This window comes from Antechinus flavipes, chromosome 1, assembly GCF_016432865.1.
Source record: "Antechinus flavipes isolate AdamAnt ecotype Samford, QLD, Australia chromosome 1, AdamAnt_v2, whole genome shotgun sequence".
NCBI lineage: Eukaryota > Metazoa > Chordata > Mammalia > Dasyuromorphia > Dasyuridae > Antechinus > Antechinus flavipes.
In genome coordinates, this window is record NC_067398.1 from 282,255,996 (window position 1) to 282,832,711 (window position 576,716).

At 35.3% G+C, this 576,716-nt stretch overlaps 2 protein-coding genes across 4 annotated transcripts; both read left to right on the top strand.

The window, feature by feature from the left end:
• The first annotated feature begins 71,345 nt into the window (after window positions 1-71,345).
• PIP5K1B (phosphatidylinositol-4-phosphate 5-kinase type 1 beta) lies at window positions 71,346-457,483 on the top strand. 3 transcript variants are annotated; one of them, XM_051961839.1, is made up of 16 exons: window positions 71,346-71,525; window positions 71,845-71,970; window positions 186,541-186,631; window positions 192,244-192,309; window positions 290,755-290,885; window positions 298,233-298,350; window positions 329,536-329,688; window positions 331,816-332,115; window positions 357,906-358,117; window positions 360,686-360,769; window positions 360,891-360,939; window positions 362,822-362,906; window positions 370,357-370,512; window positions 373,336-373,480; window positions 418,576-418,693; window positions 456,723-457,483. In XM_051961839.1, the coding sequence occupies exons 4-16, from the start codon at window positions 192,244-192,246 to the stop codon at window positions 456,723-456,725; spliced, it is 1,620 nt and encodes a 539-aa protein (XP_051817799.1). In that variant the 5' UTR covers window positions 71,346-71,525; window positions 71,845-71,970; window positions 186,541-186,631; the 3' UTR covers window positions 456,726-457,483. The 3 variants fall into 3 exon arrangements, with proteins under 3 accessions (XP_051817799.1, XP_051817791.1, XP_051817807.1); XM_051961847.1 differs by lacking the exons at window positions 71,346-71,525; window positions 71,845-71,970 and adding exons at window positions 175,906-175,998; window positions 176,734-176,818; XM_051961831.1 differs by having other exon boundaries at window positions 71,346-71,970.
• Window positions 457,484-492,400: 34,917 nt separating this feature from the next.
• On the top strand, window positions 492,401-526,065 carry FXN (frataxin). The gene is made up of 5 exons (XM_051961860.1): window positions 492,401-492,920; window positions 497,268-497,368; window positions 500,030-500,150; window positions 514,168-514,265; window positions 523,270-526,065. Exons 1-5 carry the CDS (start codon window positions 492,726-492,728, stop codon window positions 523,418-523,420), a joined length of 666 nt encoding a protein of 221 aa, XP_051817820.1. The 5' UTR covers window positions 492,401-492,725; the 3' UTR covers window positions 523,421-526,065.
• Window positions 526,066-576,716: the final 50,651 nt, after the last annotated feature.

Here is a 576,716-nt window from a genome sequence, read left to right on the forward strand (position 1 = left end):
CAGACCTTTACCTGGCTCTTAAAGCCGCAGCTTCCAGACCTCAGGAAGTGTGCTCTTCCCATACATTTTAAACGGGACTCAGTTTCCCTGATTTGGTCATCCTGCGTTAACTGTAGAAGCCTCAGAATTACGCTCTCGCATGCTCACAAGGCTGTCTACAAAGATGGGATTTTAAACTGCTCTCGGTTTTTTTCTTAGCCTCAGGGCACTACTTAAAACCATTTCTTAGCTGCTTGTGGAGAGATAACCTCGGTAAACCAGGCTAGGTCTGTTTGTCTCACACTTTCCTACCTAACCCTACAGGTGGGAACTCTTTTGCTCCTAATTTTCTTAGTCCTAAGACCTTTTGCTCTTAGCACACTTGGTTCTATTCTTTTCTGGATTGGCGTTCTATGTCCCTGCCAACAATTAAAGGTTTGTTTCTGGGCTCCAACCCTGGCCAGGTTGCAGCTTCAAGAAAGACCTTTGGAATGATGGCTGGGAATGAAATTTCAGGTCAAGGCAAATTAAATTCTTTGGAAGATGGCTTTTTATTTCTTTTCTCCCCTCATTCCTTGACTGCAGCAAGAAATGAGTTAATGGGAGAAACTGAAGCCATTTAAGAATTCGGTGAATACCTTTAGGAAAGAAGTCTGTCTTTCCCTTGTGCTTTTCCATGTTCTCTAGACTTGTTCCCTGTCTTCCCTCCCCCATTCTTTGAGATGCTGAGGGACTAAGATGGGATAGTTTACCTTCCTACTTAGGTGGTGTGTTTTCTAGAGGTATTGGGTAATTTGTAACTGAGTTATGCCTTAAAATTTGTCATCTCTGTTGGGCAATTATAAGTTATATGAAGTTTGGTTCAGTTACTTGTGAACTTCAAGATCTGTGTAATGTTAAATTTAAAACTATCTACTTATTCGTCTGAAGTCCTTGATTAATGATAAATGTAGAAGATAAAATCCTTTGGGACTGCAGCTAATATTTGCTGGGAGTTTTGAGTTCAGGTGTGACTGCATAGACCAGAAGTAAAACTGCCTTAAGTAGCTATTGTAATTTGTGGCCACACTATGGTTGCTGCTAAGCTTTTTACTTCCTGGGGCTAGAGTTTCTTTAAGGTTTACTTCGCCCAAGTACTTGGGGCCACCCCCACCTTGTCTTTTGAGAAAGCTGGGAATCTCATCGCCCTGAATAGGCTTTGGCCTAGAACCTTTTACACTGTATGTTGATGGAAGGCAGGGCTAGGCCCCTGACTTGCTGCTCAAGGAGCCCAGGGCTATAGAATATGCATACTGTCTAGTGTTAAGAGAGGAGCTATTGAAAGGAGAACACACCCACTCCTACCACATCTCTCCTTTGCTACCTTGCCCTCAATGTTGGTGGCCCTCTTAGGAGGTTTCCACTGAGGCAAACCCACCATGTCATGCTTCTATAACGGGGGCGGCTCAAATGCCCGGGCTAATTTGAGCTCGCTGGGAGACTCCTGCAGTCTTGGGGGGATTTGTCGCTCATAGGACGCTGTGAGGTCGAAATCCTGTTTTTTTTTTTTTGGCAAACGGTCCTCTGGGAGGGCCCTTTGTGACACCTTCTAGAGACGTCTAGGAAGGTTACGTTATAGAATGCGAAAGTTTTCGGGTTTTGCCATGAATTGGCTTTCTTAATTCTGGACAAGGTAAAAGACTTTTTTTCCTTCCTTATCTTGCAGTGGACACCCAAAGCCCTCGGGTCCGGCTTGGGTCGTTGGGAGCTCTAAGCTCTGGCACAATTCTTTTAGGAATTGCTGTGGATTGACAAAAGGCCTTCTTTTGTCGGCTCTATCTCTTAAGAGATACGAGGGAGGCTGCAAGGATTTGGAAGAATAAAAGTTTTTACCTGTCCACACCCCATCCCTATGGAGATTTTAAGCTGCCTCTTAATGCAGAGACAAACACTGGGCTCGAGAAAAATGCCTCATTCTCAACACCTGAACTCTGAATAGATTAGCTGAATTCCCAATCTCTCTGGACAAGTCCATCCCTTAAGTTTTTTTCTTTCTAATCCTGGGACTGATTAACACTTATGCCCTCAGGCAAAAGCGGCCAGCCAAAACACACCCAGCACTCTTGTCTCTTTTAAAGCTGAAAGATTCAGCCTAGTGAAACCTAGGACCCTCCCACCACCTCCAATTTTTTCGGAGTCCAAAACCTCAATGTTTCTTCCACTCTGCTGCTAACAGCTGTTAGTTTCCCTTTAACTCTAACCTGAGACACTGAGCTCTTTTCTCAGGACAAGTTCTGCCTCCTGAAAAATATTTGGAGCGGAAGTGCCGTTTAATACAAATCTCTCCCAGACTTAGGCCTGTAGGTGCCCTGGAAACTGTCCCGAGGAGACTGTAGTCTCTGTCTTGAGTTTGAGCAGGAGGAACAACGGAGAAACTGTGTCACACCACAGGGGCTGAATTGGCCCCCAGTCCTGCTCCCCGGTAGGGAATTGGGGTCTGGCCCTGTTTCCCTTTTTATCCCAGGACAGTCCCAACACCTCAGGGGCCGGTAAGCTGGGTTGGTAATGCTGAGATACTTTGTACTCCCTCTGACCCTTTCCACCCCTCCCCCATAAGAGTGGGGAAAGTGGGGGGAAGGCTTAGGATCTTTGCTTATTGAGGAACCAACTCTTTTTAAAGAAAGGCAGCATAGTTAAAAGATTTCTAAGAGCTTAAATTGCATTCTTATCTTGATTAGATTTATAGGCCTCCAGTTTCCCCTGACTTCTCAGTCTACACCCTGGACCAACACCAGGAGAAATTAGCTTTCCTGGAAATTAAGAGTGAAAGGGCTAAATTCGAGGCTACTTAACACTTTTTACTATAGACAAATAATCTTTTGCTCCCAGCATTTTCTCCTATTTCTCCTTGTTAGATGGGCCATTAGCATTTTACAGGCAGCCCACAGAAGGGACCTGATGCATCTCCTGCTGTCTTCATCTCCATCCTGGATGACACCCCGGTTTTAACCTGCTCCTGAGATCTGGGCTTAAACCTTTGGACTCTCAACTGCCCTTCACCCTGGAGAACATGGGACAACTGACTGGGAATGACTGACCGGGACACACATCCCTTAGATGCACTGCTGCCATCCCCAAACCCCACACCTCATGCCTCACCTCCTGGCATGAACCCCAAATCTCTACGACCCTTGCCAGCTCGAAGCAGTTAAGAGGAGATCGGCGCCCCTTTTCCCACATGCCTTTGGAGGTGACTGCTTGAGGGGGGGATGAAGAGGGGACCCCTGAACTTGGAAAATCCTGGAAGGAGAAAATCTCCAATTCTCTGTCTCAATAAGAGATTTTGCCCCATGTCTTTTTCCTTAAATGAATTTAAGTTCCAACTGCTTGAGGGGGGAATGATGCGGGAAAGCTTGCTTTCTAGATTCCCACCCTCTCCTAGTTAATAATGTAAATTGCCCTTTAACTCACAAATCCTGGTCCTTTTGAATTCCAATAGAAGATCTGACCTGTTCCCAGCCCCACCCGGATATGAGCCAACTTTGGGGCTACACCCGAAAGCCCCTCGAGCTAAGTCTCCTCTTATAAAAAGGCCACGCTGGGAACCCCTCTTTGCAGAGATTCCAAACATGGCTACCATGTGAGGACCCTCTGTCCACTGGACCCTCTGTCCAGTGCCCTCCTTATCTCTACCTTCACCTATACTTTAACTTTGCTTATCTAATAATAAACCTCTTTTATCAATCTAGCTCTCTGGGCCAATAAATGCTTTTATTGGTGTAATGCCGGAGAAACTGAGGCAGGAGAGAGATTAGAGAGTTTTTAATATTTTATTAATGGGAGAGTAAGATTGACTGGACAGGACTCTCGTCTCAGATTATCCAGTCAGACAGAGATAAGTATACTGGGACCAAGGAATCCATATTGGTCCCAGGGCTGGAGGACCCAAAGAATCCAGCGTCCAGCATACAGCTGCCAGACGCCATTCTCCAGCCATGAATGGAGGAACCCCAACTTCTTAAATACCTTTTTGGAGACAAAGAAGAAGGGAGGGAAAGTCTTTATCAGGGAGGGGAAACCATAAAACCTAAAAATTCCAGAGACAAAGAAGTAAAGATATCATGGGTTGGTCTTGGAATATTCTAAAGGAATATTATAAATCCATAAGAGAGTCAGGAGAGCTACTCTTTTATCTTGCTAATTTACAACCCAAGAGCGAACAATCCTTAGTTTTACTGGGTCAGAGACAGAACAGTTAAGGTAACTGAGACAGGGAAACTGAGTCAGGACAGTTAAAGAAAACTGTGGCATAACATTCCACACTCTTTCTCCTAAATATTCAAACCTTTGAATCTTAGCACCTTCCTCTAGATACCCAGGAGGTCTTTGACCCACCTTATGTAAAGCAAATGAGCCAAAAATAAAACTAGAAAAATGTAAGGACTTATATGGCAAGAGCAAGTCTCTCCCTGATAAACCCAGAGTTAACAGCTGTACAAAGGCTCCCTTGTTGCAAAGCATGTCAGGTCCTTTCCAGTTCTGGAGCACCATCTCAGCCAGAGAATCCAATTTGAGATGGACAGTTAGGTCTGTGGTCATTTGTGCATTAACTCAGTCTCTGCTTACAAAGCAGCAGGGTCCAAGGCCCATTCAGAGAGGCAGCCCTCTCCATGGGGGAAGGATGAGGCTTGTAGTAGCTCCACCCGTCCCCACCCAGACAAACAGGCAGCGCTGCTACTAGAATATAGATTTCTGAGCAGATTATGCACAGTTAGACCATCAAGGCAGGCAAACTCCAAACTTTTTAGGTGCCTCAAGCCAAACTTCAAGGTCCTTTGAAATGCTGAAATACTTAATGAACTGGGGTTACAGGAATGGAAACAGATCAGAGAGACTGCCAGTGTCACGACAGGTGTCTGATTTCTAAAACTTTTTCTAAAAAAACAATCCCCAAAACTGAGTCTGCCAGGGCAATTTTAACAAAATAAGGGATTCTAAAACTAAAGCATCCAAATTCAATCTGAACTAGTGAGATAGGGGGTGGGGCAGAAATGCCTAAGGCAAAGTGAATAGGAGCTAGGAGTTCCCATTCTTTCAGGTATTTTGAAAAAATATATCAGTTTCCCCAATGTTCTATCTCTACCTCCCTTTTTTTCTCACGGAAAGGAATTATCAAATGACCATTCCCCATATAAATCCCAAGAGCAAATCAAAATCCCTATACATAACAGACTAATACAGTAGCATTTCCTAAAAAGGCCTAAAAAGCCCTCAAACATAACAGCAATAATTACACAGTTTTAACAAATCCCATCCCAAATCTTAAACACACAGTAATAGACGATCCAGGCAAGGTTTAACAGTCAGTCATCAACCATTCCCAAAGTTCCTCATATCAGTCCAAAGTACAGTCGATGCAGGGTCAAGTCCATGGTCTCATTTTAAAACTGCTGCTTCAGGCTATGAAGTAATAGGAGGCTCTCATTCCATGCAGAGTGGGTTTGTGCTGTGGTGACAATCAAAGCTGATCAAAGCTGATCAAAGCTGATCCAGGTTCCAGAAGCAAGTCAATATCTGTAATTTGACCAAAATCTAGAACAAAAACACAAATCTAACACATAAAGATTAGGTCAGTCTCAGATAGACTCAGTTCACCAGACTGTTGCAAAACATGAGGAGGCCAAAATGCATTGGCCAGCAGTTTCCTATGTGATGAGACGAGTTTGCTTTACAGGCCAAGCAAACGGCTGCAGTCTTACAGACCTCTGTTAATTGTCCACTTATCATGTAGAAACCTTAAAGGAACAAAACACAAATATCCAGTAACAGACAGATGACCAGGCGAAATACTCAGTTGCCCAAGCATTTAGGATACAATTACATATGACCAGACTGAAAATAGCAAAGCTTGACATAATTGAATTGCAGTAACAGTTCTATTGACCATTGCTCTGATCAGAGAGAGATCAGTTACAGAAGGAAAAATTCAAGAACATAACTATAACATAACATAAGCAATTGAGTTTTAACAGCTTATCAATCAATTGTCCCAGTAACTGTCACAGGGTGGAGCTTTAAAACTCCCAAATAGCATTAACTAATTAACTCTAAGCCCAAAAACTCCAATAAGAGATGTCATCAAATTTCGGATAAATCTTAAACAATTATTTATCATATCCTTATAAGTCATACCCAATACATAGAAAAACATCCCAAATTGCATATTGTCCATAACAGAAACATTTTCAAACGGACAAAGGAAAAACCATTATGTTCAGAGGCCTTTAAATAACCTCAGGATGACCCAATACAATCAATTTAAACTTATACAAAAGACCCAATTCCACATAAAAGAATTCAAGGTGGTTTTTTTAACATAGCAATTAAACTTTTAGAAATACTCAGACCAAAGTATGGATCACATTTATGACCATATCTCTTAACCAAGAATTATGAAGAAACAAATATTCAATCAATTAACTTAAAATAAGCATGTCCTTAAAAATCAGTTTGCTGAACTGGCCGTAATCAGATAAGAAAAAAAACGGCAGGAACATACTCAGCAGGGTGAGGGGCGGAGAGGATTCCATGTGGCCATCCTTCCCCCACTCCTGACCCCTAGGAAAAAAACTTCCCTCGGGTTCCCCACTCAATTTCCTACATGGGGATCCTTTTCAAGATTTAGCCCATCAGTTTCCCAATATCAGGTTTCTTCCCAAATCCACCCATTTCCAACTTTCTCTTTCCCCCTTTTTCTCACAGGCTGCTGCAGTCAGCCAGAGACAGAGAGAGAGAGAGAAAGATTTTTCAAACTTCTTGATATTTTCTAAGCCTGCAACTGAATCCTTATCTCTTACAAGCTTACTAACTTTTAACACACACAGAAACAAACATGGAGCTCCAATTTACTATGTACTGTTGCAACGTTGTTTTCCAACCAACAACATAACAGACAAACCACACAGAACATAGAACATATATGACACAGACTACACAGTTACAACATTCAACCAACAACATAACAGACAAACCACACAGAACATAGAACATATATGACAGACTACACAGTTACAACATTAAGCAAACATACCATACCCAGAGGGTATTCTCCAGCGTCCCAGAAAATACCCGTCTCAGAATTTGTAAACCCGTCGGCATTTATTCTGAGACCACAGGTTGCAACAACAGAACAGACCAGAACCAGAACCAAAACCAGATGGTACCCCAAAAGGTACCCAGACATACTTACTCTCCCAAATGCCGAATCAAATGCCGAATCGATTTCGTTGTCCACTGTAGGCCGGACTGAGGCTGAAGAACTGCTTCCTTTTCCCAAGGAACAGACCCAGGTCCTGATCCCCTCTCAGGCCTAGGTGGAGACGGAGAGGTCTCTAATCTCTAATCCAGTTCTCAGTTTCTATTATCTCGGTGGGACCTCCAAATGTAATGCCGGAGAAACTGAGGCAGGAGAGAGATTAGAGAGTTTTTAATATTTTATTAATGGGAGAGTAAGATTGACTGGACAGGACTCTCGTCTCAGATTATCCAGTCAGACAGAGATAAGTATACTGGGACCAAGGAATCCATATTGGTCCCAGGGCTGGAGGACCCAAAGAATCCAGCGTCCAGCATACAGCTGCCAGACGCCATTCTCCAGCCATGAATGGAGGAACCCCAACTTCTTAAATACCTTTTTGGAGACAAAGAAGAAGGGAGGGAAAGTCTTTATCAGGGAGGGGAAACCATAAAACCTAAAAATTCCAGAGACAAAGAAGTAAAGATATCATGGGTTGGTCTTGGAATATTCTAAAGGAATATTATAAATCCATAAGAGAGTCAGGAGAGCTACTCTTTTATCTTGCTAATTTACAACCCAAGAGCGAACAATCCTTAGTTTTACTGGGTCAGAGACAGAACAGTTAAGGTAACTGAGACAGGGAAACTGAGTCAGGACAGTTAAAGAAAACTGTGGCATAACATTGGGAACTCCCGCCGTCGAATCTGTACCCCAAACCTGCCACTAGACCTTAACCCTAATTTCATTTAGGTACCCCAAAGCTAGACCTCAACACTGGTAGCAATGCAAGTTCTCAATAAAGGCATTTTTGGCCCGAGAGCTAGATTGATAAAAGTTTATTATTGGGTTTGGAAGTAAGGAAATAGATGAAGGAAGAGATAAGGAGGGCACCAGACAGAGGGTCCAATGGACAGAGGGTCCTCACATGGCTAGCATGTTTGGAATCTCCCTTTGTTGAGGTCTAGCTTTGGGGTACCTAAATGAAATTAGGGTTAAATTAGGGCGCAAGGTGGTCTAGTAGCGGCGCGAGTTCCCAATAAAAGCATTTATTGGCCCAGAGAGCTAGATTGATAAAAGAGGTTTATGATTAGATAAGCAAAGTTAAAGTATAGGCGAAGGTAGAGATAAGGAGGGCACTGGACAGAGGGTCCAGTGGACAGAGGGTCCTCACATGGTAGCCATGTTTGGAATCTCTGCAAAGAGGGGTTCCCAGCATGGCCTTTTTATAAGAGGAGACTTAGCTCGAGGGGCTTTCGGGTGTAGCCCCAAAGTTGGCTCATATCCGGGTGGGGCTGGGAACAGGTCAGATCTTCTATTGGAATTCAAAGGGACCAGGATTTGTGAGTTAAAGGGCAATTTACATTATTAACTAGGAAAGGGTGGGAATCTAGAAAGGAAGCTTTCCCGCATCACCTTTTATAATGGGAGATTTAGCTCGAGGGGCTTTTGGGTGTAGCCCCAAATCCGGGTGGGGCTGGGACAGGACTGGATCTTCTATAGGAATTCAAAGGGACCAAGATTTGTGAGTTAAAGGGTAATTACGTTCAATAAGAGGGGTGGGAATTTAGAAACTAATCTTTCCCACATCATTCCCCCCTCAAGCAGTTGGAACAAATTCATTTAAGAAAAAAAGGACATGGGACAAAGTCTCTTATTGAGGCAGAATTGAAGATTTTCTCCTTCCAGGATTTTTCAAGTTCGGGGGGGGGGGGGTCCCTTTTTCATTCCCCCCCCCAAGCAGTCCACAAGCAGTCCTCCAAAGGCATGTGGGGAAAAGGGGCCCTAATCTCCTCTTAACTGCTTCGAGTTGGCAAGGGTCATAGAGATTTGGGGGTTCATGCCAGGAGGTGAGGCGTGAGATGTGGGGTATGGGGATGGAAGCAGGGTACCTAAGGGGTGTTTGTCCCAGTCAGTGGTTCCCAGTCAGTTGTCCCATGTTCTCCAGGCTGAAGGGCAGTTGTGAGTCCAAAGATTGAAGCCCAGATCTTGGGAGCAGGTTAAAACCAGAGTGTCATCCAGGGTAGAGATGGCAACAGCAGGAAATGCATCAGGTCCCTTCTGTGGGCTGCCTATAAGACTGCTGATGGCCCATCTAACTATCAAAGGGAAATAGGAGAAAGTGTTAAGTAGCCTAGAGTTTAGCCCTTTCACTCTTAGAAATCTTTTAACTGCTACCTTTCTTTTTTTCTTTTCTTTTTTTTTTTTAAAGAGTTGGTTCCACAATAAGCAAAGATCATGAGCCTTCTCCCCACTTTCCCAACTCTTATGGGGGAGGGGGATGGAAGGGGTTAGAGAGAGTGTAAAGTATCTCAGCACTGCCAACACAGCTTACCAGTCCCTGAGGTGTTGGGACTGTCCAGGGATAAAAGGGGAAACAGGGCCAGACCCCAATTCCCTACCAGGAGTAGGATGCCGAGGGCCAATTCAGCCCCTGTATTGTGATGCAGTTTCTCCCATTGTTTCTCCTGCTCGAACTCAGGACAGAGACTGGGGTCTCCTCTGACAGTTTCTGGGACACGTACAGGCCTAAGTCTTGGAGAGATTTGTATTAAGAGGCACCTCCGCTCCGAGTGTTCTTTCAGGAGGCAGAAGTTGCTCTGAGAAGAAAAGAGCTGAGAGTCTCAGGTTAGAGTTAAAGGGAAACCAACAGCTGTTAAGCGCAGAGTGGAAGAAACATTGAGGTTTGGACCCTTAAAAAGTTGAGGTGATGGGTGGGTCCTAGGTTTCACTAGATTGAGTTTTTCAACTTTAAAAGAGACAAGTGTGCTGGGTGTGTTTTGGCTCGCTGCTTTTGCCTGAGGGCACAAGTGTAAATCAGTCCCAGGATTAGAAAGAAAAAAGCACTTTAAAGGATGGATTTGTCCGGAGAGAGAGATAGGAATTCAGCTAATCTATTCAGAGGTCAGGTGTTGAGATTGAGGCATTTTTCTCAAGCCCAGTGTTTGTCTTTGCATTAAGAGGCAACTTAATTCATTGCAAAATTCGAAAACTTTCCCATTCTATAACGCAACCTTCCTAGACAGCTCTAGAAGGTGTCACAAAGGCCCTCCCAGAGGGCCGTTTGCCAAAAAAAAAAAAAAAAAAATAGTATTTCATCCTCACAGCGTCCTAAGAGAGACGAATCCCCTCCTCACACCCCACCCCTGAGCATTGAGCAACCCGACAGCCCGGCCACTACTTTCCGGAAGTTTGGACTGTCTTCCCCTTATAGAAGGAATTATGTTAGGTTTGCCTCAGTGGAAACCTCTTAAGAGGGCCAACATTGAGGGCAAGGTGGCGAAAGAGAAGTGTGGTAGGAGTGGGTGTGTTCTTCATTTCAATAGCTCCTCGATTAACTCTAGACAGTATGCATATTCTATAGCCCCTGGGCGCCTTGAGCCATCTGTCTCTAGGAATGAGGGAGAAGAGGGAACAAGTCTAGAGAGTTTGAGAAAAGGACAACAGGAAAGACAGACGTCTTTCCTTAAGGTGTTCACCGAATTCTTAAATGGCTTCAGTTTCTCCCATTAACTCATTTCTTGCTGCAGTCAAGGAATGAGGGGAGAAAAGAAAAAAAAGCCATCTTCTAAAGAATTTAATTTGCCTTGACCTGGAATTTTATTCCCCAGCCATCATTCCAAAAGTCTTTCTTGAAGCTGCAACTTGGCCAGGGTTGGAGCCCAGAAAAAAACCTTTTAATTATTGGCAGGGACATAGAATGCCAATCCAGAAAAGAATAGAACACAGTGTGCTAAGAGCAAAAGGTCTTGGGACTCAAAAATTAGGAGCAAAAGAGTTCCCACCTGTAGGGTTAGGTAGGAAAGTAAGAGAGAGAAAGAGAGACATAGCCTGGTTTAGCTAGGTTATCTCTCCACAAGCAGCTGAGAAAAAGGTTTTAAATAGTGTCCTGAGGCTAAGAAAAAAAACCCGAGGGCAGTTTAAAATCCCCTGTCTTTGTAGACAGCCTCATGAGCACGCAAAGCATAATTCTGAGGCTTCTACAGTTAAAAGGCTGTGATGGGAGGGGCATTGCTTTAACGCAGGATGACCGAATCAGGGAAACCAAGCCCCCTTTTAAAAGATATGGGACGAGCATGCTTCCTGAGGGCTGGAAGCTGCAGCTTTTAAGAGCCAGATAAAAGTCTGGGAGGGGCGTGGGCTCACTTGTCCAGATTGCTACCAAAGTTCCATATTAAAAATTGGTGAAAACCTTTCCAGAGATTTGAGACGATTAAGATTGAGTCCCCAGTCTCCCCACTGTACAGTAACCCCAAGATGGGGACAGGTTAGGAGTATTTAAATGGCAGGTTGCCGAGCCACATGGGAGAGGTCTGAAACAGGCCTCGAGTTGAACAAGATAAGGTGAGATCTTTCCAGACAGTTGTGAAAATCGAGTAAGGCTTCATCTACTTCAGAGTTTGAGTAGGCCTGAAGGACTTTGAAGATTGAGTCAAGGGCATACCTAAGTCCCCTTCCTGTTAACCTCCCATGACACCAGCGTCTCCCTATTTCAGTCAAATATGGGCAACTATGTACTTATTGGTCAAGTTCAATTTCTTGGGTAGTTCCCCTTTTAGAATGTAAGATCCTCAGCCAAAAAGGATGAGGGTCAGTGGTGGGAGAGGATATTTGCGTTAGGGATTAAAAGTGTTGACCCTGCCCCCTACGGTGCTTCCTCCCTTTGATTGTCTGCTCGATGGGTGGAACTCCCGATTGTCGCGAGAATGTGTAATAAACTTGCTTTGCTTCTAGAGATCTCTCCAGCTTTTTTATTAAATGGTGCCCCCTCACCATTTCTGAACCACACAGAGTTCTACACTCCCCACTCTATGGAAGAAGGGGGAGGAAAGGCCAGAGCAAGGGTGGGGGAGGAAGAAATGCCATCTTACCCAGCGCAATGCTGTCCGAATAGCGAGGGTTCTTCTGGCTATTCCATGCAGGAATTTGAGGGCAGGGCAGCTCATCTAAGCCCCCAAATCTTGCTGGGAAAGCAAGACCTGAAGGAGAGATCCCTTACTCCTATCCAGGGAGTAGCAGCCGTAAGCAGAGACCTGTCTCTAAACTCATCCCAATTCAGTGACCTTTCTCCTCGTGGCTACAGCCTGACCATTAGAAACTCCATTGCATTTAACAGTGGAGTGGGAGAAGGGCTCAAACACTGCTCCTCTTAAGTTTCTCCTGTTATCTCCCCAGAACAGATCAAAGAGAGCGCTGGCCTGGGACCCCCGAGAGGGGTAAGTCCCCAGAACGGCCATGTGTCTCCTTGGTCTGGGGGGGAGGGGAAGATGTTAAAGAGATACTTCCTCTCGTGTCGGGAGTCCCTGCCAGAGAGCAGGGTTTTCTGGTGACAAAAAAAGATTAGAAATGCATTGAGATGCAAAGAAAGGGTCTTTAATTCTCAAAAGGATTTGGACAGAGGGAGTTTCCACAAGCAAAGCATCTGCTCCAGGAAAGATTTTAGAGGCAGGGGTGTGTCTAGGTTGTGGACAGGTAAAAACTTTTAGTTTTCCAAAACCTTGCAGCCTTTCTCATATCTCTTAGAGATAGAGAGATAGACAAAAGAAAGCCTTTTGTCAATCCGCTGCAATTCCTAAAGAATTGTGCCAGAGCTTAGAGCTCCCAACAAAGACCCAAGCTTGACCCAAGGGCTTTGGGTGTCCACTGCAAGATAAGGAAAGAAAAAAAGTCTTTTACCTTGTCCAGAGTTCCGGATTGTCTGGTCCTGCTATCTATTAAAAAAAAAAAAAGCCTTTTCACCTAAAATGGAAGTAGGGTGAGACAGAATGGCAATATTCTCCCCACTACCTTAGAGATAGAGTGAGACGAAACTGCCCAAGGAGCTCAAAACCCAGATCGCTTTTGAGTGCCCTGAAAAGATTGGGGTTCGGTTTGGTCGCCAAATTATCTAGCTTCTGGTGTTCGTTTCTACAGGGAACCAAATGTTGAGGTCTAGATTTGGGGTACCTAAATGAAATTAGGGTTTAGTTGAGGTCTAGTGGCAGGTTTGGGATACAGAGAGTCAAATGGAGCTCCCCTGCAACCTTCTTAGATTCAGCGCAAGGATAGGCGGTAAATAAGGTCTAGTAGCAACATGAGTTCTCAATAAAGGCATTTATTGGCCCGAGAGCTAGATTGATAAAAAAGTTTTATTATTGGGTTTGGAAGTAAGGAGATAGGTGAAGGTAGAGAAAAGGGGGGCACCAGACAGAGAGTCCTCACATGGTTAGCATGTTTGGAATCTCTGCAAAGAGGGGGTCCCAGCATCACCCTTTTATAATGGGAGATTTAGCTCGAGGGGCTTTTGGGTGTAGCCCCAAAGTTGGCTCAGATCCGGGTGTAGCTGGGACAGGTTGGATCTTCTATTGGAATTTAAAGGGACCAGGATTTGTGAGTTAAAAGATAATTACATTCAATTGGAGGGGATGGGAATTCAGAAACGAATCTTTCCCACATCACAACCAACAACAACAACAGGTAAATAAAATAAGTTTAAAAGTTTCTTTTCATTTTACTGCCCTTTCATCATCACCATCATTTAACTATGCATCCTGGCATGAACAGATCATTGATTCTTAAAGGGAAAATGTCTTGTCATGGTTCAGCTTCATCTATACTCAGCTCAATGTTTAAATGAATTCAAACTTGTTCTCAAGCTTCTCAATGCCTAGTCACAAGGCATATAACTTTAAGTAATTGACTTTCTTTTATATTCCCCATTATTATAGTGATCCTGAACACTTATAATGTGCCTAGTGACTTGGAAGAGGGTGAGATCATACAAAGATAGGCCCACTCCCTGGTAATAACAACTCATCTAGATAGCAAGTTCACAAAGTTGTTGTTGTTGTTTTAATTGAAACAACCCCAGAAACTACATACAAGGTTTTTACTATTTTCAAAGCCCTTTATAGATAATTGTATTTAATCCTTACAATAAGCCTTTGAGTTAGGTGCTATTATTATCCCCCATTTTACATATGGGGAAACTGAGGCTGAGAAAAATTATCTGATTTGCCTAAGGTCACATAGCTAATGTTCAAGGTAGGATGAACTCAGATCTTTCTAACTGGAAATTCCAAACTCTATCTACCTGAAAGCTACAGGTAATTACAAATATTATTAGTTGAATCATACAAATGAGACTTAGATAGATAAAATAACTTTTTAAATGAAAAGAAACTTTTTTACTTATTTTATTTATCTGGTGGTGGTGGTGGTGGTCTTTGATGTGGGAAAGATTCTTTTTCACATGACAATCTTTCAGATACTTAAAGAGTTATATTATCAAGGACCTCCTGAGTTTCATCATCTTTTCTTTGTAGGAGTAAAATCTGAAAATAAAGTGCATTTTTTTTTCAGTTTGGGAATGACTGAATATTTGTGGTACTGGGATTTTAATATGTGTGTGTGTGTATGTATGTATGTGTATACAATTGTAATGCCGGAGAAACTGAGGCAGGAGAGAGATTAGAGAGTTTTAATATTTTTATTAATGGGAGAGTAAGATTGACTGGACAGGACTCTCGTTTCAGATTATCCAGTCAGACAGACATAAGTATACTGGGCCAAGGAATCCATATTGGTCCCAGGGCTGGAGGATCCAAAGAATCCAGCGTCCAGCATACAGCTGCCAGACGCCATTCTCCAGCCCTGAATGGAAGAACCCCAACTTCTTAAATACCTTTTTGGAGACAAAGAAGAGAAAGGGAGGGAAAGTTTTTATCAGGGAGGGGAAGCCATAAAACCCTAAAAAATCCAGAGACAAAGAAGTAAAGATATCGTGGGTTATCTTGGAATATTCTAAAGGAATATTGTAAATCCTTGAGGACACAAAACAGTCAGGAATCTACTCTCTTATTTACCTTGCTAATTTATAAGAGATGGAGACAGAACAGTTAAGGAAACTGAGAAACTGAGACAGGGAAACTGAGTCAGGACAGTTAAAGAGAACTGTGGCATAACACAGTGAAACATAAAACAACTTTTATAAACTGTTGCAAAGTGAAGCAAGGAGAAATACAAGAACAAAAATGTTAAAGAATTTGAGATATAGAAGGATCCTCAATGTCCATCTAGCCCAACCCATACATCAAAGAAATCCCAGAATAATATACTTACCCAGTAATTCTATAGCTTCTTCTTGAAGGGAATAAATGCATTATGTTTCCACTTTTGACCCATTTCACTTTTAGACAGTTGTTATTATTAAACAACCCTTCCTGAAATTAACATTAAATTTTCCTCTTTGCAATTTGCTCCCATTTCTTCTGGTCATTCCTTTGGAACTAAACAGAAAGTCTCCTCCCCACTCTTGAACTCAATGCATTTTTTTTTGGTTATTTTTATTTTCCCCAGTTATGTGTAATTTAATTCAATATAGTAAAAATTATCCATTTTGCATTTCATAATGTTCTCTAATTCTTCTTTGGCCATAAATTCCTCCCTTTTCTGAAACTCTCTCTAATTTATTTATATTACCCTGTATGACGTACTCATTTTGACCTTTTTTGATGTGGGGCATAAGATATAGGCCTATGCTGAGTTTCTGACATATTATTTTCCAGTGTTCCCAACAATTTTTGTCAAATACTAGGTTCTCATCCCAGAAGCTGGAGTCATTGGGTTTATCAAACTGTAGAATACTGTAGTCATTGATTATTGTGCCATAGGTATCCAACTTATTCCATGGATCTCTATTTCTTAGCCAGTACTAAATGATTTTGATGACCACTACTTCATAATAGAACTTTATGTCCAGTACTTCTAGGCCACTGGCCTTTCCTTTTTTAAAATTATTTCCCTTGATATTCTTGACCTTTGTTCTTCCAGATGAATTTGTTATGCCACAGTTCTCTTTAACTGTCCTGACTCAGTTTCCCTGTACAAGTTTCCCTTGTCTCAGTTTTCTTAACTGTTCTATCTCAATCTCTTTAGTTGTAAATCCCCCTCTGAAAACTAAGGATTATTCGCCCTCAGGTTATAAATTAGCAAGGTAAACAAGAGAGTAGATTCCTGACTGTTTTGTGTCCTCAAGGATTTACAATATCCCCTTTAGAATATTCCAAGATAACCCACCACATCTTTACTTCTTCGTATTCAAACATCCTGTCTCCGGATTTTTTAGGGTTTTATGGCTTCCCCTCCCTGATAGAAACTTTCCCTCCCTTTCTCTTCTTTGTCTCCAAAAAGGTATTTAAGAAGTTGGGGTTCCTCCATTCATTGCTGGAGTATGGTGGCTGGCAGTTGTATGCTGGACTCCTCCAGCCCTGGGACCAACATGAATTCCTTGGTCCCGGTATATCTTTATCTCTGTCTGACTGGATAATCTGAGACGAGAGTCCTGTCCAGTCAATCTTACTCTCCCATTAATAAAATATTAAAACTCTCTAATCTCTCTCCTGCCTCAGTTTCTCCGGCATTACAAATTCTGTTATTTTTTTCCCTAAATTTGGCAATTTAATTGGTATGACACTAAACAAGTAGACTAATTTATGTAGAATTACCATTTTTATTATATTAGCTTAGTCTATTGATGAGCTATTTATATTTTCCCAATTGTTTAGATCTGATTATTTTTGTGAAAACTGTTTTATAATTATGTTTATATAATTGTCTTTCAGGTAGACAACCAAATATTTTATTTTGTCTACAGTTACTTTAAGTGGAATTTCTCTTTCTATCTCTTGCTTCTGGGCTTTGTTAGTAACATGTAGAAATAGTGATGATTTGTTTTATATCCTGCAATTTTGCTAAAATTGTTAATTGTTTAAAGTAGTTTCTTAGTTGATTCACTAGGATTTTTCTCAGTATACCATTATATCAGCTGCAAAGAGTGATAGTTTTATCTCCTCATTGCCTACTCTAATTCCTTTAATTTCTTTTTCTTTTCTTATCGTTAAAGCCAATATTTCTAGTACAATATTGCATAATAGTGATGATGATAAAGATACTTACTGATCAACCTTGATCTTTTTTGGGAATGTGAATAGCTTCTCCCCTTACAAATAATGCTTGCTGATGGTTTTAGATAGATGCTGCTTATCATCTTAAGGAAAACAATATTTATTCAAGCTTCATTATCTTTAATTTAAATATCCTTAGTTTTATCATCTGTACATAATGATGTCTTATCTTCATGTGATCTGGGTTGCTCTCCTTGATATAAGCTCCAGTTTGTAAACTCTTTACTAGCATTTAGTTCCTATATCTGAACATAATTCTATATATTTGATCAGGGCAAAACACAATGAGACTTTGCCCTACTTTTTTTCTGATTGTGTAACTTCTTTTAACATAGCCCAAATCCCATTAGCTCTTACAACAGCCATATCTCATTTGATACATATAAAGTTTTCAGGTTTCTAGACCGTTCCCCTCCCCCAGCACTTTTTCCATGAACTATTATCTGGCTATACATCCTCTCTCTTGTAATTCTTTTATCCATCACAGTGCTTAAGAAATCAATACCATTCCTTAGATGGTCAGGGTTCTAGAATATTGTCCATGAACTTCCTCCATAGGCTATGTTTGTTTATGTGAGTTTATGCCATGTGCTTCAGGCTACTGGGAAAATCTATTCTCAAGAACTTTCTACTAGGCCACATGAAAGCACATTTCTTCCTCTAATATTCTGAAAGTCACTATCAACTGTTCCTGGAAGAGAAAGGGAGAAATACTTTCCCCATGCTCTCCCTCATTGAACTCTAGAAGATTAAAAAAAAAAGAGGAAAGTATAAAAACACACAAAATAGAGTTTAAAAGTTTTGAGATTTGCCCACAGCCCTCTTTGTAGTGACTGGAAACTGGAAACTGGCTGCCCATCAATTGGAGAATGGCTGAGTAAATTGTGGTATATAAATATTATGGAATATTATTGTTCTGTAAGAAATGACCAGCAGGATGAATACAGAGAGCTTAGGAGAAACTTATATGAACTGATATTGAGTGAAAAGAGCAGGACCAGGAGATCATTATATATTTCAACAACAATACCATATGATGATCAATTCTGATGGATGTGACTCTCTTCAACAATGAGATGAACCAAATCAGTTCCATTTGTTCAATAATGAATAGAACCAGCTACACCCAGCAAAAGAACTCTGGGAAATGAGTGTGAACCACTACATAGCATTTCCAATCCCTGTTTTTTTGTTTGCTTGCATTTTTGATTTTCTTCACAGATTAATTGTACATTATTTCAAGGTCCGATTCTTCTTGTGCAACAAAATAACTATGGATATGTGTGTGTGTGTGTATATATATATATAGTATTTAACATATACTTTAACATAAAAAAAGAAAGTTAAAAAAAATAAAAATAATAAAAAAGAGATTAGTTTGCCCTTCTCTATTATGGCCAGCACAAAAGAGTGATTTCTTTGACTGAGTCTCAGATAGCCAAACATATTAGAGGCAGTCCAGTCATTGAAAAATAGTCATGAGTTATTTGTGTCCTCAAAACACATTATCCACTGAGTATGTCTACTCTCTTTAAGTGGATTCCTTTTTGGCTTAGGACAAAAGTCTCATCCCATGGAAACTCATTAAATTAATCAAAGATTATCCTAATTAATATTCCCTTATACATTTATCTCTATTAAATTGCTGTTAAGAGTTGGGTTAGCATTGTAATTAGAGTCCTGAACTTGGAGTCAGGAAGACTCAGGTTCTAGTCCTGACTGATAAACAAATTGCTCAACCTATCAGTGCTTCCAGGTGACTACAGGGGTACAAGTTAAAGACAAATTGTCAATCTACATGGATGGAGAGAATTTTAGCTCTAAGATTTTTCTTACACTGACAAAATTAATAAAATCATGTGGTGATTTTCTTCTTTTAAAATAATAGTTCTCTCTGGGAGAAAGCAGGTTTCTCAGGGGAGGTTTTCTGGAGGCAGCCTTAGTTGCAGTTGAAAGTAATAATCACCTCAAAACACAGCTAGGTGATAAAAGTTCAGATCTTTTATTGCCTCTAATATAGCCTGGTTATTTGAAGCCTATCTCTCTGCTTGTTTCCAAGAGCTCTTGCAGCTTTGTCCTTTGCTTCTGCCTCTGCTTTCTTCAGCCTCCAATTCAGTTCCAACTTGAATATGTCTTGCCTCTGAGAGAGGGCTTCTGGCTCTCAATCTCCCAGAGTGCTCCGTGTCTGCACCAGAGTGCTCCTCTCCAATCTAATTCAGCTGAACTCTCCTGACTGGGCTTATATATGACTCTGCTGAGAGAATGGGATTATGGGTTTTCTCCCAGAGTGCTCTCTGGCCCTAAGAACTTCAAGGGAGGTGTAAATTCACAAAGTTACAAAGTTTACTTTGAGAATCTCCCATACTTGTGAACTCCAATGAGTACTGGTGTGAACACAAGCATTGTATCAATTAGTTCTGCTTAGTACCTTATTTCAAGTTCTGGCCCAAAACATCTCCTTGTAAGATCAGATCAGTGATACTGAACCATGCTAAATTAGATAATTATTGTCTCTATCAACTCTAATGACCTAACAGTTTGTAAAGATTCCAACAAAATCATAGTGAATAGTGATATACACATATAGAGAAATGTTGATATCTACATATATAGATAATGAATGGGAACAGGTTAAAAACTGTAAAAACTGTGAAAACAAGTATTTAAAAGGATATTTATTTTCTGAAAACATAAGATAGCAACTATATGTATGTATAAATGTATATACATATATACTTATATATTATAGTTTATGCTATACTATGTATAGTATATTAGATATATATTATCATATATTATATATAGTATATATAGTCTAATATATAAAGATCATAGTATAGACTACATATCATATATATATATGTGTATATGAGAGTGTGTGTGTGTGTGTGCACTATATACTATAATACAGAATACATGTTACTCAAATAACCTATTATCTATGCATGAAATCATATTTTTGATGCTACAGAACAAGCAACACTCCTTCCCATCATTCCTCTGGTATCTGATTCATTTACAGTAATAGATAGGGGTAAATATATTTCATATCTTGTTTCCCCAAATCATAGATTCTTTTCATTGTTTCATTGTATATATGTGTGTGTTATATACATGCATGTTTATGTGTCTATATATGTATACATATATGTGTATGTACATCTACAGAGAGAGAAGCTGAGGGAAGGGGAGAGTGTCTATACATACATATACTCACATATATTATTTCTATATACATTTCTAGATACACATACAGTTGTTATGTTTTGATTTCAGAAAATGATTATCATTCCAAATACTTGTTTAAAGTACATAATGTTTAACCTATTCCCATTCACTTAGTAGTACTTCCTTTTACAGCAAGATAACTAGAAATAAGATGCAATGTTCTAATAGTTCTTCTAAGGCCATTAATAAATACATGTAAAACTTTTCTTAGTTGATTTCACTGCAAACATGAACAAAGTATAAGTCTACTACACAGTCTTGCTAGACAAATGGTATGCAGAAAATGAGTATTTTGGTTAATATCCATTTACTTACTTTTCAAGATTAAATTTAGTGCATGGTGACAAAAATGGTACTTCCTCTGCCTTCACTGCAAGACAAGTCTGACATACTAGGAACAAAGCCAGTTTGGGAGAGAAACAAAAAGTGATGAGTGAATGCTATGATCCATCAACTGGTGTGATGGATTCTGGGATCCTTTCATGGCCTGTGTCAAATTTGGTGACTTTATTTTATATGATTAAGATTATTACTATGAATTATTAAAAGCCATAGTTCATTCCCCTCTTTGCAATGTTTTAGTGATGAAATACTAGTCCAGGCAGTTTGAGCTGAAGCTATTCTCTGCACAGAAGTGGGGATGGGAGTGGGATGTGGGAAAGATGTTTGCTGCCAATGGCAAAACTGGGTTTTAATAAAATGTACTGCAAAGATATCTCCTCAAGAAGAACCTTCCTTCTAGTTGCTGGTTGGTAAGCTTGCCTTCTCATTTATTTGCAATTATTCTACACAGACAAGATCACACAAGAAGCCTACAGTGATACTGTAAATGAAAAATCTTACTGAGTCTTCATTTTCAATAATGGTGTTAATGGAGATAGAGAAGACAGCTAGAATTATGACATTCTCTCGTCCACAGTAAATCAAGAAAAGGCTAATTAGATTTTCCAGGTGCTTAGATACCATGGTACTGGGAATTACGAAAATACATAGATAAACATTTCCAACCACAAGGACCAAAATACTGTTGCAAACAGTTTGATGGGGAAAATCTGTCTCATTGGCCTTAGAAAAAGCTTCAATTGTTTCCATTTTTTAAAAGCTAGAAAACCTAATGAAATGCAAATACAAGGGAAGGAACTGGCTTTTGAATTAGTATTGAATTCTGTAAAATATTTTAGAATAACAAAGAATGAAAACTAGAAAATATATTAGACTAAAGTCAAAAAGAGCCAAATAAATCACCTAGCCATTGAAGAAAATATTCAGCATTTTGAATATTATCCTTGAAGGGAAAAAATAACTGTTCATATTTATATTTGTATTTTCCCTATCCATCACTCCCACCATATCTATTTCAGCAAAAATATTTGGTAACTACTGACATGTAGCCAACTCCTAAATGTTCAGAAGTGAATTATATGGAGGTGAATTTATGGGCAGCATTCAGAAAATTCTACTCCTGCATGGATTCAACCTGTGCCTAAAGGCTTATATTTGTTAGTTTGCTTTTTTGTTTTTTTTGTTTTGTAGCCCAAATCAGAGTAAGTTGTTACCATATTCTGATAGATCTCTAGGGAATCATTCTTCCTGTCCATCCTGTATTTCATGAATTTACAGCCCAACCCCTTTGCCCTGATTTTTGCTTAGCTTAGCTTTTTAGTTTTGTTCAATAAACATTAATTAAGTACTTAGTTGTCCCATAAGCATCTCAAACAAATCCAAAAATGAACTGTTCCCTCAACTCATTCATATTTCTAACTTTTTTATTTCTGTCTAAGGTACTACCATTCTTTCAGTAACCCAGGTTTACAACCTTCTTGTCTCTTTATATTCACTCACAAATAAATATATGTAACATAATTTGCCAAACCTTGTCAATTCTTTCATCTTTACATCATTTTATTCATTCCATTCTCTCTAGTTTCAACACAACCATTGTAGGCCAGGCCACCATCACCTATTGTTAGGATTATTGTAAATCATCTTCCAACTGGTCTCTCTGTAACCATTCCTTGTCTTCTCCAATGCATCCTCCACATACTTGCCAAATCTTAAAGTTTAAGACTGAGTATGTCATTCCTCTGCCCCCCAAATTTCAGCAACTCCTCATTGTTTTCAGGATAAATTATGAGCTCCATAATTTGTCAAGATCTTCACAATCTAGCTCTACACTATCTTTCCACACAAAAAGATTATGATGACTCTAATTGTTCTTTTTTTAGCACAATAGCAAAGTTGAAAAGTTATGAATTTTATTACAGTAAGAAGAAATATAAGATTTGTTTCAGCAAAACATTTGTGGTTGATTGTGAGGGTTTCAGAATGACTTGTAAACACATGCCCAGGGATAATGATTTTCAAAGAGCCTGACATTTGTACTGTAAGAACAAAAAACATATGTACCATCCTTTATCATATGATTAAGCTGATGAGATATGATTATAGGGTAAGAGAAAGAGGGCTACTCTGGTGCAAGGTTTAGAAGATAAGCAATTTATGACTGAATTTCAAACCTTAATGATACTTTGGAAACAATTTGATGACAGGTTGAGAAACTGCAAGATTTTTTTTTCTTGTCAAAAGTGATCAGTCTTTCATCTAATTATTGCATAAATGCCAAAATCATTGTGCACTTGATCATGATGGTTTTGAATCTCTGTAAAAACAAAGTTGCATACCAGAGTTGCAAATACCAATAAGTTTGTGAACTTTTAAGGGGAAATTGCTGCTATAAGCAATTCATAATCTATCAGCTACATTAAATACTTAAACTTTCTTTTGAAAAAAAATTTATGAATAGTCTCTTAATAGTTTTGCTTTCTAACAGATATTTGATAGAAACAGCTTGGTATAGTAGGTGATAAATCAGCCTTGGAACAAAAAGGCCTATTTCAAGTCCCACTTCTGACACATATATGTATGAATATATACATGAATTTATGAATATGTAGTATTATGAACCTAGTAGTCTCTAGGTGCTAGGTTAACTCTATAAACTATAAGTTTCAGAATACTTGTAGATCTACATTAGGAAAGAAAATTCCCTCATTGGGAGTTTCTTATCTCAGTGAAATCAAAAGTTTGGTAAAAGCACACACACACACACACAAATACACACTGATTCTGATTGTAAAATAAAAACAAAGTAGTATGCTTGTAAAGAATGCTAGATTTCGGTTCAAAGGTCCTGGGTTCAAATCTTGGTTCTTGTTCAAATAGTTCAAAACCACTATATGTAAAATCTTGGACAAGCCATTTAAGCTCTCATTGTATTTCCTGATGATAATGATTAAGCTAGATCTAAGTTTCCTTTCAACCATAAAATGATCCAATGAATACCCAAAGGAGAAATCTTGGACATAGGAGGCACTTAACAATTGCTTTTTCATTGATTCAGCAAGATTTGACATGATGAAATGGACAAGATTGCTAAGTAAGACACTCAGATGATTAAAAAAAAAAGTTATAACATTCTAAATTTGCTTTATTCTATAGGTAGAGAACTCAGGGGTTTCACTTTCTGGGCTAATCTCCTGTGTAATTGATCTACATGAGGTAATACTTCCATACTTCCATATTAAAAATAAACAAAGATGAAGTTTGCAAACAAAAAAACTACAGAAAATTCTTATATAGTTATCATGAAAAATCCTTCCTAATGAGAGTCTAATTTAGCTCAGAGTCAGAATATGAGTTGATAATCATCTACCTAAGAGAATGCATATTCCCAAAATCTCAAAATAATAAGGCATCTAACTATATGTTCCAGCATGAAGCTACTGCAAAGGTAAATCATTTTGACTTATTTAAAAGGCCTTTACCTAACATGTTTCAGAGGGTTGGAGAGAGATGATTCCCTTTTGACATTTTCCTTAACTCTTTTCTTCCTTCCTTCTTTCTTTCTTCCTTTCTTTCTTTTTCCCCTTCCTCCCTCCATTCCCCCTTCCCTCCCTCCTTCCATTCCTTCCCTCACTCTCTCACTCCTTCCTTCCTTCCTTCCCTCCTTCCCTTCTTCTTTCCCTCCTTCCCCCTCTCTCTCTCACTCTCTCTCTTTCTTTCTTCTTTCTCTCTGTCTCTCTCTGTCTGTCTGTCTATTTCTCTCCCTTTCTTTCTCTCACAATGATTGATGTTTTCTAGTAATCATATTTAAATTTATGGTTTTAAGGCATCAAATCTCCCTGTAGTATTTGGGTAAACACACGCTTTTTACCACATCCACTCCACAAAGCAGTGGACCTATAGAAAACAAACTATCAAAATAAAACATCCCCAAGTCTAAGTGACTTTACATCTTAAAAATAATTTTGAACAGGTGGGCCAAATGGTATGAGATATTAGAACTTTTCTGCAACAATTGGTCACATAAAATAAGAGTATTGCTAAGACTCTAAGGAGAAAGATCCTTAACATTTTTCCCATGATGATGACAGGTGTTTGTAAATCTAAATAGCAGCTAAAAGCACTAAATAGTACCTTACAGCCCAGGATCAGTTAATTTATCTTGTGTGGAAGAGAGTTTTATTCCTAATGTTCATTGGTTTAAATGGTACAGTAAAGTGCTCTAGGGAATATTTCCCAATTCCTTATAGGAACCAAGGCTCAAATGAAAGTTCCTAGGACTATTTTAACAAGGGTAGAAATGGCCCAGTTTAGAAGGGTATGGTTGGTAAAGTTGTGAATTGGCATAAACAATTCTGGAAAGCAAAGTGGAATTATGAAAATAAAATGCAAAAATGGCTGTATCTTCTGACCCACAGATTTTACTGCTAAGCATATAGCTCAGGAAGATCACTAACAAAAAGTTTCTGTATTCACTAACATATTTATATCAGTACCTTCCATAGTAACAAAAAAGAATTGGAAACAAAGTAGATGCTTATCAGTTGGGGGTGGCTAAAAACCTATGTCATATGAGTAAAATGGAATATTGTCATCCAATAAAAAATAATGAACACAGAGAATCATGAGAACATTTAGAAGAACTCATGCAAAGTCAGGTAAGACCTAAGAAGACCATATATGCAATGATTACAATTATATAATTGAAAAATAAAGTTGTCCAAAGAAGATACTAGAGAATCCTTTCCCTGATTCTTTGAAGGGGTTGGAAACCATATTATAGAACATTGCATATCATGACTTTTTTTAATGTGTTAATTGGTTTTGTTGAATTTATAAGAGATATTTCCCCATAAGAGGATGGTAACAAAGAAGAAGGTTGGTAGAGAAACGAAGGCAAATCTAGTCATTAAACTATTTTCATTAAACAATATCATTAAAACTAGATATCATTAAAGTCTATTTTTTAAAGGGAGGTTGGTTGGATTGGGAAAGTTCAGAGACTTCAACGGATTTCCAGAAAAAAGCAATTGAAGTTTATAGAATGCAATACTACCTGACTATTCCCCATTTTACTTTTAGAGAAGTAGTTCTCAAATGTTTTGATCTCAGCATGCTAAAAATTACTAAAGACCCTCTCAAAGATCTTTTGTTTATGTGGATTATATTTGCTGATATTTACCATATTAGAAATCAAGATCTTAGTCTTATTGCACACATAGTTTTGACCTTTCTGACTCCCTGAAAGGGTTTTAGGGCTTGGTCCCCAGATCACACTCTGAAAACTGTTGTTCTAGAGTCCCAGAAAAATTTTGGAGTCCATATCTCAATGTAACAAAGCAATGACCAAAAAGAAAAAAAATAAGGAAACCAGATAGAATTTTTGAATTGCAACAGAGGTTTCCATTTAAAGTATCTAGCTTTCACTTTGTGAAATCTTTCCTAATTTCTCCTAGTGCTATCCTTCCTCCCTTATTTATTTGGTAAATAGTGTTGGTGAGTGGGAGAATGACACATTTTCTTCTCTAAGAAAATTTAAGCTCCTTAGGGACAAGGAGAGTTTTATTTTTGTTTTCATATGCCTAGCACCTAGCTTGGTGTTTAGAATATAATAGGTGTTCCATAAATGCTTATTGATAGCTGATTAACTGATAGCATGATGTATCCTAAAGCAAGGTAGTTTTACTAGACTACAAAATAAAGGATTATGTCTTCTCTAAACTCTGTCTTGCCTGGTACCTTGCATAAATATTTGTTGTATTATATTGTATTGTATTGTGTTATATCATGTGTAGAAAATAGTGTTATTGATTAATCATCTGGGATATAGTAATTTTTTTTCCCATAGGGAAAACTTTTGTTATCTAAAAATGATTCAGATTTACTTACATTTGTTGAGTGTAAAGCTTTAGTTGTTGCTTATTGCTACTCAGAGCTAGAGTTTCAGAACCCACAGTGAGATATGTAACCATGGAAAAATCCATTTTTCTCTCTAGGCCTTAATCTACAAAATGAAGGGTTTGGGGTTAAATGATCTCTAGGGTCTATTCTATCTCTAAGGATTCTGTGGGTAACACATTCACACACAAACACAAATAATCCATTTTGGGGAAATTACGAGGATTCTTGGATTCCTTTTAGGCAAATACAATTCAGTAAGTCACATTTTGTGTAAATCTGGGACAAGTCATCTGGTTTGGGGAAACTGACTTAGCTCACAGTCATAAAAATTAACAAATGTGCATAGAGTTTTAGCTGCCAAAAAAAATGCAATGGCAAACTTATGAGACCCTGAAATGGCCTTTCATATAGGTCACAAAATCAAGAACAGTTTTTAAAAGTCATATAACATAACCCCTCATTTGAGAAATAAGGTGGTTGGGTACAGTCACTGACAACTCCTTTCCTGGATGTCCTGATTGGCAATACTTTTTCCCCTAAATTACATTGCCATTCATCCTAGACTATGATTTTTACTGAATACTTTTTTTTTAAATGAAGAGAAAAAGAGCCAAGTGTGGTGATCTTCTTTTAAAATATATAGAATAAGAAGGTTCTCTCGGGGGGAGAGAATGGGTTTCTCGGGGGAGGTTTTCTTGGAGGCAGCCTTAGTATCAGTTCAGATCAATAATTACCCCAAATGCAGCCAGCTGGTAAAAATACAAACATTTATTTTCTCCTTCCAAAGTAGTCTGATTAGTTGAGGCCTCTCTCTCTGCTTGGTTCCAAGAGCTCCCTCCAAATGTCTCCAAATCCAAAGGTTTTGTCCTTCAGCCTCTGCCTCTGCTTTCTTCAGCCTCCATCCAGCACAAAGATGGAATGAATGTCTTGTCTCCTTCACTTGGGGCTTGGCTAGCTTTCTGGCGAGTCTTTCAGACCTGCTTGATCTCAGTGGAGGAAGTGCAGGAGCCCAGCCACCACAGTGATGTGAGATGAAGTGAATCTGGTTGTGCCTCTGAGAGAGCCTTCTCAATCTTCACTGAACTCTTGACTCGTAGCTTCTTCCCCTGAAAACTCTTCTTTCGCTACCAGCCAGCCAACTGGAAAATATTCTTGAATAGATTTCTCTTGCCTCAGAGAGAGGGCTTTTGGCGTAATTTCACTGAAATCTGTCCAAGAGCCTCTGTCTGTTTCTTTTATCCGAGAAAGAGGAATTATGGGATACGAGAGAGAGGGATTATGGGTTTTCTCCCACAGTGCTCTCTGGCCCTAAGAGCTTCAAGGGAGATGTGAATTCACAAAGTTACACAGTTAACTTTGTGAATCTCTCATACTTGTGAACTCCAGTGAGTAAAGGTGTGAACACAAGCATTGTATCAATTAGTTCTACTTAGTACCTTGTTTCAGATTCTGGCCCAAAACATCTTCTTGTAAGATCAGATCAATAATATATCAACTCTAATGAGTTAGCAGTTTGTAAAGATTCCAACAGCCAAGAACAAAGAAAGGCAATGCACAATAAGGAATTTCTTTTTCAGGCTCTAACTAGAGGTATTGCCTTTAAGGACAACAACAAAAAAAAAACAACAGATAGGCCATTACTCATTCTGGATGAAATTTGAGGTGATAAAGGACATTTCTAAGAGAAAAAAACACTACCCCAAAACTTAAGAAGAAGGGATAGTGAGGTGGGGTAATAGACAGAGTACCAGCCCTGGAGTTCTAGGAACTGAGTTTAAATCCAGCCTCAGACACTTGACACTTATTAGCTGTGTGACTGAGAAAATTATCCCAATTGCCTAAAAGAAAAGTTAAGAGAGGAAAAAATAACAGAAAAGTAATGATAATATTTTCAAAAAATATATACATTTCCCCCGAGGACTATTTCTGGCTCCTTTCAAAATTAGAAAAAATAAAACCCTAAAAATATTTTATGAGTATATACATGTCTAAAAATATAGTAAGTTCACAAACTACAAAAGAACTATATAAGAAAGATCTTATCATCAATAGCCATGATGATATGATTACTGATCTAGAACCATACTTCCTAGAAAATGAAATCAACTGGGCCTTAGGAAGCATTGCTACAAAAAAAAAAGGCTAGTGTAAAATTAGAGGAGTGGAGCCAAGATGGCAGAGAGCAGACATGGCTTTCTGTAACCTCTTCTGACCTTCTCTCAAAGCAACAGCAGATTAAGCCTTTGAACTGATTTTGGAGTGACAGAACCTACAAATATTTGGAGTACAACACATTTCCTGAAAAAGATACTTTGGAAGGACTTCAGAACAGCTCTGTTTCAATCAGGGAGGGGGACAGTCTGTTGGGCTCAGACCACAGTATAGGGAGCCCAGGGCAAGGAGCTAGGGTGGGGAGCCAGAGCATTGTGGCATCCACACAGCAAGGAATCTTCTGTGAGCCTATTAGGCTATTCTATCTTAGTTGCAAACAGGTTTTAGCAGATTTGCTGCAAAAACCCCAAAAGTGATTACAAAAGGCAAATTGAAAGCCACTAAGCCTAAGGAACATGGGACCTGGCTATGATTACCCAGCACTGGAAGTCAGTCAGAAACACCAGCCCCAAGGCAAACTAAAGGGCTGTCGCTCCTTTGCCTAAAGAGCAGGTCCCAACCCTTAAAAATGAGCAAAAAAGCAAAAAGAACTCTGAACAGACACAACTTTTATGGAGAGAGAGCACAGACTTCAAACCATGAGATTCCTAAAGGCAACTCAACTTCAGATGAAACCCCAAAGGGAGATATGAGCTGGTCCCCATTTTTCTTGGATCTTAAAAGGGATCTTAAAAGAGAAGAAAAATGGGGAAAGGAGATCTTTGCAAGAGCATACGGAAAATGAAAAATATAAATTATTTGAAGAAAATTCCTTAAAATTAGATTTGATGAAATGCAAAGAGCAAATAATTCCTTACAAAATAGATATGAAAAAGATACCAATTCATTGAAAAACAGAATTCGTCAAATGGAAAAAAAATAAGCAATGAACAAAACAATTCAATTGGCTAAATACAAAAGGAGTTTTAAAAAGTAACTGAAGAAAATAATACACTAAAAATTAGAATTGAAAAATGCAACTGAATGATTCAATAAGACCTGAAGAATCAGTCAAACAGAATTTTAGGTATGATAGATCTTTGGAGAAAATTGAATGGAGACAGAAAGGAGTATACTTTTTTCTTGGTGGTTCATAGAACCTATATAAAAACTGACAATGTATTAGGACATAAAAACCTCAAAATCAGATGCAGAAAAGCAGAAATAGGAAATGGATTTTTTCAGATCTTCATGTAATAAAAGGCCAGCAGAAAATAAACCAAAAATTAATTGGAAACTAAATAATCTAAGTCTAAAGAATGACTGGTTGGAAGAACAAATCATAGACAATCAATAAATTCATCTAAGACAATGACAATAATGAAACAACATACCAAAATTTGGGGGATACAACCAAAGCAGTTATTAGGGGAAATTTTAAATCTCTAGATGCTTACTTGCAAGAGAAAGAGAAGATCTTTGAATTAGGCTTACAACTAAAAAAAGATAGAAAAAGAACAAATTGAAAACCCTCAATTAAATACCAAATTTGAAATTCTAAAAATAAAAGGGAAGATTAACAAAATTGAAAGTAAGAAAACTATTGAATTAATAAATAAAATTAAGGGTTGGTTTTATGAAAAACCAACAAAATAGATAAATAGATTTAATTAATTTGATTAGAAAAAGAAAAGGAGAAAATCAAATTGTTAGTCTCAAAAATGAAAAAGAAGAATTTTCCATGAATGAAGAGAAAATTAGAGTAATAATTAGGAGTTATTTTGTCCAACCATATGTCAATAAATTTTATAATCTAAGTGAAATGAAGGAATATCTACAAAAATATAGATTGTCTAGGTTAACAGAAGAGGGAATAAATTATTTAAATTGTCCCATTTTAGAAAAAGAAATAGAACAAGGTATTAATCAACTCCCTAAGAAAAAATCTCCAGGGCCAAATGAATTTACATGTGAATTCTACCAAACATTTAAACAACAATTAATTCCAATAAACTATTTGAAAAAATAAAGAAAAAAGGATTCCTACCAAATGTCTTTTATGACATAGATATGGTGCTGATATCTAAACCAAGTAGGGTGAGAAAGAAAGAATGAAAATTATAAACCAATTTCCTTAATGAATATTCTGCAAAAATCTTAAATAAAATATTAGCAAAAAGATTACAGAAAGTCATCCTCAGGATAATAAACTATGCTCAAGTAGGATTTATACCAGGAATGAAGGACTGGTTCAATATTAGGAAAACTATTAGCATAATTGGCTTATATTAATAACTAAATTAAAAAGTCATATAATTATCTCAATAGATGCAGAAAAAGCATTTAATAAAATCCAACACCCATTCCTATTAAAAACACTACAGAGTAGGAATAAATAGACTTTTTCTTAAAATGATCAGTAGCATCTATTAAAATCATCAGCAAGCATCATATGTAATAGAGACAAACTAGAACCATTCCCAATGAGATCAGAGGTGAAACAAGGTTTCCCTCTATCACCATTACTATTCAATATTGTATTATAAATGTTAATTTTGGCAATAAGAGAAGATAAAGAGATTAAAGGAATTAGAGTTGGTAATGAGGAAATCAAATTGTCACTCCTTCCAGTTGATATGATGGTACACTTAGAGAACCCTAGAAAATCATCTAAAAAACTACTAGAAACAATCCACAACTTTAGCAAAGTTACAGGATACAAAGTAAATCCACATAAGTCATCAGCATTTTTATATATTATCAACAAAGTCCAACAGCAAGAGATACAAAGAGAAATTCCATTCAAAATAACTGTAGACACAAAATATTTGGGAATCTATCTGACAAGGGAAAGTCAGGAACTATATAAACACAACTACTTTCCACACAAATAAATTCAGATCTAATCAGTTGTAAAAATATCAAGTGTTCATGGGTTGGCTGAGCTAAAATGATAAAAATGACAATACTACCTAAATTAATCTACTTATTTAGTATCATAATACTCAAACTGCCAAGAAATTATTTTATAGATTTAGAAAAAATAATAACAAAGTTCATCTGGAAGAACAAAAGATCAAAAATTTCAAGGGAATTAATGAAAAAAATGCAAATTGAGGTGGCCCAGCTGTGCCAAACGTAAAACTATATTATAAAGTAACAGTCATCAAAAACCATTTGGTACTGGCTTAAAAAATTAAGTAGTTCATCGTGGAGTATGTTAGGTTCACAGAATAAAATAGTCAGTGATTATAGCAATCTAGTATTTGACAAACCCAAAGACCCCAGCTTTGAGGATAAGAACTCACTATTTGATAAAAACTGCAGGGAAAACTGAAAACTAGTATGGCAGAAACTAGGCATTGATGCACATTTAACACTATACCAAAATAAGGTTAAAATGAATTCATAATTTAGACATAGTGATAGTAAAAGCAAATTAGAAGAACATAGCATAGTTTACCTCTCAGATCTGTGGAGAAGGAAAGAATTTGTGACCAAAGAAGAAATGGAACTCATAACTGAACACCAAATAGATAATTTTGATTACATTAAGCTAAAAGTTTTTGTACAAACAAAATGCAGACAAGATTTAAAGGGAAGCAATAAATTGAAAAAACATTTTTACATTTAAGGATTCTGATAAAGGCCTCATTTCTAAAATACATAGAGAATTGAGTTAAATTTATAAGAATTCAAGCCATTCTCCAATTGATAAATAGTCAAAGGATATGAACAGACAATTCTCAGATGAAGAAATTGAAACCATTTCTAGTCATATGAAAAAGTGGTCTAAATCACCATTGAGTGGAGAAATGGAAATTAAGATAACCCTGAGATACACAACTCTCAAATTGGCTAAGTTGACAAGAAAAAATAATGACAAATGTTAGAGGGGATGTGGGAAAACTGGAAATGTGGAAATACATTGTTGATGGAATTGTGAATGAATCCAAACATCCTGAAGAGCAAAATTTGAAACTATGCTCAAAAAATTACCAAACTGTGCATGCCCTTTGATCCAGCAGTGTTGCTACTGGGCCTGTATCCCAAACAGATCTTAAAGGATGAAAAGGGACCCACATGTAAAAAAATATTTGTGGCAGCCCTTTTAATAGTTGGCAAGAAACTGGAAACTGAATGGATGCCCATCAGTTGGAGAATGGCTGAATTAGATATGTTATATGAATGTTATAGAATATTACTGTTCTCTAAGAAATAATCAGCAGGATGATTTTATTTTATTTTATTTTTTATATATATTTTATTTTATTTTACTTTATAATAACTTTATATTGACAGAATCCATGCCAGGGTAATTTTTTTTTACAACATTATCCCTTGCACTTGCTTCTGTTCGGATTTTTCCCCTCCCTCCATTCACTCCCTCCCCTAGATGGCAAGCAGTCCTATATATGTTAGATATGTTGCAGTATATACTAGATATAATATATGTTTGTAGAACAGAACAGTTCTCTTGTTGCCCAGGGAGAATTGGATTCAGAAGGTAAAAATAACCCGGGAAGAAAAACAAAAATGCAAATAGTTCACATTCATTTCCCAATGTTCTTTCTTTGGATGTAGCTGCTTCTGTCCATCATTTATCAATTGAAACTGAGTTAGGTCTTTTTGTCAAAGAAATCCACTTCCATCAGAATACATCCTCATACAATATCGTTGTTGAAGTGTATAATGATCTCCTGGTTCTGCTCATTTCACTCAGCATCAATTCATGTAAGTCTCTCCAAGCCTCTCTGTATTCATCCTGCTGGTCATTTCTTACAGAACAATAATATTCCATAACATTCATATACCACAATTTACCCAGCCATTCTCCAATTGATGGGCATCCATTCAATTTCCAGTTTCTAGCCACTACAAACAGGCTGCCACAAACATTTTGGCACATACAGGTCCCTTTCCCTTCTTTAGTATTTCTTTGGGATATAAGCCCAGAAGTAACACTGCTGGATCAAAGGGTATGCACAGTTTGATAACTTTTTGGGCATAATTCCAGATCAGCAAAATGATTTTAGAGAGGCCTGGAGAGATTTACATGAAGTGATGCTAAGTCATTGTACATGGCAACAAGAAGATGATTGAGGCCAGTCTCAATGATTTTGTGATGAAGAGGTCTATGGGAACTGAGTGTAGATAATAACATAACATTCTCACTGTTCTTGTTGTTGTTCTCTTGAATTTTGTTTTCTTATTCATTTTCTTTCCTTTATGAACTGATTTTTCTTGTGCAGCAAGATTATTGTATAAATATGTATACATATATTGTATTTAATATATATTTTTAACATGTATAACATATATTGGATTACTTGCTATCTAGGGGAGGGAGTGGGGGGAAGGAAGAAAAAATTTGGAACATAAGGCTATACAAGGGTCAATGTTGAAAAATTATACATGCATATGTTTTGAAAATAAAAGGCTTTAATAAAATAAATAAATAAATATTTATAATTACACAAAGCATGGAGATTGAGACACAAAAGAGGAAGTCAACAAGATAAGATGAAATACTAAACTACACAAATATCTGATGAAATGGACAAAGGACTGATCTCCCCTCCCCTCCCTCAATTTTAGGTTAAATTTCCTCGGCTAGCAGAGAAATGTCTGTTCAGCTAGATTAAAGGAGGTGTTTTGCACCTCAAAGTGCCTGCTCTACATTGAGGGATATTTGTTCAATAACCCTAACCTATAAACTATATTAAACATCTGTCATTGTATCTTTTGTCCTGTAAAGTTGAGTTACTATTTAATGTCAAAATGTCAATGCCAGCAACGGTGAACAAGAATGCTTATAAGGCTGTTCCTATTTCATCTGGGGAGGGAATTATGCCAGAATCCTACTGGAGGTCCGTCCCGACCATGCAGACCATCAAGGCCGGTTAGAAATAAATTATTTCTAAATTATGAATTACTATGGATGTCTTGAATGTTATTGCCTGGGCTATTTCACTGAGAAGGCCTTGCTGAAGACCTTGCCACTACATGATTCCCCTCAAAGAGACAGAAATCAAAATGGGATCATTAAACTGGCAGCCCACTATAAAAGGAGATCTGGGGAGTAACTGTTTATTCCATTTTTCAGCCCCTTAATCAGTGGGAAGAGGCAACTGAAGGTACTGAAAAGTATTTTGTAAAGTGTCTTAAAGCACTATGTTAAAGTTAACTGCTATTGTATGCAAATGTGTGCATAAAGAAAGGAAGTGACTAATAATTTTTTTTCAATTTGAAGGTGAGTCTTCTATTATTTTTGATATCAGGAACTTAAATCTGAGTAATAAACTGGGCAGCTAAGTAGCAAAATGGATAGGGCATTCGGCTTGGAATCAGGAAGACTCACTTTTTCCAATTCAAATCCAGCTTCAGGTACTAACTAGCTGTACAACACTGGACAAGTCACTTAACTCTGCCTCAATTTCTTCATCTGTAAAATGAACTAGAGAAAGGGAAATGGCAAACCATTCCAGTATTTCTTCCAAGAAAATTCCAAATGGGATCACAAAGAGTCAAACACCATAAATCAACAACTGAACAATGATCGATTGAAGCAGTTTGGTCTAATAATTTCCTTTCATACCCATCTTTCTTTCTCTTTCAGTATTCAGTATTGGTTGTCAGTTCTACATTTCCAGTAGGAATTTTATCCCACTCTCTGAGGGCCATGTGGATGTAGTAGTCTTCACTCAAGGTTTCTTTCAGGTCTAAGGACAGCTTCTTATCTCTAGCTCTTGTCTGGCTTTGCACTACTTCCAAATCTATATAACTCATTCCCTGTTCATGCCTCCAATCCCAATAACCAAGTAGTCACTCTTCAACAGAAGTGTCATTCTTTTACCTGCACTCTGCAGGTGTACACATATTGAAGGAGGGAGAGATAAAAATAACCCAATTCCTCTAGGCAAAAGGATACTATATATGTTAGGAAATCTTTTGTTGTTTTTGTTATTGTTTGTCCAAAATATAGGGGTAGAAGCTTGAGTTGCAATCTTGTCCAGAACCATAAGTTGTAATGTGAATTTTTTTAACCTGGAAAAAAAAAAAAAAACAGTTTGCAGGGATGATTAGCAGTATGATTTAGGATTGCTTACCTTTGGGTATAATCACTTCAAGAAAGATGGCCCAGTCTGTTCCACTGAAATTACGTTCCAACTCTCTGAAGGTTGGCAGAGAGATAAGCCCTGGGAGAGACACACCATGGTGACAAGATCCTTGGGTGATGTCCTAGAACAAAGGAATGGTGTCATGACACTTGGCACAAGTTGGGGTTCAACCATGTGATTAAAATTTCTAGACCACTGCAAAGAGGAAACATGCCCAATGTTCACTAACTATGTGGCCTTAAATAAATCATTTTCTCTCCCTTTGCCTCAATTTTCTCATTTATAAAATAAGGAAGCTATATTGGTCACTCTTAAACCTTCCTTCTAACATTAAAATTCTATATTTCTCAGCCAACAAACATTTTTAAAAGATGTTTAAAAAAAAAAAAACCCATGCATTCCAATTTTCCCCTAAAAGTTTGTTTGCCCACAATATTTTCCTTCTATGCTTACAATATTTCACCCCTCCATGAAATAAAATTCCTCATTGGAAAAATAAAACTATAATCTTACCAATTATTCCACATTCTCTCATGATATACAAATTAAAATTAAGAACAAAAACTCCATTAAATTGAAAACTTAAGTGAAAGCCAAATAATTAGTTCTATAGGGATTATGCACCTGAGAAAAATAGAAAACAAGAAATTTTACAACAAGTTTCTTTGATAAAGGATTCATTTCTCAAACATACAGGGAATTGAGGCAAATTTATAAAAAATAAAAAATATTCCCCAGTCAATAGTCAAAGGATATGAACAGGAAATTTTCAGAACTCAAAATGTTCTAGATGATGACTGATTAGAGAAATGACAATTAAACAACTCAGACTGGCTGAAATAACAGAAAAGGAAAATGGCAAATGCTAAAGGGAATATGGAAAAATTGGGCCAGTAAAGCACAATTAATAAAGTTGGAAATTAGTTCAACCATTTTGGAAAACAATTTGGAACTATGTCCAAAGAACTATAAAACTGTGTATACCTCTTGATCCAGCATTATGACCACTAGATCTATATCCTAAAGAGATCAAAAAAAAAAAAAAAAAAAGGAAAAGGATCCATTTCCACAAAAAATTTATGTCAATTCTTAGTTTGGTGACAAGGAATTGGAAATTGATAGGATTCTCATCAATTGTTTAATGACTGAACAAATTTTGCTACGTGATTGCTGTGGAATACTATTATACTATAAGAAATAATAAGCAGGATGGTTTCCAAAAAGCCTGGGAAGACTTACATGAACTGATACAAAGTGAAATGAGGAGAACCCGAAGAACAATGTATACAGGAACAGCAATATCTTAAGGCTGATCTACTGTGAAAAGCTTAGCTATTTTAATCAAGATAGCAATGGAAAGCAATTCCAAAAGATCCACAATGGAAGTGTTATCTACTTTCAGAGAGAGAACTAATGAATATTAAAGATCAAAGCATACTTTTAATATTATTTTTTTGTCTGTGTTTTCTTTCGCAACATGGCTACTCTGGAAATATGTTTTACATGATTTCGTGTACATAATAGATATGAAATTGCTTGCCTAAGAGGGAAAGAATTTGGAACTCAAACATTTTTTAAACGAATATTAATGTTTTACATTAATTAGAAAACATTTAATGAAATAAATAAACACATACACATGTATAAATAAAATTCAAAACAACAGTAAATGTAGGAGAGCCACAATGAACATCCAAATACTCATACTATATTAGTTTTTTATCTAGCCAAAAATTTGGCAATATTAGTAAAAATACAAAATATGATGAAATATATAACTAAACATCTGCACTTCCCAATATTTAGAAGCCTTCTCTAAGATGAGTTATTTTGGCAGATATATCACAGGTTTAGTGGAAAGGACACCTCTGAAAAAAGAACACAAAATTTAAGACCTGGTTCTTGCCTCTGCTATGTATTGTCTGTCATCTTGGATAAGACCCTTCCTTCTTTGTTTCAGTGGCATAGAGAATAGATTGATGGAGTTACTTGAAGTCAGAAAGACTTGGGTTGAAAACCTCCTCAGATACTTATTTATTGTGTAATCTTGAGCAAGTCACTTAACATCTCTCTTCATCTGTAATATGAAAATAATAACACAATTTAACTTCTTAGATCTTAAAATGCTGTATGTGGTAGATATTATCTAGGAAAGTGAAGAAATTAGACTTAGTTTTCTTGGATTTTTTGTGTATTTTGAATCCTCCTTGATGTTGTACTGGGCACATGATAATGTTCTCTTTTGTTTTGTATTACTTTCCTGTTTTTCTTTTTTCTTATTCAGTTTTTTAAATAAAATAAAAATTTTAAAAAGTTAGCAAAATGAGAAAAAAAATGAAAAAAGCACATTACTCTACATTCACTCTATTAGTATTTTTATTCCAAGCCTCCTCCCACCATTTTGATTTTATATGTTTTCTTTCTTTTTCCGCTTTTCTTTTCCAATTGTGATTTGGGTAAAAAGTTGATTTGGGACAAGATATGAGCTGGATTAACCTGAAGAAATGAACCATGTTGTGTTTTTATTACTTGACTTCATCATATATACTTGCCTTCTAGATTAAGGCTTCTTGTATGAGTTCCTGCCTTACTAGCAAAGGCCACTCCAAGAAAGTTCAGTAATAATTCAGGTACTCATAAGGAAAGAGAAAATGAGGAAAGATCCATGCAAAGGACTTATTACATTTCCAAAAGAGATTTAAGAAAGGATACTCTTTAGGGCCAGATAGAGATGGAAGGAAGAGGCATGGGTATACAAATCTGGATGCATTTGGAGATGTCAGCATATTAGGTCCAAAAATGACTTCTCAAAGAATTTTCCAGATTTCCCCTTTTTTTTTCCTCAGGAAAGGTTTCTTCTCTGGCATGTTTAAAGATGCTTCCTCCTTTTAGAATATTCCATAAAGGTGATTGTTGGGGAGTAAGGTATAATGTATTACCTCTCCTTCCAGATCTATACTTTGAGACATTTGAACAGAGTAATTAGTTTAAGAGGATAAGAATACTGAGTTAAAATGTTTCTTAATTTACTCAAGGTTGCCTAATAAAAGGAATTATTGCTATTTAGTCATTTTCAATCATGTTTGACTATGATGCCATTTTGGATTTTCTTGGCAAAGATACTGGAGAGGTTTGCCATTTCCTTCTCCAACACATTTTGCAGATGAAGAAAACAGGATTAAGTGACTTGTCCAGGGTCACACAGCTTAGTTTCTTCAAAAAGAGGGATTTAACATTCTAACTGATGACCCTGTGCAATGGAACTGTTTGGACCAAGGTAGATTCTTAAATGGAAGGCAAAAGAAAGCAAAAAACAAATGAAAATTATATATGTATATGTCCTGTATATCTACATAAAATAAGTAATTTAATTATGCAGCTAACATGTAATATTACTATTATAATATAACAAAATATAATAAAATTATAGAGGTACATATATATGAAATCACATAGACATATATATGTATGTACATTTATGTTTATATGTATGAAAGCATGTGTGTGTGTGTGTATGTGTGTGTGTGTGTGTGTGTGTAACCATTATCCAGGGGAGCAATTGCTTCTGCCTGTGATATAGCCACTACCTCCTCAGCTGCCAGAGCTACTTAAGAATCAGAAAAGAAAATCTTTGCCATTGAAATCCTTAGCATTGTCAAACAGTTCTATATTCATTATAGATATGATTTTTGTCAATGGAAAAGATATTTGAAAAGATGCATCTGTTTTGCTGATGTATCCTAAGGATAACAAGGAAATTTCATCCATTCATATAAGCTCATAAACAATTAATATGGACTTGAATTTTCCCAGGAAATTTTGAATCTAAATTTAGATTCAAATGTGCCTGACTAGAGTCAACACATGGTCTTTAGTTGTTCTTTCCAATGAGGAGTAAAGGTGCTTATGGTTTTTTCTCTTGGGATTTCACATATGAAAATGCTAATTTAGATTTGGTGATAATGATGGGTGGGAGGGGAGAATAAACATCTAAGACACAAAGAATCCTAAAAAGGAGAAAGACTTTATTAATCATCAATATTACCATATACAATATATCACCAAATCAATTTGTAAGCTCTTGGAGAATAGCTCACACAGCACACTGAGTATAATGCTTTCCACATGGTGAGTTCTCAAAAAATATTTGATCAATAGATTAAGTCAGGGTAGGAAAAAAAAATAAGCTTTGCCCTACTATGTGCCAAGCACTTTTCAAAAAAATAGTATCTCATTTGGTCCTCACAACAGCCTTGCAAAGTAGATACTATTATTAACCCCATTTTACAGGTGAAGAAACAGACAGAAAATAAATGACTTGCCTAAGTTTACATAGTGAGTAAACATCTGAGGCTCGATTTGAACACAGCTCTTCCTGAACCTCATGCTCTGTGTTCTATCTCTCCCACCATGAGCTGGATAAGGACTTCTTTCTCCTCTCTCTCTGTTAGATCTTTTTTTTTTTTGTTTTGATTTTCCTCATTAGAATGTGAGCTTCTTTAATTCAAAGACCATCTTTCTTTTTTGTTTGCATTTGTATGCCCATCTCTTTGCATAGTACTTGTACATTGTAAACGTTTAATAAATGTTTGTTGCCTTCTTTCCTTACAACATGTACCTGCTGTGTAACCTGGGAGATATCACTAAACTTCGTATTATAGGCCAAGGTTTCTTAAACTTTTTCTATTCACCACTCCTTTTTACCCAAGAAATTTTTACACAATCCCAGGTATATAGGTATATAAAAAGCTATGTAAATCAAATATTTACTGATAATAAATCATGATTTAGTGATCCCTACATTCAGTTATGTGGTGTTTTCTTCTTTTATATATAAGATCGTTTTCTGTGGAGCAGGTTTCTTGAGGAGGTTTTCTGGAGGCAGCCTTAGTTTCAGTTCAGAGTAATAATCACCTCAAACTCATCCAGCTGATAAAATCCAAATGTTTATTTCTACAAGAGTTCTTGCAGCTTTGTCCTTTGCTTCTGCCTCTGCTTTTTTCAGCCTCCAGCCAGCACAAAGGTGGAAGATGGAATGAATCTGACTCCACCTCCAAAAGTGGGCTTGTGGGCTTCCTCCCAGAGTGCTCTTTGGCTCTAAGAGCTTCTTGCTTATATGAGTTCTCTAAAGGTGTGAACACAAGCATTGTTTCTATCAGTTCCACTTAGTACCTTGTTTCAAGTTCTGGCCCATAACATATACTTGTAATATCAGATCAATCATACTGAACCATGCTAAATTAGATAATTATTGTCTCTATCAACTCTAATGAGTTAACACTTTGTAAAGATTCTAACACAGTTACATGATACCAAATGGAGTCACAAATCACAGTTTAAGAAGCTTTGCAGTGTAAGATAAAACATTGCCAGAACCAGCTACACCCAGCGAAAGAACTCTGGGAGATGACTATGAACCACTACATAGAATTCCCAATCCCTCTATTTTTGTCTGCCTGCATTTTTTATTTCCTTCACAGGCTAATTGTACACTATTTCAAAGTCCTATTCTTTTTGTACAGCAAAATAACTGTTTGGACATGTATACATATATTGTATTTAACTTATACTTCAACATAATTAACATGTATTGGGCAACCTGCTATCTGGGGGAAGGAGTGGAGGGAAGGAGGGGAAAAGTTGGAACAAAAGGTTTTGCAATTGTCAATGCTGAAAAATTACCCATGTATATATCTTGTAAATAAAAAGCTACAATAAAAAAATTGTCAGAGAAGATGCTATCTGCATTGACTTCCTCACCTGGAAGTTCCCTATACCCCAGCTTCTTAAACTGTGGTTCAAGACCTCATCTAGGGTCTTATAAGTGAATAAGAGGCTTCAAAATTATAAGTTATTATCAGTAAATTTTGATTTGTATACTTATTTTATATACCTATATATACCTTTATATATCTGGGGTCATGTAAAAATTTCTCAGGCAAAAAGGGATCATGAGTGAAAAAATTTAAAAAGTCTTGTCCTTGTGCCAAAGGTCAACCTACATTCTACATTAATAACATGAAACAATATATAAATGTTAGCTATCATTATCATCATCATCATCATTTTGAAATACTCTTTATTAGAATGTAAGCAACTTGAGAATGGCGATCTTTTTTTGTTGTTTGTTTGTATTTGTATCCCCATTGATTGGCACAGTGCCCAGCTTAAGGAAAGGCTCAATATCTCATCTATTTATCCTTTACTTTTAGAAAAGTTAAAGTCCCCCACTACAATCTGGGCCAATGTCAATCATTGTTATGGGCCAGAACTCTGAACTTGAAATAAGGATTCTTACAAGGTGCTAAGTGGAATTGATAAAGACAATGGTTGTCTAGTTTAGCATGGTTCAGTATGATTGATTTAATCGTACAACAAATAATGGTTTCCTAGAGATATAATGATTGGTTTATTCTAAGTGTGGAGCACATAAGCAGGGACTGAGAGCCACAGAGGAGAAGCACGTTAGAAGCTCTCGGAGGCTGAGACAGATTCATTTCATTGTCCACCTTTGTGGTGATTGGAGGCTGAAACACAAACTTTTAGACTCAGAGAGATTCATTCACTTCATCTCACATCACCTTGGTGGCAGGCTCACCTTTGCTTCTCCAAGGAAACCAAGACTCTGGAAGGCCTCCAGAAAACTAGCCGAGCCCCATTGAAGGAGATAGGACTTTGAAGGAGACAATAAAGGATTTGGACTTTAACACCTACCTGTTCTTTTGGTGATTACTCTGACTGAAACAAAGGCTGCTCCCAGATAGACAACAATGTCTATCTATACATTTTCAAGATTGCAAGTTCCTTGATGGATATTTATACTTTTTTTGAATGTCCTATAGTTCAGGCTACATAATAGTTCAATAAATGTTCAGGTACATAATAGTAATAACAATAATAACTAACCCTTATATAACAATGTAATAGTTTGTGCTTACATAGCATATTAAGGTTTACAAAGTGCTTTACAAATCTCATTTGATCTTCACAACTCTAAAAGGTAATTGCTACTATTTTCTTCATTTTACAGTTGAGGAAACCAAGACTGAAAAATATTAAGACACTTACCCATGACCAAACAGCTAGTAAGTGAAAAAAAGATCTTTCTGACTCCAGGGGCAGCCAGATGGCACAATATATTAAGTGTTGGATCAGGAGTCAAGAAGATCTGAATTCAAATCTGTACTCAGACACTTACTAGCTGCGTGACCCTGAGCAAGTCAGTTTATTTTATTTTTGTTGTTGTTGTTGAGGCAATTGGAGTTAAGCCCAGGGTCACACAGCTAGGAAGTGTTAGGTGTCTGAGGTCAGATTTGAACTCAGATCTTCCTGAGTTCAAGGCTGGGGCTCTATCCACTGTGCCCTAGCATGTCTATCAGAATTGATCATCATATAATCTTCTTGTTGCTATTACAATGATCTCCTGGTTCTGTTCATTTCACTTAGTATCTCTTGATGTAAGTCTCTCCAAGCCTCTCTAAAATCATCTTGCTTATCGAAACTTACAGCTTTGTGAATCTGAGCATGTCATTTAACTTCTCTCTGTCTCAGTTTCCTCCTCTACAAATTAATCCTCAAACTACAAGGTTTTTCTGAAGATTAAATGAATTCATGTAAAAGCGTTTTTTAAACATTTACGTGTTATATAGATGTGAGTGACTACTTCTATCATTATAGAAACAGCTATATCGTTGGACCTAGAATCAAAATTATTGTTCATTTGTGTCCTACTTTTCATGATCCCATTTAGAGTTTTGTTGGCAAAGATCTTGGAGTGATTTGTCATTTCCTTTTCCTTTTTTTAGAGATTTAAAAAAAAAAAAAAAAACTGAGGCAAACAAGATGAAGTGCTCAGAGTCACACAGCTAGTAAAAGTCTGAGGCCAGAATTTGATTCAGGAAGATGAGTCTCTTTCCAGCATGCCACCTAGCCCTAGGATGGCTTTAATTAAAATCCTGCTTTACAAACATTTTCCAGCTCTGTGACCCTGGACAAATCACTTGACCCCTCTCAGGTTCAGTTTCCCTATATGTAAAATGGGGGTTAATATCTTCTTCATAAGTTTGTTGTAGGAATTAAGATAACACCTAAAGTGTTTGCTAAACCTTAAAGTGCTTTATAAAGCTATTAATATTATTACTTAGCCATAGTGAAAATAGCCATATCTTAAAGATGGTATGAATCTGTGAATATCTTCAAGGAAATTGAGGAATGGAAATATTAAAACCTATACAAAAAAATGTAAATTTTGGAAAACATATAATATTGATTATTGAAGAACTATTCTCCCTTATATAAAAAGCAATCAATCATATACATCTGATTTATGGTCCTTTACAGTGGAAAGAAGCCACATTCAAGAAGTGGTTTTGTCTTCAAGGGCCTCAGTTTCCTCATTTATAAAATAAAGATACCTTATTGCTAAAGTACCTCCCAGCCTTGAATTTCTATGATTCTATGATTCTAAGAATATAGTCATAGGGGAAAATAATCATAGACTTGTAGCTGGAAAGGATGTTAGAAATCTCCTAATCTAATTTTCACATCAACAAATATTGTAGTATAATTTATAATTAACCCAACATGATATATATCTGACTCTGTAGAATTTAACATTTTTATCAATGATATGGACAATTACAAAGGTGAATGTTTAGCAAATTTTCAGGTGATATAAAGCTACATGCAATAGTTTGAAAAATAAAAATCCAAAAATATCTTGACAGGCTAAAATGATGAGCCAAATCCAATAAGATGGAGCTAGAAAGGATGTAAGAAATCTCCTAGTCCAATTTTCATAGTGACAGATTTGGAAATAGAGATAAATTTATAGTCACACTTGAGCCCCCAAATTCAACTTCACAAAAACAAAATGGTGAAAACACAGGCAAATAACAGTTAATGCAAAATAAAATCAGGAGGTTTTACTGGATTGCTGGCTCAGTGAGTCAAAAGTGTGACATAGCCACTATGGAAGTTGCTTCAGTTTTCACAAAAATTGATAGTTCTACTGTCCTCTGAACTGCTGTGGTTACATTTGAAGTATGTGTTGAGTTGTAGGTACCTTTTATTAAATAGAACATTGACAAGTTAATAAATTTCTAGAAGATAGTGATTAAGATCATAAAGTATCTCAAGACTATGCCATATTTGAGGACTTCTAATCAAGAGAAGAGAAGAATCAGGGAGAAATGATAGTTGAAGTTTTTCGAGGGTTATCGTGTGAAAAAAAGATTTATTCTTCTTGGTCACAAAGGGCAAAACTAAACAATAGTTGAAATTGAAGACTGAAGCTTAATATAAGGGAAAATGTCCCAACAATAAGAGCTATACAAAATGGGTTGAACAGCTATTGTAGATTAACTGAAGTCTTGAATAAAATAATATTTATCCTCATTTGTTGGGAATTTTGGATTAGAAGATGACCTCTGAGGATCTTTACAAATCTAAAAGTAAGATAGTTCTCAGTTATCTACTATAGTCAATTCTCAATTATCTGTATTGCCACTTATTTAAATTATATAGAAATTATACAGGACCCCAAGGAAATCTTTTAGTCAGGTACTTATAACTGTAATTAAGCAGAGTAGATAATAAAGTCTTCTGTTAACATTGTTATCTCTTTTTATGTATACTCTCTAGTACAATTTGCAACTCAAAGGAAGTCTTTTGAAACCAAACAGTTATATAATGACTCCCCCAATTCAAAGAAATAGCAAATCAGAACCAGAGCAAAACTTTGGGAAAGAAAGGATAGCTGAATTTACACTTGGCTATCTGCTATAGTCTGAGAGACCATGTCTTATTTCATTCATGATTTGGATTTAAGTAAGATAGAATTGCACAAAGTAATCAGCCTCACTCTCTCTTCCATAGTCACTCAAGTCCAGTAGCAAGACAATAATCAAAATGACTGGCAATAATGCAGTGGATGAATTTGGCATCTTTGAACCAAGTGCTAAGCTCGCCACAATACCACTTTCATAGCCACAGGAACAAACTATTCTCATATACCTATTCTGCCTTGGAAATTTTTCATATATTTAGAGTGGACATCTTCCTAATCCACTGATGTTGGCTATTCTCTTTTTATTATTAATTATTATTATTGCTTTTTATTTATAAAACATGTGTGTGGGAAATTTTCAATGCTGACCCTTGCAAAACCTTCTGTTCCAACTTTTCTCTTCCTTTCCCCTCCCTCCTCCCCTTGATAGCAGTTAGTCTAATACATGTTAAATCATGTAGGTAATTCAATATAGGTAATGCATATTTCCATATTAGTCACAGTTATAATAGAAGAAACATATCAAAAACCATCAAAATGAATGAAGTAAGTGAAAAAAGTATATTTCACTCTTCATTCAAAGTCCTTCAGTTCTTTATCTGGATGTTAAGGTATATATTAAATCCATTATATGTATACATATTTATACAGTTATCTTGCTGCATAAGGAAAATCTAATCTGGAAAGAAAAAAACCTGAGAAGGAAAACAAAAATGCAAGCAAACAATAGAGGTTGGCTATTCTCAACCTCGTTTAGCCCAGTTTCTGAAATGGTTTTACCAGGATATGACAGCTGCATATGTTACATCTTCTTGGAGCCATGGATGAGAGTTGGGTAGAAGATGGACACCAAAGGTAAATGAACAACCACAAAAATGTTTGGTAATCCCTCACACCAGAGGTCTAGTCCTCCCTGAACATTCCACAAATTCTTGAGAGGTGATATTATTTATAAAGGTACATGATATACATGGGCTAGTGGACAACTTCTAGACTTGGGGTTAGAAAAAATCTGAATCTGAACCTTGTCTCCAACACTTCCTCGCTCTGATCAATTTGTGTTATATACAACTTGAATTAGAGAGAAGAGATGATTTCTATAGAGGGAGGTACCATAGGAAAGTAAAAGAAGTTTCCATCATGTATTTATTCATTGATTCACCAAATAAACATTATGGACAAGATCCTGTGGCTTTGTTGTAATTTTCATATCATCAAAAATACCCTTAAAATCTTTTTCTCCCTTAAAAGACTTTTATTTTCCAAAAATATTTCTTTTACGTTTCTTTTTTAAAAAAAAAATAGTATTTAATTTTCCCCATTACAATATTTAGCATTCTTTTTAATATTTTATTTTTCACAGTTACATGTAAAACCAATTTTTTTACATTTATTTTTAAAACCTTGAGTTCCAGATTCTCTTCCTACCTTTCCACCATCCCTCCATTGAGAAGATACATGTGAAGTTATGCGTAACATTTTCATACAAGTCATGTTGCCAAAGAAAACATAATTCTCCTCATCTTCATAAAAAAAATCCTCAAGAAAAATAAAGTTTTTTAAAAAGTGTGCACCAATCTGTATTCAGACACAATCAGTTCTTTTTCTGATTATGGATAGCATTTTTCATCATAAATTCTTCAAAGTAGTCTAGTATTGCTGAGAATAGTAGCCATTCATAGCTAATCATTCCATAACATTGCTATTATTTTGGAAACAGTATATTTCACTCTGCTTGAGTTCATGGAGGACTTTTTCTAGATTTTTCTGAGGGCCTCCTGCTCATCATTTCCCATAGAACAATAATATTCCATCATAATTACATACCAATTTGTTCAGCCATTCCCTAATTGAAGGGCATCCCCTCAACCTCAATTCTTGGCCCTGAGAAAAAAGATGCTATATTTTTATATATATAGATCATTTTCCTTTAAAAAAAATTCTATTGGAATTCTTGCCTAACTAATGATATTGATAAGTCAGAAGATGTACATGATTTTATAGCCTTTTGGGTACAGTTCATTTTTTTTATCATTTTTAATAAAGAAATAGCTTTTTTTGTTTTTTATAAATTTGATGGAGTTCCCTATACATTTGAGAAATGAGAATGTCAACAGAAACTTTTTAAGCATTGATTTTTTTTCAATATTTTGAGTTCCATCTTTTTTTTTATTATTATTATAGCTCTTTATTGACAGAACATATGCATGGGTAATTTTTCAATGTTGTCCCTTGCAATTATTTCTGCTCTGACTTTTCCCTTCTTTCCCTTCATCCTCTCCCCTAGATGGCAGGCAGTCTCATACATATTAAACATGTTAAAGTATATCTTAAATACAATATGTGTACATATTTATACAGTTCTTTTGTTACAAAACAAATCAGATTTAGAAAGGTAAAAATAAACTGGGAGGAAAAACAAAAATGCAAGCAGTCCACATTCATTTCCCAGTATTCTTTCTCTGGGTGTAGCTGGTTCTGTTCATCACTGGTGAATTGGAATTGAATTGGATCTTCTCATTGTCAAAGATATCTACTTCCATCAGAATTGATCCTCATATAGTATTGTTGTTGACGTATATAATGATCCCCTGGTCCTGCTTATCTCACTTAGCATCAATTCATGCAAGTCTCTCCAAGCCTTTCTGTATTCATCCTGCTGGTCATTTCTTATAGAACAATAATATTCCATAATGTTAGAATTCTTACAAAGTGATAAGTCAGTTGTCTAATTTTAGCATCGTGCTTAGCAGTTTTCTAGTTCAGAGTTCACACCTTTCACACCTGTAAGAGTTCACACATTAGTTCACACATTAGAGTTTGAGATTCACAAGTCAGGATTCAGTATGAGATTCACAAGTTCAGTGGAGGAGATTCACAAGTACAGCTCCCACAATCCCATTCTTTCAGAGAAGGAATCAACCTTTGAGTTCACACCTTTAAGAGATTATATAGAAGAAGCTCTTGGAGCCTCAGCCAGGAGTCAGTTTAGGAGACTGAGAAGCCAGAGACTGCAGACATAAAGATTTGGAGGAAGAGAGGCTGAAGCTGTCAGAGGTAAAGGTCTAGCAACAAGAGCTCTTGGAACAAAAGAGAGAGACAGGCCTCAAAGAAAGCTAGCTGGACTATTTTGGAAGAGAGTATAAAAGGACTGGACTTTAATCCCTGACTGCATTTAAGGTGATTATTACTCCAAACTGAACTAATGCTGCTCCCAGAAGCCCCTTGAGAAACCTGCTCCCAGAGAACAATTATATTTTAGAGAACAGAACATTACATTTTGGCACCCAAATGTGGAACTGACAGGACTTAATTTCAGTAGGAAAGCCTCTGATCCTGATCTCAGTGGAAAAGTCTCCTCGACCCAGAAATCAGGGTGAGTACAACAAGGAAATTTTGTTAAAGACCTAAAGTAGAATTTCAGGTAAGATGGGACAGATGTTTAGAAAACAGCCTTCTGTTTTTCTTCAAGGAAAATGTGTAGAGAGCATTGTCAGGGTTATGAAAAGCCAAGTTTGTTTATAATTTTGGAACAGATCACTGAACTTTTAGAAACTGTACAGTACATATCTCCTTGGTTCTGTATGGGAAAAAAAAATTGGATCTAAACAAGTGGAAATTAGTAGGAGAGGAACTTTATCAATTCAACAATAAAAATGGACCTGACTCAATTTCCAAAAACACACTTAATACATATAATTTAATACAACTGGCTTTAGGAAATTATATAAGTGTTAGAATAAGGAAAAAGAAGAAAGAGCAGGTGGGGGGGGTGCCAACTAAACTAGGTGAAAAGGAGGAAAAATCAGATAAGAATTCACAGCAGGAGAAATTATATCATTCCACATCTCATGACCCTCCCTTCTCAATTAACCCTCCATGGGTGGAGAGAGAAGGAGGAGGGGGAGAGGCAGTAACACAATAAGCTCCACCTATGAAGCAGTCTGTAACAAGACTAGAAAAGACATTAGTTAAGGAAAAAATGAAGGACAGGATATATCTGATTTTATAAATGTGATTGAAGAGAGTGACTCTTCAGGTCAAAAAAGGAGAAGATACACTCCTTTCGATTTGGAAAAAATCAAGAATTTGAAAAAGGGTTGCACTCTTTATGGGGTTGCATCATCTTATGTTAAGATGTTACTAGATAATTTGGCTTATGAAATCTTAACCCCTTTTGATTGGAAATCCATAGCAAGGACATGTTTAGAACCTGGACAAAACTTGTTGTGGCTTTCGGAGCATTATGAATTATGTAGGATTCAAGCCCAATGAAATAGGCGAACAGGAGTTAATATACAAATCACTTTTGACCAACTAGCTGATGAAGGTCAGTTTGGAGAGAATTCAGAACAGATTAATTACCCAACAGCTTATGAGCAGATCGCAACTATGGCAACAAAAGCTTGGGATTCTCTCCCCGGACAGAAAGATGAAGGTAAAGCCTTTACAAAAATAGAGCAAGGTCCCAATAAACCTTTTGCAGATTTTGTGGGATGTTTGCAAACAGCTGTAACAAAAACCATTGAAAAAAATACAGCTACAGAAATAATGACCAGACCTCTGGCTAAGGAAAATGCCAATGAGATTTGCAAAAGAATTATATAGGGACTACACAAAGATGCTCCTTTAGAGGAGATCATAAGATGCTATGTCACAGTGGGCACAAATGCTTATTATACCCAGACTATGATGAATATGGGAAGACAGGGTCGCTCTTGGCAAGGGACTTCTAGAGAAAATCGTTAATGTTTTCAGTGTGGAAATATAGGACATTGTAATGGGCTGAGGCTTGAGTTGATGCACTGAGGTCCCAAGAACATGAGGCTAAATAGTAATTGGACCATACTCTATTAATATATAAGCTTGGAGAAAGAATGGCCCCCACCCACTCTTTGTGCAAGTCCTGATGTGTTGTATAGGAAATGACGATTTTGGTGGGTGGAGGCAGGGGAGTGGAAAAGGAAGGGGAGGAGAGGCTTTTGGGATTGCCATTGCCACGGTTGGCTCGGCTCGCGTCGCTCTCTCTCTTAGCTGGCTTCCCGTCGCAACTGCCTATATTTGCTATCGCAATCTTTCTTGCCTATATTTGCTATTGCAATCTTTATTCACCTCTTCACTTCAATAAATATTGAAGATTTTCCCCTTAACCTGAATTCCTGACTCCGGCTGATTTTAAATACGCGGTCATTACAGGACATCTGAGAGCTCAGTGTAGATATGGAGATAGAGTGAGAAGACAGGGTGAGAGAAAACCTAAAATCCTATGTCCAAAATGCAATCAAGGCTTCCACTGGGCCTCAGAATATTGATTGACCCAAGGAAATGAGAGGCGGGGCCCAGCCCCAAAATATCAATCAAAAAACAAATGGGGCATGATGGCAGCTGAGTTTATAACCAGAGAGTCTTTAGAAGGTCAGGACTCTGATGTGATCAATCAGCTGAAAAGCAATCAGATGGCAGAAAGGGATTACCTGATCAGTCAGCCAAAAAGCAATCAGATAGCAAAAAGGGATTACATTTGGTGAGAGAATACAAGCTTTTTAAACCAACAGGGCAGTGTCCAGTGCAAACAGTTCCAATATAATTTGGAATCCAGGTAATGAGGAGAAATCCCAAAAGTGATAAATATAAGGGAATTAGATAGATTAGCTGCTTGGGAGAAAGAATTTGCTCATATTTTTACAGACAGAGAAGGAAACAGATGGGTAGCAATGAGCACTTGGAGAGAGACAGAAAAAGAGAAAAACCTCAAAACAAAGGAGAAGAGTTAAGAAACATCTGACACTGAAAGAGCATGAATGACAATGAGACTGTTAAAAGAACTTTAAAATCTCCAGGAATCATTGGATTCCCTAACACAAGATGAGACTATTTCAGTTCTTGAAAACCAGCAGGAATCATCAGATTCCTTGAGTTGAAAAATTGTTGATGAGACTATTGCAGTACTTCAAACTTTGCAGGAAATATTGGGTTCCTGGCACATGAACAAATGGACAATAGATTTCTTTTGCACTATTTCTAGGACTTATGGACATGAATAAATTCTTCATGTCCATTCATCTTATTTGTTACATCACTTCTGGACTGTATTATATTGCTATGTACTTATGTAATTTATGTAATTATGTGTAATACCTTCCATATTGATGGATTTATGCATACCTATTTCAAATGAGCCCCTTCAGAAACTCGCTAATCTGATTTGATTTCCCATTTCCTTTGGTGTTTTCATCTCCCTTTCTGAGAAGTCAGGGAGGGCATGACCACCTCCTTTTTATGGTATTTTCACTTCTTTTTTGAGCAGTCAGGGAAGGCATGATCACCTTCTTTTTGGGGGTTCTCACCTCCTTGAGGAATCAGGGAGGTCATGACCACCTTATGTTCTGAATCAAAAGAAAGCAGGAGATGTTAAACTTCTTACAAAGTGATGTCAGTTGTCAAATTTTAGCATCATGATTAGCAGTTCTCTAGTTCAGAGTTCACACCTTTAAGAGTTTACACATTAGTTCCCACATTAGTGTTCAAGGAAGCAACAAACTGGGAAAACATCTTCACAGTTAAAGGCTCTGATAAAGGTTCATTTCCAAAATATATAGAGAATTGACTCTAATTTATAAGAAATCAAGCCATTCGCTAATTGATAAATGGTCAAAGGATACGAACAGACAATTTTCAGAGGATGAAATTGAAACTATTACCACTCATATGAAAGTGTATTCCAAATCACTATTGATCAGAGAAATACAAATTAAGACAATTCTGAGATACCACTACACACCTGTCAGATTGGCTAAGATGACAGGAAAAAATAATGGTGAATGTTGGAGGGGATGCAGGAAAACTGGGACACTGATGCATTGTTGGTGGAGTTGTGAATAAATCCAACCATTCTGGAGAGCAATCTGGAACTGTGCCCAAAAAGTTATCAAACTGTGCATACCCCTTTGATGCAGCCGTGCTACTACTGGGCTTATACCCCAAAGAGATACTAAAGAAGGGAAAGGGACTGTATGTGCCAAAATGTTTGTGGCAGCCCTCTTTGTAATGGCTAGAAACTGGAAAATGAATGGATGCCCATCAATTGGAGAATGGCTGAGTAAATTGTGCTATATGAATGTTATGGAATATTATTGTTCTGTAAGAAATGACCAGCAGGATGAATACAGAGAAGCTTGGAGAGACTTACATAAACTGATGCTAAGTGAAATGAGCAGATCTAGGAGATCATTATACACTTCAACAACGATACTGTATGAGGATGTATTCTGATGGAAGTGGATTTCTTTTACAAAGAGATCTAACTCAATTTCAATTGATCAATGATAGAAGCAGCTACACCCAAAGAAAGAACACTGGGAAATGAATGCAAACTGCTTGCATTTTTGTTTTTCTTCCCCTATTATTCCCCTTCTGAATCCAATTCTCCCTGTGCAACAAGAGAACTGTTCGGTTCTGCACACATATGTTGTGTCTAGGATATACTGACATATTTAACATGTATAGGACTGCTTGCCATCTGGGGGAGGGGGTGGAGGGAGGGAGGGGAAAAATCAGAACAGAAGTGAGTGCAAGGGATAATGTTGCAAAAAATTACCCTGGCATGGGTTCTGTCAATAAAAAGTTATTAAAAAAAAAAAAGAATTTAGATGTTACACTACTTGGTGTATATATGTTCAATATTGATATTGCTTCATTATATATCTTACTCTTTAGCAAGATATAGTTTCCTTCCCTATCTCTTTTAATTAAATCAATTTTTGCTTTTGCTTGATCTCAGATCTGGATGGCTACCCCTGCTTTTGACTTCACCTGAAGCATAGTAGATTCTGCTCCAGCCTTTTATCTTTACTCTGTATGTATCGCCCTTCTTCAAATTCAAATGTGTTTCCTGTAGACAACATATTGTAGGATTCTGACTTTTAATCCAGTCTGCTATCTGTTTCTGCTTTAGGGGGGAATTTACCCCATTCATGTTTATGGTTAAAATTACTAAATCTGTATTTCCTGCCATCTTGTTAACCTCAGATTATGCTTTTCTCTTTTCTTTGTCTCTTGGATTTTGTTGGTGATGTATAAAAAGGCTGAGAATTTATGTGGATTTATTTTGTATTAATAAATTCAATGACCCTTTGCAGTATTAAACTTGTAAGCACTACTTGCCTCATGCAGCCCTCCCTCTTTAAGTTCCCTCCTCCCACCTTAGACTCCTTCCCCTTTTTTTAAACCTTTTCCTTACAATTTCAGTATTCCCCTCTATTTAGCTTATTCCTTTCCTTTTCACTTTTCTCCTCCCACTTCTCAATGAGGTGGGAGAAGTTTCTCTGTAAATTGAATATGTGTAATATTTTTCTCTTTAAGCCAATTCTGATGTTCTCATCAGATACATACTGTGTTCATCCCCCTCTCTTCTTTCCCTCAGATATAATAGGTTTCCTTTGCCTCTTCCTGAGATGTAGTACCTCCACTTTTCCCTTTTTCTGGTACTATTTCCTTTCCACCTCTAGTTTCTTTTTTATATTAGAACAGTAAAACCAAATTATACATGTATTCTTTATGTATACCCATAACAGAAATATAGTTCCAAGATTTTTTTTATCTTTTTATTTTTCTCTTGAGTCCTATATTTGGAGGTCAAACATTTTGTTTAGTTCTGGGGCTTTTTTGTCAGAAATAGATGGAATTCACCTATTTTATTGAATGTTCATTTTCTTCCCTGGGGAAAAAAAATTCTCATTTCAGCTGTGTAAGTTATTCTTGGCTGCATACCAAGTTCTTTAGCCTTTCAGAATATCAGATTCCAGGCCCTTTGATCCTTTAATGTAGACACTCCTAGATTCTGAGTAATCCTTATTGTGGCTGCTTTATATTTGAATTTTTTTTCTAGCTGCTTGTAGTATTTTTTGCTTGGTTCTGGAATTTAGCCACAATATTTCTTGGAGTTTTGATTTTGGGCTCTCTTTTAGTAGGTGATTGATGAATTCTTTTAATGTCTATTTTACCCTCTGTTTCTATAACATCTAGGAAGTGCTCTTTGATGATTTCCTGAAAAATCATATCTAGACTCTTTTTTTCATCATAATTTTCAGGAAGTCCAATAATACTCAGATTGTCTCTCCTAGATTCTTTTTCCAGGTCTATTGTTTTCCCAAGTAGGTATTTAACGTTTTTTTCTTCTCTTTTTTATTTTATTTTATTTTTTGGTTTTGCTTGACTTATTCTTGATGTCTCCTTGAGTCATTCATTTCCATTTGTTCAATTTTGATTTTTAATGAATTATTTTCTTCATTGTTTTTTTAAAATTTCTTTTTGTAATTGTCCAATTGAGTCTTTAAATTAGTTGTTTTGTTCTATGGAATTTTTTTCCATTTCTCCAATTTTTTTTTTAAGAGAGCTATTTTTTTTTCCAGTTCACTAATTTTGTTTTTCAAGGAGTTGATTTCTTTATCCACTCTATCTTTAAATGAGTAGGATGACTTATCCAGATCTTCTTGCAAAGCTTCCCTTTTCTTTCCCTATTTTTCTTCCAGCTTTCTTGTAAGAGCTTTTAAAATTTCTTCTATGAGAGCCTTGGGTGGTGGGGATCAGATCATATCCCACTTTGGGGTTTCATCCGAGACAATCTGTTTTTAGTCTCCTCAGGGTTTGAAGCCTGCTCTCTATCAGTATAGAAGCTATCTATAGTTAGAGCCTGCTTTAACTTTTTACTCATTTTGATAACAACAAAAAAACAAACAAACAAAAAACAACGGCAGTGTACTTTTAGGACAGTGTGGTGTTACCAAGCTTTCTCTACAAACAACAGGAGGTAGCAGTGAAGCAGCAGTGGGACAGCAATAGCTGCACTGGGATCAGTGGTTGCACTCTGAGATCATGCTGAATCACTCTAGGTGTTGAGTGGGTGTGGCCAGGTCCCGAGAGACTCTAGCATTTTGAGGTTATAGTCTTTACCCTTTGCATTTATAGCTTCTCTGCTGATCTACTGGCTGCTGCCAGAGCAAAGTAGCTCACACTGTAGTAAAGTTCTCCCTGAAAATTTTCCACTGGCTGAGACCACACCCTGCCCCCCTCCAGTCTGCTCATAGTGCTTCCTTGTGTGCTCTCACTGCCAACCTTCCTGATGCTGTGCCTGTCCTAACTGTCCCTGCCCATGAGCAAAAACAGAACTTTTCTGATGAATTTTGAGAATATCTTCTATTGGTAATGTGTTGTACTCCCAATATTCATGGATTTTGATAGTCAAGCACCAATTCTGAGGCCTTTCATAAAAGAAGTAGTCTGAGGGCAAGGAAAAGCTTAGATAGATGTATGTGTTCTTTCTGCCATCTTGGCTCTGCCCCACCTTATAAGGGTCCTTTAAATGGGCCAGCACAGTGCAACAGGACGTTTGAGTGGCCCAGAAGTCATTTTCTATGGATATAGACTGCCCCATGGACAGGACTGTTGTCATATTGAGATAGCTTCATAACAGGAAATGGCTCCCTCTCTGATTGGCTGTATGTGTGACCTCGCAGACCCTTTTTAAGCCCACCGCAAGCAGGAGGTCAATCTCTTTATCCTGGGGTAGCTGAGCTGAGTGGATGGATAGTCAAGTGGATGGATAGTCAAGAGGGGTAAGGAGCTTGATAGTGAACACGTTGGTCTCTTGCAGACCGTGTTCACCTGAGAGTTAACAAGTCAGGGCATTATGTGAGCAAGTATAGTAAAGGCTTTAAGTTTACATGTGGCTATTATTGAGTGTGCTATCAGTTATTAAACTACAAGTCAAGAAAGCGTAGCCAGAAATCTCTGAAAGCCTCAGAGGTAGAGTGGCCAGAGGTTTTCTGACACCCTGGGAATTAGGAAAGACTGATGAAGTGCCCAGGTGAGAGAAAAACAGGGCAGCCAAAATAATGAAGTTTTAAGAGCATTTATTGTTAGCTAGTGACTGAACCCCAACACCAAGACTGGAGGGGTCAGTATTGAGTGGCCTCAAGGCCATATATTTGTAGAAAGAAGAGAGAGGCATCAAAATGTTTCTTGATACATTTGTCATAATAAAAGAATTTCTATTCTAAACAGGAGGCAAAAAAAAGTTATCACTCCAAGGGGGTCATTCTCAGGCAGCAGCAAGAAGTATTTCTTTAAGCTTATCAGGTTGTCAAGCTTATCAGGACTCTCAGGACAGTTGATCTGGGTTGTTAAAAATACCATCTGTATTAGGTAGTGAAGAACTAATAAACTTCTAAATACAAAGACTCAAGATTATGTTTCTCATGGTCCCATTTGGGGTGCTTTTCCACTTCACTGGCAATGTAAAATATCGAGAATGAAGTGACTGCTCAGAGTTAATATTGAGAAAGAAATGACTGCTCAGAGTTAAGAAATAAACAATATTTTACACCCCTTGAGTTCCATTTTTTTTCTCCCTTCCCTCCAAGCTTTTTAAATGTAGGCAATTTGATATAGGTAATGTATATATACATATTAATCACAGTTATAAAAGAAGAAACATATAAAAAAACCATGAAAATTAATAAAGTAAGTGAAAAAGGTGTATTTAATTCTGCATTCAAAATCCAACTGTTCTAGAATGGCTGAATAAATTGTGGTATATGAATGTTATGGAATATTATTGTTCTGTAAGAAATGACCAGCAGGATGATTTCAGAAAGACCTGGAGAGACTTACATGAACTGATGCTGAGTGAAATGAATAGGACCAGGAGATCATTGTACACTTCAACAACAATACTATATGATTATCTATTCTGATGGATCTGGCCTTCTTCAACAATGAGATGAACCAAATTAGCTCCAATAGAGCAGCAATGAATTGAACCAGCTACACCCAGCTAAAGACCTCTGGGAGATGACTATGAACCACTACATAGAATTCTCAATCCCTCTACCCTTGTCAGCCTGCATTTTTGGTTTCCTTCACAGGTAATGGTACACTATTTCAAAGTGTGATTCTTTTTAAACAGCAAAATAACTGTTTGGACATGTATATTAATATTGAAACCTGCCATCTAGGAGAGGCAGGGGGAGGGGGGAGGAAGGAGAGAAAAATTGGAACAAAAGGTTTGGCAATTGTCAATGCTGTAAAATTACCCATGCATATAGCTTGTAAATAAAAAGTTATAATAAGAAAATAAATTTTTAAAAAAAGTCCATTAATTCTTTATCTGGATGTAGATACCATTTTCTTTTGTGAGTATGGAAATGATATTCCATTCCCCTCATTTTCTAACAAATTGTCATCACAAAAAGGAATGCTATAACTATTTTTGTACATGTTGGTCCTTTCACCCTTGTGAAACCAGGCCAGAACTCTGAACTTAAAACAATGACTCTAACAAGGTGCTAATTCAGTGGAATTGATAAACACAATGGTTATCTAGTTTAGCATGGTGATTAATAGTTCTATAGTTCAGTACATGTACTTAGTACTTAATATAGTTCTACAAGATTCACACCTACAATGATGTAATATAATAGCCAACAGGGACTCAGAGACAGATTCATTCCATCATCCACCTTTGTGGTGGCTGGAGGCTGAAGCATAAGCCCTCAGACTCAAAGAGATTCATTCATCCCATCTCACACCACCCTGGTGACAGGGCTTTCCTCCTTAGTTTTTCCTCTGAAACCAAAACTCCAGAAGGCTTCTAAGAAAGGTAACCCAAGCCCCAGGCAAAGAAACTAGATTGTGAAGGAGATAATAAGATTTGGACTTAAACACCTGGCTATTCTTATGGTGATTAATCTGCTGAAAGAAAGGCTGCTCCAAGACCTCCAGAAAACCGAGAACATTACATCTTGACACCCAGTGTGGGACTAAGGATTTAAGCCCACGATCCTGACATAATCCGAAATTCAGTGGGAAAGTCTCCAATCCTGAATTCAGTGGAAAAGTCTCCATGACCCAGCAATTAGGGTAAGTACAAAAATAGACAAGAAGGAAACTTTATAAAGGGCTAAAGTAGCATTTCAGCTGAAATGGTATAAATGTTTAGAAAGGAGCCTTTTCCACCTCAAGGAAACTGTGTAGAAAGCATGATTAGATTGATAAAGAAAACCCAGGTGTAATTGTAACTTGCGAGCAGATCATTGAACTTTTAGAAACATTACAATACACATCCCCTTGGTTCTCAAAGGAAAAAGAATTAGATCCAGACAAGTGGAAATTAGTAGGAAAGCAACTAAGTGAATATTACAATGATAATGGCCTTGGTTCTATTCCTAAAGAAACACTCTATACATGCAACTTAATACAATTGACTTTAAGGAATTATATTAGTATTAGAATAATGAAAAAGAAGAAAGTGCAGGAGGGGGAGAATAATGATAAACTAGGTGAAAAGGATGAAGAATTAGACAAGAATGGAGTTAAGTACAATTCTGATGAAATTAAGGAGTATGATGCTTCACAGCAGGAGCCATTAGAGTATTCCCCATCCCCTGACCTACCTCCTTCAATTAACCCTTCGTGGGTGGAGGGAGAAGGAGGAAGGGGAGGGGCAGTGACACAATTAGCACCACCTATGAAGCAGCCTATGACAAGATTACAAAAGGCACTAGTTAAAGCTAAAAAGGACAGGATGTATCTGATTTAATAGAAGCATACTCTGTGATTGAAGAATTTGATTCTTCAGGTCAAGCCAGGAGAAGATACACTCTTTTTGATCTGGAAAAAATCAAGAATTTGAAAGAGGGTTGTACTCTTTATGGGGCAACATCATCTTATATTAAGATGGTATTAGAGAATTTGACTTATGAAATCTTAACTAACCCTAGTGATTAGAAATCTATAGCAAGGACATGTTTAGATCCTGGACAAAATTTGTGGCTTTCTGAGTATAGTGAACTATGTAGTATATAAGCCCAACAAAATAGGCAAACTGGAGTTAATACACAAATCACCTTTGACCAACTAGCAGCTAAAGTTGATACTTCAGTACAGATTAATTATTCTTTGATAGCAGCAGCAACAATTTGCTCATATGCTATCAAAGAATAATTAATCTGTGCTAAAGCACAGATGATGACTTGGAGGCCCTGTGGAAGCAGAGGCTGACTGACCTATGCTTACCATTTATGTAAATGACAAACCATTGGAAGGGTTGGTAGACACGGGTGCAGATCATATAGTCATCAGAGGTGCCAGCTGGCCCAGTCATTGGCCAAAGATTAAGGCAGACACCTATATGTCTGGGGTAGGAGGATCAGTAGCAATTGAAGATAGTGCTGCCCCTTTGAGATGGACATTTGAAGGTGAAACAGGAGTTTTTACTCCTTTTATAAGTTGAAAAAATCCCCATCAATCTATGGGGAAGGGACATTTTACAACAGTTAGGATTACAAATGAGTACTTCAGCTTTTTAGGCAGGGCTGCTGTTGAAGGCTTGACAACCTGTTTCTATTCAATAGAAAACTGATACACCAGTGTGGGTAGAAAAGTGGCCCTTAACAAGTGATAAAATTCAGGCCTTAGTAGATATAGTACAGAAGGAACTTGACCAAGGACACTTACAATCTTTTCTAAGTCCTTGGAATTCCCCTGTATTTGTTGTAAAAAAAAGAAATCTGGAAAATGGACGATGTTGACTGATTTAAGAAAAGTAAATAAACAGATGGAAACTATGGAAACTCTTCAGCCTGGACTTCTATCTCCTACTCAATTGCCTAGAGAATGGCTTCTTTGGGTTACAGACATTAACGATTGTTTCTATTCTATTCCTCTAAATAAGGAGAATATGAAAAGATTTGCCTTTTCAGTGCCCAGTGTTAGCTGAGCCTTATAAAAGATATGAATGGACAGTTTTGCCACAGGGAATGAAAAATAGCCTTACTATGTGCCAAATATATGTTGCTGCTGCTCTTACTGCAGTAAGAAAAGCATTTCCTAAAGTATTGTTATTACACTACATGGATGATATATTGGGATGTGCACCTGAGGAGCAAATGTTAGAAGCATGTCTACAAAAGACCATAGAAATACTAAGGAACTACAAATTGCATATAGTTCCAGAAAAAATTCAAAGACATGCTCCTATTCAATATTCAGGATAGGAAGTATGCCTTAAAATGCTTATAGTACAAAAACTTCTTTAAGAACAGAGAAGCTAAGCATCTTAAATGACTTTCAGAAATTGAGATCTCTTTCCTGATGTTATATTTATCTTCTTATTTTTAATAGAAGTAATTTGGTTTTCTTTTTATTCGTTTCCCCCATAACCAATTTCTACTTTGATTCATTAATTCATGGGGTTTTTTTTACATTCAATTATTACTTTCTCTTTAATTTTTAGGATTTTCAGTTAGGATTTTAATTGGAGACTTCTTGTTTGTTATTTTCCTAGTTTTTTTTTTTTTAAATAATCTACTCAATTCATTAAGTGCTACTCATTCTCATAATACATACATACATACATGTACATACATAAATGTAAACATTTAGACATATAAATTTTCTTCTCATCATTGCTTTTGTTTTAATTATTATTATTATTATTATTATTGTCTTGACAATTTCATTATTGTCATTCTCTTTAATGAAACTATTGCCTCTATAATTTGTTTTTAGCCACTCATTCTTCAAGATTAATCTCCAATTACTTTAAATTTATAATTTAATTATGTCACATATATATGTATAGATGAAACAAAACACACACATATATATACATATATGTATATATATGTGTGTGTATATATATATATATTTCCATGGTGCCTTGTTAAACATATTTTATTGTTTTGTGACCTGAAAAGCATTCTTTTTAATATTTATGCTTTTAACTATAAAATTTTTCTATCCTTTGTAAAAATACCATGAACTCTGATAAAAATGCCTTTCTATTTCCATTCAATTCTCTCCAGATCATATTACATCTATCATATTTAAAATTCTATTTACTTCCTTGATTTCTTTCTTATTTATTTTCTGGTTAGATTTATTTAGTTTTGAGAAAGGAAGATTAAAGTATCCCATTACTGTAGTACTGTAGAGATAGTATCTATCTCCACCTATAATTCATTTAACTTTTCTTTTAAAAATTTAGATGTTACAGTATTTGATTTTCTTTGTCAGATGTTACAGTATTGATTTTGCTTCTAGGGCACCTTTTACCAAAATGCACTTACCCTGTTTTTCTTTTAATTAAAATTTTTTTAGCCTTAATTTTGCTATCCCTGCCTTTTTTTTTTTTTATCAGCTAAAAAGCATGATATATAATACTCTAACCTTCCATTTTAACTCTGGGTGAATCTCTCATTCTCTCTTTTTTTTTTCCTTTCTCTCTTTTTTTTAATTGAAGCTTTTTATTTTCAAAACTTATGTAAGGATAATTTTTCAACATTGACCCTTGCAAAACTTAGTGTTCTAATCCCCCCTCCTTTCCTTCTATTCCCTCCCCTAGATGGCAAGTACTCCAATATATGTTAAACATGATAAAATATATGAAAATTCAATATAGGCATACATATTTATACAATTATATTATTGTACAAGAAAAAATCTGATCAAAAATGAAGAAAAATGAGAAAGAAAATAAAATTCAAGCAAACAACAACAAAAGAAGTGAAAATGCCATGTTGTGATCCACATTCAGTACCCACAATCCTCTCTGGGTGTAGATGGCTCTTATCATAAGATCATTGAAATTTATCTCCCACTTCTAAATGTATTACTTGTAAATAACACATTTTGGGATTCTGATTTTTAATCTATTCTGCTATTTGGTTCTGTTATATGGGTGAATTCATCCCATTCACATTCAATGTTATAATTACTATTTGTAAATTTCCCTCCCTCCTATTCTTTTTCTCTATCACACTTTTTAGCCTTTCTTTTTACCCTTATCTTTTACTTATCATCTCCTCTTACAGTTCCTTATTCTATCCACCCCTCTATTATTATATTATATTCCCAACTCTTTTAAATACTAATTTACTAAATACTAAAACACCCTTCTAGAGTTCTCTCCCCTCCTGTTCCCCTCCAGATGTTCACATTGTTTCCTAGTCAACCCCATCCAATTAGAGTAAGGTTCCAACATTACTAGCCCTCCACTCCAACCTCCTTCCTCTGTATTTCTTCCTTTCATTTTTGTGAGATAGTTACTCCTTTTTAGCTTTTCCTAACTAATTTTGTTTTTTAGAATCACTCCCACCATAGATAATTCAACCCCAATCTTTCCTTCAAACTATCCTAGTAGTGATAACAGTTTAAACAATACTGATAATATTTTCTTCTATTAGAAGTAAACAATTTACTCCATAGACTAGCAAATGGTCAGAAGCCTAAAAAAGATTCTTTGGAAAAGAACGTTACAAGAAATTCAAAAATCAAATAAATGAGATAGAAGAAAAATTAGGACAAAAATAAAAGTAATCCAAGAAAACTATGAAAAGAAAATTAACCAATTAGGAAAAGAGTTCCAAAATCTTAAGAAAATAATACCTTGAAAACTGGAGTTGGGCAAGAGGAATTTAATGACAACATAAAACATCAAGTAACAATAAACTAGAAAAAATAGAAGAGAATTTGAAGCATTCATTACAACTGATCCAGAGAACAGATCAAGGAGAGACAATGTGAAAATTGTCAGACTACTTGAAGGTTACGATCAAAAAAATAACCTTTATATAAACAAGAATATAAAGTAGAAATAGGGGGGGGAAATTGACCATTCACCACCTAAAAGAAATTCCAGGAGGAAACCTTACATGAATGCCAGGTTTTAAAACTCCCAAGTTAAGGAAAAAATATTGCAAGTAACAACAACAACAACAACAAAAAAACCCACAGGAATTTAAATACTGCAGAGATACAATCAGCAAAAGAGCTGGAACTGTGACCAAGAATAACTTATCTAGCAAAGTTGAGTATAATCCTGAATGAAAATAAAATGGTCATTTGATAATCTAAAAGATTTTCTATTATTTATGATAGAAAAAGTAGAATTCAATGGAAAATTAAAAACATGGAGGTATTATGACCTATGAATGAGATTGATTGGATGAAGTATTTCTCAGTATTGAGTCACATGATCCCTTTTCCCAGAGCTAGGAGATTGGGCTTTGGACTCTGCATGCAAGAAGAACCCTAGGAAGTCACATGATCTCTAAAAGGTCGGACAGGAAGTGACAGGAGGTTACCAGAAATGATATGGCCTGTGTCGGGCAGACAGCATTGGTGACCATTGATCAAGAATGGTTATGTCCTTTTAATTTATCCAATGAAAAGGTTGGGTCTTTTACTATTTAATTAGCTGTTACTTCTGGCTGGCCCACTTCAGGAGCACATGGTGGGAGTTGGGATAGCTCCCAGGTGTGTCTGGGCCTCTCCCTGCAGGAATTAAATAAATGCTTTCTCTTTGTACCTGAAGAAGTCTCTGATTAGTTAATTTGGGAAAAGGGGTGTAGCACCTATCTCACACACCTACTCTGGCAAAGAAAGACATTGTGATATGTTGAAATATTAATTTTTATATCTTTTGTTTTTATGTCATCCACATTCACCAATTTATTCCACCATTCTTCCCTTTCTAAATAGCCATTCTTTGGAAAATAGAAAAAGAAAGAGAAAATAAATTAATTAAATTTAAGTTATCTTAGAAGTCTTATGTTGTATGCAGTCTTCTATTCCCAGAACCTCTGACTTCTTCAAAGAAGCAGTGTGAGATATCTTCTTTAAATATAACTTTTTAATATCAGACATCTTTAAAGGCATATTAAACTTAGAAATCGTTAGCTATTAACAAAACACTGGATTTTATAAAAAATAAAATTTATTGATATTTGTTTTAATATCGCCTAAAATTCTCTTTTGTTGAACTCCTGCCCTTTCTCCCAGAGAACTATCCCATATAATAGCAAAGCACTGAAATATAATATATAAAAATTAATGTCAGTGGAAGAGAGGGTAATTATTGAAGTAAATAAGCTGAATATAGAAAACTCACTGAAAAATAAATTAAGTTCATGGAATGATGGGGTTAAAGAAGAAATGATTCCAACTCCCTCATTTTCAAACAAGGAAACTAAAGTTCAGAGAAATTATATAACCTATTCAGAGTCACACAAACAAGATTTGAATCTGTCTTCTTGGTCCTGAATTCAGTGCTGTTTCTATTCTTCCACATTGCCTCTATTAACATGTCATCTTCCTTTGTGCATGCTTCATATATTAAAATAGAAGACTTAATAAATAGAAATGGTAGCCACACTAGTCTAGTAATAATAAAATATTTCAGTACTTTAACAACTTCTAATTTTAGCAATGTGATCATGTCTCTACCTCCTTCATATACTTCCACCCTGGGCCTGCCTTTTTGATTGGCAAGTCTCCAGGTGACCACTATTTCATGAAAAGCTCCAGACATGCTTATTTCTCTTCTAGTCCAATTTGCAATCTGGATTGCTCAACCTCCTCAACAGCAGCCTTTATCCCTGACTCTTGTATTTCCCACCTCACATGATAAAAATGCCTCTGTGGCTTAATAGAAAGACTTTAAAAAGTTTCTGTGGCCAAAAAATCATCATTCTGTTGCCAATCTGATGACACACTGCTCCAAACTAATGGATTGTCACTGAATAAAAGACATATAGTTCATAACCAGGCAGACCTGAATTCAAAGCCTTCCCAACTTGGTGGATCTAATAGATTTTACATTATGCAGGCACAATCATTAAGAATCTGGAGTGACTTCCATGATGAAGAAGCAAAGTAGGACTTTATTGATACATGTAATACTAATATTCTTTAATCATATTATTTATTTTAATATTACTTAATTTAATTTAATATACTTTAATTCAATTCATGAAGTACTTATATGATCTCAAATAAAATAACTATGTAAAACTGGGTGGTATACAGTGGATAGAGCATTGAACCTGAAGTCAGAAAGACTTGAGTTCAAATCCTATCTCAGATAATTACTAGCTGAGTGACCCTGGGCAAATATTTTAGCATTTTTCTTTCTTCTTCATTTTTGGGAGGCAATTGGTGTTAAGTGAATTGCCAAGGATCCTATAACTAAGTGTCTGACATTAGATTTGAAGTCAGGTTCTCCTGATTCTAGAGTTGAGGTTCTAACCATTGCACCACTTAAGTGCCCTTCAGTATTTTTCAACGTCAGTTTTCTCACTCAGATTGATAGTAGTATTTACATCCCAAGATCTTTGTGAAAATTAACTAAGATAATATTTGTAAGACAATTTGCAAATTTCAATATGCTCTAAATGCAAGTCATTAAATTGTCATATATATGTTATTAATTGTTTTTTATGTGATAGGTCAGCTTTTTATGTGACAACCAAAAGGGCAGGCCCAGAGTAGAGGGATATCAATGGAAAGGGAAGGCTGCTAGCAAGTAAGTGGAATCGTTTGGAAAGTGAGTTAAGCTGGGAATGACATGAGCTCATGCTCATAAGATTCATAAGGTCCTCATAAGATTCCAAGAGAAAGTCTTAAGTCCATTTAATAGAGCATAATCAGATAGGCTACATTTAAATGGCAAAATGTATAGTCCAAACAATTAATGCTCAGAGGAGAGAAAGATGAATGGAAGACATCCCAAAGCAACACCTTTGTACCTAAAGGTCTTCAGAAATAGTTAAGGAGCACATAAAAAGTATAAATACTGAGATATATGGGAACAAAGAGACAGAATCATTTAAAAAATAATATTTCACTTGTCCAATTACATTTTAAAACATGTTAACATTTTTTAAGTGTTGAATTGCAAAATCTATCCCTTTTTTCTTCCCTTCCCCCTCCCTGAGACAGTAAGCAATTTCCTATAGATTATATATGTGCTATCATGTAAAATATTAGTCATCTTATGGAAGAAAAATCAAATAAAAAAAGAAAATGGAAGAAAGAAAAAGAAAAATAATACGTGTCAGTCTATATTCAAATTCATCAGTTCTTTCTCTAGAGGTGGATAGCATTTTTCATCACAAGTCCTTAGAGACTGGCTTGTATCATTGGGGTTTTCAAAAAAAATTCTGCTTATTCATGAATATTAGCTTTTTAAAATATATGTTGGGAGACAAAAATCAGAACATTAATGAAAAATCATGAGGGAGGAAACCAAAAACAAAAAAAGAAAATAGAGAATTATTTTTTATTTCCTATTCTCATGAGACTTGACACCTGAGAATTCTCTATATAAAAAAATTTCTGGATTTATTAATAGCTTATGGTTTATATTCTATCTGATCATACAATAGTCAGAGATGGCAGGTAGGCATGCAGGTCATCAAAGGGATAGACTATTGTGCTATATTTCAATGTTGAGAAAAGCAGCAGAAGTCATAAAGGAACAAAAAGATGTTTATCCACATAACATGCCCCCAAAATCATCATTCCTTGTTTATTATAATTTGTCTTACTGGGAATTTAAATATACTATGTATTGTTAGACTTCTCATTTGCATTGTGGAGAAAAGCATGTTGTATGTATCTTCAGGAAATGGGCCTAAGTAGATTCCAATTACTCTGATCTCATAAGATGACTTTTTGTCATCTCAATTGCATCCCAGGAATCTGTAGCTTCTTTTTGATTTTGGTATAACTTTAACCATCCAAGTCTACTTTATTAAGTATTCCTTCATATCCTCCTCAACTATGAGTGCCACACAATTTATCCAATTAATTCACAAACACATTCTTTTTGATGGGAATTTTCAACATATGTTTTTGGGTTTTGGGCACACACAAAAAAGTTATACTTAGTCATGAAAACGACTCAGCAAACTCAGTGAAGTTTGTTCACCTTCTGGCCTGGTGGAAAAAATGAGTAGTCCTGAATTTAATTTCCTTTTTCCTTAAAAATTCTGTGAGTAGATAAAATATTTAAGCTCTCTTTTTTTTCTGGCTCACAAGTAGAGAATGAGGATAACAATTGCAAAAGATTTTCTTTTTTTTTTTTTTAATTTTTATTTAATAATTACTTTATATTGACAGAATCCATGCCAGGGTAATTTTTTTTACAACATTATCCCTAATTGCAAAAGATTTTTTTAGATTCCTGGAGGAATATTTTTTTTTTTGTTTTTTTTTTTTTTAATTTTTATTTAATAATTACTTTATATTGACACTCGTTTCTGTTCCAATTTTTTTTCCCTCCCTCCCTCCACCCCCTCCCCTAGATGGCAAGCAGTCTTTTATATGTTGGATATGTTGCAGTATATCCTAGATACAATATATGTTTGCAGAACCGAACAGTTCTCTTGTTGCATAGGGAGAATTGGATTCAGAAGGTATAAATAACCCGGGAAGAAAAACAAAAATGCAGATAGTTCACATTCGTTTCCCAGTGTTCTTTCTTTGGGTGTAGCTGCTTTTGTCCGTCATTTATCAATTGAAACTCAGATCTCTTTGTCAAAGAAATCCCCTTCCATCAAAATATGTCTGGAGGAATATTTTTGACAAATGTCTCCTTAAATTACCTTTCTAGTCAAAATGGATTCTCCTTTCCCTTATCAATACCAATATTTGCAGGTTCTCTTAAAACACCAAGTTCAGACTTGATCTGGAAAATATTAAGTATAATTTTCCATGCCTTTAGGATGATTTGTTGGGGATCCAATTTGATCTATGTCTGCATGTCTCTATCATTGTGTTCCTTTTCATATTAATTTTTATACTTTCCATTTCCTTGTATTTCCTTCCCTTCTCTTTTACTTTCTTTTTTCTTTTCCACTCTTTTCAAAAATAAACTTATGGACTTCTTGACAATCTGAAGATTTTCCAGAAGATAGGGATGTGCATGTGTGTGTGTTCTGTGTAGTGTGTGTGTTTAAGCATTTAACACAGTAGTAAGTACTTAATGCTTAGTTGATTACTACTTATAAGCAACACATATAGTGGAGGATAAAAGAGAAATAGAGATTTCAGATCTGACAAGCAGTCATATATGAGACTGGGACTTTAACAAACCAGGGCAAATGAATCTAAATGGTCTGAATTCCTTTAACAAACATTTTTATATCCCAAAACATTGCCAATTTGAACTTGATTTGTTACATATTTTCAAGATGGTCTATTAACATCGGGTAAAAATGGAATACTTGGCCTTTAAGAATTAGCATTAGTATCAAAATGTTTGTGACAAAATATAGACAAACTAGCTAATGTAGAAAGGGGCCGGGATATTGTCAATATGTGGGGGGAAAAAATTATCTAATTGCAACTTTGTTGCAATAACTTTGGTTGTTCTCTTTCAAGAAAAAAAAAAAAGTCCTTCGGGAAAGTAGCTGAGGAACCAGCAGTAACTAGTGGATGAAGTAGAGAAAGGAAGAGCAGGGGAGAACATTCAATATATTTCATTCTGGATCCCACAGCACTCACCAAGAATCCTGGCACCTAGGGATAGACTCAGTTGTGAACTAGAGGTGAGAGACTTATAAGTCAAAGCCTTATGAGCAGAGACTGCAAATGTCGATGCTGAGAAAGCCCCTAGGAGGAAGAGGGAGGAGCAGAGTTGGCGCAAGCTCACCTGTGTTATGTATCCCACCTCTGTTAATTCAGAGATTCAGATTTTAATATCCCCTATGAAAGGCAGGTACAAAGGACCAGCAGTGTAATATGCAGACAGCCTGTCCTAGGTGAATGTAGTTATAACAGGAGAGGGAACAGGCTGTCCCCTAAAAAGTTCTGGAACAAAACCTTGGACTCTATACCCTTTTTATAGCTCTGCAGTCAGTCAACAAGCACTTTTTTAAAAATAGCATCTTATTTTTCCAAATAGGTTTCAACATTCCTTTTTGTAAGACTTTGTATTCTAAATTTTTCTCTCTCCCTCCCTTACCCTCCTCTCCCCAAATCAGCAAGCAATCTGATATAGGTTACATTTGTGCAAACTTTAAAAAATATTTCCATATTTGTCATTCAACAAGCATTTGTTAAGTTTTAGTATCAAATTTGTAGTTTCATGTAAAATCATCTTTTTTATTGCACTGTTAAGGTAATGCTTGTTTTATTCCATAAATTAAAAAGAAAATAGATTTAAAAAAGAACTTATTATGTGTCTGGCATGGTGCTAAGTGCTACGGATATGTAAGTGTTAAGTAAAAAACTTAGTCCTTATCCCCAGAGTTAACATTTTAATGAGGACGATAACATGCAAAAAATTTTGGTACCCAAGACATGAGCAGTGGAAAAATTATAAAATAAAGATAATCTCAGATGGAAGGTATTAGCAATGGGGGTGGGGTAGGCAGGGAAAGAGCCAGGAGAGGACCAGGAAAAAGCTCCTTGTGAAAGATGGAGTTTGAGCTAATATAGGAAGCTAGGGAAGCTAAGAGGGCAAGGATGAAAAAGGAGAGTATTTGAGGCATAGGACATAGACAGTGGAAAGGCATGGACTCAAGATTGAATGACAGGAAGAACAAGAAGTAAGCCAGAATGGCTATAGCATATGTAGAGGGGACTAATTTGCAAGAAGACTGGAAAGGTAAAAAAAAGTGCAGATGAGAATATCTTTAAATGTCCCAAATAGTTTATTTTTGATAAAAAAAAAGTCCAGATGATAATATCTTTAAATGTCCCAAATAGGAGTTTATTTTTGATCATAGATATTATAGGAAGCCATTGGAATTTATTGAAAAGGGAGGATGACTGGTTAGACTTGTGCTATAGGAAAATTGCTTTAGCAGGTATGTCTGAGGATAAACTGGAATAGGGAGAGCAAGGATATTTATTAGGAGATTATTATACTAGTCCAGGTCAGAGGTCATAATGGAGTGAATTAGAATGATAGCTGTGTGAGCAGAAAAAAGAGGACATATATGAAATACTTTGAAATTTGCTTTGCATTTGATCATTGTTTTAATATGTAGGAGAAGCAAGTGTGAAGAGTTAAAAATGGCCCCAAGATGGCAAATCTAGGTGCCTGGAAGATAGGTAGTGCTTTAATCAGTAACCAAAAGAGGTTCTGAAGTTTTGGGGCTTTTGAAACAATTTCCCTACGTGATATCTACTTAGAAATGTCCAATTTGAACACAGGAATAACTGACTCTTTTCTTGTTATGAAAAGTAATATTTATCTACTGGTATAATAGACCACGGGGCTTGGAATCAGAAAGATTCATTTTCCTGAATTCAAATCTTGTCTCAGACACTTTCTAGCTGTGTGACCCTGGGCAAGTTACTTAATTGTATTTGACTAAATTTCTTCATCTATAAAATGAGCTGGAGAAGGAAATCACTGATGACGAATGAAACTACAGGCTAAAAAATGCATTGCTTCGGCCTGGGGATTCCTAGTGTTAAAGAGCTGTAGAAACACAGCTGGAGAAGGAACCAGGAGGTTGGTATACCCACCCTACATTCTTAAAAGTGTCCTAAATCAGGAGAGAGCCTCTAACTCATTTTCATCCCATCCCCCTCATTCTAATATCTAAGGCCACTGAAGGTTGAAACCTATTCATCTTTCAGGATTACGCTCTGCCGGGGAGGAGGAGTGAAGTGGTCTGAGCACCCAAGTACTGACTCTGGGAGGCAGCACCAAGTGCTGCAGATCCCAAGACTGCTATTGCTGCTGCAAACCCGTCTCTCTTCCTTGCAGGGTGTGCGGAGATGGAGAAAGGGGGAGGAGAAAAAAGGGGAAGCGCTTGGGCTTTGGCCGCCAGAGGGCGGGGCCTCCGGTGCCTAAAAGCGCAGTTTGGTCTTTCTGCGGCTCTCGCAGATTCACACGCGCACTGCACTCGGGTTGAGGCCCTAGCTGCAGCCGCAGCCGCAGCCGCAGCCGGAGCCGGAGCCGGAGCCGGAGCCGGAGCCTTCAGCCTCAGCCTCAGCCTCCGACTCCTGTGTGATGTCTGTTGTTTCACGCTTCCTCTAACCCTCTGCGCTAGAAGGAGGAGGTAGGGGGTGGAGAAAGAAATACAAGAGGAAAGGAATACGTTACAAGAGACTTTATTGCCTTTGGAAGAGAGGTTGCATAGTATTTGCTGCTCAGCTTCAGAACCAGGCAATTGGTGGCTCCTCTCTGGCCCCACATGCACGCACGCACACACACACACAATTTTAAGAGAGTTTGCACCCAGAGCTGAAAAGCTCAGCCCCAGCTGTTCTGAGGCTCCGGTCGGCATTGCCATCCACCTTCCCACCTCTTCTCGACTTCCTCCAGTCCCGGCCATCCTGCAGCTCACAGCCTCTCCTCTCTCTGCTTCCTCTTATCAGTCCAGCTGCCTCTCAGTCCAAGAGGAGCCGCCACCGCAGCAGCAGCAGCAACAGCAACATCCCCGGAACTGGCAGACTGTGGCGCAACTGGTCTGGGAAGCGCAGGCCCTGAGATCCCGCCCCAAGGTAAGAGACTAGTTTTCTTTCCTTCCCGCCCGCGCTGCTCTCTGTTTCCTTCTCCATCCCTTTTTCAGGGCCCTGGGCATTCGGGGGATAAAGAATGGTTTCTTCGATCCCCCCCTTCCCCCAAACCTGGTCCCTTTTCTCTTCAACTCCAGCCCATTCGTATTCTGCCGAGGGCTCTTTGCTCCTAGCCGGATGGTGGAGCTTTGAAGACAGTCTTTACGGCCGGCGACTAAGAGCTGCTTTCTTGGCTCGAGATTGCTGAGTCCTCCTTACTCCACAGGAGGACCACAGTGACACTTTCTGAATTGAGTTGGGGGAGTGCATTTAATGGAAGATACCCCTTAGAGACACCAGAGGTAAAACAGGGGCATAGTTGGGGTTTGGTATTAGAGGATGCTTTGGTCCTGGAAACTTAATAGAAGGATTAGGATGTCAGGAGAGGTTTCGAGTCTTTCCTTTGGTCATTACTGGAGCCGGAGCTGGATTGAACAGGTGCAGTGTTGCTGTTATGACAGAGAATACTGCAATCTACTAAATGTCTCCCTCCAGTCCCCCTCTCCCCCACGTCTTTTCGGATGATACTTTAATGTTTCTGGATCAGGGAAGGGAAGAGAATGTATCTAAAATGGTTTTGACATTATTGTCCCAGCTGATTGGAGAAAACTTCAAGGTCTGTTTAATGAGATATCCACGCAGCTGAGATTTGCCAGTTCTCATCCTACCGGCCAACAGGACATAGTTGATTAAAAAGCTCGTCCGAAGAAGTTGCTTGAATAGGTGAATTAATTCTTTCAATGAACCTACTGGAATCAAAACCCCCGAATAAGGTAATGGTTATTAATTATGCAGGGAGTCTGTAAAAGGGCATAACCTGTATTGCACGCCAAAGGAAAACAACCCAGCAAATCCAGCCTCTTCGAGGCCCAGGGAATTTGGTGAGTTCCTATCAGGGAGGAACAACCCTCAATGACAGTCTGCTACCAAAACCAAGGTAGAGGTCAAGTTTCAAGGGGTTTGTTTGTTTGTTTGTTTTGGGGGGAGCGTTCTGTGAGAAGCAGTAATCTAAAAACTCTCTTCCTTTTTAGATTCGAGAACAAGTTGTTTCTATAGTTAGTTGGAAAAGCAAATTTTTTTGTAACTTAAATGTGATAAAATAGAAGGCTGTCAGTGTTTTATTAAGAGAGTTTCCCGAGGCAGATAAGTGGTGAAGTGGATAGAGCACCAACCCTGAAGTCAGAAGGAACTGAGTTCAAATGTGACCTCAGACACTTAACACTTCCTAGTTGTGTGACCCTGTGCAAGTCACTTAACCCAGAAAGAGAGACAGAGAGAGAAAGAGAAAGAGAGAATATGAATGAAAGAGAATGAATATTTCCTAACCTGAAGGAGTCCTTGCAAGAAGGAAGTGCTCCATTTGTATTCTGTATAAGTAATTTCATAGTGATTTACAATGAACTCTACTGGGAGAAAAAGAAGTAACAAATAAAAGGCTTAAGTATTACAACAGGTCTTACTTGATAGAGTGGCATAGTGAAATATATATGTCAGATTGGGGTTCAAAAGATTTGGTTTTCAGTTTCTACCCTGATGCTTATTATTAGCTCTTTGAGAATGTGATTTACCTTCTCTCGTCTGAAGTTTTCTCATCTAGGGAGTTCTATTTCATGAATATTTATTAAGCTTCAAAGCCTATTAAATTTTCTATATCTCTTAAACTATTTCCTTACAGTAAAGGTGCTTCATGAAATTAATTCAGGCATATTTTTCATGTGTACATGCTGCATTTAATTTTGTAGTGTCGTATAGTTGGCATTTAAAGGCTTATTGTTTGATGACTTAATGCTAGGAATTTGAGGTAAACTATAATGGTATTTAATTTAAAAATGCTAATGCTACCTTATATTTTTGTTGTACTTTTGCAACTTTGTTAAATAGTTTCTCATTTAACTGCCATATAGCTCTGTGATTGTAGGCACATTGAGGCCCAGAGATAATGTAAATTGCTTGAAATCTCATGGATAGTAACTGATGAAACTGAAATTTGAACCCAGATCTACTGGCACCCATTCTAATCTTCTATCTACTACATTCTCAAATCTTCTGACCCCTGGCACAGTTTTCTTTCCACTATTCCACAGAAAAGTTTTGAGTTCAGGCAGAGCTGGGACAAGGTATTTGTGTACCCTTAGGCAAGATTTTAAAATTGTGCCACCCGTGCATTATTGTCAAGAATTTGAACCTTTAGTATAACATGCAATGTGAGTTGTAGCAAAAGAATTCCATTCCACATGACCTGTATTTTACTTACTTAGATTCAAAATATTTTTAAATGTCCCCTTTTTTTTTGGGGGGGGGCAAAGCTCTATATGCTATGTCCTAGGAAGAAGCTGTTTGCTTAGTCAACTGCTTATCCAGTTTTTGATGATAGTGATGTTTGAAGTACTTGAGAGGAGAGGGAGATATAAATGAAAGAACTGGATGGTTTCAGTTATTCTAAATCATGAAAATAAAACAAGTCACATTCTCTAGGCCTCAGTTTATTCATCTGTCAAAAGAGGAGTATTGACTTAATCCATTTCTAGTACAAAAATATCTATGCTCCTGTAATTTCTGCATAATAAAGTTTTTCTTTGGGCTTACAAGGTTTGTGTTTTTTTGTTTGTTTGTTTTTTGGTTGCTGCTCTTTTTTGTTTGGAGTGTCAAAGGAGATTTTCTGTAAAATACCAGGCTTCCACAATAAACTGCTTACTCTAAAACTTTGTTTTCTCTCCAACTTTCTGCTCTGTGGTATCTGTATGACTTTGGACAAATAGATTGATCTTCCTGGGCTTCAGTTCTCATCTGTAAAATAAAGAGGTTGGATTAAGGTCCCCTTTAGTTTAGTTCTATTGACACATTTATTTTGTCCTTCCATCCTCTACTTTCTTCTCTTTTTTCTTTCTCTCTTTCCTCACTTCTTTCTTTTCTATTAGTTGTCTTTCCCTTCCTCCCTCCCTACTCCCACCTCCTTCCCATCTCTTTCCTCTGTCGTTCTCTTTCTTTATGTAGATGTTTATATATAAACATACACATATATTCAGTAGTCCATAAATAAATTCAAAAGATCTGTTCATATTAAACTCTCAGGGGAAAACTCCCTATACCCATGCAAATTGGCACCTTCTCTATAAATTACTATCTTTGTTGTCTCAGATATTAAGAGGTTAAGTGATTTATACAGGATCACACAGCCAAGTTTTACTGGCTCTGAAGCGAGCTCTTTATCCACTGTTTCATTCTGCCTCTTTATATATGATACTACAAGCCCAAAGGAAATGCTTTAAATCATGGGTAGTGTTTTATTGCTAGTACTACTTCTACTAAGAATAGCTAGCATTTATAAATCATTTTAAGGTTTTCAAAGTGCCTTATATGTGTTGGCTCATTTGGTCCTTACAACAATATGTAAAGTGGGTGCTTTGATTTTTACAAATGATGAAACTAAGACACCGTGACTTCAGGATCACACAGCTTATAAATGCAACTTGAGTTGTAGTGAAAGAATTCCATTCCATGGAACCTGTATTTTTCTTGTATTCAAAATATTTTTAAGTGTCTCATTTACATATCTATATATGATGTGTCTTAGGCAACTATTTGCCTACCCCACTGCTTATCCAGTAACTGATGATACTGATGTTTGAAGTACTTGTGGGAAATGCAAATAAAAGAACTGATATCATTATCATTATCACTATTATCATTTTATAGAGGGAGTTATTTCCAATATATTAATGCTTATTCTTCAACACAGAAGAAGCACCTAAAATTTCCCAAACTCATTCTAATTTCTGATTCCTCTTTCCACCTTTCCCTCATTCCTCCCTGCTCCGTCTTCCACACAGGTTGCAACTGGTGAATAAAAGAGTGAACTTGGAGTCAGAGCAGAATTCAAATTTATTCTCAGAAAGTACTAAATATGTGACCCTAGGCAACCCCTTTTAATTTCAGTTTCTTTAACTGTAAATGGGATTAAATATATATATATATATATATATATATATATATATATATATATATTGACATAACAAGATTGTTGTAAGAATCAAATGAGATGATAACTGTGAAAAGCACTTAACACAGTACCTGGCACCTAGTAGGTGCTATATAAATGCTGATTTCTTTCTCCTTGATAGATAGTAAAACAGAGCTTTTGTTTTTTCAAGTAACATTTGCAAAGTGTTTCCTTTTAATTCCAATATTAAAAATATTATAATAGTTATTGACTATTGTGGGATAGAACCTTAAAAAATTGGAGCTGGAAAAAAATGTAGAGCTCACTATTACAAACTCAGTGTTTTTAAAAATGATCAAATTGGGGCAGCTAGGTGGACCTGAGTCAAATATGACTTAAGACACTTAACACTATCTAACTGTGTGACCCTTTGCAAGTCATGGTAGGGAAGCAAGAAATTTTCCGAGGTCATGTAAAACTATTTAATGGCAGTGCCTCAATTAGAAGCCAGGCTACCTATTAACATCTTTGCTGTTCTGCTCACTTTGGCTTATTAACTCTTTTCAAAAGAAAGTATGGACAATTTCAATTCAACAGTTTCTATGGCAAAGAAACATTTTTATAAACTCCTATTATAATTAGTCTTGTAAAGACCTCATTAATTTACAGAGACATACTCCTATTTGGTAATTGAGCTTTGGCATTTTGAAAAACATTCTAGAGGAAAAGCTTTAGTGGCACAGTGAACGGAGCAAGTGAAAGAATACTTCAGTTCAAATTCAGTCACTTACCTGTTTGCCTCTGTTTCCTACACCATAAAAAAAGCTGAAGAAGGAACTGGTAAATCACTCCACTATCTTTCCTAAGAAAACCCCAAATGGTCTCAGAAAAAAAAAAAACAAAAAAAAAAACCTGGAAAGTCCTCCATGAACAAATTGAAATATACTGTTTACAAATTGATAGCAATGTTCTGGGATGACATCAATCTGTGAATTACTGTGTTATTCTCAGTAGTACAATCATCCACAACTACTCTGAAGGACTTACGATAAAAAAAAGTCTATCCATACCCACAAAGGGAAATAATCAAGTCTAAATACAGATCAAAGCATTTTTTTTATTTATCTCTCTATTTTTAACTTTATTTTTTTGAGGATTTTTATTTTCATCAGAGTGGGGAGATCTATATTTTCTTTCACAACTTGACTTTTATGAAAATGTTTTACCTGACTTCTTCACATACGGCTTCTTAATTGTAGATGGGCATAAGGGAGAGAATCTAGGATTCAAAAAAAATTTTTTTTTAAATGAAAAAATTGCTTTGAATATAATTGAATGAAAATATTAAATAAATTAAAAAAAAAAAGGAACACCCCAAATGCAATCATAGAATCAGACATGACTGAAATTGAGCAACAAAAAGTATCCAGGAAGTTGAATTTTAAAGAATTTCTTAAATAAGTACTTTTCCGGAGGAAATGTTTGTGTATTTTTCACCTCTCCATTCTGCATTGCTTGGTTTATTCATCACATTAGGCACCAAGCATCATATATACAAGGAAGTGAGGGAACTATTTGAATAGAAGCCAAATATATACCTGCTTCCCAACCTTGTTTTCCTTATAAATAAAACTATTAGTAAGAGGGTGCCCTGTCATGCAACTGGGAAAGTCATAAAAATATCTACATTTTAATTCTCTTTTCCATATTGTTTCCTACTTGTATTTTTAAAGCCCAAAACTTGAAAATTCTGTCTCTTGTGAAGATTTTTCCAGCATAGCCTGGGTTTCATGTTACTATTTAAGATATAAAATCCTGAAGGTGTTTTTGTAGCAAATGATGTAACAAAACTTGGGAGGCCTTTATTTCTGCTATTCTCAGTCTACCAGAAGCAGTTAGAATTCATTTATACATCATGTCACCACTTGATCATGTAAATCCAGATCTCTTTCAGGGTTGGTTTATCTGGTCATCCAGCTACCAAGAGAAAAAAAACCCCAGGCTTAAATTAACAGCCTTTTCTGATTCTTCCTTTCAGTTCAGATTGGTTAGCAGCCTATATTGGTTCTACTTGTGAACTAAGCCATCTGTTCCTTTAGTTTGCTGTCGCTTTCGTTAATTTTTTTTCCAAGAAAATAAATTATAAAATATACTTCGCAGTAAACTCATGGTGAAGGCAATTGTATATTTCAGAATACTTCAGTAGTAGCATTTGATGCCTCTATTATAATTAAATATGAGATTCGGCTATATTAAAATAGTCTCTAATTTTATAAAATCTATTATGCTTTGTTTACTTTTCTAGATCACTTTTACCAAACAGCTCAAAGTTGTTTATAAAAGTAAACACAACAACTCTGTTGTAATTGGGCAAGTTTTGATAGAAATTTAAGGTGTAAATTATTGATTTGCATTGAGCTTATCATTCATTAGAAGCAGCTGGGTTGCACAATGAATAGAGCAAGGAGCCTGAAATTAGAAAGACCCATCTTACTGAATTCAAAATTCTTAACATAGGGATTCTGGGCGAGTCACTTCACTCGGCCTCAGTTTCCTCATCTATAAAAGGAGCTAGAGAAGGAAATAAAGCACTCCAGTGTCTTTGCCAAGGAAACCCCAAATGGGATCACAAAGATTTGGATGCAACTGGAAATAACTGACACAAAATAATAATCACTCAGTTACCAAGGTTGAGATCCTCCACTTCTCTTATTTTAAGTATAAGATAGCATTCTTAAAGAAAACTTCAGGAGTTCGGAGAATTATCACAGCATTTATTTTTACCTTTTAATTTTTTAAAAGCTAATTTTATTGTCTTTACTAATGAAGAAAAATTACATAATCATTTCTGATTGAACTAGACAACTTTAATTATATCAATCTCTAATTTGTCACTCTTCCTCTCCCTCTAACATTCCTTTCCATTCACTGTCCAACTACCCATATTTACCCATACATAGTTCTTTCATATATTTGCAGGAAGAAGAGATACCAGTCTTCTGGTTTTGCCCTTTTAAAAAACATTTACATTCTTTTCACTTAGCAAAAATTTATTTGGTTTTTTTTTTATTTCTGTGGAATTTAATTTTTTAAATTATTATTAAAGTTTTATTTTCAAAACATATGCATAGATAATTTTTAACATTCACCCTTGCAAAACCTTGTGTTCCAAATTTTTCCCTCCCTTCTCCCCACCCCCTCCCCTAGATGTCAGGTAATCCTGTTAATGCTTCACAATTATCATGCTGCACAAGAAAAATCAAATTGAAAAAAAAAAAAGAGAGAAAGAAAACAAAATACAAGCAAACAGCAACAAAAAGAGTGAAAATACCATGTTGTGATACACACTCAGTTCCCAAAGTTCTCTCTCTAGGGGCAATTGACTCTCTTTATCACAAGACCATTGGAATTGGCCTGAATCATCTTATTGTTGAAGAGAACCATGTCCATCAGATCTAATCATTCTATAATCTTGCTGTTGCTGTGTACAGTGATCTCTTGGGTCTGCTCACTTCACTTAGTATCAGTTCATGCAAGTCTCTCCAAATTGCCCTGAAATCATCCTGCTGACCATTTCTTATAGAACAATGATATTCTATAACATTCATATACTATAACTTTTTCACTCACTCTCCAAATGATGAGCAAAGATCCACTCAGTTTCTAGTTTCTTGCCACTACAAAAAGGGCTGCCACAAACATTTTTGCACTTGTGGGGCCCTTTTCCTCCTTTATGATCTCTTTGGGATACAGGCCCAGTGGAGATACTATTGGATCAAAGGGTATGCACAGTTTCATAGCCCTTTGGGTATAGTTCCAAATTGCTCTAGAGCATTCTTCACCAACAATGTATGTCCAAAACTGTCCCAGTTTTCTCAAATCCCCTCCAACAGTCATCATTATTGAAAGATTTTTTTAATTCCCTCCTATGGAAAGGAAGAAAAACAAAACCCTTGTAATAGTTAAGCAAAACAAATATCCCTTTTCATTTTTCTTGATATTCTTCATATTTGTTGTTTTTAATTATATTATGTTATTGTTAGCCCCAGAGTTCCTGCAGCTATCCCTCAATTATTAGATAGTGGATAGAGCACCTCATTCCGTAATGAGGAATTCAGGAATGAGGAAGACTCATCTTCCTGAGTTCAAATCTGGCTTCAGATATTTGCTAGCTATGTGACCCTTGGCAAATCACTTAACCCTGTTTGCCTCAGTTTCCTCATTTGTAAAGTAAGCTGGAGAAAGAAATAGCAAACCACTCCATTATCAAGAAACCCCCAAATGGGATCATGGAAAATCAGACATGGCTTAAAGGACTCAACAACATTACCACCACTTATTTCAGAATAGGTAGTTCTTACTCTCCCTCTTTAGATAACAGTCTTATTAGTAGAAGCCATAGGATCATAGTATGACATTTATATCCTTTCTTCATCATATACTGAAGTTCTTTGAGGATAAGGACCCTCTTTTATCCTTCACAGTGGTACATAGTGAATGTGTCTTAATCAAATATTATGCATTTCTAAAAGTTACATAAGGAAACTATAGGATATGTGGTACTATAAAATGTCAATGTGCTCACTCCTCAATGGAAACTTAGGCAATGATTTGATGTGGGTATTTTGTACAAAAGTAATATTAGCACTTCAGTGAGAGCAATAGAACTCCAGAAGTCTGCATCATCTTTTGAAAGCAGAATCAAAGGGGAACCTTACTGCCACCATTAGTGTCCTTACTTTGTAAAGGAGCTGAAATTCAGCAGGTGATAGAAATCTCACCAGTTTGATTAGAACAAAGTGATTTGTCAAATCTTTAACTTCCAGCCCTGATGATCCATGTTTTTGAGGGATAAGAAAGTTGAATCACACCCAGCTTTAAGTTGGTATATATTCCTTCCTTTTAGATCATTGGATGGAGAGATGAAATGTGAGGACAAATTCCACCTCAAACAGTTACTGTTTTTTTGTTATTAACAATTTGTTGTTAACTCCAATCAGTCTTGGTCTTCTCATCTGTTGAATGGGGCCAATAAAAACACCAACTTCACAGTGTTGTTGTGAGGATTAAATTAGATATTAATATGTCTGTCTTCTCTCTCTTTCTCTCTCTTTGTTTCTCTCTTTCCCTGTCCCTTTCAAAGCTGTAATAAAATATAATATAATCTTATAATGTAATAAAAGCTGTGCTTCAAAGTAGATGTCTTAAAAAGTTTCACAGTAATTTTAATAATGCTGTTATTCTTAAAACATTATGTAAATATCTTTTAAAATTGCATTTAGAGTGAGTTTGTGGAAAAATTGGGGGAGGGGGAAGACTACTTTATTACTTATTTTTGTCTCCTTCCAATTTAATTTTTAACAATTTAATCACCAATGATATTCATTAGAACTGTTTTCAAATGATTTGTGACTATTTTAAAAATCAAATCAGTCTTCAAAATATGAAGATTTTGGCATCATTAAAGATATATGAATTATGTTTTGAAGGCAGCTCTTAAATGTATGAGCCAAAATGAGTACTATAGCTTCATGAGATGTCTATTTTGAAAGAATTAGCATTCATTCGCATATATAAATTCAATTCATTAAACCACTTTAATTAGCACTTAATATATACAGCACACTGAATTAGTTGAAGGGAATGTACAAAGTTTAGATAAGACTCAGTTCTGTCTCTCTTAGAACTTAACACCTATTAGAGGGTAGGAGGAAAATAAGATTTATACTCAGTAAACCTTGATAAGTGTGTCAGAAAGATACAAAATAAAGTTTTGAAATCATAGGGAAAGTTATATAGTGAAAAGAATGTTGTTTTTGGCTGAGTGTGCTGAGTTCAAATACTGATTCTCCTATTTACTGAGACACCTTGAACAAGTTAAACTCTGGACTTAAGTTTCCTCATATGAAAAAGGAAAAGCTTGGGTTATACCCTCCAAGCTCTATGATCTGAAGATATATTTAAAAAATACATTTTAAGCTATTTAACATTTTCATTAACTTGTTTTTAGACTTTAAAAGTGTAAAAGATTGGTTTCCTTGGAACTTTACAACAACTTTGTACTTCAGATATTATTCCCATTTTACAGAGGAAGGATTTTAAATTGAATTTAGTTCAGTAACACACCCAAAATCAGAGAGTTAGGATATGTCAAAGCTGGAATCCAAACAAAGTAGTCTTTGGGGATTCCAGTCATGTATTTTATTCACTATGTCTTGGTACTTCTGGTATGTTTTTAGAAATACATTTTTAGACATTCTAGAATAGCTAAATAAAGAAACATGCTAGATTCAGCACCTAGTTTCCCAAAGAAATAGACATAGCATCTAAAAGTACTAAAGTTAAAAACCAAGGAATTTTAGAGTAAAAACTCTTTACCGTGGAGACTATTTTTGTCCATTACATATTTTCTGGTCGTGAATCTGAGGTACAGAGTTCAAATTCCATAATAACTAATCTCAGTATAGTAAATAGCTTTCTAGAGCAAAATAGATTTTCAGTATCCATATACTAAAGCAATATTTAAAACAATAGAACTTCTATACTACCAATGCATCTGGACTTTGCTTTGAAAGATGTCAAAATGGAAATTGACTTTGGAGGAGCCATCATGGTATAGTAGTTAAGAGCTCTTTCAAGTTTAGAGGAACTGGGTTCAAATCTTAGGTTTTCTCCTTGCTTATGTGAGTTAGGTTAGATAATCTCTAAGGTCCTTTTGAAATCAAACCTTTGATTTACAACTCTATCATAGAATGAATTCATCAATGACTTGCCATTCCTTCTGAGAGGTTAACATGTGTGAAAAGGAAAAGGAAAAGCTACATGCTTTTCTTGACATAAAAGAAGCTCTTTTCCAGTCAATTATTCATGGATGGTTGTGTCACTTATCAAGAATACACTACACAAATGAATTGAAATATGGTGGCTATCTAACTATGCTAGAGAGTACACCAAAAAAATCTAATCATAGTCAAAGACTGCAAGCTAACCCTGCTGGATAGTATGTGTCATAGGGCATTGTAGATGGGTTAGACAATAGGAGTGGTGGGACTAAATCCTTAATTCCATAAATAACTCAGGTCTGAGCCATAGAGGATAGAACCCAGACTAAAGCATAGGAGGCAGATTTAAACTCAACACAAGAGAAAAAAACTTCCTTACATTTAGATCTGTCTAAAAATGGAATGGTTTTCTGTATCAGATTGCTGTTTTGGGGAGGAGATAGATAAGGAGAAGGAAGAAAAATTTAGAACACAAAGTCTTACAAAAATGAATGTTGAAATATAAATATATATATATACATATACATATATATATATACACATATATATACATTTGTAAAAATGAAATGCTATTAAAAAGTAAAAAGAATAAATTTTAAATAAGCAAAAAAAAAAAAGAAATGATTTTTGCCTTATGGGGAGGGAGTAGTGTGGTTTCCATCTTTGAAAGCCATCAAGTTAAGACTGGATTATTTTGTTGAGTTATGCTGTAATGAGATTTGTGCTTTGAATATAGATTGTATTAAATGCTCTCTCAAGTCCCTTCTGGCTCTGTAATTATATAATTCTTTGAAATTATCAACATGTAAACTACATGCACAATGTAGTTTTATGATTAGGCCAAGGAAATTCTCTGTACTCTACCTATCCTCTTTTTTCTTTTCATCACACAGACTCTCACTGAAGAGAGAAGTATAGTATACACATCACAAGGGATCATCAGAATTAGATTCTTTTCTGTTGATCTGCTATAATTTTTCTTGGATTTCAGTGCATGGTCTAATCTCACAGATAAATCTTGATCTCTGCCACACTCACATACATACTTACACATTTTCTTTATTCTCAGAGACAACATGGCATACTGGCAGCCCACCTCAAAATCAAAATAACCCAGTTTCATATCCTTCCTTTTACATATTCTTTGACCCTGGAGTGAGATATTCTTTCAGTGTCCTAGGAAATGTTACAGCAAAGGGAATGACTTGCATTAAAAGAGGGAGGGAGTCCCCTCACCTGTAGGATTCTATACCAATTCAGTCGCTATCCCTGTCTTTTTCCTTAGTAATAACATGCAGGGGTGGCTGAAGAGTCCTGTGTGAAAGTTGGAAAGGATTTGGGGCAGAGTAAGTAAAGACATGATGTAAAGCAAAGAAAGTAGGTATTGTGAGGAAAAGGTAAATGGAATTTGAACTATTTGGTTTTTAAGAAAAGAAAGATGGTTGATAGTACTGGCTGAGATGATTAACTATGAACTGTTTTCAAATATAAGGTCATTGTAGTAGAAGATGACTGGCTATTCATCATTTTTATTGTGTTGAGTGATTTTACTTGGGGGCGGGGTCATGTCATGCATTCAAACATAGAATAAGTTGTTTATAGGTTCATAAAATATTGCCTCATTTTGCAGATGATGAAAGTAAGGCTCAAGGATTTTAGAGAAGCGTATTGTCTAGTACTACTCAAGTGATTTTCCTGCAATTTTTTGTCCTCAAGACCACATATAGAGTACCATATTGCCAACACAGATTAACATCAGGTCCATCATCTGTCTAGTCTTGTATAGTATGCTTCTTTAAATGCAGCCCAAGAAAAAATTAATTATCTTTTTTCTGAATCCAATAGTATATTATTTTTCAAATTACATGCAGAGATAGTTTTGAACATTCATTTTTTCATTCTTTTAAAAAACTTTTAATAGTATTTTATTTTTCTAAATATATGTAAAGATAGTTTTCAATATTCATTTTTGTAAAACTTTGTGTCCTAAATTTTTCTTCCTCCATCCCTTTACTTCGCCTTTCCCCTAAACAGCAAGCAAGTTGATATAGGTTATATATGTACAATCATTTAAAGCAATTTCCCTATTAGTCATTTTGTGAAAAAAAAAAAATCACAAGAAACAAACAAACAAAAAAAAAAACCCAAAATGGTGAAAATAATATTGTTCAGTCTGCCTTCACTTTCCATAGTTCTTTCTCTGGATGCAGATGACATTTGCCATCACAAGTCAATTGGAATTATCTTGTATCAATGTAGAGCCAAGTCTATCATAATTAATCATCACATAATCTTGTTATTATATACAATGTTCTCCTGGTTCTGCTCACTTCACTCAGCATTATTATATGTAAGTCTTTTCCAGGCTTTTCTGAAATCAGCCTGTTCATCTTTTCTTATAGAACAATAATATTCTATTACATTCATATATCATCACTTATACAGCCATTCCCCAATTGATGAGCATTCACTCATTTTCCAATTCTTTGCCACTATAAAAAGAGCTGTTCAATGTTTGTAACATTTTTGTACATGTGGCTCTTTTCCTCTCATGATTTCTTTGCAATACAGACCCAGTAGAGACACTGCAAAGACTATGCACAATTTTGGGGCATAGTTCCAAATTGTTCTCCAAAATGGCTGGATCATTTCACAATTCAGCAATGTATTAGTGTCCCAATTTTCCCACGTCCCCTCCAACATTCATCTTAGCCAATCTGATAGATGTAAGCGATACTTCAGAATTATTTCAGCTTGCATTTCTCTAGTCAGTAGTGATTTAGGGCATTTTTTCATATGACTGTAAATGGCTTCATTTAAAAATTGTTCATATCCTTTGACCCTTTTTGTTTAGTTTTTGCTATTGTATTATGCTATTGCATGTATTTTGTATGATTTTACATTTGCAGCCTTTAAAGCCATCAGATTTTTGTGCAAGGATATCTCATCATGCTGCCATTAGTCCACTCTTCAAAAACCCATAATTCTTCATTCACCCTTTACTTCTTTATTTCTGCCTCTGAAAGATGTTACTTTTCTTTACCAAGGCCAACCTTTCTACAGGGTTTTATCTTATTTCATCTGCTCCAAGACCTTTCCCCATTTATCATTTCCTTTCCTAATCTCTCAAATTCATTTATGCAAAGAGCAACAATAAAAATTAGGACTATGCCATGTTCTGGTAGCCTCCAAAAATGAGTCAGAGGTCTTCAGACCAAGGCTGACCCACTTTTTCAGATACATTATAGAGAAGATTTTTGTTCAGGTACGGGTTCAACTGGATTGCCTTGGGGCTATTCTAACTCAGATTCTGTGATACCTTTGTGGTATTGGGTAAATCATTCAATACCGAGTATCACTTTAATCATGAAAAAATGAGGGAAGAGGAAATTAGACTAGAAAATTCTAAGGTATTTTCCAACTATCAATCCTGTGATCTTAAGAGACTAGTAGATTTGTTCAAAGGTCAGGTTTATGGAAGATTTACAGCTAGAATTTAAAGTAATTATTTACTTTGTCTTATCATAGAGTCTACAAAGTTTTGTATCAGAAGATAACTATGGTCTCCACATAGGATCATGCCCTATCCAGAGAGAGGAAAAAAAAAATATTTAGAGAGCTGCTGGAGATAGTGTTTGTCATAGTTTTATTCAGAGAGCCATATTGGTGTAAACATATAATAACAAAAGATTGACTTGAATTCAGGAAGATGCATCTGCATTTTTCCTTAGAGGTTTTAAAACTAGTTGAGTGACTTGGACAGGTCATTTAAACTATTAGGGTCTCAGTTCTCTCATCTGTAAAATGAGGGAATTAGATTCAATGACTTCAATTATTAATTCTTTATTTTGTAATTGTGAATTTAATCATTAACAAATGCAACATATTTATTTAACCTAGATCAGATTACTTACTATCTTGGGGGGGGGGGGAGAAAAATTTGGAACACAGTCTTATAAAAATGAATGTTGAAAACGTGTATCTTTACATGTATCTGGAAAAATGAAATGCTATTGAAAATTGAAAAAAAATGCAAAAATTTCAATATACCAAGAATAAGAGTATAAGAATAAGAAATAGTGAGCTTCTGTTACATGTGGTTTGTTTTGGTGTGTGTGTGTGTGTGTGTGTGTGTGTGTGTGTGTATGTTTGAATTATGCAAAGTACTTCGGAAACCATGGCACTTGTTTTAAATCCTAAATATACATAGTTGAGCAGCTAGATGGCACATTGGAAAGAGCACTGGGCTAGGAATCAACAAGACACCTCTTCCTAAATTCAGATATAGCCTCAGAACTGGAGAAGGAAATACCAAACCATCCCAGTATCTCTGCCAGAAAACCCCAGATGGGACCGTGAAGAATTGGACAGGAATGAAATGCCTTAACCATAGCAAAATTTGCATGTAATACATATGTATTACACTATATGTATATGTGTGTGTGTGTGTGTGTATTATATACATAATAATTAAGGTGGTATCAAAATTGGATGGTAGTTCATATGCACTTTCAAGTTTTATTCTGTGCATTTCTAAATGTTTTATTGATGCTCTTTTGTTTATGTAGCTATCACTGCCCACTTATTCCCCTCCCTTTTAACAAATATGTATATTCTAGGAAAACAAATCAGCCTATTTGTCTAACTGAAAATATGTATCTCATTCTTCATCTCTATTACCACTCTGCAAAGATAATCATGAATTCTTCTTCAGAGATGCCTTTCTCAGCATTTACTTAAGAAATTAACTTTTGTTCCGTATAAAGGGATTGGTCAGAGAGTGTCTGTTATCCCTCTGGCCAAATAATTCCAACTATGTATGCCTCCACCTTTCCTAAGTTTCTATTCTTACATCATTTTCTCTGCTTTGAGAGATTAATCAGGATTCTCAGAAGAAATATAGAATACCCATTTAGCATGTATTACTGCATGGCACATAGAGAACAGACTAAAGTAAGAGATAGCAAGCATGACAACACATAAATAGCGACATGGTTAGTGCAATGCTAGGAAGAGTGATAAAGGATCCAGGTTCAAATCTCACTTTTGCCACTTATTTGTCTCACAACGGATAAATTCCTCTGTATGGAATCTGAAGATCAAATATTTACAGCTGGAAGAGACTTCATCTAGCCCAACCCTTTCATTTTATAGATAAGGAAATTGAATCACAGAAATGTGAAGTACTAAGTAACAGAGATAGGACTGAAACTCAGGTCACTCTTTAAATTAAGTCCTTTCCCCACTTGTTCATTGTTGAGTCTTTTTTTCCATTCTTATCTGACTCTTTATAACCTCATTTAAGATTTTCCTGACAAAAATACTGAAGTGGTTTGCAATTTCTTTCTTCAGCTCATTTTACAGATGAGGAAACTAAGGCAAATAGACTTAAATGACTTTCCCAGGGTTGGACAGTTTTATGGTGTTTTGTAGTAAATTCTGTAAAATACTTTGGTTTTAATCTGAAGCCAGACTTGAACTCAGGAAGATGAATCTTCCTGACTTTAGGCATAGCGCCCTATCTACTGTAACATCTAGCTGCCCCCCCCCCCCTTTTTTTAAACTACATTACCCTCTCTTGGCTAGGTCTTAGTTTCCTCATTTGAAACTTCTATGTTGGATCTACTAAGATGCATCCTAATGATTTTTTAAGGACAAGGTAGACTTTAAAGTCCTTTTCAACTTTAGGAGCCCAAGATTGGCAGACAAAATTGGTATGTCATGGTCAGTAATGTTTAAAGATCATAGGAAAAGCAGAAAACCACCTTAAGATTTAACAAAGAAAAATATTTTGATTTCCAAAAAATAAAAGATAATAGAACCTGCTAATTATAGTCCATTGTGCTTGATTTTGATTGCTAGAAAATTCTACAATTAATAATTAATGAACATCTTTAAAAGGATGCCGTATTTACAAAGAATCTGTCAATAGATCATTCCACATACAACTCAGTTTCATATTTTGACAGGAACATTAAACTTGGTAGATGAGTATATTTTACTGAGATTTAGTGAAGCATCTAAAAAACTATTTCATACTATTTTTATGGAGAACATAAATGATATGAATTATGATGATAACACAATTTGATGAATTCAGAAATGGTTGCATGATAAGACCAAAGTTAACAAAACTGTCAATGTGTAATGCTGAAGAAAGTGAGGCAAGATAGAAATTAGAGAGTTTTTAATATTTTATTTGAAAGGGAGAGGTTTACAAGGACCAAATGGATCCATGGTTTGGTCCCAGGGCTGAATGAGACTATCGTCTCTAAGAATCCAGCAATGAATGTCGAATACAAAGATTCTTTTATGGGGTAACAATGGGGGGAGGCATGTGGAATGATGACCTAATGTAGAGAGATACCTAGGATGGGGATGACATAATGAAGGGAGGTACTGGAGATGGGGAGAGGCTCCTGATATTTTAATGACATCTAAGATATAAAACCTTTATCCTGTCAAACATTCTAATGATTGAGAAAATGGTTATAATCTGAGGCAGAGTAAGTGACGTAGGACAATTAGGGAAACTGGGTCAGGACATTAAAAGGGAACTGTGGCACAACAAATGATTTTGGGTTAATATGGCAGCATGTCACCAGTGCAGTGCACCCAGGAATACATGTGTGCTTGATCCTCTGGTATTTAGTATTCTTTATCATTGACTTGAATAAAGGTATAAATGATATGCATGCTTATCAACTTTCCTGATTTATTAAGACTAGGAAGGATAACTAACAAACACATTGGTGAAAGAATCCTAAAACCCCATGACAATCTTGAGCCTTGGGCTCATATCTAAATATGATAGGATAAAATTCATCAGGGTTCAATAATGATAATTCCTGGCTTTTATAGAATGCATTAAAGTTTTCAAAATACCTTGCATGTATTCTCAAGTTTTATACTTTGGTACAAAAAATCAACGTCACAATTCACAGCTACGTGGTGATTTGTCTGTAAAAACTTTTAAAGTTTTTGTTAAATATCAGTTGTGTGAGATATTGTCAAAAGGGCTAATTCAATTCTGAACCAAATTAAGAATGGACATGCCTTTTTCTCCAGCAATAAGGAGGTGATAATCTTTTATTCTGCTTTCACAGTATCTCATCTGTAATATGGTATTCAGGTCTAGACACCATAATTTAAGAAGTATGTCAGTAAGCTAAAGAGTGTGCAAAAGAGGGTAACTAGCATGGTGAGGAATCTTGAGATTATGTCATGTGAAGGTAGGATGAAGGAACTGAGAATGTTTGATGTGTTGGTTGATTTTGCCGAATTCTTTTTTGTTATTGTTATAAAGGATAGTTTAATGGGTGAGAGAGGAATATATTTGGAAATGTAGATGATCTAAAAAAAAAAAAACTATTAATATTTTTGATGAGGAAAGGACATAATAGCTGTCTTTAAGTATTTGAAGGCTTATATATGACCTGGCAGAGAAATTATACTTGCTGCATTTGATATGAGAGCTGCAGTTTCTGGTGCCTTGAAGCAAACTCACGGGGATAATATAGCATATTTTAAGTTTTTAAGAGCAACAGAGCAATACTGATCACATGACACTCCTTTTATGACATTCTCAAATGTTTGAGATATGTTTTTGTTTACTTCTACTTTTAGTTATGCCAGTAACTTCTTGGATTTTTTTATTGTGATATCATATCTCTGAGAAGTGGAAATTTTGATGGTGATTGTGAAAGTCATTATGAAACAGGAAAGGAAGGTATTGATATTCAATCTGTTTCCGAGATTTGAGAAATTATGCAGTGCTTATCAAGTGCACACATCTCATTAATAACTAATTACATGAAGTTTTTTGAGAATTAAATAAGTTGTTTTTCTTTCAAATGGCTGCTAACTTAATAGGACATAATTACTAAATTATTTGGATTCTAACTACTTAATAAACTACTAGGCATTTCTTTTGGAAAAATTACTGCCCTTGATGGTAACAGATAGATGGAAAGAGAGGAGGATTTTGGCGGGAAAGATAATGAACGCTATTTTGGATTAAGTTTAAAATGCTCATGGGGTTTGAAATGTCCAAAAGTCAGCTGTTGATTTAAGAGTAGAGCTCAAGAGTTATTGGCCTGGTTATCTTGGATCAGGCTTACCCATTTTATGGTAATAGATTAGAAGTCGGGACAGGGATTTATGAGGAAGAGCCAGGGTGAAGAAATTAAACTTTATTCCAGTTCCTATGAGCTCAGATATTCATTGTACATAATAGAGGGGGAATATAGTAATCCTATAATGCTTGACAACTACATTCAACTATAACTGTAAAACCCCATTCTTAAAGGTTAATCCTAACAGTGGTTTGATTATTTGTGGCTTCTGAGGATTTGAGCTGCTATTCTCTGTAATTAGAAGGATACTGACCTATAGGTAATATATTTTAAACTGATATGATCAGAGAAAGGTATCTATGTAACAAATCCTTTTGATTTGTTTCTTCTTGTTTTTTTTTTTCCCCTTACTCATGTGTTTTCCCCCTTTTGATCTGATTTAAATTGTGCAGCATGATGGATATGGAAATATGTTTAGATGAATTGCATTTTAACATATCAGATTGCTTGCTGTCTTGAGGATAGGAGAGAAGAAAGGAGTGAGAGAAATATCTGGAACACAAGGTTTTGCAAAGGTGAATGTTGAAAACTATATCTGCATGTATTTGGAAAAATGAAATACTATTAAAATCAAACTTAAATAAATAAATAAAAATTTAAAACTAACTTTTCCTTAACTTTGGAGTTAGAAAGATGTGGGTTCACAGAAGATCATCATACACGGCAACAACAAGACTATACAATAATCAATTCTGATAGACATGGCTCTTTTCAACAATGAGATGATTCAAACCAGTTGCAATTGTTCAATGATGAAGAGAGCCATATACACCCAGAGAGAGGACTGTGGGAACTGAGTGTGGACCACAACATAGTATTTTCACTCTTTCTGTTGATATTTGCTTGAATTTTGTTTTCTTTCTCAGTTTTTTTTTCTCTTCTTAATCTGATTTTTCTTGTGCAGCAAAATAACTGTATAAATATATATATACATATATTTTAACATATTTAATATGTATTGGACTACCTGCCATCTAGAGGAGGGGGTGGAGGGAAGGAGGGAAAAATTTGGAATAGAAAGTTTTGTAAGGATCAATTTTTTTTTCTTTTTTTAATTATAGCTTTTATTTACAAGATATATGCATGGGTAATTTTTCAGCATTGACCCTTGCAAAATCTTCTGTTCCAACTTTTCCTCTCCTTCCCCCCTCCCCCTCCCCTCGATGTCAGGTAGACCAAGACATGTTAAATACAGTATATGTATACATATACACAGTTATTTTGCTGCATAAGAAAAATAGGACTTAGAAATAAGGTAAAAATAACCTGAGAAGGAAATAAAAAAAAACTAGGGGGAGTAGAAATGCTATGTTGTGGTTCACACTCATTTCCCATAGTTCTTTTGGTGGGTCTAGCTGGTTCTATTCATTATTGAACAAATGATTCAATCTCATTTGATTTGGTTCATCTCATTGTTAAAGAGAACCATATCCATCAGAATTGATCATCATATATATTGTTGTTGAAGTATATATAATGATCTCCTGGTCCTGTTCATTTCACTCAGCATCAGTTCATGTAAGTCTCTCCAGACCTCTCTGTAGTCATCCTGCTGGTCATTTCTTATAGAACAATAATATCCTATAACATTCATATACCACAACTTATTCAGCCATTCTCCAGTTTCTAGCCACTACAAAAAGGGCTGCCACAAACATTTTTGCATATGCAGGTCCCTTTCCCTTCTTTAAGATCTCTTTGGGCTATAAGCCCAGTAGTAACACTGCTGGATCAAAGGGTATGTACAGTTTGATAACTTTTTGAGCATAGTTCCAAATTGCTCTCCAGAATGGTTGGATGCATTCACAGTTCCACCAACAATGAATCAGTGTCCCAGTTTTTCCACATTCCCTCCAACATTCAGCATTATCTTTTCCTGGCATCCTAACCAATCTGAGAGGTATGTGGTGGTATCTCAGAGTTGTCTTAATTTGCATTTCTCTGATTAATAATGATTTGGAGCATGTTTTCATATGGCTAGAAATAGTTTCAATTTTTTCAATTTTTTCATCTGAAAATTGTCTGTTCATATCCTTTGATCATTTATCAATTGGAGAATGGCTTGATTTCTTAGAAATTAGAGTCAATTCTCTATATATTTTGGAAATGAGGCTTTTATCAGAACCTTTGACTATAAAAATGTTTCCCCAGTTTATTGCCTGCATTATTTTTGCATTATTGTCTGCATTAATTTTGTTTGTACAAAAGCTTTTTAATTTGATATAATCAAAATTTTCTATTTTGTGATCAATAATGATCTCTAGTTCTTCTTTGGTTACAAATTCTATCCTCCTCCACAGGTCTGAGAGGTAAACTATCCTATGTTCTTCTAATTTATTTATAATCTTATTCTTTATGCCTAGATCATGAACCCATTTTGACCTTATCTTGGTGTACAATGTTAAGTGTGGGTCAATGCCTATTTTCTGCCATATTAATTTCCAATTTTCCCAGCAGTTTTTGTCAAACAGTGAATTCTTATTCCAAAAGCTGGGATCTTTGGGCCTGTCAAACCCTAGATTATTAAAGTTATTGACTGTTCTGTCCTGTGAACTTAACCTATTTCACTGATCAACTATATTATTTCTTAGCCAATACCAAATGGTTTTGATGACTGCTGCTTTTAATATAGTTTTAAATCAAGTACAGCTAGGCCATCTTCATTTGATTTTATTTTCATTAGTTCCCTTGAAATCCTTGACCTTTTGTTCTTCCAGATGAATTTTGTTGTTATTTTTTCTAGGTCATTAAAATAGTTTCTTGGGAGTCTGATTGGTATAGTACTAAATAAATAGATTAGTTTAGGTAGTATTGTCATCTTTATTATATTTGCTTGACCTATCCAAAAGCACTTAATATTTTTCCAGTTGGTTAGATCTGACTTTATTTGTGTGGAAAGTGTTTTGTAGTTTTGTTCATATAGTTCCTGACTTTCCCTTGGCAGAGAGATTCCCAAATATTTTATACTATCGGCAGTTACTTTAAAGGGAATTTCTCTTTGTATTTCTAACTGTTGGATTTTGTTAGTGACATATAAGAATGCTGATGATTTATGTGGGTTTATTTTGTATCCTGCAATTTTGTTAAAGGTGTGGATTATTTCTAATAGCTTTTTAGTAGAATCTCTGGGGTTCTCTAAGTATACCACCATGTCATCTGCCAAGAGTGATAATTTGGTTTCCTCATTACCTACTCTAATTCCTTTAATTTTTTCTCAACTCTTATTGCCAAAGCTAGCATTTCTAATATAATATTAAATAGTAATAGTGAAAGTGGGCACCCTTGTTTCACTCCTGATCTTACTGGGAATGGTTCCAGTTTAACCCCATTACATATGATGCTTGCTGATGGTTTTAAATAGATGCTACTGCCTATTTTAAGGAAAAGTCTGTAAGGATCAATTTTGAAAAATTACCCATGCATATGTGTAATATGGTGTAAATAAAAATCTTTAATAAAATAAAAATAAATAAATAAATACTGTCAACTTGACTAATCCCATAAAAAAAAAAAAAAAGAAAGAAAGAAAGATGGTGGGTTCAAATCCCATCTCTGACACATAAAGGCAGTGTGATTTTGAAGAAATTACTGAAGTTTTCTCAGGGATAACAAGAAGGAAAAAATGAAAATACTATGCTTTGATCCACATTCAGTCTCCATAATTCTCTCTGTGGATGCAGATGGCACTTTCCATCACAATTCTATTGGATTTGCTTTGAATCATCTCATTGTTGAAAACATCCAAGTCCATCACAGTTGATCATCACATAAACTTGTTGTTACTGTTTACAATATTTTCTTGGTTGGGCTCACTTTACTCAGTATCAATTCATGTACTCTTAAGGAAAAGTTTTTGGATTTTTTTTTTTTAAGATTTGCAGAGAGCATACTAAATCCATTTTATATATGAGAACTCTTTTCTGAAGTTAGATAAAGGAAAGAATATTTTCTAATTCTTATGAAGAAAAAAAATAGCCCATTTAGCAGGTCTATTTTCTTATTGCTTCTCTGAGAAGAAATATGGTCATTAATTGTACAACATGCAGTTTCTATATGATGAGTCATTATAAATAGCTAAATTTTCTAAATAAACTAAAATTTTATGCTTCCACCAGACTTTGATACTCAATTTTAGTTATTTTGGATAGAAAATCCTAAATATTCCTGATTTCTTAAACAGATGATCCATTCTAACCTTTTTTTGAACAACATAAGATGAATATCAATTATGATAAATCACTCCAGTATCTTTGCTTAGAAAACCCCAAAATGGGGTTATGAAGATTCAGACATGGCTAATTGACTGAATAACAAAAATATCAAAGAGGGGAGAAGTAAGTAGTCATTTATGTAGTACCTACTGTGTGCCAGGAATTGTGCTAAGTGCTATATAGAGATCTCAGATATTAGAAAACACCTGAGATGTCCTTTGAAATGTCCTTCTACAAGATAAGAAAGAGATGTAGGAAAGGTTATTTGCACAAAATCATGGAGGTGAAAAAATGTTTTATGTTTCCGCTACTAGGCTTGTTTGGCTGGCCTATAGAGTTTTACAAACTCTGGTTTGTATGGTATGAAGTAATATACATGTGACAGATGTTGTGGAGGTAGGATATCAAATACTTGGCAATTAATAGAACATATGAGATGAAAGAGGGAAGAATCATGGATGATTTCAAAATTTCAAACCTGGGTTATATTAAATAATGAAATAAATTTTATGGAAATAGGGAAGTTTGGGAAAAGAATGAGCTAGCATTTCTAATACAATATTGAATAGTAATGGTGATAGTGGACAACCTTGTTTCACTCCTCATCTTATTGGGAATGGTTCCAGTTTATCCCCATTACATATGATGCTTACTACTGGTTTTAAATAGATGCTCCTGACTATTTTAAGGAAAAGTCAATTTATTCCTATACTCTCAAGTGTTTTTTAATAGGAATGGATGTTGGATTTTATCAAATGCTTTTTCTGCATCTATTGAGATGATCATATGTTTTTTGTTAATTTGGTTATGAATATAGTCAATTATGTTAATAGTTTTCCTAATACTGAACCAGCTCTGCATTCCTGGTATAAATCCTACTTGGTCATGGTGTATTATCCTGAGGATGATTTTCTGTAGTCTTTTTGCTAATATTTTATTTAAGATTTTTGCATCAATATTCATTAGGGAGATTGGTCTATAATTTTCTTTCTCTGTTTTCAACCTATATTAAACAATGAAATAAATTTTATGGAAGAAGGGAAGTTTGGGGAAAGAAATGAGTTTGGAGACAAATGTTTTGTATGGGACATGTTGTTTGAGAGGTGCATAGGACATCTGGGTGGAGATGTCTCAGGATTTTCTACAGGTCAAACTCTGGCTAATGAAGGACTAGATTTGGGAGATATCAGTGTAGAAGTGATAGTTGAGGAAGAAGTGATGAGCTCATCAAAGGAGAGAGTTTAGACAAAGATGAGAGCTTTGGAGTATATACACATGAAGTGGGGGGAAGGACAATGATCTGGCAGAGAAGAATTAGACAGCTAGGAGAAAGAAAGGAACAGTATCACAGAAGCCAAGGGAAGAGTGTGTGTATAGGAGAGTGTGGCTGACAGTGTCACAAGTCACAGAAAAGTTGAGTATATTTAGGAATGAGCAATGGAGATATTGCTGGCTATCTTGAAGAGTGAAATTTCAGTCAGAGGCAGAGTTGGAAGCCAGATTACAAGGGATCAAGAAATGAATGGGAGGTAAATAAATGGAGGGAGCAAATGTGGCCAGCCCTTTCTAGACATTTGAATATGAAAGGAAGTAGAGATATTGGACAATATCTAGAGGGAATGGCAGAATTAAGTGGAAACATTTTAAAGATGGGGAGATAGGAGCATCTGTGAGTTTTGGAGAAGGAGTTAATAGATGAAGAGATTGACATTTAGGGGAAAAGAGGCAGTGATACAGAATGGTAGGGGACCCAGATTATGAGTGGAGCCTTTTTAAAGTGAAGTTTTACCTCTCAGAGACTGGAAAAAGGGAAAGGACTTTTTATATAAAGTGAGGAGTGAAGTTCCCTTTTAAAATGGATCAGATGAGATGATATTGTAGAAAGTCTGAGGAGAAGATTTGGGATAGCTGATGTAATAAGGAATCACTTAAGGCAGAATAAAAGAATTTCTATGTAGTATTTGGATCTGGTTAAGATTAAATGATATAAATATTAGAACATTTGGCATCCTGTGAACTAGAAGAAGAAATAATCCAAGGTTTAGCAAGGTAACTGGCATCAGGATACTGGGGCAAGGGATTTAAGGACAGCTGGTAGAATTTGGTTGAGCTGTTCAGTCAGTGGGTCAAGACTGAAGAGAAGGAAGTAGAATTAGAGTATCATTGAAGGACTGGTAGGACAAGTTGAAATTAAGGCATTGAAGATCAGGATGAATGTGAAAAATAGGTTTAGGAACAAAAGAAAATATTGTAGGGGAGAAGTGATTGTAGTTAGAATAAATAATTTCACAGTTCTAGAACATGGAGATGGAATAGTTATAGGTGATAGTGACATCGAATCTATGCCCATACTTGCATCTTGTTGAAGTGAAGATGGAAAATGTGGAAGTTTAGTGTTAAATTGGGAGGTTAGGGTATTGAAAGGAACTCAAGCATGGATATTATAGTCTCCAAGTATGCGATTGGAGTGCATAGGAACTCCTGGAACATTGACCTGAAATGCAATAGATAACTGGTAATAAAAACAGAAATTAGAAAACTGATATTACAGAAGTAATGGTGACAAGGGGATAGTTAGGAAGTAGGCGTGAAAAAACAAGATCTATTACTCTAAAAAGTAAATAAAATAATTACTAGATGTACTTATTTTTAAAGAGTAATAGAAAAGCAGACTGATTTATGACTCTGGAGCCAGGGGTCATCATCCTCTTCTGTGATGTCTTCCCAAAAGCTTATATCCCAGCTCTGCCAATTGCTACTATATAATGTTGAATATGCAATTTGACTTGTCTAGGCTTCAGTTTCCTTTTCTGTGCAGTTGGGCTACTTTTCTAAGTATATGTTCTTATCATTCACGTAAATGAAATCTCTCCTCCAAATCTAAACTGAAGAGTTCTCAATTTCTTTTTATATGATGGATCACTTTCACAATCTGGTATATTCTATAGACTCTTCAAAGTAATGCTTTTTGCCTACATTGAATAACTGAAGGAAATGTTAAATTAGAGATTAATGAAAATAAAGATACAATTTTTTCATCTAAGTTTATGGCTCCCCTAAAAGCTATCCACAGATCCCTTGGGATCTGTGGACCCAAAGTTAAGAAACCCTGCTCTGAACTATTATAGCACCTGATATTATGTGTACCACTTACTTACTGCCTGGTAATTTTAGTTATCTTTTTTTTGTGTGTGTCATATTTCACCTTCTAGATTTGAAGATAGAGATCTTGTCTTAAAATGCTCACCTCTTGTCATGTCTAACCTGGTAATACATATACATATACATATGTATTGTATAATATATCATACATGCATGTTAAATGCACAGATCCATATAAATATATAATCTATAATGTGATATAAAGTAAAAAATCAATAACTATGTTGTCCTTTCAGCAAAAAAAAAAAAAAAAAAGATCTGGCAGCTCAGAGTTGATAAATATTGATGATAGTTGAGGTAACTCTCAGAGAATTTGAAGTGTCTGCTTCAGGTAAATTTGTATTTGGAATAATTATGTTCCAGTTTTTGTTTAAAAATACTTAAGCAATGATTGGGGTTTTATTACTTTTCATACATCTATAGTTCTGTAGGGGAAAAAATTACTTGCATTACTCCCTACTCTCCTCCACTAAAGTCTTATTCTGAAGTCTCATTGTGTTACTGTAGCTGAAGTCTCATTGTATTTCTGTAGAGGCAACACTGGATTCTCAAAAACTATATCAGAGCAGCAAATCTTAGATTTATTATTAGAAGAGACCTCAAGGCCATGCAGTCCAACTCCTTCATTTTATTAATGAGGAAACTGAGTCCCAGAGACATTAAATGACTTTTCCTTGTAATCAGTAGGATTAGAAGTTTCACTGTGTTATGTAGAGCTGTACAGACTTCAAATGTGATCCTGATGACAGATTCTGTATATTTGTTTTCAGAGGGCTAATCTAGTTAATTTGAAGAGACTCATCCCAAGATTTTCTTGGAGGGTAATGATTAGCAGTTCTTTGGACTCTCTATCCAAGTCATTAAGCAGTTGAGGTTTTTTTCAGTGTTATTACTTCAAAATCACAAGCTGAATTTTATTAATTGGGAAAACTTTCTTATCTTATTTCAATGTGTTAAGTATCCTGTGTACTTCTAAGATTCTTAGCATTTGCATTTATATAGACTTTTTCTAAAAGATGTTATGGGTTATTGCCCAAGAATGGAGAGTCTGAGTAATCCTTCCCAAACTCCTGATCCTTTGGTGACTTGTAGATATATAGCTTAACTTTGCCATCCTCTCATTGCCCTACCCCACCCTGATCTATTAAACAGAAACTACAATATGTGCTTTATTTCTGCTTTAGAGGGATATTGAGAGACTAATGGTCTTTGAGGTCCTTTGAAAGAATAAGTCCATATTTATATTAATAGGTTTATTATATACTAGCACAGAAAGAAAGTTCAAGGTCAGCGCAGCTATTTTTATGAAAGGCAGAGGTAAACAAAGATCTGAGGCTAGGTGGTTACCTTTAAGTATCATCAAAAAAAAATTTGCAAACTCATAGAGGAGGTTGGACTTCCTTTGGGAATATTTCTGAGGCCCTTGAGCTAGAGATAGAAAGGTACCTGCAATTTTTAAAATTTATTTTATTTTATTTTATTTTGCTATGTGTAGTATGATGGCAGTTGACAACAGAGATATCCTCACAGTACAACTGTGAATTGATCACTAATTTATGAAATTATTAAACAGGGTAAGCATGCACAGAAAATACAGAGACAAGGGATACACAGAGGCAAATGAAGTGGGAGGATGGGAAGAAGTTTGGGGAGGGGAAGAGGCTCAAAAAATCACTCCCATAACTAACTATGGATTACAGTTCAGAGTTCTTGGATAGCATGGATGTTATGAAGATGGAAGAAAGCTGGAATGGGGTGGGAAGCAGGAGTTTGAGGGCTCATTTTCATAGATTTGGGGTGGAGACTAATTCTTATCCATGCCACTTTGAAGTCATCTTAAAGTTGTCAGTTAAATTTTAAAGATAGTGTCACACATCATCTCTTTAAAAAAAAAATCGTGACGAGTCACCATGAACTCTCTCTTCTTCCTCTTCCTCATTTTCTATATTTTCTGCCATTATCACCTCCTCCTGTTTATACCTGTTTCCCAAGATAAAGTGTTCTTACTTCTTATCTTTAGTGTTCTAATAATCCCTCCATCCCATCTTTTCCAACAAAATGCCCCCTACTCTATTGTCATCTCTACTCTATCACTTTCTTTTTTTTCCCTCTTTTTTTTAATTAAAGCTTTTTATTTTCAAAACATATGTATGGATAATTTTTGCAAAGCCTTGTGTTCCAAATTTCCTCCCCTTGCTCCCACCCCCTCCCTAGATGGCAAGTAATCCATTATATGTTAAGTATGTTAAAATATGTTAAATTATATATATAATTTTTTTCACAAGAAAAATTGGATCAAAAAAGAAAAAATGAGAAAAATGCAAGCAAACAACAACAACAAAAAAGAGTGAAAATGCTATGTTGTGATCCACACTCGGTTCCCATAGTCCTCTCTCTGGGTGTAGATGGCTCTATTCATTACAAAATCATTGGAATTGGCATCAATCATCTCATTGTTGAAAAGAGTCACATCCATCAGAAGTGATCATTGTATAATCTTCTTGTTGCCATGACAATGAACACCATACAATTGCAACCAGGTTAAAATATCATTGGGATGTATTAATTTATTTTAATGCTTTTAAAAAATCTTTAATAGTTTTTTATTTTTTCAAATACATGTAAAGATAGTTTTTAATATTTACCTTATGTTCCAAATTTTTCTCCTTCCTTTCTCTCACCCTTCCCATAGACAGCAAGCAAACCAATATAAGTTAAACATGTGCAACTCTTCCATATTTGTTGGAATCCTTACTAACTGCTAACTAATTAGAGTTGATCTAATCTTACAAGAAGATGTTTTGGGCAGAACCTGAAACAAGGTACTAAGTAGAACTAATTAATACAAGGCTTGTGTTCACACCTTTACTCATTGGAGTTCAGTGAGTTCACACCTCCCTTGAAGCTCGTTGGGCCAGAGAGCACTATGGGAGAAAACCCATAATCCCTCTCTCTCGTATCCCACAATTCCTCCCTCTTGGATAAAAGAAACAGACAGAAGCTCTCGGTCAGATTTCAGTAGAGTTACGCCAGAAGCCCTCTCTCCGAGGCAAGGCAGAATATTTTCCACTTGGCTGGCTGGTGGCAGAAGAAGTGTTCTTCAGAGAGTGAAGAAGCTACAAGTCGAGATTTCACCGAGTGAAGAGTGGAGCTGGCTGGAGGCTGAAGAAAGCAGAGGCAGAGGCTGAAGGACCAGACCTTTGGATTTGGCGACATTCAGAGAGAGCTCTTGGAACCAAGCAGAGAGATAGGCCTCTAAGCTAACCGGGCTATTTTGGAGATAATAAAAGATCTGAACTTTTATCACCTGGCTGCGTTTTTGAGAAGAAAAAGCTCACCACATTTTGGCGCCCAATGAAGAAGATCACCACACATATTCATTATGCTGTGCAAGAAAAATCAGACAAAAAGAGGGAAACACACACACACACACACACACACACACACACACACACAAGACCAAGTAAACAAATGACTACCAAAAAAAGGAAAAATACTTTATTATCTCCTTCACCATCTGTCTCCTTCACCTGGGGTCTGGCTAGCTTTCTAAAGGCCCTCTGCAATGGGTTTTGGTTTCAGTGCAGGAGGCAGGAGAGCCACCACGACGGTCTATCTTGAAGTCTGTCTTCTCTCCCAGATCTCTTAGCTCTTATATATTCTAAGTACATCATCATAGGTGTCGATCTTATAGAATAGGTGTCAACTTGTAGAACTGTACTAAATACATGTAAACCAATCATACTGAACTAGAGAACTCACATGCTAAACTAGATAACCATTGTCTTATCAATTCCATTGAGTTAACACCTTGTTGTAGGATAAAATCAATCATACTGAGTTCCTGCTCTTTACAATATTCAGTCTTTATAGTGCAGATATGGATAGCTTTTTCCATCCCAAATCTATTGGTGTTGCTTTGAATCACCTCATAGTTGAAAAGAGCCAAGTAAATCACAATTGATCATCCCATAATCTAGATATTGCTATGTACATTGTTCTCTTGGTTCTACTCACTTGACTTAGCATCAGTTCATGTAAGTCTTTCTAGCCTTTTCTGAAATCGACCTATTTATCATTTCTTATTGAACAATAATAATTCCATTACATTTATATATTATAACTTATTCAGTCATTCCCCAATTGATAGACATACACTCAGTCTCCAGTTATGCTATCTCACAGGAATGGCCCCATTTTCATTTGAGTTTGAGGCCATTAGTATAGAGTAAACCACCGTTTTGTAAAACATCGGGAAAATATCTCATACTCTTTCTGTGAGTGCATATTTTGATTTTATTTTTTCCCTTCTCATTGGTCTTGTCCCTTTTATTTCTCATTGTCTACCATCATATTAGCCTTGTAACAGATCTTTTTGTCTCAAAAAGACTATTCCTTATCCATAGACCCATTCGTATTATTTTTCTATTTATATTTTCTATTCTATATTTCTGTTATCCTCACTGACTTCCTGTTATCCATTAAATAAAATTCAAACTTTTTGCTTGCAATTCAAGGCCCTCCACAATTTGGAATCATCCTATCTTTCTAGCTTTATCTCACATTATGTACTGTATCTTTTAGATACATTCTTCTGGACAAACAATAGTATTTATCTCTCCCAGGAAGATTTCTCTCAAAACACAGTAATAACCTCTCCTCTTCTCAATTTACTACTTTGCACCCCTTATGCACTTATAAATTGTTTTGTATTGAACTTATCTGTTTCTCTTATGGCTTCTTACACTCTACTAGAAGTTGAACTCCTTTAAGACAAGATAAAAAAGTTATTTCATTTTCCCCATTTCTTTTAAAATTAAATATTCAGTGTCCAATAGATTATATATATATATATATATATATATATATTTTTGCACTCAAGAACTTTTATTTTCCAAATATACCCACAAAACAAATCAGTATTATGATATTTTTCAAAAATATATTAAGCTTTGGAGTATCATTATTCACTTTAAAAAATAATTGTGCTAGGTGTTTTTTTTTCTCTTTTGTCAACTTTTATTTTTGATTAGGTTAAGTTTCACATTAAAATTTGAGATGAAAAGTTTTATAGATATTTAATATGCTCATTGAACTGCATTGCATCCAGTTTGCCTGTTAGAGAACGCATAGGAGAGCTATGGGGATTGTAATAGATGATGATTAATATTTTACAATCTTTCAGAAAAAAAGGAATTTTAAAAATTAGGCATATGCTAGGAAAATATTACTTTTAGCATTTCATTTAGATTTTTGGTGTTTGTGTACAAACATTTGTATAGCTTATATTTACTAGCACTTGAAGGTACAAGAAACATCTTTCCTCACAACAACCTTTTGAGGTGAATGACGTTGTCATAGAATGAAAATTTTCCAAAAGAAAAAAACTGAGTTCAGAAGTTACATGATTTCGACTTAGGCCAAGATGTGGAGAGGAGGCACACAGCTGTGTAAGCTCCGTGTTTTCTCTCAGAATCCATTTCATTACAAGCCTCTGAATTAATGCTTGACTGAAAAAAAACCCACAAATAGTTACCAAGAGAAGACATCCTTGAAATTCGCCAGGAAAGTCTGTTTTTGCTCGAGGGTGGGGATGGTTTTAGAGTTAATTTCTCTTAGAAATAGTTGCTTCTCAAACTGGAAAAACATCTTCACAGTTAAAGTTCTGATAAAGGCCTCATTTCCAAAATATATAGAGAATTGACTCTAATTTATAAGAAATCAAGCCATTCTCCAATTGATAAATGGTCAAAGGATATGAACAGACAATTTTCAGAGGATGAAATTGAAACTATTACCACTCATATGAAAGTGTATTCCAAATCACTATTGAGCAGAGAAATGCAAATTAAGACAACTCTGAGATACTACTACACACCTGTCAGATTGGCTAAGATGACAGGAAAAAATAATGGTGAATGTTGGAGAGGATGTGGGAAAACTGGGACACTGATGCATTATTGGTGGAGTTGTGAACGAATCCAACCATTCTGGAGAGCAATCTGGAATTATGCCCAAAAGGTTATCAAATTGTGCATACCCTTTGATCCAGCAGTGTTACTTCTGGGCTTATATCCTAAAGAAATATTAAAGAAGGGAAAGGGACTTCTAGGTGTCAAAATGTTTGTGGCAGCCCTGTTTGTAGTGGCTAGAAACTGGAAATTGAATGGATGCCCATCAATTGGAGAATAGTTGGGTAAATTGTGGTATATGAATGTTATGGAATATTATTGTTCTGTAAGAAATGACCAGCAGGATGAATACAGAGAGGCTTGGAGAGACTTACATGAACTGATGCAGAGTGAAATGAGCAGAACCAGGAGATCATTATATACTTCAACAATGATACTGTATGAAGATGTCACACAGAAAGTTGTGCTGAAGCTAAGACTTTGAATCCAGTTTTTTAGACCCTATCTAATGTGCCATTGACTGTTTTAGATTATCTGTTTGCATGCTGAGTCACTTCCTTAATGCCACCCCTTACCAAATTTATCGTAATTTAATGTTTGTTTTAAAACTTATTCTTTATTGGCATAAATGGAAAGAAGCATTTTTATTTTACCAAATCTTTTTATTACCAATTGCAATGCCATGATCCTGTCTATGCTTTTGAAGTACGTTTCTTGACCAATTAAAACCTCCCCAACAATATTGGTCAATATTAATAAGATTATTGGGGTGTTTCTCAAAAAGTTAATGGAAATATCACTTGGCAAGAAAGTGAAATGGTGAAAGAAAGATAATGTCTTTTGGCAGTGTTGGTAGTAACTGATGCATAATCCAATCCCATTTGATCTTCACAACGACCTGTTGAGATATGCATTTTTCCTAATTTTCAGTTGAGAAAAAGTCAACAGTGGTTAAATGTTTTGTTCAAGGTCACATAACTGAATTTAAACTTGAGTCTACCTTACCTATTATTCCCTATTCCAATATACACTTGCTGCCAATATCAAGAAAGTACCAAACTGTATTAAGATAATCTAGTGAATATTGGAATAGATGGATAGTTAGGAAGACTTGAATTACAATTCTACCTCATGAACTTGAGGATTGAAGGATGTATTGCAGACAGTATTTGGAATAATTAAAATAAAGAGCAAAACAGTATTGTTGTAGCAATTTAATATAAATTGCTGTCAGTTAACAGGTAAATATTTATTATATAAGTACTATGTGCCAAGCACTATACTATGCACTGGGGTTACAACTCCATGGAGTTAGAAATTTTTGCCTTTCAATCACCAAAAAGCTGTGTCTGTAAAGAAGGGAATCAATCAAATCTCAGCTACTGCTTTGTCTTCTCTTAGGAAATCACCATCAGAAGAGGGAAGGAAGATGATCCTGAATTTATCCCATGTTAAGAATGTGGAAAGACAGTGGTAGCTTATCATATATCACCCCATAGTGTCAAGATCCTAAGGATCTTGTGATTTGGGGAGGTGATTACTTTTTTTTATAGTTTTGCTTTTTCCTATTTTTTGCATTTTCTTTTAGTACAACTCATGCCAGGAGGACTCTCCAGTTTAAAAAAAAAAAAAAAGTGTTTTTCAGCAAAAACAAACAAAACAAAATCCCTAAAATATGGAGAACAAAAGCCAGATATCTTAGGCTTTTCCTCATCCCTTTGGAAAGACTTAAATCTCATCTAGGCCGCGGGATTATGCCATCTTTTTACACTTCATGGTGCATCTTCTAATCCAAAGTGGTGATAATGAATCATGGTTGAAGTGGCTTGCCTTAAATGATATAGACTAAAAGTGGCAGAGTTGGGATTTGAACTCATGAGTTCTGTCTCCATATCTAGTTTACAATTTTTCCAGAAGACCTTTAGGTCAACAAAGTATTCGTTCTTAAAGCCACAGAGCATCAGTGGAATACTATTGATGTTAAGAATATGGACTTTTTTGGAAAGACTTACATGAACTGATATTAAGTGAAGTAAGCAGAACGAGAACATTGTATACAGCAACAAGAATATGTGAAGATCAACATAGTAGACTTTGCTCTTTTCATCAATAAGGTGATTTCAAGCAATTCCAATAGACTTGCAATGGAAAGACCCATTCACATCCAGAGAGAACTATGAAGACTGAATATGGATTGAAGTATAATGTATTTTAAACTTTTTGTTTTTGTTGTTTGCTTTTTTCTTTCTCATGTTTTCTTATTCTCTTTTGATCTGAATTTTCTTATACAGTAAGATGAATATGGAAATATGTTTAACAGAATTGCACATGTGTAACATACATCAGATTGCTTGCTATCTAGGAGAAAAGAAAGGAGGGAGGGGCAGAGAAAAATTTGGAACATAAGATTGTACAAAGGTAAAGATTGAAAACTACCTTTGCTGTATTTAGAAAAAATTAAAAGCTTTTAAAAAGGGCTCATAAATTTCTTTTAAAAAGTACTCTGAAGACCTTAAAAAATAAGCAAAAAAAGAATATGGGCTTTTGTGGCAGGGAGTAGTTTGGGGTTGCTGAAATACTGTACATTTCATTCAGTGCAAAATCTGTGTATTAATGGTTTGACTCAATGAGCTGTTCATTCATATTTGTTCAAAGAAGCCTCTTTGATTACCAATATTAAGTGAAGCATAAAATATGGGCCTTCATGTCACAAATGACTTTGTTGGAGTTAAGGAGACAATCCTGGGAAAAGTTCAATAGAAGAGAGATTCCTTAATATAATGAAACCAGATTTAAACAAAGTGATATATTCTTGTTTGATCAAGTTCCTCAATGAGAACCTTGGTTCCTTAAAAGAGATTGGTTTAAGCAATCTGCTTTGGTCACTTAAATTAGGTTGGTTTAAGTAGTTCATTCTGGAGAATTAAAAAAGATTGGCATAACAATGCAATCAATGAATTAGCAAGTATTTATTAAGCATCTACCAGTTACTGACAATTGGCCTGTAGACAAGAGATAGTTCTTGCCTAAATTTATATTTTGCTGGGATTACACAATCTGTTTGTTTACAGGTAAATAGATAGAGGATAGACATTTTTTAAAAATACATAATGATTTTTTGGATTCTTTTCTATTCTAAAATTGTGGGGTTTTTTTTGTTTTTTTTTAAAGACTGTCTCTTCATTTCAAACAGATTAGAAGTACATAAGGCCTATCTATTTCACTACACAAAAACTTTCACTTGTTCTTTTTCTATTACTCGTTCCCACACTGTTAGGCAAATTGGTTGCATCCTGGTCCCAGAGAGCCCTCCTGTGAATTCTAAATGCTGTGTAGACATTAAATGGGCTTTATCCCTACTATAACTTAGAAGTCCTAAAGAGATGTGTCAACCTCAACCTCCCAGAGTAAATAGGATTAAAAGTGGTCAGCCACATTGCAAATCTGTGATTCTTTAAGCACAGTTTTGTTTCCTCCATTTGATTCATTTGTTTTTGAGATTTCATCTCATAAATTCTTGATTTCTTCCCAACACCCAAGTCACAGTTGGATTTAAGGATGTCTCTTTTTCCCCTCAATTCCATGTCCATTATATCTTAACAAAATTTCTAACATAATGGTCTATAAACATCTATGTTCACATTTTCTTTTTAGTAAAATTTTCAAGCATTTTCTAATAAATGTGTATTATTTTTGTTACAAGCATTATAAAGTATGAATAAAATGTTTAAAGGATGAGCTTGACATAAGGTGAATGCTGTTTTAATATAATATTCTCTTAATAGTCCAAAACCTTTTTTGCTTTCACTAAAATACTTATTAATAGTATTTAATAAAAGATTATAAATATTCATGAGAAATATGATTGAATATACTTCATTACTTGTTAAGATCTTGGTTTGACATTTTGTGATACAACAGCTATTTGCAATTATGGTTCTAAATTCAATATCTAGTTTCAATGGCTATTATAAATGAAAAAAAAAATTTACTATTGTTTTTTAGCAAATGAAGTTTTTGTGACATGGAAAACTCCTGGAAAATAACACCTTTACCAATGCAGATGGACACATTTTTTGCAATTTTAGAGTCTCAGAGAAATTTTTTTGTATTGGGATGTTATGTGATTTGCTTAGGGTCACATATCCAGTATGTGTCAGATAGGACTCAAGTCCAAGGGTTTTCTAACTCTGAGGCCAATTCTATACTATAGTATACCACACTCTCTCTGAAACTTTTTTGAAAAAGGTTACTTCACAAAAATGTATAGATCCAAATGGAGGAATTTGTTATTGACTATCCTTACTAATTCGAGATAATCATTCTACCAATTTTGCAAGTTTGTTGAAATTTGGTTGTTAAGTTTTCATCTTCCCTGATATTAATCAATAGTTCTTGAAAACTAATTACAAGATATTAGACTTTTGCATTTTTAACAAATGGGTTCAAAATCTACTGAAGCTTTTCATTTCAAAAACGTTAAAGCAGTTTAGAAAATTTCCAGGTTTAAGCGTACTGATAAGAGACTTTTTGTAGATAACACCATTTTTAGCAACGAAAACTTAGTTTTTTTTTTTAAATGTTGTATATACTCATAAACCATAATGAGGTCATAATATCTCAAAACACAATGTGTCCTTAGGTCAAGGTTCAATGTTAATGACAGTGAATATAAACCCATATTTCAGATAAGATTGTTAATCATTTCAAATATGAGAAGGTCAGCTTCTTGTCATATCTAGCTAGACTATTTTATTTCTCTGGTAACATGGCAGGTAAAGACTTTATTCTAAGGAGCAGAAGTGTCATTTCTTCTATTTCTTTGTTAGCTTATATTATTAGTAATAGTAATTCTCTTTGATTCAGAGTTGCAAAAAAAAAATTTAAGCCATCTTAATTTTATCTGTTTTATGTGTTTAAGTTTAGCTAATAATTAATGTAACCTGAAATCATTTAACTGGGCACATATAAAAAAGCCTGCAATATGTTGCAGTATGCTGATAAGAAATAAATGAGAGTACTATTGGTCAGATGTTTATATTGTGAAACTACCGTTCTACCCCCAATATAACTTGTATACCATTATGTGATACATGACTGCCTAGCAGGTTACAGATGTCAATCTACATATTAAATGTTAGTAATTTTTTTTTCTTTTTAGTTGTTTTCAATCATATCTGACTTTTCTTTTTTAATTTTTTTTTATTATAGCTTTTTATTTACAAAACATATGCATGGGTAATTTTTTATTGACCCTTGCAAAACCTTCTGTTCCAACTTTTCCCTTCCTTCCCCCCACCCCACCCCCTAGATGGCAGGCAGTCCAATACATGTTAAAGTATATGTTAAGTACAATATATGTATATATCTTTATACAGTTATCTTACTACACAAGAAAAATCAGATTTAGAAACAATGTAAAAATAACCTGAGAAGAAAAATAAAAATGCAAGCCAACAATAATAGATGGAATAGAAATTCTATGTTGTAGTCCACACTCATTTCCCATAGTTCTTTCGCTGGGTGTAATTGGTTCTCTTTATTACTTAACAATTGGAACTGATTTGGATCATCTCATTGTTGAAGAGAGCCACTTCCATCAGATTTGATCATTATATAATATTGTTGTGGAAGTGTATAATGATCTTCTAATTCTGTTCATTTCACTCAGCATCAGTTCATATAAGTTTTTCCAGACCTCTCTGAAATCATCCTGCTGGTCATTTCTTACAGAACAATAATATTCCATAACATTCATAAACCACAATTTATTCAGCCAGTCTCCAGTTGGTGGGTATCCATTAAATTTCCAGTTTTTAGCCACTACAAAAAGGGCTGCCACAAACATTCTTGCACATATGGGTCCCTTTCCCTTTTTTAAGATCACCTTGGGGTACAAGCCCAGTAGTAGCACTGCTGGATCAAAGGGTATGTACAGTTTGATAACTTTTTGAGCATAGTTCCAAATTGCTCTCCAGAATGGTTGGATCCTGTTAGAGACTTTCCTTCTGAGAATTACCATGTATGCCATGTCAGTTGGTAGGGTGGACCCAGGAGGTAAAAAAGGCGCTTGGCCTCTGAGACAGGAGGTTGTGTCATACAAGTGATAGATCTTTTCTTAGGACTCAGCACTCACTTCAGGTGTCTCCCTTCTGTGGATCCATCTATGCAGTGCTGAGTAGGCTAGGCACAAGGTAATCCCAGAGGAGAGTAAATATAAATGGCCAGCTTTGCCATAGGCAAGAAGAAGGATGTGGAGAGAAGTAGAAAGAGGCAGAGATGTAGAGAGATTCAGAGAAGCAGAGAGACACAGAGACATACATATACTTGCTCTTGCTTCCTGCTAACCCTACTGAGTTTACTAATAAAGAAAGGCTGTTTGGCACCTTAATATTGGTCTCATCTCCATGTCTATCCAGGGGAGATTGGTATGTATGGCCCTGGCAATCAGTAATCCTTTTGGTGGCAGTTTACAGGATCCTTTCACAATTCTACCAACAATGTATTAGTGTCCCAGTTTTCTCATATCCCCTCCAACATTCATCATTATCTTTTCCTATCATCTTAGCCAATCTGAAAAGTGTATAGTGGTATCTCAGAGTTGTCTTAATTCACATTTTTCTGATCAATAATGCTTTGGAGTACCTTTTCATATGACTAGAAATAGTTTTAATTTCTTCATCTGAAAATTGCATGTCTGACTTTTCATGACAGCTACTGTAATGGTTTGCCATTTCCTTCTCCAACTCATTTTACAAATCAGGAAACTGAGGTTTAAGGTTAAGGTTAAGTGATTTGTCCACAGTTGCACAGCTAAAAAATGTCTGAGCTCAGCTTTGAAGTCCTGAAGAGATGAGTCTTTCTGACTCAGACCCAACATTCTATCCATTGTGCCATCCATATTTAATTTATAAATGTTTATTTCTTTTTTTGATATTAAAAAATAGAAACAGAAATTCTCATATTTTGTTCCTGAACCCTAATGGATCATCTTGCTTAACACCTGTTAGTAATAGATTCCACTTGATAAATTATTGATATAGAGTTATTCTTTTAGATTTTCAATGTTAAAATTTTAGAGATTGATAAAATAATTTTCCTTACCCACTAATATAGCTTAAATTTCATGATGTTCTCTTTTCAGAATATGTTAAATGCCCTTTTATCCAGGTGCTGTTGGAATTTGGTTGTAAAGTTCAACTGCATAGGGACTGCTTAGGGAAATCAGGGGAACTAGCACAGCAAGTATGTTGAAGTGCTACTTTTTCCAGCTTTCCCTGCCAGTGCCTTCTTCCCCTCTCTCACCCTCATTACCACCCCCAGGATTCCTGTTCTGTTTGGAATTGCAAACCCATTTCCTCCTTTCCAAAGGTCTAGGCTCCTTCAGAGATTCATTCCTCACTAAGTTTTCATAGTTGTTCATACCACTTAGATGAGCAAAGAGTTATCAACTACAATCCTCCTAATAAGATGAAAAGCCATCCAGCCTCATCATCTGCCTGCCACCCTGCAGGCTAATTAGTAAGACTCTAGTTTGAATCTGACCTTTGATACTTACTAGCTGTGTGACCCTGGGCAAGTTACTTACCCCTGTTTATCTCAGTTTTCTCACTTGGAAAAGGAAATGGCAAACCACTCTAATATCTTTGTCAAGAAAACTCCAAATTGGGTTACAATTAATTAAAGGACACAACTGAAACAATTGAACAGCAATAACATGAAATGAAGAACTCATCGTCTTCCTCCTTCAGATTCCTCAATACTTAAAATTTGGCTTATGCGGGAAACTAATATTATTTCACCATAACTCTGTATTAGGTGATTTCTCTTCCCTCCATCATTTTTGTATGTTACTTTTCTGCTTGGATTGCAAGCATACATTGAACAGCAATTGAAGGCATAGCAATTTAGTGGAAGAATCAAAAGAGCAGTCTAGTGTAGACTCCTGACTTCTTTTTCTGGATTGTGTGATCTTGGGTAAATCATACTAGTATCTGTGACTCCTGCATCTGTGATAGTTGCATTCTGTTCCTGCTGTCTTGGTGTTCCATCTCTTCTCCCTCCCCAACTCTTTTTCTCCAACAAAGCTATACAGGAAACTGTTGATATATGGAATAAAGTCTTTTCTATGTGTGTGTGTATTTTCTCTCTTTTTGACTTGAGGAGTTGAGCTCTTCAATCACAGGATATGCATTTATAAAATCGGATATATCTTCTCCTTCATTTTTTGCTTTAATTAATGCTTTTTCTAATCTTATCAAATTCTGCTTTACAGGAGAAGCTGACTGTGTTTCTGTCTCTCTCCCTCCCCCTTGTTCCACCCATGAAGGGTTAATTGAGGGGGGAGGGTCATGAGATGTGGAATCACCTAATTCCTCCTGCTGTGAAGTATCACACTCAGAATTGTAATTAACTCCATTCTCATCTGATTTGTGCTCCTTTTCACACACACACACACACATTTATAAATGACAATACATCTATGTATACACATATGTACACATATATTATATTTATACATATTTTATACACACACAAATCCAATACATAGACATGCATGCACATATATATGCATGCATACAGTGTGTGTATATATTCATGTGTATATATTTGTGTATTTATTCAGACACAAACAAAAGGGCAGATATATGTGTCTGAATATTTCCTCTTTGGAATACTTCCTCCTAGCAAATCTTTCCCCAATTCAAATTACAGTCTTGTTCAGAACAGTACCTACTAGGTATAATTAGAAGTTATATACCAAGTACCTAAAATCTTTAAGAAGGGTACTGGGTAAATTGAATGTATATACACTGGTGCATTTTTAGCACTTGGTAATGTTAAGAAGATCTGATACATCATGTTTCTGTAAAAGTGGCAAGAGGTTGGTATTATATTTGTAGCTAATGGCAGAGTAAAAGTTAGAATAATGTAGGGGTTTTTTTTCTCCATTTCTTTTTCTTCTTTAGTTTTATGAAAGAATAACCCAGGGAGAAAAGTATATAGCAATCTATTTTGGGGTTTGCTTGGAATCCAAAAGTGGGCTCTTAGTAACATATTAAAAAGTTTGTATATAATTTAAAACTACTGGTTCAGTAGTTATAACAAAGTCAAAGAAAGCTCCTTTAGTGAATAAGTTGTTTGTCATAAAACTAATACAACTCTGGACAAATATTTATTTAGTGAGTGTTCTCACAGTAAGTTTGAGTCCTTCCTTCGGGAATATTTCCTTAAGGAATTCATAACCAACTAAATTTTTTTTTAGTTTTAAATCATGTTCTGAGTTCTTAGGAAAAGCCTACATTTATTTAGTGATTTCATTCTATCCTTAGAGAGCATGTCCTTAAGCAATTATTACTAACCAGCTCTGGTTTTAAATCATGTTTAGAGTTCTCAAAAGAAACCCAAATTGAGTTAAGGATATCTGCTTTCCATGGTTCTCCTTCCAACTCCCCATTCCCATCATGCTTTTATTCAGGTACACCCTGATTCATTAATATCCTATGTGTAGACTCACCAAGGCTGGGATGGGGTCGGGCTAGGGGATTTTCCTCAAAGACTAAGAAGTAATTCTTAAAGCTATTTCATTCTCATTGTGCATTGGATGACCACTGGCTATCATGAAGACAATTATATATAAATTGCATAGGAGTGTGATCACTAGTGAAGACAGGCTGTGTATGAGTGTGTTGAATGGTAATGTATGGTAATGGTAATTTCATGTGGTTGAGTCTTTTTTCAATCATATCTGATTCTTTGTGACCCCTTTTGAGATTTTCTTGGCAAAGATACTGGAGTGGTTTGATATTTCCTTTTCCAATTCACTTTACAGATAAAGAAATGAAGGTTAAAAAGAGTCAAGTGACTTACCTAGAAACACACAGGTAATCTAAGATTGAATTTAAACAGAAAATGCATATTCCTCGCTCCAAGCCTTATACACCATCCACTACAGCACTAGCTGCCCTAGATATTCATAGAATCTTAGAATTAAACCTCAGAGGTCACCTATCCCAATCTTTTAATTTTACATATGAAGAAACAGAGGACTATAGAAATTGAAGTATTTGCTCAGGATCACAAAGCTAATAACTATCAAAGTCTAGATTTGAGCCCAAGACCTCTGACTCTAGAACCAGGACTCTTTCCACTATACCATCCAATACTGAAAGAAAAAAAACAAGATCAAGCTTTTCTCAGGTACTTTTTAAATTCATGGTATCTTAACAGAGATTGAAACAGGATATTGTGTCCTTTAGGACACAATAATATCTCTTATAGAATTTTGGAAGAACAAAGTAGGAAGTAAAAGGTAACTCTGGCTAAACTATGACTTTGTCCCTGTCACATATAAAAGGGGATTCTTGGACAGTGACTGCCTAGTCCCTAGGTCCAGAAATGTTGGCTCAAAATCTACTGCCTTGAACCAGAATATTGTACAGAATTATAGTACTTATCAACTGTGATTAACTTGGCTCTTCTAAGCAATACAGTGATCCAAAACAATTCTAAGAGTCTCATGATGAGAACTGATGGGGTCTGAATGCAGATCAAAGCAAACTGTTTTCATTTGTGTGTGTGGGTGTGTGTGGGTGTGATTTTTTCCCCCTTTTGTTCTGTTACTTTCACAGCATTACTAATGTAGAAGTATGTTTTTTGTTATTGCTCATGTATAGCCTATTTCAAATTGCTTGCCATCTTGGGGAGGGGGCAGAGGAAAGAGAGAAGTAGGAAAAATTAGAATTGAAAATCTTACAAAAAACAAATGTTGAAAATTGTTTTACATGTAATTTGAAAAAATAAAATACTATTAAAATAAATTATTATTTTTAAATGGGGCAGCTAAATAGCATAGTAGATAGAGCACCATTCCTGGAGTCAGGAGGACCTGAGTTCAAATCCAGCCCCAGACACTTAAGACTTCCTAGCTGTATGATCCTGAGCAAGTCACTTAACTCTAATTGCCTCACAAAAGAAAAAAAAAGATTAAAAAAACACACAAAATCTATTGTCCTATTTTTATATGTTTACTGACCTTATATTTCATCGCATTTGTCTACACGATTTGTCCATTTGGTCTGGCTTAGTGCAAGCATGAAAACTTACTTAATCCTCCCTTATGTCTTCTTTTGGATATACTCTTGTGCTCTGTCATTCTGCTTCTAAGAAAAATAGAGAACATGGAAAAGTTCAAAGATAATATGCAAGGTGGATGTTAACATGAATGTCTTTTTTTAAAATTGGGGGTGAGAAATGTAATTAGGAAATTTAAAGACTCCCATCACTTTGACTCTAATTTCTTCCCTCTAAATGATTTTCAGTGATGTTGGGGCATGAGTAATAGTTTTAGTTATCTGGAGGGAAGTTGGGTTAAATGATTCCCTGGGTTCTTTGTAACTCTTAGGATTTTATAATTTTTATGTAAAAATTTAATTTAAGGATTTTGTTTAAATGTATAATTTTATCATATTGTATAGGTAAAGTTCATTTCAAGTTTCAAAAAAATTATTTTAGAATATAACTCTATCATAGTTTATGGACTTCCTTATTTAAAATTATCTTTTCTTATGTAAATGTGATGAACATGTTCTTTAAAAGTTGTTTGTTAATTGAAGTTTTAAAATTCTAAATGTTCTAATCATCCTCGCTATTTAAAGGAACCTTGTGGTAAATTCTTTTGTAATGCAAATAAATAATGGTCCCTTAAGAGCTTTTTGAAAAGTTCAGATTTGAACATAATAGCTTTCCTCTTTTTTTTTTTTTTTTTTTTTTAAGGCTTTATTTTTAATTAAACAGAACATAGAGACGCATTTACCATGGTTGGTAATACATTACATAGCCAATAGCCACTACTTCTAACATTGTAAGGGAAAGGGAGAAACAAGACAGAAAAAACGGAAACAGAGACAGAGAGAGAAACATAGAGACAGAGAGTGTTCAAATCCAACCTCAAATACCTTCTGGCTTTGTGGTCCTGTACATGTTACTTATCTTTTATCTCAAATATATAGAAAACTTTATATATTTGAGACCTCATATATATAAAGAAAGGATATGAATTATTTCCCAATTGACCAGGCATTTTTTGATGAAGTAATCAAAACAATTTATGGTCCTATGAAAAAATAATTACTATTAGAGAAATCCCAATTAAAACCTTGAGATATCATTTTACACCTATTCATGGGCTAAAGTTACTGAAGGGGAAAGCGACAAACATTGGAGATGATGTGAGAAAATGGAATTACTAATCCACTGTTGGTAAAACTGTGAATTCATCTAAACATTTTGGAGAGCAATCTGGAATTATAAATTACCTGTACCCTTTGATGCAGCAATACTATACTAGATCTTTTTTCATAGGCAAAAAGAAAAGGAACCTATGTGTTCTAAAATATTTATAGCAGTTTTCTTTGTGGTGGCAAAGATTTGGAAATTGCAGGAATTCCCATCAATTGAGGAATGACTGAACAAGTTTTAGTATATTATTGTGATGGAATGCTACTATTGTTGGAGTTCAAGGGGACCTCCAAAATGTTTGGGTTCCAGACCATTGTTGCAAAGTGTCTGAAAAGAAGAGTTGGCCCATCTTCAAGTCAAGGGACAAAGTTTATTATAATTGTAACACCAATTAGAGTGGGCTAAATTCCAAAAGAAGTTATCAAAGAACCAGGAGCAAGAAAGTAAATTTATAAAGAAAAAGTTGGATACGTCACTGATATGCTAATTAGAGGTAGAGTGGAGGATTGGTCTAATTCTGATTTTTTTTATGCAGATGCAGTACCCATGCTTCTCTGGGCAAGCTGGGAGGGAGGGGGAACCTCCCAGAGGTGTGTTTTTAGGCCTAAAACATCACTAGGTCAAGTGGCTGATACCCAATTTTGTTCTGCATCTGAGTCAACTTTAAGCACTTTATTATTGTTGTTCATTAGTTGCAGAAGCCCCATTATCACAGACCAACAGACAGAAAATTTGAGACCTTAGCATCCTGGTCAACTAGAAGTATATCATTTTTAACTAGATCACTCCCAAGGCCAAGTGATTTTAGAGGTTATCATTACATCCTCTCTAGGAACTGTACCATATCATTATGATAAAAGAAAAGATAAGCTCAATGATCTTGAAAAACATAGATCTGCAGAAAATAATGAAAAGCAGAATGAGCAGAATCAAGAGATCACTGTATATGGTAATAGCAATATGGTTTCAAGAACAACTTTAAGCAACTGAGTAATTTTGATTATTATAAATATATAAATTAGCATTAAGAAAGATTATATCTGTTTTCAAACTGATAAATAGAAGTATGTAAAGAATGATGATAGATAGATAGATTTGTGTAGGAGGGAAGATAAAAGGGGGAAAGTGAAATTTGCATGATAACTTTATCGTATGTTTAACAGGAACAGCAAGTTGTACAAAAATAGATTTGCAATTTCATGTGTAATTGTCTTTTTTTAGTTATTCTACTGTGTTAGGGAAATTTTTGTTTTACTTCCAAATTAAAAATAAAATAAATTATTAAAAAAATACAGAGAAAACAACAATAAAGCTTCCAGATTGGGGAAATTAATGGTATAATGGAAAGAGCTATAACCTTAGAAGTAAAATTACTCAAAGGACCTGGTTCCTTTGATTCCTGTCTCTACCACTTGTCAGCTGAGGTATGTTGAGTAACTCCCTTTTCTTCCCTAGGACTCTCACACACACACACACACACACACACACACTCTCTCTCTCTCTCTCTCTCTCTCTCTCTCTCTCTCTCTCTTTTTCACTGTCTCTATCTCTGTCTCTGTCTTTCTCTTTTTTTCTCTCTAACATGATAATTCTTTTAAACATAATTCCATATTTGTCATGCTGTGCAAGAACAATCAGACCAAAAGGGGAAAAAATGAGAAAGAAAAAAAAAACAAACAAAGAAAGAAACAGAGGTGAAAAATACTATGCTTTAATCCACATTCAGTCTTCATAGTTCTCTCTTTGGATGTGGATGATTGCTCTTTCCAATCCCAAGGCTATAAGTAGAAAGCCATGCTAAAAGCAAAGAAGCATTTGGATTTCTTATCATTATACTTAATAGATAACACATTTACAGCACTTTACAGTTTGCAAAGCACTTTACAAATATATTAATGCATTTTTTTTTTCTTAGAAGCTCTAAATAAAATCACAGAAGAGTGAGCAAGAAACAGGAGGTCCCAAAGTCTCTATATTAGCCCCATTGTCATTACCAGTGGATTTCAATAAGAGCAAAATCACAGCAAAAATGAGGGAAGTGAAGATGACCCCTTACAGCTCTAACATTTAGTTTTCCAAGTTTGACATTCTATGTAGCCCCTTGTTTCCCAAGTCAGGAAACCAGTTTTGAGCCATTGACAGTTTCCTGACTGTCATGTGTATCTGTGGCAGTAAACCTTTCTTTAAATGATGTAGCTTCCTAGATGAGGAGGAGGAGAGTTAGACTATATAGGTGAAAAAGCCTAAAAGAAGGTTCCAAATGATAAATATGTGGGTGTAACAAAGAACAAGCAGCCTTGTAGAATCCTAGTTATATTAGGAAGATAAGTAGAGTAGTGGATGGAACACTAGACCTTGAAGTTCAAATGCTGCCTTAAATACTTGACCATAGCAAGTCATTTAACCTTCCTTGATTTCACATTCCTTATCTGTAAAATGAGGGGGCTAACCTCAATGATCTCCAAAGCCCTCCCAATTCTAATTATATGATCTTATGACCCATGTTTGCCTTCAAAGCTTGACTCAAATATAGAAAACCTATTCTGGTTCCTTTCCAATTCTAAGGGTTCTCCACTTAGAAATTACTTTGCATCTATTTTGGATTTAATGTGCTATAAATAGGTAGTTCCTCTCTCCCTGGCCCCAAGGCAAGTTCCTTGAGAGCTGTGACCTTTGTGTCCCCATTACTTAACATGATACATGGCAATTTGTTCAGTTGGTTCTGTTTTATTTCACTCTTTTTGACCTTATTTGGAATTTTCTTAGCAAAGATACTGGAGTGGTTTGCCATTTCCTTCTCCAATTCCTTTTACAAATTAGGAAATTGAGGCAAACAGGGCTAAGGGACTTGCCCAGGATCACATAAATGTCTGGTGTCAGATATGAACTTCTTGACTTCAAGCCTAGCACTCTATCCACTGTACCATCTTGCTTACCTACCTGCCACATAAAAGATGTTTAATAAATGCTTGTTCAATGAAGGAAATAAAGAAAAATATAAGTTCTAGAGTAACTGTGTGTTGGTAGTGCCAAGTTAATGGTTATAACCAATTCCTCTGCACCAGAAAATTCACATTTAATTAGTACTTTTAATTGTTCAAAGCACTTTCATTTTCATTGTCTCACTTGATTCTTAAGATGGGGCAAAATTTATAGCTATTTGGCAAATGAGGAAACAAACACAGAAAGGTAAACTGCTTGGTTGGGAAATAGATGAGAGCTACTGATTGACTTGGAATCCAGAATTCTTTCCACAATGTCATTTGATCATTTATAGAATCTTTCAGCCTTAACCTTCAAACCACACTAATTTTTCCTATTTGGAAAGTGTGAACAAGGTCATGGTCTAATAGAAAAAACACTGAATTTTATGAAAGATATGGATTAAAATCTTAGCTCAACACATACATTCAATTAAAATTTTATTATTCATATGATTCTAGGACTGTCATATCATCTTCCGAGATTCATTTTTTTTTTTGCCAAATAAAAAAGAATGATAAACTTACATCTCACAGTGTTATTATGAAGACAGTACCTTGTCTCTTTAAATCCTATATAAACATAAGCATTTCTATTTCCCAAGGTTGCCAGGTACTATGGGAATTTCTTCTCCAGCCCCTTGCTAAATCTAAGAGAGCAGAATAAACTTCTTATTGACACTGAAGTACCTCTACACCTGACTTTAGGCAGAATATCTTGTGTCTTTCTGGAGGAATGGAAATTGGACCCTGAGATTTTTTTTGCTGTTTCAGAAAACAAATGAAACCCTGAGAAATGATCCAAACACTTATAATTTATTTTTCTCTGTATATGTTTAATGCATTTCTTGTGATTCCTTTTTGAGTCATTCCAAACATTCTTTGGAGTTATAGCACACAGTTTGAAAAACATAATACTAAGAAAAATGTTTGATGAAGAGAAGTAATCGTATCTTTTTCTTGAATATTCTTATGCTCTATTCTATCTAGCTATCAAATAGAAACTGCAACAGTTGAAGTTTAAATTACTCTTCCTTGATCACAAAGCTATTATCAGTCGAAGATATGACTAAATTATGTAATATTACCAGCACATTTTGATATAGTGTTTCATTTTCTGTTGCTTTTTCTGTTCAGGAATATAAATTTGGCCAACTTATGTTTATTTAATTAATCTCATTTCCCCTCAATTATGTATAAAAACAATTTTAAACATTCATTTTAAAAAAATTTTGAGTTCCAGATTCTCTGCCAGCCTTTCCTTCCCCTCCTTGAGAAGATAAGCAAGTTGTTGTTATATATGTGCAATCATGCACATGGATTGCACAGGAAATAATATATTTCCATATTAGACATATTGCAAAAGAAGACCTTCCTCATAAAGAAAAATAAAGTAAGGAAAAAAGTATGCTTCCTTCTGCATTCAGACTCCATCAATTCTTTTTTTTTTTTTTTTTCTGGAAATGGATAGAATTTTTCTTCATAAGACCTTCAGAGTCTTGGATTATTGTATTGTTGAGAATAGCTAACTCATTCACAGCTGATCATTGTATATAATATTGCTCTTATTATATATACTGTTCTTCTGGTTCTATTCACTTCACTTTGCATTAGTCTACCTAGCCTCTCTAGGTTTTTCTGACAGCATATGTCTCATCGTTTCTTATAATAGCATAACTTAATCAGACATTCTCCAATTGATGGATATCCCCTCATTTTCCAGTTCTTTGTCACCACAAAAAAAGAGTTGCTATAAATATTTCTATAGATATAGGTCCTTTTTGGTTTTGTTTTTTCTCTTTTGGGATTACAGACTAAGTGGTGGTCTTGCTGGATCACAAGAAATGCATATGGTTTTATAACCCTTTGGGCATAGTTCCAAATTATTCTCCAGAATGGTCAAATCAGGTCCCAATTATACCAACAGTGCATTTATGTCCCAGTTTATCCACATCCAACATTTGTCATTTTCCTTTTCTATCATTTAAGCCAATCTGATACACACACACACACACACACACACACACACACACACACACACATATATATATGTATAGTGGTACCTCAGAGTTGTTTTAATCTCAAATCAGTACTGATTTAGAGCAGTTGAGAAAAAGGACTTTATCAGAGAAGTCTGGCATTATACACAGAGTTCCACACCCATAATTCCATACTTTTGCAAAGAAGAACTGGGAAGATGTATGGTCAATTAAGAACGTTCATAGTAAACTTATTATCTTAACAACTCTGTCCAAGGAGAGATAAAATACTTCACATCAACTCTGGGGTTATACTGCTAACATTCTTGAGAGAATTCTTAAGAACAAAAAGTAAAGTTCCTTATTCTCTGAAAAATGTTTCTATCACCTCGTAATTGTACTTTTTGTCTTACATGAATAAGTTTTGGATTCAATTATCTATAAATTATTTCTTCCATTTTCCAATAAATAATATTTACCAAGTTATATGTTAGAAAAGGCTATGAATGGTTCCTCTAATTTTGATGTTACTATTTTTATAAGAAGAGGAGGAATATGCTAAATCCCTGGCTTAGAGTAGCAGTCATTGTGTGCTTGTGTGTGTGTGTGTGTAGGCAATTGGGGTTAATTGACTTGCCCAGGGTCATACAGCCAGGAAGTGTTAAGTGTCTGAGGCCAGATTTGAATTCAAGTTCTCCTGACTTCAGGAGTATCCACTACACTACCTAGCTGCCTCTCTAGTGTGCTTCTTAAATAAGAGTCAGAAAGATAATTGAGGAGGTTGAACTAAATGACCTTTGAGGTTGAGATTAGCTTGTAAGAGAGGGTGGAAGAATAATAAAGGCAGAAATATAGTGTTTCCACTAAAACAATGCCACACTGAAGTATGGGTTAGATTTACTGTATCATACATCATCTCAGTTTCTCAAAAACACCAATGTGTAAAGATTTTTGGTTTTTCTCTATTTATGGCTATTGGAGTTTTGGAGAGAAGGTAGTAGGAAGGTAAAGACATTGTTTAAATTGATGCCTCTTTTGCTTCCTTTATAGTTTGTAAGAGTTTTAGAACCTTTAAATTAGCAAAATAATATTTCAGTAAGGAAACATGGGAGAAATGAAAATTCCTTTTTGAGAAAGTCTTACATTAGAGTCAATGACTGCTAACATATCTATGTTTATAATAATGGTGTAGTGAAGATTAATTTTTTTCTTAAAGCAAAAGACATGTGGCTTTTGAAGGAATTATACCAACTATTGTTTCACTCCAGAATTGAAACTAACCATAGGACTTCAAGGTATTCTAAAAATAAAGTTTTAAATCGTCTAATCCTCACTTATAGTGGATGATAAAACTGAGAAATCATTAGGTCTTAAAAACATATGTCTTGTTTCAAATGAGTTGTGATATATCACATTTTAGGTATCCTGTGAAAATCCTTCTTCAAGCAGAATAAAGAGGAGTTTTGAGAAAATTTATTCATATAATTTAGGGATAAAATTCTAATAATGAAAAATTTTGCCCAAAGAGGTTGTGATTTCCACCCCCAACCATAGTTACTGAACTAGTTTATGATAGAATCAGGATGCAGTGTATGGCCTGTAGTATGTGTGAACATTTTATATGTATGTGGGCATGCCTGCAGTGAATACTCTAGGGCTTTAATATCCACAGTTATTAGTCAGCAGATGTTGGATGTTGATTATTAGTGAACATTGGAAGAAACAGTATCATATCAAGTGGAAGGAATATCGTACTAGAGGGCAGGAGATATGTATTGCAGTGTTGCTCCTCTCTTCTCCACCCTCTCCATCAAATCTTATATTGATTTGCTGGAAAGGCCTCATCTTCAAAAGTGGAACTATAAATTCCTAGTAAAGGGCTAAAGTAGATGACATTGCAAGATGACATTTCTAAGTTATATTTGAACTAATAACATAAAAACAATTATCTTCCATAAATTCTATTTAAATTTGAATTAAAATAATTCCAAATTCCTTTTTTTTTTTTAACGGAGGATGAAATTAGTGAAACAGTAATGTATTAAGTGATTGCAAGGGATAATGTTGCGTAAAAATTATCCTGGCATGGATTCTGTCAATACAAAGTTATTATTAAATAAAATTAAATTAAAAAAAAAAAGAAACAGTAATGTATGAGAATGTAATTATCCCATTTAAAAGATAACATTCATAATGCATTAATATATTTTACAATGGTTAAGGGATCTTTCAAACTACCCAAATAATGACAGTCATAAGAGTACAGATTAAATTTCCCACATACAAAGTGAATAATTTGATGGTATTGAGTCCCTTAAAATCACCTTTTAATGTTTACCTTATACTTCTCCTAGATATTATGTATCAAAATTTCCCTTAAAATTCTGCTATTTTTGTCACAAATACCTAAAAGCCTTTTAGTTAGTTTAAAATTTTTTTTTAAACATTTGGGATTATATTTAGCTTTGTTGGATAAGTTAGTCTTGGTTATAACCCCTGCTCTTTTGCTTTACAAAATAAAATATTCTAAGATCTACAGTCCTTCAGTGTAATAGCAGCTAGGTCTTATGTGTTCCTTATTGCACTATCTAATACAGTGGAAGGTAATAGGTTAAATGTTTTAGTATTAGGAATTTTATTTGCTATATAACATTTAGATTTCATGTATTATGAAAAGTGTATAATTTTTAAAAATTGAAATGTTAGCACAAAAGGTCAGTCCTAGGGAATTGATAGTGAAAAAAAATGTTTTGCATGTTAGCAATTTTGTTTTGTGTACTGCATTTCAGGAGATATTTCAAGGTTACTATGCTAGGAAAAGTGCTTATTACCAGAATTAATGTTTTGTTGTAAAGAAATGCACACAAAAGTGTATTTTCAGCAATTTCTAGTGAAAGATTATAGTTTTTGGTAGGCACTGATGTAGATTATGGACTAGCTCCCTGGAGGGCTTCAGGATCAGCCAGAGTCAGAATAAATGAAAGCCCTTGGTTTTTAGAGGGAAAAGTGAAGGAGGCAGGTAAACTGCCATGAGGCTTACCAAAAATGTCTCCTGGATCCTGGAGTCCAGAGTCACCAACCTCTCTCTTCCTCATCCTGTGGCCAAGTGCCTCTCTAGCCCCTCTCCCTCTGCCCTCTAATCCTTGCCTGTGATTATCTTAACACCAAACATTCAGCAAGCACCAATGGTGAGAAGAGTCATTTATCTAAATATATGCTAATAGAGTCATTGTCTCACATTGATTAGGTAATTAGCCTTAAGTGCTCGGTTGTCTGATTCAAGTATACCTTTTTAGAGTTTCAGCCCTTACATCTCCCCCTTTCTTTTGTTTTAGAACACAGGTGGTCATGCCCTCCCTGATTTCTCAAGGAAGTAAGAACCCCAAAAATGAGGTTATTGTGCCCTCCCTGACTTCTGAGGAAAAAACACCAAAAAGGAGGTGATCATACCCTTCCCCTCACTTCTCAGGAAGGGAGGTGAAAGCACTAAAAAGGAGAAGATCATGCCCTCCCTGACTTCTCAGGAAGAGAGATGAAAAACACCAAAGGGAAGTGGAGAGTGAAGCCAGATATTGTTAGTAGGTTTCTGGGTTGAAGGGTCTTATTAGAAATGGTATACACAAACCCATCAGCATGGGAAGTTTTACACATGCACATAGCAATAAAGCACAGGCTAACAGTGATGACTCTCCCCAGAGCCAATGCAGGCTCAATGTGGTGTAACAAACATGAATTGTACATGCAAGTAGTAATATAACAAACAGTATAAATCAACATGGTATTGTAAAAGGTTTCCAGAAGTCCCAGAAAGAGGTTATGTAAATAACAATCACACATATGCCTCTTTCCGCAACCAAGAGATAGTCCAAAACCAATCTATTGTCCATTACTTCATGTGTCAGGGAATCCAATGATCCCTGCAACAGTCTTTTTATGTGTTCTGGAATCCAATGATTCCTGCAGATTTTGAAGTCATGCAACAGTCTCATCATATGTCAGGCTAATGATTCCTGCAGATTTTGAAGTCCTGCCAACAGTCTTATCATGTCTCAGGGATTCCAAGGATTCCTAAGGGTTTTGAAGTCCTGCATCAGTCTCATAAACAATTTTTGATGTCCATGAGTCAATTGCCATAACTGCCATGCTCTTTCAGTGGTAGGCACAATCAGTGATAGAACCAGCTGATGTTTCTTGGGCCTTCTCCTTCATTTCAAGGGTCTGCTCCGTCTATCTCTGGTAGACAAGGTGAATATGGCTCATTGGCACCCATCTGATTCCTTCTCCATCTGTAGAGATACAAGCAAACCTTCTCCCCCAAACAGTTAACTTATCTGGTCCCTTCCATTCACCACTTTCTGGATCTCTCCACATTAGCTGGCAATTATCTAAAGATAGTGGAGCTGCTCACACTGGACACTGCCCTTCTGGTGGGTTATAAAACCTGTCTGCCGGAGCTTTGTCAAAAATCAAGAAGTTAATTGTATAAAGAGCTAAATTTAGAAGTTCTCTAGTGTAATGACCGCGTATTTAAAGTCAGCCGGAGTCAGGAATTCAGGTTAAGGGAAAAATCTTCAATATTTATTGAAGTGAAGAGGTGAATAAAGATTGCTATAGCAAATATAGGCAAGAAAGATTGCGATAGCAAATATAGGCAGTTGCGACAGGAAGCCAGCTAAGAGAGAGCGACGCGAGCCGAGCCAACAGTGGAGTCAACCGTGGAGGCAACTGTGGCGTCCCAAAAGTCTCTCCTCCCCTTCCTTTTCCACTCCCCTGCCTCCACCCACCAAAATCGTCATTTCCTATACAACACATCAGGACTTGCACAAAGAGTGGGTGGGGGCCATTCTTTCTCCAAGCTTACATATTAATAGAGTATGGTCCAATTACTATTTCGCCTCATGTGCTTGGGACCTCAGTGCATCAACTCAAGCCTCAGCCCATTACACTCTAGGGTTATCTCTGGCTCCTCCTTTCTTTTGTTTTTGGAGGAGCGTCTTGATGTCTGTTTCTCCTTTCTATAAGTGCCTGTTCTTAAGGATTAAAAGGTATGCCAGTGGTGTGTAAAATCTTATATTGTGCACAAAAGTGTGCAAAATGTTTAGAAGTATATGCAGTTTTTATTGCTTATGGCACACTCATAATTGCAAATGCTTGTATAAGGAATTCAGTGACTACTCAGGCTGCCTCTTTTGCAGTTGGTATTGAAAAAGTGAATCCTGAAAAAGTGTCTACTAAAACATGGATAAAAAACAAACCCAAAAGATTTATAATGGTCACATCCATTTGCCAAATTTCATTGGATCTCAAATCACGAAGGTTCTTCCCTAGAGGGAATGTAGGAGTGTGGAAAGGAAGGCAAGCCGTACAGGCTTTTACTATGCTCTTAGCTTCCTCTCTTGTTATCCCAGATTGTAAATGTAAAGCTCGAGCAGCCTGATGATATTTAGAATGAGATTCTTGGGCTTTCTGAAATAATTGAGTATGGCCAAATGGGTAGAAGGCTATCTGCCTTTGAATTACCATCAAAAATAGGACCTGGAAATCCACTATGAGAGTGGACATGCAAGATATAAATCTTTCCTAGATGCTTTCTCATTTATTCTTGAAGTTCCTTAAAGAACTGATATGTATTAGAAGCTACGAATTTTATTTGAGCTATGGCAATTCTTTGTACCACACCTACTGAATAGGGCAAATCCGATATTATATTTATATCCCCTGGATAATAAGAGCTAAAATGGTTGCATATTATATTTAGATCTCTGGATAATAAGTAAGAGCTAAAATGATTCATTCTTCCGAGTAGACTGAAAAGGAGTTCTGACTACTCTCTTTATAGTTAAGTCACGAGAGTATACAGCACCAATGTTATATTTGGATGCATCTGTAAAGATAGTTGGTCCTTTAAGAGGAACTTTAGAAATCTTTTCTTCAGGAATCTTTTGTCAGTTATATAATAGTCTGGTTATCTTTAATGGAGACCCATGTATAAAATTTGGAGCTGTGGCCAATAAAATTTGCCACTCTGGGATGGTTTCACAGCATACATTAATTTGTCCATTGGTATAAAAAGTGTCTTATTTTGTCAGGGCTTATCCCAGATAATTGTACTGTTCGCTTAATGGCCTTTAATAAAATTCTAGCCACAAGCACTGGGTAAGGAGTAAGGAGTAAGGCTTTGTTCTGGTTGTGCCGGGAGGTTCACCCACTCTTTCACACTGTCTCCTTGATGAAGGACTGCTGTGGGTGCCTACTTTTGTAGCAAAAACTGATATTTCTAAGGGTTTTTGAGTGACTCAACCACATTGGATAAAGCCAGTTCAACTTCTTTCAAAGCTTCTCGAGCTTCTTTTGTAAGCTGGCATGGTGAGTTTAAAGCTGTGTCTCTCCTTAAAACATCATATAATGGTTGCAATTGATAGGTAGTCAAGCCCAACAGGGGACACATCCACTGGCTATCTCCTATCAATTTCTGAAAGTCATTTAAAGTGTTTAGCTTCTCTGTTAAAGGGCAACTCGCAATGGACAAGATATCAAGTAGAGGATTGCAAAGCACATGCTGTAAACACAGAATTATATAGACCCTAATGCAGAAGCCTCCACCCTGCCTTCTGACTTTTTTTTCTCCACTGGCTGGGAAGTTCTAATTTACCCAGAGACTAAATATGTATCCCAGAAACAAAGAATACTAGTCAATAAGTGAAAGAGAACTGGAGGGAAATGTTTATCTCAAGATAATTGAACACCCTCAGTTTTTAGGTATAGCTCAACTTGTTATTACAATCTCAAGTCACAATTAGGGCACAGGTCAAGGCACATCCTCATGACAGGTCTTCACTCCGTTTATAACATTCAATTCCTCCTCATATTTATTAACCTTTGAAGTCAGCACACACCATTCTTGATAGATTTCCTCAAACATCTTGTTCTCAGGCTCCAATCCCTCTAGGCCTGGGTTTGTCCTTTTTCTCCATTGAGGTCCATCCTCATCTTTTTAATACTCCAAGTCTAACTGGACCTCCCCCTCCAAGTTGGTCAGTTTTTGCCATCCTAATCAGTAATGTCTGTACTACCCATGTGAAAAGCTATATCACAGCTTTTGGTATGACTCCACTTAAATAAAGCTTTCATCAGGAATCAAAGAATCTGTTTCCACCACCTGCCTCCAGAACAAGACCACCAAGAGGTATTAAACAGTGAGGACCAGATCTGTAATGGGATATGAACCAATTTTCTGATGTTTTTGGCAATTTCCTTCACTACCTGTTCATTATCAATTTTCACAGAGCAGCTGTGTAGATTTAATTTCCCCACAAACTCCAACAAGTAGTCTAATACCAATCTGTACTTGAATACTGCTTTTCTAGTTGAGTGGCCTGATCTGCTAACAAATCTAGTACCTTTGTTATAGTAAGTATTTCAACCAGGGCCTGGAGTCTAATGAACCTAATCAGCATACAAATTGGGGTTCTAAACCCTCAATTCCACTCTGGGGCTATCACTCCAACCATTTGCATCCCCAGTAATTAGAGTAATTAATGCTTCCTATCACAAAGGTCAGCAGCAGCAAAAATCTAAAAGAAACAGACATATGCATCAATGATTAGGCCAAATATTCACTTACTACTTATTTAGGATATAATGACTACATATTTTCAGATAGGAAACTGAAAGATCTTACATACTTAAATTGTGCTCATAGCTTCTACTGACCACTTGCTCTTATTATAGAAATTTGCTATAAGAGGAAAAAGCAGAGACATGATTATAATCAAAAACTATTCCTTCAGACCTCAGACTGAGAACACATGGATAAAGCACCCTTAGCTCAGTTTGATTTCAGGTAATTGTCACAGCTTTCAACCAATCATTCCACCTTATAGCCAGATTAAGAAATAATCAGGTGGATTCTTATTCAAAGAAACACCACTGGGAAACTGAAACTGAAGGATCCCACCTTAAATGAAGGCCAAGGTTGTCCACCTGTAACAATTCAGGATCACATTCATTTGAATAACTTGTGGCATATTCCTTTCAGATGGTCAGTCTCTGATTTGATGATCTATCAGACAATTATAGCTGAATTCAAAATTCCAAATAATATCAGCTACAGTCCTAAGAGATTTTATCTCAAATAGCATGTCTCATCAATCAAGCTTCAAGTGAATATAGCTCTCAAGTATCACATATCCTGAATAAGTATTGACTATAATCTTACATTGATAATAGTAAGAGATTAATTCTAGAAAGTTCATAGCTTATTTTTATATCTAAGTAGATGGTTTTAAGTTCAACACCACACAGATCATTTTATTTTAAGATGCTCAATAACCAATCTAAATCAAAATATGTTTAGGTATTAAACCATGTTCAAAGGGACCACTATTCTCAGAGTCTTCCTAAACAATGGAATAGCTTTAAAATGACTCAATACAACCAATTAAAACTCACATAAAATACAGAATGTGCTGTTCTCATTTCACATTAAAAACCTAATCAGAATTAACTTAATGTTAATTTCTTCATCCTAAAAAATGTTAATTTAATTTCCTCCAATCAAAAAGTCTCTATGAACTTTTTCTGGAAATATAAATAATATGAGTAACACCAATATTGTTAAAATTCCTCTAAGCATAATTAATCTCTCCTTCCACCAAAACATTCATAATTGCCCTGGTACAAAGTCAATTTTAAAGGTTATAAATTGTCCTTAACAGTCCATTCTTGAGGCTCCTCCCCAAGTCCTTTAATCCTGGCATTCTCAACTTCCAGACTACAGTTTCAGTCATCTGTAAAGTCTGGTAAGGTCCTTCCCACTCTGTTTCTTCCAGGACTTAGTAAGCATCTACTCTCCTGGAACTGCAAACTCCAAAGGTTTTGTCTGGGCCAGAAATCCTTGCTTCCTAAGGATTGAAAGGGATGAGAATATTGCCAATATATAATTCCTTAAAAACTTTTCCCTTTGTTTCAAAAGAGGGTCTTTCCTTTTCTCCTCCCAAATAAAATAAACCAATCTCTTAGAACAAAAGTCCCAGAGCACTTCTGGGGATAGTTCTAATTCTTTAATAAAGCAATAGGCAAATCTTTGGTCTAAGGCAATCTAGTCTCCAACTCGTATCCAATTTAGTAATCCATTTGTAAGAACCTGATTCATTCTTTCCCTGGTGAAGATAGATGCTCAGGTGTATATTGCGACTCAATTTGCAATCCCTTTGCAATCCCTCCCCATTATTTCTTATAAAACCTTAGTAGTAAAGTATGTTCCATTATCAGAATCATTCATCTCCACCAATCCACACTTAGGTACAATTTGTTCCAATATTATTCCACTAACCCCTCTTAAGGCAGCAGAGCTCAGGGGAAAGCTTCCATCCATCCTATCAAATGGTCCACTATAATCAGTAAATCTCAGTTTTCCCATTGGTGTCATTTCAGTAAAACCTAACTTGAATATTTTGGAGTCAGGAACATCTCAATACCTTATCCTTAAACATATTACACATATTTCAGATATAATTTATTTTTTACATATCCCTATAGCTCAATTTGTTATTTCAAAGTCTCAAGTCACCATTAGGGCATAGTCAAGGGCACATACTTTTTATTTTTTAATAATTATAACTTTTTATTGACAGAATCCATGCCTGGGTAATTTTTTACAACATTATCCCTTGCACTCACTTCTGTTCCGACTTTTCCCCTCCCTCCCTCCACCCCCTCCCCCAGATGGCAAGCAGTCCTATATAAGTTAAATATGTCACAGTATATCCTAGATACAATATATGTGTGCAGAACCGAACAGTTCTCTTGTTGCACAGGAAGAATTGGAATCAGAAGATAAAAATAACCCTGGGAAAAAAAATGCAGTTTACATTCATTTCCCAGTGTTCTTTCTTTGCATGTAGCTGCTTCTGTCCATCATTAATCAATTGAAACTGAGTTAGATCTTCTCTTTGTCAAAGAAATCCACTTCCATCAGAATACATCCTCATACAGTATCGTTGTTGAAGTGTATAATGATCTCCTGGTTCTGTTCATTTCACTTAGCATCAGTTCATGTAAGTCTCTCTAAGCCTCTCTGTATTCATCTCACTGGTCATTTTTTACAGAACAATAATATTCTATAACATTCATATACCACAATTTACCTAATCATTCTCCAATTTATGGGCATCCATTCATTTTCCAGTTTCTAGCCACTACAAAAAGGGCTGTCACAAACATTTTGGCACATACAGGTCTCAAGGGCACATTCTTATGAAAGGTCTTCATTCAGTTTTTCCCATTCAGAGCTGCTCATCCACCTTTGTTGTCTACCTAGCACTCAGCTCTCACCTGTGAAAGCTGTAGCGTGCACAGTGACTACAACCTGGTAAATAATCTCAGCAGACAGACTCAGCCAGTTTACAAGTAACTGACTGGTTCAAACCCATCAGTTAGTTGTTGGTGGGGAGGATAGAAGGGTGTCTATTCCAAGAATGTGAAGGTTTTCCTCTCAGAATGGACAAATGGAAACAGTTTGTTCCAATGGCCATGAAGGTACCTGAAGCAGGCATTGTGAAATACTTAGAACTTGGTCAGACATCAAAGAAGCCAAGGTCACTCACTGTATCTCAGGTCATCACAATTTTTCCTGGCTTTTGTCTTGTCACTGGACTTTGATGATGAAAGAAAGAGTGAGGCTGAGGACTTAGTGCAACTCTGCTTCGTGTGTGTGTGTGTGTGTGTGTGTGTGTGTGTGTGTGTTTTGGCAAGGAACTGAAAACTGAGTAGATGCCCATAAGTTGGGGTATGGCTGAATAAGTTGTGGAATATGAATGTAGGAATATTACTGTTCTATAAGAAATGATCAACAGGCTGATTTTTAGAAAGACCTGGAAAGATTTACATGAACTGATGCTGAGTGAAATAAACAGAATCAGGAATACAGAGTACACAATAACAGCAAAATTGTACAGTTATCAACTATGAAAGAATTGATCCAAGACAATCCTAATGAATTTTGGATAAAAAACACCATCTACATCCAGAAAGAGAACTATGGAAATTGAATGTGAATCAGCACATGCTATATTCATATTTTTTTCTGTTATTTTTTTTTCTCTTGTGGTCTTTTTCTTTTGTTCTGAATTGTCTTTCCCAACATGACTCATAAAGAAATGTATGTATATTTAAAAAGTTAATATACATGTATAACTAGAAAAAATAAAACAATAGAAAAACTAGAAAGCTACTTGTTTGTATGAATTGAATAAAAATGTTTTAATAAGCTTAGTAATAATTTAATATTATTATTTAATAATGATAAAAGTAAGTGTTTTAATAATTATCTCCATTACTATAATGCCTGCCTGTCTTCTATTTGCAGTCCTTTAAGAATTCTTTTTTGTTGTTGTTTAAGTTTCAGGACTAGGTAGGTGACAAAGTGATAAAGTACTCAACCTAATGTCAGGAAGATTCATCTTCCCAAATTCAAATTTGTTCTCAGACACTAGTTGTGTAATCCTGGGCAAATCTCTTAGCCTTGTTTGCCTCATTTTCCGCATCTGTCAAATGAACTAGAGAAGGAAATGGCAAACAGCTATAGTATCTTTGCCAAGAAAACTCCATGAAGTTTCATGAGACTCAGACTTGACTGAACAACAACTTAAATATCATCTTCTAAGTAATTTTTGCTTTATCCTCTCAACCTCTGAGTTACTACTATTTTCTTCCTCCAAGTACTGGAATTTGATCGACAAATTCCTATTGACTAATTTCTTAAAAGCATCAGACCTTGAACAATCACTATTTTGTATCACTATTGTGAAAAATTATTAATTTAGCAATTTTCCCACAGCATCTGATGTAGCACAAGGGCAATAGGAGAAAAATTCTATTAATGAAAAAAAAATAAGAGGCTGATACATTTGTCACATCTCTTTCATCATTCATTTATATAGAGATTTAAGTTTATAGAAAATCATGGACTATACACTGTATACACACTGTAGAGGACTGGAAATAACATAGTAGACATAGAAATCATCTAGATCCTGAGAATTGATGAGTTGTTCTAGGAAAACATTAAATTAAGTTAACTTTAATTTAGACCTTCCATGTACCAGGCACAAAGTGATGGATACCACTGAATACTGACTAGCACATCTCATGTGCTAGAAACTGCATAAAACAAGTAATTATGGAAAATAAAGAGAATAGGATTTGGGGTAAGAATAAGAATGACAGCAAAAGAATCTGGGAGGAGGAAGCTCATTGAGCAGATCTCTACTCTGATAGAGTAGTACTTGGAAATCTTGGTAGGACTTTTGGAAAGAAAAGTGTGGACACAAAGTATTCTGTCATAACAGTTGTTAGGTTAGCTATTTATTTTTATGTTAAAGTGTATGTTAAACACAACATGTATACATATTTATACAGTTATCTTGCTGCACAAGAAAAAATTGGATCTGGAAAGAAAGTAAAAAAAAACTGAGAAGGAAAACAAAAATGCAAGCAAACAACAACAGAAAGAGTGGAAATGCTATGTTGTAATCCACACTCGTTGCCCAGAGTTCTCTTTCTGGGTATAGCTGATTCTCTTCATTACTGAACAATTGGAACTGGTTTGAATCATCTTATTGTTGAATAATAGCATGCCCATCAGAATTGATCATCATTATAGTATTGTTGTTGAAGTGTATAATGATTTCCTGGTACTGTTTATTTCACTTAGCATCAGTTCATGTAAATCTCTCCAGACCTCTCTGAAATCATCCTGCTAGTCATTTCTTACAGAACAATAATATTCCATAACATTTACATACCTCAATTTGTTCAGCCATTCTCCAAGTGATGGGCATCCATTTAGTTTCCAGTTTCTTGCCACTACAAAAAGGGCTGCCACAAACATTTTTGCACATGTGGATCCCTTTCCCTTCTTTAATATCTCTTTGGGATATAAACCTAGTAGTAACACTGTTGGATCAAAGGGTATACATAGTTTGACATAGGTTAGATATTTATTAACTAACTCTGAACTGGCACACAGTGGATATGTTAAGGGGAATGAGAAGAGGCCATGAGTAGTGATTTTACCTAGCATCCTTTTGTTATCTATATCCTCAATTTTCCCACCTATTTGTTGATATCTGAATTAACAGATCTAGTTAACTAACTAGTTAACAACCTTTCATTAAATAATAGAAATAAAATAGAGATAATATTATAGGATCACTTGGAAATTTATTCTCATTAAAATATGCAAGTATTATTGAGAGCAAGTATTCTTAAACACAAGGGAATATTTTATAAGCCTAACATATTCCTTTAATTTTTTTTGACAAAAGATGTTTCCATTAATTATTACATTTACTTTATATGTGTGATCTTTTAAAATTTCACATTGTCTTCAGATACTATAAAAAGCCATACACTTGAATCTTCCTGCTGTATAGCTGCATCTAGCTTTTTATTCATTGATATTTTGCTTTTTTCAATTTTTGGACTAAATATCATTAACATTTAAGGATTGTCATTTAAGGACAGTGGTCCTAAAGAAAGTATGTTAGAATTGAGAAGGACAAACTTTTGAGTTCATCTTTCTCATTTTGCACATGAAGACCCAAAAGTGAATTGGCCAAAGGCACATAATGAGTGAGAAGTGAGAAGCATCAGGAAATGATGATTTTCAGATAACGGTATATAGAAAATGGAAAATTCTTGCTAATGTCATAATAAATTGGTTAGGTGCTAAAATCTGAATGAGTTTTCCACTAGCAAAATGTCGGAGTATGTATGGCTATAAGTTGTAGGGAAGAAATCAATATTTCATCAAAAATGTGTCTTTAAAAATGTGCAATTTAGTTATATTTACAAATGTATCTCCCATTTCCTCCATTTGTCATTTTTAAAAAAATGGATTGTTTTAAAGCATTCACCTCTACAACTGTGTAAAGATTTTTCCCAGTAAAAATAACATTTTTTTAGTAAAATGCTAATCATAATTGGATAATAGCTTATGTCTAGATAACACTTTGGGGTTTGCAAAGCAAATTGCATACAATATTATTTTGTCCTTTCAACAACTTTGTAAGGTAGACAGGACAAATACTATCCCTGTGTAATAGTCATAGAAACTAAGGCTCAGCCATTAAGTGATTTGTCCAAGATCAAGCAGTTAATTAGTTGTGGAGCCAGGGCTCTTTTTCAATTCTAAATTCAAGATCTTTTTCCATTGTACTAGAACTTCTGGGGACAATAATTGTGTTACATATTTTCCTTTGCTTCTATACTCTAGAATAAGAAACAATGTAATATGTAGAAGGTGCTATAACTAATATAACATTCATTTCTTCTTCCCTTTCACTCAGTCCTTTCCCCTTGGGGGAGAGGAGGGAGGGACTTTCAATTCTTTGTCAGAGTTATTAAGGTTTATTCTCCTCCCCTTTACTTAATAGAATCATAGACCCAGAGCCAGAATAGACCTTAGAGGCCATATAATCTAACCTTTGCATTTTACAGATGAGGAAACAGGTTCTGGATGGCTACTTGGCTTACCAAGATTATATAAATAGAAAGCATCAAAGGCAAAATTTAAATGCAAGTTCTCTGACTCTACAACTGTTTCTCCATTGTACTACAGTGCTTCTAAGAAATAACCAATTTTCCTTCAAGGCTCAGTTTAAGAACTACTTTCTAAAGGGAACTTTTCTGATATTTGATAGCAACTGGTTTCATTTCTCTCAAGTTACTTAGTATTTATATTCATGTATATACACAGTATCTTTCCATGTAAGTTCCTTGAATTGTTTTATATTAGTCTTTACATCCTAGGCATTTAAAATACAATTGCTGATTAAGATTAATTAAATTTTGCTTTTTCTAAAACAAAAGTGAAATAACAATAATAGCACACATTTAATAAGTGTCTACTGTATGCAGAGCACTGGAAATGATAGAAAGTTTAAACAGTATAGTAATAATAATAGCTATTGCTTACAAAGCATTTTAAGGATTTCAAAACAATTGAACTATATTTTCCTACTTGATCCTCACATTTACTCTGTAAATTATTGCCCACATTTTACAGATGACAAGATTGAGGTTGAGAAAGGATAAGTGATTTTCCAAGTATCACAAAGCTATTAAGTATCTAAAGTAAGATTTGAACTATCCCTGCCCTGGTGGAAATCATACCACAGTTAGGCGATATTGGACATCAAATGAGGTTGGAGGGAGTGAAAGGTCATTATACTATATAACAATTTTGATACTCATAAACTGAATAGCACTGTCGCTTCTATAGTAACACACGTGTGTGTGTATACATGTGTGGTTATGTGTATGCATATATGTGAATACATATATATGTATATAGACATGAATATATTAGCATTTACATATTATTACATAGTTGTAAAATATGTATGTTTGTATGAATACATAGCTATACACATATATCTGATGGCTCTATTTACTAAACTTTCAAGGCAGAAGACATTTTCTTTTGTTTTTGCATAAGATGAAAGTTTTGTTATTTTCACTGATTGCCTTAAGTGACTGCAGGTAAAGCACGTGAAGCATAATAGTTGTCATGAGAATAAGTATGATTTAATTTTTATTTAGAATTATTTGACTATTAAAACCAACTACTAAGCTATTTTTGTTTTACTTTAAAATATAAAATTAACAAGTGAAGTTCTAACCCTTCAAATAATATACTATAATTTGTTTTTGTCACTAGATGTATATTAAAATAACCCTGGGATTCACAAGGTTTTCAAGATCCATGAGGACAAAAATCACACCTTCTTAATCTTTTTTTTTTTTTTTTATCACTTTCATCTAGCATAGAGCTTTGCATATAATAGGAGCTAAAGAGATGTAACTTGGCATAGTGGAAAAACATATAACCCAGTTTGATGGACTTGGAATCAGAAGAAAAAGATGTTCAAAACCCAGCTCTGATACTATTTTGGGATTATTTAAAACCTTAAAGTGATATATGTAACATCTGTGGGATGGGGGGCATTGGGAGTAGGGGAGTTTGAAGAGATTTGGATCTCTGATTTCATCTGTAGGGACACAACTTTGAAATTTGGTTTTTATCTAGTGTTTAAACTACTACTTATTATATATAGTGTTATTTCTGTCTTTATATAATGTTATTTATTTGGCCTTATAATTGTCGAGGGAGAAGAGTTAGGGCTTCACTTTCAGATAGAGATGAGGTGATTTTAAAGTGAACATTAAATTATTTATATTGCTTGTTGAATTGTTGAAGTGCAGCTCCAATAGTGAATTTAAGGATATGATATGCAGGAGTCAGGCAGAGAGAATTCAATATGAATTCTTCAAATTTTATTGATCAAAGAGACAAATATACATACCTCCAATGCTTATAGGGTTGATATAAAAATCTAACAAGCACAATCTACTGAGATGTAAATGATTAAGCCCAGATCTTGGTTACTTAGACAAAGATGTAAATAGTTGAGATACATATCAGAGTAAACTTATCATACCAATGTCTTCAAGTACCTTTATCCCAAATATCTTTTTTGTGGGCTGTTTTTCCTGTCCTGAGATCAAAGGTAAGCCTTTGATCCATTGTATAGTAGTTTTTGCATTTTGCTTTAGTCCCTAAGTTTCTGATCATTAACAAGTATGCCTTTGTTATTCAATAAGAAAAGGGAGGTTGATGAGCCAAGTTACTATAAGATTCAAGACCTGGAATGGATTCTTACTTCCTGGCCCGCTACAATTCCAAGTTCTTATTTAAAAAGATGAAGTCTATGGACTTCAGTTCTCATAGTTGAGAATGATTCCAGATTAAAAGCACAAGGGCCTAAGTCAATCAGTATCAAAATAAAACATGCAAGAGGAACAAAATGTAAAAGCATAAAGGCCAGATTATTTACAGTTTTTATCTTTTTTAACCACTCACATATTTGGTTAGCTATGCTATCAGGATCAATTCCATGGACATTACTTCTTGCCATGTTTTTTGCTAAAAAGTTAGCTGTAATTGAGATTCCAATTTGTTTACATGATTCCCTAAGCATATTAATGATTGTTCCACTAAGTTTAATTCTTGTTTTAACTCATAATCTATATTAATTTGTTCTAAAAAGTTTATGATATATTTTTTGCTAATTTATCTGGGAATTGAACAATCTAAACAGATTTTGTTAGAGCTGTAACTGAAACAGCAAGTGTTGTAATAGTTGCTAGAATTCCAACAGTGAGTAATCCTACAAATCTCTTTTACTGCTACTATTTTTAAATTTTCCTTGATGTTGTCTCAGACCTGTTTACCTGCTAACCTGTATCAACTGTGATTAAACTTATTAGATATTATCACATGGGATGGATGTGCCATAATAACAACCATAGGTAATGAATTTGAAAAACATTTGAATAAGAAGTAAGACATTGGAATATATCCTTCTAACATATTCATGATTTGAATTCTAGTGCCATTCCTTAAAACAGTATCTGCAGTTAGAAATATCTGTGGTTATTTTAAAATATGCTGTACAGTAAGTATATCTCTGAGGGGCTTGAAAACATCATGGAATTCCATATCTGAGATGTGAACATTTGTGCCATTCTAAGTCCCAAATACATTGTAAGAGGAGATCCATCCAAATTTGGGAGTCCATTCACCACTCAGTTCCAATTCCTCCCTTTAAACAAATAGGGCTCAAAGTTCTCTGGGAGCAAGGGGGATGATTTCATCTCCTGAAACTGCTTCCTGCTGATAACGGGCATAGATTTGACACTTGCAGAGTCCCCATCTTTTAGCTGGAGCTAATTGAAGTATCCATTGGTTGACTTAGTTCCTTGAAGTTGGCCACTGCAGCCAAATCTAGACCAAATGACCAAAATCTAGAATACAAAATAATTCTAACAAATAGAGGTTTGGAATGATCTGAGATAGAAAGGATAAGTCCACAAGGAATTCTTTAAGATGCAAAAAGACCAATGTAGATTGGGCAGCAGTTTTTCAGGTAATGAAATATATTTGTGTTACAGGACAATACAGTATATACCAATTTTAAAGATGTTTCAGTTTTAGTTTCAAATGAACAATAAGATAACACAGTTCGTTCATATGGTCAATCATGTTAATTGTTCTTAAAATATTTTGGAAACTTATAAAGAATTTATTTCACCAAACATTTACATATATCTATAACAAATGTAATGTAACATTTACATATATCTATAACAAATAGATGACTAAGCCAAATATTCATTCACCAAATTATTTAAGATATAATGACTACATATTTTCATATTGAAAACAAGATATTATATACTTGAATTTGTGTTGATCATTTGCTCTTATAATAAGAATTTGTCATAAAAGGAAAATATGGGAGTATAACAATACCATCAGAACTAATTCCTCAGGCCTCAGCTTGAAAGCACCCACATGACAAAATAAAACTTCCTTAGTTTAGATTGATATCCAATTATAATGGTTTTACTTTAATCAGACTTAGGAATGACCAAGTAGGAAATAAACAGAACTGGGAAACTGAGTCAGAGGGATCTCTCTTTGAGCAAAAACTCCCAATTCTTATCTTAATATAGACTCTTAATCTGTTTGGGGTCACATTTCTCTGAGTAGCTTATGAAAATTCTCTCAAGTGGTGGGTTACTGACTTAATGATCAGGCAATCAAATTCAAAATTCAAAAATAATATATCAGTTGCAGTCCTAAGAGATACTGCCTCCAATATCAAATTTCACTAACTGCAAATTTAAGGCTACATAAATTATCTTTTTTTAAAATTTAGATACATTAAAAAATTGTTTAACTTGTTTTGTATGTTAAACTTATCTTGGTGCAAAAGATTGATCATTAAACACATTTATAGAATTCTTGTACTTACTTTCCTTGTTATATATGTTACTATATTTCTTAAACAGGCCTCTTTCTCAGGACTGATGCCTTTATCTATCCTGAAAGTTTAAGAAAATTGACAAGCTTAAAATTAAAAGATTGGACAGTGGCCCCAGGGAAGGGGCTGAGCTTTGTTGCCCAACCCCCACCCTTCATAGTATTTTGATGGGCTATGCAGTATACAATAATTATCAAATTTAGGTTTAACATGATGACAATAACTTCAAATAACTTAAGTTAACAATTTCTTATTTTTTCCTGAGAATAACACAATAGTTTTTGTAGTAATTTTTCTATTAATTTTCTAGTGTCAGTGAAACATACCTAATTCCTTAATTTACATTTACAAAATAATATGAAACAGGATATCTTATATTCTATATTTATTTGATATCTGATATCTTCCTCTTGTGTCAGCCTGGTGATAAAGTATTAATAATGCTAAATTATTTCTAGTGATAAAGTGTCTTTTGGTGTTCACTTTTTTTCCCATTTTATCCTCACTTTTTATTGTTTAATTCCCCTCTTACCAGAATGGTGCACATGTGTTTTTTTTGTTTTTTTTTTCTTAAGAGGGCACCTTTCCACAGAAGCTCTGTCCTTTCATAAAGTTCTATCTCTGTTTGGTCACCACTGTTGAAATCCACCTTTAAGGGCCAGGTGAAGAGAATTCAATATGAATTTTTTTCAAATTTTATTGACTATAAAGACAAATATATATTAAGCTGGATCTTAGTGACTTAGACTGAGATGTAAATAGTTGAGATACACATCAGTAAATTTATCATAGCAATAATTTAAAGTACATTTCTCCCAAATGCCTTTAGTCTCCATTGTTGGCTGTTTTTTCTGCAAGATCAAAGTTTTGTATTTTGTATTTTGCTTCAGTCCCTAGGTTCCTATCTACCTTGCAACTAAAATGTCTTTGTTATCCCAGTTAGAGGATGAATTTTTTGTGAGCAGAGACTGTCTCAATTTGTGTTTATATCTTTAGTGCTTAGTATAGTGCTTGACAGAGTTAGAACTCATACTTTGCCTTTCTTTTTTCTTTCTTCTTTCTTTTCTTTTCTTCTTTCTTTTCTTTCTTTTTCTCTTTCCCTTCCTTCCTTCCTTCTTTTCTCCTCTTTCTTTTCTTTTCTTCTTTCTTTCTTTTCAAGGTATTACCTTTCATGAAGACACCTCACCTTAGCTAGCAATGTTCTTATTATCCTTCTTAAACTATGATGGATTCCCCCTTTCTTTTAAGATCTCTTTGGGATATAATCTCAGTAGAAACACTTCTGGATCAAAGGGTATGCACAATTTGATAACTTTTTGAGCATAATTCCAAATTGCTCTCCAGAATGGTTGGATCCATTCACAGTTCCACCAACAATGTATCACACTTTAAGTTTTAAAACACATTTCCCTCACAAGAAATCTGTGAGATAAGCAGTTTAATTATCTTTATTCTCATGGAAAACAAAGATGGGAAAACTGACTTTAGTGAGAGAAGATAAGATGATTTCCCTGCTCAGAGTTTATAGTAGTAGAGCCAGAGTAAAAAATTCCCTTTTACTATAATCTCTGCCCCATTTCCTCTTGAGCTGTCTTCTCCTTCAGGTTTTAGTACTGTACCTCTCTCACTGTTAAATCGGAGATCTCTATCCTCTAATCCTCTGGAAATTCACTCCCTTTTTTGCCTTATCTCATTTCTCTATTCTCAATTAGTCTTCTTGAAGACATTCTACATTATAGACAGATTTTCCCCATATGTTCAAGTTGATGTTTTCCTAAGCCATTTGAGTCCCAGGCTTATTGTGGTTCCTGGTTTCTGCTACTTACAATGTGATCTCTCCTTTCTTACCTACTTATACTCTAGTGTAGAAACTTGTATTTTCTTGTGCACCTGCTCTACTCCCCATTTATTGAGTAGATTGCATTGAAGTGTCACTCAGATGTAGATAATGGATACTTTTTCTTACTCTTAGTAAGTACTCTTAGAAATACAACCTCTTCTTCTTCATCTGCCAGTTAAAATTTACTTGCCCATGTTTGGAGTTTTCCTCTCTTATAATAGAGCTTGAACAAAGAGTTATAATATGCAAATCAAATTTCTTAAAGCATACAAAATATCATATGAATCCCCACAACTTTTTAACCCTTCCCAAAAATTGGACAGTGTTGACTTACCATAGGAATGTGTCTTTCCCTTATAATAATGTTTTTTCCTAGTTATTTTAAGACAACAATTGACAGATCTCAGAATTAGCCATTTATGATAAAATAAAGTCAATGTAGGGGAAATCATTTATTTTGTATTATGCTTGAGTGTATCATTTTAAAATATCTGTCATTTTAGAAGAAAATCATTTATTGATTAGAATAATTGAATATTTTTCATCACAGAGAGGTTTACCTTATCAAAAACTGTCTTATTCTATGATTCAGAAATCTCTGTGACTCTCACCTAGACAGTATAGTACTTAGTGCTTTAATTAAGTGAAATTTCATTGGGAATGTCCTTTGGATGCTATCTTTGACCTTATTTATTTACAAAAGAATGCATAGAACAGAATTACAGTAAAATTTATTTATAGTAGATAGAACTTTATCACCCCCATTTTCTTCCATTATTCCCTTTATTCTGTAGAGAACTATCATTAATATTTTATATACTAAAGATGTCTTCTAGGCTTCACCACTGAGCAATCCAATTCTATGTTTTTATTATTCATTTTGGAGGTGAGAAATTGATTGAAATTTATCTTTTCAAATTTCCTCATCTGTAAAATGGAAGATGATACTGATATCTACTTGGTACTGCCAGTAATAATAATTAAATAAAAAAGATTATTTTCCAAATAAGGAAGGAGCTTAATTGATCCAGGAAATTGAACAACAATGCTTTTAGACTTGAATGGTATTTGGAGTGTGCCAGAAGGCGGCTTTCCACAGATAGAGCTTTTTAAAAAAATTTTCATTTTGGTCAGAATCTGTGTATTATTCAACTTTGTTTTCTATAATCTCTAACAAAAATGCTTTTCTGTGTAATAAATACACAATAAGTATTTGTTGGTCAAATAAATGGTGATTCACTTTATGTCATCCTTTACAGATGCAAGTAATCTAGGACAGACTAAAAAATTGCATAATATTCTTATTGCCTTTTATTTTCCTCTTCTACAAAATTTAGGTATTTATAAATTAGGTATTGTTGTGCCACAGTTCTCTTTTATTATCCTGACTCAGTTTCCCTAAATTGTCCTGCCTCAGTTTCCCTGAATTGTTCTGCCTCAGTTCCTAATTGTTCTGGTCAATCCTGCAACATCACCCCTCCCTTCTAATCATGATGATCCAGATAAAAAAGACCTATCTTAAGCATCATCAGAATGTTGGGTGCCTCACTCCATTCTGTAATCCCAATTTATCAGATGTCCCCCGTGCTTCCCCCCATTCTGTCAGAACCGGATCAATAGTCCTGTTCCCACTCTCAACACTCTGACTCCACCCCTGCCTCAGTCTACCCCTGTAGCTGAGACATGTGTATGTATGTGTGTATATATATATATATATATATATATGTCATTGAGAACTCACATGGGTGCTGGATTCTTGGAGATGATAGTCTCATTTAGCCTTGGGACCAAACCATGGATCCATTTGGTCCCAGTAAATCTCTCCCTTTCAAATAAATTATTAAAGACTCTCTAATCTTGATCTTGCTTCAGTTTTTCTGGCATTACAGTATGACAATATTTCACAAGAACATTATGATATGTAATTGATAACATTTCTAAAGGTTGTTATACCCAGGTGAAAGAATTTCTGTGAAAGTTGATTTTGAACTTCCTCATTTCTATTTCCTCATCAAGTGGTTACTACATTTTGCCTATTGAAGATAGACTAAAATGGTTCTCCTTTTCTATATAATCTTATAATTTCAATCCTAGGATGATTGCATGTCTCTTTTCTCACTCCATATAGCTCTGTTTCTTCTGAAATGTGTTTCTTTATATCTATTCTCAGTCCAGGATTAATAATATATTAATAATAGTATATTATTAGTTGTATGACAGAAATAATAATTCATTCTCATACCCTAAATATCAATTTTTTGCAATAGTGCTCCTGAATCCTGTTACAGGGTTTATTTAATTCTTCCATTGGGTCCCACATTTTGAGCAACTGGTTATAGGTATTGGTTCAATGGTGTGAAGGATTGATAGCATGAAATTTCTTAGTGTACTTGAGTTAATGAATTCTTGGTTTCCACATTTCTGTATCATGCACAATTTATTAATAGAAAATCATGAATGGTTTGATTTTTATATAATACTCTTCAACATGTAAAATACATATATCTCTGTGGACATTTTGCTATCTTGAAATTTTATATTATTATAAAAAGAAAAATTATTTTTATTAAAAATTAGAGGCAACATTGTTGGGTGTGTGGATGTGAGTGTATGGGTATGTAAGGAGCGGGGAGTGGGGGTGGGGACAGAAGTGAGGATTTTTATGAAGGTGGATCAATGGCTTCTCCATTCAAATGCATACTATAATCTAGACAAAAGGGTTTGTTTTTGTTTTTTCATCCAAATGGAATTTTCCTTTGAGGATAGTTAAGCAGAATTCTTGTGATTATGGATCTTTATTTAAGAAACTTTTACATATCCTAGGGCTTGATACAGTAAGCACAATAATATCTGCACATAGGAGTATCTGGACACAACTCAACATTTTATATGGAATTCCTCTTCCATTTGAACTCTGATGGGCATCCTTCATGATAACGTCAGATATCTTTATCAAGTGCATCTCCATTTTAAATCTTGTTCCCTATTAGCAAACTGAGGGTCATTGAACAATATTTATCTCCATTATTGTATTTTTTATAAAGCTTTTTATTTTTACAACATATGCACAAATAATTTGACAACATTGACCCTTGCATAGGCTTGTGTTTCAGATTTTCTCCTCTTTCCTCCCACCCTCTCCCCTAGATGGCAGGCAATCCAATATATGTTAAACATGTTAAAATATATGTTAAATCCAATATGTATAAACATATTTATACAATTCTCTTGCTGCACAAGAAAAATCAGATTAACAAAAAGTAAATGAGTAAGAAAACAAAATGCAAGTGAACAACAACAAAAAGAGTGAGAATGTTATGTTGTGATCCACATTCAGTTCCCATAGTCCTCTCTCTAGGTGTAGATGGCTCTCTACATCTCAAGATCAGTGGAACTGGCATCAATCATCTCATTGTTGGAAAGAGTCATATTCATTAGAATTGATCATTGTATAATATTGATATTGCCGTGTACAATGATCTCCTGTTTCTCATTTCACTTATTTCACTTAGCTCATTTCACTTAGTATCAGTTCATATAAGTCCAGCCCATTTTAAAATCATCCTTCTGATCATTTCTTATAGAACACATTATTGTATTTTTCAAAGGAATTTATATAGTTTTGTTGTGAGCACTAAAGACACCTTGTTTTTTTGGAGGTAAGTTTTTAGGGTTGTGTTTTGCTCTACTAAATGAAATGCTAAATAAAGGTAATCAGTAAGAAATAAGAATAGTGAGATCTGTTAATCGCCTAGCCAGAGGTTCTTTACTTTGTATCATCTTTGATGTCAAATATGGTGTAATTATCAAATATATATACATATTTATGTATATATATATTTGCCATTTTTAATTTGTCTTCCATTTTTTTTCTTTGAATGTTCTTAGGATGTTACGATTTAGATGGATTTCCTGCCAAGATTTCCATAAATGTTTTTTTTCTGCCACACTATTATTTTGTGAAATAAAAACTTTTTACAGTCCTCTTTTATAAGATCTTACATTTATCTTTGCCTGAATTATCACAGGTAGCAAGTAGATAAGGCAAGCTTTGAAACCAGGTCATCTAATGATGTCAGCCCCCAAAGAACTTATGGTTGATGGTATGGGGAAGAAGAGATGATACAAGGTATATAATAATAAATAGAATATGAGGGAAAATGAGGGGCACTAAAAGTGATACATTAAGAGGAATATTGACTTCTGTGTTTATTTGTTGCAAGTTGTAAGCTGTAATTGCACAGATGATCAACATGGATTTAACAAAGGGAGTTCTAAAAATGTAAATCATCAGAAGTAATATCACAATAACTTGAGGATTCATTTTAACTCATATCAATCAACTAAATAAAATATCTGCAAGAATACTTTAGTGTATTTGTGCTGTCATTGATATTCTTTCTAATTGATGCAGATCTCATTCCAGACCATACTTTCTTATCCTATATAGCTCTTATCCATGTCTCTCACAATCCTCCATGGGAGTCCACCCAACATGCTAAGGGCCTAACTAGATTTCTTGACATATCGACACATGTGCCCTGTATAGCTGGCCCATTTTGCTTTCTGATCACATATCCTATCTATTGTTTCTTTTATGCTGTTATTTGTGTGACATCCTCTTTTAGTAATATACTGTAACTTATTTATATTCATCATATATCTCTCCCTTCCTCTCCGGATGACCTGTAAATTTGATTCTTTGGAAAATGAAAGACTATTTAAAGGTTATTTAATCCAGCTTCTGTGAACCACTAATGATTTTACTCTTTTCTTTCTTGCTAAGGTAATTGGGGTTAAGTAACTTGCCTGAGGTCACACAGCTAAGATGTGTTAAGTATCTGAGACCAAATTTGAACTCAGGTCATCCTGATTTCAGGGCTGATGCTCTATCCACTGCACTACCTAGCTACCCCTATTCTTTTCTTATTGGTTATATATCAAAGGAGAAAAAATGTGAAGGGATTTTGGGAGGCCACTTGATGAGCAAAGTTAATGAAAAAAATGTCATCCCACAAATATATGTGTGTATCCATCCATCTGTCTGTTTGCTTATCTATATATCCATCTGTGTATACATATATCTGTGTTTCTATAGAAATACATGCTACTGTTTACATAGTATTTTCACAAACTTTGTCAGCAACCCTAAATTTATTCTTATAAACTATTATTAAAATATTAATAAAATTTTATTCTTTGATTTCACTAAGGAATTCCACAAAGTATCTGTCTTGACATGCAGTTTGGAGTTATGTAGGCAAAGTGACTGCATGATTCAGTCAGCTTGGAACTTGTTTAATGACAAGCCTCCAAAAGTGATGATAAATATATGGATAGTGGCATCTAATGGCATACCACCTGATTCTGTTAGTGATTAAAATGTTGGACTGTGTTGAGCTAATGACTTGGATAAAGATATAGCTGCTACACATCAAATATTTAGGTTACATAAATTTGGAAAAAAACTTCACTAATTAGTTAAAAGTATCTAGAAGCAAAACATCTTGAAAGAATAGACCAAATATCAGCAAACTAGGCACTTGTTTTGATGTGTCTCAGAGCTAAGAATAGTTTTTACATTTTAAAATTTTTATTTAAACATTTTTAAACTACTTTTTAGCTCATGGGTCATACAAAAATCGGGATGGAAGTGGATATTTGGCCTTTCAACCAGGCCCTCCAACCAAGACATAGTTTTCCAACTCCTGAGTTAAACCAATAGCCGATCCAGTTTAGTAGGTACAAAAATGAGGAAAATGATGATTTAGAAGTGATCAATGTCAAATCCCACACCTAGATTTAAAAGTTTAGCTACTCAAGTACAGGAAGGGCAAAATATTACCAGACAATAGTTCATGTGAAAAAAAGCCTGGGAATTTTGTTGGATTATTAGGTCCATATAAGATAGGACTATCAAAAAGCGAATATAATCTTATGCATTGAAATTGCATTGCAGCTCAAAGTACAGAATTCTTTGCTGAATGATCATCATATTAAAGTCAAAAGCAGATGTAAAGCAGAACTTCTCTAGAGATGAAAAAGTCATCTATTAAATGTACCTATTTGCATATAACACTATATTGATTTCATTAAACCTTGGACCATTACCAATCCTTTTCAGTGAGATCCATGATTACTCAAAAGAGTCAGTACTCTAGAGAAAAAATAAAATGACTAAAATATCTTTTATTCATACTATGACAAGCATTTGAACTGAATCAGTATAATCCATGAAGCTGGCACAGAGTATATGTATATATATACTCTAGGTACTACTAATGCACAGTGAAGTGGACCCAAGATTAAATAGGAAGATAACAACTAATAGGGTTATTTTTAGAAAGTTGTGTACTAATTTTAAGGATTATATTGCTCTTGACACAAAACTGTCATTTGAATATCATTTGTTCTGATGATGTCACATGGTTGCAGATTCTGGAAAAACATGTTCTCCAAAGGAAAAAAAAAAAAAGCTGTGGGTCAGCCAAAAGAAAAGGGAGAGATGTTGAGTTTAAATTGAGTAGAGACTAGTTATAAGAAATGGTGTAAGGTGTATCAATCAGGAAATATGTCCCTGGAAGAGGAGATAGGTTAATCATGTTATAAGAGCGAAGGTTGACATTTATACTATGATGACTACATCTGGGAGAATGAGCGTATACCTCCATCTTCTCTCTATATTTCATATAAACTCTACCTCATGTCCAGAATTCACTCTCTCCTTTTTGCCTTCAGAAGACTTGTCTTCCCACAAGGTTAAATCCAAGCATCATCTCACCTCAATATATGCCAAGCAGATTGTCTCCCTGTAGTGTACTGATTTCAATCTAACACTGTTATAGACTCTCCATGAGCGTCTCTAGTTTCTGAACAGAAGCAGAAAAGAAAGAAATAGTATTAAAGCTAAGTTATAAAAACAAAGAAAGAGATATCAAACTCAGAGTCACTCCTGTGACTGCAAAAAAAAAAAAAAAAGACTGGTTTTATTTTATGACTAGCAAACTCTAAAGTCAATTTAGTCGATTTAAAAAGGAAATTTTATAAATTTTCACAACAGTGGTAATGAATAATATGCCTATACTCTCATTGGAGCCACTTTAGAAAATAATAATTCATTTCAAAAAGTATAAGTATCACTATATTTAAGAAAACAGTTGTGTAAAAGATATATGACTATTCTTATTTTAAATGGCTGGAAAAAGGGGAAAATATGGTACTCTATTAACTTAACCAAGAATGAAATTCCTTTATAATGAACTCATGTTTAAAAGTTTTAAAAAATTATATATGAAGTCATATGTCTCAGTAACAATTTTTTAAAGATCAAAAACTATGTTTCCATTAAATTTTGGGCATGAACAATATGTGACAAAAATTTGCATCTTTTTCCATACTTGCAACTGAAGATAAATAAGACTGACCATTGGCAAAACTGAATTAAGGTATTATACTTAATGTAATTACTATCTGATATTGGTCAGTAATTGAGTGATTTGAAGGATTGTATTTGGGTATAAATGAATTTGTCAGTATATTGCTTTCCTTGGTAATTAACTTTTTTTAAGCTTTTTATCTCTAATCTTATTTATGGGCAATGAAAAAATGGATATATATATATATATATATATAATATATATATATATATATATATATATATATATATATATATATAATGACATATCATCAAAGATTATTTGGGTTTTCCAAGAGATGTGATATAAAAGAAATTTGTCAAGAAAATATATAACTAGAAAAAGAGAGACCTATCTTATAAATAATGCATATTTATCTCAAGGTGTTATGAGACTGTTGCTTCTCAGTACATGTTGATCCTTTAAGTTCTGATGGGTTGTGTTATTTGAATTCCTTTTTTAAACATTTTAAATATTTGAATATATTTCTCTTGGTTGCTTGCAGAATTAGTTTATATAATAGGTTTTTTTTTCCCCTAGAAGAGATGTTATGGCGTCTTTTGACTGATACTTTATTTTCTGTGTTCAGAAGTTCTGGGCAATTTTCCAGTATTATTGTTTGCATCATTCAAGCTTTTTGCTTGCTATATTCTTTTGGGATATCTGTAATCTAAGTTCTCTTATAATCTTTGTCTTTGAGGTCAATATGTTTTGTTTGTGTGGAATTTGAACATTATTATTTTTTTTTTTTTTTGCTTCTCTTCTAGATTGTCCTTCACTTCTGTGCATTGGATTCCTAATCTGCTGTTACCTCTTTTATTTCTTTAGTGAAGTTTGCTACTATGGATCCAGATTTTTGATTATTTCTGCTATGCATATCATAAATATTTCTTGTGTTGTTTCATTTTTCTTTGTCTTGAAATATTCATTCATAGTTCTGTTTACTCATTTAGCTGATTTTAAAGACATCTTTTCTTATATTAATTTCTTCTTCTTTGGTTTATCTACTTATGCTCAATGTATTTTCCTAAGATCCTTGGTAAATTTTTTCACTTACATATTCCTGTCACTCACTTTCTGACCCACTTCCTCTTTGATTATTGTGACCTTAAGAGCTGGACTTTAAAGCTGCCTCATGTTCCTATTTCATCAGCACCAGTCTCTGCTCTCAAATGAGTTCTGGGGGAATAGAACTGTCTAAGCCCACTGCATCAGGTCTCTCCTTAGTCCTCTAGTCAAGTACTGCTGCAGCACATAGTATTGTCATATGGCTCTCCCAACCAAAGTAAGCTTCTGCCTGTTAGTATTCCTCAGCATAGAGAGTGTGGGTGGGAAAGCAGAGTTGAGTTCTCTTGCAAGCCCATGGGTCAGCTGGCTGGTCCAGCCCTGCCAGAAAGTGCTGCCTTGGATCAAAGGCTGCATAAAAGAGTTAGCGATTTCTGTTTTGGGGTTTTTCCCTTGTTAGGGTTCTTGGTCTCTGTGAAAACATTGAAATTACTTAATCTCTTGTATATAATTAATTTTAAAAACTGATTTCTACTGTATGTATTTTGTTAGGTCTTCAATCTCATCTTTATCTTTCCTCAAATAGTATACCAGGTCAAAGTTACTAGTGTTCAAAGTTGGTTGCTTTTTGTTACTGATGAGAAAAGAGAGCTATATCAATGCCAGTAGATCTAGTTTTTTCATATCTATTATTGTTCTGTTTCTGGTTTCTTCTATATATGCCCTTGTGATAATCTGCTCTAGCTAAATGCCAAATTCTCTACTGGCTTTTCTCCTCAACTTCTTTTCACTATTTGAAGACTATGGGAAGCATCATCTCACCAGTCTTTTTGTGTGTGTGTAATTTCTGCTTGTGATATAAACCATTATTGTCCTTTGGCTATTTTTCTTTCTGCTTGACAAAGATGACATATTAGTGCTGGCTGATATGATTTTTGAGCTTTCTTGGCCTTCTTACAGTAATAGTCGATTTATATGGGTTAAATGTTTTTAATAAATGTTGAGAGAATCTCTGTACTTTTGAATAAGTAGACAAATAGAAAATTTGTTCAAAAAAAGTAAAAAAAAGTTTTAATATCACAAAATAATCACAAATTATTTTTCAAAAATAAGGAATATTTCCTCCATGTAAGGTAGTTTTCTAATTACAACGGGTAATAATTCACTTAGAAGAATTATGGAAAGAAAAACAAAAATGCAAACAGTTTATATTCATTTCCCATGTTCTTTCTTTGGGTGTAGCTGCTTCTGTCCATCATTGATCATTTGGAACTGAGTTAGATCTCTTTGTCAAAGAAATCCACTTCCATCAGAATACATCCTCATACAGTATTGTTGTTGAAGTATATAATGATCTCCTGGTTCTGCTCATTTCACTTAGCATCAGTTCATGTAAATCTCTCCAGACCTCTCTGAAATCATCCTGCTGGTCATTTCTTACAGAACAATAATATTCCATAACATTCACATGCCACAATTTGTTCAGCCATTCTCCAAGTGATGGGCATCCATTCATTTTCCAGCCACTACAAATAGGGCTGCCACAAACATTTTGGTACATACAGGTCCCTTTCCTTTCTTTAGTATCTCTTTGGAGTATAAGCCCAGTAATAGCACTGCTGGATCAAAGGGTAGGCATAGTTTGATTACTTTTTGGGCATAATTCCAGATTGCTCTCTAGAATGGTTGGATTCATTAACAACTCCACCAACAATGCAGCAGTGTCCCAGTTTACCCGCATCCCCTCCAACATTCATCACTATTTTTTCCTGTCATCTTAGCCAATCTGACAGGTGTATAATGGTATCTCAGAGTTGTCTTAATTTGCATTTCTCTGATCAATAGTGATTTGGAACACTCTTTTATGTGAGTGGAAATAGTTTCAATTTCATCATCTGAAAATTATCTGTTCATGTCCTTTGACCATTTATCAATTGGAGAATGGCTTGATTTCTTATAAATTAGAGTCAATTCTCTATATATTTTGGAAATGAGGCCTTTATCAGAACTTTAACTGTGAAGATGTTTTCCCAGTTTGAGAAGCAACTATTTCTAAGAGAAATTAACTCACATCCTAATTTTTTAAGGCTCACTTTTCCTAAAAGCATCATTAACTCATTCTTTACTCAAGAATTCATGTATATTCCAGATCCACTTTTAATTCAATTTAAGGAGTTTAATAATATTCCTTCATAAAAATTTCTTTAGTTCATTTGATCCTCAAATCAAATATCATAGAGAATTAGAAGAAAAATTAAGTAGGCTTTCTGTAAACTAAGAGAAGTCACAGTCTCTCTGAGCTTCAGTTTCTTCAATCCTAAAATGAATATATTGGATTGAATAACTTTAAAGTCCATTATAGCTCTAAATTCAATGATCTTATGAAATTCTATTAACTGAAATCATTAAATCAGTAGATTATATGTATGCAGGCAGTATTAGTCTTAAATAACTTGTTTATTTAAAAGAGATCTGTAATCTTCATTAGTGCAATTAACAGCAAGTTTTATGTTATTTTTTTTAACGTAAATATAAGTGAACTGTTCCTGCTTGTCTAAAGAAAGCTTTCCCTTGAGGATAGAGATTTACATTCAAATGCCATAATCATGAGAAATTCTCATGTTTTACTTCATAGAAAATTACTATTGTCCAAAAGCCAAAAAAAGATAATTTACTTCTGAAATCAGTTTAGACATGATGCTTAGATTTGATTTTTGCCAATCATAACAATAGTTCTTCTGAAATAAGCCTTCCTAACCACAAGTACAACAAATAATAGAGTACCATCCTTAGAAATTCAGTAAAACAATAAATTTCTTCAAAATTGTTTTGAGGTCAGGTACACAGCTTTTTCCTCTGTGTGAAAAGAAATTTTTATCAGTTTTATGAGTGATAGGAGATTTAGCAGACAGTTGTCACCAAATACACAGAACAAGAATAAATGCCCCCCAAAATTCAGTCTAAGTCTTGAGATCTTATAAACTGGCATAGTAGATGAAGGGGGGGTAGGCCTTTAGAGTCAGGAAAACCTAGGTTTAAATCTTATTTTTGACACATATTAGATTCATGACCATTTAATTTCATAATGGTCCAAGGAACTCTTTGTGACAGGGGTTTTTAACCTTTTTGCTGTCATGCATCCTTTTGGCACTATAATAAAGACATCTTAGATTCTTTCTCAGAATAGTTTTTAGATGCATAAAACAAAATGTCTAAGATTAGATAGAAAAATAATTCTATTGAAAATAGTATGCATAGAAGCTTTGCACATGTTTAACATATATTGGATTGCTTGCCATCTAGGGGAGGAGGTGGGGGGAAGAGAGGGAGAAAAAAATTGAAACAAAATTTTGCAAGGGTGAATGTTGAAAACTATGCATATGTTTTGAAAATAAAAAGTTTTAAAAAAAGAAATAGTTATCTATTTCTACATGTAATATTTATAAATATATCTCTATGAGTAGATCTATCTACACACACACACACACACACACACACACACACACAAACACACAAATAAAAGAAGAGAGAGGGGGATCTATATTATCTATATTTATAGACAGACAGATATATAAGTTCAGAGATACCCTTCCCAGTTAAGAACCAAGAGAGGGATTTATGTCTATGTCTAAATATAGATATAGATATATAAAATAAGTTCATAGACTCTCAACTAAGAACCCAATTCTGAGACTATAAATTACAGAAGAAGAGCTAGTCTGCACGGGTAGAGAACCAGGAGATACCTAGACAAATAAAGTCACAGGTTTCTTTTTTTTTTTTGTTATTTGAATATTTTCTTTTTTTTTTTTAATTTAAATTTTATTTTATTTAATAATAACTTTGTATTGACAGAATCCATAATGCCAGGATAATTTTTTTTTTACAACATTATCCCTTGCATCTCTTATGTTTCGTTTTTTCCCCCTCCCTCCCTCCACCCCGCCCCCCAAGATGGCAAGCAGTTATATGTTAAATATGTTGCAGTATATCCTAGATACAATACATATTTGCAGAACCGAACAGTTCTCCCACTGCACAGGGAGAATTGGATTCAGAAGATAAAAATAACTCGGGAAGAAAATCAAAAATGCAAATAGTTCACATTCATTTCCCAGTGTTCCTTCTTTGGGTGTAGCTGTTTCTGTCCATCATTTATCCATTGAAACTCAGTTAAGTCTCTTTGTCATAGAAATCCACTTGCATCAGAATACATCCTCATACAATATCGTTGTCGAAGTGTATAATGATCTCCTGGTTCTGCTCATCTCACTTAGCATCAGTCCATGTAGGTCTCTCCAAGCCTCTCTGTATTCATCCTGCTGGTCATTCCTTACAGAGCAATAATATTCCATAACATTCATATACCACAATTTACCCAGCCATTCTCCAATTGATGGGCATCCATTCATTTTCCAGTTTCTAGCCACTACAAACAGGGCTGCTACAAACATTTTAGCACATACAGGTCCCTTTCCCTTTTTTAGTATCTCTTTGGAGTATAAGCCCAATAGAAACACTGCTGGATCAAAGGGTATGCACAGTTTGATAACTTTTTGGGCATAATTCCAGATTGCTCTCCAGAATGGCTGGATTCGTTCACAACTCCACCAACAATGCATCAGTCCCCATTTTCCCGCATCCCCTCCAACATTCATCATTATTTTTTCCTGTCATCTTAGCCAATCTGACAGGTGTGTAGTGGTATCTCAGAGTTGTCTTAATTTGCATTTCTCTGATCAATAGTGATTTGGAACACTCTTTCATGTGAATGGTAATAGTTTCAATTTCTTCATCTAAAAATTGTCTGTTCATATCCTTTGACCATTTATCAATTGGAGAATGGCTTGATTTTTTATAAATTTGAGTCAATTCTCTATATATTTTGGAAATGAGGCCTTTATCAGAACCTTTAATTGTAAAGATGTTTTCCCAGTTTGTTGCTTCCCTACTAATCTTGTTTGCATTCGTTCTGTTTGTACAAAGGCTTTTTAATTTGATATAATAAAATTTTTCTATTTTGTGATCGGTAATGGTCTCTAGTTCATCTTTGGTCACAAATTTCTTTCTCCTCCACAAGTCTGAGAGATAAACTATCCTATGTTCCTCTAATTTATTTATAATCTCGTTCTTTATGCCTAGGTCAAGGACCCATTTTGATCTTATCTTGGTATGTGGTGTTAAGTGAGGGTCCTTGCCTAATTTCTGCCATACTAATTTCCAGTTATCCCAGCAGTTTTTATCAAATAATGAAGTCTTATCCCAAAATTTAGAATCTTTGGGTTTGTCAAACACTAGATTGCTATAGTTGACTATTCTGTCTTGTGACCCTAACCTTTTCCACTCATCAACTAATCTATTTCTTAGCCAATACCAAATGGTTAGATCAGGTACAGCTAGGCCACCTTCATTTGATTTTTTTTTTCATTAATTCCCTTGAGAGTCTCATAAATAAAAACAATTTTTATTGTTCCATATGAATTTTGTTGTTATTTTTTCTAAATCATTAAAATATTTTCTTGGAAGTCTGATTGGTATAGCACTAAATAAATAGATTAGTTTAGGGAGTATTGTCATCTTTATTATATTCGCTCGGCCTATCCAAGAGCACTAAATATTTTTCCAATTATTTATGTCTGACTTTATTTGTGTGGAAAGTGTTTTGTAATTTTGCTCATATAATTCCTGACTTTCCTTTGGTAGATAGATTCCCAAATATTTTATGGTATCAACAGTTATTCTGAATGGAATTTCTCTTTGTATCTCTTGCTGTTGGGTTTTGTTGGTGATGTATAAAAATGCTGAGGATTTATGGGGATTTATTTTGTAGCCAGCTACTTTGCTAAAATTATGAATTATTTCTAATAGCTTTTTAGTAGAATCTCTGGGGTTTTCTAGGTATACCATCATATCATCTGCAAAGAGTGATAGTTTGGTTTCCTCATTGCCTACTCTAATTCCTGTAATCTCTTTCTCGACTCTTATTGCAGAGGCTAGTGTTTCTAATACAATATTGAATAATAATGGTGATAGTGGGCAACCTTGCTTCACTCCAGATCTTACTGGGAAAGGTTCCAGTTTTTCCCCATTGCATATGATGCTTACTGAAGGTTTTAAATATATGCTCCTAACTATTTTAAGGAAAAGTCCTTTTATTCCTATGCTCTCAAGTGTTTTTATTAGGAATGGCTGTTGGATTTTATCAAATGCTTTTTCTGCATTCGATCATTTTTCTGCATTTGAGATGATCATATGGTTTTTGTTTGTTTGGTTGTTGATATAGTCAATTATGTTAATAGTTTTCCTAATATTGAACCAGCCCTGCATTCCTGGTATAAATCCTACTTGGTCATAGTGTATTATCCTGGGGATGATTTTCTGTAATCTTTTTGCTAATATTTTATTTAAGATTTTAGCATCAATATTCATTAGGGAGATTGGTCTATAATTTTCTTTCTCTGTTTTCAGCCTACCTGGTTTAGGTATCAGTACTATATCTGTGTTATAAAAGGAGTTTGGTAGGACTCCTTCAATCCCTACTTTTTCAAATAGTTTATTTAGCATTGGAGTTAATTGATCTTTAAATGTTTGATAGAATTCAGATGTAAATCCATCTGGTCCTGGGGATTTTTTCTTAGGGAGTTGATTGATAGTTTGTTCTATTTCTTTTTCTGAGATAGGAGTGTTTAGGATATTTACTTCTTCCTCTGTTAGTTTAGGCAAGCTATATTTTTGGAGGTATTCTTCTATTTCATTTAAGTTGTCGAATTTATTGCCGTAAAGTTGGGCAAAGTAACTCCTAATTATTGCTCTAATTTCCTCTTTGTTAGTGGTGAGTTCTCCCTTTTCATTTTTAAGACTAACAATTTTTAATCAGATTTACTAAGGGTTTGTCTATTTTGTTGGTTTTTTCATAGAACCAACTCTTAGTTTTATTAATTAATTCAATAGTTTTTTTACTTTCAATTTTATTGATCTCTCCTTTTATTTTTTAAATTTCAAGTTTAGTGTTTGATTGGGGGTTTTTAATTTGTTCCTTTTCTAGCATTTTTAGTTGCAAGCCCAATTCATTGACCTTCTCTTTCTCTATTTTATACAAATAGGCCTCTAGAGATATGAGATTTCCCCTTATTACCGCTTTGGCTGCATCCCATATATTTTGGTATGATGTCTCATTATTATCGTTTTCTTGGGTGAAGTTATTAATTATGTCTATAATTTGCTGTTTCACCCAATCATTCTTTAGTATGAGATTATTTAGTTTCCAATTATTTTTTGGTCTACTTTCCCGTGGCTTTTTATTGAATGTAATTTTCAATGCATCGTGGTCTGAAAAGGATGCATTCACTATTTCTGCCTTACTGCATTTGAGTTTGAGGTTTTTATGTCCTAATATATGGTCAATTTTTGTATAAGTTCCATGAACTGCTGAAAAGAAGGTGTACTCCCTTCTGTCCCCATTACATTTTCTCCAGAGATCTATCATATCTAATTTTTCTAGTATTCTATTTATCTCTTTGACTTCTTTCTTATTCATTTTGTGGTTTGATTTATCTAATTCTGAGAGTGCAAGGTTGAGATCTCCCACTATTATAGTTTTACTGTCTATTTCTTCTTGCAGCTCTCTTAATTTCTCTTTTAAGAATTTAGATGCTACACTACTTGGTGCATATATGTTTAATATAGATACTGCTTCATTATTCATTCTACCCTTTAGCAAGATATAGTGCCCTTCCTTATCTCTTTTGATTAGATCAATTTTTGCTTTAGCTTGATCTGAGATCAGGATGGCTACCCCTGCTTTTTTGACTTCACCTGAAGCATAGTAGATTTTGCTCCAACCTTTTACCTTTAACCTGCATGTATCACCCTGCTTCAGGTATGTTTCCTGTAAACAACATATTGTAGGATTCTGGCTTTTAATCCATTCTGCTAACCGCTTCCTCTTTATATAGGAGTTTACCCCGTTCACATTTATGGTTAAAATGACCAATTCTGTATTACTTGCCATCTTGTTAACCCCGGTTTATGCTTTCTCCCTTCTTACTCCCTTACCCCCCTTCCTAGTATTAAGCTTGTGAGCACCACTTGCTTCTCACAGCCCTCCCTTTTTTAGTATCCCTCCCCCCCCCTTAGAGTTCCTCCCCCTAATTTACCCCTTTCCCTCCCAGTTACCGTATTCCCTTCCACTTAGCTTATTCCTTCCCTTTTCACTTTTCTCTTCTCACTTTTCAATGAGGTGGGAGAAGTTTCACCATAGATTGAATATGTCTAAAATTTTTCTCTTAATGCCAATTCTGAAAGCAGTAAAATACTCACTATATTCATCCCTCTCCATTCTTTCTCTCAGATATAATAGGTTTTCTTTGCCTCTTCATGAAATGTAGTATCCCCACTTTCCCCTTTTTCTGGTATAATGTCCTTTCCACAACTAGTTTCTAGAACAAGGTATACATGTATTCTTTATACATCTTTATATCCGAAATATAGTTCCCAAGATTAATCTTTACCTTTTTAGATTTCTCTTGGGTTCTGTACTTGTAGATCAAATTTTTTGTTTAGTTCTGGCTTTTTCATCAAAAATAGGTGAAATTCACAGTTAAAGGTTCTGATAAAGGCCTCATTTCCAAAATATATAGAGAACTGACTCAAATTTATAAGAAATCAAGCCATTCTCCAATTGATAAATGGTCAAAGGATATGAACAGACAATTTTCAGAGGATGAGATTGAAACTATTACCACTCATATGAAAGAGTGTTCCAAATCATTATTGATCAGAGAAATGCAAATTAAGACAACTCTGAGATACCACTACACACCTGTCAGATTGGCTAAGATGACAGGAAAAAATAATGATGAATGTTGGAGGGGTTGCGGGAAAACTGGGACACTAATGCATTGTTGGTGGAGTTGTGAACGAATCCAGCCATTCTGGAGAGCAATCTGGAATTATGCCCAAAAAATTATCAAATTGTGCATACCCTTTGATCCAGCAGTGTTTCTATTGGGCTTATATCCCAAAGAAATACTAAAGAAGGGAAAGGGACCTGTATGTGCCAAAATGTTTGTAGCAGCCCTGTTTGTAGTGGCTAGAAACTGGAAAATGAATGGATGCCCATCAATTGGAGAATGGCTGGGTAAATTGTGGTATATGAATGTTATGGAATATTATTGTTCTGTAAGAAATGACCAGCAGGATGAATATAGAGAGGACTGGCGAGACTTACATGAGCTGATGCTAAGTGAAATGAGCAGAACCAGGAGATCATTATACACTTCGACAACGATATTGTATGAGGACATATTTTGATGGAAGTGGATCTCTTTGACAAAGAGACCTGAGTTTCAATTGATAAATGACGGACAAAAGCAGCTACACCCAAAGAAAGAACACTGGGAAACGACTGTAAACTATCTGCATTTTTGTTTTTCTTCCCGGATTATTTATACCTTCTGAATCCAATTCTCCCTACGCAACAAGAGAACTGTTCGGTTCTGCAAACATATATTGTATCTAGGATATACTGCAACATATCCAACATATAAAGGACTGCTTGCCATCTAGGGGAGGGGGTGAAGGGAGGGAGGGGAAAAAAAAATCGGAACAGAAACGAGTGTCAATTTAATGTAATTATTAAATAAAAAATTAAAAAAAAAAAAGGTGAAATTCGCTTACTTCGTTGAATGTCCATCTTCTTCCCTGGAAAAAGATGCTCATTCTCGCTGGATAAGTTATTGTTGGTTGCATACCAAGTTCCTTAGCCTTTCGGAATATCATATTCCAGGCCCTTCGATCCTTTAATGTGGATGCTGCCAGATCCTGGATAAGCCTTATTGTGGCTCCTTGATACTTGAATTGGGTTTTTCTAGCTGCTTGCAGTATTTTTTCCTTCGACTGAGGGTTCTGGCATTTGGCCACTATATTCCTTGGTGTTTTGATTTTAGGATCCCTTTCAGTAGGGGATCGATGAATTCTTTCAATGTCTATTTTACCCTCTGTTTCTATGACTTCTGGACAGTTCTCTTTGATAATTTCCTGGAAAATAGTGTCCAGGCTCTTTTTTTCAATCATACTTTTCTGGGAGTCCAATGATTCTCAGGTTGTCTCTCCTGGATCTGTTTTCCAGGTCTGTTGTCTTCCCCAGAAGGTATTTCACATTCTTTTCCATTGTTTGATTTTTTTGGATTTGCTTGACTGATTCTTCTTGTCTCCTCAAGTCATTCAATTCCATTTGTTCGACCCTGATTTTCAGTGAAGTATTTTCTTCACTCACTTTTTTAAGATCTTTTTCTAATTGTCCCATTGAGTTCTTTTGTTCTGTGGAATTTTTTTCCATTTCACCAATTTTGTTTTCCAGTTCACCAATCCTATTTTTCAAGGATTTGGTTTCTTTATCCACTCTCTCTCTCTTTTTTTTTTTTCTTTTTAATTTTATTTTATTTAATAATAACTTTGTATTGACAGAATCCATGCCAGGATAATTTTTACACGACATTATCCCTTGCAATCACTTATGTTTCGTTTTTTCCCCTCCCTCCTTCCCTCCTCCCCCTCCCCCCCCAGGATGGCAAGCAGTCCTATATATGTTAAATATGTTGCAGTTATCCTAGATACAATACATATTTGCAGAACCAAACAGTTCTCTTGTTGCACAGGGAGAATTGGAATCAGAAGGTAAAAATAACTCGGGAAGAAAATCAAAAATGCAAATAGTTCACATTCATTTCCCAGTATTCCTTCTTTGGGTGTAGCTGTTTCTGTCCATCATTTCTCCAATGAAACTCAGTTAAGTCTCTTTGTCAGAGAAATCCACTTCCATCAGAATACATCCTCATACAATATCGTTGTCAAAGTGTATAATGATCTCCTGGTTCTGCTCATCTCACTTAGCATCAGTCCATGTAGGTCTCTCCAAGCCTCTCTGTATTCATCCTGCTGGTCATTCCTTACAGAGCAATAATATTCCATAACATTCATATACCACAATTTACCCAGCCATTCTCCAATTGATGGGCATCCATTCATTTTCCAGTTTCTAGCCACTACAAACAGGGCTGCTACAAACATTTTGGCACATACAGGTCCCCTTCCCTTTTTTAGTATCTCTTTGGGGTATAAGCCCAATAGAAACACTGCTGGATCAAAGGGTATGCACAGTTTGATAACTTTTTGGGCATAATTCCAGATCGCTCTCCAGAATGGCTGGATTCGTTCACAACTCCACCAACACTGCATCAGTGTCCCAGTTTTCCCGCATCCCCTCCAACATTCATCATTATTTTTTCCTGTCATCTTAGCCAATCTGACAGGTGTGTAGTGGTATCTCAGAGTTGTCTTAATTTGCATTTCTCTGATCAATAATGATTTGGAACACTCTTTCATATGAGTGGTAATAGTTTCAATTTCATCCTCTGAAAATTGTCTGTTCATATCCTTTGACCATTTATCAATTGGAGAATGGCTTGATTTCTTATAAATTTGAGTCAGTTCTCTATATATTTTGGAAATGAGGCCTTTATCAGAACCTTTAACTGTGAAGATGTTTTCCCAGTTTGTTGCTTCCCTTCTAATCTTGTTTGCATTAGTTTTATTTGTACAAAGGCTTTTTAATTTGATGTAATCAAAATTTTCTATTTTGTGTTCGGTGATGGTCTCTAGTCCATCTTTGGTCTCAAATTTCTTTCTCCTCCACAAGTCTGAGAGATAAACTATCCTATGTTCCTCTAATTTATTTATAATCTCGTTCTTTATGCCTAGGTCATGGACTCATTTTGATCTTATCTTCGTATATGGTGTTAAGTGTGGGTCCATGCCTAATTTCTGCCATACTAATTTCCAATTATCCCAGCAGTTTTTATCAAATAATGAATTCTTATCCCAGAAGTTAGGGTCTTTGGGTTTGTCAAACACTAGATTGCTATAGTTGACTATTCTGTCTTGTGAACCTAACCTTTTCCACTGATCCACTAATCTATTTCTTAGCCAATACCAAATGGTGTTGGTGATTGCTGCTTTATAATATAATTTTAGATCAGGTACAGCTAGGCCACCTTCATTTGATTTTTTTTTCATTAATTCCCTTGAGATTCTCGACTTTTTATTGTTCCATATGAATTTTGTTGTTATTTTTTCTAGATCATTAAAATATTTTCTTGGAAGTCTGATTGGTATAGCACTAAATAAATAGATTAGTTTAGGGAGTATTGTCATCTTTATTATGTTCGCTCGGCCGATCCAAGAGCATTTAATATTTTTCCAATTATTTAGGTCTGACTTTATTTGTGTGGAAAGTGTTTTGTAATTTTGCTCATATAATTCCTGACTTTCCTTTGGTAGATAGATTCCCAAATATTTTATGGTATCAACAGTTATTCTGAATGGAATTTCTCTTTGTATCTCTTGCTGTTGGGTTTTGTTGGTGATGTATAAAAATGCTGATGTATAAAAATTTATATTTATAAATATAAATGGGGATTTATTTTGTAGCCAGCTACTTTGCTAAAATTATGAATTATTTCTAATAGCTTTTTAGTAGAATCTCTGGGGTTCTCTAGGTATACCATCATATCATCTGCAAAGAGTGATAGTTTGGTTTCCTCATTGCCTACTCTAATTCCTTTAATATCTTTCTCGACTCTTATTGCTGAGGCTAGTGTTTCTAATACGATATTAAATAATAAAGTGATGGTGGGCAACCTTGCTTCACTCTAGATCTTACTGGGAAAGGTTCCAGTTTTTCCCCATTGCATATGATGCTTACTGATGGTTTTAAATATATTCTCCTGACTATTTTAAGGAAAAGTCCATTTATTCCTATGCTCTCAAGTGTTTTTATTAGGAATGGATGTTGGATTTTATCAAATGCTTTTTCTGCATCTATCGAGATGATCATATGGTTTTTGTTTGGTTGGTCATTGATATAGTCAATTATGTTAATACTTTTCCTAATATTGAACCAGCCCTGCATTCCTGGTATAAATCCTACTTGGTCATAGTGTATTTTCCTGGGGATGATTTTCTGTAATCTTTTTGCTAATATTTTATTTAAGATTTTAGTATCAATATTCATTAGGGAGATTGGTCTATAATTTTCTTTCTCTGTTTTCAGCCTACCTGGTTTAGTTATCAGTACCATGTCTGTGTCATAAAAGGAGTTTGGTAGGACTCCTTCAATCCCTATTTTTTCAAATAGTTTATTTAGCATTGGAGTTAATTGTTCTTTAAATGTTTGGTAAAATTCACATGTAAATCCATCTGGTCCTGGGGATTTTTTCTTAGGGAGTTGATTGATAGTTTGTTCTATTTCTTTTTCTGAGATGGGACTGTTTAGGATATTTACTTCTTCCTCTTTTAGTATGGGCAAGCTACATTTTTTGAGGTATTTTTCTATTTCATTTAAGTTGTCGAATTTATTGGCATAAAGTTGGGCAAAGTAACTCCTAATTATTGCTCTAATTTCCTCTTCGTTAGTGGCAAGTTCTCCCTTTTCATTTTTAAGACTAACAATTTGATTTTCCTCTTTCTTTTTTTTTAATCAGATTTACTAAGGGTTTGTCTATTTTGTTGGTTTTTTCATAGAACCAACTCTTAGTTTTATTAATTAATTCAATAGTTTTTTTACTTTCAATTTTATTGATCTCTCCTTTTATTTTTAGAATTTCAAGTTTAGTGTTTGACTGGGGGTTTTTAATTTGTTCCTTTTCTAGCATTTTTAGTTGCAAGCCCAATTCATTGACCTTCTCTTTCTCTATTTTATACAAATAGGCCTCTAGAGATATGAAATTTCCCCTTATTACCGCTTTGGCTGCATCCCATACATTTTGGTATGATGTCTCATTATTATCGTTTTCTTGGGTGAAGTTATTAATTATGTCTATGATTTGCTGTTTCACCCAATCATTCTTTAGTATGAGATTATTTAGTTTCCAATTATTTTTTGGTCTACTTCCCCCTGGCTTTTTGTTGAATGTAATTTTCATTGCATCGTGGTCTGAAAAGGATGCATTTACTATTTCTGTCCTACTGCATTTGAGTTTGAGGTTTTTATGTCCTAATATATGGTCAGTTTTTGTATAGGTTCCATGAACTGCTGAAAAGAAAGTGTACTCCTTTCTGTCTCCATTACATTTTCTCCAGAGATCTATAATATCTAACTTTTCTAATATTCTGTTTACCTCTTTGACTTCTTTCTTATTTATTTTGTGGTTTGATTTATCTAATTCTGAGAGTGCAAGGTTAAGATCTCCCACTATTATAGTTTTACTGTCTATTTCTTCTTGCATCTCTCTTAATTTCTCTTTTAAGAATTTAGATGCTACAGCACTTGGTGCATATATGTTTAATATAGATAGTGCTTTATTATCCATGCTACCCTTTAGCAAGATATAGTGCCCTTCCTTATCTCTTTTAATTAGATCAATTTTTGCTTTAGCTTGATCTGAGATCAGGATGGCTATCCCTGCTTTTTTGACTTCTCCTGAAGCATAGTAGATTTTGCTCCAACCTTTTACCTTTAACCTGCATGTATCTCCCCGCTTCGGGTGTATTTCTTGTAAACAACATATTGTAGGATTCTGGCTTTTAATCCATTCTGCTAACTGCTTCCTCTTTATGGGGGAGTTTACCCCATTCACATTTATGGTTAGAATGACCAATTCTGTATTACTTGCCATCTTATTAACCGCGGTTTATGCTTTTCTCCCTTCTTTTCTCTTTCCCCCCCTTCCCAGTATTAAGCTTGTGAGCACCACTTGCTTCTCACAGCCCTCCCTTTTTAGTATCCCTCCCCTGCCTTAGAGTTCCTCCCCCTATCTTACCCCTTTCCCTCCCAGTTTCCATTTTCCCTTCCGCTTAGCTTATTCCTTCCCTTTTAACTTTTCCCTTCTCACTTTTCAATGAGGTGGGAGAAGTTTCACCATAGATTAAATATGTCTAAGATTTTTCACTTAGAGCCAATTCTGAAGGCAGTAAGATACCCACTATAATCATCCCCCTCCATTCTTTCTCTCAGAGATAATAGGTTTCCTATGCCTCTTCATGAGATGTAGTACTCCCACTTTACCCTTTTTCTGGTACAATGTCCTTTCCACATCAGTTTCTAGAACAAGGTATATATGTATTCTTTATACATCTATATAGCCGAAATATAGTTCCCAAGATTAATTTTTACCTTTTTAGATTTCTCTTGAGTTCTATATTTGTAGATCAAACTTTTTGTTAAGTTCTGGCTTTTTCATCAAAAATAGGTGAAATTCGCTTACTTCGTTGAATGTCCATCTTCTTCCCTGGAAAAAGATGCTCATTCTAGCTGGGTAAGTTATTTTTGGTTGCATACCAAGTTCCTTAGCCTTTCGGAATATCATTTTCCAGGCCCTTCGATCTTTAATGTGGATGCTGCCAGATCCTGGGTGATCCTTATTGTGGCTCCTTGATACTTGAATTGGGTTTTTCTAGCCGCTTGCAATATTTTTTCCTTCGTCTGAGGGTTGTGGCATTTGGCCACTATATTTCTTGGTGTTTTGATTTTAGGATCCCTTTCAGTGGGTGATCGATGAATTCTTTCAATGTTTATTTTTTCCTCTGTTCCTATGACTTCTGGGCAGTTCTCTTTGATAATTTCCTGGAAAATAGTGTCCAGGCTCTTTTTTTTATCATGCTTTTCTGGGAGTCCAATAATTCTCAGATTGTCTCTCCTGGATCTGTTTTCCAGGTCTGTTGTCTTCCCCAGAAGGTATTTCACATTCTTTTCCATTGTTTGATTTTTTTGGATTTGCTTGACTGATTCTTCTTGTCTCCTTGAGTCATTCAATTCCAATTGTTCAATTCTGATTTTCAGTGAAGTATTTTCTTCACTCACTCTTTAAAAATCTTTTTCTAATTGTCCCATTGAGTTCTTTTGTTTTGTGGAATTTTTTTCCATTTCACCAATTTTGTTTTTTAAGAGAGCTATTTTCTGTTTCCAGTTCACCAATCCTATTTTTCAAGGATTTTATTTCTTTATCCAGTCTCTCTTTAACTGAGTGGGATGACTTCTCCAGGCTCTTTTGCCAAGCCTCCCTCTCCTTTTCCCATTTTCTTCTAGCTCCCTTGTGAGAGCCTTTTTAATTTCCTCCATGAGATTTATCTGTGCTGAGGAACAGATAATCTCTTCCTTTGGGGATTCACCTGGAGACTGTCTGTTTTTAGTCTCCTCAGGATTTAGAGTCTGCTCTGTATCTGTATAGAAGCTGTCAAGTTTTAAAGTCCTCTTCAGTTTCTTGCTCATTCTGTCTAATAATCAAAGACAAACTAGCAAAGAAAAAAAGAAAAAACTGGAGTCTTTCTTTGGGGGAGGAGCTGGGTGGTGTTACCGAGCTTCCTCTACAGATTGCGGGGAGGAGGGGAGGGCAGCAGTGAGGCACTAGCCCGACTGTGCTGCACCTGGGCTCTGAGATCTGAGAGCTTGCTGAGACACTGTGGGGGAGGGGTGGCCTGGTCCTGAGAGTTTGATATCTCTTTCTTTGTTTTTATAACTTAGCTGTAATACTATTTCTTTCTTTTCTGCTTCTGTTCAGAAACTAGAGACGCTCATGGAGAGTCTATGACAGTGTTAGATTGAAATCAGTACACTACAGGGAGACAATCTGTTTGGCGTATATTGAGGTGAGATGATGCTTGGATTTAACCTTGTGGGAAGACAAGTCTTCTGAAGGCAAAAAGGAGAGAGTGAATTCTGGATATGAGGTAGAGTTTATATGAAATATAGAGAGAAGATGGGATTATAAGCTCATTCTCCCAGATGTAGTCATCATAGTATAAATGTCAACCTTCGCTCTTATAACATGATTAACCTATCTCCTCTTCCAGGGACATATTTCCTGATTGATACACCTTACACCATTTCTTATAACTAGTCTCTACTCAATTTAAACTCAACATCTCTCCCTTTTCTTTTGGCTGACCCAACGTGTTTTTAGCTTCTCTGCTGGACTGCTGACTTGCTGCCAGGGCAAAGTATCCAGTCCTGTAGCAAAGCTCTCCTCGCAGAAACGGCTGCGATCACACCCCACCCCCTCTCCAGTCTGCTCCCGTGCTCTCACTGCCGCTGCCCGCCGCCTGCGCCCGATCTAAAACCGTTCCCACCCTCCAGTAAAAACAGACCTTTAAAATTAAAAAAACAAAACAAACAAACAAAAAAAACCAGACCTTTCTTGGCAAATCTCAAGGATGGCTTCTCTTGGTAACTATTTGTGGGGTTTTTTTTTCAGTCAAGCATTAATTCAGAGGCTTGTAATGAAATGGATAGTGAGAGAAAGCGCGGAGCTACACAGCTTTGTGCTTCCTCTCTGCCATCTTGGCCGGAAGTCCCTATACCAGTGATTTCTTTGTGACTTAACTTTTATTTCTAGTTCATCAGCTTCCAAAATGAAGACAGGTGGTTATGCCTTAGAGGCTAGATTATCCTATATGCTTCTATAATTGCAATAGAAACTATTCAATAATAAATCATAAAAGCCCAAAAGTATAATTGTGGAATATTAGACTAGTGATGTTTTTGCTTCTCTTACTTCACTTATGAAGGCCTGTTCCTTCTGGATCAGTTCTAGGCATTTCAGCCCTAGTGCTGTGCAAAACTGGCTAGAGAAGTTGCACAATTAAATTTGACTGTAAGGAATTTGCTAGCAAAGTATGGAGTGAAAGAAGATACTTATCTTCTTGTTCCTTCATGTCCCAGCAAAGTGAAGTGGAGGTTTGAGATGATTCCTATCATTCAGGAATGCTATTTAAGGCATAATTAGGGTTGTTTAGTATTGAAATATCAAGAGAGAGACTCAAATTGCTGTACCTTATGGAATGACTTGGTAATGGTAGCACTTGGATCAGATAAATTTCAAGCTGTTTTTACGCATCAACAGAATTTTCTTAGAAAAATTAGGAATCTATTTGGGCTTCTAAAAGCAACCTTATAAAGAAACTTAAATGAAAGTAGGATGATATGAGGTACTGGGGATACCTTTCAGGGTATCTTGTCATATTTATGATGAAATTAACTAGAAATAGAAATTAACCTGATAATTTCTCAACTCTTTGCTTGATTAATAGCAGTAATTCTTTTAACTATGTGTTTAGCAAAGAATTACTTTGACCACATTTTTCAACCCTGGTAATTTATGAAGCCTTTGTTTAGTTTTTATTTGGATTTTGAAGTTAGGATGTGTATTTATTTATTTGAATTTGAATGAAGGCTTATTTCTTTGATAGTCTCATTTGTCAACTCTCTGAAAAGTGGCAAAATCATTGTGACTCCTACTTCTTTATTTATGAATGAAAATTCTTAAAACCTTTTTGTTTTGAAAATTCATGCTGAGATTTCACATGGGAATTAGAATTGCACATTGTTCAGACATTTTACAAAGTTCAGAACTATTTTAGATATTTAATAAGGGCAGATATTTTTGTTGGAAGCTTTCTATTTTTGAAGTTCACCAATTTTAAGTTCACAATTTAAGCATCAATATTGCCAGAGAATCACAGTTAAAAACAAAACAAATTCAGGTTTCAACTTTGGATGGTTTCATTCATTCTTTCTTTTTTCCACTTTGGCATTTTGATTTGGGTATGGGGGAAGCTATAAATAAGAGATGGGTTTACAGGAGTGAACCCTAAGCTAAAGCCCCATTTATTTACTTCTCTGAAATTGCTCCGTATAAGCAATTTCCTTTCATACACCTCCCTTAATAACCTTCCCGCCTTCCCTCCTCCCCCCTCCCCCCCGCCCCCTCTGCCCCAGGCAGTTGGGGTTAAGAGACTTGCCTAGGGTTGCATAGCTAGGAAATGTTAAGTGTCTAAGGTCAGATTTGAACTCAGGTCCTTCTAACTTCAAGGCTGGTGCTCTATGCACAGCACCACCTAGCTGCCCCATGTTGTTTTTTGTTGTTTTGTTTTGTTTTTTAATAAAGACATATAAAGCTTGTGGATTAAACAAAATAAATTTCTAAGTTAAAAAATATTTTGTTAAGTCCATCAAAACATTTTTCATACCAGAGTATCTTTAGAAAATCTAATATGATCAAAGAATAAATATTGGGCAGAATATAGCTACAAAACATTATTGACATATTGAGTCTGTCCTACTACCAGTAAGCTACACCTGGAAGAAAGATGAGAATGCATACATATGATGTCTGTCTCCTAGACAAACAAAGCTCCATACTGTTTGCTGCACCCACACAGTTCTCAGGGAGCAATACATAATAAAATGCAATATGTAATAAAATACTTGATTCCTACCACCAAGGATTTTATGATTTATTTTATTTTATTTTTTTTTGTTTGTTGGTTTTTTGCTTTTTTTGCTGAGGCAGTTGGGGTTAAGTGACTTGTCCAGGGTCACACAGCTAGGAAGTATTAAGTGTCTGAGGTCAGATTTGAACTTAGGTCCTTCTGACTCAGGGCCAGCATTTTATCCACTGTGTCATCTAGCTACCCCACATTTTGTGATTTTTTTTTGAAAAAGTGCTAATATTTAATTGTTACCCTGGGGATAGGGAAGGGTCAGGATTGGAAGAGAAGAACAACAGGAGTTCTTTGGAATTTAACACTTTGTAGATATTCTTTCAGTATCTAACTAGAATCACTTCTGTAGTGTACCTCAAGTGCTAACCCAGCCTGAGGATACAAGCAGCTAGTTTGTTCTTTGGATAGTTCTCATTATTGGGAGGTGTTATGGGGCAGAATTCTGTACTTAAAAATTCTTGCAAGGTGTTAACTCAGTGGAATTGATAAATATAATGGTTATCTAGTTTAGCATGGTGCTTAATAGTTCTCTAGTTCAGTACATATATTTAGTACTTAATAAAGTTCTACAAGATTCACCCTTATGATAATGTAATTATAAGAGAGCATATAAACTGGGACAAACTCAGCCAGAGTGAGAGCCAGAGAAGACTAAGGGACTGGAGGCAGGAGGTCAAGCTCTCGGAGCCAAGGAGAGACAGATTCATTCCATCGTCCACCTTTGTGGTCGCTGGAGGCTGAAGCACAAGCCCGGGAACTCAGAGACAGATTCATTCACTGCCTCTCACACTAGTGGTGGCAGGCTGTCCTCCTTCGCTTCTCAACTGAAACCAAGATTCCTGAAGGCCTCTAAGGAAGCTAGCCCGGGTCCCAGGCAAGGAAACTAGACTGTGAAGAAGGCAATAAAGGATTTGGACTTTAACACCTGACTATTTTTCTGGTGATTACTTGGCTGAAACCAAGGCTGCTCCAAGACCTCCAGAAAACCAAACAAGAATACTACAGAGAGGCTTTTCAAATCTCTATCTGCTGCTTCTGGTTTTGCCCTCATGAGAGAAGGCTGCCAGATGTCAAATTGCATAGTGTTGAACTTGGGATCAAGAAGACTTGGGTTCAAATGTGGCTTCAGACATTAGCTGAGTAACAACGATCAAGTCACTTAATCTCTACCTCAACTTCTGAAACTATAAAACAGGGATAATAATAGTACTTACTTCCAAAAGTGAGATATTTGTAAAGTGCTTTGCAAACTTTAAACTTTGGAAAGAACAGTGGCTCTGGAGATTAAGGTGGTTTGAATCTTGACTTTGGTTCTTTAGTACTTGTTTGACTTTAAGCAATTCATTTAATCTTGTTCCTCAGTTTTCTAATCTATTAAATGAAGGAATTGAACTAGCTGAGGTTTTAGGTTCTTTGCAACTTTAAGATCTATGATTATTTGGTCCGTAAAATACGCATGATTATACCAGTGTCTATCTCTCATATTTTCATGCCAGTGTCTATCTCCCTGGGCTGCCATAATGCTTAAGTGAGAGAATATGTTTTCTAGGAATCATACCTGTGATTATATTGACTGAAATACCTAGTGAAGGAGTTTCTTCTTCCAATGCAGAAGTAGCACCTGCTGCCTTAGAGAGTTACCTGGGGGTATTGAAAGGTTTAAATGGTTTGCGCATTTACCCAGAGTCTCATATATCTCAATGGTGGGCTTGAAACAAGGTCTACCTAACTTTGAGTCAGTTTTCATGCACTATTCTGTGCTTCTTCAATTAATTTTTTTTATTTTATTCTGAACTTAAGAAATAAAACAAGTATTTCCATAACATAGTAGAATAGAAAAACAAAAAAACATTGATTATACATGAAACTGCAAATTTGTTATATAAAACTTGCTATTCTTTATAAATATATATTAAGTTATCATGTAAGTTTTTTCCCTTTTCCTGTACACTTAGAGATGGCTACCATTAGACATAAATGTATGTATTTCAGATGTGTGTGTGTATGTGTATATTCAGTTCTTTCTCTGGATGTAGATAATATCTTCTCTTGAAGTTAATTTGGGTATTTATAATAGGCATTTTGACTATTACAAATATTATATTTTATTATAAATATTATATATATTTGACTTACTCAAAGTTGTTCTTAAAACAGTGTTGTTGTTACTATGTACAACATTCTTTTGGACCTATGCATTTTGTTTCCCTTTATTACCAGGGTCTAATGAGAAATTTTTTTTTTAATTAAAGCTTTTTGTTTTCAAAATGTATACATGAATAATTTTCAACATTCACCTTTATAAAATCTTGTGTACTAACTTTTTTCCCTCCTTTCCCCCCATCTCCTTCCCTAGATAGCAAGAAATCCAATATATGTTAAACACGTGCAATTTGTTCTATACATTTTTCTACAAATTTCAAGCTGCACAAGAAAAATCAGATTAAAAAGGAGAAAAAATGAGAATGAAAACAAAATACAATCAAACAGCAACAAAAAGAGTGAAAATACTATGCTGTAATCCATATTCAGTTCCCACAGTCCTCTCTCTAGATGCACTCTCTTTATCACAAGACCATTGGAAATTGTCTTAATCATTTCATTGTTGAAGAGAGCCATGTCCATCAGAATTGATCATTGTATAATCTTGCTGTTGCCATGTATAATGATCTCCTGGTTCTACTCATTTCACTTAGCATCACTTCGTGTAAGTCTAATGAAAAATTTCTGAGGAACATTTGCTGATTTTACACTGGAAGAGGAAGTTTTGTCACAAGGAATTACCTCCATTTATAAAAGTATTTGTGAGACTAGGAGAGAGGTAATATCAAACAGTAAGGAAAGATGATCTATTTAATTTTTCTAAAAGCTATTATTATGTATCTGTGAATGCATTCAATGGTCACCTTTTAAATGTACATTATATGCAAAGCATTGTAACCAACTTGGAATGAGTCATAAAAAATGCAAAACATGACTTTAGTTACCCATGACATTTAAGTTTTCCACTGTAGAAAGTGATTGGTACTTTGAAGCTTAATTGATTGAAATTAATAATTTCATTAAACATAGATGTAATGTTGGACTCTTTACAAAGTGTAAAGTCATTAGAGTTGATAGAGACAATAATTATCTAATTTAGCATGGTTCAGTATGATTGATCTGATCCTATAAGGAAATGTTATGGGCCAGAAGAATCAAGGTACTAAGCAGAACTGATAGAAAATAATACTTGTGTTCACATCTTTAGAGAGCTCATATAAGCAAAAGTATTTAAGTACTCATTAGAATCACAAGTATGGGAGATTCACCAAGTTAACTGTGTAACTTTGTGAATTCATACCTCCCTTGAAGCTCTTGAGGCCAGAGAGCATTCTGGGAGGAAACCCATAATCCCACTCTCTCGTATCCCACAATCCCTCTCTCAGAGAAGGAGCACAAATAGAGCTTCAGTGAGCCAGTCAAGGGAGTTCAGCTGAATTGGAGGCTGAAGAAAGCAGAGGCAGAAGCAAAGGACAAAGCTGCAAGAGCTCTTAGAACCAAGCAGAGAGATAGGCCTCTGAGCTAACCGGGCCCAAGGAAAGAGATAAGAAATAAAGATCTGAACTTTTATCACCTGGCTGCGTTTGAGGTGATTATTACTTTTAACTGAAACTAAGGCTGCCTCCAGAAAACCTCCTCAAGAAACCTGCTCCCAGAGAGAACCATTATATTATTATTTTAAAGAAGAAAACCACCACATTTTGAGGTGGTCATGACCTCCCTGACTTCTCAAGGATGTGAGAACCCCAAAAAGAAGGTGATCACGATCACACCTTCCCTGACTGCTCAAAAAAGGAGTGAAAACACCATAAAAATAAGGTGGTCATGCCCTCCCTGACATCTCAGGAAGGGAGGTGAAAACACCAAAGGAAATAGGAAGTCAAATGAGATTAGCAGGTTTCTGAAGGGGCTCACTTGAAACAGGTACACATAAATCCATCAATATGGGAGGCATTACACATAATTACATAAAATATATAAACACAAAGCAATATAACACAGGCTACTAGTAATGTAACAACATGAATCAACATGAAAATTTAAGTACTGCAATAGTCTCATCAACAATTTTTCATCTCAAGAAATCCAATGATTCTTGCTGGTTTTCAAGAACTGAAAGAGTCTCATCTTGTGTTAGGAAATCCAATGATTCCTGAAGATTTTGTTCTTAGGTCTTCTTCTTTGTTTTGAGGTTTTTCTCTTTTTCTGTTTCTTTCTGATGGTCAAGGCGAATATGTCTCATTGTCACCCATTTGATTCCTTCTCCATTTGTAAAAATACAAGTAAACCCTCTTCCTCAAGCAGTTAACCTATCTAATTCCCTTCTGTTTACCACTTTCTGGATCTCTCCATATCATCTGGCGATTATTTAAAGATAGTGGAGCTGTTTGCACTGGACATTACCCTGTTGTGTTAAAAGGCCTGTATTCTCCCCAACTATAATCCTGATTGCTTTTCTGTTGGTTGATGACATCAGAGTCCTGAATTTCTAAAGACTCTCTGGGTATAACCTCAGCTGCTATCATGCCCCATCTGTCTTTTGATTGATACCTTGGAGCTGGGCTCCACCTCTCATTTCTCTGGATTGATCTACATTCTGAGGCCCAGTGAAAGCCTCTGTTATATTTTGGACATGGGGTTTTGGGTTTTCTCTCACCCTGTCCTCTCACTCTATCTCCATATCTACAATGAGCTCTCAAATGTCCAACTTTTCCACACTGAAAACATCTACGAGTTTCTCTAGACGTCCCTTGCCAAGAAGGACTCTGTCTTCCCATATTCATCATAGTTTGGATATAATAAGCATTTGTGCCCACTATGACACAGTGTCTTATAATCTCCTCTAAAGGAGCATCTTTGTCTAGTCCCCATATAATTCTTTTGCAAACCTCATTGGCATTTTCCTTAGCCAGATGTCGGGTCATTATTTCTGTGGCAGTATTATCTCCAATGGTTCTTATTACAGCTGTTTGCAAATGTCCCACAAAATCAGCAAAAAGTTCATTGGAACCTTGCTCTATTTTTGTAAAAGCTTTACTTCCATCTTGCTGTCCAGGGAGAGAACTCCAAGCTTTTATTGCAGCCTTAGAAATTTGCTCATACACTGTTATGGGATAATAAATCTGTTCTGAATTCTCCACATACTGACCTTCACCAGCTAGTTGGTCAAAAGCTATTTGTACATTAGCTCCTGTTTGCCTATTTCATTGGGCTTGCATCCTACATAATTCATGAAACTCTGAAAGCCACAACAAATTTTGTTCCGGTTCTAAACATATCTTTGCTATGGATTTCCAGTCATTTGGGGTTAAGATTTCATAAGACAAATTATCTAGTAACAGCTTAACATAAGAGGAGGTAGCCCCATAAAGAGTGCAACCCTTTTTCAAATCTTTAATTTTTTCCAAATTAAAAGGAGTATATTTTCTCTCTTTTTGACCTGAAGAGTCAAGCTTCTTAATCACAGGATATTCATTTATAAAATCAGATATATCTTCTCTTTCATTTTTTGCTTTAATTAATGCCTCTTCTAATCTTGTCATATTCTGCTTCACACTCCCCCTTCTTCCTTCACCCATGAAGGTTTAATCGAGGGGGGAGAGTCATGAAATGTGGAAGGATCTAATTTCTCCTGTTGTGAATTCTTATCTGATTGTTCATCCTTTTCACCTAGTTTAGTTGGCACCTCTCCCTGCTGCTGTTTCTTTTTTTTCCCTTATTTTAATACTTATAAAATTTCCTAAAGCCAGTTGTATTAAATTATATGTATTAAGTATGTCTTTGGAAATTGAAGTCCATTTTTATTGTAGAATTGACAAAGAGCCTCTCCTACTAATTTCCATTCATCTAGATCCAATTCCTTTTCCATAGAGAAACAAGGCCATATGTGCATTTCAATTTATAAAAGTTCACTGATCTGCTGCAAAATTATAATCAAACCTTGGCTTTCCATAAAAACAAAATCAGAAGGCTGTTTTCTAAACATCTATCCCATCTTAGCTGAAATTCTACTTTTAACTCTTTTAACAAAATTTCTTTGTTGTACTCACTTCTGGGTTGCAGAGACTTTTCCACTGGATCAGGATCAGAGGCTTTTCCACAGAGATCAGGATCGGAGCTTTTCCACTGGAGTCAGGATTTTGCCAGCCCTACATTCAGGTGCCAAAATGTGGTGTTTTTTTTTCCTTTAAAATAATAATATAATGGTTCTCTCTGGGAGCAGGTTTCTTGGGGAGGTTTTCTGGAGGCAGCCTTAGTTTCAGTTAAAAGTAATAATCACCTCAAACGCAGCCAGGTGATAAAAGTTCAGATCTTTATTTCTTATCTCTTTCTTTGGGCCTGGTTAGCTCAGAGGCCTATCTCTCTGCTTGGTTCCAAGAGCTCTTGCAGCTTTGTCCTTTGCTTCTGCTTCTGCTTTCTTCAGCCTCCAATTATGTAACCTCTATTTCCATAAAAGGGAATGATTTTTATATGAATCAATTAAAACTTTCAGTCTTCCAGATTATGGATCATATTTCCTAATATCTGGCAACATATTAAACCACTAATGGAAAAATAAAGGATTAAAAAGTTTTCAGTTTCACTCACTAATATTATAAAATATGATATTATAATATTTTATATAAACATTTATTTAATATAAACTTTATAATATTAATTATATTATTATATATTAGCATAATATATAATTTAATATAAATATTTATATAATATAAAATATTATAAAAACCCCTTTCAGAGAGGTTACATGAGCATGATTATTTTCTTTATTTATTTTTTTATTTATTTTTTATTTTTTATTTAATGATTACTTTATATTGACAACATTATTCCTTGCACTCATTTCTTTTTCGATTTTTTTTTCCCCCTCCCTCCCTCCACCCCCTCCCCTAGATGGCAAGCAGTCCTTTATATGTTGGATATGTGAGCATGATTATTTTCACATCAAGAAAAAAGAAAATGTAGAGGGGGGAGATTTGTGAGTATGTACCTTAAAAATTATATAATGAGTGAATTTTAAAGAATGAATTGACAGAGATTTGGAGACCTCCAATATCTGACCATGTTACTCCCTTGCTCAGAAAACTCTTTACTTAATGTAGAATCATATAATCTCTTCTCTTTGCCATTTAAAACTTTTTATGATTGGCTCCACCCCACTTTTCTAGGCTTATCACATATTACTCCCCTGAATGCACTCAATGGCTAACCAAATGCCTTGCTTTTCCTTGAATTCTGTGTGCCATCTTTCCATCTTTATGCATTTACACAGTCTTTCTCATGTCTGGAATACTCTCTCATCAATTTCCCCTTCTAAGAATCTCTGGCTTCCTTCTAATTTCAGCTCAGATGTCATCTTACATGAGGACTTTTCTGGTTCCACAGCTGTTCGTGCCTATTCCTTGGCATTACCTTGTGTTTGTTTTTTTTTTTTCCCCTGAGTACTATGTACTATAATACATATTCATATTTCCTCTGGTTGACCATAAGCTCCATGAGGGCAGGATGTATCTTTTTTGTCTTTGTTTCACCACTGCCTGGCACACAGCCTTGTACACAGTAGGTACATTCAACAAATGTTACTTGATATATTGATAGATTGTGGGCAAGCCTCTTCATTTCTCTGGGCCTCAATTATTGCATCTGTAAAATGAGAAGGTTGGGCTCAGTGATATTGGAGAATTCCTCCATCTCTAAATATGTGATCCTGTGTGATCCTTCCAATTCTCTCTGTCCAATCCAGTGATCCTACTTTACAGGTAATAAAATAGAGGCCCAATGAATGGTAGTAACCAAGATCAGACTACTTAGTGGCAAAGTAAGACATTTGTGTAGCTTCTAACCTTGTACTCTGTCCTCAAATAAGTGACAACGACAACCAATATCCCCATATGTTCAAACCAAGCACTAATCAGAAAATTGAAATAGATAATCTGTGGCAGACTCAGAATATCCTTTATTTGGACAACTCTTCTGAAACTGGAGTTAATTATCTCCCTGGATTAATACTGAAAAACATATTTTTCCTGATAGATTATTATAATGATCCTGTATTCTCTCCCCACTTCCAGCTTTCTTTTATATGTTGTCTTCCCTCTTTAGATTGTGCTTTGAAATCAGGGAGTCTTTGTTTTTATTTGTATTTATATCCACAGTTTAGCACAATGCCTGGAACACATTAGGTCCTTAATCATTATTTATTGACTGACTGATGTTATATTTTTGAGTTGTTTGTTTGTTTTTAAATTTTAAAAAAAGGTTAAATTCTGGAAATTCTAAATATCTCTTGAGCTAGATAACCTCTGAAATCTGTTCTAAAGCATGATCCTAATAATCTTCTGGGAAGCTGGGGGTAGGAAGAAAATATTCTATTGATATATCAGAAATGTTATGAGATTTCTGATATAACTTATCAATATATTGAGTTAAGATTAATCCTGAGAGACCAGAGTTCATATTTTTCCCTTTAGACAAAGCAATTAAAATAGTTTTTTAAATGAGATTATAAAATTGATGATTATGAATTTAATCCTACATATAACCTAAAGTTAGTTTGAACCTCTTCTAACAGAGAAATAAAGAGTGCCAAGAGGCATTAGATGGACAGAAGAGTAACTTTTTTCTCTTTTTTTTAGCATTGAAATGCTATCAGTAGTCTCTATGGGCCATTTTTTCAGAGGAAGAAAGGGAGGGAAGGGAGCAAGGAGAAAGCCACATGCTATGTTGGTAATATAGATCTTTCACTGAAGTCTTTGCTTTTCAGATTTTCTGCTAAGAATGACCCCCTCAGTTTGTCTTGTAACTGCAACTGTGTTGAATTCCTTTAAATTGAATGATATATGTTTGCTTCAGAGACAGAGATGATTTCAGGGTGTTGCACCATTCCAGGATCAGTGGGAAAGAAGAAAGTATCATGAGAATGAATAAGCAGCCATGAGAACAAACTGAAAGAAGTCTATTTGGAAAGCTCCAGAAATGGCAAATAAATCGTCATCCTCTTTTTGGAATAAAGAACTGTATGTCCATTCTTGTAACCCATATTCTTCCAATTAGGAGCCTCTCATTTCAACAATGATGATTTTCATTATCTTTCTTTGCTTTTGGTATGTCTCTAGGTAGGGAGTTGACAAGTTATCTCACATAGACTCATATAATGTTAAGAAGTAGAAAGAACATTAGATACCATTAAAGACCTCCTTGGATGTCCTTTGAAAATAGGAGCAGTCAAATATTTTTATCTGTATCTGAAGCAGGAGGTTAATCAATGCCTATTGATCTGTTGATTTACAGATGAAAGGCCAAGACTAGTAAAGTTATTTGCTGAAAGTCACAGAACTAATAAGTGGCTTCTTTTTGTCTCCAAATTCAGCATATGCTTTCTACACAGAGATAAGAATTAAAACAAGAATTAGTGCCAACTCTCAAATTAGGTCATATTTTAGATCCATGTCTACCAACAAGCTTATCATATCATTATGACTATTATTATTTTTATTATCAAGAATTGTCAACATACCTACATATGAAGATTACATAAGGAGAGTACTTTTGTGGGCACTTAGTAAACACTTATTGATGGAGGATTTTTTTCTAAAATTTTACCAGAAAATCACTAGTATTAGCTAATCCTATTCTAGTTTATATTAAGTATAATAAACATGCTGGTAAGTGATATGGGGTTCCTACTGCAAAAATTATACAACTTTAAATACACAATGGTTTTCTCTTCCATTAAAAACTGCATTCTAGTATATTGTAAGAAGTTGATATATTGATTCCAAGATAAATTTGTTTACTTGATTTACTTCTGATGGCAGCAGAAAAAGAAAATCAATAAATAAAATTTCCTTCAATAAGATTTTCCTTATTTTCTTTTTTAATTTATAAAAAATAAGCATTTCTATAATATAGTATAATAAAAAAAGATGATTGTATATAAAACTGTAAAACTATTATGTACAACTTGCTGTTCCTTTCACCAATGAGTTCACTATTCCAGCATATCTTGTCAGTATTCTTGATATGTTCAGATCTTTGTTTGTCTTCTTTACAGACATTAGTAGATTAGAAGAATCTCTTGAACACTTAAAAGGTTTATATATAATTAGCCAGTCTTAAAAAATTCACTCTCTTACTCTGTTTTTTTAAAGGCAATCAGATTAAGTAACTTGACCAGTGTCAGGCCAAATTTGAAAAGTCCTCAAGCCATTTAGCTGCCCCAAAAGACCCACTCAAGTTCTTGAGAACAGAAATTTGTCTTTTACTATCTTTAGTTCTCACATGTGAATAGCTTTTTTTTCCCCCTAAGGCAATTGGAGTTAAGTGACTTGCCCAGTATCACACAGCTAGGATTTCAATTCAGGTCCTCCTGACTTTAGAGCTGGTGCCATATCCACTGCACCACTTAGCTGCCCCATAAATAGCTTTTAGACTCCAATTTTAACTGGGCATGTAGTCAACATCCAAAAATATGCTTATGATGAGACTGTGAGAATTGAAGATTACCAAGGTAGAATTGGTAACACAAGTAACACTAGCGGCACATAAATGCCATGTGTATTGTCAGGGAGTCAGAAGATGGAATAGCAAAGAAGTGTGAGAGCAGGCTTGATAAGAGAAGTAGGAGAAGACTATGACTGCGCTGTATGGCTTAGTGGTAAAGCATTTTGCTCAGATGAGTTGCACTAACTTTTTTTTCTTACCCACTTCAGAGTAAAGTAATCATTTGTGGAAGGTACTTTGCAAGCTAAAATGCTTTGCAAATGTGAACTATTAATATAATTATGAAAATTGCAGCTTACTTGTATTTGAGAATGAATTAACAATTCATTGTATACCTCATTGAAATCTTCTACTTGGCTTCTGGGGAGTAATTCTTCATTGGCAATATATTGCAATATATTCATACCCACCATGTTTCTATGGGTGAGTTATCATTTCAATTCTTGGAGGCTGCAGTATTTCGCCATTTCCTGTCATAGAGCATCACTGAGGCAGCTAAGTGGCATAAATGGATACAGTGCCAGGTCTAGAGTGAAGAATCTCACCTTCCTGAGTTCAAATCTGTCCTTACACATTATGTGACGCTGAGTAAGTCACTTAATCCTGTTTGCCTCAATTTACTCATCTGTAATATGAGCTGGAGAAGGCAATGGTAAACCACTCTAGTATCTGCCAAGAAAATCTAAATGGTATTAACGGGAGTCAGACATAATTAAAAACAACTAAACAACAAGCATCATTGAAAGATTGTTGGTGTTTAAAAAAAAGTGAATCCTTGTTTTAGAAAGAAGCTATTCTCTGAAACCTAGCTGTAGTGTGGGGAGTGCTCTTGGAGTCTACAGGGTTAGTGATGGAACAAAAACTATCATGTTGGGAAGGCTTTATAGATACTTCTGTTGACAAACTTTGCTTTCTGATGCCCCTTTCCCTGCAGTCTTTTTATCTTTTGAGATGCCTCCATTTTCTTGCCTTTTCTTCAGAGAATGGATGAGTTGTTCCCTGAACCTTCATCTTGAGGAAATACCCAAGTCAGCCAACTTATGCTTTCATTCTTCTCCCTATTTTGCTCTTAATTCTCTCCCATAATTCCTTCTTTCCCCACCCCATGTCCTTTCCAGCCGTTTTTATATGATATTTTCTCTTCTCATATTAAAAATATAAGCTCCTTGAGGGTGGATACTATTGGTTTTTTAATAGTTATATTCCTAGTGTTCAGCACATGGTTGGCATATACTATGGTAGACTTGTTGGGCTTTTTGTTTTGTTTTTTTGTATTTTTACTGAAAAACAGACTGGCCTCATGTGGATGCTACGTTGTCAGTAAACTGACCAGTAGGTGATATGTGTTACATCCTTTGGCCCTGGCAACCATGCCCTTCCTCTCATCATCTATCTGTCCAAATCTTCCTCCTACTCACCTACCTGCTCAATATAGTTAGATCAGTATTCCAAAACAAAACAAAACTTTACTATTGCTTCCCTTAATAGCATTATCTTGATGTCCTTTCCTCCCACCCTTAATTCTCACTGGAAATCTTTTCTCTTTGGATAATTAGGGAGAAGAACTCTTCTTAGACAAATCTTACCAGATTACAATTCAATTTCACCTTCTAGTTCATCTTTCAACAACCTGTGTCATCTCTCTTTTTCTGAGCCATGTATAATAATCGCTTACTTTATTATCTTGTATTCTTGAGTATTACTTCACATGTTAATTATGCTTCTCCATCTAGACTATAAATTCCTCAAGGCCCAAGTCCATGTTTTCTATACTTTCCCTATGTAATACAGTGTTCATTTGCTACTATGCTTCTGTAAAGTATAATCAAAAGTATGAACTCTGGTGATACCTAATTAATATTTTATACTGATGAGTTAGACATTTAAGAATAATTAAAGAGGAGCAGCTATATGGTGCAGTGGATAGAGCACCAGCCCTGAAGTCAGGTGGACCTGAGTTCAAATGTGACCTCAGATACTTAACACTTCCTAGTTGTGTGACCCTGGACAACTCACTTAACCCCAATTGTTAAGACACATTGGCTTCAACTAAACACAAGTTTAATAAGTACCTACGTGTGGAGACACTATGTTAGACATTGGGGAGATATATATGTATATATATTTATAAAATTTTCATAAACTAGTTCAAACTCTCATGTATCATTCATTCTATTTAACTGGTATAGGGGAGATGAATAGAACAGATATACAAATAAATATACAAAGTATATTTTAAAATCTCAATTCTAAAAGAACTATGTTATGAAACATGCTACCTATCTATTGACAAAAGTGAATTCGAGGTACAACTCCAAAATTTTTGGACATGGCCAATTCAAGAAGTTAGTTGTATTGCTTGACAATGCATATTTCTTGCAAGGGTTTTGTTTTATTTTTTTCAGTGGAGAGAATGTAAAGGAAAGAAATTTTTATGAATTGAATAAAAAAATAGAATTTAAAAGAGAGAAATGCTGTATGATTCTGGGTAAGACACTTAATAACTTAATTTCAATTTCTTAATCTGTAAAATGAGAGAAACTACTCATACTTCAAAGGGTTTTTGTGAGAATCAAGTAATTCTTTTGAAATTTGTGAAGTATTTCTTAAACCTTATAGATCTAAAAAAAAATGAGTTAACTTTATTTTAGCACTTTTGAGCTCATATCCATAAATAAATAAAGCAGCAAGATCCTGCTGAGTGTAGTAATGGCAGAACCAAACAGAGTTTAGTTGTGAATTTCAGAGTGTGTTAACTTGATCAATTAGTCATTCCCTAACTTCATATACTTATAATAAATGTTATAATAATTAATGTGTTTTCCTGAGGCATTATTGAAACAAAAAATGAAATACATTTAAAGAAAAAGGCACCAAAAGAGAACAATCCAGCTGGGGTTTTTTTTTTTTAAATAAAAAGTTTAAAAATATAATTTAATCTATACAATAATAATTATCTGGATAAAAGGTGAAGGCTTAAATCAAGAATTTGAGTCTTTGGTAAGCTGTGGACAAAATAGCTAACCATTTGACTGAACTTTTTAGTAATTTATGTGAAGACATTAAAAAGCAGTAATTTTGTTTAAGTTGGCACGAATATTTTAACAGGTGTCACATGAGGAGTCTGGGTAGTGTAATTGTACATATGTGGTTTTTTTCATGAGCTTTTTTTCTATTTACAATTTCTGTTATTGTGTGTTTAAAATTAAAATTGAACCAAGAGAGAGGGGTACAATGGTGACATTTTCATGAAAAGATGTGAGTATTGAAAGCAATAAATTCCTCAGTTGTTTTTAGAGAATACTTTTCATTATCTAATGTGTGCAGTGAATCCTTTGTTTAAAAAGGTTTAAAATTTTTTTAGTACAAACCTTCATTGGGAAAATGAATTATAACTGCTACATTTTAGAGCTTTTTCTTTCCATTTATAGCTAATCAATTTCACAAACATTTATATACTGCTACTATGTGCTTAATATGCTCTGCACATAATGCCAGCTTATCTATTTTGTTCAATTTGTAAGGATAATGACTCTTATGAGAACTGGTTAAAGTGTTTTATGGAAAAGAATGAACCTTGCATTTTGCAATTTGTTTTGATTAGTATTCCCTCTGAATTCATATTGAAAGCTGCCGTATATTTCAAGGTAGAATTAGTTTCAGAAGTTTAACTTGATTTTTTTTTTAAAGAGGTGATGCTTAAAATGGACCTGATTTTAAATTATTTTTGTCAGTGGCAACTGAAGAGCATAAATAAATATGAATATATATGCAGGACTTTAAGTTTAAGATATTATGAAGAAAGGGCCAGTCTGGGTTTTATTGTGTAAATAAAAATATATATTTAATACATTTAAAACCTTTTGTGCCCTCAAAAATAGACATTTAAAAAGCTGGCTGTTAATCACTGTTACCATATTATCTGACTACTGTATAATGATAGTTCTTGGTTTGTTTTGCTTGTATGAAAAGAAATCAAAGATTTTGTCTTTTGTTTTGTATTCTGACAGAAAAGCACAAAGTCCGTTCTTCTTAAATGTGATAAAAATTATGAAAGGTTCTATATCCTTTTTACCTTCCATTTAAAAAATTTTAATTAGCCCTCATTGTGATGTAGAACTTCATTTCTTTGTTAAATGTTCAACCTGCTTAATTTCACATATTATTATCAGATGAATGCTATCATTCTTTGACTCATTGCTGGAGCACTGATACATCACCTCATGTAAAATTTAAGCTTCTTGAGAGCAAGGGCTATTTTTCATTTTTGTTGTTACATTTCTAGCATCAAGGACAGTGTCTCAAACGGAATAATGTAAAACAGTGTTAACTTCAGTTGAGTTGAATAGAATTGGGAGTTTTGCACTTTACTAAGATCTGACTAGGCATATTAAAAAACAATAATAATATTGACTGAATATACTTTCTAAGAGATGATCCAGTTATTTAACCTTAGCCTAAGGTTACCTTTGCATAATGAGAGGGAATAAATATATTTTTAATACATTAGTATAATGAAAATAGCACTTGCAGTCAGAAGATCTGGAATTACAATCTGATTCTAGTCACTTGTTAACTGTAAAACCATGGGCAAATGACTTAATTAACTACTCTATACTTTAATTTCTTTACCTATAAAATGAAGGTTATTAATATGTGACTCACAATATTCTTTTGGGATTAAAATGAGATTAAATAAATAAATAAAAATGTTTGCAACCATAAAGCATTATTGAGATATAAAACATGATCATTTTATTATATAAATGTTGAATTAATTTCTTAGTTTAATAGTTGATCATATGGTAACAGGTGTTTGGGGGAGAAAGATAATTTCGCCAAAAATCATTGTTAAAGTATTTAACTTAATTAAAAGTGTAGAATTATAAAAACAACATTTATCTCTTTAGATCAAAATTGGTAAATTTCATGCTATTTTAAAGAATTTTCAATTTGTAGGTTCTATGCAACAATTAAAATGAAAATACAAATATGATAAAGTTAAATTTCTAAAGTATGAAATACTTAGTTGACAGGAAACAGATGGGTAAAGATTATGCAAATATTAAGATTGAAAGAGTTACAAGTCTGTGAGGTCTAAGATAAACAAAAGTCCATTATATACCAAAATATTCATAGTAGCCCATGTAGTTATATCAAGAATTGAAATCAAAGTGTGAAGGTCCATTGCTTAGAGAACAGTTTAAAAAAAAAAAAAAAAAAAGCTTGGTATTGGAATTTTTTGAAATAATAATGACCAGTAAGAAATGATGAATACACAGAATTCATAAAGACACAGCATAATATGTATGAATTGATGCTTATAGTCTTGGAGAATAGTTAATGAAATGTTTCCTCTTCCAGAGGGGGATTAGCAGGGAAGGATATTGTGTGTTTCCTCAGATATGGTCATCATATTTGGATGTTTTTGCTTAATTGTTTATCATTGATAAAAAGAGGAATTCCATGAAGAAGAACAAAAAAGAGGAGTTCATAAAATGTCTTAAAATGTCTGTGATGTAAAAACAAAAGACATTTTAAAGACATTTAAATGTAGGGAATACAAAAAAAGGTAAAAGACAGCCTTGTCCTCAACAAGGTTATAATCAAATGTGAGAGATAACATGTAAATAAATATATACAAAGTAAGCAAGCTATATGCATAATAACTAAACATATTAATATTATCTGTGTTCTATTGTATTTTTATTTATTTTGTAAATTTCACTTTAATCTGATTTGGTCAATTCCAGTGACTGTTTGACACCTCTGCTCTGCTCAGGTCAATTATTAACTTAAGTTAAAAGAAATTTTTTCTGGGAGTTCCCTGTACCAGTGAAATTACAGGCTCATTCCATATCCTTTTCTCTAATAGTTGTAGTTTATCTCTTTTATGTCAGAAAAAAATTATGTATTTTATATAACACTGACTTGGACCAACTTGTAATTATGACGTAAAAGAAAAAAGACAGTATCAACTACAAAGGGGTAATAATACTATTAGGTACAACACAAAAAATGTACCATGAAGTACAAATAATCAGATTATTTGAGAGACATTCTATTATACTGTGATATAATAAACTGAGTATCTCAATACTTTGACCAAACTTTAGCTCTACTTAATGTTAAAATGAATCTATAAAAATATTATCATCTGTCAGATTATATGTTGACAAATCATTTTTGTTTTAACAGGAACTGGAAAGGGAAAAAGTAAATAAGTACACTAATGATTAGGCTACCTGCTACTACAAGCTCCAGATGACTTGATATTAACTCCTCAAAGGTGAGGAAAAATTTATCTGACATTTTTTATAAATTCTAGAAGTCTCTTTAAGTCTCTTTAACCAAACAAGTTGGTTTGGTAAATGTGTGATTCGATACCATTGCCAAGTCTTTCCACTCTATTTAGTTCTCATCTCTTTTCTCTAAAATTCTCTGTAAAGGATCTAACAAAATCTACTGTATGCCTTTTTCCTATTTTTTTGCTATCTCAGAAGCACCATTTGGTGCCTATTATAAAGTGAAAAGATATACAAAGACTTTTATTGGGGGGGTGCTATTTGTTTAATAGAAAAGGTTCTGAAATGTAAATGCTAATTTATTTCTTAGCCCCTTACTTTTCATAAATCCAATTTTTAAAAGAAGCAAGAAATCTTAGCAAATTTCTGAATGTTGACTTGGCTAGAAGAATAGAATCTAATAGATATAGTATATTGATAATAAAATTTTTCGTTAACTTACAAGTCATAGGAATGTCTCATTTCTATAATTATCTGTCAAATACCTACCAGATATAAGATGTTAATGTGATTTGAAAATTGGGGCAATAGATTTGTTTCAAAAACCTCTTTTTGAAACTCAATAACTTGACTTAATTATTGCCCTTTCAGCATAGATTTATAAAATATTCCCTTATTTAATAGGATTTCTAAAGTTATATAGTACACTTAAGGAAGTGATCACAGAAGAAACATTTAGTGATTTTCCTCATCATGATGCTTGAGTATTAGATCATAGATTTAAAGCTGAAGGAGGATCAGAGTTCATCTATTGAAGTCTAAAATTTTTCAGTTCAAATTTTTGATCTCAGAACTCCTTTACACTTAAAAATCATTGACAACTCCAAAGAGCTTATGCTTATGTGTTAGATATTTTGATTTGATCATTTTATGTTTATTTACTAAAACTGATCAATTTTAAAAATTAATTTATTTACTTAAAAGTATAATAATATACCCATTAAATGTTAGCATAAATAAAATGTTATTAAATAGCAATATTTCTCCTAAAAATAGGAGAGAAATTACATCATTTTACATGTGTTTATAAATCTCTTTACTATCTGGCTTAAAAGAAAGCAACTATACTCTTTATGTCTCTTCTGTTTTCGATTTATTACAATATGTTGTTTCAATTAAAGTATATAAAGAAAACCCAGCCTCACATAAGAAAAGTAGTTAGAAAAGAAAAAACACTTCATTTTTAATTTTAAAATTTTTTGAATTTGTTGTATTATTTATTATTTTGTGAGGCCATTGGGATTAAGTGCCTTGCCCTGGGTCACACAGCTAAGTTAAGTGTTAACTGTCCAAGATCATATTAGAGCTCAGGTCTTCCTGACTCCAGACCCTGTGCCATCTAGCTTCCCAAGAGGAGCATTTTAAAATACCAATAGAATCTTGATGGTTTTGACCTCTTGGACCCCTTCAAAAAACCTCAAGGACCCCAGAGGTATTCCTATCATACTTTGCAAGTCACCAATGTAGTCCACTACCATCATTTTTTCAATAAGGAAACTGAAATGGAGAGTAGTGAATTGACTTGTCCAAGGTTACACAGATACTATTAAGTGACAGAATCAGGATTCCAACCCAGATCCTTTAACCATTAATCGGTATGATTTCTACTGTGCCATGCTGCCAATAGAAAAATTTGATTATAATTTAATCTTTCATTCCCTTCACTGCCCCACTGTGGAATCAGAGGTGAAGCATAAATTAATGAAAAATACCTTGGATTTTTTCATGATTCACACTGAAAATCAACCTTCCATTAAGCCTTAGCCACTTCTGATGAGATTCAAGTTCCCCTTTGTAATTTTATAAATTAATAAGCTGCAAAGGCTTGGAAATGAAATTACAAAAGTGTTATTCTTTAATTGGAACCACTAATCTCCTCTCAAATTGAAAGCATAAAATTGATCCCTGTGATTGAAATAAATATCATCTCAAGGGCCTTCTCTTGAAAATTCATTGTTTTTTGTAGTAGTCAAATCAATTTTAGGACTATGTAAATCAGGAAAATTAAAACAAACTATATACAGTAGCATTTTACAATGAACTCAGCAGTTCAGAAACTATTCATTAGTTTCTGATTAAAACAGTGTTTCTGATGACCAGCAGGATGAATACAGAGAAGCTTGGAGAGACTTACATGAACTCATGCTGAGTGAAATGAGCAGAACCAGGAGATCATTATATACCTCAACAACGATACTGCATGAGGATGTATTCTGATGGAAGTGGATTTCTTCGATAAAGAGATCTAACTCAGTTTCAATTGATCAAGGATGGACAGAAGCAGCTACTCCCAAAGAAAGAACACTGGGAAATGAATGTAAACTGCTTGCATTTTTGTTTTTCTTCCCAAGTTATTTTTACCTTCTGAATCCAATTCTTCCTATGCAACAAGAGAACTGTTCAGTTCTGCACACGTATATTGTATCTAGGATACACTGTGACATATTTAACTTGTATAGGACTGCTTCCCATCTGGGGGAGGGAGTAAAAGGAAGAAGGGGAAAAGTGGGAACAGAAGTGAGTGCAAGGGATAATGTTGTAAAAAAAAAATTACCCAGGCATGGGCTCTGTCAATAAAAAAATTATAATAAAATTAATTAATTAATTGAAAAAATAAAATACGTTATATTAACAAACAAAAAAAAACAAACAATGTTTCTGATAAACTTTGGCAAGTCTTGAAGTAAAGATTTAATATTTTGGTTGACCTGTAATTCTGTTTGTATGGATTCTTTCTCCCACAGTACATGATATAATTCCACCATGCTGTAGTATTCTGATGAGGTATTTTTTAAAATTATACCTTTTATTTATGAGATATGTGCATGGGTAATTTTTCAGCATTGATAATTGCAAAACCTTTTGTTCCAATTTTTCCCCTCCTTCCTCCCACCCCCTCTCCCAGATGGCAGGTTGACCAATACATGTAAAATATGTTAAAGTGTAAGTTATATACAATATATGTATACATGTCCTAACAGTTATTTTGCTGTACAAAAAGAATTGGACTTTGAAATAATATACAATTAACCTGTGAAGGAAATCAAAAATGAAGGTGGACAAAAATAGAATGATTGGGAATTCTATGGAGTTCATTCATGGTCATTTCCCAGAGTTCTTTCCCTGGGTGTAGCTGGTTCAATTCGTTATTGCTCTATCGGAACTGATTTGGTTCATTACATTGTTGAAGAGGGCCACATTCATCAGAATTGATCATCATATAGTATTGTTGTTGAAGTATATAATGATCTCCTGGTCCTGCTCATTTGACTCAGCATCAATTCATGTAAGTCTCTCCAGGCCTTTCTGAAATCATCCTGTTGGTTATTTCTTACAGAACAATAATATTCCATAATATTCATATACCACAATTTATTTAGCCATTCTCCAATTGATGGGCATCCATTCAGTTTCTAGTTTCTGGCCACTACAAAGAGGGCTGCTGCAAACATTTTGGCACATACAGGTCCCTTTCCCTTCTTTAAAATCTCTTTGGGATATAAGCCTAGTAGTAACACTGCTGGATCAAAGGGTATGCACAGTTTGATAACTTTTTGAGCATAGTTCCAAATTGCTCTCCAGAATGGCTGGATGTATTCACAATTCCACCAGCAAAGCATCAGTCTCCCAATTTTCCCACATCCCCTCTACATTCCGCATTATCTTTCCCTGTCATTCTAGCCAATCTGACAGGAGTGTAGTGGGATATGAGGGTTGCCTTAATTTGCATTTCTCTGATTAATAATGACTTGGAGCACCTTTTCATATGGCTAGAAAGTTTCAATTTCTTCATCTGAGAATTGTCTGTTCCTATCCTTTGACCATTTATCAATTGGAGAATGGCTTGATTTCTTATAAATTAGAGTCAATTCTCTTCTGATGAGGTTTTAACTATGTTTCCTTATATGTCCCCTAAAGAGTATCTACCCCAAATACCAGAAACCTCTTTCTTGTGCTAAACATATTTGGTAGAGAATATATAAGCAAATTATTCTTCAAAACATGTTACCCTATATTGTCTATATTCAACTGGATTGAATTGATTTTAAAATATTTTGTGGTCTTTAAGTTTGCCACATTTCCTCTAGATGACAAATGTTACCTATAACTATGAACTAACTGTCTTTGAGCTATTGCTCTACTCCAGGTAAAATTTTAGTGTTGGTATTTTTGTCATCATTAAAGACCCTATTCTATCTTCCAGGGTAATTTTTTTAGATACCAAAGAAATTATTAGTTGGAAAAAATGAATAATTACTAAGTAATTAACATTGCCCTACACTCTTGGAAAATATAGAATGCATGCTTTCATTTAGGTAAATTGAATGTATTCAAATAAAATGTAAGAATTAAAACACTATGAAGAACATTTCGTTTTTCTAATCTGGAAGAGCAGGTATAAAGAGATTTTGTTCTGAGCAGATAAAGAGAAAGAGATACTGGTTTAGAGTATTGCATCTCTTTATTCTGATTGAAAAGATCATAGTCAGATAAATATTTATGGCAATCCAGATGGCATGATGGATAGAACACTGGACTTCAAGAGACCTGGTTTCTAATCCCACCTTTGACATTTACTAACTATGTAATCATAGGCAAGTCATTTAATTTTTCAGAGCCTATTTCCTTATCAATAAAACAGGAATAATAAGATTCAAACAACCTTTCTCAAAGGTTGTTAAAAGGAGAGAACTTTGCAGATTTCAGAAGTTCCATATAAATATGAGCTTTACTACTAAAGCTCTTGATATTTACAAAATGTGACCCACACAACAACCTGTATAGCAGACAAGTGAGGTATTATAATTATTCCATTTTATAGATAATAAAACTGATGAACAGAGAAGTTATTTGATTTGCTTATGATTATATTACCAGTCAATGATGGAAATATGATTGAATCCTACTCAGTTCATTTTATTTATTTTATTGTGTATTATTATTATTTATTTTATTTATTACTCATTTTATTTGGCTACATTGAAGGACTCAGAACTGAATTAAGAAGTTACAGAAGTGTAAAATACAAAACATATTTTAGTATTTTAAAAGCTTATAAAGTGTTGTTGAATTTTGGTTCATGCAGAATGCCTACAGAATGTAGAACATAGTCATGCAGAATGTCTAATAATAATATATAATATATATATTACTTCTGCTGTGATTAAAAATATATATATACTGACATTTTGCACATATATATGTGTGTATATATAATCACAACAGAAATAATCTATTAATGTAGGTATATATGCAGAAATAATATATAAGTATATAATATATATACATATTTTTATCATAGCAGAAATGCTGTTGTAGCTTATTTTTTTAACAAAGGAAGTGATTTTTCTAGAGAGAAATATTATACAATAATAATAAATACTTATGGTATCTTTATTTCAAAGAATATTAAAGTTAAAATATTTTATTTCCCATTGTTTATGACTGACCAAAAAAAGTTTTAAAAGGAATTGGATTTTTCAGTATTTTCATGTAATCTGATCCAATTGTTTATAATAATAAATACTGATTAAAATGGAAATTTTAAGTAAGAAACCATAAACCACAATAATGTATTTTATTTTACAAATCTTAGATGTCTGCCACTGAAAATGGAGATGCGATATCAGGAAAACATAATGAGGAAAAAACCTATAAGAAGGTAAATGTTCATTTCATTTTCTCTCAGTACCTTCCTTGGGATAAAGAGTGTCTTTATTTTCCTGAGTGTCAGCATGGCATAATGAATGATTAGCTGGCCTCAAAATCAAGAAAAATCTGCCTTGCCAGTCCACTTCTGACATGTCCTGACTGTGTGACTCTAAGCAAGTCACTTCTCAGTAATCTGATTGACTCTCTAAAACTATCACAGAGAAGGCACTAATCTGAATTGGTAGAAGGAGTTTAATCATCTCTATCAGGTCCAGTGAAATCACAAGTCTAGTCCCTTTCATTATCCCTATTCCCAATATTATTCCCGTTTAACAGAAGCATAATTTAAATTTTTTTTCTTTCTCCAAAGCAGTTCTTAGGGATCTTTATCCCCCTCTATAAGTACTCAAAACTCTTTAGTTCATTCATTCAGTACTACTATTTCTACATACTTCTGAGCAGTGGCATAGATAAAAAGATAATACCTTATCTTTTGTTAGAGAATTACATGAGCATACATTGCTTAGTTCTCCCCCTCCCCCCAAAAAAACCCTTTACTTCTTGCATAAGAAACATAGACAATAATGACTTTTAGGTCTAACTTTGCCCTTCTATAAAAATCATCTTTTCAAATTTACCCAAATTGATTTTTCCTTTCCACACATATTTTAGCAAATTTTGCTTGCATAAAGTAATCTTTATGCAAACACTATTGGGAAAAATAAACTTCCCAAGAACTTCAAGTGTTAATGCTTTGGCATTATAAATTGCCCATATTATTTAACTTTCCAAAGTGCCATTCCAGGTCTTTCTCAATATGCTCTGAGAAGAAGATTAGAGACATGCATGAAGGTTAAAAAAAGAGATGAATTATATTTCCTAAAAAAAAATTTTTTTTTGTATTTGTCAAATGTCTGGGCATGATAATGAATCTATCGATCTATTATCCAAATATTATTCTATCCAAGTTCAGCAAGATTCTTTATCAGAGCATTAGTCACTTGGGAATGAATTTTCTCTACCACAGAAATTGATAAAGACTGTTTAGTAATGCATGAAAAGGCTGTGATCCATGTCAATGGAGGACTCACCTGAAATTTCAAGTATTTGAAATATCAAATCCAGTGCAATTCTTACCACATGAAATTCAGGGAATGACAATATAGCCCTGGTAGGTAATTCCAGTTTGGTTTTTATATAGTCGAGCACTCTCCTGTCCATATATATCTCATCCAGCTTGCAAACAGCCACACAAATCAAAAAGAAGTACAGCAGAAATATAGATTAGACATAGAGGAGAAAGGAATCAGAAATTTCATCTCATCATTTGTTATAAAATATGACATTCACTTACACAAAGGAATTCATTCTCATTTTCCATTTCACTTCAAATCAAATGCCATCTATTTTATGTAGTATTACCTTATTAAAAGTAGTCCATTTGAATCCAAAGAATCTAATTTGACACCATGCCATTAATATGGGGGTTTAAAAATGCATATGAATTAGTGAAAAATGAGGCAAACTACTTTAATTCTGTCTACTTCATTAGGACTAATTCTTACATAAGAGATATAATAAAACAAAAGAAACATAAAGCTGCTGAAGTTAATTTCTAACAACTATAAAATAGTTAATTATGTATCAACAATAAGAAAAAGTGACTATGCCTTCTCTAAGTAAAGGAGCACAGAAAAGAAATGCTAGGTTAAACTAAAAAAAAAATGTGTCTAAACTAAAAAAAAATGTGTCCTCTACCTTAGAAAAACAGATATGAAAAAAGGTAGAGAAAAGGTACACGTGATCACATGGTCAGCTATTCTGAAGATGAGTTTGATTTGGTGGATGGGTAGTGGGTAATTAAAGAAAAGAACATCTAGGTGTTGCAGGGGATAGAATACTAGACCAGGAGTCAGGAAGACTCATCTTTATGAATTTAAATATGGCCTCAGATACTTAGTATCTGACTCTGGACAAGTTACTTAACTCTGGTTGCCTCCATTTTCTCTCTCTTTTTTTTTTATCATATCTTTTTATTTACAAGATGTATGCAGGGGTAATTTTTCAGCATTGACAGTTGCAAAACTTTTTGTTCAAATTTTTCCCATCCTTCCCCCCACCTCCTCCCCCATATGGCAGGTAGACTAGTACATGTTAAATATGTTAAAGTATATGTTAAATACAATGTATGTATACAAGTCCATATAGTTATTTTGCTGCACAAAAAGAATCGGACTTTAAAATAGTGTACAATTGACCTGTGAAGGAAATCAAAAATGCGGGTAGACAAAAATAGAAGGATTGAGAATTCTATGGAGTGGTTCATGGTCATTTCCCAGAGTTCTTTCCCTGGGTGTAGCTGGTTCAATTTGTTATTGCTCTATTGGAACTGATTTGGTTCATTACATTGTTGAAGAGGGCCGCATCCATCAGAATTGATCATCATATAGTGTTGTTGAAGTATATAATGATCTCAGCATCAGTTCATGTAAGTCTCTCTAGGCCTTTCTGAAATCATCTCACTGATCATTTCTTACAGAACAATAATATTCCATAATATTCATATACCACAATTTATTTAGCCATTCTCCAATTGATGGGCATCCACTCAGTTTCCAGTTTCTGGCCACTAAAGAGGGCTGCTACAAACATTTTGGCAGATACAGATCCCTTTCCCTTCTTTAAAATCTCTTTAGGATATAAGCCCAATAGTAACACTGCTGGGTCAAAGGGTATGCACAGTTTGACAACTTTATGGGCATAGTTCCAGATTGCTCTCCAGAATAGCTGGATGTGTTCACAGTTCCACCAACAATGTATCAGTGTCCTCGTTTTCCTACATCCCCTCCAAAATTCCGCATTATCTTTCCTTGTCATTCTAGCCAATCTGACAGGTGTTAGTGGTATCTCAGAGTTGTCTTAATTTGCATTTCTCTGATTAATAATAACATGGAGCATCTTTTCATATAGCTAGAAAAAGTTTCAATTTCTTCATCTGAGAATTGTCTGTTCATATCCTTTGACCATTTATCAATTGGAGAATGGCTTGATTTCTTATAAATTAGAATTAATTCTCTATATATTTTGGAAACGAGGCCTTTATCAGAACCTTTGACTGTAAAAATGTTTTCCCAAGAGGTGGGGGGAAGGAGGGAAAAAGTTGGAAAAAAAGGATTTGTAACTGTCAGTTCTGAAAAATTACCCATGCATATATCTTATAAATAAAAAGCTATAATAAAAAATTTTTTAAAAATGTTTTCCCAGTTTATTGCTTCCCTTCTAATCTTGTCTGCATTAGTTTTGTTTGTATAAAAACTTTTCAATTTGGTATAATCAAATTTTTCTATTTTGTAATCAATAATGATCTCTAGTTCTTCTTTGGTCATAAATTCTATCCTACTCCACAGGTCTGAGAGGTAAACTCTCCTATGTTCCTCTAATTTATTTATAATCTCGTCCTTTATGCCTAAATCATGAACCCATTTTCATCTTATCTTGGTGTATGGTGTTAAGTGTAGGTCCATGCCTAGTTTCTGCCATACTAATTTCTAGTTTTCCCAGTAGTTTTTGTCAAATAGTGAATTCTTATCCCAAAAGCTGAGGTTTTGGGTTTATCAAACACTAAATTATTAAAGTTATTGGCTGTTTTGTCCTTTGAACCTAACATATTCCACTGATCAACTAGTCTATTTCTTAGCCAATACCAAATGGTGATTGGTAATCACTGCTTTATAATATAATTTTAAATCTAGTACAGCTAGGCCACATTCATTTGATTTTTTTTTTCCATTAGTTCCCTTGAAATTTGTGACCTTTTGTTTTTCCATAAGAACTTTGTTGTTATTTTTTCTAGGTCATTAAAATAGTTTTTTGGGAGTCTAATTGGTATAGCGCTAAATAAATAGATTAGCTTAGGTAGTATTGTCATCTTTATTATATTTGCTTGCCCTATCTAAGAGCATTTAATATTTTTCCAATTGGTTAGATGTGACTTTATTTGCATTTAAAGTGTTTTGTAGTTTTCCTCATATAGTTCCTGATTTTCCCTTGGCAGATAGATTCCTAAAAAAAGTTACTTTAAATGGAATTTCTCTTTATAACTCTAACTGTTGGATTTTGTTAGTGATATATAAGAATGCCAATGACTTATGTGGGTTTATTTTGTATCCTGTAACTTTGCTAAGGGTATGGATTATTCCTAATAGCTTTTTAGTAAAATCTCTGGGGTTCTCTAAGTATACCATCATATCAACAGCAAAGAGTGATAATTTGATTTCCTCATTACCTACTCTAATTCCTTTAATCTCTTTCTCAATTCTTATTGTCAAAGCCAGCATTTCTAATACGATATTGAATAGTAATGGTGATAGTGGGCAACCTTGTTTCACTCCTGATCTTATTGGGAATGGTTCCAGTTTATCCCCATTACATATGATACTTACTGATGGTTTTAAACAGATGCTACTTGTTATTTTAAGGAAAAGTCCATTTATTCCTATACTCTCTAGTGTTTTTAAATAGGAATGGATGTTGGATTTTATCAAATGCTTTTTCTGCATCTATTGAGATGATCATATGGTTTTTGTTAATTTGGTTATTGATATGGTCAATTATACTAATAGTTTTCCTATTATTGAACCAGCCCTGCATTCCTGGTATAAATCCTATTTGATCATGGTATATTATCTTGGGAATGATTTTCTGTAGTCTTTTTGCTAATATTTTATTTAAGATTTTAGCATCATTATTCATTAGAGAGATTGGTCTATAATTTTCTTTCTCTGTTTTCAACCTATCTGGTTTAGGTATCAGTACCATGTCTGTGTCATAAAAAGAATATGGTAGGACTCTTTCATTCCCTAATTTTTTCAAATAGTTTATAGAGCATTGGGGCTAATTATTCTTTAAATGTTTGGTAGAATTCATATGTAAATCTATCTGGTCCTGGGGATTTTTTCTTAGGGAGTTGTTTAATAGCTTGTTCTATTTCTTTTTATGAAATGGAACTATTTAAGCAATTTACATCCTCCTCTGTTAATCTGGGAAGCCTATATTTTTGGAGGTAGTCATCCATTTCACTTAGGTTATCAAATTTATTGGCATAAAGTTGGACAAAGTAATGCCTTTTCATTGCTCTAATTTCCTCTTCATTAGTGAAAAGTTCTCCCTTTTCATTTTTAATACTAACAATTTGATTTTCCTCTTTGCTTTTTCTTTTTTTTTTTCCTTTTTAAAAATTTTTTTATTATAGCTTTTTATTTACAAGATATATGCATGGGTAATTTTTCAGCATTGATAATTGCAAAATCTTTTGTTCCAATTTTTCCCCTCCTTCCCTCCATCCCCTCTCCCAGATGGCAGGTTGACCAATACATGTAAAATATGTTAAAGTATAAGTTAAATATAATATTAGTGTACATGTCCAAACAATTATTTTGCTGTACAGAAAGAATTGGACTTTGAAATAGTACACAATTAGCCTGTAAAGGAAATCAAAAATACAGGCGGACAAAAATAGAGGGACTGGGAATTCTATATAATGGTTCATAGTCATCTCCCAGAGTTCTTTCTCTGGGTGTAGCTGGTTCAAATCATTAGTACTCTGTTGGAACTGATGTGGTTCATCTCATTGTTGAAGAGGGCCACGTCCATCAGAATTGGTCATCATATAGTATTGTTGTTGAAATATATAATGATCTCCTGGTCCTACTCATTTCACTCAGCATCAGTTCATGCAAGTCTCTCCAGGCCTTTCTGAAATCATCCCACTGGTCATTTCTTACAGAACAATAATATTCCATAATATTCTTATACCACAATTTATTCAGCCATTCTCCAATTGATTGACATCCACTCTGTTTCCAGTTTCTGGCACTACAAAGAGAGCTGCCAGAAATATTCTTGCACATACAGGTCCCTTTCCCTTCTTTAAAATCTCTTTGGGATATAAGCCCAGTAGTAACACTGCTGGGTCAAAGGGTATGCACAGTTTGATAACTTTTGAGCATAGTTCCAAATCGCTCTCCAGAATGGCTGGATGTATTCACAATTCTATCAACAATGCACCAGTGTCCCAGTTTTCCCCACAACATTCCGCATTATCTTTCCCTGACATTCTCACCAATCTGACAGGTCTGTAGTGGTATCTCAGGTTGCCTTAATTTTCATTTCTCTGATCAATAATGATTTGGAGCACCTTTTCATATGACTAGAAATAGTTTCCATTTCTTCATCTGAAAATTGTTCATATTCTTTGACCATTTATCAATTGGAGAATGGCTTGATTTCTTATAAATTTGAGCCAATTCTCGGGTCATGGTGTATTATCCTGGGGATGATTTTCTGTAATTTTTTGCTAATATTTTATTTAAGATTTTAGCATCAATATTCATTAGGGAGATTGGTCTATAATTTTCTTTCTCCGTTTTCAACCTACCTGGTTTAGGTATCAGTACCATGTCTGTGTCATAAAAGGAATTTGGTAGGACTCCTTCATTCCCTATTTTTTCAAATAGTTTATATAGCATTGGGGCTAATTGTTCTTTAAATGTTTGGTAGAATTCACATGTAAATCCATCTGGTCCTGGGGATTTTTTCTTAGGCAATTGATTAATGCCTTGTTCTCTTTCTTTTTTTCTGAAATGGAAATATTTAAGCAATTTACTTCCTCCTCTGCTAATCTGGGAAGCCTATATTTTTGGAGGTAGTCATCCATTCACTTAGGTTATCAAATTTATTGGCATAAAGTTGCGTAAAGTAACTCCTTATTATTTCTCTAATTTCCTCTTCTTTGGTGGAAAGTTCTCCTTTTTCATTTTTAAGACTAACAATTTGATTTTCCTCTTTCCTTTTTCTAATCAGATTTACCAAAGCTTTATCTATTTTATTGGTTTTTTCATTAAACCAACTCTTAGTTTTATTTATTAATTCAATTTTTTTTACTTTTAACATTAATTTCTCCTTTTAATTTTATAACTTCAAGTTTAGTATTTGATTGGAGGTTTTTAATTTGGTCTTTTTTCTAGCTTTTTAAGTTGCAAGCCCAATTCATTGACCTCTTTCTCTATTTTATTCAAGTAAGCCTCTAAACATATAAAAAATTTTCCCTTATTACCACTTTGGCTGCATCCCACAAATTTTGATATGATGTCTCATTATTGTCATTGTCTTGGGTGAAATTATTAATTGTATCTACAATTTGCTATTTCACCCAATCATTCTTTAAGATGAGATTATTTAGTTTCTAATTAACTTTTTGGTCTATTTACCCCTAGCTTTTAGTTTAATGTAGATTTTATTGCACTGTGATCTGAAAAGAATGCATTTACTATTTCTGCTTTACTGCATTTAATTTTGAGGTCTTTATGTCCTAATATATGGTCAGTTTTTGTATATGTTCCATGGACTGCTGAGAAGAAAGTATATTCCTTTCTGTCTCCATTCAGTTTTCTCCAAAGATCTATCATATGTAATTTTTCTAAGTCTATTTACCTCTTTAATTTCTTTCTTATTTGTTTTGTGGTTTGATTTATCTAATTCTGAGAATGCAAGGTTGAGATCCCCCACTATTATAGTTTTGCTTTCTATTTCTTCTTGCTCCTCTCTTAACTTCTCCTTTAGGAAGTTAGATGCTATACCACTTGGTGCATATATGTTTAGTATTGATATTGCTTCATTGTCTATGCTACCCTTTAGCAAGATATAGTATCCTTCCTTATCTCTTTTAATTAGATCAATTTTTGCTTTTACTTGATCTGAGATAAAGATGGCTACCCCTGGTTTTTTGATTTCACCTGAAGCATAATAGATTTTGCTCCAGCCTTTTACTTTTCTCCCTTCTTTAAATGTGTTTCCTGTAAACAACGTATTGTATGGTTCTGCCTTTTGATCCAGTCTTCTATCTGCCTCCACTTTATGGGAGAATTCATCCCATTCACATTTACAGTTAAAATTACTAATTCTGTATTTCCTGCTATCTTATTATCCCCAGATTTTGCTTTTCTTTTTCTTATCCCCTCTTCCCCAGTATTAAACTTATGGGCACCACTTGCCTTATTCAGCTCTCCCTCTTTAGAATCCCTCCCACTCCCATTGAATCCCTTCCCCTTTCTTATATCTTTCCCTTATTACTCTTTTCCTTTTCCCTTCTCCTCTCCTACTTTTTAATGAGGTGAGAGAAGTTTCTCTGAAAACCAAATATGTCAATTATTTTCTCTTTGAGCCAATTCTGATGAGAGTTAGATTCACACAATGTTCCCTCAAATATGATAGTTTCCTTTGCCTCATCGTGGGATGTAGTTTCCCTCTTTTTATCTCCCCTTTTACTTTTTTCTGATACTATCCCCGTTCCATTTCTACTTCCTTTTTTTTTTTTAATGTTATGTCAGTAAAATCAAATTATGCATGTACTCTTTATGTATATCCATAATAGAAATACAGTTCTCAACAGGTTTTTTTTTTTTTTTTTTTTTTTACCTTTTTCTTCTTCTCTTCAGTCCTGTAGTTAGAGGTCACATTTTTTGTTTAGTTCTTGTTTTTTCCTTAGAAACAAATGGAATTTACCTGTTTCATTAAATGTCCATCTTCTTCCCTGGAAGAAAATGCTCAGCTTAGCTGGGTAGTTTATTATTGGCTGGGTTCCAAGTTCTTTTGCCTTTCAGAATGTCAGATTCCAGGCCCTTCGATCTTTTTATGTGGAAGCAGCTAGATCTTAAGTGATCCTTCTTGTGGTTCCTCGGTATTTGATTTTTTTTTTTTCTGGCTGCTTGTAACATTTTTTCCTTAGTCTGATAATTCTGAAATATAACCAAAATATTTCTTTTTTTTTTTTTTTTCATTTTAGGGTCTTTTTTCAGAAGGTATTCCATGAATTCTTTTTTTTTTTTAATTTTTTATTTAATAATTACTTTATATTGACACTCGTTTCTGTTCCGATTTTTTTTTCCCCCTCCCTCCCTCCACCCCCTCCCCTAGATGGCAAGCAGTCCTTTATATGTTGGATATGTTGCAGTATATCCTAGATACAATATATGTTTGCAGAACCGAACAGTTCTCTTGTTGCATAGGGAGAATTGGATTCAGAAGGTATAAATAACCCGGGAAGAAAAACAAAAATGCAGATAGTTCACATTCGTTTCCCAGTGTTCTTTCTTTGGGTGTAGCTGCTTTTGTCCGTCATTTATCAATTGAAACTCAGGTCTCTTTGTCAAAGAAATCCACTTCCATCAAAATATGTCCTCATACAGTATCGTTGTCGAAGTGTATAATGATCTCCTGGTTCTGCTCATTTCACTTAGCATCAGTTCATGTAAGTCTCGCCAGTCCTCTCTGTATTCATCCTGCTGGTCATTTCCTACAGAACAATAATATTCCATAACATTCATATACCACAATTTACCCAGCCATTCTCCAATTGATGGGCATCCATTCATTTTCCAGTTTCTGGCCACTACAAACAGGGCTGCTACAAACATTTTGGCACATACAGGTCCCTTTCCCTTCTTTAGTATTTCTTTGGGATATAAGCCAAATCTTTTGGGATATAAACACTGCTGGATCAAAGGGTATGCACAACTTGATAATTTTTTGGGCATAATTCCAGATTGCTCTCCAGAATGGTTGGATTCGTTCACAACTCCACCAACAATGCATTAGTGTCCCAGTTTTCCCGCATCCCCTCCAACATTCATCATTATTTTTTCCTGTCATCTTAGCCAATCTGACAGGTGTGTAGTGGTATCTCAGAGTTGTCTTAATTTGCATTTCTCTGATCAATGATGATTTGGAACACTCTTTCTTATGAGTGGTAATAGTTTCAATTTCATCCTCTGAAAATTGTCTGTTCATATCCTTTGACCACTTATCAATTGGAGAATGGCTTGATTTCTTATAAATTTGAGTCAGTTCTCTATATATTTTGGAAATGAGGCCTTTATCAGAACCTTTAACTGTGAAAATGTTTTCCCAGTTTGTTGCTTCCCTTCTAATCTTGTTTGCATTAGTTTTATTTGTACAAAGGCTTTTTAATTTGATGTAATCGAAATTTTCTATTTTGTGATCAGTAATGGTCTCTAGTTCATCTTTGGTCACAAATTTCTTTCTCCTCCACAAGTCTGAGAGATAAACTATTCTATGTTCCTCGAATTTATTTATAATCTCGTTCTTTATGCCTAGGTCATGGACCCATTTTGATCTTATCTTGGTATATGGTGTTAAGTGTGGGTCCATGCCTAATTTCTGCCATATTAATTTCCAATTATCCCAGCAGTTTTTATCAAATAATGAATTCTTTTCCCAGAAGTTAGGGGCTTTGGGTTTGTCAAACACTAGATTGCTATAATTGACTATTCTGTCTTGTGAGCCTAGCCTTTTCCACTGATCCACTAATCTATTTCTTAGCCAATACCAAATGGTTTTGGTGACTGCTGCTTTATAATATAATTTTAGATCAGGTACAGCTAGGCCACCTTCATTTGATTTTTTTTTTCATTAATTCCCTTGAGATTCTCGACTTTTTATTGTTCCATATGAATTTTGTTGTTATTTTTTCTAGATCAATAAAATATTTTCTTGGAAGTCTGATTGGTATAGCACTAAATAAATAGATTAGTTTAGGGAGTATTGTCATCTTTATTATGTTCGCTCGGCCGATCCAAGAGCACTTAATATTTTTCCAATTATTTAAGTCTGACTTTATTTGTGTGGAGACTTTTTTATAATTTTGCTCATATAATTCCTGACTTTCCTTTGGTAGATAGATTCCCAAATATTTTATGGTATCAACAGTTATTCTGAATGGAATTTCTCTTTGTATCTCTTGCTGTTGGGTTTTGTTGGTGATGTATAAAAATGCTGAGGATTTATGGGGATTTATTTTGTAGCCAGCTACTTTGCTAAAATTATGAATTATTTCCAATAGCTTTTTGGTAGAATCTCTGGGGTTCTCTAGGTATACCATCATATCATCTGCAAAGAGTGATAGTTTGGTTTCCTCATTGCCTACTCTAATTCCTTTAATATCTTTCTCAACTCTTATTGCCGAGGCTAGTGTTTCTAATACGATATTAAATAATAATGGTGATAGTGGGCAACCTTGCTTCACTCCAGATCTTACTGGGAAAGGTTCCAGTTTTTCCCCATTGCATATGATGCTTACTGATGGTTTTAAATATATGCTCCTGACTATTTTAAGGAAAAGTCCATTTATTCCTATGCTCTCAAGTGTTTTTATTAGGAATGGATGTTGGATTTTATCAAATGCTTTTTCTGCATCTATTGAGATGATCATGTGGTTTTTGTTTGTTTGGTTATTGATATAGTCAATTATGCTAATAGTTTTCCTAATATTGAACCAGCCCTGCATTCCTGGTATAAATCCTACTTGGTCATAGTATATTATCCTGGTGACGATTTTCTGTAATCTTTTTGCTAATATTTTATTTAAGATTTTAGCATCAATATTCATTAGGGAGATTGGTCTATAATTTTCTTTCTCTGTTTTCAGCCTACCTGGTTTAGGTATCAGTACCATGTCTGTGTCATAAAAGGAGTTTGGTAGGACTCCTTCAATCCCTATTTTTTCAAATAGTTTATATAACATTGGAGTTAATTGTTCTTTAAATGTTTGGTAGAATTCAGATGTAAATCCATCTGGTCCTGGGGATTTTTTCTTAGGGAGTTGATTGATAGTTTGTTCTATTTCTTTTTCTGAGATGGGACTGTTTAGGATATTTACTTCTTCCTCTGTTAGTTTGGGCAAGCTGTATTTTTGGAGGTATTTTTCTATTTCATTTAAGTTGTTGAATTTATTGGCATAAAGTTGGGCAAAGTAACTCCTAATTATTGCTCTAATTTCCTCTTCGTTAGTGGTGAGTTCTCCCTTTTCATTTTTAAGACTAACAATTTGATTTTCCTCTTTCCTTTTTTTAATCAGATTTACTAAGGGTTTGTCTATTTTGTTGGTTTTTTCATAGAACCAACTCTTAGTTTTATTAATTAATTCAATAGTTTTTTTACTTTCAATTTTATTGATCTCACCTTTTATTTTTAGAATTTCAAGTTTAGTGTTTGACTGGGGGTTTTTAATTTGTTCCTTTTCTAGCATTTTTAATTGCAAACCCAATTCATTGACCTTCTCTTTCTCTATTTTATACAAATAGGCCTCTAGAGATATGAAATTTCTCCTTATTACTGCTTTGGCTGCGTCCCATACATTTTGGTATGATGTCTCATTATTATCATTTTCTTGGGTGAAGTTATTAATTATGTCTATGATTTGCTGTTTCACCCAATCATTCTTTAGTATGAGATTATTTAGTTTCCAATTATTTTTTGGTCTACTTCCCCCTGGCTTTTTGTTGAATGTAATTTTCATTGCATCGTGGTCTGAAAAGGATGCATTTACTATTTCTGCCTTACTACATTTGAGTTTGAGGTTTTTATGTCCTAATATATGGTCAATTTTTGTATAGGTTCCATGAACTGCTGAAAAGAAAGTGTATTCCTTTCTGTCTCCATTACATTTTCTCCAGAGATCTATCATATCTAACTTCTCTAGTATTCTATTTACCTCTTTGACTTCTTTCTTATTTATTTTGTGGTTTGATTTATCTAATTCTGAGAGTGCAAGGTTAAGATCTCCCACTATTATAGTTTTACTGTCTATTTCTTCTTGCAGCTCTTTTAGTTTCTCTTTTAAGAATTTAGATGCTACCCCACTTGGTGCATATATGTTTAATATAGATAGTGCTTCATTATCCATGCTACCCTTTAGCAAGATATAGTGCCCTTCCTTATCTCTTTTAATTAGATCAATTTTTGCTTTAGCTTGATCTGAGATCAGGATGGCTACCCCTGCTTTTTTGACTTCACCTGAAGCATAGTAGATTTTGCTCCAACCTTTTACCTTTAACCTGCATGTATCTCCCCGCTTCAGGTGTGTTTCCTGTAAACAACATATTGTAGGATTCTGGCTTTTAATCCATTCTGCTAACCGCTTCCTCTTTATGGGGGAGTTTACCCCGTTCACGTTTATGGTTAGAATGACCAATTCTGTATTACTTGCCATCTTGTTAACCCCGGTTTATGCTTTTCTCCCTTCTTTCCCCTTTCCCCCCCTTCCCAGTATTAAGCTTGTGAGCACCACTTGCTTCTCACAGCCCTCCCTTTTTAGTATCCCTCCCCCCGCCTTGAGAGTTCCTCCCCTTATCGTACCCCTTTCCCTCCCAGTTCCCGTATTCCCTTCCGCTTAGCTTATTCCTTCCCTTTTCACTTTTCCCTTCTCACTTTTCAATGAGGTGGGAGAAGTTTCACCATAGATTGAATATGTCTTAAGATTTTTCACTTAAAGCCAATTCTGAAGGCAGTAAGATACCCACTATATTCATCCCCCTCCATTCTTTCTCTCAGATATAATAGGTTTCCTATGCCTCTTCATGAGATGTACTACCCCCACTTTACCCTTTTTCTGGTACAATGTCCTTTCCACATCAATTTCTAGAACAAGGTATACATGTATTCTTTATACATCTATATAGTCAAAATATAGTTCCCAAGATTAATCTTTACCTTTTTAGATTTCTCTTGAGTTCTATATTTGTAGATCAAACTTTTTGTTAAGTTCTGGTTTTTTCATCAGAAATAGATGAAATTCGCTTACTTTGTTGAATGTCCATCTTCTTCCCTGGAAAAAGATGCTCATTCTCGCTGGGTAAGTTATTTTTGGTTGCATACCAAGTTCCTTTGCCTTTCGGAATATCATATTCCAGGCCCTTCGATCTTTTAATGTGGATGCTGCCAGATCCTGGGTGATCCTTATTGTGGCTCCTTGATACTTGAATTGGGTTTTTCTAGCCGCTTGCAATATTTTTTCCTTCATCTGAGGGTTCTGGCATTTGGCCACTATATTCCTTGGTGTTTTGATTTTAGGATCCCTTTCAGTGGGTGATCGATGAATCCTTTCAATGTTTATTTTTTCCTCTGTTCCTATGACTTCTGGGCAGTTCTCTTTGATAATTTCCTGGAAAATAGTGTCCAGGCTCTTTTTTTCATCATGTTTTTCTGGAAGTCCAATGATTCTCAGATTGTCTCTCCTGGATCTGTTTTCCAGGTCTGTTGTCTTCCCCAGAAGGTATTTCACTTTTTTCTCCATTGTTTGATTTTTTTGGATTTGCTTGACTGATTCTTCTTGTCTCCTCGAGTCATTCAATTCCACTTGTTCAATTCTGATTTTCAGTGAAGTATTCTCTTCACTCACTTTTTAAAAATCTTTTTCTAATTGTCCAATTGAGTTCTTTTGTTCTGTGGAATTTTTTTCCATTTCGCCAATTTTGTTTTTTAGAGAGCTGTTTTCTGTTTCCAGTTCGCTAATCCTATTTTTCAAGGATTTTACTTCTTTATCCACTCTCTCTTTAACTTTCTCCAGGCTTTTTTGCCAAGCCTCCCTCTCCTTTTCCCAAGCTTCCCTCTCCTTTTGCCAAGCCTCACTCTGTTTTCCCCATTTTTCTTCTAGCTCCCTTGTGAGAGCCTTTTTAATCACTTCTATGAGGTTCATCTGTGCTGAGGAACAGATGATCTCCTCCTTTGGGGATTCACCTGGGGACTGCCTGTTTTTAGTCTCCTCAGGATTTAGAGTCTGCTCTCTATCTGTATAGAAGCTGTCAAGGGTTAAAGTCCTCTTCAGCTTCTTGCTCATTCTGTCCAATAATCAAAGACAAACTACCAAAGAAAAACAGAAAAAACTGGAGTCTTTCTTTGGGGGGGGGGGGGGGGGGGAGGGCTGGCTGGCTGTGTTATCGAGCTTTCTCTACAGACTGTAGGGGGCAGCAGTGAGGCACTAGCAGGACTGTGTTGCGCCTGCGCTCTGAGATCCCAAAGCGTGCTGAGTCACTGTGGGGGGGAAGGGGGGGGCGGCCAGGTCCCAAGAGACTCCAGCTGTTTGGGGTTGTATTCTTCACCCCCGGTGTTTTTAGCTTCTCTGCTGGGCTGCTGACTTGCTGCCGGAGCAAAGTATCCAAACCTGTAGCGAAGCTCTCCCCGCAGAGACGGATGCGATCACTCCCCACCCCCTCTCCAGTCTGCTCCCGTGCTCTCACTGCCGCTGCCCGCCGCCTGCACCCGATCTAAAACCGCCCCAGCCCTCCAGTAAAGACAGACCTTTCTTGGCGGATCTCAAGGATGGCTTCTCTTGGTAACTATATGTGGGTTTTTTTTAGTCAAGCATTGATTCAGAGGCTTGTAATGAAGTGGATAGTGAGAGAAAGCGCGGAGCTTATGCAGCTGTCAGCCTCCTCTCCGCCATCTTAACTGGAAGTCCCGATGAATTCTTTAAATGCCTATTTTACCTTCTGATTCTATTACATCTGGGCAGTTCTCTTTAATGATTTCCTATAAAATAGTATCTAGACTCTTTTTTTCATCATAATTTTCAGGAAGTCCAATAATCCTCAGATTATCTCCCCTAGATTTATTTTCCAGGTCTGTTGTTTTTCCAAGTAGATAGTTAGCATTTTTTTCTATTTTTTCATGTTTTTGACTGCTTGACTGATTCTTGATGTCTCAATGAATCTTTCATTTCTAATTGTTCAATTCTGATTTTTAATGAGTTATTTTCTTCATTAGCTTTTTTTACTTCTTTTTTATATGTCCAGTTGAGTTTTTAAATGAGTTCTTTTGCTCTATGGAATTTTTTTTCCATTTCACTAATTTTTTTTAACTGAGGTATTTTCTTTTTCCAATTCACAAATCCTACTTTCTTGGGAGTTTTTCATCTTTTTCAATTCACAAATCCTACTTTCTTGGAAATTCTTTATCTTTTCCAATTCACAAATCCTACTTTCCTGGGAGTTCTTTACCTTTTCCAGTTCACAAGTTCTTTTTCCTTGCAGTTCCTAGGAGTTCTTTACCTTTAACAATTCACCTTTCAGTAAGTTGTTACTCTTTAGTACAGCTTCTCTTTCTTTTCCCCATTTTTCTTCTAGCTTTCTTTTAGGATTTTTTAATAATTTCTTCTAGGAGTCTTGTGTGATGAGGACCAGGTTACATCCCCTTTGGGGTTTTGTCTGGACACTGTCTGCTATTAGTCTCCTCAGGGTTGAAAACCTGCTCTCTTCTGTATAGAAGTTATTGATCGTCTGTTTGGCTTTTTTACTCACTTTTTAAAAAAACCCTAATGGTCTACTCTCAGGGCAAGGATATTACCAGCATCCTCTGCAGAGCAAGGATAGGTATATGGACAGTAGTTGTTCAGCAAATTGCTGCACAGAGTGGAGCTGCAGAAGTGCCCTAGGAAAAGCTCTGCACTGGAAGTTTCTTGCCTTGGATTTCGGGGGCCAAGCTGGGGAGGTGCCCAGCAGTGCAAATTAGCAACTGCCCTGGGGCTAGAGGCTGAACAGCAAAGTCAATGCTCCAGGCAGAATCTGCTGTGGGGATTATCAGTTGCCCTGGGAAGATCCCCAATTGAACCAAAAGTGTCTCTGCCCTGGGGAGCAAGTTCTGTTGCCCCAGGCCAAGTCCCCCACCAATGCAGATTAGAGGCTGCCCTGGGCTGAGCCCCCCTGCAGTGCAGATTTATGAGTGCCCCAAGCAAAAGCCCCATGCTACAGAATGCAGCTGCACAGCTGTGCTGTGGTCTGTGCTGAGTCACTCACTTCTGGTGCTGTGTGAGTGTAGCCAGGTCCTGTTAGATTCTGGCATTTTTTGGAGTACACTCTACCTTTGGCTTTAATTTCTCTGCTGGTCTACTACTTTGCAACCACAGCAGAGTAATCAACCTGTGCTAAAGTCTTTGCTATAAATTTTCCAGCCATGGATACCACCCCCACCCCAGTCTGCTCTTTATGCTAGTCTCTGCTTCTATCCCCTGCTTGCGCTGGCCTGCTCCTGCTGCTCAGGACAAACTTTTTCTGGCAATCTTCCAGATTATCGTTGGTAAGTTGTTGTACTTCCAGTCTTCTTGAATTTTGCCAGTTAAGCATTATTTTTGAGGTTGAATTTGGTAATTAGTAGTGAGGGTATGAGAGGAGTTTAGAATGTCATGCGTATCTTCTATACCATCTTGGTTCCACCCCTTGCCTTCATTTTCTCATACGTAAAATGAACTGGATAAGAAAATGGCAAACCACTCCAGAATATTTGCCAAGAAAATTCCAAATGAGGTTACAAAGAGTAAGACAGGACTGAAATTACTGAATTGTTACTCAACCAACAAAGTTGTAGAAAATTCTAGTAAGCTATTTCTGAGTAATCCAAATCAGATAGAAAAGGGGAGACTGGTCAAGAAACACAGAGAGATCTCTGATTACCTCTATTTTAAGACAAACAAATGTATATGATGAGAGGGGTACACATAAACAAGGATGACTCAAAAGAGTGGCATGCCCCTATAAGAATAATATCTGAAAGACTGAAACCCAGAATAAAGCTTTCAGAAATGCAGCAGAAAACTCAGAAGGATTTCCTAAAGGTTTAAAAAAAGCGAGTTCAAGATCAAACAGCAAAATCATTGTCATTTATTATTTGAGAAATCATGAAGAACAGGTGAAGTTCCAAAAGAATAGATGTGGGAAAAGGTTATTCTAGTTATCAAAAGAGGGAAACATTATTCATTATTTAAATGAATGATCAGAATGAAGACATAAAAGGAACTATTTTCAAATTTTGTGAATAACACAAAGCTAGAAGGCTTGCTTATCATATGTATGAGTGAGTTAGTATTCAAAATATTCTTAACAGGTTGGAATAATAGGCCAGAATGTTATTAAACATAAATGCAGTTTGATGTAGCTGTGATAAAAGTTAACCCAGTCCTAGTCTGCATTCATAAAAATAGAATTTCCATGTTGAATGTTAACAATTTTACTAAAAGTTATAGCAGTTGAAACATATTTTAAGTACCATCTTCCATTCCAGTCAATCTAGACAAGCTTTCATGAAATATTTATTATGTACCAGGCATTATGCTAAGAATATAAAAGGAGAAAAAAAATGCCCTACTCTTAAGCATTTCATATTCTCATCCTAATGGGAATGATAATATGTATATGACAATATAATATATAACTTAAATGGAAAGTGTTTCTAAAAGATCATAATTTATGAACAAATTACAAAGCTTCCAGGGAAGGGCATTTGGAATAGTAAAGAGGGAAGAAGCCATATAATACGGGTAGCAATTGAAGAAAGAGATGATGATTAACATATAGAAAAAAAAAAAAAAAAACTTGAACTATCTTGACATATTGGTAGGAGCAGTGGACTTATTTCCTTCAGTTGATAGAAACTGCATACATGGGTAGAAGTTAAAAGAAGGTATATCTTGTGGGTTGTCTCAAAGCAGTGAATTATCCATAGTAGTTAGTATTCAAACAAAAGCTGTATAATCATGCTCCAGGAGAGATTTCTCAATTAGATGAAAATGTATACTGATTTGGATATTCCAATGCCAACATGTATGATAGATCCAGAAACAAATACACATTTTAGTGAAATATATTTTAATTAATTTGAATATTGGTTCCACTTGGTCGTGATAATCAAGATGTCATAATAAGATTTTTATTGATATCTGTGTACATCACATACCTTTCATTCTGTTCCCCTTCTTTTAAAAAAAATTCTCAAACAAGTAAATAGATAATCATCATATAGGGCAACTAAGTGCACAGTAGGCAGAATGCTGGTCCTGGAGTCAGAAAGACTCATCTTTGTGAATTCAAATCTGATTTGAGATTCTTAGTAGCTATGTGACCCTGGGTAAATCACTTTACCCTGTTGGCCTTAGTTTCTTCATTTGTAAAATGAGCTGGAGAAGGAAATGGTCTGAGACCAGATTTGAACATAGGTCCTCCTGAATTCAGGACTGGTACTCTATCCCCACTGCATCACCTAACTGTCCTTAGTATCCTCATTTTAAAGATTAAGAAACTGAAGCATGGAGAAACTAAACATGACTTGCCCAACACCTTGAGTCTGCAACTTGGGAAACTGCATGAACTTACTGTCTGAGCCTCAGCATCCTTATTTGTAAAGTGAGAAGTTTGGGCTATGAAATACATTCTTATTCTTATATTATAAGATTCATTTAACTCTTTATTAAGTGGTAGGACTAGGGTTTAAGTTCATATCTTTTTACTCTTGGAACAATGTTCCTTTCTGTATATTGCATCACCTCACTGCATGATCCAGGTATTGGGTCATGATTGTAATGATGTCTATTATGCCAATTATCTATTTCCCTCATAGGAAATGCTCAGTACCAGCCTATGTCTCCAATTTGTGCTATTTATCATTCCTCCTAGATTTTCTGTCCGTCACAAAGGGTCCCTCATAATCTAACCAATGCTACTGCCTATTTGGATCCATTTAGTGACTAAGGAAAATGTTTGTTTTTAATTGATTAACCAGTCCTATGACCGCCTTTACTTCTATATATGGTACCAATAGTACTCAAGAGAATAAGTATTATAACTACTTGTTTTTAAGAAAATATTGAAGTATAGTGGGATTTTTGTTTCAGTCCTGTATAGCATGAATTATTTGAAAACTGATTATTCAAATCCTTGAATGATTCTCTTCTTTGTTCCTGTTGCTCATACTTTAGTCATTTGTTTGAATTATTAGGACAAGGGATATATGTGTAAAAAAAATTCTTTAAAAAAGTAATTCTTTCAAATGGTATTTTGAAATACCATTTCTGGTACTTCTGGTTTCATAGGAAAGGGAAATGCCAGCAATTGACTAAAATGAGAATTTTGAGGTATTTATTAATTCCATTTGCCCATGACATTCCATCTCTTATTGTTATGCATTTGTAGAGGTTGTCCATGGTTTCCTTCAAAACTCAGCACTGCCTTCTGTAGAATTACTTTTCTGATCAAGCCAGTTAGTACTGCCTTTGCCATCAAAACATCCTTGTATATTTATTTTGTGTGTATATACATATAACTTAAATGTGACTTGTTAAAATATATATGTTTTCTTCCCAGATTATGAGTTTTTCCCAGATAATCTTTGAATGCAAAGATTATTTCATTTTTATCTTTCTATGCCCAGTACCAAACTGGCATATAGTTGGTTGGTGGTTGTCCTTCTTTCTTGAAGAGGACCAAAATGACACTATGTTAGAGTCAGGTTACAGTGTGTCCAATCAAATCAGTATGAGCTCAAAATGCTCTGCCACAGGTTGGTCACAAATAGACTCTTTAAATATTTGGGGTGGATTTTCTAACTTTGTCCATCTCATGTTTCTTCTGAGCTAATTCATAGCATCTTCTCTGATAAGAGTATGCTGTGCCAGACAGTCCTGTGCCATTGTCTCCCATGTCATGCAATTGATTCTAAAGTTCTTAAGAGAGACCTTGAGAGTGTCCTTGTATTGCTTTTTCTGACCACCTTGTGAGCCCTTGCCCTATGTGAGTTATCCATAAAATCGTGTTTTTGGCAAGTGTGCAGTATAATTAATCAACAAGTAAAAACAGTATTTGATTCATTCATTGAGTGGGCCTGGACATCTTTACAGAAATCAGTGTTGCTTTTATCCATTCATTACTGAGCAATGGGGCATAAAAGTGACACAGTGTGTAAAGTGCTAGCCCTGAAATCAGGAGGACTCATCTCTTATGAATTTAAATCCAGCCTTAGACACTTACTAGCTGTGTGACCCTGGGCAAGTAACTTAACTTATTTGCTTCAGTTTCCTCGTCCACAAAAGAGCTCGAAAAGGAAATAGCAAACCACTCCAATATCTTTGGCAAGAAAACCCCAAATAGAATCATGAAAAGTCACGCGCAATTGAAAAATCTGAACATAAACACTTCTCTGACTTCACCTTCTTACCTACTAAGCTAAGTCGACTTATGATGAGGCATGCATAAATAAATTTGGTGCATCTAGGTGGCACAGTGATTAGAGTAGTGGGTCTGAGTCAAGTAGATCTGAATTCAAATGTGGCCTTAGAAGTTAATAGCTGTATGACTCTGGGCAAGCCACCTTATCTTGGTTGCCTAAGTTTCCTCATCTATAAAATGAGCTGAAGAAAGAAATAGCAAATCAGTCCAATATCTTTGTCAAACTCCAAATAGAATTACAAAGAATTGGACATTACTGGAAAACAAGCTAACAACAACATCAGCAACAAAAATGCATAATGCTAGTGCTTTAAAAGTCATGTAAAAGAAATCTAAGAAATTTTTCTTTTTCCATTTCTGTTATGGGCCAGAACTCTGTACTTAAAACAAGGATTCTTACAAGGTGCTAACTCAGTGGAATTGATAAATATAATGGTTATCTAGTTTAGCATGGTAATTCATAGTTCTCTAGTTCAGTATATGTACTTAGTACTTATTATAGTTCCACAAGATTCACACCTATGATAATGTAATTAAAATAGAACATATAAGCTGGGACAAACTCAGCCAAGGGCTAAGCCAGAGAAGACAAGAGGACTAGAGGCAGGAGCTCAAGCTCTTGGAGCCAAGGAGAGACAGATTCACTTCATCCCACACCACTGTGGTGGCTGTCCTCCTGCAATTCCCCCACTGAGACCAAGGATGGTCTGAAAGGCTCTACAGAAAGCTGCCCAGCCCCAGGCAAGGAGACAATAAAGAATTTGGACTTTATTCCCGGCTATTCTCACGTTGATTACCAAACTGAAACAAAGGCTGGTCAAAAGACCTACAGAAAGCCAATGAAAACATTACATATTTCCCTTTTCATATATAGATAATTTTGTGACACATCTCTATTTTAGTTTAAACTGAATAGACTAGTCAGCTAACTATTTTATTTGTCTTTAATAAAACCCATACTAAACTATGAACTTTAATAAAATCAATCAAATAAAATGAGGGGTAGGGAAGAAAAGTGAGACAGTCCAGATTTCACTGCTTTCATTGTGTAGGAAAATAATGCATTTATGAAATATAATAACAATACAAAATGCCACTTTATTAAACGGCACTTAATCCTTCAGTCTTTACCACTTGGTGCTGGCCAACAACAACTAATTTCCTATTCTTTCTATACGAGGAATATTGCATTCAGTACAAAGTTCCATCAATAATGTACTACCATTTGATCCTGCTAATGCATGACTGTAACACCCACTCCCATGCACAGATAATTCCTTTGACCCATTCATTTAATTGTTTGACTTTTCATGATCCCATTTGGGGTTTTCTTAGCAAAGAATGAATAAATTCTTTCAGCAACAACAATAATAATAATTTGCATTCATATACTGGCAAAGAGCTTTACAAACATTATCTCTTTTAATAACTTATGAGGAAGATGCTATTATAATATTTGACATGTGAGGAATTTGAGGTAGATAGACATTAACTGACTTGTCCAGGTCATTTGGCTAGTGAGCATCTGAGATTGGATTTGAACCAGAGATCCTCCTGACTCCAGAGTCAGTCCTCTATACATTGCTCCATCTAGCTATAGCAGAGGGAGAGATACAGAGATAGAGAGAGACAGAGACAGACTATTCATGCCCCAAGAATTTAAAATCTAGTTCCCAAATCCTTGTTGGGAAAACAAGGGATATACATATGTCACTTAAATAACAGCACCAAGAATTCAGTGGTTAAAGGATAAAAATGGTCCACATAACAAACCCTATAGGAGATCAGAAAAGGTGAAAATCAATATGGACTGAAATGTTAAAGAAAACTTCATCAAGATCGTTATTCTTTGATGCTAAAAGAAAAGCTTACTTTTATTTTAGATCTTCCTTGTGAGATTAAGAGCTCATTTCTTTTTTCTGTGTTTAAAAATATAATTTTAAATAACTATTTTTGTTACATAGGGAGGATGTAAATATTTTTACTCCTTCCCACGTGTCCTTCACTTAGCTAATGGGACAGGATCTTAATAATGAGAAACAGCATGTTATAACATATAAGGGCTGATCGTAAAGGATGAATAACTGGATAATAAGCAGGGAGAGAGAAGAGCATTTTATACAAAGGATATCCACTGGCAAAAACATGGTTTCAGAAATTTATTGGAAGGATAGTTCTACCTAATAGATTTATCAGGTGGTTCCAATTGCATGGTTAGATTGGAAGACATCAAATTATATTTGGTTGTTTTGGGGGGTTTTTGTGTTTTTTTAGTGACCTTTTTCCAGCTCTTGTTTTAGATTAGACTTTTATATAAATTCCTTCTTAGGATTATAATACCTCCTTTTCTGATTCAACAGAAATTGTAACACCTTTCAAACCTGGTTTCAATCAACATTTTGAAGATTACAATTGTTTAGTTTGATTGTAAAGAATTTTTTAAATATCAGACTGAGGAATTTTGACATTCTTATACGTCATAAGGAACCCTTGTAAGTTTTTGAGTAGATAAGTGACATTAAGTGGATTAAGTATTTTAGGAAAATGGGTTTGGTTGAATGATTTGAGGGAAAAACTATAATCAAGACCATCAAGAAGGATTTCCCAGTATGTTCTTGAAATAATGGACCAGAAAAGTGACAGTGGGAAATCAATAGAATTGGTTGCCATAGAAGAATTGATAAGAGCTTTCTCCTTCATGTTTCCTCATCTTTTCTTGCTTCTTTTATATTTCATTGTTTCCAAGCTGCACAACTTGTCCTAAGGTCATAAAGTATCTCTTGTGCTCCCTGACTTCCTAGCAGTGGTCCTCAAACTTTTGTTCTCAATATCTTTATCCTATTAAAAATGATTGAGGATCTGTCCAAAGAATTTTTGTTTATGTGTGTTATAGTTATAGATATTGATCACATTAAAATAAAAACCAATTATGAATTTGTAGACTCTCTGAAAGGATTTCAGAGATTTCTCAGGATGCTCTGGACCAGACTTTGAGAACTAGTGTGACCTAGGCAGTTATTTTAGCTTTGTGTTTCTGCTTATAACTTTCAAAATGGTTTAGATTATTAATTAGATGTGTTTTTAGATCTAGGGTAGTGCTGTGTAGCCTGTAGGAATTTGGTGAATTCTTTTTGAATGAATTCCAACTACAAGGCAGTACCCTCCCCAGCACCTTCCTCCTCATCTTCACCTCTTAGTATCTCTAGCTTTCTTCAAAGTTCAGCTCCTTTAGAAAGTCTTTCTCAGTGTCCCCAGCAGCTAAGGCTTTTCCCTTCCAAACTAACTTTGAATGCTCTGTGCATGCCTAGTTATTTACATGATTTCTCCCAAATTAAAATGTGTACTTCTTGAGAGCAGGGGACATTTTTTTACTCCCTTTGCTTTTAATGAATCTCAGGAATATAAAGTATGCTTCATGGATCATGATCCCTCATCCACAATCTGTCAAGATCAGATGTCTGTCTATGATGACCTTGAAGCTCTATATAAATGTCAACTGTTTATATATGTGTATATATTTATATGCAGATGTATATGATATGTACACATATGCCCACAGATAAATACATATAATATATATATACACACACACAGGTATAGACATACATTATATATAAGCATAGAACACATAGCAGTTGTGATTTATATATATAATATGTGTATGTGTGTATGTGTGTGTATATATGTATATATATGTATATACACACACATACACACACACACACACATAAAAGGTGTGTATGTGTATACATAGAACATTTAGGTAGTGCAGTAGATGGAGTGTCAAATCTGGAATCAGGAAGACCTAAGTAAAAATACTTCCTAACTGTGTGACTTTGGACAAGTCATTTAACCCTGATTGCCTCAAATTTTCTCATCTGCAGAAATAGTTAGAGAAGGAAATGGCAAAGTGTACTAGTACCTTTGCCAAGAAAATTCAAATGAGGTCTTGAACAATTAGATATGACTGCAAATGACTCAACAACAAAATGAATATACACACATAAACATAAACTCACATACACATACACATTTAGTTCCATATCTGTGAAATGTCCAGACCCACAAAATATATGTACATGTTTGTTTATATAGATATACATACCTTTATACATTTTATATATAAGCACATATATATGTCTGTATTTATGTCTATATTCCATATATAATGTATTTAATATGTATATTTTTATATTTATTTTGGACCTATTTATACCATAAGACCAACAAAATGTATATGTGTATTATGACCTATGTATATAATATGTGTATGCAGATCTGTGATTTTCTTTTTACCAATATAAATTAAGAATATATCTGTAATTTGTATTTTGATAGAATTTCTCAGGTGCATTCCTTGTTCATTATCAAATAACTAGGATGTATCAGTAGGATGGTTGAGGCATCTAGGTGGCATAGTGAATTGATTGCAAGGCTTGGAGTCAAGAAGATGCTTACTGCTGAGTTCAAATCCAGCCTCAGACACCTATTAGCTGTGTGACCCTAGGCAAGTCAGTTAATCCTGTTTGCTTCAGTTTTCTCATCTGTCAAAGGAGATAGAGAAGGAAATGGTAAACCACTCCAGAATCTTTGCCAGAAAACCTCAAATGGGTTACAAAGAGTCAGACACGACTGAAAAATGACTAAATAGCAACAAAGCAATGGAATGACTAGAATTCAGGTCTTTATTTGACTCTAAGGTCAACCATTATTCCACCTTGCCTTTTAGTATTAATGCAATTTTTAATCCCTCCAGTAAAATGAGGAATAAGTGATAAAAAGTCAGAATACCAAAGCCTTCCATAAATCATATTAAAAACAACAGCAACAATAATAACAGCTGAGTACTACTAATAATAGTGCCAGGTACTTCACAAATTTTATTTCATTTCATCCTCACAATAACGCTGTGAGATACATCCTTTTATTATCCCCACTTTATAGATGAGGAAATCTAAATTTTGTTTTTTAAGTATATGAAAAATGAATGAGCTATTGTTTCAAAATTTATTTAATCTCCTAGGGAGATCTTAAATAAATACTCTCTTAGAATCAAAGAATAATGTCATGTATCCTGATCTAACTTAATTGTTAAGTCTAAGACTTCTGTAAAACCAGGAAACCAGATAGGGTTTATGTTAGTTTGTCATTTTGTTGTTGAGTTGTTTGCATTTGTGTTTGGTTATTTGTGACCTCATTTGGGATTTTCTTGGCAAAAGATACTGAAGTAATTTGCCATTTCCTTTTCCAGTTCATTTTACAGGTGAGAAAACTGAAACAAGCAGAATTGAGTGACTTGATCAAGATCACACAACTAGTGTCAGATTTAGACTCATAAAGATGAATCTTCCTGATTCCAAGCTCATTGTTCTATCCATTGTGCTACCAAACTCCCATGTAGTCTACCACAAACTTCATGTATTTACTACCCAGGTATACTTCACAATTCAGTTAACAGAGAGTTTGTAATTCTTCTTGGAAATACAGTTAGAGAATATTTCTTAACAGCAAACCCAGAGACACCATGAAGAAACCATTTTTAGTGGAATTTCTATCAGACTTCAGTTTAGTAGATATGGTCCCTTCTCTCTGACTATCCCCCATACCATCTTTTTGGAAAGAAGGTTACATCAAAACTGTGCATTCTAACCATTTTAACTGGATGAGAATTTGTTTTCAACAACTGAGAAGTGTTTGACACTACTTTTACTTCCTGTTAATGAGACTTTGATCTGATGGGAAGACTCTAAAATGGAAATGGGGCCATTAGAATGCCATCAAATTTTAGAATTAGCATGCTAAAAAGGCATTTAGCCAGCTCCATGTAGTTGTGACATTTGGAGAGGAGTTTTAAATATAGATATACTGTTGAGAGTATTTATTGGGAAGGTAAGCACATGATGTGGTCATGCATAACCCTCACTGTGCATGTGATTCCCCACAGAGAGTTTAAGCTTTTGATTTCATAAAATTATAGGATCTAGATATAAAGGCTTTAGAAATCCAATGGCCAAATGACTTCAGAGAAGAAAACTAAAGCTTACATAATTCAAGTGCAAGTAACTTGCCCATTAATTTAACAAATTAGTTTTCTTCATCTTAATGAAATAATGAAGTAGGTATTTTTGAACGGGGTAGATAGAGTGAGATGGGGAAAGTTAGCCACCCATTAATGTAAATTAGTTCATTTATTATCTGTTTATCTAAAGCAGATTTTTTTTTTCTTTTCTTTTAAAAAAAATTAATACCTTTTTTTTTAGCAAGAAATTTAGCAGTCTATCACAAATTAAGGAAAAACTACTTATTTAGAATGAAAGGCACGAAGGAGACTACCTTATTATCATCAATTTCTCTTCATTGTTCATTTTTTAGTAATATTTTATTTTTCCTAATTGCATGTAAAAACAATTTTAAAATTCATTTTTTAAAATTTTGAGATTCAAATTCTCTTTCTCCCTTCTTCTCCTCTCACATTGAGAAGTAAGCAAGTTGATATAGGTTATACAAGTACATTTCCACATTAGTCATGTAATGAAAGAAAACACCCCTCAAAATACACACACACACACTCACACACATAATAAAGAAAGTGAAAAATAGTATGCTTTGATCTGTATTCAGACAACCTTAATTCTTTCTCAGGATGTGGATAGTATTTTTCATTATGAGTCTTTTGGAATTGTCTTAAATCTTTCACAATGGATCATCCTTATGATATTGTGTACAACATTCTCCTGGTTCTGGTTGCTTCACTCTGCATTATTATCATACGCCACAAGATTGTTTATTCTTCAGTATCAGCTTTCATATACATTTTTCCAATGGATTGCTATACCCCCCAACTAACTTTTGTTGACAGGATCCATTTAGCATTCAATCAAATTGTTGTTTCTGGACTACTTACTTAGCCTATATAAATCATATTTTATTTTATTTTTAAAAAATTATTATTTATTTTTAACACTGATTTTGAATTTCAAATTCTTTCCCTCCTTCCCTTATACATTGAAAGAGCAAGAAATATTATATCAACCACACAATGAAATCATGTAAAATTTATTTTCATATTAGCCATATTGTCAAAAAATTATAAAAGTGAAAAAAATTATGCTTCAATCTTTAGTCTCTCTGGAGGCATTTTTTATCATGAGTCTTTTGGAATTGTCTTGCATCGCTGTAATTTTTTTATTGAAGCTTTTTATTTACAAAACATAAGCATGAGTAATTTTTCAACATTGAGCCTTGCAAAACTTTCTGTTCCAGATTTTTCCCTCCTTCCTCCAACTCCCTCTCCTAGATGGCAGGTAGTCCAATACATGTTAAATGTGTTAAAATATGTTAAATTCAATATATTGCATCACTGTATTAATCAGAATAGCTGTCATAGTTAATCACCATAATTTTTTTTAATGGTGTACAATGTTCTCCTGATTATGTTTAATTCATTTTGTATCTGTTCATATAAGTCTTCTCAGGCATTATTCACATTTTAAACCCACATATCATAATATTATGATATTCCTTTCCTTGAAAGGAAAAAAAAAGCATACTTACTTAAGCATCTGTTTTGATGAGTTTATTCTGGTGAGGCACTAACAATATTTTGTAAGATCGTAAAAATGTGGAATGTAATAATAAAAGTAGTAATAGTGTAGCATTTATATAGCATGTTAAGGTTTGCAAAGCACTTTATAAATCTCATTTTATCCTCATTTCTTTTATCCTCATTTATCCAGATCCTTATCCAAACAATGCTGGGAAATAGGTGAAAAATAAGGAAATTGAGGCAGGCAGAGGTTAACTGATTTGTTCATATTCACAAAGCTAGTAAATATGTGAGGCCAAGTTTGAATTCAGGCTCCCTGATTCTGTATCCAACATTCTAGCCATCTAGCTACTAAGCCATCTACCTAAAAGATAATCTAGTCTAACTACATTTCACAATTAAGGAAAGGATGAAAGAGAAGAAAAGACTTGCCTATACTCATACAAGTATTAAAATGTAAAAGAGCTGGGATTTGAATCTATCTTCTTTGGTTTATTCCATCTCACTCTGCTGCCTTTCACATTTTCCAAAACATTTCAGAACTCTGTTGAGGTATTTGATCTCTTCTCATTGCCATTTTGGCACAATGATTTTTATTTCTAATAAAAGCAAAATACGAGCAGAAACTATGCGTTTCACTGCACAATTCTGCCAACACATTTCAATCCTGACCATGAAGACTATATTTGTTCTAAAGCAGGTGCTGTATCCACCTCTGCCTCCCACAGAGAAGTTGACAGTCCTGTATAGCTGGGAGATTCTCAAAGAGGAAGTTAAGTAGTTACATGTGAAATACAGATGAAATTTCTAGAATCTTCTGGGTTAGACTTTAGCAAAAAGGGCCAGGGGTGACTACTCTGAATCCGCTATTCCTGAGGCAACAGAATAAAATGTGCAACTTAAGTAGATATACTGGGCTTTGCTTTTTCAGCATTGATGTTACAAGGATCTTCGAGTTTTTTGCTTTTTGCTTTCTTTTGTTTTTTAAATCTTGGTTACTTGACCATCCTTAGACATGAAGTTGGAGTAATACCTCCTTTTTAATTTGATCTATTGAACATATAAAAACAAAAGGATCAGATATTGTGAGATATATTCAGTGCTGTGTAAAAATGCAAATTGTTTAGAATTGATTTCATCAATTAGTAATTAAGATACCATGAAAAATAAGTTTCTGTTTTCTTAGAATTTAATTTTATGTTTCCTAAATATTTTTGGTCTAATTATAGAAAACTGTTCTCTATTCATGAGGAGATGGGAGTACTCAATTTGTGTTTGTTATCCAATTTACTCCTCTGATATTCTTGGCATCCCCTAAGAGAGAAGCAAGAAAGGAGGTGGTTAAGCTTTTCATTGAAGACAGCCACATGGAAACTGTCTCATCTTTATATTTGTTCAGCTACAAGAAAAGATCTTTTAAATGAAACTTTTTAATTATTCCTAGGTTCTGTCCAATTCATCCACCCCTTTATTTATAGTATGTTTTGAGAAAGAAAACAATTCTGCTGGTGATGGTTGGATTGCATAATTCTTATAGATGCTGATGTGTCTATCCCCTAGTATGAAATAAAAAACAGTAAGGAAATAAGCAAGCTATATAACAAACTCTTTTAAGTCCAGACTTTCTATTTTTTGTTGTTGTTCAGCTGTTTATTAGCCCCATTTGGGTTTTCTTAGGAAAATTACTGGAGTACTTTATCATTTCCTTTACCAGATCATTTTACATAAGGAAACTGACAATTAGAGTTAAGTGACTTAACTAGTAAGTGTCTGAGACCAGATTTTAATTTGTGAAGAGTCTTCCTCACTCCAGGCCTGGCTCTTTATCCACTGGCTATTTAGCAACCTCTATTCTTCATATCATGCCTTTGTTATTTTGTCAGACATGCCATTCCTACTATCTCATTACTATTTTGGGAAATTAATTTAATTATATTTGCTTATACAGGAATTCAGGGCGCCCAAGCATTTTATTAGCAACAAATTTTAAAAAATTAAGATTAAAAATTGCCTCTTGATCCCAATACTTAGTGAGATTAAAGTCCCTTTACCATTCCAGTCTTTTATACAGCATGCCAACCAAGGGGAGGGCTAATTCAGGATTTAGGGCGATATGAATTACATTAGAAACAAGGAGCAACTAATGGCTTTTGAGTGAGGGAATGATATGGCCATTCTATTCATTTTGAAGATTTAAAAAATTTTATTCATATTGTTTTTTTTTTTTTTTATGTAACCTTTGTTTCCAAATATATCTCCCACCTTCCCTGCCTGTGGAGCTATCCCCTCTAACAAAGCAAACAAACAAACAAAAACACCACATTTTTTTTTTTTTAAAGAAGGAATGTTAAAAGCAAATCAGTAAAATTAACCAAAAAATCAATTCAGTCCCACAATATTTGCAGTGTTCTTTTGATACTTATAATGCAAAGCATTTCTGAAAAGGATTTTCTACAAAGCAAAAAGATTAAATGTATATACTTATTTCTTCTTTCAAGCCAAACTTGATCATTTTATTTCAATAGTATTCAATTTTGTGTTTCCTTCTTTTGTTTTACATTTTCATAGTCATCGGGTATATTATTTTCTTAGATCTGCCTACTTCAATCTATATCAGTTAGCAAAAATCTTCCAATTTTTCTGAATTTTCCATATTTATCATTTCTCAAGGTAGCAGTTCAGGAATATTATGGCAATATTCTGTTACATTCATAATTCTCAACTTTAACCATTTCTCAATCAATTAAAATTTGATTTCTACTTTGATTCTATTTCTTTGCCACCACAAAACATATTAACTCGTTTTGACTTCTTTGGAGTATTTGCCTAGCAGTAGGATCTCTAAATTAAAGTTTATAAACCTTTTAATCACATTTAGCATGCTTCCAAATTGCTTTTCAGAATATTTAAACCAATATTTAGTTTCATAAAAAGCATTTGAATGTAGCCCCTTTAGTACTATTTCCATATTTTGTCATCTTTGCAGATTTGGTGTGAGATAAAAACTCAAGAGTTGTTTTTATTTGCATTTTTTCCTACTATTGATAATCATCAGTATGGATAAAATCCTCTTTGCTCCTTAGAACATTCTTTCTTGTTCAAAGAAATTCCACTGGGGCAGATGATATTTCATTTCATTCATATCAGAACTATTTTTCACATGATTGTTAATATTTCATAGCCTTTTTTGCAATAATTATTTGTTCATAACCTTTGACCATTTATTCATTGAGGAATGATTCTTGGTCCTGTATATTAATGTCAGTTTCTTATGCCAGTTTCCTCAAAAGTCTTAGTGCAGTTTTAAGCCTACAACTGAAGTAGGACTTTTTTGACACATTCTATATCTTGTATAAATCAGAACCTTTTTAGAAATATTTGATGTAAAGATTTTCCCCCAATTAACAACTTCCCTTTTTATCCTGACTACATTGATTTTTGTATTTGTACAAGCTTTATAATTTCATATAATTGAAATTACCTATTTTATCTTTTGTGGTAACATATGATTTATCTCTTGTTTGATTAAAAACTCTCCTACTAGCCATATTTGATCTCATTTTCCTCTAATTGATTTTTCTGATATTTAGTCACTTGAAGTTTACTGTGGGTTAATGTTGGGTGATCGTTTGAATTTAATTTATATAAAACTGTCTTCCTCTTTTCCTTACAGTTCATCCCAATTAGGGAATTTTTCACCAAGTAATTTATATTCTTGAACTTATTGAATTTGATTATTTCTACTGCTTGAAAATTGTTAGCAGTTCTGTGAGAGAGAAAAAATGGATGATAATTAAATTATGTAGGAATTAATATAGTATTCTAGGTGAGATGAATTACTATGGTAACAGTATATGGAGAAAGGTAGCTAGATGGAGGCAGTGTCAAGGTAGACCTGAAAAGGTTTGGCTAAGGCAGAGGGAAGACTCAAAAATATCTCTGAAACTGTTGTAGATGGATTATCTGCCAATAATTGATTTAAATTAATACTAAAAATTTTTAGGATTTCATAATTATTTTCTCTTCATCTTTCTTCCTCTTTGCTCCTTAGAATAGTTCTTCCTTTTTCAGGGAAATTCTAGTGGGGCAAATGATATTTCATTTCATTCTCTCTAAAAAGATTTCATGATTTTTTAAAGGTAAATCACACAGAAAGAGTCCATGTTGGAGAAAAGTGGGGAAGATGTCCACCTTTAAGTGTGTCACAGTTTCTTTTTAAATTTATAGAAAATTAAGAGGTAACAAGATTCAACCTTCCTATGTCTTTGCTTTATATAACAGTTCCTTTGATTAGTTCAGACATTTTACCCAATATTTTCATATATTAATATATGTATATATGTATTTATAGCTATTAGGTGGCACAGTAGATAGAGTGACAGTCCAGGAGTCTGGAAGACTTATCTTCCTGAGTTCAACTCTGATCTCAGATACTTAGTTGCTGTATGACCCTGGCAAGTCTGTTTGCCTCCATTTCCTCATCTGTAATAAGTTGAAGAAGGAATGGCAAACCATTCGATTATCTTTGCCAAGAAAACCCCCAAAGGGATCAGAATGTTTCAGTAATAACAAAAAACAAATATAGAGGTATATGTGTATAAAGATATATGAACTTTCATATAATTGTATACATTTTGTAAAACCTTGCCTTTTTAAATAGATTTTACTTGCTTCCCTATCAGTTTTTTATTATAAAAAGAAGTCTAAAAGTGACACATAGTTTTCAAATCATAAAAAAGTGGGTGGCAGTTTCAGGATTCATGTGCATTTATGACAAGAATTTTAAAGGAAGAAATTTTCAACTATGCTTAAAGTACCAACCTGTCACAGATTAACTTCGAAAGATAGAAAAATTAAGAAGTCTTTAGTCAACCTATTCTGTAAATAAGTCTTAACTATGTGAAAAGAAATTGTTTTATAAATATTAATTATATTTTCCAAAAATGCTGCTTTTCGAATGTATGAATTTTACTCATGATGATATATTATTAATAGTTCATGTTTTTATAATGCAGCATTACTGATATACTGTACTACTGATAGTTTAAATATTTACAGAGTATTAAATCTACTGTGAATAGTAAAAAGGCTGAAGTAGAAAATATTTTTTTTTAATTATTTAAGATTATATTTTTACATCATAGTCCAAGCTCCCTCTTAGCTAAACTATTACAGCATTCAGCTATTTAGTCTCCCTGCTTCATGTCTTTCATCAATGGAGACATAGAACATTGACAGGTCTCCATTCCTTACCCTCATCAATAACCTTATTGCCCCTAAAATAAAATATAAACTCTGAGGATTACTGAGGAGTGAAGAACAAAAAGGGGAAATAAAATGATAGAAGTAAGAGAGCACTGATTTTATTTGTTAAAATCTTTTTTATAGCAAATATGCTTATATATTATAATTTTCCTTGTTTATCTTCATGTATACACACACACATACATTCAACTTTAAAAGAAACCTGCTCTGTATTTGGCAGTTACTTGTATTTAAATCCATATGGTACCTTATAGAACAGTTATTACAAAATTTCATATTTTTGTAAAATGGGCAAATTGTTTAAAACAATTCTGAGGACTCTTCTTCCAGGGACAGAGCCAAGATGATGAAGACAACACATGTTTCTCTCTGACTTCCTCTACAACCCTCACACTAATTACAAAATCCAGCCTCTGAATTAACTCTGGATTGGAAGAACCCACAAATGTTGGAAGTACAACTAATTATCAGCAGAAGATAATTTTGAAGATTGCCAGAAAAGGTCTGTTTCAATCTGAAATGGGAGGGAAGCAGCCTAACACAAATAGCTGACCACAAATGCCAGTATAAACAGCACAGAGTCCTAGGGCAGTGCAGTCTCCACGTGGGGTGCAGACTCTGCAAAGCAGAGAATCTATGGGAGGAAACAGGTAGAAAAGGTCTGTTTCAGTTAGAAATGGGAGGGAATCAGCCTAACACAAATAGCTGATCACAAACTCCAGTATAGACAATAGAGAGTCCCAGGGCATTGCTGACTCTGCCAGTGTTGCTGACTCCTTGGGACTGGGGGCAGTGCAGACTCCATGTGGCAATGCAGACTCCACAGGGCAGAGAATCTACAGGGAGGAATCTACAGGAATCTACAGCAGTTTTGGCCACTCCACCCTGGTTACAAGCCAGTAGATCAGCAAAGAAGCTTTAAAACATCCAACACAAACACAAAAGATCAATAGTGCACCCCAAAATACCAGAATCAACCTGGCCATGCTCACCCAGCACCAGGAGTGATTCAGCACTGACCCAGTACAGCTGCAGCTGCTTGGAAAACCTCCCCTCCCTAAAGGCAGAACTTAACTTTAAAAAAGAAAAAGAGTAAAAAATTAAAAAGGACTCTAACAATACACAGATTTTATGGTGAAACAGAAGAACAGATTTCAAATCCTGAGGAGACTAAAGGCAAATTGTAAGGCTCTTAAAAGAAAGCTAGAAGAAAAATGGAGAAAGGAAATGAAAAATTTGCAAGAGGGTTTGGAAAAGGCAACACAGAAAGTATCTGAAGAAAATTCACCACAAATTAGACTTAGTGAAATGGAAAAAGCATATAACTCATTAAAAGATAGATTTGATAAATGGGAAAAAAAAAAAAAAGAAAGAAAGAAAGAAAGCAACTCCCATAAAAACAGAATTTGTGAGACAGAAAAAAAAAAAAAACTACCTAAAAAACAGAATTTGTGAAATGGAAAAAAAAATTCCATAGAACAAAACAACTCATTTAAAAATTCAATTGGAAAAATACAAAAAGAAGTAAAAAAAAAAAAAAAAAAGTAAAGGAAGAAAATAATTCACTAAAATTCAGAATTGAACAAATGGAAATGAATGACTCAATGAGACAACAAGAATCAATCAAGCAAAACCAAAAAAATGGAAAATACCTAATTGGGAAAACAACCGACCTGGAAAATAGATCTAGGAGAGAAAATCTAACCATTATTGGACTCCCTGAAAACCATGATGAAAAAAAGAGCTTAGACACTATCTTTCAGCCTTTTACCTTTATGCTTCAGGTGAAATTAAAAAAAAAAAAAAAAAAAGGCAGGGGTAGCTATCCTGATCTCAGATCAAGCAAAAGCAGAAATTGATTTAATTAAAAGAGATAAGGAAAGAAACTGTATCTTGCTAAAGGGTACCATAGATGACGAAGCAATATCAATATTAAACATATGTGCACCAAGTGGTGTAACATCTAAATTCCTAATAAAGAAGTTAAGAGAATTGCAAGAAGAAATAGATAGCAACACTATAATCGTGGGAGATCTCAACCTTGCAATCTCAGAACTTGATAAATCAAACCACAAAATAAATTTAAAAAGAAATTAATGAGGTAAATAGAATACTAGAAAAACTAGATGTAATCAATCTTTGGAGAAAATTGAATGGAGACAGAAAGGAGTACTTTCTTCTTAGCAATTCATGGAACCTATACAAAAAAATGACCATATATTAGGACATAAAGACCTCAAAATCAAATGCATAAAGGTAGAAATAGTATATGCATTTTTTTCCAGATCACTATGCCAAAAAAAAAAAAAAATTACATTCAATAAAGGATCAGGGGAAAATAGACCAAAAAGAAATTGGAAACTAAATAATCTCATTCTAAAGAATGAATGGGTGAAACAGCAAATTATAGATACAATCAATAATTTCATCCAAGAGAATGACAATAATGAGATAACTTACCAAAATTTGTGGGATACTGCCAAAGCAGTGATAAGGGGAAATTTTATATCTCTAGATGAAAATGAAGAGGAAACTAAAGCAATTATCAGGAGTTACTTTGCCCAACTTTATGCCAATAAATTTGGCAACCTAAATTAAATGGAAGAATACGTACAAAAATATAGATTACCCAGATTAACAAAAGAAGAAATAAATTACTGAAATAGTCCCATTTTAGAAAAATAAATAGAACAAGCTATTAATCAACTCCCTAAAAAAAAAAAATCCCCAGGATCAGATGGATTTACATGTGAATTCTAACAAACATTAAAGAACAATTAACTCCAATACTATATAAACTATTTGAAAAAATAAGGATTGAAGAAGTCCTACCAAATTCCTTTTATGGCACAGACATGATACTGATACCTAATCCAGGTAGGACAAAAACAGAGAAAGAAAATCTCCCTAATGTATATTGATGCAAAAATATTAAACAAAATATTAGCAAAGAGATTACAGATAATCTTCCCCAGGAAAATACACCATGACCAAGTAAGACTTATACCAAGAATATACCAATATTAGGAAAACTATTAACATAATCAACTATATTAATAACCAAATTAACAAAAACCATATGATCATCTCAATAGATGCAGAAAAAACATTTGATAAAATCCAACACCCATTTCTATTAAAAATACCAGAGAGTATAGGAATAAATGTACTTTTCCTTAAAATAGTCAGTAGCATCTATTTAAAACCATCAGTAAGCATCATATGTAATGGGAATAAACTAGAACCATTCCCAACTAGATCAGGGGTGAAACAAGGTTGCCCACTATCACCATTGCTATTCAATATTGTTTTAGAAATGCTAGCCTTGGCAATAGGAGAAGAAAAAGAGATTAAATGAATTAGAGTAGGTAGAGTAATAAATTATTACTCTTTGCAGATGATATAATGGTATACTTAGAGAATCCCAGAGAATCAACTTAAATGCTATTAGAAATAATTCACAACTTTAGCCAAGTTTCAGGATACAAAATAAATCCACAGAAACCATCAACATTCTTATACATCACTAACAAAATCTAACAGCAAGAGATACAAAAAAAAATTCCATTTAAAATAACTGTTGATAATATAAAATATTTGGGAATTTATCTTCCAAGAGAAAGTCAGGAACTATATAAGCAAAACTACTAAACACTTTCCACACAAAGTCAGATCTAAGCAATTGGAAAAATAACAAGTGCTCATGGATAGGTTGAGCAAATATAATAAAGATGACAATGCTCCCTAAACTAATCTATTTATTTAGTGCTATATCAATCAAACTCCCAAGAAACTATTTTATTGACCTAGAAAAAATAACAACCAAATTCATCTGGAAGAACAAAAGGTCAAGAATTTCAAAGGAATTAATGAAGAGGAAAGTAAATGAAAGTGGGCTAGCTGTACCAGATCTAAAATTATATTATAAAGCAGTGCTTATCAAAACTCTTTGGTACTGGCTAGGAAATAGAGAAGTTGATCAGTGGAATAGGTTAGATTCATAGAACAAAATAGCCAATGACTATAACAATCTAGTATTTGACAAACCCAAAGGCCCCACTTTTTGAGATAACAATTCACTATTTGATAAAAAAAGCTGCTGGGAAAATTGGAAATTAGTATGGCAGAAAGTAGGCATAGACCCACACCTACCACCATATACCAAGATAAGTTCAAAATAGGTTCATGATCTAGATATAAGGAATGATACCATAAACAAACAAAAGAAATAGGATAGTTTGCCTCTCAGATTTGTGGAGAAGGAAGGAATTTGTGACCAAAGAAGAACTAGAGATCATTTTTGATCATAAAAAAAGATAATTTTCCTCGGCAATAAGAGTCGAGAAAGATATTAAAGGAATTAGAGTAGGCAATGAGGAAACCAAACTATCACTCTTTGCAGATGATATGATGGTATACCTAGAAAACCCCAGAGATTCTACTAAAAAGCTATTAGAAATAATTCATAATTTTAGCAAAGTAGCTGACTACAAAATAAATCCCCATAAATCCTCAGCATTTTTATACATCACCAACAAAACCCAACAGCAAGAGATACAAAGAGAAATTCCATTCAGAATAACTGTTGATACCATAAAATATTTGGGAATCTATCTACCAAAGGAAAGTCAGGAATTATATGAGCAAAATTATAAAAAAGTCTCCACACAAATAAAGTCAGACTTAAATAATTGGAAAAATATTAAGTGCTCTTGGATCGGCCAAGTGAACATAATAAAGATGACAATACTCCCTAAACTAATCTATTTATTTAGTGCTATACCAATCAGACTTCCAAGAAAATATTTTAATGATTTAGAAAAAATAACAACAAAATTCATATGGAACAATAAAAATTGTTTTTATTTATGAGAATCTCAAGGGAATTAATGAAAAAAAAATCAAATGAAGGTGGCCTAGCTGTACCTGATCTAAAATTATATTATAAAGCAGCAGTCACCAAAACCATTTGGTATTGGCTAAGAAATAGATTAGTGGATCAGTGGAAAAGGTTAGGTTCACAAGACAGAATAGTCAACTATAGCAATCTAGTGTTTGACAAACCCAAAGCCCCTAACTTCTGGGATAAGAATTCATTATTTGATTAAAAACTGCTGGGATAATTGGAAATTAGTATGGCAGAAATTAGGCATGGACCCACACTTAACACCATATACCAAGATAAGATCAAAATGGGTCCATGACCTAGGCATAAAGAACGAGATTATAAATAAATTAGAGGAACATAGAATAGTTTATCTCTCAGACTTGTGGAGGAGAAAGAAATTTGTGGCCAAAGATGAACTAGACACCATTACTGATCACAAAATAGAAAATTTTGATTACATCAAATTAAAAAGTTTTGTTTGTACAAACAAAACTAATGCAAACAAGATTAGAAGGGAAGCAACAAACTGGGAAAACATCTTCACAGTTAAAGGTTCTGATAAAGGCCTCATTTCCAAAATATATAGAGGACTGACTCAAATTTATAAGAAATCAAGCCATTCTCCAGTTGATAAATGGTCAAAGGATATGAACAGACAATTTTCAGAGAATGAAATTGAAACTATTACCACTCATATGAAAGAGTGTTCCAAATCATTATTGATCAGAGAAATGCAAATTAAGACAACTCTGAGATACCACTACACACCTGTCAGATTGGCTAAGATGACAGGAAAAAATAAGGATGAATGTTGGAGGGGATGCGGGAAAACTGGGACACTAATGCATTGTTGGTGGAGTTGTGAACGAATCCAACCATTCTGGAGAGCAATCTGGAATTATGCCCAAAAAATTATCAAATTGTGCATACCCTTTGATCCAGCAGTGTTTCTATTGGGCTTATATCCCAAGGAAATACTAAAGAAGGGAAAGGGACCTGTATGTGCCAAAATGTTTGTAGCAGCCCTATTTGTAGTGGCTAGAAACTGGAAAATGAATGGATGCCCATCAATTGGAGAATGGCTGAGTAAATTGTGGTATATGAATGTTATGGAATATTATTGTTCTGTAAGAAATGACCAGCAGGATGAATACAGAGAGGACTGGCGAGACTTACATGAACTGATGCTAAGTGAAATGAGCAGAACCAGGAGATCATTATACACTTCGACAACGATGTTGTATGAGGACATATTTTGATGGAAGTGGATTTCTTTGACAAAGAGACCTAATTGAGTTTCAATTGATAAATGACGGACAAAAGCAGCTACACCCAAAGAAAGAACACTGGGAAACGAATGTGAACTATCTGCATTTTTGTTTTTCTTCCCGGGTTATTTATACCTTCTGAATCCAATTCTCCCTATGCAACAAGAGAACTGTTCGGTTCTGCAAACATATATTGTATCTAGGATATACTGCAACATATCCAACATATAAAGGACTGCTTGCCATCGAGGGGAGGGGGTGGAGGGAGGGAGGGGAAAAAAATTGGAACAGAAACGAGTGCAAAGGATAATGTTGTAAAAAAAAAAAAAAACAATTACCCTGGCATGTTCTGTCAATATAAAGTAATTATTAAATAAAAATTAAAAAAAAAACTACCTTTGGGGAAAAAAAAGATAATTTTGATTATATTAAGCTAAAAAGTTTTTGTACAAACAAAACTAATGCACACAAGATTAAAAGGAAAGAAACTAGGAAAATATTTTTATATTCAAAGGTTCTGATAAAGGCCTCATTTCCAAATTATATAGAGAATTGACTCTAATTTATAAGAAATCAAGCCATTCTCCAATTGCTAAATGATCAAAGAATATGAACAGACAATTTTCAGATGAAAAATTGAAACTATTTGTAGCCACATGAAAAGATGCTCCAAATCACTATCGATCAGAAAAATGCAAATTAAGACAACTATGAGATACTATTATACATCTTTCAGATTGGTTAAGATGACAGGAAAAAATAATGACAAATGTTGGAGGGATTGTGGGAAAACTGAGACACTGATACATTGTTGATGGAACTGTGAATGGATCCAAACATTCTGGAGAGCAATTTGGAACTATACTCAAAAAGTTATCAAACTGTGCATAATCCAGCAGTGTTAATACTGGGCTTGTATCCCAAAGAGATCTTAAAGGAAGGAAAGGGACCCATATGTGCAAAAATGTTTGTGGAAGCCCTCTTTGTAGTGGCAAGAAACTAGAAACTGAATGGATGTCCATTAATTGGAGAATGGCTAAGTTATGGTATATGAATGCTATGGAATACTATTGTTCTGTAAGACACGAGCAGTAGGATGGTTTCAGAGAGGCTTAGAAAGATCTATATGAACTGATGCAAAGCGAAATGAGAAGAACCAGGAGATCATTATATACGGCAACAAGACTATATGACGATCAATTCTGATGGATGTGGCTCTCTTCAACAATGAGATGATTCAAACCAGTTCCACTTGTGCAGTGATGAAGAGAGCCATCTACACCCCGAGAAAGAACCATGAGAACAGATAGAGAGAGAAACTGATGAACATCCAAGAATATAGGCCCTGATTCCAAAAGAATTCTGCCAACAACTGTACTTCACTTTATCTGACTTATACATGATTGGCTTATTCAAAATATATTTGAAGTCTGCTTACTGTAGATAGGCAAAAGACTCCACTGTCTTTTTGAACCGCAGTGTAAAACTGTCTACTCTCTTATATCCAAGATCCTTGGCATAGTGTGATTACATCTAGATAGACTTTATTTATTGAGAGCAATTTCACAAATAGCTTCATTTCACTAAGTCAAATGTAGACAGAAAGCCAGGAATAGCACAGCTGCTTATCTTTTTGTATCCTTTTATGAGCATGTCTACTAAGTCAGTTTGTATATAATCAGCAAATAGTAAGATGAATTGAGTGTGAAACTTTGCCTCTTTTCCTTAAGGTCTTATAATTAACATATCAACTAATTCATAGTCATAGACTATGAAAGTTAAAAGGGTGTGTGTGTGTGTGTGTGTGTGTGTGTGTGTGTGTGTGTGTGTAGCCATATACACCAGCTTGAATTCCTGTTTATTTATTGATAAGAAAACTGAATCTTAATTTATAAAAATTTATTTTAAAAAATGATCATTTGTTAAAAGAAGGAAGTTATTAGGAGCTTTTCTCTCCTTTTAATGAGATTGAGAAGATAAACACTGACATTGTCAAAAAAAATCACATTATAAAACTGATATGAATGAAAATACATTCATTTCAATACATGATCCCTTGTCTCACTAACACATAGATTTAAGTAATGGCGTTCTAGCCTAAGTCTGAGATTATACCTCATGGTGTGGCCTTGCTGGTAGGGATAGATATTTTATTCCTAATTGATCTAGTCCCAAATCTGTCCTAGAACAGAGGATTCCTTCTCACCTTAAATTAGGGCCAGCTCCAACCTAAGAGATTGGATTTCTTATTATTTTAAGCCTTATACCATGTATTTGGAATTGAAGTACCACATGGTGAGCAGCTAGATGGCAGAGGACTTCAAGTCATGAAAATAAGTTTAAATACAGTCTCAGATACTGTGTGTCTTTGGGCAAATCATTTAATATCTCTATTCCTCAGTTTCTTCATCAGTGCAAAGAGGATAAAATAGCAACTCCTTCCCCAGATTGTTATGAGGATAAAATGAAATCATACTTCTAAAGTATTTTACATACCAGCTGTTTCTGTTGCTAATACCATTACAACTATTATTAGATTCTACATGACTTCAATTTAAATCTAGTAAACTGTCTTCTCATAAATGCTATCTAGACCCATGGACAGGTTTTCTTTATAAATACAATTTAAGGAATTAGGCATTTACTCCTAGTCATATATCTTCTCCCTTATGTGGAATGTAGAGAATTCTTGGACTTCTTGCTTACTCACAGTGGTAAGCATTTTGAAAAGAAAGCAAAAAATATTTATTAGATTGATCACATCATATTTTGGAAAAAGTCTGAAAGCTTATGCAAAGTATAACACCTTGTGTATCTCCCATGTCCATGAAAGGGGAGGTTAGGAGTGTCTTCTCATATCTCTTCTTTAGCATCCTAATTAATTTTTAAAATTCTAAAGTTTTTTTTTTTTTAATAGGGAAACAGTTCAGCAAAACTAAACCAAATATTAAAAAAAATCGACACCACATGCAGTGTTATATGTCAATACTGCTTTGTCTTTACAGGGGAAAAAAGTGGGAGGAAAGTTATATATATTTCCTTTGAGTCCAAACCTTGTCAGTATAATTTTGTAGCTTTCAATTTTGATTGTTTTGTTGTTCTTTCCATTTACATTGTACTTAATGTGCGTATGGATTTCCTCGGTGTTTACTTCATTTTGAATCAGTATAACAGCCTAATTACATACACTCCTGGCACAGCTCTTCTTTTTATCTTTGTCTAGACTATTATACTTCACTTTATTCTTCAAATAGCTACAAAAATGATTTTCTACTGAATAAGCTCTAGTGGTTTCCTATCACCTCTAGCACTATATATAAAAACTCGTTGGTTTGGCATTTATAATTCTTCACAGTATTTCCAATTTTCATTATCTCCCTCCACAAACTCTACAGTCTAGTCATGTTGACCTAATTGCTATGTTTCTTATACAGTAATCCTGATTGCATGCCTTTGAACTGGCTGACTATATCTGGAATATCTCCCTGCTTTCCTCCAAATGTTAAGAATACTTGACTTTTTTTCAAGACTAAACTTAAATGCCACCTTTTGTAAAGAGGATTTCTCAGTTTCCTTGGATTCTCTAGTTAGATTTTACATACCCTCTAGCTATCTTTAAAATACATATTGCATATTGTTATTGTTTGGTGATTTTTCATTTGTATAATGCTCTTTATAATCCCATTTGGGGATTTCTTGGCAAAGATACTAGAACACTTTGACATTTCCTTCTCCAGCTCATTTTATAGATGAAGAAACTGAGGCGAATAGGGCTAAATGACTTGATCTGGGTAATCATGTAGCTAGTAAGAATCTGAAATTGAATTTGCACTCAGGAAGTGAGTCTTCCTGACTCAAAGCCCATCATTCTATTTACTGTGCCACCTAGGTGCCCAAATACATGCATATATACATATATACATACAGACATACATAGACATATATACAAATTGTGCATGTGCATATGTACACATATTGTCTCTTCTATTAAAATGTAAGTTCCCTAAAAGTTCCTGTTCTCCCAAGAAGTTAGTGCAGTGCCTGCCTGGAACATAGTAAGCACTTAGTAAATATTTGTTGATTGAGAGAAGTAAATTTCCATTACTTTGTTGCAGTAATTTACCTCTAGATATGTTGGTTCTCCCAACATATGCTATGTAGTATATAGTAGGCACTAATAAATTATTCATTCATCAAGCATTTATTAAATGTCAGATATAGTTTCTGGGCATTAGGTGGTGCAATGGGCTCTTCTTGAATTCAAATTTAGTCTCAGATGTTTACTCTTTGTGTAACTCTGGACAAGTCACTTATTCTGCCTCAGAATATAAAATGAGCTGGAAAAGGAAATAGCAAACTATCTCAGTATCTTTGCCAAGTAAAACCCCAAATGAGTCATGAAGAGCCAAACATGACTAAAAACTACTGAGTAACATGGTTCCAGATATTGTGCTAAGTGCTAGATTTACAAAGAATGGCAACAATAGTCTCTATTTTCCTCTAATGGGAGGAACAATGTGTAAATAATTGGGTGCATAAAAGAACACAGAGTAGATGAAGATAAGCTGAGACATGAAAGTACTAGAATTTAGGGCCATCAGAAAAGTCCTTCTGCTGAAGATGGGATTTGAGCTGAGTCCTGAAAAAAGCCTAAAAAACTAAAAAGTAGAGGTGAAGAAGGCAAGAATTATAGACACTAGTACAAATGAATGGAGATAGGAAAAATGGAATGAGAGGCCAGAGTAACTAGATTATGGACTGCTTTAAGGGGACTAAGAGTCATGACTACTGGGAAAACAGGAAGGAATTGGGTTATAAAGAGCTTTAAATACCAAATAGAAGTTTTTCTATTTGATCTTGGAGGTAAAAGGAGACCACTGGAATTTAATAAGTAGTGGTATATCATAGCCATACCTAAGTTTTTTAGCAATTAAATGGAGAATGGAATGGGAATAAGAAAGATTTTATGACAGGGAGACCAATTAAAAAATGTGATCCTCTGGAAAATGAAGAAAATGAACTAGAAGGCATTCTAAGGCCTCTCCCACATCTAAACCTGAGATCCTATGATCCTATGAAATTCCTTCTGACTTAAGTTTCTTCATGTATAAAACTAGGGTATTAGTTCAATGACCTGAAAATTCTTTTGCAGCTTGAGGTCATAGCACCACATGACTAGCACATGTGGTGCTAGTTTGTGATTTAATACAATTATTTATTTTTAAGTTTAAAAAATTTATTTATTTTGTTCTTAGTTTATGGAATAAAACAAGCATTTCCATAATATAGTATAATAAAATAAAAATGCACAGGAAACTCAGAATCTATTATGTACACTTTGCTAATTCTTTTAAATATATAATAAAATTATGTAAAATTATTTTTTCTTTCCCCATACTTTAGAGATAGCTACCATTAGACACAAATCTGTGCAGATATGCACATATATTATATATACATATATGAATATATATGTATATAAAATCACTTTAAACTTTTATTTATCAATTTTTTTTCTTTACATGCATATAGCATCTTCCTTCATATATTCTTTGCAATTAATTTGGGTATTTGTTATAATCAAAATTACTTAGTCACTCAAAGTTTTACTTAAAACAATATTGCTGTTACTGTATACTATGTTTGACAAATATAAGACATTATTTTAAGGGACAACTAGATGGTTCAGGGATAGAGCACCAGTCTTAGACTGGAGAAGATCTGAGTTCAGGTCCAATATCAGACACTTAGCAGACTTAGCTCTGTGATTTATTCCTGTTTTAACAGTGGATAGAGCACTAGGCCTAGAGTCAGGAAGACCTGAGTTCAAGTCCAACTTTATACATTTAATGTGTGATCCTGAGACCATCACTTATTCTGCCTCAGTTTTCTCCTCTATAAAATGATCTGGAGAAAAAATGAAAAACCACTATCATATCTTTGTCAGAAAATCCCAAATATTTTCACAAAGAGTAAGACACGGCTAAAATTATTTAACAACAACATAATTATTATGGAGCTGTGAGTTCTTTTATATGTTTACATGTTCTGTGTGTACTTTTCTTCTCCTCTACATATTTTACAGACAAGTTTAGCTTCTGTAAATATTGATAGAGGAACTGAGAGTCAGTGTGGTGTATTGGATAGAGAGTCAGCTTCAAAATTTCAAGTTCAATTAGGATTTGTATTTTGTAGCTGAAGCTGGGCAAGTCAGTCAATTAGCATTTATTATAAAATATTACATGTAACGTATAAAATAAGTCATTTAGCCTCTCAGTGCTGTCAGACAATTTTCTGAGATCATAAGTTGCAGAACAGTACTGACACAAGGAGTTTCCCGTACCAGTGAAATCGTAGGTTTTGGTCCCCCCCACAAAAAAAAAAAAAAAAAAAAAAGATTACAAAACAAAAACAGCCCCATAAAACCTGTTGAGCTGAGTAAAAAATTAGTAGCAGTCAATTTATGTTTAAAACAACAACAAATGAAAACCAAAAAAATGAAGAGAAACTATGTTTTGCCTTTTTTATATGTATTCCATAAACTTTTTGTATCTTAGCCATAAAATTGAGACTAAGAAGGAACAGTGTTATTATTTCTCATGTTAGTAGCCAATAGAGAAGGGAACAGCACTGCCATATTCAGATGCAATATATAAAGGTGTGGGGAGCGCAACCCCCTCTTTTTTAAACTCTGAGATAATTTCTTAATTCTTTGTAAGCTTTTTTCCTCCTTCCAACAACTGAAGTTGTTGTCATCATTTTTAAAGGATACCAACAAATTTTGCTTTCTAATGCTAAAGGGAGATGCCCTTTTCCCTTCCTACTGTACAGGGTTATTGGGAGGATGATCCAAGCAGTTGTATATATGAAAGCATTTTCAAAAGTTAAAAGAAAAGTACAAATGAGATAGCCTAGTCTGATACATAGAGAGTAAATAGATAAGTTGTATTCATTTTAGATAAACTTTAATAAAAGTTTTAAAAAGGATTATAAAAAGATTTGTACCATCTGGATCCCTATCCATTACCCATTTATATTACTCTCCTACATAATTCTTCTTTCCTAGAAGTTCTTCCCTAGCAAAGTGGCTCTCAGGCTTTTCAGGCTAAAACTATCAAGATGGCATAATTAGTGTCCATTCCCTTTTCGTGGGATAATGTGAATGAGTGGTTGAGACAGGATAGGAAACTCTGCCTAGATATAAGTGTCAAAAGGGAAGCTTTTCATTTATCCTTTTCTTTTTCATCATCATGCTGTAGCTGCCATTTTCCTTCCCTTCTTCAACTCTCTCCTTGGTAGGAGCCTTCTATTATGTACAATTTGCTAATTCTTTTAAATATATAATAAAATTATGTAAAATTACTTTTTCTTTCCCCATACCTTAGAGATAGCTTTGAAAAAGGGCCCAGATCAGCTCTCCTCCAAAATTTGTCATTCTTCCTGCCTCCTCTCTTTTAGAGGTCCTCTTTTAGTCTCCCCTATTAGAATTTAAGCTCCTTGAAGATTAAAACGGTCTTTTTGCTTAAGTTTATTTTTGCTTATAGTATAATCTAGAACTTAGCATAGTGTGTGACATATAAGTGAATAATTAATGTTTATTGACTTGAAACATCAAGATTAGTTTCTCTAAACATCACAGTGGTAGTGGGGAAGCAGTATTGTACAGCTAGTACCAAGCTGGAGAAAAGGGAGCCAAGTCACAACCAGGTAAATTGTAGAAATCAGTGGTGCCACCTATTTTTTCTTTTTAGGACTGGAACTCTTTGATACACTCTTATTCTTTCCCTATATCTGTCTTTTAATATATTCTTAATAAGAGAATTAAAGGACACAGGAAAAAGCTTCACTGTTTCTAGAAAGAGAAATGGTAACTACAGAGATCAACCAAATCTCTTTAATACATATCATCTCTTCAATTTTGAACTAGTCTATCAACAATCTGGGGGAATCATGTGGTCTCTGAGAACAAGTATATAAGTTTTCTGGGGGCAACTAGGTAATGCAGTAGATAGAGCATGGGGTTTGAAATTGGGGAGATTTGTCTTCAATGAGTTCTAATCCAACCTTAGACACTAATGAGCTGTGTGATCCTAGACAAGTCGCTTAACCCTGTTTGTCTCAGTTTCCTGATCTGTAAAATCAGCTAGAGAAGGAAATGGCAAACCACTCCAGTATCTTTGCCAAGAAAACCTCAGATGGGGTAATAAAAAGTCATACATGACTGAAACAATGGAACATTAACAACAAAATGTAAGCATTCATGATCCTGGTTAGCATTCATTGCCTTGGTGTGAATTCTCTTCTATATGTATACTATTGCATACTATTTTACTAATGTTGAAACTAAATCAATCTAACCAAAATAAGGCTTTTGATGTTCTTTCCATTTTTTATAAAATGTGAGCAAAAGATAATACTATAAAGGTTGAACATATATTAACATAGATTGGTCATTTGAACAATAAAACTTGAGATAATGTTAAGATGGCCCATATCTAATGATATTCTTAGCTGTCATTATAGTGTCACAATTAGGAAAAAAATAAATACTAGTTCACAAATGACATAATTTACAATTATTTTTACATGACCAAACCAAAAACTTATAGGGAATGAGATAGTGGATACTTCTTCAACCAAAGCAAAGTCAGCATGGGTCATTTTTTAAAATTTTAGACTACTCCATTAACAACCATAAGGAGGAATTTTAACTTTTTTTATAGACTGCTTAAGTCTATAAATCCCTTCTCAGAATAATATTTCTAAATGTATAAAATAAAATACGTAAGATTACAAAGCAAAGCAGTTATATTAAATTGCAGTTAACAGGGTGTTTTTTTTTTAAGCCAAGTTCATGGACCCACATTTAAGAAACCTTAAATAATCCTTGTAAATCATGACTTATCTTAAAGTTTTTCTTTGAGAATCATTGCCCTAGGGTCACTCCCAGGATGATCTGGAGAAATAAGAAGGGAAATTGGACCACATACAAGACCTTTCCAAAGATTTGTGGTTCTTTAATTCATAGAAATCTCAGCATTCACACATTCTACTTTCTCTTGTCCATGGCTAGGAAATGTGACATAAATGTTCCATGCTCTGGGAATTGGAAACCATGAATCCTTCATTATCTTTCTCTTTACCCCATCCCAAGGCTAACCTCTCGGCCTTCTTTCATTATAGGGGTAAATTATCTAGGAATTAGCCCCATTTCTCCTTCTGAGGTCTCCAACCAATTCAGGTCCAAAGCCCTAAGGCGTACTGTGTTGGTACTGCTTTAACTACAGCTACAATCAGAAGCTCATCCTTTGAAGGCTTCTGGAACAGCTAGATAGTAAGTAATCTCTACAACAGGAGCAAGAAAGTTCAACTACTACAACTCCTCTAGACAATAAGTCCTGAAGTCATTAGAAGTACTTCTAGAAAAATTTAGAACAATTTCCTTCTTTGTTCTGTTACTGCTTTGTGTACCTCCAGGAGAGGAAACAGAAAATCAGAACTATTCCTTTCTTCTGAAAGCTCAAAGCATTTTCTAAAATTTGAATAAATGCGTAGTCATGAGGGGGTACAGTTTGATTTCTAAGGAAGGCAAAGGTTATATGGAAGAGAGGAGGGATCAGAGAAAAAGGAGCCAAGAGCCAATGGGATTAAAAGGAGGAGAACATAAGAACAAATTTTAGACTTCTTCTATTGGCATTCTGATTTGCCTTGCAATGCACTGCTTGGAAATCTGAAGCCATATTTGATCTCAAGTCATCCTGATTCTAGGGGCAATGTTCCATCCACTGCATCACCTACTTGCCTCTAAATTTCTCAAATATAGCACTTTGATGTTTCATACATGCATGACTACAAAATAGAATTTTTAAAAATTACATGCTATTAAGAAATCAAGCCATTCTCCAGTTGATAAATGGTCAAAGGATATGAACAGACAATTTTCAGAGGATGAAATTGAAACTATTACCACTTATATGAAAGAGTGTTCCAAATCATTATTGATCAGAGAAATGCAAATTAAGACAACTCTGAGATACCACTACACACCTGTCAGATTGGCTAAGATGACAGGAAAAAATAATGATGAATGTTGGAGGGGATGCGGGAAAACTGGGACACTGATGCATTGTTGGTGGAACTGTGAACGAATCCAACCATTCTGGAGAGCAATCTAGAATTATGCCCAAAAAGTTATCAAATTGTGCATACTTTTTGATCCAGCAGTGTTTCTATTGGGCTTATATCCCAAAGAAATACTAAAGAAGGGAAAGGGACCTGTATGTGCCAAAATGTTTGTGGCAGCCCTGTTTGTAGTGGCTAGAAACTGGAAATTGAATGGATACCCATCAATTGGAGAATGGCTGGGTAAATTGTGGTATATGAATGTTATGGAATATTATTATTCTGTAAGAAATGACCAGCAGGATGAGTACAGAGAGGCTTGGAGAGACTTACATGAATTGATGCTAAGTGAAATGAGCAGAACCAGGAGATCACTTTACACTTCGACAACGATATTCTATGAGGATGTATTCTGATGGAAGTGGATTTCTTTGACAAAGACTCAGTTTCAATTGATAAATGATGGACAGAAGCAACTACACCCAAAGAAAGAACACTGGGAAACGAATGTGAACTATTTGCATTTTTGTTTCTCTTTCCGAGTTGTTTTTGTCTTCTGAATCCAATTCTCCCTGTGCAACAAGAGAACTGCTCGGTTCTGCAAACATATATTGTATGTAGGATATACTGCAACATATCTAACATATATAGGACTGCTTGCCATCTAGGGGAGGGGGTGGAGGAAGGGAAGGGAAAAATCGGAACAGAAGCGAGTGCAAGGGATAATGTTGTAAAAAAATTACCCTGGCATGGATTCTGTCAATATAAAGTTATTATAAAATAAAATATTTTTAAAAAATTACATGCTATTACTCTACATTAGAACGTAAAACTTTGAATGAAAAAAATGCATCTTCTGAGTGAAGAGAACAGAACTAGAGAAACTTTGTACACATTAACAAGATTATGTGATGATCAACTGAGATGGACTTGGTTCTTCTCAGCAATCCAACGATTCAAGGCAATTCAAGTAAACTTTGAGTGGAAAATGCCATCTTTACCCAGAAAGATAACTATGGAGACAATGTGGGTCAAAGCTTATATTTTCACCTTTTTGTTTGTTTGTTTTCTTTCTCATGGTTTTTTCCCCTTTTAGTCTGATTTTTATTGTACAACATGATAATTATGGAAATATATTTAAAAGAACTGCACACATTTAACCAATATTGCATTGCTTGCTGTCTTAGGAAGGAGGGGAAAAAAGAAAAAACATTACATCTTGAATTTTACTAAAACCCTACAATTTTTAAAATGTTAGATGGGTTTAGCCTGCCTAATTTGAACTCAAAAACAGACTTGCTAATGTTTTGAACTACCATAGGTATAAATTCCAAAAATGTATCCTGGATCCTAGATATTCTTGTTAAGGAAATAGTCTATGTGACATAACAGCCAGTATTACAAGTTTTCTTAGAGATCACCTCATTATAAAGAATAATGTTAAGAGTTCATAGAGTTAACTGTGATTTGAGTTTTCCTCTCATATTTTAATTTCTAGTTTAAGAAACTTATATGTAAAGGGCTGGAATTCTGAGAAGGTGTATTTGAATTTAAGATAGCAGAACACTTAAGGCTAATTGCCTACTCAAGGTATGATAATGGTTCTATAAACATATGGTGATGTGATGGTTCTCCTCACAATTGGTGCTTATTGAATATGTTGTGATGAGATAATTAATCAGAGGCAAGGATTGGAGGACTGAGGGAAAGAGTCAGAGCCTCTCTGACATAGCATACTGAGGAGAGAGGACTTCAGGCTCCAGACTCCAGAGTCCAGGATTCATCTTTTGCAAGCTGCATGACAGCTTGCCTGCCTTCTTCACTTCTTCTCCTAAAGACCAAGGACTTTGATCCTGAGGCTCTCCAGAGAGCTAGCCCGGACATTATATATTGGTGCCAATGTGAACTAAGGATCTGTATACAGCTTGTGCCAACGTGGACTAAGGATCTGCATGCAGCTCAATTGTAATTTCAGTGGAGAAGTCCCTGTGACCTGGAAATAGGGTGAGTATTAAAATAGACAAGTTGGAAACTTTGTTAAGGGCTAAAATAGTAACTTTCATTTTCTAGCTGAAATGGGGCAGATACTAGGAAAAAAGCCTTTCCCATCCCCTCCCCAACCCCGAGGGAAGTCTATAAAAAGTATACTTAGGCTAATAAAAATGCAAGGTTGCTTGTAACTTGGGAGCAGATTGGTGGACTCTTAGGAACATTAGAATGCACATCCCCTTGGTTCTCCAAGGAAGATGAATCAGTGGCAGATAAGTAGAAACTAATAGGAGAACAATTAATTGAATATTACAATGATAATAATCCTGATTCAGTTTCTAAGGAAACATTCTATATATACAACATAATGCAATTGGCCTTAAAGACTCCCACAAGTTCAAAAAAAAAAAAAAAGAAGTTTTAAGGAGAACAGTCAGATAAGGAAGTGTGAAGAGAAGTGAAGAAGAAAAGGGGGATGGTAATGACAAAATCGATGAAAGACATGGAGAGTTGAGTAAACTTAAAGAGTATGGTGATCCTCACTCTCACAGCTCAATTTCATCTCCTCCTATACCCCAGCAGGCTCTTGACCCTGCCCCATCAATTTCACCTTCCTGGGTGGAGGGAGGAGGAGGAGTGGGAAGGACAGTGATACCACCAGCACCACCTCCCCAGCAACCCCCCACCATGACTCAATTACAAAAGGCACTACTTAAAGCTCAAGAAGGAGGGCAGTTTATATCTGATTTAAAAATGGAAGCTTATCCTGTGATTGAAGAGCTTAACTCTGCAGGTCAAGAAAAAAGAAGATACACTCCTTTTATTCTAGAAATTATCAAAGGTCTGAAAAAGGATTGCACTCTTTATAGGTCTACATCATCTTATGTTAAGATGTTATTAGAGAATTTGGCTTTTGAAGTTTTAACCCCTAATGATTGGAAACTTATTGCAAAGACATGTTTAGAACCTGGACAAAACTTGTGGCTGAATAGAGCTAATTCTGTAGGCTACAATCCCAACGAAATAGGCAACTTGGAGTTAATATACAATCACCTGTGACCAACTAACAGGTTTAGGTCCTTATGCAAATACTCTAGCACAGATTAATTACGTCATTGTAATATATGAGCAATTTGCTGCTGCTATCAAAGCAAGATAGAGAAGAAGCCTTCACGAAAGTAGCACAAAGTCCAAATGAGCCCTTTGCTGATTTTGTGGGACATCTGTAGACAGCTATTAAATAATTGGCAATGAATTTTTGAAGAAAAGGTTTCTAAGGTTCCTCTTAAAGGACAAATTATCTTTACAGATGCATCCAAACATAACATTTGTGCTGTATACTCTCATGACTTAACTATAAAGAGAATACACAGAACTCCTTTTTAGTCCACTCAGCAGAATGAATTGTATGCAATCATGCTACTCGTACTTATTATCCAGGAGATATAAATATAGTATCTGATTCAGCCTATTCAGTAAGTATAGTACAAACAATTGCCACAGCTCAAATAAAATTTATAGCTTCCAATATATATCAGTTCTTTAAGGAACTTCAAGAGCAAGTGAGAAAGCACCCAGGTAAGAGTTATATCTTTTATGTCCACTCTCATAGGACTTTCAGGTCCTATTTTTGATGGAAATTCAAAGGCAGATAGCTTTCTAACCATGTTAGCCAATCCTCCTTTATTTCAGGCAGCCCAAGAATCTCATTTTAAATACCATCAGGCTGCTCAAGCTTTATGTTTGCAATTTGGAATAACAAAAGAGGAAGCTAGGAGCATAGTAAAAGCCTGTACAGCTTGCCTTCCTTTCCATGCTCCTATGCTTCCTCCAGGGAAGAATCCTTGTGGTTTGAGACCCAATGAAGTTTGGCAAATGGACGTGACCCATTATAAATCTGTTGGCCATCTGTCTTTTATCCATGTTGTAGTAGATACCTTTTCGGGATTTACTTTTATAATACCAGCAGTAAAAGAGGCAGCCCAAGTGGTCACTGAATTCCTTATACAAGCTTTTGCAATCATGAGTGTGCCACAAGCAATAAAAACAGATAATGGGACTGCATATACTTCTAAACATTTTGCATACTTTTGTGCACAGTATAAGATTTTACACACCACTGGCATACCTTTTAATCCTCAAGGACAGGCAATAGTAGAGAGAAGAAACAGACACATCAAAATGCTCCTCCAAAAACAAAAGGGGGAGCCACAGGTAACCCTAGAGAACTTCTAAATTTAGCTCTTTATACAATTAACTTCTTGATTTTTGACAAAGAAACATTGGCTACAGTAGACAGGTTTTATAAACCACTGGAAGGGCAATGTCCAGTATGAGCAGCTCCACTGTCTTTAGATAATCGCTAGGTAATGTGGAGAGATCCAGAAAGTGGTTAATGGAAGGGACCAGATAGGCTAACTGCTTGGGGGAGAGGATTTGCTTGTATCTCTACAGATGGAAAAGGAATCAGATGGGTGCCAACAAGCCATATTTACCTTGTATTTTGGAGACAAATGGAGCAGACCCTTGAAACAAAGAAGACCCAAGAAACATCGAGTCGTTCCATCGCTGACTGTGCCCACCACTGAAAGAGCATGGCAGTTATGGCAATTGACTCACGAATATCAAAAATTGTTAATGAAACTGATACAGGGCGTCAAAACCCTTAGGAATCCTTGGAATCCCTGAGACATGATAAGATTGTTGAAGGACTTCAAGATCTACAGGAATCATTGGATTCCTTGACACATGATGAGACTGCTGCAGGACTTTAAAAACTTGCAGGAACCTTTGGATTCCCTGACATGTGAAGTAATGGACAATAGATTGGTTTTGGACTATCTCTTGGCTGCTGAAAGAGGCATATGTGTGATTATTATTTATATATCCTCCTAGGACTTCTGGAAATCTTTTACAATACCATGTTGATTCATATTGTTTGTTACATCACTACTTGCATGTACAGTTCATGTTTGTTATCACCACATTGAGTCTTCACAGGCTGTGGGGAGAATCATCACTACTAGTCTGCACTATATTGCTATATGCTTGTGTCGTACTTCCCATGCTGATGGGAAGTTTCAAGTTTCAAGTAAGACCCTTCAGCCCAGAAACCCGCTAACAATATCTGATTTGACTTCCCACTTCCTTTTGGTGTTTTTCATCTCTCTTCCTGAGAAGTCAGGGAGGGTGTGATCATCTCTTTTTTTGTGTTTTCACCTCCTTTCCTGAGAAGTCAGGGAGGATGTGATCATCTCCTTTTGGAGGTTCGCACCTCCCTGAGAAGTCAGGGAGGGCGTAACCACCTGTGTTCTAAAACAAAAGCAGAAGGTGTAAAGGGCTAGAACTCTGAGAAGACAGCAGAGCACTTAAGACTAATTACCTATTCAAGCTATGATAATGGTTCTATAAACATATGGTGATGTGACAGCTCTCCTCACAATTGGTGCTTACTGAATGTGTTGTGATGAGGTAATCAGAGGCAAGGATTGGAGGGCTGAGGGAAAGGGTTAGAACCTCTCTGATACAGCATGTTGAGGAGAGAGGACTTCAGCCTCCAGACTCCAGAGTCCAGGATTCATCTTTCAAAAGCTGCATGGCAGCTTGACTACCTCCTTCACTTCTTCTCCTAAAGACCAAAGACTTTGACTGATCCTGACTCTGACTGATCCTGAGGCCCTCCAGAGAACTAGCCCAGATATTATACTTATACTCTCACTATGTAATTTTTTTAGTTCTAATAGGATTTTGTCAGTATAAGAGACTCTTAGCATGAAAATTCCCTCCACTACTAGCCATCAGAAACTTTATCTTTAATTGAATTTTGAAAAATTGCCTGAGAACTTTTCCTTAAAATAATCAGGAGCATCTATTTAAAACCAGTAGTAAGCATCATATGTAACAGGAACAAACTGCAACCATTCCCAGTAAGATCAGGAGTGAAACAAGGTTGCCCACTATCACCGTTACTATTTAATATTGTATTAGAAATACTAGCTTTGGCAATAAAGAGTTGAGAAAGAGATTAAAGGAATAAGAATAGGCAATGAGGAAACCAAATTATCACTCTTTGCTGATGATATGATGGTATACTTAGAGAACCTCAGAGACTCTACTAAAAAGTTATTATAAACAATCCACACCTTTAGCAAAGTTGCAGGATACAAAATAAACCCACATAAGTCATCAACATTCTTATACATCACTAACAAAACCCAACAGTTAGAGTTACAAAGAGAAATTCTATTTAAAGTAACTACTGATTGTATAAACTATTTAGGAATCTGTCTGCCAAGGGAAACTCAGAAACTTTATGAGCAAAACTACAAAACACTTTCCACACAAATTAAGTCTGATCTAACCAACTGGAAAAATATCAAATGCTCTTGGATTGGGCGAGCAAATTTAATAAAGATGACCATACTACCTAAACTAATCTATTTATTTAGTGCTATACCAATCAGACTCCCAAAAAACTATTTTGATGACCTAGAAAAAATAACAACAAAGTTCATATGGAGAAACAAAAGGTCAAGAATTTCAAGGGAATTAATGAAAAAAAAAATCAAATGAAGGTGGCCTAGCTGTATCAGATCTAAAATTATATTATAAAGCAGCAGTTACTAAAACCATCTGGTATTGGCTAAGAAATAGACTAGTTGATCAATGGAATAGGTTAGGTCAAAGGACAAAACAGCCAATAACTTTAATAATCTAATGTTTGCTCCCAGTTTTGGGGATAAGAACGCAGTATTTGACAAAAATTGCTGGGAAAATTGGAAATTAGTATGGCAGAAACTTGGTATTGACCCACACTTAACACCATACACCAAGATAAGGTCAAAATGGGTTCATGACCTAGGCATAAAGAATGAAATTATAAATAAATTGGAAGAGCATAGGATAGTTTACCTCTAAGACCTATGGAAGAGGGAGGAATTTATGACCAAAGAAGAACTAGAGATCACTATTGACCACAAAATAGAAAATTTTGATTATATGAAATTGAAAACTTTTTATACAAACAAAACAAATGCAGACAAGATTACAAGGGAAACAATAAACTGGGAAAACATTTTTACAGTCAGAGGTTCTGATAAAGGCCTCATTTCCAAAATATATATAGAACTGACTCTAATTTATAAGAAATCAAGCCATTCTCCAATTGATAAATGGTCAAAGGATATGAACAGACAATTCTCAGACGAAGAAATTAAAACTATTTATAGCCATATGAAAATATGCTTCAAATCATTATTAATCAGAGAAATGCAAATTAAGACAACTCTGAGATACTATTACACACCTGTCAGGTTGGCTAGAATGACAGGGAAAGACAATGCGGAATGTTGGAGGGGATGTGGGAAAACAGGGACACTGATACATTGTTGGTGGAATTGTGAATATATCCAGCCATTCTGGAGAGCAATTTGGAACTATGCTCAAAAAGTTATCAAACTGTGCATACCCTTTGATCCAGCAGTGTTTCTACTGGGCTTATACCCCAAAGAGATACTAAAGAAGGGAAAGGGACCTGTATGTGCCAAAATGTTTGTGGCAGCCCTGTTTGTAGTGGCTAGAAGCTGGAAAATGAATGGATGCCCATTAATCGGAGAATGGTTGAGTAAATTGTGGTATATGAATGTATGGAATATTATTGTTCTGTAAGAAATGACCAGCAGGATAAATACAGAGAGGACTGGCAAGACTTACATGAACTGATGCTAAGTGAAATGACCAGAACCAGGAGATCATTATATACCTCAGCAACGATACTGTTTGAGGATGTATTCTGATGGAAGTGGATCTCTTTGATAAAGAGAGCTAATTCAGTTTCAATTGATCAAGGATGGACAGAAGCAGCTACACTCAAAGAAAAAACGCTGGGAAATGAATATAAACTGCTTGCATTTCTGTTTTTCTCCTCGGGTTATTTATACCTTCTGAATTCAATTCTCCCTGTGCAACAAGAGAACTGTTTGGTTCTGTACACATATATTGTATCTAGGATATACTGTAACCTATTTAACATATAAAGGACTGCTTGCCATCTGGGGAAGGGGGTAGAAGGAGGGAGGGGAAAAATCGGAACAGAAGTGAGTGTACGGGATAATGCTGTAAAAAATTACTCTGGCATGGGTTCTGTCAATAAAAAGTTTAAAAAGAAAAAAGAAAAAATACAAAAAGAAAAAAAAAAAAGAAAGTAATACCACATTAGGAACTTTTAGTACTGATGTAGAACTCAATCAACATTTATTAAACCTCTTAAAAAAAAAAAAAAGAGGAAAAATTGCCTGAGATTCTGAGAAATTATGTTACTTGATCAGAGTAAGAGCCCTTCAGTTATACTTAGGGGTAAAAAAACAGCCAGAAACTTTAATACTTTCTTTTCCAAAACAATAATATATTGTTTTCTTTTAAGCTTCCAAAAAAGAAGATTATATATTTTAATTATTTCTACAAATCTTTAGATTGGATTCTTCTAGTTAAAACATGCTTTATGATGCTATTTTTCTGGCTATTTAATAGAGTCCTTGTATGGAAAGTGATCAAAAGGTACTAATTTTAAATATTTTTATTTCCACCCTACAGTAGAAGTAGGTAAAAATATTTGAATATTTTTTTCCCAATATTTCAAAGATCCATAATTTTGTTGGTGTGGGCACTTGTTCTGTGAACACAGATCATAGTCCCTCTTTGTCTTAGTAGATAAATTCATGAGTTTATGTAGCTAAAAAAAAGTTCCTAACTTAAACATAGTTCATTATCTGACATGTACTCAAAACCTTCCCAGTTTAGGTAAAATTTGTGAGATTCTGAGTACTTGGCATACTCACGGAGATTAAAGGGTTGCTTCCAAGGCAATGTGGTGTAACCTGAAAGAAGGTGCTAGAGGGGGCCTTTCTTCAACATAGATTCGAGATATAGAGACTTGTCCAAGGCTATGTAGCTAATTAAGCAGCCAAAAGCCAAGATTATAATTAATATCTTTCTACTTTAAATCCAATATTGATTCTGCTGTGTTTCATACTGAATCTTACTCTTTCCTTCATTTCCAAAATTCAAAGTACTTTCCACACTCGTAAGGACAAATCCTATTTGAGGAAGGAATGAGTAGCTAATAAAGGGGGAGGAAAAACAATGCATTTGAGCTAAGTTTTGAAGGAAGTAAAAGGTAACTGGATTGTGGAGAGAGCTAAAATATAAGGCCTCAAGATAAAAAGGGTTTGTGATATGAAGTGCTTTAAATGTGAAACAGAAGCTTTTATATATTTCTTAGTGGTAATAGGGAGACCTGTACTTAGGAAAATCACTTTGGCCACTGGCTGAGGATAGATTTGTAATGTCCAAGCTAGCTCTCTGGAGGGTCCCAGTTCGGGTCTTGGACTTTAGGTGGAGAAGTGAAGGAGACAGAAAAGCTACCATATGGCTGGTCAAAGATGGAATCTGAAGTCTGGAGCCTGAAGTATTCTGTGTGTCTATGGCTGAGAGAGTTTTCTGGGTCTGAGACTCCCTTAAATACCACAGTTTGATTATATCACTATGGCACACTGAGCACTTGCCAATTGTTGCCATTAGATCACTATATTACACTAGGTATGTACTTAACTAGAAAATCAATCACACTGAGTAGTGCTTAACTATAAGTACTCTGCTGTCCTTGATTCAAATACACTTTGTTCAGAGTTCTGGCCCTCTTCATAAATTGAAAAGAAAAGAGACAAAGAAACCAATTAGGAAGTCCAGGGGTAAGGTGATGAGGGCTTATATCGTAGTGGCAGCTATGTGAGTAGCGAGAAGGAAACATCTTAGAATAATTATAAGACTAGGCAATAGATTAGATATTGTAGAAGGCTGAAACTCTTGAGTCGATGCACTGAGGTCAGGACAGCCGAGCACTTGAGGCTAACTACTGATTGGACAATACTCTATGGGCATATGTTTGGAAAATGGCCCTTCCCACTATCCTGTGCTGGCTCGATGATTGGTGTATACAGAGGATTGTAGGAGGGACTAGCGGATGAAGTAAGACTAGTCAGTTTGATTCTAAGGTATCCTGGGTACTAATGCAGTTGTCACAAGATATATAAGGTTATTTGAATGAGGAGTTGAAGGTGACAGCAAGGTTGTGATTAGAAGAATGGGAATGCCTTTAGCAATAATAGGGAAATTAGGAAGAGAGAAAAGTTTGAGAATAAAGGTACTATTCTATTTTTGATTTGAGTTTTAGATATCTACAGAATATCAAATTCAAGATGACCAGAAACCAGTTGATGATGCAAGATGGGAACTCAGGAGAAACAGGGTAGACAGAATCCTCTGCATAGAGATTGATCTCATGTGAGCCAATGAGCTCACTAAATGAAATGTACATATACTATTATGCTTGAAGCTAGTAATAATGAGCTTGGGTAATTTACTTAAAGCTACTATCATGTTAGTAAAGGAGACACTAGAATCCAAATCTCTTGGTTCCAATAGTCCATCCATTATGTTGTGACCTAGCATATAGTCTTTGGTTTTTATTCAAATCATAGATAGCTATATAGATATATAGATATGAATCATTTTCTGTTTATAACATTCTCTCCAAATGTTTTTCCAATATTAAAGTATGTGATTGTTGAATGTCATCATTTTTCATGTGTAACATGAAGTACATTTTTTGGTAGGTTTTGTAAGATTTGTAGCATTCAGTAATTATCTCCAGTATTACAACTTCACATGTAAAATTTAAAGGGATTTTGTGGAGCTGATATTAGGAGAACAACTCTCATTTGGGATTGACCTCAAACCATCGTGCTGACAGCATAAAGCTACATGTGAATTTTTAAGTAAAGTTGGGTTTAAAGGTTCTATTTCTATTTCAATTCTAAATTTGATGTTGTTGAACTAATTGTGGATTTTTGCATTCTTGTTTCATAAAGTTAGAATTTATCTCTTCTTTAATTGACTTGCAGAATAGGAACTAAATGTCCTGCCAACATTTCCAGCAAGTTATTTCCCTATTGCTGGCTTAATGGGATTTTTTCAAATTAACATAGATAGCTTGTATAGGGGAAAGAGAATGCAAAGGTCACTTAAGAAAGAAGATTGAAAGATAGCAGAAGAAAATGGAAGCCAGTTTTATTTCCTGATATATGTTAAGTTGTATATTGACCTCGGCTTCCCTGAAGAAGTTTATTTTCCTGTCACTTTTTTTACTTTTCCTCAAACAAAATCAACCCAAATGGTTTTATTTTGACTTTTTTTTTTTTTTAAGGGGGTGGGAGGGGAGAGAAACTCTTGAGAAACAGGCATGGTTATCACAAGACCAAGGAGTAACAGCTTCAAAGCAATGATTTATCTGCTAAATCTTTATTATATATGATATTTATCTACTAGTTATCATCTGGACTACATTTTTTAAATGGAAGAATATATTTTTATAAATTTAATTGACATAAGCTTACCAAAAGCTTCTTAGTAAAAACTATGAGAATAAGGATAGGTGGTTTGTCTCCAGTTCACTAATCTATGCATAATTGTTGGTTGAAGGAAAAGTTAAACTTTTCGATACTATATGGAAATAGGCTGACATATGACATTTCTGTATAAAGTCTAAAGGACTTTATACAGTCCAAGTCTAAGACTTGGAATCAGGAGTACTTGGTTTCCAATCCTACTTCAGATACTTACATTTTATAACAATGAGGAAGTTATATAAACTCTATTTAAAATTAGTCAACAAATTAACAAACATTTAGTTAAATATTTAATATATGCAAGGCACTCTTAATTACTAATGATTTGTTTTTAAAGGGAAAATGGTACTCTCTTCAAGAAGCTTCCATTCTAATGAATGAGATAACTTTTTAAAATTTATAATCTTTATTATTAAAACTTTTTATTTTCAAAATACGCATAGAAAATTTTTGGTATTCACCCTTGTAAAACTTTGTGTTCCAATTTTTTCTTCCACTTCCTCTGCCCCCTCTACTAGATGAAAAGTAATCCAATATATGTTAAAGATCTACAATTCTTCTATACACAATTATCATGCTTCACACACAAAAAAAATCAGATTAAAAAGGAAAAAAAAAATGAGAAAGAAAACAAAATTCAAGCAAACAACAAAAAGAGTGAAAATACTATGTTGTGATCCACACTTAGTCCCCACAGTCTTCTCTCTGGGTGCAGATGACTCTCTTCATCACAAGAACATTGAAAATGGCTTAAATTACCTCACCACTGAAAAGACCCATGTCCATTAGAATTGATCATTGTGTAATCTTGTTGTTGCCATGTTCACTTAGCATAAATTCATATAACTCTGGTCAGGCCTCTCTGAAATCATCCTACTGATCATTTCTTATAGAACAATAATATTCCATAACATACATATACCATAACTTATTCAGCCATTCTCCAACTGATGGGCAGCTACTGAGTTTCCAGCTTCTTGTCACTGCAAAAAGGGCTGCCACAAACATTTTTGCACATGTGAGTCCCTTTCACTCCTTTATGATCTTTTTGGATACAAGTCCAGATAGAGATACTGCTAGATCAAAGAGTATACACAGTTTGATAACTCTTTGGCCATAGTTCAAATTGCTTTCCAGAATGGTTGAATCCGTTCACAATTCCACCAGGAATGTATTAGTGTCCCAGTTTTCCCATATCCACTCCAACATTTGTCATTATCTTTTCTTGTCATCTTAGTCAATCTTAGAGGTGTGTGATACCTCAAAGTTATGTTAATTTGCTTTTCTCTGATCAATAGTGATTTAGAGCATGTTTTTATATGACTAGAAATGATTTCAATTTCTTCATTTGAAAATTGTTCATATCCTTTGACCATTTTTCAATTTGAAAAAGGCTTGAATTCTTATAAATCTGAGTCATTTTTCTTTATATTTTAGAAATGAGGCCTTTATTAGAACCTTTGAATGTAAAAGTTATTTTCCTAGTTTATTGCCTCCCTTTTAATCTTATCTGCATTGGTTTTGTTTGTATAAAAGCTTTTTACCTTAATATAGTCAAATTATCCATTTTGCATTTTGCAATATACTCTAGTTCTTCTTTGGCTACAAGTTCCTTCCTTCCCCACAAATCTGAGAGGTAGACTACTCTTTGTTCTTCTAAATTGCTTATGATATCACTCTCTATATCTAAATCATGAACTCATTTTGACCTTATCTTGGTATAAGTTGTTAAGTTTGGGTTAATGCCTAATTAATGCCATTTTTTTCCAATTTTCCCAGTAATTTTTGTCAAATAGTGAGTTCTTTATCCCAGAAGCTGGGGTCTTTGAGTTGATCAAACACTAGATTATTATAGTCACTGACTATTGTGTCTTGTGATCCTAACCAATTCCACTGATCACCTACTCTATTTCTTAGCCAGTACCAAATAATTTTGATGAACACTGCTTTACAATATAGTTTTAGATCTGATACAGCTAGACCATTTTCATTTGCATTTATTTTTTGTAGTGTTCTTCTTTTCTAAATATAAGGTTCTCTGGGAGGAAGTTTCTTGGGGGACTTCTGGAGGCAGCCTTAGTTTCAGTTCAAAGTAATAATCACCTCAAATGCAGCCAGGTGTTAAAAGTTCAAATCCTTTATTGTCTCTTTCAAAATAGCCCAGTTAGTTTTCTTAGAGGCCTATCTCTCTTCTTGGTTCCAAGAGTTCTTGCAGCTTGTCCTTTGCTTCTGCCAGCTTCAGCCTTCAGCTCTCTCTGAATCTTGGTTGTGAATCTCCCGACGGAATTCTGGCTCTGCCAATCTCCCGAACTGACTCCTCCCTGACTTCTCACTCCCCCTGACTGAGGATCTAAGAGCTTCTTATATATGATCTCTTAAAGGCGTGAACCCAAAGACTCCTCCTCCGAGGGTGGGATTGTAGGAGATATAACTTGGGAATCTCCCAGACTTGTGAACTCTAATGTGTGAGCTAATGTGTGAACTCTCAAAGGTGTAAATATAAGCATTGTTTCTAGCAATTCCAGCAAGTTAACACTTTGTAAGGATTCTAACAATTTTTCATTAATTCCTTTGAAATTCTTGATCATAGGTTTTTCCAAATAAACTTTGTTATTATTTTTTTCTAGCTCTGTAAAATAATTTCTTGGGAATTTGATTGGTATGGCACTGAATACGTAGATTAATTTAGATAGTATTGTCATTTATTATGTTAGTTCGACCTACCCTTGAGCATTTGATATTTTTCCAGTTGTTTAGATCTGACTTTGTGTGAAAGTGTTTTATAATTAATTCCTGACTTTGTCTTAGCAGGTAGACTCCCAAATATTTTATATTATCTACAGTGATTTTAAATGGAATTTCTCTTTATATCTCTTGCTGCTGGACTTTGTTGTTAACATATAAAATACTGATATTTGTGTGGATTTATTTTGTATTCTGCAACTTTAGTAACATTGTGAATTGTTTGTAGTAGTTTTTTTAGTTGATTCTCTGGGATTCTCTAACTATACCATTATATCATCTGCAAAGAATGACATTTATTACCTATTCTAATTCCTTTAACTTATTTTTCTTTTCTTATTGCTAAAGCTATTTCAAATACAATATTGAATAGTAATGGTGATAGGAGACTACTTTATTTCATCCCTGATCTTATTGGGAATGGTTCTAATATATCCCCATTACATGTGATGCTTGCTGGTGGTTTTAAAGAAGTGCACTTCATTTTAAGGAAAAGTCTATTAACTCCTATACTCTCTAGTCCTTTTAATAAGAATGGATGTTGGATTTTGTCAAATGCTTTTTCTGCATCTATTGAGATATTCATGATTTTTGTTAGTTTGGTTATTGATATAGTCAATTATGCTAATAGTTTTTCTATTGTTGAACCAGCTCTGCATTCCTGGTATAAATCCTACTTCATCATTTTGTCTTATTTGGGAGATAACTTGTAATCTCTGCTAATATTTTATTTAAGATTTTGGTCTATTTAAGAAATTGGTCTATAATTTTCTTTCTCTGTTTTGATTCTGTCTGGTTTAGGTATCAGCACTATATCTATGTCATTTGATAGGACTTCTTCTTCCCCTATTTTTCCAAATAGTTTACATAGTATTGGAATTAATTGTACTTTAAATGTTTGGTAGAATTTACATGTAATTCATCTGGCCCTGGAAATTTTTTCTTAGAGAGTTGATTAATAGTTTGTTCAATTTCTTTTTCTAAAAGTTGATTTCCTCTACTTTTAATCTGGGCAATCTATATTTTTGTAAGTATTCATCCATTTCACTTAGATTATCAGATTTATTAGCATATAGATGGGCAAAATAGCTCCTAATTATTGCTCTAATTTCTTCTTCATTGGTGAGAGTTCACCCTTTTAATTTTTGATATTAACTATTTGATTTTTTTCTTTCCTTTTTCTAAACAAATTAACTAAAGGTTTATCTATTTTGTTGTTGTTGTTTTTTTTTTTAATAAAACCAACTCTTGTTTTTGTTTATTAATTCAGTAGTTTTCTTACTTTCAATTTTGTTGATCTCCCCTTTTATGTTCAAACACCAAGAAAAGATCAGATAAAGACCTATCTACTCTCTGCCATCTTGACTCTGTCCCCAATAACTTTTGGGATGGCATCCAAGTGACATAGTGACTAGAGTTCTAAAAAATATACACTCAATAGCTTTAACTCAGAAACTTATCACGGCTATATGAATCATGGAAAAGTACTATTTCTCTTAGCTTTGTTTCTTCTTCTATAAAATGAAGGCAAGGGAGGTAATAATAGTACTTTCTCATGGAGTTATTGTGAGCATTGTAAATTCTAGCTATTATTATTTACACAAAGGTGATATATTTTAAATTACTTAGTGAATATGTAGGAACTCCTACTTTGGAGGAGAAAGGAAGATGATAAAGAATAAAGATTCCAAAAGTTAAACAATAAAACCTGTGGAGGTGTTTTCAGTTTAAGTCATAGTTAATTTATAAATTAAATGAGAGATTATAAAGTCAGACTGAACAGTAATATCAGTATGAGCATTTTTGTTTTGACTTTGGGTCCACATCATTTTTTAGTTGAAGAAGGTAGGTCACCAGCCTCAATGAAGTTGAGTTCATAAATTCTTCCATTCAGCATGGATTTAGTATCATAAAACCTTGCCTTGAACATCTCAATTTAGTATAATTGGAAAAATTAAACATTGTGATTTTCATGTGTCACCTAGAGAATTATAAAAATCCATGAAATGTATTTATACTACCTTCATCCTCATTCTTGGGTTTCATTTTGTTTTAGTTTTAGTGATATATTTTGTTTTTACATTACAAACATTTACTAATTACTCCTATTTCATAAGAGATCTCCTGTAACAAAATGATGAAAAATTTTTTTAAAGTTAAATAGAAATTAACTGTGTGGTGACCTCTACTTAAAGTACAGGTGACATTTAACATTTTTTTTTCTTTCCCAACCCTTAAAAGTCATCCCTATTGCCTTAATTTCTGAACCTCCAAATCATTATTTCCATGCCTTCATAAGTTTAGCAGTAGCTTTACAAAAAATAGCTTTACAAAGAGCTTCCTCTTTACACATTCCTTATCTTCATCCCAGGAGATGTCAGATACCTTTCCAATGTCCTTATATTCAAATTTCCTCCTCTTCTCTTGGAATTAATCTTCATGAGATCACATTTATACTTTAGAACTGATAGTCTTATAAAAAGAAATTACACCAATCCTAAGACAATAGAATTGGAAATTCCAATTTCTAAATGTACTTTACTATCCTCCAACACTTACTTCTACTCTTTTTAAGACTTAATTTTTTTTTTTCTGAACTTAGTACCAAATAAAGTAAACATTCCATACAGACTGTAGAACAGAAGGGTAGAATTATATGTGAAACTAAATCTCCATTACTAGCATTTTCAAAAAAACTTTCAAAGCTGTCCTGTTTGTCTTTGATTCTTTTCAATCTTCCTTCTATTCTCTTTAAAAAATATTTTTGGATAAATCTTATTTCAATCTCTCGTTCCTTCTTCCTTCCCCCTTTGAGAACAATAAAAGAAAAAAGGCCCTAATAAATATGCATAGTTAAACAAAACAAATTCTCACATTATTCAGGTCCAAAAATGTTATGTCATATTCTGCATCTTTAGTCCATTACCTCTTTGTGAGGAGGTGGGTACCATGCTTCTTTGGTCCTTTGGAGTTATGGTTGTTCATTTCCCACTAGCATCATTCCTTTTGATTCCATCCTGCCCCCTACACCAGGTATCTTCTCTTATCTCTTCCCTTTGTAGCTTCCTTTTGTGTATTGTCTTCTTCCATTAGATTGTGTACTTATTGAGAACAGGGACTATATTTTTGTATTTGTGTTCTCAGGACTTAGTACAGTGCCTAGAACATATCAGACACTAAATGTTTATTGACTGCTTAGTTTATGGATCAGAATTTTTAAGTCTGTCAATGTCAATGTTGTTGTTACTATGTATGTTGTTCTTATGGTTCTGCTCACTTCACAGCGCATCTATTCATACAAGTCTTCCCAGATGTCTCCAAACCATCCCTCTCATCATTTATTGCAACACAAAACTATTCCATTATGTTACATTCATATGCCATATGCCATAATTTGCTTATTGCCCACCTGATTAACATCTTCATTTCTACCTCTTTGCCACTATAAAAAATAAGTTGTTCTTCAGTGTGAGCTCACAGATTTGGAAGTAGAAGAGATACAGGAAGTAATTTATTTCAAATACTTCATGTTATAGAAGAGGTCTCATAGGTAGCCCTTGACCCCTTTTCTGTTATTTCAGACTCTCTTCACCATTGTAATTATATTCTTCTACTCAACTTTGATCACAAGGTCTGAGTGAATAATCACTAATTACCACTAATGATTCTTTTATTCCCTACACCCTACTCTTGTTTCTATTTCCAGGATGCTGAACATTGATGGAAAATGAGGAAAAATCCAGTTGATTTTACCCTCCAGAAAATTATGGGACATAACTTCATCGAGTGATTCTTCTATATTTATATTGAGTCCTTCATTTATTCCTCAGAATGACTGTACCACACCTTTTTCTCTTTCATCAAAACTCAAATTGCACTTTTACTTCTACTCTGCTACATACTGTACTCCCCATACCCATACATATTTATGACAAATCTGTTAGCATTCTAATTTACTAAGAGGATGTCTTTTTTTTTTGTTCAGAAATGCCTTTACTCCTCATGTTTTAAAACATCTATCATTCTTATTGATGCTCTTTTGTGTATGTATATAAATTTTATATATGTGTGTATATGCATATATATGTATGTGTATGTATACATATATACATACTTATATACACATATTGCTAAGGCCAGTCTCTCTAATTAAATCTTCATTCCATCCCCTCCTTCTTCTCTAACCTTGATCTCACAATACTCCCTTCAATGAAGAGTCTTCCCTGCCTTCCTTTCCCCTGATCTCTACCAGCTTAAAAGCACAATCAGTTCTCTGTACTCTAAAAAAAAAAAATTCTCCCCTTGACTCCTCTTTAACATCTAGCTAACTTTCCCTTTATGGTCAAAGTTCTTAAAGTTATGTGTACCTAGTACCTTTGCTTTCTCAATGTCCGCTCTATACAATATATCCTGGTTTCTTATATTTCCACTGTTCTGGAAATTACCCCTTTCAAGTCTTTTTTCAGTCTTAACCTTCTTGACTCTTTTATAGAATGTGACATTTTAAATTACTCTTCCTATCAATCTAAAATGAAGTATTTTTTAAGTAGCTACTATTGCCAAGCACTGTGCCAGATGTTAGAGATAGAAATGCAAAGAATAGAAACTATTCCTATTAAGAAAGATTTTGAATTTTGCATAATGGGTAAGAAAGCAAGCGCATATGTAAATATATATAGCATGAATATAAAGTGAATATATATATATATATGTGTATATATATATATATATGGATGTATATATATATGTATGTATAAACTAGTTAAATACAAGGTAGTTTGGGAGGGAGCACCACAGCAGTGAGGATCAGAAAAGGCTTCATGCAAAAGTGGCACTTTAAATGTATTGTAAAGGAAGAAAGAAATTCTATATAAAGTAGTATGAAGAAGGGAGATGTTAAGAGTTCAAAATGTTGGAGTTTGTTCTCAGAGGACAGCCGGTTTAGAGGCTTAGAGCCCTTCGGTTGTCTCCAAATCCAAAGGTTCTGTCCTTCAGCCTCTGCCTCTGCCTTCTTCTGCCTCCAATAGAGATGGAAGATCTCTCTTATCTCCTTCTGGGGAGCCCAGCACCAACTTGCCGCGGAGAGAGGGCTTCTGGCGTAGCTCCACTGAAATCCCAAAAGTGTTCTCTGCAGCAGAGTCGTTTCTCTCGAGTCTAGTGCGATCAGCCAGCCAAGAGGAAAATATGTATTCTGCCATAGATCCTTCATCGCTGGCTTTTTATCTGCCTCTTCTGAGAGAATGGGATTATGGGTTTTCTCCCATAGTGCTCTCTGGCCCAATGACTTTAAGGGAGGTGTGAACTCTCTTGAAGTTAGAAAGTGTACTTTGTGAAGCTAGCATACTTGTGGAGTCCAATGAGTAAAGGTGGGAACACAAGCCTTGTCTTGATTAGTTCTACTTAGTACCTTGTTTCAGGTTCTGGCCAAAACAACTTCTTGTAAGATTAGATCAACTCTAATTACTTAGCAGTTAGTAAGGATTCCAACATCTCCCCCTTTCTTTTGTTTTAAAACATAGGGGGTTTCTGAGGGGGTACACATAAATCCATCAATATGGGCCAGAACTTTGTAACAGATATACATGGTATACATAAATCCATCAATATGGGAGGCATTATACATAATTTACATGAGCACATAGCAATATAACACAGGCTAGTAGTAATGTAACAAATAACAAGAATCAATCTGAAAATTTACACATGTCCATAAGTCCTAGAAACAGTCCAATAGGATTCCATTGTCCATTAGTTCATGTGCCAGGAATCTAATAATTCTTATGAGCACAATCAGCAACAGAACCACCCGATATTTCTTGGGTCTTCTCCTTTGTTTCAAGGGTCTGCTCCATCTTTCTGCGATGGACAAGGCGAATGCGGCTCGTAGGCACCCATCTGATTCCTTCTCCACCTGTAGAGATGCAAGCAAATCCTCTCCCCCAAGCAGTTAGTCTATCTGGTCCCTTCCATTCACCACTTTCTGGGTCTCTCCACATCACCTGGCGATTATCTAAAGATAGTGGAGCTGCTCGCACTGGACACTGCTCTTCTGGTGGGTTATAAAACCTGTCTGCTGGAGCCAGTGCATCTTTATCAAAGATTAAAAAATTAATGGTATAGAGAACTAAATTTAGAAGTTCTCTAGGGTTACCCGTGGCTCTTCTGTGTTGGCTGGCCTTCAACAGCAGCCCTGCTTAAAAAACCGAAGTACTCATTTTTAACCCCAATTGTTGTAAAACGTCTCTTCCCCACAGATTGATGGGGATTTTTTCAACTATAAAAGGAGTAAAAACTCCTGTTTTGCCTTCAAAAGTCCATCTCATAGGGGCAGCACTAACTTCAGCTGCTATTGATCCTCCTACTCCAGACATATAGGTATCTGCTTTAATCTTTGGCCAGTGACTGGGCCAACTGGCACCTCTAATAATTGTACGATCCGCACCTGTGTCTACCAATCCTTCCAATGGTAGGCCATTTATATAGATAGTGAGCATAGGTCGGTCAGCCGTTACTGCTGCTGTCCAGTATATTTCTGGTTTTTGTGGTCTGGAGTCAGAACCTGGGTGACTATCACGAGGCTGCTTATTAGGATTCTGTATGAGTAACCCTGATGCTACTACGTCTCCTGGGTGATAAGTCACACATTGACTACCTGTATTAGTGACTGGGATGTTATCTACACATTCCCCAGTTTCCCACATCAGTGTGTGGATGGACACTGTTTTGTACATACAAGAAGGTGAAATGGTCAAGCCTACTGTGCCTGGAGGTAAGGGATCCATAGGCTGGAGAGGAACAGATGTCACCTCTCCAGGGGGTATCTCAGTTGTCCCAGCTGCATACAGCTCTATTCTCCCCAATTGTAATTCCCTTCTGCCATCAGGTTGCTTCCTGGCTGGTTGACTGTGTAATCCCCTTCTCCCATCATATGGCTTTCTGGTTGATTGGTCATGTCTGGGTACTGGACTTCTAGGCACTCTCTGGGTGCACCATTGGCTGCCATCATGCCCCAAGTGTTTTTTGCCTTGGGCCCTGGGGCTGGGCCCCTCATCCCGTTTCCCTGAATCTGTCTGCATTCTGAGGCCCAATGGAAGCCTCTGTTGCATTTTGGACATGGGGTTTGGGGTCTTGTTCTCCCACCTTGTCTTCCCATTCTATCTCTATACCAACATTGAGCTTTCAGATGTCCTACTTTTCCACACTGAAAGCATCTACGAGTCTCTCTGGAAGTCCCTTGCCAAGAGGGATTCTGTCTTCTCATGTTTGGATTTTGGGAAGTCTGCATCATAGCCTGGCTATAAAAGGCACCTGTGTCCACTGTGGCACAGCGTCTTATGAGTTCCTCTAAAGGAGCATCCTTGCGCAGTCCTAGTATAATTCTTCTGCAAACCTCATTAGCATTTTCCTTAGCAAGTTGCCTTATCAAGATGTCTGTTATTGCATTTTCTCCATTTGTTCTTATGATAGCTGTCTGTAAGCGTCCCACAAAGTCAGCGAAGGGTTCATTTGGCCCTTGTGTTATTTTTGTGAAGGCCCCCCCTTTGTCGTCTTTATTGTGAAGAGAAGCCCACGCTTTGATAGCATTATCAGCAATTTGCTGATATGCTGCTACAGAATAACCAATTTGTGCTGCGACATCTGCATAAGGACCTGTACCTGTTAGTAGGTCACAGGTGATTGCAGTATGAACTCCACTTTGAATATTTTGTTGGGCTTGTATCCTACAGAGCTCACTATATTCAGAAAGCCACAAGTAGTTCTGTCCAGGTTCTAGGCATATTTTTGCTATCGATTTCCAGTCATTAGGGGTCAAGATTTCAAAAGACAAATTTTGCAATAGCATCTTAACATAAGCTGATGTAGCCCCATAAAGAGTGCAAGCTTTTTTCAGGTCTTTGAGGATTTCTATATCAAAAGGTGAGTATCTTCTACTTTCTTGACCTGAAGAATTAAACTGTTGAATTACAGGAAAAATGTGGTGTTGAAATTCTAATACATTTTTCCCTTCTTCTCTGGCCTTAATTAGTCCCTTTTGCAATCTACTCAAAGGAGCAGCTGGATGCTGGGGGGGAGGTGCTGGATGCCGGGGGGGAGGTGCTGGATGCCGGGGGGGAGGTGCTGGATGCCGGGGAGGAGGTGCTGGATGCTGGGGGGAAGGTGCTAGATGCTGGGGGGGAGGTGCTGGTGCTGTCACTGCCCCCCCCCACTACCCCTCCTCCCTCCATCCCGGAGGGTGGAGTTGATAGAGGAGAGTCAATTACCTGCTCCTCAGGTGGGGCTGAGGCTGCCTCAGATTCACCCCACCCTTGAGCCTCACTTAAGTCTCCCTGCCCTGTGGGGATATGGCCATTAATCTGTTCTTTGTCTTCCTCCTTTATCTCAGGCTTCCCCCTTTGGATATCCTGGTATTTTAAGGCCATCTGTATTGTATTGTATAAATAGAACACTGCAATGGAAACTGAACGAGGACCGTTTTCATTGTTATATGCAGACATCTGTTGACCAACCAATGCCCAGTTTTTTAGAGAGATTTGCTTTTCCTCTAAGAAACAAGGGGAGGTGCGTTTTAATGTAGCCAGAAGTCTAGCTGTCTGTCCCCAAGTTACAAGTAGCCCTTGATCTTCTATCAGCTTAAGCAGGCTTTCTATAGCACCACTCTTGGGTGGGTCTGGGGTTGGGGTGGGGGATGGAGAATCTTTACCTAGGATCTGTCCCATTTCAGCCAAAAAAGGTTGTACTCACTCAGTTCCTGGTCACTGGAGACTTCTTCAGTGAAAGTAGGGTCCTTGGGCCCCACGTTGGGCGCCAAATGTTAAGAGTTCAAAATGTTGGAGTTTGTTCTCAGAGGACAGCCGGTTTAGAGGCTTAGAGCCCTTCGGATGTCTCCAAATCCAAAGGTTCTGTCCTTCAGCCTCTGCCTCTGCCTTCTTCTGCCTCCAACAGAGATGGAAGATCTCTCTTATCTCCTTCTGGGGAGCCCAGCACCAACTTGCCGCGGAGAGAGGGCTTCTGGCGTAGCTCCACTGAAATCCCAAAAGTGTTCTCTGCAGCAGAGTCGTTTCTCTCGAGTCTAGCGCGATCAGCCAGCCAAGAGGAAAATATGTATTCTGCCATAGATCCTTCATCGCTGGCTTTTTATCTGCCTCTTCTGAGAGAATGGGATTATGGGTTTTCTCCCATAGTGCTCTCTGGCCCAATGACTTTAAGGGAGGTGTGAACTCTCTTGAAGTTAGAAAGTGTACTTTGTGAAGCTAGCATACTTGTGGAGTCCAATGAGTAAAGGTGGGAACACAAGCCTTGTCTTGATTAGTTCTACTTAGTACCTTGTTTCAGGTTCTGGCCAAAACAACTTCTTGTAAGATTAGATCAACTCTAATTACTTAGCAGTTAGTAAGGATTCCAACAGGGAGACATGCTTCATTCCAGGTATGGAAGATGCTCAGTGCAAAGAGATAGAGATGGATGAGGAGCATGGGTAAAGAATAAAAAAGACCAGTTTGGTTGGAGTTTGAGAAAGGGAATAATGTCCAGTGAGACTGAAAAGACATGTTAGAACTATGTTGTGTAGGGATTGAAATTTAAACAAACAAAAAAAAAATTTATCATTCCATTCTAGAGGGAATAGCAAATCATTGAAATTGAATCCTTCTCTGTTATGGGCCAGAACTCTGAAACCAGGATTCTTTAAGGTATTAAGTCAGTGGAATTGATAAGACAATGGTTATCTAGTTTAGTATGGTGATTAATAGTTCTCTAGTTCAGTACAATATTCATACCTATGATGATGTAATTAAAATAGAGCATATAAACTGAGACAAACTCAGCCAGAGATATTCCATCTCCTTCTTCCTGAATTTTGGTAGGGACTGGTTCAGACTCAGAGGGACTGAGAGAAAGATTCATTTCATTTCCTACCTTTGTGGTGGCTGGAGGCTGGAGCTCAAGCCCTCGGACTCAGAGACAGATTTCCTCCATCTCACACTACCATGATGGCTAGCTCCTTCATTTCTTCCACTGAGACCAAGGCCCGACTGAAAGCCACAAGAAAGCTAGCCAAAGCCCCAGTCAAGGAGACAAGACTTTGAAGGAGATAATAAAGAATTTGGACTTTAAAACCTGGCTATTCTTGTGGTGATTACCCTGCTGAAACAAAGGCTGGTCCAGAGATCTCCAGAAAACCAACCAGAACATTACACTTCCCCAACTTGGTAATCTCTTTTTCCTCCTTGGGCATAATTCTTTTGTTTCACATCTCTAATATACTTCTTTCTTTTTATTATAATTATTTGTATTATATATACATATATATAATATGTATACATGTGTGTGTGTGTGTGTGTGTGTGTGTGTGTGTGTGTATATATATATATATATATACACACATACATACACATATATATGTGCCCCTTTCCTATTAGATTGTAAACTCCATGAGAAAATAGAACCATATCATCTACAAACTTTGTATCTTATTCAGAACTAATCACAGTATTCTTCACATAGTAACTGTGTAATAAATATTTGTTGAATGAAATCAAATTGTATTTGTCACCTAAGAAATGATTTTATATTATAATTTTTTTTAAAACTCAAAAGTTATTTTTTTTTTAAATTATGGTAATTTAAAATGAATAAATGTTGTTTAAGATGTTGCTGTTCTAAATTATGATTTTCATCTGCAATTGGTATTAAAATTTGGTAGAGACTATTAAATATACTAATTTACTGCTGCTGCAGTGTTTTATGAATGTTTTAAGAATATATTATTATCCTGCTGATAGAAAGTACCATTCTGAAAGAATCTAGTTTCATTAACCAGTCATATAAGTAGAGCACAGACAATTTACATTAAGTGTAACTGTGAAACATCTTCTTGACTCCTTTTTCTAACCAAATTTTTGAGAAGCATTTTTTTAATTAAATAAGTAAATACATTAACATTGCAGTAGAACATAGTCTGTTAGCAGAAGAAATTTTTTAAAAATTTGGGTCTGACTTAGGCTTCTCCAAAGGAATTTAGACAGTGAAATGATAAAAGGATCATTTTAAAGAGAAGTTTTCTTTTTCCCCCTTTTTAATTAAGTTTTTATTTTCAAAACATATGCACAGATAATTTGACAAAATTGACGCTTGCATAGCCTTGTGTTGCAGATTTTCTCCTCCTTTCTCCTACCTCCTCCCCTAGATGGCAAGCAATGCAGTATATGTTAACCATTGTGATGACCTTGTATTTTAAAATCAGTTGGAGTCAGGAATTCAGATTAAGGGAAAATCTTCGATCTTTATTCTCTGTGGAGAGGAAGGGGGATTAGCAATGTGAGCAGCCACAACAGGAACCCAGCCAGCAGTCTCTCTCTGCCTCTCTTCCTGCTCCTCTGCCTCCACCCACCAAAATCATCCTTATGTCATTTCCTATACAGCACATCAGGACTTGCACAAAGAGTGGGCGGGGCTATTCTTTCTCCAAGCATATATTAATAGAGTATGGTCCAATTATTATTTAGCCTCACGTGCTTGTGACCTCAGTGCAACAATTTGAGCTTCAGCCCATTACATCTCCTACTTTCTTTTGTTTTCGAACACAGGTGGTCATGCCATCCCTGACTCCTCAGGGAGGTCAGAGCCCCCAAGGGGAGGTGATCAAACTCTCCCTGACTTCTCAGGAAAGGAGGTAAAAGCACCGAAAAGAAGGTGATCACGACCCCCCTGACTTCTCAGGAAGGGAGGTGAAAGCACTAAAAAGGAGATGATCACACCCTCCCTGACATCTCAGGAAGGGAGATGAAAAGCACCAAAGGGAAGTGGGGATTGCTAGCGGGTTTCTGAGCTGAAGGGTCTTATTATGCACAAACCCATCAGCATGGGAGGTATTACACAAGCTCATAGCAGTAACATAGAGGCTATTAGTGATGACCCTCCCCACAGTCAGTGCAGGCTCGATGTGGTGTAACAAACATGAATTGTACACACAAGTAGCAGTATAACAAACAATATAAATCAACATGGTCTTGTAAAAGATTGCCAGAAGTCCTAGAAGGAGGGTATGTAAACAACAGTCACACATACACCTTCTTCAGCAGCCAAGAGATAGTCCAAAACCAGTCTATTGTCCATTGCTTCACATGTCAGGGAATCCAGTGATCCCCCCAAGTTTTTGAAGTCTTTTTACGTGTTAGGGAATCCAATGATTCCAGCAGATTTTGAAATCCTGTAACAGTCTTATCACATCTCAGAAAATCCAATGATTCCTGAGGGCTTTCAAGTCTTATGTCTCAGAGAATCCAATGATTCCTGAGGGTTTTCAAGTCCTGCAACAATCTTATGTCTCAGAGAATCCAATGATTTCTGAGGGTTTTGAAGTCCAACAGTTTTCGATGTCCATGAGTCAGACGCCATAACTGCCATGCTCTTTCAATGGTGAGCACAATCAGCAACAGAACCACCCAGTATTTCTTGGGTCTTCTTCATCTCAAGGGTCTGCTCCAGCTCTCTGCCATGGGCAAGGTGAATACGGCTCATTGGCACCCATCTGATTCCTTCTCCACCTATAGAGATACAAGCAAACCCTCTCCCCCAAGCAGTTAGCCTATTTGGTCCCTTCCATTCACCACTTTCTGGGTCTCTCCACATCACCTGGCAATTATCTAAAGTTAGTGAAACTGCTCGCACTGGACACTGCCCTTCCGGTGGGTTATAAAACCTGTCTGCTGGAGCCAGTGCATCTTTGTCAAAAAATCAAAAAGTTAATAGTATAAAGGGTTAGATTTAGAAGTTCTCTAGGGTTACCTGTGGCTCCCCCTTTCTTTTGTTTTTGGAGCAGCGTCTTAATGTCTCTTGTTTCTCCTCTCTACTATTGCTTGTCATTAAGGATTAAAAGGTATGCCAGAAGTGTATAAAAATCTTATACTGTGTAAAGTGTACAAAATGTTTGGAAGTATATGCAGGACCATTGTCTGTTTTTATTGCTTGTGGCACACCCATAATGGCAAATGCTTGTGTGAGGAATTTAGTGACTACTTGGGCTGTCTCTTTTGCTCCTGGTATTGCAAAAGTGAATCCTGAAAAGGTGTCTACCACAACATGGATAAAAGACAAGCAACCAAAAGATTTATAATGGGTCACATCCATTTGCCAGATTTCATTGGGTTTCAAACCACGAATGTTCTTCCCTAGAGGCAGTGTAGGAGCGTGGAAAGGAAGGCAATCCGTACAGGCTTTTACTATGCTCCTTGCTTCCTCTCTTGTTATTCCAAATTGTAAATGTAAAGCTCAAGCAGCCTGATGATATTTAGAATGATATTCCTGGGCTTCTTGGAATAAAGAAGTATTGACCAACATAGTTAGAAGGCTATCTGCCTTTGAATTACCACCAAAAATGGGACCTGGAAGTCTACTATGAGAATGGACATGCAAAATATAAATCTTACCTGGATGCTTTCTCACTTGCTCTTGAAGTTTCTTAAAGATATACATTAGGGCTGCAAATTTTATTTGGGCTGTGGCAATTTTTTGTACCACACCTGGATAATAAGTAAGAGCTAGAATGGTCACATACAATTCATTCTGCTGAGTTCTGACTACTCTTTTTATAGTTAAGTCATGAGAGTATATAGCATATTATGTTTGTATGCATCTGTAAAGATAGTTGGGTCTTTAAGAGGAACTTTAGATACCTTTTCTTCAAGAATCCATTGCCAATTATGATAATAGTCTGTTATCTTTAATGGAAACCCATGTGTAAAATTTGGAGCCATGGCTAATAAAATTTGCCACTCTGGGATGGTCTCACAGCACACATTAATATGTGTATTGGCATAAAAGGTGTATATCTTGTCAGGTCTTGTCCCAGATAATTGTACTGTTCGCTTAATGGCCTTTAATAAAATTCTAGCCACAAGCACTGGATAAGGAGTAAGGCTTTGTTCTGGTTGTGCCAGGAGGTTCACCCACTCTATCACACTGTCTCCTTGATGAAGGACTGCTGTGGGTGCCTCTTATGTAGCAAAAACTGATATTTCCAAGGGTTTTTGAGTGACTCTTTCAACCACATTGGATAAAGCCAAGTTCAACTTTTCTCAAAACCTCTTGAGCTTCTTTTGTAAACTGGCATGGTAAATTTAAAGCACTGTCTCCCCTTAAAATATCATATAACGGTTGCAATTGATAGATAATCAACCCTCACACTGGTTGCATCCATTGGATATCTCCTATCAATTTCTGAAAATCATTTAAGGTGTTTAGCTTCTCTGTTCTTAAGGACAGTTTTTGTACTGTAAGCACCTTACTTCATATCCTAAATATTGAAAAGGAGCATGTCTTTGAATTTTTTCTGGAGCTATGTACAATTTGTAATTCCTTAGTGTTTCTATGGCCTTTTGTAGACATGCTTCTAATATTTGTTCTTCAGGTGCACATCCCAATATATCATCCATATAATATAATAGCATAACTTTTGGAAATGCTTCTTACTGGAGCAAGAGCAGCAGCAACATACATTTGACACATAGTGGGGCTGTTTTTCATTCCCTGTGGCAAAATTGTCCATTCATAATCTTTTATAAGGTTCAGCTAAGTTAACACTGGGCACGAAAAGGCAAATCTTTTCATATCCTCCTTATCCAGAGGAATAGAATAGAAACAATCCTTAATATCTATGACCCAAAGAGGCCATTCTCTAGGCAATTGAGTAGGAGATGGAAGTCCAGGCTGAAGAGTTCCCATACTTTCCATCTATTCATTTACCTTTCTTAAATCAGTCAACATCCTCCATTTTCCAGATTTCTTTTTTTACAACAAATACTGGGGAATTCTAAGGATGTAGAGAAGATTGTAAGTGTTCTTGGTCAAGTTGTTCCTGTACTATATCTAATAAGAACTGAATTTTATCGCTACCTAAGGGCCACTGTTCTATCCACACTGGTGTATCAGTTTTCCATTGGATAGGAACAGGTGAAAGTGTTAACAGGCCTTCAACAGAAGCCCTGCCTAAAAAACCGAAGTACTCATTTTTAACCCTAATTGCCGTAAAACGTCTCTTCCCCATAGATTGATGGGGATTTTTTCAATTATAAAAGGAGTTAAAAAACTCCTCTTTTGCCTTCAAAAGTCCATCTCATTGGGGTAGCACTAACTTCAGTTGCTATTGATCCTCCTACGCCAGACATGTAGGTGTCTGCTTTAATCTTTGGCCAGTGACTGGGCAATTGGCACCTCTAATGACTATACGATCTGCACCTGTGTCTACCAATCCTTCTAATGGTAGGCCATTTATATAGATTGTGAGCATAGGTTGTTCAGCTGTTACAGCTGCTATCCACTATATTCCTGGATTTTGTGGCCTGCAGTCAGAATCTGGATGACTATCACGGTTGCTTATTAAGATTCTGTATGAGTAAACCTGATGCTACTACTTCTCCCGGGTGATAAGTCACACATTGTCTACCTGTATTAGTGACTGGGATATTAACTACACATTCCCCAGTTTCCCACATCAGTGAGTGGATGGACCCTGTTTTGTACATAGAAAAAGGAGGTGAAATGATCAAGCCTACTGTGCCTGGAGGCAAGGGAGGAATCATTGGCTGGAGAGGAACAGATTTCACCTCTCCAGGGAGTATCTCAGTTGTCCCAGCTGCATACAGCTCTATTCTCCCCAATTGTAATTCCTTTCTCCCATCAGGTTGCTTCCTGGCTGATTGATTATGTAATTCCTTTCTCCCATCATATGGCTTTCTGGCTGATTGGTCATGTCTGGGTACTGAACTTGTAGGCACTCTCTGGGTGCACCATTGGCTGCCATCATGCCCCAAGTGTTTTTTGCCTTGGGCCCTGGGACTGGGTCCCTCATCCCGTTTCCCTGAATCTGTCTACATTCTGAGGCCTAATGGAAGCCTCTGTTGCATTTTGGATGTGGGGTATTGGTTCTTGTTCTCCCACATCCAAAATTTTCTCATTCTGTCTCTATACCAACATTGAGCTTTCAGATGCCCTACTAATTTACCACACTGAAAGCATTGATGAGTCTCTCTGGAAGTCCCTTGCCAGAAGAGACCCTGTCTTCCCATGTTGGGATCTTGGGAAGTCTGCATCATAACCTGGCTATAAAAGGCATTTGTGCCCACTATGGCACAGCGTCTTATGAGGTCCTCTAAAGGAGCATCCTTGCACAGTCCTAGTATAATTCTTCTGCAAACCTCATTAGCATTTTCCTTTCTCAAAATGTCTGTTTCTGCATTTTTACCATGAGTTCTTGTGATAGCTGTTTGCAAACGTCCCACAAAGTCAGCAAAGGGTTCATTTGGCCCTTGTGTTATTTTTGTGAAGGCCTCACCCTTGTCATCTTTATTGTGGAGAGAAGCCTATGCTTTGATAGCATTAGCAGCAATCTGCTCATATGCTACTATGGAATAATTAATCTATACTGTGATGTCTGCATAGGAACCTACATCTGTTAGTAGGTCACAGGTGATTGCAGTATGAACTCCACTTTGACTATTTTGCTGGACATGTATCCTACAGAGCTCACTATATTCAGAAAGCCACAAGTAGTTTTGTCCCGGTTCTAGGCATACCCTTGCTATAGATTTCCAGTCATTAGGGGTTAAGAATTCAAAAGCCAAATTCTGTAATAACATCTTAACATAAGCTGATGTAGCCCCATAAAGAGTGCAAGCCTTTTTCAGGTCTTTGAGGATTTCTATATCAAAAGGAGCATATTTTCTACTTTCTTGACCTGAAGAGTTAAATTGTTGAATCACAGGAAAAATGTGAGGTTGGAACTCAGTTACATCTCTCCCCTCTGCCTTGACTTTAATTAATCCCTTTTGCAATCTAGTCATAGGAGTGGTTGGATGCTGGGGGGGAGGTGCTGATGCTGTCACTTCCCCCCTCCCCTCACTATCCCTCCTCCCTCCACCACGGAGGGTGGAGTTGATGGAGGGGAGTCAATTACCTGCTTCTTAGGTGGGGCTGAAGCTGCCTCAGATTCACCACACCCTTGAGCCTCACTTAAGTCTCCATGCCCTGTGGGGATATGGTCATTAATCTGTTCATTGTCTTCCTCCTTTATCTCAGGCTTTCCCATTTGGCTATTACTAGGCTTTTTTTTCTTCTTTCTATAAATCATAGGATTCTTTAAGGCCAACTGTATTATATTGTATACATAGAATGCCTTGATGGAAATTGAATGAAGACTTTTTTTTGTTGTAATATGCGGAGAGCTATTGCCCAATTAATATCCAATTATCTGGAGAGATTTGCTCTTCCTCTAAGAACCAAGGGGAGGTGCGTTGTAATGTACCCAGAAGTCTAGCTATCTGTTCCTGAGTTATAAGTAGCCCTTGTCTTTCTATCAGCCTAAGCATGCTTTCTATAGCGCTACTCCTGGGTGGAAGAGGGGTGGGGATGGAGAATCTTTAGCTAGCATCTGTCCCATTTCAGCCAAAAAAAAGTACTAGTTTAGTCTTTAAGAAAATAAGTTCCCTGTTTGTCTATTACAATACTCACTTAAGTTCCTGGTCACCAGAGACTTCTTCAGTGAAAGTAGGGTCTTTGGTTCCCATACTTGGGGGCCAATTGTGATGACTGCATATTTTAAAATCAGCCAGAGTCAGGAATTCACGTTAAGAGAAAATCTTCTATCTTTATTCTCTGTGGAGGGGAAGGAGGATTAGCAATGTGAGCAGCCTCGACAGTAACCCAGCCAGCAGTCTCTCTTCGCCTCTCTTCCTGTCCTCTGCCTCCACCCACCAAAATCATCCCTATGTCATTTCTTAGACAACACGTCAGGACTTGCACAAAGAGTGGGTGGAGGCCATTCTTTCTCCAAGCATATGTTAATAGAGTATGGTCCAATTACTATTTAGCCTCATGTGCTTGGGACCTCAGTGTATCAACTTAAGCTTCAGCCCATTACAACTATGTTAAAATATATGTTAAATCCAATACGTGTGAACATATTTATACAGTTCTCTTGCTGCACAAGAAAAATCAGATCCAAAAAAGAAAGTAAATGAGTAAGAAAACAAAATGCAAGTGAACAACAACAAAAAGAGTAGAGAATGTTATTTGCAACCCACATTCAGTTCCCACAATCCTCTCTCTGGGTGTTGATAGTTCTCTTCATTTCAAGATCATTGGAACTGGTATCAGTCATCTCACTGCTGGAAAGAGTCACATTCATAATAATTGATCATCATATAATATTTATGTTGTCATATACGATGATCTCCTAGTTCTGCTCATTTCACTTAGCATCAGTTCCTGTAACTCTTTCCAGGCCTCTCTAAAATCATCTTTCTGATCATTTCTTATAGAACAATAATATTCCATAACTTATTCAGCCATTCTCCAACTAATGGGCATCCCACTCAGTTTCCAGTTTCTTGTCTTTACGAAAAGGACTGCCACAAACATTTTTGCACATGTGGCATCCTTTCCTTCCTTTAAGATCTCTTTAGGATATAGGCCCAATAGAAACACTACTGGGAAAAAGGGTGTGCACAGTTTGATGACTTTTTGAATATAGTTCCAAATTGCTCTTCAGAATGGCTGGATCTATTCACAACTCCAACAAATTGGAAAATTGTCCCAATTTTTCCACATCCCCTCCAACATTCATCCTTGTCTTTTCCTGTCATCTTAGCCAATCTGAGAGGTATATAGTGGTATCTCAGAGTTGTCTTAATTTGCATTTCTCTGATGAATAGTGATTTAGAGCACCTTCTCATATGATTAAAAATGGTTTTAATTTCTTCATCTGAAAATTGTTTATATCTTTTGATCATTTATCAATTGGACAATGGCTTGAATTCTTATAAATTTGAGTCAGTTCTCTAAATATTTTAGAAGTGAGTACTTTATCAGAACCCTTAAATGTAAAAATGATTTCCCATAAAAGTAAGTTTTACCAATGAAGTATTTTTATGGTTAGAACTTAGAGGCCAATATTTTAATGAGGCTCCCCTAAAGTTGCAGTATTTGTGAATATACTACAAAAATCATAGTAGAAAAAAGCTAGTTGCCGTCTAATGAAATTATATACAGCGAAATCCATGATATTAAAAATTCTGTCCTAGCATCTTATTCTGATGCTTCAAGGTGGCATATAGGTGAGCCTGAATTCTTAAAATATATGACAGCTGACAGGTTCTATCAAGCTAAAATCACTATCAAGAAGGGCATCTGGCAGGGAGGTAAATCAGTGTGAAAGATGAATTGACGTGGGAGTGAGCTGAGCAGCATGATTGGGATCTGTAAGAAATAGCTGTCACATTCACAAATGTTAAGACATTCCCTTAAGCCCCTCTGGAAAGTTATTATTACAATCATTTCATCATGGTTTAGAATATCCTTGAAATTCTTCTATGGGAGTTTCCTTCATAGCCTTAAATGGGATATGTGCTTTAGATGCCATATGTACTTGGAGGTCATTTTAGAGATAAGGGAAGTTATCTCTTTCCCCATCTTCTTATTCAAAATTGAATTTGGGGTATGATTTGGTTTTTTAAAATCATTTTTTAAAAGAGTCCTTTGCATTCACTGGCATGCAAGGAAGGAATCACTTCAAAGTGGGTAAATCATACACGATTTCATAATTTAAGTTTGGCCTTTAAGGATAGATGTAATTATGATAGGTGGTAATGAGGGCATTTCAGGTAGGAGAAATGGTATAAACAAAGGATGGAAAGCAAAAAGTATTTCCTGTTCTCTGGAACAGTATACTGTATTGACTGGAGTAGAGGATTTGTGTAGGATCATAGAATGAGATATAACTGGAAAGATAGGTTCAAATCAGATTAAGATATTTATATGCCAAAATAAGGAATGTGAATTTTATCCCCCTATAAGCAATAGGGAATGATTTAAAAAATGATTAAGCAAGAACATGATAATGATCAAGGCATTATTTTAGGAAGATTAACCCTAACCATGATACTGAAGATGGATTTGACCAGAACAATTAACATAAGAATGTTCTGTATATAGTATTAAATAAGCATTGCATAGTGAGTAAAACCTTGTACTATGAGCAGAAATATTAAATAGATCTGCATGCAAGATAGCTTAAGGTCTAGAAAAATAGAGGCTGGGAGGTTTAGCAGAACAAGGCATCTTCAAATAAATGAAATGGTTTTAGCATCCATTTTCCAAATAAAAAATAAATGCAAGAAGCTATGCTAATCCTAGACAATCTTAAGGTAATTCTTAAAATTAATGTATATATTTTCAAACATTTTTATATAATAGAATATGCTGATTTTTTTCTTTTTTTAATATTTGTAATGTGAGATGGCTCTCATAGTGGAGCAGGAGAGGGATACTGAAGCAAAATATAATGAGGTAAAAAAATGAAAGTGATAAAAACTAATTTTTTTAAAATGAATTTATAAAATAACATGTTACTTTGGGACTATATTGCATGATTTTCTTATAGTTGTTTTTCAATTAAATTTTAATTCATAATCTTCTGAACTTGACTGCAGATTTATATTGAAGATGTGAAAAAAAATGTGTAAGAAAATTGTGTACTTAGACTTCCATTCATCAGACATTTTTTAAATCCCAACCATGTGCAAAGCAACATAGTGATAGCAAACACATAGTCCCCATCATTCTCAAGTGCTGCCCAACCAGATTAAAATATTATTAAGAAATATTTATCAGAATATATAAAAACACAATAAAACATAGATAACATTATGTTTTAAAACTACATTGATATTCAACCAGCAAGGATCCTTGGGTATGGATTAATGGCTTGCGTTTCTATTTGAGTTTGATACCACTGATGTTATAGATAAAGAACTGGCTTCCTATTATCAAGAAGATCTGTATTCTAATCCTGACTGCCTCAAACACATGCTGACTTGGTGACTCTGACTTCTCAATAGCCCATGGCAGCTCTCTAAGAATACACATCGAAGACCAATTAGGAGATCTCTATTGATAGAGAAAGTTTCCCTACCAATGAAATCATAAGTTTATTTCAAAAAAAGAAGTGAGAAAGGCATTATGGTTACAAAGACAATAACAAAACCATCATTGCCTTCAAAGAGGTTATGTTTTGTTCTAGATAATAACTTTGATAGAAGCTGAATATTGAACTCCAAAGGAATAGATAGAAGCCAGTTTCTCTCCTAGGAAACATTCATTATAAAAAGTGCTGTGCCAGCTTTGGTACTACACTAAGTATTAAAACTTTTAACTAAAAACTCAGCTGTAGTACTAAAAATGATTTTATTTATCTTTTAATCTTTATCTTTATCACTTGAGACCACAACCTCTCCTGCAATCATGTTAGTTGTTTATGCGTAACCAGGAGGAGCATCTCCCGTCCTACTATTTAGTCCTAAAATTTAATGGTTTTGCCATTGTCTCACCCATAGTTCAGTAATTTGCTTATTTTCTTCCCCTGGTTATTGAACTAATCTTTCCCCCCTTAATTAGTTTATTATGGATTATTATGGATGGGAGCAGGAAATATAGTTAAAATGAAAAAAAAATCAATGCTTCCTTTTAAAACAACTTGTTTAGTAGTCCAATTTCAGAGTCTGCTTTAGAAAGTCTGTTTCTGGAACCAGTATAATGTCATTAAAATCTCATAACAAGATTTGTGTGCTAGCTTAATGCCAGATTTGCTAAAGATTTCAAGGCTTTCTTATCATTGTCCTCTTATTCCAATAATTTGTTGTAAAATTATATCTCTTACAGACAAACCAGATCCAGCAGGGTTCTCTTCAGGCAAAAAAAAAATATTATGTGCTGGTGTACTATTTATCTGTCAATATATTTGTGTGTGTGTGTGTGTGTGTGTGTGTGTGTGTGTGTGTATACACATATATATAGTGTGTATACATATATATAGTATGTGTATACATATAGAAAGAGAGTGTACATAATATACATATCTAATACATAAGAAAGAGCTTAATAAACACCTCATGCATTCACTCACTCTCCTCATCTATCCATCTATCTAGCCATCTATCCATTCATTCAGCTGTCTGTTTTCTATTGAAAAAATCCTAGAAAAAAAGGATCATAGGTTAGAAGTAGAAGGAACCTTAGACATCATCTGGACATCTTAATTATAAATAAAGAAACAAGCTCCAAAGAGGGGAAAGGACTTGCCCACAAGTCACAAAAGTAATAAATAGCAAAATTACAAATATAGTTCAGGTCTTCTGACTCCAAAGTTAGTATTCTTCTCAATATATCTCCCTGGGCTCTTGTCTCAGTCCTCTTACTTATAAGCTGCAGGACTTCTAGCAAGAGAAGTTTTGATTTTCTCATCTTTACATTGATGGGGTGAGGAGGTATGGCCAAGGATATACATTTTACTGAATATGTATCAGAGGCAAGCCTTCAATCCAGGTCTTCCTAACTACAAAGCTTGCCATGCTGTCCCTCAAATCCCCTGATAACTCTACAAGACCATCAAGTTATTTTGGTGGAAGGAGTTTCTTCACTAGCAGTTCCTTAAACTAATGAAATTAGTTTATAATGAAATTATAGGCCCAGATTTTTTAAGTGTTAGTAATAATGAGGGAGGTAAAAGTAGCTTTTCTACCAGTCACAAGGCTTGTGAAGCACACCTATGATTATGTGTTCAAATGTACTTGAAGGTAAAGCACTTTCCAATTCAATATTATCCATTAATAGTAGTAGTAGTAGAATTAAGGAAACAGTGAACTTTTAAAAAATTCAATGAAATTCTAACTTCAGTAATATCTTACCCTGACAATTTGAAAAAATTAGACCATTCTTCCCCTAGGCAGGGAAGTCAGAATAGGGAAAACACAAAGACAATAAACTTAAAATGTGTTGTTTTAGTTATTGTTGTTGTTGTCATTATTTACACAGAAATATGAAAAAATTTGAGAGTTTTTTAAAATTGGACCTATTATTTTACTGCTATTAAAATGTGAACTAACTCCAACTTAAGTCTTAGACAATTTCCTGGAGCCATTTGTTTCTTGAGTGATTTGCCCTAAAATCATACAATCAATATATGTCAATAATATATTGGGATTTAAACTCTTTTCCTGACATTGATCCCAATTTTCTTTCTACTACACCAGACTGCCTTACATGTGAATCTGTTTGTGTAATTTTTATTTAAATAATTAGGATCACAAATAGATGCATTCATTTCTTATATTCAAGCAAAGAAAGTTCTGGTTCTAATCCCTGATATGTGGAGTCCTACATCACATACAAATTAAAGTTATATAATTTTTTTTCTGAGATCCAAAAATCCAATCCTGTAATACATCACAAATTTAAGGGGTCCTTCTTGATTGAAGGGGAAATTTGTTCATGTACATGGATGAGATTGTAAAGCCCTGGGTAGCTGCTAATGAAAGAAAATGGATGATCCATTGTGTGTAGAATCCTGAACTGTCTCTACAAATCCACCCAGGATGAAGTAACTATGCTTTCAAAGAACTGATGGTTCTAGAAAAACAACCAACATCCGTTCACATAGTAGCTTCATTGTTGTTGTCATTACTTACTAATCTACTAATCAAAGATGCATAGTATAATATTTCAAAGTGTTTTCACAGTTTAAAAACACATCTTATTCAAGGATTATTGTGTTAGAAAACATCATAGTTCAGCAGAACTTTAAACATTCCAGTCTGCATATTAAGCCTTTGGTGTTGACTATTGAGGGAGAAAACAGCCTGACTCAGTAAAAGAGAAACTTGCATAAAAGAGGAAACTTTTTTCTAGTGGGGAGGGGAACTGATGTGTATGAATATATGGATGTACTTATCTCCACATTAGAAATTATGTATTTTTTAAAATCTAAGGCTTTTTTGCTATCATAGAACCTAAATATTCTGGTTGCTATTTTAAAAAAAAGTTAACAAATATACTATACTTTTATTTCTTTTTTTTTTTAATTTATTTAAATTTTTTTATTTAATAATTACATTATATTGACACTCATTTCTGTTCCGATTTTTTTTTCCCCTCCCTCCCTCCACCCCCTCCCCTAGATGGCAAGCAGTCCTTTATATGTTGGATATGTTGCAGTATATCCTAGATACAATATATGTTTGCAGAACCGAACAGTTCTCTTGATGCGTAGGGAGAATTGGATTCAGAAGGTATAAATAATCCGGGAAGAAAAACAAAAATGCAGATAGTTCACATTCGTTTCCCAGTGTTCTTTCTTTGGGTGTAGCTGCTTTTGTCCGTCATTTATCAATTGAAACTCAGGTCTCTTTGTCAAAGAAATCCACTTCCATCAAAATATGTCCTCATACAATATCGTTGTCGAAGTGTATAATGATCTCCTGGTTCTGCTCATTTCACTTAGCATCAGTTCATGTAGGTCTCTCCAAGCCTCTCTGTATTCATCCTGCTGGTCATTTCTTACAGAACAATAATATTCCATAACATTCATATACCACAATTTACCCAGCCATTCTCCAATTGATGGGCATCCATTCATTTTCCAGTTTCTAGCCACTACAAACAGGGCTGCTACAAACATTTTGGCACATACAGGTCCCTTTCCCTTCTTTAGTATTTCTTTGGGATATAAGCCCAATAGAAACACTGCTGGATCAAAGGATATGCACATTTTGATAATTTTTGGGGCATAATTCCAGATTGCTCTCCAGAATGGTTGGATTCGTTCACAACTCCACCAACAATGCATTAGTGTCCCAGTTTTCCCGCATCCCCTCCAACATTCATCATTATTTTTTCCTGTCATCTTAGCCAATCTGACAGGTGTGTAGTGGTATCTCAGAGTTGTCTTAATTTGCATTTCTCTGATCAATAATGATTTGGAACACTCTTTCATATGAGTGGTAATAGTTTCAATCTCATCCTCTGAAAATTGTCTGTTCATATCCTTTGACCATTTATCAATTGGAGAATGGCTTGATTTCTTATAAATTTGAGTCAGTTCTCTATATATTTTGGAAATGAGGCCTTTATCAGAACCTTTAACTGTGAAAATGTTTTCCCAGTTTGTTGCTTCCCTTCTAATCTTGTTTGCATTAGTTTTATTTGTACAAAGGCTTTTTAATTTGATGTAATCGAAATTTTCTATTCTGTGATCAGTAATGGTCTCTAGTTCATCTTTGGTCACAAATTTCTTTCTCCTCCACAAGTCTGAGAGATAAACTATTCTATGTTCCTCTAATTTATTTATAATCTCGTTCTTTATGCCTAGGTCATAGACCCATTTTGATCTTATCTTGGTGTATGGTGTTAAGTGTGGGTCCATGCCTAATTTCTGCCATACTAATTTCCAATTATCCCAGCAGTTTTTATCAAATAATGAATTCTTTTCCCAGAAGTTAGGGGCTTTGGGTTTGTCAAACACTAGATTGCTATAATTGACTATTCTGTCTTGTGAGCCTAGCCTTTTCCACTGATCCACTAATCTATTTCTTAGCCAATACCAAATGGTTTTGGTGACTGCTGCTTTATAATATAATTTTAGATCAGGTACAGCTAGGCCACCTTCATTTGATTTTTTTTTTCATTAATTCCCTTGAGATTCTCGACTTTTTATTGTTCCATATGAATTTTGTTGTTATTTTTTCTAGATCAATAAAATATTTTCTTGGAAGTCTGATTGGTATAGCACTAAATAAATAGATTAGTTTAGGGAGTATTGTCATCTTTATTATGTTCGCTCGGCCGATCCAAGAGCACTTAATATTTTTCCAATTATTTAAGTTTGACTTTATTTGTGTGGAGACTTTTTTATAATTTTGCTCATATAATTCCTGACTTTCCTTTGGTAGATAGATTCCCAAATATTTTATGGTATCAACAGTTATTCTGAATGGAATTTCTCTTTGTATCTCTTGCTGTTGGGTTTTGTTGGTGATGTATAAAAATGCTGAGGATTTATGGGGATTTATTTTGTAGCCAGCTACTTTGCTAAAATTATGAATTATTTCCAATAGCTTTTTGGTAGAATCTCTGGGGTTCTCTAGGTATACCATCATATCATCTGCAAAGAGTGATAGTTTGGTTTCCTCATTGCCTACTCTAATTCCTTTTATATCTTTCTCGACTCTTATTGCTGAGGCTAGTGTTTCTAATACGATATTAAATAATAATGGTGATAGTGGGCAACCTTGCTTCACTCCAGATCTTACTGGGAAAGGTTCCAGTTTTTCCCCATTGCATATGATGCTTACTGATGGTTTTAAACATATGCTCCTGACTATTTTAAGGAAAAGTCCATTTATTCCTATGCTCTCAAGTGTTTTTATTAGGAATGGATGTTGGATTTTATCAAATGCTTTTTCTGCATCTATTGAGATGATCATGTGGTTTTTGTTTGTTTGGTTATTGATATAGTCAATTATGCTAATAGTTTTCCTAATATTGAACCAGCCCTGCATTCCTGGTATAAATCCTACTTGGTCATAGTGTATTATCCTGGTGACAATTTTCTGTAATCTTTTTGCTAATATTTTATTTAAGATTTTAGCATCAATATTCATTAGGGAGATTGGTCTATAATTTTCTTTCTCTGTTTTCAGCCTACCTGGTTTAGGTATCAGTACCATATCTGTGTCATAAAAGGAGTTTGGTAGGACTCCTTCAATCCCTATTTTTTCAAATAGTTTATATAACATTGGAGTTAATTGTTCTTTAAATGTTTGGTAGAATTCACATGTAAATCCATCTGGTCCTGGGGATTTTTTCTTAGGGAGTTGATTGATAGTTTGTTCTATTTCTTTTTCTGAGATGGGACTGTTTAGGATATTTACTTCTTCCTCTGTTAGTTTGGGCAAGCTGTATTTTTGGAGGTATTTTTCTATTTCATTTAAGTTGTCGAATTTATTGGCATAAAGTTGGGCAAAGTAACTCCTAATTATTGCTCTAATTTCCTCTTCGTTAGTGGTGAGTTCTCCCTTTTCATTTTTAAGACTAACAATTTGATTTTCCTCTTTCCTTTTTTTAATCAGATTTACTAAGGGTTTGTCTATTTTGTTGGTTTTTTCATAGAACCAACTCTTGGTTTTATTAATCAATTCAATAGTTTTTTTACTTTCAATTTTATTGATCTCACCTTTTACTTTTAGAATTTCAAGTTCAGTGTTTGACTGGGGGTTTTTAATTTGTTCCTTTTCTAGCATTTTTAATTGCAAACCCAATTCATTGACCTTCTCTTTCTCTATTTTATACAAATAGGCCTCTAGAGATATGAAATTTCCCCTTATTACCGCTTTGGCTGCATCCCATACATTTTGGTATGATGTCTCATTATTATCGTTTTCTTGGGTGAAGTTATTAATTATGTCTATGATTTGCTGTTTTACCCAATCATTCTTTAGTATGAGATTATTTAGTTTCCAATTATTTTTTGGTCTACTTCCCCCTGCTTTTTTGTTGAATATAATTTTCATTGCATCGTGGTCTGAAAAGGATGCATTTACTATTTCTGCCTTACTACATTTGAGTTTGAGGTTTTTATGTCCTAATATATGGTCAATTTTTGTATAGGTTCCATGAACTGCTGAAAAGAAAGTGTATTCCTTTCTGTCTCCATTACATTTTCTCCAGAGATCTATCATATCTAGCTTTTCTAGTATTCTGTTTACCTCTTTGACTTCTTTCTTATTTATTTTCTGGTTTGATTTATCTAATTCTGAGAGTGCAAGGTTAAGATCTCCCACTATTATAGTTTTACTGTCTATTTCTTCTTGCAGCTCTCTTAGTTTCTCTTTTAAGAATTTAGATGCTACCCCACTTGGTGCATATATGTTTAATATAGATAGTGCTTCATTATCCATGCTACCCTTTAGCAAGATATAGTGTCCTTCCTTATCTCTTTTAATTAGGTCAATTTTTGCTTTAGCTTGATCTGAGATCAGGATGGCTACCCCTGCTTTTTTGACTTCACCTGAAGCATAGTAGATTTTGCTCCAACCTTTTACCTTTAACCTGCATGTATCTCCCCGCTTCAGGTGTGTTTCCTGTAAACAACATATTGTAGGATTCTGGCTTTTAATCCATTCTGCTAACCGCTTCCTCTTTATGGGGGAGTTTACCCCGTTCACATTTATGGTTAGAATGACCAATTCTGTATTACTTGCCATCTTGTTAACCCCGGTTTATGCTTTCCTCCCTTCTTTCCCCTTTCCCCCCCTTCCAAGTATTAAGCTTGTGAGCACCCCTTGCTTCTCACAGCCCTCCCTTTTTAGTGTCCCTCCCCCGCCTTAGAGTTCCTCCCCCTATCTTACCCCTTTCCCTCCCAGTTCCCGTATTCCCTTCCGCTTAGCTTATTCCTTCCCTTTCCACTTTTCCCTTCTCACTTTTCAATGAGATGGGAGAAGTTTCACCATAGATTGAATATGTCTTAAGATTTTTCACTTAAAGCCAATTCTGAAGGCAGTAAGATACCCACTATATTCATCCCCCTCCATTCTTTCTCTCAGATATAATAGGTTTCCTATGCCTCTTCATGAGATGTACTACCCCCACTTTACCCTTTTTCTGGTACAATGTCCTTTCCACATCAATTTCTAGAACAAGGTATACATGTATTCTTTATACATCTATATAGTCAAAATATAGTTCCCAAGATTAATCTTTACCTTTTTAGATTTCTCTTGAGTTCTATATTTGTAGATCAAACTTTTTGTTAAGTTCTGGTTTTTTCATCAGAAATAGATGAAATTCGCTTACTTCGTTGAATGTCCATCTTCTTCCCTGGAAAAAGATGCTCATTCTCGCTGGGTAAGTTATTTTTGGTTGCATACCAAGTTCCTTAGCCTTTCGGAATATCATATTCCAGGCCCTTCGATCTTTTAATGTGGATGCTGCCAGATCCTGGGTGATCCTTATTGTGGCTCCTTGATACTTGAATTGGGTTTTTCTAGCCGCTTGCAATATTTTTTCTTTCATCTGAGGGTTCTGGCATTTGGCCACTATATTCCTTGGTGTTTTGATTTTAGGATCCCTTTCAGTGGGTGATCGATGAATCCTTTCAATGTTTATTTTTTCCTCTGTTCCTATGACTTCTGGGCAGTTCTCTTTGATAATTTCCTGGAAGACAGTGTCCAGGCTCTTTTTTTCATCATGTTTTTCTGGGAGTCCAATGATTCTCAGATTGTCTCTCCTGGATCTGTTTTCCAGGTCTGTTGTCTTCCCCAGAAGGTATTTCACATTTTTCTCCATTGTTTGATTTTTTTGGATTTGCTTGACTGATTCTTCTTGTCTCCTCGAGTCATTCAATTCCACTTGTTCAATTCTGATTTTCAGTGAAGTATTCTCTTCGCTCACTTTTTAAAAATCTTTTTCTAATTGTCCAATTGAGTTCTTTTGTTCTGTGGAATTTTTTTCCATTTCGCCAATTTTGTTTTTTAGAGAGCTGTTTTCTGTTTCCAGTTCACTAATCCTATTTTTCAAGGATTTTACTTCTTTATCCACTCTCTCTTTAACTTTCTCCAGGCTCTTTTGCCAAGCCTCCCTCTCCTTTTCCCAAGCTTCCCTCTCCTTTTGCCAAGCCTCACTCTGCTTTCCCCATTTTTCTTCTAGCTCCCTTGTGAGAGCCTTTTTAATCACTTCTATGAGGTTCATCTGTGCTGAGGAACAGACGATCTCCTCCTTTGGGGAATCACCTGGGGACTGCCTGTTTTTAGTCTCCTCAGGATTTAGAGTCTGCTCTCTATCTGTATAGAAGCTGTCAAGGGTTAAAGTCCTCTTCAGCTTCTTGCTCATTCTGTCTATTAATCAGAGACAAACTACCAAAGAAAAACAGAAAAAACTGGAGTCTTTCTTTGGGGGGGGGCTGGGTGTGTTATCGAGCTTCCTCTACAGACTGCAGGGGGCAGCAGTGAGGCACTAGCAGGACTGTGCTGCGCCTGCGCTCTGAGATCCCAAAGCGTGCTGAGTCACTGAGGGGGGGAAGGGGGGGGGCGGCCAGGTCCTGAGAGACTCCAGCTGTTTGCGGTTGTATTCTTCAGCCCCGGTGTTTTTAGCTTCTCTGCTGGGCTGTTGACTTGCTGCAGGTTCCAAACCTGTAGCGAAGCTCTCCCCGCAGAGACGGCTGCGATCACTCCCCACCCCCTCTCCAGTCTGCTCCTGTGCTCTCACTGCCCCTGCCCGCCGCCTGCGCCCGATCTAAAACCGCCCCAGCCCTCCAGTAAAGACAGACCTTTCTTGGCGGATCTCAAGGATGGCTTCTCTTGGTAACTATTTGTGGGTTTTTTTCAGTCAAGCATTGATTCAGAGGCTTGTAATGAAGTGGATAGTGAGAGAAAGCGCGGAGCTTATGCAACTGTGAGCCTCCTCTCCGCCATCTTAACCGGAAGTCCCACTTTTATTTCTTAATGAGTCTTAAAATCATTGTCTATTTTCATCTACCACTTACATAATTGGAAGCAAATATAAAGCTCTCTGGGTTGGGATAAAGCCTGTATTTAAAATGATGAAGATTGAATTAGGTGATCTCTAAGGATTCCACCAGCTTTAACTTCTTATGTGCTAGACACTGTGCCAAAGATTGAGTATCCAAAGAAGAATGCAAAATATTCTCTTTTTTAAAGGATCTCATGGTGATCATGATGAGAACGTACCAATGGTTGAAGGGATAAGAAAAAGCTTCCATAGAAAGCAATGCTCATATTTTTTTTAACTTTGTTTTTCTTGAGGGTTTTTTTTGAAGGGAGTCAGAGATTTCTGTTTTCTTTTGCAACATGATTTTTATGAAAATGTCTTGCATAATTTCACATATACCTTCTCAATGAAGGAACAATGGAGAGAAAAGAAGAGAATCTGGATCTCAAAGTTTTAAAGACATATAAACAATAAATTGTTTTACATGTAACTGGAGGAAATAAAAAATGGGTATTTTAAAAAGAGGAAAATAAGGTTCAGTTCTTCCTGATTCCAAGCACTCCTCACCCTTAAGATAAGCTCTTAAGATAAGTCCCATGTCTCATGCTATGTTCCTAGCATTAGGAAAGTTATTACCATTCAAAAAGTCTTAACTAATTATTGTCCTCGTGATTAAATGAACCATAAAAAGAATCAATTGTGCCAGATACAAATCCTATTCCCATAGGATGGGAAAATGAATATGCAAAAAACCCAATGAGACATCATGACACAATAGGAATAATACTACCTCTGCATTCAAATTGCCACTTAAACATTAATTCCTTATGTGATTTTAGGCAAGTCAATATTTCCTATGGATTTTCTCAAGTGTAATATTGTAACAGGTACCCTCCAATCCCTTTCAGCAAGCTCTATAATTCTATGGTTCTTGTGTGGCATTTTTCTTTTAGATCTCTTAGCTGTGCTGTTAGAATCAATATGATTAAGAAGAAAGAGTCCTGAACTGAAACTAGAAGACATGGGTTCTGGCTCTGCCATAATTTCAAATCATTCTCCATCCTTCAGCCTCTGTTACTTCTTCACTGGAGGGTAGATTGAAGTAGATGATCTCAAAAAATTTATCTAGTTCTAGAATTTCTTTGACTCCTAGTAATAAATAACAAAGTATAATATCCCCTTTGAGTTTTTACATGAGATTAAAAGGAAAAAATAAGTTTCAATCCTCAGAAATTGATTATTGTTTAAAAGGGTCATTGGGCCTTATTTATGACTATTGGAATCAGAAAAAGGGAAAATTAAAATATAATTAAGAAATTGAAGAGTTAAGATACAAACGAACAATTGAAGGCTAGATTTGCTGCTAGATATTCTGCCATCTTCCTTCTCTAGGCTCCTGAATAAAAGGACTCATAGAAAATGAAAAATACTGAGGAGACCTAAGGACAAATTTGACTAAGATATATAATATCATTTTTGTAAGGAGGCAAAAAGATTAAATGATGTAATGGAATATAATTATGCAGAATTCTTATCAGTATAATGACCAATCAGGATTCCAGAGAACTAAGGGTGATAGATGCTATTCAACTCCCAATAGAAAGGTGAATTACTCAATACACCAATGAGATAAATGTTCTTAGGACATAGCCAATATGGAAACTTGTTTTGATTGGTTGTACATGTGTAATGAGTTTTTTTTTTTGTATTCTCCATGTGCAGAGAAGATTGGAATAGGAAGATAAGGAGACAGGTCTTGGCTAATTAAAACAAATAACACACACACAGACACACACACACACACACACACACACACACACACACACACACACAACTGATTAATACAATGACCAATCACAGTTCCTGAAGACACATAATGAAACATGCTGTCCATCTCTGACAGAAAGGTGATGGACTTAGATCCCAGCTTGACACTTTTTTTTTTGGCAACATGGACAATGAGAGATATTGTTTTGCTTGATTACACATGCTTGTTACAAAAGTTCTATTTTGTTTTTTGCATTCTCAAAGTAAAACTAAGGGAAACAGGGAAGAGAAAGAAAGAAGATTGATCTGTGTTTGAAATAAATATGAAATTTAATTTTAAAAAAGAGAGATTCTCTCAAATGCTGGCATTCTGGTGCATGATAGAGAGAAAACCAAAGAAGTAGAACACAGAGCCCCTTCTCTAGAAGGGTTTACCTTAAAGCACTATGAAAATGAAAATTATTATCATTTTCAGTCTAAATGTCAATGGGAGATATATAGTCATGAAAGAAACTAAATAGCAATGTCATGCTATAGTACTATTGAATAGTATAGATAGTAAGTACTATATAAAATTTGAGGATAATGAAGTCAGAAATAATAAGACAATAGTAAAGGGATGGGATTTAACTGAACTCAGAAGAAAAATAGGAAAATGACCCCTTATGTAGAGGGCCGCAGATAGTAGGGGTGCTCTAGATAAGGAGCCAAAGGAAACCTGCTGACAATGTCTGGTTTGGCTCCCCATCTATCTGCATCCCTCTACATAACAGGAGAGAGAGAGAGAGAGAGAGAGAGAGAGAGAGAGAGAGCAAGAGAGCACACTCGGGATCCTGATGATAATGATGATGATGGTGGTGGTGATGATAGATCAGTCAATATTTATTAAGTGCCTACTATGTGTCAGGTACTATGCTGCTACTATTGTTGAATTTCCAGTAAATAGTCAGCGTTGGAAAGACAACATAGTATAGTCAAAAAAGATTAAATTTGGAGTCAGGTTATCAAATTCAGACTCTGTGTGACCCTGACAAGTTTCTTCCCTTTTCTTGGCCTCAGTCTCCTCACCTATAAAATGTGTAAAATAGCATATGTTACTTAATAAATGTTCTTAAAGTGTTGTAAATGTGAATTGATATTTTTAACTATTGTATAATTCATTTGTTCATTCTTCTGTTTGGTAAGTAATTATTAAACTCCCATTTTCTATAGAGAATGGTGTTAGGCACTGTGGGGATATAAAGAAGTATAAAACTACCTTCCTTGTCTTTAATGCATATGTTTGAAACTATTCTTTTCTCTTTGATTTTTCATATGCTCAAAGAAATATATGCAGGAAATTTTCTCTAGGTTAACAGAGAATATTTACTCGATTGTAGGTTAATTATTAAAGGAGTAAATTCCTAGAATTTTTTTTGTTCCAGAACTGCAAATTTATTTGTTTAGACTAAAGTCTACTAATCTTCAAAAGGTTTTATAGGTGGTTTTAGATGACTTTAGTGTAGGCTTGTAAAAGAGAACATGTATAATTTCATACAAAGATGGTATAAAAGAATTCTGAGGGAAAACCAAGGTTTTGAATGTTTCATTTTTATGGTAAACAAATTGTTTTTGTTCCTTGACTATGTTTTAATAAATCTGTTTTTTTTTAAAACATATTTGTTCTAGTTATATTTGGATAGAAGTTTTACATAGCAAGCCTTTTATTCTACATTCTAAAATTATTCTGTTACTTTTAAAATGAGCATTTCCCCTTGTATTAATCCATACATCTATTTTGTGATTTTGCTTGAATCTGTAATTTCACTGAATTCCAGGTGGAAAGTTCTTTTCAGATCAGCAGCTTGATTGTAACTTGTCATCTCTCAATCAGTAACAACCCTTCTCTCTCAAGTATTATTTTTCAACTACTTTGGATACATTTGTATTTATTAAGTTTATATTAATATTGTGTATAGACGTGGACCTAAGGACTTTTGGCTCCAAACACCAGTTACTATTCACTTCAACAGTTTGTTTCTCATCACAAGTATAGACAGTGTTTATTTTAGCAATTTGTATCAGAAAGAATAATTTTGAGGGAAGATTTAAGAATTTGATCTTTAATTTGTTCAGTCTCTACAAATCTTAACTATTGTGGTTGTCTAGAAATCAAAAAACAAAACTAAATATGACAATCTTTATTGCATGTAATCCTTGGTTGTTAATGTCAAGACTTGTTTTCCTTACAGACCGCATCATCTGCTATAAAGGGTGCTATTCAGCTGGGAATAGGATACACAGTGGGTAACCTCACTTCCAAACCAGACAGAGATGTCCTTATGCAAGACTTTTATGTAGTGGAAAGTGTGTTTCTACCCAGGTAAGATATTATTTTTAAGTTATTTGTAATAATTTTCATTCTGATAATATTAGTAGTAATATTAATAAGACTGCATCATCATTATAACAGATATATTTATATAAAGCTTTAAAGGAGTTTAAATATATTATCTTGTTTGATCTTTGCAATACTCCACAGACTTTTATTAAGTACCTACTATGTATTGTAAACTGTAGCAGATATTGATGATACAAAATTTTTTTTAAAAAATGAAATTATCCCTGCCCTCAAGGAACTTACATTCTGACAGGGCAAACAAGATGTAACAACCCTGCTAAAACCCTTTGCTCACTTTGTGACCTATATAGCCTAAGGCACAGAATGTGTTAGTCTTCTAGTACTACCAAAAACAGATTAAATAATAAGATTCTTTGTCATGGCAAATAGAAGTAGAAAAGTCTGGAAAGGAGACTCGTTTGATGAGAACTTGTGCATCACAAATCAGAATCAATCAACCTTTATTTTCATAACAACTTATCCTTTCTTCTTCTTGGCTTCTATCCCAATGAGCTGTATTTATAAAAGGCATCCATTTTGACATTCATCTCTAACTAGCAAAGTTATAAAAATTACAATATGATACTTTCTTTCTATCTTATTTGGGGCTGGGGTGTCATTTATAAAGCTCTTTGTTAGTGGATCTAGAAATAACCTCATTAAATTGGAAACATTGCCAGGACTGTCAAAACTTATTCATTTTGCAAATGATTTATTAAAATAAAAAGAGGTACTAAGTTGTTGCCTTTTGTTTTACATGGATACCATCTTTTCATCATTAAATCATGTGTCTTAAAAACATGCTATTTCAATTGATTCATTATTTAACTAAATGATTAAAGCTGTTTTGATGAATCCAACCAGTATTTCCTTTGTCTTCTCCATAATATTCAAGAGAGATTTTTCTCAAGGGAAAAGCTGTGCAAATCACATACTTCCCAAGTGTACTTTGATGAATTTGTGATCACTCCATTTTGGGGTGATTTTATTGCCATCCTCCATACATTTTTGTTACTTGTAACTTTTGCTTGTGTTCTCCAGGAAATCTTTCACACAGTGACTGTCCAATGTACTGGAATCTTCTTCTAAGACCTTTTTGAATTCTAGTATCATGGATTTAGATATAACTATTTAAATTCCTCCATCTTACAGATGAGAAAACTGAAGACCAAGGAGCCTTCATAACTTGTTTAAGATCACATAGGTAGTAGGGGTCAAGGGTATTAGAATTCAGTTACTATGAATCCAAAACCATTTGCTATTTCCACATTTTTGGGATATCCATAGAGTGCATATTAGTCAACCATTGCTCTCATTACATGACTAAAAAGTGTAGAAGCCACGGAAATTCTGTGCCTATAAATATAATGCCTGATTATTTGGATAGTTTAAATGATATATAGAATTTGGAAAATCAGTCAACTTGGTCAAAGATAACTTGGTTTTGTTTAAAGTTGTAACAATCGAAGTGTAGTAAAAATCATGCTAGATTCGAAAACAGAGAAGTTGGGATCAAAAATGACTGTTTATTCACTGCTGTGGAATAGTGGAAAGAATGCTTAGATTGGAGATTGAGGATTTCAAATTGAATCTAACACATAACTATCCACATGCATCTTTGGAATGGTAAAAGATGTTATTTAATGCATTTTGTGTTTACTTTGTAGAATTCGACCTGACAGGATGGTCTTTTCATGTAGCACAGGAAAAAGAAAATGTATTCAAAAAAGAGTCATATAACCCTCCTGAGTAGAAAAAACCCTATTTGCTGGCCCTAAATATCCTTTTGTTCTCAAAAATCCAGAACTACTGCTTTCAAAACCCCCATAACCATCATTTTTTGGTGGAGTTTCTGTTTGGTTTTGTTTTATTTTGTTTTGCTGTAACTTAGATTAAGGTATTTGTCCCAGAGTTATACAGCTAGTAAGTGTCTGGCTTTGAACTCTTCCTGACTTCTGAATCAATAGTGTATTCACTGTGCCTTCCAACTATTTCTATAACTACCATGAAGTTAAGAGCTGATAAGCTGATAAACCAGGACCCAGGAAAATCCCTACTATATGCAAATCAGTAATAATTTAGAGTATCTCAGGGAGGTAATAAAGATAATGCTCTTCCTCTCCTTGAATTTCAAAGGCCTTAGTTTCATTTTCAGGTTGTAGCATTAGGTTATTTAACATTTGATTTGTTGGGGTTTTTTGTTTTGTTTTATTTTGTTTTTTTGCTGAGGCAATTGAGGTTAAGTGACTTGCCCAGGATCACATAGCTAAGAAGTCTTAAGTGTCTGAAGCCAGATTTGAACTCAGGTCCTCCTGACTTCAGGATTGGAGCTGTAACAGCCACTGTACCACCTAGCTGACCTGTAACATTAGGTTATTGTTTGACCATCATCGCTCATTCTTTTTTTGTGTCTCCATTAGCTAAACATGTAATTTAAGGGTTAATTCTCTTACCTTGCTTGAAAGTAATAGTCCGGTTTTTACCCAAGAAAAGAGCTCAAAAAGGTTTTAGAAATGCTGCAGCAAAATAACTCTGTAAGGATAGCATAGGAGCTGACCCAGTAGGATCGTAAGCAAGCAACATTTGCTCCACCAACTTGTATAATTTAACCCCCCAAAAAAGCAAAAAAAAAAAAAAAAATACAAATACACTCCTGCTAAAAGCTTTATGATCCAAATTTATGGATCCAAATCCATGAATTTCTTTGAGAGGTTAAAACGGATTTTTCTCTGGGGATTAGTATCATGTTGCTCAGCTTTGCCTTACTAAAAGTTATTCTGTTATTAAAATTCAAAAACTGACAAGCTAGAGGTTTTAAAGTTAAAATTCACAAACTATTTTTCAAACCTACTTTAAGCATAAATATCACCCAACTTAGTCCTCCATTGTAGGGATCACACAGAAGGAAGTCTTGTCCTCCCACTTTCACTTCCCTGGGCATGAACCCAGAACATTATAAATTCAGGTCTCTTCAAAATCATATATCACCCTCCCACCTCTACTTGAACTCTCCCATCTTCCCATCCCTCACCCCCAAAACATTATGACTAAGATGCTTTCTAAATCTTTGATTTCATACCTATATCAAATTATTTTCTATTGTAACCTAAACAAAATTATTTCTCAGACTTCTCAGAAAGTTTTACCTTTATATATTTTCAAACTTCATTTTCTCTTGTATCATAATTAATTTTATTCATGTCTTTCTCTAAAAATATAGGGTATCCCATAAGTCTTGGTGGCATTTTAAGCTTTTGCCTTTGGGATATATCCAATACCTGACATAAAATACTTCTTAATAGGCTAAAGAGATGTACATGATCTGAAGAGAAAATAGAGTATGTGGTAATAGATGCATGAATGAAAGAAAGTCATGGAGAAAGTGAAAGAATATATTATATCTCTTAAGGCTAACAATCATACATTTCAGAATTGGCTGTGTTTTGAAAAAGTGTCACTTTTCCCAGGCAAGACCTAGAATCAGGTAGGTTATGACAGTGGGAATATTCATCTGATATGACCAAAGGAAACTTCCCCACTTTCAGATTAATTACCCATTAAATTTAATACCAGTTAAAGTCATTCTCTGTCATTAACAGTAATGCAGTTAATGGAGGCATTTTGTAATGTTTATGAGCATATCTGAAAATAGAATCCATTCTGGCCTCAGATAGAACATATCTTGAAATCTTGAACCCAATACCTCCAGCAAGATGCCCCAAGTTTGTGTCAACTGAATGATATGTGGTTAATCTGCCATGTGGTACAGCCTCTGAGTACTTCTTATTATCTCTTACACTTTGTGACTCCATTTGAATTTTCTTGGCAAAAATATGGGAACACTTTTCCATTTGCTTCTCCAATTCACTTTATAGATTGAGAACTGAGTCAAATAGGATTAAATGACAGAGTTAAGCTAGTAAGAGTCTGAGGTTGGATTTGAATTCATGAAGATTAGTGTTCTAGATCCCACCCTCTATCCACTGTGCCACTCAGCTTCCCTGAATACTAGCCACATCTGATCATCTTTCTCAGTCATTTGCATATCCTCTCAGGGGACTTCATTCAGGATAGATTTGTTATTTTCTAGAACTACTTAAAGACCAAGAGGTAAATAAATATTATTTTATGCAGTTACTTTTTGTAATAATGACAAACCATGTGTGTAAATGCAAGTATGAAAATATGCATGCCTATTAAAGTCATGGACTTCTTAAATGATAGGGTTTTTTTAAAGTAGACATTTAAAGTGTGCCTTCAGTTGTTAATTCTTCCCCATTTCTCTGGCATCTTAATATAAACTGGTCTGCATATTTTCAGGAAATGGCATTTTGTCTTTATGTCAGTCTAAGTAAAACTCAATAAGAAAAGAAATTCTGCTTGGCATGGGGGAGCATAATGCATTACAAAGAAATGGCTCTTGGATTATCTATGAATTGAAACTATTTTAGTAATTCAGATTTGTGAGTATTCTAACAACGTAATTACTAATTGACACTTATGACAGCACATATAACTCAGCCATAGTTTTGGAGATCTATGATTTCACAATATAAAAATTCCTCCCATGACAAACATCACACAGCTCATCTATATCTTAGTGGATTGTCTTCATGAATTGCCAAGACCAATAGATTTTACCGCTTAATGGTCAATCTTCTAGAGTTGAACTTCTCCAAACTTAGCCAAGCTAGGAAGGCTGACTCAGTATGTTGCCAGGCCTATGCAGGAAATCTTTCTAGATTGGTAAGAAAAATCAAAGTTTGGGTCATACTAGCATGTAGCCTGTAAAAACCTGGGAGTTTAGCCCCTGCCATGCATGCCATGAAAAAATAAGGCTTTTGATTAAGGCCACTAGTAAGCATTGGGCACTTGTTTTATTTTTATTTGATCAAATATTTATTAAGTATTTACAACCCAGAGGTGTCTGTTGTACTTGATTTCTTAACTGTCTGTCCTACAATCTCTTTTCCCTTCATTTATTTATTCAAGAAATATTTATTGAATTTCTGTTCTATGCAAGGCACTAAGATATTGTATCAGGCTCTTTTTCACAAAACTGCATGTTTAGTAATAAGACCTTATAGGCTTATTTCATTCTTCTGGTTCCTCCATCAGCTGAGACAGTATGTGCCTAAAGGAAGACACATACCCAAAGATGCTGTGTGTGTGTGTGTGTGTGTGTGTGTGTGTGTGTGTGTGTGTGTGTGTGAGAGAGAGAGAGAGAGAGACAGACAGACAGAGACAGAGATCACCAGGGAAACCTAACACTTCATTCTGTCATATTAGATTAACTCATCATAGCATTCAATAAGGAGATGCCTATAATAGTAGGGCAGATGAAAGAGGCAAATAGATTTTCATTCATTTTTTCTCTCAAGGGAATGGAATTTCTGGGAGTTTGAGGATTTCTTCTAGAGGATAAATATAAATTATTTTGATACCGATGATTTGGAGTTGGAATAAATAGAAAATGTTGATACTGGTTAGGCCGGCAATGTGAAATCAGCAAAACAGAGGAAGCCATTGTAGTTAATGAAAACTGGTTGGAAGAAAGAACATTGTAACATGCTCAGAGTAACCAACAACTAGAAAACTAAGTTCAAATCTAACCTTATATACTTAATGAGCTTGTATAATCCTAGGTAAATCACTTAACCAGTGCTTCAGTTTCCCCAAATGTAAAATAAGAATAATAACAAAACCTACCTCACAGTATTGTTGAAAAGATAAATGAAATAATATTGGTAAAGCACTAAGTACAGTGTCTGAAACATAGTAGGTACTTAATAAATATGTATTCCCTTTTTCTACCTAAAAATTGTTTTATTGATGCTTTTTTCCTAAAACATTATTGTCATTTTTCAGTTTCCCTTTCCCCCAAGAGATCCCCTCCCTTGTAAGAAACAGGTAAGTATAGTCATGAAAAACAAATCAACACATTGGCCAAATCTAAAATTATGCTGCTTCTTCCACCTGTAGTTTACTACCTCTCTACTAAAGCAGGAACCAGTATACAACATCTATAATATGTAGCCATGACTGGTTACTGGTCCAATTTCTGATAGGATCCTAAGGTCATAACTTATTTTACTTTATTCATTCATTCGTTTAATTGCACTTCATTCTTCCTCTTCGTGGTTTCTTTTTTTCCCCGCTGAGACACTTGGGTTTCAGTGACTTGCTCAAGGTCACACAGCTAGGAAGTATTAAGTCTCTGAGTCCAGATTTGAACTCAGGTCCTCCTGACTTCAGGGCTGGTGATCTATCCACTGGGCCACCTAACTGCCCCACTGAGTTCTTGATTAAACAGAGACTGAATTTTTAAAATTAAAAATTAAAAAACTATTTAAAAATTCAGTGTAAGTTAAGAAGGAGAATGAATGCTAGAAATGATAAATCAAGATAAATATACCCAGGAGCCATTAATTTTGTTCCCTGCAGAGAGCAAATTAGAATAATGTAGGTGCTGATTTACAGCCTTTATTTGGCCTCTATGTTTAATGGCCCAAAACAACAATATTCCATATTTTTAATACCCTATATCAAATTTACCAAATGTTACTTACTTTCCTACCATGGACAATACTTTCATTTATGTGTTTCTTTACTCACCAAGCCCAAGAGACCCACACAAAGTGCATTCTTCTAAACAAAATAAGTTACAGAGACATATAGATGTTGCTATTATCATCACTAAAATTAGTCACATGTATTGGTTTCTTTCCTTTTTTCTTTTCTGATCTTTTCTTGTTTGTTTTTTAATATATAAAAAAGTATATGCATTCCTAATCTCAAATTTTTACTCAATTAGCATGTGTACATACTGTATATTATTGTAATATACTACGATAGTTTTCTTCATAGTTTATTTTGGATATATGTCTAAAATGCAGTTATGTCAAACTTTCCATGTTTGTGATGGTTCAAATCTTATAGATGTTAGATGATAGGACAGTATCCTTCTGTTTAAAGTAGCACAAATTTTAACTTCCCATTATATGTTCAGTATCACTGGGGCCATTCCTTAGGAGGGCCACACAGAATTTTGAATCAGTGATACCCTGACATAGCTGACTACATGCTGTGGATTGGCAGGAAAGCTTGCTTGGAGGAGGCTCTCGCTGAGATGGCATCTGTTCTGTTCTCAATCGATGGATATATGTGGTGTTGGTTGCATATGCATCAAGAGACTTACTATAAATGATTAAAATTTTCTGAAGGAGAAATTGGCCTGAAGGATAAAAGAAAACTTCCTCCAATTTGATATTAAAGTAGACATTTCTCATCTGTGCATTTTTTTCTCTTTTCTTTTAATTTTAATTGTAGTGAAGGGAGCAATCTGACCCCAGCTCATCACTACCCAGACTTCAGATTTAAGACATATGCTCCAATAGCATTTCGGTATTTCAGAGAACTTTTTGGTATCAAGCCTGATGATTACTTGGTAAGAATTTGTAATTTTCCTCCCTCCTACTGAAATATGTGTGAGGTAACTAATTTTCTTATTTGTCTTACTGAAGACTCAGGAAAGTTTTAAGGTTCAAGTTTTATAACAAATGAATATTTATGCCTTAAGATGAAATGAACTACCCCTGAAAGTAGTGGGCTTCCCCTTTTCAAAAAGAAAGACTAGTTGATAAAATTTCTATAAGTTTAGTTTTAGAAAATAGTCTTACATTTTATAGCTTTTATTAGATATCCACAAAAATTGCTGTGCTAATTGATATTTAAGTAACTTTGGTATTGGTTGGCACTTCAGATAATTATTCTAAGAGAGATAATTAAATGTAAATACTCCTATAAATTTAGCTGATGGAATTCTCAAGATATAGATTTCTAGTAACTACAACTCAATTTTATAAGTCTTTAAGTTATAACTTATAACACTATTTTATAACTAACTTGTATTCCGAAAAGTATTTTTTCACATCCCATCTCCACCCCTATACTTCATGAATACAGAAAACAAGAAATCAAAACTTGCTGTAAGGTGGCTTGATTTAGCTTCCAAGTTCATAACATTTATGTTTCAAGAAACCATGAATTTCATTTTTTCTCCTTCAACAAACTTATTAAACCACTGTTCTATGAAAAACACTGTGTTAAGCATTGAATAGAAGAGACATGAATTTAACTTGGGACATAATTTTTTACTTCATAGGGTTTATTATCTAATAAAGGGATTAGATACATATGTATTGCATGCCTACTATATAAATGTGTTGTCACCCTTATTCATTACTTCATGATGAGTATATTAGAGGGCTATAGTATAAAATGTCAGGAGCTGAAGAGGAAGGTCTTGTAGACATGGAAATTAGGAAAGAGTTAACTAGAGGATAATAGGGAATTATAATCATACAAAATCAAAGAATCTCAGAGTTGGAATGGGCCCTTTCCTCTAAACTATATTTGAAAATGAATCCTTTCAACCATATCTCTAATGAGTAGTCACCCAGCTCTCCTTAAGGAAGAGCCCATTCTATTTTTGGACTAACCATTTGGATGTTTTTTGTTGCTTTGAACTGAAATTCGCCTCTCTACAACTTCCATTTATTTTTTTCCTAGTTTTGTCCTCTGGAGCTGATCAAAACAAGTATAATTCCTGTTTCATGTTACAACCCTTTCCATACTTGAACATAAATATTATGTGCCCAGAAACACTTCTTTTCTTCAAGCTAAACAATCTTAGTTCCTTTAACTCAGTGGTTCTCAAAATATAGTCTGAGGATGCCTGAGAGGTCCCTCAGACCCTTTCAGAGAATCCTCTAAAGTAAAACTGTTTTCTTAATAATACTAAGACAGTATTTATTTATTTAAATACTCATCCCTTTTCCAATTACATATTTGTGTGAGGTCAGTTTCTTCATATAGTTCAACCAAAACAATAGGCTTCAACATAATGAATACAAAAGTGGATATGACACTTCAGTTTTCTTTTCTTCAGCCAGACATTAAAGAGATTTGCAAATATACATTAAACAATGACACATTTATAATAGATTTTTTATTTGGAAAATATGCTTTCAAAAATACATTACATTGACATGTAATAGACATTATCATTTAATTTTTAATGTGGCAAATATCAATAGCCATACCCCATATAAGCAAAAGCTCTTTGAGGTTTTTAGTATTTTTAAAGATTATCAAGGGCTCCTAACATCAAAAGATTTGAGAAATGAATTTTAATCTATCTTTATATGACATTGCTCTGGCTGTCTACCTTTGAATAACTTATGAATATCTTTCTTAAAATGTCAGCTAGAACTAAGGGCAGAATATATTTTTTCTCCTTCAACAAACTTATTAAACCACTGTTCTATGAGAAACACTGTGTTAAGCACTGAATAGAAGAGACATGAATTTAACTTGGGACATAATTTTTTATTTCATAGGATTTATTATCTAATAAAGGGATTAGATACATATGTATTGCATGCCTACTGTATAAATATATTGTTCCTATGTTCCTATGCATTTCTTCTTCTGACCACCATGCTTCTTATAATAAAAGATTCTATTTGCATTTCCTTCTCATACCATATGGATTTATGTTGGGCTTACAATCTCCTGAAATTCATGTGTCTTTTTCACACTATCTGTAGCTTCACTATGTGTAACGTTCTTTTTGGTTCGGTTTCCTAGAGGTCTCTGGGAGCAGGCTTCGTTTCAGTTCAGTAATCACCACAAGAACAGCCCGGTGTTCAAGTCCAAATCTTTTATTATCTCCTTTCTGGGGCTGGGCAGCTTTCTGGAGAGCCTTTCAAACCAGACTTGGTCTCAGTGGGGAAAGTTCAGGAGGCCAGGCCAGCCACCAGGAAGATTGAAGATTGAATTGAACTTTTCCCAAAAGCTTAAACTTCTGCCGCCAGTCCTTTGTCTTCTCTGCTTCTGCCTCTAGCTCTCTCCAGCTAAATCCTGGCTAAGGCTCTTAGCTTATATGCTCTACACTGAGTATAAACCAATTATAATATCACTAGGAAACTATTATTTGTTGTAAGATTAAATCTGTCATACTGAATCATGCTACACTAAATGGTTACATTGTCTCCTTAATTCCACTGACTTAGCTCCTTGTTTCAAGTTCAAAGTTCTGTTCCATAACAACTATGTATGTATTCTCCAATTTTTCTTTTGAAATTAATTCAGCAGGTCAAAGAGAAGACCTTGTTCCAAGTAGATATGAAAAAGAAGAAAGTCAATTATGATAGGTGATTAATGCAACAAATTAAAAACTTAAAAGGTGATTTTAGAAAGGCAATCAAATTATTAGTGATTATCTTATTTGAATTCAATTTTAAAAGACAGTCATTTTTAAAAATCTGTTTATCAGAGTGCTGTGGTATTTATTTCAAATCAGATGAATATTTGAAATAAAATTATATACAGTTGACATCTGGGTGGACCTGAAGTCAGAAAAATGTGAATTTGAATTCTGTCTCAGATTTTTACCATTTAGATGACTTTGTGTAAGTCACTTAAATGCTATTAGCCTCAGTTTTCCCATTTGTAAAAAGGGAACAAGGGTACCATTTACCTGACAGTATTTTTATGAAGATAAAATTAATAACCCATGTAAAGGATTTTGTCAGCCTTAAAGGCTATAAAAATCCTAGCTATTATTTTATTATTAGTTATCATGTAAAGAACTGAACTATTCCCTTATGAAATCAGAATTCTACTTTGTGTTCACTCAATCAACATGCATTTACTGAGTTTTTAGAGATCATAGGAATATAAAAAACTTGGGGACTGGATGTTTATAGGAGGAACTCCTAAGTATTTTCTTTTATTTAATTCCCAATATCTACCTGGAGTTGGTTGATTAAAGGATACCTTGAATAGGTCTAATTCTTCAATCCTAAAATAACTCCATTAGAATAGAGTAGATCCCATAGTCATAGATCAAGATCAAAATTACTCAGAAGTAATCTATAGAATGAGAAACTGAAGCCCGAATGGTACCCAAAGTTACCCAGAATTCAAGCCCAGATCCTCTGTCTACAAGTCCAGCACTCTTTCCACTATAGTCCAAAAATGCTCTGTTCCTTTTATCTACAAGATGAGGCAGCAATTCAGGAGCAGGGGAGTATCATTCTGTAATTTTAACAACTCAATTTGTGTAAAATGTTCCATTTGGGGAATGAAATCCCATTGGGGATAGAAAGATAAAACCCACTCTGGGCTTTCAAGGAAATTACAGTCTAAATGAGAAGAAAAAGATACAGAAAGACATATGATAAAAAGGAGGGTGAAATAAATACAAGGGAGAAGTATGAGATAAATACAAAGAAGTATCCACAAATGCTATGAGAAAATAAAGAAAAGTTTGTTTTTGCGTTGGGGCAGGAAATGGTAATATCAGAGAAGGAAGCATAAAGAACAAATCAAGTAAGGCCCATAATAGGGACTAAGGTAAAAGATAAGTTTATCTTAGGCATGGGGCATGTCATGAGAATTGCATTCATGAAAGTGAATCTACTTTCCCTCCCTTTGGGAAGAAAATATAGAATGAAAGATAGAGGGCCAAGGATTAAGCCTCTAGATTCATTCATATATAACAGGCATGTTAAGTCCAAGCTAGCTCCCTGGAGATCTTAGGATCAGCCAGAGTCAGGATAAGTAAAAGTTCTTGGTTTTTAGGGGGAGAAGTGAAAGAAGCAGGCAAATTGCCAGGAATTTTGCCAAAGATCTCTTCTCGATTCTGGAGTTCAGAATCTCCATCTTTCTCCTCCTCCTTCTGCCACCAAGTGCCTCTGGCCTGTCTCACCCCACCATCTAATTCTTGCTTACAGTTATCTTAACACCAAACATTGAGCCAGCATCAACTGTGAGAAGAGCCATTTGTCCCAACATATGCTAATAGAGTCATTGTCTCATATCGAATAGGTAATTAGCCTCTAAGTGCTCTGTTGTCTGATTCAAGTACACCTTTTCATAGTTTCAGTCCTTTATACAGGCAGAAGGAAGATATGAGAGGAGATGGAGAAGCAGTAGTCATAGATTCAAGAAGTATACTTTCATGAAGCCAAGTGAAAAGAACATTTAAAGAAATATGAAATAGTAATACCAAATGCCAAAAAGGTGTAAGAGAATATTGATTGTGGGGAGGAGGGTGGCCCTTGGATTTAGGCTAACCCTGAAGATAGATAGCAATGAGAACAGGTATCTAAGTATAAATCCAAAGACAATGTCATTCCTAACCTCCCGCTTTCAGAGAAATAAAGATTTCTTAGGTGTCAGAGTCTTGGAATCTAACTTTTTCAGTTGGTCAACACTGTTTAATGTCTACTATGTTCCAGGTACTATGCCATATGCTGGCGATATAAACTCAAAAGATAGTCCTTGTTCTCAAGTAATTTACAGTCTAATCACTGGATAGATAAAGGATAGAGAAACAACTTCATACAAACAAATCATACACAGATAAAATTAAAATAAACAAGAGAAAGAAGGCACTAAAATTAAAGGAGATTGGAAAAGACATAGGAAACACAAGGTTTCGGGGTTACCTCATGAGAATCCCAAGTTCAGAAGTATGTGATCTTAACAATTGGAGGAGGAGGAGTAAGGAGATTATAGTATTGACCTGGTGACCAAGAGATCAAGAATTTGCCATATATCTGCCATTGTCAAAAAGACAAATTTTATAGAAAAAAGTAATCCTACTCAGCTCTAAAGTGTTTGCTCGGATTAGGAAATCCAAACCACATTCATTATAACCCATTCATTTATATAACAAATGTTTAAACACCAACTGTGAAAGAGGTATTGGAGATACAAAAACAAAAGCAGTTTATGCCCTAAGGAGTTTATATCATATTGAAAGAAAACAACTTGAGCACAGATACTTAAACATAAAATAAATTTTAAAACTTGGGGGAAGATACTGGCAATTTGAATTATCAGTTATCACAATAGGGTCCTGTAAAAGATAATTCTTGAACTGAGGCTTAAAAGAAGCTCAGAGTACCTAGAGATGGAAGTAAAAATTTAATCATACAATTAGGTAAGTAAAAATCCAGAGACAGGAGATAGAATGTCCTGTCCAAAGAATAGCAAGTAGATTTAAGAAGCCAGATTCCCAGGGAAGTGAGTAGTGTGCAATAAACCTGGGGAGATAATTTGGAGATGAATTTGAAGAATTTTAAATACCAAAAAAGGAGGAATTTGTATTTTATCCTAGATGCCAATTAGGAAACTATCAAAAGATTCCAGGTTAGAAATGGCCTCAACATTTTGGACTATGCTCAAAAAGTTATCAAACTGTGCATATCCTTTGATCCAGCAGCAAAGGGACCTGTATGTGCCAAAATGTTTGTAGCAGCTCTTTTTGTAGTGACAAGAAACTAGAAATTGAATGGATGCCCATCAATTGGAGAATGACTAAATAAATTGTGGTATATGAATATTATGGAATATTATTGTTCTGTAAGAAATGACCAACAGGATAATTTCAGAGAGGCCTGGACTGCCTTACATGAATTGATGCTAAGTGAAATGAGCAGAACCATGAGATCATTATACATGGCAATAACAAAATATGATGATCAACTCTGATGGATGTGACTCTCTTTAACAATGAGATAATTCAAACCAATTCCAATTGTCCAATTGTTCAGTAATGAAGAGAATCAGCTACACCCAGAGAGAGAACTATGGGAAATGAGTGTGCACCACAACATAGCATTTCCATTCTTTCTGTTATTGTTTGCTTGCTTTTTTGTTTTCCTTCTCAGGTGTTTTTTTCTTTCTTTCTGGATCCTTTTTTCTTGTGCAGCATGATAACTGTATAAATGTGTGTGTGTGTGTGTGTGTGTGTGTGTGTGTGTGTGTGATTTAACACATACTTTAACATATTTGACATGTATTAGACTACCTGCCATCTAGGGGGGGGGAGTGTGGGGGGGAAAAGGGGAAAAATTAGAATAGAAGGTTTTGCAAGGGTCAGTGTTGAAAAATTACCCATGCATGTAAATAAAAAGCTAAAATAAAAAATTAGAAATAGCCTCAACAAGAGTGGTGACCAAATGATTGGAAAGATAAGAACAGATGCTAGAGATGTTATAGAGGTATCACTGACAAGATTTGAAAAACTGACTACATATGGAAATTGAAGAAGAGAGGAAAGTTGAAGATTACTCTGAGATTGTAAACTTGAGTTATTGGAAGAATGATACTTTTAACTTAAACAGGAAAAGTAAGAATCTGTGAGAATTTGAGAAGACAAAGAATTATGTTTCAGACAGGTAAAGTTTAAGGTGCCTACAGGGCATTCAGGCGAAAATATTTATTAGGTAGTTGGCAATACGCAGGTAGAATCTGATTAGAGAAAACTGAGTTACATGTATAGATCTGGAAGTCATCTGTAAGAACTGATAAGTGAGCTCAAGAAAGCTGGGAAAATCACCAAAGTAAAAAAGGAGAGCCTTAGGACAAAGCCTTATGATTCAACCACCATAAAAAACATGATGAGTTCAGAAAATGAGACTGTGATAGGTAAGACAAATTATGATGAATTGAAGAAGAGAGTAATGTTTTAAAAACCCAGAGAAACCTCTCTCCTCTTGGAGAGGGTGGCCAACACTAATTAATATTTTGTTTCTCTTTTCTTTTTTTTCTCATTGAAAAATAGGAGAGGAGAGGGACAAAAAATTAATTTTAATTATTTAATTAAATGTTAATTTTTTTAATTTTAAGGATGAGGAGTGAGAAGAATTCATCTAATTTGACAGTTATGAGATCATGGATAACCTTAGAAAGAACAATTTTAATCGAGTTAGATTGAAAGCCAGATTGCAAGGAGATAGGACAAGAATAGAAGATTAGAAGTAATCAAAAGAGGGAAGACAGAATTAAAAGCTTCCTGAATAAAGTGAGATTTTTAGTTGGGACTGGAAGAAAATCTGAGAAGCCAGTATGCAGAAATAAGTAGGGTGAGCATTCCAGATATTGAAGACAGGTAGTGAAAGAGATGGAGGGTCTTGTTGCAAAGAACAACTGATACTAGATCATGGCACACTTTAAGATAAAGAAGTCTGGAAAGGAAAGACCAAATTATTAAGTATTTTAAATACCAAAAAAAGGGTTTAGTATTTGATCTTGGAGGTTGTAGAGAGCCACTAGAATTTAGTGAGTAGTTTAGTGTGACATGGTCAGACCTGTGCTTTAGGAAAATCATTTTGATTTCTGAATGGAAAATGGACTAGAATGAGAAAAGACTTATGGCAGTTAGACCAACCGACAGGGTATTAATGAAGACCTGGTGTCAGTGGGTGCCTATGTAGTGGATAGAAGGGAAACACAATGCTAGAGATATTACAAAGTTCAAATTGACAGATCTTGAGAACAGATTGGATATAGGGAGGTATATAGGTATATATAGGATATACCTAATTTGTAAACCTGAGTGACTATCTTAATGATGGTACCCTCACTATTAGGAAAATTAGGAAAGGAGTCAGATTTGAGAGATCCACTTGCATAAGAGCAAGAACTAAATTGTAGATGAAGTCTTCTTGAGAAAGAAATAATAATAAATTTGTTATATAAGGCAGTATCAAATTGGTATTATAATGAGTAAGGAAAAAGTAAACATTTCCAGGCAATGTTGTCAAGTTAAATCAATAAGCCTTTATTACATATCTAATATGTCCCAAAAATTGTATTAAGTGTTTATAAGGGAAGGTTTTGTGGAGTAGGTAGAGTTAGAGCTGTCTTGAAGCAACAATTCTGATTAGCAGAGAGGAAGGAGAAGGACATTCCAGCTGTGGAAGGGACCATGTGAACAGAAGTGAGAAAGCTCAAGACATTTTTGAGGGGAGGTGTCTAGATTAATGTGGTTAGTACACCAAGGATATAAGACAAAATGTGAATGTGCTTTTTTTTTTTTAGTTAATCTGTTGACTTGCCTTCCTGTGTTGAGACTACTATAATAGGCAACAAGAGAAAAAAAGTTTAGATAGGATACCTGCCATTATGGGTGTTATAGTCAAAGAGATGTAAGTTATAAGGGTTGACCTGTGTACATGGTTAGATTATGTTTATCCAGATGTTTATGGTTCACTGGAAATTGAGGAATAATTGCTGTGTACTTTTGTGACTTCCCTGACTGATCTCAGAAGTCCTAAAACTAGTTTTCTAGCCATGGTATATCTGAACTCTTTGAGAACTTTTGTTTGTGTGTCTCAGACATGCCCACAGCTCACAATTAAGGCTGTGGCACTCAAGAGCACTTCCTAGTAATTTAGAAGTATGAAAATTTTATTGAAAGACTGAAAAATGTGCTGATCTCATTTTTTAAACCGATTTTGAGTCACAAATTCCACATTTGATATGCTTTTCAAGGCAATTACTCCTTATCTAATCAATCACATTGGTCCATCTATTTCAAAAGAACAAAGGCTTCTGAGCTTTAAAAGTGACACTTGAATAAAGGAGTTCTAAGTAGGACAGAAATATTGAAGCTAAATTTTTCTTCACATGTATGTGGAAATGATAACTAAAGGAAAATACACTCACAACTTAATGTATACAATCTTTTTCCTGTCAAGCCATTAAAAATTAGTTTGGTGGTTTGCTAAGCTACATATGAACTATGGTTGTCTCAATGTGAAATCAAGTGCCAATAAATGATTGATATGTGTGTATGGTGATTGATATGCATATATGTGTGTTTGTATTTTAGACATTGAGCAAAAATATTCATACTAGATCTCTGATTTCAATAGCATAAGAAATTCTCAGTCAGAAACTCCCCTGCCAATATGTCTCATTACCAATTGCTCTGCAATTTAGAATTTTCAAAAATTGCTTTGTATTCTGAGAATAAAAACTATTTTTCTGGGGTCACACAGCCAGCATATCTTAGACATGGGCCGTGAACTTAGGAGTTCTTGGTTCCAAGGTCACTCTCTATAAATTGCTATATGTGTGTGCATGCACTTGTCTTTATGACAAGACTGTGATAACATTGGTGATGATGCTTATCAGTCCCCAAAAGTCTTCAACATGAAGAATAGTATTAATTCAACTACTTGAAGAATAGCATTAATTCAACTACTTAAATCTGTAATTTAACAATTGTAGAGAATTCCCAAGGAGGATAACTCCCTCTGCAATGCAAATTGACAATTGCTCTTCAACTTAAAGTCTTAGAGGTACTTCATGCAAGATGTTCAAGGGATGTTACTTGGGGAACTGAATTCTTCAATTTAGGTTCCCAAAACACATTAGTATTCACCCTGTGCATACTGATTATAAGTCTCATGTCTCATGAGACTAACGCAATGAGATGTTGAGACAGTCAGGGAAGATGTCTCTGAGAAATGCAACAGTTCAAATGTCTTTTCTTTCTCATTCATTACCAAGCTGAATTAGTATTTTAAAGCAGCAGACTATCAATTTTCTCCCATCTCCAAAATGTGCACTGTGATGCCAGAATCTAGTGTACATTAAATGATGACTTTTCAGTTTCAGTAAGTGCTTGCTTGAAACAGCAAAATGGCTTTTATATTCATTACTGTATAAGGAAAGAAAAGCAGACACACAAAGTATCACAAAAACACTGTGCAACTTTACACTTTGTTGTAGCTTTGCCTTCTCTAGTGGGTAAAATAAGAAGGCATTTCAGGAAACAGGAACAAGACAATAAATTTGAACAGTTTGCTTGAGTGGGAGTGTCTAGAAGATATACAGATGTGCCCACATGCACAACATAGGAGCTGGTTAATTGTAGCCAATAAGAACTCTCCTCTTGACTGGCAAGACTTACATGAACTGATGCTAAGTGAAATGAGCAGAATTAGGAGATCATTATATACCTCAACAATGACACTGTTTGAGGATGTATTCTGATGGAAGTAGATCTCTTCAATAAAGAGAGCTAATTCAGTTTCAATTGATCAAGGATGGACAGAAGCAGCTACACTCGAAAGAACACTGGGAAATGAATATAAACTGCTTGCATTTCTGTTTTTCTTCTCGGGTTATTTATACCTTCTGAATCCAATTCTCCCTGTGCAACAAGAGAACTGTTCGGTTCTGCACACATATATTGTATCTAGGATATACTGCAACCTATTTAACATATAAAGGACTGCTTGCCATCTGGGGAAGGAGGTAAAGGGAGGGAGGGAGGGGAAAAATCGGAACAGAAGTGAGTGCAAGGGATAATGCTGTAAAAAATTACTCTGGCATGGGTTCTGTCAATAAAAAGTTTAAAAAAAAAAAAAAAGAACTCTCCTCTTTCTTTTTCATTTGATCTTAAAAGGTAAGATTCTAAAGTACCAGTTTTCAGATAATTGCTCCAAAGAGTTATGGGTGAAAAGACAGGGAATCCTAGGGAGTAATAAGAACATCCCTATAAAGATAAATTTATGGATCACACAACATTATGCTAAATGTTAATTTTAAATGTTATTACACTATTTTGCTTTTTTCTTTTATTATCTTAACACACTAGTTATATTGATAAAGTAGCTGACTAGTTAATGACCAAATACATAATAAGGAATTCATTATTTCACATCACTGTGGATCTAGAATAATAAATTGAATTTTTAAAAATTAAAGTTTAAATATTGTTTTCCTCTAAACACTTCTTCCTGATTTTTTTATTGACAACTTTGATTTCTACATTCTTTGCTATCTTTATTCTTTTATATCTTTTTTTCATTCTATTAGGAAGGATTAGTTCTTTGTAAGATTACATAAAAATGACCATAAAGATTTTTAGGGTTCAACGCCTATATCAATCAATTTAATTTTCCAAATTTTTTCAGCTTTCTACTTGATAACTCTATGAAGGAATCAAGATTTGCTTTTGCCTCAACCAGGATTTTCAATAGTGGTTTTGTTCTTTTTAAAATTAAGAAAAAGATAATTATCCTCCTACATTTTCTGAATTTTCTTTACACTTCATCTCATATATAGTCAACCATCTATTCTCTGCTTATCCATATTTTAAGATGATCTTTATACATCAGAGGCCATCTTTCAACTTTATCACCTAACTAATTATATAGGATCTTCACCTGGCATATTTCCTGAACATGTTCTTTAAAATTTCCTATCACTTCATTGGATTCCCTTCTCTATTTTGTTTCATTTGTCATTTCATTTTCATATCTTATTTAGCTTGACAATCAGCAATGTCAATGTGTAATAGACTAGTTAGGGGAAAATTGGAGAAATGAGTATAATGATTTTCTTCAAGAGTTTAGGTTTTTTAGGTTTAAAATAATTTATTGTGTTTAAGTTGTTAATTTTCTTGGGGGAGGTGGAGTTTGTGGGGGAAAGATATGAAAGCAGATTTTATCTCAGAATTCCATGGATACAAAAGAAAGAATCCTAAAATCTTCAACCCCATACTTATTCCTACCCTTTTATGTCATCATGCCCAAATATTCTACCTTAATAATCTAGAACTCTAAAATTCTTCTAACCATAACCTCCTATTCTTCAATTTCTCCCAGGATCTCTCTACTTACTCCTAAACCTCTATTTCTTGCCTCCAGTCATTCCACTACCCACCCTGATTTTCCAGTTTTGCTCTCTGATATTACTTTTCTTCTTGATCCTTTAGTTAACCAATTGAACTCTTTACTAGTCTGTACTCTCTAATTACATATGCAATCGTATTACCATCACCAGTGCTTTGCATATAATAGGACATCAATAAATGCTTTTTGAATCAAAATAAAGTTGAAGACTTACTTAGCTGCCTGCTTTTGAAGGGCTTCAAATAGCAGGTGAGGAATCTGAGCTTAATTCTATAAACATTAGAGAACCACTGAAAATTTGCCCCATGTGTACAAAATGGTATTTTAGGAAGATTACTTCCCTCTATATCCCATCCTTCAAGAATGCAGTTTCAGTTTTACTTTTTAAATGATACCTCTCCTGAATGAAATGAAACCTCTCAAGGGAAATCTGCCTATGTATGTGTGTATGTATGTATTCTTTTTTTTTTTTTATTATAACATTTTTTTTCAATTCATGGAACAAAACATTTCAATAAAAGTACAATAAAAAAATTATTGCACGTGAAACTACAACTTGTATATGTTCCCTCTAAATATGTAATTATTCCTATAACTTTTTTCTTCTTTTTTTCCTCTTTTTTCATGACTCTCATGCCTAATCCTAGAGGATCTATCAATAGAATACAAATAAGTGTAATATAGAATATAGGTACAAAATAATTAGTAATCACATTTTATTAATCAAAATATAATCATTATTAATTATAATTGTTAAGAAATAGCTAATTATTTATATTATTGTGATGATTAGGTAGTTTGGTTGTTTTCCGTAGTACTCAAAGAGGAACAGATTGACATCATTATGTTAGAGTCAAGTTATGGTATGTTTGATTATGACTGATCAGACCAATACAAATTTGAAATGCTCTGCCACAAGTTGAGCACTATGAATATTTGGAGCAGCGTTTATAATTTTGCGTAACTTGCATTTCTTTGGGGGTAATTCAATTCTGCTTTGCTCAATGAGCACAGCACCTTCTCTGATGAGGATATGCCATGCTGGGCGATGCTATGCCAGTTTCTTGCATGTCATACAATCAATTCTAAAGTTATTTTTTTCATTCTTTTATCATTATTATTATTATTATAGTTTTTTATTTATAAAGCATATGCATGGGTAATTTTTCAACATTGATCCTTTCAAACCCTTCTATTCCAACTTTTCCCCTCCTTCCTCCCACACCCTGTCCTAGTTGGCAGGTAGTCCAATACATGTTAAATATGTTAAATTCAATATATGTATACATGTTTATACAGTTATCTTGCTGCACAAGAGAAATAGGATCTAGAAAGAAAGAAAAAAAACTTAGAAGGAAAACAAAAATGCAAGCAAACAATAACAGAAAGAGTAGAAATGCTATGTTGTGGTCCACACTTATTTCCCTTAGTTCTCTTTCTGGGTGTAGATGACTCTCTTCATAACTGCACAAATGGAACTAGTTTGAATCATCTCATTGTTGAATAGAGCCACATCCATCAGAATTGATCATAATCAATGATCAAATGATCTCATGGTTCTGCTCATTTCACTTGACATCAATTCATGAAAGGCAGTCCAGGCCTCTCTAAAATCATCCTGTTCATCATTTCTTACAGAAAATAATATTCCATAACACTCATATACCACAATCTAATCAGCCATTCTCCAATTGATGGGCATCCATTCAATTTCCAGTTTTTAGACACTACAAAAAGGGCTGCCACAACCATTTTTGCACATGTGGGTCCCTTTCCCTTCTTTAAGATCTCTTTGGGATATAAACCCAGTAGCAACGCTGCTGGATCAAAGAGTATGCACAGTTTGATAACTTTTAGAGCATAGGTCCAAATTGCTCTCCAGAATGGTTGGATTCATTCACAATTCCACCAACAATGTATCAGTGTCCCAGTTTTCCCATATTCCCTCCAACATTCACCATTATCTTTTCCTGTCATCTTAGCCAATCTGACAAGTGTGTAATGGTATCTCAGAATTGTCTTAATTTGTTTCTGATCAATAGGAATTTAGAGCACCTTTTCATATAATGTGGTAAAATTTTAAAGTTCCAATTAGCTATCACAAATGATTCAAGTGTTTCAGAAGCCAAATATAAAAGAACTTTAATAATAGCTAAAAACAGCAAAGAATTGACCTTTTGCAACAACAAAACCAGCATATAAGGATAATAGCTAGACACACTACAGTTATTAATACAATAATCAGAATAGATGAAAAGCAGAACACATCACTAATTCAGGGGAGCACTGATTGATCCTCTGTGACTGGGGAATCCCAGAAGTACAGCCTAGAATCCCGAATGGGAGGGTCCCAGGCAGAGCATCCTTTCCATGGGTGAAATTCCAATGAGCAGTTTCAGAACAGGGGCTTTTATGTAGACAAAAAAGGCTTTGAGCCAAGGATCTGGGGTATGGATGGGCCAAGGGTTTTGGGCTTTGGCCCAGTTTCTTGACTTTTGGCCATGGGAATAGAGATGTGTTAGCTTATCAAGGAGATACCATGAAGGGTCATAAGGTTGTAATTAGTTAATGACATACATGGGAGATTAGCCATTTCTCCCAAGTACTGTCCTTGAGTTCCAGGAGGGGCTAGTTCCTGAAACATAGATAAGCAGCCAATGCATACATGATAGTCAACTAAAGGATAGAGTGCACTTAGTCAGGAATAGGGAATATTCCTTCATATGACTAGAAAGAGTTTCAATTTCTTCATCGGAAAATTGTCTGTTAATATATCCTTTGACCATTTATCAATTGGAGAATGGCTTAATTTCTTATAAATTTGAGTCAATTCTCTATATAATTTGGAAATGAGACCTTTCTCAGAACCTTTGAATGTAAAAATGTCTTCCTAATTTATTGCTTCCCTTCTAATCTTGTCTGCATTAGTTTTGTTTGTACAAAAAAATTTTTAACAATATAATCAAAATTATCTGTTTTATGATCAGTAGTGATCCCTAATTCTTCTTTGGTCACAAATTCTTTCCTCCTCTACAGGTCTGAGAGGTAAACTATGCTGTGTTCTTCTAATTTATTTATAATCTCATTCTTTATGTCTAGAACATAGAACCCATTTTGACTTATCTTGGTATATGGTGTTGTGTGGGTCAATGCCTAGTTTCTCCCATGATAGTTTCCAATTTTCCCAGCAGTTTTTGTCAAATAGTGAATTCTTATCATAAAATCTGGGGTCTTTGGATTTGTCAAACACTAGATTGCTATAGTTATTGTCTATTTTGTCCTGTGAACCTAATCTTTTCCACTGATCAACTAGTCTATTTCTTAGCCAGTACCAAATAGTTTTGATGACCACTGCTTTATAATATAGTGTTGGAATCCTTACAAACTGCTAACTAATTAGAGTTGATCTAATCTTACAAGATGATTTTGGCCAGAACCTGAAACAAGGTACTAAGTAGAACTAATTATTACAATGCTTGTGTTTACACCTTTGTGTTCACACCTCCCTTAAAGCTCTTTGGGCCAGAGAGCACTATGGGAGAAAACCCATAATCCCATTCTCTCAGAAGATTCACATATAAGGCCAATGAAGAGAGAGCTATTCCAGAATATATTTTCCACTTGGCTGGCTGGTCGCAGAGGAGAGTTCAGCTGTGAACACAAGTCTTGTATTAATTAGTTCTACTTAGTACCTTGTTTCAGGTTCTGGCCAAAATCTTCTTGTAAGATTAGATCAACTCTAATTAGTTAGCAGTTAATAAGGATTCCAACATCTCCCCCTTTCTTTTGTTAGATGAAAACACCAAAGGAAATAGGAAATCTAATCAGATTAGTGGGTTTCTGAAGGGGTACACATAAATCCATCAATATGGGCCAGAACTTTGTAACAGATATACATGGTATACATAAATCCATCAATATGGGAGGCATTATACATAATTTACAAAAGCACATAGCAATATAACACAGGCTAGTAGTAATGTAACAACATGAATCAACCTGAAAATTTACACATGTCCATAAGTCCTAGAAATAGTCCATAAGCAATCCATTGTCCATTAGTTCATGTGCCAGGAATCCAATAGTTCCTGTAAGCCCTGAAGTACTGCAAAAGTCTCATCAACAATTTTTCATCTTAAGGAATCCAATGATTCTCGCTGGTTTTTCAAGAACTAAAACAGTTTCATCTTGTGTTAGGAAATCCAAAGATTCCTGAAGATTTTAAAAGTCTTTTTAACAGTCTCCTTGTCAGCTATGCTCTTTCAATGGTGAGCACAATCAGCAACAGAACCACCGGATATTTCCTGGGTCTTCTCCTTTGTTTCAAGGGTCTGCTCCATCTCTCTGCGATGGACAAGGCGAATGCAGCTCAAATTTGCCACAAATTTTCCCTTTCTTCCCTCCATCCCCTCCCCAACCCAGTAGACAGTTCAATACATGCCAAATATGCCAAAATTCATGCCAGATGTGTATATATATATTCACATAGCCATCCAGTTGTGCAAGAAAAATCAGATCAAGAAGGAAGAAAAAGAAAAACTGAGAAAAAAGAAACACAATGCAAGCAAATAATAACAGAAAGAGTGCTCCACTCTCTGTTCTCATGATTCTCTCTCTGGGTGTAGATGATTCTCTTTACTGCTGCACAAGTGGAACTGTCCAAAATGTGACGACCGCACTAGCACCCCAGGACATCCCAGAATCAGCCAGAGTCAGGATAAGCAAAAGTCCTTATTCTTTAGTCTTGGTCTTTAGACGCAGGATTGAACAGGATGGAAGCAGAATCTCTACAACTGCCTTTTCCCTTGTCTGCTACCAAAGTGTGACCCTGGCCAATCTTACTCCATCCTCTAGTCCCTCCTACAATCCTCTGTATACACCAATCATTGAGCCAGTACAGGACAGTACAGCAACTCTGGTGCAGACAGAGAGCACTTTGACAGATTTCAGCGGAATTACGCCAGAAGCCCTCTCTCCGAGGCAAGGCAGAATATTTTCCACTTGGCTGGCTGGTGGCAGAAGAAGAGTTTTCAGAGGAAGAAGCTACGAGTCGAGAGTTCAGTGGACAACCAGATTCATCTTCATCTCACATCACTGTGGTAGGTGGCTGGGCTCCTGCACTTCCCCCACTGAGACCAAGCTGGTCTGAAAGACTCACCAGAAAGCTAGCCGAGCCCCAAGTGAAGGAAACAAGAGATTCATTCCATCTCTGTGCTGGTTGGAGGCAGAAGAAAGCAGAGGTAGAGGCTGAAGGACCAGACCTTTGGATTTGGCGACATTCGGAGGTAGCTCTTGGAACCAAGCAGAGAGATAGACCTCTAAACTAACCGGGCTATATTGGAGATAATAAAAGATCTGAAGTTTTATCACCTGGCTGCGTTTTGAGAAGAAAAAGCTCACCACATTTTGGCGCCTGAACAGGGACCTGACAAAATCCTGATTCCAGGGAAGGCACCCAAAGAGAACTTTTATAATATTTTATAGAAGAACATTTGAACTCCAACAATATAGTTTTAGATCTAGTCCAGGTAGGCCATCTTCATTTGATTTTTTTTTCATTAGTTCCATTTTGTTCTTCCAGATTAATTTTATTGTTATTTTTTCTAGGTCAGTAAAATGTTTTTTTTTGTTTGTTTTGTTTTTTCATAGCTTTTTAATTACAAGTTATTTGTATGGATAATTTTACAACATTGATAATTGCCAAATCTTTTGTTCCAATTTTTCCCCTCCTTCCCCTCACCCCCTTCCCTAGATGGCAGGAGGACCAATAGATGTTAAATATATTAGAGTATAAATTAGATACACAATTAGTATACATGACCAAACTGTTATTTTGCTGTACAAAAAGAATCGGACTCTGAAATATTGTACAATTAGCCTGTGAAGGAAATCCAAAATGCAGGCAGGCAAAAATATAGGGATTGGGAATTCAGTGTAATGGTTCTTAGTCATCTCCCAGAGTTCTTTCGCTGGGTGTGGCTGGTTCAGTTCATTACTGCTCCATTGGAACTGATTTGGTCCATTTCATTGCTGAAGATGTCCTGGTCCATCAGAATTGATCATCATATAGTATTGTTGTTGAAGTATATAAGGATCTCCTGGTCCTGCTCATTCACTCAGCATCAGTTCGTGTAAGTCTCTCCAGGCTTTTCTGAAATCATCCTATTGGTCATTTCTTACAGAACAATAATATTCCATAATATTCATATACCAAAATTTATTCAGCCATTCTCCAATTGATGGGCATCTACTCAGTTTCCAGTTTCTGGCTACTACAAAGAGGGCTGCCACAAACATTCGTGCACATACAGATCCTTTTCCCTTCTATATGATCTCTTTTGGATATAAGCCTAGTAGTAATACTGCTGGATCAAAGGGTATGCACAGTTTGATAACTTTTTGAACATAGTTCCAAATTGCTCTCCAGAAGGTAAAATGGTTTCTTGGGAGTTTGGTTGGTATAGCACTAAATAAATAGATTAGTTTAAGTAGTATTGGCATCTTTATTATATTCATTCAACCTATCTAAGAGCACGTAATATTTTTCCATTTGCATGTGGAAAGTGTTTTGTAGTTTTGCTCATATAATTTCTGACTTTCCCTAGCAGATCGATTCCCAAATATTTTATACTATCAACAGTTACTTTATTTTATTTTATTTTAATTTTTATTTTTTTAAATTTTTATTTAATAATTACTTTATATTGACAGAATCCATGCCAGGGTAATTTTTTTTTTTTTTTACAACATTATCCTTTGCACTCGTTTCTGTTCCAATTTTTTCCCCTTTCTCCCTCCACCCCCTCTCCTAGATGGCAAGCAGTCCTTTATATTATCAACAGTTATTTTAAATGGAATTTCTATGCTGTTGGATTTTGTTAGTGATGTGTAAGAATGCTATTTCTGTGGAAATTCCTTGATCTTATTAGGAATGGTTCTAGTTTATCCCCATTACATATGGTGCTTACTGATGGTTTTAGATAGATGCTACTGACTATTTTAAGGAAAAGTCCATTTATTCCTATACTCTCAAGTGTTTTTAACTGGAATGGATGTTGGATTTTAATCAAATGCTTTTTCTGCATCTATTGATATGATCATATGATTTTTGTTAATTTGATAACTGATTATGCTAATAGTTTTCCTGATATTGAACCAGCCCTGCATTCCTGGTATAAATCCTACTTGGTCATGGTGTCTTATCCTAGGGATGATTTTCTATAATTGTTAATATTTTGTTTAAGAATTTGCAGCAATATACATTAGGGAGTTTGGTCTATAATTTTCTTTCTCTGTTTTCAACCTATCTGGTTTAGGTATCAGTACCATGTCTGTGTCATAAAAGGAATTTGGTAGGAGTATTTCATTCCCTATTTTTTCAGATAGTTTATATAGTATTGGACTTCATTGTTCTTTAAATGTTTGGTAGAATTCACATGTAAATCCATCTGATCCTGGTGATTTTTTCTTAGGGAGTTGATTAATAGTCTTGTTCTATTTCTTTTTCTAAAATAGGACTATTTAAACAATTTACTTGCTCCTCTGTTAATCCTCCATTTCACTTAGGTTATCAAATATATTGGCATAAAGTTGGGCAAAGTAACTCCTAATTATTGTTCTAATTTCATCTTCATTAGTGGAAAGTTCTCCCTTTTCATTTTTAAGACTAACAATTTGACTTTCCTCTTTCCTTTTTGTAATCAAATTTACCAAAAATTTATCTATTTTGTTGGGCTTTTTTCATAAAACCAATTCTTAGTTTTATTTATTAATTTAATAGTTTTTTAACTTTCAGTGTTATTTATTATTTAAAAAGTTTGAGGACCCCTGATTTAATCCTACAACAAATAATGGCTTCCTAGTGATATAATGATTGGTGTTATACTCAGTGTGGAACATATAAGGAGGAACTCTCAGGGCCAGAAAGGAGAAGCCCACTAGAAGCTCTTGGAGTCTCAGTCAGGATTCAGTCAAGGAGATTCATAAACCAGAGAAGCAGCTTAGATTCTCAGAACCAAGACTACAGAAGGCCTCTCAGAAAAACTAGCTGAGTCCCAAGTGAAAGAGAGAAGACTTTGAAGGAGACAATAAAGGATTTGGACTGTAATACCTCTCTGTATTTGGGGTGGTTACACTGAACTGAAATGAAAACTGCTCCCAGAAGCCCCCCAAGAAACCTGTCCCAGAGAACATTACACTTCAGAGAAGAACATTATATTTTGGCGCCTGAACGTCCATCTGTGATCCAGAAATTAGGGTGAGTACAATAAGGAAACTTTGTTAAAGGGCTAAAATAGTAATTCATCTAAAATGGGACAGATGTTTAGAAAACAGCCTTCTTTTCCTCTTCAAGGAAAATGTGTTGAAAGCTTGGTCAGACTGATAAAAAAAAATCACAGTTTAATTGTAAATTGGGAGCAGATCACTTATCTTTTAAAAACTGTACAGTACACATCTTCTTGGTTCTCTAAGGAAAAAGAATTGGATCCACATGAGTGGAAATTAGTAGGAGAGCAACTATGTCAATTCTACAATGAAAATGGACCTGACTCAATTTCCAAAGACATACTTAATACATATAATTTAGTACAACTGGCTTTAAGAAATTATAAAGTGTTAAAATAAGGAAAAAGAAGAAAGAACAGGAGGGGGAGGATCTAAATAAGAATCAGATAATAATGGAGTTAAGTACAATTCTAAGTATGGTACTTCACAGCAGGAGAAATTAGGTCATTCCACATCCCCTGACCTACTTCCCTCAATTAACCCTTCATGGGTGGAGAGAGAAGGAAGAGGGGAAGAGGCAGTAACACATTCAGGACCTCCTATGAAGCAGCCTATGACAAGAATACAAAAAGCACTGGTTAAAGCAAAAAATGAAGAACAGATTATATTTGAGTTAATAAATGAATATCCTATGATTGAAGAGCTTGACTCTTCAGGTCAAAAAAGGAGAAGATACACTCCTTTTGATTTGGTTAAAAAAAAAAAAAGTCAAGGATTTGAAAAATGGTTGTACTCTTTAGGGGCTACATCGTCTTATGTTAAGATGTTACTAGATAATTTGGCTTATGAAATCTTAACCTCTTCTGATTGGAAATACATAGCAAGGACATGTTTAGAACCTGGACAAAACTTGTTAGGGTTTTCGGAATATCATGAATTATGTAGGATTCAAGCCCAATGCAATAAGTTAACAAGAGTTAATATACAAATCACCTTTGACCAGCTAGCAGGTGAAGGTCAATATTCAGAGAATTCAGCACAGATTAATTACCCCATAGGAGCATACGAACAAATTGCTACAGCTGCAACAAAAGCTTGGGGTTCCCTTCTAGGGAAAGATCGGGGGGAAGCCTTCACAAAAATAGAGCAAGGTCCCAATGAATCCTTTGCGGATTTTGTGGGACATTCGCAAACAGCTGTCACAAGAACCACTGGAGAAAATGCAGCTACAGAAATTATGAAAAGATAACTGGCTAAGGAAAATGCCAGTGAGGTTTGCAGAAGAATTGTATGGGGACTACATAAAGATGCTCCTTTAGAGGAGCTCAAAAGATGCTCATTGGTACCCATCTGATTCCTTCTCTCTCTGTAGAAATACAAATCACCCTTTGTGGGCACAAATGCTTATTATACCCAGACTATGATGAACATGGGAAGACAGGGTCTCTCTTGGTAAGGGACTTCTAGAGAGAGTTATCGATGTTTTCAGTGTGGAAAAATAGGATATCTGAGAGCCCAATGTAGATATGGAGATAGAGGGAGAAGACAGGGTGAGAGAAGACCTAAAACTCTATGTCCAAAATGCCACAAAGGCTTCCACTGGGCCTCAGAATATAGATTGACCCAGGGAAATGAGTGGCGGGGCCCAGCTCCAAGACCTCAATCAAAAGACAGGTGGGACATGATGGCAACTGAGGTTACAGTTACACATTTAGAAGCTCAATACTCTGATGTGATCAGTCAGCCAAAAAGCAATCACATGGCAGAAAGGGATTACATGATCAACCAGCAGAAAAGCAATCAGATAGCAGAAAGGGATTGCAATTGGGGAGAATACAGGATTTTTTAACCCACCAAAAGGGCAGTGTCCAGTGCAAGCAGCTTCAATATATTTGTCAACTGATAAGGAGAAATCCCAAAACTGGTAAATAGAAGGGACTAGCTAGGTTAACTGCTTGGGAGAAAGAGTTTGTTTGTATTTCTACAGACAGAGAAGGAATCAGATGGGTACCAATGAGCCATATTCGCTTTGTCTATCAGAGAGACAGAAAAAGAGAAAAACCTCAAAACAAAGGAGAAGACCTAAGAACAAAATCTGCAGGAATCATTGCATTCCCTAACTCAAGGTGAGACAATTGCAGGACTTCAAAATTTGTAGGAATTATTGGATTCCTGGCACATAAAGTTATGGACAATAGATTCCTTTCTGGACTATTTCTAGGATTTATGGATATGTATAAATTCTCATGTTGATTCATGTTATTTGTCACATCACTACTAGCCTGTGTTACTATGTGCTTATGTAATTTATGTAATTATGTGTAATACCTCCCATACTGATGGATTTATGTATACGTGTTTTAAGAGTGAGCCCCTTCAGAAACCCACTAATCTGATTTGATTTCCCATTTTCTTTGGTGTTTTCATCTCTCTTCCTGAGACATCAGGGAGGATATGATCACCTCTTTTTGTAGTGTTTTCACCCCTTTTTTGAGCAGTCAGGGAAAGTGTGATCACCTTCTTTTGATAGGTTCTCACCTCCTTGAGAAGTCAGGGAGGTCATGACCACCTAAGAGGAGGATCACCTCCTAAAAACAAAAGAAAGCAGGAGATGTTAGGATTCTTACAATGTGCTAAGTAAGTGGAATTGAGAAGACAGTGGTTAAATCTAGTTTAGCATTGATTTAATGCTACAATAATGGTTTCCTAGTGATATAATGATTGGTGTATACTCAATGTGGAACATATAAGGAGGAGCTTTCAGGGCCAGAAAGGAGAAGCCCACTAGAAGCTCTTGGAGCCTCAGTCAGAATTCAGTCGAGGAGATTCATAAGCCAGAGAAGGCAGCTTAAACTCTCAGAACCAAGGCTACAGAAGGCTTCTAAGAAACACTATCTAAGCCCTAAGTGAAGGAGATAAGACTTTGAAGGAGACAAAAAAGAATTTGGACTTTAATACCTTGCTGCATTTGGGATGATTACACTGAACGGAAATGGAGGCTGCTCCCAGAAGCTCCCCAAGAAACCTGCTCCCAGAGAACATTACACTTTAGAGAAGAACATTACAATCTCCCACTATTATAGTTTTGTTGTATATTTCTTCTTTAAGCTCTCTTAACTTCTCCTTTAGGAATTTAGATGTTATACTACTTGGTGCATATATGTTTAGTATTGATATTGTTTCATTATCTATGGTACCCTTTAGCAAGATATAGTTTCCTTCCTTATCTCCTTTAATTAGATCAATTTTTGCCTTTGCTTGATCTGAGATCAGGATGGCTACCCCTGCTTTTTTTACTTCACCTGAAGTAAAGTAGATTCTGCTTCAGCCTTTTACCTTTATTCTGTATGTTTCCCCCTGCTTTGAATGTATTTCCTGTAAACAACATATAAGATTCTGGCTTTTAATCCAGTCTGCTGTCCACCTCCACTTTATGGGAGAGTTCATCCCTTTTACATGTATGGTTAAAACTACTAATTCTCTATTTTCTGCCCTCTTATTTTCCCCAGATTATACTCTTCTCTTTCCTTTTCCCCTTATTCTCCTCCCCAGTATTTAACTTATGGGCACCATTTGCCTTCAGCAGCCTTCCCCCTTTAGAGTTCCTCCCCCTTTAGAATACCTCCCCTTTCTTATCTTTCCCCTACTATTTCTGTATTCCCTTCTATTTAGCCTATCCCTTTTTTTGCTTTCCCCTCACACTTTTCAATAAGTTGAGAGAAGTTTCTTTGTAAACCAGATATGTCTAATATTTTCTCTTTGAGCCAGATCTGATGAGAGTAAGATTCACACAATGTTCATCCCCCTCCTTTCTTTCCCTCAAATACAATAGGTTTCCTTTGCCTCTTCGTGAGATGTACTTTCCCTCTTCGTGAGATGTACTTTCCCTTATTTTATCTCCACTTCTCCCCTTTTCTGGTACAATCCCCTTTCCATCTCTACTTCCTTTTTTATATTATAACAGTAAAATCAAATTACACATGCATTTATGTATGCCCATAACAGAAATACAGTTCTCAAGATTTCTTTTTACCTTTTTATGCTTCTCTTGAGTCCTATATTTGGAGGTTAGCTTTTTTGTTTAGCTCTGGTTTTTTCATCAGAAATAAATGGAATTCATCTGTTTCATTGAATGCCTATCTTCTTCCCTGGAAGAAAATGCTCAGTTTAGCAGGGTAGTTTATTCTTGTTGCATTCCAAATTTCTTTGCCTTTCAGAATATCAGATTCCAGGCCCTTCAATCCTTTAATGTGGAAGCTTTAGCTCCTGAAAAAATTTTAGCCTTATTGTGGCTCCTCGGTATTTGAATTGTTTTTTTCTATCTTCTTGTAATAGTTTTTCCTTGGACCAATAGTTCTGAAATTTAGCCACAATATTCCTTGGAGTTTTAATTTTGGGGTCTCTTTCAGGAGGTGTTTGATGAATTCTTTCAATGGCTATTTTACCTAATGATTCTATGACATATGTACAGTTCTCTTTGATGATTTCCTGAAAAATAGTGCCTAGACTCTTTTTTTCAATCATGGTTTTCAGGAAGTCTAATAATTCTTAGATTATCTCTCCTAGATCTATTTTCCAGATCTGCTGTTTTCCCAAGTAAGTGTTTAACATTTTTTCTATTTTTTCATTTTTTTTGGCTTTGCTTGACTGATCCTTGATGTCTCATCGAGTGATTCATTTCCATTTGTTCAGTTCTGATTTTTAATGAATTATTTTCTTCATTTACTTTTTTTTTTTACTTCTTTTTATAGTTATCCAATTGAGTTTTTTTTAAAATGAGTTTTTTTGTTGGAATTTTTTTCCATTTCACAATTTTTTTTAAGGAGTTATTTTCTTTTTCCAATTCACAAATTCAGTTTTCCTGGGAGTTCTTTACCTTTTCCAACTCACAAATTCTTTTTTCCTGGGAGTTCTTTACCTTTTCCATTTCATATATTCTGTTTTTCAAGGATTTGTTTTCTTTTTCCAATCTATCTTTTAATGAATTATATGCCTTTTCCAAACCCTCTTTCCTTTCCTTTCCCCATTCTTCTTCTAGCTCTCTTTTAAGATGCTTTTTAATTTCTTCTAGGTGAACCTTGTGTGGTAGGGATCAGGTTATATTACCCTTTGAAACTTCCTCTGGAAACAATTTGCTTTTCGTCTCCTCAGGGTTTGAAATCTGTTCTTCTCTTTCACTGTAGAACCTATCTATAGTTAGAGCTTGCTTTGCCTTTTTACTCATTTTTAAGAAAATATAGGATCTCCTTTAGGGCAAGGAAATCCCAAGCTTCCTCTACGGACATCAGGAAGTGGCAGCGGCTATGCTGGGATCAATATTGAGTCACTCCTGGTGCTCGGTGAGCATGGGCAGGTCCCATGAGACTCCGGTGCTTTGGGATACACTCTTTACTTTTTGTGTTTGTGTTGGATGTTTTATAACTTCTCTGCTGCTCTACTGGCTTGCATTCCAGGGCAGAGTATCCAACACTATGGTAGAGTACTCCCCATAGATTCTCCACTCTATGGAGACCACATCATGCCCTGGGTCTGCTCAGTCTACACTGGCCTCAGTGCTCTGCTTCCCTGGCTGCACCTGGCCACCTCTTCTCCCACCCTTCCAAAACAGACCTTTTCTAGCATTCTTTGAAATTGTCTTCTGCTGGTAATTTGCTGCATTCCCAATATTCATGCACTCTGCCAGTCCAGCACCATTTCAGAGGCTGAATTTTGTAATTAGTGTGAAGATAGAAGGAGAGCTCAGAAAGAAACATTTGTCCTCTCCCTCATCTTGGCTCCACCCCCAATTCTAAAATTCTTAAGAAAAATCTTAAATAAAAGTCTGGAGCACAATCTATTGGGCTTCAGCTGAAGTACCCAAAAAAAAAAAAAAAAAAAAAAAAAAAAAGCAAGGATAGTGATCCTGATGTCAGATCAAGCAAAAGCAAAAATAGATGTAATTAAAAGAAATGAGGAAGGAAACTATATTTTGTTAAAGAGTACCATAGATAATGAACTAATATTAATACTAAAAACATGTACGCCCTAAGTGGGATAACATCTAAATTCCTAGAGGAGAAATTAAGAGAGCTGCAAGAAGAAATAGAAAACTATAATAAAAGGGGATTTCAACCTTGCTCTATCAGAACTAGATATATCAAATCACAAAATAAATAAAAATTAAAGAGGTAAATAAAATTTTGGAAAAGTTAGATATGAGAGAACTTTGGAGAAAATTGAATAGGGACAGAAAAGAATATACTTTTTTTTTTCTTGGCAGTACATGAAACCTACACAAAAAATGATCGTGTTTTAGGGCACTAAAAACTTCAAAATAAAATGCAGAAAAGCAGAAATAGTAAATGCATCTTTTTCAGGTTATGATAAAAATGCATGTAAAAAGAAAAGGGTCAGGGAAAAATAGAATAAAAATTAATTGGAAATCAAACAATCTAATTCTAAAGAATTAGTGGGTGAAACAACAAATCATAGACACAGCTGATAATTTCATCCAACAGAATGACAATGAGGCAATATACCAAAATTTATGGGATGCAGCCAAAGCAGTTTTTAAGGAAAATGTTATATCCCTAGAGGCTTACTTGAATAAAATAGAGAAAGAGAAGATCAATGAATTGGGCAGGCAATTAAAAAAGTTAGGAAAAGTACAAATTAACCCCCCCCCCCAATTAAACATTTGAATTTCTGAAAATAAAAGGGAAAATTAATAAAATTGAAAGTAAGAAAACTATTGAACTAATAAACAAAACTAAAAGTGGGTTTTATGAAAAAAACCTTTAGTTAATTTGATTAGAAAAAGGAAAGAAGAAAATCAAATTGCCAGTATCAAGAATGAAAAGGGTGAACTTTCTACCAATGAAGACGAAATTAGAGCTATAGTTAGGAGCTATTTTGCCCACTTGTATGCCAATAAATCTGATAATCTAAGTGAAATGGATGAATACTTACAAAAATATAAATTGCCAAGATTAACAGAGAAGGAAATAAATTACTTAAATAATCCCATTTTAGGAAAAGAAAAAAGAAATTGAACTCCCTAAGAAAAAAATCTTCTGGGCCATATGGATTTACAAGTGAATTCTACCAAACATTTAAAGATCCAACAGTATGCAAACTATTTGGAAAAATAGGAAAGAAGGAGTCCTACCAAATTACTTTTGTGACGCAGATATGGTGGTAATACCTAAACCAGGTAGGGTTAAAACAGAGAAAGAAAATTATAGAGCAATTTCCCTAATTAATATTTATGCAAAAATCTTAACTAAACTATTAGCAAAGAGATTGCAGCAAGTTGTCACCAGGATAATATCAGGAATGCAGGGCTGGTTCAATGTTAGGAAACCTATTAGCATAATTGACTATATTATTAGCCAAACTAATAGAAGTCATATGATTATCTCAATAGATGTAGAAAAAAAAATTTGACAAATTCCAACACCCATTCCTATTAAAAATACTAGAAAACATAGGAATAAATGGAGTTTTCCTTAAAATGATCAGTAGCATCTGTTTAAAACCATCAGCAAGCATCATATATAATGAGAATAAACTAGAACCATTCCAAATAAGATCAGGGGTGAAACAAGGTTGCCCACTATCACTATTACTATTGAATATTGTATTAGAAATGTTAGCTTTAGCAATAAGAGAAAAAAAATAAAGGAATTTTATAGGCAATGAGGAAACAAAATTATTTCTCTTTGCAGATGATATTATGATAAACTTAGAGAATCCTAGAAAAAATCCATTTAAAATAACTGTAGATAATACAAAATATTTGGGAGTCTATCTGCCAAAACAAAGTCAGAAATTATATGAACAAAATTATAAAACATTTTTACACACAAATAAAGTCAGATCTAAACAACTGGAAGTATAGTGCTGATAAGTAGGCCAAGCTAATATAATAAAAATGACAATTCTACCTAAATTAATCTATTTATTCAGTGCCATACCAATCAAACTGCCAAGAAATTACAAAGCTAGAAAAAATAACAAAGTTCATGTGGAAGAATAAAAGATCAAGAATTTCAAGAGAATTAATGAAAAAAATTCAAATGAAGGTGGCCTAGCTGTACCAGATCTAAAACTATATTATAAAGGAGAGGCCATCAAGACCATTTGGTACTGTCTAAGAAATAGAATAGTCCATCAATGGAATAGATTAGGTTCACAGGACAAAATAGTCAATGAACAATAGTAATCCAGTGTTTGACAAACCCAGAGACCCAGCTTTGGGGAATAAGAACTCACTCTTTGACAAAAATTCCTGGAAAAATTAGAAATTAGTATGGCAGTACTAGGTATTAACCTCACATCTAAAACTCCATATCAAGATAAGGTCAAAATAGATTCGTAATTTAAACATAAAGAATGATAGTATAAGCAAATTAGAAGAACAAAAAATAGTTTACCTCTCAGATCAGTGGAAAAGGAAGGAATTTGTGACCAAAAAAGAATTAGAATACATTATGAAATGCAAAATGGATAATTTGTATTATATTAAGTTAAAAAGCTTTTGTACAAACAACACTAATGCAGAAAATATTAGAAGGGAAGCAGAAAATTAAGGGGAAAATATTTTACATTCAAAGGTTCTGATAAAGGCCTCATTTCTAAAATATGTAGAGAATTGGCTCAAATTTATAAGAATACAAGCCATTCTCCAATTGATAAATGGTCAAAAAATATGAACAATTTTCAGATGAAGAAATTAAAACCATTTCTAGCCATATGAAAATATGTTCTAAATCACTATTTATCAGAGAAATTAAAATTAAGACAACTCTGAGGTACTACTACACACCTCTCTGATTGGTTAAGAGGACAGGAAAAGATATTGATGAATGTTTGAGAAGATGTGGGAAAACTGGAACACTAATACATTGTTGGTGGAGTTGTGAACTGATCCAACTATTCCAGGGAACAATATGATAATCCACAGGGCTATCAAACTGTGCATACCCTGTGATCCACATAGTGTTTCTACTGGGCTTGTATCTTAAAGAGATCAAAAAAAGGGAAAAAACACACATATGCAAAAATATTTGTAGCAGTCCTTTTTGTAGAGGCAAAAAACTAGAAACTGAGTGACTTTCCATCAGTTAGAGAATGGCTGAATAAATTATGATATATGAATATTATGGAATATTATTGTTCTATCAGAAATGATTAGCAGGATGATTTCAGAAAGGCTTGGAAAGACTTAAATGAACTGATGCTAAATGAAGCGAGTATGACAAAGAGAAGATTGTACATGGCAACAACAAGATTATGTGATGATCAGTTCTGATGGACATGGCTCTTTTCAATAGTGAGGTGGTTTAGGCCACTTCCAATGGATTGTCATTGAAGAGAGCCATTTGAATCCAGAGAGAAGACTGTGGGGACTGAGTGTGGATCACAATATTGTATTTTCATCTTTTTTGTTGTCATTTGCTTGCTTTTTGTTTTCTTTCTCAATTTTTTTTTCCTTTTTGACCTGATTTTTCTTATGCAGCATGATCATTGTGGAAATATGTATATAAGAATTGCTATCTAAGGGAGGCAGTGGGGAGAAGGGATCGAGAAAAAAATTTGAAACACAAGGTTTTGCACAGGTGAATGTTGAAAATTATCTGTGCATGTATTTTGTTTTTTTGTTTTTTAAGCTTTTTATTTTCAAAATATGTACATGGATAATTTTCGACATTTACCCCTACAAAATCCTGTGTTCTGATTTTTTCCCCTTCCTTTTCTTATCCCCTCCCACAGTCAGCTAGTGATCTAATATATGTTGAACATGTGCAATTCCTTTATATGTGTATATATGTTTGTAAAATTATTTTTGTTGAGTGTTTACTATATAATACCTCATAATGAGGTTATTTTCTCTTGTCTATTCATCCTTTTTTCCTCTACTAGAAGATCATGATCATCTAAGGCCATTTCGATCTCCCACAGTATCTAGCTTGGTAGTACATTATGGTTGCTTAGTCTATATTTGCTCTGACTATATTGATCTATTGATATAACACATTTGAAAAAATTAATTCAGGGTGAAAGAAACCATTATACTTAAAAGCATAATGCAATGGGAAGAGTATTTAATCTGGAAGTAAAGGACCTTTATTTCACTTCTGGTTCTGCTAATTACTGTCTGTATGACTTGTGCTGGGTTTCAGTTTCTTTCTCTACCTTTAAAATAATAAGATTGGATTAGAGGCCTCTATGCTCCCTTCCAGCTCTGAGTATAAGATCTATGATTTTATCCATGTTATTTTTGGTTAACTAGTCAATAAATGTTTATTAAGAACCAAATATGTGCCAGACCCTGTCCTAAGTGAACAGTCCCCACAAAGAAAGTATTTTAAGAAAACAGTCCCTACTCTGAAGGAGTTCCCATTCTAACAGGGGAAACAACTTTCAAATGACTATGTATAAGCAAGCTATAGACAGGATAAATTGGAAATATTTTTTAAAACTTAGATCTTATGATTCAAATAAACTGGTTCTGTCAACATTAACATGTCAAATTCAAAAGGTTTATTCTGTTCTTAGCTAATACTTATTTTCAAATTCTTAGGAAATGTAACTTTTTTATCATATTAGTTCTTGAATTTTCTAGTGCTATAACATTTAAATATCTTTTATATCTCACTATAAAAACAGTAAATGTAGAAGATATCTTTTCTTTATTGGAGATAACAAGTTTATAAACTAGTAACAGACTAGTACTTCCATTCTGCCTATCAATACTTCCTTCCTAATGATATGAAGAAAAAAATCAGAAATTACACAAATATTCTTACCTTGAGAGCATATTTATTAAAGCTTTAATAAGGGACTCTTCAACAAGTCTGATTTTCTTTCTTGGATGTAGCATGTGTTATGTGATAATATTATTGTTTTTCTTTTAGTATTCCATCTGCAGTGAGCCTTTAATAGAATTATCCAACCCTGGGGCCAGTGGATCGTTGTTTTTTGTAACTAGTGGTGATGAATTTATAATCAAAACAGTACAACATAAAGAAGCCGAATTCCTTCAGAAGTTGCTGCCAGGTTACTATATGGTAAGTACAGAAATTTGGAAAGAAGATGCCCCCTCTTAAACATATGACTTTTCTGAATCATTTTTCTTTCTGCTGGTTTTCATAATCACTTATTTTACTTTGGCTACAAAAAAATCTGATAATTTGATACTCACTGTCAAGAAAGGAAGGAAGGGAAGGAAGGAAAGATGGAATAAGAAAGGAGAGAGAGAAAGAGATAGTGCAAACCAAGATCTAATAGGAGAGTTTCACTTTATAGTTCGGTAAAGAGCTGAGAATAAATATATTAACATTTTAAAAGCCGCAATCAGGGTATAGCACAAAATAAGTGGGAGGGTGGGAGGAGAGGGAAGCAATGTGGAACGAAGGGTGAAGAAGATAAGGGAAGGATCCAAAGGGATTGGGGGAAATTAAGTAATAGCAAGGCAAGTTAAGGAGCAATTCCCTGAATCCTGGTTTCCTCATTTAGAAAACAGAAATAACAGTGTCTATAGTTTTCACTTTATAAAGTGATTATGAAGGTTAAATGGGATAATGCATGTATTTTACTTCGCAAACTTTAAAGCACTATATAAAAGATTGCTATATATCCTTGCTTAATTATAGCCTGCTTGGGGGAGGTATGAAGGCTAAAAGGGGAAATTATAATTATTGTTATTCTTTAAAGCACTTTACAAAGCTTTGCAATGAGGTGGAACCATGGATATGATATAGTGTGCTGGACCTGGAATCAGGAAGACCAGAGTTCAAATTCAATCTCAGATTGGAGCCTCGCTGAAAGTGTGATACTGGACTAGTCACTTAATTTATATTTACCTCAGGTTCCTTATGTCTAAAATGAGAATAATAATAACATTTATCTCCCAGAGTTGTTGTAAAGATAAAATGAGGTATTTTCAAAGATATTTGCAAAACTTAAAGTGCTAAATAAATGCCAATTTTATTGAATAAAGGTCATTCATCATTTTTATAATAATAATTTTTGTAATAACATATAATTCTTCAGATTTGCAAAGTATGTTATATGAATTATCTCACCTAAGCTTCCCAAAAACTCATCAATTAGATGAGGTATTATTGTGCTCCATTTTACGGATGAGGAAATTGTACCTTAAAAGGTTTTATGATTTGCCTAGGTCCAATTATTGCTACTAGTACCTTTATTATAATATCTTTCTATAGAAGCATTGCCTTGCATTATAGTCACTAATAAGGTTACAAATAAATGTGACTATGAACTTTTGTACATCATCTCTATCAATATCATAAGAAAAAACTGATGGAATAAATATTCTAATGATAATTATATATAAACTTTATTGAAGCAGTCTGTTTAAAATCTAGCTTTTCTTCTTTATTGAACTCATTTAGAGGGATTTATCCTATGCTGATGGTTTATTTAAATAAATATGGCTTATTATAAGCTAATTCATTTTGTGATTGTATTTTTAAAAGAAAGAACAAAGTTTCTAAACAAATGAAATGTAAATGTCATATTTATTAATCCATAAATTCTTTTTCTTTTCTAATCATAATTTCTTGCCTCAAATTATTAATTGCATAATTTTTAATAGAACATTCCCTTATTTACAAATCTAGCTTTTATTTAACTTACAACCAATTTTATGAAATCATTAGAGCTAGAAAAGACCTCAGGGGTCTCTATTTTACAATTTGCAAAGTGCTTTACAGATTTTAACCTCATTTTAACCTCATGACAATCCTGAGAGCTAAATGCTATTATTATTATTACTTTTACTACTCTTATTTTACATATGAGGAAACTAAAATAGACAAGTTAAATGACTTGCCTACTCTCACCCAGTTACTGAATGTCTGAAACCAGATTTGAACTCTGATTTTCTTTACTATAAGTGCAACATTCCTGCACCATCTAACTGATTTAGAGTTGAGAATTAGACTTATTTTTCAAACACAGTCAGTGAGAGAATTTTTTTCCTTGATTATGCATATTTGTTACAAGGAACTTGTTTTTCTTTTTATAATTGGATGGAGAAGGGGGGAGAAAATAAAATATTTGTTCATTTAAAAAAAAAAAACTTTATCAGAAAGAATCCCTTTGATTTAGTGACACAATTTTTTAAAAGGTTATTTTTATTTTTCTTTCCATTTTTTTTTTTGTTCTAGAATTTAAATCAGAATCCTAGGACTCTTCTACCAAAGTTTTATGGACTCTACTGTGTCCAGTCAGGGGGCATTAACATCAGGATTGTGGTGATGAACAACATTTTGCCTCGCTCAATGAAAATGCACTTTACATATGACTTGAAAGGTTCCACCTACAAGCGACGAGCATCCAGGAAAGAGAGAGAAAAATTAAACCCTACATTCAAGGACTTGGATTTCTTGCAAGACATGCATGAAGGATTATATTTTGATACAGAAACATATAATGCATTGATGAAGACACTTCAGCGAGACTGTCGGGTAAGAAGAGGCCATTTTTTTGATTTGTGCTGGAAAGTCAGGTGCCCTGAGGAAAACTTGAATTACTAACTCTCTCATGAGGATGAGAGGGCATCCTTGTGCCAGTGAATTAGTAGTAATGAGATCTTTGCCCTAAGTGAAATAAACTTATTTCTGTCTGAATAAGTTAATAAAGAATAAGGTATTCATCAAGGAAAGACTTATTATGTGCTAAAAAGTCTTTGCTAAGAGTTGGGGATATGAAAAAAGAAAGAAAAGAAAGATAGCTTGTACTTTCATGGAGTTTACATTCCAATAAGGGGACACTACACACATATGGTAATGGTAGCCCAGAAGGAGAGTATTTTGGTCCAAAAATCTTACAAGCATGGCAAAAAAAATGGTCATAGGAAGGTAGATTGACACAGCCCTTTAAGGAGCAATCAAAATTCATTTAGTCATGGTTCCAGAATGTGTTAATTTATTGTTACTGGAGAAATACTATCTCAATATTCTTGTCTCCCTACAGAAAGAAACAATGGAAGAAATTTTGTTTTCCTTCTACCTTTGCTGTAGGGAAATTAGTTAAACTAACAGAAAATAGATATTTGGGACTAACATAGATGAGCTATATGCAATTCTTGGAGGAAGAGGGATTCCTAATAGGCAGAGAGTTTTGGAAGCAGATTGCATGATAATGTAAATAAGTGGATACCAAGAGGTCCATGTGTGGACACAAACCAATTATAGAAAGCATTTATTGAAATTTCTTTCTGTTATATGGATGAGAATCTCTCAGGAGCTGAGACTCAAGAGTTTCAAGCACAAAAGCCCATTATGTGCAAACTTGGCCTAAGGAACTACTCTAAACTAAGGCCAAGTGACACTTGGGGAAGATTTTTATATGTTGGAGTTGCACAAAATGTATATTGGAATCTATGTGTAGAAAAATTCTAAAATTCATCCTACATTGGGTTTTACCAGTTTAATGGTAGTTGGGTAAACAAATCCTTTGCTAAGAGAGTCTCTTTTAACAAAATGAGCCTAAGCACAGAATAGATTGGGAAAAGTTCCAGACTTCTTAATGCTGGGACAGTAACTGAAGTAGTTTGTTAGCTGAGAAGATCTATAATACTATGAAGAACAAGCCAAGGGAGAGCTGTATTTGCTATACAGTCCAGTCACATGTGAATTTGAGAAGAGCTCCCTGGGCCATAGCTACATGCCTTAAAGAATTTATCGTCTGTTGAAAGGAAATAAAATGAACATAGAAAAGTAAATATAAAAATTTATGCAAAGTAATCTCAAGGAAAACTAGGAAGGAATTAGTAAATGGGCTTTTCTAAATAGGCTTCACATAAGAAGTGGATGTTGAGCTCAGTCACAAAGAAAAGGAAGAGTTTGAAAGATGGTGAGGAGTTGAGAGTGCTTTTCAGGTTAGGACTATTGACCCAGCAAATAGAAGAGGAAATGTGATTTTTAAAGGCAATTGGATAGCAAAGTGAATAAAGTTCTGGGCCTGGAATCAGGAACCTGAATTCAAATTTGGGTTCAGATATTTACTAGCTGTGTAACTCTGGACAAATCACTTGATCCCTGTTTGCCTCATTTTCCTTAACTATAAAATGGAGATGATAACAGCACCTAACTCTCAGAATTGTTGTGAGGATCAAGTGAAATAATATTTGTAAAGCATTTAGCATAGTGCCTGAACACTTGGTAAGGTGCTATATAAATTCTAGTCATTATTATTATCATTATTATTATTTTCCAGGAAACTGAAGTAGGCTAGTTTGGTGGGAAAATATGATGGAAAGTAATATGCAATAAGTCTAGAAAAAAATAAGCTAGAACCAAAGAGTAAATATTTTTACATGAATATTCAGCATGGGAATAGCATCTGAGATATGACTACACATGTCTTCTGGATTATTGAGAGACATCCTAAGAAAAGCTAGTTATGTCTCCTCCAACACAATTCATGAAGAATAGGTTGAGTCCATCTTGTCTGACTGGAAGGGATGGAGTTGCCCCTAACATACCATAATATCATAAGTAGGGAAATTATTTCCAGGCCCTTGACCTATTACTATAAGTAACAATACTTCTGACAGTGAAGTATATTCCTTGGGATGCATCCTTTCCATTTAATAGAGGCATAATTGCATAGGCCTTTGTTCCCAAAAATAGTTAGTTGGTATCAAATGAGATAATATTTATAAAGTCTACAGAAAAAAAGGAGGGAAGTATTTTTAAAAGAATAATTAATGAGCCGCTATTAAAAAAAGATGTTCTCACAAAGAGTCAATATGGCTAAATCAAGAAGACATGACAGACTCACTGGATTTTTTTTTCTTTTTTTGATTGCCAACTAGACTGATGATATAGGAGGAGAGTGCCTAGATTTTAGCGAATCTTCCCATCTTATTCTTGTGCAAATGATGCAAAATGTGAGTTAGTGATGATACAGTTAAGTCAATTTCCAAAATGGTTGAATGATCAGAAGCTAGAGTTAATTAATTGTTCATTATTATTTTGGAAAGAAGTGTATGGTGTTATATATCCCAGGGATATTTTCTGGACCTAATGCTGTTCACTTCTCTTTTTTAATCAATGATTTGGGGAAAGGAATAGATTGCATTCTTACTTAATTTGCAGGTGACACCAAGCTGGAAGCGATAGATAATCTCATTAGATAACAAGGTTAAGAGACTAAAAAGTCTTGACAGGCTAAAAACAGCAAACTGAATCTAATAAGATTAAATTGGCAGAGATAAAGATAAAGTCATATACTTGCATTCAAAAGAAATCAACTTTAGAATTATTAGTAACCCTAAAAAAGGTTTAAGGGCTTTAGTATACTGCAAGCTCAGTAGAAAACAACAGTATGATATGGCAGCCAAGAAAGCTAATGCAAATCCATGCATATGTTCAGTAATGGAAGAATAATGTTCAGGACTAGAAAAATGACAGTGTAGTATCATAGTTAGACGTAGACCTGTATAACCAGCAATTCTGGTTCTAAAAGCACCATACTCAACACAAACATTAAAATAAGTTTTCTTGCATAGGAATCCTTAGTGAGAGGTATCAGCACATAAAGTCCCATTGGGGAAGAAGTATCTGGTGGGTGGATTGGGAAGAGTGAACACAGAGTCCAAGCCACCTTTTTTAATCTTGCTGAAGAGGAAATGAAATGAGGCCAGGCTGGGGAGAAATATGAGAATATTCTAGGGTAGAAATGACGATAAACTATATTCCCATTTTGACTAATTATTCTTGCTAAATTAGGTGATAAGATCAGTTGTTTCTATCAGATAAAGGCATAAAAATGCTATCAATTGTCTCTAAATTTCAGCATCATTGGGCAAAGCCTCATCTTCCCTCCTCAGTGGTAGTTCTAGATGGAGTTAAAGAGAGAAGTAAGGTGGGTGAAAATCCTTAAGATCATACTATGTGAACACTAGTTGAAGGACCCTAGAATACAAAAGACTTGGGGAGGAAGAGGGATAGAGAAAGCCATGGTGAATGTTTTCAGTTATCTGAAGAACTGGAATATCAAAGAGTGAATAGATTTGTCTCAGAGGGTTGAAGCTACAAAGAGACATCTTTGAAAATAAAGTAAGGAAAAACTTCCTACTAATTTATATTGTCTAAAAATGGAATGGGTTATTTCAAAAAATAGTAGGATTCCCCTCTGTGGACATCTTTTAAAAGCTAGATAAACATTTATGTTGTAAAGGGATCTTCCATGTATGAATTGAACCAGATGACCTCCAATTTTGAGATTCTACATTTTTCATGCTTTCTAGGACAAAATGGGATTGGGAACAATGATAAAGCCATAAATGAACAGAGTAGAGTAGGAACCAGGTCTGAGATTTACCTGAAAAAATTTTTGTTACTGCCAAAGGAATACTATGCATCCATTTATTCATTTATTGAACATGTTGTTATTGCCTACTCTTGTGAAGCAGTGTGGGTTAGTACAAGGAGCATTGGTCTTTGAGGCTGAAGGTCTAGATCTGAATCTTGGCTCTGCTACTTACTAGTTCTATGACCTTGGACAAGTGACTAAAATTTCCTCATGTCCCAGTTTATTCCTTTATAAAATGGGGGTGATGCTTGTATTATAGAATTCACTGGGGCATTATAAGGAAAATACTTTGTAAATGTTGTATAAAGGCCAGTTATTTTTTGAGTTCCTTGATATTCAGCAATTTATAGTTTGGCAGAAATACACGAGATACAAGATCCTTGTAGAGGTCATAATAAGGAAGTGAAGGCATTCAGACTTGGGGGAATGAAGTATAATACCAAAAAAGGTTATTTCATGGAGAACTCACATAGAGCAAGCACTCACAAGGTGGTCAGAAAAAGTGATACAAGAACACTCTCACGATCTCTCAAGAACTTTAGAATTAATTGCATGACATGGGACACACAGGCCCAGAACTGTCCAGCTTAACATGCTTTCATCAGAGAATATGCTATGAGTTAGCTCAGAAGAAACATGAGCTGCACAAAGTTAGAGAATTCACCCCAAATTTTCATAGCAACTATTTGTATCTGATCTTCAGCAGAGTATTCTGAACTCATGTTGGTCTGATTAGCCACAATCAGACATTGTAAATTGACTCTTACATAGTGATTTGACTCTGGTCCTCTTCAAGAATGAAGGACAACAACCAACCAACAGATAAAGAATGTTACACACAATATAGGTAAGATCTTGAGCAAAGAAAAGCATAGAGGCAGGATGTTTAGGGAGATGATAAATAAATTGGCTTGATTAAAATAAAACTTACTTAGGTGGCATAGTAGATAGAACACTAGCTGTAGAATCAGGAAGCTTTGAATTCAAATCCTGCCTCAAATACTTACTAGTTCTATGACCCTGGGCAAGTTACTTAATCCTGATTACCTAAAAAAAAAAAAAATCTATTTATCGATCTATAGCTACATATCCAAATCTACATATATATGTAGGTTATATGTATGTGTATGTGTATATAGATATATAAACATACACAAACACATATATATGGTATGTGAGGAAAGAACATAGAAAGGTAGAGATGGGGGAAGAGACTGAAGCAAAAGTGAAATAATATTCCACTATACTGTGAAAGCTAACATTGAGAAAATGAATGTATTTTTGATGTCAGCTAGGGAAAGGGGCCTGAAATTGTCAGCACTCCTGGCCCAGTATTTTTAAGTAGTTCTTTGAAATTAAACTTGAGGCTCTTTGTTCCGAGCCAGTCCTAATGATGTCTAGAGTGTATTATCTGATGGAAATCCAGGAATTCCTATTGTTTTGGGACTGTTGTCAAAATGTTTTCTGGTTATAATGGAAGCTTTCAAAACAGGGCAAGAAATGGAGCAAACCAAATAAATGTCATAATATATGATATAGTGTGGCTACACTGGGCAGGAGGCAGGAAGAAGTTATTAGTTACGATGTTTTTATGTTTAAGAAAGATGAAGTGTAAGAATGAGAAGCCTTATATAAATCAGTAGATATGAAACAGGTCTCCCATGAATCCACTAGACCATATAATAGACAGGTATGTGTTTTCACATAGAAACAACTTCATATATGGTGAATGAAAATAATTAGTAGGAGTACAGTCATTTATTGCTAAGAAACTTACCATGTAGAGAAAGAAGATATATAGCAAAAGAACTAGAGAACAAATATGATTGTGAAGAGTGTACTGTAGAAACAACTTCATAAATAGGAACAATATGATAGAGGGTATAAGGTGTTAGGCTTGGAGTCAGAAAGGCCTGATTACAAATACCAACTTAATAATTTATTAGCTCTTTGGTCACTTTTCCTCTATAGGCCTTAGTTTCCTCATCTGTAAAATGAAAAGGATGATATAATTGGATTGATAAGAGGTAGGATAGTAGGAAAAGTGTGACAAAGGGTAAGTAATTTAAACCTTTTTGAATCTATAAAAGGGGGGATTTGGATTAGATGATCTGAAAAGTACCTTCCAGTTTTAAATCTATGCTCCTATGATCTACTACATGCTAGTTGCTACAAATACAAAGAACTAAATGGAGAAGTCCATTATTGCCAAGAAACTTAGCACTTATTTGAAAAAAGAAGAAGCATAACAAAAGAACTTGTTGAGCTACATCAGGTAGCCTTTAAGGTTAGGGTCTGAACTTGTGATTTCATTGGCATAGGGAATTATCAGATGAGAATACACCCTTCACCTATGCACATTGACACTCTGCAGTATTTCATCTTAGCTCCTTAGGTCAGCTCAAACTTTACTGGTCTCAGTACTCCCTTTATATTCTTAAAAATTATTGAGAACTCCAATATTGAGAGTTTTTGTTTGTATGGATTATAGCTATTGATATTTTAGAAACTAAAATGTCTTACTATATTTATTTATTTTTCTTTCTCAATAGTACTTTATTTTTCCAAATATAAGGTAAAGATAGTTTTCAACATTCATTTTCATAAGATTTTGTGTTCCAAATTTTTTTTCCTACCATCTCTTTCTTCCCCCTCTCCAAAATAGCAAGCAATCCGATATAGGTTAAACATGTAAAATCCTTGTCTTAATATATTTATGAAAATAGTTTTGATCTCTGAAAGGCCGCCTGCCATACCTAAAGATCCCCAGAATATATTTTAAGAATTGAAGACCTAGACGATTGAGAAGTTAAGTAACTTGCCTAGGATCACATAGCCATTATGTGTGAGAAGCAAGATTCAAACGTGGGTTTTCCTACCTTTTTGATTGACTAAATCCACTATGCCATGATACTTTTTTTACATCACTTTTTTTATTTTACAAAATACATGTAAAGATAATTTTCAACATTTGCCCTTGCAAGTAATAGGTTAAATGTGCAATTCTTCTAAATATATTTCCACATTTATATGATAACCTTTTTGTATTGTTAGTTAATCCTAGTTCATTTATTTCATTGAACAAATAATCATCAAACACCTACTTTATGGGAAGTACTATTCTAGGTGCTGTTTTGAATGGTAGCTAGTATTTATATAGCATTTTAAGGTCTCCAAAGCACTTTACGAATCTCATTTTATTCTGACAATGTCCTTGGGAAATCATTGCTCTTATTGTCCCCATTAGACAAATGAAGAAGCTGAGGAAAACAGAGGTTAAGAAAACTCTAGGTCCAGCATTCTACCTAATTATCTCTCTTAAAGAGCTAAAACCTCCCTTACTCCATCAGAACTTGCAGCCTCATTTCTAAAACAAGCCCTTCATTGTTTAAGAAAACTATAGAAGGGATTTTATTCTTAAGATTATTTCACCAAAATGATGATTTGATACTATTCTTGGTCTTTTCACCAGATGATCACAGTCACTGATCTTGTGTCTAAACTTGAGTTTGGCCCCTTAGGAAAGCCTTTCGAGGAGGTAAACAAGGTGAATGTAAAAGTATAATCATGTGAACTGTGCTCCATACAAGTTCTAACTGAGAGAGACAAGGGAGTTAGCTATGTGAGACCTATTCCATTTGACCTTTTACAGACTGTTCCTTAGAACAGCAAACCTTAAAACAGCGAATCACTGATGTCTGATCTCTGATGAAATGCATTATTTGACCTCATTCTCATAATATTGACCACAGCAAATATAAAAAAAATGGAAAGTTCCTGTGCAAAAGCTCCTTTATCTTTGACTTTTCCTTTTTTCCTGGCACTTAAACATGATTTTTATAAGATCATAAAGAAAAGGGGGGGGTGCTGTTTACATTGGGAATGCTAAAGTACAAATCACACAAAATCAAGAACACAAATCCCAAACTGGAAGGGCTGCTATTATGATCTGAAACTCGATCACTTTTACCTACATCTGCAAGAATGGAAAAACACCAGCGAATATATTGATGTGAACCTTAATGATCAAATTTCTGTAATCCCAGCCCCCAGGAACCTAGTCATTTGGGTTTTTTTTAGTCTTTTAACATTTATAAATTCCCAGTTAGAAATCCTTAAACTTTTGGAGTTGTTTGACCTCAGCTTAAGGTGTAATAACTCAATTCTCAATAATCTCAATTCTATTTCCACCACTTTCCCCTTCCCTATTTGTAAAACACATAGAGAAAACATTATTCTGCAATAACAAAATCAAACACTGGAAACCAAGTTTATCTAGACATTGAAAATCGAATTATCATTTAAGAAGGGTAATCATAATCAAACCATCCCAGTGCCATGCCAGAGGTAAAAATCCCAAGGATATATAACCCATCCAGGAGCCATCCCTCCCAACTGCCTCTCTCTCACCCACTTACCAGCAATATTGGACTCAGGATATGCAGCAATGCATACCTGTGACTTAACTTACTATGTCAACATCTTATACCTCTATATAAGAAAAAGATTCTTAGCTTGAACTTGAACACATATACATATCTCTATGTGTATATGTGCATATATATATATATTTATATATATGCATGCATGTATGTGGAGAGAGAGACATACAGAGAAAGGAAGGTGGAGACAGAGAGAGCCCTGTATTTCATTATAATTGGTTTCCTTTTAACCTTCTATATTTTATACATTTAAAGACATTATTCTAAGAAGAGGATTCACTGACTATCAAAGAGGTTCATGACAAATAAAAAGTGAAGAACCGCCCCCCTCCTCTGAAAGGGAGATAATAATTCGAGATTATTCATTCATCAGGTGTTCCAGATTGGGCTAAGATTCGAGTTCCTATGCATGAATCATTGCTAAATTGAGTGTCACTGTATTATATGTAGCTGAGAAGAAATATGAAACTTGTCACTATTTTAATTAGTTTGCTAATTATTATTCTTCTAGATAATTATACTAATTATTCAGAATTATTCATTGATACTCCACTCAGATCATTCAGAGGGATCACATTATGATAAATACATTAGCAAGAACTCATATTTACAATGCAATATTGCTTGTTCATTCAAGTAGAAACCTAGCTGGAGATGGGCTTAATAATTACTTTTTTACATTTAGTTTTAATTGTATTGTACTTCATTTTAAAGATATTAATTTTTCAATCATATAAAATCAGTTTTTCTTTATCAGTAAAATGTACTGTCACCATAAATATTAATAAGCACTGAGATCTATAAGAGAAAAGTCTGCAGAATGCAGAAACTCTTTGAACATCTTAACTAAGGGTCTTCATACTAAAGACATAAAATTCTTGCTGTAAGCACCAGATGTTTTACTTTTAAAAATTAAATGTTTTATTTATCTCTTATATTACTGCAATGTTTTATTATTTTTACATTATTGTTATTTTCTAATAACACCTACTTAAGAAAGAATAAACTCATAACAAAGTATAATTAAGGAAAACTAATGAATGAGTTGACTATGTGTATTATCTGCCTCATAGTTATTATCTTGCTCCTGCCAAGAGGATGGAGGTATATTTCATCATCAGTCTTCTGAAATCAAGATTGATAGAGTTATGATATCTTTCAGTATTACTTTCCTTCCCATTAAGTCATAGTGTAATTGTTTTCTTACTTCTGTTGTTATCCTTATTCTGCATCAGTTTATACAAATGTAAGGTATTTCCAGATCTTTCCAAGCTTTTCCAAATTCTTCATGTTCATTTTTTTCATAAGGCATAATCACATTCAATTACATTTATATACTGCAATTTGTGCAACTATTCCTTCATATCTGTAAGTCAATGCAGCATGGCAAATAGAGAGTGGCTGACTATGAAGTCAGGAAGACCTAGATTCAATATGTATGAAGCTGGGAAATTCAGCCTCACAGTGCCCTAGGCAATTTTCAAGAATATGAGTTATAGAAAAAGTGCTGAACTGCATTGGTGAAGAAATTTCCTTATGGAGGAGTTCCTTATTCCAATGAAATCATAGATCTACTTCATATTTCTATTCCTCATTTGGGAAGTGCCTATTTGTTTTCCAAATTTTTATTACCATACAAAAAGTGCTAGCACTCAGTTTTTATAAGTTTAGGTCTAAGTTAAATCATGCTTTTTATAGTATTAAATTTAACATTGTAGCAGTATGCTAAATCTCAATCAAAATACTGTTGAACAAAAAAAATAGTTCCCATTTCATTTAAATAATACATTTTCTTTATCATATTGGTTATCATTCTAGGAGCTGTAAGAGCAGGAATAAAACAATAAAACAACCTTTCAGATATAATTGAAAAGGTGTCATTCTCCTAATGGGAACCAAGTTTAAATTGTTTTTTCCTATGAATGTTAGTAAATTTGGAGTCACTGCAGCTAAACTTCAATCAAATTGGGAAGTTATTTATTCCTTACAATTTATGCCTTGATATGAAAGTCAATTCTTTTGTTGTACAGGAAAAAATTAATAAATGTGAAAATCTGGATGAAGCCAATATGCCATTTCTTAGTAGTCCAGCACTCTTCATTTTACAAATAAAAAAAGGTTTTAAAAAAGCCCCCCTTCTTTTTTTTGCTGGTATTCTACTCAATAATATTTTTTCCAATTACATGTAAAGATAATTTTCATCAATTCATTTTTATAAGATTTTGAGTTACAAATTTTTCTCCCTCCCCAAGACAGCAAGCAATCTGATAATGGTTTATATGTGTACAATCATTTTAAACATATTTCCATATTGGTCATGTTGTAAAAGAAAAAATCAAAATAAAAGGAAAAAAACACCAAAAAGCAAACAAACAAAAAAGGTGAAAATAGTATATTTTGCATTCAGTCTCCATAGTTCCCCCTCTGGATGCAGATGGCATTTTACTTGCCAACTCTATTGGAATTGTCTTGGATTGATATATTAGTGAGAACTAAGTCAGTCACTTTTGATCATCACATAATATTGCTGTTGCTGTGTGCAATGTTCTCTTAGTTCTTCTCACTTTACTCAGTATCAATTTATCTAAGTCTTTACAGCCTTTTCTGAAATCTGCTTAGTCATTATTTCTTATAGAACAATAATATTCCATTACATTCTTATACCATGACTTATTCAGCCATTCCCCAACTGATGGGCATCCACTCAATTTTCAATTCCTTGCCACTACATAAAAGAACTGTGACAAATATTTTTACACATGGATCCTTTCCCCTCTTTTATGATCTCGTAAGATACAGATCCAGTAATGATATTCCTGGATCAAAAAGTATACAAAGAGAAAACCATTATTTTTCAAAAATAGTTTTTTGAAATCTTATGATCTCTTAATATCATCAAATTGCTTGGTGGTATTAAGTTTAATTCTGGACTATATAATCTGTACTATTTTATGTAGCAGTCTGGCATAGTGAAACCAGAACCAGTAAAATCTGCGTTCAAGTTCCACTGCTTTTTACCTAATTGTTGTGTGACACTTGACAAGCCACTTAATTTCTTAGTATTCTAGGCAATTCTCAAGTTATAGATAATTTGCCAACTTCATTGGGAGAGTTTTCTCATCTAAGAATTCCTTATAATAATAATATTCCAAGCATATCCCCTATCCCTATTATTTTGAATACCAGAATTCAGTTCAACTCAACAGATTTGATTAAAATAAAATGCTAAAGATCAATTTTTTAAAATGTTTGAGTTATAAATAGAGTAATGAAAATATTTCAACTTAAAGAATATTACTTCGAGGAGGGAAGATTAGATACAAGCACATAACATTATAATGGTCATTAATTTGATAAATCTGAAATTTATCCTAAATGCTAGAATAATAGCTAGAACTAAGAGGCTTCCCTGAAAACTTAAAAGTACTTAATTAAGGTCAGATAAATGGAATTATCATTTTACACAATTAGAAAGTTTAAGGTTTTTGTTACTCCAAAGACTCAAAATAGAATGAAAATACACAATACACAATAAAATTCCCTCAATCTTTAAGTACCCAACATCAAAGTAAACTTTTGTCAAAAATCCACTATTTAAATGAAGTTCCAAAAAGCACAAGTTATGACCCATCAATCAAATTTCAAAACCAAATCACTGAGAATATTGAAATATTTAAGAGCAAAGAAATGAGGGGGAAAAAGTCAATCTAGTACTTTACTGAGTATATAAGGGCAATCTTTAGTACTTACAATAAAAAAACAAAAAGAAAAGTTAAAATAATGCTCTCTTAATCTTTCATAGATTGTATACATAATATATATATATGTATATCCATGAATGTATATGTGTGTGTGTGCATGTTTATGTGTGGTGTGTGTGTATATGCATATATATTTTCCCCCATTATATGTTAAAGTCATTCTTAAAGATTTGGAATACCTTAGAATCAGCTGGAATCAGGATAAGCAAAAATCCTTGGTCTTTATTCTTGGTCTTTAGTGGTAGAAATGAAGGGAATGGACACAGGATCTCTGCAACCTTCCTTTTCCACCCCCACCTCCCAAGTGACTCTGACTTGTCTTACTTCACCCCATAATCCTTCCCCCAATTCGCTGTATAAACCAAAAGATTGAACCAATACAGAATAGTGGGAAGGGCCATTTTCCAAGCATATGCTAATAGAGTATTGTCCAATCAGTAGTTAGCCTTAAGTGCTCCGTTGTCTGACTTCAGTGCATTAACTCAAGAGTTTCAGACCTTTACTTTTTTTTTTTAATTTTAAGAACTAAATTTCCTTTCCTTCCACTCCCTTCACCCCTCTCTGAGAGAGTAACCAATATGATATAGGTTTACATGGGTTTGCAGTCATGTAAAACAGTTTCGTATTAGTCTTTTTGTCAAAGAGACTCAAATTGAAACAAAAAAGAAAGTAAAAATAGCATACTTCAATCTTTATTCAAACAATATTAGTTGTTTCTCTGAATCCAGATAGTACACTTCATCACTAATCCTTTGGGATTGTCTTGAATCATTGTATTATTGAGAATAGCTATAAATCATTCACAGTTCTTCATCCTGTAATTTTGCTATTAATGTGTACAGTGTTCTCCTGGTTCTGTTCATTTGCTTTGTATCAGTTTATGTAAATAATTGTAGGCTTTTCTGAAATCATTCTGTTTGTCATTTCTTACAGCATAATAATATTTCATCACAATCATATACCACAACTTGTTTAACTGTTCCTTAATTGATGAGCATTCCTTTAATTTCCAATTCTTAGTCACCCACCCCCCCCCCAAAAAAAAGGCTCTCCTACTCTTAAAAAAAAAGAAAACATATTTAGATTTTTTCTTGAAAAAGATAACAGCAAAGTTATTTGGAAGAATACAATGCTGGTTTGTTCATGTTATAAGATGTCAAGTCTTAGAAATAGCAAATGCTAATTCTAATCATTCTATTTAAACATTGTGGAATATACATATGTTCTTAGTGGCTTTCATCCATGTTTCATAAGATAGGTTTTCAGGAGAAGTTACTCTGTCACTAGCCCAATCCACATTACAAAATTTAAACACTAGTATCCACAAATCCAACTTATTGAATAATAAGTATTTTCTGATGGTAATTTAAAGTTAGAGATACAAGTCAGATTATAGATTTAAAGACAAAAGGTATCTTAAAGGTCATCAAGCTCAGGCCCTCCACACCATTTTACAGTTGAGGTCTGGAAGATTTAAAAAATTTGCCCACTGATAGATAGTTATTAAGTCATCATTCAAATTCAAGACTCCAACTCAAAATCCATTGTCCTTGGTATTGACTACTGTCCTTTGCTTTTTAAAAAAGACTGTATACTCTTCTTTTAGTCTTTAATAAGAAAAAATTCTGATCATTATTAAAGTTATCTATATTCTTGCTTAAAGGACACCAGACCCTTGAATTTTATTTACTGAAGAACAACAAATAGCCAATAATAAATCTTCAAAATCATCTTGTAAAGTTCTAAGAAGTTTTAGATGATCAAATGTGGTTAGCCAGCTGAAAAATTTTGTGATGATGATAAAATTGACCCATTTTGGTGATGTTTACAAAATCCTATCCTTGTCCCATGAAATGAAGTTTCCTGGGTTCAAGAAGAACAAGCCTGAGTTGATTGTCAAAATTCTCCTGAGGTGTTCTTGGCAGAGATATTAGAATGATTTGCCTTTTTTTTTCTTTTCCTCATTTTACAGATGATAAAACTGAGGCAAACAGAGTTAAGTGACTTGCCCAAGGTCACACAGTTAGTACGTATCTGAGGCCAGATTTGATACCCAACTAATGGTCTGCTTGTTTAGCCTATGACTGGTTTTTTCCTTTACTAAAACAATGTTCACTGAGAAGAACAAACTTATGATCATCACAAATCTGTGCCAATGACTCCAACTTAACTGTAAGACAGACAAGAAAGCCAGTTTTTCCAGCTGCCCACTTTGCTAAGGGAGACAAATGGTTGCTACAAGATAAAGACTTAGGAGTCATGAATTTGAGGCATACTATTTTGTTGAGTAAACTTGGGATTAAATAACTTAATGGTCATTAATTAATAATAAATTTATTTATGATAATTTAATAAAATTTTTGTTGAGAATCTTTGAGCTAGAAAATCTACAACTTGGGGGTTGACAAGATAAGCAAAGCAAGGGATAGTTCTTTAATGTTACATTTTGTACATGGACATGTTTAAATCCTGAAAACTCCTGTCCTCAATTATATGTAGGTATTTATTTTTTACCATAAATCATCATATGTTTCACTGATGACACAAAAATAACATATAAGAGACATATATTCATCCCTTGACCTTGCTCTGGGACTAAGTGAATAACATGAAGAATACTATCAAAAACAAGACAAAGCTTTTATCTCAAGGAATAGTCTATATTGTCAGTCTGGGGGAGATAAGATGTATGAAAACTGTAAAAAAAATATTAGTCAGGCTATGATTAAATGTCAAACAAATGATTCATATATTTCCATTGGAATTCACTAAGGATTGAAAAGATATGGAAGACTCTACAGAAAAGTTGGGTCTTGAAAGAGAGGTATAGAGCAGGGATAGAGGGAGGAAGGCATTCAGTTTGCTTTCCATCATATAACACCAAAGAGCAGTGAACCATATTTCAGCCTTAATTTCTCCTGCATACCACAAGAGGAAAAGGAAATAGGATAGAAGAGGTAAAGGGTTGAAAAACAGGAAGGTGAAAAATCCTACCAAATAACTTAACAACAAAAGGTAAAATATAACCCAAATGTTTTAATCTGAAAAAATCTAATCAAAAGTACAATCGAAACCATTGGCACCTGGCAGCTGTTAATAACATGTTTGCACACGAAGTCCTATTAACAAAAAAGCAAAAACTTTCCTTTGAGAAGGTTGATTATTACAGGACAGTGATTACTTTGAAATCTTGTCATTCTTAGAGGGGAAGGAGAAATACTTTCATGAAGCCTGGTCAAGTATAAGCAGCTTTTTCAAATTCTCATTAGCTATAGAAAAGAGTAAATATTCATCCAATCACTTTTGACCATTACTTCAAAAATAAATGAGGTATTACCAAAAGTTTTTCCAAGAAGAATGTAAATAGTGGACTCAAAGTTCCTCACCCACAACTCCATTTATTTTTCTCACTAAAAGAAATACTGTTGAGATAGAAGATCACTTCAAGGTTTTATATATCAGTTTAAACTAAGCTTTGACTCTGAAAAATACAGTGCTAGAAAATATGTATTTAAGATTAGGATCCCTAATCTTTTTTGTATTGATAATCAGGAAATTATTGAACAAGGTAATCTCTATGGCTATATCTATTAAAGAATCTTATATGAATCTAAAATACCTATGGTAGAGGGTACTTTCTACCCAATATGGCTACTGATCTCATTATCCTTCCTCTAAAACCTGCTCTTCTTTCTCACTTTCTCAGTACTGTTGAAGGCACCTCCACACTCCTATTTACCCCAGGTTACAATCTAGGTATCATTTTTGACTTTTCACTCTCTGATTGATAATGTGGAAGATATCTTGAGAAAGGAGAATCATGATGTCAAAGTTCCTTGACTCTGTGGCATAATAGGAAGGTTTTGTTTGAAGAAACTGATGATACTAAGTTTGGAAAAAAAGATGTGGGTATGTGGTATAAGGGGAGACTCTATATATTTAAAGGACTGTTGTGTAAAAGAGGAATTAATATTGCTTTTTGTGGACCTACAGGGTAAAACCAGGAACAAAGGGTAGAAGTTTCAAAAGTTGCAAATTTAAACTTTTTTTGAGGCAAGCAGAATTAAGTGATTTGTTCAAGGTCACACAGCTAATACGTGACTGAGGCCACATTTGAACTCAGGTCCTCCTGACTCCAGGGCTGACACTGTCCATTGTACTACCTAGCTGCCCTGAGAAAATTCCTTAATAGAGCTAAGCATAAGTGAAATAGCCTGTTTCAGGAGAGATTGGGGTTAGGTCATAGAGGGCTTTAAACTGCTCTTTTTCCTCAATGTACAAAAGACTTCTATTAAAAAAAAATATTACATATTATTTTAACTATGTAATATATAACAACATATGACATATATGTATACTGAAACTTAACTCCTATGTAATATGCCATTAAAATGCCATGCTATCAATATATGTAATGATATTTGTGTGTTGCAATATATGTTATGTTATGTGTTGTATATAATATGTAAATATATTGTGTATTAAATTTTTATATAGAACATATATCTTTTAATAGACTATTACTTGAGATTTTTTAATATTTTTACATGCATATAAAATATATCTTTTAATAGGCCATATGTCACTGGAGGCTTACTCCATTTAAAAAAATTATATATGAGGGGAGGAGCCAAGATGGTAGAGAGGAAATTTCCTGAGCTCTCCCCATATTCCTCAAATTAACAGCAAACCCAGCCTCTGAACTGGTTTTGGAGTGACAGAAACCACCAATATTTGGAGTGTGACAAATTTCCAGCAGAAGATAATTTGGAATAACTCCAGAAAAGGTCTATTTCAATTGGACACAGAGGAAGGCACATAGGCAGCTGAGCACAGGCAGTGCACAGACTCCTAGTAGTATGGGCTCCATTGTGTCAGAGAATCAACTGGAAGGAATCTACAGCAGTATTGGCTACTCTGTCCTGATTGCAAACCAATAGATCAGCAGATTAACTGTAAGACATTCAATACAAATACAAAAGGCAAATAGTGAGCCCCTAAGCCCCACATATCATGGGATCTGGCCACGCAAAAAGTTAGTCAGCATTGATCCAGCATGATCACTGTCACCTGTAGAGGAAGTTTGGATGATCTCCCCTTTGCCCTGAAAGCAGGCCTCAACTTTTTTTTTTAAAAAAATAAGCAAAAAAGTAGAAAGAACTCTGACCGTAGACAGTTTTTTTGGAGAAAGAGAAGAATTTTCAAACCCTGAGGACACTAAAAGCAGATTGTCTCCAGAAGAAGCCCAAAGGGTGATATGAATTGGCCCCAATTTTACAAGGCTCTCTTGGAAGAATTCAAATAGGCTCTTAAAAGAAAGTAAGAAGAAAAATGAGGAAAGGAAATGAAAACTTTGCAAAAGGATTTGGAAAAGGAAACAGAAATTATCTGAAGAAAACTCCTTACAGAATGGGAAGGAAAATCATATAACTCCTTATAAAATAGATTTGACAAAATGGAAAAAGAAAACAACTCCCTGAAAAACAGACTTTGTGAAATGGAAAAAAAAAATCCATGGAAAAAAAAACAATTCATTTAAAAATTCAATTGCCCAAATACAAAAGGAACTAAAGATTGAAAAAAGAGTGTAGGATTTTCTTTCAGAAAATCATCAAGGAAAACTTCCTTAATGTCCTAGAATCAAAAGATAAAATAGATATTGAAAGAATTCACCAATCACCTCCTGAAAGAGATCCCAAAATGAAAACTCCAAGGAATATTGTAACTAAATTTCAAAACAATCAGATCAAGAGGGAAATGTTGCAAGCAGCCAGAAAGAAACAATTCAAAGAAGAGCCACGATCATGATTATCCAGGACCTAGAAACTTCCACCTTAAAGGATCAAAAGGCCTGGAATCTGATATTCCAAAAGGCAAAGGAATTTGGAATGCAGCCACAAATAAACTATACAACTAATATGAACATTATCTTTCATGGAAGGGGATGGATATTCAGTGATCCAGGGGATGTTATTTATTTATGATAAAAAGACCAGAGCTGAACAAAAAATTTGACCTTCAAATACAGAATTCAAGAGAAGCATAAAAAAGTACAAAGGAAAGAACTCTTGAGAACTATCTCTCTGATATAGGTATACTTAGAGAGTGCGGATATAATTTAGGTATACTTAGAGAGTGCAGATATAATTTGATTTTACTGTGATAATATAAAAAAGAAACTAGAGGTGGAAAATGCAGATAAAATGAGGGAGATTTGTAATGACCGGGCTAGCACCCAGGACACCCAGAATCATCCAGAGTCAGGATAAGCAAAAGTCCTTAACCTTTATTCTTGGTCTTAGATGCAGGATTGAACAGGATGGAAGCAGAATCTCCTCGACCTGCCTTCCTACTCGTCTACCACCAAGAGTATGTCCCTGGCTAGCTTTTCTCCACCCCCTAGTCCCTCCTACAATCCTCTATACACCAATCATTGAGCCAGTACGGATAGTGGAAAGGAACATTTTCCAAGCATATGCCCATAGAGTACTGTCCAATCAGTAGTTAGCCTCAAGCACTCGGCAGTCCTGACCTCAGTGCAATGAATTCAATAGTTTCCACCCTCTACAGAGATTAAATCTCATGAAGAGGCAAAGTAAATATAATTGAGGGAAAGAAGTGAGAGGGAAGAATACTGTGTGAATCTTACTCTCAGATTTGGCTCAAAGAGAGAATGTTAGACATATTTGGTTTCACAGAGAAACTTGTCTCACTTTATATGGAAGTGGGAGAGATAAGGAAAGGGGAAAGCTAAAAAAAGGGAAAACAGAAATAGTAGTGAAAAAGTATAAGAAAGGGAAAGAAGCTATAAAGGGGAAGGGCTGTTTGAGGGAAGTGGTAGTCAGAAGAAAATTTTGGGGAGGAGGGAAAGGGGGAAAGGAAAGAGAAAAGCATAATTTGGGGTAAATAAAATGGCAGGAAATATAGAATTAGTCATTTTAACTGTGAATGTGAATGGAATGAATTCTCCCATAAAATGGAAGTGGATTGCAAACTGATTGCAAAGCCAGAATCCTACAATATGTTGTTTACAAGAAACACATTTAAAGCAGAGTGATACATCTGGAGTAAAAGGTAAAAGGCTGGAGTATAATCTATTATGCTTCAGGTAAAGTAAAAAAAAGCGATCCTGATCTTAGATCAAGCAAAAGCAAAAATAAATCAAATTAAAAGAGATAAGGGTTTAGCTAAAGGGTACCAGAGATGATAAAGTTGTATAGTAGTATAGCATTTAAATTCCTAAAGGAGAAGTTGAGAACTTCAACAAGAAATAGACAGCAAAACTTTAATAATAGGACATCTCATCATATGATAGATCTTTAGAGAAAATTGAAAGGAGCACACTTTTCTCAGAAGTTTGTGGAATCTGTATTAAAAACTGCCTATATATTAGGGCATATAGACTTCAAAATCAAATGAAGAAAGGCAGGAATAGTAAATGCAATTTTTTTCAGATCATGATGCAATAAAAATCACATGCAATTGTTGGAATCTTTACAAACTGCTAACTCATTAGAGTTGATGTTTTGGGCCAGAACCTGAAACAAGGTACTAAGTAGAACTAATTGATACAGTGCTTGTGTTCACACCAGTACTCATTGGAATTCACAAGTATGAGAGATTCACAAAGTTAACTGTGTAACTTTGTGAATTCACACCTCCCTTGAAGCTCTTAGAGCCAGAGAGCACTGGGAGAAACCCATAATCCCTCTCTCTTGTATCCCACAATTCCTCTCTCTCATATATAAGAAACAGACAGAGGCTCTCAGAGAGAGATTCATTCCATTTTCCACTTGGCTGGCTGGTGGCAGAAGGGAGTTCAGCTGAAGATTGAGAAGGGAGCATCAGTTCAGTTGAAGAGAAGCCCTCTCTCGGAGGCGCAACCAGATTCACTTCATCTCACACCATTGTGGTGGCTGGGCTCCTGCACTTCCCCCACTGAAACCAAGCTGGTCTGAAAGACTCACCAGAAAGCTAGCCGAGCCCCAAGTGAAGGAGACAAAAGATTCATTCCATCTTTGTGCTGGCTGGAGGGTGAAGAAAGCAGAGGCAGAGGCTGACGGACAAACCTTTGGATTTGGAGACATTCAGAGGGAGCTCTTGGAACCAAGCAGAGAGATAGGCCTCTAAGCTAACTGGGCTATATTGGAGACAATAAAAGATCTGAACTTTTATCACCTTGGCTGCATTTGGGGTAATTATTGATCTGAACTGCAACTAAGGCTGCCTCCAGAAAACCTCCCTGAGAAACCTGCTCTCTCGCAGAGAGAACTATTATATTATAAAGAAGAAAAACACAACATGCAATAAAAGGCTAGGGGAAAATAGACCAAAATTTAATTGGAAACTAAATAATCTAAGCCTAAAGAATGAATGGGTGAAACAACCAATCATAGACTGGATTTCATCTGTTTTTCTCTTAAAATGAGACCCACATTTATGGCAAATAGTTTTTAAGGGATGAAATTATTGCTATATTCCATAAACATTGTGAGCATACTTCACAAGTTATAGTGTATAGTATAGTATAGAGCAGTTATAGAGCTAAATGCTTTATTCCTGGTGCTTTCTCTTCATCTTAATTTGCACATGGAAAGAGAATTATCTTTAATCTATGGAATAGTAATGGTATGGTATGGTAATGGTATGAAATAAACATTTATTAAATGCCTGAGTGTCATAGTAGTCTGAATGTGCTAGTCATTTTTTTTTTTTTGCTAAAGCAATTGGGGTTAAGTGCCTAGGATCACACAGCTAGGAAGTATTAAGTATCTGAGCTCGCATTTGAACTCAGGTTCTCCTCACTTCAGAGCCAGTGCTCTACCCACTGCGCCACCTAGCTGCCCCATGTGCTAGTCATATTAAGCCCTTTAGAAATATCATCTAATTTGATCTTAACAACCAAACTAAGAAATAGATGCTATTATGATCTCCATATTACAGGTGAAAGATTTGAGCTTAAATGACTTGCCCAGGGTCATTGTTGTCCATTCTCAAAGGGGACCCAAATGATATCACTATGTTAGAGTCGAGTTATATAGTATGTTCAACTGTGACTGATCAGACTAATACAAGTTTGGAATGCTCTACCACATATTGGTAACAAATAGAACTGATAAACATTTAGAATCTTGCATTTCTTCTAAGCTACTTTAATTCTGTTTTGCTCACAGATGAAAAGTCTTTTTTTTTCTTCTCTGGTGAGGGCATGTCATGCTGGGTGTCCTGGACTAGTGTCTCCCATGTGGTGTGATCCATTCTAAAGTTTTTAAGAGAAATCTTGAGTATATCCTTGTACCATTTTTTCTGACCATCATGTGAGCACTTGCCATTTGGCTAATGTACATTTGGATTTGAGCAATGTAGTCAGCCCAATTGAATTGTGATCTCTACAATAGTTTGAATGCTTGGCAGTTTAGTTTTAGAAAGAATCTCAAAGTCTGGTATCTTATCCTGCCAGGTGATCTTCAGAATCTTGTCTAAGGCTGGATTTGAACTCTGGTTGTCCTGGCTCTAGGTCCAACACTTTATCCATTGTACTACCTAAGTGGAATAGAACAAACTCTGGAAATGAAGTGACTAAATCTGGATTCACATCCTATAAGTAACACTGTGTATCCTTGGGGAAACCATTTAATATCATTGAGTCCCAATTCCTCATTTATAAAATAAGGATGATAAGCTCTTTAAAATTCCACAAAATTTTTATGAGGAAAGAGTTTTGTATGTGAGTAGCAATTATTAGTATTATATTTGGATCCCCATATCCTAAACCATAACCTAGATCTTTATTCCAATATCTATATCCAAAAGTTAATAATCTTTTCCCATCACCTATAGACATTTGAATTTGTTGTTGTTGTTGTTTTATAAAGCCTTATGTATATAATGAAACTTTGATCTCTATTATTAGATTTCTCCTTAAACCTCCATGAGAAGCAAATAAGTCTAACCTGTATTATATTTGTGTTATGTTATCTTCAAGTCACCTCATTGTTTTTCTTCTCTTTGCTAATGTTCTTTAGTTTAAAATTTAAAGAGTCTTGAAATTGTTGCATAGACAGATAATTTTTCCCCAGATGATAAAGAACCATTTCTTGTAAATCATTGGAAATCCTTTGATAATAGCTTTTAAAAGCTTACTTTCTCAAAAAGTTTAAATCTTTTTCCTTGCTAAACTTCCTTGCAGAAGAACAATGGTTTACCAAGGAATGAGGGGACTAAAACATAACACCAAAGAATATGTAATCAACCAATGGAGAAAGAGAATTGGGCCTTCTTTCCACCCTCCCACATTAGCTAGTTATAAGGTTGTTTCTAAAACAACTATTATCCCCTCAAAGTCCTCTTATTTTAATTCATCTCACTTCTGGGGAAACTTTGATCCCTATTTGACCTTAACATGTGATTCTCAGAAAGTTTTATGTCACCCTTTTTTTATTTTGTCCCCTGACAAAGAACACTCCATTTTTTAATGCAAGGTCTATATTATCTGAAATCAATTCATTTAGCTGTGTGCTATGGAAACATCCTGAATGGTTTTTTTTTTTTCTTTGTGACTATGTATAGCACTTGTATAATAAATCATATCTACATTTTTAGTTGGAAAAAATTTTTTCTATTTTGTATATGTTTTCTAATACATGTTAGTAGGATAGTACTAGTATAATTTATAAACAAAGATACATATGTAGAAGGTCTATGCTCAGAAACTTCTTACTGATGGACATGTGATTAAAATAATATTTTGACATTGCTACACTAGAGCACTAACAAATAGTGAAACTATTTTGTACTTTCAAGATTAAAAACTGAAAGAAAATTCAGAAAGACTATAATTTCTTCATTTGAAGAAAATTAAAGTCAGAGAGATTCAGGAACTTAATTCAAGTTATATAGGTAATAAGTGTTTGTATTATAATTTGAACACGGGTCCTTTGACTTCATGTCAAGTGCTTCTAACAACTTTTCATTCTATCTATCTTAGTCAACCAGGAGTAGCCCAATAGGAGTGTCAACTAAATTGGAGATCATCTCAGAAGGAAAGTACCTGAATTAAGGGAATCAGGAAGAGCCTCCCAAAGAAGGTGAAATTTTACCTGGGACTTAAGGGAAGCCAGAAAAAAACAGAAAGTAGAAATGAAGAAGGAGAACATTCAAGGCAAGGAGGATAGCATTTCTTGCATCTGGAGATAAAACTGATAAATAGAAGTATGTGTTGAATAATTTTACAAATATATACCTATTTGTGGCTAATGGTGGCCATTTCTGGGGAAGAATAATGGGAAAAAAGAAAAAATAGGAAAAAACAAAATGTGCATGTTGTATATTTTAAAAGAATAGTAAGTCGTATAATAGATTTGTAGTTCCATGTGCAATCATCTTTTTATGGAAAAGTTTGTTTTATTCCATAAATTAAAAACAAAAATAAATTTTTAAAAAACTGAAAAGGAAAGAAAGGGATCAGTTACAAAGGACTTTGAACACAAAACAGAGGATTTTTTATTTGAACCTGGAGGGGATTGGAAGTCAGTGGAATTTATTGAATAGGAGAAAATGGTAAGATCTGTGCTTTAAGAAAATTTGACAGTTAAGGAGAGGATGGATGAAAGTCCAGAGAGATTTGTGACTAGAAGACCTCCCTTATTCTTTACTAAAATTGTAACAGAGAATGAATGATGTTAGGAATATAAAGGAAATTGACAAGGAAAAATGGGTAGCATGTAGCAGTTCTAGATTACTAATAAACTAGGTAATCAGTCCCTAAAAAACTGAGAATTAGCTATAGAGTCAATATGTGACCTAATTAATATGTGGTAGGAAATTAAGATACTGTGATGAAGGAGGGTACAAAAGAAGGGAGAGATGGAAGAAATTTGGATCTCAAAAATTATTTTTAAAATACTAAAAGTTGCTGTTAGATATATAATTGAGAAAAATCAAATAAATACCTTCTTCAAAAAAAAAAAAGTCTCTCCTAAGAAGAAAATTCCCATTGCTTTCTGGACCCTTTTAATTTTTGAATAGCTTTGCATAAAAATATGATAGTAAAAGATATTTTAGTAGTTTATTTTAAGGATACCAGAATATTAGGAAATTAAAGCTCTCTACTCTAGAGAAAGAAATGTAATCTTTGGATCAGCTCCCCAAAGAACATTTGAGAGAACACTTTTTCATAGAGGTAAAGGGCAATGGGTTATAAAACATTGCATCTACTCTGAGGCTTTGTTGCTCTGTTGGTTAATTTTGCCAGTCTGGCCCTTTAATTTTTTTATTTTTTTTCATTCTTTATTACAGGGAATGGTTTTCAAGGATACAGGACAAGTGGGGAAGGATGAATTATTTTTTAAATAAAAGAATTGTAAAAATGAAAAAAAAAATCTTAAAAGTGGTTAGCTATGAAAGAATGTGTTTTGGACTAATCTATCTAGGAGGAATAATGAATATGGAAATATCCCATATGCACTTAGGATGCATTCACTGGAAATTATTTATGTCTGAATTCTGTTGCAAAGAATGACTCCTTTAGTTGACACCAGAATTCTTTCTACCTATCAAGGATCTCTTTCATTTAGCTCTATCTACTTTGTCCAGCACAGAAAAACTACATCTAATCTTTTATTTTACTGTTGAGTATATAACGTACTTTTAAGCTCCCATCCTTCTTTAGGTTACATTAAGAGAAAGACCTGGTTGGAAGAGAAGTAATTTTTGATAACAAATATTGAAAAGGATAACTGCTAAACCTCTCCAATGTATGATGTATTGATTCTAGCAGAATCCAGATTTTGAATGAATTTTTTCCTGAAGCTATTGTTGAATGGCTTCAGAATTTGCCCTTAAGAAGCAAGTGAAATCTACTTATTTTGATTCATTTATTAAGAACTCACCCTTGTTGGGTTGGGGATGAGGAAACAAAGAAAAAAAAGAAATGGCAAGAAGTTTGCTGAATTTGGGGTCAAGGACCTGGGAACACATCCTAGTTTTAATTTTTTAAAGGTTTGTGACCTTTAGCAAATCCCTTGACCATTCCAAGTCTTAATCTACAAAAGGATGGAGTTGGAGTAGCTAATCTCTAAATTCTCTTCCAGCTCAAAATCTCTGAAATTTTGTAGTAATTATTTTTAGTTTGCATAAATTTCTAGCTTGCAGTTGTTATTGTTTTAATAAGACAAATTTTTAGCATGTGTCAGTTAATGATATCTTGATAACCTCAATTTGCCATTTGTTTTTTTTTTCCATTTATCTTTAATTTTAGTCCCTTTAACTGACTGGCTGCTATCTGAAACAGTATTCTTAGACACATAGCATAGCACTTCTCTATAATTTTAAAATCCTCTAGGTTGCTTAGAATTTAACTATGCAGGTATTCAAAACTCTATAGTTCACAATATAGTTATCCCTTTCACTTCAGAGATTAAAGATGTGGAACCCCACAATCTGGAAAATCTGCATAAAACTGGCACTCTCTTCCTATCAGAGAAGTCTAATTTTTTTTGTTTTTCTTTTATGGGGTATTTACAATACTTTATTATAAAATTTGGATTAAGTATTTAGTCATAAGAACTGTGTCATCAGCTGGTCTTTAGTGTGTGTCATCTGTGACTTCCACAAAATATTCCCAAAATTCCCATTTAATTTCTTATGCCAACCCACAATATATTGAATCCATGATGGGGAATATCATGATGTGGAAAAGATAACTGTACATTTAACTCTTTTTAATTCCAGGTGTTGGAAAGTTTCAAAATAATGGACTATAGTCTTTTGCTGGGAATCCACATACTGGATCATTCACTAAAAGAAAAAGAAGGGGAGAGCACACAGAATGTACCTGATGCTAAGCGGCCTGGGATACAAAAAGTCCTCTACTCAACAGCAATGGAATCTATCCAAGGCCCGGGGAAATCTGGAGATTCTGTAATCACCCAGAGCACTAATACGTAAGTATAAGTGTTTAAGCATTAATGCTTGAATATTAAGAGTCATAGTTTGAAATGAAAGAGACCTCAGTCCATCCCATACCTGAAAAAAAAAAATTCCCATACAGACACTCAATGGGAAGCCATCCAACTTTTGCTTTGACAATGAATCTACTGCTTCAGTGAATTCTGCTCCAGTGAAGGAACCCAGTATCTGCCTGGGTAAGGTCTTCCCCCTTTGAATTGCTCTAATCATAAGGAAATTTTCTTCATATCAAGCCTTGAGTTTCTTCTTTAAAATTTCTCCTCATGGAGGAGGGCACTCCTCCCTTCTGGGAGCAGGGGGGACAAATTTAATCCGTTTCCCATAAAGCTACCTTTGACATACTTAAAGGATAAAGAATTACTAACCCAAATATCCCTCTTAGACATATAACTGGTGACATAGTAGGAGAGAACTGGACCTGGAGTCAAGACTTCATTTACAATCTGACCTCAAACATTTACTAGCTGGATGACTGTGAACAAGTCACTTAGTTTCTGTCTGCCTCAGTTTTCTTATCTGTAAAATGGTTATAATAACTGCACCTAACTCCCAAGGTTGTTCTAAAGTTAAAATGAAATAATAAATATTTGTCAACTCCTTTAAAGCCATAAACCATGACATAGATGCTAATCATTATTTTTAGTCTTGTGACTAGATTTGTTATGATTCTGATTATGTAAATTAATATTTGTATTTATTCACCTGACTAATTTCTATCATAAAAATACCTGAGAAATAAAATTAATAGTTCTTTTCGCCTTAACAATAAATAAATGAGTTAAAGCTTTCCTGGTTATAGTTATCAACCTGCTTTTTGTGTGGAAGAATACAATTTCTAAGAATTAACTCAGTCTTTGAAGAGTTTTGTTGTTGTCCTTTAGTACCAACTATTCAAAGTTTGCATCAAAGATCACTTGAGAGTAGGAAATGATAACTTTGATTTGTTATCTATCATCTAAAAGCCTGACAATCATTATGGTTGTAATTCAGAGTCTCTTTTCAACACTTTAGGGATTCTCTTTGGTAATATTAAGATGGCAGATGGAGTCTCTGGCCTCAGCCAGATATGACATTAACTTTGATATTTCTTTACATCTATAAAATATGTATTTGCTAACAGAAACAAAGGAAAGATCTGAAACCAGTTGCATACCTCTATACACATATATGATTTAAGCCTGGGGGGGGGCTCATAATTTTAAAAACCAGTCTCTTCTGGCCTTAATTGTATAGCTTCTAGATTTATTGATTATTGACCAGATCATAGACATATACAGCTATTAAAAATGCTCTACATTTCAAATCATTTTTCTTCCACGTTCCAAATCATTTTTCTAGCCTTTTACTTATTTCTAAATGAACAAACTTTACTATGTTCAAAGCACCAGAGAGATATCAAAGCTGATTTGTAGATTTGAGCGTTCTGTGTGGAAATGATGATTAAATCCATGGAAGTAGATGTGCTATTGCAAAAGGAGAGAGTCTAAAGATAGAAGAAAAAGAAGGATGAGAAACAAGCCAGGAGGAGGGATAAGAAAAGGAGGTAGTTGATAGTGGGATGAAGCAAGGCAGTTGGACATAGAAGATAGATGAGAATTCAGTCTGCTTGGCTAAAGAGAGAATGAGAAAAGATAATTGCCACAGAATTCAAGAGAAAATAATGTATAAAAGGAATTGGGTAGTAACTAACAGTGTCAACTATAGATGGCCGAAAGAGCATGAAGGATGATGAAAAGAGACAAATTCTACAAATCTAAATTATCATTCCCAGCTGACCCTTTATAGTTGGCCACATCATTTATGCTGGAATCAATCTCTGGACTGACTGAGATACTTCATTCAGGATCACCCATGGAGCAACCTTAAATTTCAGTACATCTTTTAAAAAGATCAAGGGAAAAAACTATATCCTCTTTATTTCTCACTACTCTAAAAGATTGGTTATAAAATTCTATTTAATAAACATTCATGTGCAACTTGTTCTACTTTGAACAAGATATAAAAGTGAACAAAATAGAAAATAGTATACATGAAAGGGGATATAATAAGATCTTGGTGGAAACTGAATTATGAAGACTCTAGAATAGGAAAAATAAGAAATTTTAATTTAATTTAATAGCCAGTAGAGTATTGTTGAAGAGTGATATGACCTGATCTATCCATTTAGTGTATTTACCTGATAGGGGATTGAAAGGAGAAGAAACTGGAAACAGAGAAAACAGCAAGCGGTTGTTAAATTGGTTACCAAATTTATTGTACTTTCAATAGTTGCAGATCATATGATAGTTTTAGGAACAGTTAGATGACACAGTGGATAAAGTACTCCTGGGGTCAGGAGGACCTAAGTTCAAATCTAGCCTCAGACATTTAACAATGTTAAATTTAGCTATGTTACTCTGGACAAGTCACTTAACTCCAATTGCCTTGTCCCTCCCCCCCAAACATAAGCAAAAAAAAAAAAAAAAAAAAAAAGCCAATAATGATCATTTTAAAACATTTTAGCCTGTGATACATAATGAAATATTTTCTCTTTTCATCAACAGAATGGGAGGGATTCCAGCTAAAAGTCATAAAGGAGAAAAGCTACTTTTATTTATGGGCATTATTGATATTCTGCAATCATATAGGTAAGGAGAGGTGTTTTTTGGGGGTGTTTTTTTTTAAACCTTTGCAATATTTGTAAATTAGTCAACACACTATTCTGAAATGTCATTATTACTAATTTTTTTTTCATTTTTTGTTGTCTAGGTTAATGAAGAAGTTAGAACATTCCTGGAAAGCACTTGTTTATGATGGGGTAAGCTACTTGTATATATTGTTAAAATTTTTATTACTCTGTGCTCCCAATTTACTTTATATAATAAGAATCTGAGAGCTAAAACGACGCGTCACTGTCTTCTATGGGAAGAAGACAGGAAAGCTTCTGCAAACTTTAAATGGGTAAATCACAGATTTAAATCTACACAACAAAGCCAAAAGGAAATCGAGATTGTCAGATACACAATATTCAATATGGTAGGCTTGAAAATGCTGAGCTCTGGACCTGGCCTTTCTTTGACCAAATAATGTTTAAAGAAATTGTGGCTCTGTTGAATCAATAAATCTAATAAATCTAATCAATAAACCTAAAACAGAGAAAGGGAAAAAAAAATTAGATTTTATTTATAGACAAGAATAGGAAAAATGAAATTCTTTGAAGTAATATAAGTTAGCATTCTACTTTCCCATATCAAACATACTTTCTATTACAAAAAGGCCCTAAACATCAGACATTTCTTTCTTTTAAGCACAGAAGTATTTATGCTAAGCACAATCTTGAGCTTGAAAGAGAAAATGGGGTCATGCAAATTGAGCATCTGGTGTTTTTTTTTTTTTTGTATTCTTTTTTTGGGGGGGGGGGGTGGGGGAAGGGAGGAGATGACAGAACAAACAGGATTAAGTGTCTGAAGCCAGATTGATACTCAGGTCCTATTGACTGCAGAACTGGTACTCTATGCACTGTATCACCTAGATGACCCATTGTTTGTTTGTTTGTTTTTTAATTCTTTAACAATTATTAGTCGTAAAGAATCTTAGGATAACTATAGACTTATAGCACATCAGAGCTGAAAAGAGACTTAATGTTGTCTATTAAAATTTCCTTATTTAATCAGTGAGGAAACTGAAGGCCAGAGGGAAATGAAGATTCTTCCTCAAGCTGGTTTTCTGGCAGGATTTTTCAGTCATATCTTCATTCTTTGTTATCCTATTTGGGGCTAGATTTGAACTCAGGAAGAGGAGTCTTCCTCACTTCAAGCTCTTCACTCTATTATGCTGCCATGCTGCCTTAAATCCATCCATCAGTGGGTTAACACCTAAAGATTCAGACTCCTAGGACAGGACTCTTTCTTCTTTACCATATAGATTGTCTCAGGGTGACAAAAAACAAAATTTAATCTGCTGTTTCTATCACAGAAAAGCTAGCCACAGCATAACTGCTAGAGAGAACATGCTAATCATGTCTTATCACACAAGTATAGATAGATGTGAGGCAAAGTCAACTATTATTACAATGAAATGTTTAATCATTGACTACAGTGACTTATGAACTCATCTTCCCTTATCTCAAATGAGTTATACAGATAAATTTAAACCCAAATAAGTCATGTAACTATGGAATTAGGATTTTTATTGTTTGAGTAACATTTATTTTCCCTCAATTTCAAATCCAGTTCATTTCTAACTAGAATTGTCTTTCACTGATATTGTTTGTGATGATAAAGTTTGTGATATTATATTTTTATGCATAAATGAGACCCTTTCTTCAAAAGATAACATCTACCCTCTTAAGTCTTTTCTATTATGAATAACAATTAAACTTGTTCTCTATTAAGTAATAGAAGACCTCTTGACATTTATTTTCTCTTTCTATCCTTTAGCAGAATGTATAAGATCATCTTCAAACAAAATCTAGGAATAATGTAAACTGTCATGGGCAATATTTGATTTATTGCTTTACTTGGCTTACTAGACAAGCCTTGTAGACAGAAACATGCATTATGGAAAACATAGTTATCACAATTTTTTCAAGATTCTTCCCACATCCCTTGTTTTTTATATATTTTTGTGCTTAGATTGTCCTTAGAATGGAATTGAATTACCTGTTAAGTAATTCTGCATTATCTATCTTGTCTTTCTAGGATACTGTTTCAGTTCACAGACCAAGTTTTTATGCAGATAGATTTTTAAAGTTCATGGATTCCAGAGTTTTTAAAAAAATCCAAGGTAAGCATCTTATTAGTATTTTATTAGCATTTTGTTATTTTTATTAAGATTGCCCTAAAAACACTGAAGAAGACATCTTTAGAGCTTTTATAGTCTTTGTTATGAATGAATGAAATGAGTGAATAATAAAGGGAGTGAATGAAAAAAGTTAATTATATACCAGGCACTGTCTTCAGCACCGAGGATGACAATTTAAAGAAAAGAGTCTCTGAATTCAAGGAATTTACTATATTCTACTGGCTAAGGCAACATAGAAAAGTAAGAGATGATCTGAAATAGTTTTGTTCTGGGAAGAGGGAAAAGAATCCACACAATCAGAACTTTTATAATATAAATGCTTTGGATGGCTGGCTGAGTAGTGAAAGATGGGGCATGGCCTGATGTCTAAGGCCAGCCAGTCAATAATCTGTGGATTATTAAAGTTTCTACACCACACTTACATTCTTCTTAGGGGAAAACTAGTCTAGTTTTAAAAATAATAGCGTGACTTATCACATTTTTAAAGCACTTTCTGGTTTACAAAGAGCTGTCTCGTGATAATCTTGTAGTGTCAAGTATGGTAGTCCCAATTTTCAGATGAGGAGACTTAAGTGCCTTTAAGTCAAATAGCTAGATAAAAGTAAGACTTGCTTCTTCACAGTATCTTATTTCAGTGTTAATTCATTTTCTTGCCTTATTACTGGTGTTGATAATGACTATTACTAGGAAGCCATTTGTCCTTCTTCCTTTTTCTCCCTTGCCTTGCCTTTCCCTACACTATAATCAGCAGAATAGGCTACCAGTTTTTAACTTGTTCTACCTCCCCACTAATTAGTCTCTCTGTCTCTATTTTCTTTCAACTGATATCACTTATTTTACACAGCTACTTCCTTATTATCTCACTTTTTGAGAAAGCTGATATGATCCTGGCTAACCACTACATTTTGAAACCTTGGAAGTGCTAGATTGGAAAATTAGGGAATTTGCACAAATTAGCAGAGGGATTTTTTTTTTTTTTACTTTTTTACTTAGGCAATTGAGGTTAAATGACTTGCCCAGGGTCACACAGCTAGGAGGTGTTAAGTGTCTGAGGTCAGATTTGAACTCACATCCTCCTGACTTCAGGGCTGGTGCTCTATCCACTGCGCCACCTAGCTGCCCCAACAGCAGAGGGATTTTTAAATATAAAATGTTCAGGAAGAGAGTAAATATACCACATTTATAAATCAAATTGGAGAATGTATGTATATTTAAGGAAATGGGATTGAGAAAGAGTGAGGCAAGTATAATTATGAACAATGTTAGAGAACAAGCTAAGATTTCATTGGTGTAGAGAACTTTCCAGTGAGGAACTTTGTCTTCATGTTCTGGTAAGAAAAAATTCCTTTTCTATGATAATTTTTTCAGGTTTTGGGAACTCTCTGAACTCTCTCTGAAGCCTCAGAGAGTTCCCAAAACCTGAAAAAAATTAATCCATTCTATGTATCAGAAAGATTTGTTTCTACTATGTCAAACTGCCTCTCAAAGTTCACAAAATCAGAATCAGTGTCAGAAGGATAATGAAAGTTAGTCCAAAATGGAAGTCCTCAGAGGAGCTCATCAATAGAAAAGGTAGGCTAGCATGAAGGAAGGATGTTCCAGGATAAGGTAACCCCAGACATTGAGGAAATTTTAGGGCAAGAAAGGAAAGTCCAGAAAATAAAAAACAGAACCAGATGATTGAAAAGCATATAAGGAATGTATAATATAAAATATATGTATATAAACATAGTACGAAGGGGGAGGGGGAGACTATGTATGGATGTATAGCCTTTAAGAAGACAGACTAAAACAATAGCATTATCACCTTGGGCAAGTTCCAGTTTCCTTAAGCCTCAGTTTCCCTTATCTGTAAAATAAGTATAATATATATTTATAAATAATGTTTAGCTGTAAAGCCCTATACCATCTAAGTGAGCAAATTCATTTAAGTGATTAGGAAAATCTCTGCCTGGTTTATAGAGGTAGAGTTCAAATGTAAATATGAGAAAATATAACCCAAAACCCAAAAGTTGATATCAGTAACACCAAAATCCCAAAGGGATGAAATAATCAGGAAAATCAAGTACACAAGCAAAGAGTCAGATCAGGAGATTAATTCTAAATCATAAACAAAAAAGTTAGAAAACTTGACTGTGCCAAGTTCAGTCTGAGTCCCTAAAATTTTTATATTTTGAGAATAGAGTGCTAGACCTAAAGTCAAGAAGATCATTGTAGATAATGCTATTATTTGTTATGGCCTGTCTTCTTAGAGGTTATACATCCATACATATCTACTCACACACAGGAAGAGTTGAAATTCAGCCTGAGATACTTACTAGCTGTATGACCCTGAGCAAGTCTCTCAATCACTGTCTACCTTAGTTTACTCTTCTCTAAAATGGAGTTAATAATACTTTCCTCTCAGAGTTGTGGTGAAAAGAAAATGAAAAAAAAAAATACAGTTGTAAAGAGATTTGCTAACTTTAAAACACTATATAAAAGTTTATTATTATTATTATTATTATTACATTCTTGGTACCCTACCCTGCAACAGGTAGCCAGAAGCAACCATTATTACTAACTCAGCTTTACCACCAAATATATATATACATATATATGTATATATATATGGACTCATGAACAAAACAACATATGAATGTGTGTTGTATTATTTTTTAGAGAAGTCTTTCAATTGAAAGATGAGCCCTGTCAACTAACGAGGAAGGGAAAGGATAAATCTCAATTGATCACAATATATTCTATGTTCACAGTATGTACATTTCTATATTTTGCAATAAGGATTTTGGATTAAGATTACTTAAGAGACTTGAAAACTTTTTTTCTTCTCTAAACTAGAAAACTGCTCTCCTTTCTCACTTTGTATACCCCAGAGTACTCCCTCATTTAAGCTCTTACAAATTGATATTTTTTTGAAGAGACTCAGTGGACAGCATAATCTGAGTGGTGAGGGTCACAAGACTAAATAACAATTGTTCTAAATAAAATGATTATCAGGTTGTTCTTTGTGAAAACTTCTTCAGAAGACTAATACAGATGAAGCTTAAAGAAGTTTCAACTTCCTTTCTTTATTCCTCTCCTCCAGGGAAATTATCTTAAAATATTAAGTACTAAACAAAATCATGCCAAAATGAAGAATGACTGTATAAACACAGTGTGATCAGTCTGGATCTTTTTTGCACAGGACTTTTTGCCAGGTGAATTTATAGAATCCAATGCAGTTCACTAGATGGTAGTTTGAGTACTTTGTCAGTTCATTTCTCCAACAGGTTTTTGAAGTTCAACATTGTTAAAGAGACAAAGATCAGAAGTGAATTATGTTTTTCACAAAATTGACTCAGCATAGACCAAGGAGACTCCACTTCCATGGGAATTCACTGAAAGACAGCAAGAATTTAAAGTAATTTGGTTCAAGTTGAATAGTATTACTGTGAGATTGGATATTGACATGTTCTGAAAATTCCTGAGCCAGGTTAATATGACCACTGGGATCATGAGAACTTGATATTCTTCACCATCTGAACCTAGCAATCCATTACACAGATGTTTATGACAACAATCAAGTGCTCTACCCCCCCCAAAAAAAAAAAATTCTTTAAAAAGTTATATAGAGGGGAGGATTCTGGGAAGATGGTGGAAGTAGGTTGCTAAATTTCAGGCTCTCCTGATTTCCCCCATAAATAGAATGAATTTGCACTTCAGAAAGAACATAGACTGGTGAAAAATCAAGACTTGGGGCAGAACTGAGATCCTCCTAATACAAGTGGAGAAGATCTGAAAAAAGACCCTGGCTAGGGATTAATCTGTCTATAGGGATTAACACCCTCAGGCTAACTCTTGGGAAATGTCAAGTGAGAAAACTCTCAGGCTAGCTAGATGTGGCTGGAGCCTCCTCAGGAAAGGAAAAGACTTTCACTTCCCAGACTGTTGAGTTGGGGTCTGAATCTAGGATGACTGAGTGAACCTTTACTGATAGAAACACTAGGCCCAACAGTGCTGCTAAGACTGGACCCTGTGTGAGAAAGAACCAGCACCAGTAAGTGCAGAGGCAGTGGGGCAGGAACACTGTTGACTACAGGCATTTGAGGATGATGTAGCTCTCTTGCTTTGGGGTTCCTAATCAGAGGGAGGAGCTGAAGGGAAGCTTGAGGCACCATCCCCCCACACTACAGTGCTTATAGTTGGTTATACTAATACCTCATTTAAAAAAAAAAAAAAAAGAATCAGCAAAAAAGAAAAAACCCACCATTGAAACATGTTATGAGACTAGGGAAGACCAGGATTCATCTTCAGAGGAAGACACTGAAGTAAAAAAAGCTTCTATCCTAAAGAGTAATATGAAATGGCCAAAGAGAATTTATAGAAGAACTCAAAAAAAAAAAAAAAAAGAATTTGAAAATCAAATGAGAGACATTAAGGAAAAAAATTTTTTTTAAATTCCAAGAAAAACAAGATTATGAAAAAAAGTTAACCAACTAAAAAAGGAAATATAAAGTCTGAAAGATGAAAATAATGCTTTAAAAATTAAAATCAAGCAAGGGAAGCTAGTAAAGCTATCAGAGAAGAAGAAATAACAAAATAGATTATAAAGAATGAGAAAATCGACCAGAATGTGAAATATTTTATAAGAAAAGTGACAGATTTGGAGACTAGATCAAGAAGAAAAAATATAAGAATAATTGGACTGCTAGAAAAGTTGTTACCAAAAGGAAAACTTTGACCCAACAATGCAGAAAATAATCCAAATAAATTGTCCTGGAGTGAAAGCACATGAAGGGTAAGTACAAATAGGAAAAATCTACCAATCACCACCTCAAAGAGATCCTTTGTGTAAAACACAAAGAAATATTATTGTCAAATTTCAAAATCTCCAGATCAAAGAGAAAATTTTCCAAGAAACAACAATTCAAATACACTGGAGCTACAATTAAGAATTGTACAAAATTTATCAGTAGCCACAATAAAGGACTGCAGATCCTGGAATCATATCTGCCAACAATCAAAAGAACTAGACCTGTGGTCAAAAATATCATATCCAGCAAAATTATCTGTAATTTTGCATGAGAAAAAAAATGGACATTGAACAGGCTTGTAGATTTTCAGGACTTTCTATCAACCAAACCCAAACTCAATAGAAAATTTAATATATAAGAGCCAATATGAAAGATCAATTTTATGGAATTCAATATGGACAAGCTATTTAAACACGAACAAATTGTTTATGGGTTTTTTAATGTATAAAATGTATACTATATGTTCAAGATTCACATCAACAATATGGTAGCTCAAAAGAGAGTGACAGAGTTAAGAATAATTTACAAGGAGGTAAAAAAAAAATGGACATATACAATGTCTTGATCTGGTCATTTGTTGTTATATATTTTGAATCCTTTTGTATTCCTTTTCTGTTTTTCTTTTTTTATTCTGTTTTTCTTTTTATTTACTGTTTTTCAAATAAAATAAGTTTTTTTAAAAAGTTATGTAGATATTACAAGTTATAATGTGAAATTATTTGAAAGTAATTGAAGTATAATGCATTGAAGAGAACTGCCTATGTAACTATATATTTTTCCATATATCTGGAAATAAAGATTTGAGCTTCAAAAAAAAGTTATATAGAATTAAAATTTCAATCAAATCAAACTTTATACCCTTTGACCCACAGATCTCACTATAGAACACAAGCTTAAGGTTAGAGCTAGAAATCAAGGCCCCATATAAGCCACACTATGTTTTGTAGTACTACAGAACTGAAAACAAAGAGGATACAAACCACTTGGGAAATGGCTGTGCAAACTGTGGTTCATGAATAAAATCATATTATTATACCTTAAGAAATAATGAATATGAGGATTTCAGAGGAAAAAATGAGAAGAGTTGTATGAACTGATACAGAAAAGTTAATATATTGCTGAGGCAATTGTGGTTAAGTGACTTGCCCAGAGTCATACAGCTGGAAATGTTAAGTATCTGAGACCACATTTGAACTTAGGGCTGGTGCTCTATCTACTGCACCACCTAGCTGTCCCAATACATATATTTTAACATTTAACATGTATTGGACTACTTGCCATCTAGAGGAAGAGCTGGAGGGAAGGATGGGATAATTTGGAACAAGTCATTTTTGCAACAGTCATTATATATATATATATATATATAAACATTTAAAAAGAACAAAGTTAATAGAATCAGAACAGACACCGTGACTACAATAGCATAACCCAAAAAATTTCATTCAATAGAAATCAGGCAAATGGCATCATTCCAGTGACCAATTATGGCTCCCAAGAACAAATAATGAAAGGTAGTTCTACCTATATTACCTTGTTAAAGTCACTTAATATTCTTAGGGTCTCAATTTCCTCATCTGTAAAGTGAAGGAAGTTTGACTAGCAAAACCCCAAGGGCCATTCTGACTCTGGGTATAGGATCCAATGGTGTTAGTACAAAAGTAAAGAATGATACATGCAATATTTTTCATGTTCTCTCAGATATTAGTATTTGATCACTCAGTTTTGCTTAACAGTTTTTTTTTTCCTTTATACAAGGGAAATAGGAAAGAGAATCTATTGGAACATGAACATGGTATAAAAAACAAAAATGTTAAATTTTTTCTGACAACGAATAGAGCATTTGGGTATGCTAATGGTGATTAAAGCTTTTGATGCGTTCTTAAATCCTTCACTTACCTTTGCAAACTTGTTACAAATTACCTCTCTATATACATTCTATATTCTAGCTACATTGGCCTGCTTACTGTTCTTTATATATGACACTGTATCTTTCATCCTTTGTCCTCTCATGTCTCTCATGTCTAGAATTTACCTTCCTACCACTTAAAATTCTTAGTTTCCTTGTCACCCAAGTACCATCTTCCCCATGAAGTTGTATTGTTCTCCTTAGCTATTAGTACATTCCTTTCAAAAATTACTGTTTCTATATATTCCTTTATATTTACCTGCATGTTTTTACTGATAAAATGTAAGCTCCTTAAGAGAAAGAACTGTCAAGCTTTGTTTTTGTATGCCCATCATCCAACAAAATTCTTGGCTGAAATTGGGTAATTTAAAAATGTTTGTTGATTGATGGATTGGTTGATTAAATATGCATGTCAGAAAATCACTTTGTCTTTTCACAGCTTACAAAATTAAAGCTGAAAAAACCTTAGAAGCCAACTATTTCAACCTCTTCATTCCTCATTTTATGAAGTAGAAAATTGAGCCCCAAAGAGTTTAGCTACCTTATCCAAGCTCACTCATGTAGTAAATAGCAGAACTGACATTGGGACCCAGATCCTTTGACTCTTGATCATGCTGTATTCAAAGCTGTAATGTATAAAATGAATATACTAATTTGATACTTCTCAGAGATGACTAAAATATTAAACTAAAAATAAATAATATAAGTATTTTGTTTTCTTTTTCTCTTCTAGCTTTGAAGTCCTCCCCTTCTAAGAGAAGATGTAATTCTATTGCTGCCTTAAAGGCTACATCACAGGAAATCATATCTTCTGTGAGCCAGGAATGGAAAGATGAAAAACATGATTTGCTTACTGAAGGGCAGAGCTATAGCAGCCTTGATGAAGAAGGTAATATAGACTAACTTCAGATCTAGTTGCTATGGAAATATGCTCATTCACACCTGTAAGAATTGTTAGTGTTAGATTTTTGTGTTTAGTCTTTATAGATTATACCTCATAACATTGATCTTTGATACAAGCTAAATCATACCAAATTAAAATGCCTCTCTGTTCACCTGCTTTCCCTCCCCCCACTAATGTACCATCTACAAAAATCAATATCAGTTATATATATTGTATTTCTGATATTCTGGTTGTCTCGATGTGTATTTCTTAGAATATATTTGGTAATGTACTAAATACTCAAATACTTAAACTTCAATGGGTCCATAGTTTCATGGGTATGAATGTTCATTTTTTAGAGAGAAATATATCACCATCCATCCATGTCTCCCACACAATACTTTTCTTTAATTTTCTAGTTTTTAATGAACTTGAAAAAATTAGCAAATGTAAACATTACCCTATACAAAGAGGATTGTGAAAATCAGAAATTTTATTTTTTGTTTTGTTTTAATTTTTAATTGTATTTTATTTTTGCAAATACATACAAAGATAGTGTCGATATTCACTTTTGCAAAACTTTGCATTCCAAATTTTTCTCCCTCTTTCCTCTCTCCCCTCCCCAAAACAGCAAGCAATTCAACATAAGTTAAACATGTACATCAATCTCTATTTTTTATAGTTTTGAAATATATGTTAAATTTAATGATGAATCTTGCCGTGCTGCCTCTTTGTGAACTTTTGTTTTCCTCTGTGCATTTTTAAATATTTCATAGATCTGCTTTTCTTCCTTTTCTTCTTTTTTTCATGTTCTATTCTTAAACATGTTCTCCCTGATATTCTCCATATAAGATCTCACCTAATGAAGATTATCCATCTATTTTTATGTCATGAACCCCTTTTGCAGTATGCTGAAACCTATGGATTCCTTTTCAGAATATTATTTTTAAAGCATAAAATATATAATATAAATATAATATTTATAATATAAGTGATATAAATATGTTATGACATAATATAAAGATATATAAGGTATAATTATATAAATAATATATAAATGTATAATTTATGTATATATACATAATGTAAAAATATATAAATTATAAATACCTATAAATATATGTATAAAAATATAAATGTATAATATAAATAATATATAAGGTCACAAAGGAATTTAATTATGTCATCATAAAATTAGTAAAATGTAAAACACATACACACACACACACACATTTAGATCCCTCCTCCCCCCTTTCCTCCCAAGTTAAGAACTTCTGCTCTCTAAATCGTTTTATGTTTTGTGAGTTACTAGGGTGAATACTAGTCAAGCTGTCCATCAGTATTCCATTCTTAATAAATCAACATAGCTTATTTTATAGTGTGATTTAAGATTTTCAAGACTATTTATATACATTATCTCATTTACTCTTCACTACAATCCTGAAAGATACATACTGCTCTTATTGTGTGGATTATTATTTTATCATTCTTTGGAGGAACCTACCCCTTCCTTCTGGTTCTGACTCCCTCTCTCTACCAACTGACCTAAGATTTGGGGGTTTGTTCTTCTGGAGTTAACATAGCTTATTAAGTGCTTGAAATGGAATTTAAAATGAGATGTTCCTGAGTCCAAGTATAGTCCTCTATTTATTGTACCTCAGATTCCTGGATGATATCCTTATGCCACTTATTTCTTACATACGTAAACATTAGGCATATTATCACTCATATTTAATTTTAGATTTTATTTTAAGACCTTCATATATTAAGTGATTAATATATTAATCACTTAATTAATTAAGTTCATATATAAGGTGATTAAAAAAAAGTCCATGCTGACTTCAAAGAGTGTGGTAAATGGGAATCAGAGACATGTCAATGTGATCTTCCTTTCCTTTATGATAAATTGAACCTGAAAATCTCATTCTAAAATTACATAAATTGTAAGAGAGAACCAAGCATATTTTCCTGGATTTTGAATATTAGTCTCTCCCAAGAGGGTATCTAATGTGTCAAAATCTAGAAATACAGCAATCTCTGAATAATTTAAAATATATATCACATGAAGAGCAGTGGAGAAGCACATGGTATGTGTGAGCAGGCAAAAACGTAACAAATTATAAATTTCAAAGAAGAATAAGAATAAAAGAAAGCATGAGAAGAATGTCAGAAAGAAAAAGAAGGGAAGGTACTCATGTTAAGAGGATGAGAGATAAAAGGTGGAAAACCAGATTGTTCTGATATTATTCTTTTGATGTTAGGAGAAAGTAATGACTTCCAGAATGGTGAGTGGACCCTTTGTGGTATATTTCTAGCACATGGAATAGAATCACACAGGATAGACAAGCTCAGTTGGCTCATGACTGGTACTACTAAAAGGAACATCCAACTCATCTAAAGGAAATTACTGTTTCATTTGAGTATGAGTTGACTTTTATTCTTAGAATCTAATTACAGGAATATCATTGGATAATGTTAACAAAATATCCATTACTTAGAACAGGCTTTGGTTGCAATTAGCTGTTAGTGTATTATATTTATCCTGTGCGGATCTTGCTAATTTAAAATTCTTAAAGCTAAAACTCACAGCTTCAAAAGAACATTCCTAAAGTAATTCCTATAAACTATTTTAAGTTAATTTCTATTTATTTATTATTTAATCTCTTTTCATGAGGCCTCTTGTGTTTCTATAGAAGTAAAAAAATAAAGTTAATCCATAATCAAACATGTCCACCTTGTGTTTTTGCCACAATTAAATGACTATCAAATCCAAAGTATGATGCATTAACCACAATTCATTATTATTGTCACTGTTTACATGTTTCACAGCACTGGGATCCAGACACCAACCAGACCTTGTGCCAAGTACTCCATCTCTGTTTGAAGCGACTTCCTTAGCAACAACAATTTCTTCTTCTTCTCTGTATGTCAATGAACAATACCCACATGATGGGACTACACTTTATTCAAAAAGGTAATAATTAGCTTTCAAGTAAATGATCTAATTACCCATCAAACAATGTTACCATAGTGATATCATGCCTAGGACAATGTCTCTGCCTGATAGTTTGATCAAAATGACATTTTATCCCAATTTTCTCTTCTCGGAAGTAGATTGGAAAGATTGTCATATTCTGTTGTCATAGATCTGAAGAATCCATCAGTAGAAACAAGATACATGTTTCTCTTTTATGATAGCTCTGTTTAGAGATTAATAATATAGCTATGTGAAGGGAGCCAAATCTTTGATCTGTCATTTTCTGCAAACAGATTTTTTTTTCTAAACAAGCAATTCATTAATATTATATGGCCCATTCCTAAGTTATTTTAATATTCATGTCAATTAGCTAAATGATTTTTATAAGCATTTAATGTGGTTTTCATATTTTCCATGGCTTGTTAGAATTAACTAAGTTAAAGTATACAGTATAGCTATTTTATTTTACACCTTTTTGGAGAACATTTTGAGATTTCACTTTGCTCTACTGAGCTATGTAGGAGTTTAAGTTTTAGAGGAAGCTAGATGATGCATAGAGCACTGGCCTTGAAATCAGGAAAACCTGAGTTCAAATACTGCTTTGCATACTTAATGCATTTTACTTGTATGACCCTGGGCAAATCAATTAACTTCAATTGCTTCAAAAAAAAAAAAAAGGAGAGTTTTATTTTTGTTTTTAATAATGATCATAAAAATAACAGGCTCTTCAATGTTACATATACAATTTGGATGATATTGCTCTAAGATCTTAAATAATTTACTTCTTTAGAACTACAAAAGGTATTTGCTTAGGTTAGTCTCTCAAAATTAGAGAAATTTGAAATGATATACATGGTATTCAGTTGTGCTTCAACTCTCTTAATTTAGTAGGCAAAATTAGAAGCAGCTAAGTGGCATTCTAGACCAAGAATCAGGAATGCCCAAGTTCAGATTCAACTTTGCACAATTATTAACTGAGTTAGTTTGCGCAAGTAACTTAATCTCTGTTTGTTTCATGTTCCTCAAATGTAAAAAAAAAAAAAAAAAGGCAACAACAGCCTCCCAAAATTGTTGTGATTATCAAATGAGATCATATTTGTAAATCACTTAGAACATTGGCACAAAGCAGCTACTAAAAAAATGTTTATTCCCACCCCCCTCACCCCTAGCTAAATTGAAATTTCCTTAATACATTCTAAATGGACAAAAATTGGTTTACACAGAAATTTTTGCATTTCAAAAAATAGTGTATCCTTATATCAATGAAATTATAATCCCTCCATATAGTGGTACTTTTCAAATTAAAGGCAAATATATAAGTGAGGATTAATAGAAGGGAAACTTAAAGGCTTAAAGGTTATACTTTTGTTGTTGTTTGGTCTTTTTTCAGTCATGTCCTACTCTTCATGACTCCATTTGGAGTTTTCTTGGCAAAGATACTAGAATGGTTTGCCATTCATTTCCTTCTCTCATTCCAAGGCAAATAGAGTTATATGACTTGGCCAGGACTTGACACATTAGTAAGTGTCTAAAATCTGATTTGAACTCAGGAAATTGAATCTTCCTGACTGAAGGCTTGGTATTTTATCCACTGCTCCACCTAGCTGCCCTAACGCTATACTGGTACCACCAAAATATCAAAAATAAAAGTTGTCAGTATTTAACATACCCTGTCATCTAGGGTCTCCAGTTATTATGATTTGCTTGTGACTGGGCTTGCTTTACCCAGGTCAATCAATAAACATTTATTAAGTACTTGTTATGTGCTAGACACTGTAATAAGCCATGAAGATACAAAGAAAGATAAAAGGCATCCTGTGTTTTCAAGAAGCTCACGGTCTAATGTCAGTACCCATATATTACTTCATAAACATTCAGGACTTTGTGGACACCATGTTCTTCTCTTCATCCTCTGTGTTTTTCAAAGTGACAATGTAACTATTCTGGTTTTGTTTGTAAGATAGGGCTAAATGACCTCTAGGACCTAGAGTTTTTTAATATTTTAAAAATCTTGTTATATGGAAAATCCACATATGAAGGGCTAATTTTATGGAAGCCAAATTCCCAGAACTTCAGATCTTTTGTTATAAGGAATTCTTTTCAGCTTCCTGAGAGGTAGGAATTTTATCTTCTTCATCTTTGTAACTTCTCTCCCCTTCATAATCACTTGCGAGACTATCTTGCACCTGGCAAGAATTTTAAAAGTATTTTATTGAATTGAATTAAATCAAATATTGATAAAAAATAATTGAACTTTTGCTTAAGATGTGTGAATCTTTTGTTATTTAGGAATCTCTACAGTTATGGTATTTGCTATAATGGTATTTGTCCTATAGCTAATGATTTTTTCATCAATTACCCACAATTAAAATGATTTTAAATTTTTATAGACTGAATGTTAAAATGACACCATTGTTTAAAATGTCACTTTGCTAAAAACATATCTCCAAAGCTCCTTATTTAAAAAATGAATGTTTCCAAGTTATTAATGGTGCTTATTTTCCATTAGTATTCCAGTCTGCTTGAGCTTATAATTTGGATTCTTCTGTAAAGTACAACTGCAGTTGTATTTCCCGTATTATAAAATGATTAGGGTTTTTTAAAAAGTAGAAAAGAAGTGGTAAAATTGGAGCAAGGAGGAAAGTGAGGGAAGGATATGTGATCCCTGCCCTGTAGGAGCTAGGGATTAATCTGGGGAAGATGAGACATGTGAAACAATGTGAACTATGTGAAACATTTGTGAAACTATTTTGCCTTCTCTTCTATTGCTCTCAAATTAAGTACAAACTTTGTGGATACAGACTAAAAAAGGCCACCAAAATTTGGAGAAATATGTGAAGACTCTGATCTTTGCCATTATCCCTTTAGTTAACATGGGAAAAGCAAGAAACAGCAAATGAATAATAACTGGAAGGCAAGGAGCACTCCATGCATATACTTCCAACCCCCTAGTCCTAGCTCAAGTAATGTCAAAGAATTATCATCAATAACTGAAAAAAGTAGAAAAGATTGTCACCATTTTTATTATCATCATTTTTGCCACCTGAATCCTGCTGGAGAATGAGATCTGCAGACATCATATGTTCTGACATTGAGTTCTGGAAGCTAATCTTAATTATACTTTGAAATAAGAAAGAATCAAATGCAGATTTTCTCTTTCATATGAGAGATTTTTCTGCTTTTTTGTTATGAGTCATTTTTCTATTGAAAAGAAGTATTTTTATCATGGCACTTTAATTTCATGTTATATATACATATCCTTAAATGGCCTCCAGCTAACAAAACAATCAGTGGTTGTGCTCAAAAACCTTTTTATAATTTTGAACTTTTCCAGAATGTTTATTAATATACTATAAGGCAATGATTAGATAGCTAAGTTAAATATTTCTGTTAGGAAATTTTTAAGACAAGGTAGTACAGCAGAAAGAAAACTGTCCTTGGAATAGGAAGACCTGAGTTCCATTTCCACTTTTATGCTTATTTCTCTATAACTTTGGGCAGTAAATTAACTTCCCTCAGTTTCCTCATTGGAAAAATGAAAGCAGCTAGACTAAATGGCTTCCAGAGTAGATCTATGATCTTGTCATAATACTCTATATCTCATATTTAGTCATGAACTCTTCCCTTATATAAAGACCTAAGAGGTAATTTTCCCATGCTCACCTAATATGCTTATATTGCTTTTTGTGTCTAAATCATACCCTCATTTTGAGCTTATCTTAATATATGGTATTGAATAAGTATACTGAATAAGTAAATTAATTGAGTTAGAATTGTCATTTTTATTATACTTACCTAATCTGTCTATGAAATTAATTTCTTAAATTGTTTATTTTCCTTACGTCTGTAAAAAAGTGTTTTGTAATTGTGTTCACATACTTCCAATGTGTAATTTAAAAGGTAGACTCTAAAATATTTTATACTGTCTATAGTTAAATGGAATTTCTCTTTCTATCACTTCCTGTTGAGTTTTGTAGGTAATATAAAAAAATTCCGATAATTTGTTTGGGTTTATTTTATATCCTGAAATTTTGTTTAAATTTTTCATTGTTTCAACTAGTTTTTACTTGATTTTTTAAGCATAACATATCATCTGAAAAATTAGTTTTTTTCTCATTGTCTATTCTTATCTCTTCAATTTCTTTTTCTTATCTTATTGCCAAAGCTAGCATTTCTAATACAATATTGAATAATAATGGTGACACTAGACATTTTTAATTCACTCCTGATCTTATTGGGAAGGCTAGTTTATATCTATTACACATAATGTTTACTCTTGTTTTTAGATAAATACTACTAATCATTTTAAGAAAAGAATCATTTATAACTGTGCTTTCTAGAATTTTTCATAGTAATAAGAATTGCATTTTGTTGAGAGCTTTTTCTATATATGATTTTTGAAGATTTTAATTATTGATATGATTGACTATGCTTATAATTTTTCTAATTATCAAACTAATATCAAATGCATTCCTGGTAGAAATCACACCTAGTCATGTTATATGATCTTTGTGATATGCTAGAATTTTAATTGAAATTTTAACATTAATAGTCATTAGAGAAATTGGTCTATAATTTTCTTTCTGTTTTTGCTTTCCCTGTTTTAAGGTATTAAAACCACATTTGTGTCATAAAAGGAATTTGGAAGAATTAGATAGTATACTGTCAGTAGTGAGATCAATAGAATAACCCTTGCAGAGTTGATTATTGATCCATTCATTTGTTTTTTTACATAGAAATAAGAACTTTCTAAAATATTGGGAATGAGAAGGTAAGAGGAGAATAAAGTATGATTCCTTGGGAAGGTAGCATAGCATAGTATTTAAAAAAATGAAAGCTGAAGTTAGGAGTTCCAAGTTTCAAGTTCAGCCCTAGCGTTCACTAAGTCTTATGACCTTAGGGCAGTTGACCTCTTTTTGCATCCTCAATTTTTTTCTTCTATAAATTGAGGTTCATGATACATATATTGCCAATGTCAAGGGTTGTTATGAAGCAAATGCTTTATATACTATTTATCTAGAAAGAATACTAATTTTGGAGTCAGAGGATCTGAGTTCAAACTTTAGTTCCATAATTTACTACCTTTTTGACCTTGGTCAAGTCATATTTCTAAAATGAGAAGATTGAGCTAGTTGACTAAGGTCCTACTTCTAAATTTATGGTCTACAATCTCAGTCTTTAAACAATTTTCCCTATAAAGCAAAGTCTGAAAAAGAAAAAAAACAACAGTCTTTTAATTGTCTTTTTTAAACTGGCATTGTTAATATCTATTAATATCCAATAACAGAGAGGGAAAACTTCCAACATTCTATCATTTATCCTTCAATATTTTTCCCTTGAAAGCTTTTTTATCAGCAAGGCAGATTTTTGCATTGCCTATATTGGGGTACCAAGAGTTCCAATAGCCATCATCCCAATAAACATGTCTTGGTCACATCTCGTGAGCATGAAAAATCAATTAATCTATAAGATTTTAAGTGCCTACTTTGAATTTGGCACTTTACCAAGCACTAGGGATATGCCTTTAAGGACCTCAAACCCTAAAGAAGGAGACAACTTTTACATCTGTAACAAGTTATAAAACAAAATTTAAATATAAACAATTTTTTTGTTTTTTGTTTTTTGCTCAGGCATTTGGGGTTAAGTAACTTGCCCAGGGTCACACAGTTAGGAAGTGTTAAGTGTCTGAGGTTAAATCTGAACTCAGGTTCTCCTGACTGCAGGGCTCGTGCTTTATTCATTGCACCACCTAACTGCCCCTATAAACTAGTTTTTTAAAAGAGAATACAAACATCAAGAATAGTATAGAGAAGGTGTGGAGGATACAAAGAAAGGTGCATTTTGAAGGAAGAGAAGGATTTTATGAAACAAATGGAAGAAATGCAATTGAGACATAGTCAATATCAGATGCAAATGGGAGATGGAGTGCTATGTGTGAGGAATAAAGGAAATACCATTTTGGCTGGATTATAAAATGAGAGGTAGCAAGTAATGCATAAAGAACCTGTAAAGTCAGGTCTGATCCAGCAGTGGAGAACTTAGAAAGCTAAACAGAGTAATTAATATGTTCTTTAGAGATAATTGGCCCTGCTGGAGTACAATGAGTAGAAAACTAAATTTTTGGTCAAGAAAAGGAAACATTTTAAATTCTCTCTTGCTTCTAAATTCCAATGTTCTCTGCCTTGTTGACGAGTATCATATAGAGAATTTTTTCCCTAATTTGAATTTTGTAAGAATCTTGTCCAGTGTTCAAATCATTATTTGTTATTTAATGAAAAAAAGATGATACTTTTTTCTTAAACCTGTTGAGAAAGAGGAAAGAATAAAGGGTAGACTTAACAAATACTTAACACATCTTACAAATAAACTTAACACATCTTACAAGTAAAAATTTGCATGAAAGTTGAATCATGACCATGATGGGCACTGATTCAGATATCTTTGCCCTTTGTTTTCAAAGTCACTGGAATACAAATCCTTTCCAAATTCCATGCCTCTAGATTTTATGGGTACAGTTTTCAGAATTATTCCAGACAAAATGGACCCATGTAGTATTTAACAGTAAATAATAATAATGGTAATTAATATTTACATAGCACTTAGAGTGTGCCAGCTACTATGTCAAGTGCTTTAACTCATTTAATTAACTCATCAACTCATTTAATTAACAAATTAACTCCTTTGATGCTCACAAGAACCCTGGGAGGGAGGTGTTATTTTTATCCCATTTTACAAATGAGGAAACTGAGGTAAATAGAGATTAAATGACTTACCCAGGACCATACAACTAGTAAGTATCTGAGGCCAGATTTGAACCTAGGTCTTCTTGACTCCAAGCCTGGTGCCCCATCCACTGTGGGACTACATAGTTGACCCATAAATAGAGCTTTATGAAATATTAGACTGGTAGATTTAAACAGATAACAGATTTATATCAGATGTCCTCCATTAGGTCCTAAGATCAATGGTTAAGGCACTTAATAATCAGAATGAGGTAAATATCATTTATTTTCTTTGATTAAAACTAATAGTCAATAATGTAACAAATCTCTCATGCCTAGATCACATCATACCTACAATAAAATTTTTGACTTGAGAAATATATTTCCATATTATCTTCTCCAGAAACTATCTTGATGTATCTTGTCATATATTTGTTTCTTCTAGAGCAAAGTATGATTTAAGTGATACTTTTAATGCAGTTTAAGAGGTAGCCTAGGAATTACACACATAAGTCTAGACAATGTTTCAATTGTACATTTTTGATTTTTCAATTCTGTTTTTTTTCATTGTAAATCATCCCATATAATTCCATATTCTTAGGAAGTATGGAATGTCATAAAAACATGGAATCAGGAACACTTAGATTTAAAGCTCACCTCTGACAATAGCTGTGTGACTCTAAGCAAATTAGTTAACCTCTCTTGGCCTCAATGTCTTTATCTGTAAAATTGAAAATAATAATACCTTCTCAACACTTCCCTCACAGTGTTGTTTTTGAGGAACAAATGCAATAACATACATAAAGCACTCTAGAGACTTTGAAACACTATTGCAGTCTTTGTTATTATTTATTCCTTGTTTTTCTGAATTCTCCACATTTGTCATTCCTTATTGTATATTCCATTTCAGTTGTGTACCAACATTTGTTTATTCCTAAATCATTGGACACATTTTTGTTTTAACACTTTGTTATTACAAATAAAGCTGCCATTAATATATTAATATCCTGGTTGAGATAGGGTTAAGAGAAGAAAGTTTCAGAGATATCCTGATTATTCATATTTCCCTTTGCAGTAGTCAGATAGTAAGAAAAACACTTGCTAGACTTAAGTAGAAAAACAGAAAGGAAAGAATTCTCTGAATCACAAAATAAAATATCTAACAAAAATTTTCTCTAAATTTATAGGTAGTCAAATATCACTTGTCTTTCTTGTCACTGACTGGGGTATGAACCCAGGATGAGGACAAAGTATAGTAGAGTAACTTTTTAAACATAATTCTTTTGAGTTTTAATCATGAATCTCTATCTGTTCAGTCTTTCTTTTTACATGTGATTTTGAATAAGATTTCTTTTAGATGGGAGTAGCTGTAATCATGTTACAAAATTTAGGGGTTTTTTTTTCCCCACTAACCAAGTGAATCAATTAAATAATAGGCACTGATGCAGAACAACAGCAAGGATATGGTTCTCTCACACACAAAATTGTTTGTAAGACTAGTTCATTGTCATCAGAGCACTCAATTAAGGATTTATATAGGACAGTGGAACATCTAATAAAATTGCCAGACATCATGTGGTTCCTCAAAGTCAATACTTCCTGCCTGATTAAATGAGACCCATTTTAAGGACATTAGAAAGCTGTCAGAATATAACTAATTATTCAGAAAAACTGGAAAATGACTATATTTCATCTACCAAAAAAAAAGTATTAAATTTTAAATCTCAACTTCCTAAGTAGAATGTGAATATTGACCTATTTACCCATAGAAGATTTTTGTTGGTTATTTTATTTTTGATTTACAGAATCTTTCCATTTCTGCTTTTCCAATTAAGATAACAAAGTACTTTTCCTGCAGTTTAACTAACCACTGGAGATGGGAAATTGGTTATTAAGAATATCTGTGAAACTCAGGTCTGTGAAACTCCATGTCAACCAGACTCAAAGATTGTGGACAACTATAGTTTCACTAGGTTCAGTTGCCTTCTGTATATACCTGTGAAATTACATGGGTTCTGACACCTTATATCAGTGGTTCTCAAACTTTTATTTTCAGTGTCTTTATCCTATTAAAAATTATTGAGGATCTCTCCAAAGCGTTTTTGTTTATCTGGATTTTATTTATAGACATTTACCATATTGGAAATAAAAACTATTTTTGAATTTGTAGACCTTCTAAAAGGGTTTCAGAAATCCCCAGGATTCTCTAGACCATACTTGAGAACCACTGTCTTATATAAAGAGATGAGTAATCAAACCATCTTTGTCCTACAATCAATCTGCTGCTGTGTCCTTTTTGTTGATGTCATATCTGATTCATCTGAACTTCTTAAATTCTGGGACCTTGATGCCTTGTTTTTCTTATTAATTTCATTTATAGTTCTCAACCTCCAGCTTGTTTCTGAATATGGTAAATCAGTTATTCAATAGTTCTTGACTTTGCTTTCCTAATTACTAAAATTAAACAATACAAATTGTTTTTTATGAAAAGATAATTAAAAAAAAAAGAATAAGAAATAAGCATTATGAAATTTTGAAAATAAACTTAAAAGGTCAAACAAAAACTAAATTTGAATGTGAAAATAAAGATTAATAGAGATAAACAGGGAAACTTTTAAGGAACCATAGAGGACAAAGCAATAGCAATGCAAAACATACATGTACAAATTGGCATGGTAGATAAATTTGTAAATTAAAAAGTTGACCAAATTGTTAAAATATATATAAAATAATACTACAATGGTGGAAGAGCTTAATATTCTTCTTTCAGACCTGGATAAATCTAGTAGAAGCATAAAAGGAAAAATATAGAACTGAACAAAGTGTTGGAAAATTTAGAACTAAAAAAATATGATATTTTCTGAGTGAGAACATTGATGTCTGTATTTCTTAATCTGACAAGATATCGTATAAGGCAATTTTGTTACCATCTTCAATTTAAAAAACACTTGAAAAATTGTACGTAACAAAAGTTCACCAGTTCATATATAATGTTTTTTTGTTCTTTGTACTTTAAAATTCTATGTTTGATTAGATTCATAATGAAAAATAAAATTACAAAATAAGTTGGCTTTAACTCAAATGTTTGAAGGGTCTAATGCAAATACAGAGATTTTTAAATAAATAAGCTTCTAGGAAAGAAAAACAATCCTTCCCTACAATACATTGCTTTTTACATAGATAATAAATGCTTAATAAAAGCTTACTCTACCAGAATTCTATTCCAGTAATACATTCTGTTGTGGAAATAATTCTGCTTTCTCAAAAGTATTCTATTCTGCTAATGAGGATCTAGTTCTGGTAAGTGGTAAGGAACAGTTCTGAGTAGAAATAAGCAAAAGACAAGCTCTCTCTCTTACAATAGCAAATCTAGAAACTAGTTTGGAAAGATTTCTTGTCTTAAGATTGACAACAGGATTCCTTAAAGATGACACCAAGAGTAATTTAGTGATTTAAAAGAGGGACTTGGAGTAGTGAGGTGGCACAGTGGATAGAGTACCAGCCCTGAAGTCAGAAGGACCTGAGTTCAAATCATTCCTCAAATGCTTAACAGTTCCTAGCTGTGTGGCCCTGGCCAAATCACTTAACTCCAATTGCCTTAGGGGAAAAAAAAAAAAAAAAAGAATGGGACTTTCATGGTAGCGGTTTCATTTTAACCAGAAACAAAACCTTGAGCAAAAAAGATTAGGCCCTGAAGGTAGAATTTCAGGCATTAGCTAATTATTTGGGGCCTCTAAAATTACAGCACAAATGCTGTTGCTTATTCTGCATACATTCCAGCTCTGCATAGAAAATTTACTATGATAAGCCAAAAATTAGTGAGAAATTTTAGAACATGGTTAAATTTTTTTAAAAGTATGTCTCAAAATTTGACTAAGCATTTTTCTTCCTGATTCTTCCTTCCCAACCTGTCAGTCTTTTTCTTTGACATATATTTTGTTTTGTGGTTTTATATCAATATTTTTTCATAGAAAGCTTCCCTAAGAGAATATCAATAACTTCTGCTATCCTTACAAAATGTTTGAGAATAATTATACAACTATTAAGAGCATCTTTGATTGAAATATAAGAAGGGAACAGATAGGCTCTCACAAATAATATAATGCAATAGACTTTACAGTCACACAGTTGATTGAAAAATAGAGAGAATATAAGATCTCACCCTGTTAACTATTAAAGAAAAATGTTTTGATTTAGTAGAACAAAACAACTCTTTTAAAGTCTCTTCTCTAACAAGATGTCTCTCAGGGATATATAAGAATCTTTTAAGATTCACTACAAACTGTAAATACAGAGATAATTTTGTTCAGTGATCCTTTAATTACTAATATCAAGCAAAGTCTGAAACAAAATAATGTGCTCACCATATATTTACCATTATCCTGGAGGACTGTAGGTCATATTCCGCATAGATAGTTAAGTTCTTCAGATGTTTCTGTATAGAAAAAACATTTGTTGCTTGCATCAAAACTGCTGAAATATTGCAAAATCTACCGAGACCACTAATCATTCAAAAAAGTCTGGTCTAACTAAATACATTTAAAAACCAAGTGAATGAAAAAATTATATTATCTGACTGTGATGTATAGTTTATGCCACTGTCTAATATTGACTATCCAATTCATAAGAGTTGATATATCAGAACCCATTTGTAAGACAGACACTGAGAATGAACAGTGACCTGAACTCAGAATTGAATGGATGGAGAAATGTGGGTTAGATTGTGTTAAGGGCATTGCACAGTCCTTTCTTTTTTTTTTCCTGAGGCAATTGGGATTAAGTGACTTGCCCAGAGTCATACATTTAGGAAGTGTTAAGTATCTGAGGTCAGATTTGAACCCAAGTTCTCCTGATTTTAGTACTAGTGCTCTATCCACTGCACAACCTAGTTGCCCCCATAGTTCTTTTAATGATCCCCACCATCTCCCTGAAAAAAGGCCCACATTTTTAATATCAATATTTTTCTAGTTACATTCTATTATAGTTAAAATTTCAGCTCTCCAAAAAGCCAAATGATACACAATATAAGTGAGTAAGGTGCAATATAGAACTTGCACAAGAGAAGTAGCCTAAAGGAAGCCATACAGAAAGCTGTATGATGAGAAAACACAATATATAGTCATGCAACAAGACAAAGGGATAAATTGATAGACAGCTCTCATGTTCTACAGACCAAGAGATCTAGAGGAGGCTCCCTACCTGTGCTAACTATGTATACTACCTTGAGGTTTTTTAGATAGAAAAAATGATGGCACAGATCAAGAAATATACAATAAACATCTTTGGATGAGATCACAGACAGATTGAAGTAGCATCTCTCACAAATGTTTGTCTTATCCAGATCTGATACTAGCCTTAAATTTCTATAAAATTTAATAAATAAAATTAAATTTCTATAAAATATAAATTTCTATTAAAAACTATTTCTCTGTTTTTCTTGTCATATTGCCCAAGAAATTGTCATTTCTTGCCCATTTAAGGGACATAATAAGTGTCCCTTAAATGCTTATTAAACAGCTAAACACAACAGTTGTCACTTTCAGAAGTGATAATGAAGCAATTCCAAAAGACTAATTGAAGAAACAGGTATAAAAAATGAAAGGTATCTGTTGCTTCTCCTTTCTCATCTTGTTCATATTATTTCATATTATTTTATTCATATTATTTCATATTATAGTCAATATTATTTCATCATAACCTCTCATTTTTCCAGCACACAGTTATGATCCTCATTAAAAATTTTTTTAGATGATTCAATGGACAGAGAGACCTAAATTCAGATACAGTTCAGACGTTAACTGACTCCAAGATCCTATTCAAGTTACTTAACCTATGTCTGTCTTAGTTTCCTCATCCATAAAATGGGGTTGATAATAGTATTTACCTCCCATGGTTGTGAGAATAATATTTATAAAATATTTTGCAAACTTTAGAGCATTGTATAAATACTAGCTGTTATTATGTATAGGAGTTGCAGATTCTTCTGAATTTCTCTGGATTATAATTTGATGTGAGGCGTGGATCTATAAAGGAAAAAAAAGATCTGGTCAACAACTGTCTCAAAAATTCATCTCTTTTGCTTTTCCAGATGTAGCTACATTTGTGCATTAACTTAACCACTCTAAATTAGAGACAACAAAATTGAACTCTTAGGAACATTTAAGTTCCAAATGATAAATTTTTATTGGATGAAGCTCCTACTTATTCACTATTAAGCATTAATTATACCACATACACAAGACATTTTTGATGAAGGACACCTAACTCTCTAATCATAGTATCATCAAACCTTCAGATAACAAGGGAAGTTGTTTTTTCCATTTGTGTTGCTGACTGAAAGTGAAACTGTTATTGAGAAGCAGATTGATATGGTGGAAAAAGCATTAGATGTGGACCCAATAGATTTGGATTTGAATCCCAATTCAAATACTAGCTATCTAACTTTGAACAATTTGAAAAATGTATTTTGATCCTCATTTTCCTTCTCTGTAAAATGCCATAGCAATTTTATACAACAGTCACTTTATCTGGCTATTCTGAGGAATAAACAGTTTTATGAAGTATAAGCCCTGTGCAAATCTGTAAGGTTTATTTATACTGTTGCCTGGAGGAATCTTTAGATTTTAATGATATTCATTTTCTGATAATGTTTATGTTTTACTTTAAAATTCCTTTTTAATAGGTATTGTTAAATGATTAATATGATTTTATTATATATATATTACATATATAATTTATGATATTACTAAATATGCAAAATTTTTCATATTTGTTGCTTGAGTATACATAGATATTTTAGAATCATAAAAAGTAAATGATTATGATGAGGTCTAGATAGAGGGTACCTAAATGAAATTAGGTCTTATTTGAGGTCTAGTGGCAGGTTTGGGGTATAGGGAGTCAAATAGAGTTCCCCTGCAACCTCCTTGGATTCGGCGCAAGGATACGGCGTTAAATGAGGTCTAGTAGCTGTGCAAGTCCCCAATAAAAGCATTTATCAGCCTGAAAAGCTAGATTGATAAAAGATGTTTATTATTGGATTTGAAAGCAAGGTTAAAGCATAGTTAAGGAAATAGGCTAAGAAGGGCACTGGACAGAGGGTCCAGTGGACAGAAAGTCCTGACATGCCAGGCATAAGGCTGGCATGTTTGGGACCTCTGCAAAGAGGGGGTCCCAGCGTGGCCCTTTTTATAATGGGAGATTTAGCTAGAGGGGCCTTTGGGTGTAGCCCTGAGTTGGCTCAGATCCCTATGGGGGCTGGGACAGGTCCAGATCTTCTATTGGAATTCAAAGGGACCAGGATTTGTGAATCAAAAGGTAATTTACATTAACTAGGGGGGTTGGGAATCAGAAAGAAAGGAATCTTAAAGGGACCACATCCGCATCAATTACAGATGATATTGTGTACACAAACATAAGAGTACATCACTATGCAAAATATGGCATAAAATTTAGTCTCTAAATTGAACTGTAGGTGTCAAATAAGACACCTTTCTTTCCCCTGTGAAATTTATGAATATTCTAGAATCACAAAGATGCTCTAAAAATGCTTCATTTGGAAGCACTCCTATTTGTGAATAAAATATCAATGTATTCTTTTCATTGTCAGCATGATTCATCAAGAACAAGTGTGGAATATACTAAATGCCCTCCATAGCCTCACACATTAAGTCATCCAGCAATTCTATATTTAGTATTAAATCAGAATCCACCTTAACTTTGTAGCCACACTAAAATCAGAAGATTAGGCAAGGGCATGCAATTCTTTATTGTCTAGAGAAATCTAATTATTCTGCCTTATCCAATAAAAGAGGAGATTAAAGAGAATAGGCTGATTTCTGAATGAAAGATTTCAATTCTTTGAACTTTCAATAATACTGATTCTGCTATAATTCAGCAGGTACTTTTCTACCTCAAGATAAGAGTTAGTGATGTGGTTCTAGTGGTAGAGAATTGGGGTGTGAGAATCCTCTCTGGTTGGTGCAGGTCCAGTGTGAAAGAAGTCACAAACCCAAAATCTGAATTGGCAAGAAAAGGGATTTTTATTGGCACTGAGAAGTCAGCTTTGCTAGAAAGACAGATTTCTTAGTGGCAAAAAGTCCTGTCAGGGAAAATGGCAAAGGTTAACACTGAGAAGAGAGTATCTTCAGAGCGGGCAAGAGTCCTGGCAGGCAGCTGTGCCAAGAAGAAAGCTTCTTGGCAAAGCGTAATCCTACTTCAGTCTTCTGCAGAGATTTGGGATTCAAAATTGTCTTTTTATAAGAAGTCTAAAGCTGATGCTTCTATTCAATGCCCCCAGGCCTAGATTTCCAGTTGAAAAGAGATTATTTATCTTAGAGTTTCAAGCCACTCAATAGGAATATCAGGCCCTGATCTCCAGCTGAATTTAAATTCGAACTACTGGGAGTGATCCTGGGCTAATCGTCAACTCAATAAAGGGTGCAGCTAGTCTCCGCCAAGATTTCCAACAGAATGAAACCACTTAACTGCCCTGAAGGGTGAGTCTCTGTCAGAGGAAAGTTACAGAGTTCACCTTCATTGCTTCCCCGCAAAAGTCAAGGGGGACAGTTTCAGGGTTCACCCCCATAATTTCAAAACCAAAAGGGAACTTAAAACAGCAAACCGAGTATGGAAGCATGGGTATGATAACTAAAAAATAAAGGCATATTTCTGAGCAGCTTGGTGACATTATGCATAGAGTACAGCCTCTGGAATTAAAAAGACTCCTCTTCCTGAGTTCAAATCTGTTCTCAGACATTCACTAACTGTATGAGTCTGGTCAAGTCATTTAACCTTATTTGCCTCAGTTTCCTCATCTGTAAAATGAAGCTAGTGAAGGAAATGGCAAACCACTCCAGTATCTCTGCCAAGAAAATTGAAAATGAGATCACTAAAAGTCAAACATGACTGAAACAATTGGACAACAACCTAAAGAACAGATAACCCTTATTTTATTGTGCTAAGCCTGTCCAAGAATGGTCTCACCAAGCCTTTATACGGATCTAAACACCATCCAAACTAATTTCAAGATTTCTTGGCTCTTCACACATCCCATTAAGATTTCATTAGATTTGTATTACAAAATTTTCACTTTATTACTTGATTTTAATAAATAAAGATGTGTTAGTTTAAACACCATGGGGGAAGAGATCTTTGCTTCCTTCTGAATTTCTAGCTTTTTCCTTTTATTGTAACTCACCATGTCAAAATTGTCACTGATCTTGCTACACCATGTCATTGTTATTGATGTGAAAACATTAACTCAGAAATTTCTGGCACAGTTATTAGAGCAATAAAATGACTAATCAATGCTTCTGATAGAGCTAAATTCATATTATTCTCAACATTGACTTAAATGTAACAACGAATCATGTTTAATCTTTATTTTTGATAAATTAAAAACTATAACCTTCACAAGTGAAATAATAAGTTTTCAACCCTAATTGTCAACCTAAGTATGAAATAAATAAACATACACACACACACAAACACAAACACATATATACTTTCTTATATTAGTCAGAAACATTTCAATATGTAGTATCCAGAAATTTCTTCTAAACTACTGTAATGGGCTGAGGCTTGAGTTGATGCACTCCAGGGAAGAACCCTCGTGGTTTGAGACCCAATGAAATCTGGCAAATGGATGTGACCCATTATAAATCTTTTGGTCGCCTGTCTTTTATCCATGTTGTGGTAGACACCTTTTCAGGATTCACTTTTGCCATACCAGCAGCAAAAGAGACAGCCCGAGTGGTCACTGAATTCCTCCTGCAAGCATTTGCCATTATGGGTGTGCCACAAGCAATAAAAACAGACAATGGTCCTGCATACACCTCCAAACAGCTTACGTATTAATAGAGTATGGTCCAATTACTATTTAGCCTCATGTGCTTGGAACCTCAGTGCATCAACTCAAGCCTCAGCCCATTACAAACTACTACTTTAAGAAAGTAGATATACAACCATTTGTTTTTTTAATAAAAACAAAAGACTTTGGGAATCTGTTCAGTCATATGGAACAATTTTAATAGCTTAAACCTGCACCTTGATTTTTGGGACACTATATAGATATAGGGACAAAGAGAGAGAGAACAAATACCGTTTGAGAAATTTAGAAGTACTTAACAATTGTCTTAGACTACTTATTATTATGAAACTTTATGTCTTAAATGCCAATATTATCCCAGAAATTCTGAATGAACACAATCATGAAATAGCACAGCACTGGAAGAATTAAAATTGCAACACTAACAGGCATCTAAATCACATTTGATGTCTATGAGAAATAATAATTTATTACCAATAATAATAATTAACATTTCCATACTATTTTAGGTTTACAAAGTACTTATTATTTGTATTGTCTCTTAAGGTTCATAATAACATTTTGAGGTAGGTTCTGTTATTTTTCCTATCTTGCAAATGAAAAAAGTGACACTCAGCAGAGTCAAATGACTTGCTTGGGGTGATATAAGTTCATAGGTATCAGAGTGGCTCAGAAATGGTGAGTGACTACCATATAATTTAAAAAAAAAAAAAAAGCTGGAGATATCTCTAGGAGCAAAACGAAGATTTATTTATGTGTTCTCGAGAAAAGCAGGCTTAAATAGTCCCTAATGCAAATACCTCTTCCACCACTGACCCTCACACTTATTGGCTGAGGATTTTACATTCTGAAAGCCAGAACTATCCATTGGCCAATAAGTATATAGTTGCCCATATTTGATTGAGGTAGGAAGAAAATGATGTCATAGAAGAATAGCGGGAAGTAATATGCCCTAGGGTCAATGTCCAAGGACTACCTTCAGGTCTATTCCAACTCTGGGGGAGATGAAGCCTTACTCGATTTTTCACAATTGCCTTTTAGTCCCTTCTTCATCTCCTTCAGTCCCTCCCCCCCTCTTATTTGTCTACCAACACCTCTTCAAATTTTTGTAACATAATTTTGCACTCCTTATCTAATTCCTCATCTCCTTTTGGCTCCTGTGGGTCTTCTTGGGCCACTGGCTCCTACCCTTGTCCTTTTAACATCATCAATCTTACAAACCCTTTAGCATTCCCTTGCAACCTAATCATTCTAGATAATGAATTTTGGACTATTCCAGTTACCAATTGGATTAAACAAGGTATGCAAGTAGGGAGTAATATAACACCACTACGTACTATTAGGCCAAATCAATGAAGTTGCTTCCACAAGCTTTCCCCAAACCAGGACCACCAGGAAGTATTGAACTGTGAAGATCAGGTCTATACAGGAATATGAGCAAGTTTCCTAATTTTCTTAGTGATTTCTTTCACTAGATTTTCATTGTCATTGATCCATATATAACAGGTTGATAAATTTAGTTTCACACAAAGCCCACCTTCTTCAGCCAATAAATAGTTCAGCACAAATCTATGCTATAAAACAACTTCTCTGGTTTGAGTAGCTTTGTCAGCCAAAAGATCTAGTGCCTTATGTGTCTGATTAGTGATAATCTATACAATTGCTTGAAGTCTTTTTATTCTGTTCAACATGTATTTTGAGGTTCTATATCCCCAGCTTCCATCTTGAGCCCAGGTGGCTGGCCTATATATTTTTTTAATTTTAATTTTTTTTATTTTCAAGACATATGCATGGATAATTTGACAACATTGCCCTTTGCATAGCTTTGTGTTTCAGATTTTCTCCTCCTTCCCTCCACCCCTTCCTCTAGATGGCAAGCAATATATGTTAAACATGTTAAAATATATGTTAAATCCAATATGTATATTTATTTATACATATTTATACAATTCTCTTGCTGCACAAGAAAAATAAGATAAAAAAAAAAAGTAAATGAGTAAGAAAACAAAATGCAAGCAAACAACAAAAAGAGTGAGAGAGTTATGTTGTGATCCAGATTCAGTTCCCACAGTCCTCTCTTTGGGTGTAGATGGCTCTCTTCATCACAAGATCATTGGAACTGGCATCAATCATCTCATTGTTGGAGTCATGTTCATTAGAATTGATCGTCATATAATATTGATGTTGCTGTGTACAATTATCTCCTGGTCCTGCTCACTTAGCATCAGTTCATATAAGTCTCTCCAGGCCTTTCTAAAGTCATTCTCCTGATCATTTCTTATAGAACAATAATGTTCCATAACATTCATATATCATAACTTATTCAGCCATTCTCCAACTGATAGGCATCTACTCAAGTTTCCAGTTTCTTGCCACTACAAAAAGGGCAGCTACAAACCTTTTTTCACTTGTGGGTCCCTTTCCTTCCTTTAAGATCTCTTTGTGGCACATATTCTTTAATTATTCTTTCTGAGGGGCCAGGTGTCACCCCCATCATTTGCATCTCTGGTCTGGATGATGGAAGTATCTAAACTCCATTTCCCTCTTTCCAGATCATCATACAACTGAATCCCTAAATGTTTGTCTGCCTATTCAGGAAGAAAGAAAAAAATTGGCCTTATTAATCCAATATAACAGATCCCTGTCCAGTTAAGAAGTAGGTGAGTATAGGTGGTAAAGCCACAAATCCAGTAGTGGTCATTTAGAGCAGGTTGTTCTCCTGAAAATATGTTTGAGCTATTTCTTGTAAAGGGGTAATATTGTTGATCTCTCATTTCTAGGGGACCTCCTCCCACAAAGGTGACATATTGACATTTTCATAATCCTTGCTCCTTCTTCCAACTACAATTGGCAAGTGATCATTGATCTGTTAAGTTAGAGGTACTCCAAAATGTGAGGAATAGAGTTCCAAGTCCTTCAGGTGTCCCTGCAGTGACACTGCACCAACCCCATTGATAATCCATTGATTAAGGTGGAATTCTTGGAAGAAAATATATCAGCTCCCAAAGAGGCCTAAAGAAGTTAATATAAGAAAAGAAAGAAAGAAAGAAAGAAGAATACATAGACAATGCATTGGATTCAGAGATTGTGCTCCCATTCAGTGGAAGCCCCCTCCTCAAATTTATCTTCAATTGTCCAACCCAATAAAGGTGGTGCCACAGCTCCTTTAGTTCTGGTATAGTGTCTCCAGCCTCATTCCTGGGTCTGAATTGCAGTGTCCGAGGTCAGTATCACCTGGTAGGGTCCATACCAGAATGTAATCAGCTTTTCCATCCTTCCAGGATTGCATCAAGACCCAATCTCCAATCTGTATTCTATAAACAGGGAAACCTAGAGGAGAAGTCTGAGCTATCAACCCATTTTGTTGTAGTTCTTGTAAATGTTATAACAATGATTTAATATATCGCTTAAGAAATAAATCCTTTGTTTCTAAAATAGGGTCCTAATTTCCCATATGATAAGCCTGGAAAGGATGACTGTGTAATAATTCATAAGGTGAAAGTCCTATATCTCTACATAGTTTGGTTCTGATTCTGACCAGAGAAAGAGGAAGACAGTTAAGACCAAGGTAGTTGGGTCTCTGAAGATAACTTAGTCAATTGCTGTTTTATTTCTTTCTACTTTCCCAGAAGAGGATGCTCTCTTATGGAGATCCCAAGTAATTTCTAAGGCCCTAATCAGATTCTGCAATACTTGGGCAGGAAAAATATGTTCCCTGATCTGAGTCTATCCTTTCCATTACTCCGTATCTGGGAATAATTTGTTTTAATAAGACCTTACTGTCAAGGCAGTTGCTCAAGCTGAGGGAAATGCTTCTAAAGGTGTGAACATCCATGAGGTCAGATGGACCATTATGAGTAGCAAATATTTGAGGTGATCTATTGGTGACAGCTCAGTGAAGTCCATCTAGATGCTTTAGAATAGTCTGATTCTCAGAGGTCATCCCCCTTTTGGGACCTGGTGTTGAGCAACTTAGTTAGTTCTTCAACAAATGAGGCAGTCGTCTACTAGTTGTCAAGCCATAGTACATAGGCCAGGGGAAACATACCTTATCAGTACAGCATCACACAGGTTTTAGACATCCCAATGACTGTCTTGATGCAGTTGCTGAAAGACCTGCCTCATACTTGCTTTGGATAGTACCTCTCTGCCATCAAATAGGAACCATCATCCTTCTGGATTCTCAACTGCTCCAAGAGTTGAGGCCTTCTCTTTTTCCTTCTTGTTAAAACTGGAAGAGGAAAAACTAGGGAGAAGTACAGGTATCAAAGGCCATTATATGAGTAATCTCCTGGCCTCCAGTACCTTTGGACACCTCATCTGCTAATTTATTTCCCCTTGCCTCAAAAGAATTAACAATCTTTTGTCCCTTTACATGTATTACTGCTACATTCCTAGGAGCCAGAATGTTCTCCAGTACTTCTCTGACTAGTGTATAGTGGATCAGCTTTTTACCTATACTATTTAAAAACTTTCTTCCCAAATTTTTCTAAATTCATGCACCACACCCCAGGCATATTTAGAATTGGTATATATATTCCCATCCTGGTCCCTCAATAACTTCAATGCTTGATTTAAGGCATACAATTCACAAGTTTGAGCTGACCAATGGACAGGTAGACTGCCCTTAGTAACAATAGAAATTTTATCTCTATCAACAATAGCAAATTCATTTTTTGTGATGTTTTTCTTCTTTAAAATATAATGGTTCTCTCTGGGAGCAAATTTCTTGGGGAGGTTTTCTGGAGGCAGCCTTAGTTTCAGTTAAAAGTAATAATCACCTCAAAATGCAGCCAGCTGATTAAAATCCAAACATTTATTTTCTCCTTCCAAAATAGCCTGGTTAGTTTTCTTAGTGGCCTATTTCTCTGCTTGGTTCCAAGAGCTCTTGCAGCTTTGTCCCTTTACTTCTGCCTCTGTTTTCTTCAGCCTCCAGCCAACACAAAGGTGGAAAATGGAATGAATCTCTCTAGTCTCCGAGAGAGAGCTTTTGGCTCTCAATCTCCCAGAGTGCTGAATCTGGTTACGCCTCTGAGAGAGTGCTTCTCCTCAACTGAACTGGCACTTCCTTCTCAATCTTTTCAGCTGAACTCCCTTGACTGACTCATTGAAGCTCTATTTATGCTCCTTCTCCAAGAGAGTGAGATTATGGGTTTCCTCCCAGCATGCTCTCTGGCCCTAAAAGTTTCAAGGGAGGTGTGAATTCACAAAGTTACAAAGTTTACTTTGTGAATCTCCCATACTTGTGAACTCCAATGAGTACTTAAATACTTCTTGCTTATATGAGCTCTCTAAAGGTGTGAACACAAGCATTGTATCAATTAGTTCTACTTAGTACCTTGTTTCAGGTTCTGGCCCAAAACATATCCTTGTAAGATCAGATCAATGATACTGAACCATGCTAAATTAGATAATTATTGTCTCTATCAACTCTAATGACTTAACAGTTTGTAAAGATTCCAACAATTTTTTCCTTTTCTCATCTACTATCATAGAAGAGCCATTTATAAGCCAATTTACTCCCCCAGGTATTGGGAATTCTTGTAAATATTCTCTTAATTCTGTTTGATGATCAATTAACTCTAAACAATATTCCTGTCTGAGGGATGGTCCTGGTCCAGGGGACAAAAAAGAGGCAACGTTAAGGTTATGATCTTGAGGGATCATCCTTTTCTAATAATATTGCCTCATATTTTAAAATCCTGGAATCTGTGAGCCATCCTCTAGCCTTCTGATTTAATATTATTCTTACTTGATGTGGGACACATACTATAAGACTGCCTCCAAAAGTGAGCTTCCCACTCTCTCTACCAGTAGGACAGTAACAGTCACTGTTTGGACACAGTTTGGCCATCCTTTGGCTACAGAATCTAATACTTTGAAAAGAAAAGCCACTGGTCTTTTCTGCTCCCCTCTTATTTGAACATGAATTCCCAGAGCCACTCCTCCCTCAATATTGACAAACAGGTGGATAGGTTTTTCCAAGGTGGGGAGAGCCAGTAGAGGTGTAAAATGAATAAATATCATAAGTCCTCAAACTTCTGATCACTTTCTTGATCCCACATGATAAAACTTGAACTTTCTTTAAGCAGGTGTTTATACAAGAATTTAGTGATAGCAGGAATCCATCCAGGTCTGGCAATACCCTACTAACTCTAGGAATTTGTGTAGTTCATTCTTTGTTTTAGGTTTGGATGTGTGTAATATTCCCTTGATTCTGGCAGGATCCAATCTCTTGCTGCCTACACTAATCAGATACCCTAAATATTTCACTTCCTTTCCACAAACTGCAATTTCTCTTTTGATACTCTAAGCCCCAATTCTCCCAAGAAGTTTAATAGCTCAATAGTACAACTACTGGTGTGTTCCCTTGTATCCCCACTACTAATAGACTATCTACATACTGCAACACCCAAGTTCCCATTACTGGAAGGAATTTTCCCAGGTGCAGTTTTCAAGAATTTGACCAAATTCAGGGACTCAGCATAGCCTTGGGGTAAAATGCCCCACCTCAATTGCTGCTTTCTTTCAGTCTCTGGATCTTCCCATTCAAAAGCAAAGAGATTTCTGCTATTTATCATTCAGGTCCAATACACTAAACCACTTAACAGAGCTGGGAATCCAGCCCAGAATGATATACGGTCTGGAACCACCAGGTGGGATGGGAATCTTGTTAATCTTCCTCAAATCCTGAACTAACCTGTATTTCCCATCCTTCTTATTAAAACAAATTATTCCCAGATACGGAGTAACGGAAAGGATAGACTCAGATCAGGGAACATATTTTTTCCTGCCCAAGTATTGCAGAATCTGATTAGGGTCTTAGAAATTACTTGGGATCTCCATAAGAGAGCATCCTCTTCTGGGAAAGTAGAAAGAAATAAAACAGCAATTAACTAAGTTATCTTCAGAGACCCAACTACCTTGGTCTTAACTGTCTTCCTCTTTCTCTGGTCAGAATCAAAACCAAACTATGTAGAGATATAGGACTTTCACCTTATGAATTATTACACAATCATCCTTTCCAGGCTTATCATATGGGAAATTAGGACCCTATTTTAGAAACAAAGGATATATTGGGTGTATTAAAGGGTGAAATACAAGGTTCTATTAATCCATTTCTCAGTAAGCCTTGTATCACAGATAGTAAACCTCTGCTTTCTTCTAGGAAAATTGGGTATTGTCTGGCTCTTACTACCTTCCTAGGATCTTTCAATATGATCTTAATCTGAACTATGTCTGCCCTGCCTGGATTGTCAGGTTCTGCCCAAACCTCAGAGTTTATCCTATTCTGCTCTTCCTCATTTATTAGTGCCATTCTACTGGGGTATGCACTAGGTCCATGTGTAATCAACACAGTTTCTAGTTTAGTTATTAAATCTTTCCCCAACAAGTTTACTCCTGCATCTAAGATGAGCAGAACTCTGCCCAATGTTTCGCTTTTTCCCTTATAAATTTTTCCCCTTTAGCCCCAAAAGTCAGCAGAGTCTCCTTAGACAACTTATCCTCCTCAGCCAAAAAGGTCACTGAGGATCTTGATACCCCTGAGTCTACTGAGAACACAATAACTTTCTGGTGGGGCCCCACCCTTGAATTTATCAAGGATTCCAGGTGGGAGTCTTTCAAGAACCTTGACTTCCCTAATCTTCATCAAGCTCAATATATCTGCTGTTCCATCCTCTCCTGGGGGCAGTCTTTTTGTATATGCCTTACTTTTTGATATCCCCAATATCTCAAAAGCTCCTATTCCTTCCTGAATATCCTTGTCTCCTCTCCCAGGGGCTTTGTCCTGTCAGCTTTTCTGCCTCCACAAATATCTTTGTTGCTCCATACAAAACAATATCTTATCATCTTTTTCTTGCTTTTCCCCTTATATTTTGGCAGCTTATTCCAATTTCTTATTTCCCAAAGGATTATCTACTGGTATTTTTTAATCATTTTTCTCTGAGAGGAAAAGCTGAGAGGAAGCAGTCAATCCCATTTAATTTGGATGGAATTTAAATTCCAAATACCCAAACATGTCGGACATTGTTGTCTTGACGTCAGTTATCCAAAAAGTCCTATACTGTTCAGAGCACCCCTCCAGAGTCTATAACTCCATTCAAGGAGCTCAGAAGGGGGCTTACCTCTGGGTTGCGTGTGCAGCAAATTGCTTAACTGATCTGTCCTCACACCTCACCACTTGGAATTTTGCAATGGAGTTTCTCACTTTTGCTTTGCCCTGAGTCTCTCCACTTTGGGCCACTCTTCCTTGGAGAGCAAGAAGAAGCCCCTGAACTCTCATGGGCTGTCTAACAGGGCAGGGTGCCATTCTGCTAGTACCCAAGAGTTTGCTTACTCACCAAGTCATGTGATCCGGACTAGTCTCCAAAACTGTGTGCTCACAAATAGTGAATGAGCACCATATAATAATAATTAAAAAAAAAAAAAAAAGCTGGAGAAATCTCTAGGAACAAAACAAAGGCTTAGTTATACATTCTTGCTAGAAGCAGGCATCCCTCCAATGGAACAAGCAATTGAAAGGAGAAGGCATTTTAGAGACAAGTTTAACAGTTTAAATAGTCCCTATCACAAATACTCCTCCCACCACTGACCCTCATCTTCATTGGCTGAGAGTTTTACATTCTAAAAGCGGGAACTACCCAGGAAATTGAACTTTGGCCAATAAGTACAAAATTGCCAATATTTGGTTGATTAGGAAGAAAATGATGTCATGGAAGAATAGCAGGAAGGGAAAGTAGGTATGTCCTTGGGTCAACGCCCGAGGATCTTCAGGTCTACTCAGGTAGATGAAGCCTTACTTGATTTTCACAACTATCTTTTACAGATCTCACTCCATCTTGTTCAAGACACATGATTCAAACTCAAGTCCTTCATATATTAATTAATTTCATCTCTTCACTATACCATGCTCTCTCCCAAAGATGACTTATGTGCAAAAAAAAAAAAAGCAATAAAGACATTATTAGGGAAGATGGGGAAGTTCTCGGTGAATTACCTCCTTTTTTAAGTGAAGTTTGGGGCAGGATCAACAGTTAAGAAAAGGAGGTAGCAGGATTATGGAAGACCTGAAAAGAGATAAGAGAATTTGGAAGCACAGTGCTTGGCACATAGTAGATAATAAATACTTAGTGATTTGATTTGAAACAGCCTCTGTGGTGAGTGAGATAATATTAAGGAAAAGATTATTTGCCCTACCATAATGAAGACCCAAGTAGCATATACATTGAGCCTGTGGTGCGTTGGCAGACATTGTCTATATCTTAGAAATAAATAATTTACAGGATAAAGTATTTACATGCACATGGAATTGTGCTGAACATTGGGAGTACAAAGATGAAAAATTATAGTCTCTTGCAGTTATAATGTAGTTTATCATTCTGGAACTTATATTTGCATGCATGTGTGATTGTTTCTTTACTATATGATCTTTCATATAAATATATCTAAGATACTCAGCCTAGAGTCATTCGGTTGAACTTGCTTCCCTTTTCAATGAGTACATCTTGGGGTTAAATTGGCCAACTATCCCACGGCTAACAATGACCTCTTTTTACAGCCATGCCTTCAGTATTTGTTGATGGTCATTTTTCAGGTGCCTCTTATCCCTATTCCTTGAAAATGGCCTCCTTTGAGTCTAGTTTCTTCAAGCCAAATTAAATGAATACTGGAGACCTAATCCCTAAGGGTGGGGAGGGGGAGAAATAGATGAAAATGAATCTCCTATTATCAAATTCTTGACCATTTATATACTTATTCTGTTCCTTTCCCACTTTTTTAAGTTCAGAAATTCTGAGGGACTAACATTCTTTTCAAAAGAAATGAAATCAATAGCATGCCTCCTTTCCAACAGAAATCTTTAGACACTTCTTTCTCTTTTGTCAGTAAGTCTTCCGTTTGTTTTGAGGTAGTTTTCATATTCAAACATTGTTAAGATTTCACTAAGCCTTGTTTATTTTAAACTTTGTACAATGTAGATACTTATACTATGTGTGTTTGATTACACCTTGAATCAAAGGAGGGTTTGGCATTTTAAGTCAGCTAACTGTAATTTTAAGTGTTTACATAGGAATAATTATGGAACCATTAAAATAGGAAAGAAGTCTAAGGGAAAAATATTAATTCATAGAAGATAAACACCCTGACAACTCTCAAAGTAAAAATATGAATTAATAGTGTTTATATATTAAGTTTAACTATTTTCCCAGTATGGTATTATATTGCTCTTAGATGCTTACTTTCCCACAAAAGTACCAGTATCTGATTCAGAAACTATTCTCACTTAAAACACTGTCCAATATCTGATTAGAAAAATGTTTTGCTATCAAGAAGTGGTTATTTGAGCAGGAGAAAGAAAATAATTATATGGGAAAAAAATAGTCTTCAATATCCTTATATATATATGATCCTGTCTTCATCTGACAGGATCTAAACTTCATCTGACAGTGATCTAAATCGATACTGAAGGTGTATGGATTTCTGCTAATGAAAGACCTTGATCTTCCCCTCTCCCAATATAAAACATAATCTCTCTTACAAAGCTGTAATTGCAATCTATAACAGGAAATTGGATTTGATGTATGACAGAAGACTCGGGTTCCAGCTTAATTGTGAATTAGCTGCCTTTATGACCTCTTGCCAATCATTTACTTTCTCTTAGCCTTAATTTCCTCCTCTGTAAAGTGAAGAAATAGGTAGCCGGTGTTTTACCTCTGTAAAGAAGTAGGCAGCTGGTGTTTTCCATGCCTAAATCCCATGTCCATGGCATTGCCTTTAATGAGCCACTCAGCCCTTTGGCAAATGCCAAACAAGTTGTTGTTGAACAAAAACATATCTTGAATACTTGAAGTACCACTGGATACCTTGAGCTCAATGACAATATCTCCTTCCTTCTTCAGAAACAGAGACTATTTAATTTCTGGTGCTAATCAAAGACTAAGGAAATTTGGACTAAAGGATGTCAACAGGAATGGGGGGAAGGTATAGAAAAGTTTGTTTTATAACTTCTGCCTCTATCCTGCCTTTAATAATCTATTTCTCTATCAGACTTCTGACCTGAACTAATCTTCTACTATCTCTAGTACAGAAAACTACAAAAAAGTAGATTCAACTCAGAATCTGATTCCAAATTTGGGTTTCGATTTCAGAATTGTGTTTTTTTAGAAGAATGGAACAGCTCCTAATTTCCTGAAGACTAGACACTTCTATTCCTACTCCTGCTCACCTTTTTCTAATAAAAATACATTTAAGCCACACAATGACTCTTTATTTTCTATAAAAGTTCACAAGAAGAAAATCCACAATTTCAGTTGATAATTTGCTATAGTACACTCACAAAAAAAGAGAGGCTATCATGTGGTAGAAAAATTCACATTTCTCTTCCTTTAAAATAAAACTGAAAAGAAATACCCACAAAATACTCACAGCTCAATAATCACAAAATAGCAAAAAGCCATGGTGATGCTGAATAACATCCATATTGTAAGACTATGTCACCATGACAGAAATATGCTATACATAAGGGTATGGTTTGCCCTATACCAGGCTGTTAAGAGTTTATTAACTAAGCTTGTTGCTTTTTGGAAACTGTAATGTGAAATGATTTTTGCCTGATTCTCACAAAACCAAAAACATATTATTTGGAATTTTATTTTCTAGCTCCTCATTTCCACACAAAATTTTGGGTTGCAACAAAGAAAATTTTGCAGATCACAGACTCCCAGTGTTTGAAAGATGCCTTGGAGGTGACCTGATCCAACCCAAACCAGAGCAGGAACCTTTTCTAGGACATCTCTATTAAGTGACAACCCAACTACCACATAAAGACCTTCAGCCATGGGGAAATAACTACTCTAGAAAGCAGACCATTCCATTTTTGGATCATTTCACCAGGCACATTGAACATAAATTTATCCCTTTGCAACTTCTATCCATTGTTCCTTTCTTCTGGGGTCAAATGAATTAGATCTTTTTTTTTTTTTTTTAATTTTTATTTAATAATTACTTTATATTGACAGAATCCATGTCAGGGTAATTTTTTTACAACATTATCCCTTGCACTCATTTCTGTTCTGATTTTTCCCCTCCCTCCCTCCACCCCCTCCCCTAGATGGCAAGCAGTCCTATATATGTTGGATATGTTGCAGTATATTCTAGATACAATATATGTTTGCAGAACCGAACAGTTCTCTTGTTGCACAGGGAGAATTGGATTCAGAAGGTATAAATAACCCGGGAAGAAAAACAAAAATGCAAATAGTTCGCATCTGTTTCCCAGTGTTCTTTCTTTGGGTGTAGCTGCTTTTGTCCGTCATTTATCAATTGAAACTCAGGTCTCTTTGTCAAAGAAATCCACTTCCATCAAAATATGTCCTCATACAATATCGTTGTCGAAGTATATAATGATCTCCTGGTTCTGCTCATTTCACTCAGCATCAGTTCATGTAAGTCTTGCCAGTCCTCTCTGTATTCATCCTGCTGGTCATTTCTTACAGAACAATAATATTCCATAACATTAAATGGATTAGATCTAATACTTCTATTTGAAAACCCTTTGAAGAATATAGCTGTCTTCACGCCCCAGTCCAAGGCTTCTCCTTTCCAGACTAACTTCCCTAAATTCCTTTAAAATTCCTAAATTCCTCATGTGCTAATTTCCTCTCCCTTCATCATCCTGATTGCTTTCTTCTGAAAATAGCATAGGACCAAAGACAGAGTCCTAAAGTCTTTCATTAGATTTCTCTCTAAGGTTAATAAAATATAGAGAGAGAATATTTTGCATACACCCATCCATCCAATTCCAAATCTAGTTAACTTTAATGTCATTTAATCTACATCTCTCTAGCTTATTCACAAAGATAACACAGTTTTACATATTATGATATGCTACAGGTAAAGAAAAATTACCTGCCCATTGATTCTATTAGTCATCTTGGTCATAGAAAAAGATATATATATAGATAGATAGATAGATAGATAGATAGATAGATAGATAGATTTTTTTTTTAATTCTCTCAACCTTTTAAAATCATGACACGAAGATTATTTGCTGGTATTCTCTCCAAGATCAGGCTAGCCTTCTAATGACCTATCTAGTAGCTTTCTTTCAGGTTTAATTTTTGCTATCTTGGGTAGGATTTCATTCTTTGGTCTCTCTCCTTCACTTCTTTGGACTTTCTTCTTAATCCTATGATTATCTTCATTTGACTTCTGATACAGCTTTCTTCTGTTCCTTCTCCTGTTTCTCTGTCCACTCCACCTCAAACTTTTTAGCTCCCCCATATTCTTCCCACTTCCTAAACATAATTCCTCATAGATTTGTCCTTGAATCATTGGTCTTCTTGTCTTGTCTCCCATTCCAGTGCTATCTCATCTACTCCACGAGTTTCAATTATTCTTGTGGAAATTGCTTTAAAATCTGTATATTTAGCCCTGACTTTCTGTCTAAAATATAGCAGCTATCTATATACATACTTGCATTATAGTTACCTATATACATACTTATATATAGATAACTATGGCATTCATTTAATTTGCATATCTTAGAGTTAGATAAATACTTAGAAATTAGCCTGATCCTATGACTAGGACTTTGTAAAAGTAAACAATTTACTCTAGTCATGACCTTTTAGGACCTTTTAGGTAGCATATGAGAAATTATCTTCTACAGGAAACCAAATAGTGTTTAAGTGAGCTTCTATCAGAGGTTGTTCTTAAATGAATAAAATTCACTGCTAGTGATGAAATAATGTTTTTTCAGGATGCGGTTTACATGATTTATAGTCATGACATGGATGTGTATGTTTTCTTCATGCCTTCTTCCAAATGACTTAGATTTTTTCATCATAATACTATCTGTTTCTACTGGGAAATAGTTATCCATATTTCACAAGGCACTGGTCAGTAAAATCTCACAGTTCATTAATGCTGTACAGAATCCATTACTTCCTGAGGCCTAGCCTAGTATTCTCCTGCTTTTCTTGTAAGGCAAATAAGTACTGAATCTCTAGCTCCTTTCCCTCTCAGCTCCCACCATTCCTTCAACAGCCTTCTAAGTCAAGGGCATACTGCTGAATTTATTCATTCCAAAGGCAGTTTGATATAATAGATAGAAGATTTAATCTCAAAATAAAGATGTGAATGGGGTCCAAGTCCCACTTTTGTCTTGTATGTGACTCTGGGGCACATGTCACTTAATAGCTAGGCAATTTTGAAACTATAAGTTACTGAAAATGTGCCAGCCTGCATTGATAGAGTTTCCTTTGGGGTCCAGTGAAATCACAAGTCCAGTTTTATCCCTTCCTCACAACCTCCCGACTCCCTCCCTCCCCCCCCCCAAAAAAAAGAAACTGGGAATTCTGTGGCATATAGTAGCCAGTTTAAACTTAACTTTCAGCTTTAGGATTTCAAGATTTAGAGTATTAGATTGAAAGTAATTTTTACTCCTACATCCAACCACTTTGTTTCAGAAGCAATGAAACTGAAGTCAAAGGTTCAAAAATTTATCCAGAGTGACAAAGCTAAGTAGTACCAAAGCCAGGACTAAGAGCATTATTATTACAATTAGCATCTTCATTCCTCTATCCTACATTTTCCCCTTAAATTCATAGAGAATAAAAATCTCCCCCCCTCCTCCAAGATATAAAAATTTCTAATTCATTTCTTTCTTACTTTGTTTTTAGAAAACTAATAAAAATCCATGGCATAGAAAATTTAAGGCTTTTCCACCATGGCATTTCATTTCCTTTCTGGAGTTTTTACTGACATTTTTCATTGAATTGTCCAGAATTACAGATATGGCTAATTACAGGTTTCCAAATCTAGGAAACATGCCAAGTCTTTTAGGCCCTTATTCAATATGTTCTGGTAACGAAATTTGCCTAAGCTTTGATGTTAGCCATAGGTGGTGGCTTTTTTCCTGCCAAATTATAGGACATGGTCTCACACTATGTTACAAACCCTGGGGGCCTTTGGCATTTCTAGCATCATGGTGGTTTCTGAGGTGCTGAGAATATTCCTATTGAGAATGTTCTGGAAAAGTGGACAATACATTAAAAGAAGAAAAGTATTTGTTAATGAAGCTCCTCTAGCTCCATTTTCAGAGCTTTCTTATGGAGTTATTAATTGGTAAGGGCTATGAATTTATTAAATCAGTTTGAGACTGAAACTATATAACACAACTGTAATTAAGGTCTTAGGATTTAGAACAGAAAGGGACCAGTAATCAGCAAGTCCACCCCTTTCATTTTACAAAGGAGAAAAACTTAAGATTTTTTTTAAGATTATAGGATTATAGATTTAGAAGGAATTTATTTTAAATATATGTTTAACTGTGTATATTTTTTCCAAAAATTTGTTTTTTCTTTTTTTTTTCCAGTGTGGCAAAAAGTAAAAGGGAGAGAAAATAGATCCCTATTAATGACAAAAAATAACATGTAATTTTTAAAACCTTAAAAAAAAAAAAGAAGAAGAAGAAGTAAAGTCCTCTATGAAGGGAGGACTTATACAGTGCAAGTGAGGCTTTAATTTCCATTAAATTTGAGTTTACTATCTTCACCACTCTCACAAGACTTTCATTTGCAACCTATGGTCTGAATTTCTTTAAGGGTATTGGGACTGGGATTAGGTGAAGGGCGATGTGTTTTTACCTAAGAGGTAGCTTCTTGTCTCTGACATTCTCTATTGCAATGTTTTAACTCTTTATCAAGAAAGAGTCAACAGGTTTGACAAGGAGGGAGGGAGCAAGGGAGAAAGAGGGGTAAAAAGAAGGAAAGGAAAAGAGGGAGGGTAGAAGGGAGAGGGGACAGGAAGGAAGAAGGGAGAGAAGAAGGGAAGAAGAGAGGGAGGGCAGTAGGGATGGACATACATGAAAAAGCCACCCACACCTCTCCAATTGTATTGGTACCATCACTCTGTTACAGTAGCCAGAAATCAAAACCTAATTCAATCTAATGACTTCTTCTAGAACTAATTTTGTCAAATTGGAATGTATTTGTAGAGCATTTCATATGTACAGGGCAGGGGAATCAATTGAGAAACAGTAAACAGCTTGGAGAAGGAAGTTCTAGAAGAGAAAGAAACATGAACCACGAAGAAAAAGTATATGCAGACAAGTTCTGAGTCATAAACAGAATACTGAAAATGTTATGAGAGTTCTGTGATTTATTGAGGCATCTGATAATGCTGCTTTTTTGTAGTGAATAAATAAAAGCAGTCACCCAATCTTACTTTCATTACTGACAGCCATAGGAATAAGATGAGGAAGAGAGACCAAGGGAAGATGGTTGTCTTTATCCATGTTTGTCAGGACATCTTGTAAGAGCCACCGTGTGTGTGTGTGTGTGTGTGTGTGTGTGTGTGTGTGTGTTTCTCTTCTTTTTTATTTCTATTCTCACTTTTCTGGAGTTTATCAAGAACATAAGCATCCTTTTAGCTCTCTGCATGAGGGTTTTCTTTAAGAATCACATCCTATGGACGTGGCTCTCTTCAACAATGAGATGATTCAAACCAGTTCTACTTGTTCAGTGACAAAGAGAGCCATCTACACTCAGAGAGAGAACCATGGGAACTGAGTGTGGAATACAACATAGCATTTTCACTCTGTTTTTTTGCTTGCATTTTGTTTTCTTTCTCAGTTTTTCTTTTTCTTCTTTCTTGATCTGATTTTTCTTGTGCAGCAAGAAAACTGTATAAATATATATATACATATATTGGATTTAATATGTATTTCAACATATTTAACATATATTGAAATACTTGCCAACTAAGGGAGGGAAGAAGAGGAAAAATTTGGAACAAAAGGTTTTGCCAGGGTCAATATTGGAAAAATTACCCATGCATATGCTTTGTAAATAAAAAAATTTTAATAATAATAAAAATTAAAAATAAAAAAGAATCACATCCTAGGTAAAATCTAATGTCTTAAGGAAAAAAAACCCTCTTGCTAATGCATAATTAACTCGAGTTTATCATGATTTTTTATCTCTTAGGAACTAAATTTCATTTTCTATTTCCTGATCTTTGCATGCTTCATGGGGGAGGCATGTAACTTTTTTCAGCTATCTATGTAGAGTGAAGCTGGTAACAGGAATGGTTTTGGCAGAAGCAGCATTTTAAATAGATTGTGCTAAAATTGTACCAAGATTTAACTCCTTATAGTTCCTTGTCCTCTTTTGGTGTCCTATTAGGGGGAGATGTGAGCTTGGAGATTGGAAAAGAAATTTGGGCAAGAAAAATAGATTTGATAATCATCAACACAAAGACAGTAATTAAATCCATGGGAATTGATGAGATCATCAAGTGAAATGGGAGGAAGAGATAGAAGAGAAGAGGCTCAGGACAAGTGTCCATTAAGTGTCTAATTTTTTCAATTAGAAGAGAGTATATGATGTGGAAGATGATTCAGAAAAACAAAAACAAAAACTTTTTTTTCTTTTCACAAACCATCTATCAAAATTTTTATCGCTGCTTAAAAATCTATGCTAGTAAATAATCAGGGCTATATGGAGGATGTGACAAATGCTCAATCAAAAGATTCCCATTCCAACTCTCAAATTTTGTAGTTCTGCAGTGTTGTATCAGCCCTGAGTACAAGTTGGAAGGTAGAAGATTGGGAAGAGAGGTGAACACAGGAGTTAGTAGTGATGTTAAACATAACCAGTTTTAATGTTCTTAGATAGTTAACTGGGATGGGAAAGGAGGCTTAAAGAACAAAGACTAAAAATACTCAAAACCAACTCTACTTAAAAGTGAATGAGTAGTTCACTGTAATCCAAATGTCAGGTTCAATATGACATAGTATAGTGACCTAGTCTAGCTCTTTTACAGATGAGGAACTAAGGCAAATAGGAATAAGTGACTTGCCTAAAGTCATATAGTTAGTAAGTATCTGTGACCAGATTTGAACTTAGGAAATAATTTTCCAGGCTCAGGCCAGTACACTATCCACTATGTCACCCAGAAGCTCAAATCTTTGCTTCCTCAGTCATTTCAACTTTCACTTGCCACATGCTTATGTGACGGCATTAAGTAATTTAACCTCCATGGGTTCAATTCTTTAATCTATATGATCACAGGATTGGGCTGAATGGTCCCCAATGTCCTTTTCAGCCTTAATATCCTATAATCTTTACATTTTTTCTTATCATATCTGAGTCCAACAATATTTGAATGATGAACATCTCTCTCCTTAGTTACATTGCTCCCTAAAGGCATTCTGGCTTTTTAGCTTAGTAAGAATTACCAGTGCTTGCATTCCAATAATATAACAAGACTACAGATTCATTTCTATGTTACGCTGATGCATTGGTCTAGGACCCATCACTTCTTGTTTTCTTTACTAGACTTGAGATTTCATTGGCTCAGGGAACTCTTGGTGAAGAAATTTCCTTTAAAAATGCAGGGATGATTCCTAGCTGTGTGACCCTGGGCAAGTCACTTAACCTCAATTGCCTCAGGGGAAAAAAAAAATGCAGTGATGCAATTGCACAGCCAATTAAAAAAGTAGCCAACTACCTTGAGATTAGGTGATTTGTGCAGTCACACAGCCAATATATGTTTAAGGCAGGATTTGAATCCCAAACTTACTGACTTCAAGACCAGCTCTCAATCCACCATTCCATGCTAGTTTTTACAGCTCCTTTTATGCATGTGAAGTAATAAGAGAGATGAAACAATAGTAGAATTTGACCATTCTGTGTGACATTTCATTCTATTTTCCAAAGTGTTTAATCATTAAGTCCTTCTTGATGTTCCTTTAAAGTTGGAATTCTATAGTTTGACACATACACATGTCTGACAAAGTCACTTCTTCAGTCTTCAGATAGTTCTTAAATACCAAACAAGGATTCAATCAACAAAAACTTAACACTTAACAGCAATTTAAATGTACACTCCAAAGTCTTGACAAGATTTTACAGCTATATATATATATATATATATATATATATATATATATAAATTTATGGGTCTCTCTGCCTACCACTTTGAATATAGTGATGCTTTGCTTCTTGTCCCTATCAAAAACATGCTAGTGATCCCTGTTTGCCATCTATTTAGCTAAACCTACCATAATCAAAGAATCCCAGGTCATATCTAATTGCCTTCAGTGCAATATAATCTTTGCCTTATAAAACGTTTCTATTCCTTATAAGAAGGGTTATGGTAGGGGGAATAAATGCATATTTATTCCATATTAATCCTTAATTCAGAATGTATATAGGTGGTGATAATAGGAGGAGGAGGAGAAGAAGGAAGAGGAGCAGGAAGAGTAATATAAATTTACATAGTGCTTTAAAGATATTATTTTTATCCTCACAACATGCTGGGAAATAGACACTATAATTATTCCTATTTTACAGATAAGGAAACTGAGACAGGTAGTGATTAAGTTAGTTACCCAGGGTCACACAGGTATCGAGGGTCTCTGGTTGTATTTGAACTCAGTTGTTACTGATTCCACATACAGCATCCTATCCACTTATTATCTAGCTAACTCTAGGAGAGTGGAAGGTATCCTGGCATTAAGATGATGTACAAATCCCAATTCTGACTCTCCTACCTATACTACCTTAGTCAAATCTTTTGAACTTTATGGGCCTCTGTTTTCTCATCTGTAAGATGAGATAGCTAGATTATTAAATGATTTCTTTTACCCCATTTAGCTCTAGATTTGTGTTCCTATCTAGAATCCTATGAATATGATGGGAGAATAGAAATCAAATCTGATTCATCTGTTTAGCGAGGCAAATAGTAAAACTCTTAAATTTCCCAATTCATTCAAACAGTCTTGAAAATGTTTGTTGATTTTTACTTGTATGCTTCTCGGCCTCCATTGGTATTGTGGGAACTCCAGCTACCCATTTCCCAACTGCATATTACCCTGCTATTAATGACTAAAGACACTGTTCAACGAACTGTTAGTTTCTTTAGCAGAGACAGCAATTAACATAACATTTGCTGATCACTCACTAAAATAACAGCATTCTAGTCCTGCTAGAAGAGCCTTCTGTCAATCCATTCCATTTTAAAGGTAGCAAGTCCACAAAAAAAAAAAAAAATCAATCATGCTTAAAGTTTTCTAATAAGCATGGTTCTGCTTGCTACTTGGTAGTAATTGAAAAACACAAAAATGATAATCAAAGCAGGAATCTTGTAATCTAGTTTTTGAGATCGAAAATTTATTTGGTATGTGGCAAATCTTTTAGTATGGTCCCTTCAACTTTACACTAGTTTGTCAAATCAATGCTGAACTGATGTGTCCTAAAGACAAAGGCACAAATTCTAAATAAATAGCCCTACCTTAGTATGGAGGAACTTTGCTACAGAGTTCAATATATTTGTAATTAGCAAAACAGGACCCATCTTCTAAAATATTATTCTTGCAGATATTTCTGACACTTTTGTTTTAGAGTCCAGGATATAAATTTATGCCACTATCTGAAGGATGAATGCTTTCTTGTTCACAAGTTCATTATTAGAGATGAAAAAATGATATGGTGTTTTTTCCCAAATTAGTAAAAGTGTAACAATAGCATTGGCTATTGGATTTGGTCAGAGGACCTAGATTCAAATCCCACATCTGATGCTTACTACATGTGTGACTTTGGGTGGGCAAGTTTCTAATGAGGAATTGCTGAGAAGAGGTAAAAACATAGTCATTCTCTGATGGCTCTTCAGGAAGATCTGGACAAGAATAACAAATAATAGATAAGAATGGTAGGTTTATGATCTGTTTCTTTAGAAGGATTACCCATATAGATGAGATCCATTTAAATGTATGAAACTACCAAATACATCCGTCCCACTCAGTTAAGAAAATGCCTGATTCAGATGCTTTTGCCCTAGAAATTCTATTATTGAGATGTTATGTGGAAGGATAATTATTTGGATTCAAACACCAGGACACTCTTATAGAGAGACAGAAGGCAGTGTATGCCACATAAGTGAAATCTCTGCCTCTGCTTTGATTTCAACTTTAGCTGGAAAGAGCCAAAAAGGACCTTTGGAATAAAGATGTTTCCAGTCCCTATAGAGATGCAACCTTGAATCTTCAGGTTCTGTCACCACAACTACAAAAAGAAAATTCTTGACATCTGTCCAATGGTTCAACATGAGAAACTAATGATTTTATCACTGGAAATGACACTTAGGAATCAAGAGGACCTGAGTTCAAATGTGGTCTCAGACATTTACTTGTTTTATAATCCTAAGCAAATCTCAAAAAAGAAAGGAAGGAAAGAAAGGAGGGAGGAAGTGAGAGGGGAAGAAGGGAAGGAAGAAAGAAAGAGAGAAGGGAAGGAAGGAAGAAAAAGAAAAAAATTATATTTAAGAATCATTACACATATGGAAGGTTTAGTTGCAAATCAGATGGAAAGGTCTCTTATTCCTTAAGGCATAGTGTCAAGGACTAAAATTAACACAAAGGCTCTTGGAAAATGTTTACTTCATTTAGTGCAGAGACCACCACTGGTTCTTCCCAAGTCCTTGCTGATTCCATTATCAACTTTGGAAATAACAATGTTGGCAATCAATAGTTTGTTTTACTCAGTACATATCTTCAAAGTGCCATTTGTCTCTTAAGAATCTGTTATAGATGATTTAGCTTCTCAAATATTAGATTATGCTATCTAGAAGAATGGAAAGAAAATTAAACCCATGCTTGGACCAAAATGCTACTCATCAAATAATACTAAAAAGAGACTGCCACTAATTTTTTTTCCTTGTTAGAAGTTGCAAATTTCACTGTTTTAACAATAACATTCCATCCCTAAGCTGAATTAAGAGAATAAGGAAAAATCCACACTTTTTTGTGATTTAAAGGCAAATATCTTTTCTGGCCCCTTGGTTTAGAAATGTTTGCTATATTATATTTGAAAGGAGAAATTGAATCAAAGAGCAGTGAAGAAATTCTTTTATTTTCTCCTGATAAGGGGCTTTTACCACAGCATCCACAGTAGAGGTTCTAAACCTCCCTTCTCTTGAGAGTCAGCATGGTAGAGAAATGCAGAGCAGAGAAACGCAGAGCCTAAAATCAGAGGACAGGATTTCAGTCCTAACATTTAACTATTCTTGTGACCTTGTACAAATAAGAACTTCCCCTGGACCTCACTTTCCTCTCTGTAAAAACAAGATTACAGGAAATGACCTCTGGAGCTCCTCCCAATCTTACAACTATGATCTGATGATTTAGGAATAAAAAAAGCATCCACAGGCATATAAGATGAAATTAGCCTACATTTATGAGTCCTTTTTTTCCTCTAGAAGTAAAGAAATCTTCAATATTTTCTTAGATAATATCAAGTAATATTCTAATGAATATGTCTATGCAAGCAGATCTAATCATAATCCCAAACAGGAACAAGCAACTAACCATCTGATGATCAAAGAAACAGGACATGTATCCTATTTTACTTAAGGAAAGAAAACTACTCTAACAGAGATGAAAAGGACAGGATGATTGGGAGGGAAAGAACTGAGTTTAGTACTGCATGTTCCCTGAACATCTGCAGCATAAGATAGGCCATAAAGCATCCATTAATTTTATGAGGGGAAATCTGACTGTTCCAACCTAGGAAGATTATTGATGATTCCTCTCAGCATTCCTACAAGGCTTATGTTAGTTGATGAGACTAGACTAATGCTGCTGGTAAGAGAAATAAGCATTTTTATAAATGCCAGAAAAGCCAGTGTGACATCAGAAGGTCATTAGTGTCTGCTTCTGGGAGAGCTTTGATTCAAATGGATTTTAAAAACAAAAAACTTGATAGCCATCACAGTGTACATTATTTTATTCTGCCCTTCAAAGGAGCTGTGTAACTAGAGGCTTTTCTGATTTCTGCAGATTGGGGGTAGATAGAATTTCAGTAATTTCTCTACTTATTGGGAGGGGAGGCAGTGTGGAATGGTGAAAAACATGCTGGATATGGAATAAGAGAACCTGGGTTTGAGTTTTGTCTTTGTTTCTTGAAAACCTGAATGATCTTGGACAAGTCATTTCAGTTCTGTGGACTGTACCATCTGTAAAATGAGGAGTGCTAGATGAATTGATCACTGAAATCCATTCTAGATCTGAATATCTAATCTTATAATCCATGAGCCTGTGAAATCCATGAGTCTCAGAGTTGAGAATCATAAACTGGACCTGGAATAGTCAGAAGCAAATTATATTTGTCTTTGCTTTAGATAAACTAAATCTGAAGTATGGGGCTAATGGGCATGAGGAAACTGAACTGCAGATTGGAAGCACCTACTATAGCTCTTAAAAATCTGATGTCCAAGTTATATAGAAAATTGGTCTGAAAAATATAAAACTAAAAGCCATTCCTTATATGAACTGATACAGAGTAAAATAAGCAGAGCCAAAGGAGAAAATACACACACACACACACACACACACACACACACACACACACACACACTGTATGTGTGTGTGTGTGTGTTTATTTATGCATACATATACAGGCGTATATAAACATATATATATGTATATGGAGAGAAAGTACAATGTAAATGGAAAATAGATATTAAACCACGAAACAATCAAAAATTTTGCAAAATTGTGAAGAACCAACAAGTCTCCAAGTAAAAAATTTGAAAAGACATCCCCACTCCATTCCTTTGTAGAGGTACAGGATAGAAGGTTGCATATATTTTTAGACCTTCCCAATATATTAATCAGTTTGCTTATTTTTTTCTCTCCTCATTCTTTTTCTTTAGAAAATATTTGTTTGAGGTAAAATTTTTTGGAAGGGGGAGAGAGAAAGATAATGAGAAATTTTGACAATGTAAAAACATAAGGCATCAATAAAAATTTTTTAAGAATAAGAATCTTTCTTCAGTGAATATATGGTTAGAGAATATAGACAGACAGCTTTAAAAAAATAAAACCACAAGAAAGCACTCTGAATCGCTAATAATAAAAAGAAATATATATTAAAATAATTCTGAGATTTCATATCACATCCACAAAATTGACAAAAGATGGAAATGGAAATGTTTGAGAGTCTTTGGGAAGACAGATACTCTAATGCACTACGGGTGAAGCTGTAAAATGGTTGAATCATTCTGGGGTGGGGGGGAAGAATATGGATTTTTAATCAACAAACTTTGAAACATACCAATCCTAGGTTTATACCTCAAGGAATTCAAAATTAGAGAGAAAAATTCCATATATACAAAAAAAATGTATAGTGACCCTCCTAAAAGTAGCACAAAAAAAAAAAAAAAAAAAAAAAAAAAAAAAAAAAAAGAAGAAGAAGAAGAAAAGTGACTGAACAAATCGAGAGTACATGAATCTAGTGGGAAATTATTACATTATAAAGAATATAGGAAATTCAGAAAAACTTGGGAAGAACCATATGTGCTGATGGAGAATAAAGTGAGCAGAACCAGGAGAAACATTTATTATGATGTCTACCATAAAGAAAAGTAACCTCAAGAGATTTCAGAACTCTAACCAGTGCAGTCAACTTTCAGATAGAAGCACATTTCCCTCCCTTCAGCAGAGAAGCATTATTTGATTATAGATGCATAATGGGGCTTACATTTTTGGATATAGCCTAATCAATGGCACAAATTATTATGTTGATTTGTTTTTCTTGTCTGCATTTAGTATAATGAAGGATAAATAAAGTAAAATAATCACTAACAATGCTAAATGTAATATTAAATACTAACAAATACTAATTGTTAAAGAGTACCAATAAAAGAAAAAATTAGAAATGTTCAGCATTCAATTGCCTTATTTCTAAAAAGTAATCTTGCTATTCTAAATGTTTAATTTAATAGTAAATGTCACAGTCCTGTCAGTGGGTTTACTGCTTTTTCAGGATAAAATCTTTCTTTAAGAGAGATGATTTGATGGCTTATAAATGACTACTCCAAAAGAAAACCTTGGAATCACTAGGCAAAAGAAAACAGATATTAAATCCAAATGGGCACGGTGCTCATGAAATCAGTTGAACACATAAAGAAAAAAAACAGAGTAGCAGCCAGAAGATTCCCAAATGCTAAAGCCAATGAGAAAAAGGAGAAATGGGAGGCAGAAGTCTTTATTTTCTGCATTGTCTCAATTCTGATCCAATGGGTAATTCAACAATACTGACTATTGCACAATAGTTTACAAAGTAATGTCCATTGTAAACTCATGAATAACCTAAATCCAGGAAAGAAGATAGTTATGAAGTCTTATAACAAAAGATTTCTCATCTGAACCAAATGATGCTTTTAAAAATAAGACAGGAAGATTGATAAAGCTAGTTTTTCATCAAAGACAATTGATAATAGGCTCACTTGGGGTATAGAATTTAGATAAAAAAGAGACTGTTGTTGTTCAATCATTTTTCAGTTTTTTGTCAAAAAAAATCCCAAAAGGGATCACAAAGAATCAGATATGACTGAAAAATGTCATATCTGATTCTTTGTGACCCCATTTGGGATTTTTTTTAACAAAAATACTAGAATTTCTTCTTCAGTTCATTTTATAGATAAGGAAATTGATGCAAAAAGGGTTAAGTGGTATGCCATGGGTTACACAGCTAATAAGTATCTAGCGTTAAATTTTGACTTTGCTTCTTCTGATTCCAGGGTTGATGTTTTATCTATTGAACCATCTAACTGCCCTGAAACAAGGCGTAAATGGGGTGTAGGGGGGAATATGTGTACTATCACCAAGACTATAGCTACTTTTCCAGTATCTTTAAGAGCCAGTGGAAAAGGCACATTGAGCTGACATTTGGAAGTTACAGGTTAAAAATGCCTTATTATGAGGTAGTTGTCCATATGAAGTCAAGATGTCAAGATATATATTTTAACTTCTGAACTGTGAAGATTTACTATTTATTAGATGGTAGAAATCTGTTATATAATAGAGAAAAAAACATAAAGAGTGTGTATGAAAAGTGTGTCTTTTGAAGAACTGTTTTTTCTGTCATGACTGGAGAAAAATCAAAGAAAGAAAGAAAGAAAGGAGATGACATGCTTTTTTCTGGGGAGGCTATTAACAATTATATCTTATAAAGGGGATTTTTGAAAAGAGACTTTACTTGACAACTTGAGAGAAATTGAATGGTGTGGGGGACTATGTTTTCACAAGTGAAGAGAAATCACCATTATGGTGAGAGTTTATGAGAACTCTGACATTTGCAATCAAAATGTAATTATTTAGTCTCAATTATCACCAAATTAATTTGTTAATAAATTTTTTAATCATTTCAATATTTAAACAAGAAGTTAGACGTTTTATTATGTAGAGAAGTATAAGTAATTGCTACTGAGAAAGGAGTCAACTTTTTGTTAAATAATTCAAACAAATTTATTAAATAATAATTGAGGAACTTGAATGGATGCTTGAACTGATTAAATATTGAGAAAGAGCTTCCTTTTTTTCTAATTAGAAAGAAGATATCGGGGCAGCTAGGTGACTCAGTGGATAGAGATCAGTCCTGAAGTCAGGAGGACCAGAGTTCAAATCTGATCTCAGACACTTAACACTTCCTAACTGTGTGACCCTTAGCAAATCACTTAATCCCAGTTGCCTCAGGGGGGAAAAAGATATCCAAATATACCAGATTTCTCTAGAGCATCTGCTATAAAGAGTAACTATAGAAATAAACTGGAGTGGAGAGTTTTGCATAGAGGACTAGTGAAAGAGAAATCTGAAAAGGTTGGTTGGGAACAAAGGACCTTGAAGCTAAGCTAATAAAGAGAAATATATGACATGATGGTAGTACTATTTATATTACACAGATCCTTCTGTTGCAAAGGAAGTCAAAGGTTGTTGAGGGGAGAATTATCTCAGAAAGCCTAATTTGATACAAATTTCCAGTTCGTATCTAAAAATAGAAAGCAAAAGCAGTACATCATACATAAAGCAATTAGGTTGACCAAGCTAACAGCAGTGGAAAAAGAAAGGGTGAATCTGAAAGAAATTCTAAAAGAATTGATAGAACTTGGTGACAGATTTAGAATAAGAAAAGGAGTCAACTATCCAATTTGGCAAATATCAGGCAATAGGAAACCTAAGAAATGTTTGTTGATGTTCAGTTTTGCACACATATACTGTATCTAGGATATACTGTAACCTATTTAACCTGTAAAGGACTGCTTGCCATCTGGGGGAGGGGGTGGAAGGAGGGAGGGGAAAAATCAGAACAGAAGTGAGTGCAAGGGATAATGCTGTAAAAAATTACCCTGGCATGGGTTCTGTCAATAAAAAAAAAAAAATGTTTGTTGAATTGAAAGATGATTCCTTTGTCCTTAAGGGAATTTGTTTTCCTATATCACAGCCCAAAAAACACAGATATATTACTTTCAAAGTATTCATTGCCAATTATCCATGAATCTTCTCCAATTGCAGTGTCAAAGAAAAATAAGTGAAAGTATATAATCAGGAGCCAAAAGCAAGACCTGGTATGAAAAAGATAATGTTATAAAAATATATCTTTTACATGAAAGTTCTTTGAAGGAGCAAAGTATGTTTGTGGGGGGGTCTGTCCATTTCACAGACTGGATATTTAGTATAATTTTTCTGGTTGAGATGTGTGGAGCAAAATAGTATGGGTGGTTATGTAAAGTCAAGTCCATAAGCAGATACTGTGCTTTACAATAAAAATACAAAGAAGGGCAGCAACTAAAGTCTCTGCTTTCAAGAAGGCCACGGTCTAATTGGAAGAGATGATATGGAAACAACTATGAACAAATAAGATAAATTGGAGATAATCTCAAAAGGAAAACACTAGAATTAAAAGAAATAGAGGAAAGCCTACTTGCAGAAGATATTTAAGCTTGAAGGAAGCCAAAGAATCTGTTGAGGTTGTGAAGAGGTGAGGTATCTCAAAAGAATTTGCAGGCTTGAACCCATATCCAAGGGGCAAAATTTATTGTAATTGTAATGCCAATTGAACCCATCTAAATTCCAAGATAATTTAACTAGGAACCTGGAGAAAGGAGACACCTTTAACCAGTTGTTGATGTCATTCATATGCTAATTTTATGGGCTAGAGATGGAACAAGGAGTGATCTCCAGAATTTGGTGATCACTGACCAGCAGACTGTAATGTTTGTTGGTAGTCTGATTGTTAGAACAATAGTATTCTTAGATTGGGAGTGGGGACTCTCAGGGTCATAGATTCCAAAGCCAGAGGACTTTAGAATCACTGACAGATTGTTAAAATAGAAGTTCCCCATGGTCAGGGGACCTTAAAATTATTGCTGTCTCCCCTAGAAGCTATATTACCTCAAATCCTGGTGGAAGAAACAAGAGACAGCTAGTGAAAATGCAATCAGGAGATTGAGTGTTGTATGCAAGGAAGAATAAGGGAGCCAGTCACTCAATCATGAATTACATGGAGGGAATAATGTACAAGAACACCAGAAAGGTAGAAATTGGTCCAGGTAATAATAAGTTTTAAAAACCAAACAGATTTTAATATTTGATTCTGCACTTAATTAAGTCAATTAAGAGAAGTAACCTCATTACAACTTTCTTTTTTTTCTTCTTTGGGGTTAGTTATGCTAACTGTATTTTCTCCTTGTGTTTTCAGTAAAGGATTACCTTCAAGTTCTACTTTCACATTAGAAGACAGCGCCATCTACTTGACTTCTGAGCAGAGCACATTGGAAACACAGGATGATAATGCCTCTGTGTTGGATGTCTATTTAGTAAGTTCATTTACCTTTTGTCTCTTTTTTTCTTTTTCTTTTTTTTAACTCCAGCCTTACCACTTAGTAGGTCCATATCTCATTTGTTTGTTGTTGTTGTTTGTTGTTAAAATTTTAAATGAACTTGATAACATACCAAGGCTGGCCTTAAAGAAGTGAAATCATTTTGAGTCCAACTTTAGTCTTCAAAGTCATTCTCCCCTTAGTGTGTTTACTCAGAGCATAAAATGGTCAATCAAAAAATACAGATGGAACATTGATTTGCTAAAGAACATTAGCAAGATCATGTGATTCTAACAGTAGCGGACTTCTGTGATTATCCTATTTTTTCCTAAAATTGAGTAAGAACAAATAAACCATTTTTAAAGTGTTGATTTAAATATAACTGATAATAAATGGAATCTCCTTTAAGTGGCCAAATTGTGTGTTAAATTAGAATATTGTCCCCCAGTGTACTTGAAATAACAATAGAATAGAATAATAATCACAATTATGTGGTATTTTTGTCATTAAAATACTTTATGTAAGATACTTTAAAATTCATTTGATTTTCATAACAATCCTATGAAGTAGGTACTATTATTATTATCACTTTATAGATGAGGAAACTGAGACAAAGAGTTGAATGATTTACCCAAAGTCACATAATGTCTGTGGCTAGATTTGAACTCAAGTCTTACTAATTCCTAGTCCTACAATCTATCTACTGCAGCATCCAGTGGTAGTTGGTCTGAGTTCTAATATACTTACTAAAGCATTTGGTCCAAGTTTTAAAGTATCCAATTAGGATTTATAGATTTAGATCTCAATTTTCCTGAATTGGGGCAGCTAGTACAATGGATAAATAGAGCACTGACCCTGAAGTCAGGAGGCTCTAAATTCAAATCCAGCCTGGGATACTTAGCAGTGTGACTCTATACAAGTCACTTTAAACCCAATTGCCTCACACAATAAAAGTAACTGAATCTAACCCTCTTATTTAATAGATGAGGAAAGTGAGCCTTTTAGGACTTAAGTGATTTCCCCAAGGAGAATAGAGCTGACAGGATCCTCAGATTGCCTTCCAGTTCTGGATTTGCCTCCAAATCCAGAACTTTTTGCGTCTGCCCTGCAGAACTCCCTTATTTTAAAGACAAAGAAACTGATCTTCCAAGAGGTAGACCAAGTGATTTTTACAGAGTAACAGAGTATAATAAACCGTATAGTCAGCATGTGAACTCAGAATCTTAATTGTTGCATAAAAGAGAACTTGATCTTCAAAGTTGCTAGTATTTAAGATGATCTAAATCACTTTGATTTAGGGGTAACTGGAGGGCACAGTATATAGAGGGCTGAGCCTGGAGTTAGGAAGACTCATGTACCTGAGCTCAAATCTGACCTGTGACACTTAGTAATTGTGTGACCCTGAACAAGTCACTATTTCCAAGTTACAAGTTTCCTATTGTGGCTATCTTAGGAGCTCGAAGCATGTGAGCCCTTTGATCTCAGAGACAAGATGAATGAGGTAGGAGAGTGAAAGGACTATCCCAGCCCTCACATTAGAACTTTATAGGATCCCTCCCACCCTTTTTCATTATATTTACTTTCTCTATGTTCACCAAAGAATATTTCATAGCTGAACCTAAATCATTTGAATCAAATTTTAAGTAATTTATTGTATATACTGCTTTATATCTTTCTGAGTAGGATCATTCAGATCTCCCTCTTTTTGTTTTTTGATAAATTTCTTGAGGACCTGATTAGTCCCTTCTACAATGGCCTATCCTGTAGGGTTGTAAGGAATCCCAAAAATATGATGCATGGAAAATTCCTGTAAGAATTGTTTTAATATTTTTGAGGTATATGAGGACCCATTATCAGTCTTGATGTTGTGTGGGATACCCATAGAGACAAAACAGTGAAATAAGTGATTACATGTGAAGCAGCTTCCTCTCATTGAGAGGATGCAGATACAAAGCCTGAATAAGTGTCAGCTGTAACATGGATGCATGTTCTTCCCATATATGTAATATTCACTTGCCATATATTATTTGGCCTGTCACCTCTGAGGTGAGTCCCCAGCCCTACAGGTCTTTGAGAATATGGTACAAAAAATACACATCTTTTTACTATGCTTGCTTCTTCTTGCTGGGATACCCCATATAATCTCAAGAGAGATCTGGCAGATAGTTGCAAATGTTCATGAGCCTTTATTGCTTGTTCTAGAGGGCAGAGAAAAATACATTGTGTAAGCAGACCATCCACTATTTTGTTCCCTTCAAATATTGGTCCTAACCCATCCATATGAAAGTGATGTGTATTAAAAAAAAAAAAAAAAAGGTTTAAAATCACCTCTTGTACCTCCTGAAACAATAAGATAGATCCTGTTTGAGCCTTTATATATGTTGTCTTTATTCTCTGGATCACCCCCAACTGCATAATGACTATCTGAAATGATACTGATGAGTTTGTCTGTTTTCAATGCTTATATAATGGCATACAACTCATTTTGCTGTGTTGAGATGTAAGGTGTAGTAAATATATTAGAGATGCTCAATTATGGGGAATATATGGCCACTTTATTTTGCTCGGTGGCATCAGTGAACACATTAAGGCCTTTAAGTGGATGTGTTTTTGTTTTTGTGGGAAATATCCCTTACCACTGTTCATAGAATGGCAGATTTTTCCTGCTGTTCTCTAACCCTAGGTTTCCTGAGGAACTTTTAAGCAATATAACCTCTCTTTGTCTATGTTAATCCATGCAATTCCTGTTTCTTCTATAAACTGGATAATTCTGAGCAATGTTTTCCTTGCTATTTCAGCTGTCATATCTAAGTATGGTTCTAATGACTTTTTTGTCTTTGAGATATATAGCCATTCATAAATATCATTGTTTTGATGTATAACTCCTATGGGTTTTACAGGAGCTAAAATAACAGAACCATATAACCTTTTTTATAGAAGTACGTTCTGAGTGCTTGCTTTTGCTGTTATTTGTATTATCTACTTGATGCTGTCAAGAGCTTCAGGAGTCCATGTCCTGCTGGAATCTAACCAAGGATGGCCTTCTATCATTTTATACAAAGGAAACATCAGTGTGTTGGTTATACAAGTTCAGGTCCTAAGCCATTGAATGTCCCCAATCGATCTTTGGACCTGATTTAATATGTGTACCCGATCAGTCCAGAATTCAGGTGGCTTTTGATATATACCCTCCAGCTAAACAATGAAACCCAAATAACTAAAAAGGGGGTATCTTTGAATTTTTCTGATATTATCAAACCTAAGTATTTTAATTCTCATTTTCATTTGTACATCTCCTCCAAATTCTCAGGTTGTGAATGACCAGCCAAAATATCCATGTAATGGAGAATGACTGCTTGGAACAGTGTTCCCTTATCTTGCTAATAGCTTTATCAACATATCATTGGTTTATGGTGGGGCTGTTTTTCACACCTTGTGGCAATACTTTCTACTGAAATCTCACAGGTCCTTGAAAATTATATGTTGGTATTAAGAAAGCAAATATATCCCTGTCTTCAGGGTGAAGAGGAATAGAGTAAAAGCAGTCCTTGATAGCTATTATCCATAAGGGCCATTCCCTAGGGATCATGTTTGGGAATGACAGACCTGCCTGTAAAGAACCCATGTCTTTCAAGATGGAGTTTACGTGTCTCAATTCTGTTAACATTCTCCATTTACCAGATTTTTTTCTTTGTAACAAATACAGGAGAGTTCCATGGGCTGTTTGTTTTCTCAATGTGTCCTAATTCTAATTGTTCTTGTACTAATTGATGTAAAGTAGCTGTTTTTGATTTGGTCAGGGACTAATGCTACACCCATACTGGTGTGTAGGTAGTCCAAGTCATTTTTGGAGCAGTGAAAGCCGCAGCAGCAATGACCCCTCCTAAAAGTCTGTGATTTTCATCCCTAATTGGTGTACTATATCCCTACCCCAAAAGTAATGTAGTCATCTATTTTAATGATTCCTGTCTTTCCATCTTTTTGCCAATTTACCAGATCAGTGGACATCAAAGCCTCCTTACTGCCTTCTACCACTGCCACTCTATTGCTAGCTAAAATCATAGGTCACCAAAGGGGCCATTAAGAAGTAGCCACCATGGTCCTATCAGTGTCCTTCAAACTGTTGGTTATTCAAAGTAAGGGTTAGTGTAGCTGAGTGAGTGTGATAACCTTTGTAAAATAGTTTGTACAACAGCCTCTGAATTTAAACCTGTCTGTGGGGCTAATTCACAATTATTATCTTCTGTTTTAACTGTAAGTTCAGATGGAGATTCCTTGAACTATATGTTGTCCCTTGTTAAGAGATGTTTCAATATTGTCAGTGTTCATCATAATTACAGACATAAGCACTTCCTCATATATTTGTATGACCAGGATAGCTAATAAATACTAGGATATTGGAGGATTTATAACAAGGATTTTTAGTTATTTTCTTCCTTGATATTCTTGAATGGGCGCTTCATAAACAGCATGAGGGGGTAGGCAGTAATAATCATTACTCCTGAGTTTTACTACTGAGTGTCCCTTGGCATCTAAAACTGCTTTCCTGAACTGTCATTCTCCAGGTTGGTTTTGGGGCCACTTGGGGGCATCTTGTTTCCTGATTCTTGTATTGTTTTGCATTTTAGACATAGTGTTTTAGGCCAACTCCCATCACCTGCTTTCTTACTTCAGAAATGACAGTCTTTCTTAAAGTGACCTGATTTACCACAAGTATAACAATTCCCTTTTGGCCCTTTCTTAGCAGCAAACACATATTTTGACATAAGCTCAGGTTGATATACTTGTGAACATACTCTGTCACACTTCTGAATCATTTCTTCTTTGGTACAATCTCTTCTCGGCCCATCATTGCTCTGTGACAATCTGCATCACAGTTTTCCTATAACAAAGCCTTTAATATCATATCTACACCTCCTACATTTCCCATGGCCTTAGCTACAGCATCCTGTAATCGAGCAACAAAATCAGTGAAGGGTTCCCCAGTTTTTTGTCTTATTTGGGTAAAGATTTCCTTTTCACCCTTTTCTACAGGAATGTTGTTCTGGCATGCTGTTCCATGTTGTTCTGGCACATTAAGATATTCAGAGATATGTCTCTTCAGTAAAATGAACTTGATCTCCATTGTCTGCATGAACCCCAGTGCCAATAAGTTGCTCAAAGTATAACTCCATGCTTGCTCCTGGAGCAGTCTGAGCAGCAGTCAACCAAGTCTGTTCTAAAATCTGTCATCTAGAACACTGCCTGGCCTGGAGTCAACACTGCCCGTGCAAGTGCCTGTGATATTATTTCAAGTTGTAACATAACAAAAGGTGCTATGGGCCCATATTTATGAACTGAGCCCTTAAGCTGTGTTAGAATTTTAAAGGGAAGTGGTTCATGTCTGCAACTGCTCTGCCTTAGGTTAAAAGGGTCATCCTCCTCTGTAACAGGATATAATTCTTCCCACTCCTCCATATCTTCTCTTTGATCTCTAGCCTGTTGCAAAACTTTTTAAAGTGAAGAGAAAGAATATAACTGATTACTTTTTGCTTTTTGTCCACTGTGTCACTACAGTCTTTGTTTTATATTTCTGATCCTGCTTTTCCTCAGTTCTTATTTCATTTTTAGGCTTTATATTAGGAGAACCTATGTATTAGGAGGCTCTAGGTTTGAATAGATACAAAAATAAGGTGGGGCCGAAGATGGGGATGAGGAGAGGCCATTAAATATCGTCCTCCTCAGACTCAGGAGAGGGACATCTACTGATAAGAGATGGGCCTGTCTGTGTTCCAAATGTAAATTTCTTTACCTCTTTTTCTGGTTCTGATTTCAGACTTTGTTTAATGAGATTATATATAGTAAAATGACTTTTTTGTATTTCTCCTGGGCATTGCTTATCATAAGTGGTGATCCAAAAACAATCTATCTCTCACAATTATAAGAGCCTTCTCAGGTAACCATTTGTAAGCAATGTCCAGGAATTTCCTAACATCTCCTAATTGAATTGTGCATCCCTGCTCTTTTATATATTTACATATAATCCTGCCTGAAGGGAGTAGGGTGCCTACTTTCTGCCCCATTAGATTACTTAACCATCTCCACCGCACTCTGTCTGTTCTGAAAACAAGGTAGCTCAGCAGGCTCTCCTTCTGGATTCCTTTTAGAGATTGTTTTGACCATGTAGCAGTGCTTGACTGGGGAAGTGGTCACTCTGGCACCATTCTAAGTCTAAGGCACCAAAGGTTGAGGTGGCCTTGGTACTCCATTCAGTAGAGTTCCATAGCCTAGCAATTTCCTAATGAGCTGGAGAAAGAAATGACAAACTCTTCCAGTATTTTTGCTAAAAAAAAAAAAAAAAAAAAAAAAAACTTGAAATAGGGTCATGACTGAAGAACAGCAGCAACAACAACAACTTTGAAGATACTCAAAATAGAGGAAGATTTTTTTAAATTATACTTTTAATCATTGACCAAAGGGATGCCTTTCATTGGTTTTAGATCTGACAACTGCAGGGTATTTAGAAGAATAAAGCAAAGATATGTGCGTGCTGTATTGCTAAGGGTATACATAAGATTATCTACTGTTTGAATTGCCAGAAGTATTGGACAGCATTAATGTGGCTTTGTAAATTGTTTCAATTTCTAAAAATTCTTCTTGGCCTAGTATAGAACATGAGAGAACATTAATGGAAAGAGTAGCAAAGCCATTCCACAGAAAAGTATAATGGGTATGTCCTTTTATGCCTAGCAAACAAAAGTATAAGGAAAAACCTAAGATGGCTGTTTTAATAATTGTAATAATAATATAGAATAATATAATAACTGCAAAGCAATAGCTTTCTCTGTAATCCATTACAACTGGGCTAGGCCTTTTTTTTGCAATCTAACAATCATTTCATATTAATATCTCTTGCATTTTATTAGCATTCAAATCTAGTCACATTTCTACAAAGTATACAGAATAGCAAGACAAGTAAGGAAAAGCATTTGGTCATTCATTTAACTTATCTCCCTTAGCAGAGATGTCAGTTACAATGTAGAGTTCAAGTGAGGAATTATTATATTTTTATTGTAAATTAATAAATAATATAAAGGCTGCAGTGAATGATGCAGTGAATCTAGAGCTATTTTTGAAGTCAGTACTGCCTCTAATATAGAAAAGTAGGGGGATCCTTAGAGGCAGGCAAATCTTTTAATGTCTTAGTGTTAAGAGACAATTCTCCAGGATTAAAAAATTGTAAAATTACATTAATGGAGGAATTTCTTCCCAATGAATTGTGGAAATGAGGGGCAGAAGGGAAAAGAGAATGATCTGGGTAGAAGTGAAGGATGAGAATTGTGGTAAGAGGGCTGGATAAAAGGGATCACATGTGGAGCAGAGTGAGAGGTATTTTTGTATATGAGAGAGTTCTGTAAAGGCAGAGATGCCATGATAGAAAGGAAAATGCACTGGGTTTTGAGGATCCAGAAATTCAAGCTCCCATTGATATTTAGGATTACAGAAACACAGATTTAAAATCATAGGATCATAGATTTAGAATTGGAAGAGACTTTAGAGGTCCTCTAGTCTAATAGTTTCAAACCCTAAAGGAATCTCTGACTCTGTATTTTGACTTAGAAAAATATTCATTAACATTATTTAGGTTCTATTGTATTTTGTTAAACACTTTCCAATTACATTGTACATTTAATTTTTTTCTCAATTACATGAAAATGATTTTAATATTTGTTTTTAAAATTTTTGAGCTTCAAATTTTCTCTTTCCTCTCCTTCATTGAGAAGACAAGTAATTTGACACATCAATGTGCAGTCATGCAAAATATTTTTTACATTTAATTTTTGTTTTATTTTTTCTCAATTACATGTAAACAAAAAATTTTAATATTCATTTTTTTAATTGTTGAGTTTCAAGTTCTTAATTACGTTTTATTCTGGTTCCTACAGTTGGCCTGTATGTTTGATACCTTTCATCTAGTATAGCTTTCTTAATTGATAGATAAGGAAACAGATCCAAAAAGACAAAGGAAACTCCCATGGTTTCAAAGACTGCAAAAGACAGAGTTGGAGGAATCATTGGAAACCAGTTCTCATTACAAATTACAATACAAATTTTTCATATTACAAATCTCTTATCTTTTTCACTATATTGTGTTATGAGTTGGTAGACTTTGAGCAAGACATTTGACCACTCTAAATTTCCATTTCCTCATTTGTAAAACAGTGGTAATAATATTCTATCCATCTCACTCAATTGTTAGAAGGAAAGTACTTTGTAAATCATTAAAAATATTTTTAATTAGGTGTCACAAAACTTTTGTAAACTTCAGTCTAACTTTTTGGCATGAGTTTCTGCATGTAAATCCTTCACTGACTTTGGTAACATATATGTATAATTTGTCTCTGTTGTTGTTATTCGTCCTTCACTCTTGAAGTCAATCATGATATCAATCAGATGATGCCAAGACATACAAATAAATTGGATTCGAGTGAGGGAGAACTGTGCAGGGTCTCTGCCAATTAGTATCTGAATGCAGTCTGTGCTACAGCATCATGGTTTAGCACAGTCATATCAAAAACAACAGAAATGGGATCCTGTGAACTTCATATTGATTTAGAAAACTGCATGTTTATATTTATTTTCTTAACATTTTAAAATTACATTTTAATCTTGTTTGGACCACACTAGAGAGTTTTGCATGAATTAATGCATATATACTCTTCTCAATTCCTTTTGGTCTCAGGATCCCTTTAAACTCTTAAAACTATTGAGCACCCTAAAAAGCATTTGTTTATGTGAACTATAACCATCAGTATTTACTCTGTTAGAAATTAGATAACATTTCAAAATATTCCATTAAAATCATGATAATAAACCTAATCACATGTTAACATAAATAACATTTTTGTGAAAGATAATTTTCAAAAAAGTGAGAATTATGCTATTTTATTTTGCAAATCCCCTTAATGTCTGGATTAATAGAAAACAGTTGGATTCTCATATCTGTGTTCAATCTGTTGCAATATGTCATCTTGGTTGAACTATATGAAAAAATCTGGCTTTCTACAATTATGTAGTTAGAAAAGAAAGAAGTAAATAGTACCTTTAAAAAAAAATAGTTTCTAATTCTAATTCACAGATCCCCTACCCAAAAAGATTGTAAGGACCCCTCTGGTCCTTTGGTTCACACTCTGAAAATTGTCCGGGAGATGAATAGTCAGGATGCTCTAAGTCCCAGACCTGCCCCCAAAACATACTAGCTCAGTTCCCCAGACAACTCTGCAGATAACTTTCAAATTTCTATCTATAGGAGTTTCCAGACCTTTTCAATAACCTGTGCCATAGCTCAAGAAACTATAGGTTGTTTGAGGAATGGTTTGTAATGGATTTCTATCAATGCTGAAATTAATCCTTTTTTATTTTTAATTTTTTACCAGCTAGTAACATCTCCCACATGGCTCATGTTATTGTCATCAAAAAAGTGATCCCTCTGAATCATTTAATTTCAGAGTTGGAAAGACTTATAAGTCATCTAGTTTGTTGTTTTTTTTTAACATAAGTATTTATGACCAAGGAAGGAAACAGCTCACCTATGGCTCATAGCTCATTCACTGTAATAGAAACCAAATCACCTGATTCCTAGTCTTAATGAATTTTCCAAAGTGACTTTGTAATAAACCAAAGAAAGAGCCTTTCCCTCCTTTGAGATGTTGTAAAAATAATCTTGATAAAAAGTGTAAAGAAAAGTGTTCACTACTTTTATCACAACAAATGTAAGCCTGAATGTCTGAATCCCATAGCATCCAAATGGCATTCCTATGTTATAATTGGAATGGCTAGGTTCTAAAATCAATGAAATCAAGATATTGACCTTATTATGTTGCTATACATGAGAGTCAACTGTAGTAATATTGAGCCCATTGGCATGGTTATGATTGGAGCAGCAAAGGAACATTGGATTTCAATAAATTAATGCAAAGGTTCTCACCTTGGTCAGACCTTTGTTGAACCAGAGTATTTTCTTTGTAGTAATCCACTTGTACAGTTAAAATAAAAACCCTAGTTCCATTGTATCTTCACAGGCAATACTGATTTCCACATCATTGCAACAGTCATTTCCAATTATCCCATAGACCTGAGTGTAGTTGATCCTCCAGCTCTTGCTCATTAGTTCATAACCTCCTAGATTGCCAGTGATTCCCCAGATCTTACAATTCCTTCCTAAAGCTTTTTAAATTCTAATTTATTTTGATTCTTTGTTTTTGTGCAATTTTTTTTATTTCCACGTTTAATATTGCAATGTGTCCAATTAAAGGACCAAATCACAAAGTTCTTCCCTTCTGCATCTGAAGAACACAGAAATCTAGTACATCCACTAAGGTTCTTTTTTTTTTTGCATATTACATAATGCAAACAATATTTAAAGAATGATAAGTATATTTCCAACATACAAAACAGGTTCCCTAACAGGTTCCCTTTTCCCTCACAGGACAGATTGATTCTTTACTTAAAGAATTGGTCAATAGGGGCAGCTAGGTGGTACAGTGGATAGAGCACCAGCCCTGAAGTCAGGAGGATCTAAGTTAAATCTGATCTCAGACACTTAACACTTCCTAACTGTGTGACTCCGGGCAAGTCACTTAACCCCATTGCCTCAGCAAAAAAAAAAAAAAAAAAAAGAATTGGTTAATGTTGACTCTCACTGGAAAAATGATAACAACAACTTACATGTCCAATAGCAATTAATATGTTAAAAAGTACTTTAATGCATGTTATTTTATTTGTCCTCAAAAACATTTTTTTTTAAATTTAAATTTAATTTAAAATAGGAAGTGATACAATAAAAGGAATGCATGCACATAATATAGAATCATGCTGGTTCATGGAACTCATTCATTCATCAGATATTTATTAGTGCCTACTATAGGCAAGATAGTGTATTATTGTCCTTCATTTTTGAAGAGGAACAAAATGACATTACAATGTTAGAGGCAACTTACTCTGTCCAACTGTGGCTGATCAGACAAAGATGAGTTCAGAATGCTGTGCTTCAGGTCAAACACAAATGGTCCCTATGAGTATTTGGGGTGGATTTTTTAACTTTTTTCAACTCAAGTTTCTTCTAAGCTAATTCAATTCTGCTTTGTTCATAGAGCACAGCACTTTCTCTGATGAAGGCACACCATTCTGGGCAGTCTTGTGCCAATGACTCCTATGTCATACAATCAATTCTAAAATTCTTAAGAGAGACCTTGAGAGTGTCCTTGTATCATTTTTTCTGATCACTTTGTTGAGTGCTAATCCTGTGTGGGTTCTCCATAAAATAATCTCTTTGGCAAGCATTCTTCTGGTATTCAAACAAGATGGCTAGTCAGCAGGATTGCACTCTTTGCAATAGAGTTTGAATGCCTAGAAGTTTAGTAAATAATGGCAATACAAAGACAAAAAGGAAATGATTCTTTCTTCAAAGACCTTACATTCTAATGGAGGGAAACAACATGTATAAAGCTAAGTCAATTATATACATATATACACAAAATAAATGAAATATTTGGGAGGGTAGGGGATCCTGACAAGGAGAGAAATCAGAAAATAATCTCTTGAGGAGTTATCATTTGAGTTGAAGCCTTAGAAAAAAGTGGCATCCTAAGATCCAAAAATGAACAAGCACATTCCAAGCTTGCATACTCATGAAAAAAAACTACAGAGATGATAAGCAATTGAACTGGGATTGTGTCTCTGTGTGAGTAGAGTGAAATGAAGATGTCTTAAATAGAACAAGATAAATGCCAGAAATGTTGGAGAAATAGAAATGATAAGACTTGGAAATTAAGTGGATTAGAGGTGAGGGAGGAAGAGACAGAGAAGGAAAGAGTTTGAGAAGTCAAGAATAACTCCAAGTCTCTAAGGCTAGATGACTGGAAAGATGATAGTACAAATATCTTGCACATATTAGGCACTAATAAATATTTGATGAATGAATGAGTTCTATGAACAAACTATAAACAATAACTATAGAATGAGTTCCATGAACTCTACGACTAATTAACTGTGTGAACTTGAGACAAATCACTTAATTTTGTTGTTTTTAAGTCATTTTTCAGTCATGTCTGACTCTTCATAATTCCATTTGGAGTTTTCTTGGCAAACATACTGCAGGGGTTTGCCATTTCCTTCTCCAGCTCATTTTACAGACAAGGAAACTGACAGCATACTGGATTAAGTGATTTGCCCAGGGTCATACAGTTAGTAAGTATCTGAGACCAGATCTTTACTCAAGAAGATGTCTTTCACTCCCATCTCAGCACTTTACCTAATGTGCCACCTAGCACTCTTGAATCATTTAGTGCCTTATGGTTATTTCATCATTTATTAAAAGGAATTAAACTAGATTTGTGAAATTCCTTTACCTCAAAAATTCAATAGCTCTGATTCAGCCTCTGCTGAATTTGAACCATGTAAATATTCCATCATTCTTTCATTGTTTTCCATATGTAAAAAAATTTAGTCAAGTATTTATTAAACACCTAATATGTGACAGAAACTGCACTAGATCCCAGAGATAGAAAAACAAAAGCAAAACAATCCTGCCCTCAAGGGGCACTTCTGTCACTGTAGGAGACATCATGTATCATGATGAGAAAACTCAAGAACATCTGGATTCAAATCCTGCCCCAGACTATTAGTAGTTTTGTAGCTCATGAAAAGTCATTTAACATTTAACATTTAACATAACCTTTTTCCTGTAAAATGGAAATAGTACCTATCTGATTAGTATAATTAGTATAACAAAATGTAATATATAAAATGCTTTGCAAAATTAAAAGCACTATATAAATACTATTATATAAGTACATACAGAATAAATTCAAAATGAATACAAAGTGGTTTAGGAATGAAGAGCACCAGCAGTAGGGTGTTAAGAAAGGCTTTATGAACTATGCTCAAAGGACTTTCAAGCTATATGTACCCTGTGATGTCTCTACTAAGTCTATATACCAAAGAGATCATAAAAAAGGGAAAAGGACCCATATGTGCAAAAATGTTTGTAAGCAGATCTTTTTGTAGTGGCCAGGGATTGGAAACTGAGTGGTTGCCAATCAGTTGGGGAATGGCTGAATAAGTTATAGTATATGAATTTTATGAAATATTATTGTTCTATAAGAAACAATAGCAGGATGATTTCAAAAAGGCCTAAAAAGATTACATGAACTGATGCTAAGTGAAGTGAATTAGAACCAAGAGAACATTATACACAGCAGCAAAACTATGTGATGATCAACTCTGATGGGATGTGACTCTTTTCTATGATGACATTCAGGCCAATTCCAATAGACTTGTGATAGAGAGATATCTGCATCCCGAAAGAGGACTGTGGGGACTGAATGTTGATTACAATATAGTATTTTCACCTTTTGGGTTATTGTTTGCTTGCTTTTTGTTTTCATTCTCATTTTTTCTCTTTTTGATTTTATTTTTTCTTGTGCAGCATGATAAATGTGGAGATATATACAGAAGAACTGCACATATTTAACATACATTGGATTACTTGTTGTCTAAGGCAGGGGACAGGAGGAAGGGAGGGAGAAAAATTTGGAACACAAGGTTTTGCAAAGGTAAATGTTGAAAACTATCTTTGCATGTATTTTGAAAATAAAAGGCTATTACTTAAATATATATATATATATATATATATATATATATATATATATATATATATATATATATATATATATATATATATATATATATATATATTATGGTATAAGAAAGAATAAGCAAGAAAACTTATGTAATGTCCAGGCTAGCTTTCTGGAGGATCTCTGGATGGGCCTTGGTCTTTAGGTGAAGAAGTGATTTAGCTAGGAGGGCCACCACAAGGCTGGTCAAAGATGGAGTCCAAAGTCTGGAATCTGGAGTCTCAAGTCTTCTCTGGGTCCGTGACTGATCCTTCTTCTGTATCTGTGTCTCCCTTAAATACATCAGTATGATTACATACTACAGTACACTGAGCATGCACCAACTATTAGAAGAGCCTTTACATCACCATATTACATTAAGTATATGTTTAAAGAACCATTATCTCACACTGAGTAGGTGCTTAACTATAAACCTAAATATTATAAACTTAAATATTAACTATTAACCCTGTTGCCCTTGATTCAAGTACACCTTTTCAGAATACAAGGTGGTCACATCCTCCCTAATTATTCAGGAAGGGAGGCGAAAACTCCAAAAAGGAGGTGATCATGCCCTCCCTGACTTTTCAGGAAGGGAGGTGAGAACACCAAAACCAATCTATTGTCCATTACTTCATGTGTCAGGGAATCCAATGATTCCTGCAAGTTTTGAAGTCCTGCAACAGTCTTATTATGTGTTAGGGAATCCGATGATTCCTGCAGATTTTGAAGTCCTGCAACATTCTTATTATGTGTCAGGGAATCCAATGATTCCTGGGAGGTTAAGCCCTGCATCAGTCTCGTTAACAATTTTTGATGTTCATGAGTCAATTGCCATTCACATGAGGGCTAACTATCAGGCTCTTTCAGTGGCACACATTATCAGAGATGGAACTATCTGGTGTTTCTTGGTCTTTTCTTTTGTTTCAAGGATCTTTTTCATCTGTCTCTGATGGACAAGGCAAATACAGCTCTTTAGCACCCATCTTATTCCTTCTCCAAATGTAGAGATACAAGCAAACTCTCTCCCCCAAGCAGTTAACCTATGTGGTCCCTTCCATTCACTACTTTCTGGATTTCTCTAGATCACCTAGTGATTATCTAAAGATAGTGGAGCTGTTCACACTGGACACTGTCCTTCCAGTAGATTATAAAACATGTCTGCCAGAGCCAGTACATCGTTATCGAAAATCAAAAAATTAATATTATAAAGAGATAAATTTAGAAGTTCACTAGGGTTACCTGTGATTCCGCCTTTCTTTTGTTTTTGATTGACCGTCTTAATGTCTCTGTTTCTCCTCTCTACTATTGCTTGTCCTTGAGGATTAAAAGTTATGCCAGTGGTGTGTAAAATCTGATACTATGCACAAAAGTGTATAAAATGTTTAGAAATAAATGCAGATACATTGTCTGTTTTTATTGCTTGTGGCACATCCATGATTGCAAAAGTTTGTATAAGGAATTAAATGACCACTCAGACTATCTCTTTTACTGCTGGTATTGCAAAAGTTAATCCTGAAAAAGTGTTTACTGCAACATGGATAAAAGACAGATGACCAAAAGATTTATAATGGGTCACATCCATTTGCCAAATTTCATTGGGTTTCAAACCACGAGGGTTCTTCCCTGGAGGAAGCATAGGAGCATGGAAAGAAAGGCAAGCTGTATAGGCTTTTACTATACTCCTAGCTTCCTCTTTTGTTATGCCAAATTGCAAACATAAAGCTTGAGCAGCCTGATGATATTTAAAATGAGATTCTTGGGCTGCCTGAAATAAAGGAGTATTGGCCAACATGGTTAGAAGCTATCTATCTTTGAATTTCCATCAAAAATAGGACCTGAAAGTCCACTATGAGAGTGGACATGAAAAATATAAATCTTACCTGGGTGCTTTCTCACTTGCTCTTGAAGTTCCTTAAAGAGCTGATATATATTAGAAGCTACAAATTTTATTTGGGCTGTGGCAATTGTTTGTACTACACCTATTGAATAGGCTGAATTAGATATTGTATTTACATCTCCTGGATAATAAGTAAGAGCTAACATGATTGCATACAATTCATTCTGTGAAGTGGACTGAAAAGGAATTCTGAGTACTTTCTTTATAGGTAAGTCATGAGAGTATATAGCACAAATGTTATGTTTGGACCCATCTGTAAAAGTAGTTGGTCCTTTAAAAGGAACCTTAGAAACCTTTTCTTCAAAAATCCATAGCCAATTATTTAATAGCCAGGTGTTCTTTAATGAAGACCCGTGTGTAAAATTTGGAGCTGTGGCCAATAAAATTTGCCGTTCTGGGATGGTTTCGCAGCATACATTAATTTGTGCACTGGTATAAAAAGTGTATATCTTCTCAAGTCTTATCCCAGATAATTGTACTGCTCACTTCATAGTCTTTAATAAAATTCTAGTCGCAAGCACTGGATAAGGAGTAAGGCTTTATTCTGGTTGTGCTGGAAGGTTCATCTACTCAATCACACTGTATCCTTGATGAAGGACTGCTGTGGGTGCCTCTTTTGTAGCCTCTTTCAACCACTTTGGATAAAGCCAGTTCAATTTCTCTCAAAGCCTCTTGAGCTTCTTTTGTAAGCTGGTGTGGTGAGTTTAAAGCTGAGTCTCCCCTTAAAATGTCATATAATGGTTGTAATTCATAGGTAAGCCTAACACTGGACGCATCCATTGGATATCTCCTATCAGTTTCTGAAAGTCATTTAAGGTGTTCAACTTTTCTGTTCTTAAAGAAAGTTTTTGTATTGTAAGCATCTTAGGATATATTTCATATCCTAAATATTGAAAAGGAGTGTGTCTTTGAATTTTTTCTGGAGCTATATGCAATTTGTTTCTGTAGTCTTTTGTAGACATGCTTCTAACATTTGCTCCTCAGGTGCACAAACCAAACTATCATCCATGTCCATGTAACGTAACAACATAACTTTTGAAAATACTCCTCTTACTGGAGTAAAAGCAGCAGCAATATACATTTGGCACATAGTAGGGCTATTTTCATTTCCTATGGCAAAACTGTCCATTCATATTTTTAGGCTCAGCTAAATTAATGCTGGGTATTGAAAAGACAAATCTTTTCATATCCTCTTTATCCAGAAGGATAGAATAGAAACAATCCTTAATGTCTATAACCCAAAGAGGCCATTCTCTAGACAATTGAGTAGGAGATGGAAGTCCAAGCTGAAGAGTTCCCATAGTTTCCATCTGTTCATTCACCTTTCTTAAATCAGTCAATGTCCTCCATTTTCCAGATTTCTTTTTTACAACAAATACAGGGGAATTTCAAGGACTTAGAGAAAGTTGTAAATGTCCTTGGTCAAGTTGCTCCTGTACTATATACAACAAGGCCTGAATTTTTTTCACTTGATAAGGGCCACTGTTCTACCCATACCCATGTATCAGTTTTCCATTGAATGGGAACAGATGAGAGTGTTGGCAGGCCTTCAACAGCAGTCCTGCCTAAAAAGCTGAAGTACTCAATTGTAATCTTAACTGTTGTGAGATGTCTCTTCCCCATAGGGGAATTTTTCAACTACAAAATGAGTAAAAACTCCTGTTTCACCTCCAAATATCCATCTCAAAGGGGTAGCACTAATTTTAGCTGTTATTGATCCTCCTATGCCGGACATATAGGTATCTGCCTTAATCTCTAGCCAATGTCTGGGCCAGTTAGCAGCTCTAATAACTGTACGATCTGCACCCATGTCCACCAACCCTTTCAGTGGTATGTCATTTACATAGATAGTGAGCATAGAGCATTCAGCTGTACTGACTGCAGTCCAGAATATTCCTGGATTCTGTTGCTGGGAGTCAGAATCTGGGTAAATATCACCAGATTGCCTATCAGGAGTGTGTATCAGTAAACCTGATGCTACTACTTCTCCTAAGTGAAAAGTCACACATTGCCTACCTGTATTAGTGACTGGACTGTAGCTAATAGCTACATAATCTCCAATTTCCCAAATCAGTGTATGGATAGAAATTGTTTTGTACACACACTCAGGAGGTGAAGTGGTCAAGCCTACTGTGTCTGGAGGCAAAGGAACTATAGGCTGGAGAGGGACAGATTTCACCTCTCCAGGGGATATCTCAATAGTCCCAGCTTCATACAATTCTGTTCTCCCCAATTATAATCCCTTTCTCCCATAAGGTTGCTTCTTGGCTGATTGATCATGGTGGAATATTCAACTTCTAAAGACTCTCTGAGTGTAACATCGGCTGCCATCAGGCCCCAAATGTTTTTCATCTGAGGCTCTGGAGCTGAGCTCTGCTTCCCATTTCCCTGAATCAATTTACATTCTAATGGAATGCCTTTGTTGCATTTTAGACATAGGGTTTTGGGTCTTATTCTCTCACCCTGTTTTTCACTCTATCTTTATGCCAACATTAAGCTTTCAACTGCTCTACTTTATCACATTGAAAACATTCTCTGGAAGTCCCTTGCCAAAAAGGACCCTGTCTTCTCATGTTCAAATCTTGAAAAGTCTGCATCATAGCCTGGGTATAAAAAGTATTTGTGCCCACTGTAGCACAGCATCTTATGATCTCATCTAAAGGCGCATCCTTGTGTAGTCCTACTATAATTCTTCTACAAACCTCATTAGCATTTTCCTGAGCAAGTTGTCTTATCCTAATTTCTGTTGCTGCATTTTCACCAATAGTTTGTATGACAACTGTCTGCACAAAATCAGCAAAGGGTTCATTTGGACTTTGTGCTATTTTCGTGAAGGCTCTATCCACTCTATCTTGTCTTCCTGGGAGGATGTCCCATGCTTTCATAGCAGAAGAAGCAATTTGTTCATATGCTGTCAAAGGGTAATCTGCACTAAAGTGTCTGCATAAGAACCTATACCTGTTAGTTGGTCAGAGGTGACTGGTATATTAACTCCAGGTTGCATATTTCATTGGGCTTGTATTCTACAGAGTTCACTATACTCAGAAAGCCACAAGTTTTGTCTGGGTTCTAAACATATCCGTACAATAGATTTCCAATCATTCAGGGTTAAAATTTCAAAAGCCAAATTCTCTAATAACATCTTAACATAAGATGATGTAGACCCATAAGGAGTACAGCCTTTTTCAGATGTTTGATAATTTTCAGATTAAAAGGAGTATATCTTCTTTTTTCTTGATCTTCTTCAAACTGTTCAATTACAGGGTGTATTTCTATAGTCAAATCAGATGTATCCCGTCCTTCCTCTTTAGCTTTAATTAGTGTCTTTTGTAATTGTGTCATAAGGGGCAGACAAAGCTGCTTCATTGGTGGTACTGATGTTGTCACTACCTTTCCCATTCCTCCTTCTCCCTCCACCCATGAAGGTAAAATTGAGGGAGGACTGTCAGGAGATGGGGAGTGCCCTAAGAGCACCTGCTTAGGTGCAACTGAGCTATAAAATTAAGAAGCACCACCACACCCCTTAAGTTCATTAGGGCTGTACTTAACTCCTTTCTTGTCCAATTCTCCATGCTTTTCAGCCGTTTTGTCAATACCATCCCCTTCCCCCTGCTCTTTCTCCTCACATTTCCTTGTCTGGCTGTCCATCATAAAACTTTTCCTTTTTTTTTTTTTTTAGAACTTATGGGATTCTTTAAAGCCAATTGTATTATATCATACATAAGAAATGTTTCCTCAGGAATTGAATCAGGATCCATAGCTTTGTAATATTCAATTAGTTACTCTCCCACTATTTCCCACATACTTACTAATTTTTCTTTCTTGAATAGCCACAGAGACATGCATTCTAATATATTTAAGAGTCCAGTGATCTGCTTCTAAGCTACTACAAACCTTACTTCTCTGTTAACCTAACTATGCATTCTACACACTTCCCTTGGAATGAGGGAGGCTCTTTTCTTAGTATTTGCCCCATTTCATCTGAAAAATGAAAGTGATTAGTTTAGCTCTTACTAAAGTTTCCTGCTTGTCTATTTTTATACTCACCCTATTTCTGGGTCACAGGGACTTCTCCAGTGAGCTTACGATGGTCATTCGAACTGTTGAGTGTAGGTCCTTACTTCTAGACCCTTAAAATGTAGTGTGCCTTTTTCAGTGTCCCAAGTTTGCCACCAAAATGTAATATCCAGGCTAACTTTCTGGAGGATCTCTGGATGAGCCTTGGACTTTAGATGGAGAAGTGATGAAGGCAGGAGGGCCACCATAAGGCTGGTCAAAGATGGAGTCCAGAATCTGGAATTTAGAATCTTCTCTGTGTCTGTGACTGTGATTCCTTCTGTGTCTGTGTCTTCCTTAAATACCACAGTACGATTACATCACTACAGCAACTGAGCATGTGCAATCATTACATCACCATATCACATTAAGTACATGTTTAAAGAACTAATATCTCACACTAAGTAGGTGCTTAAATATAAGTACCCTGTGTCCTTGATTCAAGTACACCTTTTCAGAGTTCCGACCCTCTACAGCCTTATATGAATTGGTGCAAATTAAAGTGAGCAGAACCAGGAGAACACTATATTGTAACAGCAATATTGTATGATTGTCAACCGTTAAAGACAGCTACTCTAGTCAAGACAATTCCAAAGTACCCTAAGTACCCATGATGAAAAACGCTTATTTCCCCCTCCAGACAAAAAACTCTGAGTGCAGATTAAGGTGCACTTTTTTTTTTTTTAAACTTTGGTTGGGGTCAGAGCAAGAGTTTTCTGTCTTTTCTTTTGTAATATGACTAATATGGAAATATAACTTCACATGTATAATCAATCCCAAATTGATTGCCTTCTCAAGGAGTAGAAGGCGAGAATTTAGAACTCAAAAAAAATTTTTTTTGAATGGATGTTTAAAATTTACTTGTAATTTGGACATATTTAATAAATAAATGAAAATATTTTTAAAGACTCTATGTAGGAAAGTTATATTTAAGCTGAAACTTGAAATAAATAAACTAGACATGAGGAGAGAAATTATATTGTAAGAGATAGATGCAGTGAGTGGAGAGCAAGTCTTGAATTTAGGAAGACTTATGTAATCCTGGAAGAATAACTTAGACTTTCCCTTTTAATTTGCAAAGTAAGTTCCAATGGCTACATTGGCAGAAGGTTTTTCTTCATAGACTGTTCCTTTATACTAATAAAAAGACTATGATGGATAAATGGATAGGTGGGTGGAGAGACAGAGACAGAGAAAGTTGTAAATATCTATGTGTCTATATATATATATGCAATTTCAAGTTAATTCGGCAAATTATTATTAAATACCTACTATAGTATTCAGGGTATTGTGCTTAATTAGATCATTCTTTCTTGATTATTTCTAATAGTTTTTTAGTTGATTCTCTAGGATTCTGTAAGTATACCATCATATTATTTGCAAAGAGTGATAATTTGGTTTCCTCATTCCTTTCATCTCTTTTTCTTCTCTTATTGCCAAAGCTAGCATTTCTAATAAAATATTGAATAGTAATGGTGATAGTGGGCAACTTTGTTTTACCCCTGATCTTATTGGGAATGGTTCCAGTTTATCACCATTACATAGATCATTCTTTCTTGACTTGAGATTTGGAGATTCAACTTTACTTTGAAAATAAAGATAAATATGTTTTGCATTACTGCACATGTATAACCTATATCAAATTGCTTATCTTCTCAGTGAGGAGAAGAGGGGAAAGGAGAAAAGAAGAGAATTTGCAACTCAATTTTTTTAAATGAATGTTTAAAATTGTTTTATGTATAATGGGAAAATAAAATATTATTTTTTTAAAAGAAAAGAAAGGTAACATATGTTCACGTCCAAGAAGACAGTAAATATAAAAATTCATCCAATTCTTCAACATTGAAGAGAATTCCATTTTTCTGACACAAAAAATAGGCAAAATAAAACTTTAAAACTCTCTTGTCTATCAAGGCTCTTAGAAGGAACAAAATATCTTAAAGCTTCATAGAATTGTAAAATGCTAATGTTGGAAGAGACTTTAATTAACAGACAAAGAAACTGAAGTCCAAGAGAAGTTGAATTAACTTGTTCAGATCACATGGATAGACAGAAGGCATATAGCCTAGTTGTTCAGAAATGGCAAACCAGGATTTACATTCCAACTTTGACACTGACTAGTTATGTGACTAAGAGCAAGGTATATGACCTCTCAGAATCTGTTTCCTTACACATAAAACAAAAATAATAATTCATAAGCCTTAAAGTATTACATAAATGTGCCCTATTTTGATGACAGAACTAGCACTAAAATCTAGCTCTACTTCCATTCTAATTCACATAACTTTTCAGATGGGGAAAATTAAGCCCCAGAAAAATGAAATTACTTGCTCGAGGTCACACAGATAGAAGGATTAAGAGGCATAAACACTAATCCTCTTGCTACTATATAAATAATACTGGGTTAATTTATTGCAGATTAATTTGATATTCTGTGGGGCTATAAATTTAACAATATATCCCATTTTATACTGTGTATAAAATATACTGCTAGTATATTCCCAGTGTGTGGAAAGGTGAAGAACTTACAGATTAAGCACATATTGATCAGAGACTGTTAACTGAAGTAGATCAGGCCTATAGGCCCCAGTCACGTGATTTTAGATGAGACCTGGACTGCATTCCATTGTCCAAAGAAGGAATTAAGTGGCCAAAGCTGTATATCACCTTTTTCACTGCATTCCACTGACCAAATAGGGAGATAAAGGTTTATGTAACCAATCACAGCCTGTAAAGGGTGGGATTCTGGGGGTTCTTTGTCTGAAATGTATAAAAGTTGTAAGCATCTTCACGTGAATGACTCTCCTCCTGTGGGTATCTTTGCTGTCCTTTCGGGCCCACAGGCCAGGACGGTCCGCTTCTTGAGATTCTAATAAATTCTTTCTGTACATCATTTGGAGTGACTCCTGAGTAGTCAGTTTGGGTAGGTGCAATTGCCCCCAAACAGTTTTGGGGGCTCTCCGGGATGGTGTCTTTTGGGGAGACGGGTGCACACTTTGAGCGGAGGCGGGCGCCCACGGAGAAATTTTTCCAGTGGTCTCCGACTCAAGCGTGTGCATCCTCCCTCCCTATCAGACAACGGACCAAAGCAGGGGGACTCAGTGATGTACATAAACTAATATTTTGGAAGGAACGAATGTCCTGACTGGCCGGCGCAGTTTAGAATCCGCACCGTGTGGCTCAGTAAGCTCTTGGAATAGTTTGGGGGTCTTATTGGCTGGGTTTTAGGGAACCCGAGGGAATAGCCCTCGCTAAATTTTGTGGAGTGCTGGACTGTGACAGGCCCCAGTGGTAAAGAACTGCCAAGGGAGGCTGCTGAGAAACTGCTGAACTTAGTTTGAGGAACTAAGTTAAATGGGGAAATCACAGTCCAAAAGTGAGTGTCAGGACCTTAGCCAGGGAATTCTAGTCGACAGCCCATTAGGAAGTCGACTTAAGGACTGGGAGGAACTTCCCAGATACAAAGGAAAAGGCAAAAGAAAGATCGTTAAATATTGCTGCTTTGTTTAGAGCGGCCAAAATATTGGTGAGGGAACGATTTTGCTGAGATTTGGTTCCTCCGAGGATTGGGGATGTCAACAATTGAATTTGTATGTGAATGGTAAAGACTCTTTTAACCCAGAAGAATCCACCTGTGCTAATCTTTGGCTCGATGAGTCTGCTAAAGTCTTTTTGAACCAGCCCCAGAGTTAGAGTCAGAGTCAGAGAAAACAGAAAAGAGTCAGGGGCTAAAGAGAAAGTAGTAAAGGAAGAGAAGCAAGATTGGGACCCTTTAGAAGCTCTGCCCCCTCCCCCAGGGGAAGCACAGCCGGTTGAGGCCCAGTTCATGGCTAAAGCTCCAGGAGAGCAGATAAGAGAAGGGCCGTATTCTCCTATTTCCAGGGAATTACACCAGGTGCAGAAGGATATTCAGAGCCTCCCTTTTAGGGAGGAGGCAGGATCACTCCCAAGAAAGACATTGGGTTCAGTGGGAGATGTAGGTAGAGAGGTGCCCCTCCCAGCGGGGGATGCCGATATGTTTCCCCTCAGGGAAGTCCCATTAGGTGGGGCTCAAGGGGGCATTGGATATGTGAATGCACCCCTATCAAGAAGTGAGGTCAGGGCATTTAAAAAAGAATAGTTTCTGTTATGGAGGACTCAGTTGGGGACGTCAAAATAGTTAGATCGATTCCTGGGCCCCAGTTTATATGCTTGGGGGGAATTAATGCATGTATTGTCAATATTGTTTACTCCTTAAGAGTGCTGCTCAATTCGGGCACAAGCCTTGCGGAAATGGGAAAGGAGGCACCCACCCCTGAATGATGGGGCGGTCCCCATCACAGAAGTATCCTGTGAATGACCCAGGGTGGGATGGTAATACTCAGGTGCATAGACAGAATGTGCAAGATCTGAGAGAGTTAATAGTTGTGGGGTTGAGGGATGCCTTCCCAAAGAGGCAAAATATAAGCAAGGCCTTAGCTATCACTCAAGAAAAGGACGAGTCACCAGCGCAGTTCTTAGAATTAGAGAAGGAATAAGAAAATATTCAGGAACAGATCCTGATAGCCCAGAGAACGAACAGATGTTAAAGGTGCAGTTTATATCTAATGCCTGACTGGACATAAATAGGAAGTTACAGAAGACTGAAGGGTAAATGCGGTCTTCTTTGGAAACTTTATTGGGGAAACTACTAAGGTTTATGTAAGGAGAGAGGACCGGGCTAAGGAAAAAGAGGGGCAGAGAAGGGAATGGGAAAGCACAGGGATAAGAGAGAAAGAAAGAGAAATAGGTCCATGATTCAGCAGATCCATAACTCGGATGCTGCTAAAAAGGAATATAAGGGACCCAGGAGGGGCTGGGAGTCCGAAAGAAACAATAAAAGAAAGGGTGCATTGAGGAATCCAAATTTAGAATGTTGGACACGTGGAAAACAAGGAAACATAATTGGGTAATTTGTTAACATTGTAAGTTATGCTTTATGGAGTTTTTCTAGCTATTCACTATATTGTGAATCTTAAAAGTTCTGAAGGGAACTGGAAGGAAGAATCAGGAGATTTATGAAGGATTGATTTGTAGGAGCAAATTGAGACCCTGAATGATATCAAAAAGGAATCAGTTGGAAAATGAAAGGAAATAAACTGATTGCCTAAATCTTGAGAAGGATTCCTAAGTGGGAAATTGAGTAGAGAAACAGGAGGGAATCCTTTGTCTAAGAGTGCAGGAGTTGGGGAAGGGTGGCCACATGGAATCCTCTCTTCCCCTCCTCCCCCTCACCAAGTGCGTTCCAGTCACTTTCTGTACTGGCTTGGTTAATTGACTGAATATTTGTTTCTTTGAAACATAATGGTTTTCTTGTTTAAGGAATATGATCATAAATGCGATCTATAGTTTGAAAGTATTATTTCAAAAAGTTTAATTGATGTTTTTAAGAACTTTTCAGATTCTTTCATGTGAAAATAGGAAGTTTTAATTAACTGTATTGATGCCAATTATTTAAAGGGATTCCAAAGATAATAGTTTTTGCCTTTGTCCTTTTGAAAAAGTTTTTGTTATAAACAATATGTAGTTTGGGATTTTTCTGTGTATTGGGTATTTTAAAAACAAAATGATTGGTATACTATTCAATTTATGAAACATCTACTTGGGTATATAAGAATTGTGTGAACATTCTGGGATAAATTTCTTACTGTTAAAAGTCTTACAATATGTAGATGATCCTTTTGTGGCAAGAAGGAAAAAGAGTGACCTTGTCCAAGTCACTATCAATTTGTTAAATTATTTAGGAGCACAGGGCCTGAGACTTTCTTAAGACCAAATGCAATTTGTGAAATGCGAGGTAAAACATTTAGGTCATTGTATAAGTGAAGGAAAAAGAAATTAGATCCTATAAATTACTTGGGGGAAAGAATGGAAATAGAAAGGTAAGGGATTGGCACACAGGGCATTGGTCACTGAAATTTTGACTAATCTTATGTCACCTAAGAATATTGCAGTGATTCATGTGCAGGGGCACCAAAGAGGAGATTCATTTGAGACAAGGGGAAACTGCTTTATGGATGAGGAGGAGAAATGGGCTGGAAGAGAGGAATCTGTAAGCACGGAGGAGATGAAGGTGCTAATTCTGGCATTCTGCCTCCAATGCCTCTACCTTCCCTTACTCCAGAAGAGAAGCAGAATATCCAAAGCCTTGGCGCTCAGGAGGATAAAGAGAGGCACTGGTTCCTCTCTGATGGCAGAGAGGTACTGACCACAGCAGGTATGGGACATGTGCTCCAACATTTACATCAGGGCAGTCCTTGGGGTGTCCGAGGCTTGTGTGACGCGGTGCTGACCATGTTTGTGGCACCAGCTTGTACACACTAGCAGGCAACTGGTCAGTGGGTGTCCTGTTTGTCAAAGGATGAATAGGGCGGCCCAATGACAAGCCCAAAAAGGAGGAAGGCCCTCTGGTATCAGGCCTTTCCAAAGCATTCAGGTGGACTTTACCAAGCTCCCATCAGTGGGGCATCTCAAATACTTGTTGGTCGTAGTGGACCATCTGACCTCATGGGCGGAGGCCTTTCCCCTTACCTGGGCAACTGCCTCAGCAGTTGTAAAAGTCCTCCCTGAGCATAATCACTCCAGGGTATGGGATGGTAGAGCAGGTAGATTCGGACCAAGGCACCTGTTTCACAGCTAAGATCCTCCTATCTGTGGCCCAAGCTCTAGAACTATTATGGGTCTTATATATCCCATGACCTCCGCTCTCATCAGGTAAAGTGGAAAGGATGGATAAGGAAATTAAACAGCAACTGACTAAATTGGCGTTAGAGACACAATTGCCCTGGACCAAGTGCCATCCCCTTGCCTTATTAAGAATAAAACAAAACCCCAAAGGGATGTGGGATTATCACCTTATGAATTATTGTATGGTCACCCTTATCCAAAAGGGATTCAAAATTCTTCCTGGAATCCAATATTTGAGACTAAGGATTTGTTTTTAAAGAAATATGTTCTGTCTTTACTGTAACATCTGAAAGCTTCAAAACTAAAAGGGCCTATTGCTCAGACTCCTCCCTTAGGATTCACAGTGCACAAGTTTTAGCTTGGAGACTGGGTCCTGGTTTGGACGTGAAAGGAGGACAAGCTGACCCTGAGCTGAGAAGGACCGTTCCAGATCCTGTTGACTTCAGATACAGCGATACACACCAAAGAGAAAGATTGAACACATCACACTCGAGTCAAAGATCCCGTGGATGCGCCAAAGAAGTGGGCAGTAGAGACTGATCCAGGAACTTTGAAAGTGCGGCTGAAATTACAGGAAACTTAGCAAAGACTGATGAATTGTGCATGTAAAATCTTTTTGACTTGTCTCATTTGGGGAACTCTCTTGGGACTCTTCTTGTTTGTATTAGATATTACATTTTGTTGAACTGTTTTGTTAGGATTAGGGATATTATATGCTCTGAGGAAGAATGGGGTGTGAACCAAACCCAAAGGGTTGGAAACTGCGCCTTGTATATGCATGTACGATGTTATGTGGGTATATCTTTTGTACTGGTACCTCAAGAGCAGTGGGGTATGAAAATACCTTTCAAACCCTGATCCAAGCAATAGCCACTAGTTTTAGATCGATGTACTGTTGTATATGTGGGGGACCTGATCAACTTACACGGTGGCCCTGAGTTCCTGTTCCCTTGTCTCCGGCCTGAATCTCGAGCAACAGGTCAGTGATACACAACGGAACAGGTTTCTGGTCAGCAGAAGAAAAGCATCACTGGACTCTGACCAGTACAGTTTTAGGGAGAGATTGCCTGAATCAGTCTGGTACAGGGCCACGGATGGGAGAAAGTGAATGTACATGGACATTTACTCGCAGGCCAGAGAAGGGAGCTGTCATAGACTGTAGTAGGTATGTGAATAGATGGCATCAAACCAGTATAACTTGTTATGACAGATCAATGGTTCTCTGTATCCAACGTTCTGATAGTAGTGAGGGGTGTGCAAGGAAAATGCCACCTGCCTGTTTAATCCCTGACTCAGAAGGACCCCAGATATGGACATGTATAACCTTGAATAGCACAGCACCAGGTTCAACTTACACTTCAATGGAATGGAAGTGGGAGAATAGAGAAGGCACTGTTAGGAAAAAGTTTAATAATTTCTGGAATCGTCAGGATCTAACTGGGGAAAATGGTCGCACCTGCCAATGGATAGTTGAAAGTCATCTTTGGAGATGACGGTCCCTGGGATGTCAGGCATTTTCCACCTTCAAGTGGACCTGTTATATATGTTATATTTTGGTATGAAGACAATCCTGCCCTGAAGGGGCATTATTGGATCTGTGGTGAGGGGGCTTATACCCATTTACCTAAAAACTGAATTGGGGTTTGTTATGTAAGTATAATTAGACCTAAATTTTTCTTTCTCCCATCATGTGTTGGCAGCAATTGGGAATATGGTTATATGAAGATTTGGAAAGGGAAACACGAAGTGCAGATAGCTCCCTAACTTACATTGATACTTCTTTGACCCAGACAAATGATGCCAATGGGTGGGAGATGGCTGGGGAGAATTATGAAAGAGTACGGACCAGCAACATGGGCCCAGGATGGTAGCTGGGGGCACTGAACACCGATATATGTGTTAAATTGGTTGATTAGGCTACAGGCAGTCCTAGAAGTAATAACCAACCAAACTGCTCAAGCCTTAGACTTACTGGTTGATCAGGCAATTCAGAGAAGGGAAGCAGTGTTACAACATCTGCTAGTCCTAGACTGTTTGCTAGCCGAGGAAGGAGGGGTCTATGGGAAACTGAATTTGTCCACCTGCTGTATGCAGATTGATGATAATGGGCAAATTGTTAAGGAAATCACGAAGAACATCCGTAAGGTTGCACATGTACCTGTGCAGGTTTGGAAACCTCCCTTTACAAATGGCTGTTGGTCGTGGTTCGGTGGAAGCTGGTGGAAACAACTGTTGGGATCTGGGTTAATAGCTATAAGTGGAATCATCCTGTTGCCACTATGTTTGCCCTGTATGATTACATTGGTAACAAAAATAGTTCAGAAGTCACTGTCAAGAATCTTACAGAGGATGCCATTAAAATGATGATTTTACAAAAGGAGGGATGGGAGATGGTAGCAAGGGATGATCCTGATGAAGCGATTAACAAGCAATGTGTAGAACTGTTAATCGAATTTGACCACAATGTTAGTTCTTCATGAGGAAATATATATACATATATATTTATGAATAACAGGGGGGATTGTGTGGAAAGGTGAAGAACTTACAGATTAAGCACATATTGATCAGAGACTGTTAACTGAAGTAGATCAGGCCTATAGGCCCCAGTCACGTGATTTTAGATACCTGGACTGCATTCCACTGACCAAATAGGGAGATAAAGGTTTATGTAACCAATCACAGCCTGTAAAGGGTGGGATTTTGGGGGTTCTTTGTCTGAAATGTATAAAAGTTGTAAGCATCTTCACGTGAATGACTCTCCTCCTGTGGGTATCTTTGCTGTCCTTTCGGGCAGCACAGGCCAGGACGGTCCACTTCTCGAGATTCTAATAAATTCTTTCTGTACATCATTTGGAGTGACTCCTGAGTAGTCAGTTTGGGTAGGTGCAATTGCCCCAAACACCAGCATTGATGTCTAGATTTCTGACTGAAGCACTGTTTATCATAGGTAGATTCTAAGCCTTCAAGTACCACTGAGCACAGGTTATATATGTAGTAGGTACTTTATACACACACACATATATAAATGCATGCCACTATGCTAGGCATGGAAGATACAAAGAAAGTCTCTGCCTTCAAGGAGCAAAAGAAATAACATATACACATAAAAGTACATAAAATGCCATAGTCAGGGGTGAATGGGCAGCAGGTTTAGCTGCTAAATCTGCAACCCTATTTTCATTGGCTTGAAGTGAATCTCCTTCTGTGTCCTTTATAAAATATGACTGAAACCTCTTTGGGTTCGTGCATATCTTGTAGTCGCTGTAGAATTTTTCCTGCATATTTAATAGGAGAATTCTTCTCTGTCAAAAGTCCCCTTTCCATATAGGCCTGTGAGCATGCAAAATATGAAAAGCATATTTGGAGTCAATATAGATGTTCACTCTCATTCCCTTCCCCAGTTCCAAAGTTCTGATCAGGGCAATAAGTTCAGTTTTCTGGGCAGAAGTCCCAGGGGCAATGGCTTTAAGCTGCAGAGTGCTATTGAGGGTCATCACAAAATAACCTGCCTTTCTTTCCCCATTTTCAAGAAAGCTAGACCCATCTGTAAACCATTCACCATCTGGGTTATCAAGAGGAATGTCTCAAGTCAGTTAGCTGGAGTAGACAGAATCTAGAGCTTCTTCACAATTATGAATGATGTCTCCTGATTGAGTAGTATCATGAAGCAAAATGGCAGGATTAAGGGTCTTGCAACCCTGAGAGTCAGGTTAAGGGTATCTAGTAGGAGAGCCTGATAAAGCCTCCACTAGCAAGCCATTAATGTCCTTTGGCTTCTAAAATGCTCTGGTGCCCTAGGGTAAATTTTGTGGCTTCTTCTCTAAGTTACAAGAGCCATTCTAGGGAAACTGAGTCCAATTTCTTTGAGAAATAGGCGGCCAGTCTGGGATCTCCCAGGGCCTGGCCCTGCCTTTCAGGACTGCAGATCAAGATAAGACTGCAGTTAAGTGGCTCCAAATCTTTTAACTCTTTGGCTAAAAGTTTAGGCTTAAGAAATTTCTCAATCATGACTAAGGCTGGAGTGGGCCAAACAGAGGAATCTATTTTCTCCCAAATTTCAGAGGGAATATGATAAGGCTTTGAGAGCAACACAAAAAAGACCATCTCGAGGTATTTGGTGAGGAGATCTTCAAAAATAGGTATTCACTACAGGAATAGGAAAGAGGGAGTTTAATTTCCCTCCAGCAAATTTAAGCAGCATCCTACAGTGGTGTTTTAATCTAAGCTTTTTTTAGTTTTGAGATCTGTTAAGCTGAATTTCTCTCTGTTTTTTAAGAGACTGCTTAAGGAAGAATTGTTGTGCTAAAGTTCCCTTTTAATGTCGTGACCCAGTTTCTCCAATTGTCCTATTTAGTTATTCTGCCTCAGGTTATAACCTTTCCCTCTTAATGTTTGATGAGATAAAGGTCTACTTCAGTTGCTGTGCCCCAAAACCCCAGGCTATAATCATTCCCTCTTAAATGGTTGATGAGATAAAGGTTTTATATCTTTAGGTTATAGACATTCCTTCTTAATGTATAACAGGATAAAGGTTTATCCATTTTAGATGTCATTAGGATATCAGTAACCTCCCTCCATTGTGTCATCCTAGGGGCCTCCCTCCTCCATTAGGTTATCCCCATGCCCCATTGTATCATTGTTCTTGTTATCCTATAAAAAGTTTGCCCTCTGATACTTAATGACTGGACTCTTTGAGAAGATAGTCTGGTCCAGCCTTGGGACTAAGATCCATTTGGTCCCAGTATCTCTCTTCATTTAATAAATTATTGAATTGGTCTCTAATCTCTGTCTTGCTCAGTTTCTCCGGCATTACAGAATTCTTAGAGACAGAGGTAGATTGTCCCATTTTGCCACAAGTCTTAGATTTCTCTGATTCTGTAGTGCCTTGTCCTTTCTTAGGCATCTCTAGAAAGGGAGATGATAGAAGTTCTCTGACTTCTGTTAGAGCACAGGAATTTCCAATCTGAGTGTCCTCAGCCAAAGAATTCTGATGGAGCCTGAAGCTCCCAACAACTCAAATCTTCCTGGCTATTTGAGTGTCTTAGCTATAAAATAGACGATCAGCAAGAAAAGGCTTATCTCAGCTAGACTCTCGGGGATCCCTGTAGCCAGCCACCAAATGATGAGGTGTGAGAATTGAGGATAAGACACCCCCTAATAGCAATGGGACCCCCTTTGGCTGGTAGCAGGTTTTGCTAAAGAATTTGCAAACCCCAATAAATACAGGCATGAAGTTTGTGGCAAAGAATGGTTTTTTTTTTCTCTCTCTCTCTTTTATTTTTTTGATCTGCCCAATGATTTTTTTTATTTTAATTTTATTTTATTTAATAATAACTTTGTATTGACAGAATCCATGCCAGGGTAATTTTTTACAACATTATCCCTTGCACTCGCTTATATTTCGTTTTTTCCCTCCCTCCTTCCACCACCCCCCCCAGATGGCAAGCAGTCCTATATATGTTAAATATGTTGCAGTATACCCTAGATACAATACATATTTGCAGAACCGAACAGTTCTCCTGTTGCACAGGGAGAATTGGATTCAGAAGGTAAAAATAACTCGGGAAGAAAATCAAAAATGCAAATAGTTCACATTCGTTTCCCAGTGTTCCTTCTTTGGGTGTAGCTGTTTCTGTCCATCATTTATCCATTGAAACTGAGTTAGGTCTCTTTGTCATAGAAATCCACTTCCATCAGAATACATCCTCATAAAATATCGTTGTCGAAGTGTATAATGATTTCCTGGTTCTGCTCATCTCACTTAGCATCAGTCCATGTAGGTCTCCAGAATACATCCTCATACAATATCGTTGTCGAAGTGTATAATGATTTCCTGGTTCTGCTCATCTCACTTAGCATCAGTCCATGTAGGTCTCTCCAAGCCTCTCTGTATTCATCCTGCTGGTCATTCCTTACAGAGCAATAATATTCCATAACATTCATATACCACAATTTACCCAGCCATTCTCCAATTATTGGGCATCCATTCATTTTCCAGTTTCTAGCCACTACAAACAGGGCTGCTACAAACATTTTGGCACATACAGGTCCCTTTCCCTTTTTTAGTATCTCTTTGGGGTATAAGCCCAATAGAAACACTGCTGGATCAAAGGATATGCACAGTTTGATAACTTTTGGGGCATAATTCCAGATTGCTCTCCAGAATGGTTGGATTCATTCACAACTCCACCAACAATGCATCAGTGTCCCCGTTTTCCCGCATCCCCTCCAACATTCATCATTATTTTTTCCTGTCATCTTAGCCAATCTGACAGGTGTGTAGTAATATCTCAGAGTTGTCTTAATTTGCATTTCTCTGATCAATAGTGATTTGGAACACTCTTTCATGTGAGTGGTAATAGTTTCAATTTCATCATCTGAAAATTGTCTGTTCATATCCTTTGACCATTTATCAATTGGAGAATGGCTTGATTTTTTATAAATTTGAGTCAGTTCTCTATATATTTTGGAAATGAGGCCTTTATCAGAACCTTTAATTGTAAAGATGTTTTCCCAGTTTGTTGCTTCCCTACTAATCTTGTTTGCATTCGTTCTGTTTGTACAAAGGCTTTTTATTTGATATAATCAAAATTTTCTACGTTGTGATCAGTAATGGCCTCTAGTTCATCTTTGGTCACAAATTTCTTTCTCCTCCACAAGTCTGAGAGATAAACTATTCTATGTTCCTCTAATTTATTTATAATCTTGTTCTTTATGCCTAGGTCATGGACCCATTTTGATCTTATCTTGGTATATGGTGTTAAGTGTGGGTCCTTGCCTAATTTCTGCCATACTAATTTCCAGTTACCCCAGCAGTTTTTATCAAATAATGAAATCTTATCCCAAAAGTTAGAATCTTTGGGTTTGTCAAACACTAGATTGCTATAGTTGACTATTCTGTCTTGTGAACCTAACCTTTTCCACTGATCCACTAATCTATTTCTTAGCCAATACCAAATGGTTTTGGTGACTGCTGCTTTATAATATAATTTTAGATCAGGTACAGCTAGACCACCTTCATTTGATTCTTTTTTCATTAATTCCCTTGAGATTCTCGACTTTTTATTGTTCCATATGAATTTTGTTGTTATTTTTTCTAAATCATTAAAATATTTTCTTGGAAGTCTGATTGGTATAGCACTAAATAAATAGATTAGTTTAGGGAGTATTGTCATTTTTATTATATTCGCTGGGCCTATCCAAGAGCACTTAATATTTTTCCAATTATTTAAGTCTGACTTTATTTGTGTGAAAACTTTTTTGTAATTTTGCTCAAATAATTCCTGACTTTCCTTTGGTAGGTAGATTCCCAAATATTTTATGCTATCAACAGTTATTTTGAATGGAATTTCTCTTTGTATCTCTTGCTCTTGGATTTTGTTGGTGGTGTATAAAAATGCTGAGGATTTATGGGGATTTATTTTGTATCCTGCTACTTTGCTAAAATTATGAATTATTTCTAAGAGCTTTTTAGTAGAATATCTGGGGTTCTCTAGGTATACCATCATATCATCTGCAAAGAGTGATAGTTTGGTTTCCTCATTGCCTACTCTAATTCCTTTAATCTCTTTCTCGACTCTTATTGCAGAGGCTAGTGTTTCTAATACAATATTGAATAATAATGGTAATAGTGGGCAACCTTGCTTCACTCCAGATCTTACTGGGAAAGGTTCCAGTTTTTCCCCATTGCATATGATGCTTACTGAAGGTTTTAAATATATGCTCCTGACTATTTTAAGGAAAAGTCCTTTTATTCCTATGCTCTCAAGTATTTTTATTAGGAATGGCTGTTGGATTTTATCAAATGCTTTTTCTACATCTATTGAAATGATCATGTTTTTTTGTTGGTTGGTTATTGATATAGTCAATTATGTTAATAGTTTTCCTAATATTGAACCAGCCTTGCATTCCTGGTATGAATCCTACTTGGTCATAGTGTATTATCCTGGGGATGATTTTCTGTAATCTTTTTGCTAATATTTTATTTAAGATTTTAGCATCAATATTCATTAGGGAGATTGGTCTATAATTTTCTTTCTCTGTTTTCAGCCTACCTGGTTTAGGTATCAGTACCATGTCTGTGTCATAAAAGGAGTTTGGTAGGACTCCTTCAATCCCTACTTTTTCAAATAGTTTATTTAGCATTGGAGTTAATTGATCTTTAAATGTTTGATAGAATTCAGATGTAAATCCATCTGATCCTGGGAGAATGGGTTTATTTACAGTAAGAAAACAGTACACTAAGAAGACAGCTTTCTTAGCAGGCAAACTCCTGATTAGGAATTTAGCAAGATAGGTTTGCACTGAGAAGAAAATATCTTTAGCAGTGGGCTAAGTCCAGAAGGGCATTTAGCAAAGTTTTGGGGTTCAGAGTGAACGAGATAAGGTGAGATCTTTCAAGACAGTTGTGAAAATGGAGTAAGGCTTCATCTATTTCAAAGTTTGAGTAGGCCTGAAGGACTTTAAGCATTAAGTCAAGGGCATACTTAAAGTGTCTCCTTCCTGCTATTCTCCTAAGGACTTACTTAAAGTCTCCTCTCTGTTATCCCCCTAAGGGCATACTTAAGCCCCCTTCTTGTTATCCTCCCTATTTCAACCAAATATGGGCAACTGTGTATTTATTGGTCAAGTTCAATTTCTTGGGTAGTTCACACGTTTAGAATGTAAGATCCTCAGCCAATAAGGATGAGGGTCAGTGGTGGGAGGGGGAATTTGCGTTAGGGATTAAAAGCCTTGACCCTGCCCCCTATAGTGTTTCCTCTCTTCGATTGTCTGCTTAGTGATTCTCGATAAACTTTGCTTTGCTTCTAAAGATCTATCCAGTATTTTTTTTTATTAATGGTTTCTGACCCACACAAGAGTCATCTTTTATTAGCCTTCTGAGGTCTGGGGCTTCCTTGATCTTGATCTTTGACCCTGAGCCAGGGGCCAATCTCCAAATGAATCTGAGAGACTGGTTTTCAATTCAATTCAATTCAAAATTTAATGAAATTACTTATCTTGGGAATACCTTGGACTAGAGGGTATGCCTCTCTTAGATGTAAGGAGGGTTTGAGATTCTGAATTACCCTTCCCCCAATGGTTCCTTTCTGACCTTCCCCCCACAGATTAAAGGGGACACTATTTACATCACAAAAGAGAAGGTTGCTGTTCATCCTTCTCAAAGAGGACCAATTGATATGATCTATGATATGGGGTTTGTCACCAAATGATGGCAGGCACTAAAAGTTGAGGTTTAGTGGTGTGAAGAATTCACAATGGCCATTCTCTTTATTTAGGGGAATAGATTACAAACAAAATGAAGGGATACAATAGAAATGGGGAATGGTAAATATAAAAGAGTTGGGAGAGCATATGAAAGACAAGTTCCTCATTGGAACTCACAATTATCCAGTTGAAAGAGAAACCCCATAAGGTTGGAGCATGCCTTTAGCTGGCAGGCTAAATCCTGAAAGGGACTTAGTACCTAAAAGAGTTAAGAAGAAGAAGTGGGGTTGAGAAGCATAGTGGAGTTCAGAAAGTTACCATGTGGCATGAGGAAAGGGAAAAGAGACCACAAGGTAGAATGCTGTGACTGGCTGACCCAAAGGAAGATAGCAGCAAAGCCATGGGCTGTAAGTTGTTTTGTAGAGAAAAATTTAGCCTCAGGGTCTGGATATAACTTGAATTTCTGAATGGATTATCTTTAGAGAGTGGGACCCTGGAACCAAACTGATCTCCATTATCAGAGCCTTCTTCCTACTGGCCTAAGGGATTAATTTTTATCAATTCCATTGCTAACCACACCTAATTTTGAAGATCTCCTCACCAATGATATAAGGAAGTTGAAAATCACTTGGTTCTTTTTGAGAAGGAAGGATGAGCAGCAGACTTCTCTTTGTGATGTAAATAGTGTCCCCTTTAATCTGTGGGGGTAAAGTCAGAAAGGAACTATTGGGGGAAGGGTGACTCAGGGTCTCAAACCCTCCCGACATCACTTGATTTGCAAGTGAATTGCATTTAAGCAGACAAGGTGTGGAAAGTCATAAATTTTATTCTCTCCTCCAGTCATGGAAGTAACTCTGGAATGGCAAGAAGTAGGTTAGAACAATGTAATGTCGGAGAAACTGAGGCAAGAGAATAATTAGAGAGTTTTTAATATTTTATTAATGGGAGATTAAAATTGACTGGACAGGCCTGGAGGAGACTGTCATCTCAAAGAATCCAGCGTCCAGCGTCCAGCATCCAGCATCCAGCATCCAGCTGCCAGCCTCCAGCAATGAATGGAGGAACCCCAACTTCTTAAATACCTTTTCTCTAAACAAAGGAAGGGGTAAGAAGCCCAGGAAAATTTCTGTCTGGATGGAAGAGGCCATAAATCCTAAAAATCCAGAGACAGGATGTCTGAATACACAGAAGTAAAGATATCAGTGAGGTATCTTGGAATATTTTAGAGGGATATTGTAAATTCTTGAGGACAGAAAAGAGTCAGGAGGTCTACTCTCTTGTTTGTCTTGCTAATTTATAACCTTAGAGCAAATAGTCCTCAGTCTTAATGGACCAGAGTGGGGTTGACAGCTAACTGTTTAACAGAATAGTTAAAGAAACTGAGACAAGGGAAACTAGTACAGGGAAACTGAGTCAGGACAATTAAAGAAAACTGGCATAACAACAACTGCAAATTGTCCCAGATACAGTGGCCTTGATACTTGGCCTTTTTGAGCTAAGGTTTCTTCCAGGTCTCAATTTGTCTGAATCTATGCCTATTCAATGATTTAAGATTAGGTAAGAAATGAGACAAAAGATAGCCTAGTTTGCCCACTCAGAAAATAACTGTGGGGTGTGTGTGTGCGTGTGTGCGCGCGCGCGCGCGTTTTTGTGTGTGTGTGTGTGTGTGTGTGTGTGTGTGTGTGAATCTGGAAGGGAAGGATTCTCAGAGTTTCTGGCCAGAACAGAAACAATTGCTATTTATTTTCACTCTGAGACATCAAACCCCAAAGATCAAGTGAGGCTTGAAGTGGAAACTATTATTGCCAAGCTGTGAGAACCAAAGTGATTTGGGTTTAAGGCTTAGAGAAGTAGCCCCATTTGAATCCCAATAGGCTTTATCAAAGCCTGGTTTCCAGAGCTCGATTTCAAGAAATCATAAATGGAACAAAAGAGTTAATTGTCCCAGGGTTTTGTTTTTGTTATTCCCATTGATAGAATAAACAAGTAGGGAAGGGGAAAAATCTAGCCTTCAAAGTCCAAGATATCTTGTGAAGTATAAGCAATCAAAACTTTTATTCCTTTGGGCAGAGCTTGCCCATGTGAATAGAAGGAGGAAAGGAGGAAGGAAGGAAAGAAGGAAAGAAGGAAGGGGAAAAGGGAGAGAACATTGGCCAACTGGAATTGAGGGTCAGAGATGGAACATTATGTCTAAAGAACAAAAGAAGACCAGTTTTACTAAAATGTGTGTAGAATGGACTTTACATACCAAAGAGAACAGTTTGTATTTGATCCTAGAGGAAATAGGAGCCCAACAGTTTTATCAGGCAGGAAACTGACATATTTGGATCTGTTATTAACCACAAGAGCTCATAATACTTTTTATTTGTGAAATCTAATTCTTACATAGAGAGAGAAAATTGCTTGAAAATATCTGGCTGTGAATCCCTGGGCAAATGATGAATTTTCATTTACAATAAAGAAGTGAGATTCATACCTATATTCTTTTTTTTCTTTTCAGTAAGAGAAAGTGAAAATCTATATACACAAGCAGAAATGACCACAGTTTCTGAAAATCCTGTTCTCCACTCCAGAATTATTGGGCCCAACTAGGCTCAACCGTGCCACACAAAGAAATCAACTGGACTTATCTTTATCCATGAAAGATGTCAAGGGAGCCTTGAACCATAGAGATGATAGCTCTGCTTACTTTGCAGAACTTATGTGAAAAAAGCCACATGTTCCTTTCATTTGCTGTTGCTTGTTGAACTGTGAAGAACTTACATAGACTATATTTAAGCTACTTTCTATACTATTGGGACTTGGAAGTCATATTTTCCTATTGGCTCTTATTTATTTCATTTGCATGTATCCAGTGATAATACACAAGTCAAACATGTAATCTGAATATCTATTTAAAAACTCATCAATATGAAATGATGAATAATATGTAAATTATGCTCCTTTTTTCAAAGTTATAATCATGTAAGTCCATATTGTTGGAAGTTTAAACTGATTTCATACAAGGATCAGTGTAACCTGTCTGCACCAACTTTATGGACATTTACTTCTATCAAAGATATTTTCACTGTTGACTAGTGAAATGAGAGAAAGCTGTTTATAACAAGGCCTTATGTTGTATACATAAGTTGTCTTTGAAATATTTGTGATTCAGTTCATTGCTTGTTGAAAGAAAAATATATAATTTATTTAGTAAATACTACTGTAAACTATAGTTTTGTTGACAGAAATAAAAATATTTTGTTCTCAAAATTGGCAATATATTGATTTTGTGTGATCTTTTCATTGCTATTCTTTAACTCCTCACTCTTTTATGATTTTGGTGGCCTCAAATGGTCAACATATTGATTGAAAATAAATTGAAAATACAGCAGGCATAAAAGAATGAAAAAAAAAATTAGTTCCCAAAAGGAGTCATCTCAATAAATGATGGGCAGATAATTTGCTATTTCCCAAAATGCCATGATGAGTAGTTTTGGTAACATAATTATAAGTAGATAGCTATATAATAAATGGTACAGGCAAGACATTGCTTTAATGATAATAATAATTTCCATTTTTGTAGTGCTTTAAGTATTACAGAATACTTTCCTCAGAACAACCCTGGTAGTGTTAAGTACCATCCCCATCCTATTAAATGAAGAGGTTGGGGCTCAGAGAGGTTAAATAGTATGTTCATAGTCACATTGCCAGGGGCTGTTAGAGCTGAAACAGTAAGAAGCAAGAGAATTAAGTCGGCTTCAGGAAGTACATTCATAGGAAGAAAATGTTAAGAAAGAAATTTCCTTAGGGCAAAAATAGTACTTGATAGTACTTGAAAATACCAAATATGAAAAATGATCTAATTAATATAACATTCTGCTTAACTTAATAAATTTAACATAATAGTTCTCAGATCTATTCCAGGTTTAAATCCTATGGTCTATTAAAGCTATCTCTGCAATATGGAGTAAACTGGTCCCTTCCTTTCCTTTTCCCCTACAAGCACTCTAGTTCAGGCCCTTATTACCTGTTGCCAGGACTATTGTCATAGCTTCTCAAATGGTTTCCCTGACTACAATCTCTTCCCCAACTATAATTCATTTTATATACAGCTGCCAGGGTAATCTTTCTAATGCACAAATCTGTTCATGTCATTCCCCTCCTTGAAAACTTTCAATCCCTATTGCCCACATTATACAATTGAAAGCCCTTAGCCTAACTTTAATACCTTAAAATTCCTCTATAATTTAAGGCCAACCTATGCGTTTCTACCATTAGCTGTTTTTATTACCCTACATACATAATGCATTACAGCCAAATTGGAGGAGTTGTTGATTGTTAGGTCGGTCCCGTTCTCTTCAATTTCCATGTGTAAAGGATGTCTGTGTCCCCATATTCCTTGAGAAATAGCATTATTGGAACATTTCCCAATTTGCTTTGGTGCCAGTACTGCTCATATTGGTTGGATTTGGAGACACGAGATAAGATGCACAAGTGACACAGGAAAAGAATGTAAATGTGACCAATTTTACAAATCAGTCATGTTTATCCCTGCTTTGTGTTAACCTTAGATTTGTGATAGGCAGTGCTATACTTACAGAGCATGAGCATCAGCCCCTGAATGCTCAGGGGCTATCTGTTTTCAGTACTGAAGTTTGAGGCATAGGCAGATACACAAAAGTGACATTCTCCCACTTTTATACTTTTTCCTTCCTCCCCAGAGGTTCAATGACTTTACACCCTTGCCTTTCCCACTCTCACTTTATCACAATATCCAAGACTGTTCTGCCCTACAGTGACCCACATTTAAAATATACTCTCACACTCTTGTACCCTCCTACTTCCCGTATGTTCCTATCAAAATATCCTTTCCTTTGTACCATTAAATTGTTATCACTGTTCAGTTGTTTCAGACATGTCCAAATCTTTTGGGGGCTTTCTTGGCAAAGATCTTGTAATGGTTTACCGTTTCTTTTTCTAGTCCATTTTTCAGTTGAGGGAACTGAGAGACATAGTATTAAGTGACTTGCCCAGCTACAATTGATAGCTAGTTAGTGTATAAGGTTAGATTTGAACTCACAAAGCTAAGTCTTTCTCATTCTATCCACTCTATCCATTATGCCACCTACCTGGCCTAAATTAAATTGTTACCTTGCACTATTTTTATAAACGTTTCTATAATCTGCCAGTTTTGCCTTCTCACTGATCCTCCATCTATTTCCCATTAGCTTCAAACTATTATAATAATTCCTTTAGGCCAGTGCTTCCCAAACTTTTGACATATGTGTACCCCTTCTATATCACTGAGTACCCCTTGTCAAAAAAAAAGAATGTATTTTCATAACAATCACAATATATTTATTTTTTCTTTTTTGGTACATACACAAAATAATAATAAATGAAAAATAAAATTATTCATAATAAAATATAAATCCATGCCAGAAGGTTTGTCACATGCGGAAGAAGAACAATTGTTGGAATTGGCTTCAGATGGATTCTTGAAAAATAAACATAAGGCGTATGCTTTAACATCATTCTGGTTACAATGCAACATGTGTATCCTGTTTTAACAGAAAAAGTTCTGAAATACATCTTGCCTTTTCCAACTTCATATTTATGTTGCTTTTTCAGCATTTGTAGACATTAAGTCAAAAAAAGGGAATTGTGGGGAGCTGGCACTAATTTACAGGTGATAAAGCCACTTTCCTAAGACTACTCTAACCTTGAACAAACAGACATCTAGACTCCTCCTGGAGCTTCCTACATCATCAAAGGCCCCTGATCAACTCCTCTTTCAGCAGGAAACAAATCTTTTGTCTAAGGTCCCCTCTGTACTGAGTTTGCACGACCCCCACTCCCTTACAAACCACCATAAATACGCCCACAATAAACAAGATTTGATCATAAAGCCTGCCTTGTCTCCATTCTACGCGTCTCTTGTCCTGCCCTTTCTCCTCTCTCTTCTCAGGGCCTACACACTCTGTCCAGCAGACCTGGACAATTGGTGCCAAAATGTGGGGCCCGGAAGATTTTGGAGTTAGGAGCAGCCACTGCTGGATCAAACCTCTGAAGAAAGAGAACTGCACAGTCCCGGAGAATAAAGAGAATAAGGTCCGCACGGGTCCACCCACCCCGGAGAATAGAGACCAGGTGAGTGAGACTGTAATGCCAGAGAAACTGAGGCAGGAGAGAGATTAGAGAGTTTTTAATATTTTATTAATGGGAGCGTAAGATTGACTGGACAGGACTCTCGTCTCAAATTATCCAGTCAGACAGAGATAAAGATATACTGGGACCAAGGAATTCATGTTGGTCCCAGGTCTGGAGGAGACTATCATCTCAAAGAATCCAGCGTCCAGCATCCACCGCCAGCCGCCATTCTCCAGCAATGAATGGAGAATCTCTAACCTTTATATACCTTTTAGAGACAAAGAAGAGGGAAAGAGTAGGAAAGAGCGGGAAAGCCCAGATGGAAAAGGCTATCAATCAAAAAGGAACCCAGAGACAGGATGTCTGAATACCCAGAGATAAAGATGTTAGTGAAATATCTTGGAATATTTTAGAGGGATGTTGTAAATTCTCAAGGACAGAAGATAATCAGGAGGTTTACTCTCTTGTTTATCTTGCTTGGGCTAACAATTTATAACCTTAGACTAATTGGTCCTCAGCCTTCATGGACCAGAGGGAGATTTACAGCTTAGGGGAGTAATTAGGGAGAGTGAGACAAGGGAAACTTGTACAAGGAAACTGAGTCAGGACAGTTAAAGAAAACTGTGGCATAACATTCCACACTCTCTTTCCTAAATATTCAAACCTTTGAATCTTCCTCTAGATACCCAGGAGGTCTTTGACCCACCTTATGTAAAGCAAATGAGCCAAAAATAAAACTAGAAAAATGTAAGGACTCATATGGCAAGAGTAAGTCTCTCCCTGATAACCCCAGAGTTAACAGCTATACAAAGGCTCCCTTGTTGCAAGCATGTCAGGTCCTCTACAGTTCTGGAGCACCATCTCAGCAGAGAATCCAGTTTGAGATGGACAGTTAGATCTGTGTTCATTTGTGCACTTAACTGTCTCTGCTTACAGATAAGCAGGACCAAGGGCTCAAACCCATTCAGAGGGGCAGATCTCTCCAGGGGAGAAGGATGAGGCTGTAGTAGCTCCACCCGTACCCACCCAGAGAAATAGGCAGGGCTGCTATTAGAATATAGATTTCTGAGCAGATTGTGCACAGTTAGACCATCAAGGCAGGCAAACTCCAAACTTTTTAGGTGCCTCATGCCAAACTTCAAGGTCCTTTGAAATGCTGAAATACTTAATGAACTGGGGTTACAGGAATGGAAAAATAGATCAGAGAGATCGCCAGTCCCAGGATAGGTGTCTGATTTCTAAAACTTTTCTAAAAAATAATCCCCAAAACTGAGTCTGCCAGGGCACTTTTAACAAAATAAGGGATTCTAAAACTAAAGCATCCAAATTCAATCTGAACTAGTGAGACAGGGGGTGGGGCAAAAGTGCTTAAGGCAAAGTGAATAGGAGCTAGGGGTTCCCATTCTTTTTGATATTTTGGAAAAAATATACCAGTTTCCCCAGTGTTCTATCTCTTCCTCCCCCTTTTTTTCTCACGGAAAGGAATTATCAAATGACCATTCCCCATATAAATTCCAAGAGCAAATCAAAATCCCTATACATAACAGACTAGTACAGTAGCATTTCTTAAAAAGCCCTCAAACATAACAGCAATAATTACACAATTCTAACAAATCCCATCCCAAATCTTAAACACACAGTAATAGATGGTCCAGGCAAGGTTTAACAGTCAGTCATCAACCATTCCCAAAGTCCCTTACATTAGTCCAAACTACAGTAGATGCAGGGTCCAGTCCATGTTCTCATTTAAAACTGCTGCTCCAGGCTGTGAAGTGATAGGAGTCTCTCATTCCTTGCAGAGTGGGTGTGTCATGCTGACAATCAAAGCTGATCAAAGCTGATCCAGGTTCCAGAAGCAAGCCAATATCTGTAATTTGACCAAAATCTAGAACAAAAACACAAATCTAACACATAAAGATTAGATCAGTCTCAGATAAGAAAGACTCAGTTCACCAGACTGCTGCAAAATATGAGGAGGCCAAAATAAATTGGCCAGCAGTTTCCTATGTGAAGAGACGAGTTTGCTTTACAGGAAAGGTAAACGGGTGCAGTCCCAAGTTGCAACATCAGTGAGGTCTCACAGACCCCTGTTAATTGTCCTCTTATCATGTAGAAACCTTAAAGAAACAAAACACAAATATCCAGTAACAGATAGATGACCAGGCGAAATACTCAGTTGCCAAGCATTTAGGATATAATGACTACATATAACCAGACTGAAAATGGCAAGTCATAACATAATTGAATTGCATTAACAGTTTCTATTGACCATTGCTCTGATCAGAGAGATCAGTTACAAAAGGAAAAATGCAAGAACATAACTATAACATAACATAAGCAGTTGAGTTTTAACTGCTTATCAATTGTCCTAGTAACTGTCAGAGGGCGGGAGCTGTGAAACTCCCAAATAGCATTAACTAATTAACTCTAAGCCCAAAAATTTTTACCTCCAATAACAGATGTCATTAATCAAATTTCTGATAACTCTTAAACAATTATTTATCATAACCTTGTAGTAATAACAGAAAGAAATTTCATCTCAATAAGTTCACAACTTAGAATAATTATCATATCTGGGTAGATGTTACATAAGTGAACATTTTACATACAAATCATTTTGCTTTTAAAATACCCAATACATAGAAAACCATCCCAAACTGCATATTGTCCATAACAGAAACATCTTCAAAAGGACAAAGAAAAAACTATTATGTTCAGAGGTCCTTTCAATAACCTCAGGATGACCCAATACAATCAATTTAAACTTATACAAAAGACCCAATTCCACATAAAAGAATTCAAGAAGGTTTTTTTTAACATAGCAATTAAACTTTTAGAAATATTCGTACCAAAGTATGGATCACATTTATGACCATATCTCCTAACCAAGAAAACCTTTATGTATTAAAAAAAAAAAACCCAAATATTCAATCAATTAACCTAAAAGTAAGCATGCCCTTAAAAAAATCAAAGTTTGCTGCACTGGCCGTAATCAGATAAGAAAAAAAACGGCAGTAACACACTCTAGAGGGGTGAGGGGAGGAGAGGATTCCACATGGCCACCCTTCCCCCACTCCTGCCCCCTAGAAAAAACTTCCCTCAGGTTCCCCACTCGATTTTCTACATGGGGATCCTTTTCAAGATTTAGCCCATCAGTTTCCCAACATCAGGTTTCTTCCCAAATTTATCCATTTCCAACTTTCTCTTTCTTCCTGGCTACATATTTGAAAAATCTCCTTAAAGAACTTTCCTATCAGATGCTCCTGATGCTACTGTAAAGTAGCAGAAGACAGTGGAGGTGGATGGCTTCCTCCCCCACCTCTTCACCTACTCCCAAAAGTCTTTCTTTCACCTTCCTAAAACCATGCAAACCTCTAATTTCCCTACAAATCAGTCTTTCCTAAATCACCTGCATTCCTCTTTCCTTTTCCCTTCAAAAACCTGTAAGATTCACACTATAGTGAATAGTCCAAACCTCCAAAAACCCACACATGTCCAGCAGAGCTGGATTTAAGGTATAACTTATGTTAACAAATAACTCAATATATTTCAGAAGGTAACAAACTGAATCAAACTAATACAGCTGTTTTTAAAAGTTTTTTTCTTTTTTTTTTCCTACCACATTTCTTCTAACAGCTATTAGCATCTTATCTCCAGAGCTTTTTATTGCCCAGGCCAGGCTAAGCTTGAATTTTATTGCTCTTTACTCTAGTAGGCTTTATTTCGAGGGGAAAAAAAACCTTTTCTGTCCATTTAAAATAGCTAAATTCCGTGTACTTACAAAGTTAGTACAACAGGTTAAAAGTTTTAAAATCACAAGCAAATTTTCAAACAACCAATTCCCAAATTTCTTAATCATTGTTCTTAAAACTTAACGAAGCTTTTAAATCAGCAAAAACAGACTAGGGGCTGTTTCCAGGACCTCCACCCCCAGAGAGAAGTTTGTTTCACCTTTTCCCATTTCAGAATCCAAAGGGCTTTCTGTGAACTTCCAAGCCCATTTAGTGCTTTTCTCTGCCTTCACAGAGAATGCCTAGATATTCTATTCAAACTTCTTTCCTTTAAATGTTAGCACACTGGTCTTCTATATACATATTTTAACTTTCTGAAATTCCAAATCCCTTTCAATCTATTTTTTCATTTCCTCTTTTTTTTCTTTCTTCCTTTCTCTCCCTTTTCTCCCTTTGTCTCACAGGCTGCTGCAGTCAGCCAGAGACAGAGAGAGGGAGAGAGAGAGAGAGAAAGATTTTTCAAACTTCTTGATATTCTCTAAACCTGCAACACAGAGGCTGAAACCTTATCTCTTACAAGCTTGCTACCTTTTAACACAGAAACACACAGACAAACGTGGAGCTCCATTTTATTAAGCACAGTTGCAACGTTGTTCTTAAAATTTTTTCCAACCAATAAAACAGACAAATCACACAGAACATAGAACACACATCACACAGACTACACAGTTACAACATTAAACAAACATATAACACATCTCAGAATTTTTAAACCCATCAGTATTTATTCTGAGACCACAGGTTGCTAGCAACAGACCAGAACAGAACCAGAATAACCAGAACCAGATACCCAGAGGATATTTTCCAGCGTCCCAGAAAATACCCGTCTCAGAATTTTTAAATCCGTCGGTATTTATTCTGAGACTACAGGTTGCTAGCAACAGACCAGACCAGAACCAGAACCAGAACCAGATGGTACCCCAAAAGGTACCCAGACAGACTTACTCTCCCAAATGCCGAATCGATTCTGTTGTCCACTGTAGGCCGGACTGAGGCTGAAGAACTGCTTCCTTTTCTATCCAGAGTGCTGATCTTTCCCAAGGAACAGACCCAGGTTCTGAGCCCAGGCCTAGGTGGAGACAGAGAGGTCTCTAATCTCTAATCCAGTTCTCAGTTTCTATTATCTCGGGGGAACCTCCAAAATGTAATGCCAAAGAAACTGAGGCAGGAGAGAGATTAGAGAATTTTCAATATTTTATTAATGGGAGAGTAAGACTGACTGGACAGGACTCTCGTCTCAAATTATCCAGTCAGACAGAGATAAAGATATACTGGGACCAAGGAATTCATGTTGGTCCCAGGTCTGGAGGAGACTATCATCTCAAAGAATCCAGCGTCCAGCATCCACCGCCAGCCGCCATTCTCCAGCAATGAATGGAGAATCTCTAACCTTTATATACCTTTTAGAGACAAAGAAGAGGGAAAGAGTAGGAAAGAGCGGGAAAGCCCAGATGGAAAAGGCTATCAATCAAAAAGGAACCCAGAGACAGGATGTCTGAATACCCAGAGATAAAGATGTTAGTGAAATATCTTGGAATATTTTAGAGGGATGTTGTAAATTCTCAAGGACAGAAGATAATCAGGAGGTTTACTCTCTTGTTTATCTTGCTTGGGCTAACAATTTATAACCTTAGACTAATTGGTCCTCAGCCTTCATGGACCAGAGGGAGATTTACAGCTTAGGGGAGTAATTAGGGAGACTGAGACAAGGGAAACTTGTACAAGGAAACTGAGTCAGGACAGTTAAAGAAAACTGTGGCATAACAAGGCTTTGATATGGGACAGGACATTAGAGTACATGATAGGTTTGTTGAGGGTCTCAAAGATTCATTAAGGACGTGTAGAGTAAGGGTTAAGAAAAAAGAACTTGTAAAATTTTTTAAGTTTTTAGAAGATGTTTGTCCATAGTTCCCGCAGGAAGAAACCATTGATATGAAAAGGTGGAAAAGAGTTGGAGATTGCCTTAATGATTTTTATAGAACTTTGGGACCTGAAAGGTCCCCATCACAGCTTTCAATTATTGGAATTGCATAAGCGGCCTACTTGCCGCCCATCAACATGATGAGGATGTTAACAAATATTAACCAAGTTATTCAGGACAGTTCCTCTTTCTTAAAAGATGCCCTTAAGTGCACCAATTCTAGGCTCGAATTAAGTTCCCATAACAATGAAAAGGAGATAACAGACTGGGGAAAAAATCTACCCCTTCAACAGCTTTTCTTTAACTTCCCCAAACGCCAAGCCTTTAGACCCTGCATCTAGTGTACTTTGGACTGATATGAGGGACTTTGGGAATGATTGATGACTGACTGTTAAATCTTGACTGGATCATCTATTACTGTGTGTTTAAGACTTGGGATGGGATTTGTTAAAACTGTGTAATTATTGCTGTTTTGTTTGAGGGCTTTTTAGGAAATGCTACTGTACTAGTCTGTTTTGTATAGGGATTTTGATTCACTCTTGGGGTTTAAATATGGGGAATAGTCATTTGATAATTCCTTTCCGTAAGAAAAAAAAGGGGGGAGGAGGTAGAGATAGAACATTGGGGTAACTGGTATATTTTTTTCAAAATACCTGAAAGAATGGGAACCCCTAGCTCCTATTCACTTTACCTTAGGCACTTCTGCCCCACCCCCTATCTCACTAGTTCAGACTAAATTTGGATGCTTTAGTTTTAGAATCACTTATTTTGTTAAAATTGCCCTGGCAGACTCAGTTTTGGGGATTATTGTTTTTTTAGAAAAGTTTTAGAAATCAGACACCTGACTTGGGACTGTCAGTCTCTCTGATCTGTTTTTCTTCAGTCCTGTAACCCCAGTTCATTAATTAGTACCTCAGCAATTCAAAGGACCTTGTTTGATATCGGGCATTTAAAAAGTTTGGAGTTTGCCTGCCTTGATGGTCTTACTGTGCATAATCTGCTCAGAAATCTTTATTCTAGTAGCAGCAGCTCTGGGCAGGGACACTTGAAGCTACTCCAAGCCTTATGCTTCTCCCCTGGAGTGGGTTGAGCCCTTGGGCCTTGCTGTTAGTTAAGTGCACAAATGACCACAGATTTAATTATCCATCTCAAACTGGATTCTCTGGCTGAGAACTGTAGAGGACCTGACATGTTAACTCTGTTACAGCTGTTAACTCTGGGATTATCAGGGGGAGACTTGCTCTTGCCATATGAGTCCTTACATTTTTCTAGTTTTATTTTGAGTTGGTCAAAATTATGGTGCTAAGACCTCCTGGGTATCTAGAGGAAGGAGCTAATATTCAAAGGTTTGAATATTTAGGAGAGAAAGTATGGAATGTTATGCCACAGTTCTCTTTAACTGTCCTGACTCAGTTTCCCTGCACTAGTTTCCCTTGTCTCAGTTTCCTTAACTGTTCTGTTTCAATATCCTAAACTGTAAAACTCCCCTCCCCCTCTGACCCATTAAGACTGAGGACTATTTGCTCTAAGGTTATAAATTAGCAAGATAAACAAGAGAGTAGACCTCTTGATTCTTTTCTGGTTTTGTTCTGGTCTGTTTGCTAGCAATCTGTGGTCTCAGAATAAAACCCCATGGGTTTAAAAGTTCTGAGATGGGTATTTTCTAGGACGTTGGAAAATATCCTCTGGATATGTGTTATATGTTTGTTTAATGTTCTAATTATGTAGTCTGTGTGATGTGTGTTCTATGTTCTGTGTGATTTGTCTGTCTGTTTTGTTGTTGGGTGAAAAAATTTTAATAACAAGGTTGCAACTGTGCTTAGTAAAATGGAGCTCTGCGTGTGTCTCTGTGAGGAGACAAGTTTAGCAAACTTGTAAGAGATAAGAATTCAGCCTCTGTGTGCAGACTTAGAAAATATCAAGAAGCTTGAAAAATCTTTCTCTCTCCTTCTGTCTCTGGCTGACTACAGCAGCCTGTGAGAAAAAGGGAGAAAAGAGAGAGAAAGGGGGGGGGGGGAATAGATTGAAAGGGATTTGAAAGTTTGGAAAGTTAAAAAATATATATATGTATACAGAAGAAGCGCTAACATTTAAAGGAAAGAAGTCTGAATGGAATATCTAGGCATTCTTTGTGAAGGCAGAGAAAAGCACTAAACAGGCTTGGAAGTTCACAGAAGCCCCTTTGGATTCTGGAAGGGAAAAAGGGAATTCAAGGTGAAACAAACTTCTCTCCAGGGGTGGAAGTCCTGGGGGGAAAAAAGCCCCTAGTCTGTTTTTGCTGATGTAAAAGCTTTGTTAAGTTTTAAGAACAATGATTAAGGAAAATTTGCTTGTGATTTTAAACTTTTTTAAGGAAAAGCCTACTAGAGTAAAGAGCAATAAAATTCAAGCTTAGCCTGGCCTGGGCAATAAAAAGCTCCGGAGATAAGATGCTAATAGCTGTTAGAAGAAAGGTGGCAGAAAGGAAAAGAAAAGAAAAAAAAAAACTTTTAAAAACAGCTGTACTAATTTGGTTCAGAGTTTGTTGCCTTCTGAAATATATTGAGTTATTTGTTAACATAAGTTATACTTTAAATCCAGCTCTGCTGGACATGTGTGGGTTTTGTGGAGGTTTGGGCTATTCACTATAGTGTGAATCTTACAAGTTTTTGAAGGAAAAAGAAAAGAGGAATGCAGGTGATTTAGGAAGGACTGATTTGTAGGGCAATTAGAGGTTTGCATGGTTTTAGGAAGGTGAAAGAAAGATTTTTGGGAGTAGGTGAAGAGGTGGGGGAGGGAGCCACCCACCCTCACTGTCTTCTGCTACTTTACCAAAGGAGCATCTGGTAGGAAAGTTCTTTAAGGAGAGTGTTCAAGCATGTGGCCTGGGAGAGAAAGTTGGAAATGGGTGGATTTGGGAAGAAATCTGATGTTGGGAAACTGATGGGCTAAATCTTGAAAAGGATCCCCATGTAGGAAATTGAGTGGGGAACCTGAGGGAAGTTTTTTCTAAGGGGCAGTGGGGAAAGGATGGCTATGTGGAATCCTCTCCTCTCCTCACCCCCCTGAGTATGTTCCTGCCATTTTTTTTTTCTTATCTGATTACGGCCAGTGCAGCAAGCTGTGATCTTTAAGGGTATGCTTACTTTTGGATTAATTGATTGAATATTTGTTTCTTGATACATAAATGTTTTCTTGGTTAAGAGATATGGTCATAAATGTGATCTATACTTTGGTAGGAATATTTCTAAAAGTTTAATTGCTATTTTAAGAAACTTCCTGAATTCTTTTATGTGGAATTGGGTCTTTTATATAAGTTTAAATTGATTATATTGGGTCATCCTGAGGTTATTTAAAGGGCCTCTGAAAATAATAGTTTTTTTCTTTGTCCTTTTGAAAATGTTTCTGTTATGGACAATATGCAATTTGGGATCTTTTTCTATGTATTGGGTATTTTAAAAGCAAAATGATTTGTATGTATAATGATCACTTATGTAACATCTATCCAGATATAATTGTTCTAAGTTATGAACTTACTGAGACGAAATTTCTTTCTGTAATTACTACAAGGTTATGATAAATAATTGTTTAAGAGTTATCAGAAATTTGATTAATGGCATCTGTTATTGGAAGTAAAAGTTTTTGGACTTAGAGTTAATTAGTTAATGCTATTTGGGAGTTTTAAAGCTCCACCCTCTGACAGTTACTGGGACAATTGATAAGCAGTTAAAACTCAACTGCTTATGTTATGTTATAGTTATGTTCTTGCATTTTTCCTTCTGTAACTGATCTCTATGATCAGAGCAATAGTCAATAGAAACTGTGAATGCAATTCAATTATGTCATGCCTTACTATTTTCAGTCTGGTTATATGTAATTATTGTATCCTAAATGCTTGAGCAACTGAGTATTTCGCCTGGTCATCTGTCTGTTACTAGATATTTGTGTTTTGTTTCTTTAAGGTTTCTACATGATAAGAGGACAATTAATAATGGTCTGTAAGACTGCAGGCGTTTGCCTGGCCTGTAAAGCAAACTCATTTCTTCACATAGGAAACAATTTATTTTGGCCTACTCATCTTTTGCAGCAGTCTGATGAAATGAGTCTTTCTAAGACTGATCTAATCTTTCTTTGTTAGATTTGTGTTTTTTGTTCTAGATTTTGGTCAAATTACAGATATTGGCTTGCTTCTGGGACCTGGATCAGCTTTGATCAGCTTTGACTGTCAGCACGGCACACCCACATTTCACAGACTGGAGCAGCAGTTTTTAAAATGAGACCATGAACTGGCACCTGCATCTAGGTCCTCTCCAGTACTATAAATGATCTTCAGGATCAGATCAATAATTTAGCTGATATTGTCTTGCAAAACAGACAAGGCCTGGACCTCCTCACTGCAGAACAAGGAAGGATATGTTTAGCCCTCCAAGAACGCTGTTGCTTCTATGCTAACAAATCTGGAATTGTAAAAGACAAAATTAGGAAGCTCCAGGAAGACCTGGTTAAGCAGCGAAAGGAACTCTTTGATAATCCTCTTTGGAGTGGGCTCCATGGGATCCTCCCTTACATCCTTCCCTTACTTGGGCCTTTAATTGGCTTTCTTGTACTTTTGTCCTTTGGATCCTGGGCTTTCCAGAAAATCACATCCTTTGTAACATCCCAGATAGATAGTGCACTGGCAAAACCCATCCACATACACTATAGTCACCTTGAGACTGATGATGACCCCTTTGATGTTCATATGAGCAATCAAAATTTCCAAAAAACATCGAGACCTGGTTAGCCAATGATGGGTAAGATCCCTCAAGAACTAACCAACCTAAGCCAGGAAGAGATGTTTCTGTACATCCTTCCTATGACGGAAGGCTTCTCCCCATAGGGACAACCTAAGCCAGGCACAGTCGGGAAGTGAAAAATTCTATTCTTTATATAAATACAAAAAGGGGGACCTGTGGGGAGCCGGCACTAATCTACAGGTGATAAAGCCACATTCCTAAGACTACTCTAACCTTGAACAAACAGACATCTAGATTCCTCCTGGAGCTTCCTACATCATCAAAGGCCCCTGATCAACTCCTCTTTCAGCAGGAAACAAATCCTTTGTCTAAGGTCCCCTCTGTACTGAGTTTGCATGATCTCCACTCCCTTACAAACCACCATAAATACTTGTACTTTTACCCACAATAAACGAGACTTGATCAGAAAGCCTGTCTTGTCTCCATTCTACGCATCTCTTGTCCTGCCCTTTCTCCTCTCTCTTCTCAGGGCCTACACACTCTGTCCAGCAGGCCTGGACAGGGAACAGACTATTGGACGTGGAGCCGCATCTCAAATTAAAATTAACAACCAGGGAACCAAATTATGATGATCTGTTATCTCAGCACAAACAATTTCATCCTTCTATATAAAAATAATCAAAATCAATGGGACTTACTAAAGCACATAACAAACCTTTCCTATAAGAAAAATCGCACAAAAGCTAAAAATACACAGGCACTTGGAGAAGCCACTAACTATTAATGAAGTAAGTTGTCTCTAACAAAGTGCAATATATTCATGCCGTACCCTCTCACGCCTCACAAGATTGTCTTGACTTGACTCATGAGAACGTAGAATTAGGTACAGTTAAGCATGGTGCAGCGCATATCCCAATCAAACTCCCCTGCAACCCATACCCTTACCAAACTCTTCCCGTGCCCCTGGGGATATGCATACCACACTTTGGGAAACACTGCTATGGGCAATCTTCTTTTTTGCTGCTTGACCCATCATACATTCATGGATGTTTAAGCTAACAGATTCTTTAGAAGTTGTCTAGTCTTCTAGGTGGAGCAGTGGATAGAGCACCAGCCCTGAAAGTCAGGAAGACCTGAATTCAAATGTGACCCTAGACACTTAATGCTTCCTAGCTATGTGACCCTGGGCTAGTCACTTAACCCCAACTGCCTCAGCAAAAAAAGGAAGGAGAAGAAGGAGAAGGAGAAAGAGAAGAAGAAATCTAGTCCTGGAAATCAAGTGGATGCCCATTGTTTGGGGCATAGGAAGCACATTGGATGCCCATTGTTTGGGGGATAGGAAGCACATTGTGATATATAGAAATAATAATAAAGATTGTTGTGTTTTAAGAAACAAACAATAAAAAATAGAAATATGGAAAGACTTACATGAACTAATTCACAGAGAATGAAGAAAACAATATACCCTCTGACCACATTCATGTTAACTGGAAAGAACAATAATCACAAAACTATCCAGAATCAATGTTGCAGTTACAAAGAGCAAACTGCTCATGAGAAGAGAAAGAATATACCACTCATTTATAGAAGTGTATGAAGGGGGTCCATAGATGTAGAATATTTTAGATAATGTTAGTTTTTTTAATGCATTTATTTTGTTAAATTTTTTTAAAATCTTTCTCATTTTCTTTAAAAAGTAATCCTTGATTTGCAGATAAAATTGTAATAGTAATAGTAGTAGTTGTAGAAGTAGAAGGAAGAGGAGTAGAAGAAGTAGTAGTAGCATAGTAGTCATAGCAAGATGGTGGTGATGGTGGTGGTAGCACTAGTAACACTTTACAATTTTCACATTACTTTTTTTTTAGTAGAAAAAAGTATTCATTGTCCTTGAAACTTTCTATTGTTTGTTGAATATTGAAAAAATAAAATTTGATCTACATGTCTTAAACAGAAAAATAAGCTCTATAACAATGCATCATTTTTAAAAAATCTCTGTGGTTTTATCTCAAATATGACTCACAATGTTACCAATGTACTTAATAAGTGTCAAGGAAAATTATAAAATAATTTAGCGCAAGAACTCTACCATGTAAAACCAACATTTTCATTGAGTGTACTAGTCACTATACTTCATATCCAAGAATACTATAAATTTTAAATGTTTCCCAGCTAAGAAAGATGTATAAAAATTTCTTTGGTTTTAACAAAAAAAAAAAAGGGTTCAAAAAATCCACTTCATTAAACTACATGAGAAAATCACATGAAATTCAGATTCTATTATTTTCAACACAGATAATGCCAAGAAATTTGTCATTAATATCATACTACATAATTATGGTTTTAGCAAATTTTAGAAAGTTCAGAAAGTTGGGAGAATTTTGTTAGTAAAACAAAATATAATCCTGAACAGAAGTCATGATTTTATCCTCAATTTTCAGTGTGCTATATAACATAGCTTGTTAAAATATTAAGATGTCAAGAATTTACTAACTTCAACATGTGCCTTTTCACAATGTAAATAGCACAAAATAAATCTCCATTGTTAAACAATCTACATAAAATGTTTTTATAAGGGTCTTTGATAATAACCTGACCAGTGTTCAAAAAGTTTTCATGCAAATGTTTAATAGAAAAAAAAATTTCTGCATAAATTTCAAATCAAAATCCTCACTATTCTTGCTGACAATCAAGAGCATCTGACTTCAAAATAAATTTTTCAGGTTCTCTCAAAAAAAAAAAAAAAAGAAATCCTTTGTTATAAATCATAGCTTTCTGAGAGAGGAAAAGGAACCATAAGAGGAAAAAGACAATAAGAAAAAACAAAAGATATCAATAAAAATTTATTCTAAAAAAGAAATCAAGTAGTCCTAGCACCTCATTTTAAAATATATTTTATAGCTCTGCCAAGGATTATTTATGACATCATTCATGGGCCATGCAAAATTATCAATTTATAGAACTCAAGCCATGGGAGGTTGTTGTACCTAGCTTTCAGTTCATCATCATCTGCAATGCATCATTACCAGCTTTATATGGTGGGCCAGATTTTCCCTACCACTTTGGGGAACGTGGGGGGAAGGAATCTGTTAATTTATTTATTTTTGATACAAATTGCTTTATGAATCATGTTGGGTGAAAAAAAAAAAAGAGCAAAAAGAAAAAACCATGAGAGAGATTTAAAAAAAAAAAAAAAAAAAGAAGGGAATATAGCATGTGTTGATTTACATTCAGTCTCCATAGTTCTTTTTCTGGATACAGATGATATTTTCTTTTGAAAGTCTATTGATGGCATGGATTCTGTCAATACAAAGTTATTATTAAATAAAATAAAATTTTAAAAAAATATAAAAAAAAGAAAGTCTATTGAGATTGCTTTGTATTCCTAACCCTTATAACAAAGAATTATTTTAAAAATGATTCAGCAACACTAGCCAACACACTGAAAAGATCTGATGCGATATGCAATTTTCCAAATTTACAATTCCCCTCTCAAAAAAAAAAAAAATCTCCTAAGATTTCTTAGAAACTACATTGTATCATTTTCATAGCACCCAATCTTCATTGCTTTGTTGCTTTTTTCATTATATTGTTGTAGCCAACATGTATGTTGGTTTTTTTCTGGCTTTGCCATTTTAGAGATGAAGAAACATACCTAAAGAGATTTTGTCTTGCCCAAGATCACACAGACTGTAAAGGACTGATCTGTCACTTGAACTCAGGCCATTGGGTACATAGTCCAAAGTTCTTTCCTTATCAATATTCTACTCCCTCTCAAAGGGAGGTATCTTTTATTGCCCTGATTTCCTAATAAGTATAGAATCCATTACACGAAGGGAATTTTCTTTCCTTTTTCTTTTGTAGGATTAAGCAGTACTCATTATCTGAGGATTCTGGGAAACCTTAATTAACATGTTTGACTATCCCTAGGTACCAGAAAATTAGCACAATGTGATGATGGAACCCTGAGAGTTTCACTCAGGATAGCACCTTCCCCTTCGATTATCCCTAAATTGAGAAACCTGGAACAGTGGCTGAATCATTCCTTTGTCTGGGAAGGGAACCCAGAATCACAAACTCACCTATACTGTTTTAAGTGCCTAAGAAAAGCTATTGTTTTGTAACAGAGGTGATCACTGGATTGACATCTAAAGAAGGTCTCTTGTGAAGTGCTAGAGAGGTCTCTGGCCCAGTTTTCTTCCATATTTTCATAAATGATTGCAATTGACATTTCTATACTGCATGAAGGGTTTTGTAAAATACCTTCCTTATGATGCTATAAGTAGTGCCGATATCATTATACAAATTTACAGATGAGGAAATCCATAAATACTCAGAGTTGAAAGAGTTTCCCCAGAGTTATATAGAGCCAAGTCTCAATCAAGCTTTCTTGTCCTAAAGCCAATTATCATTCCTCCATATTATTAGATCTCCCCAATTTGGATAATAGCATACTTATCAAATTTGGGAGGGTATGGATTATTTTTGATTTTCCCTGTTGATCTCCCTGCTTTGAATCCTCACTTCTCCAACCTAGCCTCAATACTTCTACCTAGTAATTTTTCTAAAGCATAGAAGTTGATCCCCAATGGTCAAGAATCTTCAGGGACTCCCTGTAGTATAAAATAGAAAACCTTAACCTTGGCATTCAAAACCTTTATAATTTGACTCTAGTCTACCTTTCCAGACTTATTTCACATTATTTTAGATATTATGTTCCAAACAAACTTGCATATTTCCTATTTCCTGAAATCATCAATTTCCACCAATGGGAATTGCAAAAGACCAAGTCTTTTTCTTTTCTTTTCTTTTATTAAAGCTTTTTATTTACAAAACATATGCATGGGTAATTTTTCAACATTGACTCTTGCAAAGCCTTCTGTTTCAAATTATCCCCTCCTTCTCCCCCACCCCTCCCCTAGATGGCAGGTAGTCCAAATCATGTTAAATATGTTAAAATATATGTTAAATCCAATATACGTATACATAATTATACAGTTATCTTGCTGCACAAGAAAAATCGGATCAAAAAGGAAAAAAAAAAACTGGGAAAGAAAACAAAATGCAACCAAACAACAATAGAAAGAATGAGAATGCTATGTTGAAGACCAAGTCTTTTTCAAAAAAGAGCAGGGAGAGTGTTGTTATTTTTCAATTAGTTTCAGCTGGACCTTATTCTTCATGACCCCATTTGGAATTTCTTGACAAAGATACTGAAATACTGGGGATACTGCCATTTCCTTCTCCAGCTCATTTTATAGATGAGGAAACTAAGGCAAACAGGGTTAAGTGACGGCCCAAAATCACACCACTAGTAAGTATCTAAGGTTGAATTTGAATTCAAGTCTTCTTGACTTTTATCTACTATACTACCTAGGTGACTCAGCAAGAGGAAGGCAGCTCACTAAAGCTCCCTGTAACTAAACTGGAAACATAGGAATACATTATTTAGAATTGCCATAGAATCTATTGATTATAGATCTAAAGCTAGAAGGGACCCTGGAGATCATCTAGTTCAAATTCTTTCCATTTGACAGATGAAGAGACAGATGAGAAACTAGAGAGATCAAATAATTTGCTGATGACCATGCAGGTGGTAAGGTGGCAGAACTAGAATATGAATCCAGATACTGATGTACCAAACTCAGTATCCTCCCCACTGTATCATGCTGTACCTAGTCCAAGTTCTTTATTTTTCAGATGAGAAAATCAGGGAAGAAAGAGGTGATAGGATTTGCCCACAGACTATCATAACTTGAACCCAGAAATTCTTCTAACAGCCTTTGAACTACATCATAGTTCTTGTAGAGAAGGACATAAAGCACACTATTGTGCTGTGCAAAATGGTTTCAGAAAAACCTGGAAAGACTTACATGAATTGATGCAAACTAAAGTAAGCAGAACCAGAAAAATACTGTATACTATATTGTACAATGATCAAATGTAAATGACTTAGTTATTCTTGGCAAATAGTTGTCCAAGACAATTTTGAAGTACTTATGGTTAAAAATACTCCCTGCATCTAAAGAACCGATGGAGTCAGAATGCAGATCAAAGCACATTTTTATTTTACTTGATTTTTTCTTCAGTGTTTGGAGTTTTTTTTATTTGTTTTTTGTCTGTTTCTTTCACAACTTGAGTGATATGGATATATGTTTTGCATAGCTGTACATATATAATCTATATCAAACTGTTTGTCTTCAAGGGAGACCAAAAGGGAGGGAGAGGAGAGAGTTACATTTCAATTTTTTTCTAAAAATGTGAAAAATTATTTTTACAAGTAATTGGGAAAATATAAAATACTAAGAATAATGCACACAAATATTATTTCATTTGATAGGTGGTGATAAAATTGTCTAACAAGATCATATGCAAAGAGATCACAGGATCTTAGAATGAAACAAGAAGGGACCTTAAAAGGGTCTTTCCCTTCTTTCCCTCTCCCTGCCTCCTCCATTAGTCCAATTTCTTCATTTTACAACTAAGTACCATGGAGGCTAAAAATCTTGCCCAGTGTCATTCAGACAATTATTAGGAGAGACAGAATTTTGCCCTAGTCCCTAGATTCTAGTAATCTTTCCATAGTACCAAGCTACCTCTCCTTTATCCCCTGCTAAAGATAGGAGGCTAGACTGTGAACTTGAAGTCTATGAATCTGAGTATAAAATAATCCTTCATGCCATATCATTTTCTATCTTCACTGGAGAATATAATGTGCCCATGGGAGCTCCATGATGTTATTTCTAGAATCACATAAACATGACCTATCTTGAATGGCCTCTGTCCAATGAACTTTAAATGTAATATTATACACAAATTGCATTGCAACAGATGAGTTGCATACCCTATGCTGGGCATAGAACAATGTAACACATTTCCTTCCCTCTTGAGCAAGTTTATAGGAGTTAGCACACCACACATACATATCATAAAGGCAACTCCATGGCAATAAACTTACAAAACAAATATTTTAACTAGGTGTAAACACCATGGAATATTGAGGACAAAAAGAATAAACCAAGCTCTTTGTCCTGAATATAAAAAATTAGCTGTCATATTTAGAGTCATTCATTCACCCAATAAGCATTAGGGGATTGTTATGTGTTGAGGATTGTGCTAGAAATTAAGTATAAAGAGAAAACAGCAAAAATAGCACCTGCACTCAAGCAAATAGTTTACTCAAGAGAAACATGGGAAGATAAATACAAAACAAATGCAAAGTAAGCAGAAAAAAAATATTTGCATAGCTTTGGGGGAGAGGGGATGGATATACAACAAAGGAATTTATAACAAAGTAATTTCTGAGGTATACACTAGCAACATATAGCAAAATTACCTCCTATGGAGAGTGAAGTAAAAACTAGATTGGATCACTTAGGAAGGTAGCTAGGTGGCACAGCGGGATAAAGCTTCTGGCCTTGAATCAGGAGTGCTTATCTTCCTGAGTTCAAATGTGGCCTCAGATACTTATTCCCTATGTGACCCTGGACAAGTCATTCAACTCTGTTTGCCTCAGTTTCCTCACTTTGTAAAATGAGCTGAAGAGAGAAATGACAAACGATTCCAATATCTTTGCCAAAAACAAAAAACTTACATTACAAAGAATTAGACATGACTGAAACAATTGAATAATAAGAGAACTTGAGCTAAGTAGAAGAACTAGAGATGATACGAGGCCTTTGTAAAGGGTATTACAGACATGGGGTTTATTGTCTGTATAAGAGTGAAAAGGTGTTGCAGACATAGGGTTTATTGTCTGTATAAGAGTGAAAAGGTGTTGCAGACATGGGGTTTATTGCCTGTAGAAGAATATAAAAATGTTAAATAGACTGTTGTGTGAAGAACAGCAAGAAGCCCAATTCAGCATAATTGAAGGGGGCATGACAAAATAGAGTATGAAGGAGTTTTTATTCCTTCCCCAGCAAATATTTGATAGAAAATTCAGCAGACATAGATAGTTGTTTTAAACATTTTTAAAATTAACTGATTAAGTTAAACATCTGAGGGCTATAAATTTTTCTCTTGCTGGTTCACAGAAAGACTAAGGGAAAAGTCACTTCCCCTCCCCATCATAAGTAAGAACTTTTACATCTGGAGCAACTCCGCAAAATGGAGTGGCACTCAGTATAATAAACCTAAAATTCAAATCCAACGTCAGACATTTACTAGCTGTGTGACCCTGGAAAGTAACTGAACACTTTCTTCATCTAGAAAATAAGGGGATTAGACACAATGTCTCTAAGGTTCTTAGTCTATGATTGTATAATCTCATGTAACCACGCCTGAGACAAGAGAGATACAATTTACCCTCATGGAAAAGTGCGCTAGATAGAGCACCAGTCTTGAAGTCAGGAGGACCTGAATTCAAATCCTGCTTCAGTCACTTAACAGTAGTTATGACCCTAGGCAAGTCATTTAACTCTAATTGCCTCACCAAAAATAATAATAATAATAAAAAGGAGTCTCATGCTATTGCTGGGACAAGGCAGAAAAGAAATTCCTCCAGCCTCCTTGTAGTTCCCATTTCAACCATTTACTCTCATTATCTAGGGACAAAACGCTACTGTTTCCTTGCTATCAGTACCTTTGAATTTAGTATATGGGGCAAAGCTCTGGTCATTCTACCCTAGTTATAGCTAGGCCATCTATGCTTCTCCCATTCCAACACAGTTATCAAGGAAGGAAGTCCAGCAACTTAAATAACTCCACCCAGCTAGCCCCAAGAGGGGGGAAAGGAGCAGAATTTGATGTGTTATTGTAAAATTTTTAGACCACTACAAAGTATAGGCTCAAGCAAAAACATGTCTGTTGGAAACTGGAAAATAGGCCATCAGACTGAATTTTTACCTGATCCAACTTAGTGGATTGATGAGTTGGATTCCTGATAGCTGGGAAAACATATATGGCTAAGGATCATTCACAACCATACTGTGAGGAGTAATTCAAAATTATCTTTAAAGTAGGGACACAAGCTTGGTCCTGTATTAAAACTCATAATAACTCAGAAATACCTCCCATATGCCCTTTGGGGACTAAGAGTTATGCCAGAGAAATAGCTTTTCCTTTGGAAAAAGGCCTACCACTATCTTCTGGGAGACTCAGAGTGCTAGAGGATAATTTGTGGGAGGGGACATTTGTTAAAACCATATCTAAAGCATGATTATATGTGGTGAGTCATATACAGTTATATACAGTGATAACTGTCAATATTTTTCACAAGATATGATGAGTCTGCTTTATTTTCTTTACATTCAAAATTTAGGGTGCTTACAAGTGTGAGAATGTAACAATATAATGGATTGTATCATAGGATAAGGTTCCAAGCTTTTCTAGGTAGGGCCAAAAAGTCAGAGGGGAAATTTCCCCAAGTGTAACTACCGTGTTTCCCCAATAATAAGACCTATCCCAAAAATAAGCCCTCCCCTTACTGTGTAAGATTCCTCTAAAATAAGCCCTATTGAGATTGCTACTGTAGTGAAGGTGATTCCCTGCACTACATGCTACATTACAGTACCCTCTGTATGCACCTTCCCCCTCCCCCCCTCTCCAGGTGAAACGCTCCGAGCTGTATCCAATCAGAGCTGCAGCAGTGAGCGCATCATCCTGTTCTTCCCCAGTGATTTGCTTGCTGGTGCCATTGAGAGCAGTGCCGCGGAGGAGAGCTGAGGCAGGACAACATAAAAACCCAGTATGTAAGCAGGAGTGAGGGGGCATGATGGAGGATAAAAGGGGCATGATGGAGAATAAAAGAAGAACTCAGGGGGCATGATGGAGGATAAAAGAAAAGCACTTACCGCGCTAAAGAAATGAAGAACTTCCTTGCAGAGAGAAGAATAGATCAAGTAATGATTCCTGCAGGAATGACTGCCTATCTCCAGAACCTTGATATTGCAATAAACAAGCCATTCAAGGACCATTTGCACATGGAAGTCAATGACTACATTGAAAATAGAATGGAAAGAAATGAGCGTGGAAACTTTGTGAAGCTCTGTCTGCAAGAAGTCATGACTTGGGTGAAGAAGTCATGGGATAAAATTACTGACAGCTGTGTCGCCAAGGCACTATAAGCAGGTTACCTGGACAAGACATGTTCATTTAAAGAGAGCTATATTGCTGGACATGACAGATTGGGTCCACTTCTTCTGAAGGAAATAGAGGCGCAAGACATCCAGGATGGAATTCAGAGTATGGACACTTATGACGATGTTGTTGAAGAAGATGACATGATCATTATTGAATAAAGGTACTTTTTTTTTTGTTCACATTAACCTGTGTATTAAAATTGCTGTCAATGTTCATTAAAATAAGCCCTCCCCTGAAAATAAGCCCTCTGGTGTTTTTCTGTCCAAAAAAAAAAAAAATAAGACAGTGTCTTATTATCAGGGAAACACGGTAGATCCTTCATATTATGTGAGAGCATTGTGATAATTCTGTATGATGCAATCTACTTATCCAATAAGCATCTTTACAATGCCCTGTAAGTCATCTACAATTTTAGTTCTGATATACCAATGTTCCATGATTTGTAGCCACTTAGCAGCACCCAAAGAATGGTGCTATTTTATAAGATGGGCTTCTAGATAATACCAAAATATTTACAGCAACACTTTTGTGTAGTAGGAAAGAAGTAAACAAAGCAGATGGTCATTAATCATATTTCTACTGGGCTAGAATAAATTACTGGAGCATCTAGGTGGCATAGTGGATAAAGCACTGGTCTTGGAATCAGGAACTCTTCCGGAGTTCAAATCCAGCTTTAGATATTTATTAACCATGTGACCCTGGGCAAAATCACCTAACCTTGCTTAACTCAGTTCCTAATCTATAAAGTGACCTAGAGAAAGAAATTGAAAACTATTCCTGTATCTTTGCTAAGAAAACCCCAAAAGGATTGTTGAGCTGGACATAACAGAAAAGGACTGGACAAGAACCAATTATTATATATAGTAATGTTATAGCTTTAAGTAACATGAAAAAATTTTAATAAAAATTACAAATGTTAAGGAAAAATGAATAAGATAATGTCTACATACCAAGAGTGTTTTAGGCAATGCAACATGAAGCATCTGCTTGCTAACTGAGCCAACATGGAATACTTTGTACTTCCTAAGCAGCTTCTACTCTGTATGTCTACAACTTCTGGGAGAGAAAAAAATGCCTCAGAGTCAAAGATGTATAAAGGAATCTTTATACATCAAATGAGGCATTCTCCTGAATGAAAATTCCTAAAAGAAGTGGAGACTTTCTTAAGCTTCCATGTTTCAGTGTGGATTCATTAAAAAAAAAAAAAATTGGAGTTGGAATTAGAATAGAAGTTAAATTTGAATATAACCTTTCTTACTAAATAGCCTAATGTGACACTAATGGCTAACTTCTCTGACTTCAGTTTCTTTACTTCTAAAATAGTCATGATAGTAATGAAACATTTTGTTAAGTCTTCATTTTGGTTTGCTAATGCATTTTTAGGATATTGGGTTTTTTTTTTTTTTTTTAAATTTCAGAAGAACAGATCAGCATTAAAATGTCCTGAGCATTGATTATGGACTTGCAAAGGAATAATATTGCAACAGAAAAGCCAAAGACCCTTCATATGGCATTGCAGGGATAGCACTCACAAATACATTTTTGGTTGTGGCCAATGTAGGAATTTGTTTTGCTTATTTGTTATAAGGACTTTTCTTTCCTATTTTTTTTCTCTGATGGGAAAGGAGAAAAAGGGGGGGGGGGCAGAGGGGAGAGAAAATAACTTGAAAAATCACAAAAGAAATGATAATACTCGTGTGCATCAAAAAAGCTAGAGCAGAATTACAAAGATAATGCCAATAGCCAGCATATAATATATTGTTCATCCTTCTTTTTCAAAGAGGACCAATGACATCATGAAGTGATAATGTCTTGAATCCTGTGTGAATTGAATTTAAGTAAGGCAGAGTTGCACAAAGTCATCAGCCTCACTCTCTCTTCCAATTATTGAAGTCCAGTGGCAAGACAAAAGTTAGATGAACTGGTGATAGTGTGGGATGCAGTAGGTGACCTTGGTGTCTTTGATGTCTAACTTCATGTCTGACTAAGTTCTAAGTACTCCACAGCATCTACTTCCTGCACCTTCATGGCCATTGAAACAAATTGTTTTCATCTGCTCATTTTATGAGGGAAAGTCTTATCCTCAACCTTGTTTAGCCCATCTCCCAAAATGGTTTGCCAAGGTATGACCATTGTGCTTGCTTCAGCTTTTGGAGGCAAGGGTAAGTGTTGAATGAGAAGTAGATACCCTGAAAAGGGTTGCAAGCCCTCATACCAGAGGTACTAGTCCTCCCTGAACACCCCTTCCACCTCAGCTAGTATGTATATGTACATATATACGTGTGTGTATATAAATGTATCTGCATATGTGTATTTTATGTATGTGTATGTGTATACACACACATATATGTATATCCTCTTTCTCTTTATCTCAGAGAGAAAGAGATTATTTTAAGGTGGGTAAGGCCAAAAGAAATTAAGTGACTTGTCCAGGATCACACAATTAGTAAATATGTGAGATAGTATATGAACCCATATCTTTCTTACTCCAAGTTTAGTGCCTTCTACCAGGTCTTCTTTTTTTTTTTTTTTTTTAATAATTTTTTTATTGATAGAACGCATGCCAGGGTAATTTTTTACAGCATTATCCCTTGCATTCATTTCTGTTCCGATTTTTCCCCTCCCTCCCTCCACCCCTTCCCCCAGATGGCAAGAGTCCTTTACATGTTGAATGGGTTGCAGTATATCCTAGATACAATATATGTGTGCAGAACCAAACAGTTTTCTTGTTGCACAGGGAGAATTGAATTCAGAAGGTATAAATAACCCGGGAGGAAAAACATAAATGCAAGCAGTTTATATTCATTTCCAGTGTTCTTTCTCTGGGTGTAGCTGCTTCTGCCCATCTTTGATCAATTAAGGCTCTCTTTATCAAAGAGGTCCACTTCCATCAGAATACATCCTCAAACAGTATCATTGTTGAGTCTACCAGGTCTTCTTGAACTTTTTCTACTCCCAACCCCTTTTCACTCAAGAAATTTTTATGTGACTCCAAGTAGATAAATAATAGAGATACAAATCAAACATTTGCTAATAATAAATCATAAAGAAATTTATTTTAAAATAATTCTTTGGTATACATATAATTTTACTATTTATTAAAGATGAAAACAAATTTGCATACTAATGAAATTGCTGTGCTTTTTTATTTTTACATAAATTTTGCTGGAACATTTGATATCTTTTACTGTTGGAATACAAGAGAGCCACCTAACAGTGGCTGCTGAAGATCCAACCCAGACCTGCAGAATGAATCTCCCCTTATGAGAGGATGATGCAAGGAGACTGAGAGGCAGTTGCTGTTCTCTGACTTCTCTGACAGAGGCTGTTGCATTGTCTGACCTCTCTCCTCTTCCTCTGCCTCCAATTTATCTCATTCACAGTCTGCAACACTTGTGTCAGCAAAGGCTGCCTTGCACCTCCTTCAGATGTTATGATTAACAACTGTGGAAACTTTGAGAGAAGTGACCTGTTCTTAACAATTCCCCGTTTTTCGTTTTTTTGCTATTATTTTCCCCCACAGCATAATCCGCACATTGAGGAATGCAAGCAACACTATCACCTCTAGAGGGCCGTAGCAGGTGTTGATCTTATCATGTAGGCAAACTTTCAAAGAAGAGAACTATAGTCAGAACAGGCATTTAAGTCTCTCATCAGTCTCCTGGCTTGGCCCTTTGATGTGTTAATCCATTTAATTACCTCAACTAAAAAAGTCTTACTGGGGCTCTTTTTCCTTTCTTTTCCCACAGGTTACCAAAGGAATTCTAGAAGAAACCTTCTCACAAACAGCTCTGGTTCTTCTTGTAATTCTTATGCTTCTTAGACCCCATGTTCAGGCACCATATGTTGAAATGCACAAGAGGTGTTGGAATATATGGGAACCACCTGACAGTGGCTGCTGGAGATCCAACTCAGACTTGCAGAATGGATCTCCTCTTGTAAAAGGAGACTGAAAGGCAGTTGCTGTTCTCTGACTTTTCTGACTGAGAGGCCATTGCATTGTCTGACCTCTCTCCTCTTCCCTCTTCCCCAAATTTATCTCATTCCCAGTCTACAACACCTGTGTCAGCAAAGGCTGCCTTTCAATTCCTTCAGATGTTATGATTCACAGCTGTGGAGGCTCTCAGAGAACTGACCTGTCCCTTACCATTTTACTACTACTACTTTTTTTTTTACACCCCACCAACTCAGTTATCTGACTCTGTTTAAACAGCTTCATACTGTATCGATGGTATCAAACTTACTCAACCACACAGTTGCAGACCTCATATTTATTTAGTTTTAAAATGTAATATCATTTATGTTGCATTTTTATTTACTTCTTTAAATATCCCCCAATTACATTTTAATCTTATTCAGGATATTCCCAGTATTGTTATGGTCTACATGTAAGCTGGTAACCACATGTTTGATACTTCTTGCACTATATTTCCTTTTTTTTTTTTTTTATCAATAGTATTTTGGTTTTCCATATATATGTAAAGAGAGTTTTCAATATTCATTTTTGTAAGACTTTGTATTCAATTTTTTCCCTCCCTTCCCTATCTCCTCACTCCCAAAGACAGCAAGCAATCTGATATAGGTTATACATATATAATCATTTTAAACATATTTCCACAATTGTCATGTTGTCTTGCATAATATTTCAAAGAAAGAGAAAGCCATAGCATCACTTGAGGAACACTGAGTATCACAAAAGCAATCTAGGTACCCAAACTTAGAGGTAAAATGGCAGAGAGAGCTGGATTTGAGACCTGTTTCAAACTCTTACGAGCTGTGTGACTCTGAACAAGTCACTTCATACCTGAGCATCAATTTCCTCATTTAAAAAATAAAGGAGTTGTACTCCATGACTTCTAAGATCTCTTTCATCTCTAAAATTATGATCTGAGGTTTTCTTGCTGTTTTTCCAAAATTTGAATTTGACTGTGATGCAAACCAGAAGTCAAATTCATCTCTCCTCTCTATCCACTAGGTGTCAGTCATTAAAAAGGAGTCATTGGCCCTGAACTAGATGGGTGCATGGATCCAATTAAAAGTAATTATTTTTGTTCTTATCAAGTAGCTTAAACTTCTTTCCATGAAATGGGAGCAAAAAAAAAAAAAAAAGTGGGAAACTAATTATTTTCAAATTTCATTATCTCTTAGGAGTACTTTTTTACTAACTTCCAACACAGCTTTGTCCATACCCCATTACATAGTTGACAAAAATGTGAGAAAAATCTCATGCAAATACAGCATAAATGACTTACCTTTCAGAAAGAGTAATTATCTGAACTTTATCTCACTTAAGATACCCATACATAAAGGCATCTTTTAGTTTGCAATGACTTTTTTTCAAAACTGAATTTGGTTCAAAACTGAATTTACCTGGTTTGGTAATATTCGGTTTTTGTTTGTTTTGTTTTCTTTTACAACCAGACTTTGATCTGATTTCTTTTGATTAGCTAAAGAGTTGGGCAGAATATCTGGGAATACCAGTACTCTATGCCAAATTGGCCAGAAGACTTGTGTTTGAGTCCCACATTTGTCACTTTCTAGATAAATGAATTTGTACTTCTAATTTAACCTCTATGAGTATTATTTTCCTTCTTTATACAGCAGATATCATGTCTTCTTCACAGAGTACTTATAAGGATCAAGTGAAAAATATGAGTGAAATTACTCTGCAAAGCATAAAATACTATATGTAAATTATTTTCATTATCAAGTACTGATTAAAATATTGATTTTCATCCTTAATCATAAGTGGGATAAAATACTGGATTATGGAGGTCAAAACTGAACACTAAATTTGGAGTAAGAAGTGGAAGTAAGAAGTAGAAAAAACTTGAATCTCAGTTGAATTCAATCCAAATTTATTAACACCTATTGTGCACAAGGAACTGTATTAGGTGCTAGAGACCCAGAGACAAAATGAGTCCCACAGGAAAAACATGGAATCCTCTTCCCTTGAAAAAGGAGAGACTATCCACATTTAATAGTGTATCTGCTGATAAATGTGATTGGTTTTGCTCAAGTTGTTTTTACAAGGCAGATATATATGAGGGGCAAGTACGACAAATTTCTAGTAAATCACTGGCCTTCAATTTCCTCATCCCTAAAATGAGGGGTATTGGCACAATGACCTCTAAAGTTCCTAAGACCTACAAATTTCTGTGTCTGAGTTTCAAAGACCTTAACAGTTATATATCAGAGCCTTCCCAATTTGTTGCTGTTGTAACTGACAGTTATGTGGAGGAAACTGAGTGGCTGCCCATCAGCTGGAAAATGGCTGAATAAGTTATGATATATGAATATTAGAGAATATTATTGTTCTATAAGAAACAATCAGCAGGATGATTTCAGAGAGGCCTGGAGAGACTTACATGAACTGATGCTAAATGAAATGAGCAGAACCAGGAGATCATGGTATTCATCAACAGTAAGATTATACAATGATCAATTCTAATGGACATAGCACTTCTTAACAATAAGACAATTCAGACCAGCTCCAATTACCTTGTGATGAAGAGAGCCATCTATACCCAGAGAGATGACTGTGGGAACTAAGTGTGGATCACAACATAACATTGTCTCTCTTTTTATTGTTGGTTGCTTGCATTTTATTTTCTTTCTCTTTTTTTTTTCCTTGTTGATTTGATTGTTCTTGTGAAGCAAGATAATTGTATAAATATGTGTACATATATTGGATTTAACATATATTCTTACCATGTTTAATACATATTGGATTACTTGCTAGCTAAGGGAAGGGTAGGAAGAAGGGAGGGGGAAATTGGAACATAGGGTTTTGCAAGGGTTAATGTTGAAAATTATCCATGCATATCTTTTGAAAATTAAAAAGTTTTAATAATTAAAAAAAAAAGAATGTGGAGTCTTGATTAGCTTTGTAAGGGCCCATAAAGAACTTATGTTGTCATAGAAACAATACTAATAGTTGGAATTTAGAAAGAACTTCAGGTTTGCAAAGCACTTCACATACATTAATATCATTTGAGCTTCACTATAATACTGGAAGACAGGTGCCATTATTATCAATAAGGAGGTGCGAGGTCAAGAAGAGTTACTTTGACCAGTGTCACACATTAACTAAGAATCAGAAACAAGATTTGAACATGGGTCTTCCTTACTCCAAATTTATCCACTGTGTAACCTACAAATAACTACAATTCCACTTCCCTTCCTGAAAATAAGAGAGAACACTACTCTATATCACTGGATTCTGAGTGTACTTATAGCGCAATAGATAGTCATGCCCTATCCAGTAGCTGTGTGGCAATGTTGATTAAGCTAGAGATTAATATTTCAACCAATATTTGTTCCTTTTTTTCTTCTTCAAAAGAGCTTTTACTCATTATTAGTCTTCATCTAAAAAACTCAGGAAACACTAGTTAAATTTAATTCACCTATCATCAATAATAATGAACATTCTGATTTCTATGTTAATTGATTCAGAAAGTATCTCGCTCAAAGTCACACATCAATTCCATTCCATAGCAGAGATTCTGATTCTGAATATGTGACAATGAATTCATAGTTCCTCAGGTAATATACTGAGAAGTGTTACTACTAATAGGCTGTGACTCATTGCAGAAAATCTCCATCGTATAACCCTATCAAAATATCCTAAAGAAATTGCAAGTCTCCATTGTATTTCACTTATCAATCAGTAAAATAGCTCCCTCTTGCCCTAGTCTGTTCCTCCTTGGTAATGTGTTAAGTTCCCTCAATATGACTTATGTTGTTGTTATAATAGAATTCTATTGCTGTAGAAAAAAATGAATGTGACTTCTTTAAGGGATAATTTAAAGCCAAGTAGTGACTTGAGAAGGGGTAAGGGAAGAATAAAGTAAATTAATTTAGTTAGGAAGGATTTTAGATGGAGAGAAGCTTATCAGTTGATTCATTTGGTTCTGCTTTGGAGGATGCAAAGAATTTTATGTAAGATTTTATTCCTTTACCCCTTTTTCCATGGTTTTTGTTGATAATTATTAAATCTAAAATTTTTTCGATTTAAAGAGCAGGAGCCATTCAACTGTGTCCAACAAATAAAATTGTATACACTTCATATCCTTATACTTATGTTATTACTGAATGACCACTCTAGGCCTTAGCTATCTCTCCTCCCGCCAAAGATTCGAAAATTTTGTTAGATTAATAATGAATAATACACTACTTTAGATGAAATAAATTTCTCTAATTCCAAGCAGGAGATGGCCATCTAAGGCCAAGGCCAGGAAGGCAACAACAATAAAAAAAAAAAAAAAAAATGCACCATGTAGAACAAGGAAAGGATATCCAAGGAAAAGAGATAGAAAAGAAGGCATATTAAAATAAAGAGAGGGAGAGAGGAAACCTGAGGGAGTGAGAAAAAGAAAGTGTGAAGGCCAGAAAAAAGCCAGTGCTTTCCACCTTCTTCCCTCCTTGGGCCAGGGACAGTCCTATTCCATTATAATCTTTAAACTCTACTCTTTTCAGCTCAAATAAACATTTGCTTATTTCCCCACTTAGTTTTGCCAAAATTAAAACTCTTCAAAAGCCTTATTTACCAATTATTATTATATTCTCTCCATCTTCAGCCTTCCATGTGATGACCACATTTAGCACCCAGAATATATTAAAATCAGCCAGAGTCAGAATAAGGGAAAATGCTTGACCTTTATTCTTTGCGGAGATGAAGGGAAATGGCAATACCAAGTGAGAGCAATTGTGACAGGAATCCTGCCAGCAGTGCCTCTGGCTCTCACACTCCACCCACCAAATCCTCTAAGCAATCTCCTATACAACACATCAAACTTGCACAGAGAGTGGGCGGGTGCATTCTTTCTCCAAGCATATATTAATAGAGTATTGTCCAATTGCTAATTAGCCTTAAGTGCTTGAGACCTCAGTGCAATGACTCAAGAGAATCAGCCCATTACATCTCCAAAGCTGTGAGACTATTTTCCCTTACTCCTGGCTACAATATCAGGCCTGCTCAGTCACCCCTATTTCACTAGAATCCCTGCCAAACTCCACCAGACCTTCACCTGCTTTATACCCAGCCTAAGTTTCACACAGGTCAGAGAATCCAATATAATGGTGCCATCAGCTTTATTTCTTCCACACTGCACTTCACCCTGCATGACTCCACCTTCAAAACCTCTTGCTAGCAACTTACCTCTGACAATCTGTTTAGCCATCTGTCCCTCTAGTTCTGGCAATGGAATTCTTGCAGTGAGGCATTGAGGCGAACTATCAGAACCTGTGTCATACAAAGGGAACTCTTTCTCAGGTATGAGCAGGATTCAATCTGCCCATCTTAACAGCTGGGGTCCAGGTTTCACAGACAATTTTAGAAAACACATTGCAAGCTGGATAACATTAGGCTGAGAGCCAAGTTCTGTGGGACAGAACATTCCCCACAATCCAATCTAATCAAAAAATTAGCCAACATCTATGAAGTTCAAACTATAGATTTATGTTTGGGGAGGAAATATTGAATTCAATCCCACCCAACATTTATTAACCAAGGCAAGGCATTATGCTAGACCCTGAGGGACACAAGTCAAAAACCAATAGGTTCTTTACCTTCAAGAATCTGTCAACAAGCTTATATCCTACTAATGAGCACTTGTTCAGTTTGCCCAACTCTTCATGATCCCATTTGAGATTTTCTTGGCAAAGACACTGGAGTAGCTTACCATTTTTTTTTTTCTAGCTCCTTTTACAAATGAAGAAAGTGAGACAAACAAGAATTGCCCAGAATCACACAAGTAAATGTCTGAGGACAGATTTGAATTCAGGAAGATAAGCCTTTGGGCCTTAGCTGCCATCTGATGAGTACATGTCAGAAATATAAATAACTTAAAAATTCATTTCAAAAGGAAAAGAGTACAAAGAACTAGGGCAGGATCTCTTAACCAGGAGCTTGAGAACTTGGTTTGGTTTTTATATTTTGATAATTATAAGTTAACATAATTTCCTTTGTATTTTTTTGTATTTCATTTTATGTTTTTAAAAAATTTTTCTGAGAAGAGTTCCACCAAGCTTCACTAGGCTACCAAAGGAATCCATGACACAGAAAAAATAAAAAACCCTTCCTTTCAGTCTTGTTTTTTTTCCCCCAATTCCCAACCCTGGAATGCTCTTTTCTTTACTGACCGAATTACTACTTATTCTTAAAAATCCCTCTCCTCTGTGAAGTCTTCCCTGATATGATTTATAAATAACAGATTTTCCTCAGATATCAGTGATGTAACAGTCATGCTGTACCTTTAATATACTTCTCATATCATAGTATGTATTACAATTGTGTATTTGTTTCATATATATCCTCTAGATGAATAAGTTCCCTAAGGCTCTTTCTTCCCCCACTACTTTAGAAGTGGTCCCCACATATAACAGATCTTTGTTATGAAACCCTTGGCCCTAAAGAGGAAGTCAGGAGGCAGGAGATGAGACTAGCTAGGGAGAAATCAACCCAGAATAATTCCTTTTTACTCCCTCAGAGCTGCTGCTTTAGTTGAGAGGACATACAAGAGTTTGAGAAATGTCTTGTAGTAATGTTTAGGTGGGGGAAAGCACGAAGTTCAGTGACACAGAATTCAGCCTTCCAGTCTGTCTCCTGAATTCATGATGCCTTGTTCTCTTGAAAGCAATTTCTTAGAGACTTCTGCTCTTTAGCTTTCTCCTCCTTCTGAGCTTGTTTGCCCTTCTTTTGTTCCCTGGGACTTCTCTCAGCCTTCCCCCCATAACCCTTAGCCTGGGAGGGGCTAACTTATCTGTTAAAGTCAGCAATGATGAGAAAGAGTCAGATAAGAAACAGAAAGAAACACTAAGTCATCTCAGAGCTCCATGTTTTTGCCAGGCTATGAGGGGATGCACATCACTGAAGCAAGAAATTTCCTGGATAAGGAGGTATTATTGCCTAGCTGACCCCACTTGACTTTGACCATTTAAGATGCCAAGAAATCTCTCTATATGCTAGACCTTATAATTGCCTTACATTGATAACAAACGATAACATTCATTATGTGCTCATTATGCAGCATAAGTCATTCTAGCTCCCTTCATGTAAATTCCTTTGACTAGAGATTTAATTTATTCATTGTCCCCAAATCATTTATCAATAATAATTTAGAGGATTGTTTAAGGGCTTAACATGAATCAAGCACTGTGCTGAGAATATAGGTATGCAACCATAATCAAACAAAATGTCTTTACCCTCAGAGAAACATATAAGGATGATTCAAAGTGAGAGGTGGGAGAATAGAGGAGTCAAAGAAAAAAAACATGGCAGTCAAGGGGGAAAAACGGTTGAATCCAGAGAAAGTTCTAGTTGAGAGTGAGATGAAATAAAGATGAAAGCCTGTTTTAGGGGAGTCACCAATGAGGAAAAGGTCCAGAGTGAGTTTCCCACAGATAATCAACTAAGACAGACTTAGATCTTCTCAGCAATATGGTGATCCAAGACAGTTCCAATAAACTTAGGATGGAAAATGCCCATCTGCATCTGGAGAGAGAACGAAGGAGACTGAATACAGATTGAAGCATCCTATTTTTACTTTGGGGAGGGTGCTTTTTCCTTCTAATTTTTTTTTCCTTTTGTTCTGGTTTTTCTTTCACAACATGACTAATATGGAACTATTTTTAAAATGATTTAGTTGTATAATGTATAATGTATAAGACCTTGCTGTCTTAGCAAGGGGGGAGACAAGGGAAACAATTTTGAACTTGTGGTACTTGCAGCACCAGGGGGCAGTCGCGAGAAGGTCGGAGTTGACGTGGTTTATAGGGCGCAAAGGAGGCGGGCCCAGATCACCCATCCCCTACCCACACACACCCTTGAGGCGCTGGGCGGCGCTGCCAGGCGCGCAAGAAGCATGTGGAGGCCCAGGCTGGGAGAGCTGGCGCAGGCAGTAGTACCGCGGAGGCCCTGTCGAGCCGAACTGCGTACCCTGCAGCTGCTGGCGCTCAGGCCGAGGAAGGTTGGGCTCTGCAGCCTCCCGGCCCGGTTGGGGCCCCTGGTTCTGGAAGCAGGGGCTGGAACTGTGACTTCTTGGTCTCCGGGACAGTTGGTGAGTATGCAAAACAGAGCGGCCCTGTCTGCAGGATCAGGTGACGGGAAGAGCGGGGGCGGGGCCTGGGGAAATGGGAGGGGTGGGATCTAGGGAGTTGGAGGGGAAAACCTGGGGAATGGGAGGGACTGGTCAAATGAGAAGGGTGGGGCTTGAAGATAGAGAGGTGGGAGGGCGGGAGGGAATCTGTGGAACAGGAGGGGCGGAGTTTCTTGAATGGAGACGAGATCCAGAAAGTGTCGGGAACCGCACCTATGCATTATTTAGCTCTAAGCTGTCCTGAGTGCAATCTGAATTCTCTCTCTCTGACACTTAGTATCTGATGACCCCTGTCTTTCCTATATCTCCAGTCTTCTTACGCTTCCCTCCATGTATCTCTGTAACTTTGCAGTACTTGTACCCCCATTTCTGGAGTTCTCTGTTTTCCTCTCTTTTGCCTCTTGGTGAGGCTTGAATTGTGTAAAATTGACTTTTCTTTTATGTGTTTATGTTTGTTGAATTAATCTTGTGATGTAGTTAATATTTATATAGCATTTTAAGATTTGCAAAAGCTCTTACAAATATAATAATTTACATTGTGCTTACTGTGTGCCAGATACTGTTGTAAGCGTTTTATATTACGTCCTTTGATCCTCACAAGGGATGGGGGGACAGGGACAGGGATGGTAAGATCCTATTGTTATCTACATTTTACAAATTAATTGAGGCAAATCTTTTGGACTTAAGATCTTGCATGCTTATCTTTTGGGTTTCTCTGGAATGTAAGCTTCTTGAGGGTAGGGGCCTATTTTTTGCTTCAAAAAACCTGTTACATATTGTATCTTTAATAAATTCTGGATTATTGATTGATTGGGATTTAGCTTCCTCTTCTGTACAGAAGATTAAAATAGATCATCTGTAAAGCCAATCCCTTTTTAGCTCTAATATTTCATGAGTATAAAATTCTTCATTGGGTGGTTATGAAATCATTAATTCAGCTTCTTTACTTCTGGCTGAATTAATCACAATTCTGTGATCATTTCCTCCTAGGTCTTATTTCACAAATCTTTAATCATTACAACTTTGAATACTCAATACACAACTTTTGGGAGTCCAATGAGCCATGGTAGGAATCCTGATTTTTTTCTATGAAGTGTGTCTTCTTATAAATAAAAGTTGGTTTTTTTGTTTGGTTGTTGGGTTTTTTTTTTGTTTTTGTTTTTTTGTTTTTTTGTGGTAGGAACCTGCCATTTTATCTGTATAGAAAACTTACTTTTGAAGATATCCCCTCCATTGATACAGAGTAGCAGCTTCTGGGAAATTTAGAGTTCTAGAACAATACAGTGAACTTAGCAGATAAATGATTTGAATACAAGCTTCTGGGAAATTTAGAGTTCTAGAACAATACAGTGAACTTAGCAGATAAATGATTTGAATACAAACAGACACACAATTAATATGTGCTAAAGTTAGGATTTAAATTCTTGTCTTTTTAAAACTAACCAGTGCACTGTCTTCTTTATTTAATATTATTATGGGGTTGGTAAACAACTTCCATGAGGCAGGTTGGTGGCTCAGTTCTTGAAATACTGTTCTTGAAATCAAGAAGACCTGACTTCAAATTTAACCTCAGATACTTATTAGTTGAGTGACCTTATGCAAGTCACTTAAGCTGTTTGTCTCAATCCACTAGCGAAGGAAATGGCAATCCACTTCATTATATTTGCCAAGAAAACCTCAAATGGGTTCATGAAGAGTTGGACAAAGACTGAATGACTAGACAACAGCAGTAGCAGCAGCAACAAAATAACTTCTATACTGTAGACTGTTATGTATTTGCACTACTGTCTTCCCCATATTTCTTATCTTTTCTTCCCATCCTCAATCTATCTTTTAGGATTTAGGATAAAAAAAAAGAAAGAAAGAAAAATAAAGTATCTTCACAAAACATTCAACCAAAAGCCTGCTGCTGTTGTGAAGAAAGCACTTAGTAATTGTTGATTAGTAATTAAAGCACTTAACAGACTGCTTTGCACAGAAGTGCTTAATAAATGTTCTTTATTGTTTAAGTATAAATTATTCCATATCTGCTTAGGATTTAGGTTTATTTCTACACTTCATCTCCCCCATTTTTATTACGCAATTAATAGCTGACATTTTATATACATATATGTATCACTTTAAAGTTTGCAGAACTTAGAAACAACTTATTTGATCCTCATCACAATCTTATGAGTTCATTTCATAAAGGAAAATAAAGCTCAAAAAGCTTAAGACATGGGAATGGGAAGTGAGGTAAATAAGCATTTATATAACTTTTACCAAAGGCTAGACAAATAAGTTCTCATTTGATCCTGACAGAACCTCCCAGGGTAGGTGCTCTTATTTTTCCCATTTTACGTTTGAGGAACCTGAGGCACATAGAGATTATGTGCCCAGACTCAGACAATACGAGTTTGAGGCCAGATTTGAACTGACATCTTGCTTTCAGGCCCAAGGCTCTGTCTACTAAGCCATTGAACTACCCCAGCTTGGTCACAAAGCTTTTAAGCCTTAGAAGCAGTTTCTAAAGCCACTTCTCTCATGATTTCAAATCTAAAGTGTTTCTAGTGGTATTGGAACATTCAGATGTCCTTGTCACTTTATTATTTCTGAAAAGTATTTCACATGTATTTACAGTGACTTTTTCTTTTTTTATTATTATTATAGCTTTTGATTGACAAAATATATGCATGGGTAATTTTTCAACACTGACTCTTGCAAACACTTCTGTTCCAACTTTTCCTCTCCTTCCCTCTACCCCTTCCCCTAGATGGCATGTTAAACATACAGTGACTTTTAAAGCAACCATTGACAAGAAATCTACAAGAAAATGAACAGATCCCTCTTTTGAGTCATGAACTCTTCTGACAATGTGGCAAACACTATGAATCCCTTCACAGAATAATGTTTAAATGTACAAAGTAAAATATATAGGATTACAAAAGAAACAATTTATATTGAAATATAAGTATCAAAAAAAATTTTAAACAGGTTCACAGATCTAAGGTTAGGGACTTGAGAAATAGACAAAATCTTAGGAGCTTAGTAGAGAAGTCTCTAATACTCACAGAATGACATTAAAGATGGCTTCTTATTCTATGAGTGTTTTGTAGTTTATAAAACATGTTTTTCAGAAAGTATTTAGAGGAAGATAGTGCTAAGAGACAAGACCCCAAATTCAAATCTTGCTTCAAGACACTTAGTTATGTGACCTAATCTCAACTTCAATTTCTTCATCTGTAAAATTGGAGATAATAATAGCATGCACATCATAGAGTTCTTGTGAGGATCAAGTGAGATATTTCATGTAAAAACATTTACAAACCTTACAGCGCTATGTAAATACTATTTATTAATAATATCTATATTTCCAAATGAGGAAACTTATTTCCAATTAAGTGACTTGCCCAAGATAACATATTGCTTGCTTTGTTTTTTGTTTTTGTTTTTGTTTATCATTGACTAGTCATTTAATCTTTTCTTAAAGACTGACAGGATATTTGATACATCTGGAAAGAACCTATAGCTCTCATCACTAGTAAGTTTTCCCTTCTATTGAGCTCTCTTTGACTTTTACCCATTGGTCCTTTTTCTGCCCTTTGGGACCAAGGAGGCCAAGTCTAATTCATTTTCCACATGAGCTAACTCTTTAAATATTTGAGAAAATGCTAAATTCTCTCTTGTTTTCCAGGCTAAACATCCCTAATTCTTCAGTCCATCCCCTCAACATTGTGATCCTCTTCTTCTAGGTCCAGTCTAGTTTGTTATATCTTCCTCAAAATGTCATGCTTTAGAACAGGAAGTTCTGTCTCCATGAAGTTTTCTCTGATTCTCCCCCAACTGGAACTAATCTCTTCATCTTCTTAAATTGTTAACTGCTTGATGACAGTTTCACATTGCATCTTAAATTATAGGGGGATTTTTTTTTCAACATTACTAAAGTAATAGGGACTGGAGCTGTGATTTCAATAATATAGAAAACTCCCGAATGAGGAAATTCCTTCTTTCAATGCATATTGTCACTTTCTGTGCAAGTTCTTATCTTAGATGATTGCAGAGGTTTAAATGGTTGCTCAGAGTCACATATTATGAGTCAGAATTGGGACTTTCTCCTAAGTCTTCCCAGATCTGAGGCTAGATTGTTATCCACGATGCCAGGCTGTCTCACTTTCCTCTTGGTAATACTTGGTGATAAAGATAAGAATAAATTTTTCATACATTTTAACACTATCAGCTTCATAAGTAGAATGACAGTCGTTCTATAATGGTGTTTGGTTTGACTCAAATATATAACAAAAAAAGGTAATAATTATTTATGTTATTCAGAGTTCTCAGTTCCAAGGTTTCAAAGGCCAGATTCCAAAGATCAAAAAGCAGAGTGTTCATCTGATGAATTTGAGGAAAACAGGAACATTGGGTGACAAAAAGTAAGTTGCATTACCAGTGTTTATCATTTGTCATTACTCACTGGTCACATATCATTACACACGCATCATTGTGGTAGCACCACTATCATTAAGAATAGCATTCTTCACAAATCCCCTGGGAGTCCAAGATTGAAATCATGAGTGAAAAAAAATTGAACATCAGACACAGAAGAACAATACTGTGGGGATTAAGTAAAGCCAGAGAAATAACCCCAAAATAAGTACAACCTCAAAGTAGAACCTCAAAGAAAAAGAGGAATGGAAAAAAATGAAGCAAGAAGTTTTTGTTTTTATTATTGTTGTTTTAATAAAATTAGAGCACCTATGGAAAAAAATTGAAAAAAGAGTAAAGGACATAGAACAGAGAAAGGTGGAAAAGTGATCCAAGTAGTAGACACTCAGAAAAAATAAAATGGAACAATTAAAGCTCAATGATTCAATGAGACAACATGAAATATAAAAACAAAATCTAAAGACTGAAAAATTAGAAGAATATATGAGGTATCTACTATCAAAAACAGCTGACCCTATAAGGAAAGATAATTTAAGACTCATTGGCTCTTTGTAATAAGGGATGATTCTCAGGGAGATGATATAGGTAATATAAAAACTGTCAATAAGAATTAATTTCTAAATCAGTACACAGTCCCAAAAAAGTTTATTTATAATTAACTAAAAATTTATTGGTATATTTTAAATATAATCCTGGCCTGCCGTCTCCCTAGGAAGCCATCTCTCACAACAAAGAGAGAAAGAAAAAAAAGAATTCAAAATAATGAACACAATGGTGTCAGACACCAGTAGATTCTCTTCTGCTTCCTAGCTAAGCAGTGAGAAAGATTCATTTTCTCATCTTTAAGTACAAATTTTGGAGCATATGTGTGTTTTATTTGCAAAGGTTTTCTATAAGAAAATGTTTTCATCTATATATTGGAGGGGGTGCTGTTTTGTGGGCAAACGTCAGTTTACTCTTGTTTTAAATCAAAATAAAGAAATGAACTCAATGTAAGATTAGATTGAAGACTGTCTTGAGTTGAGCTAAATATTAAAAAGCTTTGTTTAAATAAAAGTCTTAACATTAGAGTTAAGTTTATATACGATTATCACATTACGTTAAACATTATTTCAACAAAATGTTATTTAAATTATAAAAATTTTAAAATAAAAAAGTTAAATGTGAAGTCTTACAGAAAATAATAAGTATACAAGATTTTTGTAGATTGATTTTTTCAATTCTTACACAAAACATGTTCCATAATAGTATTTAGCATTTATATAAGTATCAGAAGAATAAAATTTAATATTTTGCAGTTATATTCATATAATTTAATTATAATTTGGAGCTTATTGGGATAAATGTTATTCTTGTAATTATTGTAAGCATTTAATGAACAAATCTAAAATAATACTCTGAATGGTATATTGAATTACCCTGGGAATCCATAATGCATTTTCAGGGTTGCTGTTATTGAAAGAGATTTACAGAATAAAAGTCATTAAGTTGGACTACCTGGCCCTGGAGGGTTTTTCCATTTCTGAGAAGCTTTGTGTGTTATAAGTCAGGATAATTTAGCACCTTTGTTCAAAAGAAAATTAATTATCTGAAGGCACTTGGCAAGATCACAGTGTGAGTGTCACTTAGTTAAATGGTTTCTCAACAGCTTGTCAGTGATTTTCTGGAGGGAATCAAGTCCCCACCTCTTTACTGGTTGGTAAAATAAAGCTAAAGAAGGAAGATCAATGTGTGACAACCTGTGAACTCCCTGGGCATCTCCTCCCTTCATTGGGTAGTCTTTTTTTTTTTTTTTTAAATTGACATCTATATGTTGTTTAAAAAAAAAAGAAGTAGTGCGGATTGGTACTGGTAGGGGAAATTTGTTTACTCATTAGAAATCCTCTACAGGTCTGTACTTTAAAAAAAAATTTAAAATTACATGTGTATGTTTTTTTTCACCTATAAGTTGTTTCCCCATTCCTCAACAGATTATAAACTCTTGAGAACAAGGACTGTCTTATTTTTGTCTATTTTTCCCAATACTTAATAAATGCCTATTTCTTTGAAAAAAATTTAAAAAAAGAAAATGCTTTCGTATATATTCAATAAACACTTGTGGATTAAATGATCTGACCACATCATGTACTTGCCAGTTTACTTCCAATAGCCTCTTTTGGATTGTTAGTTTTAAGTTGAGCTGCAAATCCATTCTTTTAATATTTAGTTGTCCATTTGGAACTTGTGATTTTTAGTTCCTCTTAAGAAATAGGAAGATTTATAGAATTTCTAAAATCTCTCCTCCTCCAGCTTCTAGTTATTTTGAGAATGAAAAATATTGTGCCAACATAAAGTCATAATCTTAAGAGTTTGAAGAAACCTCAGAGGATGTCTTGCATGAATCCCCTCAAGCATATTCCATCTTACAGAGTAATGGTTTTGTCACAATCTTCTTGGTCTTCAAAACTGTTTCTAAAATCACAGAATTTCTGAATGGGAAGAAATTTCAGAGATTATGTAGTCTGGTCCTGTTATTGGGAAGAAGAAGAAAGTTGTGATTTTTTTTTTTTTTACATTTTCTTATTGTTTTAAAATTTTTTTTATTAATTTGGTACTGAGTAAAATGATTTTTGCTAACTGTATGCTACTTTGTTTTCTAACATCTTCAGCTCACTAGATGAAACCACTTATGAAAAACTTGCTGAAGAAACATTGGACTCCTTAGCATATTTCTTTGAAGATCTTGGAGACAAGCCTTACACATCCAAGGAATACGATGTTTCATTCGGGGTATCTCTCTTCTTACTTTAATTTTTCTGATCCATTGAAACAACAGTACATTGAAGGAAAAAAGTCTCCCTCTTCAGTAAATAAGACATAAGATCATAGATTTTGAGCTGCAGTGTGCCCTGAGAGGTCTTCCTAGTCCCACCTTCCCATTTTACAGATGACTTAGAGAGAGGTCAGATGATTTACCCAGGTCACACAGGAAGTAAGTACAGAACCAAATTTTGAACCCAAGCCCTCTGGTTACAGATCCAGAACTCTTTCCACCAGCTTCCCACTTATAAATCACTTTGAGGAAAGTAGCTCAGTGAATCTTTTTATAAAACTGGCACAGGGTTGTAAAGAGACAATCATCTCCCTATGTGGGAAAAAAAGAATGAGAGGTTTTCTAAGAAGATATCAGAGGCTTTCTCTGCTAGGGATGGTAGAATTTGATGGTGTTCTTCTCATGTTATAACTAGGGGATTGTCAATAAAATAACAATCCTATTAAGCAAAGTCAACAAGGCTTTATTTTTTGCTACATCCAAGAAATAAGATTCAAAGAAGTCTGCCTGTTAAAAATTAAGCCTGTACGGGGGAACCAGTCTAACAAACATTAAGTGCCTTATGTGTACAAAGGAATCTAAAACAACAACAGTCTGCTCCATAAAAGCTTATATTTTAGCAGAGTTTTTGACATAGATACAAGTAATGAATGCATAATTATTCAAGGAGAGAATGAGCCAAAAGAATTAGAGAGCCCAGGAAAGACTTCCTGGAGGAAATGACCTCAGAGGCAGCTCAGGCTTCTAAGAGACAGAGAAAAAAACAAAAGGTATTCCAGGTATGTAGCACAGCCTCTTCCAAAGGCAAGAGATGGAATTTGGAAAATTTGGGAAAGTGTTCTTGCTACCTGTTGACTTTTAAAATGGTTGTTTAGAACTAACTCAGCATTGTGCACACAGGTCAATTTGGTCAGAATATGGGCAGAGTACCTGAAGGGAAATAATTTTAAATAAGTCTAGAAATTCTTTCTCAACTTATAATTGATTAAGCAATCTTTGAGAGTGCTTCCCAGATTAATGGTTTGAAATTCTCTTGCTTGTTTTCAATCTTGCCCAATTTGTAAACTTTAATACTAAACCAACCTTAGAGATAAGAGCTGGACTAGATGAGTGGAAAAGAATACTAATCTTATGTATTTGTGTATCAGTCTGTTTTCATGAAAGAGGGTGAACTTAAAAAAAAAAATTCATGAAGGATTTTTTCATTAATATAAAGTTAATACTAAAACTATTCTTAGCTCACAGGCCATACAACAACAGAAGGCTGGGCCTGAGACATATAACATTAGCTGTGTGAACTTAGGCAAGTCACTTAATTCCATTTGCCTCAAAAAACAAAAATAAAACAAAACAAAGCAAAAATAGGAGGCAGTTTAGATCTGGCCTAAAACCTTAATTTCCTAACTCCTGATATGGACTTCTGCCAATACATTCCCCAATCCCTCTGTACCTTAATATAGCATCTTAGTCTGGAGCAATTGCAGAAAACAATTCATCACCAAGGAACCAACTTGATGATGAGTTGTTGGGTTGTTTTGTTTTGTTTTTTAATTAGCTAAGCTAATTCTTGAATAATATATCCATCTGTGGTCAGAGCCCTAAGCAAAGTCTTTGGAACTTGATAGGACCTGACAGCGTGTGTTCACTGGCATTACCTTTAAGAATACAGGATCACTTTTATGCTACATTGAAACATTAGAGAAGGACTAAAAAAGTGAATTAAATCAAATACAGTTTGGCCAACACCCTTAGGACTTTGAAGAAAGGCAGCCAACAAATCACTTAAAAAACTTAAATTGATTTTCAAAAACTTTGATGTTATAGTCTTGACCTTATACAACTTCCTGGTTCCCTGTGTCATAATTTGGATGTATCTGATTTCCCAATTCTAGGTGTAAGTGATCTTTCCTTCTTGGACCACTATATTACTTTTTACCTTTCTATTATACTTGGGGCAGCTAGGTGATGTAATGGATAGAGCCCTGAGCCTATAGTCAGAAAGACCAGAAATCAGATCTGACCCCACACACTTACTAGCTATGTGACCCTGGGCAAGCCACTTAACCCCTGCCTGTATCTTTTTTAAGAAAACCCCACAGACAGTATCAAAAGTCAGATGTGACTGAACAATGACAACAATAATTGCACTTTCACACTCCACCTAGTATAGAAATTATTTCTGAACTAATTCTAGATCTAGGCTCTATTTGGTATGGCAGCATCTGCTTCCTCATGGATAAGGAGTCAGCTTTAAAACTGGTAGTACCTGGATTCAAGGCACACCTCATATACATATAACTATGTGACCCTGGTAAATCACTTAAACCTTTAGGACTTCCAAGCAATTCTCTAATAGAAGAATGTCTAACCTTTTTTATGACATGGACTCCTTTGGTAGTTTGGTGAATTGTGTAGACCATTTCTCAAAATGATATTTTTAATGCAGAAAATAAAATATGTAGAATTGCAAAAAAAAAAAAAAAACATTATATTGGAATAGTTATCAAATATTAAGGAAAAAAATTCTCAGACTACAGAATAAAAAATTCTATTCCAAGACTACAAGATATATATTTGTAGAATGTGTTTTCTCTCTGGGATTTCCTACACTGATGAAATCACAGTTCTGAATCTAAAAGGGGGAATCCTTGTTGAGTGACATGGGAAACCTTCTATCCTAACTTCTCTTTATCTTCTAACTACTCATTTCTCACTGCCCTACCTCATTTAATAACATTGTCTTAGACTATAAAGCCCTTGAGACCATAAACTGTCCCTTATCTAAAATTCCTATTTTAGCCATAATTTTTCATAGTTCTCTGCATAAAGCAGGTACTTTACACTAAATTAAGATTCCTCAAATTGGATGGAGTTAGCCACTTGTGTTTGAGTGTTTAGTAAATGGTTATAACCATTAGGTGTCATACTTAGAAAAGGGTATTTTCTGGCTTCTGATCTTTTTAATTATTGTTTAGTACTAACTCCCCATTGAGCAAAAGAAAATCCCGTTAAGATGAATTTTTTTTGAGACCAGTTAATTAATATCACGAAGCAGACAATTTGGTTTAAGCTCTGGAATTATTTATAAGGATCTTTTTGAAGATCATCTCAGGTGCATAAACAACATTTAATAAGTACCTTCCACTATTGTGTCCCTTCCTCCATCCCTACCCACAGGAACTATCTAGGAGCTGTGGAGACAGAATGAATAACTGTAAAATGTCAGACATGGTCAGCTCTGCCCCCGGGCTTCCCAGCCTAACTAGGGAGACTGATCAGCATACAAATATTTATATGATGACTTCACAGGAACACATTAAGTATTAAAGAAATGAAATAGAGTACATATATCCTTTGTCAGGCAAGGCATCTTTGGAACAGATTTTATCGACATAGAGGAAACTGACTTAGTAAAATAAAGCTGGAGGACCATTCTATATTATATTCTATATTTATATATTCTATCTATAACAAAATATATATATACATGCATATTTATATTATCTATATATAAGATCACCCCATTAAGTGAAGAAGAATTGTGATAGCAATATGGGCAGCTGCAACAAGAAGCCAGATAGCAGAGGTGAAGGGGGATTGTAGGTGAAAGGGGAATCAGAGGTGAAAGGCAGTTGCAATAGCAATGGGAACAGCTGTTTGTAGAAGTTTCTTGAGGGCAGGGATTATCTTTGCTTTTTCTTTGTGAACCCAGCACTTAGATGGTGCCTGGCACACAATAAGCCATTAATAAATGTTCGTTTTTTGATTGATAGAATTAGAGATATAGAACTGAAAGGGATTAAAGGATCAGCTCCTTTAATTACATTTTACAGATAAGGAAATCAGGGCTCATGGAGAGTCTTGCTTAAAGTTACTAAGGTAGTAAGTGACAGCTGGCATATAAATGTGTGTCCACTGATTCCAAGTTCAATGATCTTTCCATTGTACCACATTGCATCCATTGTGGCCTTTAAAAATTTTTTTTTCTGAACTCCATGAACATCCTCTGCCCTCTCCCCCCCCCCCCAAAAAAAAAAAAAAAGAACACTTCCATGTACAGGGTAGAACAGGAAATATTATTTATATAAAACCACAATTCTTTGTTATAGCTTGCTTTTTTCAAAAGTATATAGTAAATTTAATTTGTTACTTTCAGAGCAATCCTGCCTATCTATTATCTTCTGAATTTCTTTCTGTTCTCTTTTGTGCATTTAAAAAAATGCTTCAATGACCTGCTTTTTTTTCTTTTTCTTTTTTCTTTGTAGGTAATCAGGGTAAAGTAACTTGCCTAGGGTCACACCGCTAATAAGTGTCAGAGGCCAGATTTTAATTCAGATCTTCCTAATTCCAGGGCTGATGCTCTATTAACTGTGCCACCTAACTGCCTCCCCTCCTCCCCCTTTTTGAAACAACACTATCACTAGTTCTTTTCCTTTCCAGTGGGAGGGAGAAAGCAGAATCCTGGTAACAAATAGGCATAGTCAAAGAACACAAATCCTTGCAAGGTATTCTTTCTCTAATGGACTCACACTGCAAGCCTTTATTTATTTGTATATCATTCTTTTATTTTTCCATTGTAACAAATATGAATACTTAAGCAAAATTAATTTCTGTATTGGTCAGATCCAAAAATATATGTCTCATTCTGCACCCTGAGTCTATCCCATCCTCATCAAGAGATGTGTAGAAGGCTTCATCATTAATCCTCTACAATCTTGGTTGGTCACTTCACTTTCCAGAATTCTAAGTTTTTTGCCTTTAAAATTTTATTGTTAATTTATATAACTTGTTTTCCTGGTCTTTACTTACCTCTGCATCAGTTCATAAAAATCTTGGTTTCTCTGAAACCATCTATTTGACCATTGATTATTATACAGTTGTATTCTATTACATTCACATATCATAATTTGTTTAGCCATGCCTCCTTCTCCCTTTTAGTTTCCAAGACTGCACTTAAAAGACAACTAAGTAGCTATCAGAAAGAATGATATGGTCAAGAAGACCTGAGTTTCAGTTTGACCTCAGATACTTACAAATTCTGTGACTTTAACTAAGTCACTTAACCTGTATTTGCCTCAATTTTCTTAGCTGTCTATTAATGACATTATTAACACATACTATATATAATGTGTATTATATAGTTATATAATATATAACACATATTATAAGCACATATTAATAAGATGTGATCAAATGGGATAATATTTGTGTAGTGTTTAAAACAATGCCTGGCACAGAGTAGACATTATGAAATGCTAGCTGTGATGATGATGATGATGATGATGATAGTTATGACCACATATTTAAAATCAGCCAAAGTCAGGAATTCAAGTTAAGGGAAAAATCTTCAATCTTTATTCTCAGTAAAGGTGAAGAAGAATTGCAATAGCAATATGGGCAGCTGCAACAGGAAGCCAGCTAGCAGAGGTGCAGGTGAAAGGGGGATTGGAGGTGAAGGGCAGTTGTGATAGCAATGGGAGCAGCTGTGTCAAGAAAACCAGCCAGCAGTCTCTCTTTCCACTTCCCTCCCCGCCCCACCTGCCTCTACCCACCAAAATCGTCATTTCCCATACAACACATCAGGACTTGCACAAAGAGTGGGCGGGGGCCATTCTTTCCCCAAGCATATATATTAATAGAGTATGGTCCAATTACTATTTAGCCTCACGTGCTTGGGACTTCAGTGCATCAACTCAAGCCTCAGTCCATTACATCTCCTGCTTTCTTTTGTTTTAGAACACAGGTGGTCATGCCCCCAAGGGGAGGTGATTACACCCTCCCTGACTTCTCAGGAAAGGAGGTGAAAGCACCAAAAAGAAGGTGATCACGCCCTCCCTGACTTCTCAGGAAGGGTGGTAAATGCACTAAAAAGGAGATGATCACGCCCTCCCTCACATCTCAGGAAGGGAGAAGAAAAGCACCAAAGGGAAGTGGGGGTTGCTAGTGGGTTTCTGGGCTGAAGGGTCTTATTATGCACAAACCCAGCAGCATGGGAGTTATTGTACAAGCATATAGCAATAACACAGAGGCTATTAGTGATGACCCTCCCTACAGTCAGTGCAGGCTTGATGTGGTGTAACAAACATGAATTGTACACACAAGTAACGGTATAACAAACAATATAAATCAACATTGTGTTGTAAAAGATTGCCAGAAGTCCTAGAAGGAGGATATGTAAACAACAGTCACACATACACCTTCTTCAGCAGCCAAGAGGTAGTCCAAAACCAATCTATTGTCCACTGCTTCACATGTCAGGGAATCCAATGATCCCCCCAAGTTTTTGAAGTCTTTTTATGTGTTAGGGAATCCAATGATTCCAGCAGATTTTGAAGTCTGTAACAGTCTTATCATTTCTTAGAAAATCCAATGATTCCTGAGGGCTTTCAAGTCTTATGCCTCAGAGAATCCAGTGATTCCTGAGGGTTTTCAAGTCCTACAACAGTTTCATCATGTCTCAGAGAATCCAATGATTCCTGAGGGTTTTGAAGTCCAACAATTTTCTATGTCCATGAGTCAAACGCCATAACTATCATGCTCTTTCAATGGTGAGCACAATCAACAACAGAACCACCCGATATTTCTTGGGTCTTTTCCTTCGTTTCAAGGGTCTGCTATGCGATGGACAAGGGGAATACAGTTCATTGGGACCCACCTGATTCCTTCTCCTGTAAAAATACAAGCAAATCCTCTTCCCCAAGGAGTTAACCTATCTAATTCCCTTCTATTTACCACTTTCTGGATTTCTCCACTTCACCTGGCGATTATCTAAAGATAATGGAGCTGTTTGCACTGGACACTGCCTTGTTGTGTTAAAAGGTTTCTAACCTCCCCAACTGTAATCCTGATTGCTTTTCTGTTGGTTGATGACATCAAAGTCCCGAATTTCTAAAGACTCTCTGGGTGTAACTTCAGTTGCTATCATGCCCCACCTATCTTTTGATTGATACCTTGGAGCTGGGTCCCGCCTCTCATTTCTCTGGGTCAATCTACATTCAGAGTCCCAGTGAAAGCCTCGGTTACATTTTGGACATGGGGTTTTGGGTTTTATTCTCTCGACCTGTCTTCTCATTCTATCTCCATATCTACAATGAGCTCTCAAATGTCCAACTTTTCCACACTGAAAGCATCTACGAGTTTCTCTAGAATTCTTTTGCCAAGAAGGGCCCTGTCTTTCCATATTGGGATCTTGGGAAGTCTGCATCATAGCCTGGCTATAAAAGGCATTTGTGCCCACTGTGGCACAGCGTCTTATGAGCTCTTCTAAAGGAGCATTCTTGTGCAGTCCTAGTATAATTCTTCTGCAAACCTCATTAGCATTTTCCTTAGCAAGTTGCCTTATCAAAATGTCTTTTACTGCATTTTCCCCATTAGTTCTTGTGATAGCTGTCTGCAAACATCCCACAAAGTCAGCACAAGGTTCATTTGGCCCTTGTGTTATTTTTGTGAAGGTCTCACCCTTGTCATCTTTATTGTGGAGAGAAGCCCACACTTTGATAGCATTAGCAGCAATTTGCTCATATGCTGCTATGGAATAATTAATCTATACTGTGATGTCTGCATAGGAACCTACATCTGTTAGTAGGTCACAGGTGATTGCAGTATGAACTCCACTTTGACTATTTTGCTGGACTTGTATCCTACAGAGCTCACTATATTCAGAAAGCCACAAGTAGTTTTGTCCTGGTTCTAGGCATATCCTTGCTATAGATTTCCAGTCATTAGGGGTCAAGATTTCAAAAGCCAAATCCTGTAATAACATCTTAACATAAGCTGATGTAGCCCCATAAAGAGTGCAAACCTTTTTCAGGTCTTTGAGGATTTCTATATCAAAAGGAGTGTATTTTCTACTTTCTTGACCTGAAGAATTAAACTATTGAATTACAAGAAAAATGTGGTGTTGCAATTCCGATACATCTCTCCCTTCCGCTTTGGCCTTAATTAGTCCCTTTTGCAATCTAGTCATAGGAGCGGCTGGATGCTGGTGGGGAGGTGCTGGTACTGTCACTGCCTTCCCCCCCCCCAACACTCCTCCCCCCTCCATCCTGGAGGGTGGAGTTGCCGGAGGAGAGTCAATTACCTGCTCCTTAGGTGGGGCTGAAGCTGCCTCAGATTCACCACATCCTTGAGCCTCACTTAAGTCTCCATGCCCTGTGGGGATATAGTCATTAATCTGTTCATTATCTTCCTCCTTTATCTCAGGTTTCCCCATTTGGCTATTCCTATTCTTTCTTCTATAACTTATATGACTTCTTAAGGCCAACTGTATTATATTGTATAAATAGAATGCCTCGATGGAAATTGAATGAGGACCATTTTTGTTGTAATATGCAGAGAGCTGTTGCCCAATTAATGTGATATGAGAATTGAAAGAGTGTTTGTGATGGTCATGGATTGGATTGTTCTTTAGAGTATTTGTTTTTGAGCTAGCATCCAACTTCAGACTTCATACCTGAGTTTTCACTTCTCAGAATAACTATGATTACATAGTCTGAAGTCAGTCACTCTCCTAAGAGGTAAGCAGTATGCTTGATAGCCTGTTTTCCTTCAGAAGCACCATAATTACAGATTAAGAATGCTTGACTGCTTTAATTCATCCAAAAGAAAGTAAAGCTATACATTGCAGTGCCAATTCCATTAAAGAGGAAGTGAGATGTCTGGATTGTTAATGGGTTCTTTTGCTACTTAAGGAAGATAGTAGGAAAGCTATGTCTCTTAACTCTTTGTCTACTGAATGCAAGGAGGTTCTTCCTGTTTGGAAAGACCATAATGTTTGCAAAAAATGGTATAGAAACATTTGTGTAGTAAGGGATAGAACAACAATTTGTCTGTCTACCTGGGAAGCCATACTATATAATGGGAAGAATTAAAGTGGTGAAAGTTTATTTTATTTTGATACCTTTCTTTAGTGACTGCTGCTCTTTTGCACTTTTTTCCAATATACTACTTTTAGTCACAAGGCACAAAGCATCTATAGAGCTTTCAGTAAAAAATATGCAGCAAGTCACACGGAAGGATATGCTATCCTTAACTCTATTGTGTTCTCTTCTGAAATTACCCATTTTTCATTAGTGAATTCCCTTTAAAAAGTCACTGGTTTATTTCATTATAGTAAAGCTGGCCTAATAGGAATTACTTATGGCAAAAAAGTATTAAATATACTCCTCTGTACATAAGGAGGGTTTGAAACTCATTGAGAAATCTGAAAGTGTGTACAGAAGTTTGTGCTTTTTACCATGAATAAATGAAAACTAAACGATTTGAGCAGCCTCTGCTGAGTGAATTATATAATAAAAATTAGCCAATTATCAGTTTGACTTTTAAAAATGATAGTTTTCTATATCCAATCAGTATTAATCTAGCTTTTTGATGTCAGTATGAAAGCATTTGGGAAACTTTTGGTCTCTGACAATGGAATCTAAAACTGCCCACATCACTTGAAAGAAAAAATATTGCCCCACATTGGGCACCAAATGTGATGACCGCATATTTAAAATCAGCCGGAGTCAGGAATTCAGGTTAAGGGAAAAATCTTCAATCTTTATTCTCAGTAGAGGTGAAAAAGGATTGTGATAGCAATATGGGCAGCTGCAACAGGAAGCCAGCTAGCAGGGGTACAGGGGGATTGCAGGTGAAAGGGGGATTGGAGGTGAAGGGCGGTTGTGATAGCAATGGGAGCAGCTGTGTCAAGAAAACCAGCCAGCAGTCTCTCTTTCTGCTTCCTTCTCCACTCGCCTGCCTCCACCCACCAAAATCGTCATTTCCCATACAACACATCAGGACTTGCACAAAGAGTGGGTGGGGGCCATTCTTTCCCCAAGCATATATATTAATAGAGTATGGTCCAATTACTATTTAGCCTCACGTGCTTGGGACCTCAATGCATCAACTCAAGCCTCAGCCCATTGCACATGATGATGATAATGGTGGCAGTGATGATGATGATGGCCACTCTGTATGTAGAACCTTAATAATAATAATCTTTCCCTGAAGCTCACCTTCAGAACTTCATTATGATTTCTTAGAGTTAAAACAAAAAATTAGAAGATTTGGAAGTTCTTACCTACGCTTAAAAAGCTTTAGAACTGGGCCTAGGGACAGATCATCTAACAATCAACCTAGTTAGATTTAGCTTTACTGCCCATTTATGCAACTCTTACTTTACTTAGAAGTTTAGATAAAATATACTTCCTGCCTTATTGAAACTTACAGCACTGTGGTAAAATGTATCAAAACAAGTAATTCTTATACACAGTAAATACATTGAAAAAATGAAAAACACAGTGCTACATGAGGTCAGAGGGGAAGCTCAGTAGAGATGATCTTTGAGTAGAGTTTTAACTGACAGATGAACAGAAAAATGAAGAACACCTATGAAGGTATGAGTGACTTGCATCTATCTGCAAAGCCTTTACATGTACTGATGTGTAGAAGATAAGACAGAGAATAGTTCTGTTTGGTTGGTAAAATACATTGAGGAAAATGAACGAAATAAAGATAAAAAGATAGGACCAGGTTATAGAGGCCTTGAATGCCAAGAAAAGAAGCCAAATGGCCAAATCTCTGGATAAAGAATATGAGAATAATTAATATGAGTTGACTGTAGTGTGAAGTATTCATGATGACTCATTAGTAAGTTATTACTAAGTTATGTAGGAATTATGGTTTGCCTTATTGATCAACTATGAGATTCATCTTTCAAGTATTTAAATAAATGCACTAATAATAAATTGAACATTGTAAATATTATATATATATTTAAAACAACTATTTTTATTGATACGTGTTAGCCAGGTTGCCCTTGATCAAGCAGAGAATTATCTAGAATAACTTAAACTGAAATTAAAATTGAGGCAGTTATTCAGATCAGGCAAAAAACCTTGAGCAGGTTAAAAATGATTATAAGCAGCTTCCAGTTTTGTACCAGATTGTTTGATTTGAGTTGTTTTCTGCCTTCACATTGGGTCTTTTGATCAAAGAAGGCCATTTATCTATGCTAGTGCTTTTTCTTTAATTGATGTGAATAATTGAGTCTTGACTGTAGCACAATAGAGCCAAAAATCCATGTATTGAAAACCATTTTTTGTGCTTTGCTTAATTAAATTGTCCATGAGAGATTTTACCAAATAACACTGACATATCCATATAGAATATCACTAGATCATTGGACCTCTATTTTTCTTTTGATTTTTTTTTTTTAAGAGATGACCTAGACTCCTATAAAATTGGGGTAGTGAATAAACATATGCCTGTTGATATGATCCTCTGTTCGCTAAATTAGAAACTGACATCATGTCTAAATATTATTGATGTATTTTTTGGAGTCTAGAGGGTGTTTGTAACCGTTTTTGTTTTTGTTTTTGTTTTGTCCCAGGCAATTACATATGGACTATGCTGGCTCATGTGTGACTACTTCTACAAATTACTTATTTATAACAATAGTTCTTATTTCTGTGCCCACATAAATAGTTCTTCCAGTTGGCCCTCATGTTGGTTACTCTGCCTTGCAAGCAGTTCAAACATCAGAATGCTTTGGTGGACTAAGAATGTTCTTCATTTCCTTCCTTTTTGCTGCTTCTTTTAGAAGAGCTTCAAATTACAGACAGACATATAATGGGAAGAATTGTATTCATTCACCACAAACAGCAAGAAGTGTGTGAACTGCAATAGAGAGTTGGAAGCAAGGAGCATGTATCCATTCCTTGGATTACCTGAGCTTTTCTAGTATCAGGTGTCAAAAAATTTCCTTGACTCCTCCAACATGATAGTAATATCTGTTGATTGATGAAATACAAAATCATAAGAAACAGTTACCATAAAATCAATTATGTCTTTAAGTGAATTTTTATTAATCATGACCCATAAGGTAGAAACCACAGCTCTAGTGATTTGTTTTCCTGATACAGTCACTGTCACAAATTATTACCTTTTCCCCAAATGTCCAGACCTGAAATCCATGAATATGGAAAGATTTTAACCTGTGATATATTAAAATACTTTTTTTTCAGAGGACTAGTGGGAAACTAGTTGAGCATCCTTTTCAAAAAAAACAAAAGATTGACTTTTTATTATACATGACTTATATTTTTTACATAACTATAATTTTCCCCTCCCTTACCAAAGAGACATCCTTTCTAACAGAGAAAAAAAATAGGAAGAAATAAAAAGTAATTCAGCAAAACTAACCAACAGACACATCAACCAAGTTTCAGAGTTTATCAATGTTCCATGTCCATCACACACTTCTACAAAGTACTTTTCTCATCTATTCTCTTGAACTAGACAGTTAAGTACCTTTAGTTAAGACTGCTTAACTCCTTTGATCATTATAATAGTAATGTTCAGTTTGATTTTTGGTTTTTTCAATTTATCATATTATAAAATTGTGTTTATTTGCTTGGTTCTGATTATTTTTATTCTGCATTAGTTCATCTAAGTCTTCATGTTCCTTAGTTCTTACAGCATAATAATATTCCATTATATTCTACATACTACAAACAGCATAACAATATTCCATTATATTTTATATACTACAATTTGTTTAGCATCTACTTTGTTTCTAGTTCTTTGCCACCACAAAAAAAGTGTTGCTATGAATATTTTGGTGGAATTTGGGACCTTTTTTCTATCTTCGACCTCTTTGAAAGGTCGAATGCCTAGAAGTGGGATCTCTGAGTGCAAGGGCAAGAAATTATTTTTTTAACAACATTTTTCCCCTTCAATTTAGTCCTTCAAAATAGTAAAGCATCCTCTTGTTTCCTGTTCTAAATTTAATGATGGCTTACTTCATATAAACCCATTTAATAATGTATTAGAACTATAATTGTGTTCAGTTTTAATTGTGACTATATAGTTATTATCAAATGATTAGTTGCATCTGAAAAACAAGCTGCTTGTTTTGCTTTTCCATATCTAATAATTGTACTATTATTGCTACTATCATTATTGTTATTTAGATAGTTTTCATACTTGCAGAAATTTTTATAAGAACTATTAATAACAATTAAGTTACTATGGGTTTGGGAACTGACCCAAAGGAATAGGTTATATCCACAACAATATTATAAAAATGCTTTCTTCAGGCCATAATTGATGTATAGTGAAGGAGACCCAGAAAATCTTTCATTGCCAATCTAAGAAGAATTTTATTTTTCTAATCTATTTCTCCCATATCCTGTACCTCCTGAGCACTGGCCCTTGAGTCAGGAGGACCTAAGTTCAAATCTAGCCTCAGATACTTAACACTTAGCTGTGTGACTCTGGGCAAGTCACTTAAACCCCAATTGATTTGTGCAAAAAAAAAAAAATTAAAGAGACACAAGAGATGTGGAAATAAAAGATCCTATCATTGAAAGGGTATTTTACATTTTACAGTTATTTGGATTAATTTTAATTTATTTGGAAGGCAAAGGTGAGTGAACAAAGAAATGTCATCTAACCATTAAAAAAATTTTTTTTCTGGTAACATGTGAAAAGATCTGGGGTTGGAGCAAGTTCAAGGGGGTCCCTGGAGCTTCAGAAGTCTTTGCCATCATCCTCCCACACCAAACAAAGTAAATGGTTAAGTGGGTCTGGTCTGTTTTTCACAAGGGAAATTTGTGAATAGATGTATATGATGAATTTTACATGTCTCATTTTATTATTTGTTTATGTTATGCATTTTTAGTCTCTGTGGATATTGAGATTTAAGAACACTAGTATGAGTATAATACTAGGTAGATTTTTCACATCTGTAAAAGTAAGGATCATCATAGCTACCGTAACTTGCCTTTATACAGAGTTCTTAGCAAGGATCAAATGAGATTAAGATAAAAGTGCTTTGAAATTTGTGAGATATTATTTTTAAATCCTAAATCAAGATTGTTGTGATATCTTTTGTGTTCAAATATGATTGAAGAGTATTGAGAATATGGGAAATTCAAAGCAATTATGACATGATGCCAATTTTCAATTCTTCCGTTCCCCAAACATTAGAGTGGTGTTCTAACAGTAAAGCTGGGTGGAGACCTGGGAACCTATGTGATCAACAAACAGACTCCCAACAGGCAGATCTGGTTGTCTTCTCCATCCAGGTATGTAAATTATCTTGTTCTGGAAAAACTTACATAGGAATAAATTGAACTGCGATATACCTTAATATTTTCCTGTGTTGTCCTTTCACATTCCATTTTCTTCCCTTCCCTGTCTCATATTAGTAATCAGCTGTAACAGTGAATTTTCTTGTATGTTTATATACTTTATCTTTTGTACTAAACAGGAAAATTTACCTTGATCATACAATCACATTTTCCTTGCTGATAATTTGTTTTTTGTAAATAGACATGAGGGTACTTAACTTAAAAAAAAAAAGTGCCTTTTAAGAATTAGGATAGGCAGTCTTTATCATTTCTAAATTAATGGCATGTCTATGTCAAAGTCTTGTTTCATTCACATTGTATAATTTTTTTATCTTTATATCTTTTGTTCCCACATTATCTTTATGTCCAAGTTTATCCTTCTTTCCTATCTATCAAACCAACCCTTGTAATGAACATTAGAGAAGAAAAGGAGAAAAAAGCAGTACATCCAAACCAACCACTATCACATCAGCAGTCTGAAGGTATTGGTAAAGGATTCCCTGATCACACATACCTTCCAGTTTCTGCAAAAGGGGTATTTTTTCCTCTCTTTGTCAGGGGCAAGGAATCATTAAAATTACATAGCTTTTAATTTCAGGGTTTTTCCCTATACATAATAGAGTTTTGGCAAAACAAGTTATACTTTGACCATTGGATTTGTTTTGCAATTCTCTTTTGGTTACTTCAAATCTAAAAACCAAAAGTTAGCAGGTTTCTATTTGTAGTATAGGGCAGTGAGTTTGACTAAAATGCACAAGAAGTTTTAAAGGGCTAGGCATAAATTGTCCAGATTACTGAATATATACCCAGAGTTTCTATAGATGCACATTTAGTGGTTAAAATTAAGATAGGAGGAAAGTATACTTTTCATTGTAAAGGGTGCTATATTTTTACTGCTCTAGTGTTTACATTAATTTTTAGATATTTAGCAGGGGGGTAACTTATAAATGATCTCTTCATCCCTTTTGGTTATAAGTAAATTAAATAGCAGTCAGATATTAGTAAGTTATTACTCCCACTTCCTTCAGGCCCATAAATGATGTCTCAAATTCATATTATCCCTGGTGATTGCCTAGATTTTAACATTGCATTTAGATGAAAAATCTGTAGAATCTGTCTATCTGTATTTTTTCTAACTGATAATATAAATAGATAATAAGCTGGTCTTAGTGTTAAAGAGGAGCAGAAAGAACAAACAGGGTAATAAAATTATTTAGCTCCTTTAATATTTCCAGAGTTCTCCTAAAAACTAAAATCCATCTTTTTTAATTCCAGTATTCTTCTGACTTTTACAAAAGACTTTGAGACATAGCCCACATGGGAGTTAGCCAGACAACTACCATTTTTCTAGAACCTTGAAGTATACAAAGTACTTTACCTTTGTTATCTCATTTGAGCTTCACAGTAACCCTATTTTGTAGGTGCTAATATTATCTCTATTTCACAGATGAGTAAAATGAAGCACTATGAGATGTCTTGCTGAAGGCCACATAACTAGGAAGTGACTGAGGCAAGATTCAAACTCATCACCTTGGCTCCATACTGGCTCCTTTCACTACACCACCCAACTGCCTATTTGTAGCCAATAAGGAACCTTTAAAGAGAACAGAATTAACGGATATCACCAAAGAAATATGTTCTCACAGTTCTAGTGAAGCAGGGGATGGAAGTTTGATTCTTAGGCGAATCAATTAGTTTCATCTCAGTCCATGGCTATGACCCTCACTCCCTACCCATGGCCAGCTATCCTACAAATTCATGCTGTTGTTCAAAGCAAGAACTGAGGGAAAAAAAATATGGTTGGATCACTGCAAATTCATCCTCACTGTCCACTTGGATTAGCAACAATGTATGTGTCTGTAGCTTAATTTCCATTTGCAGAGGATAATAGTAGTAATCATAGCAACTATCAAAAAAAAAAAAAATACAGCTATGTCTAAAAACTGAAAAAGGCCAAGCAAGCGCATGTTTTATTTGGATGCACATGACAGTAACATGATGCTATACCAGTCTTGCTCAGAAATGTATTTCAGTGAGTAATAAATTTGTGGAAAATCCAAGTAGCAGTTTTCATCTGCAATATATGCCAAAAAATTTTTTTAAAGAAACTGCCAATAGTTCATGCAAGGAAAGTTACAAATACTATTTTTTTCTTTTAAAAATATGTTTTTCTATTTTTCCCTCTTTAGTCAAAATGTATCCCTCAGAGTATTTTGTTAAAAACCTTTCCAGGTGCTTCCTCTGATATTGGTTGATTTGCCTGTGGAAACACAATGACCTTTTGTAGCCACATTATCTCTGCTGACTAGGTCCTCTATGTGATATGCTAGAGCAAAGGTCCTCAAACTACGGCCTGTGGGCCAGATGCAGCAGCTGAGGACGTTTATCCCCTTCACCCAGGGCTATGAAGTTACTTTATTTAAAGGCCCACAAAACAAAGTTTTTGTTTTTACTCTAGTCCAGCCCTCCAACAGTCTGAGGGACAGTGAACTGGCCCCCTATTTTAGAAGTTTGAGGACCCCTGTGCTAGAGAATGAACAGAAAGAAAGGAAGGAAAAAGTTGTGCAAACATCAATGTTTGAAAGGCATTGGCTTTGGAAATATTCCAATCAAAGTGAAAATGGTGGAATTAATTACCATTTGCTTGGTCTTTATGTAGTACTGATAGTATTTTTAAAAAGAAAGAAAAATGTTTGAAAACTGTCTTGTTGAACAAGTTATACCCATAAATGAATTATTATCATTTTTCATGCAAACATAAAGGAAGGTTTGCCATTTATATTCTTTATGAAAAAGCTCTAAGAAACAAAGAAAGGATAGCATTATGATCTGCAAAGTAATTGGGGTACATAAGAAGATACCTAAGGATTTTCCTAAAGCATGAACAATTATGGCTAACCTAAAAGAAGAATTCAGATTCAAGAAATAGTGCACATAACTTATTGTTATAAACAGATGAGAACCTAAAGGCAAAGAGGCAACAAACAAAAGCAAACAAAAAAAAAAATTCACCTGGGACTTGGGATTTATCTTCACCAACATAAATCAACAATTCAGCTTTGACTTACAGATTGAAAGTTACCCAGGCCACTGAGAAGTTAAGAAACTTGCCCGTAGTCCTTCAGCTGGCACGAGTAAGAGGCAGTACTTGAACCTAATTGTTACTGACACTGTTACCCAAGCCAGATAGGAAATAAAGTAATAACTTGTTTTCCAAAAAGGGGCAGTAGAATAAGATGTCATGAAGAAGAAAAGAAGATTGTAAATTAGGAAAACAAGCCCCCAAAAGAGGAGATTTGCCTCATAAATTATCTCTTATTCCAAAATAATTTATTCCTTAAATTATTCCTAAAGGGAGTGGGGGACAGATCCTTGAGAATTAATGGAACTGTATAACAGAAAAGGGGATAGAAATACAACAGAACCCCTTTACAATTCCGTTTGTTAGGGAGAAGGGAAATATTTACCTTATAGGCTGAGAGTATGAATAACAGACTTTGTATGGAGTTGTTTTTTAAGTGACATGCTTTGACTTTACTAACATGGGTCTGCTAGTTTGAAGACCAGCCTAACTAAATTTGGAGAAGCACATTACCAAGTTGGCCAAAGGGTGATTAGCTTTTGTGTCCATAACAATGCCCAAAGACTGTTGTAGAGCAGGTATATCCCAGACCTGTTTTCATTTATGTTATAGTCATATATATTTTCTTGTTCTGCTGTTTGCTTTGTATATATTGTCCTAAGTTTTTCCATGTTCATCATACTCATCCATTTCTTATAGTACAGTCATATTTCATTATATTCATGTATCCCAGTTTGTTTCCATTCTCTACTTGCTGGGCCTTTATTTTGTTTCTAGTTATTTGCTATTACAAAAAGGACTACTATAAATATTTTTTGTGACTTTCTTATTATTGACTTCTTTGAGGTATATGCAGAAGGATCTCTGGGCCAAAAAAGTAAAATCATCTTAGTTACTTTTTCAGCATAATTCCAACTTGATCTCCAGAATGGTTAGTTCCTTTGTTCTTTTAAAATATGTATGCCACAACCTTAAGGCAGTGACAAGTATAGCTCAATGGATAGAAAATTTCATAATTTTTGATGCTCACTGGGGATGAAGAAGAGTATGGCACTACATAATAGAGCTTTAGGTTTGCAAAGTACTTTACAAATATCTTATATGTCAACTTTGCCATTCTCTACTCAAAAGGTAGGGAAGTGTTTCCCTTAGACAGCCTATCAAGCATCTTGATAAACAAGTAACTTCAGTAAGTTTTAACAGTTCACACTATTTCTGGCCTAGCCTATAGCAATCTACTTGAACCTTACCCCTCACTCTTTTTTAAAAGATTCCCCACGTCATAGTCAGGACAGGCACCTGTCTCTTGCTATTTTCCCCATAATATGCCCACTTTAGGCCTCTTATTCCTGTCCTATGGCTTAACTCAGCCAGGTTTCCCTTCTCTAGATGCTGCCCTTTTCCTTCTCTTTTCTAGTCTACCATGCTTTTTCGTTTTACTTTTTTAAGAGATCACAGTGGTATAACAGAAAGAGCAATGATCAAATGACCTCAGGCAAATTACTTTTTTTTAGAGCCTCATTTTCCTCATCTTAAAGGGGGATTAAACTAGATGATTTCTAAGGTCCTATATAGCTCTAATCTTCTATGATTTTCATATATTTCATAGAACTTTAAGCCACCCCAAAGTTGGCCCACTTTGAATTGAGCAAGTAGTAACTGCATAGTGTATACAGAGAGCTGGCCCTGGAGTCAGGAAGACTTGAATTCAGATGTGGCTCAGACACTTCCTAAATGTGTGACTCTCTATCTGCTTTAGTTTTCTTATTTGTAAAATGGGAATAATAATAGTATACTTCTCCCAGGGTTGTTGTACAGAGTGAGATAATATTTGTAAAATGCTTAATATATTAAGTATTATACCTAGCACATAGGTGCTTAATAAATGTTTGTTCCCTTCCCACTTAACCACTGCTTGCCTCAGCTTCCTCTTAAGTAAAATGTGGCTAATACTAGCACCTTCCTCCCAGGATTCTTGTGATGATAATTAAGATATTTGTTAAGTACCTAAGTAGTGAGTAAATACCTAAGTAAATAAGTACTGGTACTATATACTAAGTACCTAAAGAACTATATGAAAACTAACTATTATTGTTGTTATTATTATTAATTATATTGCATAAGCAAGTTTGGATAGTATTTCATGGAACCATATTCTTCTTTCCCAGTGATCACTAAGAATTAATAATGTCCATAAAATCATTGTTTTAAATCGGCAATAAAGAGAAGTTTTACTGAGAATTCTAAATGGCTTATGTGGACAAAATGAGGCTGACTCATTGACTTAATTCATCAGAGAACCAAATTCCTGGGTTCAGAGGTACAAAGGGAGAGGAATCTAATTAAAAAGCACTCACAGATCACAAGTAAACAAAATAGCATTCTCTTGGTCATAGATTCATGACTTTAAAAGTGAAAAGAGACCTTAGAAGTCATTTAATACAATCTCTTCTTTTTGAAGATGAGGAAAGTAAAATCCCTTCTCAGGTCTTCCCACTTTTAAAAAAATTAATTGTGTGTGTGTGTATGTGTGTGTGTAGTGTAGTGTATGTATGGCAGTTGGGGTTAAATGATTTGCCCAGGGTCACACAGTTAGGAAGTTAAGTGTCTGAAGTTAAATTTAATCAGGTCCTCCTGACTTACAGACTGATGCTATATCTACTGTGTCATCTAGTGTCCCCCAAATTTCTTTTTTTTTAATTGTAGTAAATTTATTTATTTTTAATACAAGTTGCTTTATGAATCATGTTGGGAGAGAAAAATCAGAGCAAAAGAGAAAAACCATTGGAGAGATTAAAAAAAAAAACAAAAAAAAAGTCAATATAGCATGTGTCAGTCTCCTCCCAATTTCTTTTTAAAAGAAAAAAATCCCCTTTGTTCTAAATTGGGAGAGTTTTAATTCAGTAGACAATTTTTTTATTCTTATCTTTTGTTTTTATATTGCCTAAATTTCTTTTTACATTATATTCTCCCAGAAAGAAAAAAAAAATTTTAAAGAAAAAGAGAAAAAATTAAGCAAAATCAGTCATTTAAAAAAAAATCTATATTTATTAGTTCCATAATCATAGACCACTACCTTCTTATCGCCACCACCTCTTTTACAGAGCAATGAGGAGAGAATTGTTCCTTATTATTCCTTCTTTGGGACAAAATAAGTTTTTTGGGGAGTTGTAATTTTACAGCGTCCATTTTTAAAAGTTTTGTGGTGGCTGTTCTTTCCATTTGATTTTGTAGTCATTACCTATGTTGATTTCATGGCTCTTCTTACTTTATTCTGCTGCTTCTCTGAATTCATTGTTTTTTATAGCACAATAATCATCTGTTATATTTGTGTAACCATTCTTCAGTCAAAGGGGGCAAGGAAATACTGATTTTATTTCACCTTATCCTCCAAAAAAAATCATGTGGGACCCAGTGCCACAAATAAGTGAAGATGATTAAACACTACAGTATCACTACCCACAAGCTAAGGCATATTCTAATGGAAGGGAGGTGAATTGGAAATTTGGCTCTGGGTGAGGGAATGAAGTTATTTCCTGTGTATGTTGATTTTTAATAGTGGTCACTGTGGCAATAGGAAGGGTTATTTTCCATCTCTTCTTTTTTCTTTGATGCATGTGTAGCTGTTTTTGAGGCCTTAGTAAAGTCCATTCACTCCACCATCTTGCTAGAACTTCTAAGCAAACTAGGGTACAATGAATTACTATCATTAAGAAGAAAATTCAGCACAGCTTGTAAGGGTCCTTTTCCTTTAAGTCTTAAATCATTTTGTTCATACCCATATTCATGGCAACAATTAATGAAATATCATCCCTAAAATAGTAGTCCTTATAAGTGAATCTAAATGTCATTTTTTTGCTGCAGATTTTTTGTTTGTGATAAAAGAAGATACATAATAAAGTAATTGGAGCAAATTATCCTAACTCCAAACAGTCATCAACTCAGAACTGCAGAAAAGGCAATGTCTCCACAGTTTATAATCAAGTTTGGTTTATCCTTATTTACAAGTGCCTACATATATTGTTCTTACTATGAAGAATATTCATTGGGATGTTAAGTTGAATTCTCCTCCCTTGTTTTTCCCTTACTGACCCTACAGACTCTCTTCCCACACTCAGGAAACTCCCCAGTTGTTTTGTCTCATATACCATCCAGTTCCCAGAGCAAGATAGTAAATGAGAGGTTGGTGGGATGAGATGGCAGTCAAAAATGACTTTGACTGGTTTTTTTTTTTAATTATCAATTTTTTTTTGGGGGGGGGTGAGGCAATTGGGGTTAAGTGACTTGCCCAGGGTCACACAGCTAGGAAGTGTTAAGTGTCTGAAGCCAGATTTGAACTCAGGTTCTCTTGATTTCAGAGCTGGTGTTCTATCCACTGCACAACCTAGCTGCCTCCAGCCTCTGACTGTTTTATTCTTCTTTCTTTTTTTTTTCTTTCAAGGGAAAAAGCCAGAAACACTCATTCTGATAGAATTTTTACTTATTATATGAGCTTTCTGTAGGATATGGGCTAATCTTACTCACTGTGTATGGTAATATTAAAATAAAGCAAGACACTTTCTGGTTTAATGAAGAGACAACTGGAAGATCATGGTTCAAAACCAGGTTTTTCCCTTTTACTATCTTTGTGACTTTGACATCTCACATCATCCCTTTAGACTTTAGTTTCTTCATTTATAAACTTTCAGGGTTAGGAGTAGAGGAGTTTGAACTATATGGCTTCTGAGATCTCAGCTCTAAAGCTGAACAAATACAGTGTTTTATCTTCTTTCTTCCCCCACTTCTGTTTGGAAAGGTAAGTGAGTAATATCTTTATTTTCCCTCCTTTTCTTTTCTGATCTAAAGAGAAATTCTCACTCAGCTATCTCAGCATAATTCATACATCACAAGTTAATAATTCCATTTAATTTAGGAAAAGGACCATTTTTAATTTGCCTTCCAAAGGGCCAGCTTCTGTCAGAAAGACCTGAGTTCAAGTCATACTTCTGATGCTTTGCCTCACAACAACTTTGGAAAGTAGCTGCTAGTTTTATCCTCTTTTAAAATTGAGGAAACTGGGGCAAACAGAAGTTAAATCACTAGACCAGGGTCATTTAGCTAGTAAGTATCTGAGGTTATATTTGAACTTAGGTTTTCCTAACTCCAGGTCCATCACTCTCTCCACTCTATCATCTAGTTGCCTTATTAAAATATATTGGTGGTATAACACTAGGCAAATTACTCTATAAAATTAAAACAATTTACAAAGAAGCTGCTTGTCTTCATTGATTAAAGGGATATCACTCTACCTACTTTCAACACTGCTGAAATTACAGTTCCAAATCATAACCAAAATTTACTAAATACCTACTGTGTCTAGACATTTTATATATCTTCCAATTCCAAGTATTTTCACTGGCTCTCCCCAACATCTGAAATGCTTTCACTCCTTGTATTTACCTTTTGGCTTCCAACTTTCAATGAAAACCACACCTTCTTGAAAGAAGCCTTCTCCACTCTCCTTGAAAGCCTCTCTACAAAATAATCTGAGATTACCTTTGTTTCTCTTTTATGTAGCTAGTTCTTGCCATGCTCCATCCCCCCACTAGAATATAAGCTCCTTGAGGAGAAGAATGGTATTTTTGCTTTTCTCTGTATCCCCACTGTTTAGCACAGTTCCTGGAACATACTAAGTTCTTAATAAATGCTCATTGATTGCATGACATGGGAAAAAAGGTCCCATGTATTTCTAGATATCTGTAGGGACAGTTACCTTATAACAAAGCATCATCATGTTTCTGATTACTTTGGGAAGCATTTCTGGGCATCTCTCTAAATGGGAATTCTTGCTTCTTAGTTTCTACATGAAATGTGTCATATAATTGTTTTGTCTTCTAGTGGTCCCAAACGCTATGACTGGACAGGGAAGAACTGGGTGTATGCTCATGATGGAATGTCCCTCCACGAACTGCTGGAAATGGAGTTTTCTAAAGCCTTGAAAACTCAATTAGACATGTCTTCCCTGGTCTATTCTGGAAAAGACACTTGACAAAAATCTAATTTTTAAAGATGCTGAAAGCTGTTAACAAAAAGTACCTCTCCTCCACAAATGAATTTTTTTTGTCCTCTTATATCCCACTTCCCCTCCCCCCCCAATTTAGCTTCATTTTATATGATAGTTATGTGATAAGAACCTATATTTTTGACTGTGAATTTCTTGAAATTGTTTGGTTCTATTTCTGTATTGTAACTCATTTTCATAAACTTATAGCAAAGAAGAACTATAATTTTTTTTTGTTTGGTTGGGTTTTTTGGTTTGTTTTTACTGAGGCAATTGGAGTTAAGTGACTTGCCCAGGATCACACAGCTAGCAAGTATTAAGTGTCTGAGGCCAGATTTGAACTCAAGTCCTCCTGACTTCAGAGCTGGTGCGCTATCCACTGAGCCACCTAGCTGCACCTTTGTTTGTTTTTTAAAAGTAAAAACTCCAAGAAAAGATGAATTGGTTTCACTCTAGTTACTATGAAGAATGCCCTATAAAAATAACAAAGTAATAAACAGATTGTCAGCCCCACCAGGCTATCAAAATGCGACTCCTTACTGAATAGAACATAAAGGTTCCCACACTCAAAAAAGTAATAAAACAGTACTTGTGAAATTCTTTAATGTTTCACCATCAAAGACAGAGGGGAATTTCCCAACAAACGATAACTCTTTTGGTTCCAGTGAAGGCCATGTGCTCTCGAGGTTAGAGGAGAGATAGCTAGATAGCCTATTATTCTTTGCCCCTAATAAGGAGATCAAAAAATGTCAGTAATGACTTCAGGGGTAATTGTATAATAAAGATATTGTTATTTTGGTATGTTATATTACCCACATATTGGGAATTTTAATTGAATTCCTGTTGCTGAATTCTGATCTTTACAGAAATTATTTATTCTTAAAAACACACACAGAGTCCCTTTTTATACTAAATTGGTAAGAGAAGACTCCCTATCTTTGCTGGTACCATGCTTAAGTTTGGGGCAAATAAAATGTTTTTAAGTGTTGTTTGTACTAAATAGATGTTCCATTATAGAAGGAAAATCTTTTTTTTTTTTTAATTAAAGCTTTTTATTTACAAAACATATGCATGGATAATTTTTCAACATTGACCCTTGCAAAACCTTCTGTTCCAAATTTTCCCCTTCTCCCCCCCACCCCCTTCCCTAGAAGGCAGGTAGTCCAATACATTAAATATGTTAAAATATATGTTAAATCCAATATATGTATACATATTTATACAGTTATCTTGCCGCACAAGAAAAATCGGATCAAGAAGGAAGGAAAAAAAAAACTGCAAAAGAAAACAAAATTAAAGCAAACAACAGAGAGAATGAGAATGCTATGTTGTGGTCCATACTCTGTTCCCATTGTCCTCTCTCTGGGTATAGATGGTTCTCTTCATCACTGAGCAAGTGGAACTGATTTGAATCATCTCATTGTTGAAGAGAGCCAAATCCATCAGAATTGATCATCATATAGTCTTCTTGTTGCCATGTATAATGATCTGGTTCTTCTCATTTCACTTAGCATCAGTTCATGTAAGTCTCTCTAGGCCTCTCTGAAATCATCCTGCTGGTTCTTTCTTACAGAACAATAATATTCCATAACATTCATATACCATAATTTAGTCAGCCATTCTCCATTTGATGGGCATCCATTCAGTTTCCAGTTTCTTAGAAGGAAAATCCTAAAACAAAAGAAATAGTACTTCGACTGGGTTGGAAATTTTGTCTAAGTTGTTCCTCAGGTAATTTTCTTTTATTATTGTTGGTTGTAGTTAAACATTTTAAGTCAGTGCCAATGAATTAATTAATAAAAAATTTGGGTGTTTTTTTTTTCCTTCTGTTCAATTTAATAACAACTTAATTTAGTTTGAAGTCAGCTGTCCAGCAATCTCACCTACAGAGAACAAAAAACAACCTCTCCAGAAATAGAATAGACTGTCTCTCAAGCCCTCTTTCTGACCTTTATTCTTATTTTACACATTAGACTTTTCAAGCAGTGAAAGCTTGATGGCAAAAATAAGACAACAAATCTATAAAAAGCAGACACAACTTTTTAAAAAGTCAATAATGTGGAGTCACTTAGTATAGGGACAAGCAACCTTGTTGCTTCATCAATAAGTCTTCAATCATCACTCTCTTATAGCAGAATGATTATGGATGTTCATAGTGTTGACCTGACCTCCATCATCAAGAAACCATCATTTTAAAAATAAATGCTTTTATCTAAATTTCTTGAAATAAGTATTTTGGTCTGTAAAGAACAGTTTGAGACAGCTAAGTGACATGGTAGATAGAGTGCCAAGCCTAAAGTCTGAAAGACTCATCTTCCTGAATTCAAATCCACTGACATTTACTAGCTGTGTGACCCTAGGCAAGCCATGTTTGCCTCCATTTCCTCATCTTTGGCGCATTTAAGCTGAAGAAGAAAATGGCAAACCTTTTCAGTATCTCTGCCAAGAAAACCCCAAATGGAGTCATGAAGAAATTAGGCATGACTGAAATATTTTTTCTTTGTATGTGTGTGTGTGTGTGTATCATAACTTTTGCACTTGTTCTTTTTTGAGTATTATGCAATTTAATATGTGCTATGAAAGAATAGGAACACAAAAGGGGCAAGAATATAATAAAGATCTTTTTACATCCAGTAAGTCCACTTATTTATCCTGTATCTTTAAACATGAAACTATTTCACAAATGTGTTCCATGTATAAAACTTCATCCTCAATTTCATTCCATTCTCAAACTTTTTCTTTGTTTCCAATAATTCCACTAACATGGAGTACCTTTCCATCCCTGCTCAGCTTCACAGCATGATTATCTTGATTGGGAGATGTATAGCCATCTCTCTAGTCTAAAATATGGCAAAGAAAACATATAAAACAGCAGCCCAAGTTATAGGTTGCTACAATGCTAGATTGTACAGTGGATTCAGACAGGATTTCTTAAACTTTTTCCATTCATGACTCCTTTTCACCAGAGAAACTGTTACTTGGTTGTAAAAGGTATATAAAGAGTATATATGTTATGTGGGTATATCAAGGTTATATAGGTATATCAAGCAAATAATTACTGATAATAAAACAATTTTGTGGCCCCCTCACACTCAATTATGAGAATTATATAAGGTCACCATCCATAGTTTTAAGAAGCTAGGGGATGGATCATAGGTTTTGGAGTGATGGAGATTTGAGTTATCTGGGTTCAGATACTAGTTAAGTGACCTTAGAAAGGTCATTTCTATTTTTCTATTTCCTCATTCGTAAAATGGAGGTAATTCTAGAAGCTACTTCCCAGGTTTGAGGATGAATTGAGATAATTTTAAAGCACTAAGATAGTGCCTTGTAGAGGTTCATAAGCAGTGGGGGAACTCTGGGTAAGGTATAAGACCCTTCAGCCCAGAGGAAATGAGCCAGAACTCTGGAGAAGCATACTTGAAACAAGATGTTAATTCAAAGGAATTGCTAAGACAATGGTTATCTAGTTTAGCATGGTGATTAATAGTTCTCTAGTTCAGTACATGTACTTAGTACTTAATATAGTTCTACAAGATTCACATCTACGATGATATAATTATAAAAGAGTATATAAGAATCAACAAGGACTGGATGAGAGACATTTACTACATCTCCCAACACCTGATAAGCCTCCTGCTACCCCCACTGAAACCAAGGCCCATCTGAAGGGCCTCCAGAAAGCTCGCCCGGGCCCCAGACAAGGAAACAGACTGTGAAAGAGACAGTAAAGAATTTGGACTTTATCTCTAGCTATTCTTGTGGTGATTACTCAGCTGAAATGAAGGATGGTCCAAAGACCTTCAGAAAGCTAACCGGAACTTTACGGAACCTGCTAACAATGTCTGGTTTGGCTTTCCATCTCCCCTAAAGGCTCTCAGCCTTCCTGAGAAGTCAGGGGGCAGTGACAACCTGTGTTGTGATTGAGGCAGAATGATATTAGGGGATAAACTACATATATATGAGGGTATAAAAAGGGGAAAGAACTGCAAATAAATGGAATCCATATTTCCCCCATCCTCAGAAATCCCACCTCATCACTTCTCCACTAAGACAGTATATTTTAATCATCCCAGCATGAGGGCTGTAGAAAACATGGTACATTTTGTCACTCTAACTAGGGGGCTCTAGAACGGAGGACACAATATTTTAATCACCCCAACTTGGGGGCTCTAGAAAGCAGGACAAAACAGTGCCTGGTACATAGTAAGCACTAGAAAATTGTTAATTATCATTATTGAGAGCAGCTAGGTAGTGCAGCAGATAGAGTATTTGGCTTGGAGTAAAAAAAAAAAAAAAAAAAAAAAAAAACAGTTAACTCTGTTACAGACATTTATTAGCTACATGACCACTCATGGGTGGTCAAGTCACTAACACTGCCTCAATCTTATCTGTAAAATGATTATAGCTCCTCCTTCCCAGAGTTGTTCAAGGATCAAATGAGATCACATGCAAAAGCACATTTCAAAAATTAAGTGCTAACTATTATTATTAAATCCACAGTGTACAAAGTTTATTTGGACTAATAAGAATGGTAAATGTGCATGATAGAAAAGAGAGAAGTTCCAGGTTACAAGACTAGAGATAATTTAGAACAAGAAGAAATTTAGACAATGGTTTTAATTTTTTTTTTTTACTAGCAAAAAACATTTTTCATTTATTTAAAAAAAAATTGCATGCTCAGGAAGGAAATAAAAGTACAAATTTATAGAATTACCCAATTCTTGAGCTCTCACTGACTCATACCTGAAAGAAATCCCCCCCATTAAGAATCTAATAAAACTATTAAAAAGTACAATGGTTCCTCTATATAATTGCCCCTTCAAATACTTGAAGATAGCATCCACCTCCAGATCCCATCTCTCTCCTCCTCTTCTGGACAAACATGCTCAGTTCCTTCAGTCCCTTTTATTAAGAAACTGAAGCTATTTGATGCTGCTCTCCTTACTTCTTACATAAACAAAGCTTTTCCTTAGTGCAGATCTCTGCTCTCTTGATCTCCATATATTGTCATTTAATAACTACCTCTTTGACTTGGCTCTTCTCAGCAGTGCAGCAATTCAAGTCAGTTCCAATAGACTTGGGATGGAAAATGCCATCTGCATCCAGAGAGAGAACTATGGACGCTGAATGTGAACCAACGCTTTTTTTTTTTTCTTTTCTGTTGGTTGATTGTTTTTTCTTTCTCATGCTTTTTCCCTTTCAATCTGATTTTTCTTGCATAACATGACAAACATGGAAATATGTTTAAAAGGACTGTACGTATTTAACCTATATCACATTGCTTTCTGTTTTTTCATATTTCACTTTTTGTTGTTGTTTGCTTGCATTTTGTTTTCTCATTTTTTTCCTTTTTGATCTGATTTTTCTTGTGCAGCATAATAATTGTGGAAATATGTATGGAAAAATGTTTAACATATATTGGATTACTTACCATCTAGGAGAGGGGTGGGGGAAAGGGAGGGAAAAAAAATTTGGAACACAATGTTTTGCAAGGATTAATGTTGAAAATTATGCATATGTTTTGAAAATAAAAAGCTTTAATAATAAAAAAAATTGAAAACTATATGTGTGTTTGGAAAAATAAAATACTACTAAGAAAAAAAGAAAATGTATACTCTGTTCATAAAAATAATAATAATTACCCCATCTGTATAGATTGATACTTTCTTAATACAGACAGAAGAATAGAATCCTTAATTTGACATAATTGATTGTATCCTAAAAACCATCACTCTTTATTATTTGGCCTGACTAAATAGGTCCTTTGGTGTATGTGAGATGCAAGTTCTTTAGATCGTAATGTCTAATAAACATTCAGAATCACAGTTCAGAAGTTCCATGATGACTGAGAAGTATTATTTTGCATTTCTGACTCTTCAATTAGGGCTTTCTTAGCAAAAATACTGGAGTTTTGACATTTTCTTCTCTTTACATTTGAGGAAACTAAGAACTAAATAATTTACCTGGAGCACACAGCTAGTAAGAGTCTGAGGCTGTATTTGAACTCAAGAAAATGAGTGTTTCTGACACCAGATTTAGCACTCTATCTACTGTGCCACATAATTGCCATGAAGGATTAAGATGTTACTTAATTGAAGAGTTATTTATACAAACACTTTTATAGCAAAGACTTTACTGATTTACTAAAAGGCAACTCCCAATGGACAAGATATCAGTAGAGAATTGCAAAGCACATACTGTAAATACAGAATTATATAGACCCTAATACAGAAGCCTCCACCCTACCTTCTGACTTTTTTCTCCCCACTGGCTGGGAAGTTCTAATTTACCCAGAGACTAAATATGTATCCCAGAAACAAAGAATACTAGTCAATAAGTGAAAAGAGGGGAGAACAGGAGGGAAATGTTTATCTAAAGATAATTGAACACCCTCAGTTTTTAGATATAGCTTAACTTGTTATTACAAAGTCTCAAGTCACAATTAGGGCATAGGTCAAGGCACATCCTCATGAGAGATCCTCACTCAGTTTATAACATTCAATCCCTCCTCCTATTTATTAAACTTCGAAGTCAGCACACACTAATCTCTTTTTTAAAAAAAATAGCTTTTTATTTACAAGTTATATGCATGGGTAATTTTACAGCATTGACAATTGCAAAACCTTTTGTTCCAACTTTTCCCCTCCTTCCCTCCACCCCTTCCCCCAGATGGCAGGTTGACCAATACATGTTAAATATGTTTAAGAATAAATTAAATACTATATACATATACATGTCCATATAGTTATTTTGCTGTACAAAAAGAATCAGACTTTTAAATAGTGTACAATTAGCCTGTTAAGGAAATCAAAAATGCAGGTGGACAAAAATAGAGGGACTGGGAATTCTATGTAGTGGTTCATATTCATCTCCCGGAGTTCTTTTGCTGGGTGTAGCTGGTTCAATTCATTACTGCTATATTGGAACTGATTTGGTTCATCTCATTGTTGAAGAGGGCCACATCCATCAGAATTGATCATATAGTATTGTTGTTGAAGTATATAATGATCTCCTGGCCCTGCTCGTTTCACTCAGCATCAGTTCATGTAAGTCTCTCCAGGCCTTTCTGAAATCATCCTGTTGGTCATTTCTTACCGAACAATAATATTCCATAATATTCATATACCACAATTTATTCAGCCATTCTCCAATTGATGGGCATCTACTCAGTTTCCAGTTTCTGGCCACTACAAAGAGGGCTGCCACAAACATTCGTGCACATACAAGTCCCTTTCCCTTCTTTATGATCTCTTTGGGATATAAGCCCAGTAGGAATGCTGTTGGATCAAAGGGTATGCACAGTTTGATAACTTTTTGAGCATAATTCCAAATTGCTCTCCAGAATGGGTGGATGTATTCACAATTCCACCAACAATGTATTAGTGTCTCTGTGACACACACTATTCTTGATAGATTTCCTTAATCATCTTGTTCTCAGGCTCCAATCCCTCTGGGACTGGGTTTGTCTTTTTTTTCCATTGAGGTCCATCCTCATCTTTTTAATATTCCAAGTCTAATTGGACCTCCCACTCCAAGTTGGCCAATTTTTACCATCCTAATCAGTGATGTCTGTACTACCCTTGTGAAAAGCTGTATTCACAGTTTTTAGTATGACTCCACTTAAAGTTATCAGCAGGAACCAAAGAATCTGTTTCCATCAGCTGCCTCCAGAACAAGACCACCAAGACATATTAAACCGTGAGGACCAGGTCTGTAATGGGATATGAAACAATTTTCTGATTTTTTGGCAATTTCCTTCACTACCTGTTCATTATCAGTTTTCACAGAGCAGCTGTGTAGATTTAATTTCCCACAAACTCTAAGTAGTCTAATACCAATCTGTGCTTGAATACTATTTTTCTAGTTTGAGTGGCCTGATCTGCTAACAAATCCAGTACTTTTTTATAGTAAGTATTTCAGCCATGGCCTGGAGTCTAATGAACCTAATCAGCGTACAAATTGGGACTCTGCACCCTCAATTCCACTCTGGGGCTATCATCCCAACCATTTGCATCCCCAGTAATTAGAGTAATTAAACCTTCCTATCACAAAGGTCAGCAGCTGCAGAAATGCTAAAAGAAACAGACATATGCATTAATGATTAGGCCAAATATTCACTTACCTACTACTTATTTAGGATATAATGACTACATATTTTCAGATAGGAAACTGAAAGATCTTACATACTTAAATTGTGCTCATAGCTTCTATTGACCACTTGCTCTTATTATAGAAATTTGCTATAAGAGGAAAAAGCAGAGACATGATTATAATCAAAAACTATTCCTTCAGATCTCAGCCTGAGAGCACATATATGACTGGATAAAGCATCCTTAGCTCAGTTTGACTTTAGGTAATTGTGACAGCTTTCAAGCTATCATTCCACCTTATAGCCAGATTAAGAAATAATCAGGTGGTTACTTATTCAAAGAAACACCACTGGAAACTGAAACTGAAGGATCCCAACTTAAATGGAGGCCAAGGTTGTCCACCTGTAACAATTCAGGATCACATTCATTTGAATAACTTGTGGCATATTCCTTTCAGATGGTCAGTCTCTGATTTGATGATCCATCAGACAATCATACCTGAATTCAAAACTCCAAATAATATCAGCTACAATTCTAAGAGATTTTATCTCAAATAGCATGCCTCATCAATCAAGCTTCAGGTGAATCTAGCTCTCAAGGATCACATATCCTAAATAAGTATTGACTATAATCTTACATTGATAACAGTGAGACATTAATTCTAGAAAGTTCACAGCTTATTTTTATATCTAAGTAGATGGTTTTAAGTTCAACATCACACAAATCATTTTATTTTAAGATGCTTAATAACCAATCTATATCAAAACATGTTTAGGTATTAACCAGGTTCAAAGGAATCACTATTCTCAGAATCTTCCTAAACAATGGAATAGCTTTAAAATGGCTCAATACAACCAATTAAAACTCACATAAAATACAGAAAGTGCTGTTCTCATTTCACATTAAAAATCCAATCAGAATTAACTTAATGTTAATTTCTTTATCCTAAAAAATGTTAATTCAATTTCCTCCAATCAAAAAGTCTCTATGAACTTTTTCTGGAAATATAAATAATTTGAGTAACACCAATATTGTTAAAATTCCTCTAAGCACAATTAATCTCTTCTTCCACCGACACATTCATAATTTCCCTGATACAAAGTCAATTTTAAAGGTTATAAATTGTCCTTAACAGTCCATTCTTGAGGCTCCTCCCCAAGTCCTTTAATCCTGGTGTTCTCAACCTCCAGACTACAGTTTCAGTCATCTGTAAAGTCTGGTAAAGTCCTTTCTACTCTGCTTCTTTCAGGACTTAGTACGCATCCACTCTCCTGGAACTGCAAACTCCAAAGGTTTTGCCTGGGCCAGAAATCCTTGCTTCCTAAGGACTGAAAGGGATGAGAATATTGCCAATATATAATTCCTTAAAAACTTATCCCTTTGTTTCAAAAGAAGGTCTTTCCTTTTCTTCTCCCAAATAAAATAAACCAATCTCTTACAAAGAAAGTTCCAGATCACTTCTGGGGATAATTCTAATTCTTTAACAAAGCAATAGGCAAACCTTTGGTCTAAAGCAATCTAGTCTCCAACTAGTCTCCAATTTAGTAATCCATTTGTAAGAACCTGATTCATTCTTTCCCTGATGAGGACAGATGCTCAGATGTATATTGCCACTCAATTTGCAATCCCTCTCCATTATTTCTTATAAAACCTTAGAAGTAAAGTATGTTCCATTATCAGAATCATTCGTCTCCTACCAATCCACACTTAGGTACAATTTGTTCCAATGTTATTCCACTAACTCTTCTTAAGGCAGCAGAGCTCAGGGGAAAGCTTCCACCTATCCTATCAAATGGTCCACTATAATCATAAATCTCAGTTTTCTCTTTGGTGTCATTTCAGTAAAACCTAACTTGAATATTTTGGAGTCAGGGACATCTCCTCAATTCCTTATCCTTAGACATATTACACATCTTTCAGATATAATTTATTTTGCACATATCCCTATAGCTCAACTTGTTATTGCAAAGTCTCAAGTCACCATTGGGGCATAGTCAAGGGCAGATTCTTATGAGAGGTCTTCATTCAGTTCATCCCATTCAGGGCTGCTCATCCACCTTTGTTGTCTGCCTAGCACTCAGCTCTCATCTGGGAAAGCTGTAGCATGCATAGTGACTACAATCTGGTAAATAGTCTCTGCAGACAGACTCAGCCAATTTAAAAGTTTAAGAGTAAGCAACTGGTCCAAACCCATCAGTTAGTTGTTGGTGGGGAGGATAGAAAGGTGTCTATCCCAAGAATATGAAGGTTTTCCTTTCAGAATGGACAGATGGAACCAGTTTGTTCCAATGGCCATGAAGGTACCTGAAGCAGGTGTTGTGAAGTACTTAGAACTTGGTCAGACATCAAAGAAGCCAAGGTATCCACTGCATCTTAGTCATCACAAGTTTTCTTGACTTTTGTCTTGTCACTAGACTTTGATGATGAAAGAAAGAGTGAGGCTGAGGACTTTGTGCAACTCTGCTTCATTTAAATACAATTCACTCAGGAATCAGGACATAACCAAAAAATGTATATGTATATGTTTCTCCCTTCTATTAGAATGTAAGCTCCTTTAGGGCAAAAATTATTTTGTTTTTGTCTGTATTCCCAAAGCTTATAGCAAAGTGCTAAAATGTAGTAGCTTTTAAATGCTTTGCTGTTTGACTAGATGGTTGAATCAACATCAGGAAGGGAAATGAATAATATTTCTTCAAGTTCGCTCTTTGGTCCTAGGTCAGTTTCCATCACCCAGAAGAAAATAAGAGATACAACCACCTGGTTCTCATCCCTTTTTTTAGTATGATTCTATAAGCTCACAGATTAGAGTTGGAAAGGAATTTGGAAATAATCTAGTCCAACTCCTTTCATTTTAAAGAAAAGGAAATAGAAAACTGGAGAAATTATGACTTAACTGATCATATCATCATTCCTTGCTTCCTCTCAGATATTCTCTGCTTTACCCCCAAGACAACTTCTTTACTGAAGCAAGCGTGTTGTCTTTTTTAAGTTTTCAACTACTCATTAACAATAGAAATGTAGGGTGAACATCTGCAAAAATATTTGTAGAAGCTCTTTATAGTGGCAAGGAACTGGAAATTGAGTGGATGCCCCTCAGTTGTAGAATAGCTAAATAAGTTATGATATATGAATATAATGGAGTATTATTATTCTTTAAAAAATGATGAGCAGGCTGATTTCAGAAAAGCCTAGAAAGACTTAAATAAAACGATGCTAAGTGAAGTGAGCAGAACCAGAAGAACATTGTCCACAGTAACAAAATTATATGACAATCAGCTGTGAAGGACTCAGCTCTTCTCAGCAAATGCAGTGATTCAAGGCACTTCCAATAGATTTGAGATGGAAAATACTATCTGCATTCAGAAAGACAACTATGGAGATTGAATGTGGATTGAAGCATAGTTTTTTCATCTTTTTTTTTTCTTTCTTTCTTGTGGCTTTTTACCGTTTAGTCTGATTTTCTTGTACAGCATGACAAATATGGAAATAACCACTTATTGATTAAATGAGTAAATGTTGGGAATTGGCTATTCAAAGGAAAAAAGTAAGATTTATCTGTATTTCAAAAAGTTACTTTTTTTTTTCCTTTTTTTTTCATAAAGAGCTATACTGAGCATGTCATCATAGAAATATAAAGTGAGAGGGCCTTTGGGATGAGAAAAACTTGCCTGAGAGGTAGAAAGATAGAGATATGGAAGAAAGAGGGATGGGGTAGAGTTGAAATGATGAAAGTGAAAAGAAGAATGTATTTGTTCAAGTCAAAAATCAAAAAGAGAAGAATGAGTCGGGAAAATCCCAGGCAGTGATAGCTATCATATCAAGATGAAGTGAGAGAAATCCCATATGAAGCATAAGAGAGAGAAAGTTCCTGTAGACATATAGATTGAGTGGCTAGTAATGAAAAATACACCAGGTCAGAAATATTTGAAGGCCTATTGCTACATTTATATATCTAATGTTGTTGTTTGTCCTTCATTTTCAGAGAGGACCATGATATCATAGAAGTGATGCTATATAATATGCAAGAAACTGAATTTAAGTGAGAGAAGGCTGTGCAAAGTCCCTAGCCACACTTTCTCTTCCAGAGCCATCTGGGCCCATTGGCTAGATATAGACCAGTGAATGGTGAATGGATGAAGTATTTCTCAGTATTGAGTCAGATGATCCCTGTTCCCAGAGCTGGGACCTGGGTGGGGGAGAGAGGAGGGGAGAAGTGTCATATGATCTCTGGATTTGAACCCTGGGATACAGGAAGTTAGTGAAATTGCAGGAAGTGCTGTGATTGTGGGAGGTAGACAACATTGGTGACCATTGGTCAAGATCCAATGAGAAGGCTCAGGTCTTTTTCTTTTAAGTCCTGGACAAGATGGAAGCTGACCAGATTTCAGGAGCACAAGGCAAACTTGGGATGGCTCCTAGGTGTAGTGTTCTTCTCTAAAATATAATGTTCTCTGGGAGTAGGTTTCTTAGGGGGCTTCTGGAGGCAGCCTTCATTTCAGGTCAGTGTGATAATCACCTCAAATGCAGCCAGGAGTTAAAGTCCAGATCCTTTATTGTTTCCTTCAAAATAGCCCCATTAGCTTTCTTAGAGGCCTATCTCTCTCCTTGGTTCCAAGAGCTCTTGCTGCTAGTCCTTTGTCTCTTTCAGCTTCTACCTCTAGCTCCCTCCAAATGTCTCCAGCCAGCACAAGGGTGGGAAATGGAATGAATCTGTCTTCTCCTCTGAGAGTGGGCTTGTGTCTCTTAGTGGGCTTGTCCTTTAGTGGGCCCCTCCTTATATATGCTCTCTTAAAGGTGTGAATCTTGTGGAACTCTAATAAGTACTAAGTACATTAGTGAACTAGAGAACTGTTAAGTACCATGCTAAATTAGATAACTGACTAAGCACCTTGTAAGAATTCTAATACCTAGGTATGTCCGGGTCTATCCCTGCAGGGATTAAATAACCTTCAGGTAAATCAATAATTTTTAAATTGTCTCTTTTGAATCTATTTTCCAGGTGGGCTATTTTTCTAATGAGTTATTTCACATTTTCTTCCATTTTTTCATTCTATTTAGTTTGTTTGACTGATTCTTGTTGCCTCATAAATCATTAGCTTTCATTTGCCTCATATAGTGTTTAATGTGTGATTTTCTTCAGTTAGCTTTTGTACCTCTTTTTCCATTTGGCTAATCTTACTTTTGAAGGCATTTTCTTCAGTGGATTTTTTTTTTTTTTTTTTTTTTGCATTTGGCCTATTGTATTTTTTAAGGAGTTATTTTCTTCAGTCAATTTTTTTCCCTTCCTTTTCCAAGCTGTTGACTCTTTCTTGCATATTTCTCATTTCTTTTCTCATTTTTTCTTCTACCTCTCTTATTTGCCTTTTTAAAGTCTTTTATGAGCACTTCCAAGAAGCTGCTTTGGGCTTAAGACCAAATCATATCACTCTTTGAAAGTTCTTCTGTGGACATTTTATCTTGGTTGGTGTTTTGGTCTTCCCTCTTATCATAGTAGCTTTCTATGGCCAAGGTTCTCCTATGTTTCTTGCTCATTTTCTTTCCTTTTCTTTTGATATTTCCTAATTTTTTACTTTTATAGTTAAGCACCTGGAGTAAAGGAGGGGCTGTCCCAAACTTCCTGTGAAGCTCTGACTCTTGGCTTTAAGGACAGGTACCCCTTGGGTTTATAGCAGGTAGCTTTGCTGCTTTTTTCAGAAAACAGCCTGGTTTCCCAAAATTTGTCCTCTGAGCAGGTCCTAAGGGCTGCTCCACTGATCTGCTCCTCTATTGAGCCAGATCTGAGGATCTTAGTTGCTGATTTACCGTGATTAACACCTCTCACCAGTTTTCCCAGAATCTGTCTGAGCTGAGCTTAACAACCTTTTCATCCCAGTGATACTGACCTTTTTTGAAGTTTTTTCACTCTGTCTTGAACTGGAGAATGGTTTCATTCTGGCAGATTGTGTTCAGAGGCTTGGTTTCACGTGGTTTTTGAGAGAAACTCGACCTTCAACTTCTTAAGATCTCAGTTTCCTACATGTGAAAAGAGTTTATTTCATTTCTTTTATCTCTAATTCCTTTTACTCTTCCTGTGTGTATTGCATTAGATTATAGTAATATATGTATCATTGGATTGGAATACTTTTTTCTCTTTATTTTTTAATTAAATAATTTTAAATTATTATTTCAAAACATACACATAGACAATCTTTCAATATTAGCCCTTGCAAAACTCTGTGTTTGAATTTCTTCCCCTCCTTCCCCCATGCCCTCCCCTAGATGGCAAGTAGTCCAATATATGTTAAACATGGTAGAAATATATGCTAAATACAATATATGCATACATATTTATACAATTATTGTGCTGCACAAGAGAAAAAGTGAATCAAAATAAAACACAAGCAAACAACAAAAAGAGTGAAAATGCTGTCTTGTGAACCACATTCAATTCCCATAGTCCTCTCTTTAGATGTAGATGGCTCTTTTCTTCACTGAACAATTGGAACTGGTTTGAATCATCTCATTGTTGAAGAGAGCCATATCCATCAGAATTGATCATCGTAAATCTTGTTGTTGCCATATACAATGATTTCTTGGTTCTGCTCATTTCATGTAGCAGCAGTTCACGTAAGTCTCTCCAGGCCTTTCTGAAATCATCCTGTTGGTCCTTTTTTTACAGAACAATAATATTCCATAACATTCATATATACCATAATTTATAAAGTCATTCTCCAATTGATGGGCATCCATTCAGTTTCCAGTTTCTTGCCACTACAAAAAGGGGTGGCACAAACATTTTTGCACATGTGGGTCCCTTTCCCTCCTTTAAGATCTCTTTGGGATATAAACCCAGTAGAAACACTGCTGGACTTTTTGATAACTTTTTGAGCATAGTGATTGGAACACTTTTCATGATAGCTATATATATATTCTTTAAGAAGCTTAGAGATAGGTCTATTTTAAAACAAATAAATAAAATCATGGCAGGATGATTGAAATGCCTTTAGATTCTTTTTCTGTATTACCTAATGTCCAGAAAAGTAAAATAATACTATTTAGAACAAGTAAATTATAAGATCAATGCAAATAGCTATTTAAATTTCAACTGGTCTAATTCAAATGCTCATCCCTCCTCATCTAGGTTATTGGAATAGCAATTTAAAAATTGGTTTCTAGTTTATCCTATCTCTAATCTATCCCTTATACCACTTAATTCCAGTAATCTTTATAATATGCCACTTTGATTATATTATTTCTTAACGTAAAACTTCTGTGTCTCTCTGTCACCTACTGAATAATAAATAAATTTCTGGCCCTGGCTTTCAAAGCCTCCTACAATCTCACCAACCTGACTGTCCATGTTTACCTATTACTACTCTTCTCCAAATATTACACTTTCCAATGAAACTGGACTGTTCTATTCTCTTTATTCTTGTTCTCTTCTCTTTCATGCCCTTCCATTGCCTTATAATGTCTAGGCTAGCTCCCTGAAAGACCTCAGGATCAGTCAGAGTCAGAATCAATGAAAGTCAGGATCAATCAATCTTTAGAGGGAGAAGTGAAGGAGGCAGGCAGGCTGCCATGCTGCTTGCCAAAGAGGATTCCTGGACTCTGGAGTCCAGAGCCTTAAATCTCTCTTCTCTTTGTCCTGGGGCAGAGTGACTCTGATCTCTCTCCCTCAGCCTATGATTACCTCACCACCACACATTCAGCAAGCACCAATGAGGAGGAGAGCCAACACATCACCATCTCATCTAAATATATGTATATAGAGCCACTATCTCACATTGACTAGGTAATTAGCCTCTGCTGCTTGATTCAAGTACATCTTTTCAGAGTTTCATTTCTCTACATCTCCTGCTTTCTTTTGTTTCAGAACACAGATGGTTATATTCTCCCTGACTTCTCAGGGAGGTGAGAACTCCAAAAAGGAGGTGATCAAGCCCTCCCTGAGTTCTCGGGAAAGGGAGTGAAAACACCAAAAAGGAGGTGCTCACTCCCCCCCAACTTCTCAGGAAGGGAGGTGAAAACACTAAAAAGGAGATAATCACACCCTCCCTGACTTCTCAGGAAGAGAGATGAAAAACACCAAAAGGAAGTGGGGAGTCAAACCAGATATTGTTAGCAGGTTTCTGGGCAGAAGGGTCTTATTAGAAACAAGTATACATAAATCGATCAGCGTGGGAGATATTACACCAGCACATAACAATAACGCACAGGCTATTAGTGATGACTTTCCCCATAGCCAGTGCAGGCTCAATGTGGTGTAATAAACATGAATTGTATATTCAAGTAGTGATATAGCAAACAATATGAATCAACATGGTATTGTAAAAGATTTCCAGAAGTCCTAGAAGGAGGGTATGTTAATACCAATCACACATATGCCTCCTTCAGCAATCAAGAAATAATCCAAAACCAATCTATTGTCCATTACTTCATGTTGTAAAGTTCTCTGGTTCAGTTTTCTTGGGGTCTCTGGGAGCAGCATTCTTTTCAGTTCAGAGTTATCACCACAAGAACCAGGGGTTAAAGTCCAAATCCTTTGTTATCTCTTTCAAAGTTTTGTCTCCTTTCCTGGGGCCCAGTTAGCTTTCTGGAGAGCCTTTCAGACCAGCCTTGGTCTCAGTGGAGAAATGCAGGAAAGCCTGCCACCAGTAGCCTGACTGAAGATCGAATGAATGTTTGTCCTTGGTCCCAAGATCTTGAGCTCCCACCTGTCTTCTCTGCCCACTGAATGCTTCTCCTCTGTGGCTCTCAGTCCCTGCTTATATGCTCCACACTGAGTATAAACCAATCATTATATCACTAAGAAACCATTATTTGTTCTAAGATTAAATCAATCATATTGAACTATGTTAAACTAGATAACCATTGTCTTTATCAATTCCACTGAGTTAGCACCTTGTAAGCATCCTTGTTTCAAGTTTAGAGTTCTGGCTCATAACATCATGTGTCAAGGAATCCAATGATTCCTGAAGATTTTGAATCCTGCAACAATCTTATCATGTCTTGAGGAATCTAATGATTCTTGAGTGTTTTAAAGTTCTTCATCAGTCTCATTAACAATTTTTGATGTCCATGGGTCAATTGACATAACTGCCATGCTCTTTCAGTGGTAGGCACAGTCAGCAATGGAAATATCCGATGTTTCTTAGCTCTTCTCCTTTGTTTCAAGGGTTTTCTCCATCTTTCTCTGATGGACAAGGAGAATACAACTCATTGGCACCCATCTGATTCCTTCTCCATCTGTAGAGATACAAGCAAACCCTCTCCCCCAAGGGAGAGTTAACCTTCCATTCATCACTTTCTGGATCTCTCCACATCACCTAGAGATTATCTAAAGAGTGGAGTTATAAAACCTATCTGCTGGACCCAGTGCATCTTTATCAAAAATCAAGAAGTTAATTGTATAAAGAGCTAAATTTACAAGTTCTCTAGAGTTACCTGTGGCTCCCCCTTTCTTTTGTTTTTGGAGAAGCATCTTGATATCTGTTTCTCCTTTCTACTATTGCCTGTCCTTGAGGATTAAAAGTTATGCCAGTGGTGTGTAAAATCTTATACTGTGCACAAAAGTGTACAAAATGTTTAGAAGTATATGCAGTCCCATTATCTGTTTTTATTGCTTGTGGCACACTCATGATTGCAAAAGCTTGTATAAGGAATTCAGTGATCACTCAGGCTGCCTCTTTTGCTGCTGGTATTGCAAAAGTAAATCCCCAAAAGGTATCTACTACAACATGGATAAAAGACAGATGGCCAACAGATTTATAATGGGTCACATCCATTTGCCAAACTTCATTGGGTCTCAAACCACAAGAGTTCTTCCCTGGAGGGAGCGCTGGAGCATGGAAAAGAAGGCAAGCTGTATAGGCTTTTACTATGCTCCTAGCTTCTTCTTTTGTTGTTCTTCTTTTGTCCCAAATTGCAAACATAAAGCTTGAGCAGCCTGATAATATTTAGAATGAGATTCTTGAGCTGCCTGAAACATGGTTAGAAGACTATCTGCTTTTGAATTTCCATCAAAAAATAGGACCTGGAAGTCCACTATGAGAGTGGACATGCAAGATATAAATCTTACCTGGATGCTTCCTCACTTGCTTTTGAAGTTCTTAAAAGATATATTGGAAGCTACAAATTTTATTTGGGCTGTGGCAATTCTTTGTACCACACCTAATGAATAGGCTGAATCAGATATTACATTTACATCTCCTGGATAATAAGTAAGAGCTAACATGATTGCATACAATTCATTCTGCTGAGTGGAATGAAAATGAGTTCTGACTACTCTCTTTATAGTTAAGTCATGAGAGTATACAGCACAAATGTTATGTTTGGATGCATCTGTAAAGATAACTGGTCCTTTAAGAGGAATCTTAGAAAACTTTTCTTCAAGAATCCATTACCAATTATGTAATAGTTGGATTATCTGCAATGGAAACCCGTGTGTAAAATTTGGAGTCATGGCAAATAAAATTTGCCACTTTGCAATGGTTTCACAGCTAAAATTAATTTGTGCATTGGTATAAAACGTGTATATTTTGTCAAGTCTTATTCCAGATAATTGTACTACTTACTTAATGGCCTTTAATAAAATTCTAGCCACAAGCACTGGGTAAGGAGTAAGGCTTTGTTCTGGTTGTTCTGGGAGGTTCACCCACTCTATCACACTGCCTCCTTGATGAAGAACTGCTGTGGTGTCTGGTAGCAAAAACTGATATTTCCAAAGGTTTTTGAGTGGCTCTGTCAACCACATTGGATAAAGCCAGTTCAACTTCTATCAAAGCCTCTTGAGCTTCTTTTGTAAGCTGGTGTGGTGTGTTTAAAACCATATCTCCCTTTAAAATCATATAATGGTTGTATTTGATATTGGATATCTCCCGTCAATTTCTGAAAGTCATTTAAGGTGTTTAGCTTCTCTGTTCTAAAGGAAAGTTTTTATACTGTAAGGACCTTAGAATATACTTCATGTCCTAAATATTGAAAAGGAGCATGTCTTTCAACTTTTTCGGGAGCTATATGCAAGTTGTAGTTCCTTAGTGTTTCTATAGTCTTTTGTAGACATATTTCTAACATTTGCTCCTCAGGTGCATAAACCAATATATTATCTGTGTAATGTAACAACATAACTTTTGGAAATGCTTTTCTTATTGGAGTAGGAGCAGCAGCAACATACATTTGGGACACAGTAGAGCTATTTTTCATTCCCTGTGGCAAAACTGTTCATTCATATCTTTTATAAGGCTCAGCTAAATTAATGCTGGGCACTGAAAAGGCAAATCTTTTCATATCCTCCTTATCAAGAAGAATAGAATAGAAACAATTCCTTATGTCTATAATTCAGAGAGGCCATTCTCTAGGTAAATGAGTAGGAGATGGAAGTCCAGGCTCAAGAGTTTTCATAGTTTCCATTTGTTCATTTACTTTTTAAAAATCAATCAACATCCTCCATTTTCCAGATTTCTTTCTTACAACAAATACAAGGGAATTCCAAGGACTTAGAGAAGGTTGTTAAGTGTCCCTGGTCAACTTGCTCCTGTACCACATCTAATAAGGCTTGAATTCTATCACTAGCTAAGGGCCATTGTTCTATCCACACTGGCAAGCCTTCAACAGCAGCCCTGCCTTAAAAAACCAAAGTACTCATTTGTAATCCTAAGTGTTATAAGATGTCTTTTTCCCACAGATTTATGGGGATTTTCTCAACTATAAAAGGAGTTAAAACTCCTGTTTCACCTTCAAATGTTCATCTCAAAGGGGTAGCACTAACTTCAGCTGCTATTGATCTTCCTATATCAGACATATAGGTGTATGCCTTAGTCTTTGACCAGTGACTGGTCCAGCTTGCACTTCTAATTGAAGAGGGGATCTTGAAAGTCTGAAAATCCTTGAAGGAGAAAATCTTCAACTCTGCCTCAGTGAGGGACTTTCCCCCAAGGAAATGACAGTTTCCTTGTCATTTGGGTGGGGTTGGTTCAGTCCTTAAACTCACTGAATTCAATTCAAATTCCAGCTTGAAGTTGAAACCCAGCTAGGAGCCAACTTGGGACTCCACCCACAAGCCCCCTTCAGCTTGTAGCCAAATCCCCCTATTATAAAAGAGCCAAACTAAAATCCTCTCTTGACAGAGGTTCCAAACACGCCAGCTATACCATGCTTGGAATCCCAAGGAGCCTCTGTCCACTGGAATACTCTTTCTAATGCCATCCTCTCTTTACCCTCACCTATTTCCCTAACCAGATTTTAACCTTACTTCCAATTCCCATAATAAATCTCTTTGATCAATCTAGGTTTTTGGATCTGTAAATTCCCTTACAGAGAATCTCTGCACCACCAGAAGGGAGTCCCCAAAACACTTTACCCTTGTGCCAAATCTCAAGGGAGTGCAAGGGAGCCAAACCTCTCCATTTGGCTCCCTGAACCCTGACCCTGCCACTAGACCTTATCATTTAACTCCCTGACCACCAGAAACCCTAATTTCATTTGGATTTCCTAAATCTAAACCTCATCATAATGACTGTACAATCTGCACCTATGTCTACCAACCTTTCTAATTGTATGCCATTTATATAGATAGTGAGCATAGGTTGGTCAGCTGTAACAGCTGCACTCCAGAATATTCCTGGAGTCTACTATTGGGAATTAGAATCTGGGCAACTATCACCAGATTGCCGATTAGGAATCTGTAACAGTAAACTTGATGCTACTACTTCTCCTGGTTGATTAGTCACACATTGTTTACCTGTGTTAGTGACTAAGATATTATCTACACATTCCCCAGTTTCCCATATCAGTGTATGTATAGACACTGTTTTGTAAGCACTTCCAGGAGGTGAAATGGTGAGTCTTACTGTGACTGGAGACAAGGGATCCATAGGCTGGAGAGGGATAGATTTCACCTCTCCAAGGGATATCTCAGTAGTCCCAGATGCTATTCTCCCCAATTGTAATCCCTTTCTCTCATCAAGTTGCTTCCTGGCTGATTGGTTATGTAATCCCTTTCTCCCATCAGATTGCTTCTTGGCTGATTGGTCATGTCTGAATACTGAACTTCCAAACACTCTCTGGGTGTAGCATCAGCTGCCATTATGCCCCAAGTGTTTTTTGCCTTGGGCCCTGGGACTGGCCCCCTACATCCCATTTCCCTGAATCAATTTACATTTTGATGCCCAATGGAAGCCTCTGTTGCATTTTGGACATGGGGTTTTGGATCTTGTTCTCCCACCCTGATTTCTCACTCTGTCTCTATACCAACATTGAGCTTTCAGATGCTCTACTTTACCACATTGAAAGTATTGACTAGTCTCTCTGGAAGTCCCTTGCCCAAAGGGATCCTGTCTTCCCATGTTCGGATCTTGGGAAGTCTGCATCATAGCCTGGCTATAAAAGGTATTTGTGCCCACTGAGGCACAGCATCTTATGATCTCCTCTAAAGGAGCATCCTTGCGTAGTCCTAGTATAATCCTTCTATAAACCTCATTAGCATTTTCTTTAGCAAGTTGTCTTATCATAATTTCTGTTGCTGCATTTTCACCAATAATTCGTATGATAGCTCTCTGCAGAAGTCCCACAAAATCAGCAAAGGGTACATTTGGACCTTGCTCTATTTTCATGAAGGCTTCCCCTCTTTCTTGTCTTTCTGGGAGGATGCCCCATGCTTTGATAGCAGCAAAAGCAATTTGCTCATATGCTGCTTTAGGGTAATTAATCTATGCTGAAGTGTCTGCATAAGGATCTACACCTGTTAGTTGGTCAAAGGCGATTGGTATATTAATTCCAGTTTGTCTGTTTCGTTGGGCTTGTATTCTTTAGAGTTCATTATACTCAGAAAGCCACAATAAGTTTTGTCCAGGTTCTAAAGATGTCCTTGCTATAGATTTCCAATCACTAAGGGTTAAAATTTCATAAGCCAAATTCTCTAATAACATCTTAACATAGATGATGTAGCCCCATAAAGAGTGCAAGCCTTTGGATATTTGATAATTTCTAGATTAAAAGGAGTGTATCTTCTTTTGTCTTGACCTGAACAGTTAAGCTGTTCAATCACAGCATAAGTTTCTATTCTCAAATCAGCTGTATTCTGCCCTTCCTCCTTGGCTTTAAGTAGTACCTTTTGCAATGGAGTCATGAGGTGGGAGGGTAGTTGCTGGGGAAGAGGTACTGGTGGCGTCACTGCCCTTCCCACTCTTCCTCTTCCCTCTATCCAGGAAGATGCAATTGATAGAGGAGGGTCAAGAGCCTGCGTGAATGTAGGCAGAGGTGAAGCTGAGCTGTGAGAGTGAGAATCACTACATCCTTTAAATTCACTCAACTCACCATACCTTTCAGTGATCTTTTCATTACCATCTCCCTTCTCTTCCTCTTTCTCCTCAAGCTTTCTTGTTTGGCTGTTCTCCTTAAAACTTTTCTTTTTTCTTTTTTCTTTCTTTTCTTTTCTTTTCTTTTCTTTTCTTTTCTTTTCTTTTCTTTTCTTTTCTTTTTTTTTTTTTTTAGAACTTGTGGGATCCTTTAAGGCCAATTGTATTATGTAGTATATATAGAATGTTTCCTTAGAAATTGAATCAGGACCATTATCATTGTAATATTCACTTAGTTGCTCTCCTACTAGTTTCCAATTATCTGCCTCTATTTCATCTTCCTTGGAGAACCAAGGGGATGTGCATTCTGATATTTCTAATGTCTTCAGTGAAATTACAATCCAGCTTTATGCAGGTCCTTTGTCCATGTTGGGGCGCCAAATATAATGTTAAGGCTAGCTCCGTGGAGGGTCTCAGGATCAGTCAGAGTCAGGATCAATCAAAGTCCTTGGTCTTTATAGAGAGAAGTGAAGGAAGCAGGCAAGCTGCCACATGGCTTGCCAAAGATGATTCCTAGACCCTGGAGTCCAGAATCTTAAGTCTCTCTCCTCCTCATTTTGGGACAGAGTGACTCTGACCTCTCTACTTCTGCCCTCCAATCCTTGCCTACAATTACCTCACCACCACACATTCAGCAAGCACCAATGATGAGGAAATCCAATACATCACCATCTCATCTAAATATATGTATATAGAACCATTATCTCACATCGAATAGGTAATTAGCTTTAAGTGCTCTGCTGTCTGATTCAAGTACATCTTTTCAGAGTTTTAACCCTCTATATTGCCCCTATTCTTGAAATTCAGTGTCCCACAAGTCCTACTGCTTAATATTATACCAAGAGTTATAGGATATTAGGATATTCTATATATTCCCTTACCTTCTCATTCCCTCTACCTCCAAGACATTTCTGTTAGTTAAAGTTAGTGTTTTAGTGGACAAAATGGTGGACAGGAAATTAGGAAGAATCAAGTCTATCATAGTTGATCATTACATGATATTGTTATTGTGTACAATATCCTCTTGGTTCTGATCAATTCACTTAGCATCAGTTCATGTAGGTCTTCTAGGCTTTTTTGAAATCAGCCTCACTTGTCAAAATTTAAAGCAGTGCATAATAATGTAATGATGATACTCTAGAAATCTGTTTAAAATGTTGCCCTCTTTCTGCCTTGGTTCATGGAATTGAATGGAATTCTCACTTTTGTATTATTCTATATCATGGCTTGATTTTACATGTGTTTTTATTATTATTGTTATTGTTTGTTAAAAAAGCTGAATCATCCAGGCTGGAAGTGAAGCAACCACTCATGACTCAACCCCGATACTGGCTAATATGGGAGCTTTAACTTGCTCTGTTTTCCACACTGAGCCAATTCCCTCTTTCTTAGACCACTTGGTGGCATCCATTTACACTGGTTTTAAGACTGGTTTTAGCCCACCTACATTGCAAAACTCCTTAATTCTGCCAGTTTTCCCCCCTCCCCCCCAACCCCCACCAAGTTGCTGGGATCATAGCCTTATACCAATATGCCCTCCCTCTGTGAATGTTGTTTAACTGTAATACTTTATTTAGGAAAAGGCATGCATTTAACACATTACCAAAAAGTTTTCAAATCAATTTATGAAATTTTTGATATGTGCTGAAATTGCATCCTGATTTCATTAAAATTTGTTTTGTTTTGTTTTTTTATTAGATCATTTAATCCAAGATCTTCATTTTGCAGATGAAAATGACTTTTCCAAGTGTTCCAAATCACTATTGATCACAGAAATGCAAATTAAGGCAACTCTGAGATACCACTACACACCTGTCAGATTGGCTAAGATGACAGGAAAAAAAAATGATGAATGTTGGAGGGGAGACGGGAAAACTGGGACACTGATGCATTGTTAGTGGAGTTGTAAACGAATCCAACCATTCTGGGGAGCAATCTGGAATTATGCCCAAAAAGTTATCAAACTGTGCATAGCCTTTGATCCAGCAATGCTACTACTGGGCTTATATCCCAAAGAAATACTAAAGAAGGGAAAAGGACCTGTATGTGCTAAAATGTTTGTGGCAGCCCTATTTGTAGTGGCTAAAAACTGGAAAATGAATGGATGCCCATCAATGGGAGAATGGTTGGGTAAATTGTGGTATATGAATGTTATGGAATATTATTGTTCTGTAAGAAATGACCAGCAGAATGAATACAGAGAGGTTTGGAGAGATTTACATGAACTGATGCTAAGTGAAATGAGCAGAACCAGGAGATCATTATACACTTCGACAACGATATTATATGAGGACATATTTTGATGGAAGTGATTTCCTCGACAAAGAGAAGATCTAATTCAGTTCCAGTTGATCAATGATGGACAGAAGCAGCTACACCCAAAGAAAGAACGCTGGGAAATGAGTGTAAACTGTTTGCATTTTCATTTTTCTTCCCAGGTTATTTTTACCTTCTGAATGCAATTCTTCTTGTGCAACAAGAGAACTTTTCGCTTCTGCACACATATATTGTATCTAGGATATTCTATAACATATTTAACATGTATAAAACTGCTTGACATCTAGGGAAGGAGGTGGAGGGAGGGAAGGGAAAAGTTGGAACAGAAGTGAGTGCAAGGGATAATGTTGTAAAAAATTACCCAGGCATATGTTCTGTCAATAAAAAGTTACAATAAAAAAGAAAGAAAGAAAGAAAGAAAGAAAGAAAGAAAGAAGAAAGAAAGAAGAAAGAAAGAAAGAAAGAAGAAAGAAAGAAAGAAAGAAAGAAAGAAAGAAAGAAAGAAAGAAAGAAGGAAGGAAGGAAGGAAGGAAGGAAGGAAGGAAGGAAGGAAGGAAGGAAGGAAGGAAGGAAGGAAGAGAGAAAGAAAGAAAATTGACTTTCCCAAAGACAATGAAAGAGACAGAGACTGAAATAAAGAGGACAAAGTCAGAGAGAGACAAGAGAGAGCTTTGGGGGTTTTTTCATCATAAATCCTTCAGAGATCTTGGATCATTGTATTGCTGAAAATAGCAAAATCATTCATATGCTGATCATCTTTGCTGTTACTTTGTATTAGCTTGTGGAAGTCTTTCCAAGTTTTTTGAGAGCATTCTGCTTCTGCAACATCATTTCTTTTTTTTTTTTCTTTTTAAATTATAGTAGAATTTACATGCAAAGATAGTTTGTAATATTTATCTTTGCAAAATTTTGTGTTCCAAATTTTTTTCATTCTTTCCCTCCCTACTCCCCTCCTTCCCCCTAGACAGTAAGCAATCCAACATAGGTTAAATGTACAATTCTTCTAAACATAGTTCCATATTCATCATGCTGCATAAGAAAAATCATATAAAAAGGGGAAAAAATTAGAAAAAACCCAAGCAAATTAACAAACAAAAACAACAAAATGTGAACATACTATGCTTTGATCTATATTCAGTCTCCATAGTTCTTTTTTCTGAATGTAGATTAGTACTTTCCATCACAAATCTGGAACTGTTTTGAATCACTTCTTTTCAGAACCAAATCCATCACAGCTGATCATCACACACTCTTGTTACTGTTACAATGTTCTCTTGCTTCTGCTCACTTTACTTAGCATCATTTCATATAAGTCTTTCTAAGCTTTTCTGAAATCAGCCTACTTATCATTTCTTATAGAACAATAACATTCATTACATTCATGTAGCATAACTTATTCAACCATTCCCCAACATGAGCATCCACTCAATTTCTAGTTCATTGACATTAGAAAAAGGGCTACCACAAACATTTTTGTACATGTGAGTCTTTTCCCTTTTATATGATTTCTTTGGGGTACAGACCCAGTAATGTCACTGCTGGCTCAAAGGGTATACATAGTTCTGTAGCTCTTTGGGTACAGTTCCTTCTTCTCTTTTCCTCCCTCCTTCCCTCCTCCCCTCCTCCCCTCTCTGTCTCTCTCTTCCTTCCTTCCTTTCTTCCTTTCTTTCTTTATCTCTATTGCTACCCATTTACTTACACTCATCCCCCATATACATCCCCTCCTTATAGGGAATAAGAAGTACAATCAAATAAAGCAAATCAGTACAATGACTACCTAAGATCAGCTCTTTTCAAATAAGTATAGAGCTTGACTCATAATGGAGCCTCCATGTGATTTGGAAATTGTCCTTATAATAATTTATTGTTGAATCAAATTATTCTATCTTAATAGTTAAGAATGTGTGGCTCATGGAGCAGCTAGGTGGTGCAGTGGATAGAGCACCAACCCTGAAGTCAGGAGGACCTGAGTTTAAATCTGCACTCAGACACAACATTTTTTAGGCTGATCACTTAACCCCAAATGTCTCAGCAAAAAACAAAAACAAAAACAAAAAAACTGGAGATATCTCTAGGAGTAAAACAAAGATTTATTATACGTTCTCATGAGAAATCGGCTTCACTCCAGTCAAGCAAGCAATCAAAGAGAGGAGGCACCTTAGAGACTGATCAACAGTTTAAATAGTCCCCAATGCAAAAACCCCTTCCACCACTGATCCTCATCCTCATTGGCTGGGTCTTACATTCTTTCTTTCTTTTTTTAAAATTTTATTAAAGTTTTTTATTTACAAAACATATGCACGGGTAATTTTTCAGCATTGATCCTTGCAAAACTTTCTGTTCCAAATTTTTCCTTCCTTCCCCCCACTCCCTCCCCTAGATGACAGGTAGTCTAATGCATGTTAAATATGTTAAAACATATGTTAAATCCAATATCTACATCTACATATTTATACAATTATCTTGCTGCACAAGAAAAATCGGGTAAAGAAGGAAAAAAAAACCTGATAAAACAAAATGTAAGCAAACAACAACAGAAAAAGTGAAGATGATATGTTGTGGTCCCCATTCAGTTTCCACAGTCCTCTCTCTAAGTGTATATGGCTCTCTTCATCATTGAACAATTGGAACTGGTTTGAATCATCTCATTGTTGAAGAGGGCCCCATCTATCATAATTAATCATCATATAGTCTTATTGCCATGTATAATAATCTTCTGATTCTGCTCATTTCACTTATCATCAGTTCATATAAGTCTCTCCAGACCTCTCTGAAATCATACTACTGGTCATTTCTTACAGTACAAAAATTGATCATCATATGTAGAGCCAGAACTTTGGAGAAGAGTTCTTGAAAGAAGTATATTTGAAACAAGGTGTTAACTCAGTGGAATTGATGAGACAATGGTTATCTAATTTACATATACTCAGTACTTAGCATGGTAATGTAATAGTTCTACAATTGATATAATTCTAATAGGGTATTTAAACTGAGGACAAAAGTCAGCCACAGACATTCTCTCTTTGATCATCCTCTTGGTGGCTCTTCTGTCTCCTACATGAAGTCAGACTGGCAGACTGGCAGACTGTTGGAAGAGACTGGGTCAGACTGTGACAGACACAGACTGTGTAAGAAACAATAAAGACTTTAGACTCCATTCTTGTCCATTCTTGTGGTGTTTATCCTACTGAGACCAAGGCCCTTCCGGAGGACCTCCAGAAAGCTAGTCAAACATTACAGTTATATAATCTTGTTGTTGACATGTACAATGATCTCCTGGTTCTGCTCATTTCATTTAGGATCAATTCATGTAAGTCTCTCCAAGCTTCTCTGAAATCATCCTGCTGATCATTTTCCCCAGTTTATTGCTTCCCTTCTTATCTTGTCTGCATTGGTTTTGTTTGTATAGAAAAATTTTTAACTTAATATAATCAAAATTATCTATTTTGTATTCAATAATGTATGCCAGTTCTTCTTTAGCCACATATTCCTTCATTCTCCACAGATCTGAGAGGTAAATTATCCTTTGCTCTTCTAATTTGCTTATAATATCACTCTTTATGTCTAAATCATGAACCCATTTCAACCTTATCAAAGTGTTAGGTGTCAGCCAATGCCTACTTTCTGCCATATTAATTTCTAATTTTCCCAGTAGTTTTTGTCAAATAGTGAGTCACAATGTAAATATTCACACTGTAATTTTTTCTGTAGCTTCCCAAAAAACTTTATTTATTTATTTATTTTTACAAAGCATGTGCAAGGATAATTTTTCCAACATTGGCTCTTGAAAAACCTTTTGTTCTAAATTTTCCCCTCCTTTCTCTTCTATTCCTAATATAATAACATGCATTTAGGACTCTAATACATGTTAAATATGTTGTAATACATGTTAAATCTAATATATGTATACATATTTATACAATTATCTTGCTGTACTAGAAAAATCAGATCAAGAAGGAGGGAAAAGAAAAATTGAGAAAGAAAACAAAATGAAAGCAAATAACAACAGGGAGAAGGAGAATTTTATGTTATGTTCCACACTCTGTTCCCACAGTTCTCTCTCTGGGTATAGATGGCTCACTTAATCACTGAACAAGTGGAACTGTTTGAATCCTCTAATTGTTGAAGAGAGCCATGTCCATCAGAATTGATCATCATATAGTCTTGTAGTTGCCCTGTATAATGATCTCCTGGTTCTGCTCATTTCACTTAGCAAGTCTTTCTGAAATCATCCTGTTAGTCATTTCTTATAGAACAATAGATCCCATAGCATTCATATACCATAATTTATTCAGCCATTCTCCAATTGATGGGCATCCACTCAGTTTCCAGTTTCTTGCCACCACAAAGAGAGCTGCCACAAATATTTTTGCACATGTGGGTCTTTTTCCCTCCTTTAAGATCTCTTTGGGATAAAATCCCAATAGAAACACTGCTGGATCAAAGAGTATGCACAGTTTGATAACTTTTTGAGCATAGTTCCAAATTGCTCTCCAGAACGGTCAGATCCATTCACAGTTCTACCAACAATGTATCAGTGTCCCAGTTTTCCCACATCCCCTCCAACATCTCTCATTACCTTTTCCTGTCATCTTAGCCAATCTGACAGGTGTGTACTGGTATCTCAGAATTGTCTTAATTTACATTTCTCTGATCAATAGTGATTTGGAGCACCTTTTCATGTGGCTAGAAATAGTTTCAATTTCTTCATCTGAAAATTATCTGTTCATATCTTTTGATCATTTATCAATTGAAGAATCACTTTGAACTATTATAAATTTGAGTCAATTCTCTATATTTTAGAAATGAGGCCTTTATCAGAACAATGTTTTCCTAGTTTATTGCTTCCCTTCTAATCTTGTCTGCATTAGTTTTGTTTGTATAAAAACTTGTTAACTTAATATAATCAAAATTATCTATTTTGGGATCAATAATGATCTCTAGTTCTTCTTTGGTCACAAATTCCTTCCTCTTCCACAAATCTGAGAGGTAAACTATCCTATGTTCTTCTAATTTGTTTATATTATCATTCTTTATGTCTAGATCATGAATCTGTTTTGACCTTATCTTGATAAACAGTGTTAAGTGTGGGTCTATGCCTTTTTTCTGCCATACTAGTTTCCAAATTTCTTAGCATTTTTTCATATAGTGAATTCTTATCCCAGAAGCTGGGGTCTTTGGGTTTGTCAAACACTAGATTGGTATAGTCATTGACTATTTTGTTCTTGAACCTAACCTATTCTACTGATCTAGTTGATCAGTCTATTTCTTAGCCAGTACCAAATGCTTTTGATGATCGCTTCTTTATAGAATAGTTTTAGATCTGGTACAGCTAGGCCACCTTCATTAATTCCTTTGAAATTCTTGACCTTTTGTTCTTCCAGATGAATTTTGTTATTTTTTCTAGGTCAGTAAAATAGTTTCTTGGGAGTTTGATTGGTATAGTACTAAATAAACAGATTAGTTTAGGGAGTGTTGTCATTCACAGTGAAATTTTTAACAATTGTGTATGAATTGTCTCTGGCACACCCCTGCATAAGGGGAAACATTGCCTTAATGTACTTAATGTACTTACACCATTCTATAATGGAGACTGCTGGGTTTGGAGGCAAAGGAACTGAGTGTCCTATCTTGCCATTTTTCTTACTACACAGTATGATCTCTAGCATATCACCTGATCTACTCAGACTTTAATTTCATCTTTTTTAGTGTATTTCATGTTTTGCTAAACGGTACCAAGATTTAGCCATGAGGACTCACATCTAATATTGAGATGTAATATGACTTGGGAGTGACTAGATACATATTGAGTAATGGTCCTTTGGAACACAGGGCAAGAAAAAGACAGCACGATCAAGATCAAAGCCCTAGTACTCTTGTGCCCAAGTATGTTCTCCTTCACCTGCACTTAGCTTTCCTGATTTTCTTCAAAATTCAACTAGAATCCTCCCTTTTGTAGAAGTCTTTCCCAATTCCTCCTATGTAGGAGTTCCCAATTCTGTCATGGATTTCTTTGGTAACCTAGTAGGGCCTATGGAACACTTTTCAGAATAAAGATTTTACATGCATAAAATAAAATACATAGAATTACAAAAGAAACCAAGATTAATGGGGAAATTTTTTTCCTCCATCTCAGTTTATGAGCTTCCTTGAGATCTATGGATCCAGTGGTGTGCTAAAGCCAGATTAGCTTAATCTTGTAAAGCTTTACAAGATTATCTAGATTTCAAGAAAAGGATAAAATTTCAATAATGTAGATTAAACTTAAAAGTACATCTTGGAATTCCCCCTTCTTCTCAATCTGGTTGTCAAACAATTACCAGCACACACATGCACAGATCTGAAATTAAGAACCCCTACTCATGCTTCTAGTGTCTTTTCTCTGAAACTGCTTTTTATCTACTCTGCAAATATAACTAGTATACAGCTAGCTAGTATTTAGTTTACATATTGTCTCTCTCAATAGAATATAAGCTTCTTTTTTTCCTTTCTTTGTATTTCCAGTTCTTAGGATAAGGCTAGATAATCAATAAATGCTTGTTGATTGACTGACATTTTACTGGGTAAATAAGAATCCTTCTCAAAAGGATTAGATTTGGAATCTCTGGTATTCATTTTATAAATATTCTCTGGTAACTTATCTTATAAGAATGTCAGCTCCTACTGGGAAGGTACTATTTTGTTGTACCGCCACACCTCAGAGATATTGTGGGTTCAATTCCAGATCACTGTAAAAAAAATTTTTTTTTTGAAAGATGAAAACTTTATTGCAATAAAGTGAGTTACATGAATTTTTTGGTTTCCTAGTATATATAAAAGTTATGCTTACACTATACTATACTTTATTAAGTGCAAAATAGTATTTAAAATAACTTTATTGTTACCAAAAAATTGCTAACCATTAGATAATGACCTTTGGTGAGTTGTAGTCTTGTTTGGTAGTAGAGGATATTTCGTCAATGTTGATGGCTGCTGACTGATCAGGGTGGTGGTTACTGAAGAATGGGGTGGGTGTGGCAATTTTTTTTTTTTTTTTTTTTTTTTTTTTGCTGAGGCAATTGGAATTAATTGATTTGCCCAGGGTCATACAACTAGGATGGCTACGTGTCTGAGACCAGATGTGAACCTGCTGTATCACCTAGCTGCTGGTAATTCCTTAAAATAAGACAACAATGAAGTTTGTGACATTTGAGTGACTCTTCCTTTCATTTGAACACTAAAATGGAGGATTATTAATTGGTGTAATTTCAATATTACTGTATCTCAATAGCCAATTGAGATAGTCAATAGTCAAATATCTCAGGTCAAAAAAACCTGAGAAAAGGGAGAGAGATGGGGGAATAGCTGGTTCTGTGGAACAATTAGAACATCTATCCATTAAGTTCACTGTCTTATGTGGGCATCATTCATGGTGCTCCCAAACAATTAAAATAGAAACATCGAAGATCACTGATCATAGATTACCTTAACAGATATAATAATGAAAAAAATTGAAATAGTGCAAGAATTGCAAGAAAATGTGACACAGAGACATGATTTGAATACACACAATTGGAAAAAAATTGGTACTGATAGACTTTGCTTGCTACAAAACTTCAATATGTAAAATAATAACAATAATGTAACATCTCTTAAGCAAAATAAAGCACAATAAAATGAGATGTCCTTGTATCTAATACAATTTTTTTTCTTGCCCACACTTGTGATTTCATTAGAAAGTCCTTCTATCAAAGCAGAAAAACAAAATTTCCTCCAATCATCATTTTAAAAGATTGCCGATCCTAAGAAGTTAAATTGTTTGCCCAGACTCACTCATATAACCAGTATGTGTCTGAGTTGTGATGTGACCCCTCTAAGACCATTTTTTTTTCTGATATACTACAGGGCCTAGTTATGTGGTAGACACTTAATAAATGGCTGGAATACTTGGACTTTATTAAAAGAGGCATAGCTTTGATAATAGATATTATTGGATCAGAAATTTAAAGCAGGAAGGGATCTTAGATGTCAATAATCTGATACTTTCATTTTGCAGATGAGGATCCTGATTTCTAGAGATCAACTTGCCCAGAGTCACACAGCTAGTAATATCTCAAGTGGGATTTGAATTGAAGTCTTTTAGTTACCTCGTTCAGCACTCTCTACAGTTGGATTGTACTCTATCCTGGTCAAATTTCATTTGGAACATTGTGATCAGTTTTGAAAACCACAGATTAAGAAGGATATTGATGAGCTGGAGGTGTCCAGAGGAAGGAAACCAGAATGGTAAAATGTCCTGAATTCAAGTTTTATAAGGATTGAGTGAAGCAACTGGGGATGTATGAATTAGAAAAGAGAAAACCCAGACGGGTAACATGATAGTTGTTTTCAAGTATTTATTGTTGTTCAGTTATTTCAGTCCCATCCAACTCTTTATGACCTCATCTGGGGTTTTCTTGGCAAGAATACTAAAGTAGTTTGCCATTTTCTTCCCCAGATCATTTTACAGATGAGGAAACTGAGGCAAATAGGATTAAGTGATTTGCCTAAAATCACATAGCCAGTGGGTATCTAAGATTTGAATTCAAGTCTTCTTAACTCCAAACTCACCTCTCTAACCACTGTGCCACCTAGCTGCCTCAAACTATGTGAAAGACTGTTAAATTTCAGAAGAGTATTTAGATTTGTTCTTTCTCTTTGGCTTCAGAAGGAAAAAAACAAGGGATAAAATTTTAAAAAGACACAAATTTAAATTTAATTTCAGGAAAAACTGTCTAATAATTTATCCATTCTGGGTTAGTCTTCTTGGAGGTCTAAAAGCAGAAACTAGATGACTGAGTATCATATGTTAGTTGAAGATTCTTTTCTTGTATGGGCTGCATCAAATGATCCCAAATCTCTTCAAACTCATATTCCATGATTCTGTGAAAAATTTGAATCAAACTGAATTGACTTGAACTTAATAAGTAAATATGCCAGCCATGCCATGATCTATGTGTAGATGTATGATGATGAAAGGAGAGGAGTAATAACATGAAAAGCCATGCTTACACTCTCAGGGCAGCTAGGTGGCACAATGAATATAGTACTAGTTCTGGAATGAGGAAGAAATTAGTTCAAATCTGTCCTCAAACACTTACTAGCTCTGTGATCACTTACAAGTCATTTAACCCTAATTCTCTCAAAAAAAAAAAAAAAAAAAGAAAAGAAAAGAAAAAGAAAAAAGAAAGAAAAGAAAAAAAAAATAAAGAAGAAAGTGAGATAAGAAAAGAAAGGAGGTAAAAAAACATACTGTTAAATTCCAGGAATGTGTTTTGCTAACCTCCTCTTTTAAAAAATTCTTTTTCACTATGAATGTTTTTCTGGAAATGAGAGGGGGCAGAGGTAAGGATATGTTCAGAAATGAAGGAGATATAAAAAATGAAAGGAATCTGAGATCTGCTCAAGAGCCTCTCCAAGGAGAAAGTATGATGCAGGACAGGTGGGTGCTTCAGCAAAGAAGTTTATTTATTAATCTGAGGGTTCGAGCTATATTTACAAGAAAGAGCTATTTTTCTATAGGACTGTGTAATTTCCTGATGCCTCTGTGTTTTCATGCATGAGTTTCTTGTTTATTGTTTTCTTGTTCTTTACAGCACTTCTTTGATCTTTCCAGATTCAGTAAAAGGTCAGGACATCCTGCTCTCTACCTTGCTTAAGGAAGAGTGATGCTTTGCATTTTAGAGCAAAGCTCAGCTCTCAGAGTGTTATTAATCCCTACATAGTTTTAGAGGTTAATAACACTTCAGTGCTGGCCCTCTACAGGTATCAATAAGTTGGTTTTTTTTTTTTAATCATGTTAGAGTTTAACTGGGCTTTTCACATTATCTTTCCTTCTAAAAAGTGAAGAGGGGGAAATTACTTGCTGTGCCTTCACAAGCATGCAGATAGGGACCCTTCTGTGTTTCCTTGCTGTCTTAAATAGGTTTGTTCAATTGAGGGTTTGTGCATAGGTTTCATTAAATGGGGAATGGCTGAATAATTTATGGTATATGAATGTAATGGAATACTATTGTTCTATAAGAAATAATGAACAGATTGATTTCAGAAACGCATAGAAAAACATGAAGTAATACTGAATGAAATGGGCAAGACCAAGAGAACACTGTACACAGCAACACATAGCAATAGTATGTGATAATCAACTATGATAGACTTAGTTCTTTTTAGTAATGTGGTAATCCAAGACAATTCCAATAGACTTGTTTGTACAAAGGCTTTTTAATTTGATATAATCAAAATTTTCTATTTTGTGATTAATAATGATCTCTAGTTCATCTTTGGTCACAAATTCCTTCCTCCTCCACAAGTCTGAGAGGTAAACTATCCTATGTTTCTCTAATTTATTTATAGTCGCGTTCTTTATGCCTAAATCATGGACCCATTTTGATCTTATCTTGGTATACAGTGTTAAGTGTGGGTCCATGCCTAATTTCTGCCATACTCATTTCCAGTTTTCCCAGCAGTTTTTGTCAAATAATGAATTCTTATCCCAAAAGTTGGGATCTTTGGGTTTGTCAAACACTAGATTGCTATAATTGTTGACTATTTTATCCCTCCACCCCCTCCCCTAGATGGCAAACAGTCCTATATATGTTAAATATGTTGCAGTATATCCTAGATACAATATATGTATGCAGAACCGAACAGTTCTGTTGTTGCACAGGGAGCATTGGATTCAGAAGGTAAAAATAACCTGGGAAGAAAAACAAAAATGCAAATAGTTTACATTCATTTCCCAGTGTTCTTTCTTTGGGTGTAGCTGCTTCTATCCATCATTGAGCAATTGAAACTGAGTTAAGTCTCTTTGTTGAAGAAATCTACTTCCATCATAATACATCTTCATACAGTATCGTTGTTGAAGTATATAATGATCTCCTGGTTCTGTTCATTTCACTTAGTATCAATTCATGTAAGTCTCTCCAAGCCTCTCTGTATTCATCTTGCTGGTCATTTCTTACAGAAAAATAATATTCCATAACATTCATATACCACAATTTACCCAACCATTCTCCAATTGATGGGCATCCATTCATTTTCCAGTTTCCAGCCACTACAAACAGGGCTGCCACAAACATTTTGGCACATACAAGTCCCTTTCCCTTCTTTAGTATCTCTTTGGGGTATAAGACCAGTAGTAGCACTGCTGGATCAAAGGGTATGCACAGGTTGATAACTTTTTGGGCATAATTCCAGATTGGTTGGATTCGTTCACAACTCCACCAACAATGCATCAGTGTCCCAGTTTTCCTGCATCCCCTCCAACGTTAATCCTTATTTTTTCCTGTCATCTTAGCCAATCTGACAGGTGTATAGTGGTATCTCAGAGTTGTCTTAATTTGCATTTCTCTGATCAATAGTGATTTGGAACACTTTCATATGAATGGTAATAGTTTCAATTTCATCATCTGAAAATTGTTCATGTCCTTTGACCATTTATCAATTGGAGAATGGCTTGATTTCTTTAAATAAGAGTCAATTCTCTATATATTTTGGAAATGAGGCCTTTATCAGATCTTTAACTGTGAAGATGTTTTCCCAGTTTGTTGCTTCCCTTCCTAATCTTGTTTGCATTAGTTTTGTTTGTACAAAGGCTTTTTAATTTGATGTAATCAAAATTTTCTATTTTGTGATCAGTAATGGTCTCTAGTTCATCTGTGGTCACAAATTTTTTCCTCCTCCACAAGTCTGAGAGATAAACTATCCTATGTTCCTCTAATTTATTTATAATCTCTTTTTATGCCTAAATCATGGACCCATTTTGATCTTATCTTGGCATACAATGTTAAGTGTGGGTCCATGCCTAATTTCTGCCATACTAATTTCCAGTTATCCCAGCAGTTTTTGTCAAATAATGAATTCTTATCCCAAAACTTAGAATCTTTGGGTTTGTCAAATACTAGATTGCTATAATTGACTATTCTGTCTGGTGAACATAACCTATTCCACTGATCAATTAATCTATTTCTTAGCCAATACCAAATGGTTTTGGTGACTGCTGCTTTATAATATAGTTTTAGATCAGGTACAGCTAAGCCATCTACATTTGATTTTTTTTTTCATTAATTCCCTTGAGATTCTCTATCTTTTGTTCTTCAATATGAATTTTGTTATTTTTTCTAGATCATTAAAATAGTTTCTTGGAAGTCTGATTGGTATAGCGCTAAATAAATAGATTAGTTTAGGGAGTACTGTCATCTTTATTACATTCACTCAGCCTGTTCAAGAGCACTTAATATTTTTCCAATTATTTAAGTCTGACTTTATTTGTGTGGAAAGTTTTTTTATAATTTTGCTCATATAATTCCTGACTTTCCTTTGGTAGATAGATTCCCAAATATTTTATGCTGTCGACAGTTATTTTGAATGGAATTTCTCTTTGTAGCTCTTGCTGTTGGATTTTGTTGGTGATGCATAAAAATGTGAGGATTTATGGATATTTATTTTGTATCTTGCAACTTTACTAAAGTTATGAATTATTTCTAATAGCTTTTTAGCATAATCTTTAGGGTTCTCTATGTATTCCATCATATCATCTGCAAAGACTGATAGTTTGGTTTCCTCATTGCCTACTCTAATTCCTTTAATCTCTTTCTCAACTCTTATTGCAGAGGCTAGTATTTCTAATACAATATTGAATAATAATGGTGATAGTGGGCAACCTTGTTTCACTCCTGATCTTACTGGGAATGGTTTCAGTTTTTCCCCATTATATACGATGCTTACTGATGGTTTTAAATATATGCTCCTGACTATTTTAAGGAAAAGTTCATTTATTCCTATACTGCCAAGTATTTTTATTAGGAATGGATGTTGGATTTTATCAAATGCTTTTTCTGCATCTATTGAGATGATCATATGGTTTTTGCTAATTTGGTTATTGATACAGTCAATTATGCTAATAGTTTTCCTACTGTTGAACCAGCCCTGCATTCCTGGTATAAATCCTACTTGGTCATAGTGTATTATCCTGGGAATGATTTTCTGTAATCTTTTTGCTAATATTTTATTTAAGATTTTAGCATCAATATTCATTAGGGAGATTGGTCTCTAATTTTCTTTCTCTGTTTTCAACCTACTTGGTTTAGGTATCAGTACCATGTCTGTGTCATAAAAGAATTTGGTAGGACTCCTTCAATTCCCTATTTTTTCAAATAGTTTATATAGCATTGGAGTTAATTGTTCTTTAAATGTTTGGTAGAATTCACATGTAAATCCATCTGGTCCTGGGGATTTTTTCTTAGGGAGTTGATTAATAGCTTGTTCTATTTCTTTTTCTAAGGTGGGACTGTTCAGCCAATTTACCTCTTCCTCTGTTAATCTGGGCAAGCTATATTTTTGAAGGCATTCTTCCATTTGATTTAAGTTACAAAATTTATTGGCATAAAACTGGGCAAAGTAATTCCTAATTATTTCTTTGATTTCCTCTTCATTAGTGGCAAGTTCTTCTTTTTCATTTTTAAGATTAACAATTTGATTTTCCTCTTTCCTTTTTTAAATCAGATTTACTAAGGGTTTATCTATTTTGTTGAGTTTTTCATAGAACCAACTCTTAGTTTTATTAATTCAAAAGTTTTTTTTTAACTTTCAATTTTATTAATTTCTCCTTTTATTTTTAGAATTTCAAGTTTACCATTTGACTGGGGGTTTTTAATTTGTATCTTTTCTAGCATTTTTAGTTGCAAGCCCAATTTATTGACCTTCTCTTTCTCTATTTTATGCAAGTAGGCCTATAGAAATATAACATTTCCTTTTATTACTGCTTTGGTTGCATCCCACACATTTTGGTATTATTTTCTTGGGTGAAGTTATTATGTTTATGATTTGCTGTTTCACCCAATCATTGTTTAGTATGAGATTATTTAGTTTCCAATTATTTTTTGTTCTATTTTCCCCTGGCTTTTTATGGAATGTAATTTTTATTGCATTGTGGTATGAAAAGGATGCATTTATTATTTCTGCCTTATTTCATTTGAGTTGGAGGTTTTTATGTCCTAATATAGGTCAATTTTTGTATAGATTCCATGAACTGCTGAGAAGAAAGTGTATTCCTGTCTCCATTTAGTTTTCTCCAAAGATCTACCATATCTAACTTTTCTAGTATTCTATTTACTTCTTTGACTTCTTTTTAATTTATTTTGTGGTTTGATTTATCTAATTCTAAGAGTGCAAGGTTGAGATCTCCCACTATTATAGTTTTGCTGTCTATTTCTTCTTGCAGCTCTCTTAATTTCTCTTTTAAGAATTTAGATGCTATACCACTTGGTGCATATATATTTAATATTGATATTGCTTCATTACCTATGCTACCTTTTAGCAAGATATAGTGCCCTTCCTTATCTCTTTTAATTAGATCAATTTTTATTTTTGCTTGATCTGAGATCAGGATGGCTACTCCTGCTTTTTTGACTTCACCTGAAGCATAGTAGATTCTGCTCCAACTTTTTACTTTTACTCTGTATGTATCATCCTGTTTCAAGTGTGTTTCCTGTAAACAATATATTGTAGGATTCTGGCTTTTAATCCAATCTGCTAACTGCTTCCTCTTTATGGGGGAGTTGACCCCATTCACATTTATGGTTAAAATTACCAATTGTGTATTACTTGCCATCTTGTTAAACCCTGCTTATGCTTTTCTCCTTTCCTTTCCCTTTGCCCCACTCCCAGCATTAAACTTGTGAGCATCACTTGCTTCTCACAGCCCTCCTTACTAGTATCCCTCCCTCTACCTTAAAGTTCCTCCCTATATCTTACCCTTATTCCTCACAATTTCTGTATTCCCTTCCGATTAGCTTATTCCTTCTCTTTTCACTTTTCCCCTCCCACTTTTCAATGAGGTGGGAGAAATTTCACCACAAATAGAATATGTCTAATATTTTTCTCTTTAAGCCAATTCTGATGGCAGTAAAACTACACACTATGTTCATCCCCCTCCATCCTTTCTCTTAGATATAATAAGTTTTCTTTGCCTCTTCATGAGATGTAGTATCCCCACTTTACCCTTTTCCCAGTACAATTTCCTTTCCACCTCTAGTTTCTAGAACAAAGTCTACATGTGTTCTTTATAATATCTTTATAGCAGAAATATAGTTCCCAAGATTTCTTTGTACATTTTTAGGTTTCTCTTGAATTCTATATTTGGAGATCAAACTTTTTGTTTAGTTCCAGTTTTTTCATCAAAAATAGATGGAATTCACTTATTTTGTTGAATGTCCATCTTCTTCCCTGGAAAAAGATGCTTATTTTGGCTGGCTAAGTTATTTTTGGCTGCATACCAAGTTCCTTAGCCTTTTGGAATATCATATTCCAGGTCTTTTGATCCTTTAATATGGATGCTGCTAGATCCTGAGTAATCCTTATTGTGTCTCCTCTATATTTGAATTGATTTTTTTTCTAGCATCTTGCAGTGATTTTCTCCTTTGTCTGATAGTTCTGGAATTTGGCCACTATATTTCTTGGAGTTTTGTTTTTAGTCAGTAGATGACTGATAAATTCTTTCAATGTCTATTTTACCCTCTATTTCTATAACATGTGGGCAGTTCTCTTTGATAATTTCCTGGAAAATAGTGTCCAGGCTCTTTTTTTCATCATATTTTTCAGGAAGTCCAATAATTCTCAGATTGTCTCTCCTAGATTTATTTTCCAAGTCTGTTGTTTTCCTAAGAAGATGTTAACATTTTTTTTCCATTGATTCCTTTTTTTGGTTTTGCTTGACTGATTCTTGGTGTCTCCTCGAGTCATCCATTTCCATTTGTTCAATTCTGATTTTTAATGAATTATTTTCTTCAACTACTTTTTAAATATCCTTTTCTAATTGTCCAATTGAGTTTTTAAGTGAGGTGTTTTGTTCTATGGAATTTTTTCCCATTTCGCCAATTTTATTTTTTAAAGAGCTATTTTCTGTTTCCATTTCACTAATTCTGCTTTTCAAGGATTTGATTTCTTTATCCCCTCTATCTTTAAATGAGTGGGATGACTTATCTAGATTCTCTTGTCAAGCTTCCCTTTCCTTTTCCCATTTTTCTTCTAGCTCTCTTGTGAGATCCTTTTTAATTTCTTCTATGAGAGTCTTGTGTGTTGAGGATCAGGTCATATCTCCCTTTGGGAATTCATCTGGAGACAGTATGTTTTTAGTGTCCTCAGGTATGCTCTCTATCCATATAGAAGCTATCAATAGTTAGAATTCATTTTAATTTTTTTGCTTATGTTGTCAAAGAAGAATCAAAGAAAATAAACTAACAAGAAAAACCAATGCAGTCTGCCTTTTTTTGGGGGGGTCGTTGGGGGGAGGGGGTGACGCTGGATGGTATTACCGAGCTTCCTCTACAGATTGCAGGGGGCAGCAGTGAGGCACTAGCAGGATAGCAATGGCTGCGCTGAGTCTGCGCTCTGAGACTCTGAGAGCATGCTGAGACACTCCGGGTGGGTGTGGCCAGGGTCCCAAGAGACCCTAGCTTTTCTGGATTATAGTCTTTACCCCATGTGTTTTTAGTTTCTCTGCTTATCTACTGGCTTGCTTCCAGGGCAAAATAACCAATACTATAGTAAAGCTCTACCTGCAGAAAAGGCTAAGATCACATCCCACCTCACTTGGTCTCCTCAGCTATGAGCTGTGTGCCTTACTCTGTCTGCTGTGCTGCCGCTGCCTGCCTTCAGTTTGTGTCTAATCTAGCCATCCTCACTCATGAGCAAAAACAGACTTTTTCTAACAATTTTCAAGGATATCTTCTCTTTGTAATTATTTGTGATTTTTTCAGTCAAGCACTAATTCTGAGACTTGTCATGAAATAAATTATTATGAGAGAAAAGAGAGAGCTTAAGTAGATGTGTGTGTCCTCTCTGCCGTCTTGGAAGTCCAATAGACTTGTAATGCAAAATGCTTTCTGCATCCAGAGAAAGAACTATGGAGATTGAATCAGATCAAAGCATACTATTTTCACTTTTTTGTTTTGTTTTTTCTTTCTCATGGTTTTCCCCTTTTGTTCTGGTTTTTCTTTCCCAGCAAGACTTATATGAAAACATGTTAAAAATAATTATACATATATAACCTATACCATGTTGCTTGCTATCTAGGGGAGGAGAAAGGGAAAAAAGATAGGGAGAAAAAGAAATCTGGAACTCAAAACCTTACAAAAATGAATGTTGAAAACGATCTTTAAATGTAATTGGAAAAATAATATATATATTAATAAAATAAAATTTAAAAAAAGAAAATAAAATAAAAAAAATTTAACAAGTCCCATAAGCTTGGGACAGTTAGGTACCATGGTAGATAAAACACTGGCTCTGGACTTGGGAGGACCTGAATTTAAATCTGGCCCACATTTACTAGTGTGTGACCTTGTATAAATCACTTGACTCTGTTTCCCTCCAAAAGGAAAATCATGGGTTTGTTTGTTTTTTTTTTTGAATCCCTCAATTTATTAGAATAAGCATGCTTCAAAAGTGCCTAAAGTAAATATCCATTTCTTTTTCCTGTATAGAGAAAACAAGAGAGAAAGACCGGATTTTTACTATTAGGCTCACATAATGTTAATAATTCACAATTAAGTAGTTCTTCAAAGTTTACAAAGCACAGCTTCACAATGGATTTGTGAAATAGATAGTAAAAATGTTATCATCTCCATTTGCAGTTGAGAAAACATTTTCAGAGTTAAATCTATGTCTACAAAGCTAAGATGAGTCACAAGAGAGACCTAAACCCAATATCAAAGCAATCTTTAGTTATGGAATCTGCACATTATATCACCTCTGTTCTCCATACTTTTCACTTTGTTTTTTCTGATAGAATTGAGCTCTTTGAGAGTGGAAACTGTTTTATATTATTATTATTATTATTTCTATCCCCAATGCCTACCCTTATCCCCAGCATGAGTATAAAGTTTATTTAATAAGTGTTTCTTTATTAATTGCCTAATTAAAAAAAATTTTTTTAAATCTGATCTGAGTCCAATTCTTAAGATTCATATGGACTTTTGATATATAGGAAACTAATACATTAAAGTAGCAGCAATTGCTGAATCAAGCACTAACTCAACAGGAATATATTCTGCTTTTCCATTTTAAAAAAGTATTTTTCCTATCAATTAGTGTTCATATAAACTTGGTTGTCTTTAGCAATATTTTCAATGATATGTCAAACAGGAGGAGGATAAGAAAGGATAGTTTGTGAAAGTTAGGCACAACCCTGTTAAACATAGGCAGAACCAATACAAATTTTGGCTAGAACATTTATTTTCAGGAAAGTCAATGTAGGAGAATATAATATATCATTTATGGATTTATCTGAACACATCAGTGAAAAGTGAGACCAGTGAATCTATAACTACATTTGGGTACTAGCAATTTGAAATGCTGAATATTCAGATAATAATCTGTTATGGGCCAGAACTCTGTACTTAAAACAAGGATTTTTCTTAACAAGGTGCTAATTCAGTGGAATTGATAAAGATAATGGTTATTGAGTTTAGCATGGTGATTAATAGTTCTCTAGTTTAGTACATGTATTTAGTACTTAATATAGTTCTACAAGTTTCACACTTATGATAATGTAATTATAAGAGAGCATATAAACTGGGACAAACTCAGCCAGAGTGAGAGCCAGAGAAGACAAGTGGACTGGAGGTGGGAGCTCAAGCTCTCAGAGCCAAGGAAAGACAAATTCACTCCATTGTCCACCTTTCTGGTGGCTGGAGGCTGAAGCACAAGCCCTCAGAACTGAGAGATCCAGTCATCCATCCATTTACACCCACCTTTGTAGTTGCTGGCCTGTCCTCCTTCAATTCTCCAAAGAAACTAAGTCCATTCTGAAAGACCTCCACAAAGCCCAAGCCCCAGGAAGGAGAACAGATTGTGAAGGAGATAATAAAGAATTTGGACTTTATCCCTGGCTATTCTTGTGGTGATTACTCTGCTGAAACGAAGGCTGGACTAACGACCTCCAGAAAACCCACTAGAACATTACAATAATCCAAATCAAATAAAAAGATCTAAGTAAAAATGAGAATGGTCATGTTGTTGACTCCATAGTAAAGTTATTTTGAGTACAAGTCCATACACAAGTTTAAGTTCAGGCCATAATGGCTGCCTGACCCTGGACAAGTTACTTAATGTCTCAGTGCTCCCACTGAGACATTTTTAAATTAAATCTTTTTTATTTACAAAGCAAAAGCATGCAATTTTTCCAAAACTGACCCTTGCAAAACTTTTTGTTGCAATTTTCCCCTCTTTTCCCCCACTCCCTCCCCTAGCTGACAGGTAGTCCAATACATGTTAAATATGTTGAAATACATGTTAGATCCAATATATGTAAACATATTTGTACAATTATCTTGTTGCACAAGAAAAATCAGATAAAGAAGGAAGAAAAAGAAAAACTGAGAAAGAAAACACAATGCAAGCAAATAATAACAGAGAGAATGAGAATGTTATGTTGTGTTCCACACTCTCTTCCCACAGTTCTCTCTCTCATCTGTAGATGGCTCTTTTCATCACTGCACAAATGGAACTGGTTTGAATCATCTCAATATTGAAGAGAACCACTTTTATCAGAATTGATTATTGTATAGTCTTGTTGTTGCCATGTATAATGATCTCCTAGTTCTGCTCATTTCATTTAGCATCAGTTCATGTAGGTCTCTCCAGACGTCTCTAAAATCATCCTGCTGGTCGTTTCTTACAGAACAATAGTATTCCATTAGCATTTATATACCATAATTTATTTAGCCATTCTCCAAATGATGGGCATCCACTCAGTTTCCAGTTTCTTGCCAATACAAAGAGGGCTGCCACAAACATTTTTGCACATGTGGATCCCTTTCCCTCCTTTAAGGTTTCTTTGAAATATAATCCCAGTAGAAACACTGCTGGATCAAAGAGTATGCACAGGTTGATAACTTTTTTGAGCATAGTTCCAAATTGCTCTCCAGAATGGTCAGATCCGTTCACAGTTCCACCAACAATGTATCAGTGTCCCAGTTTTCCCACATCCTCTCCAACATCCCTCATGACCTTTTCCTGTCATCTTAGCCAATCTGACAGGTGTGTACTGGTATCTCAGAATTGTCTTAATTTACATTTCTCTGATCAATAGTGATTTGGAGCACCTTTTCATGTGTCTCAAATAGTTTCAATTTCTTCTTCTGAAAATTATCTGTTCATATCTTTTGACCATTTATCAGTTGAAGAATCACTTTGAACTATTATAAATTTGAGTCAATTCTCTATATTTTAGAAATGAGGCCTTTATCAGATCCTTTGGCTATAACAATATTTTCCCGGTTTATTGCTTCCCTTCTAATCTTGTCTGCATTAGTTTTGTTTGTACAAAAACTTGTTAATATAATCAAAATTATCTATTTTGGGATCAATAATGATCTCTAGTTCTTCTTTGGTCACAAATTCCTTCCTCTTCCACAAATCTGAGAGGTAAACTATCCTATGTTCTTCTAATTTGTTTATAATATTATTCTTTATGTCTAGATCATGAATCTGTTATGACCTTATCTTGATAAATGGTGTTAGGTGTGAGTCTATGCCTATTTTCTGCCATACTAGTTTTCAATTTTCCTAGCATTTTGTCATATAGTGAATTCTTATCCCAGAAGTTGGGGGTCTTCGGGTTTGTCAAACACTAGATTGGTATAGTCATTGACTATTTTGTTCTTGAACCTAACCTATTCTACTGATCAACTAGTCTATTTCTTAGCCAGTACTAAATGGTTTTGATGATTGTTTCTTTATAGTATAGTTTTAGATCTGGTACAGCTAGGCCACTTTCATTAATTCCTTTGAAATTCTTGACCTTTTGTTTTTCCAGATGAATTTTGTTTTTTTTCTAGGTCAGTAAAATAGTTTCTTGGGTGTTTGATTGGTAGAGCACTAAATAAATAGATTAGTTTAGGGAGTATTGTTATCTTTATTATATTTGCTTGATTTATCCACAAATATTTTGTGATATTTTTCCAATTGTTTAGATCTGACTTTATTTGTGTGGAAAGTGTTTTGTAGTTTTGCTTATATAGTTCCTGGCTTTCCCTTGGCAGATAAAATTCCCAAATATTTTATATTATCAAGAGTTATTTTAAATTGAATTTCTCTTTGTAGTTCTTGCTATTGGATTTAATTATTAGTGATGTATAAGAATGCTGATGATTTATGTGGATTTCTTTTGTATTTTGCAACTTTGCTAAAGATGTGAATTATTTCTAACAGATTTTTAGTTGATTCTCTAGGGTTCTCTAAGTGTACCATCATATCATCTGCAAAGAGTGATAATTTGATTTCCTCATTATGTACTCTAATTCCTTTACTCTCTTTTTCTTTTCTTATTGCCAAGGCTAGCATTTCTAATACAATATTGAATAGCAATGGTGATAATGGGCAACCTTGTTTCACCCCTGATCTTATTGGGAATGGTTCTAGTTTATCCTCATTACATATGAGGCTTGCTCATGGTTTTAAATACCATGTTTCCCCAATAATAAGACACTGTCTTATTTTTTTTTTTGGACAGAAAAAACCGCCAGAGGGCTTATTTTCAGGGAAGGGCTTATTTTCATGATCTCAATGGCGCCAGCAAGCAAATTACTGGGGAAGAACAGGATGACGCGCTCACTGCTGCAGCTCTGATTGGATGCAGCTCAGAGCGCAGTGTGCGTTTCACGGGGGGGGGGGGGGAGGGGACAGTGCATACAGAGGGTAATGTAGCGTGTAGCATAGGGGATCACCTTCACTACAGTAGCAATCTCAATAGGGCTTATTTTTTGGGGAGGGCTTATTTTAGAGGAATCTTACACAGTAAGGGGAGGGCTTATTTTCGGGATAGGTCTTATTATCAGGGAAACACGGTAGATGCTACTGACTATTTTAAGGAAAAGTCCATTTGTTCCTATGCTCTCTAGTGTTTTTAATAGGAATGGGTGTTGGATTTTATCAAATGCTTTTTCTGCATCTATTGAGATAATCTTATGGTTTTTGCTAATTTGGTTATTAATATGTCAATTATGCTAATAGTTTTCCTAATATTGAACCAGCTCTGCATTCTGCCCAGGCAACTCTTTTTTTTTTTTTTTCAATTTTATTTTATTTAACAATAACTTTGTATTGACAGAATCCATGCCAGGATAATTTTTACACGACATTATCCCTTGAAATCACTTATGTTTCGTTTTTTCCCCTCCCTTCCTCCTCCCCCCCCCCAAGATGGCAAGCAGTCCTATATATGTTAAATATGTTGCAGTATATCCTAGATACAATACATATTTGCAGAACCGAACAGTTCTCCCGCTGCACAGGGAGAATTGGATTCAGAAGGTAAAAATAACTCGGGAAGAAAATCAAAAATGCAAATAGTTCACATTCATTTCCCAGTATTCCTTCTTTGGGTGTAGCTGTTTCTGTCCATCATTTCTCCAATGAAACTCAGTTAAGTCTCTTTGTCAGAGAAATCCACTTCCATCAGAATACATCCTCATACAATATCGTTGTCGAAGTGTATAATGATCTCCTGGTTCTGCTCATCTCACTTAGCATCAGTCCATGTAGGTCTCTCCAAGCCTCTCTGTATTCATCCTGCTGGTCATTCCTTACAGAGCAATAATATTCCATAACATTCATATACCACAATTTATCCAGCCATTCTCCAATTGATGGGCATCCATTCATTTTCCAGTTTCTAGCCACTACAAACAGGGCTGCTACAAACATTTTGGCACATACAGGTCCCCTTCCCTTTTTTAGTATCTCTTTGGGGTATAAGCCCAATAGAAACACTGCTGGATCAAAGGGTATGCACAGTTTGATAACTTTTTGGGCATAATTCCAGATCGCTCTCCAGAATGGCTGGATTCGTTCACAACTCCACCAACAATGCATCAGTGTCCCCGTTTTCCCGCATCCCCTCCAACATTCATCATTATTTTTTCCTGTCATCTTAGCCAATCTGACAGGTGTGTAGTGATATCTCAGAGTTGTCTTAATTTGCATTTCTCTGATCAATAGTGATTTGGAACACTCTTTCATGTGAGTGGTAATAGTTTCAATTTCTTCATCTGAAAATTGTCTGTTCATATCCTTTGACCATTTATCAATTGGAGAATGGCTTGATTTTTTATAAATTTGAGTCAGTTCTCTATATATTTTGGAAACGAGGCCTTTATCAGAACCTTTAATTGTAAAGATGTTTTCCCAGTTTGTTACTTCCCTACTAATCTTGTTTGCATTCGTTCTGTTTGTACAAAGGCTTTTTAATTTGATATAATCAAAATTTTCTATTTTGTGATCGGTAATGGTCTCTAGTTCATCTTTGGTCACAAATTTCTTTCTCCTCCACAAGTCTGAGAGATAAACTATCCTATGTTCCTCTAATTTATTTATAATCTCGTTCTTTATGCCTACGTCATGGACCCATTTTGATCTTATCTTGGTATGTGGTGTTAAGTGTGGATCCTTGCCTAATTTCTGCCATACTAATTTCCAGTTATCCCAGCAGTTTTTATCAAATAATGAAATCTTATCCCAAAATTTAGAATCTTTGGGTTTGTCAAACACTAGATTGCTATAGTTGACTATTCTGTCTTGTGAACCTAACCTTTTCCACTGATCCACTAATCTATTTCTAAGCCAATACCAAATGGTTTTGGTGACTGCTGCTTTATAATATAATTTTAGATCAGGTACAGCTAGACCACCTTCATTTGATTTTTTTTTCATTAATTCCCTTGAGATTCTCGACTTTTTATTGTTCCATATGAATTTTGTTGTTATTTTTTCTAAATCATTAAAATATTTTCTTGGAAGTCTGATTGGTATAGCACTAAATAAATAGATTAGTTTAGGGAGTATTGTCATCTTTATTATGTTCGCTCGGCCTATCCAAGAGCACTTAATATTTTTCCAATTATTTAAGTCTGACTTTATTTGTGTGAAAACTTTTTTGTAATTTTGCTCATATAATTCCTGACTTTCCTTTGGTAGGTAGATTCCCAAATATTTTATGCTATCAACAGTTATTTTGAATGGAATTTCTCTTTGTATCTCTTGCTCTTGGATTTTGTTGGTGGTGTATAAGAATGCTGAGGATTTATGGGGATTTATTTTGTATCCTGCTACTTTGCTAAAATTATGAATTATTTCTAATAGCTTTTTAGTAGAATCTCTGGGGTTTTCTAGGTATACCATCATATCATCTGCAAAGAGTGATAGTTTGGTTTCCTCATTGCCTACTCTAATTCCTTTAATCTCTTTCTCGACTCTTATTGCAGAGGCCAGTGTTTCTAATACAATATTGAATAATAATGGTGATAGTGGGCAACCTTGCTTCACTCCAGATCTTACCGGGAAAGGTTCCAGTTTTTCCCCATTGCATATGATGCTTACTGAAGGTTTAAAATATATGCTCCTAACTATTTTAAGGAAAAGTCCTTTTATTCCTATGCTCTCAAGTGTTTTTATTAGGAATGGCTGTTGGATTTTATCAAATGCTTTTTCTGCATCTATTGAGATGATCATATGGTTTTTGTTTGGTTGGTTGTTGATATAGTCAATTATGTTAATAGTTTTCCTAATATTGAACCAGCCCTGCATTCCTGGTATAAATCCTACTTGGTCATAGTGTATTATCCTGGGGATGATTTTCTGTAATCTTTTTGCTAATATTTTATTTAAGATTTTAGCATCAATATTCATTAGGGAGATTGGTCTATAATTTTCTTTCTCTGTTTTCAGCCTACCTGGTTTAGGTATCAGTACCATATCTGTGTCATAAAAGGAGTTTGGTAGGACTCCTTCAATCCCTACTTCTTCAAATAGTTTATTTAGCATTGGAGTTAATTGATCTTTAAATGTTTGATAGAATTCAGATGTAAATCCATCTGGTCCTGGGGTTTTTTTCTTAGGGAGTTGATAGTTTGTTCTATTTCTTTTTCTGAGATAGGAGTGTTTAGGATATTTACTTCTTCCTCTGTTAGTTTAGGCAAGCTATATTTTTGGAGGTATTCTTCTATTTCATTTAAGTTGTCGAATTTATTGGCGTAAAGTTGGGCAAAGTAACTCCTAATTATTGCTCTAATTTCCTCTTCGTTAGTGGTGAGTTCTCCCTTTTCATTTTTAAGACTAACAATTTGATTTTCCTCTTTCCTTTTTTTAAATCAGATTTACTAAGGGTTTGTCTATTTTGTTGGTTTTTTCATAGAACCAACTCTTAGTTTTATTAATTAATTCAATAGTTTTTTTACTTTCAATTTTATTGATCTCTCCTTTTATTTTTTGAATTTCAAGTTTAGTGTTTGACTGGGGGTTTTTAATTTGTTCCTTTTCTAGCATTTTTAGTTGCAAGCCCAATTCATTGACCTTCTCTTTCTCTATTTTATACAAATAGGCCTCTAGAGATATGAGATTTCCCCTTATTACCGCTTTGGCTGCATCCCATACATTTTGGTATGATGTCTCATTATCATTTTCTTGGATGAAGTTATTAATTACGTCTATAATTTGCTGTTTCACCCAATCATTCTTTAGTATGAGATTATTTAGTTTCCAATTATTTTTTGGTCTACTTTCCTGTGGCTTTTTATTGAATGTAATTTTCAATGCATCATGGTCTGAAAAGGATGCATTCACTATTTCTGCCTTACTGCATTTGAGTTTGAGGTTTTTATGTCCTAATATATGGTCAATTTTTGTATAAGTTCCATGAACTGCTGAAAAGAAGGTGTACTCCTTTCTGTCCCCATTACATTTTCTCCAGAGATCTATCATATCTAATTTTTCTAGTATTCTATTTATCTCTTTGACTTCTTTCTTATTTATTTTGTGGTTTGATTTATCTAATTCTGAGAGTGCAAGGTTGAGATCTCCCACTATTATAGTTTTACTGTCTATTCCAGGCAACTCTTGAAGACAGTTGCAGAACAATTGTAGATTTGCCATGGGAAGGGCAAAGAAATCACAGGTCTGAACCAATGTATATATATCATATCTCTACATGTATGTACATAGGTTGTTGTTTCTCAGTTGTGTCCAATTCTTCATGACTTCATGGAGTCTTCCATAGGCTCACTCAAGGCCTTTTTATCCTCCACTATCTCTTGAAGTCTGTCCAAGTTCAGCTTCATTGTTTCCTTGATAATATTTATTGATCTCATCTTTCCCTTTTGCCTTTAATCTTTCCCAATATCAAGATCTTTTCTGAGTACCATCTTCTTGTGTCCAAATAATATAAGCTTCAGGCCCAATATATGACCTTCCAATGAATAGTCTGAATTAATTTCTTTAACTATTATTGACTGATATGATCTCCTTGTTGTCCAAGCAAACTATCTCAAGTCTTCTCTAGCACCATAATTTGAAAGCATCAATTCTGTTGCTCTCAATTTTTTTTTTAGAAAGAATCACAGCCATATGTTACTTCTGGAAAAAAAACATTTGAGAAATAGACTTTTGTTGACAAGGTGATGTCTCTGCTTTTGTGTATGCTGTCCAGATTTGCCATAGGTTCCCTTCCAAAAATAATTTCATGATTGGGGTCACTGTGCAGTGATCTTTGAATCTAAGAATATAAATCTGATACTGCCTCCATTTCTTTTCCCTCTATTTACTAGGAAGTGGTAGACCAGTTGTCAAGATTTTTTTTTTTAATGTTAAGTTTCAAGCCAGCTTTCACACTTCACTGAGAGACTTTTTAATTTCTCTTCACTTTTTGCCATGGGAGTGGTATCACCTATATATCTGAGATTGTTGATATTTCTCCTGGATTTTGATACAGCCTGGCATTTTGGATGATTTTTTAAAAATTTCTTTCTCATCAGGAGTAATTGTTAGAAAGGGGAAAAAATCCTGAGATTTCTTCGGTAGAGAGATTCACAGGTTACAATCATTTCAATGGGATCAACAAAGTAATAGTGACTGTAGGGATACTATGTGCTGGAGGCAGAACAGCATGGTGGAAAGAGTACTGAATTTTGAATCAGGAAGACTTTGGTTCAAATTTTGCATCTGGAGACTATGAACAAATCATTAAATCTTAGGCAATTAAAAAACATAACCCATAGATAGGTTAAAATCTAGTAGAGGATATTTCTGCACACATCATTGATTTTTCTATATGGTAATAGCAATGTACTATGATGAGAGTCCGGGGTACTATACATCACATGAACTCATCTGGAATATTGTGGTCAGTTACAGGCATCACAGTTTTTAAAGAACATTGATAAACTGCAGGATATTCAAAGGAAAGCAATCAGGATGATTAAGAGGGGGCTTGAATTCCTATCATATTTGGAGTGACTGAAAGAAGTATGTAGAGCAGCTTTTTTTTGCAAGGAATTGGAAAATGAGAGTTTATTTATCAACAGGAAATAGTTGAACAAGTTATAGTACATGAATGTGGTGGAATATTATTGTGCTCAAAGCTTTCAGAGAAACCTGTGTATTTCAGAGAAATAGAAAAACTTCTATGTATTGATATAAAATGAAGTGAGAACAACCAGGACAATGATTTATATAGCATCAGCAATTTTGTAAAGACAAACAACTTTGAAAGATCTAGGAATTTTGATCAACACAATAACATAGCATAATCCAAGAGGGCTCATAATAAAAGCTGATACCACTTTCTGACAGAGAAGTGATGGATTCAGAGTTCTTCAGATTGAAACATTATGGGGGCAGGAATTTGTTTGACTTTGTTATATAATGTTTGTAACATGTAATGTTTATTTTTCTTGCATCTTCAATGTGGCGGGAGGAGGGAGGTGGAAAAAAAGAAAATATGAACCTGAAAATAAAATTGAAAAATTTTTAAAGAATTAATCAAGTCAATAAGTATTTATTAAGTACCTACTGTGTGTCAAGCACTATGTTAAACGTTGGGAATGAAAAAAAAGGTTAAAAAAAAAAAAAAGCCAGTTCACAAGCAACTCAGTTTAATCAGGAATGGAGAGATATTCAAAAAACTATGTACAAACAAGATATATACAGGATAAATTAGATATAATCTCAAAGAGAAGATCCTAAGATTAAACTGAAAAAGGCTACTTGCTGAAAGTAGAATGGTTAGTCTGCAAAAGATTTGGAGGTGGAAGGGGGGGGTGGGGAAGAGGGAAATAATAGCAGCCTTGAAGTATTTGAAAGGTTGTCATGTGATGGAGGAGGGCTTAGATCTGTTCCTTTTGGTCCCAGAAAGAAGACCAGGGACAAAGGGTGAAAGTTAAGGAAAGACCAATTTAGGCCTTTAGTCTGGAAAAATTTCTTAACAATTAGAGCTATTTCAAAGAAAAGTAGGCTAACTGCCTCAGGACATGATGTGCTCTAGTACCTTTAAGGTCTTTAAGCAGAACCTGGATGGCTGCTTTTAGGATATGTTGTAGTGGGGATTTCTTCTGTATGGAATTAGACTAGATGGACACTAACATGCCTTCCAACTCTTAAATTTTGTGACTATGCAATTTTCCAAATTTAAGATTTCATTTTATTAGAGAACCCTATAGTAATACAGACTGACACTTTTTTGGGCAAATCGTTAAATCTTGTGAGAGTTTCCTGTGGCACTATGAGGTT

Bases quoted from the DNA above. Each gene is read 5' to 3' on its own strand.
- FXN (XM_051961860.1), top strand. From the start codon at position 492,726: ATGTGGAGGCCCAGGCTGGGAGAGCTGGCGCAGGCAGTAGTACCGCGG. The intron at 497,369-500,029 runs GTAAGTTGCATT...TAACATCTTCAG, and splicing joins GGAACATTGGGTGACAAAAA to CTCACTAGATGAAACCACTT. The intron at 514,266-523,269 runs GTATGTAAATTA...TTTGTCTTCTAG, and splicing joins TGGTTGTCTTCTCCATCCAG to TGGTCCCAAACGCTATGACT.
- PIP5K1B (XM_051961831.1), top strand. From the start codon at position 192,244: ATGTCTGCCACTGAAAATGGAGATGCGATATCAGGAAAACATAATGAG. The intron at 192,310-290,754 runs GTAAATGTTCAT...TTTTCCTTACAG, and splicing joins AGGAAAAAACCTATAAGAAG to ACCGCATCATCTGCTATAAA. The intron at 370,513-373,335 runs GTAATATAGACT...CATGTTTCACAG, and splicing joins TAGCAGCCTTGATGAAGAAG to CACTGGGATCCAGACACCAA.